At 39.2% G+C, this 576,716-nt stretch overlaps 18 protein-coding genes and 1 long non-coding RNA gene across 29 annotated transcripts; 8 read left to right on the top strand and 11 right to left on the bottom strand.

Moving 5' to 3' along the window:
• Window positions 1-1,693: 1,693 nt before the first annotated feature.
• Window positions 1,694-6,139, top strand: tmem263 (transmembrane protein 263). Its single transcript, XM_041794755.1, has 3 exons — window positions 1,694-1,841; window positions 3,249-3,319; window positions 5,144-6,139. Exons 2-3 carry the CDS (start codon window positions 3,253-3,255, stop codon window positions 5,440-5,442), a joined length of 366 nt encoding a protein of 121 aa, XP_041650689.1. The 5' UTR covers window positions 1,694-1,841; window positions 3,249-3,252; the 3' UTR covers window positions 5,443-6,139.
• Window positions 6,140-7,481: 1,342 nt separating this feature from the next.
• LOC121515675 (zona pellucida sperm-binding protein 4-like) lies at window positions 7,482-12,073 on the bottom strand. Its single transcript, XM_041796571.1, has 8 exons — window positions 11,578-12,073; window positions 10,862-11,046; window positions 10,672-10,769; window positions 10,427-10,587; window positions 10,150-10,342; window positions 9,879-10,026; window positions 8,609-8,684; window positions 7,482-8,528 (listed from the first exon to the last, which is right to left on the bottom strand). The coding sequence occupies exons 1-8, from the start codon at window positions 12,071-12,073 to the stop codon at window positions 8,437-8,439; spliced, it is 1,449 nt and encodes a 482-aa protein (XP_041652505.1). The 3' UTR covers window positions 7,482-8,436.
• Window positions 12,074-15,759: 3,686 nt separating this feature from the next.
• On the bottom strand, window positions 15,760-19,427 carry LOC121514540 (zona pellucida sperm-binding protein 4-like). The gene is made up of 9 exons (XM_041794689.1): window positions 18,954-19,427; window positions 18,110-18,275; window positions 17,083-17,267; window positions 16,893-16,990; window positions 16,648-16,790; window positions 16,371-16,563; window positions 16,100-16,247; window positions 15,949-16,024; window positions 15,760-15,845 (listed from the first exon to the last, which is right to left on the bottom strand). The coding sequence occupies exons 1-9, from the start codon at window positions 19,425-19,427 to the stop codon at window positions 15,760-15,762; spliced, it is 1,569 nt and encodes a 522-aa protein (XP_041650623.1).
• A 2,977-nt stretch (window positions 19,428-22,404) lies between these two features.
• On the top strand, window positions 22,405-37,287 carry LOC121514929 (putative cation exchanger C521.04c). The gene is made up of 20 exons (XM_041795375.1): window positions 22,405-22,551; window positions 24,771-24,932; window positions 26,317-26,423; window positions 26,512-26,620; window positions 27,210-27,326; window positions 27,406-27,467; window positions 28,550-28,702; window positions 28,823-29,014; window positions 29,107-29,206; window positions 29,285-29,426; window positions 29,549-29,732; window positions 29,959-30,058; window positions 32,791-32,924; window positions 33,017-33,048; window positions 33,964-34,076; window positions 34,176-34,321; window positions 34,409-34,503; window positions 34,586-34,664; window positions 34,756-34,864; window positions 36,728-37,287. The coding sequence occupies exons 1-20, from the start codon at window positions 22,482-22,484 to the stop codon at window positions 36,799-36,801; spliced, it is 2,280 nt and encodes a 759-aa protein (XP_041651309.1). The 5' UTR covers window positions 22,405-22,481; the 3' UTR covers window positions 36,802-37,287.
• Window positions 37,286-44,826, bottom strand: LOC121514930 (kelch domain-containing protein 10-like). Its single transcript, XM_041795376.1, has 10 exons — window positions 44,578-44,826; window positions 43,708-43,800; window positions 42,813-43,034; window positions 42,368-42,522; window positions 42,130-42,278; window positions 41,952-42,036; window positions 41,801-41,867; window positions 41,676-41,723; window positions 41,449-41,588; window positions 37,286-39,367 (listed from the first exon to the last, which is right to left on the bottom strand). Exons 1-10 carry the CDS (start codon window positions 44,660-44,662, stop codon window positions 39,158-39,160), a joined length of 1,254 nt encoding a protein of 417 aa, XP_041651310.1. The 5' UTR covers window positions 44,663-44,826; the 3' UTR covers window positions 37,286-39,157.
• A 5,959-nt stretch (window positions 44,827-50,785) lies between these two features.
• Window positions 50,786-67,275, top strand: LOC121515300 (ubiquitin-conjugating enzyme E2 H-like). The gene is made up of 7 exons (XM_041795994.1): window positions 50,786-51,078; window positions 57,301-57,377; window positions 57,462-57,536; window positions 57,623-57,662; window positions 57,904-57,956; window positions 61,679-61,807; window positions 64,495-67,275. The coding sequence occupies exons 1-7, from the start codon at window positions 51,026-51,028 to the stop codon at window positions 64,617-64,619; spliced, it is 552 nt and encodes a 183-aa protein (XP_041651928.1). The 5' UTR covers window positions 50,786-51,025; the 3' UTR covers window positions 64,620-67,275.
• An 11,377-nt stretch (window positions 67,276-78,652) lies between these two features.
• LOC121515073 (S-adenosylhomocysteine hydrolase-like protein 1) lies at window positions 78,653-92,214 on the bottom strand. 2 transcript variants are annotated; one of them, XM_041795653.1, is made up of 17 exons: window positions 87,718-87,953; window positions 87,387-87,498; window positions 82,418-82,555; window positions 82,217-82,317; window positions 82,015-82,117; window positions 81,840-81,934; window positions 81,642-81,748; window positions 81,449-81,565; window positions 81,293-81,356; window positions 81,113-81,201; window positions 80,915-80,985; window positions 80,737-80,831; window positions 80,559-80,657; window positions 79,668-79,736; window positions 79,464-79,542; window positions 79,252-79,372; window positions 78,653-79,168 (listed from the first exon to the last, which is right to left on the bottom strand). In XM_041795653.1, the coding sequence occupies exons 1-17, from the start codon at window positions 87,775-87,777 to the stop codon at window positions 79,162-79,164; spliced, it is 1,527 nt and encodes a 508-aa protein (XP_041651587.1). In that variant the 5' UTR covers window positions 87,778-87,953; the 3' UTR covers window positions 78,653-79,161. The 2 variants fall into 2 exon arrangements, with proteins under 2 accessions (XP_041651587.1, XP_041651586.1); XM_041795652.1 differs by lacking the exons at window positions 78,653-79,168; window positions 87,718-87,953 and adding an exon at window positions 92,017-92,214 and having other exon boundaries at window positions 79,248-79,372.
• A 3,898-nt stretch (window positions 92,215-96,112) lies between these two features.
• LOC121515461 (muscarinic acetylcholine receptor M2-like) lies at window positions 96,113-109,799 on the bottom strand. Its single transcript, XM_041796247.1, has 4 exons — window positions 109,765-109,799; window positions 99,981-100,214; window positions 98,937-99,794; window positions 96,113-96,424 (listed from the first exon to the last, which is right to left on the bottom strand). The coding sequence occupies exons 2-4, from the start codon at window positions 100,149-100,151 to the stop codon at window positions 96,113-96,115; spliced, it is 1,341 nt and encodes a 446-aa protein (XP_041652181.1). The 5' UTR covers window positions 100,152-100,214; window positions 109,765-109,799.
• A 12,857-nt stretch (window positions 109,800-122,656) lies between these two features.
• Window positions 122,657-136,023, top strand: LOC121514903 (guanine nucleotide-binding protein G(i) subunit alpha-1). Its single transcript, XM_041795322.1, has 9 exons — window positions 122,657-123,124; window positions 127,246-127,288; window positions 128,084-128,225; window positions 129,089-129,246; window positions 129,738-129,866; window positions 130,259-130,388; window positions 130,476-130,629; window positions 134,703-134,895; window positions 134,997-136,023. The coding sequence occupies exons 1-8, from the start codon at window positions 123,007-123,009 to the stop codon at window positions 134,891-134,893; spliced, it is 1,065 nt and encodes a 354-aa protein (XP_041651256.1). The 5' UTR covers window positions 122,657-123,006; the 3' UTR covers window positions 134,894-134,895; window positions 134,997-136,023.
• Window positions 136,024-147,938: 11,915 nt separating this feature from the next.
• On the top strand, window positions 147,939-250,337 carry LOC121514996 (membrane-associated guanylate kinase, WW and PDZ domain-containing protein 2-like). Of its 8 annotated transcripts, none has more exons than XM_041795520.1 (23): window positions 147,939-148,478; window positions 172,756-172,872; window positions 195,675-195,794; window positions 208,020-208,244; window positions 209,492-209,720; window positions 210,318-210,397; window positions 222,223-222,280; window positions 224,575-224,696; window positions 225,862-226,044; window positions 230,652-231,175; window positions 232,934-233,102; window positions 238,400-238,431; window positions 240,923-241,115; window positions 241,234-241,349; window positions 241,684-241,876; window positions 242,653-242,892; window positions 243,971-244,156; window positions 244,370-244,664; window positions 245,330-245,615; window positions 245,703-245,846; window positions 246,287-246,425; window positions 246,772-246,860; window positions 247,286-247,484. In XM_041795520.1, the coding sequence occupies exons 1-23, from the start codon at window positions 148,181-148,183 to the stop codon at window positions 247,340-247,342; spliced, it is 4,095 nt and encodes a 1,364-aa protein (XP_041651454.1). In that variant the 5' UTR covers window positions 147,939-148,180; the 3' UTR covers window positions 247,343-247,484. The 8 variants fall into 8 exon arrangements, with proteins under 8 accessions (XP_041651454.1, XP_041651455.1, XP_041651457.1 ...); XM_041795521.1 differs by having other exon boundaries at window positions 245,330-245,549; XM_041795523.1 differs by having other exon boundaries at window positions 241,234-241,325; window positions 245,330-245,549.
• A 369-nt stretch (window positions 250,338-250,706) lies between these two features.
• Window positions 250,707-258,282, bottom strand: LOC121515364 (endoplasmic reticulum-Golgi intermediate compartment protein 2-like). 2 transcript variants are annotated; one of them, XM_041796080.1, is made up of 13 exons: window positions 258,094-258,282; window positions 257,898-258,006; window positions 257,769-257,815; window positions 257,629-257,696; window positions 257,486-257,526; window positions 256,118-256,219; window positions 255,931-256,017; window positions 255,756-255,811; window positions 255,577-255,630; window positions 255,357-255,454; window positions 255,110-255,272; window positions 251,224-251,303; window positions 250,707-251,138 (listed from the first exon to the last, which is right to left on the bottom strand). In XM_041796080.1, exons 1-13 carry the CDS (start codon window positions 258,197-258,199, stop codon window positions 251,082-251,084), a joined length of 1,068 nt encoding a protein of 355 aa, XP_041652014.1. In that variant the 5' UTR covers window positions 258,200-258,282; the 3' UTR covers window positions 250,707-251,081. The 2 variants fall into 2 exon arrangements, with proteins under 2 accessions (XP_041652014.1, XP_041652012.1); XM_041796078.1 differs by having other exon boundaries at window positions 255,577-255,675.
• A 1,930-nt stretch (window positions 258,283-260,212) lies between these two features.
• kxd1 (KxDL motif containing 1) lies at window positions 260,213-261,747 on the bottom strand. The gene is made up of 5 exons (XM_041796000.1): window positions 261,593-261,747; window positions 261,196-261,329; window positions 260,919-261,071; window positions 260,791-260,837; window positions 260,213-260,711 (listed from the first exon to the last, which is right to left on the bottom strand). Exons 2-5 carry the CDS (start codon window positions 261,291-261,293, stop codon window positions 260,452-260,454), a joined length of 558 nt encoding a protein of 185 aa, XP_041651934.1. The 5' UTR covers window positions 261,294-261,329; window positions 261,593-261,747; the 3' UTR covers window positions 260,213-260,451.
• Window positions 261,748-264,132: 2,385 nt separating this feature from the next.
• LOC121514507 (SIN3-HDAC complex-associated factor-like) lies at window positions 264,133-273,777 on the bottom strand. The gene is made up of 6 exons (XM_041794644.1): window positions 273,649-273,777; window positions 271,122-271,249; window positions 270,937-271,036; window positions 270,727-270,850; window positions 270,484-270,634; window positions 264,133-266,391 (listed from the first exon to the last, which is right to left on the bottom strand). The coding sequence occupies exons 2-6, from the start codon at window positions 271,247-271,249 to the stop codon at window positions 266,064-266,066; spliced, it is 831 nt and encodes a 276-aa protein (XP_041650578.1). The 5' UTR covers window positions 273,649-273,777; the 3' UTR covers window positions 264,133-266,063.
• A 2,035-nt stretch (window positions 273,778-275,812) lies between these two features.
• LOC121515230 (DENN domain-containing protein 5B-like) lies at window positions 275,813-305,049 on the bottom strand. Its single transcript, XM_041795892.1, has 21 exons — window positions 304,713-305,049; window positions 296,700-296,809; window positions 292,923-293,637; window positions 292,137-292,324; window positions 290,505-291,005; window positions 290,126-290,357; window positions 287,762-287,912; window positions 285,503-285,593; window positions 285,305-285,424; window positions 285,054-285,206; window positions 284,783-284,861; window positions 284,615-284,690; window positions 284,298-284,426; window positions 284,085-284,206; window positions 283,727-283,872; window positions 283,517-283,635; window positions 280,850-281,034; window positions 280,582-280,664; window positions 279,957-280,083; window positions 279,587-279,761; window positions 275,813-277,117 (listed from the first exon to the last, which is right to left on the bottom strand). Exons 1-21 carry the CDS (start codon window positions 304,822-304,824, stop codon window positions 276,934-276,936), a joined length of 3,798 nt encoding a protein of 1,265 aa, XP_041651826.1. The 5' UTR covers window positions 304,825-305,049; the 3' UTR covers window positions 275,813-276,933.
• LOC121515231 lies at window positions 278,478-280,909 on the top strand. Its single transcript, XR_005992359.1, has 3 exons — window positions 278,478-278,781; window positions 280,656-280,757; window positions 280,843-280,909. It is a non-coding gene; the product is annotated as an uncharacterized LOC121515231 (long non-coding RNA).
• A 4,052-nt stretch (window positions 305,050-309,101) lies between the features above and the next one.
• Window positions 309,102-313,292, bottom strand: armc10 (armadillo repeat containing 10). Its single transcript, XM_041794546.1, has 6 exons — window positions 312,782-313,292; window positions 312,409-312,554; window positions 312,124-312,258; window positions 311,830-312,006; window positions 311,117-311,188; window positions 309,102-310,928 (listed from the first exon to the last, which is right to left on the bottom strand). The coding sequence occupies exons 1-6, from the start codon at window positions 313,038-313,040 to the stop codon at window positions 310,677-310,679; spliced, it is 1,041 nt and encodes a 346-aa protein (XP_041650480.1). The 5' UTR covers window positions 313,041-313,292; the 3' UTR covers window positions 309,102-310,676.
• A 3,931-nt stretch (window positions 313,293-317,223) lies between these two features.
• Window positions 317,224-319,577, top strand: LOC121515366 (piggyBac transposable element-derived protein 4-like). Its single transcript, XM_041796084.1, has 2 exons — window positions 317,224-317,446; window positions 317,896-319,577. Exons 1-2 carry the CDS (start codon window positions 317,292-317,294, stop codon window positions 319,052-319,054), a joined length of 1,314 nt encoding a protein of 437 aa, XP_041652018.1. The 5' UTR covers window positions 317,224-317,291; the 3' UTR covers window positions 319,055-319,577.
• A 5,152-nt stretch (window positions 319,578-324,729) lies between these two features.
• On the bottom strand, window positions 324,730-389,262 carry grm3 (glutamate receptor, metabotropic 3). The gene is made up of 14 exons (XM_041796773.1): window positions 389,153-389,262; window positions 382,503-382,566; window positions 374,987-375,046; window positions 365,039-365,597; window positions 360,413-360,556; window positions 353,070-353,339; window positions 352,010-352,637; window positions 342,101-342,343; window positions 341,822-342,011; window positions 337,109-337,418; window positions 336,811-337,004; window positions 336,543-336,675; window positions 330,572-330,749; window positions 324,730-328,034 (listed from the first exon to the last, which is right to left on the bottom strand). The coding sequence occupies exons 4-14, from the start codon at window positions 365,357-365,359 to the stop codon at window positions 327,958-327,960; spliced, it is 2,688 nt and encodes an 895-aa protein (XP_041652707.1). The 5' UTR covers window positions 365,360-365,597; window positions 374,987-375,046; window positions 382,503-382,566; window positions 389,153-389,262; the 3' UTR covers window positions 324,730-327,957.
• Window positions 389,263-479,410: 90,148 nt separating this feature from the next.
• On the top strand, window positions 479,411-544,991 carry sema3d (sema domain, immunoglobulin domain (Ig), short basic domain, secreted, (semaphorin) 3D). Of its 2 annotated transcripts, none has more exons than XM_041796249.1 (18): window positions 479,411-479,683; window positions 496,124-496,382; window positions 505,249-505,409; window positions 510,551-510,613; window positions 510,754-510,873; window positions 510,965-511,058; window positions 516,158-516,286; window positions 520,497-520,633; window positions 523,649-523,763; window positions 525,197-525,266; window positions 525,359-525,503; window positions 526,054-526,276; window positions 527,045-527,133; window positions 527,749-527,790; window positions 528,650-528,807; window positions 532,506-532,570; window positions 532,678-532,817; window positions 543,899-544,991. In XM_041796249.1, exons 2-18 carry the CDS (start codon window positions 496,163-496,165, stop codon window positions 544,355-544,357), a joined length of 2,430 nt encoding a protein of 809 aa, XP_041652183.1. In that variant the 5' UTR covers window positions 479,411-479,683; window positions 496,124-496,162; the 3' UTR covers window positions 544,358-544,991. The 2 variants fall into 2 exon arrangements, with proteins under 2 accessions (XP_041652183.1, XP_041652184.1); XM_041796250.1 differs by lacking the exon at window positions 479,411-479,683 and adding an exon at window positions 495,824-496,020.
• Window positions 544,992-576,716: the final 31,725 nt, after the last annotated feature.

Consider the following 576,716-nt stretch of genomic DNA (forward strand, 5'->3'; position numbering starts at 1 on the left):
CTATGCATTAAGAATGGGATGTCACTTAAGTTCATATGCGAGTCAAGGCAGGTGACCGAATACTTTTGGCAATATAGTGTATCTCTCGATGCACTTGGACACCACATCAGTGAAGAACCTGGGGTCATAGGGGGTTTCGGGTCTTTCAACTTCAGACCCCCTCACCCAGGCGACCCTGCTGGGGTCAGGCTCAGAGGGTCACATCACAAGCTCAGAGGGCCTCATCACAAGCTCAGAGGACCTCATCAGAAGCTCAGAGGGCCTCATCACAAGCTCAGAGGGCCTCATCACAAGCTCAGAGGGTCACATCACAGGCTCAGAGGGTCACATCACAGGCTCAGAGAGCCTCATCACAAGCTTAGAGGGTCACATCGCAGGCTCCAAGGGCCTCATCAAAAGCTCAAAGGGTCACATCACAAGCTCAGAGAACCTCATCACAAGCTCAGAGAGCCTCATCACAAGCTCAAAGGGTCACATTGCAGGCTCATAGGGTTTCATCACAGGCTCAGAGGGTCACATCACAGGCTCAGAGGGCCTCATCACAGGCTCAGGGAATTGCTTTTTGAAGTAAATAAGCACAGCAAAACAAAACAAAAGTGATGATGGACAGTTATGTGGATGTTAAACTCATTCTTATGTTGACTTTTTGGTAGGCCTATTTTCTTTCGGACTTACTGATTGCCATCAAGGCAATGTATGGCATTCTGATGTCCACTGTAGTGGACACATGATGTCTTAAAAATAAAAACTAAGAAAAAAAAAAAAAAAAAAAATCAGTATTCTAATTACCTTACAACGATCTGGGAATTTTTTAAAAATGTGACTGGACAATATGTTTTTCCTGGTAGTCAGGAGGCTATAGTGATTGTCTTGTTTGAGACTATAATTCCTGACTTGGCTAAGTCATTCTCTAGTGTTTTGCCAGTTGTTCTGGGGTTTTTAGACAAATCTCTCACTAGTTTTCTTTCCGGGGTCTTTGAAATCTCTCTCTTCCTGCCTCTGTCAGGCTTGTTCTGGGCTGTGTGGCTCTCATTGAATTTCTTCATTATACTTCTCACTCCAGTTCTTGACCCTTGGAAATGCTGTGATAACTTTGTAGATCCTTCTCCTGATCTAAAGGCTATTAAAAACTGGGGGCTATTAAAAACTCTCCACTCTGTTTAATAGCAATAATTTTGTCCTCAATTTTATATATATACAGTGCTTAACAAATGTATTAGACCACCTGCCATATTTGCCTCAAAGACCATCCAGCATCATGAAGTGCTTTAATGCGGACTCTCTCTCTCTCTTTCTATATATATATAGTGAGTGAGACAGAGGGAGACAGAGGTAATTCTGAAAAAGGTTTTTTGCTGGTTGTAGGAATATTTTCTTAAATGTAAATTTATCTGAAGCTTCGTGGAAGTGTTTCAGGCTTTTGTCATTTTGTCATTTAATTTTCGCTTATAGGCCACCGTAGCCTACATAAAACATCACTGAAATTATTTGATATATTTTCTAGATATTAACATAAAGTCGCTTACTTTAGTTTGTGCACTCAACAACGATAAGACACTATACAATGACAGGAATTACTCAATTTATTTGCCCAGGACTTCATGCCGTTTATCTAGTGCAGCCAGCAGCTGGAGCTGCACTCTGTGGACAATGTGTACCTCTGTGTGTTTTTATGGGTGGAGACTGAGATCCTCCTCCAAAATTTAGTCACACATACAACACAAGTCAGCCTAACCACCAGCAGCTACGTTATTACAGGCCGAGAAACCTGGAAAGTATCTGGGTCCCTGAGTTTTCAAGTCCCCAACAGTACATTGGACCAGTGTGTTAACATAAAGAAGGTAAGTGTTAAATTACGTTAGCTGGCTGAGGCGGTCACTTTTTTGATGAGTCAGATGTTAGAAGTTCTGCAGAACCATCAACGATAGTTATGATAAAGGGGGGAAACTATCTCAGTAACCATCTTCTTAAGAAAACTCCCTCAACCATAATGATAATCGGGCAAGACCAGAAATGCTTAAAAATACGGATCAATTTGCATCGACGCAAGGACAAACACTCAAACCGATGCTTTATGTGTCAGACGTGACGTGTCTGTTCGATGTTTGAAGTAGGCTAACTTTAACGTATGGCGTCTAAAAGCAAACTACATCTAACTCTTACTTGTTTTCTGCTTCAGAAGTTAAAAACCAGCATTTTAGATAAGTTAAATTATCCGGAATTCGACGATGTTAAAGTACGCATCTGCAGCTGTGGCGTTTCAAATGCTTGTAGATAAACGTTAACGTAACCCCAGACTTCCACGAAACCAGTGCTAGGATGCTACAGCTAGCTACCTAGCCAAAGTTTAAGTCGTTACACCAGGCCTGAACCCAACTTAATATCCTGATTTTCACGTGTTTACATTAAAAGCCAACAAAGATACACCGTTTTACAAAATTGTTCAGCCAAAGGTTGGTGTCATCAGCGTTGTTCTGTGAAGTAAAGTCTTCCTTTGCCCATATTTAAAGGACATGAATGAGCAGATGTTAAGGCATCATTTACTTTAAAAGATAAAAAAAAAGTAAAACATAACAGATAGGCACATTTTAAAGATGAAGCGGTGATCCAAGCTCATTTAAAATTGACCAGGGCTTAAATATGTGGGTTATTGGATAGTATATGTGCCAGAGATATTCAATAAACTTCTTCAAACTTGTATTTTGTGTCATAGCTTCCTAAAACTTCAACAGCCTTATCAACAATGACTTTATGCTAACGTATTTAATGAAGATAAACATTTTTAGCCCCAGTTTTTTAAATTTTGCTTTTCTTTAATTTTGCTAAGAGAGAGCCTTTTGTCATCTGTTAGTTTTACAGCTCTGTGACAGACTATGAACAGGTCTGCCTTGTTTTTTTAAAGATCAGCAGCACACCCAAAGCAAGCTGTGTGATATTTTCTCGTCAACCTGTGTGCACACTACTGCCACGTTTAACTGGTAACATTAGGTTAAGGCTTTCTTTGTAGATTTTGTGTATAATCTTTGCTTGGTTTACTTCAGTGTGCAGACTGATGGGATAATAACCCAGCGGTCAACTAATGCTGTTCTTTCAGCAGAAAAGACAGGAGCAAATGCAAATATATGCAACAGAGAGCACAGCCTGGTGTTTACAAAGGTTATGAACATTTTAAAAAGTTTCCTATGTAATGGTTCCTATGTTGGATTTTATGTGCTACAGTTTAGTAATTAGGTCATTCATTATTCTAGAGCTATGAGTCAGGCGGAGCAGGTGCCAGAGGACATGCCTGCATACCTCAAAGATGAACCAGAAGCTTCAGGTGAGTTATAAGTCCTTTGTCAAGAAGAAATGTCTGGTTTTTACCCCAATGTATGTTCAAAGATAGCTAATCACACTGATGCAGCAATGTTCAGAAAATAAATCTGTAAAAAGCTTTATGAAAAAAACATAATTGTCTGCAGCCTTCAGCCTCCACAATTGTTGTGGTAGAGTTAATATGTGAAGATCTGATTTCTTCTTGAAACTCTGATTTAGTGTTTTTTCCTTTCTTCAACAGAGACATTTTAATTTTTACAGACTAGGAGTTTGACAAAATCTAGCTATATGTTTTGCTTTATTAAGAAATGTTCCTTTTAATTGACCCCATTGAGTTGTATTAGTTAGTTGTTAAAATTGCCTTCTAAGAAACATGTTCAGGCATTTGACCAAACTGATAGTTATTTGAAAACAACAAAAAAAATATTTTGACAAAAATGTGTTGCATTATATGCAGCACCATATTACATTGTCTGTCTTTTTGAAAAACTGTTTTACAGCCATGCTTTCATCTTCAGTGATTGAGGTGCACTATCAGTTGGGCCAAACTGGGTGAAAAGAAAAGCATGTAACATGGTACTGAAACTGATGGATTAACTTTGTTGTTCAAGGACAGAGTTTGTTTTACAGAATTTAATTTCATCACCAATTAACTTTTTTTTTTCATTTCAAGAAAAATCATTAAAATTATAAGGCATTTCATACAGTTCGTCCTCTCTCTCATTTTGTTGTTGTTTTCGTTCTAACAGGGTTCAGTTTAGCAGTTGGCAACTCAATAAGACCTAATCTCTCCTGAAAACATTGTTACAATTTGTGTGTCTCTAAAATAATCCCCCAAAAAAGATTATTTTTTCATGCAATTCCCTTTTCCGGTATCCTTGCCATCATAAAAGATATGTAAAATTAGACTATTGCTGATATGAAATGAATACATGACGGTCACAAATTGATTTGATTGGATGTTTATTTATTTGGAACATGACCAAAAAAGAACGGATTCAGAATTCTAAAAGAAGTGCACAACACTCTTCATAGCCAATGAATCACACTGTTGTCATGTAGAAAATACACATTCAGCACACCTACCTACCTACCTACCTACCTACCTAGCCACCCACCCATCCACCCATCTACCTGCCTGCCTACCTACCCACCCACCCACGCATGGTCACTCAAGCTGGGCAGGTGGAAGAATAGAGGTCGTTTAATAAATGATTCACTGGTCCTCCAAGTTGGGGGTTGGATAGGTGTTGCTAACAATGCCTATCCATAATAAAACAAAATGTTACAGAAACGGCAGTGAGCAAAGCTCAGTAAGGCCTTATGTCCCATAGGGAATAAACAGAAATAAGTAAGTATGTGTTAAATGCAAAAAAAAAATCTGGTTCTAGTTTTCTCTTTATGCTGAAGATTTGCTCCTTTATGTGACATTAAAGGTAACTCGATATTACTATTTGACCGATCAGATGTGCTTTAGAAAATTTATTGGCAGCTTTACTAAAAAGAAAAGGGACAGGTTGATGCTGATTAATTAAGGTTTCTGATTAATTAGCCTTTATTAAGTCCTGTTGTGTTAGGATATCTGTCCAGGGAAAACTTTGAAAACAAACAAAATAAAAAACACAGACCCATACAGTAGGTATGAGGAAAATATGAATCAAGCAGTTTTCATCTACAAATAGCCATGAACCCAACAGATTTGACTGAAAAAAAAAAAAAAAACATAACATGTATCATGGTTTGCAATTTACAACATAAATAGCAGTTCATGTCTCTCTTTGGCAGTGATGCATTGAATCTCAAACTTCTGTTGTTGTGTTTGTATCAGACAACAAGGACCACCCACAGACACAGCCGGGCATGTTTGGCAGGTTGGCAGGGGGCCTGTACGGTGTCACCACAGGAGCTGTAGGAGCGACAGTTAGCGGTATGTCCTGGTTAGGAGGAAAGAGCCTGGATTTCACCAAGACTGCTGTGAGCTCTGTAGCTGCTGTTCCCGCGATAGGAGTGGGGATAGTCAAAGGGGGAGTGTGCGCTGTAGCTGGAGGAGTAACTGCTGTTGGCTCTGCAGTGGTCAGCAAAGTTCCCATAGGAGGAGGAGGCAAAAAGAAGGACAAATCTGACTGATGTGGAGAAGAGGTGTGTGAACGCACACAGCTGAGGTGTATGGCTCACACTGTGTTAGCCTGTTTTAACATTAATGAGCAGGAAAAGAGCAACAGAGGACTCGAAGGTTCAGTGTACACACATTTTGGTGAGGGTTTTGTGTTTTTTTCTGTTTGTTTTCATGTGACTTTTGGTAAATCTGGGTTCAGTTGATTATGTGGCAAGAACCTACACAGCAAGAACTTACAAAGACTCTTTGGCTTTGTTGGTAACACACCAAATGATCACCACCTGTGCCTGAAGATTTTTCAAATAAAACATCCATGTGTCTTTTTGGATTATAAGTTAATACACTGTTTCCAGTGCGAATGGTTGTTACATTGGTTTATATCAGTACCAGGAATGAAGTGTTGATTCCCTTGTTTTACCTGTAAGACAATCACTGATGAGTTAAAGGATGAACTTCATAAGGATTTAAAGTATTTCACACATTTGGTAAAGTATTTTTATTGTAATTAGCTTCTTTCAGACCCAAAAATATGATATGAATAGTAGATTCAGGTTAAATATCCAGACTACCTGCTGGCTCTGGATTGTGGATTATTTTTTTATATCTCATTCTGAATTCACATCATCCTCTGGTGGTTATTTTCTCACCTGAGTGAAACTGCAATCATACTTTGGACACAGAATCTCATAAATAAACATTTCTACCACATCTTCAAATTCACAGTATTGTGATTGCAACTAATTCACTTTATTTTCAGTTGTAGTGTGTTGAGACAATAGCCAATACTTCCTGAGTTTAACCCTTTACCTACTGAGTTTAAAATGGCTATTTGGACATATTTTGTTATTATTGCTGGAAGTTTAAGAGCTTTGGTCCCTTTTTTCCCAGGAGTACTTGAACTTAACTTTTCACAATCTGGTTAATGATTATTGCACATTATATAAAATTGTCAGCAGTTTAAAAGAAGAACAATAAAAAACTGGTGTTTTGCCATGAATGCCCACGTCATATGGTTGTGAGTACTGTAGCAAGCCATATATGTGCGCATGCCCACAATTCTCAGCTTTCCAACACCATTGGAATTTTTCTGATCAGACAAACTTTGACAGAGTTACAGTGATAATACTCCGGACATATAAAACACATTGCCGGTGCTGGGTCAGTAGGTAAAGGGTTAAGGTCATTAAATAACATTTTCTGTAACATACTTGTTTATTTCATTATCTAACAGTGGTAATGTGAGCTCTTGAAAGTGTGACATGCTTTAAAAAAACAGTGACGCTGGACATAAAGGACTCATTACAGAATAAATCAAAGTGTAACATCTGAGTACTCAACTCCAACATACTTTTAATACTTCTCCATAATGCTCAGGGGCCCAGTGTTAACTTGAAGTGTCAAAAACATTTTGGGTTGAAACAACCACAAGACAAGGTTTAATTGAATAAGACAAGGTTTAATTGATTTTTTGTCAATATGCCATTGACTATATAACTGTAAAATGCCAATGCAGGACAAAGGTTTCAAAGCTTTTCAGTGTGTCAGCACATTTAGAAGCATGCTAAACTATGAGAGAGTATTGAAATAAAGTAATATTTTCATAAACTGTTTGAATAAAAATATTTTAAGGTGTTTGTTACTGTTCCATATATGTCATTATAATCAGTCACCATTGTAATGTCATTTTAAAATCCTGAATACAGTATCTTTATACAAATAAGGGGGATAAGGCCAAAGCCGTTTACAAATCTTTCCAGATACAGCTTGAATAGGATATTTGTCGCTGACTTTCACATTTCTGCAACTCTGACTGTGATAAAATCATAGGTTAAATGGAAAAGCTACCCTTCACTGATTGCAGTAAACATATTAAGATACTACTGAGGAACCATACAAAACCATAAGTGTTATTTAGATCTTTGTGTGTTTAAATGATCTTGACAGTACATTTTAAAAGATGCCATAAAATAATATTTTAACATCAATTTGAAACTAAAAAGATATTGTTGATTCAAATTTGCCTTCCTAAGTCCAGGCCTGCCCACAGAGTTGGCTGGACCCTTAAAAAAACCTGAATGGGCCCTCCCCAACTGTGATTTATTGGTGATATCAATGCATTTGAGTTGGGTCAGTAGCATCAGTGCTAGCATTCTTCCTGGCTAGCAGATACTTCATTTTGGAGCTGAAAAGCTGTGTCAAGCTATTATTGGGCTCTGATGTTGAATTTATTTATTTATACCACTTTTTAACCCCCTTTTATCACAGTTGCTACCCATTTTCTCACCACTGGCTTCCCAGTTAAACACATTTGTGCCACTTTAATAAGTCTTTGCTACTTTAACCACTTTTCACAACCACCCATATTGCCTATTTTAATCTTTTTAACTTTTTGCCACTTTGTAACAGCTTCGCACAATTTCTCCGCCCATTTTTGCGCTTCTCAACCCGTATTTGAGGCTTCTATCCCATTTTGCCTCTTTCAACCATTTTTGTCTCTCTTTAACCACTTTTCACAACTAATTACCATAAGTCTTTAACACTTCAAACCCATTTCAATTTTTTTTGCAATTATTGAATTATTTTCTCTTAAAAGTAATTTCAGTCCCTTCTTCTTTACTCTCTGCTATCCATCATGGCTAAGCTATGAAGTCTGACTTTACTTTTCAAAAGGTTAAATTCAATGTGCCCATCCACATCACCCAATAAAAGGTAACTGTTTTAAGAAAATGGGTTTGCATTTTGAAAAGACTATGTTGTACTACAGTTAAAAAAAAAAAAAAAAAATTATATATATATATATATATATATATTTTGCTCTCCCATTAAGCCCACCCCCCATGTCACAAGGGATCAATATTAGAGCTCCTGCACACATTTGGTTATTTCTATTCGTGATACAAGTCTGTAACATCTTACACCACAAATTACAGAAAAAATGTTGTTTATTACTTTTATTCATTTACTTTCAGTCATCATCCTATTGATTGACTGCAGCAATGCATCATTTACTCCTCAGAAGCACCAATGATCACAGGCCCACTAGAAACCACAACCTTTGGCTCGGCTGTCTTCTGCTGCCTGGCCTGGACATCTCTCTCTACAGAAAGTGATACAAACATGGTCAGAATGAAGCACATGCTTTTCACAAATTCTGCAGATTATAAATGAATTTCTTACTGTTCCTGTGGCATGACGGTTCACAGGAGTGGCCTTGTGCTGCGGTGCAAACAGCTGTGCTGCAGTGGATGTACACCTAAATAGAGAGTGTTAGCAGCTTCATAGTCAATTTGCGGCCTTTTTCCTCTTACTTGAAGCATAAAGTTAAAAATCAAACGCTGTACTGAAAAGTATAACCTTGCAAAGCGTGTTTCTCACTGGCCAATCCATCTTGCAAAACTTCCATCTGAACCATTTGGTTTGATGTCTAAAAAAACCCTCTGAGGCCACACAACTACCAATCCAGCATCCTGTGTTTTTACCAGCCACTCAATCAGTTTTAGTGCTGAGTGACAGGACCAATCAGCGACGAAGGGAAGTGCTTTCGGGCGCGGTGGAATCGTTATCATAAGCAAGCAGCATCAAGAGGCCATTGCAATTATGGCGGAAGACATTAGCTTGTATGCTGCTAAAGCGTCAGTCATATCAGAACTTGAACATTTCTTTGTTAAAAGAAGAACAAAGAACAGCACTGAGTTTTTTTCTTTTCAAAAACAACAAAAGTCATGTACTGACATGTCTACAGTTGCCATGGTTCGCATTATGCAGTTCTGTATGGAGTTTACTCCTTGGTAGCGACTACGTCACATGTTTTTTTGTTTTTTTTTGTTGCTCTGATTGGCCCATAAAGATGTGACAGAGAGAACGTTCATCCAATCAGCCTCTGTTTTTTTCCAGAGGCTCTGCCCTTTCCCAAATGCTGTCTATGAGCAGTTTACTACATCCATCCGGCGTGTCAAGTTAGAAAACTATGATGTGCTGTGAGGAAACTTAAAAAATAAACCTGACTTTTATTTAAAAACAGTTTTACCGCTTAACAGTTATCAACTGAAAAGACAGAAAAGAAGTAGATCAGCTCACTGTTAGCTCTAGCACCCTAGCTCTAGTATTGACCTAGCTTTCATCTTTGTGAGATATCGGTACATTTCCCCTGCTAGCTGTAAACATTGCTAGAAATATTTTGCATGCGTTGTGTCAGCTGCAGTTTAAAGTTACCTATGCTAGTGGTCAATTGCCTCCAAGCTAACATTGCTGCCCATTACATAATTTAGTGAAATTATAAGTAATTCTAAGTTGCATATTATTTTGGAAGCAGTGAAATTATTAAAGCTGTTGTCTTTTCCATCAAATCCAATTTATATGCTGTAAACAGAATTATGACATTAAAGAATTTAATGAATAATGCAAAATTGATGACTGTTGCAATTTTTTGGTTTATGTATACTCTTACCTGTTCCCTCAGGGGTTCCATTGACTCTGGGTTCACAAATGTAAACATTTTGAAAATGAAACGCCTGTAATGACTCGGGAAGTCCAGGCCAGATGAGGGACCAACCGGGACCAGAGATGACAAGTAGCGATCATCCCTGTATGGACACCTGGTTGGAGTAAATATGAAGTTACGACTTTTTTAAAGCCACAAACAGATCTGAAAATAGTTTGCGTGTATCAGAACTTAACACACTTTCAAATATACAGGACAATGTAAAATGTTTTCAGACCCGTCTATCAGAATATCCCACTGGGGCACACTGTGAGGATGGGTGTTCGTGGTTGCCCAGCAGCGTCCAAGTGTTAGTACAAGGTTGGGATCTGTCTTTCCAAGGAGTTGAACCTCAACATACACGGGGTCCCTCAGAACTTTGGTCACAGGGTAGTCTGCATCTGTGTAGTAAGAGCTGTAGGCCACATCCACTGTGAGAGCAGATACTAGTTAGTACAACCACCAGCATGGTAAAATGATGAACAAATAACACTGCCAAGATGATGTGCATTTACCTTCATTACAACCCTTTGTATTGCACTGTCCATTTGCCAGCCTCAGGTGTACTCTGATGGGTCCCAGAGCTGCAACTGGTAGAGGAGGATTTTCTAATGGTAATACTTGTGTAACCACAGTTTCAACAGAAGTGCCAGTGTACCTACACTGGAAGAGCAACCTGAAAGAGAAAACTGGCATCATGTTTTCTTGGTCAGAACATTTATTTGGACACTAGAAACGTGATTATAAATTGATTATTTACTCAAAGTAGCTGTCTCTGGTTGTGGCTCCTAAAGACCCGACTCCAACTTCGTAAGAGGAGGACATCCTGTTCTCATAGATTATGACCCCAGGCTCCTCCTGCAAGAGGATACAAACAAAATGCAGGTAGAATATCAACCTCCAAAGTTGCTATTATTAGAGGAGAAAATCCGAGAAAATGAAGATCTTACCATAACAACAGATCCACAGGAGGTGACAGGAAATTGGTAGATGGCAAAGCCAGAATTAGAGTCGACATGTGTGCAGTGTTGACCTTGACCCAACAGTGAAATTGGCTCAAGATCAATGTTTGGCAGAGTGGCATCTCTGGCAACCACCAAGATGAACTGGGCATCCTTGGTACACTGGACAGTCACTGTCAACACAAAAAACAGGTAGTAAAAGGTTAAAAAATTTAACACAGTTGACAAAAGGTATGTAGTGCCACATTATGTAATAATCCTTACCATAGGACTTAGTGTGGGCTCCAAGGTATGCTCTACCCAACTACCTTGCCCTAACTCTAACCGCTTAGTGACTTATGCCTAAACCCAACCCCCCTTCAGGGCTCTAGACTAAACACTTAACCTTAACCCCAGGACTTAAGGTGAGCTCGTGGTTATACCTTGCTACCTTGCCCTAACCCTAACCGCTTAGTGGCTTGAAAAATGTGGTGTTATTACTTAATAAATTGAAAATGTATTACATTATTACATAATGCGACATTATTACGTAATGTGGCGCTACAAGGTAAAAACATAAAAATGTTGGACACGAATAAAAGATCATCATTTAAGAATCATTCCTCCTTAACTTTTGCTGCCTCCATTGCTACTATGGTCCATTCTTCAATCAAACAGTTAATACATAGAGTTAATGAATGTAACAACAGCTTTCAAAAACACACCTGCCTTTCCAAAGTAGCACTGTTGGCCAGCAAAGCAGCAGTTAATGGCTTCACATCCAGCAGCAGAGATGTCAGGATCACCACATGGGATTCTCAAGCGTCCCTCCACATCACAGCTCTGAGCGGGAGGTTGCTTTGCCCCACCTGGCCTGTACATGGAAGGAGCCTGTGGCACTGGCTGCTTTGGTTGCTGCGGTTGTTGCGGTTCCTGTGGTTGAGGGACCTGCGGTTCCTGGGGGGACTTTGGTGGTGGAGGAGGTTGGATCTGTGGCTCTTGATGATGTTGTGGAGCCTTAGGCGGTGGAGGAGGTTGGGCCTGAGGATTTTTAGGAAGCTTTGGCGCTTGAGGTCGTGGAAGGGCTTCTGGTATCTGAGGAGAGCTCTTTGCTGGTGCAGGCCTCTGCCACATTGAGTCCTGCGCTTCAACATCCGTCCAAACTAAACACCCAAGCAGTGCTAGAGCCATGAAAGACGTGGCAATCCGGCGCTTCGACATGGTGTGACAGCACGTTGATCCAGAGAGTCCCCTGTTTTACCACTTCTGCTGACAAATTTATACGTGACAAGGTTTAATGTTTAAAAAAGCCCTCTGAGGCCACACAACTACCAATCACAGAATCCCGTGTTTTTACCAGCCACTCAATCAGTTTTAGTGCTGAAACAAGGGGGTGGAGCACATGTCCTGCCAAATCACTGGCTTGGATGACATTTTGACTCTTAAGTATATATTGACAAAACAAGCATTTGGGTCACATTCACCTTTTTAAGGTCAAAGTGGCTTTATTTGTTTGCTTTGTTTTTTGCCTAGCTGTGAATCTGTGAGAGAAGATTTGTAGAAGATTTGCACCGAAGCCCAAAGTTCTACTTTAATGTTGGTGTTGTATACTTTATGACAAGCTTCTTAACAACACATACACTATTATACCCTTTTTCAGACACCACCATGTCAAAGTTTCCTAAAAGTTTCCAGAGTGAGCTTCGACTCCATGGTTCAAGTCAGCCAAAGTGCATACATAAGACAAGCCTTTTTAATATACAGTGCCTATAAAATGTATTCACCCTCTTGGATGTTTTACCCTTTAATTAAATTTTGAATCAATAATGGTCAATATAATTGCACCTTTAGACAAAAAAATAAAAAAAATAATAAAATAAAATAATAATAATAATAATAATAAAAATAAAAAGCAAACAAAAAAACCTCTTGAATGTCAAACTGAACACAGAATTCTTCAAAGTAATGTAAATTAAATAAAATATGTAATGTTGAATAAGTGACTGCATAAATATTTATCCCTTTCAAGTCAGTATTTAGTAGATACATTTCTGGCTGCAATCACAGCACTAATTCCATGTTAATAGGTCTCAATCAGTTCTGCACTTCTGGATACTGCAATTTTACTCCATTTTTCTTTGCAAAGCTGCTCAATCTCTGTCAGATTGAAAGACTTTTTTACTGGGGTGGCCAAACTGTGGCAGGGAATTTTGCAGGGGTGGCCTGAAGTATGTGCTCACTTGTAACAATGAATAAAATTTGCTTGCCCTGTCTGATTTCACTCCTTGAAAAAAAATTAAACACTATTCAATAGAAGTTAACACTAAGTATGCATTATTATCTGATGTAAACATCATTATAAACACAGCTGTAAAATCCCATGTTATAATGCATTAGTGAAACATTAGTCGAGGGGAAGGGTTAGGGTTACTAATACTTTGTTAATGTATCAATAAAGCATTTGTAGATCAGTTTATAAATTATATATAGCTTCATTAATACAGCTTGACTTAAGCTTTTACTAATACTTCGTCAATGTAACAAAAAATATTTATAACTCACCTTATAAATGACTAATATGAATGCTACAAAAATGATAAGGCAAGTATTACATATGCTAATCTAATGCTTTTATTAATGCTAAAATTGTGAAGTCATTATAAAGTGTTACCTGCTGAACATATTGAATTAGATAACTAACAATAAAGTCAGGTACAGATGCTTTATTCCTGTGGATATTTTAAACAACGTGAACCATAGGTTCTCTAAGCTTCTTTTTTAATGACTTTAAATGATGTCAGAATTCACAATTTCAAACACTAAAAAATGCAAATATCCAACACAAAGAGAGCAGCCAGCAAAACAGCCTGAAAAAACTGATTTGAGTAATGTCTCGCCTCTGATAAAACACACAGCCAATGATAATTTAGAATTTTGACGTGGCCAATCAGATTTCTTGGGTTTCATGGACCAACCCAAATATTTTCATCAGGGCTGTCAAAGGATATAAAATCTAAAGCACAGTCAATCTTACAATTTCTGTTTTTGATGGCATCCTTTTATCACATTTTAGAATTTGAGTATTTTGCATTTCAAACCCCCTTGGTGTCATTTTGTTGTTGTTTTTCAGCCTTAAACTAAGGGTAATTGACTTCCTTGCATTTTAAAGTGAAATGAGACATCAAGTTTCAGTGATGAATTTATTTTATATCATTGTGGCTGCAGGGAGATGCTGAGATGCCTTAACCAAAGCATGTTGAAAGGGATAAAAGCCTGTTATTAAACACAAGAAGTGCACTAATTGGGGACCTTCATTAACCACAATTAATGCAATCAATCTTGACAACCCTCTTTTTCATTGATGTAATTTGTTGAGTTAAAGCACTAGCCTATATTTTTCTGAAAACAGATCTCATGTTTTATCTGAGGATCCGACATTTCCCTTGAAAACCAAAGACAGGTGTGCTGGGATGATGTAATGTCAAAACAAATCTTGGAGTTTCCCAAAAGATAATGAATTTAGCGAGAAACAAATGTCATTCGTTCCCATCACATGTAATGCGCCCAAAGCAGGTCATAGCCAGATTGAAGTTATATATATTTGCTTCTGCCAATCTGATACATTTTCTTTTAAGACTACTACAGTCCTGCACATAATGTATATCTCACAATAACTTCCCAATAGATTGTAAAAAGTTACCTTGTAGATTCATATTCTACTGTGCATATGCAATGTGTGATTAACCCTTGAATATCATGCAGTCCAGCTCACAAACAAGTGTTTTTATAATAAAAACCCCAAAAGGAGTCCACATATAAACCATGGGTTTGCCTTGAGTCATCAAGAATGTTACTTTTTCTGCCAACTCTTGAAATTTTACTAAATAATTTAAAGCACAGGTCTTGATGATGGTACCAAGTCGTATTATCTTGTTGTTCTTTTATTTTTTTTAATCTTTTGCCTACACTTGTTGTTTTTGTCTCAAACCATGCTGAGTTGGTGTGAATCTTAAGTGTTTTAAAAGTGTATTAAAAGGTTAAAAGTGTATCAATATCCATTTCATATTCAGTTTTTAAAACTCAATTCTCATGACAGGTTAAACAGAAGACTTATATACAGAATATTCTTTACTTCAACAAAAACAACAACAACAAAATGATTGTCCTTTTTATTGTTTATTTTTTTACATGTTTTATTATTTTGGATACAAAATTCTGACCACATCTCAGTCAACACCTATAATGCCATTTATACAAACAAACTAATAACATTCAAATATATATAAAACAGTTTAATTGGTTGCTTTTCTTTTAGCTTTGAAAACAGTGAATATACGTGTTTCAAAAAAGGTTTATGCAAGTAAAAAACTCTGGGTTCCCGATATAAAAGTTCCCCTCTGCTGATTCTGATTCAATCCCATTCATTCCAATAATATACTATCAATAACATTGTCTTTTAAAAAATAGAACAGCATGATTATTATCACAAGATTAGACCAGAGCTGATTTAACTATAATAATTTTTGAAGGCAAAAAAAAGTTCTGCTGGTGGAGTTAATTGATTTTTTCCCCCTCATGTTTCCCCTTCTTTATGTTTTAGGGGACAAGAGCAACACAATTTTTCAGTTAAGAATAATTGTGAACACTTTCACCAATTATCCAGTCCAAAATAGCCCCAGGAACATCGACTTCTTTCAGACTGAGTGTAATGAAAAACTAAATTTATTGCACATTTGTACAGTATTTTTTCACTTATAAAGCAAACCACTGCAATACATGGGGAACCTTTGTCACAACAGATGAACCAGTCTTTTGTTGTAAATTGTATAAAATCCTTGAAAAAATTAGTAATTCCCTCATTTCATTTCCATCCATATTTTTGATCTCAACATGATGATGTTTACTGTTCAGAAGGGGGAAATGATCACAGGACCAGCAGAAACCACACTCTTTGGCTCGGCCTTCATCTGTTTAACAGCCTGGATGTCTCTTTCTGCAGATACGTAATCATTCAAACCTGGTTACATTTATGTATGAATGTTTGCATTTCTATACAATATTATCTGAATTATGCATTCTACAAAATCATGACTTACTTCTCCTGTAGCATGGTGGGTCACAGGAATGACCCAAGGTAGCAGAGCACACAGCTGTGCTGCAGTGAATGTATACCTAAACAAGCGAAATAGTGTTGGTTAATCTACTGTACTTGCATCAGCTTCATTTTAGAGGAACTACATTCCTTACCTGTTCCCTCAGGGGTTCCATTGACTCTGGGTTCACAAATGTAAACATTTTGAAAATGAAACGCCTGTAATGACTCGGGAAGTCCAGGCCAGACGAGGGACCAACCGGAACCAGAGATGACAAGTAGCGATCATCCCTGTATGGACACCTGGGTGGAGAAAATATGAAGTTACGACTTTTCTAAAGCCACAAACAGATCTGAAAATAGTTTGCGTGTATCAGAACTTAACACACTTTCAAATATACAGGACAATGTAAAATGTTTTCAGACCCGTCTATCAGAATATCCCACTGGGGCACACTGTGAGGATGGGTGTTCGTGGTTGCCCAGCAGCGTCCAAGTGTCAGTACAAGGTTGGGATCTGTCTTTCCAAGGAGCTGAGCCTCCACATACACGGGGTCCCTCAGAACTTTGGTCACAGGGTAGTCTGCATCTGTGTAGTAAGAGCTGTAGGCCACATCCACTGTGAGAGCAGATACTAGTTAGTACAACCACCAGCATGGTAAAATGATGAACAAATAACACTGCCAAGATGACGTGCATTTACCTTCATTACAACCCTTTGTATTGCACTGTCCATTTGCCAGCCTCAGGTGTACTCTGATGGGTCCCAGAGCTGCAACTGGTAGAGGAGGATTTTCTAATGGTAATACTTGTGTAACCACAGTTTCAACAGAAGTGCCAGTGTACCTACACTGGAAGAGCAACCTGAAAGAGAAAACTGGCATCATGTTTTCTTGTTTAGAACATTTATTTGGACACTAGAAACGTGATTATAAATTGATTATTTACTCAAAGTAGCTGTCTCTGGTTATGGCTCCTAGAGGCCCGACTCCAACGTCGTAAGAGGAGGACATCCTGTTCTCATAGATTATGACCCCAGGCTCCTCCTGCAAGAGGATACAAACAAAATGCAGGTAGAATAACAACCTCCAAAGTTGCTATTATTAGAGGAGAAAATCCGAGAAAATGAAGATCTTACCATAACAACAGATTCACAGGAGGTGACAGGAAATTGGTAGATGGCAAAGCCAGAATTAGAGTCGACATGCGTGCAGTGTTGACCTTGACCCAACAGTGAAATTGACTCAAGATCAATGTTTGGCAGAGTGGCATCTCTGGCAACCACCAAGATGAACTGGGCATCCTTGGTACACTGGACAGTCACTGTAGCAATAGAGTAGTAATAACTCAAAATATTAGACATATAAGGTTCCTTAAAGCAAATTGAACAAGGTTCAAGTCATTCAAGCTGGTATTCGATGGTAAACAGTTCTGAAGGGCCTAAATGCTAACATCCACATACAATAATAATAATAATAATAATAATAATAATAATACAATTAATTTATAAAGCACTGTACAATAGTTAAAAAGACATTACATACATACAATGGTGAAAACTATACTGGCAGATATTCATGACTGTAGTTTGGCAATATACCATTCCAACTTTCTTTATTTAGCACCACGGAAAACGAAGACAAAGATATTAAGTGTTACTTAAAAAAATACTTTGAACCTTCAACTGTTTTTTTTTTTTAACTAAACTGGACTTGGTATTTTTCAAAAGTTCTCCAATGTCATGGATTGAGCAGTAATGCTGTTTCTAGAGCTAGTTCATCAAAATGCCAAAAACAGACCAAAGTACAATTACAACAATCAATAATGAAATGTAATTTCACAAAAGATAAACTAATTTAAAAGCAATCGCATATTTTCTTCTATTACTAAAACAGCTGATATGATCTTGACCTCATTAGTAACGTTGCCTAAATACTGTAGACGATAGCTTTTTTAGTGGGAAACATATACGCCTATTATGATTATTTGCGGCCAATATTTAAACAAAAGAAATACAGTCCATACTTGTAATTAATCCAGTGTTAACTGGGTAAAAACACATAACACCATTTAGTTATTCTACAAGGACCAATACTTTTACCACACAATGTAGTATTAACCTAATACAACCTCAATAAAGAAACAAATGCCTTTAAAAGGCCTACCTGCTTTCCCAAAATGGCACTGTTGACCATCAAAACAACAGCTTATGGCTTCACAAGCAGCAGCAGAGATATCAGGACTTCCACATGGCACTTTCTGGCTCTCTGAAACCTCACAAATCTGGGTAGACTGCTGCTTTGGAGCACTGTGTTGGTAGGTAGAGGGTGCCTGTGGTGATGTAGGTTGAAATGGTTGAGGTGGCTGATATGTTTGACGTGACTGGGATGGTTGCTGTGGCTGAGATGGTTGCTGTGGTTGAGATGGTTGCTGTGGTTGAGATGGTTGATATCTTTGATGTAGCTGAGATGGTTGCTGTGGTTGAGATGGTTGATATCTTAGATGTGGTTGAGATGGTTGCTGTGGTTGAGATGGTTGATATCTTAGATGTGGTTGAGATGGTTGCTGTGGTTGAGATGGTTGATATCTTTGATGTGGTTGAGATGGTTGCTGTGGTTGATATGGTTGATATGTTTGATTTGGCTGAGCTGGTTTCTGTGGTTGAGATGGCTCTTGTTGATCATGTGCTTGCTGAGGCTTATATGGTTGAGCTGGTTTCTGTGGTCGAGATGGTTGATATGGCTGATATGGTTGATGTGGTCGCTGCGGTTGAGAGGGCTCTTGTTGATCATGTGGTTGTTGAGGCTGATATGGCTTATATGGTTGATATGGTTGCTGTGGTTCAGATGGCTCCTGATCATCTTGGGGAGACTGATACTCAGGAAATCCTTCAGGTCTCACAGTAAACTTTGGTGCTACAAAATATTGAGGATAAATCAGGATATAATTAGGTTTTATCGGTGGTGTTTTAGAATATTGAGGTGTCTTCTTTTGAGTAAGAGCCTGAACCTGTGGCACTTGAGAGTATTGAGGAGCCTGAGGTAGTGGAGCTTGGCCCTGTGGCATCTGAGAGTATTGAGGAGCCTGAGATTGCAAAGCTTGGGCCTGTGGCATCTGTGGAATCTGAGGGTATTTAGGAGCCTGAGGTCCTGGAGCCTGGACCTGTGGCATCTGAGAGTATTGGGGATCATGAGGTGGTGATGGAGCTTGGACCTGTGGCATCTGAGGGTATTGAGGATCCTGAGGTGGTGATGGAGCCTTGGCTTGTGGCATCTGAGGGTATTTAGGATCCTGAGGTGGTAGGGGAGCCTTGGCTTGTGGCATCTGAGGGTATTTAGGATCCTGAGGTGGTAGGGGAGCCTGGACCTGTGGCATCTGAAGTCCAAGGCTCTGCCACATTGAATCTTGAGCATCTACCTCTGTCCTCAGTAAGAATCCAAGCAGTGCTACAGCCACAAATGATGTGGTGCTCCAGCGCGCCATGGTTTGAAAGCAGTTTGATCTCGACAGTACTAAAGTTTGGGCTCTACCCCCTTATATGTGACTAAGCTTAATGTTTAAAAATGCACCTCTAAAGCCAAATCACCGCCAATCACAGTCAGCTTTCTTTCTAAGAGCCAATTGAAATCTTCAGACTGATTAGGTAATGTTTTTTTTTTTTTTACATCATTTAACTGGATATTTCAAAATGCCTTTAAGAAGGTCAAGAGGATTGTTTGTATGGGCTGGACAAGAGGATGAACCATGTGTTCAGACAGCTGAGTTAGATAACAGTTTGACATTAAAGTGTATTTACAAATCAAACTTTTCGGTCACAACAACCGTTTTAAAGGTCTTTGTGGCCTCTAGATTTATTTGTCAAATGTTTATTTAGCTTGAGCACACTGAGAAGGCCCTCTCAAATTTGCTGTAGCAGGTGGTTTATCTTCAGCCATAAAGTCAAAGATCTGTATGACACTGAAAAGTAGGGCAAATCGCTAAAAAGGTAACTCTCTAACACAGAATCTTTTATAGCTTATGTTTGCCAAATTTTATTTTTGCTTACCTGCTGCAATAGACTGGCATAGTAAGGACAATAATGAAATGATAGCTGAATTTCAAGATAGCATAAGTGATCCGGTTCACATGCTGAATATCTGCCTATTTATACATCTGGCAATATATTGAGTTTTCAAATGAGATGGGTCAAGTCAGGTATGAGAGCTGCTGGTTCGGCAGACTGAAGGTAGCACTGATGTCACCATGGGCGGCCAAGGCATCACTTCCATGGACCAACCCTACCACTGAGTCAAGCTGGTGTAGACTCTGTCTTTTGCAGAGTTCACTCACTACTGTCGGAGTAGACTTCAATGAACAGGGCAGAGCCTATTGAATTAGTCAGTCTGACTTGCAGTAAACACTTCTTGATAGGCCTTACATCAAAAAGAGATGAGTGTAAAGGCAATGAAAACTAACAATTAGGTTATTGAGCTGCCCATAAACATCAATGTCTACTCCAAACACATAAATCTACCATGGCAAACTGTATCAACGTGAGTCATATGGGAAAAAGTGCTTTGGTTGATGGACGGGGTGTGAAATTATTTTCTGTGGTTTTACCTCAACTCAAGTGAAAGTCTTGTCTCCAAATAGCATCAACAGAACAACGTGTCAGTGCTGCAAAGCGGGTGTTTTGGCTTTACTTTTTTACAGTGTAAGGAGACAGATGGCTCCTCTGTCATGCTCTGCAGCTGTGTGATATTGGTGCCTGGTGTTATGCTGCTGTGGACACACAAGAGGCAAGTCGTGTAAACATGCACTAAGGTATGCATACACACACAGCGGCGTTCAGCCCTGCCCTCCGATGCTGCACATTGCCAACACATTTTCCTGGATCAGCCTCCATTACCTCTTATGGCAGATCAGCAGAAGGACTTTTTCCTGCCATTTCTGTGTTAAGCATTGCAGGCATGGAGCAAAAGGGGCTTAGATATCCTGCCTTCAAATGCACGCATGTAAACCCAAAGAGATTTGGTGTCCATATAAATGTTAAGTCAGTATTTTTAAGAAGAAATTATATGGCAGAATGGTAGTGTTGCCACCTTGTGGATTAAATATGCCAGTGCATTAGTGGAGTACAGGTTGGCCAACAAGCATATAGATAAATAAACACAGTTACAGAGATCTTATGCCAGACACGTTTTAATCTGTTGTTGCTACCTGCCTTCTCCAAGTTATGACATGTTGCACATACTTCTCTCATCTGTTTATTGATTTTCACCATAGCTTGACTTTGAGCTCCTGTGAAGAAAGCTTTTATTTCATCAGAGGTACAGACTCATCAAAACATGCTAACAAGTTTCAGTCATACAGGCTTTCATCAGGGCCTTACCTGCCCTGGTGAAGGCCTGTATGGCAACTGATGTGACATTTGTGAACAAGAGCCAGATCTTTTATGTGAATCTGGATCTTTTTTTAATTCAGCATGATTTACAGAGCAGGGGTGATCTTCTCTCGACACTGCTCTACCAAAGGTACACCACACTTTAAGCATTTCAAACCAGGGGTATCATAAAGCCCAGCAAATAAGCAGGTGTTGTCTGGCCTGCACAGCATTTTGGAAAGCACATTTCAGAACATAATTATGCAACATTTTTGTTAAATTTAATTCAATTAATTATGTGTCAAAACACTGCTAGATTTGGCTGATCTAATGAAGCCAAACTGGTCTGAAGAGCCCGAAAAGACAGATCTTCATGGTGAGCTGAGCCAAATGAACTGTAGCGTTCAAAAAGGCTGTAATTCCCATCACAGACATGACTGAAGTACGTTTTTGTGAGTCTGTAGTGCTGATGAAATAAAGCCTTTTTTTAAACTAGCCATCTGAGTGCCTCAGACTTTTTCAGAGACTTAAAAGTTGGTTCCCCACACTAAAGGTCACTAGAGGGACACATGCTTTCTAGTATTTTCAACATTTTCCCACACCCATGCAGCACTGCATATGTCTGCTTTCTACTGTGAAGAACTTTCAGTCTGTGATGATTTTGGCGCCCCCTGAAGATGAATTACTGGCCTGGATCTCTTGTTGAGCTTGTCCTGTACACATTCAAGTCGTGTTTTCAATCAAAAAGCTCATTTCTTTCAACAGTTAAATCTCTTACAGGTTGGAAACGAAAATAGGCTACTTTCAGTTGCAAAGGTTTAAAAGTCTGTAACTGACTTAGTCTGGCACTTGTCCAATATAAAAATGAGCTATTCTGTTGCTCACAAAGTTTCAGTATAACAGTCATTTAATTCTACATCATAACTAACAAATATCATCATAAAGGCTTAAATAGCACAGTGGAGTGAAGCCAAGAGGTTTACCTTTGATTTTACGGTGTGTTTTCCCTTTAAGGACTCAAGCATGACAGCCTACACTTCCCACAATTCCAAGCGCCCTGAAGCTCCGTAAATCGGTGCGTGCTTTTGCAGGGGCAGAGCGACAGCAGCGTCTTTGGTTATAAGCAGGTCAGACCGGCTGAAATAAGACTTAACGGGGAGGTGTTCATATTGAAAATGTCAGTTTCATCTTCACACAGCTCGGAAACACCGAGCCTTAGGAGGAGGCCGACTGAACATACACAAGGTAGGCTGACAAGGAGATTAATTTAGCTTGTGTTAGCGTGGAAAACTTTATTTATAACAAGGCGACTGCGCTACAATGGTAATAGGAACACGTCATAATTAGATATATTTACAAAAAGTGTTATGTACGGGTATATCATTATATAAATGAAAAGTGGAAAGACGTGTAGCTCGTAATAGACAGTGGTGTAGCATGCGGGACAGTCAGTCACGTCGTATTGATTACAGTGAGCTCCACGCCCCCAGCCCAAAGTGCCAAGACTGCGCGCATGCAAGTAGTCAAGCATCGATATGTGCAGGGCCTTCTCTTTAAAAGTAAACACATTGTTATTGGATGTTGTTTGCTGATGGTGCAGACAAGTATCTGATCGCACTGGGGCTGCAACTCGATTGATTGTATTTCAAATGAGTCTAATGTGCTTTATATTCTAATTGTAAAAATAGATCATCACAGAATCCAAGTGATAATGGTTTACAGTTTTATGAAATAGAGTTAACGCCGTCAGATTGTCTGACTAAAGAAGCTTTAGTCTGAAGACAGTTTGGCCTGTAAATGATTATTCACTTCTGACTATTTTTATTACTTGCTGAATGGAATTATAGGCTAGTTTCCGTTTCTTGTCCCCTTCATTGCAGCAAAATCCAATTCTCAAGAAGAGTACAACATTCTCATTTTTAAGACTTTCTGCTAAGCTTTAGAAACCAATATAAAAGCTGAAAGGGGAAGCAAAATAAGACACCCAAAGTGTATGTTCACGCTGTTTAGAATTTTGTGAAAGGGGAAGTGAAGTTGAGTCACGTGATGCCGTGCTTCGTCAGATTCAGTCATTGATCGGGCCTATTTCTTGTGAGACACAATTCCTGAAAATAAATTCGTGATCCCAGGCAGTAATTGCAGTCATGCTTCTGGGTTCCCCACATAACAAATCCAGCTGTTGTCTATCTGTCTGTCTGAGACAGTCAAAAACAGACAGAGACCCCTTCAAAAGGGAAGTTTGTACTCACACACTCTGTGTCCCAACATCAGCACAAATCTCACAAATCATTTGCACTGACTTCCTTTAGGTGCTGTGAAAAGCTGATGGAGCTTATCATAGGTGTTGTACTATTTTAATGCTCTGCTGGATGAAATCATGAGTGAATCTTTAAATTAGTCTGATTAAGACCATCTGGTCTGCTCTGTATTGAAAGTCCATCAGTAAAGGCTCTCTGTGTAACTGACACAGACTGGCATCAAGCTGGTGCATGGGTACATTCTTGTTGTCAAGACAAAGACTCTTCTTATAAGGCGTTCTAAGATTTCCAAGATTTTTTATTGTATTTCCAAAAAAACAATTCAAGTCATGGGCCACTCAAAATGTGTTTACTTTAAATCAGAGTTTTAAAAGTTAACATATGAATATGACATTTAAAACAAAGTTTGCTTAATAAGTAGGTTAAGCCATTTTGGTTTACCCATTAACTTAATTTTATAACGTATTTATGCGCTGACCATTTTTCCAGTAAAAACCCTTTCAAATTTTCTGGTTTTGGCTTCTTTGATGTAGGAAATTGTGTTTTTCTTCAAGTCTCTTATACTGTTTAATGAATAATCTTTGGCTAGAAGAGTGATGCTTTGGACAGCGGAAATTATTTGCTGTTTGGAAACTAAATGTGCTTTAATCGAAAATTTGAGTGTTTTTAGTGATGCTGGATAAAGGGGTATTTAGAGAGATTCAAGACTAGCAAGACAATACATTATAATTCAGAGAAATATATTTTTAAAACATGTCAGCAACATTTCTGTAAAGGTTTAAGCTTCACTATTTGCTGCAGTATAATGCCTGAGAACCAGTGTTATGTTTGGTTTAGTTGTGCATTTAAACTTAAAATGTTCTCAACAATGTCTAACCTAAAACAAAAATCATAAAACATTGAAGTATCAAAGTGTCTCCTTGAGTTGTCTTTATTCTTGACAAAAATGGCAAAACACGAGATAAAACATATAGTTGGCTGATGTTAGCGTCTGTTGGCTAACATTACTTGCTGCCATTCTTTAACAGTGAAAATTACTAATGCAATAAAACGTCAATATACATATGTTACATTTCCTGGAAAAAATAGCTGTAATTATTTTTACCAGTATGTATGGCATTCACCTTCAATATATGGCTGGTATTTTAATAAGTGTACTTTTTATTTGCTTTTTTTTTTTTTTTTCTTTTTTTTTTTCTTTTGCAGATCCTCCATGGCAACATGATCCCCAGGCAGGCTTTAATCAAGAAACAAGTCATGACCATTTGTGTGGGAGCCATCTTAATTCAGCAGACAGTTGCCCTTCATTTTCACATCACTCTGTGTGTCCTGTCCTGTGTCAAACTAAATGCATATCTGCACACACATGTGAGTACTGGTTACCAACTTTTTTTGATTATTAAAGTCCCCTTAAAGTGATGAAATAAGAAATCTGAATTTTAGGTTTGTTGTATGACAGATGGCTGTGTTATGAACCACGATGCCAAATTTCAGTCCAAAAACATCTCTAAGTATATAGGATAAAGCTTCAGAATCATTAAAAAAAACGAGTCAACAACATCTGCTCGAGGATGCTGTGGGCATGTTGGTAGAATGTGTGGAAGCCACGCCCATTCACAAGAAATATGATCCTCTCAAATTATAAAAGAATGCTAGAACTGGAATAGTGGAATGCTGTAGTGATACAACTCTCTTCTAAGCTACCAAAGAAACAACCACATTTATGTCGAGTCATATATGTCTGGTTTCAGTTGAATTTTTTCATATTTTACACTTCAGGTGTTACTATTATCTCGTGTATGAGTTATGTCTCTGTCCCTTTTATGAGATGCCTTTGTTGTTAAGTTTTTGCTGGCAACACTCAATTTCCTGATCTCACTCTTCAAAATAAAAGTCCTAAATGATGATTAGTATTGGAAACTTTTACTGTGGCAGATTGGAAAGAATAGAACAAGTTAATCATGGATACTTTACTAACTTAAGCATTGCAAAGCTAACAAATAGAGTGCAATGAATTGTGGCTGCTTTGAGAGAGACAAAGCCACAGTCTGCTTCTTTTAATCATCGTAATCTAAAGGCAATTGAAATATTGAGCAAAGCACACCTTCAGCAGGCTTGCCTGATGTGCCTTGTTGAAGTGAAAAAAGGCAAGCACTCCCGTAATTAGCCTGCCCCCTGACCTTATGGTAAACTATGGCTAGAGCTTAGCTGCCTGGATCTGTGCCAGAGCAGAGAGGCAGAAGTCAGGGGTTAAATTTATGACCTGTCACAAATCACTCTGCTATGAATATTTTAATGAACCATAGACCACTGTAGCTGATAGATTTTGAAAATTTACCTGACAATGTACAAAAACACAGCATTTTGCTGCCTGTTAATTTTCAATAAAGGCAGTGGTATCAGCTAACAGCAGACTGAATTTAGATAAACTGCTGTGATTTTATATTGTTGTAGCGTAAGGGAGCAGGGTACTTCCCTTAGCGCCTGGTGACTTCATGGGACGGTACATTTTGAGCTGTGCAAAATAAACCCTAACTACAAAAGTGGTGAAAAAAGTTTTTATGGTCTTAATCCTAAATTATGTCACACATAGATCTAAGTGTTTTCACATGTGTGCAGTACAATTACTCCAACATATCTAGTGTGTTAACATGAATAGTTTTGATTTCACTTTACCAGGACTTTAATTTAATAAATCAGTGGTGACCTGTTGTGAAACATGAATTTGTTGTGTTGTTGTGGCTTGTTCCAGGTCCAAGCCACCATGCCTGTGATGACAGCTGGGTGGAGATCCAAAGCAAGAGAACCATCAGAGCAGAGAACGAAGTGGAAGCCAACAAGCTGGTTAACAATTACAGGGTAAGGAGTTAACCAAGCAAACCAAACAGGTATAAATGCATCATAACAGGCAGAGCTTTTTGTCAAACTGTTTGTGTCTGTGTGTCAGTTTGGGTTCAGAAAATGGAAAAGTCATGTGACAGAGCGTCCATTTGAAGACCGATCAGAGGTGGTGAAAGAGCTGTACTCTGAACTGAAGGTCATCAAACCACATACAGGTACGGATAGTAGTTCCTGTGTAGTGTGTAAAATTTGTTTGTTTTGAGTGATTTGATAAAGCTGATTCATGTGCATGATATTAGTAAGAAAGGCATAACAGAGGGAGAGGTGCAGAGACATAAGCAGAAGCTGATTGAGAGCAGAAAAAAGAATCTCTTTTTCTTTGTTGTGATAATGCTGTATAGTTACTAGTGGTTTCAGGAGCATTACAATACAGATTAAACAATATCTGCTTGGCCAAGATAAGGGCCATGATAGGATCATATATATAGATATAAAGACTGTAATCAAACCACACCATAAATGTTTTATGTTGATGTTAAATGAAAAATTTCCAATCAATCAGAAATACTGTGTTCACAAAACCAAGGCATGAATAGACCATATCTAAGATAAATCAGTCTGATGAGTACCATATTAGAGCCGCTGTTACTGCAAATAAGATGACCCATGCTATAAAGAAATAATATCAGTGCCGTAATAAGCAGTCATATCCCTGTATGAATGAATAGCATTGAATAAAAAATGTTTCTTGTTGTGGAGTGGGTTCCTTTGTCATTAAATGTTGTGTTTGTCTAATTGTATCAGGTCATCTCATCACGTGTGGAAATGTAGCGTATGTGTTTCTCTTTGGTTGGTGGATCTCTCTGGTGTATTTCCTGGTCAGCTTGCTGATGTTCATCACTATCACCGGAGTTCCTTACGGTAGGTGAGCCAGTCTGCTGATAAGTATGATAATGTCATACTGACCAGTTATTGTCTCATTTTTTCTATCACTCTTTAGGCAAGCTTTGCTTGAAGCTGTCCTCCTATTTTCTGTGGCCGTTTGGCAAATCAATCCATGAGGTAATTTTTATGTTCACTTATTGTTTGGACCACTGTCTGTTTTTTTTTTTCTTTTATTAAACTGAAATGAGAAGAATATACAATTATAAATCCTTCCATTTTCCTTATTTTCTATGTCTGTAAAAGTCATAAAGGAAGAGTGTGCTTGTAAAAACCCCAACTGTCTACAGTATAAAATTCCTTGTCTGCGTTCTTCTTTTCGAAAACTTGATAAAAGCAATGGCAATAATGGCTAAGCTGTAGGTTAGTTTTTTGGTTTTATTGTTTAGTGATAATTTTTACAACACTTATGTATTACCTCTTTTTTTAGGTTGTTCTGGTCACCTTAAGTAATCAGTAGATATCAGTTTTCTCTGTCAGCACATCTTCCTATCCTGCAAATGTCCTGACGGTGTTCCTCACAGTTTATTTTTAGGTCCTCTATTATTTGTATATCCTCAACGTCCCCAAAATGAATGCTAAAAAAAACTATTTTACATATAACCTTAACCCTTCATTGTGTTGCACAATTTCTGGCCCTCTGGCTTTCAGTGTGTCAGATCAATTCAGAAACTCACATGACAACTGTCGCACAACAGCTGGAGTTTGATCTTTGTCCTCTGATGAAAACAGTCATGATTCTCTTTGACTAGAAAAGGGGAAGACTTTCCTTTTAACCCTCCTTCATTGTTTTTATTGAATTACATGATTTTTTATATTTCTCCTGTGACAAACAGTCAAAACAATCTGGAGCAGCCAACACTGAACTTTTTACCCCATGCACCCCTAAGTGTTGACAAAAATCAGCTGACTTAATGTGAGCATTGCAGCAGACATCAAGCATCCACAGTGCATACAAATTTCTCTAAGACAAACTTGTCATTTTGCTTGTTTTTCTTTTTTTTCAGGCTGTCTTGTTCTGTTATCTCATATTAATTTTCCTTTAATGTGATATAAGCCCTCTAAAAAAAGATCGGTCATCTATGTTATTCATCAAGCAGAAATTACAATTATAGACCCCCTGTTTCTGAAATGCTGTACAAAGATTTCTGTTTTATGTTTTTTAAAAAGTCTTTCTTAGAACTATTTCCTCTTTTTTCCAGATTGGAAATACATTGAGGAGATGTTGTGAGCTGGCACCAGACTGTGAGTGTAACATGGACGGGACAGACGATAACTCACCAGTTCTGCTGCCTTCCCCCACAGAGATGCCAGTCCCACAGTTTTCAGGACAACTTCAGCGAACTCCTTACTGGGTGACACAATCAAAAACAACATGTAGACAGAAAATCAACACTTTTTTATTTGCAATTTAACAATCTCTGCTTGGGGGAAATCAATCATGTTGTTTTTAAATGAGTTCTCTTGTTGTGTAGCATCGTTTCGCCACATATGTGTGGCTGCTGCTCGGTTATCCTCCTCTGGTGCTCGTTCACTCCCTGGCCTGCTTCCTTTCATGGATCCTGGTCTTCACCATCCCTGTTTCCAAGATGAATGCTCGAACCATGGGTGTCATTCTTCTTTTGGCCCCTGAGGATGTCTCCGTTTCCTCATGCTCACAGAGAAAGGCAAGAAAGAGATTTAGTATTCATGTTCGACAGCATATGGGCCTAACTTTTTAATCATTTTTTGCTTTTTATTTTTTTTATCTGAACTTTAGCATCAAGGCTTCGAGTCCAGAGCTCTGCTTTGCTGCTACCATGCTGTTAACTGGTACTACTACAAATACACTGTTGATGGCATCAATGTATTTGCTGTCAGTATCCTTTGCCACTGACTGATGCTGTTTCTCTATTTCTGCAACATAAGGCTGTTATAATCTTTGACCTACATGTCAGATCTTCTCCCTTTAGTAATAGTTGCCATGGTAATCGGATATATTGACAGAGAAAACCTGTATGCAAGCTCTGATGTCAAGTTTGCTATAGCAGTCTGCTCCATCATTCCTCTGTCTTATTATATTGGAATGGGCATTGCCAGGTGAGCTGTTGTTGGTACTTGAAACTCATCTGTTCAGGGTTTTAATGAGAGAAATTAAACTCTGGGTTTACCAATCTGTCAATGGAGTAACCGGTTTTCTCACTCATTGTTGTCACTTGCAGTATTTCAGCACAGAGTAACTTTGCTGTGGGTGCAGTGGTGAACGCAAGCTTCGGCTCCATCACAGAGTTGACCTTTTACATCACAGCCCTGATCAGAGGTCACCGGGCAGGAAATCAGTGTCTGCAGGAGGTGGTTAAAGCAGCACTGACCGGCACTTTGCTTGGATGCATCCTCTTTATTCCTGTAAGCAGAGCTAAAATTTTAAGCTGTTTTATGATGCACTTGCTTTTTTGAACTTAAAAAAATACATTTTCATTAAAGTTTTTCTCTTAAAGTTGTTTTGTTTTCCTATCAAATGGTATAATTTAACAAGGATTTAAATTAGGTCACTGAATCAGTTACAGCACTGTGGACACCACTAATTCAGGATGCACAACAAGAACTAAGCTTTCTGTTTGTCTTTTCACAGGGAATCTGCATGATAATTGGAGGGCTGAGACACAGTGAGCAAACATTCAACAGTCGATCCACAGGAGTGAGCTCTGCTTTGCTTTTCATCTCTGTAGGAGGCAAGTTATTTTTTTTTTTTTAATTTAATGCAGTTTTTGAATATGCCATGTCACATCTTGACATGTTTTACTGTCACAAACAAGTAGAAACAACATCAAACAGAGTAACACAACTTTTAATTAAATAATAAAAAGAATTTTTTTGTTAATTAGCTAAGTTTTAAGATCATAACCCAGCAGTAATCTCCAGTGATGGAAAATGAAGAAGTGGAAAAGTCTGCGGTTCTTAAAGTGTCCATCTGAGGCTGGCTTCAAAAACTAGGGCCCATTCAAAAAGCCATTTTTTAAGTAAGAATAAAAATGTTTACAGCATGGTTATAAAAACTAGAACTACTATCTATGTGAAGTTTAACAGTGAAAGTATATATATGGGATAAGAAATTATATCGAGCCACAATATGGTATTAGGTCGCAGTCTCACAGTATGTTAGGTTGCTGTGATCTCTTACCTACAAATTGATGAAAACACCTCATGAATTTGTTTCTTAAGTGCTGACAAACTCATTTATTAACATTTAGTCCCATTAACTTTTTTAGTCAGGAAAATTAATATTTTTCAAAAATGTCCCTCTTTTTCTCCAAATGTCTTGTGACTCAGATGGCCCCTGCTGGTGGGCCGTAAGTGGCCTGTGGGCCAAAAGTTTGACCGCCGTGGGCTAGAGGGAGTCACTGCACTACCTGCAAATGCTGAAATCCACCTGCTTTTGGCTGGTTCATGGGTGTTAATGTCCTCACCGTCTTTGATAAATTGCAGAAAATACAACACAGACATTAGAATTGCAAAAGATAGGATTCCTGTAATTTACTCAGGATTAATAGTAGCCTACAGAATGTAGAGTTAGCATTAGAAGTCAAAGTCCTGCTTTCAACACTTGATAATAGTTAAACCATATTAGCACTGGAATATGCCCAATAATTAATACAAGTTTCTCTTATGCTGAATAAAGCATTTCATAATAATATCGATATTACTTGTTCCAAGTAGGATAATGCAGTAATGCAGTGATACTCAACCCGCGGCTCTCAAGCCGCATGTGGCTCTTTAGTGACAAGCTGCGGCTCTTTTAAGGCTTACTTGGCAAAAAAAAACCTCCTAAAAATCTTTATGAAGGTAAACACTGTCATCAGTAAAGATTTATTGTAAGTCACATCAATGAATCTGTTATCCACACAAAGAAGGCAGGCTTAAACTACCAAATTGAAACCTTTATTTTTTCAATCTGTGTATTATTACCGTCAGTTGCGCTTGATGGAGGAGCGTGTGTAGGAAGTCCGCTGGTAGTGCATCTCTTCAGGAAGGTCATTGAGCTGTGCTGTCTTGTGTTTATATTGAAGCTTTCTGTGCCCTTGTTTTAACGTTTTTCTCCAGTCACTTCTCCCGATGCTCTCTTTTATGGGAATAAAGTCTCAGAACAACAGTAAATGCCCCATTATGAGATATAAATACCCAAATAGCCAACCATAATTCATCAGCTCTTTGAAAAGCATCTCAGAGCTCAAACTCAGCACATTCTAATATCTTAAAAAATCTTTAGGCCAGGTGGAACTCACACACTGCTGGTGTCAGGCCAAAGACTTCAAAATCACCACACTCCAGCAAATAAATAGCACATTTTTTTATTGCTTTAGTGCTTTAAAATTGGTTTAAACCCACTGACAGCTGTATAAAGGATGACCAGTAGCTCTTATTTATAAAAATAAAATCATAAAAAATTGAGATACAAGGTTTTGGCCCGATGTCAGTGATAAATGAAATAAATTATGCTCATTGTCAGTGACATATTGTTTCTTCTGACACTATACAGACATTTTTTGTACCCTATTGCATCACACTGAAGCTCACAATTACCCACCAATTTACAGTTTCATTTCATTTCAACTACAGATTAACTGATCAGTGATCTACCTTACATCCCCGGTTTGGATTGTGGCTCTCACTTAAATATTTTCAAGACAATGTGGCTTTTTGGTAGAATAAGGCTGAGTACCACTGCAGTAATGTGTTAATCACTTAAGAGCTGGTGAAGATGAAGCTGAATTTATTTGTTCAAAACTGGTGAGTAATGGTTTCTCAGTTTCCCCACTCAGCCCAATATGTTCTTTTCTAAATTAGATATTTTTCTGTTGTTATGATGTTGTGTCTATCAGCTGAATTCTGAAAAGAGAGAAACCTAATGTAATTAGATTAATGCAGTTGAGTGAAAATATAAACAGAGCTATATTAGAAGTGGCTGAGCTGAGGTAAAAGCTGTCAGAAATAAGGGCCCAATCACTGAAATAATTTTGATTTTAAAATGGTATGGAAATATTGCAATAATATAAACGTACTTACTCATTTTCACCACAGGTAGGCTCTTTGAAATGAGTATTTCATATCTGTCAGACATGATAAAATGGTGACAGATGATGTGACTAGGCAGGTAAAGGTGCTGATATGTAGGAGGCAGCTAAACACGTGTAAAACTCCTAATGATGATGGCATCTACATGATGATGATGTCATGCACAACTTAATATGTAAAAAGGCTGTTCCATAGAAAATATACTTTTTGAGGTAAAACTGGTGTTACTTAGTTTTATCATTGTTAGTTTAGTAAATGATGTATGTAAAAAAAAATGGTGCTTGTTATGGGTGTACTGAACACCTGCAAAGATGTTAACATGTCACAGTGTCTTGAGGAGCTGAGCACCCCAAAGTTCTGATTTTAATATCTCTTTGACTGTCACCTGCAGGTGTGTTTGCTCCAACGCTGTTCTCCAAAGCGTATGGAAATCTAGTGTGTGACGCCTGCACTAACTCCACCCTTGGAAATGGCACGAGCAACAGCAGCGGACCATTTGTCTGCCACAACTGTCACTACGATCTGGTCGGCTTCTTTTGTCACATTAAAATAGAAAATACACAATTTAGAGTGCACACACTCTAATGTTTAGTTTTTGGGTTTTTTTTTCTCTACAGAACAACGGCACATTGTTTCACAACCATGTCCAGTAAGTGATTTATTCGGACTCTGATATCATCAGCAATTAATCACAGATTGGATTAAAATTGCAATATGGTCTGCTGCAATATTCAAATCACAGAGGGTGCAATATTTTTTTATCCTGAAATCTGTGCCAAAATACCAGTTTACACCTCTTTTTTGCAGCAGAGATGTTATGCATTTCATATCATGCAATCATTCAAGTGACATTTTTTTAGAATAATCTGCAAAAATTCCTACTTTCTTCATTTTTGTACATTTTTCTTATAGAATATGAGAATGACATAAAAATAACCACACCCTTCAATACAAAAATTCATATCAAACTTGCAGTATGAGTCAAGATCAGCACAATAAGTTATCTGTTGAAAGTAAATAAGATGAGGAACTTCAGAAATAATCGCATATCAAATTGCATTTGCAATATTGGGGGAAAAAAAATCGCATTTAGATTATTTCCCCCAAATCGTTCAAGCCTAGTAAAAAATAATGTGTGTCTGGACTGTTCGTGTGAGTAACTCTGAATTTGGGAGGATTTTTGTGCCCCCATGGACAAAACTAGGTCTCATCACTGCAATGTTTTTTCCCCAAGAAGTTAAATATTGTCTAAATATTGGGCTCCCACTTGTCCTAGAAAACTTGATAAACAGTTGACCAAATGGGAGAAAAACCCCAAGTCTCCTGAAAAATCTTTGGCTGGCCTTGAATTTAGTTAAGCATTTCCCTTATTCCATATCCGAGTTCCTCAAAGCATAACAATGTCATCAGAAAGGGATTGTGTTGAGGATCAAGTGAGTGACAGGAGTGTATGGAAAATAGTAATTGGAATTGGCTACACACAAGCAGCAGCTAGACCTGTAAAAAACCTGTAAGGCCACCCTGTTTTATTTTCAGTAAGTGTCTGTGTGTTTTATGTCGACAGGCCGCTGGTGTACACACTGTCTGCCCTCTTACCTGCTGCCTACATCATCGGTCTGATTTTCACGCTGAAGACGCACTCACACATTTATAACATTCAAGTTGGAGAAGGACAGGGTAGGGGTCTTACTCTTATGACTCAAACTTTAATACTCATACAACGTTTTACCTGGTTTAATGGTTTTATATCTCATCATCATTTCCTTATATGTGCAGAGAGTGACCACCATGGAGCCGTGGTCCACTGGTCACGCTGGAGGTCTTTGGTCATCCTCATTTTGGCCACCCTGCTCACGTCTGCATGTGCTGATCTTGTCACAGAGCACATCCAGCCCATTCTCAACCAGCCCAACATCTCTCAGGTCAGGGTGTACATCTGAGTTCACAGACAGTATATTATTTAAGCGTTTCTCTTATGGGAGTGTTCACTTTCTGTCATCTTCCTCCAGTATTTTATAGGAGTGACAGTTCTTGCGATGGTTCCTGAGATCCCAGAGATAGTCAATGGGATCCAGTTTGCACTTCAAAACAACATCAGTCTAAGGTATCCTGCTTTTATCAAAAAAAGCTCATTGGAGAAAACAAAAATAGATCTGTGATTTCTAAGTGACTGTTTTTTTTTTCAGCTTGGAGGTGGGGATCTGTATAGCGGTTCAGGTCTGCATGCTACAGATTCCAATCCTGGTCTTATTTAACGCTTTCTACGTGAGACCTTCTTTATCTTTTTCATTCATTGATATGAATATGAGTGGCTGCTTATTTGTAGTTTCACTGTCTCTGTCTGTGTGTGGGCTAGGATGTGGGCTTTGTGCTGTTATTCAGTGACCTTCACCTCTGGGCCAGCATCTTCAGCGTGATCCTCGTCAATTACATCTTCATGGACGGAAAATCTGATTATTTCCAGGGTAAGGTAACACTTTTTGCTTACACAAAAATGCATACACTGAATTATGATCGTATGGCATACTCAGTGTGGTGTCACATTTAGTATGTAGAATGCCTATAAAAAGTATTTCCACCTTGAAAGTCTACCCCTTCATTGATTTTATAAATCAATTACCATCAGTATAATTAGGCTTTTTGGAAAAAGAAAAAGAAAAAAAAAAACAACAAACAAAAAACCTTTACATGTCAAAGTGAAAACAGGTTTCTACAACGTAATCTAATTTAAATAAAAAAACATGGAATGTAAAATAAGTAAATATGTAAATATTCACCCCCTTCAAATCAGTTTTTAGTAGATTCATCTTTGGCTAAAATCACAGTGGTAAATCTGTGTGGATAGGTTTCTGTCAGGCTTGCACATCTGAAATTTTATTCCAGTCATCTTTGCAAAACTGCTCAAACTCTGTCAGGTTGCACAGGAACCGGGCGTGAGCAGCCCTTTTCAGTCCAGCCACAAATTCTCTATCAGATTGAGGTCTGGGCTTTTACTCCAGATCATTCACCTTGTTGTCTTTAAACCATTTCTGTATAGCTTTTGCTGTGTGCTTTAGGTCATTGTCTTGCCAGAAAAACATCTTCTCCCGGGCTGAAGTTCTCTTACAGACTGAATAAGATTGTCCTCCAGGATTTTCCTATATTTTGTTGCTTTCATTTCACTCTCTACCTTTGCAAGCCTTCCAGGGCCAGCTGCCAAGAAACATCCCCACAGCATGCTGCCACCACTGTGCTTCACAGTGGGGAGGGGATGGTGTTCGGTATCCACCAAACATAGCGTCTTGTCTGATGGCCTCAAAGCACCATTTTGGTCTTTGGAAGAACTTTTTCTCACTTGACCATGGAGTCTCCCACATGCCTTTTGCCAAACTCTAGTCTAGATTTAGGATAACTTTTATTTAACAATGAATTTCTCTTTTCTTTGTCTTGGTGGCCTCTCTTGCTAGTCTCCTTGCATGTTCACTCAGTTTGTGAGGACGGCCTGATCTAGGCTGATTTACACATGTGCCATATTCCTTCTATTTCTTGATGATGGATTTAGCTGAACAATGTGGGATGTTGTGTGCCTTGGATTTTTTTGTATCCATCTCCTGATTTATACTTATCAATTACCTTTTTCCCTGAGTTCATTGTAGTGTTCTTGTGTCTTCATGGTGTAGTGGTAGCCAGGAATACTTACTGGCCAGTGAATGGACCTTCCAGACACAGGTGTTTTTATACAATCATTTGAGACACATTCACTGCTCTCAGGTGATCCCCATTTCACTAATTGTGAGACTACTAGCACTAGTTGATTTGACCTTTGTTGAATTAGGTCAGCCACTTTAAAAGGGGTAAATATTGATGTAGTTGCTTTTTTACATTACATATTTTTATCTAATTAACATTACTTTGTAGAAGTCTGTTTTCACTTTGACATTAAAGAGGGTTTATTTGTATTTTTGTCAAAAAAGCCTAATTATATCGACCTTGATTGATTTATAAAATCAATAAAAGGGTAAAACATCCAAGGGGTTGAATACTTTTATAGTCTAACAATATGTGGCTTCAGACACTGTGGTTTTTAGGGTTTAGGCAGCAAGAAACCAGCTCGGTCTGAGGTCAAGCTAATTCTACAAAGGTACCAAGATAATGAAGTGAAACTTGCTCACATGGTCCAGCTGTAATCTTCCCTGAATGTTTCCAAACTTTCATCATGATCAGTAAATGTAAAGCCTGACTTTTGTCTGTTTGGTGTTTTATGATATTTCCATCATCACTCTCCACGTCTTTTTTTTAACCCCATGAAATGCCTCATGTATAATACCCCGTCTTGTGTTTTGTGTCAGGTACTGCTTTGGTGATCGTCTACTTCATTCTTCTGGCTCTGTATTTCTACGCTCCGTCTCCTGCAGGCTGCTGACTCTATGACTGACACTTTACAGCTCCAGTAACACTTTTTGAGTCCTGCAGGATGCTGGATGTATAAATAGGGAAGTTTTATCCTGACAGGAAGCAAATCCTTAACGTTTACTGAAATATACTTTGTCTGCACTGAAAATGTTAATCTTTAGCGGATATTTGACTGCACTATTTCACTCCTACTTCTCTAAACAGCAGTCTGTATGTTGAAATGTCTGTTCTTTATGAAATGTGATTAAACAGAGAAAAGCAGTATTTTTACACAGGAATGGATATTACACTGCTCTGTGATCTGTACTAATGGTTATTTTATTTCCTGTACTGTTTTATACATATTTTTAACTCCTAAATGTAAAGAAAATCCATAATACTACAAGTAACAAGATAAATGACAGTATTTTTAATGTAAATGCACAGCACCTTCCTTACAGGTTAAGTGGCATGCTGACTGTGCTGAGAAAGAAAAATAACACCATTTGAAAAACTGGCTGCCTGTGTTTTTATTGCTTTTACAGACAGGATTTACTAAACAAAATGTACATTACAGCCACAACTGAGGAGACATTCACCTTTTCTCCCAAGAGTTTATGTAAAGTGACATGCACACCATACCGACATGCAAAAGAGATCTTTGCACTTGGACATCAAAAATGATGCAAATATAAACGTCTATCTTCAGCAAGGCATATATTTCTGGAGTCCAAGCACATACTGAAGCAGACTGATGCTTCATAAGATATAAATAGGACTTTTACGATGCAGTACGTTTAGTTTTGTGCCAACAGCTGCAGTGAATGTGACAATTAAATGTTTCACATGATTAAAATTCAAGATAGAAGTTGGGTGGAAAAAGGCAAACGTGACTTGACATGAGCAGCTGGGAATATGACTCAAGATTTACATAGTGACCAAAGAGCTCCACGTGCCTCGATCTGGTTTCACTAAAATGGCTGATGGTATTTTGGCAAACGTAATGTTTTCACAGCCCTGCGGACTGAGTCTGATCACAGTATTCAACATCCTGAGTACGCCGCACATACTCTACCTGATTACTTTTTAACAAAGTCCTAAACCAGCTATTTTTAAGTACCACTGCAGTCTTCAGAAAATCAAGACAAATGAAAAATCACAATAAAAAAACCATACAGCCTGAAGTATGGTATAAAAGGCTGAACTAGGTTCAGGCAGAAATCAGGAAAATATAGTTCTGCTACAGTTCAAAGATTTTAACAAAGTAAACATCAGCCAAGTGATTTTAAATAAATAACAAATATCTCAGAAAAGATGTTGAAGAAAAGTAGTTTTTCGCCCTATAAACTTTAAACAAAACTGAGAACAGGCTCATGGGGAACCAGGCAGAACATATAGAAGAAAAAAACCTATATATACACAATCCAAAGAGGAAAAATAATCATATCAGAGATATAAAACCAATGAGTGTGACATTTTGTAAATTCAGAAGGCACCAAATGAAATGAAAAGGCTCAGGGGTCACTGCGAAGCTACAGGTGCATGAATTTATCTGTAACACACTAAGTTTCATTTTTTAGAGGAAGAGGCACACGAAGATTCACAGTGATACCATGTTACAGAGATTTTAAAGTGAGCTCTCATTGTGAGCACAAGGGTTAACTGAAACCAGTTATTTGGATTTAAACCATGGCCTGATGATCAAGACTCAAGACTTCAATGTAAATCCTAAAATGACTGACTAGTCCAGCGGTTAAATCATGAACTCTATTCATTAGCAGTGTGCTTCTTCATAGAATTTGGCTGTTTTTAAACTAACTAAATAGAAATTTAAGTTCATATCAGTTACTTTCTATCCAAACAATCTCACAGTGAAGGTAGCAGCAGGTGACTGATCATGCGTTATATTTAACAAGAGTAAATCAACCTGATAGCTCTTGAATGGAAGCTGATATAAAAGCAACATTCATTTTGACTTTCAAGAAGTGGTCTTTTTTAAACATTTAAACGCCCCCACTCATGCTTCATTGGTTACTCTGAAAACAGAACATTGTGAAGAAAAAAAAATGCACTGTAGTGGACCCAAAACATGAGAAATGTCTTTTGGAGTTCATGGAATTAGCAGAGTAATGGCCTCTCATGGATGCGTGCAAAGTCAACTCTGACACACCCCTAAACAGAGAAACTCATCATGCGATGCATTAAAAAATAATTTAAAAAAACAGCACACATATTTACAAAAAAGCTGAAGTAAAAAGGCATTTAAAACTTTTCTTACTATCAACTGACATCATCCGACTTTCCTTGTCCTATTAAGAACCTCTTTTTCCTTTAGCTTGGTCATTTTAGTGTCAGTGCTGCAGCCTCCTTCAGTCTCTGAGCTCCATCTATTTGAGCCGCTGAATCAGCGTGTGTGTCAGTCCCAGGCTGAGCAGCTGAAGGGTGGACAGCTGGGCTACATGAGGGAAGGTTTTCAGCAGTTTCTCCCAAGTCAGTTCCAGGAGGCTGGGAACCGTCAGCCACACTTTGTACAAAGAGCCAGTCCTCCTGTTCCCAGACATGTTGACCACGCCCCCGTGGACGTACATACAGCCGGCCTGAAGGACAACGACAGCAGAGTAGAGATAAATGGTTGATGGGATGTTGGATTTGAAGGCTTATTTTAATTAAATAAACACTTTAAAAATGGTCTGAGGCCTCCATTTGTTTATTTGAGAGACAGCCCCTTGAGATGAATCCTCTCGTTTTCAAGGGGGTCCCAATGCAGAAACAAACAAACCAGTATCCTAAAAACTACAGAGCTTTCCCAGCTTAACCAGTGCCTTACCCATATTGAAAGAAATACGGGTTTTGAATAAAATCCTTGCATTCAGTAAGTACAGAAATGCACAAACTCAATCTTAACACCTGGTGGCAAGGTGTTCAAGATGGCTGCCCAGGTGAAAAGGGCTGTGCACGCATCTGAAGACAATGAAAAGACACTGAAGACTACATGCACTGCAACTCTCTTATGGGGGAAAACTTCAGCAACACTTAGGATTTCTGTGACTGTTTCTAGTTTCTTAAAACTGCTTGGTTATTTATGCATTGTGTACTCTAGGTCAGTGGTTTTCAACTGGTGGGTCAGGACCCAAAAGTGGGTCGCGGAGCAGTTTTCAGTGGGTCGCAACTAGGTGTCAAAAAAAAAAAAAAAAAAAAAAAAAAAAAGGTGGCGAAAGTCCTGACGTCCTTAACGGACATGCATCAATACCTTTAATTCTAGCTGACTAAGCTGACTAATCTGGGAGATTGATGGTTCCTAGTCAGGTCCTTAACTTGACTGGATCAAAATGTCTGTAACATCAGGAGTGCCGCATCCATTTCCTGAGAGGGCTGTGGTCAGGGGAGGAGTCAGACGACTCATTAACATTTAAAGCCACAGACACAGAAACGGCTCATTCTGAGCAGGGCTGAAACAGAGGGGTTTTTAGACATGCAAACACTAGAGTGTTTTTTCAGCAGCAAACTGATGTTTGCAGGCATGTTTTGAGGACCTATAAGAACAATAAAAACCTGTCTTAAAAGGGAAAATATGTCCCCTTTAATATAACTTGATATTTCAAATGATTATGACAATTAGGCGATTTGAATTATCATCAAACGCTACTAAAGTTTGGTAGAGACACCAAAAAGAGCAAAGCAACTTGCATTTGACTGACTTCACTAAATACCTGTCCCGGAAACAAGTGGGCCTTGAAAAAGATTATACGTTTACTTTGAAAAATACACCAGAAAAGTCATCGTTTTTTAAATGTCAGGACTGGAATGAATTGACGGACTGTGCAAGATTCTTACCGAGTGCTTTCTTTCCATCTTCAGCTCACAGAGCTCTAATTCCCGGTAACTCATGGTGTGAGCGGTCATTCTCTGTCACCAGAGTAAACTATGCTCACGTTTCATTCATGGCTGAAAAATTAAACTATTCAGTTCACGTTTTATCTAAATATGAGTGTGTTTTGACACAAAACTACCGTCAGTACACAGACTGATCCTCTGCAGACACAGTCGCCCAATCATCACTCTCTCTGGTCAGAGCAGATCAGCTGTTCCTCCGCAACTCAGATGCAGTATTTACATGTATCTGAAGTTAATTCGTGAAATTAAAGACGCACCCACGCAGGTAGTCTACAGCAGTCAGAAAATGGGATATGGTGTATATATGGCACAGTATCCTGTTTTCTTTTAGAGTTCACCAGGCAGCAAAACCGGGTTTCTCAAAACCGGGATACTGTAATATCCTGGTTTCTGAAGACGTGTACATGCACAAAGAGAAACGGGATACTCAAGTCCATATAAACACAGTCAATGTCAGCTGAAGTTTTTTTTTTCTATTTCCTTCCTCAAGTGTAAGGACTGAAGCTCCTTTCTTTGTTTAGCCTTAAACTTAACTGAAGCTTTAGGTATGAACTACATTTCTATATCGATATCAGGTCATATTATTTAGTAAATAACAGCAGAAATCAATTATTACACATCCCTATTAAAATAAATGTTCATTTTTTTAAATATCAATGTATCTCTCTAGGCAGTCTCCAGCAAATGAGGTTATGGACATTTTTCTTTAGTGTGATGTAAACTGTATCTGCTGACCATTTTGGAGGTAGAATTGTGTCAAATATGTCAATGATATTTTACTGACCGGTGTGACAGCAGCACAGTGAAAGTAAGCAGGTTCAGGCATGACAGCAGGCAGCTTGGTCCACTGAAAATTCTGCAGGTTGATCTTCCACAGGTCGGAGAGGATCACCTCTCCATTATAACCCCCACATATAAAGACATCTGCAGGGAGAAACACAGAAAGGTGCTATCTGGAAAACTGTTTAAATAAATGGCATGTGTGTGTGTTTAATGCTGAGTAAACCTCACCATCTTTGACCTGCACACAGCTGTGACAACGACGGGCTGCAGGAAATCCTGTAATGATGATGGCAAAAGGGTTAATTTCTTAAAATCCTGCAGTCAGCACAGAAAAATTAAGCTGAATCACAAACCAATTTTTTCATGAGGTTTGGTGGCTATTTCCTCCCAGTAGTTGGTTTCCAAATTATATGCATGAATCTGAAGGAGACAGAAAGAGTTACGTTGATAAAATAAAGGTTATAAATTAGATTTTTGTTTAAGTCTTTGGCTTGTTCCTCTCACCTTGTCAAGGGGATAGGATGTCCAGGAAGTCCCACCTCCTAAAATGTAGATTCTCTGTTCATCATGAGCTAGTTCATGTCTGTACCTGTAAGATCAAGCAATCAGTTGCAGCATATTTCAGAAAACATGTACCTCAATTCCCACATACTGAAGCTGTTCAAACTCTGTGCTGTCTGACCTCTCCTCAGGCAGATCTGAGGGCGCGTTGTTGGGTTTAAGGTGGGTCCACTCTCTGGTGGTCAGGTCCAGCCTGTGGAGGTCGGTGCTGTAAAGGTAGCCTGTTGTCCCTCCAAACACATAAAGGTAGCCGTTTATGATGACCATCGCCTGGAATCAAAGAGCAGATGAAAATTGGTTAGAGGGACAGAGCAGTCAGAGAGAAATTTGACAGACTTCAGCTGCAGAGACAATTTTACCTGTCCATAGATCTTGTTAGGTTTCTTCCCCCTGCAGTTGAGCAGATTCCATCGTTTATACTGAACATTGCAGACATGGACGTCATTCCCGTTGTTTTCGCCGAATGGAATTCCAGTGCCACCAAACACAAGCAGGTTGTTCCCATGTAAAACAGCTAACAGAGAAAATGTATCAACACAATGTAATGCTGTCTGATGAGGGACCCCAGGAAGACTAGCTGCTACCTTGGTAGCAACTATTGGGGATCCTTTTAAACAAATAAACAATTAGAATCTGATACAGTTTAATTACTTCCCTATCAACTCAGAGACCATATCCCCCTAGGTAGCTTTACCTTTCCTCACCCCCCATCCTCCATTTCTAACTCTATGCACTGCCCTGTTATCTAATAAAAGGTATGAAAAAGCCCATCAAATGATATGAAAAGATTGCAAAATTCCTTACCTGACATAGAAGCTAACTCTGTGGGCATGTAACCCTCTGTTCGGACCTGTTGCCAGGTCGCAGTGGCAAAATGAAACCGCCAAAGCTCCCTGAAGAGTGGATAATCTTCATTTTCTGAGCCACCGGCCTCCTCAAAGTCTGGGTTGTAGCCTCCAAATACGTACAGGTTGGCGCTGTCCGCAACACAGCGGTGTCCACTCCGGGCGGGAGGTACACAGTGTCCTGTGGGAGGGACATAAATGACACAGATAGCAGTTTTAGTCCCTGACGTTGATGGAAAAATTGAGATTTTGGAGAATATCTTTATTGTAAAAGATTGCACACTATAATGTGAAGCATGTTGTCCAAACCAGTTTTGGTTTGTTTGCTTACATTACTGACAAAACGATATACCTTTACAGTTTCCAAAAGGATGCAGTATTTTTTGGCAGAATCAGCAAGACAGTCAGATAGTTTCATATAGTTTACAGCTTCCCACATCCCTGAACAGGATCAAGATGATTGATGGATCGATGAGCTTTCCCCTCAGTGGGCCATTACTATTGTGACAGTGGTGTTTCTCATTACAATCATGATTTTGATTACATAGTGACAATCCATTATCCTCACCAGAGGGGTTATTGTGTCAACGGGTGATTCTTTGGGGATGACGAAAGTGTCATTTTATTCCATTCCCTGAATAGTAATTCTTTTTTCAGGGGAATAATTAATTCAAGAGTTGTCCTCTGGTGCCAGGAGAGTGTTAGAAGTCACCAGGCAAGCAGATTTTTCATGTCACTAGTGAATTTTGAAGAAGAGATCAAATCAACAGCACAGATGTTGAACAGGCCACAGATAGCGAGGTTCTTTTAGATATTGGTGAGGGATGGTGGGAAGGTTTTGTACTTTTTCGTACCTTCTCTTAGAAACCTGTTGGGGATCCGAAGGTTGGGGCAGGAAGGGGAGAAGATGCGCCGAGCCTGAAGCCATCTTGCCCGCTTCTTAGAGCCTGTTAGTCAGACACCATACAAGAGAGACAAAATATGCAGAGTTAATGTGATGCATGGGTTTAAGTAGATGGATCAATGCCAGTTGTTAAACTGCAAGATTTCCCTGTCGAAACAAGCCTCTGTTAGGGAAAACACAATCAAGTTAGGGGTCTTTGGTTAAAATATTTCTCAACAAAACTGAGTTGTAAACATATTAATGGCTTATGTTAGAGGGGAAGTCAGGTGGCTTTTACTACAATAGCTTTTTTGTCAAAGTGGGGCTGCACATAGTCTTATATCTATCCTACTTCTAGATGGTCAGCTCTTTCTCCATGTATTTTAATGTTAATTAAGGTTAATGCAGGATTTCACGGTGGAAATGTACTTCTTTTGCATGCTCTGAAAAGCATCAGATGAGAAACGCTACCATTACCATTGTTTCTGTTGTCAGCCGTCTCTCCTTGTAGTTTTCTAATTTATTTTCTTTTTAATATCAGCCTTTAATATATGAATCGACCTCTAAAGATGATAAAAATGAGATATCTTTGTTTGTGCCTGCGGGGTGTTTATTTAATCATCGCTATCTGTTAGCTTCCGTAGCAGCGTTAGCTAGCCTCGGCCTGTGTGCTGCAGTTACAGCTAGCATCGCTCACTCACTCAAAACGAGCATCCCTGTATACACAAAGACAAAAATAACGTTGACTTAAGTTACCTACAATAACCTTTATGGCCCTGTTTGCTCTGCAGACTGTGCGGCTCTTCTCATTCTTACAGGCTATCTGGTTTTGTTTACAAACCTGAGTCGCGGATTGAGGGCCTCCACGACAGTTTCTCAAACTTGTTGAGCTGACTGAAGGTCCCGTCCTTTTCGGCCGATGACATCTCGACAGATAACCGCGAACACGGGGTTCACACCCACACCTGGACTAGGACCCGCTTCAGTTTGACCACACGTTGTGGCATGAGTCCGCGAGCTCATACAATTTCACTAAGATGAAGAAATAAGAGCAACGAGCGTCCACACCTGCTGCTGTTTGCAGCGTCACTGCCAGCTGGCCTGGACTGACCAATCAGCGGAGAGGAGCCCTGTGAGTCGCGTTCAAGAGTCACATGGAAATGTTTACAGTTTTATAAAAACTGCAGTGGCCCCGAGTCCTACAGACATGAACGATCTCTGCAGTGAGCTCCATAGATATTGAAATAAATTTACAGAAAATAAATTTACAAGTTATCTTGAAATTAATAAGTCTTCAGAAAAGTCTGCACTTTTAATGTTTACTTCTCTAATCACTGTATTTGCACATTATCTGTGCCTACTGTATCAGCACACTGTCATTAACCCCAAATTAATAACTTCGATCACTGTTTAACACTTTTATTCGTGGACACAAGCGATAGACATAAAGGACAGGTGTGACAAAAAATCTATAAAGAATAAATTCTGATATAAAGAATAATAATTATTGAATAATGTATTCAACTAAATTTGTACAAGGACCAGATTTTGTCTTGACAGACACTTTGGGGGCCAGAATTTCAAATTAGCGCAAATAAGATTAATATTTTGGTCCAAACAACATACAATTATATTACTTTTTGTATTTTTAAGCACTTTTAAGCATTAACAGATAGATCATCAGTCCCTTTCACCTATAGGCAATCTAAATATTTTAGCTGCATATTTTGAGGACTGCCATGTTGTCCATCACTACATTTGCTGCAAATATGTTGTGTCCTGATTGGTGAAAAAAGCAGAAAAGTCACATTTTTCAAGTGCCTGAGGTAAAAAGTTGAGACAGAAAACAACAGATTTAATCAGGCCCGTCTGATGCATCATGTTTATTTAAAATAGCCAACAGGTGGTGGATTTCTGTAAAAACTGATCAAACATGAAGTCATTTCTGCTAAAACTGTTGCAATCTTAATCGTTTTGGGTTCATTTTTGTAGCTGTAGGGATTTAAAGACAAAAGATACTCTTAAAACCACAACATTTGTTTTCTGCCTGGAATTTTCTGAATTAAATCATCTTTAGGGGATGGATTGGGAGCTTTGGAGGGCCCTCCAATGATCATTTTTATAATCTAAACCTCCAGCTTCAGGGTAGATGTCAGAGAAATGACTTTACAGCACACTGCAAAAAAGGCCTTGTCAACATTTTTGACCTCAGTGATTCAGGATGAATGATATTTTTGACAGTGAAAAGAGGGCAGGGAGAAATTTCTTGTGTTTAAAGTACTACTTAAACAGACACAGGGCAGTCAGCAAAGAAATGAGACTATAGCTTTGTCCCCAGAGGGCACCAAAAACAACTCAAACTAAAAGTTCATTCCAGGAGCTTTAACCACATATTTTTCAAAAAGGCAATCTAAAATCCAAACATAGCTGAATTACTGTCTCTTAAGAATAAGAGGTGCAAACATTTCTCACATGTGAAGCCATATTTTGCTTGTTTGATGACAATTTTTTTCTTGAAAACGTTTTGATCTTCATTGTTAGATGATCAATCCTTTAATTTGATGTTTTATGACTGTTTTCAGACAGATATGTCGACATCAATCCTGAAATGGTCAAAGAACTCAAATACTTAAGTAGGCTATAGGCAGTATCATTTAAGTAAAGTGAAACATTTGAGCACTGTGTAGTCAATTAAGGTGGCTTGGGTTCAAGTCAGACATGTGGCTCCTTTTCTAACTCAATCCAAAGTCCTATCTTAATAAATCCAAATAAGCCCAAAAGTGATCTTAATTTTTGAATTATGGACGAAAGCTCAGAGGAAATCAAGGTTGTCTAATTATTTGTTAACACTTTGTGTTTGTAAATAATGCAATCTTTGGTAGTTCAATGTAAAAAGTATCAGTTTGCCATTTCTGATAACATAAAAACAGAGAAGCTCCCAACATTTGATTTTTTTGCCACTGTGGTATCAAAATATCATCACTCTGGTATCATGAGGAGATGCATGAGCACATGAAAGGATCTAAACTCACTTTTCCACCATCACATGTGATACCAGAGGGCCTCATCTAGATGCTGATTATAGCCATGACACAAGATGTTATTTCTGATCAAAAAAGTTTGGTGACTTATAACCGAACAGAGAAATGTTAAGCACATTAAATTCTTTGAAAGAGAAGTGTTTAGTTACTTTGGAGTGACTCTTTTTGATCAGCTGAACCGAGAGTCAACCTTTACCCCAGATCTGCAGGGGCTGTTTGCTGACATGCAGTAATCTGGAGTTGAAGCTTGTTGGGATAGGCTAAAAGAGCACAACAAAGGCACACATCAGCTTTTTTTCATAGAGACTGTGAGAAAACACAAAAAACAGCTATAAACAAAGAGTTGTACGCATGCATATCAGAGAGGAGAAGGAGCAGGAAGATATTCAACAATCTTAAACCCTTCATATCTGACTTGTTTTATGAGCATTCATTTCAGTGTTAAAGCAGGTAAGGCAAACGACAATCAACATGAGATCCATGCTGTTTCATAGTGTTTACCATATTTGGTCCTTTTAACTTGTAACTTTAAGTTAAAGTGGCAAAAAGCTGCCTGAGGAGTTGACAGAGGCCTGCATGTGACATATCACTGACACTGAGGAGATGCTAAGACAATGAGCCACAGCTGAGCGAATAAGATTAAACAGCTGATGAGTCAGCAACTTTTTTTGTTCTAGTCAGTGATCTACTCACAGCGGAGAGCAGCACTTGATACCAAAGGGGCCTGAGGAGTACACTACATTCATTATATATTTTTGTTTAAGGAAGAAAAGACTCAAATAATCAAAGAATAAAGGCTTAAAACATGACATTGTAGTTTCTAGATATTAATAATTTCATGGATCTTTGCAGCTATTGAGGAAACAACAGATCAGTTCTGAGAGGATGAACACTAATCATCAAAGCACTTAAAACAGGTTTTGAACAAGTCAGTCAAAAAAACAGAAGCATTACACTGATTTCTATATTATTCTTATTTCTCACAACTATAGAGCAACTGTTACAAACAAGTTATCTTGATTCTAAATAAAATTTAAAAACCTGCAAGGTCAGTCTGAATTGCATCACCCAGCAAACAGTCGTGACAGTTAGCACATCCATGTCTCTATCTGGAACACTGTTTTGAGATAAAAAGTGCTATGTGATTTCTAACAGGATGTTAGCAAGACAAAGAGGTCCCATGACCTGAGGAGGTCATGCCAAGACCACCAGAGACTTCTCAGGTTGTATAATCCTCTCAAGACCAGAGTGACATCACGACTCAAGTTATTTTTCACATTTCTCAACTGCTATTTTCTTTAGTCTGCACATTTAAGGTCTCATAAGGGACGGACTATTCAGCTGCCAAGTCAAATGTTACACTTTTTGTTTAACTGAGGTCATAGTTTTCTATTAGAGAGACAAACAGCCTTATTTGTATTGTTTAACGACAATGAAGTAAAATCCCATTTACCTCAAAAAGGTCAGCCGTCTTTTCAAGTTATACCTCCTCTGCCCGCTCCTTGATCTTATCAGGGGGAAAAGGTTGAGAAACTCTCAAAAGAGCAGTAAAAATGATCTGTCTTTCAATACAAATGCAATATGTGTGATAAGTTGTTGTCAGATAACAGTATGAAGAAACAGAGAGGTAATATCTAATAAAACAGGACCAACAGCACAACAAGCCACATGATTTTGAGATGTTTTCTCAACACTGAAGATCTTTTTTTCTGTCTTGAGCCAAGCCCATTCGGACTTTGAGGTACTTTCTAAGTAGTTATTTTTAATGACTACAACAAATATCACAGGGTAAGCACCACACAAAATGATTAAGATCCTGTTGAATCAGACTTCTTTTTTAAAATATTTGCAACAATAATAGTGCTCATCAGGTGTGCCCAGAGAACTGACTGGGCCCCTGAAAAAGTCAGTGGATGGGTGATGTCAAAGAATGTGTGTTCAATAAAATTGTTGCTCGCATCCTTGCAAAATCATTTACTTCATTACTGAAAAGAATGTCAAACCAATTTGGTTGGGTTCTGATGTTCAAATTACTTATTTGAGCCATTATTAAACCACTTTTCATTGAATTTCCACCCATTTTTCCCCATTTGACCCATTTTTGATTTCTATAAACCAGTTTTTAGTACTTTTAAACCCCTTCCACTACTCTAGCCTGCCATTTTACCACCTTTTTGCCACTTTTAACCCCTTCTTCCCACATTTTGCCCATGTTTGCCTCCATAGCTCATTGTTGCCAGTTTTAACCAATTTTTTCAATTGCTGACCACTGATGACAATTTTAACCCAGTTTAAACCATTTCAAATCCATTTTAAATCATTTTTTAAAGACATTTTTAAAATCTTCCTAAACCCATTTTGCCACTTTCTTCCCATTTTTTGCTTCTTTGAACCCAGTTTTTCCTATTTTTTTTTTCACATTTGACCCATTTTACCTTCTGTAAACCAATTTTTGCTACTTTAAACCACATTTCACTGCTTTGGCTACCAATTTCAAACCTCTTTCACCATGTTTGCCCATTTTCAACTGCTTTTGTCCTTGTTAACCTATTTTTGACACTTTATTCCTATTTTCTCTTCTTTGAACCCATTTTTTGTTCTTTTTACCAATTATGCCACTCTATAAACACTATACAACACTTTTTTTGCAGACATATGCCACTTTTAACCCATTTTTGCCAGTTTTCACACTTTTTGCCTCTTCTTGTAATTTTTTTGTTAATTTTCTGCAGAAGCTTCTTTAATTCCTTCTATTTTTTCACTGACATCCTGATGTTTGCGCACATCACAGCTTAGCTATGAAGTCTGACATTACTTTTAAATGATTTAGTCATTGTGGCCATCTACATTGTGTCTTTACAACAGCTTAAATAAATAATATGTTTTGTTTCTTTGATAAGAGTAGATATTATTCAGTTTAAATTTTTAAATGTGGTTATCACAGATTAACTTTAAAATATACCAGGATTTTCCTCACCTCCATTTGCCCCCCTTTGGGCCTTATAAAGTCCCCCCCCCCCCCTTATCCTCCCTTCTGAGTGGCCTTGATTCTCAATTATTGATAGGAGTGTATCAGTTTCCATCATTATAATTTAACAATTTTTAACCATACTTTAGTTAACCCCTTAAAGCCTGAAAACACAAATTATAGCCAGAAAATTCTAATTTTTTGGAACTGAAATTTTTATTTCACTTTCACTTTCTAATGAAATCCAAAAAAATCTAAATATCCATAAAATGTAATATATATATATATTTGTTTGCATTTGATACATTAGGTGTTTTTGGTAACTGATAATCCACTTGAGGGTATTTTTATCATCAGATTGTATTCAGAAGGTATTTTTTTTAGTCATTTATGATCATATTGATTAGATAGAGGTATCATAAAAGTATGTATCAAAATGATACAACAGGCGTTAAGGGGTTAAACTAAGTTTTTGATATCAATTATAATACTCCTCTGCTATTTATTATTCTTATTATTATTATTATTGTTGTTATTATTATTATTATTATATGATGTTGTTTTCTATGCCAATTTCAAATTACTTGAATTGCGTGAAAGACAGCCAGATAAACACGATTTATCATGAAAATGACAAGATTCTTTTTCATTACTGAATATTTGCAAAGATAATGTGCAGGATAAAAGCTTATGTTACTTATTAGAAGTTAATTCTCTAAATCTTGGTAACGGATAACAGAGAGAATTTGAGGAAACAACTTTTGCTTCGCTTAATCCAGTCTTATTTAACTGTTAGCATAGATGTAGATGTAATAGACAATAATGCAAGTTATATCTGAGCATAATTCAACTAACCTTACAGAAAAATAATAATGATTCAAACTGGTATCTAATCATAGACTTTAGTTACTATGGGCATGATATCACGATTTAATTTACAGTGGAAAACACCAAAATAACTGTGCTGATGCGTTCTGTGACGTGTATTTCTATACCCAGGCCCCTCCTCTCCACATTGTGGTCTCTCTCTGGAGGTTGATGTCAGTGTGGCAGCAGAGTCTTCAGGACAGGACTGAGCTGGTCAGAGAAACGCTGAAGAGCCACCAAGAGGGAGAGGAAGAAAAAGTGGGCGATGTTGCAGCTAAGACCTTGTTTATGGACTGTGTGGAAAGGCTGCTGTTGATACAGTCCACAGGGCTTGTCGCTATTTCTCAAGCTGAAAGGTTGAGGTAGCCTCATCGCCGCAGTATTTTTAGATCACTTCTGAAAGGAATACAAAAATGTCGTCTCCAAGTCCGGGCAAGAGGCGAATGGATACCGACGTGGTGAAACTGTATCCTTTTCAGACCATAAACAACAAGAGTGAAGGACCAAATCAAATGGCTTCTTTTCAATGACTGCCAGCTCTGTCATGTTGGTAATATTTGTTTTCAGTAGCTGCTGTTAGGATGTGGATTATGTGGTGAATAGATTTGGTGAAAAGTGTAAACACTTTGATGTTAACGTACAGCTCCGTGTTTAACCTATCCCTACATATGTAAGCTAGCTCACAGTGAAGTTGGCAGGACTGTGAAGGAGCTACATCTCTAGCGTTGTTTTGTCTGTTAGCGTTAGCCTGCTAACACATTAGCATTGTCCGTGTAGAAATGTATGGTTTGAGAGTTAGCAGCTGAATCTGTCGCAATATGAGACTGAGTCAACTCTGTAAGCTTTGAACAGTGTTAGCATTAGCTTAGAGGTGATAAAGTTAGCCTGGTAAGAGTTAATATGTGGTCCCACTGGACTGACAACCTTGTCTGAAGGACTGGCGAGGACTGTTTTTACATTTTAGAAATGCTTCTTAGAGAAAAGGAGTTTATTTTTGTTAATTAGTGACGCTGACGTCAAGGTAGGTAATGTACCTCTCTGTCACCAAGGAGAAAAACACGGTCGCTGTTGTGTGACAGAATAATTTGTGAAATTAAAGATAGGCCTATATGTGAAGTCGAATGCTACAGAGATTTTACTAATGTAAGGTAATTATAAACTGGACCATCTGAGCTTTTTTTCATTGTTGCAAAATACAAAAAGTCTTAAAATCGATAATAAATACAACAAAGCTTTATCTCATTGTTTAAAATATAATATGTATGTCATTCACGGTATAGTGTGTTTACTAAAAATTAAATGAATCTATATGGTTCAGATTATTTTATCCCTAACGTAATATGCCTAACACAAACCAGGGGTGAGTACATTTTGGCTATCAGCATTTTTTTCTGTGTAACAAAATCGTCTTTGTGTTGTAATGTCACTTGAGGTTATTTTATATTTTAACTGCTTATTTCTTTAGTCTTGGTATAATAACTAATCGTATCATTTGCTTTTGTGTAAATATTTGCTGTTATCTGCAAAAGTTTGCATGAAAGGATTTGTGACAGCGTGAGCTGAATTGTTTTGTTTTTGTCCTGCAGCTAGATGCTGCTCTCTGATTGGTCAGCCTGTTACCATCCGGAACATGGTAGAAGGCGGGGCTTCATACACAGCTGATCGAGGAACAACAAGCGTGCAGCACGGGGCACATGAGGGGATGGGGGCTGGGGGCTGGGAACATCCCGTTCAAGGCAGGGGCTGTAAACTACTCTGAGTCGGTGTGGTTTAAGATGTAGTCTTTTTTTTCACGGTGACCTTTAACTAGCACACAGCTTCAAACAAAACGGTCAGATAATTAAAAGACATCAATAGAGTCTGAAATGTAAGGATTTCTATTTTTATCAGATTTTATTGTACAGTTTTCCTTTGTTTATATTGATATCTTTAGGTTTTAAAAAACAGTTTGCAAACACATTGTGAAATACTTAATACTTAACTTAATGACATTTTAGCCTGAAATGATAAAATCTGTCATTGCAGGAAATATAGTTAGATTGGATTTATTCAATTTTAAAATAATTGGTGATACAGTTTATTGGTGAATATAAGTAATTGAACATTTAAGTCATTATTGGTTCTGTTCCCACATTCACAGTAAAATCATTAGTGGTAATGTAATTTTGTAATGTTAAATTTAACAGAGTTTATATAATTCTCACAGGTTCAGAAGTAAATTTACACTTTGGAAATTATTAATATTTTAGCTCTCGTGTTAATTTTTAGCACTTGCATTGTTGTTTACAACAGTTTCAAGTTTGCCTTCACCACAAGATTATTTCCTTTCACTTTAGGTGTAAATTTGAAGAATTAAAACTTCTTTACTGACATAGTTCAATGCACTACCCATACTTAATAAACATTGCCCCTTCATAAGACCTCTGGCAAAGTCAGGTGTTTTACGGTGAGGATGGTGCAAGGAGATAAAAGCGGAGCTAGAATAAATGTTTTATTTTTATTCAGCAGTAGACCTAATCCTGTCACAGTAAGGAAGTGACTAACTCTGTGGATAACATCACTCACAGTGTTAAGGTGTTTAACATAAAAAACAACAATCCACCAGGAACATGAGCAAAGGAATGAGTTTTTAATATAAATATATTTGATTCATAATATTTGTAGATGTATTTGTCATAACTAGTTAATGTTCATAAGGAGTAAATGATTACCAGATAATTCAGTTAATCCTTCACATCTTTTTGAACCCCACCAAAGGCCTCTTATGATATTGCCTGTCTTTTTTGTGTCATGTATGGCTTTGTGTGCTTTATTCTTCTAGATCTTTATTCCTTTGCATCATCTCCAGCTAATATTCAAAATAAACACCATATTTAACTGTTAAGAGTTAAGTTCCACACATAAACTTTAAATAACAAACTTATCAATGATTTAAACAAAGGAAAAGGATACAAAACAAAGTTACTGTTTGTCTTCTATGACATAGATGTTTGTTTTGTTGGTATCATTTTAAAACATTGATTAGAAATCTAAGAATAGTGAGTGGGGCCATCTGAAAAAGCCCTTTAAAATCAGGCTTTAAAACTAAGTAACATGAGATCTAGTGTTAAAAATAAGGAAATAGTGTTCATTTACCCATGTGCACTGTGAGCTTTAGCTGAAGTAATGCTTTCCTATGTGTAGTTACTTTATTCCTGAGTGAGCATGTGCTTGTTTCTGTGTGACTCGGAGGGAAATGCATAAAGGAGAGAAGTCTATAACATGTTTTATTTAAAGGACCCACAGCCTGGATCTCTTTTAAAGCCACTCTGGCTTCTTGGTCAGTGGTTTGCAAACCTTTTCTCCTGAGTGACTCTTGGATGGATGTTTTCACTTCTATTACCTCCTGACAGTTATGTAATCAAGCTATGGAGCGCTGTTATTTGTGCTCCAGCAGTTTGGCTAAATAGGCATGTGCGCGTTACCTTGGTTAGATTGTGTGTGAAGAAATGACAGGAGGATTTATGACAGCGTGATAAAACGCAGCGTGACAGCTCCTCGTGTGGTTTCTGGGTGCCTTTTCTCTTCTCAGTCTGTCATTGTGCCACACTCACATAGTCATTGATGAATGCGCTCGACCTTGCCGCTGTCATCACAAGCTGTGATTATGACACATCCTTCCCACCAAAATCACAACCCATCGTCTTCAGTTGAAGAACATGTTCTAACAGTCTCCTTTACTAGTATAGCAGATTTATGCACTTTATGTGTTTTTTTTTCTTTTGATAATATTAATGACACTACTACTTTTTAACTTTATTTGACACCTCCTTACCAAGGAGAGAAGTTCAATATGCTTTTTAATGCTGATGATACACTAAAATACAATCGCACCCACTTGTGGTAAAGCTCCTGTCATGAGCTTTTTTTGTAACAATTTGGGCGCCCCTTGCAGATATTTCAGTACATCTTATCTTTGCTGATTTTTATCATATTAAGTTTTAAAGATTTTCTGTGTTTGAATTAGGGCTGGGCAATTAACCGCAAGTTAGATTCAATCACAATATGGGCTGCTGCAATTTTCAAATCGCAGAAGATGCCATATTTCTTTAACCTGAAATTTGTGTCAAAATACCAGTTTAGAACTTTTTTTTTGCTGCAGAGATGTCATGCATTACATATCATGCAGTCATTCCAGTGACATTTTTTGAATATTGTACAAAAAAATGACATTTTCTTCATTTTTGTATATTTTTCTGACTAAATATGAGAACTATATAAAAAGGATCATTCCTTTTAATACAACAGTTCATAACTTGTAAAATGAGTCTTAATCATCTCAAAAAGATGTTTTTTCAAAATTGTTGAGCCCTAGTTCAACCTAATATTGTGTTGGTCATAGTATAGAATGAATTATTTCTTGTTTGAAAATGCATGAGATGAGGAACTTAAGAAATAATCGCATATCAAATCGCAATTGCAATATTGGGTAAAAGCATTACAATTAGATTATTTTCCCAAATCATTCAGCCCTGGTTTGAATGAAGAAGAAGATCCAAACCCAGGTTTGCAAAAACCTGGTTATGTATTTTTCAGAAACTGGCAAGCTTATTCATACTGTGACGTAACATTGTTTTATCTTATCACTGGTGCACAAACATACATCAGTTCATTCAGGGGGCAACCCAAGCTCAGAGCACACCAAAATGTGTTATTTTGACTGTTGGCTTGGTAAAACAAAGATTCCAGCTGCCCTGTAAGAAGTATTCAATCATAACTCTGGCTTCAGCTGCTCCAGGACCATTTTCTTTGAATCATTGCTGAAAAGTGCTCCCAAACTTTGTAGAAAGTCTCGTTAGTTAAACCCATTAATCCAGTGTTGAAGTTGCCAAAATGAGAATTCATTAGGAGGCTTAATGAGCTGACAGGTATGATGTGTTCAAGGCAAGCTTAGTAAAATGAGTATTAGGCAGACGTATATAAAATACCATGATGTGTTTAAATGTCAAAACAAGGAAATAAACATTTATTTTTGTCCCTCTTAAGTTTTTGATGAAAACTAAGATAATTACAGTTGTGGAGACAAGGGACAGCTTTATTATTTCATCAGTATAAAATAGAGCAGAAGGAATCAGCATAACTTTTCAACTGAAGCTCTACTCAGCTTATACCAACAGCTTCTGAAAAACTGTAATGCTGTTTCATCTTTCACACCAGCAATAGAAAAAAAGATTAATAGTTGTATCAATAAGGCTTCAGATTGATGAGAGTACCAATCAAGGGTTGACCAATATATTTTTTTTCAGGGCGGATAGCGATACAGGTTATTTGTAGTGCATTTGAACGATAACCTCTATTTGAAACCAATTTGCATTTGTTATGACAAATAAAATGTGCTTAATTTGGCAAAAGTAAATCTGCATGTTAGAATATGAATGGAAATAAACAATTTAGCTCTAGCTCTGTCAACATGAGAAACAACAGAGAGCAACACAGTTGCAGCAGGAAACAGGAAGTGATGCTGTACACTCCTTGTGTCAGTGTCACCCATGCTTCGGTGCTGACTGGCTGGTAGTTGTGTGACATCAAACCAGCCAGACTGTGTTGTGGACAAGACTTTAGGTGAGACTGTAGAGAGAGAAAACAAAACCAGAGAGGAAGACACCCCTTGCAGTGGAGCCAAAGCAGCACACCATTGAATTTACTCATTTTGGCAGATCATCTGTAAAATAAAATGCTGACACTGACATTCAGCTAAATGCTAAATGTCAGCATCAATAATCGGCCTAGCTGATAACGTGTCTACGCTTAGTCAAATGATGAAAGCCAAATGAATCTCTCATTGAGAATCTTTGTGATATAAAATGTAAAGGGGGTCTGTTCCTGCAGGATGCTTAGGCATAAAAGTAATTTTGTTTCTTTAGGTCTTGCTCTCATTTGAACTAATTAAGATACATCACAATTAATTTCAGTCAGTTTCACAACTAACACAAGAGTGTTTTGGAGTTGTTAGATTGTGTATTTGATGAGTTTGATGAGGGAAAGCCAAAAATACCGTCTGTCTCCATTGAGTTGGCACAGCAGCTCAGAACTCGGCAGTGCCAATCTAAAAATAGCGTTCACGGACAACTAAAGGTAACAAACCTTTACTAAGACTATAGGGATTATGGCAATGGGAAAATTTGCCAAAATGTTTAAGTATCCCTTTAAACAAACTCTTTTTTATCTAGCTCAGAGGCTGATTTTATTGGGGGATACCACATGATACAATGCACTTTACTGAGGGACTTTGTCTTAATCTTTAAGTGCTGCACACATTTATCAGTCTCCACAGCAGTAGCAACTAATAACAAGTAATGCTGATAATAATAGTCATTATTAGGGATCAGCTGGTAAGCAAAATCAGTTTTATTCACTCTAGAAGTGTAATGTTTGTTCACGTTTCTGCTTTAAGATTGACAACCATCCTGGTCCTGTGCTGACTGAGTGTGAGGTTCAGACCTGTTGTCTGGTTTGTCAGACACCACATTATTGATCTCATGTTATTGATCCTATCTTTGCCTGGACATGTTAACAGAGGCACTTTGACCAGCAGCTCAGCCTTTTTTTGTTTCTTAAATCATACTTGTTAACATATTCTTTGAATTTTCTTCCTCTTGTGTTGCTTTTTTTTTTTTTTTGGTCGCTCTTTACCTTAACTGTGCTTCAGCATTGAGAGCAAACATGAGGTCACCATCCTCAGCGGTCTCAATGAGTTTGTGGTCAAGTTTCATGGTCCACCAGGAAGTAAGAGCTATTCGTGTCATTTATTCTTCTGTTTGTTCTGAATTTTTGTTTCAAAGTGTAAACTAATTTGTATTTTTCTCACAGCGCCGTATGAAGGAGGAGTGTGGAAGGTCAGAGTAGACCTACCAGATAAATACCCCTTTAAATCACCATCAATAGGTATGTGATATTTCTGTCTAAGACACTTAAAAAACTCTATATTAAATCAGAAAAATGCATTCATTTAAACTGCTTTTTTTAAACAGGATTCATGAATAAAATCTTTCATCCCAACATTGATGAAGCGTAAGTACTGTAGATATTGATTTATATCATTATTTAATGATCTGTATGATGACAAAATCTTTATACCGGCTTGTAAGATTCTTGCATGACTGAAACACTAGTTTCCTGTAGCAGTTTCTAATATTTAGCATGTTGGATGGTATTAAGTAAAAGCTGATGTTTCTTTTGTGTTCAGGTTGCTGAAAACAAATGCTGCTTCCCACGCTGCTCTGTTCAACACTCACAGTGTTTTGTGTTTCAGGTCAGGAACTGTGTGTTTAGATGTCATTAACCAGACGTGGACGGCTCTCTACGGTAGGCTACAGGCACCACTGTCATTGTCACAACTTTATGTAGTTTCACTGATCATCAGAGGTGAACATCAAACATTAAAAACCATTAACAAAGACGTGAACTTTGTTCCCAGTTAATCCATTTATTTTATTAAGAATTAACAGAACTTTATATTAATGTTGAATCCTGTTGCAAGTCCGATGGTGTGCTGTCCTATTAGTGTTTTCTTCCTATTGTTAGTATTATTTACACAACTGCTGCACATTATTATCATCACTAGATCGTTATGATTCTTGTGATTCCAACCATTCCCATATTTTATAGTCATTTAACCTACCATTTAAAGCTCCACGGTACTCTCTTGTGCTCTCCTGATCATGATTTTCCAACAAAAACAGTCCTACTACGTCAAAACATGCCTCACAATCCAATTCCAGTTAAAGATTTAATTTAAGCACATTACATTCATACAATGTTAATTTTGGCAGCTATTTTTAATTTCAGTCTTTAGATGAAATGTCTTTTAGTTTTAGTTACATTTTAGTCATTTCTACCGTTTTTAGTTTTAGTCTAGTTTTAGTCGACAAAAACTCAAAAACATTTTAGTCTAGTTACAGTCTATAGAAAGTCCTCAAATGTTAGTCTTTGCTTTTAGTCCAAGCATTTATTTTCTTGGCTTAATCTGGTAACAAATGATGGTAGTCTGTTCTATGCACCCTGACAAACCTGAGGTCCCTGCTTTCTACAGCTGAGCGGCAGAATAGATACAGATGCATTGTTTTTGACAGATTTACCCAGTGGAGAAAAATCACAGATTTTAAATGTCCGACGAAAACTACATGACATTTTAGTCTAGTTTCAGTCATCTTGACGAAAACTAAACTTACTTTTTGTCAGTTTTAGTCTTCACAGATCTATTTTTGTTAGTCTTAGTCTAGTTTTTGTCATGGAAAAAAAGGCTGTCTATGAACATTTTTAGTCATAGTTTTAGTTGAGGAAATTAACACTGCATTCATAAAAATCCACAGATTGCTTAAAACCTACTAATATAGAAACTTTTTCAATATACAACATCTGGACAAAAGTATGTGACGGCCTAACCGTTTCTCCAACGGGGACTGTAACAACATTGTATTTAAATACATGTGCTTTAATATGGAGTTGGCCTCCCTTGTGCAGCTATAGCAGCTCCACTCTTCTTAGAAGGCTTTCCACAAGATTGTGTAGTGGTGTTTTTTGGGAATTTTTGCCCATTCATTCTGTAGAGCATTTATGAGGTCAGGCTCTGATGTTGGACGCGAAAGCCTGGTTCGCAATCTCTGTTTCAGTTCATCCCATAGGTGCTTGATGAGGTGGAGGTCAGGGCTTTATCCAGCCTAGTCAAGTTCTTCCACACCAAACTTATCAAACCATATCTTTATAGTCCTTGCTTTGTGCACTGGGGTACAGTCATGTTGGAACAGAAAAAGGCCTTCCCCAAACTGTTACCACAAAATTGGAAGCATAGACTGAATGGCTAGTTGCTTGACTTTATACACCTGTGGCAACGGGTCTGATTGAAACACCTGAATTCATTAATTAGCAGGTTTGGCCAAATACATTTTTCCATATAGTGTATAACTAGTCTTCACTCTAATGGAGCCTTAGAAGTATGTAACTCCATGTAGGTCTAGCAGCACTTCATAATAAAAGAGCCCTGGACGGAGATGGCTCGTTATTCAATGAGCGCTCCAAAGTACTGAAGGTCTTATGTTCTTACTCTGATTGTCTGTGAGCCATCTGTCCATGTAAGAACTGGGTTTGGATCTTCTTCTCTCTCAGATTGTGGGGAAAGCCGGTATGTAGTCATTTTAAAAGGACATCAATGGAAACATAATTTAACTGAGTTAAAGTTTTCCATAATGTTTTTTTTTTTTCAAGATAACGCCCACATAAAAAATTAATAAAAAATTTACCAAAGATAATTAATGATTAACAGATGTGTGTGAGGCTTTGTTCACTAGCTTAATTTTGCTGACAGAAACAGAGACTGAAAACACACGGCTTATAACTCCATGGTGCAGCTTCAGCCAGAACATCTCACTTGTAATCGGCTTAGACTTCAGCAATCACTGCTCTCTCTACTGAGGTCATCCATTGAGCATTGATCAGTAAGAAGGTCATTAGGCTGAGAGGTGCTCTCTGATTGAAGGGCAGAGTACTTGTAGGGCCTGGAGATCTTAAAAAAGCCCTAAATTCTCAAAATAAGGCCTTTAAAGTCCTCGATTTGGTGTGAAAGTCTTAGATTCTTTTTAAAGGGCTTAATTGTTCTGGTTTTACTTTGGCTAAATAAAATATGACTCCATCAATAATTGTCAGACAAAGTTTTTGGTGTGTTATTACTTAGAAAACAACTCTGGATTTGACATCTTCTGATAATATGACAGTACAGGTGACAGTTTCAATACTTCTTCATTGAGGTGGCAGAACTTTTAAGCACATTTGTTTTAAGTGCCAGTCGTTTGTTTTTCCCAGGTGGGTGGGGATCTGAGATGGATTACTAAGAGATAGCTTAAATAATGTGTTTATCTTACTTTTAATCCACATCTCTGTTAGTATGTCTGTCATGTGTTGTCTCTGTAAGAACACCCTGATAAGCGTGTTTTGTGGGGGTGGTTTGACACCGGTGTGATGAGCCATTAGCGCGCTTTAGTTTGGATGACTAACACACTGAACAGAATACAGTCACTTGCATTGTTTCAATCTCCATTGATTCAGCACTCAGATTTGTTGAAGTGTAGCTCAAACTTTGGCATTGTAATGATGGATATTCATTTTCAGCATCTGGTTTGTTAATGTCTTTTTACCTTTAAAAGAAAAAAGACTTGTTTGCTTGAGTCTTCAGCTGCAGTTAGCTGTCTTAAAGATGCAAGAAATCAGCACACTGGTTTTATTTTATTTAAAAAAAAATAAAACAATTCAAAATGCATTCATTGTATTTGTCAAATTTCATAGATTGTTACATTGTTAAAATGGCATTTTATTTGGTAAACAGTGCTTATGACTTGTAAGGACTTGAAAATTTCAAGCCTATGACTTTGGACTTGACTTGACTTGTCTTTACTTGAGACTTGACTTGGACTTGCACGTCTTTACTTGAGACTTGACTCGAGTCTTGGGATTAAAGACTTGAGACTTACTTGAGACTTGCAAAACAATGACTTTCTTCCACCCCTGGTACTTTGTGTTAAAATGTTGCCAAATATTATGCCAAGTTTGATCAATTTGCACTACTTGGATTTACTGTTGATGTATTTTTTTCAGATCTGACATGACCTTCGATTTATACTGTGTAACAGAAACATGGTTGATATAATTGATGTCTTGCCCACTTGCAGATAACACAGAAAGAAACTTATTTGGTCTGTACCTCACATGTCTGAAAGACCAGATACTCCTTTAAGTCTAGCTTACATTTTTCCTTCACACTGTGAACTTACTTCATATTTAACTTACAGCAGTTGTTAATAAAATGAAAGAACTGCATTGTCTTGCAGAGTTTCTTTACATCAAACAGATAACAGAGAACGACACAGCCCTTCAGCTGTGAGGATTAAACAGAAGGGAGCCCTCTAGTGACTGTTTTTGTAGCTGTTTTTAGAGTTTATCCAGCTTGTTGACATATTTCTGTAGCTTTCCTGTCACTGTTCTCCGCGCACTGACTAATCTCTCTCTCTCTCTCTCTCTCTCTCCACATCCACCAGACCTCACCAACATCTTTGAGTCGTTTCTTCCTCAGCTGCTCGCCTACCCCAACCCCATCGACCCTCTGAACGGAGACGCAGCGGCCATGTACCTGCACCGACCGGAGGATTACAAACACAAGATCAAAGGTAGCGAAGCTGACATGCACCTGTATTTGGATGATACAAACTTTAAATGTCATACAGTCTCTAAATAAAAATGTTACAGGAACTACTTCAACTATCCAAGCTAGAATGATTTTTAACGTAATTTAGATTAGATATCTGTAACCTGATGAGTCAGAAATTTAACAGAAAACCTTTGTTTCTACATATTATCAGAAGGAAATTATAGATTTAGAAAAATAAATGCTATAACCCTAACCCTGCTATACAACTTCAAAATTGAAAGAGATTCATAAATGAAGCTTAGACTTTTTAGTAAAGCAGTAATCATCCCAATGGTTCAATTTCTCACTTTGCAGGCGCTTTGATACTGTGGTCATAGTGCTTTTGCCCTGGCAGCATCCACAGACTGAGTTTTAAACCCAGTTCAGACCAAAGATTTGCAACAAGATGAGCTAAAACTCACAACTTCTTGCAACAGGCTCTTCAGTGACTTTCTAAACACCTGCCAGTTCACACTGCTGTGAGTGAAGGAGACAATGCATTGCTGTCAAAGCAGTAACTCTCATTGTTACTCAGTTTAAGGTGATTTATTTCTGAAATTACTTCATAATAAATCTGTCTCTGCAAGAGGGACAGTATTTTACACATTAGCTGTTTTTTTCCCTGCATCCTTATCTCCATGATGATGCATAACATCAGGCTCTTTGATTCCTGTCATCACTAATTCATCTGTGATCAACATTATAAAATATAATATATGAAAAAGCATACAAAATATATGCTTGCATGGACAAATTTAGCTCCTACAGCCTCGAATTTTTCATGGCTTATCTCATACAGCGCCTCATGTCCTGCTTATGAGCACAGCTAGAAAAATGAGAGACTCTTCTAAGCGACAGTATTTCCCTTTTTCACATTTTATCTGCCTCTTGGAAATGATTACATGTTGTTATTTCCAAAATTTATAGCAAACAATTTGGCTAGCAAAATTGGCTTTTATAGCCTTTCAGAACAAGATTTATATACCTGTTTTTAAAACATATATCAGCTTGCAGTGTCCTGCAACCAGCTGTCTGCGACTTGACAAGCTGAATTGCAGGCAACAGCATCAGACAGCTTGATTCGAGTTGCAACTGCTCAGTTCAGACCACTGCGAACATTCAGATGTGTCCATAAACCCTCTCACTGCACTGTGAATCTTTGGTCTGAATTGGGCTTTAGAGTGCTTTTAACTAGTGATTATTGTTGCTTTGAAAGTTGACTCAAGCTTTCCTTTGTTGTGTCCATAAAGGCTGGTTTAATCAGAACCATTAATCATTTATTGTAAAGAAGATTTTCACATACAAGGAATCTGACTTAGTGTTTGGTGCAGAAATAAATAACATCGATGAACTATAAAAATACTAAGAAGCCAGGAACTTCGACAAAATATTATAGAAAATATAGTATCAAAATAATTACCTAAAACAGAATGTAAACTTCACAAAAAATATGTACAAAGGCACAAAAGATGCATTATACAGATGTGCAGGTATATTTGTGAATAGGTAATGGTGCATTTAAACTAAAGGAATATTGCACATGCACTGTGCAGTTGTAAACAGAAGAGATAAGTCTGGTGTATGTTGATGTAAAACACAAAGTCTCATGTAACAAGCACCATTCTGTCTGCTGGCTCTGGGGTTCAATGAAAGTCTCTTATGTGAGGGGGGGGGGGGTCAGTGTCCAGCTCAGTGTGCTCAATATTTAAAAAGGAATTTAAAATGAATCGGTGGAATAATATATGAAGTCCTGTCCCTTCTTGATTTTGATTGGTCAGTGGAGGAGAAAAGAGAGACTGACAAGTGCAGCACTGTCTGGACGTTTAACTTTTTTTTAGTACTTAGAGCCTTGAGAGTGCTGCCACAAAAAATTGCTGATGCCAAAGGCATTTTTTCATCAGGCACTGAAAAAACGGAACCCCACTGGTTCTGTATTAAAAGTGAGCAATGCCAGAGTAAAACACACCAGCCATGGACACAGACTCTTATACTGTTACATGTTAAACATATTTTGCGCATATCAATAAAGAATTTCACTAACTTTCCTTTGTCATAACCGAAAGAGGAAATAATGAAAAACTATTTGAAATGATTTCAGAAATTTGCAGATCCCTTATCACTCTATGCCCTGTGAGGAGTTTTTAATATATGGTTAAACAAAATTAAATTCATACTGATGACTAGATGAGCTTCCAAAGCAAATAAGACACCTGATCTATGATTTTGATTATTTTGACATTGAATTTTAATGCCTCAGATTGCATCCACAGTGTAGGTGTCAGAGAAGCACATGAAAACAAGAGCCTTTGATTGCTTTCTTCACAACAAAGAAATTATTTGCAGATTTGACTCTTAAAACACAAAAGGTTTACATTTTTATTTGCCAGGAAAAAAAATGTTTTACCTTGTACAAAACAAAATCACCACTTTGTCCACACAAAAAATACCTTATTCTATTAAATAACTTAAAATTACTGATAATAAATTAATGGATGTATTCCTGAAACATCTGAAAACTGATACATCTGACTGTAATTTTTTAAAAGATGTTGGTAAACCATGACTTCAATAACCCTCTTGTTTAACACAGTTGCACCTGAAATTATCTGTTGTTAGAAGAAGTGAAGAAGCTCCTGATGTCACATGTGCCCCCCTTTTTTATTCTAGAGTACATCCAAAGGTACGCCACAGAGGAGGCTCTAAAGGAACAGGAGGAGGGAGGAGGCGACTCTTCTTCAGAGAGCTCCATGTCAGACTTTTCGGAGGATGAGGCTCAGGACATGGAGTTGTAGTGAAGGGGGACACCCTGACCCCTTTACTTCCCAACAGACTGTCATGTCCCAAAGAGCAGGAGCTCAGCACTATATTCATATTTAAGACAAGTTTTTTACAGTGACATGAGAATTTTTATCGCTATACAAGGATTTGCAGTATGATATTGCAGAATATAAACCTTTACATAGGAGTTTATGACCACCTGCCCCTCGCCCTCCTCCTCACTCCTAAAGGAGCCTGTTTGGATCAGAAAGGAGTGCATCATTCATCCTCATGGACTGCAGAGGTTAAATCATGGCTTTCACAGAAACAATACTGTTTACACTGAGTTTCCTCAACCAGCGACAACACCCACATCTCCCTCTCTTTTGTTGTGTTGAACAAACCCCTCATCACAAGGCTGAAGGAGAACAGCATGATTACAAACACTGATTCAAAAGAGCTAGGGTTTTCTTCAGTTTTTTTTTCTAACTCTCATGTTTTTGACACTGAGGAGTTGCTGTTACAATCATCACTTCTGCTGAGGACCAGAAGGCCACAGTGTGATCATGTGATCATTGTGTACTGACTGGACTGGACTGCCCTCTGTGCAAACCTGATGACTCATCTACACACACGGTCGAACAACAAGTGCATCCGCCATGACATCAGCCAAGTGTGTGTGTGGCTGTGTGAATCATAGACTGTTTATAAATATGGACTATGCATCTCAGTTTCCTTCCATGGTACAAAAATGAAGCCAAAATATCTAGAGATGCACAGACTGGGAAAATTTGGGCAGATACTAATACAATTTTTTAAAATTTTGATTTAGCCAATGCAGTTTTTTCATTACTTCTTTTCATCTAAGACTCCCACAGTGCCAACATTTTGTTCTGTTACCATATTAACAGATGAGAGTTTGTCCAACAGGGGAATTCTTACGCCTTATAAAGAATAGCACCTTTGTACCAGCAGCTAGGCTAACTAGATGCTAGTGTTAAACTGATTGATTACAAAAAATAAACAGAGATAATTGGTATCTCTTCATGCCACATGGCAAATGTTTGTCAGCTGATACCAATGTAAAAAACTTAAAAAACTTTAAAAGGCAGTGGCATATTGTGCTGCTGATACAGGTTAGAGCCAAGTCTTGCAGAAGTGATCAAGCGTATTTCGATTTAGAGTTTGAATTATGTCACATCTGTTAATATAAAGGAGATGGGGTTGGCTTCAGTCTATAGCAGCTGCCGCTCTGTCCATCTTAATATACAGTCTATGGTGTGCATGAATGTAATCCTGAGAGAATCATGCTGTTTTGATGACCTGTGTTGTGCTTAAAAAAGACGGATCAATATTCTCATCGTTCCTCCCCACCTCTCTCCTCTCCGTTTTAGGAAAGTCTCTGTCATTCTCTGAGTATTTTGTATATTGTGGCATGGCACTGAAGTAAAGTTGTGCAGGACTGTGTAGACACGCTGAGGAGGCCAGGTGTCGTCCTTCAGCGATTATTCAGATTCTTGTTGAATTATTGAACTTTTGCTTGTGTTCAACTATAATAGGTGTCTGACTTGCCTAGGGATAGTTAGATTTATTTTATTTTGCAGGTGGTGATTCTTGTCATGACATGGTTTAATTTTTATACAACATATAGTTAAAAGACTGTCCTGTAAAAATGAGAATGAAAACATCTTTGTTGAATCAAATCCTCCAAAGACATGTTGCGCCTCTTCACCCCCCTTCTTATGCAAATATGTCCATAAAAATGATTTATGTAGTCAGACAGAAGTGCTCTTTGTTTCAGCCATTCGATGCTGGTATATTTACTGTTTCCTGCTGTCAATGGCGTGTTGTTTTCCAAAATGGTGGGACCAATATCTAACCGATCTGCGAGCTCAGAAATCCTCCTCAGTGTGAATGTAAGGATAAAGATTTTACACTGAGGTAAAAATAATAATAATAATAATAAGATGGACGGTTTCCTGTCAAGAGTCCATCTGATTGTTTCAAATTAAAGTGTTTCATCTTTTTGTCCTGTTTACTCCTTACAGGTGTGTGCCTGTTGGTTAGTAGTAACAGTTCACTGTTACATTTCATGATAGTGTACTTCTCTGTATGGAAACCTGACAACTGTTTTTAACATGCAGTCATTGCATCAAAGGTCAGCTTGTGTTATTTAAGGAAAAAAGTTTCACTTTACTTTATCTCCATCTGATCGGGCTCTTTCTTCTTGTTAAAATAAAAAAATGCAAATAATAATCCCTTTATATTTCTTCCATTGTGTATTAAAAGAGGGTTTACCTTTGTGTAAAAGAGTTGGTAAAAGTAGTGTCACAGTTTTGACATGGCATGAAAATGTTTCATTATATAGCCTAGTTATAATGGCTTAAATTAGCCTCGGTAACCAAATCTTTGTTGGTGTAGGTCTTAGGACTACATGATGTCACAGTTAACATAGTCGTTAAAATAACAAACCACTGTCCAGCCTTGTTATTTGTCCTGCTCTGAAATCATCATTGTATAATGTATTTTTTATTGATGAGACATATATTTGATGCCTATTGACTGTTTTTAATTTGTCTTTTAAGCCCTGTGACCAGGATACGAGTCAAGATAACCCTGATTTTTAAAATGCAAAAAATGAATAAATGTGCTTCCCTTGTAACTTGAAGAAAGAAATAAAGAAGAAAAATGTCCAAACTTTGTCAGTATTCTGCTTGTTTGATCGTCTCAATGTGACATTTCTTTTTTTCTTCAGGACTTATTAGTCTCCTACAGAACAGCCAATGCTGACAACCCAGACCAAAAAGGTGGTATGCTAAATCAACCCGTTACACATACACCTCTATTCTACCCACTAGAGGGCGCCATACCTTTGCTTTATTGTCTGTGGCAGTCTGTGATGTGTCCTATTGATGAGCTCATGCAACAAAATTACAGATTAATCCTTGATGTTCATCACTGTTGTATATTCTTAAAACATTAACCTTTGAACCACCCTGCTCGTATGTGCACCATTCTCCTGTGAGTAAACTTCCTGAGAGAATCTAATGTTCCCTAACGCATTATCTATTACAGCCACAAATTAATGAAGTGGAATAAATGATCAATCCCACCCCTCTTTGGATGTGCATGCTGTGCCCTTGTTATACTATCTCTTCTTCTTAATGTTTTTATTTCCCTCTATAAGAGGTTACAAATCTGAGTACAGGGTGAAAAAAGGCACAAGAGTGATAAAAGATAATTTAAAAAAAGAAAGAAAATTAATCACATTTTACCACATCATCTTCCCTCATCATTTCATTATTTTGACTTGTTATTGTTAAATATATATTTTAATCATATTGGATTATTTTTTCAGCAGTTTTTTCTCAAAATTGGCTGCTATACTTCGCAATATTCTCAGTATGTATTATTTAAAAAAGAAACAAAAAAGCCTAAGCACCATTATAATATAAAATAGTTTTCTATGGAAGCCCAGGATGGATGCTTAAAGTCATGTCTGGTTGTCTTCTCAAGATCCTGACTCATATTTTTTTCTATTAAAGATGAAAATTCTTGTTCAAAATTAACTTATCATATAAAACAGATCTTGTGCTTCAGCCCCTTCACATACGGAAGTCAGTGCTTTCAGACAAGGACCAAACATGTTAAAAAGATGATTCAGTGGACTGCTTATCACAAACGGACAAAAAAAAAACTGAAGCACGACAGCAAGGTTATAATAGTTTGGGATTTTTCATTAGTTTTTCCTTTTTATTTCATTTTCACTTTAGTTTAATTAGTTTTTACTGTTGGTTTTTTAGTTTTGTTTAGTTTTTATTTTGTAAAAATGGTTCATTTTAGTTTTAACTTTTCATTAGTTGCAGTGTTATTTTTCGGATAAACGTCAGGGTTGAGTGAAAATCATACATTTTTAAAATACATCATGGCCTATTTTAGCTGTGTAAGCTAAAACATGCCAGTGTCGAAAATGACTTTTCCACAAAAAAGTTTAAACTCATATTCTATTTTTTTTTAATTTCAAAGTCACGACAAATTTCTAATCATAAGTTTTATACTTTATTGTAAACGTACTAAAATCTCTTCACCTCCCTTATATGTAATGAGTCAGTTTTGGTCTGCACATTCTGCCTTACCTTCACATAACCTGCCCTCACCACCTCAGCAACCTCAGGCTAATGGTCATTAATTGTCAGAAAAGGATTGGAGCAACTTGCAGATAAGGTTTAAGAAGCCAGGATGCTCCAACTTTATCTGGTCCGTTTTACCTGATGGCTCATTTTATCTGAATTCACTCGAGGTGTTCTTGAGATCTCATCCTCTGTATTATCAGGCGACAATGCTGGGTTTCCTATGACCAGTCAGTTTCTTGAGTTCTCAAAAAAAGACCCAAGTCACTCTTTATAAAGGAAAAACTAGCATCGTTTTCCCGAGATAACGAGATTAATCCAGAGACTTGCAGAGAAAACCACATCTACTTCCTGTCCTGGGAAAACTGATTAGCATATAATGTATGGATGCATGTCCGCTTTGGGCCTCCGTATCTTCGGGTTTTAGTAAATTTCACATTTTAATAAAAGCTTACTAATTTCAGTGGTATATAAATGTAAATGCATATAATGAATGCTGAGATGCTGTATGCGCATGTGCAGCAGGCACACACAGGCTCATAATGATCTTATGAAATATCGATTGTTCTGGCCCTGCAGCGTCTTTACGTGCACGTGCAGGTTTCTTCTTTCTCCGATTATTAGCACTTTATGGCGATACTCTTAAGAATGAAATATAATATCAAAACTGTTGGAAGATGTAGCTTCTGTATGAGAGAATGGACGTTGTGTGTTTTAGTGGCCTCGCTCTGTCAAAAGACTTAAGAAAAAGTCAACAAACGACTTAAAAGAAGCATATGGAGTGAATAATGGATAGATTATTTCTATGATGTAGGAGGACACTTCGGCAAACTTTTCTGGTTCTTGGGAAGCTTTGTTATATCAAATGCATGAACTGTGAGTGATATTAAGTGGTATGAGTAATAAAAAAAAAAAGAGTTGCCTTTTTTTGAATTGTTAAAGTTATCAGAGTAACGCGAGCAGCCCTGGCAGCGCCGTGCGGAGGCTGCTGGCCGGCGGCGCCTCCTTCATAATGTATGGAGAGGACAAAGGCTGCACGGCTGGATTTCAGCGTCAACTTTGAAAGAGCCGTAACCCAAACCTGCCCTCTCCCACTCTGACGCTCTCACATCAGCTGAAAGGATGATGATGCCTCTTTTTCCACCTGCAATCTGTCTAATAATCACCGACAGCAGGTCAATGAGCTCTCCCGGAACTATGGATGCTCGTATATAAAGAGAAGCAGAGGAGGCCTTAGGAAGGAGAAACTTTTTGCCCCTTCAGCCGGAAGGAAGGGGAGCGTGCGGATCGTCAGGACGGGCTGCAGCAGGGTGCCACACCCGGGGGTGCTGGTAGGTCTGCTGTAAACATCAGGGTGTTATTGTGTTGCAAAATGAGCTCTTCTTTAATGCCTGTGATAGTGTACTAAATCAACTATGTTTGGCTTTATGATGTAGTTTTTTTTTTTCGAACTAATTTGGGCAGCTTGTTATGACCAATCAGCCGATCTTCCAGTGCCCCCATCATCTCCTCTCCAGCGCGCATCCTGTGCGTAAAAGGCGCAGAGATGTGCTGCAGGCCTGCGTAAAGCGGCAGCAGAAGGAGATGGATGAGGGCGGCGTGGATTACTATACTACTAGTGGGTTAAGATGCTTACCAACTAATTACCTGTCCACTAAAATCCCCTGCCATGCAGTCCAAACAAGCAGGGAGTCGCGAGGAGCGGAGACATGGAGACATGGGGAGTTCATTGATGAGAGTGGGGAAGAGGACTGATGAGGTACCAAAAGTAGTCAAATTTCCTCCAACAGGACAGTTTTTTTCTTGTCTCGGGAATGTGATTTTGAAGAAATTCTATCAATGGACTCGTTTGGAAGCTCAGAGAAGTTGTTTCTACTTGTTTTTTGTAGCTGGAGCGCTGTTGTGTTCACTGAGAATGTCTAATCATCTTTATGTAAGGTAAGAATTTGCAGGCCTGGGTCTTCTTAACAACTGGAATAAATAAGAAATAGTAAAGCTGCCACTTTTTTTATTATTTTATTATGATGTGTCTGCATTTATTAATGAACTATAGCCAGGGTGATGATCATCCAATGGAAAGGCAATTACAGAAATTCTTGCTTTTTGATGTTTTTCTTCTGTTTCATATGACTAATTTCATAAATATCTGAAGATGTATATGCAGAAGCAGTTGCGGATTTGTCCTTAGCTTTCAGCATTGATTATAACTGGAAGGACTCTGCTGAAGGAGGAGAGTAATGTAGATCTACTGTTGAATTATCAATGAGGTGTCACATGTACTCTGAGGTGCATTATTACAGTAAGTCACAAGTGACCTTATCATCATCACTGAGACTGTCACTCATCAGAAGAACAACTAAAAACATACAACTAAACGCAGCCCCTTCATGACATTCCTGCTTGTGGTCTTTCTCACTCACTCGTTCTCTCTCCCTGATGCTTTTTACACTATTGATCTCTCCCGGAAACAGGGAAGATGAGCCCTGCTTTGGGACCCATTTGGAGCATCTCAAAAATCACTTAGCGCATCATTCCCTACAGCCAGGATCAATGTGAGCATCAGACCTGCTCCTCCAACAGCACCAGGAGGAGATCATGGAGCCCAAACGTGTCCTAAAATACAGAAACAAACAGAAATGCTCTGGTAGATTTGAAAATGTATATATGGCTGCTTTTTCATCAAGATTTTGTAATGGAAAATTTGAGCTGATGAGTGTCCAGGTAGCAGACTAAATCCCCTTACACTTTTTCTGATGACAGGAAGTCACCTTTCTGGACTTTTTCTGTATCATGATGGACTACTTGTGTATCTCCTCCTGTTCTGTGTATGGCACTGGTAGAATTCACTGTCGCAGCACACTATCAGTGAATTACCATAGGGCCATAAACAGAGCAGAGATAGAACCACACTGCCTGTGTCCACCCATACCCTCCCTTTCTAACATGACCCTCTTCTTTGCCCATTTTGGCACTAGCACATTTTTGCTTTGTGTCTCCTCCTTTGAGCAATCATGTGTAGTGCCAATATAGGATGAGAAAACAATCAACTGCTTGGAAAATATACCTGCATCTTCTGAGTTTTTCTGTATGGATCTGATGGACTGTGCCCCCACTCTCAGATATCACCGGTTACCATGGAGGCTGGCGCTTCATCTCAACCAGTGTAACCTGAACCTCAATCGTCCCACAGATCTGGTGGCAGTGACCGCTGCTCTGCATCTCTCTCCCACAGTTTTTGGCAATGGTAGAACTCACTCTGGTGGGCTGAGAGGATCCGGTGGTTCTAGACTTGCCAACAACTGAAAGAGAGCTTTGACCTGCCCTCCACCATCACATGACGTCACAAGAACAAGTTTCTAGGTTTAATTCACCAGAACCATCAGGGGTGTTAGGAAAGGTCGCAGGCCATGGTTGGTGGATGTGTGAGTGGCTGCAGACGGAGCAGTGAGAGGTTAAAATCTGTCTCTCTCTCCTGAGCGTTCATGCAGCCACAGAACAGCAAAGAAACTCTGCAAGCAAACAAAACATCCATAAAAAGTGTAGTGAATCTGCAGGTTAAGGAGATTGAAATCTCCCTTTGAGATTAAATTGGCCTGATCACAGTTGAGAAGATCCAAATGAAGGTATGAACCACAGTTGACCCTTGAGCCACAGGCCATTAAGCATTGAGGAGGCTATCATGCCCTGATCAAAATAATCAATTTTGCTCATGTGTTTGGCTGTGAAACCTGCTGTAAATGTGGTCACATGGCTGCTATCCTCTTTGGCATGAAGCTCAAGGTGGTGAGCACAAAAGCTATCGAGTGCTGTGGTAAAGGTAGTTAGCCATAGGCCACTTTTGACACCCTATAATCATGATAAAATATCAATAAATGAGAAACTTTTGATAAAAAATAAAACTAAAATTTCAGAGTCAAAGTTACACAATCGATAACCCATTATCTTCCTTTCAACAAAAGCTAATATTAGCATTCAAGCTTTTAGATATCATTACATTAGCTAAAATAATGTTTGATAGCAGGTTATTTGCTAGTTAGATGTTCCAAGTTTAAATTATGCAAGTCATGCATCGAAGCTTTTCCTGTTTTTTTTTCCTGTAAAATACCAAACATTAGGCAAGCAATAGCATTCAGGGGCATTATAGCTCACTATGTGTAAGCAGCCTGATGCTAATATGAGCTATTTGTTCCCTTTGTGTAGCTAGGTTATGTGGTGTTTTATGTTAAATATGACAAGATTTTACTCCAAAATGGCATCAAAATTGTATTTTTCAGTAATCAACCTGGACCTGGATGAAAATGGTCAAAAACCTTAACTCCAAAAAGCTAACAACATAACCTTAATATATGGCAACAGCGATTCTGAGCTTCTAAACTACTGACAGTGTATGAAGGTCTTAAACATTGATTATAAAGATCTGTATTTCAATTTTTTAATCTAAATTTTAGAGTCAAAGTTACACAATCAATAACTTAGTCTCTTCCCTTCAAGAAAAGTTAATATTCAAGCTTTTAGATACCATTATGTTAGCTTAAATAATGTTAGCTAACTGGTTATCTGGTAGTGAGATATAGGTTTAAATTATGAAAGATATCATTGAAGCCTTTCCGTTTCTTCCCCAAGAATGCCAAACAGTAGGTTTGTACTAGGGTTTAGGAACATTTTAGCTTTCCATATTTGTTTGTGAGCTGCTTGATGCTAACACTAGCTGTTCACTGTGTGTAGCTAGGTTATGTGGTGCTGAAATACGACCAGATTTCAGGATTGTTATCAACCTTTAAATTCAAACAGCTAACAACCTGGATTTAGCAAATGGCAACAGCTGTTGTTTATAAAGGTTTGTATACTACTTACTAGTATCATTTTATATCTAGGTGGACTTCCATGTTTCAGACATAAATGATCCATGGGTCCCTAAACACTTAACAGCTTTTAAAAAAATCATAACTAGCATATTTGCATTTTACAGGAGCTTTTGTTTAACCTTTACATAGTGGTTTTCAGCTGGTGGGTCGGGGCTCAAAGGTGGGTCACAAAGCTGTTTTCAGTGAGTCATGAATGTTTGTCGGAAATAAATTAGAAATTAAAATGTGGCAAAAAGTCTAGGATATATCAGAAGAAGCAGACGCACATCCATATATCTATATTATTCAATTATCCTCTTATAAGGAGTATATTTATGTTGTTTCCCCAAGGTTTTGACTGACTTACTTTTCTTCAGTGAAAGCTGTTTTTCCCCAGATAATGAGGTAATTCTTTAAAAAATTATTTAAAAAATCCAAACTTTAACAAGAAAATCCAGTAAAAAAAGTTTGCACATTTGTCCTCCCATGGCTTCTGTAATAATGTGCTTTTAAAAATACTTGCTTTGTCCTGTCTTTTGTTCAGTCATATGTTTTCTTCTATAAAAGGTCAAAAATGCTATTTTTTTTCAGTAAATTTGGGTCTCATTTTTTTTAGGAAGAGGGTAGTGTTGGATCCTTAGGATCAACCAATTGAGAAATACTGCCTTACAGGACGATGGCCTTTTTTGAGTTTTACTGAGTTTTTAGTCATCATAAAAGTAGTTTACACTCTCCAGCTACACTCACAATACATATGCTGAGTTTTTAAGCTGTTTTCAGATCTTATAGACTAAAAGTTATTCTTTTTGACTGCTCTGGCCTTAAATATATAATCAAGGGAGATTTTGTTATGTATTGTTGTGAATGTTATTCTCAAAAACCTTTAATTCTGTGATAGCGGGTAGTTTTTGTAGCAATTTGGGGAAATGGTTAGAGAAAATATGTGGAAGATCTACTTTAACAGCAACATTTGTATGCATAATAAAGTTCAGAGACAGACCTGGCTTCAGTCACAACATTTTTTGTATTTTAAAGAAGCTCTACATTACTCTCGCAAATACTGATTTTCTTAATGTGTTCTAGGTGTGACTGAAAAAAGTGAAGATTTACTAATTTTTGGGAACTTTGAGGAGTTTTTAAAGAACCTAATGCTTTGAGAATAGACAGAAAGGAGGAAAAATAGCACAAGAGGACAATCTTTGTTAATTATTATGATAATTGCATAATCAAACAGAAACTCTTGCAAAAGTACAGTCAGTTTAAGCAGCATAAAACATACCATGAGTGCTTTGTTTTTGTTCAGTGAGAATCAGCGTTTACAGTCTGATATATGTGTGCTCATGATGTTTCACTATAACACAGGGAGTCCATTACGGCCGCCTGCAGAGGATGTGAGGTTAAGTGGTGCTGCAGACGCAGAGAGGAAGGAGGGAGGCCCACACGCCGACAGCTGGTACCAGTGATTAGACCAGGGAGTGATGCAAGGAAGGCATCAAAGCTCTTTAGGAGAATCCCCGTCAGGGAGGAGGCGAGGACACATGCTCATACACACAACAGACACACACACCTAGACACACTGAATCCTGATACACAACTCCACCGTTGCTGAAACTGTCTTTAAACTGACGACCAAGTCCAACAGTGCACCGGCTGCATGGACCATCTGTCATTCTTTACTGCATCACCAACCAGTGGATTAGCAGCAGCTCTGCCCCTGGACACCAAACACAAACCCCCTCTGATCATGCCATTCTGGTAATGAAGGAGAATGAGTGGTGTCATTATATTAGATTGGGTGTGGAACTCAGCGGATCTCTTTATTCACCTCCTGAGCCAAATGGATGTTAAATTGCCTTTGTAGAAATTGCTGCTGATGTCCCTTAGAGCCCTGATGCTGCTACAACTTAGCTTTGAATGATTAAATATGTTTTATTGCTGGGGGAATGTCAGTTTCTTAAAGGCGTGGGGATTCATTCAACATTAAGAGAATCAGAAGAGGGAAAGACTTTTCTATAAAGGATATCCTCCGCCTAGCCATGCTACGACTTACAAACACACAGAGGGAGACTCTGGATTACAGTAATCCAGGGACAGGAGGTATTTTGAGGACTTCATGTTCAGACAGACAGGATGCAACAATCGACCAACCAAATTAACCAAATTAAATACACAGTGTCTGCAGAAAGGGTTCATTTAGTCATTGAACCTGATGGAAATGTCTGAAAGATTTTTTTTACACTCAGAGAATACTCTAACAAGTCTGTACTAGAATGAAAGCAGGAGGCCGTGGCTTCAGCAGAACCGTCACTGTTCAGAACCTTAAGCTGGAAAAGGATATTTGTCAAACAAACAGAACTAAACATTAAGATAACTAATCATTTACACAGAGAAAGAGGGCACCACATAAGACAACAACAGACCAAGGGGACTGGCAAACTCTCTGAGATAAACCTTTAAAACAACATCACAGCGTGATTGATCATGCAACTCTGAGATTATAATCAATGTCTGGTAATTACAATGACACAAAATGTCTCATCAACTTCAGCTGCTTTTACACACTTTGTTTACAGATCTCATCATCATGTTTTTGTTTTTTTGTTGTTTTGATTGATGAGGCTTGATTTCTAGAGAATAAATTCTGATGCTTCATTTAAAGACTTGTCTGTCATTCTGATTAAAGACGGTAAACAAAGACTGTCTGCTTCTTAAATCTCACTGCTGCGTGCTCAGTAATAAAGGAGACAGATCTCACATCTGGACTCTGGTGACAGGAGAGTCAAAGAAAAATGGTTGCAGAGAAATAAACAACAAACAATCAGGACTTTTTAAAAGTACTGAAAAAAGTTTTTTAAAAAATCCACAATTTTGATTTGACTTCATCGACATGTAAAACTATCAACGCCTGTGACATAAGGCTAATTTACAGGCTTCAACTTCTGATAAATATTAGAATAACAGGGTGAACAAAGAGGGCTTTAAATGCACAGGAAAAACAGTCTGTTGCCTCTGGGTTTCATTTTAACAGGAGGGTGTTCAGACGCCCCCTAGTGGACAAACACTTATGGGAGTTTTTGTCCACTAGAGGGTATCTCATCACTGACTTAACTCAAACCAAGACTACCAATTGTGTTACCAAGGGGATGTATATTACATAAATACAAATTAACAGAATTACACTATATAAACAATGAAAACTTAACAGCTAAGTCACATAATGACAACAGGAAGTGACTGAAAGCAGGTAATTTGGATCGAATTGTTGCAATTATTTTAAATCCCTTTCACACTGGACATGGGTTTTCATTATAATTGTCTGTTATATTTTGATCAGTCTTAAAAATTATTCTAATCTCCATAATTTCACGTGATTTTTCCCCTCAAAAAAATCATTTAGATGATGGACGCTGGCCCTGCACGTTATAAAAATGGTCTTCAATGCTTATTTGAGAAGTTTTAGGTGGTAAAGAAACACACTGAAATGTGTTTGGATGCCTTTCTAAGAACTAAAAAACAAACAAACATCATCAACATTTTAACTGAATATTTCTGTGTAGTTACTTTTTATGTCTAATATGCAGGGGAGGAGCTACTGATTACATTTATTCAGATTACTATAATTGTATAGCTTTTTTATGTATTTATAGTTTTTTGAGTACTTTAAAAAAAACTTTTACTGGAGTATATTTTGGAGTAAGTGTTGTACTTTGTTATATTTCAAAAAGCATCAAGTGTTGTACTTGTTATGTACTGGTTACTTAGTCATGTAGTTTTTATAGTTTAATGATTTCATAATGCTGCTACTGAATCTTTTTCATTTTCTAATGTCACTTCTAAATCATTTTTGGTTTCTTTTTATCTTATTTTTGCATTTTAGGCACTATATAATGTTGTTATTGTGTGTTGGTCATGTCATAACTATTGCCGTCCTCTATTTCTATATTACTGCAACTGCATCCTGGTTATTTTATGATAATACTTTGCACACTATATATCTTATAGACTAGGTTTTATCTGTGGTTTTATTAATCTAGTGTGAGCCTCAGCATTTGAACCAATCTGTTTGAAATATTTCTGTAAAAATGTTAGACAACTTTTTTACTTTTATACAGTTTGTCCTGAGTAGGACTTATTTATTGTTCTCTATAATGACCAACAATGTATATTAATGTATATATTATCTGTTGTCTTGTCAGGTGTTTGCCCTTGCTACATGGGATTTTTATGTGTATTTTGCATCAGATTTATGTGGGACCACAGATGGAAATTAGTGACTCGCTAAATCTGGTGCAACCATGTATTCATTTACTATTTACTGTGTATGAATGATCAATGTCATTGCACACAGTCCCCTGATAAATAAACAAAACTAAGTACTGAGTAAAAAAAATGTATGCTCTAAACCAGAATGAGGAGGTCCAAGCTTTCTGCCAACAAGAAAATGTAAAGTAGTCTGACCTTCACAGGACATGACGGTCAGTAGCACACAGCGAGCAAATGAACACACATTTCATCCCAAAACAGCTGTTGGATTTTACTTTAGGTTAAGTCACACCTTATAATAATCAACCTGGCTGTAGATCCATAATTTCTTGTGCTTCCTGCACATTGAGGAAATATTTTATTTTACCATGACATCCCTTTGGATATCAAAAAGCTACTCAGTAGTCTGTGCTTTGAGTAAACTTTAACTGACTTTCTTTTTCTTTTACTTGAGTAGATTTATAGATCAGTCATTTTACTTGAAGACACAGACTTTCCCAGCAAAGATTTTTGATGAATGTTTTTTCTTACTGTTTAAGCAGTTTTTATGTATATTAAAAAAAATTCACATGCACAGGACGAGAAAAAAAAAAAAAAGCAGCACGGCACCCACATACAGAATCTACAGTTCTCAATGCACTAATTGCAGGTTTAAAATCTGATCCTGCCGCCTTTTAGTACATCTTCCCCAAGTTTCTCTCCCCATATTTCTCATCCGTCCTCAGCTGTCCTATCCATTAAAAGCCCTCCTAAAACCTAAAAAAAGGTATACCAATTTGGGGTCCAAAATTAGACACTACCAGACACTACTAGGCTGTTAGAGGTGCAGAAGTTTCAGTCTTTATTATGATATTAGATCAGTCAATATGAATATATCACCTTCTGATAAAATGGATTAGACATGGACACGAGTACGCTCTCAGCACTATGTGGAAAAACAAACAATAAATAAATCTGTAGTGTTATTTGTGGACTGTTAAAGCATGTTTAAATGTGCCTTACTAAATAATATTGCATTTTAAAAAATACCAATAACAGGTTTAAATTATGATTGTTAAGGCATTATACTACACATGGTAAAGTGATAATTAAAGATAACTGATAATTTTGTTATTATGATTACATTCTGTTAACATTTATAACAGGAAGAGTGTAACACATGAATACAAATAATAGAAAAATCAGTTCTTGTCCACTGTCCCTCAGTCACACTGAGTTTGACAGATTCAGACTGTAGAGGGCACCAGAGCTCCATCTGCATGACTGGTAGGGTTTTTTTTTAAATAAAATTTACAGCAGCATGTTTGAGGAGCCTCTATCTCAGGTTGATTTTTGCAGATTTAATACCTGTAAGAAATATTATTTCTGGTAAACAAGAGACATTTCTGTGTTTGAGTGTATGAGTAAAGAAACAGCCTTCTTGTTCTCACCTGTAGTAGTTTGGTTTAAAGGGCCCGTGTTTGCTGATGCCCAGGTATTTGGCCTGTTCATCCGTCAGCTCTGTGAGGTGGGCTTCAAAGGTGGGAAGGTGCAGACTGGCAACAAATTCATCTGAAAATGATAAATATAAAGGTTTGAATCACATTCAGCATAAGGATATAGACTATGAGATCATTGTTTTAGGATCTTTAATCAGACTTGCCCATCTTCTTTGGCAGCAGGTAGACGTCCTGCTTATATCGTCCCTCTGGAGCGCTGTAGAGCTCTATGAGAGCCAGAGCCTGTCATACAGCAGAGAGAGTTAACACAGCTGTAGAATACTGTGGACAGCATCAATCTGACCCAAAATCTCTGGATCTATAATACTTTCAGGAGATAAAACAAATAGCATAAAGCATGATCATACCTGAGTTGTAGCAGTGATGGAGAGGACAAGTGAAGGCACCGTGGAGCAGCTCAGGTTCAGCAACCGGCCCTGAGAGATCATAAAAAATAATCCTAGAAACTGATGAATGATGTAACGTAACTGCAGCCTAAGACTCAGCAAAGACCTGGATCATTATGAAGCTGTCCTTTAGTACTCCTACTTTTGCACATCTGGTCCAATCAAAGGGCTTCATACTGACAAATTGATCAGGTTACTCTGCTTCTGCCTTGCAAAGCAGATGGATTTGCCAGACTCCATGTTGGATATATGAAACAGTCTAGTCAGGTCATGTTTCTAGCGGGGGGCTGAGCTCATTTTGGATCAGAGGTGCATGATTAAAGTTACAACTAAACTGGAAATCACTGTGAGTGTTTGTAAGTAGTGCAGTATTTGATACCAGTTTCAGCTGAAACTGTCAGTTTGGGTTGAAAACAGATGAGAAGGAATCAATAACGGCTTAATTTCATGTTTTGAAATGTTTTTATAGAGGAAGAAAATACTTTTCTCCCAAATCAGAGTTGGTTAGGTTTGCCAATTTTTTATGTATTGAACAAAGAAAACACATTTTATGTAAAAACAAAATCAGCAGATGGCATTAAATCCTTTGCAAAATATGCTTAATGTTCTATATAGCACTATAGTATAATGCCCTATGTATTATATTGTATGATATAGTAAATAGTACAAAGATAAAAACTGTTTAGAGCAACTAACAACTGCAGGCTTTTGTCCAGCAAAAAGGAGACACAACTGACTATGTGATGTAATATCTTCATTTTTTATTTTTAATAAATTTGTAGAAAAAAAAATCTGTTTTCACTTTGTCATCATTGGGAACTGAGAGTAAATTAATGAGAAAAACTAAATCACCTCTGCTAGCAGGACAATCCTCTTGCCATCAGGCCAGATCACATGGTCCACCTGAGGCCTCACACGTTCCCACCTCAGCTCTGCAGTCCGTAGACACGCCTTAGGAAGGAGAGTTGATATTTTCACACAAGCAGACACATAAACAATAGGGAATTAGACACACAAACTATGTTCATACCAAATCTATCTCAGTGCTGGAGTGTCCCATGTTGCAGACGATGCAGCCATTCTTCATTCTGTCCAGGTGTTCCCTAACCACCACGTTTTTATTACCTGCAGAAAAAAAAAAGCTATAAATCAACAGTATTGATGTTTTTGATAATGGCTAGTAAGAGTTAGCAGAGAGCAGCAGTTACCTGTGCAGGTGATTACCATGTCCACTTGTCTGACCACTTCACTCAGTTTAACCACTCTGAAGCCGTCCATGCTGGGGGGGGAGAGGGAGAAGGAGGGTTAAACTTTTATAATATGTCATGTGGTTTCGCTTCAGTGTGCCACTAAAAGACGTGGATGCTCTCTGTATCTGTGCTCATAAAAGCTTCTTCCATTCATACCAGGCCTGAAGGGCACAAATGGGATCAACTTCCGTGACGTGGACGACTGTACCCAATGCTTTCAGGGCGGCACAGCAACCTTTGCCAACCTCAAGGAAGAGAGAAAGGAAGCTGGTAGGGAAGAGCTGCTTTCAAGCAATCATTCTCTTTTATGTAAAAGAGACATTTATTTTTACTGACCTCTCCATATCCACACACCACCACCTGTTTTCCCCCGAACATGACGTCTGTGGTTCGCTTCAGCCTGAAAAAAAGAGTTCATTATGTTCAGGCTGCAGCTCTTTCCTGTGCCAGTAATCCTACAGACCTGTTTGTGTTCACATCATGGTTCACTACCCGTCCAGAATGGACTCCTTGCAGCAGTAAAGGTTGTCAAACTTCTGCTTGGTCACCGAGTCATTCACATTCATGGCAGGGACACACAGCCTGCCTGCCTTTGACAGCTGGTACAACCTGAAACACAGACAGGCACACATGCTGGAGCTTGAGAAAAGTCTGTGCAGGAGCATGGTTTTAGTGTAAAACAAACCGATAGATGCCTGTGACGCTCTCCTCTACGATGCCTTTAACCTTCCTGAACAGACTCGAGTACTTCTTGTAGATCCAGTGAGTCAGGTCGCCTCCATCATCAAGAATCTAAAAAGAGTGAAAAACAAACAACCTCTTTATTATTGCCTATAGGAGTGGTTCCCCACCTGGAAGCATAACCCAAGTCTGTTCACATTACCATGTTGGGCTGCCAGGTCTCTGCAGCAACACATTGGTCAATACACCACCAGAAGTCATCCTCTGATTCTCCTCTCCATGCAAACACAGAGGTGCCTGCAATGTAAGCGAACATTTAATAAAAAGTAAAAACAACATCCCAAAAACAGCTGAGTCAGGTTAGCAGGTGATTTTACCCCCTTCTGCCAGAGCAGCAGCCACAGCGTTCTGTGTGGAGAAGATGTTACAGGCTGCCCAACGACACTGAGCCCCCAACAGAGTCAGGGTCTCAATCAGCACCTGCAGGACACACAGCAAACACAAACGTACAATCAGCTAGCTGAGGGGTTTGTGTGATTGTGGATCTACTGCGTGTTCTTGCACGTGTGTTGAACTGACCGCTGTCTGAGCAGTGATGTGGGTGCAGCCCACCACTTTAGCTCCTGTCAGAGGTTTCTCCCCACCTGCTTTTTTTCTCAGGACCATCAGCGCTGGCATTTCTAAACATCACAATAAAGAGCCACATTCAGTTGAACAACAGACTGGTTCATCATCATCTTTGCCTTTCCTTTTTTGTCTTAAAGACTTTTTTGTCCTCACCTTGCTGAGCGATTTCGATCTCTCTGCGTCCAAACTCAGCTTGTTTGATGTTTTTGATGCAGAAGTCAGAGAAGCCGCTGGAGGACTTCTGAGGCTTTTCTCTGGGTGAAGACTCATCCTCAGAACTATCGCTGCACACTGTAACGTACAAACTGTGTTTGTTTTCAAAGATCAGGAAATATAACAGTCAATAAAAGGGTCAAAACAGATAATGCCTCTGTTCCACCTTAAATTGCATTTTCCAAAGATTCCTGCCAATTTCCACCTCTCCTCATACTGTCTTTCCCTTTATCCAATCATCCTCATCCTTCTCTACTAATCAGTCTCAGTCCATTCTCACTGATCAGCAGTAATATTATGACAGCCTGACCAATACTGTGTAGTAGCTCTGTCCTGAAGAGATGTGGATTTCACTGGAACTCTGAAGGAGTGTTGTGGTATCTGGCACCCTGACGTGAGCGGCACATCCTGGGGCTTTCACAGATCAGACTTGGTTTTCAAGCACATCACTCATCATTCAATTGCTCACTGTTGACACTTTTGGTGGTAAACAGGGTCAGCTTGGGCGTGCTGACCAGTCTGCAGCTCTGCAGTCCCATACACAACAAACTGTGAGGCACAGTGTATTCTGGCAACTTTGTATCAGAACCAACATTATCCTCATAGCTCCTCAGTTGGATCACACCACATAGGTCAGACTTTGTTCTCCATGTACATCAATGGGCCTTGCTTGCTTATGGCCGGTTCATTTGTTTTCCTCTCTTGGACCACTCTTATTGGGTGCTGGCCTCTGCAGACCAGGAATGCCCCAAAAGAGCTGCAGTTTTGAAGATGCACTGACAGTTGACTAGCCACAACAACTTGACCCTTTTCAAAGTCATATCAAAGTCACTGTATCAGCTGTAGATATCAGCCATGTGTACAAATAAGTTGGAGGAGTTTTTCAGCAGGACCTACAGCCCTACATCAGATGAAGTTTCTTTGTTTTCTTTATTTATCCTCATACCTTAAACTTAAGTGTTTTAAATGTGCACCCTTTATATGACATCAGTAATATTAAACATTTATTTTAAAAAAGTTTTTTTAAAAGTAAGTGTAATATGCCAAAGTTAAAAATAGTAAAAACAAATCATTTTGCATAAGTTTACGTTTCTCTGCTGCCATCTAGTGGTCATTGTCAGTTAGGTTTCAGTTTTAGTCAGCCATGCTGAAGTAAAGCAGAGTCCTGATGCTGAATGTTTTTCTGCTCCGTTTTCGCCTTGGAAACCATGTTTCTGTAAGTTTTGTGCTTAAATTATTATAAAATCGTTACAATGTAAGGAGAAATTTCATATAAGGACGTTTTGGGTGTTTCTGTTTTACATGAGCTCTGCTAGCTTATGCTAACGTTTTGCTGCTGCTATTTGGGCTAGCTTGTAGATTTGTGTTGAATTGGCTGTATTTTCATGCAGTATTGTGCTTGTTTATTACTCTAAAAGGGTATCTCGTTTGTGCACACATGTTCTGAGCCTTGTGGTGACTCGTTCTTTGTTTTCTGTGTACTCTTGCAGTTTTACAAAAAATATCAAATGAGGAAAAAAACAAACCTAAAGCCAAGAAAAGTCAAGCCTTGGGTTTCTGGCTGTCTGATTACGTACCTGGATTTGTCCAGACAGGGCAGTACAGTACTGGCTGAAGTTTTAGGTCTGAACTACATTGATATACAGTGTTTAACAAATTTAGTGGACCACCTGTCATAAAAACAAGAAAACATAAATATTTTAGAAATCTTTCAAAAACCTGTTTAAAACTAAAAATGTTATTGTTATTTATTTGGCAAATAACAAACTGAAACAACTAAATAGTCCTTTTTCACACATAATAACCAAAAACTTCATATTTTGTATGGCCTCCTTTGGCCTTGATAACAGCTTGCATTCTTGCTGGTATTGTTTTTCTGTACTTTTCCACAGTCTCTTCTGTTAATAATTTCCAAATAGTTTCTAGCTGTTCCCACAGACTTGCTTTAGATAAAACTTTTGTGCCATCAATCTTTGAATCTACAAAATACCAAATTTGTTCAATAGGATTCAAATCCGGACTTTGACTTGGCCAGTCCATCAGTTCCAGTACTCCAGGCTCCTTTTTTGTCTCTGCACAGCTTTGAAGTATGCTTGGGGTCATTGTCTTGTTGGTATATGAACCTGCGACCAATCAGATTCAGTCCAGAAGGGATTCCATGATGCAGTAAGATGTTGTGGTAGATGTTCTTGTTCATGATACTGTCGATTATCACTAATTTGCCCATGCTGTATCCACAAATGGAACCCCATACCATAATGGAATCTCCACCGTGTTTCACTGTGGGTGCGATGCATCTGGCATCAAAATGTTCTCCAGCTTTTCTGCGGACATAAACACGACGATGCTGATCTAAGAGTTCAAACTTGGACTCATCCATCCAGAGTACCTTCTTCCAGTCATCAACAGTCCAGTGTTCGTGCTCCCTGGCAAATCTGAGGCATTTCTGGAATGTGTACAGGCCTCAATAATGGCTCCTTAGCAGCTATTCTTCCCTTTAAGCCTTGTTCCGTCAGTCGTCTGCTTATGGTCATTCTGGAGACTTTCTCAGACTCTGATCTAGAAGCATTCATCTCTGCCTGAAGATCAGCAGTGGTCTTCCTTCTGTCTCTAGTACTTCAAATCTTGAGGTGTCTGACATCTGCTGCAGTTAACTTTGGTTTCCTGCCACTTCCTTGGTGCATTTTTTTTAAGTACCAGTCTTGGCAATTGACTCCAAAGCATACTTGACCACACTGTGAGAGCACTTTATGTCTTTCCCAATTCATCTCAGAGACCATCCAGCATCATGAAGTGCTTTAATGTGGACTCTTTCATTTTCAGTGAGCTCTCCACGTTTTACCATTTTGAACAGGAATGAGGAATTTCAAACTGAATTCACCTTTTTATACCCAAATTTGAGCCGGCTCACTGGGCTTCTCTGAGAAGTCAGAAATGAATCAAGCATAACATTCAACCACTAAAACTAAATTTTCTGATCAGGAATGCAAGTAAATAACTATAATTTGACATATTAATCAAGAAATAATAATGTGCTTTACTATTTTTTCAGTTTTTTTGTAAATTAGTACATTTGAAAATTCATGGATAACAATAATAATAATATTTTAGCATTAAAAATAACACTTTGGTTAAAGAGCTTCTACATATTGGTGTATTAACCATTGCAGACACATAAAAATGATTTTAGTAATTACCAATGCTGTTAATTTAGGGCAGCTGTGGCATAAACCTTATTTTGGGTGGTGGTCTAATAACTTTGTTAAGCACTGTATATAGCTTATCAACATCAGTATCAGCTAAAATTAATTAGTAAATATCTGCATGTAGGATAGCAGCAAAAAAAAAAAGAAAAAAATATCGTGCATCTCTTTTTGCTACCTAATCTTTGGAGTTTCTACATAATAGTTTAGAATCCGTCCACAGAGGTCTGGATTTTCAGCGTGGGAAGTGTGTAGCTCAGACTACAAGTATTCTTCAAACGGGAAGGCTTCCCACAAGATTTTGTAGTGTTTCTGTGGGAATTTGTGCCCATTTATTCTGTAGAGCATTTATGAGGTCAGGTCCTGATGTTGGACAAGAAGGCCTGGCTCTCTCTGTTTCAGTTCATCCCAAAGATTCTCTCTGGAGCTTAGGTCAGGGCTCTCTGCAGGCCAGTCTAGTTCTTCCACACTGATTTCATCAAACCATGTCTTTATAATCCTTGCTTTGTGCACTTGGGCACAGTTATGTTGGAACAGAAAGGGCCTTCCTAAAACTGTTGCAACAAAGTTGAAAACATTAAGGTTGGCCTTTGCTAGGGATAAGGGGCCTAGCCCAAACCCAGAAAAACAGCCCCATACCACAACCCCTTCTCCACCAAACTTCACAGTTGGCACAATGCAGTTAGGTAGGTAACTGTCTCCTGACATCTGCCAAACCCAGACACATCCATCTGACTGCCAGACAGAGAAGCATGATTGATCAATCCACATAACACATTTCCACTGCTTCTCCACTTTGTGTCTATTGTTCCTAAAGGCTTTCGAATAACATCACTAACAGCTGTCTGTGGAATATAAAGCAGTGATGAAATTTCACAAAGTGTTTTCTTGCAAAGGTGGCATCCATCACAGTACCATACTTGAAGTCACTGAGCTCTTCAGAATGACCCATTTAGTATCACAAATGTTTGTAAATGGAGACTGCATGGCTAGGTGCTCAGTTGTACAAACCTGTGGCAATAGGTCTGATTGAAACACCTTAATTCAACCATTAACCTCCAGCTACTTAGAGGTGTAACTTTAAAGTCACTGTTATTTACTGTATCTGCCAGGGATTATAGCGTTATCATAGCGTTATCGTATATCAGACCTGTTCCATTGGTAAATCACCTGTTCATCCTTTAAACTCTGTCTTATCTTTCCCTTTTTCCTCTTTGTTTTTTGAATTCTTGACCTACCTACCAACCTGCTGACACTGGTTTGCCTTTCTGCATACCTACAGCTACCTGCCTGACATATTAAACTGTCCAAAACTCCTTCTGGGTCCTGTTCTACTGTCTGACTCACCTTGGCAGTCAAAGTTTAATTGAGAATCACAAGACAGTAGAACTGAGCATGATGTATTGGCTCTGATAGCTGTTGTTTCAAATGAATTGTTTGGGATCAGTCTCAGCCAGGTGAGTCCTTTTCTAAACCTTTGAAGTCAGCAATGATTGACATATTTGAGAAAGGCTTAAAGAGCAGATTAGACCCAAAATTAAAGAGTCTTAATTCTTCAGAGGACTTTTTCTTCTAATGAAGGTTCAGCACCCAGGCTAATCCTCTGGGCCTGTAGTTCTCGTGCTGCTGGAATCAGAACCAGCTCCGTTTATATATCAGTCATGTGATCAGACCAATGAATGTGTGTGTTTCCATGCTTTTGATACCTGAGCTGAAGCTGTCTGTGGACGACTGAGAGATGGAGCGGGACAGCGAGCGACGGCCAGTCTTGGTGGGACGCTGATTGAATTCTTGCTTCTGGTCAGTGAACTGGATTTGCTTTGCAGTCAAAAGACAAACAAAATTCAGAAAGAAAAGTAAAAAGGATTTGAGGCGTTACATGGCAGCAGGTCACAAGCATAGACTCTCAGACAGACCTGATAGGATCAGGAGAGCCAAAAAGCAACAAAAATCAAAGTCTTTTTGTAAACTAAGCTCTCTGTGACTACCATAAATCTCGTTCTCCTCTAGTTCTCCCAGTCTTTACTGATGTCTCACCTTCCAGTGTGGCTGTTTGAAAGTCAGGCTGCTGTTGCTGCAGGGATCCCATTTGGCCATGTCTGCTCCCCGTCTGTGCTCTGACTCAGCTTGTTGACTCTGCTGCCTTAACTTCAAGTCCAGCTTCACTAAAACCCAATAACTGAAGGCTTAGCTGGTAGTTTATCCCTCCTACTGAGAGCTCTTGCCTTTATAATGGAGACTATTTCTGATTTTGTTCTTACGCTCTAACACACGTGAACACATAAACAAGCAGCAAACACAGACTTGTTCAGAGGGCATGCCCCCCTTGAAATTTGATTGGCTGTCCAGAATTCCTAGTCTATAATTAGCTGGTTTCCTGGTCAGAAGCAGGACTTACGTTTATGATTATTATAGGTGTGCTAAATATACTGCTGTAAGCTGCTTTCTTTGTATTTTGATGTGGTGTGTTTCCCTGCTAATGCTTAAAATTTTTTAAGTTGTGCTTTCACACCACAAGTCCCACCTACCAATACACATGGAGAATCAGACATTGGTAGTTATTCCCATTCATACACATTGATATTCCCCCAGTTAAGAGTTTTGTCAAAGGACACACTGACATGACCGTGGCAGCGGCTTGGGGCACAGAACCCTCCGTGTTTAAGGCGACCAGCTTTACCTACTCAGCCACAGACAACATGGCTCAGTTGTGGTGGGACACAAAGTGGTATCAGCACCGTCACTGGCGAAATTCCTGCCAAGGAATGAAATTCTGCAGCACCGCTATCACCAGCTAAGATGCATGCGCTGCGTTGCAGTGCACATAGGAGGCATACGCTCTGTTTGCTCTTTCCTCTTTAATGTCTGTAATAACAGCAACATATAGCAAGTGCGCTCGCTGAGCCTGGTGTTGCAGTCATTCATCTTATGGCTTAAACAACTGTTTAAGGTTTTTTTTTTTTAACTCATGACTGGTTTGTTTTAAGTCCATGAAACTTACAATTGCAGTGAACCAAAGATTGCAGCATCCTTTTCTTGTAAGATATCTGAAATTACAAACCTAAAAATGTCCTTTTTCACAGATGAACAAGGACACGTGTTGCGTGCCAGAGTTCCACCTTTGTGTTCCTTCTATTCCACAGTACTAAATATTGAAATTATTATAGATTATTGCTTATTGGAAATGTATAAATTGATTAAGAATCTTCCACCTCCACATCAGGATACATCTAAGAATCAATTTTTTCTCCCACCTCTACTATCAGTTCCAAATTGTGCAGCTTGGGGTATAAATGTTGTTTTTAAGCTAAACAAAACTCCATGTGTTCTTGTCGTCACATAATCTCAATTTTGTATAATATCTCCATAATATCTCAATGACCCCAAAATCACATGCTAAGTTTGCATTTTTAAACAGACATTTTAACTGTAAAAGTTCAGAGTTTTTGTATACAAACACATCATCATCCACATCATCCAACTGTGAAACGTGTGGTTGTGTGTTAAAGCTCTGTTTTAATTTTTTTTTTATCTACATGACAATTCTTCTACTCATAGCTGCTGACAAAGTAAATCAGGTAAAAGACTCAATGTCAATAAGGGTTAATCTAGATTTATGTCATATGATGCTGTTTGTCAAAGAGTCCTCAAATCTTCATTGGGCACAGTGGAACCTAAGATAACTAAAACTCTAAGTGTTTTCAGCTGAATTAATTTTCCCTTTTTAGGCATTTTTTATTGTTTTTAGCCATTTTAAAGGGGATTCAGGGCTGTTTTTCTCCTTCAGTCATTAATGCAAGATCCTGTACACTAGCAGAGCAACAAATACACTAAAAATACATCATCTTCAATCATGATGATCAACAGATAATTGGCTCATCAAGGTTTCAAGATCATTTTAACTAAACATATAAAAGATCCTCATGTTGACTCGCTTTTTTTCAATCTAAAAATACAAACTACATCTAAGTCATCTGTAGAAAAATAAGAACCTGCGTGTAAGGATAAAACAACATTTCAAGGTTCCTCTGCAGTCGTCACTTAAACAGCTGCTTAATCTTTAACACAAAAAGACATTAAGCTGTGTGTGTGAGCGGTGTAAAAGTTAACTCAATAAACAGTCATTGCTTAGAAAACTTAGAAAACAGATCTGAATTGAGGTCAACTACAAAAAGCACAGCAAAAAAAATATGATTAAAAAGTGAGTGCTATAGCCTTAATGATAGAATAGAACAGGTTTTGTTTTGATCAGTTGCATGTCTAAGTTTTAATTATATTCATTCTTATATCTTGTCATTCTTATACTCAATGTCAAAGAAATTTGTAGTAAATGAAACAGTAGTGAATATCATTATTTATACCCGTACAAAGTCATCTTTATATGAACCTTGGTCTAAACCAGCATGCAGGTTTTTATTGTGTCCTTCCAAAATAAAAGTCCAAACTTTCCTGCTAGTATAATGACAATGACAGCACCTTCAAAATAAAAAGCAGTGCTACCTTGATGCAGATGGACTGTACGGCCTCCTGGTCCTTGGCTTTAGTAATGTTAACTAGACTGTACACTTTCTTCATACTGACAGAGAGATCACGCTTCCTCTGCAGGGCTGCTGCTGTCTCACTGATCAGAAAGCTCTCAGAGCAACACTTTAAGCCACACCCTCAGCCAGGAAGCACAGGTGACAGGTGGACAGACAAGAGTGTGAATAAGGGAAGTCTTTGTGAGACTGATAGAATGAAGTCTGGGAAAATAGAGAAGAGCAGGTCAAGGTTGAAGAGAAGAAAGAGAACTGGAAGAAAAGAAACGCTGAGACACATAAAATTAGTGTGTACAGTTCACTCAGCTCCTTGAGTTTTAAGAGATGAACTGCATAGAGATTGATATATTTGACATACACATGACAGAATGCTGATCCCCCAGATTCAGATAAGTTATAAAGGGGAGATCCATGCCACCTCTGGACGGGAAGTGATTTCTGAATAGAGAAATGCTACTAAAAGGTCATGTTTTGAGCTGTTTATGACTATGCCAAGCGTTCAAAGTAAAAAGAGAAGTAAAAATAAAATCTTGCTGAGAAAAAGCAGGCTTAAAAGCCTCCATCTAAAGCCTGGACTAGCGGTGTCACACAGCGCTCTTTAATGTATGGTCCATTTCCACAAAGCGATCCAGTTTGGTTTAGTACAGTTTTGTGGTTAAGCTCATTAAACTCTGATCTTACCTTTGCTGCCTGATGTCTATCCAGTCTTGTCTGTTGTGACAGGAAATCTGCCTCTTTTAAGAGATAATTTGTAGATAATTTGGCTCAGCTCAGTAGAGCTGGTTGTTTGGCCACATTTTGGCTCTTTAAATGTAGATTATATAACAACAAAGGAAAGGAAACTGGCATTTAAACAGGAGCTTGCTGTATGGACTGGGAGAAGCCAGTAATACCTCTAACACCAGCATCCAGTCCTGTTCGAATTTTGCACGATAAATATCAGTCATGCCCGGGTCACACCTACGTAGCTTCCTTTATCATATTGCCATCTAGTGTTGACAGCCTTTACTCTCTTAAATACAAAGTGCAAAATGCTCGTTTTTTTTTTTTTTTTTATTAATGACAGTCCTGGGGGGCTCTATGTGGTCTCTGCTGTACTGCAGCACACTGCATGGTTTACGAACACCCAGGGCTGGCTGCATATCTGTGTTTGCCACACACTCCTAAATGCACCAGGGTGCAAGGGCCCTTATGTGCTGCTTTTTTTTAGTTTTTAATTTTATATCATATTCCCCAACCTTCCCTCTAAGTTTCTCTTTGAAAAACACTGGTCTAATACAAAAACCCAAAATACAAATCTCTTAACATTTTAATCGCACACATTATTCCTCATACCCACAATGCAGTAGTTGGAAGTTTATACAAGCCACCATTCAGCTGTTAGTGTTATGCTATGATGAAGAGCCTGCTACAGGGGTCAAGAAGGCTTTTTTTCTTTAAAAGGTTAAAGACCCTGAAATTTAAAAATAATCTTTTAACTTTTAGTGTTTAATTGATTTTTCCTCAGGTGACATCACATGAGTCAATCTATCAAACATGCCACTTTCTCTGAGCCTATACTCTGACGTAACTTGATGTACTTCAGCCTTTTTAAAGAGACTTAATGAGGGTTATATGTATGCAGAGATGCTGGTTAAACATTCATAAAGGCACATTACTGCTCAAATCATTGACAGCTTGATTATATGCAGATTCACGTTTCCTCCTTACAGACACACATATTATATAAAAAGTCTTCATCTAGTCAGGAATAACAAACTCAGTCAAAGTCAGGGAGTTCAGCAGTGTCCTCACTCACCATGTCTGTCTTCAGAGCCTCAGTCACTGGCTCTTCTTTCCCAAAATCAGGCGCCTCGGTCTCATCTCTGTTCCGACTCTGGGCTGCCCTCCTGCTCTCTGCTGCCTTCAGCATCTGCAGCAGGTTGGGGCTGCTTTTTACTCCGCTAGTGACGACTCCTTCCTCATCCTCTCCTTTTAACACTGCTCTGCCCTCCATGTGGGGCTCTGGAAACTCATCAGGTAGTGACAGGTCGTCCCTAAAGGCCTCTGAAGGCTTCTTTTCCTCAGCCATGACTCTACAAATGAAGAGACTTAGATTCCTGCTTAGCAAGCCCACATCTACCTGATATTTTCTGCTCTGAGGGTCTGTTTTTACTCCAAACAGCAGCAGTTCATGTGTTACTTTGACTCAATATAAAATAATTAGTCCTGAATGCTCTGTGTGCAGGATAAACACTGAAGTGCTGCAAGAAGAGTAACCTGATAATACATGAATCTAACTCATCTTTAGCCCCATTACAATAGTTAATGTCAACACATGTAATCATGCTTTGTTTTCTTGCTTTTTTAACCTTGAGGTCTCCTGTTTACGCAAAAGAAAGCTCTTATAATGAAGACTTCAGGCATTAGAGCTGCTTCATGTTTCCGTGTTGTCTGATAATAACACTGGCTTCATTCACAAAGAGCACAACGACATGACGCTTACATAATAAACAAGCAGACGTGGTTACATGTTTACATTAAACCCTGGCCAGCATCAGTGGTGGCACCATGGTGACTGACCTCCTCCACTTATGTGTTCACTGAAGGCTGGTGAAAGTAAGAGCCAAGCTGTTTTCTTTTCTCCCATTCTCAGGTGGAGCCATATTAGGAGGTTTATTTTAAATTAAAGTGTAAACAGAGGGAGTCATACGAGTGTTTGAGTATTGACTTTAGACAGAAAAATTGACATTATCCTCTCAGGTATTTGAATATCTGGTTTAAGTTTGTCTGCCTTTTCCTATAAAGGACAAGTGTTTTCAACATCTTGAGTTTTGTCTATAGTGCAGACAAAGGTTCCTCCACAAGGTGTATGAAGATGTCTATCCACTGTAATTGCTGTTAAAGAAAGCAGCCTGGGTACTTAGCTCTCTTGGACTTTTTGTGTTTTTGAAGTACACTCCCACATGATTCCATCTGAATAAACACAAGATACTTGTGCCCTACAGAGAGGATCAGTGCTCAGTGAAGAAATCCATTACTTTTTGTCTTCACAAGTCAACCGTGCAGACTGGGTAAGAAACCAGCACTTCGCCAGGGTTGTCAAGTGGTAACCCTACTTCCTCTGTGTTTCATCCAGTTAGTCCTACAACACCTCCAGAGGGCTGAACAGTGATCTTCAGCATCCCAGAGCCACCCTCCTCCATGCCACATAAAAAACAAAACATGAGCAGACAGGAACCGACATTCAGGTCTACAGAGCGAATTACTGGGACCGACCTCTCCTCCATCAATGACTTGGACTGGTCCAGGGTCAGGAAACAGGCAGGTAACATTGCTGCAGACTCCACACACCCCCTGTTTAGAAACGACTGTGACTCTGATGATCCCTCAACAGTCCCAGAGTGTCTGTTAATAGAACTTCCTTTTCACAAGCACTTTAGCCCTGCTTGATATGAAATATCCTGTGCTGTCCCTCGTGCACAGCACTCCTGTCCGTCTCTGACGGGTGCCAGAAGCGCCACTCCAGATAAGCCCAAGGTCTACTTTTGTTAGAGGCAGTAGAGTAGGTCGATCCAAACAGGAGGAAGAATATGAAAAGGATACTGTCATTTTGAAAATACAATACAGTGCACAGACTCCTGACTATATCACATCACTATATCATCATTACGTCTCATCTTGTGGCATAAGCCTAATATAAGTTTATTATTTGGTCAGGGAGTCACAGAGTCTGCACAACACTGTAGACAAGAGAAGTTGACATCTGAGTTGGAAATCCACAGGATTTTATATGATACCACAAATTCTGTCTAGAAAAAATACTTTTTGACTTCTTTAAGTACTCACCAATGGTAGAAGCAAAAATTGAACTGCAAATTAACTTTATAAAGGCAAAGTAATCAGTTGTTTACATACTATCCCTTCATGAGCTTGTAGTTGTCCTGTGATCTCTTGTCTTCAGCTGCTCAGGGCTGTGCTTTGCCATGCATCACTCCAGAAACCCATCCAGTGGGTGAGGGTGCACGCTGTTGGAGCAAACGAACGCATGCAGTGAAGGCATCTTATGTGGAAGAGGATTACGCCACAGGTCACACTGACCTATTCAATTCATGCTCACTTGCTTATGGGGAAGGCTGCTATTTAGAGTGACCATCGGTATTAATCAGTCCCATTCATAGAGGAGCTGGGGATCAGAGCTTCCAGTTGCAACATGGCCAACTCTTTCTATCGAGCCACTGTTGCCCCAATAGTTGTTGGGTTGTTTTGTGTTGTCTGCTGCTGATAAAAATAATAAGAAGTGATCAGGCTCTTCCCACAAAAACATCATCACACACAAACATGGAAATGTGTCTTGTATCACAGTGCTCGTGTGACACCTACCCTTTGGCAAAAGTTACAAGCATTAGAAATTAAAGAACAGAAACAGTCAATCTTGAATCAGATAGTCCCTTTGCCTTTTAAAAGTTAAAGAGACAAGTTAATGGTTCATTACCGGTTCAGTGAGACTGTGACTTGCTGCTGAAATATACATGGATTACATGTAGTGAAGTTCAGTTTACAGAATTGTACAGCCAGCCTGAACTGTACACATCTCAGAATTCAGGCCTCCAATGCAGCGTGATCGATGGAGGCATGCTTTTGTTCCACAAGAGGGCAGTCACAGACAAAGACACTGAAACAATCTGTCCTTTGTTTTTCTCAGTGTGAGGACAGGGGGGAGAATTTTTGACTTCGTCCTCGCCATCTGTTTTTCTTACAGCAAAAAAAAAAAAAAAAAAAAAAAAGATTTGTGTACTCAGTCTCCAATGTCTATCTCAAATTATTTTGATGTTGATTTATTTTCAGAATTTCAGCATTAAACTAGGAGGAACTGGTCAGAGTTTTAACGATCGGTTTAGTTGGGATGTTATGGTGGAGATGAGAAATCAGCCACTGGGATTTACAATTTGCACTTCAGTTTTAGGCCGTACGAAACAGGCTGAAAGGGACTATGTTGGTTATTATGACTTTTATTCACAGGAAAAAAGTTTAGATGCAGGAACAAAGAGAAGATTTTGGTGAATACCACATTTGGGTTCATTTCACAAAACTGTGGGTTACAGACATCTTTATCTTCATATGACAGAATAAACATGCATAACTCTCACTCACACATACACTCAGTGTTGCCAGCTATTAAAATCAGTTATTCTCTATTTTCTCAGTTGAAAGTGAACATTTTCTTCAGCAGATACCAGTAATTCTCTTTTTTACAGCTCAGTGTCTTTTTTAACACTCATCTATTTATTTATACAGTGTCTTTTTAAAAGAATGGTATTATTTCCTGGTACTAGTCATTATTCTATTTGAAAATAACAGTTTTGGTCACAAAACCATCACATTAAACACTATTACATTGTCAGGGTAAAAATAGGTTGCATATCAAACGACGTATTGCACAAGTTCATGTATGAGGAATGAAAGAGGAAGCATCCTTTCAAAGAGAAATCCCCATCTGAAACCCAGTCCAGTGTATTTTTTTCACAATAAACTTCCCATCTGAACGCTTAGTCTGAAGAATTAAACTACAATGTCATATATTTCTAATCTCTTTAAGGTCTGTTCTGTAAAACATGGTATTATATGAAAGGATGTGGGGGTATTTTTGCTTTCAAAACAAAACAGAGCACCCTTAGTCTATATAGGATAATTCACTCCAGTATGCTTGTCGTTGTAGTTTTAAGTAGGGCTGTAACAGGGCGCAAATGTCCTAGCAGTTAGGTAGCACCCCATCCACGTTGGTGGCCCAGGGATGGAAATGTTTTTTTTTTTTTGTCTGAATTGTTGGCTAATTGAGGATATTCTTGGTCAGTCCTGATTTAAAGATTCTTATTATTTTACTCCATCACAACCATAAGTCCTTGTTTCCGCCCTCATCGTGTCGTACGTATGTTCTTGTACTGGCACAGCAGCAGGTGCTTGAAGGTGTTCTTAAAGGTGGCGTTGCAGAGGGCATAGCATGCAGGGTTGATGGTGCTGTTGATGTAGCAGAGCCAGTAGCCAATGGTCCAGAGGGAGTTTGGGATGCAGATCGAACAGAAGGTGTTGATCAGAACCATCACGTTGTACGGTGTCCATGTGACAACAAAAGCAACCAGGATGGCCATGATGGTGCGTGTCACCTTTTTCTCCCTGGAGGATATACCTTTCTTTTTCCACCGTGCCACAGCATTCTGCTTTGTGACCTGTAAAAAGAAAAGTTGAATCAGCCACATCTCCTTTTTTTGACAACTTGAAAGCCAAACTTAAAGTGATAACTGACTCGCTAGTTGCTCTTGTTAGTTTAATCCAGTAAGACTGAGTGATTACAGCTCGTTGGGCTAGTGATAGCATGAAAAATTGTTCCCACTAAAGGCTAAATTATGCTCTAAATTTAAAACTCTGCAGTCATTTCATTTGTTTTTCATCAGTTCTCTCGAAGCTTACGGGTACCGACCTGACATTGCAATGCCACCACCAACCACCAATCAATGCCACCAGTGTTGAGCAATGCAGCAAACAGTTCAACCCAGCGTAGCAAAACACAATAAAGAAGAAGAATTTGGAAAAAAGATGGGCACAAAGACAGACAACTACAACAGCACAGCTGAGCAGAGGATGGACCGCTCTTTCTTCAGTCTATAGGGCAGAAAGAGCAGCTTCAAAGTAGCTCCGTGAGAGACGGCGACCTCTAGTGGAGTAGTTTTTTCAATGGCTACTCAGACATAACAGACGCAGGTAATATGAGGGCAGTGGCAGTTGTAACATTTAAAATGCACAGATCTATTTTCATACGTAAAGCATAAATGAGCCTTTAAAATGCTAGCATGTTCAAGTTTAGCAGTCTTTATGTTTAGCATTCAAAGATGATAGTTAAGTGTAAGCATGCTCATGCTAATATCTTAATCTAAAGAATTTAGTAGGCAATATGTTTTCATTGTAAAGACTCACCTTGGGAAAAACATAAAGATCTGGAGAAACTTCATGGAAACCCTCATAAAGTTGTCAGCCAGCATGCTAAGTTGTCAGCCTGCATGTCTCTGAGGGTCTGCACTTCAGGCTGATGTCAAGACTGACTGACTTCTAGCTTTTTGTTGGATCAAAAAGTAGCTAAAGGTTACTAAAAGGTTTTGTGTTTCCATCAAGATTTAGAGTTTAGTGTCATGTTCTTGGCTATCTTTAGCTCGCACAGTGCTAACATTAGCAAGATGAAATGTTCAAAATGAAGCGTTTTGCATATTTATGTTTGACCGGTTTTAAGACTCAGATGTCTTGTGTCTTCAGTCTTGACTATAGCATGTGAGCATGCTATTGTCTGACTGGATAGTAAGTGCGTGTTGTTTAAAGAATTAAACCCAAGAGGAAAACTGAATAACTGGACAAAATTTTGGCAGCCATCGGGAAATTACAAGGACTAACTCAACCTCAGCAGCAAAAATGGTCAAGTATTTTTGATCTACATCACTCTAATATAACTTCTTGCTAGCTCTGTGTCAGTAAAAGAGGTTGGCAATCACTAGTTTGCTATCACGCCAGATGGATGTGTTTCACACATGTGTGATGTGTTTCACACATCCATCTGGGAAACCTTCAATACTAAACGTTTGGGAAAGGGCAGAGGCTTTGAAAAAAACTCGGAGTGTGATTGGATGAACATTCTGTCACATCTTTACGGGCCAATCAGAGCAACAAAACACGTGATGTAACCGCTATCAAGGTGCGCGTGCGCAGCTACCAAGGAATAACACGAACCATGACGACTATAGACATGTCAGTACACGACATTTGTCGTTTTTGAAAAGAAAACAACTCACTGCTGTTCTTTGTTCTTTTAATGAAGAAATGTCAAGTTCTGATAAAACTGGTGCTTTAGCAGCATCCACGCTAATGTCTTCCACCATAATTGCACTGGGCCCTTGTTGCTGCTTGCTTCTGTCACGACTCTGTCGCGCCTGGAAGTACTGCCTCTTGTTGCTGATTGGTCCTGTCACTTTCTAATTGGGCCCAAACGGTTCAGACGGGAGCTTTGCAAGATGGATTCGCCAATGAGGAACATGGAAATGCCTGCTTTGCAAGGTTAGTGGTTTGTATGGTTAAATTAATTTGGAGGGGCCCAGATGACATAGAAGTTAGTTACGCCCATGTATGCAGGCAGACCGGGTTCAAGTCCAGCCTGTGGCTCTTTTCCCGCATGCCTCTCACCCAATTTCTAATCTCTTACTTCTGCTTCTATCCACTGTCCTCCATAAATAAAAGGTATAAAATGCACAGTTCATGGATTAGATTCCATGTCCATCATCAGACAGATTAATCTTGTAATGCTTCAGTCTGAAATGTTTGTGCCCACTCTGAGAATTGACTGACCAATCAGCAGGTTAGCAAGTAGCTCAGATGAAGCTACAGTGGTAATTTCATCAGAACAGGACATTTTTTTAATGAAAGAAGAGAAAATAATTACACTGAAATCTTTTCTTGGCAAAAAAAAAAAAAGTTCTCTCTGACCAGCTTCACTTTCCGGAGCTGTGCATGCCCTCTATGTCATTCCCTTTTTCAAAGGTTCTGCCCAGATTGATGTGAGACATATCCAGTGGATATGTAAAACAGTCCATCAGGCATGTCCGGTTGGGTTAAAGATACTGATACCTATAAATCTGGTCAGTGTTTGTTTTGGTTTCAGATACATCTCAAAATGTCCAAGTCTATATTGAATACAATTACCTTCAATAGTGTCCTTGCAACCATGCGTTGTCTGTCAATGGCCAAGCTCTCCGGGGAAGGCGGCTGTGCTTGATTCAGGATTTTCTTGACAATTGCCAAGGCAGGCTCAGCAGTGTCCTTTGAAGTTGATGCGTTGGTACTGTCTGTGGTTGAGTCCACCTCTTCAGCTCTGTCTTCCTGGCAGGGTCCACTTCCATTCTGCTGCTGCAACATCTCCTCCTCCTTAACATCCTCCGTCTCCTCCTTAGCCTCTTTGGTTTGTATGCAGTTGTTCTGGCTCTCACATCCGTCCTCCTGGCTGGGCTCGGGACATTCTCCCAGACTGGTGCCTGAAGTCTTCCTGCTGTCCTTCCTCATGCGGCTACGGCTGGCTCTGGAGATGCGCCAGTACAGGTAGATCATGATGGCTACTGGGAGGTAAAAAGCTGCTATGGCTGTTCCGAACGTCACCGCTGGATTGGAGAAGAACTGGATGTAGCACTCATCTGGCGGCACAGTTCTCCCACCTACGATGAACTGCCAGAATAGAATAGCTGGAGCCCACAGGATAAAGGACAAGACCCAGGCTGCAGCGATCATCAGACCCGCCATCTTGGTGCTGCGGCGTGCAGGGTAGCTGAGTGGTTTGGTGACGCAGAAGTAACGGTCAAAGCTGATGATGAGGAGGTTCATGACAGAGGCATTGCTGACAACATAATCGACGGCCAACCACAGATCACACACCACCGCTCCTAGAGGCCAGAAGCCAATCACGATGTAGACGGTGTAGAGGTTCATGGAGCAGATGCCGATAATGAGGTCTGCACATGCCAGGCTGAACAGAAAGTAGTTGTTGACAGTCTGCAGGTTCCTGTTTACCTTTAGAGAAAGAACATGAAGCAGGCAGTCAGATGCTAATCGTTTTTGTGCAGTGTGATGTGTGTTTTCTCCTTTTAATCAGATCACACTTGGCACAGGGTTGCATATACTTTATCCTTACATCTACATCTGGTTGTCCTTTTCTAAGGTGTGCACTCATTATTTAGGAAAAACTTAGATCCAAACCTTTATAGAGAGCATGACCAAGATGTTTCCAATGACGGTGATCAGACTCAGAGATCCTGCCACCAGAATGATGAGCATGATCTCCACAGTCGTGTACGGGCTTCTAAAGAAGAGGCTGGTGTTGCCACCGTTGCTGGTGTTGGGATTGTGGGATGAGTTCAGAGTCTCCATATTTAGTGGTTTTGGAAATCCCTCTCACAGATGCTTCACAGTCCAATCAAATCTGCATGAAACCTGGTAGACACAGCAGGAATGAAAGAATAGCTAACTCTTTCTTTGTTGTGTGAATTTATCTCTCTGCACAGTTACTAATGAAAAAAAACTGTTTAACTGTCAGCTTGTCAACATTTGGCAGCTGTTGAAGCTGACGGCTTGGCCCAGGTGCAGCGATGGACAGGTGTGCAAATAAAGAATGCTGCAGCTGTGTTTAAAAACACACAGTGATGTCCCATGCTCTCATATCAGGGAAAACACATTGAAATCAGTTCAACAGAAATCAAAAGGCTTAAAATCTATCTGTTAGTGTGAAATTGAAATAACCATTTGAAACCCTTTTGTTTTGCTCTTGCTTGGCTAAAATGAGTTATTTTTTCTCTTCTTTTACAGCTTAAGTCACCTCGAAGTCTCAACCATGATTATGAATCTGACCTGACAGGTTGAATCTATGTGCCTCTCTTAAGAGTTAATTCACTTTGCCCATTAGGACTTGAAACTTAGAATATGCTCAAGAAGATGATATGACCTGAATCTGAGAGCTTGTTCAAGAATAGTAATTTGCTACCATGATCTTAAAGGCATACAAGGGATTTGGATCCATGATATCTCTGCTACTTGAAGTGTAATAGGTACTGCCTGGTTTGAAAATTGGATTTTTGTGTAAGAAGGCCTTGAATGTTGGTGCATTATGTTTGTTGTAAAAAAGGAAAACGATTAGGTTAACCAAGTATGCATTGATTAAGCCTCCACTAAACAGGGTATACATATATATAGCGAGCATATAGAGATTCTATTTGTTTGCATTGGTTATATTTTTAAAATAGCCCCTGAGGCAATGCATCATTCCAGCTACTATTATGTTAAATAAAAGAAACATCAGGAATAGAGCTATAGCACACACAACCTAACAATGTGATTAAGTGATGTATTATGATCAGGAAATCAATGTAAAGACACTTAGTTGAGACCACGAGTCTTGTTGCATACTGCTTCAATCCTGTAAGTGACTCCATTAAGGCCACATGATAACATCAAACTGTACCTGAAAGATGTTTCCTTCCTGCTCTTACAGCCAGATCAAACTTCATTATAGCATCACTAACTCCATCACTCATTCATCAAAGACCCATTCTGGGCGTTTTCTGTCATAGATGAGTGGGAGCTGGCGTCGCTCTCTTTCTCTCTCTGTCGCTCTTGCTCTTTCCCTGTGCAATAGTTTAGTAAAGCTCTAGCTCTCAGTCCTTGTCTTAATGGACTGTGGTTTCCAGGTTTTACATCTGTTATGTCCACAAACTATACCAGAGTGAAAATGACTGCTGATAAGTTAAAAAGAAAACGTTTTAGACAATGGGTGGCTCACGTTCTGATCAAATCTGATGGTCAACAGAGGAATCAACAGGTCCAGCACAGTCTTATCACAGACCGTCATGTGCAGCAAGATAAGGAATCTCAAAGGGATTGACTACTTCAGCCCAATCCTTTTTACCCCAGTTAAGTTCCTCTGGTAACTCTACACAGCAAGGATGACTAAAAAAAGGACAGCTCTGAGACTAAAAGAGGCATGCCATTTCTTTTACCTCCACAATGGCTCTCCTCTCTCTTACTGGGCACAGACTTCAGTCAGAAGTAGTTTTATCTTTCTAGTTCTGATATTTTTTTCCTGTCAATTCCTGATAGGAGCTGCTTAAACTGTGCGAGCATTCACCTCAGGACCACTACCTAACCACCCCAGGGTTTAAAACATTGGGTAGACGGAGACCCACTGTATTTTGAGATTGCTATGTTAAGTATTATCTGTCATGTTGTAAGATTAGTCCATTGCAAAGTTGTTCAATGCAGTCTCATAACCAGGCTTAAAAGACAGAACTTTGGAGGTGTTTAGAGAAAGAATACTGCAAACCAAACTACAAATGAGGGAGAGAAATATAAAGAAGGTACATTATTATGTAGGCAAGCATCATGGGCAGTTGTTCTAAGAGTAGGTCCTATGGCCCTTAGGGGGCCTGATTGAAAGAGGGCTAAATAAAGGCAATGCACAACATTTTGCGAGGTGTTGTCAAGTAAACGTAGGGCTAACACTGATATGACAATTACTAAATCAATGTCATGAAATTTTGAAGTTCTCCTGTACAATGCTAGATTATGGAGACAGATCCTTCCTTCTGCCACAGTAGGTTTGCTGTTACCTCATCAGCAAATTACAGATCAAAAGCGTACATTAAAAATAGGTTAAAAGTGACAGTCTCAACTTGGATGCCCCACGTTTTAATGGAAGTTCTGTTCTTTTGCAGACAATGTTTGAGGTTGAAAAAATTTTCATCTAGTGAAGGGGGCCAACAGAAAAAGTTTGTGAACTGCTGGCTTAGTAGATTTAGGATGACACCTCTACAGTACATAGTTTGCACTAAGACGAGGCTTGTGAAAGGCACTTAGCGCAGTGTCTTCTCTGGTATTTCTTCCTTCATGAAGTTAGGGAGTAGGGGGATGTAGACAATGTAGATTGTAGATGTAGACTGTGCAACAGCACAATCTGGTAACCATGAGCTAGGCCACCTCCCCCTGGTCCTAGTTCATCTGCCTCTCTATTTCTCTTGTATTCTCTTTGCATGTCTTTCCTGTGTGGAATTTTGGCACCAGGAAAAGTGGTTTTGTTTGAGGGGGAAAATTAGGGGCCATGGGCTAGGACATTTTGAATAATTCCTCAAACATAAACCAGCCACCAGATTTTCAACTTCTCTGTTCCTCCTCCTCTGCTCCTTCAGCCTAACTTTACTGCTCTCTTTGTCTCTCTTTCCCATGTGTGCTTATAGCGCACACTCAGCAAGAGCATGAAGACAGAAAAGATCCCAGAGCATACAGAACCCTTAAAAAAGTCGACCAAGTATCTTATGATTGATCTAAAAAAGAAGAGGAAGAAATAAGTGCTGAAAGTACATATCAGAATATTGATTAATGGCATTAATATGTATTTCTTCATCATGATTACAGGGGCAAATATTTATGTGTGCCATTAAGTGATTACACAGAGTACTTTATATAGACAGACCTCTGTGGATGATGGCGAGAGGAAGATCAGCAGGCTTTATTTGTAAAACAAGTCCCTTTAGTAAAGCAGATGCCATTAGATGAACTTCTTCAGTTGATCTAGATTCCTAAACATCTTCACAAAACCTTAATCTATTATAATTTCGCATTTATACATGTAAGGACTTAAGACCTGTCTGGTCTTGGATTATTATGAACTGACCCAGCACAAGACAAAGCCTCATTTGCATTGCCTGATTTGATTAGCCTCGTAAACCTGAAGGAAAGTGTGCAATGCCTCCCTTTATATTGATACTGCAAAAGATAACTAACAACTACTCATAAAAGCCTCTGCAAGAGTACCTTTTGGGGTACCCTTGCAGCTCACCTGGTAACAACAAAAGCAAAGAAGCACCCAAAAGCTTAAAAAGGATAACAACATTTTCTTACTTTCTATTTTAGGCCCTCAAACTCAATCTAGAATGGAAATTTTACATCTAGTGCAAAGAGCGGATGAATTTAAAAGGCTGTTTTACACCAGTGGTTTATACCCTCTCTGCTGTTTTGCTGTTTCCCAGTCTGAATTTTGACCACTGCTCAGAGACTGCTTTTTCGAGTCTTCACTGACATCCACTTAAACACAGACAGTGGAAAAGTTCCAGTCTTGCTTTATTAGATCTCAGTGCTGCATTCAGTAAAACACAACATATTACTGGACAGACTGGAAAATGGGGTGGGACTTTCTGGCACAGTGGTAAACAGATTTAAAATCCTATTTGAAGGACAGAGACTACTTTGTGTCGACAGTAATTACACAGCTGAGTGTTCGGAATTGACATTTGGAGTTCCCCAAGGCTCCATACTCGGGCCTTTTATGTTTAACATCTATATGATACCAAAGGCTCAGATTACTGACAACAACAAAATTTCCTTCCATCATTTCACAGATTCATGTAACAGGAAGTGACTTTTAGCAGTCGGATCAGACAGATCAGAGATTGTAAATGTCATCATTTTCTCCAGTTGGAGGGATTGTTGCCCGTTATGTGGATGTTGAATCAATGTTGGGTACTGTTGTTGGGTCAGGTTTCCTCAGCGCTCAGGGAAGTATACATACAATATGTTCCACCTTAAAAATACAAAAAGGTTTAGAGTGTAAATTCTCCCAAAGCCATAGACTGTCCTAGAGCTGAGATGACTGATTTTAAATCAAATCAGTTTAAAAAGACATGTTTTTCAGTCACTCGAGACTGAAGTTCAATCAACCAACTACTTGGTGTGCATGAGTTATTTTGTCCATTGTGCAAACTAATTTTAATGTTTGAATGATATGCTAATAGCATTAGAGCCTGACTCCATTAAAGTGTAAGTTAACCCCCAGCTCAAAGCTAACTCCGCCCACTTCAAGATTTCAAAAAATGCACAGAAAGTGGGCAGTTTGGTACTGAGAGGAGGAAACAGACGTTTCTTTTGTTTGTTTGTTTTGTTTATTTTTTTTAAAGGACAGGGTTTCCCGTTTCACTGCAGCTCTATCGTATTGTAAAAAATGTAAGACTTTTGAAAGTGTAGTTTAACTCTGTGTAGTGTGGGACAATATAATCTCTTATGTAGTATTACATTTAGCCCTATATGAATTTAATTAACACTGTCAATTTTTCCGTGTATTTTACTTTATTATAGAGGTGTGACTTTACATGAACAACCTGGTTGGGGATTTATTCTTTTCTTATTCTTGCCAGTAAAGAAAGCTCATATTTTACTGTACAATCCCTTTAGTAGCTACTGAGTACTCTGTACTTAAGTAAACTTTTAAATGAAGTACTTTTACTTTTACTTAAATAGATGTATGGACCAGAGGGCTATTTTTACTTACATTTTAACCAGAACAACTTACTTGAGTACACTGTGATCCAATTTTTCCACCTGTGGCTGTCAGTGAACCATGAAGAATCCCTCAATAATTAACCATTAGCTGATAAAAATTATTCATTCAATAATAACAATAAATCATTTAATGTGACAGATTATTATTGTTATTATATCAAAATTTAACTAATGACATGCACATTGACATGCAAGATCAAGGCACATTTAATCAGTTTCAATTAATTAAACATCAACACATACAGCCATATCGCTAATATGCAAACCTGAACATAAGCTTCATGAAAACTGACTGTCTAATGCTACAAGTCTCGAGGGTGTACTCTGAATTTGGAAAATCTGCTTATAGCTTTTATGCTTCTAAAATATGGAACAGTTGACAACAAAGTCTCAAGATTGACCTTTTAGCTTCTCTTGGACAATTGAAGGCAATGATTCCAAATCATGTCACATCATTAATTGCTTTAAGTGAGTACCATACTTAGTAGTGAGTTTTTTTTTTTTAATTTTCTTTTGTATCTCAACATCATTGTAAATGATGGAAACCTCACTGATATCAAAACTTGAATAAAGTTTGGAATAGAAATACACAAATAAATAAATTGGTCAACAATTATGGCCAGTTCACTATTTTATGACAGTATAGTGACATTTCAGAGTAGCAACATGGTTTAACCCTTTATGGGGTTATCTTTTATCAGAAATAAGCCTTAGAATATTGTTGATGGACATCGAAATAGTTTTTTGCATTTGTCAATTTTTTAAAATTTTCTTCATTATTATGGTGAAAATCAAGGTCAACAAAGTGACCATATGTCTTTTCAGTATTTACTTGCACATTAAAAGTTATTTGAATTCAAAATACTCGTTTTATAAGACATGGTGAAGTTGCCTTTAGAGTCTGGCCTCTTTCACATATATTACACATATATCACACATTTATACCACATTTTTTTTAAAATTATATTTCCACCATAAAATGGAAAAAGCATCACTAATATGAAATGTCTTAAATCATTTGAGCAGAAATAAGGCTCACAGTAAAACTAAAAACTGATAAAAGCACATGAATATAATAAACTGTTTTAAGGAGATAAACTGACCAAAAACCACACTTATTTTACAATTTCTACCTTGAAAATTTCTATAAATTAGTCAGATTTACCACTGGATCACTCTTTTTTTTTTTTTTTTTTTTTTTTTTACAAACCTGTGGCAACATCTGACTACATTAAAGATACCCGTTATCCTACATCAGAGGTGTCAAACTCAATCACAGCAGGGGTTGGATTTTGGATTCAGAACTAACCTGATGGCCTAACAGGGTCACCTTTTTAACCATAAACTCTCAACCTTGTGTATATGAAATAAAAAAAAACTTTGTTTGGCTTGCTAGATGAGTTGGCCATCAACCTGGCAAGCCAGATGGATTTTTTTCACACATCCATCTTGAAAACCTTTGATAGATGGCGTTTGGGAATGGGCAGAGCCTTTGAAAAAAAAAAGTCGGAGGTGGATTGGATATACGTTCTGTCTTTCACATCTCTACAGGCCAATCAGAGCAACAAAACACATGACGTAGGCTTCACAGAGGTTTTCCACTGCTGAGAACTAAACTCCCTCGAGAGTTTAGACATGTTGACTTGTTCTTCTTTCAATGAAGAAATGTCAAGTTCTGATAAAGCTGGCGCTTTAGCAGCATCCACGCTAATGTCTTCCGCCATAATTGCACCGGCCCCTTCTCACTGCTTACATACATCACGACTGTGCCGCACCCAAAAGTACTGCCCCTTGATGCTGATTGGTCCTGTCACTTTCTAACCGGGCCCAAATGGTTCAGATTGGAGCTTTGCAAGATGGATTCGCCAGTAAGAAATGCCAGTAAGAAATCCATCTGCTTTGCAAGGATAGTTGACCATATGTTTTAATATACACAACATTTTACATCCGTGTATGGTTCCTCTATTTTTCATGCTAAAATTTTAGTAATTGATAAAAATCCCACACAAACAAATCCTATCATGGCAGTTAGCACTACTATTCACATTTGAAATGTGGAAGTTTCATCAACCTGTGATTGAATGGCGACTAGTCCAGGGTGTTCACTGCCTCTCACCCAGTGACAGCTGTAATAGGCTCCAGCCCCCCCGTGACCCCCAACGGGATAAGCAGTATTGAAAATGGATGAATAGATGGAAGTTTCATCAACTTATTGTTAGTTATGAATTTCGTGCCGTTTGTTTTTGGACCTACAGAGATGAACAACTGCATTTTCCGAGTTCTGTAGGAAACAGGAAGTTTGAGACACTCTGGGCCATTGCTGATTAGTGGGATTGTGTGATGTCTCTTCCCATGATCTCTATTGATTGGCTGAGAAAAATCATTCTGGTTCCACTGTATCACAGCGAGTTTGGGGCAGGCCACAAAGGAAGTTGACAGAAGTGACCATATATGGTTCCTTGCCCTATAAAGGGTTAAGGTCCATTGTGGACCGGGATGAAGATTGATACTATGTTTTCAGACACCACAGGGAATGAGCACTCTGAACTATATGATGTTACAGCGAGTCGTAATACAATACAATACAATAATAACTTTATTAATCCCCGAAGGGAAATTCATTCGTCTGGAGTCTCATCTGTCTATAGTAGAATTATATAGTCTTATTGCTGACGCTAATGGAGACAATTACGTTAGCTCATGTGTTTGAAGCAGTCACAATGCTAGATATTTTCTGTTTTTAACCCCAAATTTGTCCATTCTTTTGGTCCAAGACTCTGTAAAGTTAACTTTTTTTTCAACATTTTTTTAAAGGTGAGGGGAAATGAAGAGTGCTCCATATCCATTCCATCTTTTTATGCTGCCTTGTTTCCTACATGTTCTTCTTCTTGATAAATATCAATAAAGCATATTGTTCTTTTGCACTTTAAATTTCTTGTCATTTAGACCTGCAACATTGATACATTTTCATTGCCTAATTAGTTTGCAGAGTACAGTTGCAGCATGTGTGGATGAACAAGTTGTCTAATAACCTCGCAGAGGATGCTCCCATGTGTTGTGGGATTATTGGTTGCAGAGCGGGAGATCACTTCCTGCTCACGAGCTCGTCCTCACGTCTTTGCTGTATTCACACTAATAAGACCAACATTACTGGACCTCCCTAATTGTTATTCAGGGCTACTGGAGAGAGTCACAGAGGCAAACAGTATTTCTTTGACAGGCACAGAGAAACAGAGTAATTAGATCCAGCAGACGATGCCTGCAACAGCTGTACCGGTAATCTGCTCCAAGGATATAGTAGTGTAGTACTCATCAGGCAGGAGGGCTGAGCTTTAAAAAGTCTGTCTTTGATATCGTGAGGAGACGACAATCGGCTGCTTGGTAATGAGTGTGAAATGAGGGGTTTGTTTGCAGAGATGGAGGCAGGTGTGTGAACAGAGTGCACAATTTTAATCAAAAGGAGGATTTAACAACTACAGGGATCATAGTGGTGCAGTTTTTACCTTTAAAAACAGATTTAGAGCTCTTATCATTACACATACTAAGTTTAAACAGAATATGTGATAAAAATGATGCATAATTTTGAACATCTTGAGGTCAAATCAGTGTCCTCTGCACATTTTTCTGTTCTTTTTCAATGTATTATTTTGAATTAGATGCCCCTGCTGTTTTTGTACTGGTGTTGTTTTGGCACACAAGTTAGTTGTGATTTCAGAGAAGTGTGTCCTGAATCTGAGTGGCAAATTTCACATCAGCCTGAGCTTTGGCCTCACACAGCAGTGCAACAAAGAGAAAACCACTGAATATCCACAGCAGCTCTGCAATGGGGCCAGCAAACAAAAAATACAGAGAGAAGAGGCAACAATAATAGATAAGTGGATTGAACTTTGAAATATGGATGAATTATGTAAAATAGATGGCACCAAATGATAATTCTTTAAAACTGGTGAAAGGCGACCGCGGCCAGAGGACAGTGGAGTAGGAGGGTTAATGAGTAAAGATTACAAAACCTAACTTGATTTCATCTTTGTAGGCCCCCAGTTTCAAGGGAGGAGCCGTCTCTTTGAAATCAAATTTCTGCCTCAAACACAAACCAAGAGTAACCAGGGGGATTCCTTGGGAGCAGGGAGACTGGGGAATCCACAACCAGAGTCTGGTGTCTGATTAAAACCTCTGAGCTCAGGATGGAAATGAAGATACGCATTTCCAGAACAGCCTTAGGGGAACAATAAAAGCCCAGATCTTTGTACTATAATAGAAACTTCCTCAGGAAGCATGTCAAGCATTGAATTTCAATCAATATATTGTCTAAGGTGTCGCATCGTATTCCTGGAATTTTCCTTATGGTGTGTCAGTCATTTGTTTATTGACATTTGATCAATATTTTAGTCTCTATCATATTGTTTTGTATCATAAAATTGAAGAAGTTTATTTTTTGACTCAAGAGGATAGTAAAATATTATCTGCTCTACAGTATAATAAAGCCTATCAATGTTAAGAAATCAAACCTGATTAAAAAGGATTTTCCACTTTACAGGTGAATAACCAGCTGACTCAACAGTAACTTTAGCAGACATATCTTTATTTATGCTTTAAGTTACAGAAAAAGTGTCCTTACCTGCAGAAGTTTGGTAGAAATCAACAAAGAAATGATCCTTACCTTGTATGCAGGGATTGACATGTTTTCCATCCATGTTACTCTCACCTCTGTCGACACACTGGAGCACAGAGAGGAGCAGAGAGTAACCCTACGTGGATGTCGCTCCTCCTCTGACAAGAACCAGTATGTGTGAGTGTGTAGATGTGTGTATGTGTGTTAGAGAGACAGTCAGAGAGACTGGCAAACACAGCAGGGAGGGGTTATGGGGGCTATTAGTGGCTGTTGTGTTGCATCCCTTAAGCTAGGGTCACTAATTTTGAATAAACAAGAGACAGAGATACAGAGATGCTTGTATCAGGACCATGGAAAGCTCTGGCCTCGCCAACACAAACCAATAATTTAAGCCTGTGCTGTTGGCATTCATGTGGAGGGAGAGAAGTTTGAGCGGCTCTGGGATGAAATAAACGGAAAAACACGATTAAAAAGAGGGCAGCACTCTAGTACTTTTGCTGCAGGACTTTAACCTTTAAAACTGTCATTTTGACCTTTTAACCAAACGGGTGATGCAGTGTGCCCTGGCTGGTGGGTGACCTTACTTTGATGGAATTACCACAGAGAATATAATGGACCCTCTTCGTGAAACAATATTACAGAAGAAACAAGAAGCATGCCATCAAACAGGCATGAGCCGGACATGTAAACATGATTTGATATGGGAAATATGACATGATTTATAGAGCTGGTTCAGCTCCAGACTTATGGCAAACTGATCACATCAAACATGAGTCTGTCTGCTGTTTTACTTCAAAGTAATGTAAAGTTGGTAAAGCTTCTGCACATCTTGCATTCTGTGTATTCACTGTGATTTATTATCACAGAAAACTGTATGAGTGTGTCCATGGTAATAAGCTTCACTTCTGCTGTTTGGTCATTTGTCATAAAACAAGAATCAATAGCAGTCTTTGACTCTGTGTCTCCGTTTCACATGTGTGTGTTTGGCTTTGTGTGTCTCTGGTTTCCTGTCTCTTAGAAGCTCCTTTTTCCAATTTCCAAGACACTCTGAAATGGTTTATTGATTCTTACAAATATTTAAAACAACAAAAGTACAAATCCTGATGATTTATAATTTCAAAAACCTTGCATCAGAGGTTCTTCTAATAAAGACTGAAATAATGCATGATAGTCAATGGCATATCATTGCATCATGGGAAAAAGACTAAATTACTTCTTTTGTTTTTTTGCCAGTAGTCGGAAAGGAAGATTTACAACACTTTTGTCTGTTCATGATTATGAAGCACTCTGGAGCCAGTGATCCTATGCTCCTTTAACACATCTCAAAACTCACAACAAACTTCACAACATTTTCAGGATGAGCAACATTTGTGAACACAGACAAGTGATTCTGTGACCTGACTTTAACTGCTCTCTCTCTCTTGTTTTACATAAGGTCAGCATGAGAACGTGTTAAAACAGCTGGTAAGGTAGTTATAATGTTATTTGTCTACATGAACTTCTGAAAGATTTCAGACACAGCTAGTCCAGAAATTTTCAGGAGAGTATGTGTGAAAAAGGCTTTAGCGTTGTGAAGTTAACTTAGCATAAAGTCTGGAGGTCGCCCAGGCTGTGTTCAAAGTGCGTCCTTGTGTTCGGTCTTGTACCTTTCAGACTGCTGTGAGTTTTAAAAGGATTCATTAGGAGACACACAGTGACCTCATCAAACCATGTCTTTACAGTCCCTGCTTTGTGCACTGGGGCACAGTCATGTTAGAATAGAAAAAAGCCTTCCAAAAACTGTTGCCACAAAGTTGGGAGCAAAGCATTGTCCAAAATGTATTGGTGTACTGAAGCATTAAGATTGGCCTTCACTGGAGGTAATGGGCCAAGCCCAAACCCTGAAAAACAGCCCCATTCCATTATCCCTTTAGCAAACTTCACAGTTGGTTCAATGCAGTCAGGCAGATAATGTTCTCCTGGCATCTGCCAAACCCAGACTCACCCATCTGACTGCCAAACAGAAAACTTGATTTCTTACTCCACAGAACAAATTTCTTTTGCTCCACAGTCCAGTGTTGGCATGCTTTACACCACTCCATCCTATGCTTGGCATTGCTGCTCGGCAATGGAAACCCATTCCATAAAGCTACACAGTTTTTCACTTAGGGCGCACCCACACTAGGTCATCAGTATCAAGCTGTATTCTGACCATGCTAAAGCCCATTTGACCCCCTCCCGTGTCCCCCCTTTGGCCCGCACTCACACTGCTCAACACATTCAGGCCTGGGCACGGATACGTCACGCGCCGACGTCATCACACGAAGCCTCCACCATTGATGAACTTATACGTGTTGATGACTTAGTTTACACAAGTGTTGTTTTTTGGCTGTGAAATAGCACCAGCTGTATACGATATCTGATCTGACACTGAAGTTATTTCAGCTGAGCTGGGATCAGTAGGTTACGTTAACTATACAGATCCCAGTGAGGAGAGAGAGAGAAAGCAGTTCATAGTGGAGAGTTATTGCTCACAGCATATAATCTTCAGCCTGATCAGAGTTCCAAACACTTCTGCTGAATGAAACCCTGACTTTTTAACTCATATGAGCCCCTACAGTCATTCTTCTGCGTGTCCATGTACTATCTGAATCCCCCAGCGTTCCTTTATGCGCCATGAACTGTGCCATCTCTCAGCGTAATTTTTAATGCCTTTCAGTGCTGCACCAAACAAGCTGTCATGCCACAGGACAGCCTGTGTCCAGAGCAGGATTAAATGTTCAGATAATTTTTTTTTTACTGCAAGGAGAGCAATTTTAACAATCTGATGACAGCTGGAGATGAATACGCCACAGGATTAATCAACGATGTTCCATTGAAACATCAGCGACCAAGGCCACAATTTCACTTCTTGATAACATGAAATAGAATTAAAGGTAAACTAGAAACTCGGAGAGCACAGACCTCTGCCATTAGCCCTATCTCCGAATAGTAAAGAATCCTTTTAAAAATTCCTGAATCCGGATCACTCCCAAAATCTAATCAGTTCTTCCTTATGCCATTTCTGACATTTCCTGAAAATTTTATCAAAATCTGTCCATAGGCTTTTGAGTTATGTTGCTAACAAACAAACTAACAAACCCTGCCGATCACATAACCTCCTTTGCGGAGGTAATTAATTCAGTGAATGATAGTTTGGCAATATAATTTTATAATGAGAGGTTACATCAGCGAGAGATTAACCCTGGCACACACTTGTCTGCGTATTTTACACTCACTTTAATATGTCATCTGCCCACTGTGCTGGTGTACTTCTGGGTAGTAGAGAGTTATGACAGTATGGCAGCCATTAGCTGAAGCTACACACTTAGACACAACATTTGACTGTCATTGTGGGCCTGACATTGTAAATTGTATTCATAATCAGTGTAACTTAGTTACTCTAATGGCAATTAGCAAGGGTTATTACTTTAAATCATATCGTAGTGGGCTAATCATCAAATTTAGGCTGTGAAGTTAGTTTGCCAGGTTTCCTTTTGAGTTAAATGTAATGTAATATGTTGTTTTTTTTGGCAGTCACGTCAAAACTTTTATATCTACAACAGCAGAACAACATACTCTTCTCAGTTTATTCTTATGTAAAAGAAGGGAACACAAGTGTGTGGCATTGTGCTATATATTGCACTAATTCCTACTCTGAGCAAAATATGGAAATATCACTAAATAGCAGTTTTTATGCTCCTTTAAGTGAAAGTCTGGGTGGTTTTCAGGGTTGACGCCAAATATATTATTCATAGGGGCTCATTTGTTTTTATTGCCAACAGCTTTTGATCGCTTTACATGCTAAAGTAATAACAAGGCTTCACTGCTCTTCTCTCTGACTGTGTCTAAAATGTGAATGAGTTGGTTGAATGTCCTCAGCCTTTGTCTGATGACAGCTCTAACATGTTCTTCTTTGGACCTCCATGGAAGCCCTCCTTCGTTTACATTCAAGAGCTGAAATAAAAGTGTCGGGGGTTGAAAGAAGGACACTCATGAACCATAAAGCGTAAACACCTGCAGGGCATATTATGTGTATTATATCACAGCACTAAGAGTGATAAAAGCCTTCACCCCTCACACATACAAACCCTGCCCTTTCACAGTAAATCACCTCTCTCATCAGTCCTTTTTGTCTTATTATTGAACTCCTTCAGTTTCTTGTCTGTGTTAGCTAAAAGTAACCTAAAAACATGATAAATATCTCTTAATGTCATAACAGGAAAAAAACTCACCCCTCAGTCAAAAGATGCCATCCAGCACTCTATGTGTGCAAGGAATAAAAAAAATCTGCACAATGAAGCTCTCTTCACTATGAAGTAAAGGCCCAAGGCTGCAGGGAAATGAGGCCATCAAGTCGGAGCCCGAGAAAATGCTTGAATGGAAGAGGAGCCGCATACAATAGCAGCCCTCTATGTAACATTTCTGACAAGTCAGCCTTGCATTTCCTGGACTTTTCTGATGCGTTCAGCCTTCAACAAAGAGCTTGAATCTAAAAAAAATATAAAAGTAATGGAGATTACAGAAGAGCTCATAATGCAAATTTTTCTTTTCCCATATAATTATGTACTTCATCATGTGCTAATAGGCTGATGGCATTTACAGTAAGTCTTCTGTGGGCCTGGAGCAGATCGTGACTTTTTAATCTCTGCTGATGATTCATTAAAGACTGGCTATAATTCACCTTTCTGGTCAGGATCTAAATTCTGTCAAAAACTGCTGGCACTGATAATTCTAGGAGTTAAATAACTAGGGATGCATGATATTGGATTTTTTCCGATATCCGATATTTACTTACATATTTTTCACTGTAGACAACACCAATTCCATTCTATACTACAAATATTTTTGTAAAATATTGGTAGTCTATTTTTTTAGAAAGACAAAACATTTGATTTTCATCAGAAATGAAGGATGCATTTTTTCTCTGAAATACAGCCATACACTAATGAAAAACTTACAGTAATTTCTTTGGGTTACATGTGCATTACATGCTACATGTATTTTTAACAGTACAGCCAAAGTCATCTTCATCTTGTTGTTGTTGTTGCACATCTGGCGTCATCGCATGTGCATAGCTTGGATTATGTTAAAGCTTAACATATTAGCTTCACCACAGATATAGGGACATCAAGTGTCCGTCCTGTTAACATGTTAAGCCTCACTGCCTCAGTGGATAGATGAGGATTTAACTCTTAAACAGCCTGTCCTACACCTACCGGAGTGCTCACTCAGCAGCTGCAATTGCAGATGCTTTTGATAACATGTTTCAGATATGGAAAACAGAGAAAAAGAACATGCATGTCGTCCTATGTGACAGTGCGCGAAACATGGCAAAAGCAATGTCTGACCTATTAAACTTAGTTGCCCAGTTAGTTTTTAATGTTTAAAGCAGAATCAGGAGAACTACCTTAGTTAAAATGTTATTTCTTTTTTTCATCTTGAGTCTCAAAAATTTAAAAGCATATTTAAGCTCTGAGTTATACCTAGATTTTTTTTGCATTGAAGAATCTGTCTTTTTGTTGTTGTTGTTGTTTAAAGCATTTGGCAGGAGTATCTCAGGGAGCCATCCTGTAAACCGGCTGGAGAATCAATCTAAATTTTTAAGCTATTTCTTTTTTGCACTGTGGATCTCAGTGTCAGCAGTTTATTTTGCTGCTTTTTATTGCCCTCAAAGATGCAGGTGTAGCATGTAATGCACATGTAACCCAAAGAAATTACTGTAAGTTTTTCATTAGTGTATGGCTGTATTTGAAAAAAAAAAAAAGATACATCCTTCATTTCTGATGAAAATCAAATGTTTTGTCTGTTTCTAAAAAATATTTTACAAAAATATTTGTAGTACAGGATGGAATTGGTGTTTTTACGGTGGAAAAAATGTAATTAAATATTGGTATCGGCCAAAATGAGTTGTGAAATATTGGCATATCGGATATCGGCAAAAATCCAATATCATGCATCCCTAGTATTGCATAGTATGGTAGTATCATATCATAAAGTATCATATCATACTTTACCCTACTGAACCAGTCTCTTATCATTTTGTGCCATATTGTGTCATTGTACCATACTGTACTATACCATTTCATACCCTATTGTACTGTATTGTGTAATATCATTAGGTATAATCTTATACCTCACCCTATACCACACCCCACTCTACCGTACCAGACCCTACCATATCATATCATATATCATATTGTATGATATTATACTGTACCCTGCCGTACCCTACTGTATTGTATTAAACCCTCCTGTGTCTAATCTTACTGTACTACACCCTACAGTACCATATCAAACCCATCGTTTTGTACTGTATCATATCTTACTTTATTTTACCCAACATATTGCATCGCGTTGTATTGTTTTGTTTTGTATTGTATCATTACATAGTGTAACTTAATGTTATGTAATGAAACGTAACATATCACATCCTAACATATCGTATCATATTGTTATATTGTATCACATTGTATTGTACTGGGCAGTATGCAGTAGTAGTATCACAGTAGCTTGATGGTTAGCACAGCTGCCTCTCTACAAGAAGGTTCCTGATATGAATCCCTGTCAGACAGAGCCTTTCTGTGCAGAGTCTGCTTGTTCTCTCTGTTCATGCCTTATTTGAGGACTCCAGCCTCCTCAAACCAAATACAAGCTCGTATAACTAAATGGTGATGCTAAATTACTTTTATGTGTGAGTGTGAATAGCTGTTTATATGTGCCACTTCTGTGACTGACTGGCAAACAGTCCAGGCTGTGCTAACCCAATGACTGCTGGGATTGACTCCAGCCCCCTGCAGCCTCTAATGAAATAAGCAGAATAAAAACAGATGGATGTGTTATGCTATACTGTACTGTTTTGTATTATACCATATCATATCCTGATGCATGTCATATCATACTACCTTCTTTATAACCTGCTGTTCTTATTTCCAGTTGAAAGACAAAACACTTCATTTCAATTATTTTTATTTACATTTATTACAAGGCAATACTAAGTGAAATTTAGTGACTTGTTATGAAAGAAGGACATTATGATGGATCCTGATGCACATTTTTGAATCTAAGCTATGATCAATAAGTTTGCTCTTTTGGGATGACAAAACCCAAACTTTGTATTCTTTTAGTGTGTGATACAAAAACAAAGACAACAAGGAATCTCCCTTATTTTCAGTGGGTGATGGCCAAGATATTTTAACTCTCCATAGTCCTTTATTATGAGAGTCCCCCTCCTTGCATGCTACTCTAATGTTGATGTATTCCTCCATGGCTTTGCTGCCATCTAGAGGACAAATGTCTGCCTTTCACTCTAATAACTCTATGCAGTCTCTTCCGCCTCACTGACCCATGAACCAATGTCCAGTGCTTGTTCTGTATTGAGTTGACATCAAGTGAGAATATATATTTAGGTTTATTGACAAAGTTTTGCTGTCTTATTGGCTGAATTTTCCACTGAAAACAGAAATCTGAAGTAGATTCAAATGCTTATTTGGAGACAGAGTAATTTAACACATCCATGAGGAAAACTTAAATCCCAGAAATGCGTGTGACAGAATCAGTTTTCATCATAAAGTTACAATCTTTACTGATTTTGTGACATTTAGATCTCTTAAAGCTAACTCATGGTGTAGAAATTGTTTAAAATAGCACAAAGTCTGACATAAAATCATCAGTCAAGGTTCAGCTCTTTTGTCTGCACCTCTCCTCTGAAGCTCAGTTGTCCTGGAGATGGCTGTGGTGTCATTATGTGACTGGAGTAACTTCATTAATATGTGTGCAGGGGGTGGGGTTGGGGGGTATATGTTGTTAATGAACATTCTCCTTAACTGTGGACTCTCCAATATCGCGTCTTTGACATCAGGACAAAAAATGGTCCTGGCCTACAAAAGTGTATGTGAAGTTCTTCATGACGTTTGTCAGTGTTTAATGACAGTGAGAAATTATGTTTGTGACTCTTAACAATGAGCAAACTTGTATACAGATACTATAGAAAAAGTGCTTTAGAGGCTGTATAAAAGAATAGGGCCATGTATGACACAACCGCACCCCCCCACACACACACACACACACGCACCCACACACACACACCCAAGCAAGCATGGACGCTCACTCAAACTCACCCACTCAAAAATGGTAATTGGTCCCTCTTGGAGGCTCTGATCTCTGTGGAACATAAGGAGCATTAGCAAGCTGCTCTTTCATGTCACACTCATGAGGCTCCATCACTTGAAGGAGTCAAAAGATTTCCTCTTGCTTGGGTGGGGTGGGGGTATTCTGTCATGACAACAGTGATAAACATCCCTCTCTTTTCAGAAAAAATCATAACATCCTTCTTTGAAAGCATTGGTGATGACAATAAGATTGAGGATTTGTTTACCTGTGGGCCTTTCCGCTCAGCTCATGATGTACATAATCATGGAAATCTTTCCATGTTCACTTAGAGGGGATTGGAAAAAATATGACTCTAGTTTGCATGATGCAGTGACCATCTGCAATGGAAATCATATGTAAAGTGAGGAGATGAATTCCAACCACAATTCAACCCTTTCCCATCCCTTTTGTACATAAAACCAAGCATTATGGTTCAGTTGAGATCTTGACAATCCTGATGACTAGGTGAGGAAATGAAAACAAAATTATTTCATATTTCTTCATTTTTGCACAAAAATGTGCATGAATGAGAAGAACCGTAGTCTTCTCAGGTGGAAGCATCATCCTCAATATTAAAACCAAATTTACACATTGTAGATCCTTATAGAGAAGTGCAATCTAATTATTTGGAACTGTGTGTTGTGATATTTCCGTTTCACAGATATCAGGTGCTTTACTTTAAGAGCTCTGAATGCTGAATCACACAGCCATCCGCCGGACATTTGAATTCATGGATGTGGTCATGGAGAAGGTTAACCACAGGGTGTAGTCCTGGTGTGTGAGCATCAACCTGTCCTCTCATTACCTAATGTGGATGTTTAACATGGAAGGACAGCAAGACGTACTCATCAGAAACACTCTTTGAAACTATTGCTTTAATCTCTTCCAAAGACTTAATTCAGTATCATTTGTTCTGATCTTTGCCTTTGTCATAAGAAATGTTACATTTTGTCTTCTGTAATTTTAATCCTCTTTTTGATGGGTGCTACAGTTTTATTAGTTTCTTCTGCACCTATAGTGAATACATTGTGATGTTTCAGAAATATTTTATTCAAGCTGTATATTCCTGTTAAAGGAGTAACAGATTTTTAAATTAGGAATCTCAAAATGTGAGCTATGAAAGCAAGGGAGAACAGCGATCAAACTATTTCAACTCTTTTAATCACATATTTTCATTATACAGAAGAAATGTATTTCTTTAAATGTTAACATATTAGCAGTAAGTACTGTGTTTTAAAATATACTGGAGAAAATCCAGATATATACACAATGATTAGACTCTCAAATAGCTGAACCTTTCAACTTTTGAGGTGTCCCTGTTTGAACAGTGTGTGTCCATGCAACATTATGCAAATGCTACTGAGCTTTGGTAGCTCACAACAAAGAATTGCAATGCAAATCAGCACTGACGGTGAGATGAAGTATGTCTCACACTGAGCTCTGTCTCAGAACCATACACAATGAACGTGTGTAAAAGAATTGTTTGACGATATGCCGGGAACGCCCTGGAAGTCCAGTGTATGAAAATATGACAGGATATGAAGAACTGATTTATAGATAGCATACATCTAAAAAAAACTTTAGATGGCAGAAAAAAAATATATTAGATGGCAAAAAACCATTTTAAAAGTTCAATCAGTCGAAAAAGCAAGAATCAAACTAAAATTATAACATTTTTGGGCTTTAAATCAAGTATGATATGCTTTGGTTTCTATTCTATAAAGGCCCTACGTGGACTTGTATCTTTGTCTTGTATTTTACTCAGTTTCCCAGTAATAAACAAAACTTTTATGATTTTTCTTGAAAACTTGACTCTGTTATCTCAAGAGCACAATGCTGGAAAACAAAAGGAAAACAAAAATCTAGGTTGTGGGTCTTTTTAGGGCCTCCATGGTATTCTTAGGTGCAGCTATCAACATGGCTGCCCATGAGGGGGGATAAAGGGAAGAGCTTTCTGGGGCCCAGGCCAGCCAACTGGGGGACCCATGGAGGTCAAGAAAATCTCGGTCCATTGTAAAGTTAAGCTGTGATAACCATATTCTATATTTAACCTGATTAATGAACTCTCTTGTCAAAGCAACAAAAATGAAATTTATTTACTTATGCGGTAGTAAAGTAAAGCATTTTCAAAATTTAAACCCTTTTTCCTAAAACAAAATTACCTTTTTTGGTAATGTAAAAAATGTGGATGGGCACACTGAACTAAACCATTATGAATGTACTTCATAGCTAGGACATGATGTGCAAAAATGTCAGGATACCATAGAATAAAGTAAACAGAACTGAAAAAAAAACTTTAAGGGATTCAATTAAGAAATTGCAACAGAAAGGCAAAAACTGGCAAAAATAGTTTAAAGTTGTAAAGTAGGTTAAATGAGGCAAAAAATGTGATAAAGCAGAAAACAGGGGTTAAGAGGAAACAACACATACATGAGTATTCACACAAGAAGTTACCTTTTCCCCCTCAACTATCACATAGTCATGCCAAAGCAGGTCAGAAGAGGGTTGAAAAAATCTTTCCCAACATGAAAAGCTTATAGGGTTGTTTTATTCTTGTCATACAGAAATGTGGCCCAGTTCTGGTGAAACACAGGCTAAAGCTATATCTGAGGTATTTAGAGCAGTGGAGGCAGCCATTAGAGGGCTTTCAGTCCCCCTTAACCCCACCCATAGCACAACTCTGTATGTATGGCTCTAGTTAACACAGTGGAGGCAGCCATTAGCAACAGCATTCAGTCCAAGCAAATGCAACTCTGTTATGTTAGGGCTTTAGAAGTAGGCTCACTCAGTCACTCAGTATACGGACTCATATGACCCCCCCCCCCCGAAAAATGGTGAAAAGCAGTTAAAAAGTGGCAAATATTGGCTGAAGTAGCAAAAATGGGCGTAATGTGGAAACGATTGTGGCAAAATGGGTGGAAACAGTGATGAAAAGGGGTTAAATATGGGCATGAACAAATAATTTGAATGTCAGAATGAAAATATGGCTTGACACTTTTCAGTTCCGAAATGAAGTAGCCAGGACCAATGCAACAGATCCATCATACCAGCACTGATATTATTAATCAATGACAACCCGGTTCAAGCCAATTCTGTTCGCACGTCTGGCTATCAACATCATTATCAAGGAGGTATTGATTCTCTCATCCATTTTAAACTTTAGAACCACCATGCACAATCTTACATGTTAACAAAATCCTTTTAAAAAGGGTTAAAATAACAATGTTTGAAATATGTCCAAAAAATGACTGTGAGTCAGACTCACTCAATTTGAATAGATAAACATAATAAAGTAAGTTATGATATATGGTCAACACACACACCCCTACCTATACGCAAACTATGCACAGCGCGTAGGGCCTCATCACCGTGGGGCATTTTTTTCCTTCTCTCTCTCTCTCTCTGGGCGTCAGCCTGGTGTTTGCAAGATAAATACTATCCAGGTAATGCATATACGACGTTGACCAAACAGAAACTTTACCTGGCCATCACACATTAGTAAATTAACCCTTAAGATATCTTTTTTGTAGATCGTTGCCATTCGTAATGAATTAAGTGCGTGCAGTGTCCTCTCGCTCTCCCTCCCTCTCGCGCCTACTTGCAGCACAGAAACTCTCACCATGTCTGTCACCCGTTATTCTGCAACCTCTCTTGTCAGCCATTAACTTCTACCATCATTAAGTTTAGTAACTGATAATGATAAAACTTCATAACGTTCCCGTGCTGGTTCTGAACAGGAATTTATTGACGCTGTCAAACTTCCTGGCGAAGATCAGCTGTTTTAAAATCAGATTGTGGGTATAAATGAGTAAAGACAACGTATAGTTTACTGTGATTTAATAAAAGACAGGCTACTGATGATAACACTGAAGAAGAAAACCAGTGGGGAACCACTGAGGAAGAGAAAGAAGCCAAACGGATGAGCTGCTGTGTGTGAGTGAAGAAGAGGGGTGCAGGGGTGTGCTTGAGGGGGCAAGATCCGCTGGTTTATGCTAGTTTAATTTTGAGGAGAAGACCCCAAGAAAACAGATAGGTAATAAAATAGGAGTAATGTTATGATGAAAATAGCAAACCCACAGTGATTACCTTAAGAAAGCACAGATGGAAATCAACAACATTATTTTATTGTTGCAACAAGGAATTTGATCATTAAAAGCAATGATAATTTTTGTGACTTTTTTAAGAATTAGTTTTGCTAAAAGACAGGTCTGTGGTAATTTTTGGTATGTTATCCTTGATAATGACTCAATTACAACTAAGAACAGAACAGTGTCTTTTATATGCATCTAACCCAGGTTAAATTGCAAAGACTTTGTATTAAGTATTAATGTTATAATATTTCTTATAGTTTTATTGAGTTAATTTTGCATAAATATCACTAAATGAGTATGTTGGGCGATGGTGGTGTGTGTGTGTGTGTGTGTGGGGGGGGGGGGTCGCAGTGTTGGGGGCCTTATATCAGAAGTCTGCTTTAGGGCCTCACTTTGGCCAGGGGCTACCCTGGGTCAACAAATGAGAAGGATTAGTTGCAATAAGGATTTTTACCGATTTAAAACTTCCACAAAAAGTGTGCCAATACGTTTAATTTTTACTTGTTTCTGTATACATTCTAGTTTAGTGTTGTGTCTACCTTTTCCAAAGGGATGTGTATTATCTTCTCACTGCTACTGTAACATCAGACGGGTTGTAAAAGAAGAAACTTCATTTTTTGAAGTAGCTTGTTGCTGTGGCACGCATGCGCAGTTCGCAGGTATGTGTGAAAAAGAACAGGAAGCGAACAATTTCAGACTCCTGACCGACGCAGATGCTGCCGTCTACTCCCTTCTTTCTGTGAATGATACAGGCTGTGCTCCACTCCGTCAGGCAGTTGAGACGCTAGCAGAAGAGCCAGCCATCTTGAAAACTGTTCTTTCTGATAATCTTGAATTATAGGCGTCTGGGCAGTAAAAAAATAAGGGTTTTAGGTGCGAGGCAAGGGCGTGTTTGAATTTCAAGTATCGGAGAGACGCACTGCCTCCTCCTCCTCACTGGATGCTAGCTCGGTAGCCTTTGAGCACTCCTAGTTTTGAAGTTGTGTTTTACTCTTCATTCTAACTTATTTGGAGGTGACTTTAGGAGAAGATGGGATGTACTCTGAGCACGGACGACAAGGCGGCACAGGAGCGAAGCAAGATGATCGACAGGAATTTGCGGGATGACGGAGAAAAGGCTGCCCGGGAGGTCAAGCTGCTGCTGCTCGGTGAGAGAAAGATGGATGGACACGGGGACGGAGGTCTCGGTCTATTTGCTGGAGAGGGACTCTACTAATTCATACTATCCCCTGCACACTTGTAGCTAGTCTTTCCATATCAAAACATTTGAGTTATGTAATTCTAACTTGTATGGCCGAGTTAGCGATGAGCTACATTGGGGTGTAAACTTTGAAGAAACTATGAAGCGGTAGTTTGAAACATTCTGGGGCTTTACAGAAATGGTACGGTGCTGCTTCAGTTGGCTATAAAGTTAAACATTTTGAGCCACATTCTTTTCCAATAAGTTAGTAAAGCTTAACTCTAATTAAAGTAGCCACCAGTTTGCAGTGTGATTACATTAGTCCTCACCCTCTACTCCCGAGCATGAAGTCAGTAAGCTAATTTAGCTAAACAGTTAGCTACTTAGCTAGGTTAGCGTACTGACGCTAGCCTGGATTAACGTTAGTTAGCTAGCTCACAGAAAGCTTAAACGGCGTCTGAGCGATAATCTTTCAACAGGTCTGTCTGTCTGAAGTGACTGTGTAGCATTAGGTAATACATTTATTATTCTAATTTAAAACATAGTTAGCTAACAGATTATCTTCCTGTTTCACAGCCATTCATCACTTAAAAAGTAACGTTAACGGACTGAAGGCCGGTGGACTCGGCAGCTAACTTTGCAAGCACCGCTAGCTTGTGCTTTTGAAAGATTATAAACAAATATCCTATCATACGACGTAAATCTGATGTCGGCTTGATGGCGATTAATGTTGTGGTGATTCAGAATTAAATGTGATCCATCCTTTAAATTTGTCTAAGACTGGGGATGATGTCGTAAGAAAGGGGAATGTTTTCATAATTTTAGAAGTAATCATCGTATTATAAATGCACATACTCTCTGTGTGCCTTTAATACGTATTTCACCTCCATTTTTTCTAACTGAGGCTAGTTTTATTCCCTCAGACACCCTGTTTGAGGGGAATATATTTAATGGTCATTTGAATGTGGTGACCCAGCAGGCAGAGGCTTGCACTCAAAATTTCAATCAGCTCAAAAAGGCAAATCCTTATGGAAAATCCCATCATTCAACTGTAATGCAGCCTTCTAGCCTGTTCATAGCATACAGGAAAACTCCACTGCTCAGGACTCCTATCTCTGGTTGCTGAATGATGACCACTGCTGGCTCCCTCAGTCAGAGAAAGACAGGCAGGAGGTTGCATAGCAACTTAGGCAGCCTTGCTGACCGCAGTAATCATCTGTGGCAACTGTACACACACAACAGAGTCAGTTAGAGCATGCTAACTTGGAAGTTTGCCATGCACTCTGCAAGCTGAAAATGCAATAGTATTAGGCATGTGTATAGTAATCTCTGCACAGTCAGGTCTGTATGTCATCACAGGTCTCAAACATGTGACTACACCACAATCTCAGATTCTAAACAATGCTCAGCTGCACCAGTCGCCTCCTTTGTGTTTATGTGTCATATGAGAAGGACCTGATTTGAATTTTCATGTGTTTGTTTTTGTTCTCCTGTCACGGTTCCCACAAGCACCTGCATTCGATGCCGATAGATCGGTTTGTCTTATAGAGAAATTATCATATGCCTTTGAACACAGGGATACATTTGCTGTTTATGGTGTAGACTGTATTTTATACTGTGTGTATTTCTGAGACAGACAAGACAAAGATCTGAAGCTCTACCAAGCATGCATATTGCAGTTTATGCTCTGTCAGGCATCCCACTGGGGGTGTTTGCATTAATGCAGTAATCTGCAAATGACATGCTCTTGAGATGAGTGGGAGGACTGCCTTGGATGTTGATTGTTTGTGCACTCAACAAAAACAAATGCAAATCACAAAGATTGATTTTTTTGTGCTTGTGTAACTGCATTTTCATATATAATAGCATGAAATGCAGCATAGTAGCGCTACAGGCACAGTGTTAAATGTTCTCCAAAGAGATATCTGCATCTCATCTAGTCTGCAGAAAATACCATTTCAGCCAGCGCAGCTCAGTACAACATCTGAGCTCAATAACCAGCCTGAACCATTTCAGGTCTTCACATTTTTGCCGTCATAGCAAATCCCTCCATCTTTTCAATTTGTGTGTTATGATGTTTGCAGTAATATTTGCTCTGTGTTAGGTGTGTGTGGCTGTTTATCATATGGGACAATGAATTGGTGAACAGTTCTACTCACTGGGGAGCTGAAAGTCCCTGCGCAGGTAGGGTAATTAAAAAGTTGTGTGCTCAGCTGAAAACACACCTCTATCTCAGAGGGAGCTGAAGACCCAAAAGCTTATGCACCAAACACTTCATTGGCTTCAGATAACACCATGACTTCATTTATTTCTAATATTTTTCTAAACCTTTAACTTGTGGAGGCTGTGTAGATATGCCTATCCCCTGATATACTACACTCTCAAATCAAACCATTCACATGAGGTCGAGCTGACAGCTCAGAGCACAGTAGGCAAGGGTGATGCAGCATGAGTGTCTAACCCTTAAGATGTGTATAATCTCATTGCTGCAAGGATCATGTTGATTAATCCAATTGCACTGTGACCTGGCTCAATTAAACCTTACACACTTCCTTAGTGTGTTGTGTGATAAGAGCTTCTGATGTGCTGCAGGTTAATGCTAACTGTTTAGTTAAATGGCAGAGATTTGTCTTTAGCGGCTCTAAGATTTAAGGTGGCTTTCACAAAATTTTTAACTGTTCATGTATACTTGTCGCGTTTTGACCAGGCATGCATGATATAATTGGCAGATAATGGTTTAAAAAGAGAATTATTGTATTGTCAGATGTGGACATTTCTGCCTATATGTACAGCTGCTTTTAGGTTATAAAAACCTGCCTATATAAGCAGTAGCTAAATATAGGCTGTATGGACAAATGTGTTAGTGAAGTTTTAGGCTGGACCAACAGATTGACTTTAGCTGAATTGATTTTCTTTTTTCATCATAATATCTTATTTAAACTATATTTAAATATTGTATCAGCCAAAATAAATGTATACATATAGGATATAGACAAAAATCAGATCTCTTGCATCCCTAGTTTTGACTCCAAAGCAGAGAAGTGACTATTGGTTTGATGCAGTTCCTTGTTTTGGGTGTGTTGGAATTACTTTTGGCATTAATTTTGCAGAGGAAGATCAGTTCAGAATCTGTGAAACTTTGCTGAGGAGACAACGGTGTAGACTAAATAAACTACAGACCAAAAGTGAAAAAGTGCTATTAAAAGTCATCCGTTCTTGGTTAAAAAACCTACACTTTTATCAGCTATCATAACTGAATGACATAAAACCATCATATAATGCAAACTTTTGTAATTGTCAAACTTTTTAAAAATTGAAACATAACCTAAATCTAAGATTTTCAGAAAGATTCTTCTGAAATTAATTATTTATTTGTTTTGTTTTGTTTTTTTCCAACTTTCATGTCATCATACGGTAATCTCTAGGTTGGTTAAACAAAAAAATGTAACATTTCTAATTTGGCCATTTTTTTTCCTGTACATGTCCTTTTGCACTTAAATGAATAAGAACAGAGACCTTTAAGTCTAAGAATATGAGGGATGCATAATGTTATCTGTATGAGCAGATATTGGCTTGAAAAAGTTAAATACCAGCATCAGCAGATGTAAACATTTCTGTTGGTATTTAAGATCAATATACCAGCTGTATACTAGCTTTTTTTGGCTGTAAATACTGGCCATATGTACACATAAGTTAGTGGAGTTTTAGGCAGGACCTAAAACTTACTTTCTTTGTTTATCTTGTTTCTTAAACTTTTAAAAGTGTTTTAAGGATTAAAGTTTTGATCTGAGCAACATTTACATATCTGGATCTATCAGTATAGGCCAAAATGAATTTAAAAATATCGATTTTTGGCAAAAATCCAATATTGTGTATCCATAATTAGTATAGTTAGCGAAATTATCAGATGATTATCAATGACCTACAGCCCTGAATGGGAGAAACAGTGTAGCTAACATAGATAAAGGATGGGTGTAGTTATCAGGTAGCTATTAATACATTCTTGTGGGTTGTTGCAAACACCTTCTTGTTTGTCTTTTATACTCGGTTAACTGTATTGACTATAAGAACATCCTCTGTCTGTTTCAGGTGCTGGAGAATCTGGAAAAAGTACAATTGTCAAACAGATGAAGTAAGTGTAGATGTTCAATGTCACGTTTAAGAGCACACCTACAGTGGCCGTTAAACTGAAGTGTTGTTTGTTCAGAGAACCATCTATCACACACACACAGCAGTGTTTTCTCCCTTTGTCTGACGTCAGACTCCAAAGAGAGCAAATGACACTCTTTACTATGTAAGCAACAGATGGGCTATCAGACACTGAATTATCGTCACCATTCATTATTACAGGCACGTTTACATGTGAAAAAGCTATCTGTTTTTTTTGTTTGAAAACTGAGGTCCTGTCAGATTTACGGTGACATTTACAGTAATACTCTTCGGGTGTGGCGTATGACTGCAGTTTACAGAAACAATTGTGTAGTTGATTGTGGGGTGACAGTGAAGTCACCCCAAAGCTATATATATATATAACATATTAAAATATAATATTTTGCATTTATTTTTGTCTCATTATTTGGAAACTAATTTCTAAATATGACTCAAACAAATCAAATAACTTACATTATTACTTTGAATGCTGTTTCATGTTGTCAATATTAAGTTATCCCATTCATGAAACTAACTTGGCTACACGTCTTTTATTATTTTATTTTATTTATTAAAATGGTATTAAAATTGATTTTTGGATGCCAACCAATTTTCTCGTTCTAAAGAAATGAAAAGTGAAATGATTCATTATATAAAAACCTGAACATGGTGAGAGTACTAACATTATATCACAGTCACTTCCTGTCCACCATCATATCCTGAGTTGTATAAAAATGATTTTGAAGAGACAAGTGCTAATGTCTTCTTTGTGCGTCAGGATCATCCACGAAGCAGGCTACTCAGAGGAGGAGTGTAAGCAGTACAAGGCCGTGGTCTACAGCAACACCATCCAGTCCATCATCGCCATCATCAGAGCCATGGGACGCCTTAAAATCGATTTTGCTGATGCAGCTCGAGCGGTGAGTGGTGGAAAACCTTGTCAACCTACGTCATCCTTTGCTACTGAGCTTTTCTCGTCTTACTTCCTCTTTTTCTGCAGGTCATACGGAGCTGGTTGAGGTTTAGTATCATTTTCAAAATGCCTCATTACAGCGGAGGCTTATTGACACGAGAACTGTCCCTAGGTCCCTCAGCTTATAGGATCACTCTGATCTGGATCAGTTTGACGTTGTTTTTCTTGCATGAAAGAGCTAAACATTTCACAGTGACAGTGAACACCAGTAGAATTATTTAAAATCTGCAGCCTTTTTAGTGTAATGATTATTATGGTTCATCATTACAGAGTGGTACAAATAAAGTCAGTGCCGTCTTCTCAGCAGGTTATTTTCATTCTCTTCCTTGCTTTTTGACATTTATTAAATCTGTCATTGCTCTGGCATATAACAAGAGGTGCACCCTTTCATTATCTCAGGGTGACTGCTCTGCTCTGTCATGGTGACCAGTTTCACACCCATAGCTTTTCATTCTTGACTGTCAGCACTTATAGATGTCAAGGTCCTCATTACTGAACGGGTTTGAAATGTAGTTTAATGCCAAATATACCAGGACAGACAACTTTACTGCTTTCCTCTCTTTCTAGTTAATCTCTTGCATTGTTTGTGATTTGGCCTTATTTATTAAGCCATTTACCATCAATACATCATCATTCTGAACAGGATGTGGTTATTTCATACATTGTACAAAGCAGTACTTCTAAATCCCTTTTTCACCTGCAGACTTTTAACTTTTGCATGCCATTGGTTCATACTTCATTAGCTCAATCAACATAATAATGAAATACTTGTTGGTTGTGACTTTATTTGGTGGGGTTTTGTCTCTGCAGGATGATGCACGTCAGCTGTTTGTTCTGGCTGGTTCAGCAGAAGAGGGCTTCATGACAGGAGAGCTAGCTGGGGTCATCCAGCGGCTGTGGAAGGATGGAGGAGTCCAGGCTTGCTTCAGTCGCTCCCGGGAGTACCAGCTCAACGACTCTGCAGCATAGTGAGTCCGTTGCACAAACACAGGAATAATGTTGCTGAAATTTTCCACTTTCAATACCAAATGTTTGAAAGGATACAGTCTCTACTATTCACTGATCAAAAAGAACCCAAAGATGCAAAAAACCTGAAGATATTCAGCCTGGTTTTTAACCCAAATCTGCTTCAAGAGAAAGAATGGCATAAATACATATGAACTTCTCAGTTTCAAACACTTTTTTTTTTTCAATTTAGGAAGTGTGCAGGTATCAGCCTGTGGTTTTGTTAACCCAGAACTAGAAATTGCTTAACATTGAGTATGTGGCACTTCTGTCATGACATTAAATCAGGTTTGAACATGGTTTGATTTTCGCTTGTATAATATCTACGTTGAATTTCTGGTGTTGTGACAACCTTATACAGGAACAATAATCGATTGTTTCGCAGTCATATTGTACCCAGAGTGTTTTTATACTCCCATCTTCTCTTTTCTGAATGACTTTCCTGTTCTTAAAGCTACCTGAATGACTTGGACAGGATATCCAGCGGTGCTTATGTGCCAACCCAACAGGACGTGCTAAGGACCAGAGTCAAAACCACCGGTATCGTGGAGACACACTTCACTTTCAAGGACCTGCACTTCAAGTGAGTACAAGCAGCGAGTCTGCTCTCCATTTATTTATCTGTATTTTCATAATAAATGCATCCAAACACCTCAATGTCTCCCCACAGCTCAGATTTATTAAACCATTCAAATTTGTGTGGTGTTGGTTTCATTGTCTGATTCTGTGGGCTGGAGTGTCATCTTTAGCTAGTCTACCAATCAGAGTTTAGCAGCTAAAATTAAGAAAGAGAAAATAATTTTCCTCTAAAAGTAATTAGTTAAATTCATGAAAAACAGGTTCAGAAAAATGTAGGTGAAATGAGCCAGTAGATATTTTTAAAATCAAAACTAACTTGAAAATGTTCTAATGGTCACAAGTGAACATGTGCCTGTGTGATTTGTTATATAACACTGTGGTCTGATGTTTCTGCAGGATGTTTGATGTTGGTGGTCAGAGGTCAGAGAGGAAGAAGTGGATTCATTGTTTTGAGGGAGTCACCGCCATTATCTTCTGTGTGGCTCTGAGTGACTACGACCTGGTCCTGGCTGAAGATGAGGAAATGGTAAAAACTTACCTGACATCACAGATTCACATCCATGGCTGTTTTGTAAAATTTTAAATCGTTGCATGTTTCCGTCTTCTTCTTTAGAATCGGATGCACGAGAGCATGAAGCTGTTTGACTCCATCTGCAATAACAAATGGTTCACAGACACCTCCATCATCCTCTTCCTCAACAAGAAAGATCTGTTTGAGGAAAAGATCAAAAAGAGCCCTCTCACAATCTGCTACCCAGAATATGCAGGTGAGAGAGACAGACACATGCAGAAACACTTGTATGCAGAGTAGATGTGTTTTACATGCAAATACTGAACTCCATGTAAGTGCTGCATGTAAACCAATGAAGTTTAAAATCATTTTAATATCAAATTATGTCACCAAGAAGACTTTCATTATGTTTAAACACGTGAAAATCTGACAGACAAATTTAAAGATAGTTTTTGCTGTCAGTTTATGTTATTAGGCTATGAACAAACATATATCCAGCCTTCCTTTTTTCTGTCTGTCCACCTTCTGCTTGCACTTTAGAGGCGCGGCAGCCTCTGCAGACCACACAGAGATATTTCTTTCTTCTCCTCCCTGCTCTGCTCCTGCACTGTGTGGGCTTCTTCATGCTCTTAACAATGGGTCCTTGTCAGGTTCGCCAGTACTCACAGTGCATTTTATATATGGATCAGTAAAACCAAAATCTAATTTGTTTAGTTAGAAAGTCTGTGTGAGTTAAAGATGGATCTCGGGGATCTAACTTGTCAGCTTTGGTAAAGAATGTCATTAAGAGAGTTTCCTCACAAACATCAGACCTTTCATGTGATTCAGACTTATGTAAGAGTCCAACCTTTCCCTTCAGTTTTTCCACACTAACAAATCTCTCTTTTGTCAGACGTAATAGAATAACAGCAGTTCTCTAAAGCTGCTTTGTAGCATGCAGGTCGAACCACCAGCCAGACAATTTAGCAACAAAGTCAGTTTTTAAATTCATAATCTGCATTCATGTCAAATCAAACTCTTAAAAACTGCAATTGCTGTAAAGAACAGCCTTTTATTATGTGCCTGCACTATCTAATGTATTGCAGTACAACAGCTCTACTATGACTTTACATTTACAGGGTATATACATGCTCACTTTGTTTGACACATTTGTACACTGGTTAAGTTGTCTCTTTTTTTAATGTTTATAATTTTATCTAGTTTACCATGCATTGCCTGCTGGTTGTTTGCTGTGTCCAAGCATTGAGTAAGTGTTTTTAAATGTGTGCACAGAGGTGATCGTTGTAGCTGGTCTACTGACAGTCACATGCTCTGCAGACAGGGATAGAGAAGGAGACCAATGTTGTTTGGTTTATGCCTCCTGTAAATTGTCAAACAGTCTCTTCTGTTTAATGTAGACCTGCTTGTATCATTTGTTGGTGCTGTATTCTTTCGAATACATTCTTAAGGTATATCATCGTATGGATCATGATATTATTTTGATCATATATGAAAATTCCTGTCCTGTTCGGCCCATCTCATGCTGTTGGAAACAAAGATGAATGTAAATAACACTGGGTTGGCTGAGGCATACAGCTGCAAGGGAGATGTTGTGGTTAAGTAGCAGTATTGTAAAGTTAGGCATCCTGGTTTGAAGTTGTGGTGTGATAGCTGAGAGGTAAAATAGTGACATCTGTTGGTTAAAACAAAAAACCCCCACAAAATACTGCAACAATTTAAGTTTGTCCCCTCTCTCTTCCAATTGTCACTGTTTCTAACCTGTAGCCTTGACCTGCCTGTAAAACCCTAAACTCTTTTTGAAGTAGATTACTGGAGAGGACGGTTATAGAGAAGGGCCTATTGGAGTTTTAGTGAATCAATATTATAATACCTTCAGGTTGATGGGACAAAAAGCAAGAAGCAGCTTGTCTTCAGCTGAGTAAAATATGGTTTCAGATCTTCAACTCTGAGCATTAACCTTAAGATTTGGATTATTTGTCAGTTTTTGAAATCTCCAAAGGGAAAATATGTCTGAGCCATCCTTAGCTGAAGTCCCGTCTCAGTATTTTTACTGGTATACAAGTCCTCCTGGTGTTAAGGCTGCAGCCCATTTTAGAGATGAAAAACAGCCAATAAAAGTGCAGCTTATACACCAAGTTTTACAGATACCTTATTTATGGGGCTATAAAATATATACTTGAAAACTCTCAAATATAGATCAGATACAAATTAAGTGTTGTGCCTTTGAATTTAGGGGTGCGCGTAAGACAATCTCAGATCGTGAAGAAATAGAATGTATTGGCGATCTGCTTAATCTGTTTTATCGTAGGATCGGCTCTACTACTTCTCGCTCTTTGCTCCCCCCTCCCTCCCCTTCTGGCCCAGCCGAGATGCAGTGGAAACTCACGCTGCAAAAGTGAAAGTGAAACTTAAGATTTAGTTGTCATGATGATTTCTAACTCTTATACGAAGCTTCGTCTTGGTTTTTTGAACCATCAGTGTGCAAGAAATATTTATTTGCACGATCTTCACAAGCCTATTAATGTTTTTTTGATGAGCTCTAAAGACAGCGTCCTCCGGTCTGCCGAGGTGCAAACAGGGAAGAGAGATGAAGCATACCGCGGTTCAGCGGGGTAAAGTGTGTCTGAGGCAGAAAGCCTACTGTTGTAACTGTTACAGCCGACATTGTTTTGCTCTCAATTATTTTTTTCAGAGTTATTTACAAGCCATTCCACCTGGCAAGTAAACGTCAGGATAACACAGTCACGGGTGAAACGTTATAACATCAGCGTCTTTTTACGGAGGGAGGCTGTGATGTCAGCAAGGTCCAGACATGGATCACTGTTAGAAAATGTTTTAAACAATACAATCATTGATTTACATGCATTTCTTTGGCCTGCATTCTTACTGCTGCAGCACGTAATCCTGCCTTTCCTCCTCTTCTCTCCTTTATTGTAAGCAGCGGGCAGATTCCAGTGTGACACGTTTATGTCACTGCTCATCACAGCCTTATTCAGAGCAGTAAATCAACGTATACATGACCTTTTTTAAATAAAAATCAAAATTGCGTTAAAACAACATACAGTCACTACTTAACTGCATAACCATGTGTCTCAAAGATTCATCAAATTTGTGTCATATTTTCTTCATTTGACAGTCTGTAAACAAGGCTGAAGTAAATGTGATTATAAATTGCATACTGTATGAACAGGCTACTCGTTTAAAGCTTCAGCTGCAGGAATTCTTTTTAAAGACCATATACTTTAAAATGCAAATCAAAGTGTCAAAATGTGCTCAGTAAACAGTAAAGTAGATTTTAAAACACAGATGAATATACAGATAATAATTCTAAAGTGGTGCAGAAAATTTAGAAATTGGTTCCAGAAGACAGAATAGATCAGAATGCAGGAAAATAAATATTTGGAACTTTAATATATTGTGGGATAAGACCTCTACATATATACGTATATATACAGCACTTAACAAATTTATTAGACCACCTGTCATATTTGTCTCAGAGACCATCCAGCATCATGAAGTGCTTTAATGCGGACTCTTTCATTTTCAGTGAGCTCTCCACATTTACCATTTTGAACAGGAATGAGGGATTTCAAGCTGAATTCACCCAAATTTGAGCTGGCTCACTGGGCTTCTCTGAGAAGTCAGAAATTAATCAAGCATAACATTCAACCACTAAAACTCATTTTTTCTGTTCAGGAATGCAAGTAACTATAATTTGACATATTAATCAAGAAGAATTCATGTGCTTTACTATTTTTTCAGGGTTTTTTGTAAATCAGTAAATTTGAAAATTCATGGATAACAATAATAATAATATTTTAGCATTAAAAATATCATTTGGGTTAAAGAGCTTCTACATATTAGTGTATTAACCATTGCAGAAATGTAAAAAATGATTTTGGTAATTACCAGTACTGTTAATTTGGGGCAGCTGTGGCATCAACCTTACTTTGAGTGGTGGTCTAATAAATTTGTTGAGCACTATATATATATATATATATATATATATATATATATATATATATATATATATATATGCATTGGCCAACACGATGGTGCAGAAGAAATAGAGAAAAATCAGAGAAAAGTTTTTTTCTGGTCACTAACTTGCAAATTTGTCTTAGAAATTTAACGAAAAAATAGTGATAAAATCGAGATCATCATCTGGCCATAAAAAAATCGTGTTATGATTTTTTTCCATATTGTCCACCCCTATTTGAAATACATTTGTTGGTTTTAAAGTGTTATATTTGATTTGCTTCAGACTCTTTTCTTCCTGCTCAATCTGTCCTCTCTGCCCTCCTCCTCCTCCACCACCCTCTCTTCCAGGCTCCAACACCTACGAGGAGGCAGCAGCGTACATTCAGTGCCAGTTTGAAGACCTGAACAAGAGAAAGGATACGAAGGAGATCTACACCCACTTCACCTGTGCCACCGACACCAAGAACGTGCAGTTTGTGTTCGATGCCGTCACCGACGTCATCATCAAGAACAACCTGAAAGACTGCGGCCTTTTCTAAAGGTAACAGTTGAGGCTTTAAGGACAAACTACACCTAAATGTTAGTGTTTGCTAACGCTTTCCTCTGTAATTGTGGTTTCTCGCGTTCCTTATTTCTGTGCAGGCAGATCGGAGGCCGGCTTTCTAAGTGACTTTATTCAAGGGGAAACTGACTGGAGGAAACTTCCAGCACCCTGCTGAGAATGTCACGTTTAACCTCTTATTAACTTATGTTCATCTCTAAAAGTTTTAAAGACGGCGTGTAGAAAAACATTTTGTGTAAAGTATTTGTACAACTGTCTTTGGCCGGGGATTTTTCACAGTTTTTAAATGTTCTTGTTTTACCTTCATATCATGATTTTAAATTTTTATATCAAAGGGGGGCCTTCTTTTTGTCCATGAATGAACACTTTTGTCTTTTTTGTTTGTAGGTGCTTGTGCCTTGCATGCCTTAGTTGCAGTGTCTTCTTTTTGTTGAAGTAGAAGTTAGCTTCATGTAGACGTTACCATTGAAATCCAAAGCCCCCCCAGGTCCATGTTTATATCTTTTGTTCTAATTATTTCATTGTGTCATCATTTTTGCCTCTTTGGATAAACCAAGAAAAGACCAAGTCACTCTATAGACCAATTCACTCTGACTCTGACATACTGTGAGAGATGTGCGTGTGTGCGTGGGAACCTTGGTGAGTGTGAGCTTTGTTTTGATTGAGGGTGAGTGATTTTCTGTATGTGTCTGTGAGACAATATTAAACAAAGGGACTTTATTCCTCTACTTGTCATCCTCCTTCAAAGTTTGTATTTTTCTAAATGACCAAAAAAGCTACTCCTTAATTACTGAGTGCACGTTGTTGGTGCACAGCAACAAACTGTAACATTTCTGATTGAACTGAGACCTAAAGAGAAGCTTTGAACAGAGGATGATGATGTTGGCCTTGTAGCAGACAGTAGGACCACATGTAGATCTGGGACAGGTGTCTGGGTACCAGCACACTGTTACTCATCATGATCTGTGATGGTTTCAAGTTACATATCCCCCCTAAAACCCCGACCCTCTGTTTCCATTGGATGGGCACATTAGTGGACTAATCTCCATGATTTTGCTAATAAAAGAGCTGCTGTGGTGTAACCATGGCAACTTATGCAATACACAACTATTTCTCCTGTCTTTTTTTTTTTAATTTGTATGATTGAATTTCTTCCAACAGGAAAATATTTGACTGATAGAGAAATTTCTGAGCTTCAAATAGATCTGAAGTGAGCAGAATAATTCCACTAAATCTACTAACTGATTGGAGAAAAAAAGTCAATTTTTTTCTATTTGGCTTGTTATATGTATTGTTAAAAGTTTTGAAAATATATCTATTTTTCAGTGCTGGTTGAAAAAATGCATTTAACTGCATTTAATAAATTAAGTTTTTCTTATCTTATTGCTTAAAAAAATGAAACAGTATGGACAGTTGTCTACCATGTCCTATGCAAATACCCTTCATAATCAATACTCACATAATGATAGTCATGTCATCATGTGAAGAGTCTTTAATCAATGATTAGATGCACCTCAGGAGTAAACTACATTTACAGAAATTTACAATGCAGGCTTATGTTTACAGTGAAGACCATAATGGGCTGATATGTCCGCATCTGTCTCTTTTCAGTCTCTTCAGTCCACTATGACCAATGAGAAAATTCTTTATTCAGTGTTTGGAGAACATTTCTTCTCTGCTTGAGAAAGTTTTGCAAAAATCCTCATTTCTAACGGCTTGCAACAGCAGGAACTCTCTTACCCCCAAGTTAGAGGGTTACATTACTTTATAAATGTTTAAAAAAACAAAATCAGGATCTTGTATTAACATTAAGGGAAACTCTTTGAAACTCTTTTAATTTTTGCCAGTAGTAGGAATGATATGATTCATCATATGATGCACTGAAATGTTACAAAGGGAAATAAGTGAGGATGATTTGAGATAACTACAAAGTGCAAATATGTAAGGAAGTAATGGAGCCTGCTAAGGAATAGCCCAGACCTCAGTGGGTCTGGGGGTTTCTCCCCCAGGTTTTTTTGGTACAACGCTCTATTTTGATGATATTTTATGCACTCTGTGTACTTCATTTGTGGTTAAATTAATCACTGAAACTTAAAATGGGTTGTAAATTTGCTTTACAGTCAATATCATTGAACTTTTATGGTTGAATTTTGGAGTTTCTGTGCATGTTTTTTACCATTAGTTTAATGGAATGCATCATTATAATAATTGAGCAAAGTTTCAAATCTGCAACCTCTGATTTATAATAGCCAGTTACTGTATGGAATCGTCTGTATCCATTATGACACCAATTCTCACAAATAGTGCACCAGTGCTTGTATTCTGTGGTAGGACAGCATCTGATTTCAAAACTGCATCTTATTTTGAAATGGCAGCTTATTTTGAAACGCCGTTTATTTCAAGATAGCCAGTCATTTTGAAAAGTTGTTGCTTATGTCGATGTATTTTGAAACGCTGGGCAGTAGTGCGTGTGGAGAGAGAGTGTGTGAACAGAGGGGCGTGGTGGTTTGAGTGTGAAGCTCAGGAATTCATCATTTATTGCTTATACTTCAGATGTTCAGGGTTTCCCCCCATGCGCCCAGAACCGACCATGATCTGACCCACAAGGACAACGAAAGCTTGTCCAAATGAAGACTTTTCAACTTGACTCATCAAATCTTTGTTCTGAACTGGTCTTAAGTTGCTTTCAATCAATCAAACTTTATTTATTTAGCACCTTTTAAACAAATTCACTTGCAGTTCAAAGTGCTTTAAAGGATTGTACAAAAGTGATTGACAAAAAGGAAGAATGGTAAAAAAGTTTAGAGACTAAAGCACACAAAATTAATTCACTAAAATAAAAAAGATGGATGATTTAAAAGAGACAGATAAAAGACAAAGCAGTAAGGGGAGAATTTATAAAAGAATTAACAATTGGCATAAAAACAATGATAAAAGATTTACCCCTCCAAATAATTCAAAGCCTATAAAACTGGACATAAAAACATAGATAATCATAACTAGAATTAAATAAAAGCCTAAAAAGAAATAGAGCCCCAAAGATAAATTCTAGTATTTGATTCATAAACGTCATTAATGACCTTTATACATGAGATGGAAAACCCAAAAAAACAATTTGCAAAGATAAAATGTCTGCTGCAGCAATGGTCAGAACACTCTGATGTGTGTATTTGATGTTTGGACTTTGGACTTTTGGAAAAAAAAAACAAAAACAAAAAAACTTTTAAATAAGAAACGATCATAAAGCACCTTGTTTAAAATAGAAAACTATTTTTCTTGGCAAAACCCAGACATTACCTTCAAATATATGTGATAACTAATATCTTACATCAAGAGTTTGACTGCAGGTCATCATAACTCTGCTTCTTGAATAAGTCAACAGAATAATGATTGTGTACTACAAATGTAGAACGTCTGCAATACATGTGCATGTTCTGTTTTGACTGACTGGTGAGCTAAAGGGTTGAGATCTTAATCACACTGGTATGTGTTTGTACTTGAGCACTTAGAAACTTTCCCCCTTCAGCTGATGAATCTTCATACAACCCTCTAGTCTCAAACTCTGCACACAAAATGGTTTTTCACTGAGAAACTCAAACATACTTCAAGTAAGAAAGGCATGCATGTGGAGTCATTAACCCCTGAGTCTGTCCTGTTCCACAGTAAATAGCTCTCTCTAGTGGCCACTTTTAGTACCTTCATTCGTTAATCCAGATTGATGGTTGCTTGATAGAGAAACATCTATCCATCCATTAATTCATTCATTATCTACTGTGTACTGCTGCTTGTAGAAAGAAGAAAACAATAAAGAGAAACCTACATGGGATTCATGACACTGTCTTAAACTTCTGAATTGTTTGCACCTGTGTTCTTAAGTTGATGAATGCCAGGTACTCGTTAAGCTGCTCATTAGCATAGAGAAACAACCTGTTTATGCCCATATAAGGACATATAGGGGCTGTGTAAAGACAAAAGGCACACAGGACAGAGAGGAAAAACAAGCTATCAGTAACAACCAGGTTAAATAAATCATTAAACAGTTGTAGTGTATAGTATTAACTATTTACATAATATAGGCTACTTTTTTTTGTTAAATCTAAGTTTTCAATCCGCAATTATTTACTGTTATTTGTTTTGATAAACAGAGACACACAACACACATACATCCAGAATGCTTTCAAGCATGCATGAGCCAATCAACTCTTCAGGAACTGTTTGAGAGATATTGATGAGATGATTTGAAACATTTTAGTCATTTATTCTTTCCATACACACAGCAGCTGACACGGGTCACAGTAGTGCCACTTCTGTCTTACAGACTGAGCTAAGCCATCACGGCTCAGGCACAATGATGAGGCATTAACACTATTTTTGGGAGGCATTGTGTGACTTAAAAGCTAACTGCAGAGTCATTTAGCTAATCCCAAAGTCCTCCCAGAGAGATCAAACGGTGTGGATATGAAGCTTCTTGAAGATAAAGGTGCAGCCGAGGAAAGAGAAGAGGATGATGATGTTAATGATCAACCAGCACAGCTGACCACAGAGTCAAAGCGAAGCATACATCTCATCTTAAAGAGTCTCTCTGAAAACTACATGTAATAGTAATCAGCTCTTAGATGTGAAGATGAATGGAGCTCATATTTACCACTTAAAAGAGTTAACATCTGAGGAGAGAAGAAACAGAATTTAGTAGTTAGAGTTTTCTATGATATTAATGTGTCTGTTCAGGCTTATTCCATGCCAGAACTGAAGTTTTGCCATTTAAAAAAAGGAAAAATATTGACCCATTATATTATTTGGAATACAACAGTCAGCTAACTGTTAAACCAGGCTGATTGACAGAGAAATAATATATTCCCCACACACTTTTTGTTAAAGGCTTCAATCTTCTCATCTCACTCCCTGCAGCAAAGCAGACATTTATCCCAAAATGACTGAACAAGACCTGGATTTACTCAGTCTTTCGTTGGTCACTTGCAAATAAAAACATCTTAATGTGGTGAAAAATTTGCATGAAGTTCATCAAACAAAAACATTAAAGCTCCTGTGGGGGGGTGTTTACTGGTGATGAAACAAACTGAAATCAATACTGAGACATCTGTAGGAACCAGAGAGGCAAACAAGATCAACAGCATGAAAACTGATGATTTCTTTATACTAATTTTCAATGTCAGAAATCCCTGCCTGTAACATCAACTTAAATTGCATTTCTATTCCTGTTTTATTTTGAAATCTAACATCTCCTGTCATTTCAGTGCCTGTCCTCAGGTGTGTCTCAGCTCCTTGATTACCAGCAGCTGCTTTCAGTCCTCACCTGCCTCTAATCAGCTCATTAGCCAGCCACTATGTATTCTCATTTGTTCCCCTCTTCAGGTTGTCTCTATTATCCTTGTGTACACATTGCTTTCAAGCCTGTTGCATGTTTAGGATTTAAATTTTGCCTGTTCCACCTTGGACTTAATTGTTTGTTCAGACTACCTTTTGAAAAAGACCCATTTTGATTGAAAAGACCAAGAGGACTTTAGATCCTAACTGTTTCAGCTCAATTCTGCATTTGAGTCTTTTGGTAACTGAAACCTCTCACTGCTGGGGGTAGGTGTCAGATGAGGCAGTGAATAGCATGCTGTGTTTGCACTTTCCACAGCAGAGATTCTTGGGAAGTTATTTTTGAATGTTTAATTACTGCAGGGTCGGATTTTTTATAGCCACACATAAACAGAACAAGATCTGCTATAAAAAGACATAACCACTTGTAGACCCCCTTGAAGCCCCTGGGGCTCTACACCTGGGCTTAAGCAACTGATGCGCTGATAAAAAATGAGTCTGATACAACCTGTGTGCCTTATCAGTGTCCATTTATTGTTTCCAAGCTTCAGCATGTCCATAGATAAGAATTGTAATCCAAGTATTTCACTAGCACACTTTACCCACACTAGCCTTTTCAGTGGTCAAATACTGCAGTGTTCCTGGTGGAACACCTGCTAAGATAAAAATTGGTTCCTATTTATAGAAACTAGCACTCACTGGGGCAACTGATCAGTGGGTAGAGTTGGTTGTCTTACAATCAGAGGGTCGTGGGTTTGATTCCCAACTCCTGCATTCAAAAAGGAAAGACTCTTAACCCCCATTTTCTCCCATTAACATCCCAATACAGTGCATGAATAAATTAGTTGAAAAAAATGATGACCACAAATCTCATGAAGGTCCTGTTTCTGTAGAAAATAAAACACTGGAAAGGTTTTTTGCTGTGTGTTGGAAAATCCACAGAAATGTCCTACATTTCAAAGAAACTACCAAAGATTTCTGTGAAAATTTTTAGAAATGTTATTAAAAACACCCCAAAATTGCTGCAGACAGCCAACGAATGCTTCAGTGTAATTTTCTCATAAAGCCTAAACATTCTAATAAAAATGTTCCCACAAATTCCATGTAAATTCTTAAAAGATTTAAAGTAAATTACCCATAATTTGAAAAAAATTCTCCTTAATTTTTTTTTTAAGTAGACCAAATTCCACAAAAATGGAGAATTCCCCCAAACAGCCAAGCAAATTCCATGAAATTTCCATGAAAATTTCAAGAGTCACCTTCCCTAAAGTTCCCAATCAAATTCCCAGAAATTTGCAAATAAATTTCCTAAATTTCCATGATCTTACATTTAATTTCAAAGCAATTTCCACCAAAATTCAAATCAAAATTCTAAATATCGAAAATACATTTCCCAAATTGCCATGAAAATGCCAAAATAAAATAAATAAATAAATAAATAAATAAATAAATAAATAAATAAATATCAGGGCAAACTTCCTCCAAACCTTTCAATGAAGATCTCCAAAATATGTAAACACGTCCCCAGAATTTCCATGAAAATACCTTTTATTTAGAAGAAACTCCCCTAAACTTTCTTCAAATTTTCAAAACTTACACAAATGAAGGAAAATCCCCCAGATTTTACAAATTCCATGAAATTTCCATGAAAATGAACATTTCAAAGGTCACTATCCACCAAATTTCAATGACAATACATAAAATTTCAAAGAAAACTCCCTTCAGAAATTTAAATCATCATCTTAAATTTCACAAATACATTCCCCAAATTCATATGAAAATGCCAAAAAAATTTCAAGGCAAATTTTCCACTGAACTCCCAACATAGCTCTCCAATATATGCAAACATTTCCCCAAATGTTCTTTAAAATACTTGAAAATTTCCATACAAAGCCACTAAATTTCCAAGAAATTACCCAAAATTTCAAAACGAAAATGTAAAGTAAATTCTCCCAGCATTTCAAGCAATCTTTTTAAGTTTAATGGACATTCTGGACAAGTAAATAAAAAATACTGATAGCAGAAATGACCAACAGGTTGTAGAAAAACAAAGTTTAATGTCCTCATATTTACATGCAGGGACGTAGGAGGTAATAGCAGAGATGAACATGAGGACTAATCACCTCAACTCTGGCCTACTCTAATCTACTCAGTTCATCCATGAGGTGGAGAGAATTTAAAAAAAACATTAAAAAATCAAAAGTAGCATCTTTGGTGTGTTTCTAGACCCCAGCACCACTGATAGAGAGCTGTTAACTCTAATAGCGTTATGTAGGAGCTGGATGATGCTGGTTTGAAATCTGACCGTCTCCGAACAACCCCAAGCTTATCCTCACAGAGTCACTGTGAGTGGCTAGTTATTTGAAGCTAAACCTGATTGGTTGTTTGATTCAGACCTAATAAGTTAAAAAAAAAAACCCACTAAAATCTAAGGAAAGCAGTCACAGACAGATTTCAATTTGATATTTCATAAATTAATTATTATTATATATATATTTTTTTTTACCAAGATATGAATGAATAAATGTGCAGCTGTACATAATGCTTGTTACCAACATCTTATCACTGTGTGGCTGTGAGGTCTACTAATGTTGAATGTTTCTAATTTTACTCCAACATTTCTGCATTTATTTATTACTTAGTGACTGCCATAGAACTGATCCTATAAAAGTGAGATGATATCTGATGAGGATCTGATTTATGTTTTGAGGCAATTTCACATTGAACAGGTGAGCATCACAAGTTAAATGGTGTAATCAAATTTCATTGTTAGTGTAGAAAAAGCCTACATGATTTTTGGAGCCAGTTCCCTGAAGCCATTCAGTCTAATTAACTCATTCTCTCTCTCTCTCTCTGTCTATGTGTGGGTGTGGGTGCATGTTTGAAACTGATTTAAACTGCTGCTTCAGTCCAGCTCATTCCTGGCTCTCTCTCTCTCTCTTCCTGATTCCTCTGTGCTGTCTGTTTAATTTTAAGATTCAAAATGTCTTCCAAACATTAGCACAGTCTCTGTGGACCTCAGATGATAGTTGACATGTTTACGTGCTGCTTTTCTGTTTAAAGCTCCTGGTCTTTAGTGAATAAAATAAAGGTGATAAGTATGGGAGGAGTGTGCTCACCCTGCCGTGCATATGAAGGTGACTCTGCTCCTCTACATCTCTGCCGAGCAATAAAAACAACTTAGTGTGCATTTCTTTGCTTACAGCAAACGCACAAAGCAGAGTGTCAATGAGGGAGGCAGTGAGCTAAATCCATATAAGCTCTATTGAAATTCCCCCTCTGAGCGCGCAGACTGCCTTGTGTTATTGTATTTTTGCCTTCTGTTGTTGGCAGTCTGCTTTAGGAGGTTCATTACTTTCTGTCTATAACGATGATATAAAGTAATATCCTTTCTTTCATCTTCCCACCCCACCCAGTGTGCACAAACACAGCCACTGGGATATTTACACACAGTCTGAGAAGGATGTGTGGATGCTGCTGGTGATGATGAAGTTGTTCCAGATAGGTGAAAAAGTACACTATTTTTAAACAACTCGCACACAAAATCTCCTTGTAAAACCATAAAAACATCCTAACTGAATGTCTTTTTGTGCATCCAGGCACACCTCTCGTCCGTGTGAGTCCACACAGACATGGAGAGCGACTGCTGTACTCTACACTGTCAGGAGAACATTTTAGAGAGGGGGATGAGATGCTTGAAGTGACTCCAAATTTAGTCTCTCCAGCTCAAAGCCACGACAGCTGATAGCTTTTCTGTTTGTTCTTCTATCGCACTTCTATTCACAAAGAGTGTCCAAAATAGAAAAACACTCTGATCCAGATATAGATAGATAAGCACGGGACACGAAATTTCATGTCATGTACACAACAAAAATACAATTTACGCTCCAAGAACAAGCTACAAAGAGCAAGATTTGTGAGGGCTGCATCAGCTGATTTCACTCTTCAGTACACAGGTAGCCTCAAATGAGCCTGTGTTGGAGTGAAAACCTGCAGAGTCTTAGCTCCACAAAGTACATAATACTTCAACTCTGAACCACATGAAGAGTCCAGACTGCAGGCCACTCAGTGCTGCAGCTCTGACATCCACCAGCAGAGGCAGGCCTCTAATCTCTTAATCCAGCTAGTTTTCTGGATTTTACCAGTTCTGTTTCTGCACTGTGTTGGTTAGGCTTAAATAAACATACAGCATGCTTCACCATAATCTGCTCTGAATTAGTGTCAGAAGCAGCTGCTGTTACCAGAATGTGCCGTGTGACCTCAATGCTGAAGCAAATAAAGTGACAGTCAAAGTGAATCCACTGCACTTCATGGATTATTTACTGCTCGCAAATGCACAGGGGGCTGTGTACAGTGGAGTTGTTTTGTAGGGAGGATACTCACATTACAAAAGCACATGAATGTCCTTAAAATACTCACACACTTTCTCTCACACACAGGGGCTGAAAGTGGCAGTAAGAGGGACTGTCGTTCTCAGTAGAATTGGAGGAGCAGCTCTTTACTTACATGCTAAATATTACATGAAACTTTACTTCACCCTACTTCAGAAAGTTGTACACTCATGAAAAAGTGATGGCAACAAAAGGATTTGTCATTCTCCTACAGACTTGGATTTATGTCATTAAAGTAATTATGTAACAGTGACCTGCTCAAACACTGAGAAAAAAACACAACATGTTGCTACTTTAAAGTCTAAGTCAGTCCACTTTTTTCTGGCTTTCTATCTGCTCACAGACAACATAAAAATGTTTAGGTGAATCTATAACTCAACAGCGATCTCTTTCCCGCAGAGATAACCATTCGAGTCTCAGGGGCATCTGCATGTAAGCACGCAGTCATTTTGGCCACAAACATACTGAGGCTGCATGTGTTATTGTACATGACATAGCCTAGTAAAAGACCCAGAGAGTGGAGGCATGCATACACGGCTGGATTAATCCACAACAGGGGCCCCAGGGCAAAGATGTGCCTTGGGCACCCATTACCTCACCTTTCCTTTACTCCTTATATGGCTGAGTATTTCTCTGTGTGGAAACTACAAAATATTGACAATGAGGCCATTTTTCTCTAAATGTTAAAATGTTGTCCTGTTTTTCATGTTTGTCTGTTTGTTTTTTTTACTAGGTTGCATCTGAAAGAATGATGAATGGAGAAAATCTGGAAGCTGAATAAATCGAGTACAAATGAAATGAAACTTTTTTCTTCTTGATTGGTGACAAAGTGAACACAAAATATATTCACAGAACAGTAACAATACTGGACAAGAATACACACACACACACAAAAACCCAGAAATTATAATGGTCTTGTGTTGGATGTGATGTACTAAGGAGTCCTGGCTTATCCTATATATATTATTCAAATCTTGTATGTTAGAGGGGAAAAGGTGGCTTAAGAGAAAGTATAGTTGTCCCCATAATAACAATGATAGTTAAAATAATAATAAATAAATAAATTCAATAATAAATTGAATAGTAATAATTGTAATTAAATAAAACTAATAATGATAATTAGATATATGAAATGAAACATATTTGGTAGCTAACTGGTTATATTTATACAGCAACAAATGTTAACATTTGAACACCAATGTTTGTTGCCCTACATGACACAGCTGTAAAGGCTCATGGTGCTTAAACGCCTGGATCGTTTGGAGAGGTTGTTCCAAAACAATGGTGGCATTTCTTCTTTGGCCCTGTTCATTTAGGTGATGTATGTGAACACAACAATCAAACTCTGATTCAGAACAAAACAAGTGAGCCAAGATTGCTGGTGATCTCGGCTTGCTTTTAGCCGAAAATCAGAGCAGTTAATGTGCACTAAGAGTGCAACTGACCCTGCAACCTGAACGAACAACTAGCTGACTCATCACATCCCAGTAGCAGTAGTAATATGTCTTTTAGACATTTTGATTACATCTGATGATCAAATAGTATAACTATTTGTTATCCAATAGGGTCTTCTCTCAACTTCTGGTGCCCAGACACTAGTTAGCATGAAAATAGCAACAGGCTAAAGTTACTCATCGTTACATCAGCAGAACAGCTTATGACTCGACAACACTGACTTTTTCAAAAAGCTTAAGCTTCCAGATTTCATTCAGCTTGTTGAACCAGAGAAATCTGTCCTTTTTAGTTTAGAGCGTATCCACCAAAAATGCTAGCAGGTGTTACAGTTTAAAGAGTGACTGTGTTAATTGGTGGCTTGTTTTCAACACCATAGTTATGCCAAGAGTGCTTGCGAATACATTTCTGTTCACTCATTTATATCATAATACCAAAAATATCTCATGTGTCTTTAATCCAAAGTGAAAAAGTAAAGTTCAAGAAGAAAGGCATTTACATCAGCTAGCATGGTCACAAGTTAGATTGTAACACTGGCAAGGCTGTGAAAGCCCCTTTTGTTCATCCACATTTGTTACTTTTTATATTTTTTGTCAGTGGTTTCAAACTTGTGATAAAAACATAATCTTCTGACCAACTGTCAACTGGCATTTGACCTCCTCACTGCTCCAAGTCAACCCATGACTCGTTTTGTCTTCTAGTATCTCAAGTGCAACCAGAGCCCTGTTATTATTTTCTTTAGATAAGGGCAGGCTTTCACTTTACATTACCTTGTCAATAAAAAAATCTGCAAAATGTTTTAAAATAGTTAGGTTATCTGTATGTGTATATGTAAAAACAACATATGTGAGCTTCTCATTCAGAATAATTTTGGAGGCAAATTGCCAACCTGTTACTCTGGATGCCAACTTCAGTCTGCATGCAGAAAGAGGTGTAGCCTACACTTGAAGCTGTTTTAAGACAGAACAGCTAGTGAAGTTAAATGAATCATACATTTACCCTGAGTTTACCTGTGACCAGCAATCCCTCTATTTACTTACCATACATATGTTTTTCCTTCAGAGTGTAAAGTGTTTAAGTCTGACATTTAATCAGAGTAATCAGCCACAGTGAACCTTTAAAAAGCTGCAATGGACAGATATTAGCATAATGTTTTAAATTCTGCACTGACAATAGCCTTTAATCAGTGATAACAAGTAAGATGCACTGTGAAGAGAACAATGATAACTGACATAACCTTCTAGAGGTTTTAATATAAACCACATTTCTTCAGTAAGGCTGTAACATTGCTAATGCCTCATGGCATATAGGTTATACTTTATGTCCACTAATGTGTCTCTTATTGGTCCTGTAAACATTCAAAACTTTTTCTTAATCAATTTACAATAACTTATCACAAATTAATGCTTTATGACGACATTGCTTTAAGGCCCCTGCTTCCCCTGAGGGTATATAATTTACATTTTGGTTGCAGCATATCTGCATGACACTGTACTATCATGAAAGCTACTTTATGTCTTTAGTAAAACTACATGCTATTTTCGTGTTTCCCATAATGCTTCTTTTCTAGACTTTGAGCATCAGAAGTAAAAATAAAAAGTCAGCCCTATGTACTTACTCATCACTCATGGTTACAGGTAAATAGTACAGTTTGAGGCGTGTGTAAAATGTTAGTGTGTCTCGTACATGTCATGTGTGGGATCACAGTGAGCCTGAGGAAGCGCCCCTGGCAGTGTAGCGGGAGTGAAGCGCCTCCTGTGTTATTTATTTCCCCTCCTCTCCATCCTTTTACGCCGAACCAGAACCATTCATCTCTCCCCTCCTTCAGGCTTCACATCCGGGTCATCCACCAGTATCTGTCTCTTGCGTCTGTGAGTCTGACAGAGTAATAATTATTTCATCCGCCGCCGCCGCCGTGCTGTACTGCAGCTCTCTGCCCGACTGCGCGGCTCGCCGAGCGGACACTACGCGTGGCGTGCACCGCCGATGTTGGAGCCACGGGCGCTGTGAAGCCGCAGCCGGTCGCACAAAGGCAGGGATGAGACGGTAGGAGGCTTTTCTATGGGCCAGCCCGCGGTGATTAACTCGCCCTAACGATGTCTAAGAGCCTCAAGAAGAAAAACCACTGGACCAACAAAGTCCACGAAGCGGTGATAACCCGCGGGAAGGACGGGGAGCTGGGGTTCGAGCTGAAGGGGGGCGCGGAGATCGGCCAGTTCCCCTACTTCGGCGAGGTAAAGCAAGGGAAGGGACTGATCCAGAGCGGCAAACTGGCCCAGGATGAGCTGCTGCTGGAGGTCAACAACATGCCGGTGGCCGGGCTCACCATCCGGGACGTGCTGGCCGTGATTAAACACTGCAAAGACCCGGTCCGCCTCAAATGTGTCAAACAAGGTGAGATACGACGAGCACGAGAGCGACCAGGGGCGCACCGTTAAGAGGCGGGGAGGAGTGTGTGTCCATGTGTGGTGTGTGTGTTGCTGGTTTGATTACGATGTCAATTATACAGTCATATGTCAGTCCTCACTACAGGCAGAATCCGTGTGGTGTGAGAGTGGACAGAGCTCAAAACCCACGCTCAGGCCTGTGTGCTGAATTGTATTTACGAGCCGTAATGATGGGTTCAGTCCACCAGGATCACTAACAGTAATGGTTATTTCGCTGCCGGGATCAGACGCCGTTTGTTTATCTCAGTGTCGCTGGTTCGATGCCACAGCCTGGAGGGGGTGTGTCCGTTTAGGCGTCATGCCACAGCCTGCGGTTTTCTCCTGAATGTGGTCGAGGACAGGGCTCGATTCTCCAGCAGGCCTGCGTCGTGGATCAAATGTTTTTTCTCTTAGCTGCTGTAGAGATTGAGCAGGCAGACACTCACAGTCTGCTGGCTGCCATTGCAGACTGTTATTACACTGTAATTACACACTGGTGAAAAATTACACCTCTGTAGCCCAATTACTGCTCAGCTGTTGTTCACATTGATTAGCTATGAAGACTACATGCTTTAAATCCCGCCTCCTTAATTTCCCACACATGTTCACACACACATATTTTGTTTATAAAATGTTCCCAGAGTTCAGAAGTGGAAAATAATCCTGCATGATCTGCTCTGAGGAGCCTGTGAGTGTTTTGTTATTGTGAGCCAGTGCAGTGTTTTGTGTAATTTGTGTGTCCTCCGAAGCTTCCAGGCTTGTTTGAATGTTTCTGAGCACAGTGGTGGATTTACTGCAACAGTGTTGACTGAGTGACCTGCTTCTGTCAGCCAGTGTAAAAGCACACAAGGGTCTGTATATGAGCAGAACATTGGATTGAAGGGAGAGAGCGGAGGAGATGGTTATCATCACACCCTCTGAGGCTTTGCTTTAAGTCCTAATAAGTGGCTGCGTCCTCAGCCATGAAATGAGCATTACAGCAGCTTGTTTTCTGGGACATGACTTGAGCAGGAATCAATTTTTTTTTTTATTTTTGGACTTTGCCGAGTTTGCTCACAGAGGATTTGTCTTCACACTCTTGGCCCTGGCTGCTCGCTCTCAGAGTTTCCATGGGTTGCGTCAATGTGATTGATTATTGAGTTATAGCTGCTGACAGAGTGCGAGCACGGTCTTGTGATGTGTGAAGGGTTAAATGCTAATGTGCATGTATCTCAGACAGGTCCATTCTCTCCCCTCCCTCCCTCTCTTATCCATTTAAACATGAGTCTGTCTGTTTACTGAAGTAACCAACCTCACAATGTGGTCTGTGCTAACAACATACTTGAGCACTGTGCTGTTTGTGCACAGCTTGTTGTTTCCCTCTCTCTATAGTTTTTGTTCTCTCGCTCTCTCTGCTGTCATACTACTGTTTGACTTCCATGCAGTGCCGGCTGGAGTGTATATTTATGGCTGTGTGGATGCAGACAGTTGCAGCTGACACACTCGTGGCCCGCTGAGGAATCAACTAGAAGCAGTCCAGTCGCTCTGCACAGACAGAGGCCGCACATACACTAACACACAGCCAAATCAGAGATAGATGTCCTGTCTGGGTATGCAGTCATGTCTGACTGCCCATGCACTCATGTACAGACACACATTTTAACAGAGTATTTTTGTTCCAGTAGAAACCAGCATTCTGTCTGTGAGGGAGCACAGGGGTGAGAGCGAGGCCTGCCCTGACCTCTTCTCACACATATGCACTCATCACAGATTTTTTCAGCATCTCCATCTTTCACAGGAGAAAACCTGCTCTATTGGTACTCCAGCTTTCATTTTTCCCTTCATAGCACGGGCAGTTTTATTTTCACAAGTGCTTGTACATTTTCTCTCCCATGCCAACATGCAACCCGTTTGTTGTTGTTGTGAAGCTGCATTTCTAGCAGTGTTCATGAGCATGTAGAGCCACTGAACATGCTATTAAATGAATAAATCACTCAGTCAATTGTGGCTTCCCATCTTGTATTACAGATAAAAGGCTTAAAAGTGAAGGTAGCCAGGAAAGAAATGTCTCAAGAGAGCTGTTATGTATTCTTCTGCTGTGTGTGCGTCTCTCTCTGTCTCTGTGTTTCTAAATCTTTAAGGGTCTCAGTTTTCTCCCATCTAAATGGGTGCTGCTTTAAATAAATCACAGCTAATTTCTCCATAACAACATCAAAGTTCCCCAGGAAACAAAACAACACATTTTCAACATTATGTAAGTAATATTCCACTTAGCTGTCTCATAGTAGTGAAACACATGAGAAAGTATGACTGCATTATTCCAGTCAGTGTCTTCAGTTTCAGGATGGTGCAGGCTGGCACTGTTATGGATTACAGAGTCACAATGAGAGCCATCAGTAATTCTTTATAGGGCGGTCATGATACAATACCTCAAAATGATCTGGGTAAAAATCAAATGATATGGATGTTCAAGCCTGCCTATAAGGGGGAAAAAAGTTAAGTCATGCAGGGGCTCCAGACGGTTAGCAAAGGCATGCGCCATTGTAAATTTAAGCAATGACTACCTTTAATTGCAAACATAAATACTCACCATTACAAAAAAAATACATATTTTATTTATTGTTGCCTGTTTCAAAATGTTACTCCTCCACTTAGTATGATTTTAACCTTTATTTTTGTAATATCAATGTAATGGATGGACCCACTGAATGTCATATTGTAGTGTCTGTGTGTTTGCTAAGACCTGCAACAAACTTTTTTACAGTATACTTCAGAGCTGATTGGAGCAAGGGTCAGGGTCAGCAAATGTTAGCCAGGAGGCTAGCGCTAGTGCTACAAATACAATGCAAATGCATTGATATTACTAAATGACAACCAAGCCTCTCAGGGGGGCAGGCCATTTCTGCCTGCATCAGTACCACAGCAACAAACACAGGGGTCCATGTCACCCAATATTGGGAACTTTTTTGTATTTAATTAACAAAACATAACCTTTATTTTAGGGTAGCATGATATTGGATTTTTGCCTGTATCTGATATGCTAATATTCACAAATTTATTTGATATTGTATACATATACCAATATCAGTATCTATACTGCAAATGTTGTTCAAACCTTAAACTTTAGTTCTTAATATGCACTTTAGAGTTTAAAGATGAACAAAGAAACAGAATTCAGTTTTTTTTAACACACTTGACAGTTTAAGGAATGAGAGAAGAAAAAGACTTAAGCTGATTCAGGTCTGTTGATTCTGCCTAAAACTCCTTGAACTTATACCTACCTATGGCTGTGGTGCTGGAGCCTATCCCAGCTGTCATTGGGCGAGAGGTGATGTACACCCTAGACTGGTTGCCAGTCAGTTGCAGAGCTGACATGTGGAGACAAACAACCTAGCCTGCTCACAATCACATCTACGGCCAATTTAGAGTCAAAAAGTAACTTAACAACCAACAAGCTGGAGCACCTGGAGAGAACCCATGTATGGGGAGAACATGCAAACTCCGCACAGAAAGACCCTGATCGGCATTCAAACCAGGAACCTTCTTGCTGTGTGGCAACAGCACTACAGCTGATAAATTCTTTTAAATATCTGCAGAAATTGTCACATCTGTTGATACCATTGTAAGCTAATATCTGTCTATACTGATATCATGCTGATAATATCATCCATACATATTTGTGTGATTAAGGTGGCTTTCACACCTGGATTGTTTGGAAAAGATGCTCAAAAACCAACAGGTGTCCCTCTTTGGCCCGGTTTGTTCTGGCATATGTGATGCAATGATTTAACTCGGTTTAAAAAAAAAAAAAAAAACAAGCAACAGATTTGTTGGAAAAGGTTGTCCTTGGAGCAAGAATGCAATAAAATCAGCAACTAAATAAAATGAAATAGCAACAGGTTAATGATACGTTTTTGTAAGCGGAGCTAGGACTGGACAACAGCCTGGAGAATTTTCCTTCTCATCACTAAAACCTCCTGAGAGGGGTGTGGCTGCAGACAGTACATTTCTGACAGCCTTTCTCACAGAACATTTAGAACAGAACGCAAACACATGATAAAACTTTCAAAATTAAATTGTATTAAACTTCCATTTAGGGTAAGGGTAAGGGTTAAGGGTTTTACAAAAAGATGAAGTAAATAACCTGACCTGCTAAACTTAATGACAAAATGTCAAATAAGCAGAGTAGGAAAGCTCACATTTTAACACAGCAAGTGTAGCTTACGTAGCTTCGTTAGCTGTGTAAACTATGTAGATTTTTATTTAACCTTTATGTAACCAGGAAAAACCCTCATTGAGATTAAACATTTTTTTTTCAAGATTGTCCTGGCTAACAGCAGCAGCAAGCAGAGTTTCAGACAAACAAAAAGCAATCTTACACAGAAAACATGTTATAGGATATGTAGTCTAAATGCATCAAAGGCACACAATAACAATCTAAGCAGCAAATACTTACCAGAATATTTTCCAGATAATGTAGATTAAGTGGCTACATAGCTGCGTGGCTAACATGGCTAAAGCTAAGCTCATAAAGTGCTCATGTAAGCTATGTAGATATGTTATCTATATAGCTACATTAGCTTTAGCCACATTTGGTTAACATGTTGCTAAAGCTAGCTTAGCTACAGTGGCCTTAATTACGTAGGTAGCGTAGCTATGTTAGGTGCAGCTAAAGCTAATGAAGCTAAAGCAAGCCACTGTTTGTGTAACTACTTTCTGGAATGGGTCTATAAATAATAGAATCCCAGTTTAGACCTCTGAGCTTCTTATGTTTTATTTGTAAAATGTTGCTGTGTCTGTAATGTTAGCAGTGGGGTTATTTTATTAAAGTAACTGCCACTTGTTTATGAATAAAGTTGAATTTAAAAAGTAATAATCTAAAACTGGAAATAATGACACTTTTGTCTGAACAGCTGAATGGTCTGTAAGTGTGACTGTCAGAGATGTACAACCTGCAGACTCTCTTGCCACTACATACAGTAGAAGCTGCTGTCAGAGCTTCTCTGCTAACACTGCTAACAGTGTTACAGTTTAAAGAGTGACCGTGTTAGTTTGTGACCTTTAGCCACCTGTAATGCTGTAGTTACAGCTAATTCATCATAAACAAAACAAGCCCATCAGACTTACTGAAAACTAAACACAAATAAAACCAAAAAACCAACAGATCTCTTCCAAGCTCCTGTTTTATAAACAGATGCAGTTTTTCTGAAGCTTTGGAACTTTTCAATAATATTGTTGCATAAAACAAGATGTGGTATCAAAAGGATCAGTGTAAGCCAATCAGTCCATTTCCCATGTGCAGAATCTATTAACTGGGATTTCTGGAATGTTTTGCGGTCAAGAAAATTAAAATATACCAATGCATTTGTTGAAAAAGAAAAGCATTAAACAAAACATCAACATATAATTTTCAGCTGAGATCATGGCGGTGTCCATCTGCATGATATTCTCTGAAAAAACGTCCCTCTATTCTGCTGTGTGCGTCGCCCCATCAGCACCAGGCATGAGTGAAGTGCAACCGGCTGCTCTGCTCAGTGAGGCAGATTTATAAAAGTGCCATGAAGATCATAACCACTGAAAGGTGTTAGAGCAGTATGGAGAGGGGAGAAGTGTGAATGACTGTGTGTTTGTGCGCTGATATGTAAGTGAGAAAGAGAGGTGGAGTCTTAAGAGAAGAGTACGGTGAAGGTGTGAGAATACTCACTTAGGAAAACAGAGAAGATGCCATCTTGTGTTTTTTTCAGCATGTTTGTGTCAGATTCTTCATTTTTAAAAGCCCACATGAATAAATATCTTAAGGCGCTTCTTTCTTCATTTATAAATTGTGTTTGTAGCTGACTCTTCACACCAAATAAATGACACAGGATAAATTTTACATGGAAGCCTTATTTAGTCTCTCCTTTCTGCTTCATTAACAGAAATAACTTCATAATAACTCTGTGCTTGAATAGTCTCATATTTTTTATTTTGATTACACTTCTATGCTGTCATCCCGCTAATTTATTTAAAACACTAGAAGAGAAAGCATAATTATTAACAGTGAATATGTGTCCTGCTCTAAATAAGCAAGCTGCCTTTTAAGTTTCTTTTATTTGGCATTCATCTTCTGTCATAAATAGATTCAACCCAAATACCGGGATATAAATAATTTTAATGTCAGCTATTTTTAGCCTTAAATTTTGCTATTCAGAATACATTAGAGCATTCAATCCTGACTTCATCAAGCACAAATGATGCTCTGATTTTATCAGTATAAACAGAAAGTGAAATATGCTACTTTCTCTACTTGAAAGTTCTTTAAACCCTGGATACAACGGGCAGACTTAAAAGTGGAGTTATGTCACTGCATGCTGATGCTACCTGTTTGAAATGTTATTCCAAATATAGTTTTTGCCCCTCTGAGAGTGGGGATGAGAAAGGCCTCAGGGCATCTCACTCCTCAGGGTTTTTAAGAACAATGTGTGGTGCTGCTTTCTGAGGAAAAACAACATGAGTTCAAAATGTTACCATGCCCTCGAAGTGAAACACAGCCAGCTTGTGTCACAGTGTGCAGTGGCTCACGGACACGGCAGATATGTAGGGCAGACCTCGACGCTCTCTATTGCCTATGAAACAGTGTACACAGATCAGACATGAATGCTGCTGTGTTATCTGTGTTATCTAATGTTTTCTGAACCAGCCTCCCCAGTGTAACATAGATAAACTGCTTTGGGAAATGTTTTTTTTTACATTAATTTTATTATTATCATGATGATGATAGCAAATTTGACATGGGATACTACTTTCAGACAAAAGTAAAAAAAAAAAAAAAAAAAAAAAAAAAAAAACAGTCTTCCTTATTCAACTTGTTTACAGGCTGGTGTGTATTTCAGGATAAAGCAATGGATGAAACTAGCACAAATGATCAGCAATCTCTGTAAAGTAAGCTAAAACTCGTGCTAAAATGCTAATACTATACAGTAGTGAAAACCTGCTAGTTGTCTGATGACTTTGTCTCACACTGATGTTTTCATGTTTAAAAATAATCTCAAAATAGGTCTTAAAAGCAGGAGGCACCTGCCTGCATGATTTAAGACAGAAACTTTGAAATATCTGCTTCAACCAAAAACATGAACAAGCAGGACAGTGCATGGTCACATTTATGCTTATAATGTTCGCCCTACTTTCTAAAGGACTTGAGGAGGAGGAATTATTGATGAGTTTGGCAAATGTAGCGTTATCTAACACAAGGTTTGGCGGGAGATGCTGGAGTGGAAGCCTCCTCAAGCCAAATAAAGTGCAGAACAGTGATGCTATCTTTACTCTTAACTCCTACATGCTGGCTCTTGTTTTGTAGCTTAGCATGTAAACCCCATAAATAATTTGTTTATGCTGATAAAGGGCTCCTTGCCTCCAGAAGTCAGGCTCTAGCTTGTTATCCAGTTAGAGGCACATGCTAACATTTGCAGCTTATGCTAGAGCAGATAAACATGTTTACATTTTCTTACTTTTTTGATTTTTGGTTTAGAAAAGGCTGAAAATGAAACTATCTGCCAAAAGAAAAAGTAGGAAGTATTGACTGATCAATTACATATAACTTGGGTTACATGTTAAGAGAGGGAGAGCATAACTTTCCTGGCTTATGTTAGCGCTAGCAGGGTTTAGGCCTATCCTTTAACAATACTTCAAACTTTTCTGTTATCTAGCTCTCTGGTAATCCAAATCATAGAAAATGCCAATCTAGTAGTTGACAGGCTAATTTGTTAACACCGCAGTGACCAACAGTAGCCTATAGCTAGCAAGAAATACAGGCCTCTCCTTGTGAGGTGGCTTCACAGACAAGCTTATACTTGATTGAATACTAACAGCCCATAAAATATAGTAACTGTAAAGTCATCAAATAAGTTAAATGATGATTACTTTATGATCAGACTTCCCACATTTTTTATGATTTTTAACCTGGAGTTCATACAGATTTTATAGTATCCCACCTTGTGGAAAATAGTCACCACTTTAATGCTGTACATGTGGAAAAATTAAAACCTTGGTAGACCTCCAATGCCTTTTATGTTGTGATTAAACACTCCCTAAAGAAGGAGGACTTTAATGTTATCATATGTAAACACAAATCTCAGCTCTACTATTAGTATAGAAAAGTTTAAATGAATTGCTGACACACAGTGCCCAATTAAAGTATTCATCCTCTTGGATGTTTAACCCTTTGCTGATTTTATTAATCAGTCATGGGCAATAAAATTGGACTTTTTGACCAAAAAAAATCAAAGTAAACAGAGATTTCTACAAAGTAATTTCAACCAAATAGAAAGGGCCAAATGCCAAGAAGCATCCCCACAGCATGATGCTACCACCACCATGCTTTAAAGTAGGGATGGTGTTTTTGTGGTGATGTGCAGTGTTTGGTGTCCGCCAAAAATACCATCTTGTCTCATGGCCAAAAAGCAACATTTTGGTCTCATCAAACCAAGGAACTATGTTCCATTTGGCCATGGAGTCTCCCACATGCCTGTTGTTGAAGTCTAGTCAACATTACTCTAATTTTTCTTCAGCAGTGGTTTCTCTTTGCCGCTCTTCCATACAGCTATGACTGATGAAGAACCTGGGCAACAATTATTGTATGCAGAGTCTCTTTCGTCTCAGCTGCTCAAGCTTGTAACTCCTTCAGAGTAGTCATAGGTGTCTTGGTGGCCTCTCTTACAAGTTTCCTTCTTGCACGATCACTCAGTTTGTGGGGATGGCCTAATCTAGGCGGATTTACAGATGTGCCATATTCCTTCCATTTCTTGATGATGGATTAACTGAACTCGAGGGGATGTTTAGTGCCTTGACTTTTCAGTAACATTTTTTCTGAGTTGCTTGAAATGTTCTTGTGTCTTAATGGTGTAATGGTAGCCAGGAATACTGGTTAACCAGTGACTGGACCTTCCAGTCACTCCCATGCAGTAACTTAATTTACCTTAGATATTTTACCTTGATTGACAGCATTATGAAAAAATCTGTTTGACTTTGATATTAGAGAGTTTTTTTGTAAATGTTGTTTTGTCACAAAAGCCAAATTTTATTGACCTTGATTGATTTTTAAAATCAATAAAGGGTAAAACATCCAAGGTGGTTAATACTTTTTATAGGCACTGTGTATCCATACATTAAATTTTGCCTGTTTTCCCCTTATAATGAGTAATATCTAGTTCTTTTCTCAAGATCTTGACTCTTCTGCGCTGTCATCTCCAAATATTTCACTGGTTTCTTCATGACAATGAGCTAATTTCTCAGGAAAACTCTTGGTATTACGGGAAAACAAGCATTGTTATCCCAAACAAACAAGATAAAGGAAGCCCAGATTTCCAGAAATTACCAGAATTATTTGATATTACAGTAAAACAGAGTGAAATAAAGTTCATGGATGTGCGCCATCACATGACTCCGATATAAAAAGTCTGTGTTGTTGAAAATGACAGCAGAGCAATGTCCCTGCATGAAGAAATGTTGTACAGCTTGCAACTGCGTGTGCAATTGGCTTTTTTTTTCTCAGAAACTATGCCTTCAAGTGCTGACAAATGTCAAGTTTTCTGATTGCTGTCCAAACCCTGACGGTCCTCTTAATGTAAGTACAGTAATGAAGGACAGATGGAGCAGAGGGAGAAAAGGGCAGCCTTCTTCCTCTCATGTTGCCTCATCAGTGCATAACATCCTGTCCACTCAGTTGATATTAATAACTCACCCAGAGATGAGTTCTGTCAGAGACAGAGGATGATTTTATTGATGCTGGAAGCTGCTGGAGCTCGGCTCAGAGGATCAAACCTCGAGCTCGGCCAGCCAATGACCAGATATCTAACTGGTCTAGTTAAGTGAATTAGGTCAATGTAATTCTCCTTAGCATGGCCACACAGTACAGGACGATCTGTACTGCTGCATGTGTTTGTCAAACAAAGGTAGAAGTGTTTGTGATCGCTTACATGCTGTCCTTCTCTCATAACGGGGTCAGGGTTGTTGCCATCTGATACATTAACTGAAGTACGATTGATCGGCTCAGTCTGTGGTTCTCTTGGATGGCAGATGACTGAACTGGAGAATTAGGATTTAAAAGGGCTGACAAATAAATACGAGAGGTTAAAGTGTGTATTCTTTTTTAGTAATTGATCACCATGGCAATATGACTTTGAATCATACACACAGGAAGAAGCCTTTAAAAGCACTTCATGTAACTGAAATGAAATACCATATTCTAATGATTATTCATGATGTTTGTGAGTGGCACTGTGTGAGCGTGTGTGCTTAAGTATGGCTACATGAGTTTGTGTGGTTGTTTCAGCGTTCTAGCATCTTTTCTGTCACAGTTACATGATTTGATACTAAAAAAATCAAATCTATCAAAAATATTTGACAGTTAAATAAAAGCAGAAGGAACTTATTGGATTTTTATGTTGTTTTTTGGTTTTTAAGTTGCTTTGTTGTTGTTTTGTTTTAGGTTTTTTAACTTTATTGGCCTGAGACAAGAAGAATGAGCATCATTTCCTCACCTTATGCTCACCATCTGAAATCTTTTAATATTATGTCTCTGTATTGGAAACATATTACTCAAATATCACTCAGATATCTGTGTGTAACTATATTTACACTGCCGACCACTTGGTGGAGCATTTTGCTTTTGAGTTATTCATGGACACTCTGCAAAGAAAGGTTGCTTAATCAGTCGTTCATCTGCTTGTGGATTCATACTGTCATTACATTTTATTTGCCATGTCATCACTGGACATGGACGCCATGATGATAACGATCTAGTTAGAGAACCTGGTGAAGTTTGACAAAACTCATGGTGTTTATGACACCCTGGATGATGAGATTGTTCTAAGGAGGAGACGGCACGCGTCCTTATTTTGGAGGGCTTTTTGGTGGGGGTTCTAGGAACTACACGGTGCCAGACCCACCCGGTCTGTTCAATGGCCACGTCTGGCCCATGTATTTGAAACACAAGAACACCGGGAGTCAACACAAGTCTTGGCTCCCTCTGGCCTCTGTCACTCAGGGTGGAAAATTCAGTGACACTGCTGTAGCTTCAAGACACAACCATCTCTGACTTTTAGAGACACGTTTTTCAGCCTGGTAGTTGGCTTGTGTGTGTTCCCCCCTGCTCTCACACACAGACAAATCAAACAATAAGGCATAAAGTCTGCCTTCAAAATGCTATTTTGCTAATTTTTGTTTTTGTCTGTAACAGAGAGCCCACCCCCATTACAGTTCCACAGAGTCATATCTTTTTCAGTCAGGCATGGCGGCACTGAAGGCAGCGGATGGTTTTCATTCATTGACATAGTGTAGATTAGCCTGCAGCGCTAATCTGATAGCTTTGCTGTGGGCTTCAGATCTGAATGAGAAGGATTATAAAAGCTGGAGCCAGCTGCAGCGCTGGTACTGGTGGACGGCTACCAACAATGTTCTGACTTTGTAAAGAGGCTCACCATCATTCCTGAGCTGAATATCTTGAATTGGAGCCAACACAGTATTATTCACTCTGAATTCACAAACATGAGGGAAATATTGGGTTAAAGCCCTTTTTTATTCATTATTACCTCTGATGTTACAAAATCCTCCAATTCTCTGATTCTTTTTATGTTTATGCCAACTTTTATTTAGAAAGAAATTAACCTGACTTTACCTCGTCACTTTACCTCATGTGATATGTTCTTTGGAAATGCATCAGCCCATGAAAGCGAGGATCTCTAGACGGTTTAGATGTGAACCTAAACTGCACTGCTGACATCATCAGTTTCACTGCAGCAGCAGGCAGCTCCCTGTCTTACTGGAATAAATCTCAGCTGATGCATTTGAGTGCCTCATTTGCATTCAGGATCATTTTGGCTGTGGGGTTGATACTTCCCACCAGTAGAGGGCACTAGCTGCCTGATCAGCTGCCTGCTGAAGCTCTGAAGTGTCTTTTCCTCGCTTCACACTTCACTACAAGGCAGATAAACTGATATTTAGTTTCAGTTCCAGGAGTGATGTGGAGTATTTAACTCAATGGTATCTCATATCTATATGGAAATGATTTAAACCTCCAGTAGTTTTTAGTGATCTGATTGATAAGAGGTCGTTTATATATTATAATTTCTAGAAAAATTCCTGCAGACTGTTGACCAGAGAATCTCTTCTGACTTCAGCTTGTGTATTTGAACAAAAGAAAGTCTACCATCTTAGATAGAGGTGTGTTTAGTGGCTGTGTTTCTTCATGGCATTAATGCTCAGCAGGAGTTACCTGCTGTATAGTTTGCAGATGTCTTTATATTAAATTATTCATGTTTAAGTTAGAATTAGTCAAAAACAGCTATCCAGGAATACCCAAATTAAATTGAATGCTGTGTTTGAAGCATTTAGAGTACAAGCTCAAACAAGGTGTCTTTAGAACAGTAACACTCTGAAGTTTTTGTATTTTAAAAAAGATTACCTCAGCTAGGAGGTTTTTGCTGAAAAACTCAACTAGACCAAAGCATAAAGTCTTAGTTATTTCAGATCCAAAGCTGGTTAAAATAGAACGGAGAGTAAGTATTTTATACCAGTTTTTATGAGGAAAAGTTCAGGCGTTTTCAAACTGGAGATTTCAAAAAGGACCAACGTTGGCAGACATTTTTCTATATAGCATTGCTAATACTTCCCTGGAAAGAAATCAAATATTACATTAAATACAGTGGACTATTGAGAACAATGGCATTTTGGAATGATAAAAAACAGTTAATGGATCTTTATAGATATATTATTATGTTTTTGATAAATTATCTGACTATGTAGATTGTATGGACTCTGCTTTTGATAGAATGTTACGATCAGGAGATGTCATGGTGTACTGTGACTTTTTTATCATTGTTTGTTTGTTTGTTTGTAGTCTGACATTAATTGTGGCTGCTGTGGCGTTTTTATCCTGAAATAGTTCACATGGCAAGAACTAGAGCTGTACACTGTAGAATAAAATGAGTTGAGATTACTGTGGAACCAAAAATGTGGAAACTCATTGCCTCAGAAATAACATGTATCTAACATTGACTTTTATTAGATCAAATAACTTGTTTATTTTAAATGCCATGCAATTCCACTCACTTAATACTTCTGAGTAATAAATACTGATGTTAACTATGTTATTCTGAGGGGTCTATACGAGTTTTGATAAATTATTTTAAGTAATTCAAAACAATAATTTTATTAGTTCAAAACTGAGATTCGATGCCGAGTGACACATATGTGTCAACATGTGTTGATATTGAGCGACATTGACTGCAGCCCTCTCACTCTCCAGCCCGAGTTGTGGCACGCAGGGCACACTGATGAATCCTTGACTTATGCACATGTCTGTGTATCTCTTAGTTTTAAGATTTCTATGGATCACATCATAGAAACCACCTTAGCTCTTCTTTTTTTACCCACCATTGTACCTTAACTGTCCCACGCTTTTATATCTTACAGAGGCTTTTTACCTCTAGGTCTAGTTTGTTTGCAGTATGTACATCAGTACTTTGCAAGCTTTGTCAGATTTGTAAATACATTTTTATGCTTTTTAAAGTGTGTTTTCACACATTTGAGCTCTGTAAATGAAGGCAACAATGAACTGACTGAAACTAAAGTTTAGTGAGGACAGACTATTTAATGAACAAACATTTATTCTACATAGATATGATATTGGATTATTGCTGCAGAGTCTTTGGTGCTTGAACTTTGTGGTCGACTCAGTGGTGATGGAAAGGTGATGTGTCACACACAATGATGCCATGAATGAATGTGTGGAAGAGAAAGCCATATTTGAAAAAGACAGCAGTGATTTGATAGTCTGAAATAGTGCTGTTGGATAGATGTAAATATGATAGAGCATGGAGAAAATACCCTAGTCTTCATGACTGAACTTTTGCAAGAGCTTTATGAAACTTTATAAACTTTGAAAAGAACTTTTGTACTACTTTTGTATAAATTCCTGTTTAGATATGTGATCCTGACACGTGATGATGAAAATATAAGAGCAGTTTATCAGATAAAAGTTTATTATTTTGTTTTAAATCTGGGAGCATGAGGAGCAAATGTTATTTGACTATCAGACCATAGCAGCCAAATGGAGCATTAGTGGAAGATTCATTACAAAGCTCAGGAGGCGGCCTTCTCTCAGCTACATAATTAGTAATTTTTGTATTGACTGGGAATACACTCCTGCTGGTTTTAACCCCTCAGGTTAACCAATGAATTTCTCATCACTACCTCCACGGCTTCCTCTAACTCCTTCTGTCTGTATTTTGTACACATTAACAGGAGATAAATTGTTTGAGCTTGCGCACATCTTCCTCCTTCCTCTACAGATTTCATCCTTTCTCTGTCCTCCCTTGACCTATTCTCAGTCTGCTTTCATTAAGATGCAACCTTCTTGTTGCTCCTGATAGTCTGGGTGCGACACTTGAATCAGAGAGTGCAATCAGAAGTGGCAAACATGTCCTATAACAGCATTTAAAACAGGAGCCACTGCACGCACAAAAACATACACCCCCTCATGTCCATCAGTGTTTATCTCATCAGCAGGCGTGGGGTGACACTGAGAGTGAGGAAGAAGATATTTAGTGTTGTGTGTGTGTGGTGGTGGTGGTGGTGGTGGTGGTGGTGGTGGTGGGGGGGGGGGGGGGCATATGTCCCCCTTTTTTAGTCCTGAAGTCTCATCTTCAGTGTGAGGTTGTTTCTCTATAGTCACCCAGAGGTTGTAAATGTGTGTCTAGCCTTGATCACGGCACAGTAGAGAAAGACGAAGAGGAACATCATCATTAAGACTCTTCTGAGGATGTGGGGGGATCAATACAAAGACCTTTAGGAGAGAGGCTTTGTCATTTACTATTAATAATGGACCCTGCTGCCTGCTGTAATAATGCCATTAGAAGCACTGGAAACAGAGACTTCATTCATAGCTAAACGGCCTTTACAATACACCCACATGGAGAAAATCTGTACATAAAGTATTAATCACACATCCTTACCTACCTGTATCTAATTGGGATGTGTAAAGCAAGAAAAAAACAGACAAGGTCCCATCAGAACAGACTTAACAGGACCAATGGAGAGTTGGATGAAGAGACAGAGATTATGGGGGGTTTGACATGTCAAATGTGAAAATGAGAAAAGAGTGAAATGGAGTCAGAACTTCATGTAACAGAATGCAGTGTGTGCAGACTGAGGGATTTACCTCTAAATATCATACATTTAAAAATGGTGGGCCTCAGGGCTCAATGTTGGGACCACTGTTATTTACGCTCGATAGAAACAGCATCTGTCATTATGTTCCCAAGGCAAATTTTCATTTATGTACTGATGACACTGTCTGCTCTGCTCCTACACAGCATCAGGCTCTCTGTCCCTTTCAAGAAGCCTTTGATATTGTACAGGACACTGCGTGAGCTATAATTCGTTCTCATGATGTTTTCAAACTCACTACATGAGTCACCAAGTCTCAGGGTAATGTGATTGAGCCTTTGTCATCTTATAAATATTTTAGATACTTGATTGACAGTTTGACTTTGACTTTCAAGTTAAAAAAACATCTTACAGGGTAAAACGTAGAAAAAAGGATGTCAGGGTGTGCAGAGAACAAAGCATTTAGAAAAGAGTGTGGCCAATAAAATAAACTACATCGGGCCCCAAAAGGAGTTAAAAAAATGCAGTATCTAATACAGCCAATATTTAGATAGTAGGCAGTCATATTTTTTGTCTTTCTGCTGTTCTTTGTGCTTTAAACATAATACTTATTTCAGCTCTGGAAATAATATCCATATTTTATTCAGTTCTTATCAACACTCATGCTACACTGTCATAAAATTGACCTACTGGTCTTATTAAAATAATCTTTATTAAAATGAATGTTCAGTATTCAGTGTCTATCTTGTCAGTGGCTGACCATGTTACTTTTCTTTCTTTCTTTTGGAGGATGCTCCTGTCTTGTATATGCTAAGCAAAATATGGACGAGGCTGCAGGCACAAATACATTCCTCATTGCACTCGTGTGTGTGTTTTAGAGGTGCAGTCATGTAAAATATATGCTGACTTTTGCCCTGTAGTTTTGCACTTCTCTGTAGTCTGTGACCTCTTGTGGGAGTAGGGGTCAGCTATCAATAACCAAGTCTCTGTGAATTTTGCTCTCTATGATGAACACTTCAGGAAGGACTTGCTTCACCTCAGTGCAAAATCCCTCGACCAGCAGCTCAGAACCCAGACAGGCAGCCCCTCAGTTTACTCATTGTGGGTTTGCGTGTTTTTTAGTCTCTGGTTTATTTTTTTGCTCTCGGCAGGTGAGAAAGATAGGGATTTTGATCAGGGAGAAATTCAATGTCAAGCCAACTTCAACATGATGTTGCACCATGTTGCGTCTCATGGCCTGTCTTGTGCTTTTCTGATCATTTGCATGTGAAGTGTCAACATGTTGCCCTTCTTGTGTGTTTTCGTATGCATGATGAATATTATAAGTCAGAGTTTGCATGCCAGCATGCATTCCTGAAGCGTGACTGCAGGATTGTATGCACTTAAGAGTTAAGCAGTTAAACTTTGTGTGGAAGGAAATTCAGAGAATTGATGTGGCACGGCTGTGCTCCCCTTCTCTCTTGGCCTCATGGGAGAGTTGGCTTGTCATAACTAATTATGCCTTTCTAAATCCAACAAAAACCCCTTGCTAGCTCACATGATCAGCTCATCCACATATCCTGATGTTGGTGTACATAAAAAATCCAGCATGGCATGTAGAATGGTTTTTGAGAATAATCCAATCATTTTCTTTATAATGGCTTTTAAAATTTTAATCCATCTTAAAATGTGGGTTTAATAATAATCCTTTTATGCTGTAAAGAAACAAAGCTTTTATATAAAAGTAGAAATAAACCTTTTGCGATAGGACAGGCTAGTTATATGTGTTTCATTCTGGTCAAATTTACGGCTGTTGATCTAATGTAATGCACTGAGCTGATTTTTCTTTACACCTTTTTTCTAAATGCAAGAGGTTTCTTGTATTAACAGTGAAAGGATTTTCCTTTACATCACATGACTAGTGTGTATCATTTTGTACAGGGCAGATCATGTGATGTTCTATTGATCAACATGGGCCTCCAAAACAGGTAAATGAGATAACTAGTGTGCATACACATAATGTATGACAAGAAAATCATCCCTGCAGAGATAGGTACAGGTACTATCTTTCAGATAAGAAAAACTCAAACTACAAACAGATACACCCAGGATTTTCTCAGGCAACATATGAGGGTAGAAAAGGTTGAAAAGTATACACATGAATGACAGTTAAAACAATGATACTTTAGTTTATTATCCAGAGTTGGAAATTGCACCTGTGTAGATAGATAAAATCAATCGAAATAAATGCTAATAATGTTGAATCAACAAAATTTAGAAATTAAAAACCAAATCAGTATATAATAAATAATTTATACAGGACTGTTCATTAGTTTTAAGAATGTTTAGTCCAAAATTTGAGGCCACTGTATGGCACCCACCATTGGGCAGGGAGGAGGATTCGCACAACTCTGGTTGGCTCTGGATGTCCATGCACATTACCAGGAGCATGGGAAAATAATCTGGTGAACAAAAAATTAACAAACCCCACCCTTTTAAGTCGGAGTAATGGGTGGATGTATCAAGTAAGCACTGTCCAGGCGGGTATTACTGTTGCCAAGCCCCTGGTTGCCCTATGGATGTCCCAAGGTCCTGAAAACCAGTCTCCAGACATGTTACTAGGTGTAAAAAGGCCTAGACAAAAGAGATACTGTCGAGCTTGCAAGCAATGTTGACCTGTGCCAACGTATGTCCAGCTCGACTTTCCATAATCAAACCCTCAAAATATATTATCATCCCATCCCTACTGTAGTTCTTGCATAAGAAGAGACAACAAAAAATCACAACTTTTTAAAAACTTTTGTTTTAGATAAAAAAGTAAACACTGATCATTCATGTTTTACTTAGGTGGGTACTTCTCCTGACCTTGCAAAGCAGATGAATTTGCCCGTTTCTGTGTTTCTCACTGGCGAATCAATTAAAGCAGAAGGGATTAGCGTGGATGCTGCTATGGTGCCAGTTTTATCAGATTTTGATGACATTTCTTCATTAAATAAGAACAAAGAACAGTATTGAGTTTTTTTTTTTTTTTGCAGAAAAGATTTTTTTTGCCCCTCTCCCAACCGGATTCAACAAGAGTTTAATTGTCACATGTTTTGTTGCTCTGATTTGCCTGTAGAGATGTTACAGACAGAACGTTAATTCAATCACCTTCCTAGTTTTTTTTCAAAGGCTCTGCCCTTTCCCAAACACCATCTACGAGAGGTTTTCCAGATGGAAACAAATCAACCTGGCGGGTCAGGTTATACTTCGTCTGTTTGGCAATAAATTGATAGGCATACAGATTAATAAAGATGCAAAAGAAGTACACTTTAAAGAACCAAATGGACGAGCAGCTGCATGTTTCACAGTGCATTGTGAAATGATGTGATAGTTTCTGACCCTTGTTTGCTTTTAGGACACAGTGACGGTCAGGTGTCCACCGACTTTTGCTTATCAATAAATGTAAAAAATAATACAATATGGTAAGGAACCGGCCAGGAAGAGAGAAAGTAAAGTCTGCGTGTCTGTTGAGATGGAAAGAAGAGCAGAGAGACATGTATGCAGGTGAGACAGGTGAGCCATGTATTTGTTATGCGTAAAAAATATGTGCTTCTCATCTGAGAGTGTTTTGCCTGCTGGTTAGCTCAACCTCAGGCTACAACCTGATTTGAGGAAGACAACTTATCAAGTTAAATGACAGGTGCTGGAGTGTGTCCTTGACCTGCTGAGGGTGTTAAGGGCAGGATTAACCATTTATTTATCAACCTCCGGCAAAAAAGTAGCATTTTAATCAGGCCTGCTATATTTCAGGTTTAATATTCTTGCACTGGCAGGAATTTCATATTCAGAAATGCATTCACAAAGATGGAAAGGTGAAGGTGCAATCCTTTTACATGGAATGAAAATGAAGTGAGATCATTTTATCTGATGGGGGGGTGCATATTTGGTTTAATGGAGGAATTTCTGAGCCCACATGTCTGATTTTTCACAAATTTGTTGGTGAAAACATTTGGGAATGATCAACACTGATTACTTACTGATGTGTGTTGTACTGGTGTGAGCATGTTTGATAAACTGATTTTTTTTTTTTTGCACCGTGTTACTTTCTAAATTTATGAGACTAAATCTGAAACTTTTAAAATGACAATAAATGGCTAACAGGCAGCGATATCTGGCTATGGATGTTCTTTATTTATTTATTTAAGGGACAATGCACAGTAGTGAACACGAACCTTTAAAAGTGCCAGATTGTAGCCACTGGCTAATTTCCATCTGTAGTCCCTGGCAGATTGATGGTATAAATAACAAAGATTAGATTACATCTCTACAAAAAACAAATATCTACATAAAATCAGACAACATCGAGTGACCAGAAAACATAAACAGTACAATAATATACAAAGACCCAAATGTAACAATACAGCTGCATGACTTTGCTTAAACCTTACCAGGAATAAAGGGACCATTGTAGTTAAAGTGCGTAAGGAAGATGATAAAGTGCTGTAGTGCTTAAGTGAAACTGTGCTGATGTATTGCACATGAGCATATGTGTGCTTAATTAAATTGCACATTTGACCTGGTTATTTAAAGAGCTAATATTATTGCACATTGCCCTATTGTACATAATTTGCATTTACAGATGTATATATGCCTGTATTATTGCACCAGAATAGCATGCGTAAGTGTATCTATGTATGTAATGTTGCACAAAAGATGCATACATAACTCTATGTTAGTATGTATTCATAGAGATATTGGATTGATTGGCTAAACATGGTCACAATTGTGGTTTGTCTTGAGCAGTGCTGTCAGATGACCCTTGAAACTTGCAAAGCTGGAGCATTCCCTGACTGAGAGTGGTAAAGTGTTCCTTTGAAAGATACAACATTTTGCCCAAAGGTGGAACGTCTAAGAGGTATCTCACAGTAACCTCTAACAGTGGCTCTGGTAGCTAGGGAAGAGTCCATAGTAACCCCCAGATATTTAAACTCATGTACAAGCTGTAATCAGTGATCAGACTTTTGCTCACGCTCCTTAGTTTTGCAGTTGCACTGCCTGCTCCTTTCTTTGTGTTCCTTGAGGTTTTGCTTGTGCTCTGACACAGATGTCACATGTGAGCTGGCATTTCTGCAGCGTATCCCCATTGGCAAACAAGATTTTGAGCGACAGCAAATTTATTTATTTAATTTCACTGTTCCTCATTTTCAGGAATAATGCATACTGTTACTGCTAAATTTCGAAAAAGTCATAAGACAGAGTTAGGCTGTATAGGTCCATGTACAGCTATTAAGTCTTTTTTTGTCAACTGAACAAATGACCCTATTTTGTGACCAGGGAGGTCACATCACATATTTGTGTATTTTGCCTATTTTACCTGAATTAGACCTTTACTTGCAAATTGAGTATCTTTGAAATAATTTCTAATAATTTTACTTGAATGGTACAATTTTCATATTTCATGATGATAAAACCCGAGATCTCTGAGTTGAGAATAGGAAGGTTTTTTGTCAAGCTACATAACTTTTATTTATATCTTCTTTTTCTCATATCTATGAGATGTTACAAATGAAAATGTCATTGTATATATTAGTTAATTGGTGTAGAATCTCTGTTATCAGGCAGCAGACTACACGTCCTGCTGTCACAGTACAACTACTGGTTTAAAGGCAGTGGGAACACAACACCAATCCTACATTTTACCACTTAAATCCTCTCTAGATTAAATATAAAGTGACAGAGCCCTTTTTTTCAAACTCCTGTGTCCTTTGAGGATGAAAAACACATCATAGTTGTGGTTCTGCAGCTGTTTGAAGTACATTTTGCATGCAGTAGCATTTGAGCACATTACTACCAGTGTGTTTTCTAATCTACGGCCAATACATTCTCTGGGCTTGTGTTCCCCCAGTTGCTCTGGCGAGTGGAAAAATGACATTTGCCTGCTCTCATCAATAGCGACACAGCAGCCGTAGTGTGATTTATGTGGAGGTGGCTGTGATGGTGTGGTGGAGGGAGTAAGAGTAGATTTTTTTAGCAGCTGCTGCAGGGATGAGGAGTATGCTTGAGTTTTTTTTTTTGGGTGGGGGTGGGATACAGCTGATGGTCACTGGACAGGAAGGAGACCATGTGACCTGCTTGGACTAATGTGATGCTTAACTGCACATAAACCTCACTAAACACTATCTGCCCTCATGAGTGATTAATCATCACCTTCATCTTTTCTCCTCTTGTCATGGAATTGATATTGGAACTTTTTAAAAACATCTCCACAAGCTGACGACAATGTTTAAAGAATTAAGTTTGGCTGTGAGCTTGCTATATTTGTTGGAGATCCTCCTCTACACTCAGCTGAGTAATCATATCATGATCATGTATTTCTGTGTTGGTGTGTATTTATTCCTTGTGTTCAGACCGAACATTGCCCAAGACATTGCTCAAGGCCTCTTCACTGGTGTCTGCAGCTGTGAACTCATCAGCCCTCCGTGTGCTTATGAGTGTGTATAACCTCAGTGTGACATATGCTGCTGTCTTTCACAGTATTTTTCTCCAGTCAGTGACGTCTACACAAGGTCAAACAGGGAGAGCATCTGTTTAGTAAGGCTCCGAATATTTGAGGTTGTCTGAGAGCATCTGGGTGCACTCACACATATACACACCGAGAAATACAGACACACAGCTTTAAATGCTTTTAAATAGATAAACATTTATTTTATGCTCTTGTAGAATGCCCCCTGCCCCCCCCCTCCCAGGCTTTTGCACACACACACAGAAACACTAACCATTAAAATGCATCAACACTCCAGTGCAGTAACAGCAGCAGCAGATAGAGGCTGCTGCAGGACTGTTGAAGCTCTCCAGCCAATCCGATGGCTGGTTGTTAGGAGCCCGGCTTCCCACTGGCACATCTCCTTCTCCTCTCTTTTCTCCTGATGGCCGTCGTCTCTCTCAGCGTTTCTCTGCATCTCCCTTCCCCCTTGTCCTCATCCTTCTCTCTGGGATTAAAATTGGCTACAGCCAGGTGCTCTTTGTGCGTGTGTGCTGGGCCAGCGGTGGACAAGCAGAGGCAGGAGGGAGGACACTGAGGTTTTACCCAGGCGGCAGAAGATGTGCAGCGGTTGGTTACAAGGCTAGAGGACGCCTGGGAGGACAGGCTGTCTGTGGATGTATAACTGTGAAGAAAGGACGGCTTTTGTCAACATCTGGGCTAGCTGCTGATGAGGTGTCTGGTCTGCACTTCCTTTCACGTCACTGTCTGTCTCTCCATCCCTCTCTGAGCATTCAGCTGTGTGTGGTGATGTGCATGTATAAATATGTGTGCATTGGTGTCTGTACACTTCAAAGATATGGCTTATGCCGGTATACATTGCTGCATGATGTGATGTGTGGCCATTTAAAAACAGCGACAGTCCAGACAAGGAAGACCAGGTTTCATCCTGTCTTCCTTTGTTTTCTAGCTCTCTCCTCTTTCCTAGCTTTGCTGTATGTGAAGCAATTCACTGTGCTTCTCAGCCTCGCTAAAATGGTGCCAGTTTACATAAGGTGTTATTCCAAAAAAATTCCTTATTGCAAAAACACAAACAAAATCATTTATGGGTAATTTACTCTGTCCATGTGAGCCCGTGTGAAGGATTTCCAGTCTGACAGGATGCTGTATTTTGTCTTTGATGGGTGTGAGCTGCATTAATCTCAACTGGTAGGCCAAAACCTGTCAAGGCAATTCACAGGAGGTCGCTAGAGCATGCATGAGTGAGAAGACATGTTTTTCATTTGTAAATGCATGGCTTGTAACCTCATACCTCCTGCTGTCGGATGTGATAGTCTAGCATACTGAATGTTGTGTGGAGAATAAGTTCTCCTCCTCTCATCCTCTCGGGCCTCTTTGCTTTGGGATGAAGGGAGGAGAAACCATTCATGGACATTATCTTACTGTGTATGTGCAGCACAGATATGTTCGCCTGCTCTAAGTCTCCTTCCTTCACTTATGTTTGCCATTTATTTCAGTTTTTCAGCCAAGGGACTTAATGGGGGAAAAGGCAGTTTGTATAGCAAATGATTAGCAGAGACGAAGAGGCAGAGAGATGAGGTTGTGTGAGCTGCTGTCCTCTGTGAGCCTTTTTCACCCAACCCGCTGACACTGCACATTTAGCCCCAAGGGGATCACTGGTTTACACAATTACCATGATCTCTGTGTGTCTGTTTGTGTATGTGACTGTGTGTGGTAGGCAGTGCTGCTTTGCTTTGCTGTGAAAATGAATGCCTGCTACTTGATTAAGCTATTTTGTTTCAGATTGAAACACAAAAATGTCTCCTTTGAAAGATTCAGAGGGTTTCTTCACTTCACCTCGAGGTGATTCAAGGCTTTAAAAGTTGTCTTTAGTCTTACTTTTTACGTTGAGTTAGGGATGCACGATATTATCTGCATATCGGTATCAACAGATACAAGCTTAAAAAGTGAATCACTGGTATCGGCAGATTTGAAAATTTCAGCAGATATTTACAACCAAAATTTTGCCATAAAATCTGCTTTAAATATTGGCTGTAAGAGTAAACAAGTTTGTGGAGTTTTAGGCTGGACCAACAGTCCTACATCAACTGAAGTCTTTTTTCTTTATTGACTATCATTCCTTACACTCTAAAGTTAGTTTTAAGGACTGAAATATGTTAATTTATTCATCTTAAGACTTTAAATTTTATGTTTTAAGGGGTGAAGTCTTAGGTCTGAACTACATTCAAAAATCAGCATTGATATCCGTATCTGTATCAGTATAATGGATATTGGCAGAAATCTGATATTACACATCCCTACTTTGTGTTACAGGCTCTTTATCAGCTTCTTGCAACTTCCTGTTAAAGCTGCAGAATGTACGCTGGGACTACCACTGAAACTCAACCTGAAAGATTTTTTATTGTCTGCACATCCTGTCAAATTAGAAATGAACACCATTATTAACATCCTCCCAAACACTGAGCCACACATGGAAACTTAGAGAAATTTTGATTGTGGACTAGAACTGAAAAGTTTTTTGGGTTTGAGTACTCCTTGCCTTTTGGAAATGCTTTCAGTCATTTCATTACTGGGTTTACAGCCAATCTTTCAACATCTTACCCGGTTTGTGTGCAATGAAAGCAGACACTCATCTTCTTCTTCCTGTGTTTGTGTTTAGGGGGGGTCGTTGACAAGGATTTGCGACACTACCTCAACCTGCGTTTCTCCAAGGGCTCAGTGGACCACGACCACCAGCAGATCATCAGAGACAACCTCTACCTCCGCACTGTTCCCTGTGAGTTCACATTGCCCCACCTCTGTAACTCTATTCACATGGCCTCTATCACTCCTCTAGTCTTTTCTTCTCTCCTCTTTGATCTCCTCATCTCCTCTGTCTTGATCAGTGTCTGTCATTGTCTTTTTCATTGTCTTCCTCTCTTTCTTTGGTATCTTTCTCCTTCCTCTGCATGTTGTTCTCTTCGTCTGTTTTAGATTTCCCTCCTTGCCCCCGGGACTTTACCCCTAATTTTTTTTCATCACACATGCTCTTTCCCTCGGTGTCTCATGTCTATCGCTCCTTCTCTTGCCTCAATCGTCCGGCTGCTGAGCTCTCAGCCTGAGGTTTCCACGGCAACCAGTCTCTTGTCTCGAGGCTTGTGTTGCCTTGACGCCCTACCCCCTTCAGCACACACTAGACATACACAACACACACAGATGAAGATAATAACCCATCATTCTGCTGGATACGTTACCAAGATGCTTCTTTAACGGCTTGTGAGGAATTTACCCAGAAACCTTTAAACAGGAGTGTCATCCTGTTAGTTTCAATAGACATGTGTGTCCGTGCTTACACTGTGTTGTCAATTTGAGGGACTATGTCATTGCGGGATTGACATTGAGGGGACGCTGTCCCTGGCAGCATTTGCCTGCTGTCAATACAGCCAGCAGCTCATGAATCAGCTTCTCTGGAGACGAAAGCTGCACTCTACATGGACTCCTTTCATGCATGTATTAAAGGAGTCCATGTATGTGGATCAGCACTCTGTGATTTGATATCTGTTGAAGGGCTTTGTACATGTCATTTTCAGCATCCTCCTCTTCTCAGTAACCTCAATCATACTGTCTAGTCAAGCGAAGACTGTTGATTTTAATGAACTGGTTTTGTTGGTGTTTTGTGGACACGGATCCTGACGTAAAACCCTTAGAAAAGTAGAGCTTGGATTTGACATCTCACATGGTTGTTTTTCTGCTGGTTGATAACTTCAACTATACTAGATGTCCTCTGTCGGTGTGTTGAGCTGCTGACACAGAAGTGATTGTTTAATACTCTCCCACAGCTGCACAGTTCCTGAGCCTCTCTCCCTCTTTTTTCCTCTCCTCCCTCCCTTACTTACTCCTGTCGTCTCCATCTCTTAGCTTTCACTCTTCGCTCTCTTATGTCCCTTATGACTCTGTTTTTTCAATTCCACCATCTCATTCAGATTTTCTCTCCTTTATAATTTTTAGTCAATTCTCCCCTTCTTCCCCACTCTCCCTCTCTTTTAACCTTTGACAGCCTGTTTGCTGTGTTAAAGTGCAGTGAAGGCAGACTGACAGGGTTAGGACTGAGGTGACAGGAAATAGCTCAAGTTCAACACTGCTGCTCCTCAACACTTCAACACTGTCAAGGCTGTAGAGAGGCACAGGTCTTTTTGATAGCATGAACCAAAGCTTACTAACTGTCAAGCCTTTATGAGAATGGAAAGACAGTCACTCTGTGTGATGTGTGAGCAGTAATGACATCCCCATAATTAACTGTCTATCACTTAACAAAGCTGATACAGTGTAGTGAAGATTATAGAAATTCAGACGCATAGACCTCCAGCATGACAGCTTTGAATGATACACTTAATATTTCAGTTCATTAAAAACATGTTCCAGTGATTCCCAAAATTCATCTCTATCTCACATCCCAGATTTAATTTGCCTTTGGTCAGCAGGCCAACTATGTCGCACAGAATGCTGTACAGTTGGCTGAGGATGCTACAGAAACATTCTCTGCATGACTTCCTGGCATTCAGAGACACACAAAGGCAAGCGTTGCTCAACCATCAGAGTGACACAGCATCAGACGGCTAAAAAACAGAGATGAGGGTGCTCAGTGCTGCTCTGCTCGTGCCCAGCAGGCTGTTTGTTGTTGTGGTTTGGAGCGTTGTAAAATCAGTGTTTTTTTCCGTTGTCTGCAGTGCTCTGACCATGCTGTCAGTGCAAGTCTGTCAGCTTGACAAGCAGACGCCACTCTGCATCACAACATGCTGTCACACTGAAGGACGTGGGAGGAAGTGTGTATCTGTGCGTGTGTGTGCAAGTGTCTGCGTGTTTGTTCATGCAGCCAGAAGGCTCACATGTTGACATCAACTCCTGCATCCTGTTACATCACTTGGCTTGAGGACCCCCCCCCCCCCCACCAAAAAGAAGAAAAAGACAATCAAAAATTATATCTGTTAATTTGATCATTAGTAACAATCTGCAACCCAGTTCCAAAAGGTCAGAGGTGCAGTGTGAAATGTGGATAAATACAATGATTTGCAAATCTCATAAACTCATTTTACCATTTCATGAAAAATATTTGCTCATGTTGAATTTTATGGCACGACACATCTGAAAAGAAATAGGGATGGGGAAACAGAAGGCTGGAGTTATGGAACCAATGAAAAACAGCTGGAAGAAGATTTGGCAGCTAATTAGGTTCATTTGCAACAGGTCAGTAACATGTCTGAGAATAAACAGAGCATTTTAGAGAGGCAGAGTCTCTCAAAAGAGACTTTGAATATCACCTGTACATTATAACATCAAGATTCAGAGAATCTGGGGAAATCTTGTGCCCAAGATCCAGAAGCATTGCTGTCTTCTCTTGGCCAAAGCTCATTTGAAATGGCCAGAGGCAAAATGGAAAACTGTTCGGTGGTAAGATGAATCAAAATTTGAAATTATATTTGGAAACCACAGATGCAGTGTCCTGGGGACTAAAAAGCATTGTATCACTGCACAGTTCAAAAGCTTGCATCTTTGATGGTATGGGGTTGCATTAGTGCCTATGGTGTTGGCATCTTCCACATCTGGATAGGAACTATCAATGCTGAGAAGTATGTAGAGGGTTTACAGCAACATATGCTCCCATCAAGACAACATCTCTCACAGGGAAGGCCTTGCATATTTCAGCAAGAAAATGCTAAACCACATGCCACGTCCGTCACAACATCATGGCTTCACAGTAGAAGAGCCCAGGTGCTGAACTGGCCTGTCTGCCTACCATCCAGACCCTTCACCAATAGAAAACATTTTCAGCATCATATTACAAAAAATATGGTATGGATCAAGGACTGCTGAGCAGCTAGAATCCTACATTAGACAAGAATGGGACAACATTCCTCAATCGAAATACAGAAACTGGACACTTCACTTACAGACTATTGTTGAAATAAAAGGGGATACTACACAATGGTTAACATGGCCTTGTCCCTACTTTTTACCCACGCTGATGAAATCGGCAGGGTTATGTAAAGGGTTCTGTATCTTTGTGTGTTTGTTTGTTTGCTTCTTTGTTTGTTTCTTTCTTTCTTTGTATGTGTACAAGATAACTCTAGAACAGAAAGTCAGATTTTCACCAAACTTTCAGGGAATATTGGGAAAGTGACAGGGAAGAATCAATTAGATTTTGGTGATGATCTGCACACCCGTTTGGTTTTTCTCGGACTTCGAAATTTTGAACACTATACACCATTTTGAGCACATCCTCTGTGGCACTGCTTAGGCGTGGGTCTGCCGCCTCAGACGGCCATTCTAGTTTGAGATATGTTGCTGCCATCACATTCAAAATGAACTAATATTTTTCATGAAATGATAAAATGTCTCAGTTTTAATATGTGATATGCTGTTGATGTTCTGTTGTAAATAAAATATGCGTTTGTAAGATTTGCAAATCAATGCATTGTTTTTATCTATACTTTACAAAGTGCTCCAACTTTTTTTGGAATTCGGCGTAGTACTGACATCTTGAATTGTTGCCTGCAGGATGTCCACAGTGTGTGTGAAGATCTTTACACTATGCACAATCTTCTCCTACACATGCATTCAGTCTATACCTGGCATCACAAGGGACATGTATAACATTTTCCAAAGTTTAGGGATTAACGCTAATTTAATGTTGTAATAACAAGAGATTAACACAATTTTGCAAGATTGAACAGATCGTTTCAGTGTGAATCAGTTGGAGAAATTGGGATTGATGTGAGGAGAATACCCATGAGCTTTACACTTAATTGTTGTTTGAAAGCTTTCCTTATTTCTTAATCCTTTGAGGCAATTTTTTGGCACCATTCGACGTCATGCACAGGCATCATTTGACCACTTCAGAAGATAGGTCTGAGCTTCTGCTGGAGCACCTGCTGTTGAGGAATTAAGAGAAGAGCCTTAGATGGTTTTGCCTACTGCATACGAACAGTGTGAGTGCTCCTTTGATGTGAGTGGAGCTGAGAGAGTAGGGCGATGAAATGGGGCTAAGTAGTGAGAAGGTCTAGAAAACATATAGGGAGAAGCAGAGAGGAGGGGTGGCAGTAAACGGAGAGAGCGAAAGGGGAGGGAAGGTGATGAATTTGGACATGAGTAAAGAGACTCTACAAGAAGATGGAAAAAGGGAGAAGATGTTAGAAGAGGTGGTAAAGAGGCAGAAAACTGCAGGGGGGAATGCAAAGAGAAGACACTAGCGGACAGAAGATGAAAACTGAGAAGGCAAGAGTCGATGGGAGAGTGAAGAGGATAGAGGGATGAGCAGAGCAGAGTCATGGGGAGTAGAAGGGCAGACGTGCCTTGAATGGGGGTAGAGGAGATATGAGGGAGCCTCGTAACTTATTCCCAGGAGAACCATCTCCTCCCCACTACTCTACTCAGAGGCATCAGTAAAAGGCTCTATAAATAGCTTCAACAGTGAGCAGCACGTTCCTTTACTCAGATAGCCTATAAATACATGCAGCTTCTGTCACTTCACATCCACTGCTCTGGACGCATTCTGCCCTGCAGCTTCTTAGTCTCTGACAGGGAATCCTCCTCTGGAGACTGCAGAGGAGGAACAGATTAAGATGTTCATGAAGAACATGACCAAGATGTTAAGGATGGTGAAAGGGATGACCGACACCTCTGATAATGATATCTGTATTGAAGATGGCTTTAGGTATTTTGAGAGGAAATCTGAGGAAATACTTGTTTAACCTTAATGCATGCAGTAGATTTTAATGCACTGTCCTGTAAATGCAATATTCATGCATTTTTTTTTTTTTTACATTTGTGCTATCAATGTTTCATCACGTTTTTAGATTTGCTTTGCAAAATGCTACATACTGTAAAGCTTTCTGCACACTATACATCTGGACCAAACAGCTTATTTAATGTACCAGTTAAAAAGAAACTGTCAGTATTTGAAGATTTACTGTATTGGTATCAACATGTTTACTTTCTGTATGCACATCAATAAAAGAAATGGATCAGGATTTCTGATAACTGACAGTTTTTTTTAATTTTAAATCAGTTCATGGATCAGTTCAGTTAGGCTAAAGCCACTTACACACCACTGCGCCATAACTACCCTGAAAACCTCCTCCCTGCCGGGGGAGTCCCCAAAATGTTTTTTAAAGCGGATAATGCCGGTACGAGGTGGCAATGACGTACAGGTGCTTTCAGTTAACGTCACAGCAGAGCCCGCCCACAAGTCCCCCCCCCCCCCACAAGTAACATTTGCTGCATACTGTAGCAAATAAAAAAAAAAAACAATACCAACAATTTCTACATATTTGTGCCATTTACCTGTCACCCGTAGTTTGTAAAAATCTTGTCCCATGCCGAGTTTTTGTTCTGGTTGTCTTTGTACGACGGTAGAGCAGTGCTGTAGAGCTCAGGATATTCCGACACCAACATTATGAGCTCCTCCATTGTTTGCTTTGACCCGCGAAGCCTGCTATTTCTGGGTTCTCTCCCTCCTTCGGTTTGATTGGCTGTTGCCAGGCGGCTGCCGCCAGAAAGTTCAACACGCTGAACTCTGAGCAGCAGGGCAAAATCTGTGCACGTTCACGTGGGCAGCAACCGCTTCTGGGTCCTACTGCCACGGTTAAAACCGCTTCACATCTGCCGCCCTTTCCTCATTAAAATGACTGGAGGCGGTGAGTTGCCACGAGACTTAAGTCTTTGTCTATCGACATAACTGATTGAGCAAAGGTATGTGGCCGTCCACTGATATGTTTTATCACACTTATAACTTTCCACGTAGTAGTTATTTTATTCTTTTTTTGCATTTTAATCATAATTTTCATTTCAATGCATTTATGGATTTAGAACTACAATAGAAACAACTGTGTACATATTTTTGTTTTTATCTAAAAGTACTGTTATTTTAGTTTTTCACGCTGTTATTAAGGTTATTAACGTTCACGTTCTCCGCTGACAATACTTTAGTCCTCTTAGGGTCTGACGGATGCACCAGTTTAGTATGAAATTTATCAAAGTTGATAGTTGTTTTCACATTGCTACTTTCCCTCTTGCTGTGCTAAACAAGATTTCAGAAACTCAAAACTTGCGTGATGAGCAAAACTCCTGCTTCAGGTGTCATTTGTGACAAGACTGTGTAGAGACCTTTGTTCCCAAGATAGGAAATCGCCAGTATGTGCTGCGCCATAGAGGCACGATATGACAAATTTTTAAGTTGATAAACTAGGCCGATTTGTAAACATAAAGTTAGAAGTGAATGAAAGAGCTACATTTTTTGGATAAAATATACAAAACTATTTATATATAGCATTACAAAAAATATTTGTCTAATGTAAAAAACTTTTCCTTTATTTCAAATTTGGCACAGCTGCAAAGAGCCACTTGGGAGGGGCAAAAGAGCAGCATGCATCTCCAGAGCCACGGGTTTCCAACCCCCGCTCTATAGGGTTCAAGTCTGGAGATTGACTTGGCCAGTTTGGGTTATTATCTCGCTGCATGATAAAAGAACTCCCAATCAGTTAGGTTCCATGTTTCTTTGAAATGGCAAACAAAATGTTTCTGTAGACTTCTGAGTTCATTTCTGCTGCCATCATGTGTTACATCATCAATGAAGATTAATGAGCCCGTCCCAGAAGAAGACATGCAAGCTCAAGCCATGACATTACCGCCACCATGTTTCACAGATGAGCTTGTATGTTTGGGATCATGAACAGATCCTTTCTTTCTCCGAACTTTAGTCTTTCCATCACTTTGGTAAAGGTTCATCATTATCTCATCAGTCCATAAAACTTTGTCCCAGAATGTTTGAGGCTCATCTCTGTACTTTTTTGGCAAATTCCTGCCTGGTCTTCCTATTCTTGTTGCTTATGAGTGGTTTGCATTTTCAGGTGTAGCCTCTGTACTTTTGCTCATGAAGTCTTCTGTGAACAGTAAATGGTGATACCTTCACTCCTGCCCTCTGGAGGTTGTTGCTGATATCACTAACAGTTGTTTTTAGGGTCTTTCTTTACAGCTCTCACAATGTTTCTGTCATCAACTGATGCTGTTTTCCTTGGTCTAACCATTCTCAACTGTAACTGAGTACACCAGTGGTTTCTTTCTTCTTCAGGACATTCCTAATGGTTGTACTGGCTATGGCTAGAATTTGTGCAGTAGCTCTGATTGATTTTCCATCTAATCTCAGCTTCACAATTGCTTGTTTTTCACCCATACACAGCTCTCTGGTTTTTATATTGTTTACACCTCTAACTAGAAATACAGTCTGCACAGGTAAAACCCAAATCTGAAACTGAGCGTAGACATTCAGCACTATTTATTGTGTGAATTATCAATGTCATTGGACGCACCTGAGCAACAAAACACACCTGTCAGCCACATGTTCCAATACTTTTGTTCACATGAAAATGGGTGGGTTCAAATAAATAAAGATATCTTCAAAGTGTTGTATTAGATCCAGATGTAAAGAGACAGCAGCAAAAACGAAGCATTTCAGACGGAGGTTAAAATAAGGGTTTTTCAGGACGCCAGTGTGAGAAACATGAGGAGTTTTTTGAGCTGTAAACCATGTTAGTGGATACATGAGTATCAGAGAGATGGTGTAAAGCTTTGAAAAAAGGCATAATACCCCCAATTGAAAGAGCTAAGTGGCTAAGTAATCATGCGGAAGAACAGGGATGATCTGTCATTGTTTGTTTACCAGTTTAAGTTTTTTTCTGCCCTCCATTCAGTCAACAGAGAGGCTACCAGTGTGCTATGGTTTCAAATTATGCTGTGTGGATTGTATACATGTTAATATGATTAATACTGTATTCTACACCTCCAGGAACATTCACTTTATTCACCATTGATGATTTCTTTACTACAAAGCCATCTCCATAGGTAACTACCAAGTTCTTCCATGTGTGCTTGATAAGTTTTTTTTGACTGGATGTAGAAAAAAGTGAATAAAAATTGTAGGTTCAGCTTTTAGATGTATTTGTAGTTGCAGCACATTCATAAAATCTTTCAGGTTTTGCTTATAAGTGGCCCTTAACTATTATCAAGTGACTGATGATGATGGAGGAATAAGACAGAATTTGGTTCTGGTATTTGATGGTGTTTGTTTTTACTATTTAGAATTTGATTGAAAAAATGTATGTGTTTTTTCCAGGTGAACACAGTGTAACAGTGTATGAATGCACATATTCATGTGTGAGTTCTTTGAAACTGATGCTCTGATTTATTCTATTTCTATGTTGAGACTTGATAGGCTTAACTAATATGTACATGTCACAATTTGTTTTAAGTTTGTGCTATCTTGCCTTGTGTTGTATATATGTATGTGTGTGTGTGTGTGTGTATGTGTGTGTGAGTGAAGGAAGGGAGGAGAGAGAGAGAAAGAGAGAGCTACAACGTCCCCTAGGGATTCTCTCCTTAAAGGGGTGATTTGCCTGCTGGCTTGCTTGTGTTAAAGGGCTTGCTGACATGCTTTGATGTGGCTCTGTGCTCCCTGCAGTTTGATTGGCACACTGGATTAATGTTGTTCAGCAGATGAAAGAAACTGCAAGTAAATTATATGAATTTCATGAACTGAAAATAGCAAATATTGAACGTGATTAATGAATTGGTTATGTTTCCAAAGTGCTTTGCCTGTTAATCTTTGGACAGGTGTCATCTCACATCTTTTCTCTCTCCTCAGTGTGATGCTCTCACTCAGTAGTTAATCATAAAGTGGCGATGATCCTCTGAAGTGTTTCATATTTGTTTTCATGACCCTTTTTTTTAATACAGTGCTTAACAAATTTATTAGACCACCCTTACCCTAACCAAAGTAAGGTTTATGCCACAGCTGCCCTAAATTAACAGCATTGGTAATTACCAAAATCATTTTTTTATGTTTCTGCAATGGTTAAGCTAGGTGTTGTACTGTGATGGTCTGTGAGTGCTGCCACCTCAGACTGCTTACTCTGGTCAATCTATACCGCTTCACACCAACACTCACACAACTGCACACGTTGCATACCAAACTTTACAGGCCAGCACTGTGTGGGTGCATCATCATGACCCCCGCTGTCCTTCTGCATCAGTCAGCTTTGCAAACTAATAAAAGCCCTTTTCAGCCTATCAGTGCTGATTTCCATCACCACAGGACACACCTCAGAACAGGGGTGATTTCTCAATGTCACCCAGGCATCACCTCCTCCAGACAATGGTCCACTGAGCTACACAGTTGTCTTTACAGCTTACATGTAAGAGCGAATGCAGCTGTTTTTATCACGTTTTAAGTCTTTGCTTGTGCCCTGTCATGCTTTGTCTGGACCTTTTGTGCAATAAGAGTGTTCTTTTTCCATTTAGCGATCTTTGGTGTAACAGACACAGTTTATTCTGTTAAAGAGCTGAAGTTTAACACGAAGCTCAACATCACTCTACTATTTTATAATGTCAGTTTATTTAAACAAAATCTCCCCATCAGCACTTCTAAACGTCAGAAATTGATTATTTATATTGGTTTGTTTAATTATTACAAAAAGCAACATTTTAGAATATTTTACTGTTTTATGGTCTACTTCTTGGACCAGACTTTCCTCTCGTTGCCTGGTAACTGCTACTAGCAGACCCATAATCCTGCAGATAACCCTGTAACAAAACACGTCCTTTTTCCCTTAGGTTGATGTATTCATTAAATCAACAAGATATGTGGTAATTTAAAGAAATAAGGGCATTAGAGGTTCTGGTAGGCATATTTTATTTCCCTTAGACAGAGGTAGACTTCTTGTTTATACAGTACTCATGCTAAGCTTAAAAAGAACTTTGACCTACTTACACACATGTATGAACTAAAAATAAAGACAATAAGTCAGAGTTCTTCATTAAAACTCTATTTAATAACACTTAACTGCTTATTTTCATTTCAATATTTTTGTCATCTTATAATTAGTGTTGAAGTAAGGTTGAATTAATTTCTTTTACAAATGTAATGCCTAGCTAATTATTGTATGTTGGTTAGAATTCGCTCCACTGTTAAGTGTTGACAAGTAGTGAAAGAGATGACATGCAACTCTCCCTATGTAATGTGTTAACATCAGAGGTAGAAATGGGATGAGGAGAAAAAATACCACCGTAACGTTATACTATTGAGTTAGAAGCAAAACGGGAAAGGTGTTGGGTTCTGTCTGCAGCACTGTAGTGTTACATTAATGTTAAAAGCCAGGACGACATTGCCAGTGGATGACCATCGTAAGAAAGTAAAAACATTACCTGGCTGAGCTCGCTGCATCTCTTACGAGTCCCATGTGCTCTCTTCGAGTGCTCGTGCACTGCTGATGTGCTCCCGCATCAGGCGCCACCATGTTCCCCCTAGGTTTACGGGGGGGGGCAGCAGTGGGACACCAACACAAACATTTGAAGGACTCATGGTGTTTATTAGAGCCTGACCGATTGATCGGCGGGCCAATTAATCGGATTGATTATAGCGTATCACAGATTAATCAACATCGGCCAACATGTAGTAGATATATTAACCCTTAGAGCTCACGCAGCATGGATCCGTTGTGCCTTTCTAATCATGTCTTCCAAGCATTCGTAGCGCTTACAGAACATTTTCTAGTGAGCCCTGAACTTGGCTGACTTTCCAGAGTCTCTGAGGACAGTGTTGTCCTATAGAGTGGTGCAGTCGTGACGTAATTTTGCAAACCCAAAAGTCAACGTTGCATCGGTTCCCTTGTCTTCGAGCCTATGGGATTTTTCAATGGCTTTTTGGATTATTGTTGAAAATAAGCTCTGTGTCCAATAAAAGTTTCTGAAACTTACACATTTTGTTCATAAAGATAATCTTCATAAATTGATGATATAAGAATCGTATCTGGTTTGTTAATCTAACTGTTGAAAGTAAAAAGCTAACGTCATGCTATATTGAACTACAACACGGTCGACTGAATTTACGTCATCACACGCAGATACAACTGAATGGCTCAGTTGCCGAGTTTCGGATGATGACGTATGTAGTCCTTGTTAGCTATCTTTTAGCAACCGCCTTTATTAAGACGTGAAAAGATACACAATTCAAAGGTGGGGCACATTTCAGATGTATTTTATGTTGTAAGATAAAACGTTAAACTCTTTTGAACTTGTGTTCACCACAGACCTTATTTCAGGCATTTAACCAAAAACGCATTCAAAATTCCCATAGACTTTCAGACGAGGGAACCGGAAGTGCTAAAATGCTAACTTACTTCCGAATTTTAGGACTCATTCCTGCACCACTCTATACAACAATACATGACACAGTTTATAAAAACGTTGATAACTTTTGAACCGTAAGTCATAGAAGCTTACTCTTCTTCCTCTGGAAGCTGACCATTTTGCCATTCGTTTGCTACCATCGACGTCTCCGTAGCTCTAAAGGATGCCATTGTAGCGAGCCTGGAACTTTGGTGACTTTTCAGGGTCTTTGGAGATTATATCCACAGCGTTACATCCGATAATAAGCGTATTTTTAATCCATTTTTAACCAATTTTTGATCATGTACTTTGACTTTGTTCAGTGGGCAGCCATATTTGTTTGACATGCAAAGCATTGTGGGAGTTGTAGTTGACCTGTTGCATCTCTACTGCTTAAAGGAGTTAAGACGAAGGAGTCGAGAATAAACAAAGACGAGTGCAACTGTTAATTCACATGTCCACCATTATCTAAGATAAGACTATTATACAGTGTTTTAACATTGTCTAAGTTGCATCTTTGTGAAATAAACAAAGATAATATAAATATCAGAATTTCGGTTCATGTACAGTATATATCTTGTGTATCAATGTTCTTATTTCATATATCGGCGAATATATCGGATATCGCCCTTTTTTAGCCCCCAATGTCGGTATCGGATCCAAAAATCCCATATTGATCGGGCTCTAGTGTTTATGTGATTCTTTAAATTCAAGCTGTCAATATAACATCCATCCATCCATCCATCCATCATTATTATTTATGCATGTTTGATTGAGAGGGTTGGAAATGAACTTTCTGCCTTCCTGCCACATCAGGAGTAACTTTAGGACTGTATCATACCAATGTTAAGTGTAAATTTAACCTATGCTGTCAAAAAAGCCTTCCCACATGCAAATGAGTCTGGCATCTGAAAGATTTAACAAATAAATAAGCAAAAAACTATTTAGGAAACCGTTTATTGTAACATATAACATGTATTTTGGTCAATGTTCTTTATGATGATTGATTGTCCTCCACTGACTTTACTCATTTTCTCTCTCTTTACTATTATTATCCACACATTACATGTCTTCATCTTCTCCTGTTGTCTCTATGTGTGATCTTTTGTCAACACTCCTACATTTACAAAGGTTGAAGAGGTTCTGTCGTAATCTGCCTAAGCGAGGTTTATTTACGAGCGTAAATGACGATCAGAGATATCGTCAATAGCGTCTGGTGCTTTGAGAAACATGCTCGCAAGGAATAAAATGAATGAGTTTTAAAATGATAAAATGATCGTCAGGTGACCCACGGAGGGACCGCTCAGTCATGGTCTGTATAGTAACTGATCCCCTCTGATATTCACGGCACACCTGCCCACACACACCTGTGAGGGACCATGTGATTTCTGCCTGCTGTGGTGAGAAGATCAAGAGGGAGCCGGTGCGGACATGAGCGCAACTGTCGCTGATTTTATCCACGTTTCCCACTGGTTTGTCAGTTTGCAGCATGATATACAGGGGACTGCAGGACTTTCTTGTGTTACAAGTGTCAGATTTGATGCGAGAATTTAATAAATTTTGCACAATTGCTACAATCTCGTGCTGAAATCCACGAGCATTTGAATATCTCGGACATAAAACAAGTGGGGCTTAACCTTGCAAAGCAAATGGATACGCCCGTTTCCTTGTTTTTCACCGATGAATCCATCTTGCAAAGTTCCAGTCGGAACCGTTTGGGCCCGGTTTGAAAGTGACAGGACCAATCAGCGACAAGGGGCAGTAATTTCAGGCGCAGCAGAGTTGTGACGTAAACAAGCAGCAGCAAGAGCTGGTGCAGTTATGGAGGAAGAGATTAGCTTGGATGCTGCTAAAGCACCAGTTTTATCAGAACTTGACGACATTTCTTCATTAAAAGAACAAAGAACAGCAAGGAGTTGTTTTCTTTTCAAAAACAACAAAAGTTGAGTAATTATATGTCTGTAGTCACAATGTTTTGCGTTATTCGTCAGTAGCCACGCACGCGCAGCTTGATAGCGGCTACGTCATATGTTTTGTTGCTCTGATTGGCCCGTAGAGATGTGACAGAACGTTTACCCAATCATAATCCAAATTTTTTTCAAATCCTCTGCCTTTTCTCAAACGAAGTTTCCCAGATGGATGTGTGAAACAAATCCATCTGGCGTGTCAGGTTAAGCAGGGCATCGGTTCATACCCAACTTTAGAGGATAAATCAGTTGCATTAAAGAACCCTCTCTCATGATACTGAGTAAAAGCATCCTAGCAAACATTAGACCCCAGCTCTGACACGGGGAGGAGAGAGCAGGGCTTTCTGGTCAGTGAGCGTGTGGGTTTGCTCAGCTTTGGTCATGGATGATTTTGTGTTTTTAACCCTTTAAATGCCAGTGTATACAATTTTCAATTCAGCAAAGTGACATATTTTCCATATAAAAAATGCTAACTGGATTTAAAAAAAAAATATATTATCAAAGATAGTCATTGGTCATCAGTTGCCACCATCTTCAAGTTTGGTGCATTTTTATTTAGTGTCCAGAAATGGTTGGAAATTTTGCAAGGATACATTTTCACCCCTACTTTATACAGTTATATTCATAATTTGTTTTGTTTTTTTGAATGATTTTTTTGTAATCACCTCCAGTTCTGATTACAAATTTTTGGTAATATACAAGATTAAAATTAATAATTTGTAATTTCATAAATTTAATTAAGTAATCAAATACATTTTGAGTGCTGTATTGACAGTGAGTCATCATATAATTTTCACAAGTAAGTGTGAAGTTACAGTCCTCCTCCCAAAGCAGATAATATTTATAACTTTTGTTTGTATAGCACAAACAAATGCTTTGGGATCCTTGACAAAATAATGCTAAACTTTTTATTTTCCCTACAAGTGCATCTTTGAAGAATGGGCTCTATGCATGGACTGCTTCCGCATTTGGCATTAGACCGTTCCCACACTTCCAGTGGGGAGAAGAGAAAGGCGTATGATGGCAAATTAGTTGCGGATTACTCGCTGTTTGCATGAGTTACCTGAGCTGACTGTCAATGAAGAGCTAAATTTAGCTGAAGATGTACATTGCAGCACGCAGCAACGATGTCCAGAAGTGCTTTTAACCCGTTTTTGAAACATCATTTTAGCATGTTTGGATGCCAAGCGATGATGATAGAGTAAACACAAACAACGGTTGAAACAAAAAACCCAACGAAACAGACAAATTAAGGCAGTAAAGGAGGGTTTAGATTCTGTTTTGGTTTAGCATGTATCGTTGGGCGGAAGTTGTGAAACGGTCTTATTTTCCACTGGAAATATGCCACCCCCTGCTGTGCATAGAGCCCATTGTTAGATCATCCCATATTTATGAAATATAATTGAATTTCTTTGAACAAATATAAGATCCTTAGATGTCAAGTGAGGTTACGATATGGTTTGATATGATATGATTGATAAGATACGTAGATGTTATTGGGGCTTTCATAGTGTGATCTGGCCATAAACAACGTCTGTGCCGTGCTCCACAGCGCCACGGTTTTGCGCCAATCGAAGGGGCGTAACCTCATTCACTGGAAGCGTGTCTAGAGTGCTGTGCTGTGGCGTGCAGCCCTGATCACAGGGCAGGAGAGCTGCGCAATAACATGGACACAGTATGTCAACAGCGGATTATTTGACCTTTTTGGTGTGAAACAAAAAAAAGTTTATTTTTTTCCTCATCAATGGCGCCGTTGTAGCTCTGTGACCCACTGACCTCTTAGTGACCCTTTGCTCTAGCTGCAGGTTGAGACATAATATTGATATAGTGATGATTTATGTTTGAGAATCTGTGCATTGTGTTGTATTTTGAACTAGATACGCTACACTCTTGACTTTCTGTTTGGTGCTTTCTGATCAAAGGTTATTGATGTGGTTTGGCAGCACCAGTGCTGAAAACACACCTGCAGTGTATCCCCAACGAAGCACGTTGAAGTGGCGCTTCAGAGATGCAATTTCTCATTACAAAATGCACAACCCAAGTTTATATTCATATCAACACCCACAAACATTTTTTATTTCATTTCTTTATGCCTTTATTTCACAGAGCTATTTAAACTCTCACTGTGATAGTGTCTTTTCAGTGCCCTACGGATACAGATGGCCCAAAAAGGATAGTGGTGCCGTCTAGTGGCCAGTAGTAAAAATTGCAAGTCTAACGTTTCCATTCAGAAGTGCATCACAGATAATAGCGGTAACAGTAATACATAGTATTGCAAGTTTGCATTCAAAATAAGCAATTATAATGGGTTTAAATGGGCGAGTTTTGTCCCCAAGGGACACCAACGTGAGTATTTTTCCTGTGCGCAATACCAAACAGGTCAATGTAATGATTTGGCTTGAAAAATAAAAAATGAGCAAAAATATGCATCTTTGTGCAGTTTCAAGCCATTCGCATTAACAGAACACAAATTAGGTCAAGAATTTCAAAACAGGATGCAAGAAATGTGCTCAGGTATACCTAAAGGTTAAAGTGCTGATATGATTGCACACAGTCCTGTTGCACAGAATTTGCCTATACAGACATGTTTATGCATGTGTTCTTGCACAGTGACTAGCATACATCAATGTATATATGTATGTAATATTGCACAGAAGATGCATATATAAGTTTGTGGTACATAGAGATAATGAAATAGTTAACCTAAACATGTTCAAAGCTGGAGCATTCCCCCACTGAGAGTAGTAAAATGTTCAATAATGGGCTTCCTTTTAATGATACATTTTGCCCAATGGTGGATTGTCTAAGATGTATCTTTCACCTCTAACAAATATGACAAATTTGAAAGTTTGAACTCAACACTCAGTGGCATTATGTCCTGGCTTGCATAATTGTTTCTCTCTATTGGAAAACAATGGCCTAGTCAGCATTGAGCAGTTTTACCATTTATCATGTGTGAGCAGCCCTTAGGTTGCTTAAACTGTAATTGAGAGAGGCACCCTAATTCACATGCGTCCCACACGCTTTGTCACTGCTGACTGTACTAGACTGATCCTGTGGGGGCAGAGCATCCTCCTGCCCCAGAGTGATTTACTGTACACTGGAGAGGTGACATCCAAGTCCTTCAGTCCTTTGAGCCCAAAGCCCCCATCACAGTGAAACTGTTGGCTTAAACACCAGCTGAATTACTCAGAGAAAACCAGGTGTGACTTTCAGTGGCCAGGCTGTGACAGTAATTGATTGATGAAGTGCAAAGAAGCAAGAAGTGCAAACCTTGCTGCTCTGTAGAGCAAAAAGAATCATGCCAAGGTCCTCCTAGGCTGTAAATAGTAAAATGGCTGTGGATACAAAACATCTAAGTGTCATGTCTGACATAAATATTGTTTCTACTCAGGTAATGAAGACATTGCCTCTTGTTACTGTGGCAAGGCTGTGTGGCCAGGCACTGACGTGTTGTTTGGGAAGCAGATGCTCCTGTCACACTGTGCTGTGTTGCGTCACCGTATCCGTGGACAGGCTTTGTAGTGTAAATAAGGTCGCTCAAGTGTGTTTGTGTGCTGGATCATACCCTTCCTATAGACTTTCTGTCACACTTCACATCTGCCAACCAGAACAAAGGTATAGGAGTCAGGGTGAACTGTGTGTAAGACGTGAGACCAAAGAGCGAGATGGAGCATGAAGGAGCAACACAAGAATAGAGGGGAATAATAAGTGAGGAGCAGTGAATAAAAAAATAACAGAGAGGGAGTAACTGCAACAGCACATCATAACAAAAGGCAAGAAGGCATATTGGACACAAGAGGAAACAAGGGATAATGGAGGGATGGATGGATAGATAGATAGATAGATAGATAGATAGATAGATAGATAGATAGATAGATAGATAGATAAATAGATAGATAGGGTAGTAGTATGAGACTGTGTGCTTAGGAAAACAAACACAGACAGTCCTCAAATTCCTCTCTGCTCTCGCTGTCGTGGTCCTCTGCATGCTCTGTTCTGAAAAGGATTCTGGGTAAACAAGCCCAGGTTTTTGAGTATAGTGTATTCCCTCTTTTTGTGTGCACAGTTGCAGTAATGTATCTTGAAATCCTGTTTTCTCTTTATATTCCCTCTAAGATCATATCAGAATTACATAATGTTTTTGTAAGACATAATCTAATTCTTAAAGTTATTAGATAATGTTTAGAATCTCTGGCACATCATTATGTACCTTTTTATATGTTATAGTTTGGAATATGGGAGGTGTTGTTACCCTTGGGATTGTGCTCAGCTGCACTGCATGCACATTTACTGGCCTTCAATGACCCTTCGAAAGCATCTAGCATTGCAATGGCACTATACAAGGAAACAAGACCCATGCATTTTTAAAAGAAGCATCTGTTTTGACCATATGCAGCTTTTTAAGGTGCATTTTGAAGATCTGTACCATTACAGTTTAGATTGACCTGTTCACCTGTGGATATTGTGAAAGAGTATCCACTTTTTAGAAGATAATTATAGTAACTGTGTTACCTTTATGTCTGTCCCAAATTGTAACATTCAGAGCAGCTCTGATGGAGGAAACAGTGAAACCAGGAGAGGTTTGAGACAAAAATGCATGTTTTGTATGCGAAGCAGTACACAGAGCTACTTTGCAGTGGGAATATGATGTTTTTCATAGGGGTTTTCTAATCAAAGTGCAACTTTCTATACAATTTAAACAGTGTTGGTGCTTTAGATAACAGATGAATCTCAAAAAATGTAGAGGATAGAATTATACCTAGCTTCCACTGCAGCTTAAAGTTATTGATGATACATACCTAAGCTCCCATACATACTGAGAATGTATTGTTTCACCCCCTTCCCCCATCGTTTTTTTTTTTCTTTTTTATGATTATCAGTCCATCGATAGTCTATTTTTAGCTCTAAATCTCCCCCGCTCTGCTTTTCCCACTCGGTGACTTCCTGTCTAATTATACAAACATGCATATGAATACACGTGCACATTATTCTACTCACTCGCAGGCTGCTGTGGATGCACTGAGGTTAACAGATCATGCTTTTCTTTCTCTCTCTTTCCTCTTTTCTATTGCTGTCTTTCTCAGTGTTTCTCTCTGCTTGCCACTCTTCTGCCACTCCATTATTTAGCAAAGGTCTTTGTCCTCTTATCTTCTTACACCCAGCAGAGTTATTTTGGTGTTTCAGCTTTTTTAGCTTTGCCTCCAAATGGAATTTCCTTGTTATGTTTCTACGTAATCTCTCTTTTACTTTTTCTCTCTCCTCACACTCCCACCAATGTGAAAATATTCTGCCCAGTTGTCATGGTTTGCAGCAGAGGATGTCTTCACCTCCTAAAGTGGAAGCTCCACAGCTTCTCTGTGCCATTATACATTTAAGTAATTTAAGCCATAAATCTGTGGTGCTCACACTCCTACTTGCAGCTTCACCTCTGAGAGGTTTGACTACACTAGCTGATTGCAATGCAAAGACCTTTTTGGCTTGCAGTCGCCTTTATCCTCTATTAGCAGGATCATGACATTCAATCGATAGTCAACGGCAGCAGTGCTTTTGGCTTAGAGGAGGCGTCGCTGCCATGTCATACTACAGTCTGCTGCCATTTTTTTTTTTACGTAAGCACCAGTACAGCTAGCTCTGTTCATTTATTAACCTTCTGCTTTTGAGTTTTTAAGGCAATGGATAAAATAGATCAAAAGTACTGAACTGAACAGAGGACATTTCAGCCCTCATCCACTATAAATTATGAATTGTATTTTTTTTTTTTTTTTTTTTTATCATTTTTGGCCTCTACCTGGGAGTTTTCAGGATAAGAATGAAGAAGATGGTAGGGTTAAAGATAGATGAAGAGAAAGATAGCTGCAGGAACAGAGAATGGATTTCTTCTGGATCCAGTGTTCATTGGAATAAAGGGTCCTCTTTACACTTATTTAATTCTTTGTTGCTAAGGATTAGGAATGAACACAGGCAGAGTGTGGAGGAGAAAAACAGGTATTTTTTACGTGGGAATACGTGAGAATTAAGGAAAGAGGGGGAAAAGGAACAATCAGACTATCTGCCTACCTTGGCAGATAGTTGATCGATATTGCCAGCTCACATCCAACAAGATGCACTCTCTCCCCCTCTCCCTTCTCTGTTGCTGTGTCCAGTGAAGGAAGCTGTGGGAGAAGGCCATTGGCAGGTCATCAGTATTCCAGCAGGCTCTGCCTACTCCGGTGTGGGCAGCAGAATAATTTCATTCTGATCTTACAGATCAATAGCTGTACTCTGTGGAAGGCGACCAGCCCCGCCTGGCTGGCTGAGCTGCTCCAGTATTCAGAGTAGCACTACACATAGAATAGATGGGCCTCTTGAAAGTAAATTTTTAGTTTAATATTTAGTATAGCTCATAGAGTGGGCTCAATTGTGCAGGTCTGTGAGCTTCTTCACATTGGTTTGTCTTTAAGTGGATATAAGAGATACAAAAAACCTCAATATACGCTCTCTTTGTGAAGCTTATAATGTACATTTTTTAAAGGCTGAGTCACAGAAGTGATGAGTCAACTCAGGGGGTGAGGAAGATATTTATTACTCCTTATGATATAATGCTATCCAATATATCAACACACAAACCAAAGCCTAAAAAAACACAGGGTTAAAGTTATGCCTCTGAATCTGGTTAAAAATCATGCTTCCTACTAGAAATATTCTATTTCAAATAGTGAACATGAATGCTTGAAAATCGTAAATACAATGATTTACAGTTTCTCTTAAACCAGGGGTATCCAAACTTTTTTTCTGCTGAGGGCTGCATACTGAAATATATGAGAATGGTGGGGCCGCTTCCGTATACCAAACCTTGAGGATATTAAAGTTAGTAAAACCAATCTAATATAGGTTAAGGCATTCTTAGCAATTCTGAGTCCTCACATGTCTAGTTAGTGATCGACAAGACAAATAGCCAATCAATTCAAGGACTTTGGGGAGGCCAATCAGATTTCTGGTTGGCCTTGGCTACCACTGGCTATGCACCTGGAAGGCTGTTGGTGCTGCCATTATCTGCAGCGATCAATTAGCGCGTTATAAATTGAGATGTCGTTTTTTACTTTGGTTGCCAATATGTTTTCACCAATTACAGTGTCATCTCAGTTTAGTCACAAATTTAAAAAACACATCGAAAAAAACCTTCATTCATAATGTCTGTTTACAAAATTAGCATGGTAGCAACGTTTCGAATTGAAAGAAGGAAGTAAAATAGAGTGAAGCAAATGCTTCATGTTTTAATGTGGATCATATTTCACTACATTTTTTTATTTGCTGTGGGCAAATCAAAATTGGATTGTGGGCTGCATAACTAAGGAATATAGTACCAAATTTATAATGCTTTATTTAGATCCATTTACTTTGTTAAATGAGAAATACAGATGTTTAATATATTAGATTTATGCATGAGGGTTAAGAAAACTATACTGCCTAATGACTAACATGTTATCAATTTATGAGGGATAAACCTTTGTAATTTGTGTCTACCTTTAGCTTTTTGTCTTGTTTTTGTTTGTGGTGTGACAGTTTTAAAACTCCAAGTTTGTGATATATATATACACACACAGTATTTGTTATTTGACATTCTTGCAATATTTTACAGATTTTTAGGATAAACACTCATTCTTTGCTGTAAAAAACTAGCACCAGCTTTGACAGACTAGACCACAAAAAATAGAAAAATAATAAAACATCCTGCTTTCACAAGGGACATCACACATAGGAACATCTCCTGGTAACACTTTTCTGCCAGCGGTGCGAACTGTGAGGAAATCAAATCAACACATGATCATATTTTGTAGTTTATAAACAGACTTCATGAGTGTTGCACCAGTCCCAAATAGAATGAACTGCCTCTGCGTGTTGATCAGAGTTTTATTACATCAAACATTATGGGCGGTGGCACTCACTCACTCTCACACACTCTCTGTCACACCTGTGGTGTTGTGGATTCACGGTGTCCAACTGAGCTCTGATCTGAGCTGGAGATGGGATTACTGTTGGCACAGTGGGTACTTTGCCACCGTTTAGAGTCACAAAGCCAAATACACAGTTGAGTACACACTCAACACGAACACACTGAAAGAGATAAGTATGAGCAGACACCTTTGTACACAGTGTAGCTTTGTTGGTCAGTCTGATAGGCAGACTATAGGTGTTTGATGGGTTGGTATCACCTGACTAATTAGGTGATGCTGAGCTGCCATCTTTGGTCCCAGTGGCGGAGTTAATTCGGTGGAAAATGGTCAGTGGATGCACTTCAGGTGCAAAGTGGTGACAGACAATCAATGGAAATCCACTGATTAAGATATCGCACTCTGAAATGTTGAGGCTCCTGCACTTATCGGGAGGACTAACCCTTTGTTCACACTGCGTTTGAGAATGTGCATCTGAGTGTGTTTTTGAGAGCAGAACTGTATCTACAATACATTCACCACTTACTGTTTTAATATCCAGCAGCTCATGCTTGAAATGTGACACAAGTCTGTGGCTTTTATCAGCAAAAGGTGCTTTTACATACTTGACCCAACATGCCTAAACCTTCATTTTAGGTACATCTAAATTCAGGCAAGACCACACCCAGTAATGTCTGATCTGTATGAATCCACTGACAGATCTATAAGGCATTTATCATACGTGTGACAAAGCTCTTGAGTATGGACTCTCTCCATGCCAGTGACTGTTTTCAGGCATGATCAATTCAGAGCAGGAATCAACACCAACTTCAGGACTTCGTTGAGCCTAAGCTTAGAGTCCACTTGGCAGTGAAACAAACACGGCACCTCATTAAACTTGAAACTCCCATGGCTGCCATCACAGAGCCGAGCCTGGATGCTGCAGCACTGATGGAGATCTCCAGAGCGTTGATGTAGGAAGGCTCTAATTGCTGTATGGTAATGTGGTGCTTCTGCATTCCTGCTGTTTCAACAATAATCCAATCAGCACAGTTGTGTGTGCTGTGTGAGGAGGTTTGAATTATGCTTGGTAAAAGTGCCATATTGATTCACTCATTATTAAAACAGCTCTGGACTGGCTTGTAGGGACTGAATGATGGCAGTTTGTTGTTTGCACATGCTTTTCCTGCTCCTCTATAGCTGTCTCTTGCTGTCTCTCACTGTCACTCACACACAATTGTGTGAATGGATTTGGCTATCACAACTGATGACTCCTCACTCAGCCTCTTCTGTTCCATTTCCTCTCTCCTCCCACTTCCTCTGATACATGTTGTAAAACCCTAATCTGCCTTCTTTTTCTGTCCAGCCCTTTTTCTGGGCTCTTTCTCTGTCTTCCTGCCTTTTCTTCTCAAGTACCCCATTGGCTTCATTGACCTCTCCCACTCCCTCTTTCTTGTTCTTCCTCTCTCACCATCTCTCTCTCTCTCTCTCTTTGCCCGCAGGTACCACCAGGCAGCCTAAGGAGGGGGAGGTGCCGGGGGTGGACTACAACTTTGTGAGTGTGGAGCGTTTTATGGAATTGGAGCAAAGTGGAGCCCTGCTAGAGAGTGGAACCTATGAAGGTGAGTACTGGGAGCACTATGCAGAAAAACATCCTCCATCTGTGAGACGAGTTCAGGTGCTTGGGGAGCAAAAATGTTAACATATGTTTCAGGCGAGCTGTTTTGCTATTTTTTTTTAAAGAAGTCTGCCATCTCGTGCTTCTGTGTACATATCTTTGCCTTGACTGATAAGGTGTGACAGGTGATGCTCTTACACAAATCTTAAGTAAACAAAATGAGTCTTATGCATTGAGTCATGCATGAAAGATTTCTTTGGTAATTGTTGAATGACTGCCTAACTACCTTAGTGTGTGTGCATGTATTTTTGCCCATGTGTGCATGTGCGCTTGTGTGAGCTGGATTAATGCCATTTCCAAGTCATGTCAAGTCTGTGCATCTGCTTTGGTACACTGTCAGGAATACATCTACAGATGGGAGATTTGCTGGTTCATTTACCCAGTAGCAATTTTAGTGAGCATGTACGGCTGAACACTCTCACACAAATTAAATGTGTGAGAGCAAATGGGTGTGAGTATATGTGCATGTGTTGGGTGTATGATTAAATTTATCCTGTGTATGATGGTTTTTGTTTGTTCAGACATTTCTCTTGAAAATTTGTCTATTTGCGTGTTTACGGTTTGTGTGTCCTTTAACTAGATCTAACCTATGCTAGGCCCTATGAAATCTGTTTTTTTTTTTTTCAAATTTCGTTTTTTCCATTCTAATTTTTTCAGGGTTCTGTCTTTTAACCTTTCCACTAATTTTACCATAAAAAGAGTGTCCTGTTTATGTAAATGAATAAAATGTTCACTATATAAATAGAAATAACCTTAGATTTATTGAAAAAGGGCCACAGTTGGCCCAGGAGCAGTTGTTTGGATAACCCTGATATAAAATAATTAGAACCAGCGTAACAGTCAGATGTTTCCAACATTTTAAGACAGATCCACACATATAATCACATCCTAACTGATGTTTATAATGGAAATGAAGAATTCCTTCTGTTCTAACAGAGAGTGATAGTAACTTAGCAAATAGCAACCAAAGGGAACTACAGTATCTACAGGAGGAATTATTAAGCTAATTGATACTGGAACGTAACATCATTTAGACTACAGGACTTCGTAAAATCTCGAGTCTGTCCGACTCAAGTTTGAAGCCTCCGAGGGGTGAGCAGGTCTTCAAGTTGTGACTTCAGCTGTGTGCCTCATGCAGACACACCTCTCTCTCTCCGTGACTCTCTGGTGTGGTGAGGTAAAATAACTCAAAGCACGGATAACTTTTCTTGAAGGTGCAACATTATGTCGCCCTGTACTGCCCCGTGTTGAGCTACGTGATGTTTTCCGGTGTTTCATGCAACTGCTTTGACATGCTTTCTATTTTTTGGGAGGGGGCGGGGTGAGTGTTTGTGAAGTGATTCCATAGAGTGAGGCACAAGTTGTGCCATGCTTCAGTGATCCCCTGGAAAATGTTCCCAAGATATACGTTCCTCTCTCTAAAAAAAACACAGCATTTCAGTCAAATTCATTCAATTTTTGTGATTTCCACATTAAATAGTAGATTCCGTTCTTCATTTCCGCAATTCTGTCCGTGATTCCGTTAACGTGGAAATCATGAGGCCCTACTATGCCACCTGGGACAAGCTGTTTGTCTCTGGGTGGCTTCACTTGAGGTGTTGCCACTCATTTTGGGCTAAACATTAAAGTAGACAAGAGGAAACGAATGAATGAGAAAGTCAAAAGGTGAGGCGACAGAAAGGGGGAGTTAGATTGAGAAGGCTGTGAAGGAGGGAAAATCGGACATGAGGTATCATCAGAAAACTCTTCAAGGTAATTGTAGTGCATGTGCACAAGGCTTGGTGCACATAAGAGCCTATATATAAGATGATATGAGATGAGTCACAGGTGAAGATAGATGTTTAACTGTCCATAAAGCTGAAATGCCTCTAGGCCAGATCAGGAGCATTCAGGACAAGAAAAAAAAATGCATTTTTAAAAATCAGCTTGTTGCTGGAGGAGGATTTCTGTCTATAATATGTTTCTTTCTGCTTTCCATCCTGAGGTTTTCACAGGTGGCCACTTCTTTCTAGGATTCTGCAGTTGTTTCATTACTCAAGTACTTGCATAACCTTTTGAACAATAACCAAATACTCACTAATTGTATAAAAATGCAAAGGCATTGCAAACAGACCTTTTGGAGCTGTAGGCCCACTATTTTGTGGTGTGTGTGGCCCCTACCTAACCCCCTTCCCCTTTCAACCCAGCTTTGGCAGATGGCTGTTTAACATGAGTCTGGTTCTGCTTGAGGTTCCTGCGAGTCAAAGGAAAAATTTTCCTTGCCACTGTCGCACGTGGCCATTAATATTGGTCTTTATAATATATCAAAGAGTTCAGTCAAGACCTGCCCTCTTTGTAAAGTGTCTTGAGATTACTTTGGTTATGAATTGGCGCTGTACGTATAAAGTTTGATTGGTGGAGCTTATCAGTACTTAAAATCTCAGCTCTGTGGCCTTGTACACACGTAGATGGGTTGTTATGAAAACAGAGGTTTTCCTCTCTGTTTTCAAGAATAATCCATGGCACTATGTTCTTTAAATGATCTTAGTCCACATAAAAATGCAAAAACACACTTATCCTTACTGTAAGGAGCATGCAGTGTCAGCGTCATCGGTATTCGGTTTTTATTGTTTCTATAAACAAGTCCAGCTCACTCAGTGACAATAACAGTGTCATTGATGAGATAATTTCCCTGTCATTCTTCTACAATGACCAATTCCAATGATCTAACCTCCTGTGTTGTCTCATTATGAACTCAAGATAGCATTTCCTCAGTTCTTAAGTTCCTGTGCTTACATAGTCCTTTAATTATGACATACACTCACTGGCCTCTTTATTAGGCACACATTGCTTGTCCAAGGTTTGACCTCCTTTTGTCTTCAGAACTTCCTTAATTCTTGGTGGCATAGTTTAAATAAGGTGCTCTTTTGGATTGAGATCAGGTAAATGTGAAGGCCACTGGAGTACATTGAACTCACTGTCATGTCCAAGAAACCAGTCTGAGATTATTTGAGCTTTGTGATTTTGTGTATTTTACTGCTGGAAGTGGCCATGAGAAGATGGGTAGACTGGTCTTAAAGAGATAGACATGGTCAGCAACAACACTCAGGTAGGCCATGGCATTTAAACAATGCTCAAGTGGTACTAAGGGGCCCAAAGTATCCCAAGAAAATATCCCCCACACCATTATACCGCCAGCAGCCTGAACCATTGATACAAGGCATGATGGATCCATGCTTTCATGTGGTTCATGCCAAATTGTGATCTGAGTGTTGCAGCTGAAATCAAAACTTACCAGACCAGGCAACATTTCTCCATTCTTCTGTTGTCCAATTTTGGTGAGCCCTGTGTGGATCATAGCCTCAGTTTCCTGTTCTTAGCTGACAGGAGTTGTACCCGGTGTGGTCTTCTGCTGCTGTAGCCCATCTGCTTCAAGGATTGAAGTATTGTGTGTTCAGAGATGATATTCTGCACACCTTGGTTGTAACAAGTGATTATTTGAGTTACTTTTACCTTTCTATCATCCAAACCAGTCTGCCCATTGTCCCCTGAACTCTGACATCAAGGCATTTTCTTCCACACAACAGCAGCTCACTGGATATTTTCCCTTTTTCGGACCAACCCTAGAGATGGTTGTGTGCGAAAATCCCAGTAGTTCAGCAGTTTCTGAAACACTCAGACCAGCCTGTCTGGCACAAACAACCATGACATGTTCAAAGTCACTTAAATCCCTTTTCTTCCTCACTCTGATGCTCAGTTTGAACTTCAGCAAGTCATCTTGACCACATCTACATGCCTAAATGCATTAAGTAGCTGCCATGTGATTAGCTGGTTAGCTGTTTGTGTTAACAAGCAACTGAACAGGTGTACCTAATAAAATGGTTGGTGAGTGTATTTCCCAATGTTGTGTATGGATTGCAGGGTAGGGAAAGGGGGTGGGTGGGGTGGGCTTAAGTCATGTTTCTTTTATCTATTGGCTCATATATAAAGAACTTTGTGCTACATTGTTTTGTATAAAAAAAGTGATAAATACTCATGCCAAAAGTCTAGTTAAAGACTTAAACACCAGCACAAGTTAAGTGTCCATCATTGTCATTGAAACAAAGTGATAACATCATACCCTAGAGCTATTAATCAGAGGAGAACCAGGCACACAACAGTGACATTGTGAGCCCAAATTTTTCCTGTCCACACATTAACTCTGTAAACACAGTTTCTAAAAATCCTCACCTTGGATGTAGTTTTCATGAAGGTGCATTTTCAGTAACCTAAATTGCCATTTATGTGTTTAGGGAAGGTCAAAACACACAGAAAACCTCTGTTTTAAAAAATACCTATCTACGTGTGGACAAAACTTGAATAAAACAATAAGAGATGATGATATAACTGGGTGATTAGTTGTGTTTAACTGGGGCTGCCAAGATTAACTGCAATAATTGTGATCGATTAGTTTCTACAATTTGTCCACTTAGTTTTTAAAATGAAGATTAATGGCATGCTTTATTGTCCCTCTCAGCAGACTTTGGTTAAGCTACTGTAGCATTTCCCTGCAACAACAATAGTGTTAAATAAGTATGTCAAAAACTCAGAGACAGCTCAGTGGATGAGTCAAAAGTCATCCACACCTTTTGATATTAAAGATTTACCCTTTTACTGTCATTGTATTCCCTTTTCAATCAATAACAAAGTCCTTTTTTCCATAGTTAAGTTCATGTTAAAGTCTTTAAACTACCTATAAAAGCAGCCTTCTATCCAAACAGGAAGTCGACTGTCCTTTGTTTTTGACATTAGTCAAATCCAAAATAGCACAAAAGCAGTTTTGAAAGCAAAAGAGGAATGTAAAAATGTGTTTAAAAGGATGAAATTAATTGTGATTAGCTACAGAAAATCTGAGATTAATCACAGTTTAAAAATAGCCCTAGTTTAAACTCTGTAAATATAAAGAAAGTACCAACGTAAAGTTCTGTAGTATATTCAGGACAGTTCAAACTTGATTCAGCCATTGCTGTAACATGTAACTCCTCCACAGACCAAAACCTTGTGTACTTGTCCAACACTTGTTCCACTCTTGTAGCTGTTGTTTGTCTTAACGGTGGCTTTTACTCAGATTTTACAAATGCCATCAGGACACTAAAGCCTTCTCCTTTCACTTAACTTAATTTGAGCATATTTTAAGTATCCAGTTTGGTTATTAACTGAATAATCTTCTCTCTAGTACCATCTCAGCGTCTTGTGCTAACCAATGCTAACAGTCTAATTCTTTGTTTACCTCTGAAGTGATGCGTCCCTTGAGTGTTATCATTGCTGTCATTATACAGCTGTGCTATGACAGCCACAGCTGTGAATGGAGAATACCTCTTTGTACCATTTATTATGTTCTTGAATCTTTTTGTTTCTTAACAACTACATTCAGTTAGACCAACCCAGAAGGTGTGGTGACAAATGTAACACCAATTGAGTTGATGTATTGTAGCCTAAAACAGCATCTGCAATGGAACATTACTTGGGTAACCACAGCCACTTCAAGTACTTGAGTACTCCATCCTGATTTTCCTAGCGTTCTTATGCTTATGTGTGTTTTAACATTTATCTGTGTATGCATGTTTGTTTTACTGCAGTGATGTTACAGTTGTGTTTGGTTGGCTGTAACTGAGAAAGTGGTGGCTGTATTTGAAGCTTTTCTAATATCTATCAGCAACCTGCTGGGATGAAAGTAAACTGATGTCTGCAGACTCTATGCTCCTGATCCTCCTTTTGTCCTTTAGTACTGCCGCTTTCCCTGTTCTTTGCTCAGCTGTTGTTCTCCTCCCATTGCCCATGTCCTCTCATCTCCTCCTTTTTATGAAAGCCCCACTCCTCTCCACTTTGAGGGATTATAAAATGAGACATCTCTGCCTCTCACTCACATTCAATATTTAATCACAAAATATATTTTCTGACAGCGAGGGCTTTAAGTTTTAAAGAAAAACAGAGCTTTATTGAGCTTCAAGAGAAAATATCTTCTAGAAGAACTTAGCTGAGCCAACCAGATATAGCAGAACACGTAAAAATCTGAAATTATAGACCAATCCTACGGTTAATTTAAGGGCGCTGCCATCTTGAGCGGCCGCCATTACTGCGGTGGAACTGCGATGTCCACTACCACCTGCTGCCTGTGACAGCAGCAGATATGTTTGGAATAAAAACGTTACAGAACCACAAGGGAACCGTAATCCGAGGGCTATGACTTCAGTTATATTTTACAAATGAAATATATTTTACCCATGTCAAATATCTATTTCAGAAACACAGTAAAAAGGTGAGCTTAGGTCCAGCATTCACGCTAGACTCTCATAGCTGACCGACCTCCAGAAATCCACTCATATTCAACTAACGGACATAACCAGCATTAAAAGTAATAACACAAACACAAACACTGTGATCCAGTATCATGTCAAGGCTGGAGCCACATATTTCTGTACAAAACCAAACCTGAGTCCAAAACAGTAAAAACCAAACCAAACCTTAATCTGAGCTGTCCATCCTGTCATCACAGCCTGTCTAACACAGATTACACATGACCGGAACTTGAAAATGACTGAGAAAAGTCATTATTTCATTCATTTGCATGTAAGTCAAATAGAAAACACCATAAAGTGTGACCAGCTGATCCTTGCATATGCCGTTTGTTGTGTTTGACACATTAAACAACACGTAGCTTCATGTTAGCTCCCATTTAGCCCTTAGCTTGTTAGCCACCATTAGCAGCATACAACAGCCAAATATCCTCCACAGAAAAAAACAACAAATGGTTATACCAGCAGCAGGTTAATGTCAGACACTGTGCTAAAACTCTGCATTTTAAACAAAATTTGCTGCTTACCTGATTGACGATTTTGATCCTCATAAGCTGATGTATTCAGCTGAAACCGCTGTCAGCTTACAACTTAAAAAAGTCTGGCTATCCTTGTTCTTGGAATAGTTGAAGAAAAAAACGTCCCCTGTTTATAATTAAGGGCTGTCCTCTTCTTGTTTATCCCTCCAGCAGCTGAAGTTACGTCTTCACTGCTGTTAGCCTGGATAGCCCTGACCATGCTAACCAGCTTCATGTGAACAAGACTATGCTGTCCTCCTCAGCCAAAAAGATCTCTTCTTTCCTGCGTGACTTGTATCTGTTTTAAATACAGTCTCATACTTTTGAGAATTGGCCACAGGTGGATTTACCTACTCTTCAAAGTCCAGTACAGCTTTATCCCTGAGTCTAACCCAGTCTCCTCACTCAGCAGCTATTTCTTCATGTAGCTATCTTCAATCCTCCGTGTTTCTGCTTCATTATTCGCTGCATCCTTGGCTGATTCAAAAGCCCTCTATACTGCCGATTATCCTACATAGAGTTTTGTCTGTCAACTCCCCACTAGTTGGTGTTGATGTCATTAATATTTAATTAGCCATGTGCTGCTTACATAGATCAATAAACCTGAGCACTGAGCAGGAAGGAGTATGCTCTCAAAAAACATGTAGGTAAAAAAAAAGACTTCTAGTTTATATTAGAACTATTCAACCCTTAACTAATGCTTCTTTAGAAAAAAAATATGGAATATGGAATTATTTGCCATTTATTTAGCAATTGGCATATTTTCCAGCTGGACATAATGGATGATCACATCTTTATCTGCTTGGCAGTTACGTAGCATAATGTCCAAAAAAACAATGTCGGCTGACATAAACTCAGCGTCCGTAAAAAAAGATTAAAGACTTTTTGATGACATTCTATTCAAATTACTTAAGAGTAATAATATAAAACTGTATGTAAGTGTGTACAAGCAAAAACATATTTTTTAAATAGTTGCTCATTATGTACATATCTTAAGTTTGTGATGATTTTTAAATCAGCTGTGAAATCCATATGTTGTATACCACGTCCTCTAACTTGTTGAATAAAATAAAGTTAAATTGAAATGGCAAAAGAAGAAACGTTCACTTTACAAATCAACTTTCATTAGAATGTATGGATTAACTGGTGAGAGTCCACTGTAGTAATGGCGACTAGTCAACTTACGGTGTTTGTCTGGATTCGTCAATATGAATAGCATGACATCACAGGAACTTAAGTGTCAGAAGTAGAAGTGTATTTTGATATTGTGAAATGTTTCTATCACCTGTAAGATCCCCACTGGTCTTTATGTAATGCCATGTTTTCTTAACCTCAGTTCCTCTCTTTTTTTTACCAGAACCTTTATGGTGGGTGGAAATGACGGATCTATTTTTGTTTTTTCATCCACAAACCCAGCCTCTATCACCATGACTAGAAGGACACAGCTATGGTTATGTTTGGGTGGATGTTAATAACTTGTGATGTCTTTTTATGATGAGAAGTGTGCCTGTTTTTACTTGCTAAGCTAAACCATCCAGGTTATGTAGCCTTGACTGCAAAGTTTTTGTGCTTCCTGAGTTGTAATTGAGAATCTGTGTCGTTTCTCCAGTGAAGATAAAATAACGTCAGTTGGATATTCAGGGAGACAAACTGCTTCACTATTTCTGCATTTTTGGATGACTGTATGAAACACATATCATTATCCTCAAATAAAGGGAATGCAATATTGGACATATCTTGCCCTTATACATTGTGGTCACCTGACTACACTGCTGTCACTGGGTTCTTTTGTAGGTTTCTGTGCATCATTTAGCAGAGAAAGCTCAGTGACAAAGTTTTCTTCAGTCCCAAAGCACTTATTTATTTATTTATTTATTTAAAAAGGACACGGCCTACTCTTGTGGGGGAAATGCTAAAACCCAGATCTAAGCTTATTCAGTTTAAAAATACTTACTAGACTCTATTGAGTTGCACAGGGCTGGGATAAGTTCTTCCAACCTTTATTTTTTATGTAAAGTAGATCAAGGTGATTTCATTCATATGTTCCTAACGTGCCCTATTAACCACCTACTGGCAGAGAGTTATGAAAAGGATTAGTGATAGCCTAGGAAAGTAAGTGATACTAACACCTGTCTTATTTCTCTTAATAAGCCTGGAAGGTAATGAGAGCATAGGTAGAGTATAAGCTCAGTGGGTGAAGGTAGCCATCACTACAGCCAAAAGGGTCATTTTGAGACACTGGATGGGTCAGAATATCCAACATGTGGTTCATGGCTTTATCAGAACCAGCCTCCTATTAGTGGCTAATCTACAAAAGAAATGGTAACCGAGATGGAACTATGGAACCCTTTTTTGACACAGATATGGGAAACGTAGACCCAGGAGAACTCATCAAACTCTAAATCAATACAGTGCCCTTGGTCTGACAGGCTGAAGGGATGGGGCAGGGGGGAAGAAATAAAAAGTTTCCTTTATGATTTTTCACTCTGCTTGCTGTTCTGCACACATGTATGTCTTTAGTCTGATTGATTTTATTTTTGTGGTTTATATTAAGTGTTTATTTATTTATGTTGTATTAAGAATTTTCATGTTTTGATTTAATTTTTAATGTCATTATCATTATTATTAGTAGTAGTAATATTTAGGGCTGGGCAATTTATCAAAAATTAGATGAAATTGCAATATGGCCTGGTGCAATTTTCAAATCCCAGATGGTGCAATATTTCTTTAACCTGAAACTTGTGTCAAAATGCCAATTTTAAAACTTTTTTTTGCTGCAGAGATGTTATAAATTACTTATCAGACAATCATCCAAGTCTCAGCTTTTTTAATAGTCAACAAAAATCCTACTTTTTTGTACATTTTCTCACTAAATATGAAAATGACATAAAGATGATGACTCCCTTCAATACAACAATTCCTATCCAATTTGCAATATGAGTCAAAATCAATACAATTAGATATTTTTCTAAATTGTCCAACCCTAGTTTTATCTAATATTGAATTTGTTGTATTATAAAATTATTTATTGCTTGTGTTTGTTGCAAAATACATAACATCAGGAACTTAAGAAAAATCGCATATCATATCTCAATTGCAATATTGAAAGAAAAAATTGCAATTAGACTATTTTCCCAAATCGTTGAGCCCTAGTAATATTGCTGTCTGTTGTTATCCTTTCTTAATTTATGTTCCCATTATCATATCATTACTATTATACACAGCTTCCTGGATACTTTCCTCTCTTTTTTGTCTTTACATTGTTTTTATAATCTTTTATTATCTTATTTTGTAAATGTGCAGGTTGTTCAGTGCAATGGGTATGACATGCCTGTGTGTTTAATTATAGTGAATGAGTGGCTCCTCCAGAAGTGTGAAATAATATTCCTGTTATTGAAGGAAACAATAACATCTAAATTGAACAAAAGAAACAGCCTGACCTTGGGGATATATTTAAGAGCTGTATTATATAGCTGGGCACAGTTGTATTTTCTGCTGTTGAAGAGCTAATTAGGTAGATGTAAGCATGTGTAATTTTACCAGTATAACAATTGATTTAACTACATGCTGGGGTTTGGGTGTTTTTCTCCTAATCACTTCTAAACCATTTGTTTTTTGTATTTCTTCATTTGGAGTGTGGAAATAGACAAGCTTTTCTTTGATTAATAAGACAATGTAAAAACATGGATTTCTATTATTGGTCCCTGCTAACACTAATTTTTCCATTAAGCAAATCAGATGCATAAAAGTTGACCTGATTTATTTATGATTATTTTCCAGGCTAAAACACAAATACAATATATGAACAAAAGTATCTATGTGTTTAAAATCTATCACCTGTCCATGCATTCTCCATTTTCAAATAATTTTGTTACCAATTGGGTCGATCTGAAGAGCTCAGTGACTTCATACGTGGTACTGTGACAGATGCCATCCTTGCAGTGAGACGGTTTGTGAAATTTCATCCCTGCTGGATATTTTCCAGACAACTTTAAGGAATATTATTGGACAGGTGAAGTGTTTAGGAGCAACAGCAACTCAGCCACAAAGCAAACAATTCCAGCGCAGGGTCAACAACTGCTGATTCCATCGCTGAAGAGTTCAAACCATTGGCAGTAATGTAAACACAAAAACTGGTTTGCGGGAGCTTCATGGAATGTGTTTCCATGTCCAAGCAGCTGCATGCAAGCCTCATATCACCAAGTCCATTGCCAAGTGCTGGATGGAGTGGTGTAAAGCACACTGGCACTGATCTGTGGGGCAGTGGAAACGTGTTCAAATCAAACTCCTCTGTTGAGTTGTCAGATGAGCTTGTCTGGGTTTGGAGGATGCCAGGAGAATGTTACTTTCCAGCAGCATTGACAGCTATGAAGTTTAGTGGAAGAGGGATAATGGTTAAGGGTTGTTTGCAGGGTCTAGGCCATGCCTCTTATCTCCAGTGAAGGTAAATGACGTCAATTCACCATACCAAGACATTTTGGACAATGCTATGCTTACAACTTCAAAGCAACAGTTTGGGGAAGGTCCTTTCCTATTTCAACATGACTGTGCCTCAGTGCACAAAGCAAGCATAAAGACATGGTTTGATGAGTTTGGTGTGGGAGAACTTGAGTGCCTTCACAGAGCTCTGACCTCAACCCCATCAAGCACCTTTGGGATGAACTGGGATGGAGATTGTGAGCCAGGCCTTCTTGTGTAACATCAGTGCCTGAACTCATAACTGCTCTACAGAATGAATGGGGACAAATTCCAAACAAAAAACACAAAATCTTGAAAAGTCATCTAAGAAGAGTGTAGGCTACTATATCTGCCAAAGGGGGATCAACTCCACCTTACAGTTCATGTATTTAAATGCAATATCATCACAGTCCCTGTTAGTGTGATGGTAAGGGGGCAGATTTTCCATATAGTGTATATTTGCTGCCCTGTATTCAGATTTGGGCTTCAACCGGGAATTCGGTCATTTCAATAATCAGTGATTTCTATTTTATTTTATTATTTTTGTAGTTTACTGATATTAGTTTTGGGTCCATAAAATGCTACAAAGCATTAAATGTAGGTGATATTCACAAGCTTCTTCTTCTTCTTTTTTTTTTTTTGTCAAACCAATTGATTAATTATCAGTACACCTCCAAAGTTGTGAAGTTGTAAAGTTGTATTGCTGACAGCTATCAGGTTAATTAGTTTGTCTTTTCAGAAAGATAAGTCTTATATTTTTGACGTGATTCCTCCGAAGCTGAAATCTTGACTCTTCCCTCTACTTGATCTCCTTTATCACCTGAGAAGATCTCCCTTTTTGTCAAAGGCTCTAATCAAAATGTCTCTGTTCCTCATCAGACAACTTCTACGGCACACCAAAACCTCCAGCGGAGCCGTCCCCGGCAGCACCTCCTCTGAATGTAAGTGAGGCCCTGCTGCCTGGAGCCCGGCCCAGCGCCCAGGGCAAGAGGAAGAGAAATCAGTCAGTCAGCAACATGGAGCAGCGTGCCAGCCTGGAGCCTCCAGAGGAGGAGGAAGAAGAGAGCCCTGTTGTCAACGGCAACGGAGTGGCCATCACACCAGGTACAGTAAAATGAGAGGAAAACATTACTTTGCTGTCATATTACTTTTCGACAAGATATTAAAGTACTTATGTTTGAAATGAGATTCACACAATGTTATTATATTTTATTTAGATTGTAGTAAATCTGGCTGAAGTCATCAAAGTTTTTGTTTTCAACAAACTGTACTTTAAACTTTCATCACAGATATTAACAACATGAGTCTTTCTTGCATGAGTGTAAACTGCATACATTCTCCATATCCTTATGAAACCTGACGAAGAAGGGCACCTGAACGTCTGCTGTATTATTACTGTCCAGTCTCATTTTGGCTTTGGCTCCTTTCTCTCTGTCCTCTCATTCCTCCATCTCTTCTGCTGTCGTTGCTCTCCTGCCACTGGCCTTTGTCCTTGTTTCTATTTATACCCTTACTCCCTCCTCTCTCTTCCTCCTTTCTACTATCCTCTTTCTTCTGACCCCTCTTACTTTTCCTTCATCTCAGCTGTTATTCCCCTTCCCCTTCTCCCTCTTTCTCTTTGAAGTCTGTAAAAACACACCATTTTTCTGCTTCTTTTACCTACAGACTTCTTACTAAGATTGTAACAGAAAAACTACAGTACAGTAGAGAAATCCCAAGATTGTATAATCACAATGCTGTAGCCATCTCATTAAAACTATAAATATCTGTCAGTTTATGCTGAGACCATGCAAAGAATAACAAAGCAGCAGCAAGCACTGTGTACAAACAATGATTTGATTAGTTCTTCGATCTTAATATTTCCGTATGAGAAAGGCGAATATCTTAATCAAGCATTTTTGTGCTTTTTATGTTATTAATTCCTTGTTTGGGCAGTTCTCTGTTTCTTCTCCTCACATTAAAAGGAATTAATGTGATACTTCTAGCCCCCATTACTTGCTCTGTACCCTGAATAGATGTCACCAGCTTTTCTCTTCAGTCTTCAAAAATTTTCTTGTGTTTCTGACTCAGCCTCTGACCCCTAAAGTCTCTGTCTTTCCCTGTTTCTCCTTTTCTGACATCTGCATGTTGTTTCCTCCTCATCTTTAATGTCCTCGAAGCCCATTTCTCTATCTCTCTCTCTCTGTCCCTCTCTCTTTCCCTCTCACTGTCCCTCTCTCTCTCCTGGGGGTTCATGGCTCTGCAGCGGCTTGCCTCTGACTCATCATGCATGGCGTGTGTGGTGTGCATCCAGGTCTGCATGTGTGCACAGAGTGTATGTGAGAATGACTGTTTGTGTGTTTTCTCCACAGAGTCCAGTGAACATGAGGACAAGAGCACAGATGCCTCTGGGGAGGTTACTGTTGATGCCTCCATTCAACCCCCACCCTCCACTGAGCCCCCAACAGAAGGAGAAGAGGCCCCAAAATCCCCCTCTGAATCCCCTGTCAAAGTCCCAGACGCAAATGAAGAGGAGCTGGGTCCTCTCCCTGATAACTGGGAGATGGCCTACACAGAGAAAGGGGAGGTCTACTTCATAGAGTAAGACAAAGATCCTGTTTGAATGCATTCTTAGATTTTTTTTTTTAAATACAAAGATATGATTTTAATTTAAGTATCATGTGCTCTTTAATGTATGTAGCTGAAACTTCAAGCTAAAATGTTTAGAGATAATTTAAATTAATAAGAAATAAACTTCCTGAGCCACCTCTCAAGATACTTCTTAAAAAACATGTTTTATGTATGGCTGAGTGTGTAAACTTTAGTACACCCGCCTCTGTTTGAATAATTGATGTAACTTACTGCTTCAGTTTAGACACACACACAGAAAACACACTCAGTCAGACCCATGAATACTTTTGCCCCATCGTCTCACCCTCACTAATTAATGTCTGAAGACTCATTAGAGGATAAACGGCCATTTAGTTTACCTTAGAAATCCCCTCGTCTCTCTTTACTCCTGCACATCCGCAGACTAACAAACCCACAGAAGTACACAGGCTCTCTGCAGTACATGTCAGTGGTGTTGCTTTTCACTCTTCTCTTTCTATTATCCACTCTGTCAGTCTTTCTCCGACCTCTGTTTGCCCTCTCCTCTCCTTCTTGCCCTCATCTACACATCTCTCTCTCCTTCTCCAGCCACAACACCAAAACTACATCATGGCTGGATCCTCGGCTCGCAAAAAAAGCAAAACCGCCGGAAGAATGCAGCGAAGATGGTGAGTTAAAACCGTCCAGTAACCTGCGTGCTCCGTAGTTTTGCAAATGTTAGTTAGTGTTCATCTTTCATCGTGTGTGTGTCACCTCTGCACCTCCTGCTGTTTGTGGACCTGTGATGTTTTTTTTTCTGGTTCGATATTCCGGTGTGTTTTCTCTCCTTGAGGAAACAACATAAACATTATTGTTTTGGATGTTTGTCAGTTGTCTTCTGGTCTCATTGTTCGCAGCAGGTTTCTGGAGAGGATCTCACATGCAAGAAATTCACCGTGTTTGAAGGATGTTTTATCGCAAAGTCATCACTATCAGGATATTATCTTGGGAAAAAAAAACAGGAATGATTTCAGTAATTTCAATTATTTTTCTTGTAGTCAGTCATTAAAAGATTTTTTAAAACTTTATTCCCAACCTTATTAAGCAAAAGTTGACAACCTACATTTTGGATTTTTTTCTTTTTTGCTCTGTCCTCATAACATTTTGAATTTTTTGTTGATTAATTTGTGTTCCCATATTCTCAAACTGAATATTTGTCTCCAGTGTGTCACCAAATATACAAAAACAGTCAGATTAGGTCTGACTATGGAAATATCTCTGTTTTAACACTTAACATCCCTACTAATATCTCTCTACTGTTTTTAATTCTTTCTTCATCTTAAGATTAAATTGCCTTTTGTTTTAGTCACATTTTAGTCTTTTTCACTTGAAAGATTAAGTCTTGTTTTAGTTGACAAAACTACCCCCAAAAAACAATTTAGTCCATTTTTAGTAAATAAAATCCTTACATTTTAGTCATTAATTTTAGTCAAAACATTTATTTTCTTTGAAGCACTTAAATAAGCCAAGTAGTAAAATTAAACTAGATGTAAAACATTTATATTAATTCACTGTCAGTACTTTAATTACATTAGAATATGATATTAGATTTTGACCAATATCTGATAGCTGATATTTTATTTATCATAAAGAACACAATGATTCCTTTGCAACAAGAGGCTAAGCTGTGCTGGGCGGGGAGAGAAATGTAAGTAGACTTGTAGTTTTTTTGTATGGGGATTTATTAAAAATATTCTGTCTGTTGCGCCCCAACCATTTTGTGTCCCTCATGTTGGGTTATTCTTGTTCCAGTGGTTTAAAAGTGTTGGAGGGACAAAGTGAACCATTTTTAAATTAATTTTTTTAGAGTTTATGGACAATATTGAAATATCAAGCCACTGGCATGCAAAAAAGTTCTTCCTTTAGTTTCAATTACCTTACTTTTCTGGGTCTGCTTTGACATTAGAAAAAAATTCTACCATGCTTCTTGTGCAAGGTTTTATTGAAAAATAGACAAGATGAAACTTTAAAAACCAATAGAGTAAACCAGATCAGTGTTGGTGTCAGTCATGCAAATGAAAGTGAGTTTTAGTGGTGACTCTCTGTGATCACATATAGAAACAATCAGTAGATCTCACTTCAGCTGTCACAGGCTGTGGTCAGTGAATCAGTTTGTGATGAGATTCAACTTAGCAGGGTCTGAATCAGTACGTTTTATACCTCTCCTCAGTCCTCCTGCACTTCAATTTTCTCCTTTCTCCGTTCCCACCCTGCATTCCTTCACATCACGTCTCCCACTCGATCCCCTTTCAATCTCCCGCTCTTCAATTTCTCTCCGCTCCCCTTTCTCTCCCACCTTCATCCCACATCTCTCCCCCTCTTCCTTCGCCCAGTAAAGGGCCAAACTGTGACAGGAATTCTAATAACATTGCTCAGCTCTGCACAAACTGATTCTCACTCTCCACACATACACACCAATGTTGTCAGTTCACAAACCCTTCTCACAGCCATGGCCGACGCACTTCAGCTTCGTCTTGGCAAAAATCAAATTCCCTTATGCCAGTGATGTTCCGACGCCAAGTTTCTGTCAAGTGTGCACTCTGTGATGACTTATTTTGTGTTTTAATGCAGTGACTTCACTTCTTTTTCAGTCTCTTTTATTTCTGAGTTTCTTTGTTTTTAACTTTTAAAACCATACCAGACATAAGAGCTGGCATAACGACTTACCCTCATGACCAACAGGGTTCTTGGTTGTACATGTAAACAATTTGAATTGTGTAAGTTTGGTTACGACACAGAAGATCCGTGCACAAACTGATATAAAATTAACTGTAAAATGCTGTGATTCACAAAGTCAAAGATTAGCTTAAGTCAGGGCCCTCCTGCTAGTTTGTTTCTCCCGCATTCAAACTTGATTGTTTTGGCAGGTGAGCAGAGGAAAAGGGAAAGAAATGACCTGAAAGAAGACCATTGCATGCACATTTAGTGCAAATTAAACCTTGATGTTGTTCTCTGCAAATAAACTATGTTCAATTATAACCAAGTTCATTCAGAAAACAGCAAGGCAAACTATAAATGTCTTCTTTTAATTTGATCCAGAGTAAACACAGCTATCTGCCAAACAGCTTCACAGTGACTGTACCGAGATAAACCTTATGCTAGAGTGGCTAATGCTAAACCACTTAAGATATTAAGCCAATGCTGATGCATGCGAACACCAATGCGCTTGCTGTAGCATGAGTTTAAACTGAAACTGAGTAGTTTTGATCAACATTACTAGCTTATTTACCAGGGAATGCTACAGTTTGCTGGCATGCATAGTATTTTGTAAGATTATGTTAATTTGTCCAACTGAGATAGGGAGCACTTTGAAAGATCAGGCCTTCGTCTAGCCTAGTCTTACTTTCCTATGGAAGTGATAAAAGTGAGAAAACTGAAAATTTCTTTATTGTGGTTTAGGTCTGTGCCACCAGAGAAACAGAAAGTACCTAGATTAGGCAAAGAGGCAAATTATCCATCTCCTGCCCGTTTTCTTTCCTCTGTCTTTATTTTATCCAGTCCTCTGCTGTTTATTTACTCTGTAAAGATGATCTGTGTTGCTTTCTGCTCTGCTCTGTCTGTTTCTGTCATTTGTGAAGCAGGGGTAAAAAAAGAACTTAATGCTGAAGTGATCACCGCTGGCAAAGGATTTTAAATCAAAGACTGTTAGCAGTACGTTTGTGAAAGTCCTGGATGACACATCACATCCTTTCACTGCACCTTTGAATTAATACCTTCCTGAAAAGCTGTGGTTGCCAGGATTTTTTTTTAGTATAATCAGCTCAGCAGCCACATGGATGACAGGAGGATATAACCCAGCAGTCTGCTTCTCATATTTATCACCTTCTTATTGTTTTCTTTATTGATCACCCTCATCTCCCATAGCTCTTTTATATGTTCTGAGCTGCTCTGTTTTCTGATTTGTTTCAACTTCCTTGTGTTTCCATTTTCTCTTTACCTAAAAGCTGTATGTGCAATTCAAATCCTGTACATACAATAATCCTTTTTTGTCAAATACTGCAAATGCATTACCACAGTCTGCTGGCTGCCGTTTCTGTTTGTGTGCCAAAACAGTCAGGTGTTTGTACACATCCCTGCCTCTGTCAGTGAGAGACAAACAAAGTGGCTCTGAACAAGCCACACAACATGACTCCTTTCAATATTCAACAGGTAGCTTTCATGCACTGTACTCAGCCTGTGACTCTGCCAACAACTCTCCACTGACGAATCAGTGAAGGGAGCAGCCCCCTTATAGCTACACAAATAGCTTTCTCCACTGAGACTAACTTCCAGCTGGAATCAGAGATGCTTCACACTCAGTCATATTGCTTGTGATTAGTTGTTTCCATGGTTAGAGAGTTTGCATTGCAACAACAGGACCAATCTTGTTGCGATGAGTTTATTCGTTGGATTGTTGAGTCCAAACATCAACAAACTTTTTAAAAAACTTGAAACATGGCCTTTACGTGCAGTTTTTAAAAATAGTTATTGATTGAAGCAGTGATGCCAGATTGTGCATGGAGAATAAATAGATAGTCATTGTTGGGAGGGAGGAGCAGAGATAGTGCTGTTTTTTAAAGCCCATTCTTCCAAAGGATGTCCCACAGCCCCACAGCCTCAGACACGAAAGAGAAACATTCAGACATTTTTCATAAGTGCTTTTTTTTCCATCGTCCTTAACCTTATTCCTTTTCTTTGCTTCCATCTCATCATCACTCTGCTACTCTCTCTTCTGCATTTTACATCCTCATTTACTATTCCTTTCCTCTTCGCTCCCATGCTGTGTTTTAGGTGAATTTGAGGGGAGGCGTTCTCTGTTGTGAACGTTGTATCTATATGCTGAGCCTCACTCTCAGAGTTCAAAGACTCATCACCACAGATCTGGTTTGCTTGCAGTCTTTTTGTCAGGCGATTGTTTTGTTGTATTACACAAGCAGAAATCTCATCTTTTACTCTGAAGTGGCAAAAAAAGTGGGGCAAGCTTCAAATCATATCAAGTACTGGTTTGATACACGCTCTGTCCCAATAACAGATTGAAATGATACCATGTGCTGTTGGAATATTAGAGGCAGGACTTCTCACTGAGGTTGATATTTGTGGTAAAAGCCATCTGTAACCACCAGAGACAATAACAGAGAAAGATGAGAAAGATGAGGAAAAGAAAAAAGACAAATCATGGAGTTAGAGGATGTGATGATGATGGTGTGATGATGATAGAGAGATGTGAATATGACAAGAGTTAATCATGTTCCCTCTCTGTCAGATGTGATGGACTTGTGCTAAAATGTTGCCTCTGAGTTACATCACTGTTATTACACCCGTTCATGTCTGAACTGCGACCGTTTCTCTGCCTCCGTTTTTCACACCCTTTACCCCCATGACCCTTTTGTCTTTTTTCTGTTCCATTTTCTTTTTATTGTAAGTTCTCAGTACAGATATACACAAAATATTAAACTTAAAACACTAATACTAAATAAACCTGATATGTATTAGTAGTACTATTACACACTTAGCCAAGAAGGCAACAATGGTCAAGATCATACAATGGAAAAGAAGTGTTATCATTGTGAGCATATGAATTGTGAAGACTATGTATTTGAGGATTTAGTAGTCAGTTGGGGTCAAAATCTTGACGTATATTTAGATTTAACTTTTCTGTTAAAAATGTTCATAGTAATTGCCCTGTACGGGTTGAAACTGTCTGCTGCAGCTGATTTTCTTTTTGAAATTTTTACTGGCTGATCTGATGCTGAGTGACTTATGTCACCATCACAGAGCTCAACAGTAATTAGTAATTGCCCACAACTATTACCTTCTTATGAAGCAGCTGACAACTGAAATTCTTGGCTCCACCAATCAGACCTTGTTGTTCTTAAAACAACGTTGGCATATGAACTTGTGTCTTACACATCAGTGGTTTACAAAGCAGGAGTCAGGACCCCCCAAGGGGCTGAGAGACAAAGAGAGGGCATTTAGGATGCCTTCCTAAATATAAGAACAGTTTTAATTATTTAAAATTGTATATTTTAATTCTTGGCAATTCTTAAATGTGCATGGCTGTGTGCAACTAATAATAATAGTAATACATTTTATTTAAAAAGTGCTTTTCAAAAACTAAGGGGGTCCCTAGTCTCTGGCGTTGTTATTTTGGAGGTTTGCAGGCTGAAAATTTTTTATGTAATATTATTTTTTCACACTGAGGTAGCTCAATGGTTCTGAAATAATGGCTAATAATCAAATCTGAGAACCAGCATGGACTGAAAGATTTTGTGGCTGATTAGGGACAGCAGGAATGGGGGAACAGTGTGTCATTCCAGAAAGTTCTAAAGGCATTTTTATTACAAGGTAGATGCACCTTAGCTGAAAGTCTTTTAATGTCTTCTTGATTGTTTTCTTTGTTACAAACTATATTTATAATATGATGAGGTTTAATTGTAAGCCCTTCAGGTTTCCTGACTAGCATATTCTTCATTTTTCTCTTTCCCTGTGAAAGATGCATCAATGTCACAACAAATTGTATATCTCAGATGAAAATAAATAAATAGATAAGCTGAAACTCTGGGGTTTAATTACTCGTTAAAATGTCCCACCAAAAGTATTGGAACATGACATCTAAGACTGGCTGTTTCATTTTTTGCTTGTTTATTCATCAAATGGTTGCTCAGTTTATTGAAGGACAGAATAATAATCAGTTGATACCCTACAAAAAATACATGTCTGTTTTTTTGTACCAGGGTTGCAGGATTGTTGTCTTTCTTTATATGAGCACAGTCTCAAGTCCAAGGTAAACAGTCTTTTTCCCCTTGTGGGTCAGATGAGGTAACCGTCTCTGTTGTTTGCTGCCTGTTGGTCAGAAAGACTTTGTGTTAGAGGAAAAATGAGTCATCTAATGCAGAGGAATCACAATTAGACTCATGTCAAGCAAGACACAATAAATAATCACATAAAGAAGCACCCTAACAAAAGCAAGCTCGTGTGTGCTCATCCTACACACAGACACATAAGGAGGTGTTTGCTTTGTTGTCTGATATATTACACATGCACAAATATAGACTCGTGAGAGTCTATACACACACAAGTCATGTGAGTCAACACACACAAATAAACTCTTTCTGTATTTCAGCAGCAAAAAATACAGACAAGAAAGAGCCCTCAGCTCAGGCGAGAAAAAAAGACTTCCACTGGTGGTTTCCATGGAAACTGTCTCCCTTTCACTTTAGGGGGAGGGCAAGCGTCTAGTGGATGAGTTAGGCCGACATTTAAGGTGGCTCATGGACGGGGTGGGAGGGAATTTAAGGTGGTTTCAAGTGTGAATCCATCTGACTTTCTGCCGCGAGGCGCAGCAGGGTCGCGTGAGGTAATGGCGCTGCAGTGCTGGCGGTGAAAGCAGACGGTAAAGCAGAGCTGAGATAATTGCAGTGTGCACCCTTCTCACCTTGTGCTGCAAAGTCAGCATGCTCAACAGACAGGACACACACAGACTCACGCATTCACACTCGGATTATCTATATCAAGAGCACAAATCTGGTCACAATTGTATTACAGTGAAAGGTGACGATGCTGTACTATCAGTGTCATGCAGACATAATCATTGTAACAGTAAACAAGCTGAGGAGTCGTGTTTGTATGATGATGCATCAGTGACTGATTCTCAAATATCTTTTCTAATTTTTTGTTCTTTACATTTTGAAGAAAGTAAGGAACCATGTTTTTCATGTGTATCATTTTATTAGAAGTCCTTTTGTATAAATCTGGAAACATTTGGCTTTTTTCAGTTTTTTAAAAATATGGTTTTATAAAACCAGATACCTATCCACACATAATAATTGGAGTAGTATTAGAAGAATTAGTGTTCTGCTATTTAAAGTAGTCTTAAAATGATCCTGTTTATGTTGGCTTAGATGCTGCTTGAGTTCAGTTCAGTGTTAATTTCATCTACTAAAATTTGATGGGAAAATTTTTATCAAATATTTTTTTTTCCATGAGGAAGAGTAGACTAAGACTTGCTTAAATGAATCTTTGATAATACAAATTCTGACAAAAAAGCTTCTATTTCATCAAGGAGATAAAAAAAGAGACTAAAATGTTAGTGCTGGCCTGTTGGATATTCAAAATCCATGATATTTCTGCATTGTGTTTGAACTCTGTCAAAACACAAGCAGGGATGAGACAGTAAGAGGAGTGTGTGTGTCGGTTGTGTGCGCATTCCTTATTAATGCAGTGTGACACAGAAAGCATGAGCTGTTAGGTAGGTTAGATCTGTTACTCTTCTATGTATGCAAGGAGTAGGCTTTGCATGAAATTTGACCAAAATGCTGTACTAACTTTAAAAGATACTCAGCTCTGCCTGCTACCGGTATTAGAATTCAGACTCATGATATCCACTGTAGCTGCAGGACAGTCTTCATCATTCTCACTCAAAGCAGCTGTGGTAAAGACACCCAAAGTGTGTTTAAAGTCCGGTATTTAACTTTGGACTTTGATGGACTCGTTAGGGACTGTATGATTGTTATTTCAACTGAAGCATACCCCACTGATTGTTTTCTTTATCTCTGTTCATGTGCATTGGTGTATTACTGCTGTCTTAATAATTGCGAAACCTGACAAAAACAGTCCTGTATGTAAAGATATTAATCCAGTGTTGAAATCCATGTTGAAACCAGCAAAATTAAAGGAGGCAATATGTTACATTAGTACTAGGTGAAGATAAATAAAATACCATTATAATGTGTTCAAATGTTATTTCAGGAAAAGAAAAATTTCGGTTTTGGCAACAAAGCATTGATAAATTCAGTTTTTTGAAGAAAATACTTGTTTAATTTCCAGCAATATGAAACAGATAAAAAAGTTCTGTTAAAAAAGAATGTTGATATTATCAACAAGATTCTTAAGAAGTATTAATGAGGGGATCAAAATTGATAACTAATAATTCTTTCGCTGCTGTAAAAGTACTACTGAACACATGAAAGTATTTTATTTAACATGCCAGTATTTTCATTATTATACTTTAAATTAATTAAAGTATTGGTAGAGAAATCTATGTGTGTTTTACATTTCTCTTAATTTACAGTTTTGCCAATTAAATTAGATAAAAGAAAATCAAAGTTTTGACTACAGGTTAAAAAAGACTAGAGTAAAACTGATGAAAATATAAATCTAAAGACTGCATTTACACATTAACAGTTTCAGTACAGATTCTTAAACAATACTGGTTCTTTGCAGATGATGTCACACAGCAGCAGAGAATACCCATTGAGGGGCAGATAGTCATTTCTACATAGAGAAACACAACCAGAAAGGCCATGTTTTGAGCTTTTTAGGAATATTACAAGTGTTCAAATTATGCAAATATAAACATTATTTATTCTTCTGCTACTATATGCTTCTATACTTTGTGTCCTGAAAGAAGTGAAATACTATTCAGACAAAAAAGGAGAAGAAAGTTTGAAAAAAGTCACAGAGAAATGGCAGCAGACAGAAATTTTAAAAGCCTGGACAAGCAGTGTTACACAACACTCATTTCCACAAAGTGGTTTTGGTTTGGTTCAGTACAGTTTTGTCAGGAGTTCTTACTAGGGCTGGGCAATTAATCGCAAATTAGATTAAATCGCAATATGGCCTACTGCAATTGTCAAATAGCAGAAGTTGCAATATTTCTCTAACTTGAAATGTGTCAAAATACTAGTGTAATAATCAATTTTTTGCAGCGGCAGGGATTTTATACACATTATGTTAAACATTCAAGGGTCATTTTTTTATATGTTTCAGAAAATCCTCTTTTTTGTGTTTTATGTATGTTTTTCTTCATCAAAATGAGTGACATAAAAAATGATAATCCCTCAAACAAAGCAAATGACATCACATTTGCACTACAAGCAAATATAGTTAGTTCATTCTATCCAAAGCTAATGAAGCCTAGCATTACTTCATGAAAGTCATACCTCTGCTGTGATGAGCTGGTAGCCAGCCTCTCCTCCTCCATCCCAGCTGCCTCCTTTATAGCTTAAAGCTTGTTGCACCCCCATCTTCAGATTCATGCTACTATGGAAATAATTGTTTTGAACATGGTCTTACATATGGTCTTATTTCTAGAATTATTTATTGCTGAATTTGTGGAAAAATACATATGATTAACCCAAGAATAACAGCATATTAAATCACAATTGCAATATTTGGGGGAAAAAAATCACAATTCAATTATTTTTGCAAATCCTTCAGCCCTAGTTCTTACATTAAACTCAAATTTTATGTGTCTTTCCTCACCTGATGCCCATCTCACAAACATTCAGCCTTGCTTGTTGCAACTGGAAATCTGTCTCTTTTCAGAGATCCTGATCATTTGGTTCTGCTCCGAGGAGCTGGTTGTTTGATTCCCAAAATTTCTTCATTTGGTCATAGTCTGACTTTTCAATGTGGATTAAATAACAACAGCCGTTTAGTAGCACAGGCTCATTTGTGACAGCACATCATCACTCATGTGCTTGCCCCAAAGGTCTATTTGGTAGATAGCACATCACTGTTTTATTTAAAAGCATGTTTATGACAAAAAGAGGATTCTTTATATGTTAAAGGAGCTCAGCTAGCCTCAGCTCAACACTCTTGTTTCCCTTTATCTGTCTAGATGACGCTAGACGCTAGGAGGTCTGCAGGACTGAGTAATTTGTGTTACTGATCACCACCACACCAGGTCAAACTGTGGTAGAAACCACTGTTTTGTAAAGTTTAGGAATCATATCCAGTGTATGTAAAAACTTTCTGAGGATGACTGTAGTGTAGAGGTCTATTAGAGCTGTTCAGTACAAACACCCCTCTGTGTTCATTCCTAATGGCTGTCCCCCACATCCTGAACCCTGACGGACATTTGAGATCACATGACTGCAAACAATCCATTATTTTTTAAATCCTGGCATGGAGACGTAATAACATTAGCACTTTATTGATAATAACTCTAATCTGTTCAGGTAACTGGCTAAAAAGAAATGTAATGCAAGCTATTAATACATTTAATTTACAACAGTGAACTTTTGCTCAGAGTATTTCAGTTGAAATCCTGGGGTTATCCAGAGAGTCTGTTAGTTAAAATGCATAAATGTGAAATTGCATTAAGGCTGTTTGGGGAAAAAGATTACCATGACATAAAACTGACCAAGGTTTTTTTTTATATTACATAAACTACCTTGCATTTTTTCCTTTTGATTATTATTTCTTTTGATCTGTTGGAGCTAGAGGTTTCACTTCAGTGTTTCACCTTAACTTCTTCAACACATCTGCTGTTACTACACACCTTTACATACGACCCTGCCATCAACACACCCTTATTCTAACTTTACATCTTCTTTGTCTGGCTAAATTCCCCAGACATAGATCTCTATTTGTGCCACCAGAGTTATTGCTTTTGTATTATCTTTGTGTTTACATTTACATGCATGTGTGTGTTGTTGCTGTAAATCTCAGGGTGCCACAGTGTAAGTGCATCATCTTTTTTATCTGTATGACACTAGTACTCCTTTACCTTTGTCAGGTCTGCCTTATTTCCCCATGGACGGTTCCCACCTACAGATCTAGTCATGAAATTCATGAATTAAAGTCTTTAATAGACGACATGAGGATAAATTATTACTATGGAGGACGATCAACCTTTCAAGAACACCGGCTGATGAATGCTAATCAGAATCGCTGTATTTCTAGAATATGTCTGAGTGGGAGGGGAACAGCTTGTGCAGATGGCTGTTGCTGTGGGTGTGTGTATATTTTTGAATGTTAGCTGAGCCTTATAGTGCAAGGTCAGTTCCCTTGTTGTTGTCTTTATGCCTTAGTGAAAGCATTATGTCAAAGCTGAAAACATCCTGAATTTTACATAAACAGGATCTCATTAAAGCACACCATATATTATAGAAGCAAGTATATGTGTGCAGTTTCAGTAGACAGGAGATGTAAAGCAGAGGAACTGGACATAAAGTACAGGAAATTTAGCAGCACCCTGACCCAGTTCTTTTAGGATGGAGAAGAGGAGCTAAATCAGCAATGAGATGGATGAAGGGACCAGAGGACAGTAGAGGGGAGAAAATACCACAACAACTATGGAGGCCTGGGCTAAAACTAGTGTGGGTGATGGTTTTAAAGACAAGCACAAAGACGTGTTGTCAGGCAGAGGTAGGCCATGAAGAATTTCTGCACATTTAGAAAAAGAAAGAATTAGAAGGCCAGATGAGATGTCTTGGATGATCTAAATGTTCTTTTCTTTCACACTGATTTGTATTGATGTCTTTGTTGTGATTTGTGTCTTCATGAAGAAGCCGTAGCTGCAGATCGAAGCGTTGTCTGTCTATTAAAAGAGCACTTTGGGAGCACATCCCTGTGAGCTCTGAGATTCATGTTGTTTCCCTTCAGTGGTTCAATTTAGAGCGTACTTTTCCTCTTCTGCTCTCAGAATAAACTGACTTCATTTCCCTCGTCTGTTTTCTCTTCCTCTCAGAGCTGCCCTATGGCTGGGAGAAGATAGATGACCCCGTCTACGGCAGCTACTATGTAGAGTAAGTCTCCCTGCTGACTTGGTTAACTCAACTGCTCTGTTGTAAACCAAAGAAATGCATTTCTGTTGTTTTCGAGTACCCATTTTCAATAATTTGTGGCTCAATTTTCATTTCCTTCCTGTGCGTTACTGCTCATTCAACAATAAAAGTTAAATTGCTAATCTGTGTTGAGCTTTCAGAGATTACTACCAATTAAAACTGTTCACCTGCTCAAAATAATTCCAACTATTACTTTAAACTACTAAATAAAGTCATGCTGTCTGTATTGAGGTTCTGTTCAGTTTGAAACAACATTAAGCTGAGGTGAAAAATAAACTGCTCATTACAATTTAGGTGAATCTAAGACAGACTGAACTAATGAAATATTAAAACATAATAAAGCTGCATTTAACTGGCAGTCTAAACTGTGAACCAGGACAGAGCAACATTATTTTACTCAGCTTACTGAGATGTTATGCTTATAAAACATTTTATTATCCTGCAATAACACACACTGCTTTTATTTATTTTTATTTTTCTCTACTTTATTTTGCAATTTCTTGAAAAATATTTGGGTCTTTGCTCAGACATTGGTCTTAATTCTTTACTTAAATGTTTTTTCAGGTCACTATAAGTTTGTGTTGACTTGTCTCCTTAAACATGGCATAGCGGCTTCTTATAGTTATAAATACAGGTGCATCTCAAAGAATTTGAATATCATGAAAAAGTTCTTTTTTCCCTGTATTCAAGACGTGAAATGTCCATATATTCACATCAAATACAAAGTAAAATATTTCACAGTATTAGAATACCACAAAACACCAGTCCCCCCAAAAAAACAATAATACAGAAATGTTATTGAAAATTATGCTCATTTATGCACTCAGTAATTGGTTGGAGCTCCTTTTGCACAGATACTGCATCTATGGGATTTGGCATTGAAGCAATCAGTCCGTGGCACTGCTGTGGTGTTATGAAGCCCAGGTTGCTCTGATAGCAGACTTAAGCTCATCTGTGTTGTTGAGTCTGGTGTCTCTCATCTTCCTCTTGACAACCCCTCAGAGATTCTCTATGGGGTTCAAGTCAGGCCATTTGGCTGGCCAATCAAACACAGTTATACCACGGTCAGAAAAACAGTTTCTGGTAGTTTTTGCTTCACTGTGAGCAGATGCCAAGTTCTGCTGGAAAAGGAAACCAGTATCTCCAAAAAGCTTCTCAGCAGATAGGAGCATGAAGTGCTCTGAAACCTCCTGGTAGATGGCTGACAGCGTTGATGCTGGGCTTGATAAAGCACAGTAGACCATCAGCGCAGGTGACATGACACCCCAAACCATCGCTGATTGTAGAAACTGAAAACACTGGACTTCAAGCACCTCGGATTCTGACCCAGACTCTGGGACCTTGATTTTAAATGAAATTCAAAATTCACTTAAATCTGAAAAAAAAAAGACTTAGGCCACTTTTTCTTCTCAGCCCAAGTGAGAAGCTTATTATGTTGTCTGTGGTTCAGAAGTGGCTTGACACTAGGATTATGACACATGTAGCCCATTTCCTAGACTGGTCTGTGTGTAGTAGTTCTTGATACACTGACTCCAGCCTAAGTCCAGTCCTTGTAAAGCTCCCTTAAGTCCTTGAATCTGCTCTGTTTGACAATCCTCTGAAGGATTCGCTCCTCCCTGGTGCTTGTGCCCCTTTCCTTACCACACCATTTCCTTCCAGTCAACTTTCCATGAATATGCTTTGATACAGCACTATGAGAACAGCCTGCCCTTTCTCGTCCTTGTGGAGGGTGTCAGTGATTGTCCTTTCAACATCTGCTAAGTCAGAAGTCTTCTCCATGATTGTGGTTGTGTGTACTGAACCAGAGTGAGTCCTCAGAAAACCTTGGACTTTCCACAATATTTTTAATATTTTGAGATTTTGAGCAGTAATCATCAATATTAAAACAAGAGTCTTGAAATGTTTCACTTTGCATGAGATAAATCTAGAATATATGGAAATTTTACTTTCTGAAGTAAATCACAGGAAAAATGAACATCTACTGGATATTCTTATTTTGAGATGCACCTGTATGTAGAAGGAGAGCTAAAAAAAGAATAATTATGACACAACAGTATGCTCAATTAAATGAAAACTACAAGATTAAAGCAGCTTATATTTGGATAGTCAAATACAGCACATTGACTCAGTCTGAAGACAGACCAGAGGAAGATGATATGCGTTTCTAGTTCTATCTATAGCTGTAACCCATTCTTTGTGAATCCACCTTTCTTCGTTACGCCTTTTCCATAACTTGTAATGAATGTTTTTTTCAGTCACATCAATCGAAGAACTCAGTTTGAAAACCCGGTCCTTGAAGCCAAGAGACGCCTGGAGCAGCAGAGGCAGATGCAGAGCCAGGGACTCTCTGCTCTACCACTGCCTACAATATACAGAGGTACACAAATGGACAGCATGTGCAGTACTTAAATAAAGACATATGAGACTCAAAGGCTTTAACAAACAGAGAAATGCAAGGAGTGCAAGGCAGCATGTGGCCTTGATCTGCTGCGTATCAAGGACTCTTAAAGCCCAGTGGTTTAGTGGTGCCTGGAGAAGTGGGTCTTAATGTATGCCCCACATTTATTTAGCGGCCCATCCAGCAAAGGATAAATGGTCTTTGTGATAGATTGCTCTGACATATTTAGTTCACCTAAGAAATGATCTTTTGCAATTGCACACTGACACTCATTCTACTGCTTGTCTTCATGTAGAAACGGTCAATATGAAAATATGAAGATGAGGGAAGCAAGTTGATAGAGAGTACTGCCAGCTCCATTCACATTGCTAGATATTTCATAGACCATGACCTCCCCTATTCTGCTTCTGAATAGCTTGACCCTGGTATTGTTACCCATCCAGAAAACTAAGGTGATTAGCAAGTACTAGCGGGTTAGAGGCAGAGTAAGGCAGGTCATGCCTTCCCAATCTTGAGAAAAAGCAATGAAATTTACAACTGAATGCCGAGTGTCAGAGGGGATTAGAAGTGGGTATAGTCTGTGACACTAAATTAAATGTTGGTATACTCTGCATACCTGCATGTACCCTGCACTACACCCATATGCTGACAGATCTGTAGATAAACTTCAATTTATTACTGATGTACAGACTTTTACATTAAACAATGCATACTTCATCATTATTTTCTCCTTTTATCTAATATATGGGTTGTTTCATGAGTGTCTGACAGGACAGATGCACAGTGTCATAATGCACAGGGTTGTATTAAGATAACTGTCAGTGCTGAGGACAGAGAACATTCTCGCCCTGAGGCAGCTATTGGGCTAATCTCGGAACACGTATGAGGACGAACTAGACCAGTGCATAATGCACTGCTTCATCCGAGTGAAAACTGTGCATTTCCAATGAGTCATCTCATCACATATTAAGGTTAATCTATCTTTTATTGATGCATTTCCATTTAGAAAGAGGGTAAAATGATTCATTCATTGTAGAAAGTTCATAATAAACTGCAATATTACACAAAATGTGTTAAACTGAAATGACTAGTTTTTAAGTGTTAATATTTTTAAATCATCAACTTCCACTTCTTCTCCCTGCAGAAAAACCGTTGTTTACGAGGGACCCAACCCAGTTGAAGGGCACCTTCCTGTCAACAGCCCTGCAGAAGAGCAACATGGGATTTGGCTTCACGATCATAGGGGGGGATGAGCCGGATGAGTTCCTGCAAGTAAAGAGTGTAATACCAGAAGGACCAGCAGCTCAGGATGGAAAGATGGACACAGGTGAGCATGTATGCCATCATAACTTTCATCATCAGGCTAAGAAATTAATTAACTCCAAATATGCAGTGAAGTAATGCTATATTTATTAAAAGCTGATCCTGACTGTTCAGGCACTTACTGTTGTGTGCCATGATTTCAAACCAAAGCAGTGAACGGGCAAAGACCTTTTAATGGCAGAGTTTCAATCTTACTCAAGCAGATTTTTTTATCTGCCTGTTTAGTTTTTCTGGATATTTTTAAAAATGAAAAACTCAGTTAAGCAGTAGGATTTGTAAATTGTTTTGCATTGTAATTTTTTAATTAGAAGTTTGACTTCGTGCCTCTGCCCAGCAAGCTTGCAGAGATCACCTACAGTATATAGTAGAAATGTATTGACTTTGCAATGTAAAAAGGGATCTTCTTATTTGTTAGAATTTGGAGTATTTACACACTGTCTGCCTCATGACAGGGCCCAAAGGGCCCACGCTTTTTTGATAAATACAGTCCATTTGTGTTGCCTTTATTCTGTTTTTGCCCTTTGGATGCTGAAAGTTTCAAGTCTTTCATAAATACAAGTCAAGCTCAGTTGATGTTAGTAGATAAATAGTTCAAGTTTGTGTTTATTGCACAGAAACAGGATATTCTATTATGGTGAGTCATAGTCCTGATGTAATTTTTCCTAGTTTTTGAGGTCAGTGGATTTTTTAAGGGTACATTATTTAACAAAGTAATTTCTTGTAAAACACAGTTTTAAGTCTCTAAATATTGTTTGCTAAAACTTGAGCTATCACAACATTAAAAAGACATAACCAGTGTGGTTGGATTACTTTATGGTAGTGGTTTCTGTATCCCCACAAAAAACAATTAATCTTAAAGGGGAATGTCAGTGGCCCTTGGTGACACATTGGGGGTGTCCTATATTTGTGCCCGCAGCGCTGTGTGTCCCTGACAAAGTATTCAGATTCCTCTGAGCACTATTTCCGTCCTCTTCCAGTACACCATAATGTTCTGCTTTTAATGGCATAGAGAGGGACTGTTGTGATTGGACATAACTGACACCAGCCCACACAACTCCTACTCCATTAGGAGATTCATTCTCCAGTTAAGGCAGCACTGCAGTGGTGCAGTGGTCATGTTTATCAAAAATAAGTCACACAAAGGATCCCCAGTGCCACAACTTTGTCCCATATTTGTTTGTGTTTTGAATCATAACTCTGATCTTACATTTTAAAAGAAACATTCACACTGGTAGTAACACTTGTTTGCTGGGTAGCAGGAGATTCCTTTGCACAATCAAAATCCCTAATACTTAATGTTTATGTTGTTGGGATGAAAACATAAGTTAAAGTGTTTGCCAACCAGTAGAGGTGGAATGAGACACTTGGCACACAAGATGAAATGAGATTTTTCATTATTGTTAGTATTATTATTTCTACTTTGATAACAGAATTTGTGACTATACAACTGATCTTCAATTCAAGTGAAAGGCATAAAATGCAAAGATTGCAAGTCCATTTAAAAAATAAGTTTTAACTATTAATCCTCATGGACTTTATATCACTGCTTATGTTAGGTTTGTCTTGTCTAGTCATGACTCAAACATGCATTTAACAGCACCTGCACACTGTCCAACTTGCAAAGAAAATGAAGGTCTAGTACCAAAGCGTTGCAAATGAATACTCCTTTTCTTTGCAAGTTGGACAGTGTGCGGGTGTTTGTCTTAAAAATGTGAGTAAAACAGACTGAAATTTAACAAGCGCTATCAGTTTAATTAAACTCTTTCTCATCCTCTATCAGGAATGTATCCTACCACCTAAAGAAATCTGCTTGTTATACGGGATTTTTTTTGTCTGAAATCGTTTTGGGGTGATTTTATGTGTGTCTTTGTGATGTGACACACACACCTTTTCGTTTAGAGGTGAGTGTGTCAGACATCAAATGGCATGTTTATTAGCTACGATACCTCAGTTGTTTGAAGCAAACAAAGCACTTTTTGGCAGAGTTTGTTCTATTAAGTTTACCCCTACAGTGTATAGCAGGCCATTATGTTATTTCGGATAAGTTTCTGGTTGTTTAGACATGCAGCCAACAGCTGAAAGATAAGTGATGGTTGCAGTGAGAGGATCAGGGAAAGGTTAAAGCAGCAAAAGGAGAGGAGAAAAGAGAGGCAAACTGAGGAAGTAATGCACTTTGTCCCTTTGCGTGCTGTCTCTGTGGGCATATATGCACTAATTAAACGCTATATTATGCTCACTGTAACTACGCACAGGTATTTAGGAGCAGGAGATTCACTTCACAGATGATTAATATTCCTTAGTCCACAAGTAACATGCGGCTGAACAAGCATGCGCACAGAGGAGAATGTCAGAGGTGATTCAGACAGGTGAGAGAGGATCAGCTGTGCTCTGTTTCTAACTGCCACACAAACAATTTTAAGGTGTCAGAGCAAGGACAAAGTGCTTTCCACTTCAGCTGGACTACCTCATAGACCAGCTGCAAATGAAATAGTCCAGCCTGTCAATCTCACCAGACATTTATAGCACCATGAGAAATCTTGTGACGTTTTAGTCTCACGAGATCTTGTGGCACGAGATCATGTCACACCCCTACCAACCAGAAATACATTTACTTCTACAGGTTTAAAATTTTTCTTTGAATGATCACAGAAAAGCTCTGCTAATATGTCTTTGTTATATTACTAGATTCACTATATTACACTCTCCTAACTGACCGGTGTAAAAACTGTAGTATAGGCTGAGAGTGCTTAGGTGTCTAAAAGAGTCAAGTCATTAAAACGTAAACATCAAGCTTCTGCCCTTCAAAGACATGACTGTCCTAAAGCAAATTTAGCCAAGGAAAGGAAAGGAAAAACTCAAACAGAATATGTTGAACCATTTAAAAATCACTGGGTAACTAACCTCTTGTATGAAAAACATATTTTAAAACAAAAAGTGTGAGGTATCATAAAGTCAAAGACAGGTAGTATGAGTGGACACACTGAACATGAAGAACAAATTACTTGAGCAATCTACATGCTATTTTATTGGTTATGTGGTTTCAGTGCAATATCATAACCTTTTTTCTTAGAGACAAATGTAAATTTAGGCCTAACCTTAAAGAGCTAATCTGAGTAAAATTCATTAAGGGTTATATTCACATACCCCGAGGAGGAACCACTGTATGATGCTTTCTGTCCGCTCTGCTTTGAACCTGCAAGCTGGCCCCATGCCCGGCACGGTCGGTGTCTAAACAGTTCATTTAGAGCTCATGTCAGAGCTGGGAATCCTCCTTCCTACTCTCAGCTCTCTGCTTTAACGTCTCTTCTTCTGCCTATCAGTTTCTGTTTTATCTGGAATCTATCTCTTTCTGTTTTATCTTCATCTCTCTCTTTGTCTCCCTGGTTTACCCTTTATTATGCTGCCTTATCTAACCATGTCATCTGACACTTCTTCTCTGCTTTCTGCCTTAATATATTTTCATCCCTTTTCTTTCTCTACCTCTCTAGGTTCTTCCCTCTTCATCCCTCCATCCTGGTCTGTCATCCTTGTTCTCTCCTTCTGTTCTGATTTCCGACTTGCTCCTCTCCGCTCTGTGACATTGCCGGAGCTGCTCACACACATGCATACACACACACACACACACCCACACATCGATACTCACACATGCGCACGGTCACAGAGTGACACACAGACACTCCCTGCCTGAGATTAGCTGGCCTATTTGAGCTGTGCGGCATTGCTCTTAGGGATTGTGTATAAATGTGCATATGACATGTGTGGCATGTGTTTATGTGTGTGCACATGCTCATAGAAGTGTGTGTGTCTGCATGTGTGACAGAAAGTGCCTCTAGAAGTGTGAAATAGAGGATTTGAGGCAGCTGCATTTGTCATGGGGCTGTGACTTTAAAGCTTAAATCCATAACTTTCTGCACGTTCCAACTACAGCAGAGATCACAGGGTATAAAGTGTCGCCTTTTTAAGTAGTTTCACCTCGTTGTAATAACTGGTTTTCAGGAAAAAGGTCATGGACAGACACGTAACGGTTCACATCAGTAAAAGTACAAATAATGATGAAATTAGATGGCACAGGTGCATTTCAGCCAGAACAGTTATGACCTGATGAAGACAATTCTTCTGGCACTCAGAGTAATAAACAGTGACTACTTGTAGGCATTTTATTAAGCTAATGTGACATCATAAAGCATGAAGCATGAGTCAAGACTCAAACCTTTAAATAGCTGTGACTTTGATTATCCTTGTTTTATTTGAGATTTTAGCAGTAAGAGTTTCCATAGAGGCTGTATTTCTCCACATGGTTGTCATATTCAAAGAGACATGCTAGACTCTGACCCTGCCTCTCTCTCACCTCTCTGTCTCACATGTGGATTGCCCACAATGGCAGTAACTGATATCATATCCCTATGTGACACACGAATGGGGCAGTGTGCTCTTTCTGTGCTGTTGCAGCTTGTTCTAATACCTCTGAGATTCATGGAAATATAGTTACAAGTACTTTTGCTGAACAGTATGTTTACTCACAAACCACTGAGACCAGATCAATGTGGTCTGCGTACCGTGAAAAATACTGTATATAATTGTGACTGAAGCTTTTGACTCCTTTCTCCTCAGGTGATGTCATCGTCTACATAAATGACATCTGCGTGCTCGGGACCACACATGCAGACGTCGTCAAGCTTTTCCAGTCTGTGCCCATCGGACAAAGTGTCACCCTCGTGCTCTGTCGAGGCTATCCTCTGCCATTTGACCCTGAAGACCCAAGTGCCACAGCAAGCAGCTCCATGACGCCCATTGGCCTGGAGCACCGCCCCTTGGTGGTAAATGGCCGCAGCAGTTACGACCCCTACCTGGAGTATTTGTCGCTAAGCTCCCAGCTGCCCGCTCAGGCTCTTGCCCAAGCCTCACACCCCGGAGACACACATCTAGACGGCTCTTCTCTACCACCAACCACACCTGGTTCTGCATCAGCACTCACACCTCACGAGGACAACGTGTCTATGGCCTCCTCGGGGAATGCAGGGGTTGCCGGGGCAACAGCACAAGCTGCAGAGCTTCTGACAGTTACTATGGTGAAAGGATCGGAGGGCTTTGGGTTCACCATTGCAGATAGTCCTACTGGTCAGCGAGTAAAACAGGTAAGGCATCACAATCATGTTTGTCTCAGTGCTTTCTCATCAGACCAGTTATGGTTCAGTTATGAAAGAGTTCAGACATGTTTGCATGTTTGAAATCTCTGCCAGTTGAAAGGAAGCAGTGAAGTTAAATATTAGTTGTCAGTCAGACAGAACAAAGTGAGTTTAGCCAATGATGCATGTATCATCTACTTACTGTCTAAAACTGATTATGTGACTATCCTTAAAAACACTACTGAATTTAAAATGACGGCCCCCTACATAGAAGTCTGACTTTAGGGAATGAGAGTAGAAACATGAGATGAAATGTGACAGATGTTATCTTTAGTCCCTGTTGTATTTGTACAGTAAAACATCTGTACAACAGAAAAATAAGCATCTGTCTTTCTTATGCGATCCGCTTTGAAGAATTATCTCTCTTTAAAAATGATTAAAACCACCTGGGGAGTAAGAATATTGCAGATGGTTCTAGTGGATTTAAAAAAATATCTTTGTAATTGAAATTTTTGCATCAATCAGTGTAATGTCAAAAAGTGAAATGATTTGAGCTTGGTTAACTGGTCTTACTGACATTGGGCCTCATTCAGCAACTATTCTTAGGAAGAAATTTGCTCTTAAAATCCACGTATGGAAGAAGAGTTTGATTTTCACTGCAGTTTTCTTATCTGAGATTTTTATTAGCTGAGAGCATAATCTAAGAAAACTAGAGAGCAATCTCAAGCATATTTAGGTGCTGATATGACAGGATGAAATGATTGATTTTGCTCTTATAAGCTCTCAAATGTGGAACATTTAAAAAGACACATATATTTTTATTTTTCATATAATTATACATAAATGTTTATTAATTTAGAACTTTTATATTATTAGATGATATATACAGAAACATGATTCAAGTAGGTCTGACTTTGATTTCAGTCATTAACAGCTGATGTTAACTACAAAATGTTTAGTTATGAATATATACTTGGCTCATGGATGAGGTTCTACTTTCATTAAACCATTTATTTAAACCAAAAAGCATACCTTTACACATCTGTGTTTAAATGATGATTGATCATTTAATAAAGTCAGCTTTTAGAATAAATGCCGGTTCTATTAATTCAAAATAAGTGGAAAAATGCGAGATATTGCGAGTGTCTTTTTGTTTTGTTTTTCTTGTGTGCCTTTTTTGATGATGACAACATAATGTACATCATTTCTGACAGCAGTGCTATCTAAAGAAGTTTTACAGTCAGATGTATTGGATTGTAGTGTACATTTTATATCCTACACTAAAGCTACTATCATGTCCTTAAATCAGCCTGTTTGTTCTACTTTAGAACTACTTCAGTATGTTTAACTTGATGTCCAGTGCATCATTATTAGACATCTCTCTGCTTCTCTTGTCAACTTTTGTGACTTGTGTGCACACAGCCCTGCAAACCCAAAGCTTTACAGTATATGGGCAGAAAAGTGCTGCTTAGCTCTGCTAGCTGGGAAATAGGGGATAGCATTCATTAGTTTAAGAGCACAAGTGAGAACAATCCACCTGTTTAAGATCATGCCATGAATTCAGCAGATGCTCTTAGGAACTTTCTTATGAGCCATTTAAAAAAATCTTCAAAAGGTATTGGTAAATGAGGCCAACTGATACATTCGAATCTGTTTTACTCAGGTGTATTGGTTTTAAGAAGTCATAAAAGTTTGTGCAAATTAAAATGTAATAAAAATCAAATCAAAGCAATTCAGAATATCTGATGTTTTGTTGCCACGCTACAGGTGCTAGAACCTGGCTCGCAGGGCATGTCTGGGCTGATAGAAGGAGACCTGATCCTGGAGGTGAATCAGCAGCCTGTCGCTGCAGCCGGACATGGGAGAGTGGTAGAGATGCTCAAAGAGTGTCCTGTGGGAGCCGAGGCCACACTTCTTATACAGAGAGCAGGAGCAGGTCAGAAGGAAACCTTTTTATCTTGTATTTGTGCTTGATTAGAAGATTTATAAGGAATAAATATGATATAGTTAAGATTGTTGGTAAACTGTTTACTGTTAATGCTTGTAGTTGATAATGACACAGGCCTTTGCTTGGAAGGGTTTAAGCGGGATTTTCAACGCTTAAATGATGGGTGGTTGTCGTTGACCCATTTATGCCAACAGAAGTGACAGTAACATGAAAGCATCATAGGGAGGAAAAGTAAATTTTGTTCTACCTACATCTGCAAAATATTTCTGTCCAAAATACTAGAAGGTCCATAGTACCAGCAGCTAATTATGAGTTGGCTTCATTTCTCATGTTGCCATACATCTTCAGGCCCAGCTGCAGCTCTGCAAGAGAGGAGTCAAGTGGAGTTGACAGTGAGTGCTGGGAGTCAAAAAGAATTTTGATTATGATAATTTGAGACCTGTTCTATTTTTGAACACTTTGAAATCACAGTGGGATTTTTTATTTATTTATTTGAGTCTTGGGAGGACACTTTATTTTCGAGGTATTAAATACTTTTGAGGCTTTATGAAGAATTTTGTCTAGTGCAACACAGGGCAAAATCTTATATAACTATTTCAAATGTTGTTCCAAAAAAAAAAAACTCAACTACAAGCAAATATTTGCAAATGAAGATTTTCTTTGGATTTGTTTAAAAAGGAAAACTTAAGTGTGTCTTTTCTTTGGTAAATAAAAACATCAAGAAGGAAACAGTCAAAGAAAGAGCTTACCAGTAGAAAAACACACTTCAAAATAGAGAATTAAAACAAGTAACATCATTTTCTTTCTGTATCTCATTTGCTGTGACTCATGCTGAGAGAGTACTCAAAAATATTTAAGATCAAAAACAGTGTGAGCAGATGTCGTAGTAAGTGTTGAGTGTGTCACACCATGTGTTGTCAGTGTTTTACAAATGAGGCTTCATCACCAACATGTCAGCTATGTTTCCTCTGTAACAGAATGGAGGACCACCAGGGGGGAATTTAACACAACAAAGTGTTTAAGGATGAAACAAATCAAAAGATTTCAAAATTAAGCAGTGAGTTAGAATGAGTGATGGAGTTCATCCTGCTGTTAGATGTAGTGTTGCTCTGTGGATGAAACTGGGAACACCACTGCTGTGAGGAAGATATTTGGTTCCTCAACACTCTCTGTAATGATGATGCTTTGATTATACAAACAGCAGGATCTGGATTCACAAGTTTAGATGTGTTTATGGGATAAAGACAATCATACATCACTGTGAGTTTGACTTTCACCAGTCCTGTCCAGTTTCAATCTAAAGGATGCATTTGACCAGGTGCATTCAAAGAGGAATGACAGGGAAAGTCAAAAGTTGTATAGAGTAATATGAGCTGGGGCATTCTCACTTTTTGGCAATGTCAGCCAGTTTTGAAGATATTCAATCACACAGTAAAAACTGATTTGTTTGGCATTGATTATCTGAACAGTGCCCTGATCTCAGTCAGAATTTGACTTGATAATGAGGTGTACCTTACCATAGGTCTGCGTGATTATGGCAAAACAAACTGGTGATGTCAGTCGATTAAGAAAATGATTTAATTAGTTATAGGCCTTTTAATTAATTGCAATTAACCACATGTATTGATAAGTTAGGAAAGATTGCATTACTGGTAGATCTAAACATAATATTGACAAAACAGTCAGAAAGGACAGGCTTCTTAATGGCATAAAAAACTTTTTACTAGCTTTTGAAACAGTAGAAGTGGAGACAAAGACAAGCTTTCCACTTATTAGTCAATCTAGGATGGTGTTTATTTGTGAAATATGGATTTTAACCATAAAATTGTAAAAAATATAAGAGCACAGAGAATTTTCACGTTCCAATTGAAATTACAAGGCTACTTTGGCCAGTTGAAGGATGGTATCATATATCATATATGTTTAATAGCATTTTCACCCCTTTGATTAATTAATAAAAATGCATCAAAAATCCTGACAACACTACAAAAAACATAATCACAATTATTTCAGTTCGTATTGAGATTATGAAAATCAAAAACGAATATAGATTGTGCAAAATCTGCATCACCTTCATTTATTGAACTTAAAATTGCTTAACCCTTTGGAAAAAACAAGCATAAATGAATATAAATGAGTAACCTTTACATATTTACCACATGACAAAACCTAATAATAGAGCATGTGGCACAGTTATCATTTAATCATGATTATCTTGTTATTGTGATCATAGCTACATTTCTGATTGTAATTGAAACTCAATTAAATGCCCAGCACTACCTTTCCATGAAGGTCTTTGTCATTAGACAAAAAAAAAACGCACTAAAACCAACAATTACTAGTCCTGCTGCAGTGTTGTTTAGTAGTCTGGTCAAGGTAAAGTCAGAGAACTAGTCTTGTCTTTTGGCCATTGACAAAGTTTATTGATTTTATCTGAAGTGTTGCATTGCAGACCAGTAGTTCACATTGTTTAGTTGATTAATCAATCAATTAGTCACTCAATCTTTGTTTGTATAGCACCAATTCATAACTGAAGCTATCTTAAGACACTAAATCTGTAGTGTTTCTATGATATTACTGATAGCAAGTTACCATGCAATGTTTCTGAGGCACTAACAGAGCAATAAAGAGGAACCAAAATTACACTTTTTTTGCACTTCTCCTTTAGATTAATTAAGAATTAAAGAAAACAACATTCTTTAATGTATCTAGTTTAATTCGTTGAAGTGTAACAGGAAGTATTACATATTGCAGACCTTGAAAGAATTCAAAGAAATGAAAGAATTATATATTATACATTAGACAATTTGATGTGAGCGCTGCTGGGAGGTTTGCTGGTTTTTAGCCAGTCTCGTCTTCACTCCTGCAGCCCGTTATTGACAACAAAGCGAAAGTATTGAGGGACTGTTGCCAGGTCCTTGTGAATTGATTGTGTTCAGCATGTTGTTGAGTGTATTAAACTCAATTTAATTGATTACATGAAAGCTATCAACTAGTGTTTAATCTATCTTGGCATAAATGTCTCAGGTGTTCAACAGCATTCTAGATAGTGTCTATTGGGCTGGACGTCAGCATACACGGATGCGTACGTGAGCAGCTGGGGCAAAATGTAGTGGTGCTGAGCAGACAAGCATCTTTTGACTACCCAGGTCCAGCAGCTGCCACCTGGTGGCTAACCTCTGCAAAGGCACATCCCTGTAATTTATTGTGTGGTGCCCCTTTTTAAAAGGATGCTGAAAATCAATATGCAAATGAGAACACAGAGAAATGCCTCATCACTCATACACTGATATGTATTAAAATTTACACTTACAAATAATATCCAGTAGTGATTCCAAACTGCCAAACGATGTCCTTTTCACCAAAGATGCATCTCCTCTTCTTCATTTTGAGACAACAACCCTGAAGGGACTATCTGCCTGATACACATAACCAGTGTGTGTGCAGGGTGAAAGAGAGGACAAGGTCCTTTACAGTGACTCAGTTGTGCAAAATGTCAGAAAAATTAAGGCATTTTAGTCTGAAATAGAGTAGGATCTGTGTGCAAAACATCAGTGGAATTCAGCTTCAGAACATGACTTGAGATGTGTGACTGTGAGTATCGGTGCTTTGTGCAACACAGACGTGGTGTCAGACTTCTGCTGCATGTGTGATTGTGCATGTTTGTGTCTGTCTGCTGTAGTGTGGAAACTCAGCCAGAGTTCCACTGAGTTCTGGTCGTGTTCACAGCTCCATCCCCTGACATCCCCGTTTGAAGCAGAGCCAACCACAGAGCACAGGCATTTAGCTCCACCAATGAGGATGCAGATCATGGCTATGCAGAAAGAGAGTCAGCAACACAAGCCAATCAGGCTCATCTGAAGGCCATCCAAAACTCAGCAGGCCAGTCTGAGAGGCTGGCCTGCCAGACTGGCTGACCACTGACTGGTGAGAGAGCCTCTCTACCAGACCCTCATTTGTAATTCATTAGCATTCATCCGCTATACATTTGGCGCATATGCTGATAAATTGTATTTGCATTGAAATGTAGCTTAAATTAATCTGTGAGGATGCTGCTTTGCTTTAACATGAGAGGATAATTGCCTTGCAGCTTGTATTGGTTTCCTTCAGTGGTCATTGCAAAAAGTTTCCTGAGAATGAGTTATTAGAACTCCTTAAAAGCTTCCCTTAAGGCCTGTATTCCCTGCAGAACATGGTTATTAGTCCCAGACTCCCACAGAGCCCTCCCTCTGCTGCTGCTGCTGTGCTGAATCATTTCAGCACCACAGACAGCTCTCCTCAAACCTCCCTTCATGTTTATGGCAACCATGGATAGAGTGGGTTTTATTTTTCTTTCTTTTTCTTCTTCTAGTGTCGTCCTCGAAGCTCACAGACATATAGCAGGGACATTTTTAAAATGGAGAGCCTCATGCAGAAATGGATCCTTAATTGAACAATGATGGGGGTCTGAACATAAATATAAGGGAAATGAACATAAACAAATGTTCTTTATATCAGACCCAATGAAATATGATTTTGTTTTTTTTTTGCATGTTTAGATATTTTTTAAGAACGCTTTTCTGTTCTGCTTTGCTCTTATGAAAGATAACCTTGTAAACATAATTCAGCCAGTGCTCTTTGGCATTTCTCAGGAAATCTTATAAACTAGATAAAGATTTTATACATCAGGATAGTCAAAAGAAAATTTGACTTGCACTCCTTCTGTTCAAGGATTCATCATAGATGCTGCAGGAGTATGCTTTTTTTTTATAAGTGTGTTTATATGTTTCTATCCACATGTGTACAGTTGAGGAAGTTGCTGCACGTTATCCTTCCATGTTAAATGTATGTATTTGGGTCTCAGCAGCATAAATGTACTGCGTGTCTTTGATTCAGTGGAGTCACAGGGGAGCTCCGATGATGAGACTGTTGTTATGATGTGGAGTGCTCCCTGCTTCCTACATGCAGATAAAACATGACTTACTGAGAATTGTGTGTGTGCGTGCCTGCCTATGTGTTTGTTTGTATGAGTGGTGGGGGGAGGGGGTCTCTGCTTTTGCCTGCAGTTAATGATGTAATTATGTTGAAAACAAATGCAACAACCAAACTCGTTTAGGATGAGTTACACAAACAAAGTCAAAACAGAGGAACATAAAATCCGCAAACTAAGATTTATCATGTTTTAAGAGATGATTGTAAGCTAGTACCCAGTATCTCATTTAATGAAATATTTTCTCCTATGTGGTTTTAAATGTCTGTGTTTTGAGTCGGATGATCTTTTAACTGTGTTTCTTCTGCCTCCTCAGGTCACATTTCTCCATGGAAGGCCTCCAAACAGGTACAGTGCATGAATCCAGTCGTGTCTCTGCCTGGGTGTTTGTGTTTAACCTGGGGAAGTAAGAGGGGGGGCCGAGAGTGAAATGTGTGTTTCTGGAGCAGATTTGTTTGTTCAAGCAGAGAGGTAAGACAAAAGTGTGCAGGATGGCTGTTTGTCACTGGAACTTGGCTTTTGCTTCATTGTGAAATGAGCCAGCATGTCCTGACCTGCTCATTGGTTTGTTCACATCAGATGTGTCAGCTCACCAGCTGGGGAAAAGCTCTTTAGATTCACACTCAAACTGCACCTGCTGCTACTTGTACAATCAGCAGTCACCCATGATATTTATTCAGAGAGGATGAATCTCATTTTACTTTAACTTTTGAATATTGATTTTTTTTTGTTCATCATCATTATATACTCCTCTGGCCAAATAGCTGCATTATTTACTGTATTACTAAGCTAATAAAACAGATGGGTTTATAATAATTCTATCGTATAAATAAGCAACTCTTTGGTGTTATTCTCTCAGTTCCCTGCACACAGCACGTGTAAGATTTGTTGAATTAATGTCACTGTCATTCATTTGCGTGGAGCTTGAAAACAGAGTACATAGAGATTCTTCCTGGATATCAGCAGAGTTTTCTGTGAGCCAGTAATCTGTTTCACGCCTTTAGCAGGCTTTTGTGCCAGTTTTTAGTTTTCTCTCAAATTCTTAGTAGTCTCTAGGGTTCAACAGCTGCTGCTGCTGTGCTGTTTCTTCCCACCTGCTTGGTGTAGTAACACATGAGCTGCTGCCAGTGTTGGCTGCCATGTGTGGAATATCTACGCTTTCAGTTTAAATCTTCCTGCTGTTATTTTTCTGTTTTACACAACATTTTTTTTTTTCAAAATTTAAATTCTAGATACAATGCCTACAGAAAATCTTCTAGAAGTATTTGTCAGGTTATACCGTGTTCAAACATTAGCAGTCAAATAGGTCTGATGTTTTTATACTAATTTGAAAACTCCCCATGCAAATCTCTTGTTTTTCGTTATTATCAGTGAGCTGAATGATTCCATGCACTGACTACATCAGGACTCTTTTCACAGTCATGCATACATTCATTAAACCCTTTAAGTAACATGGGAGTCCAGTAATAGCAATCATTGCAAACCTGATGCTGAAATGAAGCCTACTATGAAAATGCCATAAGAGTAATTTTTTGTGAAACAGGAGAAACATGTGTCCAGCAGTTAGACCGTTCAAACAAAAAAAAAATCATTTCCATCAGTTCTGTATTTTTAAAGAAGGTAAAATAAGTAAGTTGAGGTTACTGCATTTTTGTGCAAAAACTTAGCCCATACATTTTTTAATCTCTTTGAATATTAATGTGGGTGCTTTTCTGGAGTCAATCCAATATTAAAATATAGGAAAAGCAAGACAGCAGTGTGCAGTATCATAATGAGGGGAAATGCAGTTGACACACAAGTAACATAAAACTTAAGCATCACGGTGTGCTCTACTTTAGAGGACGAGTGTAACAAAAGTTCCAAACCGTTAGGATTTTGACTTCTTTCAAGCACTGTTGTTTTTGTTGTGTACCATGTAGGTGGATCACAAAGTGCAAAAGGGCTTGATGAATCAGAGCTTTATGAAATACATCATCAGCCGGTCACTTCACTTATCTTAGAGGTTAGAAACAGATCAGCCATGCTGCCCAGGTTAACACAAAGGTTTTCAGTTGGATGGGCTTAACTACAAACTTTGGCTACAGTGATGTCTTGCTGTCAAAGAACAAAAATACTAAGTTGAAAAAAATGACATGATGGGCTTACATTACAAGGATGAAGTAGGCAAGTAATAAGCAGTGATAAACTGACTTACCGTATTGTGATGTAACAAAGTTTGCAGCAAGATGGCATTATGTATGATGTAACCTACATAATGTATGAGGTTATACATGATATAGTTGTCACTTCATAGCAAACTTCAGTTATTAAGTTCATTTTTCACAGCCTGAGAATTAAAACAAAATTTCTTTTTCCTGCATGTGTTTTTCACCAATGAGGATGCAGCATATTCACAAAAACTTCACAGCAGCCCCAGAAATATGTGGCTTAAATATCTCAATTACCCCCTTGTGGCTTGCTGTAGGCATTTAACTGTGTGCCTAGGGACTGGGTTCACTGTTAAAGGCTTAAAATAAGGTACATTTCAATGAAAATACAATTGTTTAGAGAGAAATGTTTCTTTTATTTAGTTAATTTAACGTGTCAGTCCTCACAGTGTCTGCACAGACATAAGCTGGCCCTTTTACAAATATAGTTGATGTCCCCTGGTGTAGGTTGAAGTATTTTCTCCACTGAAAGCTTTATATACCCTCTTCTCTTTGGCTGCCACCTATGTAGGACAACAAATAGCCACACATAAACAGGCAAAGGGAATCTTAAGACAGGGAAAATACCTAAAGGTAACAGAAATAATGGCTTATCTCTAAAGTAAAACATGTTGTTGGTGTTATCCCTGTAGTTGCCTGACCAGTGGGACCCACATGGCAGCCCCCAAGCAAACCTGTCAGGCCCAGTTTTGCCACCAGGCACACCCTTCCCGAACCAACCACAGCACCGCACGTCTGTACCAGACTCCACTGAAGGCTTTGATCTCAATAAACCAGACCCATATGACCTGTATGAGAAGTCAAGGGCGATCTACGAGAGCCGACGTGAGTACTAAACTTAGATTACTGGAGATGAAAGATTATGTTATTATAACAGCAAACAAAGGGATCTGAAATGAATTAGTTAAGGAGTCAACCTTAAAGGTCTGCACTGTTGTCTCAGGTCCTGAGTACGAAGAGGTGGAGGTGCATCTGCTTAGGGAGAAGACCGGGTTTGGCTTCCGCATCCTGGGGGGAGACGAGGCCGTACAGGCTGTGAGTCCGGACGCCCGTGACAAGGCTCGTATGGGACGGGCTGGACCTCACACATACTAAACCCCATACACACCAAGCTTGTCTGACCTGCACTTAACATCATCTAAGACCTTACGTTCAGCCACACAGATTCAGCCCACATAATCTCCACGCTCACACAAACACACACTCTGAGATACAAGCACACCCTAGCTTTCTCACACTGTCCTGAAGCTCTAACTGCTCAGTACCTCCCATACTGAAGTAACGCCTTGCTAACTTGTTCGTGTGTAAACAGCATGCAAACCCAAAACTAGCTCAGGCACTTTGGTGTTCTCCATCTTCATCTATGCTGCTAATATTGATTGTGTTTGAACAGATTGTTATTGGCGCCATAATAGAGAATACTCCTGCTGAACGCGATGGGCGGCTACGACCCGGGGACGAGCTTATTTCTGTGGATAAAAATGTGGTTGCTGGGAAACCACATAAATACGTAATAGACTTGATGCACGCAGCTGCTCGCAACGGTCAAGTCAGCTTGACTGTGAGACGGAGAGTGCAAATGCCTGGTGAGGATATGTTTTATTTTGTGGTTGCTTATTGTTTGTTTGTTTGTTTTTCACACTTTACTAAAGACAGGAGGACATGGCTGCACATTTCACTGGCATCAATTAAAAAGAGACTGCTTGGAAGGAACACACATGCTAAAAATCTGTGTGCAGGATCAGCTTGTACTTCTCACCCACGCATCATTACTGTGTTAGTAGATCATGTTTGCACCAATCCAAAGCAAGAGATACTTCAGTCCGACTTTGAGAAAAGCCAACAGGTTTAGGCAGTGGGAGAAATATTGACCAATATACACAGAAGACACAAAATGACTAAAAACATAGGCTGCACACGCTGTTGTTGTCTCCCTGGTAGACATGTTCAACTGTGTGGTGTAGGACTCAAGTGAGCACCCAGAGTGCTTGGAGTCACTTTAACACTTCAAAAGTTTGCCTTTAAAGATTTGTAATTACAAATACTGGGTTTAAGTTATTTTGTTGATTTCTGTTTTGTTCATTAAAGCACTGTGGCTGGTTTTGTTGTTTGTGATGAAATGCAGTGCAACTGAAAGGGCATATACGTACACAAGAGAACAAACAGACAGGCAAAATCAGTCTTTGACAGAGAATCCTTGTGGGAGCTAGAGAGGCACTGTTGCATGTAATACAAACTGCAAAACTTAAGCTGGTTCATATTAAAACAAGCTCTAATAAGACGAAAAAACTGAAAAATCTGTCATATTTTATTGTGACAGAGCTGCAGCTTTGACTCGTCCCCTCTCTTGTCTTTTCTTCAGGTGAGCTGTGTCCTGTAAACGGTCGCAGTCCTGGCTCTGTATCAACACAACACAGTTCTCCACGTAGCGACGCAGCCTCTGCTTCAGGACCCACGGCACTCGCCATCCCCTCTGCCACCTCTCCTCCAGAGGGCTCCGCCCTCCAAACCAGTGATGTGGTTATTCATCGCAAGGAGAACGAAGGCTTTGGTTTCGTCATCATCAGCTCCCTAAACAGACCGGAAAACGCCACCGTCATCAGTGAGTTGTTCTGTCTCCAGCCCTGAAGCTTGTCTGTGATATTGTTAATCCTGATGACCAAGGATCCTCAAGGTGGTGACTGTCATGTGGTGTTTGAGTTTTTGTTCCTATTTTAAGTTAAATTATAATTTATCATATATTGAAGAACATTTTTGAGTTTTTTGCCTTTATGAAATAGGACAGCTCAAGAGAGACAGGAAACATGGGGAGAGAAGGAGGGAAAAGACATTCACCAAACGGTTCTGGTACCAATGTTTGGGGCTGTGACTAGTATGTGGAGGACTGTAGTCTTTGTGTATCGATGCCAGCTCTACCAAATAAGTGCCTAAGTTTAGTTACAATTTAAAGAAGAATCTAAAATGTTTTAGCAGATTTCCCACATTATGCCAGTGGTGTTTGAACTGCATGACCACTAAGGAAACTATCCAAAGTCCAACATTTATTAAATCTGCTCCTCTTATAACCAGAAGCCTTCAGTTGCCCTATCAGCTAACACTGATTGTTTTCTCATCCTATCGTTTCAGAACTAAGTTTTAGAACTTCAATCAGCTGGGGTCAAACTGAGCAAGACTTTTGTTTTAGTTTGCTTTTTTGGCTTAAATTTCACGCCAGTGGTGTACTAAAAGAGTCTTTTTAAGCTAAAGAGTGTTGGATTCTAGAGTCTGCATACCAAACTAACATTTTTTATTTAAATTAATCCTCCACAAAAACCAAAGCCATTTCAGTGGCTTCTCATGCAATCTGAAAAGGTGCCGTAGTTCAATACAATATTCAAATTCATTTATAAGATTACTTCTTAAATCCTTACATGAAACAAACATTTAATTTCTTTAGGTGCTACTATCATAAGAAAGTAAAAATCATAAAAAGTACATTTGTTTGCAGGTTTGATGTTGAAATCAAGGCAATGAAATTCTATGCTTTATTTTTTTAAGGGTGGCTGTTTCCTGCCATGAGAGACTCATGTTGTGAAAGAATTTAAAATGTTATTCCCTCTTTATTTGCCTTTATCGGTTCTGTTTTGACATCTTTCGTTAAAATTGCTTCTGACAGCCACCTTGTTATTGCCTGTTTCCAGCTGTGCCTCATAAAATAGGACGAATCATTGAGGGCAGCCCTGCAGACCGCTGTGGGAAGCTGAAGGTGGGCGACAGGATCCTGGCTGTGAACGGACAGTCCATCATCAGCATGCCGCACGCAGACATCGTCAAACTCATTAAAGATGCTGGGCTGACAGTCACACTGCACATCATACCAGAGGAGGGTAAGTGCTGCAGAATGTTCACATTACTATATTTTACAGGATTGTCATTGTTTGTGAATCATCTAATTTAGTTTGTTGTTGATAAGGAAATTACCAGAAATTTGACTCTGTTATTTTTACACTGTACTTTGGAAAGGAAAGCCTCACACACAAACATAATTTTAAGTTATTTCCAAAGGTTAAATCCTTTGTCTCGCTTTCTGTCTTTCACAGGTTCTCAATCTGGTCCCAGCTCGGAGAAGCAAAGCCCCATGACTCAAAAACACAGCCCCCAGACCCAGCCCAGCCCTGTAGCCCAACCTGGCCAAGGAGTCACCCAGCCTGGCCAGACAGTTGCTCAGACAGGTCAAGCATCCATCCAGCCTGGCCAAATACCAGCTCAGACATGCCAGACTCCAGCTGGCCCTCCTGCACCAGCAGCCTCCCAGTCTGCACCTACTGGAACCCAACAGAGCCCAGTCACCCAGCCCACCGGACCCCTTCCTCAGCTCTACCTCCATGATGGCAGGTGAGATGACACTGGGAGGGGTTTCTTGTTGGGACTCTGAAGCAGCGTTTTGTTAGATTTCTTAGGTGTGGTGGTTTTCAGTGGCTAAACAGAGGATGACTGAAGGAAGATGCAGTCCAGATATTACACTTAGTGTATACACGAGTTTCCCTCTATTCCCTCTGCATGCTAGTATTTTCAGGTCAGAACCTGAGGACACTTTAAGCCCCCCAGTCCAGTGAACTAGCTTTTACTTTGTTGCATAAGTGAGTAATTTACTGTAAGTTGTTTTCTTTTATAATGCAGGATCCCAGTGAACAGCCTTGTTCCATGTCAAACTTATGAGTGTGTTCGTGGATCTCTGTGTGTGCATGAGCCTCAAACAAGGACACTGACAGTTGAACAACCAGAGCTGTGGATTTATCCCTATTTTACAGGTCAGATGGTGATAAAAGCCTCAACACAGAGGATGCTATTTCCTTTTGGTGAAGAGCCTCCTAAATCACACAGGCTCACTCATCTTTACACATTCTCCCCCCACAAGGCCGACTAAGCTCAACTTTTTGTTTAGGGGCACGGTGCACTCTCCCTAGAGAAGTGGCCACAGGATGCTTTGTGCAGATGAACACACCCTCACAGCCTTCCCACTCCCTCACCACATAAACCTATCCCATGATTCCTCACAGGTCTGAGGTGAAAGCCAGACAGGACGTCAAACCTGACTTCCGCCATCCTCCATTCACTGATTACAGGCAACCTCCAGTGGACTATCGCCACCCACCGGTCACTGACTACAGACAGCCCCCGACGCTGGACTACAGGCACCCACCTGGGCTGCTGGACTTCAGGCAGCACCCTGCAGCTGCACAGTTTCCACTAGGGATCCCTGCTGACTTCAGACCACAGGTACAGCTTCACCAAGAACTGTCACCTCAACTCCACGTGTTCAGCATTGAATCAGCAAACTCGCCTGTATGCAGTCATTCCAACTCACTGTTTTAATGGTTTATCCAGGTTTACTGGTTGATACGCTTGATTAATAGCTGTTTACATTTTCAGGACTATGATTACTTCACGGTGGAGCTGGAGAAAAGTGCAAAGGGTTTTGGCTTCAGTATTCGCGGTGGCAGAGAGTACAAGATGGACCTGTTTGTGTTGCGGCTTGCTGAAGACGGTCCTGCCATCCGTAATGGAAGAATGAGGGTGAGATGACACATGACAGAACTGATGAGGAAACATTTTTTTTTAGGAGAGAATGGGGAGAGAATGTAGAAAACTGTTTTTTCCACTGGATTTTTTTTTCATTCTACCTATTATCTGCCTCTCCCCCTCTCATTTATTCAGATCTCTGCGTTACTCTCTACCATCTCTCCTCCATGGGGCAAATATCATTTGTAGGTTAGGAAAGCGGTATTTTGTAGGTTAGGAAAGCAGTAGAGTGAGTACGTTTAAGTGCGTGTAAAACAGTGACTTAGTAACCCCCTGCCCCGTCTCAGCTACTGTTGACGTGCACTTGAACAAGGCTCTTAATGGCACTTATTCCCTCGTTGTTCCACAGAGTCTATGGTTGTGTAGAAAAGTCAGCTTTGTGTGTATAAACAGGCTGACAGAAATCGACCCTGTCCTGTGCATGTCCCCTGCAGGTAGGGGATCAGATCATAGAGATTAACGGAGACAGCACCCGGGACATGACTCATGCCCGGGCCATTGAACTCATCAAGGCAGGAGGCCGGCGGGTCAGGCTGCTGCTGAAGCGAGGCACAGGACAGGTGCCAGAATATGGTGGGTATTCAAGAAACAAAGTAGCCTCTACATGCCACTTTCTTTTCACTATTTGTATGTCTTTAACCTCTAATATGACATCTTTCTATTAGAGATGAACTGCTTTAAGAACATCATGTTTTTTTAACTAGAAGTGCTCGCTTAAACAATTAACTCAACAACATATTAACATGCTTTAATATTTTTCTGCAGTCTTCTGTGTCATATGTAACTAAATATTTCTAGATGTGAAGAACAGCTTTGGTCTAACAATACAATAACCAGCTTCTCTTTATTCTCCATGTATTTCGACAACTCTGCTTTAATTCTAATGATTTGTATAGGCTTTTTACTTGCCTTCCCTCAGGAATGGTACCTTCCAACCTCTCCATGTGCATGAAAGGTGACACACTAAGCTCCCCCTATTTCTTCTTAATGGGCCACTCTAAAGAAACGGTTTGTGAAAAACTGCATGTCTCTCTTCTCATCCTGATGATTAATATCTGTGAGGTGTAGCAGCATGCGTGTATGCACGATCATGAGTATGTGCATGAGAAAAAAAATCACAGCTATGTGGGTATCAACGTGTTGCTAGCTGAAATTAAACTAACAACATGAGGAGGGCTGTGGCGTAGACTGAACTCAGTCTGCTCAGGATCAGTCTGTCACACAATCACTGACATGCCCATTGTTTTTGAAGGCACAGAAAGATAATTTATGAGTACTAAAGGCCAACATGGTCACATGCAGGTTTGCCTGATCAAGTATAATGATGTGGTGTTTAATTCGACAGTGTATTTCTTTATCTCTGCGTACATGGACATGCTGTTTGTACTGCTCTGTCATTTCAGTCAACCTGAGTGTGTTTTCTTCTTCCATAGACTGTACCAGCTCCCGGGATACCCTTTCTACAGCCCACCCTGCCCTGCAGGAAGTGACCCCAGAACCCCACCCAAATCCATCACTCTCATCCCATCCAGCCTCAGCCCCAGACTCCCCTCATCAGCTCCCTCTAGAGGCCACAGTGTGCATGGCAGACAAAGCTTCCCAGCTGGCAGACCACAGCTCCATCAGAGGGGCTACAGGTGGCAGGTCCACCCAGCAGAAATGCATCATCAGGGGGCAGGGAGCCCCTCAGGGGTCTGGAGAGGTAGACTTTGGACCAGGAGACAGGCAGGCTCGGGCTCTGCCCCCCAAAGGTATCCTGGGGAGGTCTGTTGAAAGGAGAGAGAGGCAGAGGGACACTTGCTCCCCCTGCTGTGAAAGAAAGGGCCTACACACTCAGGCCATGACCACAGTCTGGCCCTGGGACCAGTACGTTAGTGTCAATGGAGCCGCTCTGGGTGGTGGAGATGGACATGTCGGCCTCCAGGAGAGGCTGGTGTCCAGAGGTCTTTTCCCCAGAGAAGAGGAGAGATCCATTGGCCACAGTGGGATCTGCTGCCCCTCTAAAACCATTGAAGATCCTCATGCAAGGAGTGCAGCAGTCTCCCCTGGACCCTGGAACATCCCTGGGTCTGACAAACTGCCTGGCACCCTGAGGTCCTGGACCTCCACAGTGAGCAGGTAGAGTGAGCAGGTAGAGTGGATCCTGCTGGTCTGGACTGGACCAAACTGTCAGGCTCCTAAAATCTCCTCCACCCTTTCATTCCTCACAGTCTCGTCCCCTGCCAACTTCAAAGATCATATTTTATGTTTCATTTGTGCTGACAACAACTACACCCACCACCTTAAAAACAGAGGAACTTTCACAGCTATTGTAACATAAACTCAGTATGTCAGCATGTTGGACCCTCATGTGGCGGTGTTGTACTCACAGATGGAGCAGCGTCGTCTGTGTCTGAGTGAAGCTGTGCTTTCGTTGTGTACCTTTAACTGCTCGACCGTGTCTGGCTCACATTGGTTAGTGCAGCTTAACCTCACATGGAACAAAGTTCCTCGCAAGAGAGGGACATATGTTCATCCAAGAGATTTACTTTTGCTCCATTTTCTCTGTGCAGTAGGAAGAGTGGGACTACAAATCTGTCCAAGGGAGGCAGAGACACTGAAACTGCTGGAGGACATGGCACCAACCCAAGTGACAGCCTGGTAAATCAGACATATGTTAGCGCTCACATGCCTACCAATATATAATATACTGTAAATGTAAAGATGTGACAAATATGTACATTTGGTTATCTAAAAAACAGACCTATTGGTGTTTTTGGGACTGTGTTGTAGTTAGAAACATTGTAAAGAAAAGATAAAAAAAAAACAGGACGGAATTTTAGGATGATATTTCCATGGCCTCGTCAACAACTACATATCAGAGACTGTGCAAGTCACCAAACCAGACCACTACAGGAGGCAGTGGTCATGTGCATGGATATAAACCACCATGTCGTTAAACAGGGACCCACGCCTTTCAGAGGTAGAACGTAGAGAGGACTTCCTCTGTGGAGCTGACAGCGTGGTACTTCTGAAACAAAAGAAAATCTTGTTTTTTTCCATCAAATTGAACTTTGAGTGACTGAAAACAGTCAGCTTAGTAAGAACTCATCATACTTCTCTGAGTTATAAACACCACCTGATCACAACCATGCAGACATCGTGCAGAATTATAAGATGTGTTGTATTCATTTAATGCTCAACTAAAGACTTTTGTCTGGTCTATATTTCCCATTTCTATGCCTTTTACTGTGCTACGTGTACCACATCACTGTGGGAGAGGGGCATCGGTGTGACGGAGAGGAGGCCGATGGTTATGAGGTGGGGCGGAGTGCCTTACTCAAACTAATGCAGAGCTGTTTGATTTGATTTGGGAACTGAATGCAACATAGATGTTAGTGACCATGCACACATATCAGCAAACTGTTCTCCTCTGACTTCACACCAAGCAGTATTTACAGTTATCTCGATGCACTCTTAGCTTATCAGTGTTGGGGATCGCCCTCGTCCCCTCTTGTTGAAGGGGATCAGATGTAACTTGTAGCATCACATCATCTCCTTGGAGAGTGAACCCTTGTTTCAGACGAGTCTCATTTCTGCTTTATTTGTCTGTTGTGTAAAGAAAACATGTAAAGTTTGAGGTGTTGCAGACAGTACCAATGCTTGCTCAATCTGGACCCCAGATTTGAGAAGTTCTGTGAAACATAAATGCAGTAAAACGTGTGTTTAATCACAAAGTTTTGATAATCGGCAGATCCTAGGCGTGCTGCTATTATACAAGGAACCCAAACATTAAGTATTCCCTTCCCTCCTGTGTTCCCCCATGTTGACATCATCCATTTCCCTCAATAAGATGATCTTTCAATAAATGTGAATCACCAGTGCTTTAGAGCACTACAGTTTTTAAGATAATCAGAACACAGTGTCAGTAAATGCAGCACAAGCTGAAGCGATAAAGGCCTGCTGGGAAATCGGTACTGAACTTGGACATTAGTCAGAACTCTAAGACAATTCTTTAAAGTTTCTCAGTAAAACACAGTCTGTGTGTTTCTCATGACAAATCATGTAAGCGAGGAGCATGAGAACATGTCAGTAGACTGTAGAAACGTATAAACTGTTTGTACAAATGTCAAAGGTCAGAAAAGGTGAGTTTGTCATCCAGCCCTCTGTCTCCATCCAGGCCGTCCCCCTGCCTGCTGTGAGTGATTTTGTATACGAAAACAAAAAAACTGCTTTATTGAACCTGTGAAGGATGGCACGTTCATGAATCCCCATTGAGATCAAGTATAACTGTGTAGTGTTAATTGTGTACTATTCACCTTGTACAGCTGTATTCCTACAAATATGGTTTACTGTATCATTGATACTGTAGTTTCAAAGACGTGAACAACTATTTTTATGAAATGCGACAGTACTGATATATAACATTTTGCTAAAAAACAAAAAACTTGTTTACTGAAAGATATTCTGAAATACTGTCAAATAAACTCTTGACATGGTGTAAAATATTGTTTTTAAGAGATTGTTTCACTTTTAACCACAAATGTAGCAGGAACAGTTGATGAAAGTTTTCAGCAGTTCATCTGCATCAGTATGTTATAATTAACCTGGACTCAAATGGTTAATACTCCTCTACTCTAAAATGAACATTTTGGGGGAGTTGAAGCAACACCAGACAGATCGAGTCATCTGAGGACATGCCTTACTGAAAAAGCTGACAGATTTCTGCTTTTAAACACTAAATTATTCATAAATTAAGGGAATATAGCCCACATACTAATTGATAGAATTGCTAGTGGAGCTATACTAAACACAATGGTAATGAATGACTGAATAACATGTTTAAATGTGTATCATTGAACCTTATTTGAGTCACTTTGACATAAAAACACTTAAGGAAATCTTTAAAACCTGTTTTATTAGGGATATTCATTGCTTGTGGAGGACCACTGAAAAGATGAATGTCTTCTTAAGTCTCTAAACATCATGGCAGAATTGCCAAAATAAAATAAAAAAGCCAGATGGATGTCAATCAACTGTATGACCCCAACAGTTCTGCTGCTGCTTGGTGAATGTACTGATTAAATTCATTCAGTCATTTCTGAATCATACATGCATCCTGTAAAAGTTTAGAAATAAATACTTACACCTTTTATGACTAAGTGTTATTCTGTAATAAAAACATCTCATAAACATTTCCTCAGCATCTCATGCTGTCTGGTGGGTCAGGCCAAGATGACATCAATAAGCCTAGTTCTCTAAAGAAGTCAGTGTTTCATAAAGTGGCTGCTGAATCTCTGGAGGCTCCTGAAAAAAATCAACACAATAATGAAAAACATTAATTCAAACTAAGCACGCACTTATGACTGTAACATGAATGTTAGTGACTTACCTTTAAACGTCTGTTGGGTCCTATCTGGAAACGACAGCAAACAATGTCAGCCAGGAACCCCAACACACCATGAAGTATGCCTACAAGAGACAGAAACATAACTGAGTGGAGATGTTGAGGAACAGCAGAGTTTGAGTTAAGTGAAAAACTCTGACAGTAAAATGAATCACTGAAGCACTTCCAGCTTAAAATACCACAGTAACGCGAAGCTTACACTCGGCAGAGATTGAGTCTGTTTGCTTATGCAAAATGAAACGCAATTAATATAGATTAAAAATGATTATTTAACCATGATTAATCGAAATTAATCCACAGCAACCCTGTGATTAATCTGATTAAAAATTTTAATCGTTTGACAGCAGTAAAATAAAGTTTTTTTTTTCTAAGATATATTTTTGGGCCTTAAGGCCTTTATTCACAGAGGAGGACAGTGGATAGAATCAGAAACAGGGATGAGAGCGTGGGGCATGAGGAACCACAGGCCGGACTTGAACAACTGTCGCCCCTATTACATGGGATGTTAGGTCATATCCCATGTAATGAAAAACTTTATTTATGGTGCGCAAATTGCCTAGGGGTAGGGTCATTTTTTATAGGTACCCCTATAAAAAATATGGTACCTACTCCAGGTACCTACCCCTAGGTACCCCCAGGTAATTTGTGCACCGTAAATAAAGTTTTTCATTTTTAAGTTGTTAAAGACTAAACAAACATAAAACCTTTTTTCAGCTGAAAACCTTGCATATCAGTGAGTAAATACAAGTACAAAGTATTGAAATTCTACATCCTGTCTCAGAAATATGCAGAGTGACAACCCTATACAGGTTCAAACGCGGCTACTGCAGCTGAATTTTGCCAGGTGACTGATGTGGTGCTAGCTTCCATCATCACAGAGCCCAGCAACTGAGTTCACACTTTTTCCATGACTGTTAGTTTGAGTAGTAGCAGCTGATAGCCAATATTTATTGATAACAGTGGGCTCCAACAATCAGATATATCATTGATACTCTAGAATTTTTAGTGGTCTAGTCCCCCTATGAGATCACAATTATGTTTTTTCTTAAAACAAGCTTAATAAAATGCATGCTTGTGTCTTCAAGAGGTCCATGTAAGTGCCATTGTTTTCCCATTTAAATAATCTGTAACCTTTAAATTCAGCAGCAGCGGCCGACTGCATTTTTTCCCCCCTCAAGATAGCAAATAAACAAGGTTTTTCTTAGAACAGGGGTTGATGAAAAACAAATTTCAAGTCTCTCTGATACTACTTTGCACCTGATTAGGTTCATCCAAACAGACGTGACTCCAGACAATTTGGTGCTATGCCGGGGGGATCTTAAACACTAACCACGACAACAAACATCTGTGCTCACAGGCTGACCCTCTGCCTCACATCACTTTAGGCATCCAGAAAATATTTTCAGTCACTAACAGCTTTGCACAACTGTGACTCAGTGTGACTCTCCCCCCTGTACCTGCAGCATCTTTCAACAGGTGTTCATAGTCATGTTCAGAAGCTTGTTCTCAGATGCTTCAAAACAGCAGCTGTAAAGTCAGAGAAAGCTAACCTAGATGGTCACACTCTAATGACCAGTATAGGGGTATGATTTCTATTGGAAATTTTAAATGTATTTTCAGTGTGTTTACAGTCCTGTCTTGAAGAAATGCATGTCCTTCAGGAATTTTAATCATTCTGCAGTGCTGAAACTGTGACTGCACTCATCAGTGATTATGAAGAAAACAAGCCTTTGATATGATTTGCAGATTTTTTAATCCTGTGTCTTGAGGAGTTCATCTTTCTGACTAATAAACTTTAAAGAATTTAAAGTTTAACATCAGAAAGTGCTGAAAAAATAATGCAACTGTAAGGTGAATTGCTACTTATCTAATTATAATAAATAAACAAATGCATGAACAACAATTTCTGTAAGTGATAGGAGGATTTAACTAAATCCTACAGTTTAGCTGGGGAGAAATTGTGTTTCTTGAAAAACATAAGTCCCTGAAGTTAAACCTGGCGGTGACTGGTGTTATTACAGATTTAAATCTAACTTTCAAGTCCAACATTAACACAGCAGTGAAAACCTTATTTTTCACCATAGAGTACCAAAAGTTAAACCATTTATTTATCATGACTGTGCTGAAAAAGTGCTGCCTTTAATTTGAGCTAACATGATTCCTGGAATACAATTTTAACACGGCCTCCAAGAACAAATGAACACTTCTATGCAAAAATCTTTTTAATATTAATCCAGTGCCTCTCCTGCATTGATGTGCAAGAAAAACATTGTGTTTCAGGATAAGTAAAGGTTAATAAATGACTTTGTGATAAATAATTTCTTGACTACACTCTACAATTGCAACTAGATTAAAGCAACATGTTGGCTGCCCAGAAGTTAGGAAAGTGAGCTAGGACATTTTTACAACAGACATAACTGCTTCATAACCCAAGCAAGAATGAACCGCTTCCAAATTCCACCTCTGCGGTGCAGCTCAGGTGCATCCAAGCTGTGCAGAACAAAAGGTCTTTGAAGGACAGGAGACATTTAGGGGTACCTGAACAATTCTACTCACTGACACGTACACTGTATCGGGGCACTAGCAGCTAGCGAGAGAGGCCACCAAGACACCTATGACTACTCTGAAGGAGTTACAAGCTTCAGCAGCTGAGATGGTAGAGACACTCATACAACAACTGTTGCCTGTGATCTTCACCAGTTAAAGCTTTATGGGAGAGTGGCAAAGAGAAAGCCACTGCTGAAGAAAAAATCTCATTCTGATCTTCTGATCTGATTTTCCCAAAGGCATGTGGGAGATTCCATGGTTATGTGGGTGATGGTTCTTTTGTCTGATGAGACCAAAATGGTGCTTTTTGGCCATTAGACAAGACTCTACATTTGGTGGACACCAAAAAAGGGAAAAGGGTTGTTTATGCCTGATCTCTGTGCAACCTGACAGAGCTTGAGCAGCTTTGCAAAGAAGAATGGAGTAGAATCCTAGAATCCAGATGAGCAAGCCTGACTGAGACCCATCCACACAGACTCAGCGCTATGATCGCAGCCAAAGGTGTATCTACTAAATACTGGCTTAACAGGGGTGAATATGTATGCAGTCACTTATTTTAAATTTACATTTTTTATTTAATTAACCTTTTTGTAGAAATGTTTTCACTCTGGCATTAAAGAGGTTTATTTTAAATTAAAAAACACATATCACATTGACCATGAATGATTTATAAAATCAATAGAAGAGTGAATACTTTTTTATAGACACTGTATATGAATCTTTCCCAAGACCACCTCTTTAAGTGGACTTTGACACAATCTGTGTCAATGTCTGTGGCTCAGTAGGAAGAGTTGATCGTCTCTTAAATGGAAAGTCAGGAGTTTGATCCCTGGCTCCTGGATCACATATCAAAGTGTGTCCTTGGGCAAGACACTCAACCCCAAATTGCTCCCACTGCTTTGTGAGTGGCATGTGAGAATGTGGGGGTTAAGGGAGTTAAATAGTTACAATTTTTAATCATGATTAATTTCAAAATTTCTAAAGTTAATCAGGATTAATCTCCTTTTTGTCTCTTTTTTCTGTTTCATTATGGTACCGTCTTAAACTGAAGGTAATTGACTTCCTGTTTGGCTACAGATCTGATTTTATTGTAAAGGAAAATACAGAACTTTGAGTGGATTATTACTATTACTATTATTTACTATACCCAAGTGTACCAGATTCCTAATGTAAAACCACACTAAATGTGCTGCTCTGCTATGAAAGCAGTCACCTCTAAGGGTCTGAGCTATTACATGATAAAGCTTCAGTCTGTACCTTTTAAGATGCTGACACTCTGTGAAGCCTATTAGAAGGGAAAACACTGAGACAGTGTTTTTTTTACCAGTGGTAGAGAAAATTCCTCCAATGATGCCGCACAGCCTGACAAGAAACTTCCAGAAGGGCATGTGCGTCTCCGTGACTTTGACCATCAGTGAGCTGATGTCATATCTCATAAAGATCCCTGGGATCCCATGGCTGCCAATGATGTGGTTTATCACTCGATCCTGCAGAGAGAAAAGAGAAGTACAAACACCCTCACCACGCTGATGCATGCCTCAACGACACACTTCTGCAAAAATTAAACTTACCTGCTCAGTGATGGAGAACTGATGCATGTTTGCAGAGATCCTGTGGGTGTTCAGTCTGGTGGGCACGATGGTGACAAAGTACTGAAACATGTGGCTAGCTAAAGGTAATAACCACAAAGTTTTGTCATGAGTCTATGTTTTTGACACTATTTAAAATGTTGGATAAAGAGAAGAAAGCAGAAGCATGTATTAAGTCTCATATTAGAAAACAGAAACATACAAACAGCAGTAACTTTCTCTGTGCCATCCAGAGGGCTGACCATCCCAGGTATCACTTCTCCAAAGGACAGGTGATCAATCCGGTGTGAGAAGTTAAACACTGTAACATAAGGCTTTTTACTAGTGATATGCAAATATCATTACCATGGTGGCTAAAGAATTAGAAGACAGAGCACTCACACTCTTCATTAATGAAGTGAGATACATGTGCATGACCTCTGGGATGTTTGACTGACCTGTGCGGGGCAAAAAAGTTCTCTGTCTGTGTGTATAGCATTAAATGATGCTCTTTATTTCTCACTTCTCAGGTGATTCCTGTGTTGTGAATATTTTTTTTATCAATGTAGATACCTACTTGCCAGCAAGAATGTGGACATTTCCAGCCACCTTTCTGACGTACACATGTCCATGTATCCTGCAGGCACCAAGTAAGTCATCCTCACTGTGGGGAAAAGGAGCAAAAAAGGGGAGGGTAAATATTCTATTTGAATACTTATGCACTGGAACACTTCTTTGTTTATCTTTGTGATCACTTTGGGTACTTTTTAGGTGGAGCAGGAGGACGTTCTTCAATTGCAGCCTTGAAGAGAACATCCTGGAGAGCATGCTCCAACCTCAGACGGTGCCGAAAGTGCAGCAGTTTGCTGAAATGAAAGGCAGAAAAAATAAGGAGTTAAAACTCACTTGTAATGAGGTAAAAACACTTAACTAGCTCTAACATTCCCTTAAACTCAGCTCTACCATCTATACTGTCGACACAAGTATGATAACTTGCTTCACAAATCAGGTTAAACCAGTACTCCCATATTTATTGACTTTTCTGGCTTACTTAGCAAACAGCTTTAGTGTCCTGAACAGAAGCTAACATTCTGCCAACTGTATTCACTATATCAAACCAAGAGACTGCACCATTTGTCACTAAATAACACTCATTTCTATTAAGTCTAGCATTCCTTTAGGTCATTGATACTCAATGCGTGGCTCTCATGCCACTTGTGGCTCTTTTAAGTCTTACTTGGAAAAATAATTCCCCCAGAAAACCTTAAAAAGGGAATTTCATTCAACAGAAATGGTCCATGGCAAGTCACATCAATTAGTCTGTTTTCTACACTTAAATAGTCGGCTTTAAATGTCAAATTTAATTGTCAACCTTTATTTCATGTCTGTATATTTCCATTGGATATGCACAAAAAGAATGTGCAAGATAAATATCACTGATCCTTGAGAAAAGTAACAAAATATATTGAGAACTAAGATAATAGTTGAGGGAAGAAATACATTTAAATTGAACATTTTTTTTCAAAATATGACTTTTATGCCCATCATATTTCTATTTTTTCAACTATATCAGAGACACTTGAATGTATTTAGTTTTTATTTTAATGAATCAAGATGAATGTCAAGTATTTTGTTATATAATACTGGTATTCCGTATATGTTGTAATAAAAGTCTTTTTTTATACCTTTTTACAACCGTCTGAAGTATCTCATGTCAGAATTGTATGGTTTTCTAACATTATCTTTAATATTAAACATATCAAACCAATGTTTTTAAATAAATCAGTCATTATTGTATATAGACTGAACTTTTTTATTAAATAGATTTATATTTTTAATATTTAAACCGCATAAAATGAACTGAGAATATTGCATTTTCTATAAAACAAAACTATCATCTGACAGATTCAACAATGGTGATAAAAAGTGATTAAACTAGCTTTTAAACCCAAATCCTTGAGTACAGGTGCATCTAAAAAAAAAACAGAATATCTTGTAAAAGTTCATTTTTCTCCATGATTTACTCCAGAGAGTTTAATTTCAACATATTCTAGATTCATTTCATACAAAGTGAAAAATTTCAAGACTTCTTTAAAATCTGGATTCAAATGTAATTGGAGTTAAAATCTTACATTCGCCATTCTTCTTGCTGTGGTGTGAGGTCAAAATTGACCTAAAAATAAGACAAAACATGACAAAGTTAAGCATTAATGAACAAACAAAACATTATCAAAGCCTTTTTCTTTTATGAGAAGCTCGAGGTGGTCATACTCACTGGTTCATATGTCAGACTGTCATGATCTACCAGAGTGTCTCTCAGCTCCAAGGCATCTGCACTGATGTCTGAATTCAACCATATTCAAGAGTGAAAAACTACAGTAACTTAAAAAAATGTCATTGTCATGTTGAACTTACCCTGGCATTTCATGGCCACTGTGATGTCCATATTTATTCTCAGGTTCCTGTGAGTCAAGAGCAGACACAGCTGTGAAGCTCATATATAATTCTGATGTCTAGATTTGTATTTCTCTAATAAACTCTTACCTGTTGAAGTCTTTGTCCACCTCATACTCATAATTCATCCATGTGTCTCTGTAAACAAAGAACTCCAAGAGGGCGAGCACAGCTATGAGAGTGAATGCAAGCAGGGACACTGGCAGAGAGAGTATCAACGTGACATTAAAGATACAGAAGGAAGATGTTATAATAGCAGCATTTTGAGGCTTTCAGGTGTGTATACCTGTCCCTCCGCTGGCTGAAGACTCCACATAGCTCTCAGGCACTTTAGGAAAAGCATCCAGCTCCTTCACCAGAGTCAGAGCCTTCCTCTTTGACAGCCTCCTCATTGTAAACGCACCTCTTCATACACTGATCCTGGTGCGTCACTGTAGGTTGTGTCTCGAGACAACGGCAGGTAGTGAAACGTCCACTCTCGTGCAGCTCTGGTTTTGTTCTGTGATGACGTCGAACATGACAGTTGCTAGCGCCTGAGCTAACTGTTTAATGATAGCTAGAAGGCTAGCTCAGTCGTCTTTAACACAATAAAGGGCTTATGAATTAAATATAATACAAACTTTCTGTGCCGTCTGCTCAAACTAAGAAAAAAGAGAAGATGCCGGGTTTTATAGTTACTATTTATGAAACTATTTATGGGAACACCAGCTACCCTGTCATGAGGACTTGGCGTCCCCTGGTGGTCGTTACTGCTTACTGCCGTAGCCTGCCAACATTTAGGTTTCAAAATAAAGGAGGAAAGGGGGTCTAGGCTTATCATTCTCTTAGCATTTTCATCAGAGCAACCGAAATCAATTAGATTTATGTATTCTGTAGTACAATATAACCTTTTTCAAAATGTAAACCTGTTTTCTTAAAACATAATTATCTCTTTTAGGTAATGATAAAAATGTGGATGGGCACCTACTGGAAGCATGTCTTTCGATCAGATGAGACCAGACTAGAACTCTTTGGGCAAAGAGATGTTTCTGTTTGGAGAAGGAAAAGAGAAGGCGTATATACCCAAAGAACACCATCCCCACTGTGAAACACAGCAGTGGGAGTATTACGCTGTGGGGATGCCAGTGTGCCTGGACCTGGGAATCTCTTACAGGTGGAAAGAATCATGAAGAGAGGAGGATATGTGATGATTTTCAAAGAAACCTCAAGCAGTCAGTAGCAAAACTGGGTCTGGGTTGTCACAACAAGGGCTCAAATCATACAAAGCTTCTGGTGAAGAATTCCCTCCAGAAGACTAAAGTGAACCTTACTGTCAGGCCTGCGTAAGGCCCTGACTGTTAAAAATCAGTGGGATGAACTGTAGACTAAGGTCCATCAAATCTGGAGGAGCTCAATAGATTTACCAGAAAAGAATGGGCTGGGATTCTTCAGGAGATGTGTCTTAGACTTGTTGAAAACTACAACAGATGACTGCAGACTGTTATCAGCAAAATGGATACAAAACTATTAGCATCAGGGGGCTAATAATTTAGACCATATTTTTTTCTGTGAAATAATTTTGTGCCTGTGTGAAAAGTAAAACAATTGGGAAAAATAACAAAAACAAAAAACAGGATATTTGGTAAAGTCATGTTAAAAAATCTTGTTGCAGAACTTGGGAAATACTGAACTTTTTAGTAGGAAGGCTCATAATTTTGTCCTCTTCTGTACCTCTTTTTAAGAAGAGCTAAGTCATCCCTCAGCAGGTCATTAAATCTGAGTCTTATGCAAGCCTTTTTTTTTTTTTTTTTTTTTTTTACCAAATTCAGTTTAGCAAATGCTGTATTTACATAGCAGTAGCTCAGTTTTCAATTCTCACATTAACTCCACCTGAAGAGGCCAATGATTTACATTTATAATAAAATGTATTTAAAATATTCTGGACATTAGCCTCAATACAACTAAATGTCTCATTCTTTGGGTCAGCTTCAACAATTGATCACTGTACTCTGGCTCTCTGCTTTTAGGGAGATCATGTGTTTCCAAAATTGACCTTGTTACCAACCCTAAGAAAAATCTCAGACTTTCTGGAGTTTCCTTAAATAGTGCAGATAAAATAATAAAGAAGTGTCGATTACACCAATGTCACTAACCATCAGTTAACTTAAATTCTAATTTCCTCTGGCGGAAAACAAAAGAATGTCACTGGAAGTGATGAAGTTAAGTTAAATGATGAAGCTAAATACAACTGATATCCTCCATCCCTGCATTTCTGATGGTATTCAAGTCTGAGAGTACAGTAATTCAGGTGGAGAACACTGACTTCAGGCTCTGTTATATAAACCATAAGACCAGGTCTGTCAAAATCATTCAAACAAACAGGAATAATGAGAGTAAAGTAACAAAAAGAGAGCAGGCTTTCACAATCAGTATCATACATATTTTATAGAACATGACTGTACAACTTCAAGTATTATCTGTGTTAATTTTAGTGCAGTGCATGACAAATAAACAAAGACAACAATCCATCGGCCCTTATTGACAGTTTATAGCCGACATCAAGCTTGTGGTAGTCTGACAGATTAGTTGAAGGCCAGCAAATAAAGCAGACACCAATGTAAACTGAAATACACAACATGACCATCTGCAGAACATTCTGCTCTCTTTATTCTGCAGGGACAGAGTCTGGACCCTCATCTCGTAGGACTGCTGTCTCTAGGACATCAGATGTAGGTGTGTCAGGCGGCTCTTGAGACAGATCTTCCGAGCATCTGCTCACAGTGGGTGAGATCACATCTGGACTCGTGTCACAAGACTCTGTGCTCTGCTCTGAGTTGGCTGTTGTGATGGTCGTGGCAACACTGGGTGGAGCTGGGTCGAACTCTTCGTCGTCATCCTCCAGGCTGGGGGACTCGTGAATAACAGCTGGAAAACAGATAATACAGAATAGTTCGTTTAAGGAAATTGGCTGATGTTTTACGGCAAGGGGGGAAATAAAACTTACTGCTGAAGGCTTCAGGGTACTGCTTCGCTATCTTCCCTTTGAGTGTCCTGGAGATGCAGAGGAGACAATATATCAGATGCTGTTGGTGTCAGTCTGTGCTTATCTGCACTTTAGGAGTAAAAGCTCACCTTATCCTTCTGAAGACACTGTCCAGGTCTTTCTTCATCTCCACTAGGGTGCGTGTGTGCAGCAGGAAGCGCTCATTCATCTGCTGGAGTCTCACGTTAGACAGCCCATTGAAGTTGATGAGCATTTCATTGGTTTTCTCAAAGCGGTCAAGCCTGTTTTCACAAAAATACAGCAGAGTATTATCTTCTTGTTTCAGTTTACAAAGAGTTAATAAAACTACAGTAGCAGACACAGTAATGAAAAATGCTGAAAAGACCAACGACACCAAACACTCACATGTGTCTCTGAGCCTGAATAATAGCATTAACATCTTCAGAGTTGACCATGCTCAGCATTCTGTTGCAGAACACACCTGATGCTGTGGGCTCCACCATGATGAAAACCAAGACGTAAAAGCCGTAAAATTAAACCTTTAATTTAAAACAAAACTGGGTAAGACAATATATTCGACTCTCAACAAAATCAGTATTGAAACGAAGAGCTTCACCTTTACACTAAAACAGTCATTTCATCAGTATTTTAACAGCTGTCTGACTGATTCTTATCGTGAATGTAGCTGTAATACTCAGTAGAGAGGGAAACAAACGCATCATCCTTGTTAGCAGACAAATGGTCGCTACGCTAGCTTGCAAGCTAAACTGATCAACGAAGCCACAAAATGTACATTATTTACCTCAGTTCCACTCTAAATGTTTCCGTCGAAACCTGAATATTTGGCTGACACACTAACACATCTTCAGACTTCAGTTTTAGCTGACAGCACGGCTTCAGGTTCGACAAAAACAAAGCACCTACGTGTTTTGTTAACTTCCTGTCTTATGACCTTCTTCTTCTGTTGGGTTACTCTGCGGTTGGCAACCATAATTGTCGAATTTCCGCCACCTACTGGATTGCAAGACCATTACAGAAATTTAATTTACAGTGGCAAGAAAATGTATGTGAACCCTTTATCCAGTGTTCTGCATTAACTGCCCCCCAAATGTGATCTGACCTTCATCTAAGTCCGAAATATAGACAAATGCAATATGCCTCACCTAATGCAGGGGTGTCAGACTAGGGCCCGGGGGCCAAATGTGGCCCTATTTTGATTGGCCCCCAACAATTCTTTAGATGAAGTGAAACATATGGCCCTCAACAGGGCATGAAGCGTCTGCTAGACTGTGTTATTCTTCTTACAACACAAGGCAGTGCTACCATACTAACACTGCAAACAAACATTTTGACAAAAAGTTTTTATACTGATTTTTTTTAAGGACTAAATTGCGAAAATTTAAATAGTAAACATATTGGCAGCCAAAATAATTAAGATATCTTGATTTATAATGCCCTAATAGATTACAGCTGCAAATAGCGGCACCAGTAATGTTACAGGGCCAAAGCCCGTGGTAGCCAGAGCTGACCAGGGCCCCTGATTGGACTCCCCCAAAATACTTAAAAATGAGTAGGGATGTAAACAGCATCCAGCACTGTTTCATCTTTTCTAATTTCCCTTTTCTAATTTAATTCAAGTTTTTTGAATTAAAACTGGGATGACTGTAACAATGAAACTATATCCAAAGAAACACATAACTTTAAAACTGAAAATAATATTGCAATAAAATTTCAAAGTGTAGCAGTATTTGGATTTGTATTTATTCACATTAAATATGAATAGATTTAACTCCGAAACACCAACACAAGCTTTTTCAAAGAAAACATTTTTTTCTTTGAATTTTCAATGGGAACTCTCCTTTTAGAAGTACATTTACAAAGAAATCATTTTTGACTAGAAAGCAGTTATAAGATCATACTCTCAATGGTGTTTCACATGGTGTGCCCCCACTAATTTGACTCTACTACATAGTAAGCAGAGGTGGAAAGTAACCAATTATATTTACTTCAATCACTGTAGTTGACTTTTTTGAGTACTGGTACTTTTTGAGTACATTTTGAAATCAGTACTATTATTTAAAGTAAGTGTTAACCAGAGTAATTCTACTTTTACATGAGTACATTATATTGTACTTTTTTCACCTCTACTGTGAATACAGTAGCACATAGCAAGAGTTTCTACTTCACATCCTTAAATATCTGTATTTCGCTTTATTATAGAGATGTGATTTTACCTGAAAAATTTTGTTGAAGATAAATATTCTTATCTTGGTACTACCAAGAAGGGAAGTTCATATTTTACTGTACAACTTCTCAGTAGCTACTAAGGCTGGAAAAATATTGTTAGATTAGATAGCAAAACGCCCTGTAATTTTCGAATTGCAGAAGTTGCATTATTTTTTTGGGCAGAAATGTACGTCAAAAAAAATTTTTTTCAATCATTTTTTTCATCAGATATATTATAGTCTACACAGCAAAAACTGAAGCATTAATTTTTTTCTAGAATAGTGTGCAAAACACTTATCTTTCTTATTTTTGTAAATGTTTTTCTTATTTAAAATGAATAATAAAAAATGATTATTCCCTTCAATACAATTCACATTGCATCTGCAGTATGAGTCAAATTAATTGTAGTATTTTCACATTAGTTCAGCTCTAGCTTTCATGATGGTTGCCTCAAGGCTTTAAGTTAAACAATTCATTTAATGTACTACTGTGATGGAAGTAGATAAATAAATAAAGATATGTAAATCATACTGAGTCATGTTATGTCATCCTAACATATAGACCTTACCTACAGGGAAGAACAGTTTATATCTAATTGTGTTGGTTATAATGTAGTATGATTTATTTCTTTTGTTTGATGACAAATAAATAAGATGAGGAACTTATAAAAGTAATTACTATAATAGTTATTATAGTAGTTCCATGTCAAATTGCAAATGCAATATTGAAAGAAAGATAGCAATTAAAATATTTTCCCAAAACATTCAGCCCTAGCATCAACTCAGCACTCAGACTAAAATTTAAAATGAATACTTTTTACTTTTACTTGAGTAGATCTGTAGACCAGTATTTTGACTTGAGTAAATTCTAACCTGAGTAACTGTACTTTTACTTGACTACAATAGTCTAGTACTTCTCCAGCTCTGGTAAAATGAAGACTATCTGATGCAATGGTCAGAGCATGGCATGTTCAGATATTGTTATGTATTAGTAGGTTTAATGTTGCAATGGTTTTTCCTGTTGAGACAATCTAATTTTTTAAGTTGTGTTTACCTATCAATATTTATACCAATCAACTTTTTAAAACAATACACCCAGTAACTCCATACATCCAGAAAACTCACAAAATTACTTTTATTAGGGGACAAGTAAAAAAAGTACATGATGTATAAAAAATACAAAACCGCTTTGTCTACCTTGTAAGCTAAGTAAATGCATAGCAACAGTACATGCAAGTCTAGAATTAGGTAATGTATTAAGCTACTGGCTAGAAGGGAAAAGTACAGTTTGGTTGCATCTATCATTCGTTTCAGTCTACATGATACAGATCCAAAGTAATGGTACAGAATAAGTTAGGTTGCACGCAACTCAACTGATGAGTAAATAAATACTTAACAACATTTCACAAATACTGACAACCAGTAATTCAACGCAATGTTAAACGAAGCCTGCGTGAGAATTACATTCGATTTCTGATGTACAAAACCATACTACAGATAAGCCAAAGATGAAAATAATTCATAGCATTACACTTCTAAGTGGAGATGCAGTGATACAAATAAATATGAAATAAATAATGAAACCAATATAAGAGCCTTAAGGCTTGCCCTCCCCGTATGTACAGAACACACCCTCTGCTCCCAGCTACAACATCACATGTATGAAATTTCATATTAGTGTTCATTTAGAATACCATAAACATACATACAAATGACCTCGGACTAGCACAAGCGTCCATAGAAAACCTGCATTGATTTGACATTGGGTGAATTTCAATGTGCTTTGGCTTTAATTTGATAAATAAAGTAATATTAGGCTATATATCACAACACATTTGTGGTATATTAGAGGCAATGGCATAGAATTTTAGCTTGTAAAAAGTTCATTTTAACCGTAAACTGACCCAAGAATGGTGGGAATCACTGATGCTTGTATTGCTGAATGACAATAGACCGATTTTGTGTTTTGCTGCTGTATTGTGTAGTATTATTATGCAAAGACACTTTTATATTTTTGCTTTTTCTTTTTTTTACATACAAAAATAAGTTAAAACTTCAGAGAAATGGATTAAAAAAAGAAGTAAATTTTACAGCTTATACAGTATAAGGCCATGCAATTTTAGTAGACTCATGCTCCAGATCATTAGGTCTTTTGGATGAGTGGACTTGCCATTCATGCAAAATGCACTATGTGTTGCTGAGGCCACGATAAATATAGCTACTGTCCCTTTTTGTTCCTTAATATACCAATCCAGAATTAACACTAGCACTGTCTGTAACACATAATTAAGGCTGGTGTATTTGCTGTTGAAGCTGTGAATAGGCCTTATTTAACCGGGACCGACATTTGAACACAGAGACACTAATCCAGTCTACAAACACAGAGTCTTTGATAGGAGTGGATGTTAATGTGAAAAGACACAAACACAGGGGCTACTGTACAGGTCTGTGCACTCTCAAAATAAAAATAAAGTTATTCATTCCAAAACGAGATTTCCACCATTTCAAAAAGAGATACCTACTCTTTACAAAGAAAGAAAAATTAATCTCATTTATGTACTGTATATTAGTCATCTTATCATAAACTGTATGCTTATAAAATCTCCACATTGATAATGATTTAGCTGTATGTTTGAAGTGATGAATTTCAAGTAGCACCTTTTTCTGTAACTGAGTGGATCTATTGCGTTTTGGAATAAAGCCTTTTCAAAGTACCAGCAAACTATAGAGCTCCAGCATTTAATCTAAAGCAGATCAATAAAATCACAGATGATGGTCCATCGACAGGATGGTGAGAATATTAAATTAAAAAAATGAGACAAAGTGGAAACACAACAGTCCATAAGTTATCATTAAAAATAATAAACAAACCTTTGACATTTTTAAGGAGAAGACCAAAGGATTTTTCAGCTGCTTTGTGACTGAAGGCAATCTGAGGCCACTTCTTTCTGTAAGTGCTTCAAAAGAAAAAAAAAAAAAAAAAACAAAGAAAAAAATAGCACCTCAAGATTGCTTCAGAGATGTGTGCAACACGGGAGGTTTTCTCCTTCACCACCCTTCATCCACCAACGCCCCGCTCCTGGCTGAAGGTGTTGTCACGGAAACGCATAGCTGAACAGGCTGCTGCTCACGCACCGGAGTCTCCTTCACTTCCTCTTCTTCTATGTGGGATTTCTGCCGGCCTACATCCACGCCCCCCGGGCCCTCCTCTACCTCCACCTCTTCCTCCTCGTCCTCCTCATCGTCTTCTTCTTCCTCCTCCTCTTGTTGCTGCTGCTGTCGCTGTTTTTTGCGGCAGCATGGTTTGAACAAATGGGGGTCGATGAGCACCTCTCCAAAGCGGCCCTTGTAGATAATTCCACAGCACACTTTTTGCCTGTGCAGAGTATGGCAAAGTTACATTTATGAAAGTGACAGAGACACAGCCAATCAATGAATTCATTACTATTCACCACATCTGATGCACAGGTGAGCATGACAATAAAGTCATGTGTACGAGATAAGAACAAGCACTGAATACTGTGTGATTCTGTGAGAACACGCTGATGTCATCAAAATGCGCCCTGAACTCTTTATTCTGACTTGGAAAGTCATCTTTACTACCCCAAGTTACAAGCTTGTCTCTTGAATGAGCAATCCCAACTAAAATTTCAGAAATTTCCTAACATCTTAATCTTATTCAAAGAAGTCTGAACCTTAAGCGGAACAAAACATACAAGTGAGCAAAGACGAGGGTGTTGTTATGGAAGCCCTTTTTTTGACATGGACATCGTTAGCCTCATAGAATAACTGTCTAAGCCATTTTTTGGCCAAATTGTGAAATCTGCCTTACTCTACCCTCCTAACACTGCTGATTCATTATGCCTTCATGCCTATATCCTCAGCCAATCAGAGTGCTTGTTACAGTCCATAATCACTATGCCTAAGTCATCTATTAATTATTATCTATTAAGTCACTTTTATTTGTTATGTAGTCCTCATTGTGGCTTTTCTTTTTTAAGAAACGTTTTCACACATCTGGTAGAACTTACTGTTACAGAAAAATAAAAAAAGTTCTGCGATTGCCAAAATATGTTTTTTGTTTTCTGAAAACCTTAAAATATGACTTAGGTGATTATGCTATGAGGCTAATGATATGTTGCATTTTATCCACTTTCTGGAGATTTTTTAAATTAACATGTTTAAATTAAATTAAAAAGTTGAGACATTCAGGGAAAAGTAACTAAATTAACTTGCTATTGATGAAAAAGAGTAAAATAAAAAACAGCCCCATCACCCACATTTGGGTTCCAACTCACCAGTTGAAAACCACTGCTGTAAATATCAAACTATGATTTAGTCAGATGCATATACAGTGCATTCAGAAAGTATTCACACCCCCTTCTCTTGTTCAATTTTGTTATGTTGCAGCTGCATGCTTCTGTAAAAAAAAAATAAAAATAAAAAATAAAAAAATTGCAAATGCATTAAAAACAAAAACACATGAAAGCACACTTGGGCTTCACATGGAGTTTTTTTTTTTTTTTTTGCAAATTCTGAATGAGCTTTCATGTGTTTGGCACTGAGGAGAGACTTTTGTCTAGCTGCTCTTTTATAAGCCTAGACTGGTGGAGGTCTGCAGTGTCCTTCTTGAACACAAGATCTCTGGAGCCAAGTCAGAGTGGCCATAAGGTTCTTGATCACCTCTCCTACTAAGGCCCATCTCCCCAATTGTCCAGTTTGGCCAGACGACCAGCTCTTGTGAAAGTCCTGGTTGTGCCAAACTTCTTCCATTTGAGAAATATGGAGGCCACTGTGCTCTTGGGAATCGTCAGAGTAACAGAACTTTTTCTGGTCTTCCCAAGATCTGTGCCTTGCAACAATCCTGTCTCTGAGTTCTGCAGGCAGTTTCTTTGACCTAATGGCTTGGTTATTATTTGCTCTGATAAGCATTATCAGCTCTGATAAGCATTGTCAGCTCTAAGGCCTTCTATAGAGAGGTGTGTGCCTTTCCAAGTCATGTCCAACCAATTTAATTTACCACAAGTCACCTCCAATCAAGGTACAGAAACATCTCAGCAAAGATTGAGAGAAATGGACAGAACTGGGGCTACTTTTCACATGTTTTCGCAAAGTGACTGAATACTTATGTAAATATATATATTTTTGTTGCTAATAAAAAGGCAAAATTAGCAAAATTGCAAAAAAAAAAAAAATCTAAAATTCACATTTCACTTGTCATGATAGGGTACTGAGCATAGATTAATACAAACATTTTATTTTATGTTTTTACTGTACAACATAACAAAATTGAAAAACAAATGAAGCAGGTCTGAATGCTTTCTGAATTCATTGTATGTCTGCAGATTAGTGTGAGATAGCAGCTGTGCTGATATTCAGTACACCACCACCTTCAATGTAAAATTGATTCAGTGGTTAAAAAGGCTGCAAATATTTCTAAAATTTAATAAGAACATGATTATTGTTAATTAAATAATCATTTCGCACAGTGAACAGAGCTAGCTCTTAAACATTTACATCAGCGGTATGCCTTGGGCAGCCCCCCTCCTTTGCTTAATGCTGCCCGAAAGTCAATCTTAAATGTGAAGAAAAAATGATAAATATCTGCCATGTAAACATGAAAAATAGAAACATTTCTATAATTATCTTTGATTACTTTAATATGTTATGTTCTTAATGCAAAAATACAGATGAAACTGGCTGTAATTGTTGCTAAAAAATTTAGATGCATATTCAAATGCAATTGTGTAAAAATAGGTAGGTCTAAAAGTAAAATGTATTATCAAACCTAGTAAGTATTATGTTCAGTGCATTCAAAACAGTGTAAACTGACTGTCCTGTGTTTAGATGATCACATTAAGCTCAACTACTTTCATTTGAGTTAAAAAATATAAATTTTATGATAAATGATAACAAAAGCTTTTTTAAAATTATTCTAAATCATGATAACTATAATAATTAAATCAAGAGTATCCTGCAAAATGTGAAAAAAGGCCCTCTGGCAGTGAGAATAAATCCAGTGTTGTTACTTGCTACCACAGCCTACCCAGTCTGCTGAGTGGTACCTGGAGAAGTGAGCATAGTCCCAAATGATTACCTACATTTCAAACAGCCAATCCAGCAAATGATAATGGCTTTGCATTATAAAGACATATCAGGCCAGCATATAAAGTTAACCTTAAATGGTCTGTGGTAGAGGGGTGTGGTGCAGCTCAGCTGCTGGGGAGAGATGTGTGGAAGTGGCTCAGGGGAGCATTGCCAGAGCTGAATTGACACAGGTGTTTTCTGTGAGTTGATTGTGCTCTTTGTCTCTGCAGTAGCAGGCTGAACCTGGAGACTCAGACACATGCAGCAGAGCAGCGAGGCTGTGCTGCTCACTACTAAAAGATTTGAGTTGAACGTGGGATTGCCAAAATGGACTGAAGAGGTTGAGCACCAGGCAAGTCAGATGAAGAAGAAAAACTTAGATGATTTATGTGTTATGTGTGTGAGTAGTATTAAAGAAGTATTTACTTAAATTTGAAGCCACACCTGTGTATTTATTGTGCTGAAGAGGACCCTGTAACACAGACATCTGCTACATGGTCATCTAGTGTTTGCATATTACCACTTAACTAAGCTCACTATGAAATTAACAAGCTAAGACGAGCAGATTTTATGATCACCACTGGCCCACAGATGACGACGTGATTATGCATGAGTGAACTATTCCAAATTGGGCAGCAGTGTGGGGGAAATGCAAAGCAGCACACTAGTGTACTCCAATGACTTTTTGTTGAGGGGACTGTGAAGTGGGTGTAGTATACTGAGGCTGAAAGATAGTCTGTAAACTTGCACATACCCTACACTACACCTCTGACTATGCTCGGCATTTATCTGTGTTGATCTATTTATTCATTTGTATATCAATTTATTTTGCACCAAGTGAAATGAGAGTGCAGTAATGAGCTGCTCTAGTGGCCTGAGATTGAACCATCTCAACTGAGACTTGCGCTGTAGTGTAAATTAACAGCATAAAGAACACCTGCAGCTAACTGGTATGAAGTGCCAGTGCTGCTGTAATGTTATCAGCTCTCCTAGAGACCTTCTCGTCCAATTAGATAACTTAACTGTAATGATATGTTGTATAATGAACAACATTTAAGTCCCAGCCATGCAGCTGTTTTAAATTGAGCTGTATGTTTGATATCTATGGATAGAACAGTATCACCAAACAATGAAGGTTTTTAGCTTTCTAACCAAAAAGTACAACAGTATATTGAGCTCCTGTGTGGCTGGAATCCATGTGTGTGTGGAGTTACAGTCAAAAACAGTCTTTTGCCTTTACACTATAAACATGTTGACAATTCTACTGAACTTAAAAAATGCTCTTTGATTTTTCATGCAGTGCTGTAATAAATGTGCCAAAAACTGGTGTTGGTGTTTCACTGTTAACCTGAAATAATGAGCAAGTAGGGCATGGAATTACCTTTTCCAGTATGTTAGGTCGAGAAATGAGAAAACAGGGGAGCGGCTGGATCCTGGGCTGAGCTCAGTGTCAGAGCCGTCATCTGACAGGTTGCTGTAACTGGGAGACTGAGCTGGCGAGGCACTGGAGGTGGTGCTGTGAGCGTCTGAGTCTGAGGAGTAGGACATGGCAAAAATTGTGGAGGTCTTTAAGGAACAAGTGCATAATGTAAATTTTTTTACTGATTAAATAAAAGGGACCCACTGTTTCTTTTCAGCTCTTTTTGCAGCCTGCTGATCTGGCTCGGCCTTGCTTTCTTGGAGATGGACTTGATTTTCTTGGGCCTGGAAGTGATCTTTAGGCTGGGACCTCCTCGGGCATCAACAACCTGAAGAATGACAACAGAATGATTTAGAATAAAAATAGTGTACACATTACTTAACATATCTGGTATATCATCAAATCCAAACTTACATGGTTCCAGTTCTTCTTGGTTCCCACAGGAAGTTTTTTCCACCGTTTCACCAGGAGCACGCAGGCATTACAGATTTCTCCTGAGCGTGTTTCACTTAGTCTGTAAGACAATTACAGATTGTAAAGGACTGACACTGGGGAAAATGTCTGCTTTCAAACCCCACGTGTTCAGCTGTGCCTCTTACCCGAAGCAGCTCCTGAAGTCTTTCTCGTAGCGCTTGCTGTCCGTGAAACGGGAGCTTGACGACTTTGCGCGGCAGATGCAGCAGCCATCCAAGCTTCTGTACATTTTTGGCTTGTGAAAGCCAAACATCTGCGTGCAAAACATGAGTACAATATTAACACTTCAGCCTCTCATCAGTGTGCGTGATGCGCTTACTGCAGCGCCTCTCTGCAGCCATGCATTTGTGGCTCAGGACGCATGTTTTATCTCATTATCCCACTTTATTCCAGCCAAATGTGTGTTCGAAAAATAAAACTGGTGTTTTGTCACGCTAAAAGCATGCAGGGGAAGCGATTTTGCTGGAGCATCCCTCCGCTTTGACCCACATGAGGGAAGTAGGTCAACAGTCAGACAGCGTGTCAGACAGATCATGTCACCATGCTGCGCTCACAGGATGCACGCTTCATTTTGGAAATCCAAAATATAAGCACGCACAGCCCGATCCCCCAGGCTGCAAGGGATGGATTATAAAGAACAAACTACGAAATATGAGGGTTCATTTCAGGAGAAATGTGAAGGTGTGAACGTATATATGAAGAATCCCTCGAAATATGATAGGCGCTCAAAATGCGCACGGGAATTATGATTTATGTTGCTAGGCAAAATTTAATCTCCACAGCACATGTGGATCTGAACTGCGGCAAAACTGTGAGCCGCGCCCCCCAGACTGGATTTTTTTCTTGCCATCAGTCCTAGGGGTCTTCTGACAGTGCGGTGCCACAGAGAGAGCTCAGAGAGAGAGCAGGAAAAATCAAAGAGCTCTCACTCTGCCAGTTAATCAGGTACCACTTATGGCTGGGAGTAAGCCTGTTTACCATCTCTTGGCTTTTACTCCAGTAGAAATATGTGTATGATTAGAGATTCCAGCAGATGGAAAACTCTCCAGGAAAAATGCATAAAATGGGAGCCATGTTATTCCCCATTAATTGTAACTGACATCAGTATAATTGCCAAAGAAATAAAGTAATTAATACAGATTTACGGTCAAAATACTGCACGAAAAAATATGTAAATATACATCATACTGTGTGTATTTCTTGTATTAAACTACAGCAGTGACAACAGAAAAATACAGGAAAAGTGCTGTTACAACACATATTTGCATACATACGCGTAAAAGTATTAATAGAAGGAAAAATACCACAAGGTAATAAGACAGATGTAATTAACCATACCAGCACCACAAATCTCTAACACTACAGGTGTTACATAAAATAACCTTGCACTGTCTCTGGAAGGCCGACCCCATGTTCAGCATGGAGTGTCTCATCTGTAAACACACACGATCTCTGCAGCAGAATACAGTACGTGACGCAACTCAACATGGCAACACACTTCAAAGGCGGAGGCAGAGTGGAGAAGGGGGTGTGATGCGATTTTCCGCAAAAATTGTAATAATAAATTAAAACTGCAAATAATATCCAAAAAGAAGTAAGGTCATGCGTAAACAGCACCCGGCATTTAAAAATTAAAGTCGACAATGAAAAATACGGTTGTTTTTATCGAGAGAAAAGTGCAAGTCGCCAATTTCACCGCCCACTCCAGCGAGGAAGCATGGCATGCCACACGACCTGCTTCATGCGCACCCATTTTATGATGTCCGTCCTCTGCTCGACGATGCCAGACTTTCTTTCCACACATTAACTTTAGTGTTGTTTAAATAACTAAAACAAACACATCTCGACAGAAAATGTCCCCTTTGTCGATGTTGAAGGCAATCCTTTCTCATTTAATCGTGTAATTTGATCTTTACTCTTTGTTATTCCACAGCCGCGTCACTGCAACAGTCCTCCTTCAACTACATGTGCACGAAGTTCAAAACGACAGGGCTTTTAAAAGTCGGTTCTGGCACTATTTAATGACCCCGAGGGCATTTATATACATAGTGTAACTATCAGAAGACGGCCATAAATACTTTGTGTTTGCAGCAGCTGTTTTGTTGACATCAGCGGCCGCGTGCTTAGACGCATCTCTGGTCCGGGTGGGCGTGAGAGCTTCAACTTGGCTTATTTAGCAGGCGTAAACGTGTAGTAGACTGCAGCCGCACCACAAACACTATTTGTTACCACGAGGCTTGTTAAAGACGAGAATGTTTCCGACCGTAACATTTACTATAACCGGCTTTAGTTGCATTTAGAGACAGATACGCGTAGTGATTTCCTTCGACAGTCTGAAACAAACAATAATATCAACACCCTTCTCGCGACTATCGTGTCTGCACATGAAACATACAGACATTTTAAAACGCGTTTTCTTGCTTTTCTTCCTGTCTGAATACTTCTTCCGCTTACTTTATATGTTCGTAAGTTCGGCAATTAATCAACCTGACCACCCAGTCGGTCTAGCAGCAGGCCAAAAAAGAGCAATTGTTCTGAGACAACTCGGAGCTTGTTTTGAATTGCACATCAAAAAAGCACAGCTCAGACTTTACTCTCTCTAAAAGCTTCATGGACTGAACAAAACAGAGAAAAACCCGCTGCATACGTTACCTTGGAGCAAGCTGAGTGTAGCTGATACAAAGTAATAGTCCTGTTTGCGCGTCGTAGCGATGTGACTATTATGACAATCAACCCGCATCAGTAACCCGCTCCCTTGTTGATGTCTGCGCTTGTGGACGGGACTGGATAGTTGTGGACACAGTGCGCATGCGTTGTATCCACACCTCCATTTCAGAGTAGGGCAGAAGGCTTTTTTTCTTTTTCTTCAATCAAAGCATTTACATAAACGACGTATGACGTAGCCGTGCGTCTGCATTCTACTGGCCTTATAAGGATGGGAACATTGCGCGGGAATAGGGGGCTCGGCCCCGGTTGCTATGGCACATTGGAGAGTGTAAGCGAGGGGGCGGGTCCTGTCGTTTTACTACAGAGCGCCAGATGGCCCGTCTGGAGGCCTACGGTTTTTAGGAGGCTCGGCGTCTCGCAGGGATATACGCTTTGTTGATTTGAATTGCGTGACAACTGCCCAGATTAGGGGTAAATAAAAGGTGGGTGAAGCATGGCCTCCATCCAGTGGCCAGTTTAGGGCGAGCACCCACCAGTATCGGCTTTAGTAGCCAGCAGCAAACCGATCATCCTACTGTCACGTTATACAACACCGCAGTTGACAACAGTGCAAAGACCGCCTGGGCTTTAATACCAACTGCTACAGCTCTTCACGAGAGCTGTAGTAGTTGGCTCGTTTACGACACGGAAACATTACTTTCCATTTTCTGAACCAAATGGTAGGCTGCCTGAACCAATTTATCGACTCGACCTCCTGCTGGCAAAAGCTCAAACAATTTTACCTTTAGACACAATTTGCAAAACTACCCCCAAAAAAAAAAAAACTCTCAATCATACTCTGAAACACATTCTGCATTGTGATGTATAGGGGAGAGTGGGGTAAGATGAGCCAGTTTTTACATGAGGTGTTTTTACAGTGACAGGATGACAGTAATGCCTATATATAAGACCTGTACATATACTTCAGGATGTGGACATCCCTGGGAATATTGGTTTGGGTCTAAAAAAACATTTAAAAAATGATAAAGTGGTTTCTTGGCTCAACTTTACCCTGACCAGAGGTAAATTGAGCCTTTGGAGAAAATATGTTTGGGTAATTCATGCCATTGGTTATGTTGATATAAAGTTGAAAAATTTCACCTCATAATTTGCTTAATCAAAGCAAGAAATTCAGTACCAAATAAAACTTAGAAGTTTTCTTTAAATGGCAACTTTACAACTTCAAAGGGCAATTTTGGAACAGGATTGTGTTCAAAATAAAAAATAGGCTAATATAATGGGTACAAATTGAAAGGCCATTTGTCTTCAGTAAGGACTAAGGAGTTAGCATTTTAAAAATGGACAAAAAACACACTGCCATTTTCACAAAACCATGCACCTGCTCAGCTTCAGTGAAAAGAACAGTTAACTCCAGCATCAAATTAGAAAAGAATAAAACTGACTGCACTCCTTTAGAACTGGATTAAAACAGAATGTCCTACTTAGTGCAGCACACGGGCATATTTGCAAAAAATCAAGGACAACTCAAGATGAAACAAACAAACAAACAAACAAACAAACAAAAAAAAGCCATTTAAATCCACTGCATTTCTCCACACCCACTTGAAAACACTTTTTCTTATGACTGGAGAACCAGATGACTTTGTAAATCTTTTTCAAGTTTGTACATGTTTCAGACTTTGTAATTTTGTACTGGACTTTGTACCTGTTTTTCAAGTTAGGTGAAAGTGTTTCAGACTTTGTGATTTTGTGTCAAACTTCGTAAATCTGTTTCTTCTGTAAAAGAGTTTCAAGCTTTGTAATTTTTCATTTGGCTTTGTAAATTTGTTTCAAGTTTGATTAAGTGTTTCAGACTTTGTGATTTTATACTAGACTTTTTGTAAAATGTAAAATGTAATTTTTTTTTGTCATTTTTGTAAGTGTTTTGCCAACATAGATTTGTTTTCTGAAATATAAAAATGATCCTGCTAATGTAGCTTTGTTTCAAGCCTTGCAATTTTGTACTGCACTTCCAGGCCACTGTATAAAGGGGTTGCAATACGATTGTTGTTGGGAGTTAAATGGAAAGAAATAACTCAACAATCTCATTAAATGTGCAGTGTAGACAACACAACAAAAATACAACTCAAATAAAGTTATTTATGCCAATATTAATTTTATTCTTTAACCACACATTTCATAAATAACACTTCATTATTGCTTCCCCTAATCTGTATTTAAATGATAATAGAGGCTTGGTCTTTGTTGGTTACATAGTGCTTGCAGGGCAGTGCAGGAGACAGCAGTTTTATACTTTAACAGTTTTAAAATTAAATGCAACATCAACATAATACCTAGGATTTTGAACAACCTGTGCTCTATTGTATCAGAAGACAACTGAACAGTCAAGAAACAAATTGCATGACTATTATACACATTTTCAGTAGAGTGTGTCGAATATTTTCTTTTACACAGACACAAACAAAATGCCTTTAGACAGAAAAATATGCCACAGATTCATTACACCATAATAACAAATGGGCACGATTATATCAAAGATCTAATGAAGCAACTTATTTACAATGACAGAGAGGGGGAGAAGCTTTCTATCAAAGTGACAAAGACTATTTCAGCTGACACAATGAGGACACCAGTTTGGTTTCAGTGTGATGATTTCATGAATGTGATCCCAAACTGAAATTAAAAAAAAGGAAAGGGAAAGTGCACAATAGTTTGTAACATACTTGGGAGATGAGTTATCCCTCTGGTGTATACGTACTTGGGTATTGAATGATTTAAGTCCAGAAAAAATGCTTGTATATAATAAGGCCTGAGTCCTGATATATCACAACACAGTAAGACGTAAAACAAACATATTTTGGCCATGCATGTGCTAAGTTTATAATTCAAGTGCAAGCAATACAGCAGTCGAAGGAGAGTTAGAGTGGTTCTGGGGTTGGGTACAGTAAATGGTGTGATCTGTGAAATACTACTGTAGATGTGAGGTTATGAATGACTCTCTATTTCTCCTCTGGGAAACAGAATTTCACAGTGTAAACAAGCATAGGAAAACTTGGACTACTTCCTGAAGCAAATACAGTATATCAGACATTTACATCAAGGAACAAGGCAAAGTGTTTGAAGCTCAAGTTGCCAGCGCCTTCTTTTAGTCCACTGTCCTTTAAGTCGTGGTTTTCAAGAGTTTAAATGTAGTTTTTTCTCCCTAAATGAAAAGATGAATGTGAACCCATCAGGTGCAGCAGGAGGTGAACTTGGTTAATATTTTCAGGGTCAGAGGTCAACTCCTTTGATCAGTGCGGTCTCCAGGGTGATGGTGAACTCATTGAGCGTGTGCAGGATGCGGGAGAGCGAATGAACAGCAGCACGGTCCCTCAGCAGAGCAATTTCCTCGTATGTCCGTGCTGTTAGGGGTAATGCTGCCAGCAGGGGGAGCCACTGGGAAAGAAGTCGGTCCCTGAGGAGAGGAACAGGTTGGTAGAAGTTGATGTGCTGTTGATGGCTGATGTTTGATAGTAAATTCATTCTTCAACTTAAATATAGAAATAGTAACAAGTATTCTACTTTTGAAACAGGTTTAGATTGCATGAAACTAAGATAAAAATAAGCACTGTTCACTTCTGACAAATTAATTCCTTTACTGTTCTAAAATTGTTTGCTTTAAAAGTGCAGTGTGTAAAACTGAATATCAACATCTAGAAGTGGGTTCTAGATTGCATTTCTCTACTGGAAACTGTGGCAACCAGTTGAATTTAATGTGTATCTGTAATGTGAATACAATACAATACAATACAATAACTTTATTTATCCTTTTTTCCTTTTTTCTTCTATGTTACCATGGAAACATGTAAAAATCCAAGATGGCGGCATCCATGGAGAGGACCCTCCCTATGTATGAATTAAAGGTTTATTCTGAGTTGTTTTTTTTCAAAATAGCTATTTTTGAATTTAGATGACTAAACATGTATTTAGATAGACCGTCTTAGAAATGCTTTGCTTTATTTTACCAAGTTTGTTCAGCTAAATGCTACTAGGCTAAACATTACACACTGCACCTTTAACTGATGAAGTTAATTTTGAATCTGAAAAGACAGAAAAAAACACATTACCCTATAAGACAGTACATCTAAACATATTTGTCCATTCACAAAGACCCAAAACTGTTTACTTACTAACAGGGGTAGAAAATATTTAACTACATTTTCTCAAATAACTGTTATTCAGCAGTGTTTTTGGGCACATTTTGAAATCAGTACTTTAACTCCTACTTAAGCAAGTTTTAACCAGAGTAACTGTACTTTTACTTGAGTAAAATACTTATGTACTTTTTCCTCCTATGTTGACAACACGATAGCATATAACAAAAAACTGATTCCACATCGAACCCCACAATGGCTGTTGTGCACAGCAACAGTTTATCCACCAACGGTGGTTGCTTCTGGTGAACTGTTGTTGTTTTTGATGTACCACACATTTGCGCCACAAGTGAAGTTATCCAGAGTTCCTGCCTGTGACATTAGGTGTCCTAAAGGACATCTTCATCCTTGTGTGCATTACCTTACAATGAGATATATGAGGTTACTATGGATGAATGAGGTTAGCTCTCAGCAGTGTGCCGGCTCGTTCATGACAGACACATGACTACTGCAGCTCTGTCAAACTGTGAAATATTTAACACTTTCAAAAGTGAAGTCTAACCACATGTAGCGTGGACTAATAAACACCTGTTTAAAGTGCTAAAACTAACTCTATATGAGTTAACACTGTCAATTTTCCTGCATATTTTACTTTATTAAAGAGGTGTGACTTTACCCAAAGAATCTCGTTGAAGATCTACTCTCTTGCTGTTTTTTCTAACGTGGAAAGATCATATTTTACTGTAAAACTACTCAGTACGTAGGAATTAAAAGTTTACTTGAAGTATATTATTATGGCCAGCCTATGGCACACCTGTGCAATAATCATGTTGTCTAATCAGCATCTTGATATGCCACACCTGTGAGGTGGATGGATTATCTTGGCAAAGGAGACCGCTATGTAATTTAATCCAAACTATCAGCCAGATACATGTTGTTGATGGAGAGCTTGGACCTTTGTTCTGATTTTATTTTATTTTAATTGGTAAGTGACAGGTTTTTTTAATGTAGTGAACTAAATTATTTATGAATGTATTTGTATCTTTTTTAACCATGTTATGCATGTTTTTCTAATCCTGTATTGTATTGTATTGTTGCAGGGAACCCCTGGAAAAGGGACCTTGGTCTCAGTGGGTTCTCCCTGCTAAAATAAAGGATTAAAAAAAAAGATACTCAACTTCACTACAAGTCAATATAATCAGTCACTTTCAAGCCCTGAATTTTAAAGAAAGTCCTGATCAGGGGGGGCTTTTATGGAAGAAAGAGACCATGGTTTTCATTGAAGGAAAGTAGCAAGAACTTAATGAATCATTTTTCCTCCGTGAACGGTGTTTTATATGAGTGTTAAAGCGTGGGAAATATTTATAGTTTGTCATGCTCTGAGGATACTTCCTCAGAGCCCCAGGAAGGAAATGATATCACACTTGCCTAAGACAATGTGATGAATGACCTGCATGTTTTAAACTCTTACATACCAGCATGGAAAATAATACAAACCATTCATGTTCTCTGTCTTAAAACTTTGACCACTTTAAGAATCTGTTTTAGACTTATAACATTGATCTATGCCTCTTCAATTCCAATGCTGTAATTGGATTACAATTCCTTATGAAATATGCCACAAATGCTACATCTTCATGTTCTTCTAAAATCTCTTTTATCTCCTATCTCTCTTATTCTCCTCTTATACAGGGTAGAGGTTTTGAGGGATTTTAAGCTTCCCTTTATTTCTTTGGATCTCCTTTGATTGAGTTTGAAGCTGAAAAGTGACAAAAATGATAACCACCCACCTAATGCCAAGGCAGACAAACAGCTGGAACTTTCCCTCTTTGCCGATGTTTCTTGGTGAGGCGTTGATTGCGTTGACGTAGTGGCACAGTGAATCAACAGGTGGACCCTTTGTTAGTGTTGATCCATGCAGGTCACCCATTTGATCAGCTGTCTCTATGGAGACCACGGCCTTTTCTATTGAATAGAACAGATCACATAATCAGGCTTTAACTTAAAGCTGATGTTTTTATATACAGACAAAAAGGAAATAGGGCATAGTACACGATCATGCTTAGAAGTATGTGTTATGTGGAGCTACTAGATGGAGCAAACACTCGTTTGAGGAGTAAAGAAAAACACTTTTAATGCACTCAAAGTGAAAATACTTACCAATAAAGTCCCAAACAAACATGTTCCTCTGGAAAAGACGGTTAGATCTGAGCCCGTGCAGAAGAAACTTCTCCAGAGAGAGCAGCAGACCTCCTTCACCACACAACAGGACTGTCAGGTTTCCTCTCTGAGAGGACAGAAATATGGCACAGTCTCAGCGGGAGGAAGGCTCATCTTTCAGCTTCAGTAAATCCTCTCAAATGAGTAATAGAGGCCAGTGTAATAATCCAAAATCCCCAAGAGGAGAAATGCATTTGTTTAAAGGGCTCTTCTTTCATTTATTAAGAAAAAAGAAAAGAAATGCATTAACATTGAAGCCTATATAACCAAGACGTTATTACAAAGAAGAACTGAAGGGTCATTACAGAAAAAAGTGATCCATCAAGTCTTTTCAGTGCTTTTAACTTGCTGCTGGGAGAGGGGCTAGTCTGATACACAAATGAGACAAAGCGGGGGTAATGAGTCGTGTTAGAGATATAAATAACACAGGCAGGAGGTTGAATGTCTAACACGTTGCTGCAGAGAAGCTCCTCTCTGCTAAAACTGCTTCAGTTTAGTGATTTGACTGATGCATTGAATGCAACAGCTAAATAAGTAGGACACACTCACTATAGCAGAGACATACCTCTTGCTCAGGTTTGTGGAAGTGTTTAACAAGGTTATTTGCCGCCTCCCTCATGTCCTCTTGCACCTCAACAGCTAACATTCCTGAAAGCATGAATGAAGAGCGTTACAAGGAGAAACAGACGGATGAAATGACACCAACCATGAAGGGAAGTGGACTAGAGCTGAAAAGAAAAGGTGATACAGGAGCACAGTCTGTTATTGTAGTGAGAACACCGACAAGTGGGTCAGCCATTGTAGTAAAGAATGTGTTCTTTGTCAGGACGTACTGCTTCTGCTGCCAAGCGATCCCAGCACTGTCCGCACACTCTGTGAAGGAGAGGCCAGCTCTGGAGGCGTCCCTGTCCACCTTCCAGCATCTTCTTCTGCACCAGGTGACACCAGCTGACCAATCAGAACTCTCTCCAAGCTGCCGTCTCCAACCCCTTTCCCTAGCCAACGGCCACAGGGGAACCTGAGAGGAAACAAGGCGATATTTCATTAGGATGGATGTGATTTTCCATGCAAGAACAAGGTTTCAATTAAGGAAATTGTTGAGTTTTTGTTATTATTTTAGTCAAAAAAGTCAAACATAGTTATCCAGTAGAACAATTACAAGGCAACATGTACTAGTGCATCTCAAAAAATTAGAATATCATGAAAAAAGGTTCAATATTTTTTGTCACTCTTTTCTGAAAGTGAAATCCATATATTATATAGACTCATTACACATAGAGTGAAATATTCCGAGCCTTTATTTCTTGAAATTTCGATGGTTATGGCTAACAGATAAGAAAACCCAAAATTCAGTGTCTCAGAAAATTAGAATATTACATAAGATCAATAAAAAAAGGATATTTTAGACAGAAATGTCAGGCTTCTGAAAAGTATGTTCATTTCTATGCCTTCAATACTTGGTTGGGCCTCCTTTTGCATGAATTACTGCATCAATGAAGCATGGCATAGAGGCGATCAGCCTGTGGCACTGCTCAGGTGTAATGGAAGCCCAGGTTGCTTTGATAGTGGCCTTCAAGTCATCTGCATTGTTGGGTCTGGTGTCTCTTGCCTTCCTCTTGACAATACCCCATAGATTCTCTATGAGGTTCAGGTCAAGCCAGTTTGCTGGCCAATGAAGCACAGTAACATCATGGTCATTGAACCAGCTTTTGGTACCTTTGGCAGTGTGGGCAGGTGCCGAGTCCTGCTGGAAAATGAAATCAGCATCTCCATAAAGCTTGTCAGCAGAAGGAAGCATGAAGTGCTCTAAAATTTCCTGGTAGATGGCTGCGTTGACTGTGGACTTCAGAAAACACAGTGGACCAACACCAGCAGATGCCATGGCAACCCAAATCATCACTGACTGTTGAAACTTCACACTGGACTTCATGCAACATGGATTCTGTGCCTCTCCACTCTTCCTCCAGACTCTGGGACCTTGATTTCCAAATGACATGCAAAATTTACTTCCATCAGAAAAGAGGACTTTGGACCACTGAGCAAAAGTCCAGTTCTTTTTCTCCACAGCCCAGGTAAGAGGCTTCTGACGTTATCTCTGGTTCAGGAGTTGCTTGACACAAGGAATGCCACATTTGTAGTCCATGTCTATTGGTCTGTGCCTTAGTCCAACTCCAGTCCACTCCTTGTGAAGCTCCCCCAAATTCTTGGATGGATTTTGCTTGACAATCCTCTCAAGGCTGCGGTCATCCCTTATGCTGGTGCACCTTTTCCTACCACACTTTTCCTTCCACTCAACTTTCTATGGATATGCTTGGATACAGCACTCTGTGAACAACCAGCTTCTTTAGCAATGACCTTTTGTGGCCTACCCTCCTTGTGGAAGGTGTCACTGACTGTCTTCTGGACTTCTGGCAAGTCTACAGTCTTCCCCATGATTGTGTAGCCTACTGACCCAGACTGAGAGGCCATCTAAAGGCTCAGGAAACCTTTGCAGGTGTTTGGAGTTCATTAGCTGATTAGGGTGTGGCACCATGACTTTCTAATATTGAAATTTTTAACAATATTCTAATTTTCTGAGACACTGAATTTTGTCTTTTCTTATCAGTTAGCCATAATCATCAAAATTTCAAGAAATAAAGGCTTGAAATATTTCATTCTATGTGTAATGAGTCTATATAATATATGCGTTTCACTTTCAGAAAAGAGTGACAAAAAATACTGAACCTTTTCATGATATTCTAATTTTTGTTTCATTTTGATTTGCACTGTATCGTATTGCATCACATCTTATTGTATTGCATCGTATTGTATCTTTATGAAATGTGGCCCATTTAAATTATCTCCCATATACTTAAACACTGTTCTGTGTGGATACAATCTATGTTTAGAGATAGGGCTCTTGTACGAGTAAAGGCATTCTCCCACTAAGTCTTTTTTTTTCATCCGAAATTGCTACACATTTAAAAAGAGATATGATCTTTTGTTGTGTTAACCATGCTTGCAAACTTCTGCCTCTCATTATTCTTTTCAGAAAAGATTTAATTTTGTTGCATTTTTTCTCATCTGTCCAAGTCATTTAAATGGTTGATTGACTTTTCAAAACAATGGCTGGCATGCCTTTCTCTCTCTCTCTCTCTCCCTTGCTCTAAAACGTTACCTGAAACACCTTGCTTTACCCATGTATTATATCAACCATAGAACATAAAAGGCCAAAATCTGTACTTGATGCGACATAACAAAGAGGCTGAATAGAAAAATTGCGCTCCACCTCTCCAACTTGGTTAGCACTGTGACATATGAGCCTGTGAAGGCCCCTGAGAAGGTTGGATTGGCCCACTGCAGTATGAGGCCGTTTTTGCCTCATACTGCAGTAAAACACAAACAAAAACTGCATCAGACTTTATGTGTAAAGTTTGAGTGTGCAATAGTTTTCATCAGATTACTGATCTGAAAAACATTAAACAATACCAGACTCAGTTCAAATAGCTGAAGAATCTTACTTGTAGGTGTGTCCAGTGATCTCATTGTACACTATCACACAGTCTATCAGACACTTAGCCAGTAGGCCGGAGTTCTCTTGTCCCAGCTGCAGAGTGCTCAGCCTGCCCAGATTCTTACACTGAAATAAGAAGCACAAGGAATCAGTGAATCTGTGCATGCATCCCTGTCATGTATGATGCTGACCTTACGGCTCAGGATTACACACTCACCTGGAAATAAATCTCTTGTGTATTCTTTGGGATCTGTCTAACTCCTGAATCTCCCATTTCTCCTGACACGCACACCCAAGGGTTGACTGTTGCCATTGCGATGCTCAGCTTCTTCATGGGAATAATGACAACACGATATGGAATACCTAAAGTGAGAGACAAAGAGCAGAGTTGTGTTTCCTTCATCCCTAACATTGTCTTCTCCCACAAAACTGTTCTCTTTTGTTTGCAGTTTCCTGTAGATTCAGGGGATACTGGGAGCAATTCAGGTAAAACATGACCCAAAACAAAGTCCCATTGTTCTCTAAAGTTATAAACCCAACAGTAAATTCCACCATTTAAAGTTAACAGGACTCACTGATGGAGGTGAAGACACGTGTGAAGCAGAGGTAGTCCACAGTGTTGAGAGAGAGCAGGTGGAAGAGGAACTGCTCTCTTTCTTCCTCACAGAGCAAGAACGCATGAGGTTTATACAGCTGCCTGTGTGGGGACACCAACAAACATGCTCTAAATGCAAATTTAGAGGAAATATTAGATGTTTTTAAATAATGGTTTATGAGTGAATTCTGACCTGAGCAGCTCCTGGTTAGTGACCAGCTCTTTGAGGTGTTGGGAAAGCATTTTCTTCTCCAGAGCCAGATGGATCCAGGCCCGAGCTTGACCCACCTCAGAGAGACCCTCACTCATGGTCTGGATAAACCTGGAAGAACAAATATTCTATGACAAATGAAGCTATTTCCCCCTGAAACTTCAGTTTATTCACTATTTAAGTGTTTCACCTTAGAACTTTAGAAAACGTAAAGCTTAGAGAAATTACCTTAAGAAAACAGCTCAAACCGTCTAAACAATTGTTTGGCATTTACTTTTAAAAAAAATTTGATTTATTACCTCATATCCTGTATCAATGTGCCTCTCAGGAGAGGAGCGCCATCATCAAACGTTCTTATGTCCGTACCATTACACCCTGAACAGACAGGAGATTTAACAAAGAGATCATTTCACTATAATCTTAAAGATTTACACACGAAAAGCAAAGCAGGAAGGTAGTGCTCTGACCTGGAGACTCAGCTGGTGTCTCTGTTTTCCCTTGGGCTGCCTGGAAATGGAGTAGATGGGACCAGAGAGCAGACTTCCCCTGTTCAAAAGAAAGACATTTGTTAATATTCAGGCTTTCTTTTTCAGCTCTTTTGCTGTCGCCATGTGCATGATGTGATTTTTTTTTGCATGAGGAAACACAGATTCAGATGTTTTTTTAGGTCATCTGAGCTGGTTAGGCATGTTGCGTTGTGTGTCTGCGTGTTGTGTGTCTGCGTGTTGTGTGTCTGACCTGTTTTAGCTGCAGCCCGTGGCCCCAGGTTCTCTCCAGTAGGTCACACAGACCGTGGATGAGTGTGTTCTCCTGCAGGCCTGTGATGTTGGCTTCTCCCTGACACAGTTCAATGCTCTCCTTCCCCATCCTCTCCATCAGCATCCGTTTGGTCTGAAGAGATAAATCAAAATAACATGCGGTTGTGTTAAAGATAATTAAGGTAATCAGTGATGGCAGTTATCCCGTCATCTTTCGGGTGGGGCGCTCACCTTTAAGCGACACTCGTTCAGCAGCCCGTCCACAAACTCTCTGTGAGTCTGAGTGACGGCCTGTGGTGACGTGTCGAGTAGCTTAGACTGGCGAAGGTTTTTCCTCACAAATGTGTGCTTCTGAAATAAACAAGAAGAATAAATCAGACACAAGCCCTCTAAATGCAGCCTCTGTGTGTGAGAGCGCGTGTTTAATACCTGTCTCTGCTCACTGTCCACTCCTGAGTGTTCAGACACGGCTGATCTCTTGGGGTCAGTCCTGCGTGAAGCCGTAACTCGACTAGACCACCTGATCACACACAAAACATGGCAGATAAAATAGTGTGTTTTCAGAATTAAAAGCATGTGTACTTGTATACTTTGGAGGCAGATGCCCTAAAAACAAATGATGAAAGGATCCAGTTACAAATTTTCCATGTTGATAAGTGTTTTTCTAATTTATAATTTTAAACTCTGACAAAAATAAATTTAGTTCTCATTAGGGACTAAAATGAGACTAAAATCTCAGTGCTGGACAGTTGGATTTTCAAAATCCATACTATTTCTCTACTGTACGTATAATCTGTAAAACCCAAGGAAAGATTGGGCAGAGAGCATTCAAGATATGTCATTATTTTCTTCCGTTTATTTTAAAAAATTGACGTATTGACAGTGCATCAATATGAGTTATTTACATTCATGTTTATTTTATAATATGACTAATAAAATCAGTTAAAAAATTGTCTTAACTAAGAGTAAAGACTACAATACAAGGATTTTCTATTGACTTAAACTGGATTAAATTTTTTCGGACTAAAAAAAGACTAAAATAATACTAAAACTAAAAGGCATTTTTAATCTTAAGCAGCCTTTCCCAAACTTCAGTCTGCTGCAGCCCATTTTAAGACCTGAAAATCCCCTGGGGCCCACCTAAAACCCTTGAACAACCGTAACATAAGAGTCAAAAGTATTTTCCTCTATATATTTATTCTATAAACAGAATTAAAAGCATTAACATTACTTAGAAAGTGTTTGAGGGCTGACAAAGTACATTTAATAAGCCACTACCATTTTTTTTTTTTTTTGGTAAAGGCATTTGGGAAGTCACTTTAATATTCTCTTTTCAAACACTCTCTAACATACTTTGTGGCACAGCAAACTCTCTCATTGTAGCATTATTGTCTCTGAATGCACTAATGGATTCTTTAAATCAAGAAGTGAGTGACTTCTTAGCAGTGTCACCAGTTAATCCAATACCATTTAAACCATGAAATTGGTTCAGAAAAAATAAATGATAAAAGGTAACATGACTAAACATTTCTGGCAGTGTTTTCTTACTTCTTGGACTTGTATTTTATGAACATTTAAAATACAATTTCATTTCTTTAAAATATTTATATCATTTGTAGTTATTCTAACTGACTTCTTACAGTCCACCTACAGTTCCTGCCCAGCCTACACTTTGAGCATTGATCCAAAGACTAAAAGACTACATTCACTTTTCCCCTATATCCACAAAAATAAACTTTAATGCTGCCTAGAAATGCTTTTTATCTTTAAAAGATTTGCAAAAAAAATACAAAAATCTGTTTTCACATTGTCATAATTAGGTACTGAGTATGGATTAATAAGGGGGAAAATATATTTATCTGTTTCATCAAATATTTCTCTAGCACTAGCATTTAATACTGGGAATTAAAAGACAAGATTTTTATTTAGCAAGCACTATTATTTATTTTAGTAAGCACTAAGTCTAATTTCAAATAAATGTTCAACTAATGTGCAATAGTTTATTTAGTGTTTTAATCATTTTAATATTTTGCATTACTTTGAGCCAACAACTTTCACCACTTATCAATCGCTACAAGCTAATTATATACATTTTGACACATATCTAGTACTTGAGGGAACTCTTTTCATAATTTATGTATTAGCTTACATTTTAACTGTATATTTTGGGGGGAGTTTAGTTTATTTTAATGGGACAACTGAAGAGAAACTAAGGAAACTAGAGGAAATATGGAAATAGACAGACCAGGATGTTATGGACTGAGCATAGTGTAAGGACGCTCTTCAAAGTGAGCTAACATTTCCTTTAATTTTTATTTATTTATTTATTTATTTTTCTAGATTTGTTTTTGGGCCTTTTCATGCCTTCATTCCAATAGAGGAAGGACATTGGATAGACTCAGAAACAGGGAAGAAAGTGGGGAGAAACATGCGGTAAAGGCCACAGGCTGAATTCGAACCGGGGCCACCCGTGCACATGGGCAGCACGCCAAACCACCCGACCACCTGTGTGCCCCATTTCTTTTAGTTTTTAACTACAAGTTTTGTTGCTTTTACAGAAGATTTCAGCCATTCGTCCTTTAATTTTCCTTGTAAACTATTCCTTGTTCCCCTGTTGTAAGTACCCATTGCTGAGCATCACCATTGTAATGTATTCTCACAGATTACCAGCAGGAAACAAAGGCTCACTTGTTGGAGTTTTGTCCCTGTGCGAGCACATCCGCCTGCAGCTTGGGGAAGTAGCCTGGCTGATGACGACCCTGGCCGATCCTCATGTCCAGCAGATGGGGGTGTATGGCTGTGTGGTCTGCCTTCAGCAACCGCCGCTCAATGGCCTGAGCTGCAGAGACAAACGAAGCAATGGTTTGGATCAAGCAGGGATTTTATATTGCAGATAAGATTATCCATATATGAAGACATCTGCAGGCAGGATATGTGTGGCACATTCAGTGTTATCTCTTACATGGTCTTGTTGCTGTCTAAGTTAAGTGATAATTATATTTCCTTCATTGCCAGGAAAGCAAAAGCATGATGGGTATTCATATGGTGTTACATATGGGAGCTTTTGAAACAGTTTTAGAGGACAAAAAAGTCACAATATCCACTCATTCCCTACCATACTGTTTAAGGCACTCCTCTCTAAGTCCCTTGCTGCACCCCTCCTCCCTCTTTATCAGATTGTATTTCCTTCTTTCTCTTTCAACTATTCATCAGATTATATGATTTCAATTCCAATTTGTGAAATGTCTCCACAGACTGCTTTTTGGATAGTTCACTGCTGGTACATGGTATTCTCTTGAGCAGATCTTAAGTGACATCTTTAGTGCTTTCAGAAAAGAGAAAGAAACAAATATGATGTTTGCAGGAAAGCTGAGCTGCATGAGCAACATGCTGAATAAACCCAAACAGAAGAACAGATGGCAACAGATTTTTAGATTCCCTGTTGGCACCCACTTTAATCATACCATGCAGTTCACTCTGCCAAGAGTGGGTTGAATCTATTTTCTGGCTGAACCTAAATCCTGAAAAGAAACTATTGGTGTATCATTGGTTTTCACTGAAATAAACACATTTATTTATTATTCCAGGAGATTTTTACCAAACACATATTACTTACATTATGTGAAAATCAGTGGAAATTTAGCAAAGCTGTATTCATACTCATCTAGTGTGGTAAGACAACTTAGATCAAGGGTGTCAAACTCAATCACAGCAGGGGCCGGATTCTGGATTTAGGTCTAACCTGAGAGCCTAACAGGGTCAGTATTTAACCATAACTGTCAACCTCATTTTCACCGGTAATAAAATTTAAATAAAATATGAAAAAAAAAAACCCAGCCCTGATGATAAATCATTTGGAAATTCAAAAAGGTAAAAATGATAAGTGTAAATGCTCAAATCTGAGATAAAAATTCCAACTTATTAGTTCAAAAGATCAGAAAAAAATATTAAAAAGAGAAAAATAATGTTTTTTTAAGAGCAAATATATGAGGAGAAAGTTGAAATCATAAGTTTGAAAGGTCAGAATATTAGATGAAATTTAAAATCATGAGTTTAAAAGTCAAAATATGACTTAAAATTATAAATTGTGAGTATGATAGGTCAAAATATGGGATTAAAAAGCCAAAATTAAGAGTTAAAAATGTCAAAATATGAGCTAGAATTCAAAACGATAACTTGAAAAGTTAAAAATGTGACTTAAATTTAAAACTGGAAGTCTTAAAGGTCTAAATATGATATAAAAAGTAAAATCCATTAATTTAAGATGTCAAAGTATGAGAAAAAATTTGAAATCATGTGCTTAAAAGTGAAAATATGGGATAAAAAAGCCAAAGTAAGGAGTTGACAAGGTCAAAATATGACTTAAAATTTTAAACTGGGAATCTAAAACATAAATATGTGACATATAAAGTCCAAATTATGAGTTGAAAAGGTCAACGTATTAAATGAAAAGTTAAAATCATAAGTTTGAGTCGTAATCTTGAGATGCATAATTGAAAATATGAGATAAAAACACAAATTCATTTCATTTCCCACATTCTTGACTATTTATGGATTCTTTCTACTTTACTTTTTTAGATTTTTATGGCTTTACAAGGATATTTCAAACAATCAAGTTTAAGTTTTCATTATTATACTGGAGGGACTCTGCAGACCTCAGACTGGTGGGCCAGTTATAACACAAATATGAAATGATCTTGTGGGACGGATATAATCGTTTCACGGGCCAGATTTGGCCCCTGGGCCTTGAGTTTGACACCCCTGACTTAGATCAACACTGATCAGTGATATATTTACGCTAACATTTACAGTGCCTATAAAAAGTAATCACCCCATTGGATGTTTTACCCTTTTACTGAGTTTGTAAATCAATTATGGTAAATATAATTTGGATTTTCTGAAAAAAAGAAAAACCTCCTTTTTCACTTTCTAGTTTTCCTAGCATTTTAAGATGTATCTTTCAGTTTACTCTGTGCTTCATCTTTCAGCAACATGTACTATGAATTACAAAACATCTGCTTTTGTTCATGAGCACCTCAGGGTGTATCGTACCTGATTCAAACAGTGAGGTGCATTTCCTGTAGCGACAGTTACGGGGGTCTTCTTCATCTGTGTCATACAGTCGTTCTCTCTCCAGACGGCTGTCAAACAGCTGCTGCAGTGGCTCTCTGTCTGCCCAGCGAGATATCACCTTCCCATCCACAAAAGAGGAAAACATGGATGTCTCCAGGAAACGAGACAGGAAGTGTAAGTGGGCTGCAGGCTGGACTGAGAGGAAGGAACCCTGAAAGAGGAGGAACGACAAACACACTTAGCACAACGATGGATCGGAAGTTTCTTTTATGACAACATTTTTTAAAAACAGAAAGGAAATCCTAATAAATGTGGACATAATTGGCAGTACTTTAATAGCTTGTCAGTGCTGAATTACCTTGTCAAAACTGAAAGTTCCCTCTCTGTTGCTCAACCAGGAGTCCAAATCCAGAGCACTGTGGATGACAAACTCATCGTACCTGCCTAACATGGCAGCAAAACGTCCAGAAAACACCTCCCTCAGCTGAATGTTCAGCTTTGCGTTCCTAAGCTCCTCTTCTTCCTCAAACACGTGTCCAAGAGTCTTCCCTCCATCTGACATCTTATCTCCTCCACACCTCTGCGCCAGAGCCTGAAGCCTCTCCAGCACAGCCAGCTCCTCACCTCCGAGATTCCCGTTCCTCCTGTCCTCCATCAGATCCTCCAGCACCAGGCTGCTCAGGCGAGGGGAGGTCGTAGTGGTGGTGGGTTTGGTGATCGCACCTCCCTGAGGAGGGAGTCCAAATCGCAGCAGCACCTCACTCAGCTCCTGGATGAGCTCGGTCTGATCTGGGAATGTGGGAAGATCCTCGGGGGCCTCGACGCAGTGGTTATCAATGTCCACAAAGCACAAGTTGGCCTGTTTGAAAACATAAAACAGCACCTTTCAGCAGGTTTGAGATATCTCTCTGCACTGACTTATATTCATCATTTGAAGACAAAGTGCCTGAGCTTTAATATCCAATTAAGATTGGAGATGAAGATTTAAACTCCATTAATAGATTCTTGGTGTTTCACCATGATAAGCCCTCAATGGATATTAGCATGTGAAGGATTATACGATTACTGTTATCACAGGAACAAGGGACACTGTGGAAACCTGCATATCTGGCTTTCACACATCAGAAACCTGTGCTGAAACTGTGCCTGTAAAGCCGCTGAGCAACTGGTTACAGAACTGTGAGAAGGATTTATAAATAGTGCTTCAGTAAGCAGCGATGCAGCACAGCGCTGTCAGCAGCAGCGTGACCTTCAACAGCGACCTCAAGCAGTCAGTTTGCAGCCTCAGGGGAAGCTCTGAGAGGAGTTGGAAAGCAGAGTTGCAGACCTCGTCTCACACTGTGCAGCTACATCTACCCAGTTGGCCTTCTTAGCCAATGAACATCTCTTTCAATCAGAGAGGGTATATTTTAAAGTTTTTCCTCTGCATATGGGACCATTTAAGTGTTTGTTTATTTATTTTAATTAAAAAAAAAACGAAAAAAAAACCCAAAACAAAACAGTTCCAACCAAATCTTAAAAGTGTATGCAAACTACTAAAGAGACTCACAATCACAAAGCTTTAGAAATAAATGAAGATTCCTAATTGGTGTTGATTATTTATTAAGTACCGTTTTTTTCTGCGTCCTTCACACTCTGCATTTAGGCTTTCATCTTTCCCAGTTCTCTTTCAACTGCCTTTTCTGGGCCAGAGCGACTTCAAAGAGGCTTCAGTGAGACATTCATGCAGCATAAAGTGATCTTCGGTTCAGGACAGGATTCATAAGAGAGGGGGGTGCTTAGAGGAAATATCGTCTCGACAGGCTGGAGGGAGAGGCCAAAACTGTCACGCATGCAGCTCAGCACAGAGCGGATCAGCAAATGGCTATGAGAGCTTTAGGGAGAGCTCAATTTGGAAACACGTTTTAATCCTTTTTTGTGATTTTTTTTTCCTATCTCTTGACTGGCACAAGAAATAATATTTACACATTTTATATCTTTATGTCTCTACCTCGTGTGGTAGGTGGAGGGAGGATCGCTGAGCCCCCATTCTGCGATGGATACCCATGAGGAATGGCACAGGAGCATCCAGGAGGTGATGTAGCGGTGTGGAAACGATAGGCAGGTAGATGTGTTGCCACTGGAACGGGAAAAGCAGCGTGGTGATGCCCTCTGCCACCGTCATCAAACGCTGGTAGTCTGAGGAGAGAGAAAGCGAGGACATCAGCATGGATGAAACACCTGTGATCAACCAGGAGGGGAATTATTATCCTGTTAACAGTATGTTAATGAAGCTGTTACACCAGGCTCTTACGGATCTATTTTATTTATACTCTTGTTTACAGGCTTCAGGGAACAGCACAAATTAATGATGGTGGATGTTAAATACTCATTAAGTTAGTGCCAGTTTCACTGCTGCTTTTAAAATCAGTCCCATCAGTCCTGATCATGCTGTGAGTTACATTTAGGAGTTCCTGTCATCTAAGTTGTGAGAGTTTATAGCTTTTCAAATATATATAGCCCTTTTTTATTGACTTTCTACTGAACTGTGTTTCTATGGAAGCTTCTTAATTCTGCAAAAGGAAAATTTTGTTTCAGTTTCTCTTCAAATAGAATGAGGAGTATGGGATTGACATGTTATAACGTAAAGATTTTCATAAATTGATCCTCTTTAAGACATCCATTTCTCCATATTGTTTTGCTAACCGTGGCTATGACTTTATTTGCATTCATCCAATAAGCAAATGTTTGCAGCATACTATGGTTTCTAGTCTAAATATACAAATCAAACACATACCTTCAGAGTAAAGCAGGACTTGTGTCTCGAGAAGCGCACATGTGAGTAGTTGCACCATGTTGTCCACACCCAGCAGGGAGAACGCCTCCCCAAGAGGATACTCCCCCAGAGGAAGCTCACCCGGCCCGGGCCGCTGGCACAGAATAGGTCCCTGCACCCCGTGGAACCTCAACGACCTGCCGGGTGGAGGCAGTGGCACCTCGTACAGGATGTTATGGATGTAGCTCTCTAGAGGAAGAGGCGGGGCAGTTTGTGATGTCACAGCCTGGTGCAGCTGAGACAGAAATTGCCGGGAGGCTTGGAGGAAGGGGAGCGGTGTGAGGAGGCAGAGGGCTTTGGACACGTACAGGGTATCCCGGGCTGGATTGAAGGAGCCCGCGCAACCGAGACAAGAGGACAACCCAGCCAGAGACTCGGCGTCTGACTCATCTAAGCTGCTCGCGAGTGAGTCCATGCTGGAGGTGGAGGGGGAGGAGGCAGACGAAGATGAAGACGAAGGAGAGGAGGCTGATGAAGCAGAGTGGTGCTCCACGTGGTGCATCTGGTAGAGAGTCTGCATGGCTGTGATGATCTGAGCACTGGTCACCTCCTCATAGAAGGTGTGGACGAAGCCGTAGGTTCGCGTGCCATCATCCAAGGACATGGTGAAGGAGTGAAACTGAGGATCAAGGCGGTCAGCTTGTGTACGGAAGGAGAGACCCCTTGGCATACAGAGCTGAGGAAAATGTGAGAAAGAAGAAAGAGAGGAAGGAAAAACATAAGTACAAGCCATGTTAGATGCTTTCACAAATGATGACCCAAATAATGACTATAAAACATATTAAAGTGAGTTCTGAAACTCTCCCGTTTTATCTTATACCAAACTATAGCCTGAATGCAAAAATGTAAATCCAACCACAAAAGCCACCACACATTATAAGTTTAAAACAACAATTCTTGCAGCATAACGTTTATTTCACAGCAATGATATTCAAAACTGACCTGTCCTTGAGTATGCATTTTGGCCTGGAGAGCTGCCCCTCACTGGATGTTATCCCTTTTAGACCATTCTCTGTAAACCCTATAGATGGCTGTACATTAAAAAACCAGTAGATCACCAGTTTGTGAGATACCTTAACTAGTCTGTGTGACAGCAACAACCACGGCAAGAGCTGTCCCTTAGTCTCCCCTATGCTGATGCTTGGTTTAAAGACCCTGTAAAGTGAAAACACTGAGATCTAACCTGGCACGCCAGATGGATTTGTTTCACACATCCATCTGGAAAACCATAGACCGCATGCCAAACATAATTTCGTTGTGTTTCTACAATGCAATGACAGTAAACTATCTATCTATCTATCTATCTATCTATCTATCTATCTATCTATCTATCTATCTATCTATCTATCTATCTATCTATCTATCTATCTATCTATCTATCTATCTATCTATCTATCTATCTATCCATCCATCCATCCATCCATCCATCCATAATGCTCGTTTATGGTCCATTTCCACAAAGTGGTCCGGTTTGGCTCAGTACAGTTTTGATATGATTTAGCTCATTAAACTCTGATCTTAGCCGTGTTTTTTTCAGCTGATGCCTGTCTCACCAAACTCCAGTCTTGCTGGTTAAAACGGTAAATCCATCACTTTTAAGAGATCAAGATCATTTGGCTCAGCTCAGCAGAGCTGGTTGTTTGGTTCCCACATGGCTCTTCATTTGGTAGCAGTTTGTCTTTTCAAATGTGGATTTAATAAAAACAGACGATATAGAAAAGGAAACTGGCACTCAAATGAAAGCTAGATACAGTGGCTCACATTAAAGAGCCATTTCGTAGCACAGGCTCATTTGTGAACAGCACATTTATTTGATCACTTAACCCACAAAGTTTATTCAGTTGATAGTTTATCACCATTTCAATCAAAAGCATCTTTGTGACAAAATTAGGATTTTCTTATGTCTGGCTATGTCTGGCTGTCTCATCTGGCTAGACAAGGCTAGGAGATCTAAAGCAGTGGTTCTCAAACGGTGTGGCAAGGCACACTGGTGTGCCTTGAGGCAAGTCTAGGTGTGTCTTTGGAATTTGTATAACAATGCATCATCAATTTAATTGTACAATGACTGAAGATAAAATAAGTTAAGCCTAGTGTTAGTTTATGCAGGGAACAGTAGTCATACAGCCACACTAAGGGATCAGCTGGTGGCTAGCTGATCCCAATTATCAGCTCCCACAGCCATTCACAGCTCTTTCTCTTGACATAGCAGTGCATTCAAATATGGCGTAATTCTCACTAACCCCTGCTTCCATTAATGCAGATGCACCACGCTGCTGCTGCTGCTGGCATAGCCTAACCTCCTCCACCCCAGCCTCCTCCTCTATAGCATAAAGCTTGTTGCACCCTCATATTCAGATTAATGCTACAATGGTTTGAATGCTTTTGAATTAATTTTTATTGTATTCAGTATGCATTGTCATAAATGTATCCATCCGTTTGGGTGTTTCTAGCCATGCGCTCCCTGGAAATTCAAAGCATGCTATGCAACTAACCCAGGGAGCATCTTTTGTGCAAACTCTTCTCTGCCAAGTAAAACTGTAGATCCATTACGTAACAACATGGTGAAATGTGTGACAAGAGGGTTCCTGACTCAACAAGAATTAAAGAGGCTATTTTGCATGGAAATAGTTATGGTATGCCGTAAGCTTTTGACTTGATCTCAGGTGTGCCATGGTTGAAAAAAGTTTGGAAACATCTGGTCTAAAGGACTGAGAAATGTGTGATACTGATCTCCTACACACCAGATAAATCAATTAAATAGTGGTAAAAATCAGTTTTAAAAAGTGTAAGGATTGTATTTAATGTATGTAGAAATTTTCTGATGATAATTGCAGCATACAGGTCCATTTAGAGCTGTTAAGTACTAGCTTTCCTCTGTTCCCATTCAGTTCTAACAGCTATCCCCAACTTCCTACCCTCTAACAGACATTTGGGATTATGTGATTTCTCAGTCACATCTTTTTTATTTCCTTTCTTGTATTCCTTTATTAGTATGGAGGACTGATAAAAAAACAATGTTTTGAGTAAATGACAGTGAAGTGGTATAAACTAAATGAATTCTTAAAAGAAGTTTCTGCAGGTAAAGGAAGAAAATTGGTTGTAGCCAAAAGAAGGGAGTAGTTTTTGAGTGGTTATTCTGAGCTATCATTTAGAAATTTTTTCAACTGGAAGACATCTGAAATTATAAGTCTGTGCTTGAGTGATATTCTATGTGTTGTTGTTTGTGTTGATGCTGTGCTGTTGATTTTTGAAGTGTTTTTTTTGCCTGTCTGGAGAGATGAAATAAATTCTATGGCTACAATAATGTAGTAAGTTCCAATCTAAAGGTGTATAAATCTAAATCCTAGCAACTACTGGGAGGCTTTTCACAACACATTTTAAAAGCGAGCATGATATTGAGATTTATTCATTTCCATCTGACTGCTGATACTTCTCTTGAGGCCGATGCTTTCATCATCCTGACCTACATTTCGAGCAGAGAATAATAAACATGTTCTATGTGTTTATACCAAAAAAGAAGAAAGCACCATATTCAGTGAGCCGCAGCACACAAGCAAAAACACATGATTCAAACTACTGTTTTTCTCAAGCTGCTTCTATTATTGTGTTCTTCCTTTGTTTTTGTAACAATAACTATGGCACATACAGGGAGCATATAGTTCTCACACCACTGTAATGAGAAAAAATAGACACACGTAGAACAAGAGCAGTTTAATTGTAATGTTTTCAGGGTCTCACCATGTTGACGGCATCTTTATTGAAGGGGTTTCTGTCAGTGTTTTCTGGGTAGTGTACCAGAACCTTTGACTTGAAGAACCGTCGAATGGGGCTCTGCTCAAAGCCTTCGCCTGAAAGACAGACACAGAGGAGAGATGCTTAGGACGCTATTGCATCAGCAAAGGCTGATCTCTGACCTTCATTTCTGCTGAGTCAGAATTTCTGAGAAAGCAAAAAAAGGGAATTAATGACACCAGCTTTGATGTATAAAACAGATCAGATAGGACAGGATGAACTTGTTCATCTGTTGTCGACGGTGCAACCAATTCTGCAGAGAAAGGGCGAAAAACCCTTCCAAAAGTTATGTAACTCACCTCATTAGCATAGAGATAGACTGGAAACGCAGCAAAGCACCCCTCATCCCTGACACACTGCAGCACGAAACGTTGTACGCATGCAAGAATGAAAACATGCTGCTTCTTCATCCATCAAGAGGATAAAATACGAGAGATTTCTTTATAACAGCTGCCTGCATATATGAAAGGGCTGAATTTGCACCGGATACAAAGAAATCTTAACTCCATATTCCTGTTCTTATAATGCAGGGATTTGATGCATGGCTCTGTCAGGCTCGAGTTTCTCCTATGTTCAGTTTCTGCAGCATGTGTCAGCTTCCAGCTTCTGTTACATTCAGAATGCTGCCTGTGTGCTGAAGAAGCTTGGACACAAGACATAGTAATAAACTGTGATTGTCATTGTGTTTGCAGTCGACTGTCAGCAGTGAATGAAGAACTTTCATTGTTCACCATCTTTGTTAGGGGTGTCCTTGAGCAGTACAGTTGGACTGAATGTTCAGATTGTGCTGATTGCACTGCATGACATGAACAAAACAGACAAAAACTGTCGGTCTACACTGCAAACCTTGACCTTTGGCCACCACTGCGGTTACAGAGTCCTGTATTTTATGTCCTATGATGTTATTAAAGCTTGGTAAGGGCTATCTTCACAGTATAGATGTGAAAATGAAGGGATATGGATGTTTGGCATGCAAGTTTGAGCAAGGTCTGCATAATAGAAGAACAATATATAATAGCAACAATATTGTTTAATATTGTGATAACGATATGAAGTTGGTGCGTCCTATCTTAAGATGACATAGTCCAATCTTACATGTTAGATTTTACAAATAGGTGACTGACATTCCAACACCATTTTACTTTTATGTACTCATTGATTCATATCTTCATCTGCAAAATAGGAAATAAGACCCATCATTATTAATAAGCTTCATTATGGTGAGCTAATAACCATATTGAACATGTCCATTTACAATACAGAAGACTCATAGCTGACATATAGGGGTCCACTATGATGGGAAATTGGTACCTGCCACCAGCCTGCATGTACTTTTGAGCTGTGTTGGGTGAATTTCCCCAGCCTATTGGTAAATAAGCAGCCTAAGCTAACAGAGTGATTGTGTCACAGTACACGGCATAAATTAAACCCCTTTTTTCTGCTTATCCCTTATTCCTACCGTTGTTAAAAAAAGCCAGAATTCTGGCGTGAGACTGCAGAAATTGAGTTAAACACATTAAATTCTAGCAAGTCTGACAATCTTAATGTAATAAAATGCATGTAAATTGTATAGGCAGTGTCCCCTTAGGAAGCCCAGCAAATGTTTGCTTGGTTACATAGAGCACAAATTGGTCAAAAAACCAGGTTTAAAATGAGTGACAGATTAGGTGATTTATGCACCAACTATCTCTTATTAAAAAGCCTACACTTCAAATGCAATAAGCCTTATTGTATATATATATCATCTGATAATGGTGCTTGTTGTAATAGAGTGGCTGGAAAAAAATGTTTGTGGCTGGCATCAATCCTGGTCCACTCTCAACCAGTCATAAAAAAAAGGCTGTATATTACCACTGCATCATTGCAAAATAAAGGTCTACATAAAAAACAGGCTTACATATGCCTGGGATTTCAATCTCTTTAATTCTGAGACTATGTGTGGAATAAACATCCCAAGTTAAGGGTTTCCTTCACATTAACACAGAACAAATATTTTTTAAACCCTGACATGCACATAACCTGACATGCCAAATGCATTTGTTTCACACATCCATCTGGGAAAGCTTCCATAGGAAATGTGTGGGAAAAGGCAGAGGATTTGAAAAAACTCGGAGTGTGATTGGATGAACATTCTGTCTGTCACATCTTTATGGGCCAATCAGAGCAACAAAACATGTGACGTAGCCGCTATCAAGCTGTGTGTGCACAGCTACAGAGGAATAACACGAAACATGGTGACTACAGACATGTAAGTACTTGACTTTTGTCGTTCTTTAATGGAGTTCACTGCTGTTCTTTGTTATTCTTTTAACACAGAAATGTCATCATGTTCTGATAAAACTGGTGCTTTAGCAGCATTCACGCTAATCTCTTCCGCCATAATTGCACCGGCCTCTTGCTGCTGCTTGTTAACGTCACAACTCTGCCGCGCCTGAAAGAACTGCCCCTGGTCGCTGATTGGCCCTGTCACTTTCTAACCGGGCCCAAACGGTTCAGATGGGAGCTTTGCAAGATGGATTCGCCAGTGAAAAACAAGAAAACGGGCGTATCCATCTGCTTTGCAAGGTTAACATGCAGATCAATTACAGAATAAATAAAGTAACTGCATGAAGACATAATAGCTATTATAATTTAGTTTAATTGCCTGATATTTCATGTAGCAAAGAAGACTGACTGAAGCACATAAGTTAGTATTTAAGTTTCAAAATTGCATACACAAGTAATAATGAGCTGATATTTGAACCGAGATAGGCCGTAAGTTTTGATTTATTTAAAGAAAACAGACAAATCTATATAACATTAGAATATGAGCATCCCTATACAGCTGGAATGGACAAATGCTTGTATCAGGGGCAGGTGTTTGATTATGAGATTGGCAGTCAAATAAGGCTCTTCTGACCATATCATTGAATATTTGGGGTCAAACTTGATATAAATTGGGATAAATCAAGAGATGTTCAAGACTTCCAATTAACTTTAATTTACTCTTAAAGCTTCTAAGCAAAATTCTTCATGTACAGCAGTTTAAGCACTAGAGTGCTGCAGATATTTTAACAAGGTATCTATATAAAAGTTAAAAGTAAGCATGCTGCAAAAAAGACCACTGCTTGTATGCATAAAATCTGTTCCTTTTAGGGACGCGCTGATGCACTGGTTTAACATTGTTATTTTGGCCCTGTTAATAAACAATTGCAATTGGCATAGAATGTGGCATGAACAGATACAGCAGCAAATGCTTATCTGCTGTGTCTAATCAGTGTCATGCTGGTATAAAGTATACCTCAATGCTGAATCAAATTAGAGATTTTTCCAGAGAAGAAGTTGGCGGTTGGACAAACTCTGGTCTGTTTCCATGCTCAAACATAAGACTCTTTAAAAAGGTTTCTGTAAAGTGTCATATCATGGCAAACTCAAGCTGGAGAGCACAGCTACGCTCTGTTGATGAGCTCATTCACCTCACCTAGGAGATGACGCACAGAAGAAGCTGTGCCACAGGCATAGTGAGAAAGGAAGAACGCCACTTCAAGTTGAAATGACTCACCCTGGTAGGTGGGAGACAGCTAATGGAGGAGAGAGGGGGAGTCAATGTTCTCTGCTACTGGTACAAATTGGTGTCAGTGCTGAGAGGCAGAATGCAGCCTTGTTAACGGACACCTAGTTGCCATGGTAGCAATTTCTGCTTTGGTCTTCAAGATAGCCATCTTGGCAGGGCTAATCAAAGCTACGTCACTTTGTGTTTCTCCAGCTGACCCATTTAAAAGCCACACTCCTTTAACATTAATTCCCATCAAAGAGTCTGCACAGTGTGGTTGTTAACAGTGCGGATTAGGAGGGAGGTTTGTTTCAGTGCTTAAACGCCTGCTTCAGAGAGGCTTGAATGCCTGTTTCAGAGAGGCTGTAATTATCACGCTTCCTCTTTACACTCCTCACTAACACACAGTGGAAACCATGAGTGAAATACAAATGCTGAATAAAATGTGATGTCTTCAAACTAGCTGCAAACAAGAAGTTTTTTTTTTTTATAGAAACAGAGAGGGGCTGAGCGCTGAAATTACAGATCTTTGTTTTCACACCAAACCTTGTCTCTTATTTATATTAATAACGATATACAAAAGTAAATGAGTATGGATATTAAGTACAAAATTTATCTTTGTTATTTGAAAACACCCTTTTCCCCACACAGGCGACAGAGTCATTCATCAAACATAATAGCATGGGCCTAATCATGTTTGATTGACCCAAGGGGTTAAGCTGAGGATGCTCAAGAGAAAATGTAGATTTTAATTTTACAAGATCTCAATTTTCCATTAATATATATTATCAATAAAAATGATTCAGCGCAAGGTCCAAAAACTGAATACAATTCTTATGGAAATCGACATGAATTATTTGGCCCAAATCATGAAGAAACTGTGAAAATGTCCAACACACTTAACAGAAACCAAAGATGATCCTTTCAAACTGCTTGTTTAACCTGATCAGCTGTAAAACAGCCAAAAGATACTCAGTTTGATTTAACAAGTACCATTATCAGTAAAGGAGGACAGGGTAAAAGTAAACATCTGGCACACAGGACAAGAGAGAGAGGCAGAGAGAGAAGCAGAGGTGCTAAGCTGAAGCTAAGCTAGGCAAGGCTAACTTGTAGTTAAAGAGGAAAGGGAGGCAAAGAACGTAGCTGCTTCACAGTGAAAGTGATAATTTAACTTTACCTTGATTGACGCAATGAAAAACACAGCAACAAAGCAACTGTACAAACAGGAAGTGATGCAATATGATCACCATACGCCAGCACGTCAGAGATCAGGGCACGCATTGGGTAAGAGGAAATTGAAAGGCACGACAATTTTAAATCTGTTTGAAAATCTGTACGTATTTATGATTTTTTATGGCACCATTTTCGAACCAGTCCACCAAAGTAGTCTCCTGAAAAGTATCAAGGACAATTGGTGCATCAGTGTTGTATGCAAATCGAGACAGACAGGCCTCCAATAATAGAAGGAGGATATAAAGTTACATGACATCACGTTTTGCACTGAAGGACAAGCATCCTTATATTCTATTTCCTCATGATGACATGGAAACCTGTTGTTTTGTCTTGGCTTGTTTATCTCATATCCCTGGTGTTACAAAAGCACAAAACAAATAGAAATAAGCCTAATGCGCCTCATCAGTGTGAATATTGGCATGGAATGACATGGGTGAGCCTGCTACTATGACTGGAGTATTGTTCAATTTTCTAAATAAACAGTTAATTTAAAATGAGAAAACAGAGATAATCTGACAAATTAATCTTGTATAAAGGGAACTAAAACAACGTAAATTCAATTGTTATCAGTGGAACACTGAGTAAACAAAGCATCTAGATGCATCTTTATTCAGGGCCTCTGTGGTTTTACATTTCTTGCTTATTTTACATTTGGATGAATTTGGACAAATATTTATACATATGTATGATAATGCTATTTGTGCATATATATGTTAATCAGTGGGAATATAATTTCTTATTCTATTTATTTGTGTAAATGTGCGCTTATGATCAGATGTACAGATTTATTTTTCTTTTCAAAATTATAAAATAAAAAGTATTAAAAAATAATGCTATCTACTATTGATTCAGCTCTAATCCTCAGTACAGCCACTTGACTGCCAATATTGTCAGTCTTTTAGAGGACATTTTGACTTTGACAGTCATCCCCACGTTTTAACATTAATCACGGACATTTAGCACCCTGAACTGCTCCCCATGTCTGAAGCAGGCTCATTTAATGAGAAGTGATTGAGCACTCTTAAAGATGGGCATCCGTCATCTTCACCAACAGAATAACTCCCTCCCTCCCATACATCATATCATTACTGGAGTCAATGAGGGCAAATACAAACACTGGGGAGAGATTAAAATGGCAGCAAATGGCTGCTGGCACTGACTGATGAGGAGTTTTTCCTTTTTAGCTCAAACAGTTTAAATCAATTCTTCTTTACATCACAGATTTGTCCTTCCACTTGAGATAAATCAAGAAAAATGACACATTTTCCTTTGTGTCTCAGCCTGAGACTCAGACATAGTTCTGAGCTTAAAATAAAAAGGATAAAAGTAAATGTGGCGGGGCCTAAAAATAAAATAAGACAGACTGGAATTTCTTTTGTTAACAAGACACGTGCAAAACATCTCGGTGCTGTCTGTTCAGCGCTACAAAGCAGCTCTCAAATGTTCGGTCAGGGAGTTCTTGCCCTCTGCTGATGTCACCCCCCTCCCCAGTCACCAGGCCTGAACTGGCGTCCAGTGTGCCAACAGACAACGTCATGTGAAATTTGATTAGGCTGCAGAAAACACACAGGGGCATCTATTGAGAAGCCAACAAGAGCAGATTGTTTCTCTGTAGGCATTCACTAATTACACACACAGACACAGGCAGAGATACTGCATCAGTTCTCACATCCAAACTCCTGCTACTGCATGTGTATTAAAGAGTAAACATCCCTGGCTATGCTGCAGTGTAAGGAATATGTATGACGAGAATGGAATCCCTTGAAAGGAGCAGAGCCCCCTGCTGCAGAGACGACCTGCTGTTACATAAGCAGATTGCTGGAGCTCAGATATACTCGCCAGTAGCAGCGCTGTCATCGCTGCAGGGAGCCAGCTATCAGAGTCCCCAATGGTTAGAGAGTGAGCACTAAATAATCTGCAGCCTGGCTACCCTTTCCATCATGATACAGTCAGATTTGCTATTAACTAAAACATCCTTCAGCTGAGGGAGGAAAAAACACAAGGCAGGGTTTTGCTTCAGCCTCTCCGAGGATCTGCTCCACATGTGCTACGTTTCTTCAACAAAATACAGAAGAATGCAGGGTGGGACGACTACAATTCACAGCCAGAAGTGATGCTGAAGCTGCCTTTACAGTTCTTTTTCCCCACAGCGAGTGATGCTTATGCAAAGCAAAAACACGTGCACACGTAATGGAGAGCCCAAGGGTGAAATCTGTCCTCACTTCACCCAGAAACATGTCAACACCTCAAAGAGGAAGCTTACACCACCTGATACCTCATTTTTAACTTCCACTAATAAACCATCATGCGCAGCATCACTGCAGCTGATGTCACCGTGGCACCAACATCTCATTTCTCTATCTCTCCTGTACTTATGGTGGGAAAATATGTTTAGCTCCAGCAAAACAAAGGATCCATCTGTGTTTTTTTCACAGTGTGGGCATGATATAGCAGCAGCAGCAGATTATCACTGCTTTCAGATTTACAGAAGAGTGTAATCTGGGAGCTCCTGTGTTATCCATGAACCACTACCGCCTGCCTGGATGCTCCATCTGTACTCCAGTTTTTTTTGGGCAGGACTGGAGGCTGTTGTCATCTTTCTATTAAATCCTTTCTTCGCTATATTTCTTCATCCTGGTGCATGGGTGGATGACTTGCAGGAAAAACTCAACAGAGCTGTAGTGTCAGTGCTGTCAGACTAAAAATATGATGAAAACACAAAGAGAGGAGGTGCAATGTTTTCCCAGAGTGGAGATCACACAAAGGGACAAGAGGATGGGGTCATGTGGTTTAATTATTAATTTAGATTCAATTAAATCTTATGGAAAGGGTCATTCTCTTCACTGTTTTTCATTTTGCACGATTATGTCCCGTCTTTAACAGTGTTGCCGATATTTACGGATGCATTGAAATAACACAAATCACACACACACAAAAACTAATCTGACATAACTGACCCATATGAACATTGTTAGCCAAATTAAGAGCTAGTCCTCTGACAGATATGTTGTCAACAAAGGAGAGGAAGAGAAATGTGACGTCCAACCAAATTATTCAAATGGATGTCACACAAACAAACATGGCCTACATGAAGTGTTAAATGTTTGGAATCGAAACATGACATTAACACATCAAAATCTGAGTCTGTATTTTTTGCTCTTGGTGGGTTTTTCTGAGCTTTATAGACCGTGTACCTGCTCCGTCGTCCGGCTCCAGGCCCGTCTCCGTGTCCACCCCACACACAACAAAATAGTGGGCGAAACGGCAAGAAGCCGATCCCGAGCTCGATCCTGCAGTCCCGTTCATCCTCGACGCGTCGGTTGTGTCTGAGAGCTCCGTTTACTTCTACTGCTGGACGTGGTGGATGTTCATAGCTGAGCGAGGAGGCTAATCCGAAACGGTGATCCTGATCGGTGCGCTGGCTTGCTGCTCGCCTGGCCGACCGCACGCTCCGATCCGCGGTGTGACTCTGCTGGAGCTCCGGAGGATCCAGAGATGGTCATCCTGGGGGAAGGAGGGGGAGGAGGCAGTGTGTAGGCCTGCGAGAGTAGGAGAGGGAGGGAGGAAACAATAGAGCTGAACGCAATATCATCATCAGTGCGAAATCTGCCTCATTTTGAAAGGTGCTACCCATCACATTCGTCATCAGTTTAATAAGGGAGAAGCAGGGATTTAATTTAAAAATCCGTCTAAGCGGAAATAAACTAATAGTCGTGGGATATTTGTCTTGCTATCCTTAATCTAGTCTGTTAGCCATTTTTTCTGTATCCATAATACAATAATCCATCCAATGATTATAAAAAGGCTAGCAATGTATCAAGGTATTGCCAATGACTTGCTTGTCATACTGGATAGAAATATGAGAGCAAATTGGATTGTAAGTGCTTAAAGGAGCACTCCCCATTTTTATATATGGGCTATGCTGGTATTTTACTCCGACTATGCTCATTTTTTAAATTGATGAAACTATTTATAGTCTCCCCAAAACACCTAGCAGGTCAGATGAAATCTCACTGTCTGGGCTGTATGACACACCTGATATAAAGCATGTAACACCATCAAGCATGAGTCCTTAATATGTGGTGTGCCTGTGGTACAGTAGTGTAGAGTAACAATTATCTGTACTAACAAATCACATAACACACACTACATATGTAAAAATAACAATAGTTATAGTAAAACTTATATAAAATGGCTCTCAAGCAGTATCCAGATCTTATCCTCACATAAAAGAGCCAACTCCTTGAACCGGCTCCTTAATGAATGACCCATCACAGATACATTCAGGTCTGACCAAGCAGTAAGACTAAAAACATGTTCTGTGAGTGATGGTACTGGATAGGAATGTCCAAACATTTTTCTCTGAGTCATCAACTGCAAAATATTTGGATAAAAGGGGCATGTTGATAAACATCCCCTTTAATGTGTCAAAGATGGAAACCAATCCAGTGTAGGTTAAGATATGCTAAATCAGTGGCTTTCAACTTCTTTTTTTTTTTTTTTTGCCCAAGGCACACGTGAGATCAAGCAAAAGTCTCAAGGCACACCATAAATATATTCATGTAAAATAACCTTTGTTGTATTTGTTATAGTATCTTTAGTCACTGTATAATTTTAGTAATAATGTATGTTGCACAAATTCCCACAGTGCACCTGGATATGCCTCTAGGACCAGTGTGCCTTGCCACACCATTTGGGGACCACTGTGCTAAATCACTGAATATGTTGACTGAAAAAACACCTTCCACACAGCTTTCCATTAAAGGTAGGCAAGAGAAATTGCCTATTAAATGTTATGGATTTAGGGGGTTGATTAGACCCTGGTTCACCACCAGTGGGAGACACTGATGACTCATCTCTACATTCATACAAAATCAAGAACTAACTGCAAAAAGCTGCTAAACTTAATAGGAGTGTTGGTGCGGGAAGCTGATAGGCTATGTGTGTTTTCTGTAAATCAGACCTTGAGATGAAATCATTATATTAGGTTTTTTTCAAAATATATTAAACATTCAAAACTCAAATTCCAAAAAAGTTGGTGTACTGTGTAAAATGTAAATGAAAACAGAATGCAATGATTTACAAATCACATTAATCCATGTTTTATTCACAACAGGAAAAAACATCACAAGAAATTTTACCATTTCATGAAAAATACTGGCTCATTTTCAATTTTGATGGCAGCAATAGGCAGTTGCCTGGGGTGCCATACTACAGGGGGTCTGGATGTGAGCCCTGAACATTTTGAATGAACCAGCATTACAGATTGCCAACTCCTGAGCTTCATACTCTAAGCTCTGTGCCACTTGGTTCAGCCTCTCCATCTCTCCTCTGTCCCCCACAGGCACATTTCAAAATCTAATGGACCAAACAGCCACAAGTATCAACAGTAGAATATAAACACCTGTACCCAACCATTCGTGAGAACTGGTGTTATAATGGATACCATGTAACCATATGGCAATATTTGACATTGGAGGTCACTGGTTTGGGACCTGGTTTGTCAATGTTTGGGAATAATAAGGAAAAAATAAAAGTCTTATCCTTTTTAATTAAATAATGAATTTTATTATTATTATTATTATAATATTAAATTGAACTAATGGTGCAAGAAATGCACAGAAACTCCAAATTTTAACCATAAAAGTTCAATGATATTGACTGTAAAGCAAATTCAAGACCCACATTTCAGATTTTGGTGATTATTTATTTTTTTTGTTTTGCCGTAAATAAAGTGCCCGGAGTGCATAAAATACAAAAAGTAAAAAAATAAAAATAAAAATAAAACAATTGAGCTTTATTCAATATAAAAATCTGACTGGGGGCTGGGAGTAGACTGGGGTATAAAAGTCCTCAATGTAAAATTGAGGTCATAAAAGGTCATAAAAGATGGATAAATCTTTGTGCGCAAAGGCAGGGGCCAAAGGTCAAAACAGGATATTTGTGATATCTGGGCCCTCAAGCATCACTGCATTAAAAACAGGCATGATTCTGTACTGGAAATCACCGCATGGGCTCAGGTACACTTCCAGAAATCATTGTCTGTCAACACTGTTTGCTGTGCCATTCACAAATGCAAGTTAAAGCTGTATTATGCAAAAGCCATCCAGAAATGCCACCATTTTCTCTGGGCAAAAACACATTTAAAAATGGACCAAGGGAAAATGGAAAACTGTTCTGTGGTCAGGTGAATAACAATGAAATTATTTTTGAAATCCACAGACACCATGTGGACTAAAGAGGAGAGGGACCATCCAGCTTGTTATCAGCGCAGTTTAAAAGCCTTCATCTCTGATGGTAAGGGGTTACATTTGTGCCTATAGCGTGGGCAGCTTACACATCTGGAAAAACACTATCAGTGCTAAAAAGTGTATAGTGTTTGGAGCAACATATGCTCCCATCCAGACAATGCCTCTTTTAGGGAAGGCCTTGCATATTTCTGCAAGAGAATGCTTCACACTATAAAGCATCTATCACAACATCATGGCTTCACAGCAGAAGAGTCCTGCCTGCAGTCAAGACCTTTGACTAATAGAAAACATCATAAAAGAAAAATCCAGCAAAGAAGACCAAAAACTGCTGAGCAGCTGGAAATGTGCATTGGGCAAAAATGGGATGACAACCCTCTCCCACAGCTCCAGAAACTGGTCTACTCACATCCCAGATGTTTACAGGCAGTGATTTAAAGAAGAGGGGGTGCAATAAAATGGTAAACTCATGTCCCTGCTGTTACTTTTTTGAGATGTGTTGCTGCCGTCAAATTCAAAATGAGGAGTAACAATTTTCATAAAACAGTAAAATGTCTCAGTTTCAACATGTTATATTCTACTGAGAATACAATTTGGGTTTATGAGATTTGCAATTCATTGCATTCTATTTGTATTTATTTTATACAATGCCCAAACTTCTTTGAAATCAGAATCATCAAAATGGGCAGTGGTTTGCATCTGTCATGAAATGCTTGTTATTCTACGTCGCAACGTGTGAAATGTAGAAACCAGTGTTTTGAGGATTTCAGGATATTGCAGGTCATTTTTTTTCTTTACTTACTTTTTGATGGCTCTCTGTTTTAAATCTTTTTGAATATTAAAATTTTACAGAAATCTGTATGCTTTCAAATGCTTTCAAAAGGTAGATCACGGTAATCATACAAAAGCTTCTGAAATGTAGACAAGGATGGAAAAAAGGAGGGAAAAAGCAGCAAAGAAATCACATAATTACTCTAAATTACCTCTTACGTAGTCACTGGTGGAGCAGAATTTAAGCTGTTATCCTGCAAAAACCATGGAAGTTCCAACATCATATAGTATACTGTATGTATACGTTTAAACATGATTTTTTTAAAGTTTAGACTATAGAAAAACATACAGAACCTGATTAAACTCAACCCATGGATTAGATGTTTTTTTTATTCACGGACAGGAGTCCTCTCTTTCCTTCTTTTTAGATGTTATCAGTAAACAATGAGGTAGAAAAACCCAACAGCTGTCCCAGACTACCATCTAACACCAGCAGAGGGAGTCCAAAACTCAAAGTTTTGATACTTGAATATATTGAAGAAATAACAACGTGAATATCCAAAATGTCATTCTATGTTTTTAATTGAACCAAACATAAACATAATTCTCATTTTGTAGGCAAAATGCTATCTAATTTCATTAAATAAATACAATAATATAGGTCACAAGTAAATCAGCCTTTTGCTGCATCAGTTCTGGTAAACCGTGTCTCCTGAGAGATATTTAGGATTTGGGCTTCATAAAGTTTCTGTCCAAACATAAAAAATGTGCAGCATTTTAACACCTGGACTGGCTCATGCTATAAAATCCTTGCATTAAAATCCATATTCTGAGATAATCACCACATGTCCATGCAAATAAGAATGCATCTACATGCATCCTCCTCTCTGTAGATAGAACAAGTCAGCAGATGAGTTCACAGCTCCAGTCCACATCTGTCACTCACAGCCTGTCTTGTTACAGTAAGGGCAGAACATAACATAAGGCTTCTCTTTAACATTCAATCACTGGTGTAAGTCAAACGCCACTTTATGCATAATAATATTACAAATACAGTCATGGTGTTTCTTTTCAAGGGAAAATTCTGCATTGTCCACACTGGGGCTCACAGTGCTCACAACAGTCCAGATATCCGTCTTCCATGCTGCCTTGCACAGCTCCTCTCTCAGGGGTTTCCAGCTGAAAGATGCTACACGACTGTACATGAACTTTAGAGTTTTACATCTGTGGTTAGTGCAGCTTAAAAGTGAACCCATGCTGTATCCTTGCCAGCTCTCTAACTGACCTATGTGTTATTTATGTGGAAGTAGTGTTTCACTACAGGGTTCTCCAGCTACTTCCCACATCCTTTCAGGTCTGTAAAGCTGACCATTCTCTATTTATAACAATGCTTTGGCTCTTACATTAAATCCATCAATCATAATAAATAGTTTCATAGATAAAAGATCTTGTTTTCATTGATGTGGACCATGATCTCAAAATCCAGCATGTCAAAAGGTCATTAAGTGAGGACTGGAGCTGCAGTACATCCATCCATTCCTGTCTCCAAGGCATGCAAAGGTGTGCAACACAAAACCTCCTCAGCTCGTCAACTTAGGGTCTCTTAAAACCACAGAGTGGTTTGGCTCATGCCACACAGGTCATTCAGACAAAATTCTCTTAAAAATGTTTGGCAGTGGGTTTAGATAAAGAAATTTCACCTGAAATACTTCTTCAGAAAAGCACGTCAAGTTGTCAGAGGAAGGGCACTCTTGAGTTTTAGGGGGAAACAGTCTCAGGAAATGAGAAGAAAACTTTAGCTGGCAAGAAGAAAACCCAGAGAGGCATCATTTTTATACACTTGATTGTTTCTCTCTACACCCCACAAACTCATTTCTCCTTGATTGTAGTGGAATTCTAACAAACTGCAAATCTGTGAAGAGCAGATGGTGAGGCAGAATAAATAAGTTATGTGCAGTAATATTTTGGATTTCATAGAGACAGTAAACTTCTATCAACAAGCTGCAAAGCAGCCTGCTTTCTCACAACATCAATGTCAGAAGATAAAGAATGACAGCGGAAGGTGACAGATTGGTGGCTTTGGTAAGGTGAGTGTGAAAGCTAAAGCTGTGCAGGGTTCAAGAGTGCAGACTGTGAGCTCTACATCAAGATGCGAGCCACCTGGGCCTGAATCTCCCCATCAGGGTGTGAGAGGAGCTGGACCAGTCTGCCGTGGAGCTGAGAGGACTCGTCCAACATGACCCGGAAGAGGCAATCCTGTTTGCGCCTAAGTTCATCAGCCACCTGTGCAGAGGGCCTCCAAGCCTTTAAGTTCCCAGCAAACATCAGTAGCCGTAGCAGCACTGAAGAGGCTGTCCGAGCATCAAACAGCAACACGACAGAAGCTGGTGCCTTAAAGGGAAAAACACTACAGCATCAACATGATGACTCATTATTAAACTATCAAGACCACAAGAGTTAACTACCAAGCAGACACTAGACAAAAAGCTTAAACTGGCTTGCTGCTCATTAAAACATGTAAATTGCAACAGTTATGGAAATGACAAGAAGAGGAAAAATAAAGGATCCCTTTTTCTTACCTGAGATTGAACAATGTCATCCATCATATCTGGATTAGATGATAAATTCACTAGAACTCTTAAAGCCTGAACCTGGAAAACAAACATTAGAAAAGCTTAATTCATCCAGACTGAGTTCACATCAGCACTGTTTAAGCTGACATACACTTCATTTTTTTGAGACTTTAAATAATTCTTCTCAGCATTACAGGTGTCATGATTTTGATTAAAAATAAGACACTGGTTAAAAACAGCTTTATCAAAATCATAAACAGGTTGAGCAATTCTGCAGGCACCCCCCCCCCCACAAAACCTATCAATTGTTGTTCATGTCCAAAAAACAGAGACTTGAGGTCCAAAAAGAAATTGAAGATGGCAACCTACTTTTAATTATCTTTTCCACATCGATTTATCCATTGTTTTCAAAATCCCTGTTTATAGATCGTTATCCTAACTTCACTTAATTTGTCTCATTTTCAGATGTACTGTACATTCAATTTTTCTGTCTCTTTATTGAACTTTTTAACTAATAAGGCAGAAAATAAATCCCCTTTTTAAACATCACTCAAGTTTCTTGGCTGGATTCATCTGCCCTGACCTAATGCCTGTATTGATGGTCAATCAATAAAAAAGAACCTCTTATTCAACAGTTATCATGTTTAAAATAAAAGAGAAATAAAACCGTTTTAATAGTTAACAGTGATCAAATCAAACAGTCCTGAGAAGACACCTACCTGTAATGCTTCATTACTCACAACAAGTAAAGAAAGTAATAGTGTGACTGAATCCTTCAGCAAATGTTGATGTTTATCTGAGACTGAAAGATTTGTCAGCAGCCTGAGAGCTCCGAGCTGAAGGTCCGAATTCACTGGCGACACTTCAATCAGCTCCAGCACTTGAGGCACATAAATCTATAAAACAAGGTTAATTTGTATGAGATATTAACTTTCTGTCTCAGACTTCAAAACAACAAAGATAACTGACTCAACAACTGAGAAATCACTGTGGAGCAGTGTGCAAAAACATACCTTTATTTGTTCCTGGTTCTGGATGTTCATACAAAGATTATTTAGAGTATTTAGAGCCTGAACTCTAACCTCTGCTGCAGAGTCGGAGAGGAAACCAGCTATTGTGTGAATCCCTTCATATTCTCTGATTAAATTCTAGAGTATCGGAGAAAAAAGAATAGATCTTACACCGCTGAATGCATCTCAGTGATACTACAGTCAGACTTTCATTCACATTTACATAACTTGTGATTTTACACAAAACCAACATGTTTAACCTCATTTTTATTGAGCTGTTAAATGTACCTGATTCACAGTGAAGGCAGCAGCATTTCCTAAGGTGACTAGGATCCGGCATCTGTCAGATGAATTAGCACTGGTCTGCAGCAATGACAGCAGCATTTTCAAGTGTTGTGGGTCAAGGTTGTCAGGGGACTGGTGGATGATGTCACCTGATTGACAGGATAAGAAATTAAACCGAGATTAAACTATATTAAGTGTGCTTACACTGACGGGGACCATAACCCAGCCATGATGTTTGCCATAAGCTCTCCGTGCTCTTTTGTAGGTTTTACTAAATGAACAGTGAATAGATTTAGGGTATGGTTATGGGAAAAGCCTTGACATATTCGCCTAGCATGCACATAGGTTAGGGCGTACCGAACTAGGTTGTTCTTACCTGATACAACGTCCGCAGTTCGGGGGCAGACAACGTCCAGTCCAGACACTTTGGCCAACAGGCTGCCCGGCTGGAGGGTCACTTCACTGGGCGAACTGCTTCTGACTCCGGGACATTCACTGGCTGCACTTTTCTTGTTCCTCTTGATGCTTACCCCACTGATCAGTTTATAAATACCGTACGAAGCCCCAGCTCCAGCAACTATCCCAAGTAACGCTTTCATGTTGCCGATCCTGGGAGTAATACTGCCATCACCCATGCTGCTGCAGTCTCTTTTAGCTAAGCCTGCTAGCTAGCTAGCGCTTAACAACAGATGCTCTGAAATGTTGGAAACCAAATCTGTCTCAACACAAACGCTAGTTCGTCTAGTGGCTTAATAAACTAGCAACAAACTACGACAGTCTTTCGATATCTCAACAAAGCCTGAACAAAGAAATTTTAGCGAACTCATTGTTTCAGAAACTGAAGAAGTTTGACGACAAGCTACAGTTGTCAACAATGATGAGCTCTGTTGTTCCGGGCTGCTTGTGTTGCCAGGTTGGACAGGAAAAAGTAACCCAAACTCCGCCAGTCACAGGTTTAAACCTAAATTCAGCCTTTGCCGTTCACTTGGAAAGAAAACAAATAATGAACTTCTGTGAATATGGTCTTTGATAACATTATTACAAGCATGGTTTAAATTGTGATTGAAATAAAAAAATCTTCTACATCAACTGTACTAACAAACGTTAAAACTGTTTTTTTTTTTTTTTTTTAATAAAAAATAATAGTGCGATCTGACGTTTTCTTATCGCATAGCTTTGACAGAGGAACAGCGAAATAGCTTTCTTGATAAAACTGGAAACCGTATTATTTGGCAACACGGCAGGCACAGAGGTTGATCATCTTTCGTTTCGAGGTTGCATTTCTACGGAGCCCCAGAGGTGTCACGGACTATTTCGTATAAAACTTAGGCCCGTTATATAAATAATATGCACACACGCTTTTTTGAAGTGTGCAGGAGTAACACATTATACGTGCGTTTAATTCGAATTTCGCAGGAGTAAGCCCGGACCGTTTTATAAATCGAACGCGCCTGATCAATAACGTTATCTCTACCTGTTGTCGATGCGTTTACTTTAGCTCAGAGCGTCCTGTTCGACTAGTTATACTGTAAACCCAGGCATTATATTTATTGTAAGGTTTATACTGGCCTACATAAACAAGGAGAGACCTTTGCATACCTGCCCACATCAGGATGTAAGAAAGATGGACTTCTTGGAGAAATCAGCCTATCCCCACACTGTAAGCCTTTGCTGTAATCTTACAGTAAAATCTCAACAGTATTTTACTGTATTCATGTCATACAATAGTTTACTCTAAATTGCAATGCAATCTGGGTGAATTTTTTTTTTTTACAGCATTTTTTAAAAATACCATTATTTACAGGGAATTCCTGTAACTTTACTGTAAACGGCTGAGGATGTTGGGGGACAAAAATTGCGGGATCTAAACTTCAAGAAATAACGGACGTGGTCAGATTTTACTTCCCTCCTTATTTAATGCACTGTCATTTAATTTTTTAAAGTGTCAGTTTTCTGACAGATAAAAATGAAGAGGCAGTTAGTTGTTGATGAATGCTGTTTTGTTTGGTTCACAACTGTTTAATTCCAATAAATAGGCTTTGTGAAAAGGAATTTCACAATGAATATTGTCTCTCTATTATTTCATTATTTTGAGTAGTAGTAGTATTGGTAGTACAAAAGCATTTAAAAATCATTTATAATAATTTAAATGTATTAAATTTCAATTTAACCTGTGACCAGTTAAACTGCAAATTTACTACATAATACTATGTCTTTAATTACAGTAAAATACATTAAGATACTGCAAGAAATACAGCACGGGCTGCACGGCGATGCAGTGGTTAGCGCTGTTGCCTTGCAGCAAGAAGGTTGCTGGTTCGCTTCCTGGTCAGGGCCTTTCTGTGCTGAGTTTGCATGTTCTCCACGTGCACATGTGGGTTCTCACCGGGTACTCTGGATTCGTCCCACCACCAAAAACATGCTCATTATGTTAATCTCTAAAATCTCTAAATTGGCCATAGGTGCGGATATGAGTGTGCCTGGTTCTGTGCAGTCCAGGGTGTACCCCGCCTCTCACCCAATGACAGCTGGCATAGGCTCCACTCCCCCCCATAAGGATGCAATCATGGGTCATAAGTTGCCAAAAAGGGCTGAACAATTCATAAATAAGTCAGTAAGAGTAGCTACTTATTGCTTCTTCATTTCATCCATGGCAATCTGTGTCCAGAATGTTTTGGACACAAGCTGCTGGGTTTTTCTAAATGCATTTGTTCCACCAGCTCAAGCTAAGAAGGGTACGGTCTTGTGAGTACTTGAATGGGAGACTGCCTGCACTTTTTTTATTGATATCATAAGTTGCTTCTTCATTACTAGACATCAGTACAAGTGTTTTATTGCTGTCTAACAGCTCGTATAAACCCTTTTCAGTTTTATATACCTGATGCAGTTTTTACTTGATTTAGGAAAGTGGTAAATAGGTAGAAAGTAGTCTTTATTTCAATGTAATGTTTCGCTGCTTATTCGTTATCAATGACCTGACAATTTCGAAGATCTGGATTTATTTTCAACATATCAAAGTGGTTTCAGAAAAGGGTGTTAAACTATGGACTCTATTGTAAAAGTAAGTAGTTAGAGAACATCTTTAAAATGTAAGAAATAATGTATGCATTATATGTAGATGATAGGGTCATACAGGCAAGACAGCGAGATCCTACAGCTGTAAAAAGAAAAAACAAAGAAGCAATGTGTAACGTAGAAAAATGGTCAAACAGATGGAGCTTCAAGCTCTCTCCAAGCCAATCCTGTTATGTGGTATTTACAAGGAAGAAAGAAATAGATTTTGAGAATTTGAAGTTGTATGTTTAAGTCATGGAAGAAGTTGATGACTTTAAACATCGAGATTTTTGGGTAGATAAAACGTATGCAGTCATGGATGAAGGTATTGGCACCCCTGGAATTTTTCCAGAAAATACACCATTTCTCCCAGAAATTGTTGCAATTACAAATGTTTTTGGTCTTCACATGTATTTCATTAATGTGCATTGGAACAACACAAAAAAGCCGAAGAAAAAAGCCAAAATTGACATAATTTTACAAAAAAACTCAGAAAATGGGCTGCACAAAATTATTGGCACCCTTTTAAACTGTGGCCAAATAATATTATTTCAAGCATGTGATGCTCATTTAAACTCACCTGAGGCAAGTAACAGGTGCTGGCAATGTAGGAATCATACCTGAAGCCAGTTAGAATATATAAAAGTTGACTCAACCTTTGTGTTGTGTGCCTGTGTGTGTCACACTAAGCATGGAGGAGAGAAAGAAGAGCTGAGAATTGTCTGAGGACTTAAGAAACAAAATTGTGGAAAAATATGAACAATCTCAAGGTTACAAGACCATCTCCAGAGATCTTAAAATTCCTTTGTCCACTGCGCATAATATAAAAAATGTGCCAAATGGTCTTTGAGACTCTTGTTTTGTTACACCTTTTACACTGTTGAAGGCCCAAGCTCTGCTATTTGTTATTGAATACGTCTGATTTACTAAAAAGATCTCCAAAATTTGGGTCCCATTATCCTTGAGGAGGTGATGGAGGGTCCTGTGACTCAACCAGTTGAGAACTGTTGATTTAAGGCAATACATGTTGAAAAAGGTAAAGCTAGAAAGAGAAAACTTAAGCTTAAGTTGACTGAGTGGATGTAGTAATGACAGTCCTGCTATCAAAGAATGCTGAGAATAATACATTTAAATTTTAGGGGTTGGGTGGATGATAAAGAACAAAGCAAAAGAATAAAGGCTAGAAAGCACCCTTTATACTTTGCCTTGTCCTGTTAGCAATGTTCGTATTTGGTTGTTTTCTGAAACAGAAATTGATTCAAACATAGTGGAATTAAAAAGAGAATTGGGAGAGAGTGAGAAAGGAATCCGATCAAGTCAATGTATAAGAAACAGATATAATAGTTATTTAAATGTATATAATGATAGCTCTGAAGATGAAAACTAGGTGGTGTAAGAGCAGAAAAAATAGCTAAAACATCCACCAAAAAACTAACATGCCAAAAATATACCCCTCGGTAAAGGAGAGACGAAGGCGATGACTACACAAATAACTGACTTGTAGGACTAATGCTACATACTACGTTACAGTAGATGACTGTATTGGTTGCAACCTGCCATTAACACGCATAAAAGATGATTGGTTTAGGGGTTGGGTCAAATCTCGAAAGCGATTTCTCAGCCTGAGAATCCCAGGTCATCTGGATTTTATAGCAATAAATAAACTGCATGGATTTATTTAACCTGTGGGGGGCAGCATTACACTATCCAGTGTACAGCCTACCGGAGTTCCATTCGAAGAAGAAGGGATCACTGAAGCAAAAGGCCATCGCGGGAGTTTAGTTGGCGGCGCGAGCAGGAGTGGACACAAAGACGTTTGTTACGAGGAGAAAATGAGGCGTTCACTAAATTTCCAACAACTATTTCAGTTGTTTTATGGAGAGGCAGACGCAGATGGTGAGCCTCTCTCATCTTCATCGTCCGAGGAAGAGAGTGGCGCTGAGGATGATGAGGTGACTGACCCGTCTTTTCTCACCAGCGACGAGAGGTAGGGCAAACGTATCATGAATATTTACAACTTTTGTTTCGTTTATTACTCTATTGTAAACCTATATCTGTTATGCACTCATAAAATGTTATATAATCAGGTAGGTTTATGTGTAGGCTACATTAGATCAGGGCAGAAATGATAAATACAGAGATGGGTAAATGTCTAATCTTTTGTTTCCCCCTTTATCTGAACATAGATGAGTAAACTCTCATACTCCTTTCAAAGAGATGGATATGCTGATTTTCCTAATGTTTGTTTCGGGTTATATTTTTTGTTACCTTTTGTTTCTTGTAATATCACTTGTCAGGTTTTCTTTTGTAAAGGGAATATTCACATTATTGTACGGAGCCAGAGAATGAGAATTTTAGTGCTAACATTTTCTCCATTATCATCATCTACATATAAACAATACCCTGAACAATCTCTGTACATATGCACATCTACAGGTATGAGGAAAATGGACCATCTCCACACAGGACTACCCAGAGAGGGCGTGGGAGGAGGAGTCAGACGAGGTCCAGATCTCCACAAGCTCAGTCACACCATTGCTTGGAACCCTGGAGAACCAGAAACAACTCTGACACTACCCCACAAATCAGCCGGTTCATGCCACGGAGAACACCAGGAGCCCAGGTGGACACCCATGCAGCCAGTTCACCCCTGGACCTGTTCCAGCTGTACTTCTCCCCAACCACAGTGCTAACCCTCTGCACAAACACCAACAAGTATGCAGCAAAAAACAAAGAAAGGGGGAAGAAGTACAAATGGGCAGATGTTGAAGTGGAGGAGCTCTACAAGTTCCTTGGGCTCCTTACATACACATTGCTGGTGTCACTGCCGAGTATCACCGACTACTGGAAGCAGAACACAATCACATCTGTGCCGTTTCCAGCTACTGTGATGGCGAGGGACAGATTCAGGGCTCTGCTTTGGAACATCCACCCCAGTGATCCAGAGGAAGCCAAAAAGAATGATGAGAAGAAAGGAACACAGGCATATGACCAGATGTTCAAGATCAAGCCCCTCATCAACGACATCCTCGGTGCCTGCAAGGCTCATAATCACCCTAGGAAGGAAATGGATGTTGATGATAGAATGATGTCCACCAAGGAAAAAACCGGCACGACCCAGTTCATGAAGGACAAACCCAGTCATCCCCACAACAAGAAAATGGGTGGGGTTGACGTGTCCTACCAGCTGCTCCAGTACTATTCTACCAACCGCAGAACCACACGCTGGTACCGCACCCTCTTTTTGCACCTTGTGGACATTGCCACCACAAATGCCTACATTCTGCACTGTGACATCAGCGCCTCAAATCAGGTGGAACCCATGTCCCACAAGGACTTCTTAATTGAACTGGTGTCCCAGCTGTGTGGGCTGGACAGCACAGGCATGCCCACCAGGAGGAGTGCTGACCACATTTCTGTTGCCATTGCCATGGTAACAGATGCCAGCATGAAAGCCACACAAGGCCGCAGGATTTGCCAACACTGCCACCAGGTGGACAAAAAGAGACATCTCACTCCCTGGAAGTGCCAGTCCTGTGATGTGGCTCTGTGTCTCATTGTGGACAGAAACTGCTTTGCGGAGTGGCATAGATAAATCTGTGCTCCACTGTGTAAAGTTATGATTGTAAATAGTTTATCACATTTAAATTTTACCTGTTTTTGCAAATAGTCTGACAAGGATAAAAATTCCAATAAATATACATATATTTTATGGGAAATATGTGTACATAGTTTTACTATATTTCAGTTTTACCATTATATGTTCATATTTGCAACCTATGTTTACCTTTTTAAGCTCCAAAACAGTTCTTTGAGCATGTTTGTGGCATTTATTGTAATAGTAATTCTTTCAGTTCAAATTTGATGATTTTTGTGTATTTTTGGGCCCAATGTTTTAGTAAAGTAGGTGAAGGTGAAAAAATAATAATCAGATCACATGCAGTTGAGGACAAAATTATTAGCCTCCCTGTGAAATTTTGTTTTTTTTCAAGATTCTCCCAAGTGTTTATAACACAGCAAGGAATTTCATAGCATTTTTTTAAAAAACATATTAGTTATCTTTTCATTTCTGTGTGCAAAGTGAAATACTTTCAGCATCCAAAATAAAATAGTAATAAAATAAAATAATAACTCTGTCCTCATGTGTAGATGGAAGTTTTGCTGAAAAAACCCACTACCAAATGTGGGTATGGTTAAAAAAAAAAAACAAAAAAAAAAAAAACAAAACTTATGTTGTATTCAAAGGCAAAATAAAAAGTATTCAAAAATGGCCAAAATGGGCTCAGACCGCTAAGGGTTGAATGTTGAAAAATGTAGGCCCTAGAGAAGTTTATATGCATTGGAAATGATGAGCATATGCCATCTACAAACCTCCAAGGATTGTATTATTGTCATTTTACCGCAGCTGGAGGTCAGTCAGTTCAATCTAATTAAAGAGCCTCTCCTGTGGCTTTGATAAGATCCTCTAAACTTCACTCAGACAAGACCCTGATGTTTAGTAGTTGTAGAAATTCTTAATTCTCCAAAATGTTTTTGCTCCTTTTTTTAGAATCTTTTTTTTAAGTACCACCCTTCAGTAAGATCTGAAATCAGATCTGACATACAAATTCCTCTTGCTTAAATTTCACTTTTTGGAAATGTCCTACCCGTAATTGATGCAGTCAGATTGAAAGCACCATTAAAAAGAGTTTAATATGAATAATTTAATTGGCTCCAATTTCTGAGTTTTATATTACACCATGATGTGAAGACCTGTTCAGCATAGCTTTCAGCTTTAATTTTCATGTGTCCTTTTTTCTGCCCTACAAAAAGAAATAGTATATAATAGAGGTGGGAATCACCAGTGGCCCCACGATATGATATTACCACAATACTTGGGTCACAATTTGATATTATTGTGATTTTAAACATTTTGCAATGTAGTGAGTATTGCGATACCATATATTGCGATCTATACCATTTTTTCAACCGTTAAGTTAATTTAGCATTAGTCTTGCCCTTGTTTCTGTTGTATTTTCACAGTATTTTATTTTCATGTAGCACTTCTTGCAAACCTCATGTGTCATGTCCGTCTCATTCGTGTCCTGCTTGCATTCCTAATGTTCTTCCCCTGGTGCTGCCATGTTTGTTGTACTAAGTTTCCCCTGCTTTATGACCGTCACCTCTGCCAATCTCACTGGACAAACAATTGTCCAAACAATTGATTTTTTTTCCTGTTATCATAGACTTTAGTTCATATTTGCAACTATTTTGAAAAAAAAAAAAGATACTGGGTGGATGAGACGATACATCACCAGACAAAATATCACAATACTATGCTGTATAAATTTTTTCTCCCACCCCTAATATTTAAACACAGGCTAGCCAACCAAACTGGACAGAAGAACGGTAATTTTCTCAGGTAATGCACTGACGTACAATTTTGAAGTGCTGTACTGAACATAATTTTACCCCTACTTATTGTCTATCCATAATACTACCTTGTTTTTCATTTTCACTATCAAAACTGTGCCTAATTGTGGCTCTCTTGTCTTCTTTTAGAGCAGGGGTGTACAAACTATGGCCCCGGGGCATAGCAGCAAATTCTAGAAATGAAATCAAATATGGCACACATTAGATGATGAAGCTTGTACTCAACTGTATTGTACTTTTAATTTCAGCACCAGGCAGCGCTGCCATGTTGATTCTGTTAAGAAACGTTTTGACAAGAGTATATCTGGATTAACAATGTCCTGATGGATTACTGCAGCAAATAGCATCAACAGCATTTCAGGGGCAGAGCCAGTGGTAGCCAGGGCCAAACAGGGCCCCCTGAAATCTGATTGGATCCACCAAATCTTGACAATTAGCAATTATTTGAATCACTCCTAAAGAAACAGCAGGTTTGCAGGGAATTGTCTTGAGACGATCATTACAAAGGGCTTGTATTAAAACAAAACACACATTCTTCCCAAGTGTAAAGATTTAAACTAGCTGAACTTCACAGCTAAAAGTTGAGTCCTTTGAACACTTAAAAATTGAAGGAATGAGGGTTACATGAAGAAAGCTTAGTGAGGTAGGCCCATTGATTCTGCTTTGAACTGTACAGTTATCTGTAGTCGGGGAGAAGAAATGTTTATATTTGTGAACACCATGTTTAAATTTTGAGTGATTATTTATTCATTTTTTAAAGTTTGTTAGGGACAGATACATTATAGTGTACATAGACAACTGAGAACAGCCATCCCATGCAAGTATAATTTCATAGTGAATGCTAATATGCAGTAAGAAGGACATTTATGAGTATAAAAAGCTAAAACAGTTGATTAAAAAGGGAAAGGGTTACAGGTACAACAGAGAACGTAAAACCACAAACAGTGACAATGTTACAGAAAATCAAACATGAATACATCTCTGTGCTGAATTATTATCTGTCCATACTGGTATCATGTCATATTTAGCATCTTTAAAGTTATTTGTGTTTATTTATTGCCTATTATTATTCCTATCATCTTGTATTATTATTTTTTATTTAAATGAGCTTACATTAGTGTGCATCAGTCTCTAAATCCTGTTTTAACAATAATCCATTTGTCAGTCCCTTCTCTGCTCCCCTGTGAAGCATTTTAATTTGTAAATGAATCTGTGTGAAAGGATATAGTTCAGCAATCAGACTGACTGATTGTTTGGGTATTTGACAGATTAATCAGATAACAGTTATTGAAAGAGACTAAATTCTACAAAATTTCATACAAAATCACAATAAAAACTTGCAGTCACAGTTTGTTCATTGTGCAGTGTCTGCATGTTAGTCTCAACTCTGCAGCAGTAAAATGCTAAACTTCATAACAGTATTACTTACCTTATGTGATATATTTTTATGTACTTCATTGTGTCTGTTAGTATCTTCAGTCAAAACATTTTCTGTTGTTTTCAGATATGTTACCACATTTTGAAATTCCTTCAGATAGATAATGCATTCATTAGTCAGGTGGTGTGTACCCAAACAAGCATTATAAATACTTGTTAATACAAATAGTTATGAAGACACACGACACAATCTGCATAAGTATTACAGGAAAAAGTATAAACACTTATTTCTAGTTTTTTGATGTTTTGTTAAACCTTTGTTTTTAAAAGCTGAACTCTTACTTGCACTAAAGTATTACTATGATATAAGTTAAGGACCATTTCTAACCCTTGCCAGGCATAAATGTGCATGCTGTTAGGATGGGAATAACAGTTCTTCACAGGGAATACTGAGCAAGTAAATATGCAGTACCTAAGTCTACCACTAGAGGGCAGTCCTTGCCTGCATATAAGAGGATAACAAAAATGAAGGTCTGTAAAAGCAGAGACTGGTCACAGTTAGATGTTGTGAAAAATGAGATTCCAAAACAATCAGTTACTGCAATATTTAATTAGTTCAAACATATACTGCTCTTTTGTCACTGATAAAACACTTTCCATTCTTTGTCAGTCAGTGATTCCGCAGGAAAACCATACTCAACTGACCGTGGCTATCTTTTTTCCCCCATTTCTTTTTTGGTTTATACATTTTCTCTTACTGGTTTATAAGTCTGCACACTGGAGTTCATGGTCCTAAGTCCGACAGGACTTCAGTAGATGGTTTAACTGGAGTGCCCTCTGTTAGGGAACAGATTAGAGTGTAAGAAGCATCTTTCAGCGTTACTAACACACACACAATGAATTGAGGAGGTAGTGAGGGGCTGCTCATGTTCACTATATGGAATTAAGTATTTGGCCACCTATTAATTATTGAATTCAGGTGTTTCAACCAGACTCATTGCCAAAAGTGTATGAGATCAAACATCTAGCCATGCAGTCTTCTTTTGTAATACAAGATGGGTTTTTGAAAAGCTGTGATTGCAAGTGCAACTATCATGGCTGCCACCTTTGCAGTAACACAGTTTGTGAACTTTCATCCCTGCATGATATTCCACAGTCAACTGTAAATGAAATTATTTTAAAGTGGAAGTGTTTAGGAGCAACAGCAACTCGGCCATGACGCACAGAACAAGGAGCATGGTGCGTGAAAGTCGGCAACGCTCTGCTGATTCCATAGCTGAAGACCTTGAAACTTCCACTGATACCAGTGTAGCACAAAAACTGAGCAGCTGGAGCTTCATGGAGTGAAGCTGCATGCAAGCCTTACATCACCAAGTCATATGCCAAGTGTCAGGTGGAGTGGTGTAAAGCACATCAACACTGTGTTCTGTAGAATGACAAATCACACTTCTCGTTTTTGCAGTCAAATGAGTGAGCTGGGGTTTGGTGGACGCCGGGAGATTGTCACCTGTCGGACTGCATTGTTACAATGTTACAATGTTACAATGTCATTTAGCAGACGCTTTTCTCCAAAGCGACGTACATTTGAGAGCAAGAACAACACAAGCAATGATCTAGACAAGAAGAAACAACATCAGTAAGTGCCATCAAGTGCTTCAGGTCCAATTGGACGCAAGTGCTGCCGTGTAGAGTTTAAGGCAGAGTACCTAAAATATACGTTGTTTATGTAGTTTTTTTTTTTTTTTTTAATGTTTTTTTTTTTTTTTGTTATTAGACAGCAACAATGAATCAAGGAAAATGTGGGATCACTAATCGCCATTCATTAGACTTCACAACAACTATTTACCAAGTACCAAGTGCTGGATCATTCCCAAAGAGCTGGGCAAAGAAATCCCAGAAGTGTTCCAACTGTGAAGTTTGGTGGAGGAGGGAAAATGATGTGGGGCTGTTTATCAGGGTTTGGGTCCAGCTTCTTATCTCCAGTGAAAGGCAGTCTTAGTGCTTCAGCATATAAAGACATTTTGGACAATGCTATACTTCCAACTTTGTGGCAACAGTTTGGGGAAGGCCCTTTTCTGTTCCAACATGACTCTGCCAGTCACAAAGCACCGACTATAAAGATAGGGTTTGATGAGATCAGTGCAGAAGACCTTGACTGGCCTGGAATGGAGATTACGAATCAAGCCTTCTCGTCCAACATTAGTGCTTGACTTCATAAATGCACTATAGAATGAATGGGCACAAATTCCCACATAAACACCCCAAAGTTTGTGGGAAGCCTTCCAAAAAGAGTGGAGGCTGTTATAAGTGCAGAAGGAGGCCAACTTCAAATTAAAGTACATGCATTTGAATACAATGTCATTACAGTCCCTCTTGGTGTAATCTATGTCCACTAACTTTAAGATCTTACAGACTCAGAGCCTCTCAAATATAAAAGAGAAGACACAGAAGAACAAACAGACAACAGGTGCTTGCTCGTTATTTATTATGATGTCATCACAGCCTCGTTATTGCATGTATCAGAAACACCGAGCTATTGCTTTGCACTTGACACGTTCCAGAGTTCAGCTTGACCTCGGCTTCATTTCTCTGCAGTCTTGTTTTAAACCTCCAAAGGACTGAGGATCCTTTCTTCTATGTGGGGGGGACTACATAACCCAGACCTTTGCAGAGCACAAGGCAGTTGGCAGAGACCGAAAAGAGGAACAGTGTGTGTGGTAGATGGTTTTTTACTTTTTGAAAGAGATATTTGAGTGAAGTCAATAAAGAAGCCACAGAGAAAGCTGTAAGGTACATGAGATGTTTTCATCATCTGTAGTGCTGTGAGAAAGGAGATTTTTCCTTTGATTTTCCCATACTTTCTTGCCTTTATTCACCAGTCCCTTATCCATCCTCCTCAAGGTCCCCCCTGTTGGCATGTTCTGCAGCGAGCACCCTTTAAGTGTGGTCGACTAATCTGTTTGTCTGGCTTAGGTGGTCTTGGGTGAGAAAGACTCAGCAGCCAGTTTCACACAGACATACGAAACAAGTTGGGGTCGAGGTTGCAGGGATGAGGTGGACACAGAGAAGGTCAGAGGAAGGGGTGTGAGACTCTTGTCTAAGACTAGTCCCTGGACTAAATGAGAGCAGAATCAGGGTTAAGTATTCTAATTGTGTGGCCATTTAAAAAGCTTTGAGTCGATCCAGGGCCTCCGTTGAGCCAAATCTCATCAATAAGTGCCAATTTGAATCCCAACCAACAACCCGTCTTTCCTCGTTCTACTTCTCCACCTCCTTACCCTTCCTCCCTCTCTCCCTCCCTCCTCACCATGCAGACAAACAGACATTCCAGTAGCGGATGTAGCGGTGGTTGTCCATAGCAACCTGCCATGCGGGGTGTATCTTGTGAGAGCAGGACCAGAGAGTGAATGGCTAAGCCTCCTGCTAACAAAGGCTGCGAATCTCAGAGATGCTTTTGAGCTTTCATAGAATCCCTTTGACTTCTGGGCTGTGGGAGTGCTTTACATAAGCCAGCAGCAGCAGCAGCAGCAGCTCCCCTCTGCCCCGCTACATCGCTCTCTCCTCCTGCTCCCTGCACCTAATACACACACACACCCCAATGTAGGTCGGCCCGTCTTCGCTCATCCTCTAAAAATTCCTTCAATCTGTCATTCAGTGTGACTGTCATGGGTCTCTATTGGAGAGGTGTTAAGAGATGAATGCACTCACTGTACGATGAAATAGATTTAAAATGCTTGTCTGCACCAGTAAAGAAGTGATTCTGCTCACATTATTTGTCCAGAACACCAACATATCAGTGACAATTTATTTTAGACAGCATAATAACTATTTAAACTCAGTTCAATACCTTTCTAAATCCTCTTGCATGGCAGGCCTCTCCTAAATACGCTGTAGTGCTAAATTAGTTGACTAATTTACTCTATTTAGATTTTTCCATTAAAACTTTTTTTTACATATATATTTATCATTTATCCCCCCATCTCAGCAGAAAGTCTGCCTTATTTCCAGCCACAAAAATAATGTTAAATGCTATGTTTGTTATGCATATTTCTACTGCTAACAGTCTTTTGTTAGATGGGATCTGCTAGCAGCTGACACTGTGTGCTCTGCCTCCTCTTGTGAGCCTCTCTGGGACTGACTGGCAAAGCCAGCTGCTCCACTGTGCCTCTCTGAGTCAACACATTTAACACAGACACGTAAACTACACACTTCAATAAGTCGACGAGTCAATGACTTCATCTTAATAGTATATGAGCTTCTATTCCCCTTCCTTCTTTTACTGAAGCCGCTGAGCTGTAATAAAGTTAAATAAGAGCGATAGGTAGAGATACAACCATTTCATGTTTTTAACACAACCTGGAGAAAGAAGGGGTGTAGACATTTCCAGACAGGGTTGTTTGGATTCACTGGTTGAAGACTTGAGATACACAATCAATGGCAGAAGGCTTGGAAGGGGTTAAAACTAGCTGGCATAGTGTCTTCCTGAAACATATTCTCTTAAATGGGCTCACTTTCACACTTACCTGGCTGGTAATGTCAAAGTACCCCGAGCACTACCAAACATACATTAAGGCACATAGCCATATTCAAAACATCACCACATGCTGTATCAACGGGGAACAAAAACAGAAGCTACCACTCCCCTGTTGTTGGAAAAATTCAACATGTGTTCAGAAAAGCAGGCAAAACTCCCTCCATCAGTGTTAAAATTAGTCTTCTTACCATTTATACAGAAACTGGTAGGTTTGAGGTGAAGGAAATTTGATGTGTTTCATCTTTGTGTATCATCAGCCATTTGGACGACAGTCCTCTACAAGAGCAGCAGTTTGAGAGTGGGAGTGAACATACTGGTGCTTCTCTGAACACATGTCTAGAACTATGGCCACTTAGATAAAGGGATTCAATAATCAGAAATAGAAAAATTAACATTTGTATCAAAAGCAAAACATTTTCCTGCAAAAACAGCCACAAAAGTTCCTTATATGGATCTAAAATGCAAAGCAAATATTCTGAAGAGATGAGTTCTCAAAGTAGAAACTGCTTTCTGGGACAGTTTCACTATGAGTCGATGGATTTCTGTATATGTCTGCCATCTCATACTGTCCATATGATCCTTGTCCACATTCATTCTAGAGATACAATACTGTCAACATTGTGCTGTTTAAACCATCAGTAGTAGAATATACAAATGTACAATACACAATACAAATGCATACATAGTTGGGTATTACAATGAGACCTACAAAAAAGCATGAGAGTAAAAAGCCTGTGCGATATTGCAGGTGAGGCAAGCAGAGCCACAAATGTGCATCCAGATCGAGGGACACACACACCCTCCTACCATGATTAAGCACATGTCTATTTACACCGCGTCATAACAAAGCTATCAAAAACAAAGGCTCCAAAAATTCTTCCTAAAAACTTTTTTTTGTTCTTTTGTTTCTCTACTTACAACAATGTCGATTCCATATATGTACATCCCTAGAAAATAATTTAATTATAGTTATACACTTTCTACATTTGTGAAACAATACAGTCCTAGTCCACAAGGAGGGAATTTTTTGTTTATGTGCGTATTTGTCTGTAAATGTTGTGTGTATGGGTGTATACAGTGTTTGTATGAAGTGAGGAGTCATGGTCGGCACAGGGGGATTAATGTCCATGGATTTGCTAACAGTCGCAGGGGCAAATTCAGAGACGTGGACGTGGTCACAGAGAGGACGTAGTGGAGTCGACGATTTCTCTCCCATTGCACACAGTTGGGACATGTTGGGCACTGGCAGAAGCTAAATAAAGAAAGAAAGAGGTGATAGTTACACAGAAAGACATTCAATTTGTGCAATTACTTTCCTGCCGAAGGGAAGAAAACAATTTCTTACAGCAAGAAATAAAGCAATATTTGTCTGTAACCATAAGTTTGCAATCTAAGTCAGTTAACGTCAGAACACAAAATAATTTTACAAAACAAATTAAAAAATAACTAAAGAGCATCAGTGACCAGGCAAATTCAAAGAATTCAAACTACATAAATGCCACCCAGACATCATCAATGGATTGTCACAGGAACTGCCAGGACTCTCTTTATACTTAAAACAGCCAGCAGGTAATATTTACCTGTTATTAGAGTGCATTGATTTTCATAAAAAGCACTGGTAAAAGGCAATTATTTAAAAACACAGAAAGAGACCTGGATCACTGTTGGATGATGATCTGTAACATTGCTCAGTCCAGAAACTTCCCCACCACTCAAAGCATTGAGCAAATCTATTGACATTTCACAACAATGAATCTTTTTTTGCCTGTGGTAAATATGTTGAAGGTTGATCTATGACTTCTGATTCATACCAACATCTATTATTAATATGCTGGTATGAAAAAACAGAGGGGAAATAAATGCTTTCTTGTGGGGTAAATTTTACCTGCATGGTGGCTCTAGGTATATGGCTGCTTAAAAAATTTTGAGTTATGTAAACAATTTTTTTTATGCTGTCTTTGCAACTGTGTGTGAGTTCATAGACCATTAAGGAGGAGGGCCAAGGAGTTGCACTCATGGCTATAACTAGAACTGTGGGTGATGATGGCAGTCTGGCTCAGAAAAAGGACATTATGGACTGAAGAATCAAGAAATACAAAAGAGTATAAGGGCCAGAGGTGAAGGGAAAAAATAATGCTGAGCACTTCAGGATTAAAGATGTAGGGAACACTTCAACATTTTTCTTTAGCTGTGTTGATGAAACACATCAATGCTGGCGTTATTTCAGACATTTGCACCAAACTGCTTAAAATCTGCATTTCATGGCTTGAAATTAGCATCTGCTTTGTAAAATCTTTTCTGATAAGGAGCGGCCTATGTGATGAAGAAACCTACTGATAGTAGCTTTCTATGTCACAAGCTTTATGCAAAAGGTAGAATGTTATCACCTCTAACCAACATTACGCTACCATTTAGAAACTGCTCCCATCCTCTCCAGCACTGCCAACATGTAGTGCTCGAGACCACCACAGTCAACCACAACACTACTGCCCGCTTCAGGGGACTCTGGAGGAGAAGAATCCTCTTTCCTCAAAAGATTGTTTCGAGACAGTAGTGCTGTGGGACTTTGTGTCATTTTCCATTTTCCTCTGGCTAGGGGATGCAATCACTCCCGCCTCATCTGGAAAACCCCATCCTGTTCCCCTCCCTCCTCTCAGTACTAGACTGCCAACTTATTTTTTTGTATTTTTCAGATTCCTGAAGTAGGCAGAGTTAGCTCTGGGCTGGGAGTGTACTTACACTTTAAAGTCAAAATGTTGAGAAGGAAGTCATAATTTTGAGAATAAAGTTAGGATACAAGTTTGAAAAAAAAGCTTTAATTTTAACAATAAAGTGAAACTTTATTCGACTATAACAAACAGCAACTCTTAGACAACCACGCTGTGTTTATGAGCTGAAAGAGAACTAATCTTTTTTTATTGTTTAAACCATTTTTGAAGTAGTTTCACAAGTTCATTGATACAAAGCTGTTTTGTTACATCCAAAAAATTTTGACTTCATTCTCAACATTCTTTTTCCTCTACATATTGGCTTTAATCTTGAAACATTATTTCAATATTGTTCTTGATATTTCAACTCTATCATCGACATTTCTACTTTTTTCTCATCACTTTGACTTTAATCTCAAAGTGCACAGCATCATTTATTCCTTCTCTGCTGGCTCCTATTCTCTTCTGTAAGAAAAAGACAGTATGGACTGGCTATCCATCGACTAGAACCTAAGATACAAACGTGATAGCATGAGGCAAAACTAGCTTAGCTAAATAACGTTGTATGTTTGCTACCATTGTATGGCTCTGGGGAATTGTGTAATGCCACACTGGTAAATACAGATACAAAAATATGTTTCCTATTGTTGTTTAGGGAGCAGATGCTCCCCTATTGGTCAGCGTCAGGACACTTGTGTTGGCAACCATTTTAGCCATTTGCCATCTTCCACAGAGCAGGAACACTTGATTGATACTGTCAGTCATGCATTTGGCTAACGATAACACTTCTAAAGTTATTGTGGTGCCCATCAGGAGATTTAGCTGGCTTTTGACTCGGCATGAATTTGTAAACCTTTCTGTGGCTTTTTTTAATTGAACAAAGTAGAGATAGAATGAAGAAGGTAGAAACACCTGGGTATTTCAAAAGGCTTTATCCCTCTCTTTTAAAAGTGGAACACAGTCCATGTGTTGAATACTGAATCCTGAAAACACTCGTTTGACAGAGGTGTTAAAAAAGACCAAGAGATTTCTGCTTTAAAACCCTGTCTCTTTAAAAATGAGGTAACAGCGTGTAACCTACCCTGGGATGCGTATGTGGTGGCAGCCCCACTGACACTGAAACGATTGAGGTTAAGCCTGTGGCTTGTCACATTCTTCTGAGGCTGAAACATGATGATATGGACCTTAGGAGCAAACATACAACCCAGAACCACAAAACCACTGAGGCTGACTGAGATACACATGGTTGTGGTCTGAACCTGAAGAGAAAGGAGGAGGAGAAAGTAATTAGTAATTCCACTTGTTAATTCAGTGGACATATCTTATGGTAATGTGGTGCAAAGTAATTACTATAAAAAGCTTATTTGATGATGATAATCTGTAATAATTAATGTATATCAAAGGTTCTCTTTAAAGCAGTTGAACAAAAGTACTTAACAGGGAATAAAACAATGATGTAAAGCCAAATTATATAAACAGAAGATAAATAAAGTGCATAAAAATGCCTAAAGCATTTAACCAATGTGCAAAAGTATGCAGAGCCAATGAGGCCTATAAAGTCAAACTGTTAATCGGAAGACTTTGTTGCCTTGCAACAGTCCAAAGGATAACAATTACAGGACAGATCAATAAAAGACTTAATCAACAGGGAGCACAGGCCAAGCTTAAACGCATTTCAGTGGTAGCTTTAACTTCATTCTGTGTGATTTACTGTTCAAAATCAATAGTACGAATGCTTTCTATCCTCCTCAGGATGCTGCTGTATCACTCCTGTTTTGCTTTGAGTGGCTGAGAGAAGGCAACAGAATTGATCAACAGCGAGTGAAATCAAAAGACTGCACGGAGAATCACATTAGTTTTCAACATCTCCTCTGTGTGTATGTAATTTTGTGTGTGTGAGTGGGTGGTGCATGCTGGGGATCTAATGCCTCCACCTGTCTAATCTTAAAGTCAGATTACAAGGCCAGAGAAATGCTTATTTCTAGAGAGGGAGAAAGAGACAGAGAGATGGTGGTGGGAAGGTGAGCGTTTTTTTCTTTTTTTTTTTTTTTTTTTTCCAAGGATCAAATGTAGCAGCCCTGGCATCAGCACATCAGCACTCCTCTCATATGCCCTTTGATACAGTGCACTGTGTGTGTTTGTGGAAGTGTGTGTACTGCATGCTTAAGATTTGTATGGATCAGGTGAACACTCACTCCCCTTTGCTATTAAATCTGGACATGTGTCAGCAGTTTGACTGAACCTGTCTGCTTGTCATCCCCATACTGCAGTGCTAGAACATTTCTGACAGCAGGATTAGAAAGTTTTTAAGTGGTGACTATACCTGTTATGTTATGGTGACATTATTAGAGCTCTGTTAGGCTGGCCACACACTACAGGATTTCAACCCTGATTTGGGGCAAGATTTGCCTCCCCGGACGATCGTGGGGGCATATCCTGAGAGGAGCCTCGTCTAAACGACTGTTTGCCTGAATAATCCTCATGTGTGGTGTCAACACGATTGTTTTACTGCTCCAAATCGTGTCGTAGCCTTCAAAATCCCAAATCGTAAAATCAGACATTTTTGATATTTACGATTTGTAAATATCTAGGTCATAGTGCCTCTGACGAAGCACATAGCACATCATACGTAATTTCACCCTTCACAACCATAAACATGGCTTTAACTTAATTCCAGCCTGGATTTCATCCTGAGTCTTTCCCATGTTTTACGATTTTGCTTCACCTGTAACACATGCCAGGGCAGCCTGTTGTGGAGGGACAGCAAGAGGATATCGACAGACATTCGTGTTTGTTTGTTTATTTTTTTCTGAAGTCACGTGATCACCGAGGTCGCTGGCAGGTCGGCAGGTGTGTGGTCTCCAATGATCTGACAGTCTGGCTCAGTCGTCTATAGTGTGTGTTCAGAGGATTAAAGATGAAAAATCTTTTGAAATTGTCCTCATATCTGGGGTCTCCAACAGTTTTAAAATCGTTTCAGATTTAAAAATCATGTAGTGTGTGGCCAGCCTTAGTGTTCAGGAACAAACAGATCCGGGAAAATCGGAACATTTTGGACGCATATTTTTCTCTGGATGCTAACAAAGATTGATACAACTTACAAGACATGAACTGCAGTGTCATAAGCTGTCTGTTTTAAAACCGATAAGATTTTCTACATGTAGCTTTCCATGCTTCCATACATGCTCCTATGTAGCTAGTTACTTTCCCAGTGGCCATTGTTTATGGCTAAGCTATGCCTGAAGCTACCGCCTTGTTCCCAACAGATGACACTGATTGGTCCATGACTTCTAAGACCAGGCACAAACGTTACAGATTGGACCTTTGCAAGACAGACCAGCCTGATGACAGACATTGAATCTGGCCAATCTTTGCATTTATGCTCTACGTTAGATACACATATAGATATGGACAGACCTTTCTGTTTGTGTTTTCGGCCATTCTCTCTAAACTTACGGATACGGACCAAACATTGCAATGCCACCGCCGAACATGGGGACAGTGCAGCCAACAGTTCAGCCCAGGGTTGCAAACACAATGAATAAGAATAATTCGTAAAAAGACGGGACTTAATCAAGTTTTTCGGAGGAAATAGAGCCAAATGTTGAGTGAGCTGTTTGAGAATGTAAACATATCAATGATTTTAGCTCAGCTTGGCACGAGACAGACAACTACAAGAGCACAGCTGAGCAGAGGACAGACTGTTCTCTCTTTAGTCTATGGGATGGGCAGAGCAGCTCCGTTAGAGATGGTGACCTGAAGCGGTTAGGCTTTTCAGTGCCCACTCCAACATAACGGATGGGAGTCACCTGCAATTTCCACATACAGTGGCTGCACCACAAATTGTACTACGGAGCAAATCACTCCCTCTCTAGTCAATCAGAGCAGTTCCGCTGCCTGCGCTCCAGTCCGGCACCAGCGCATCCCTGAATCCCCACTCCACTGTGCTTCGCTGGCAACATGCTGAAGGTCTATTTTCAGCACTGGCTGCTGCCATTCCCGTCAATCAGAAAGCTCGAAACAGGAAGTCCCAAATGTAGAATATCCAGTGATTTCTAAATACAACACAATGCACAAACTCCTGATCGTAACTCATCGCCATATCAACATACGTAAACAACAACTCATCCTGCAGCGACAGCAAAGGGTCACCATTAGGTCAGTGGGTCAAAGAGCTACAACAGCACCACTGATAAGGAAAAGTTTGGCCAAAGAATTTTTACATAAAACCACACATTGTTTAAGCAAAAATGAACCTTTTTACTTTCTAATGTTCTCACCCAATGGCGGAATCAATTATATCATGGGTGTGTCAGTGTGGGGGCAAATGCAGTTGTAAAATTTAAAATGCATGGGAACTTTTTTTTATACAGTTGCAAGAAAAAGTATGTGAACCCTTTGGGATTTCTTGGATTTCTGCACAAATTGGTCATAAAATGTGTTCTGATCTTCATCTAAGTCACAACAATAGACAAACACAGTCTGCTTAAACTAATACTGCACAACAAATGATATTTTTTCATGTTTTTATTGAACAAAACATGTAAACACTCACAGTGGAGGGTGGAAAAAGTATGTGAACCTTTGGATTTAATAACTGGTTGACCCTCCTTTGGCAGCAATAACCTCAACTAAATGTTTCCTGTAGTTGTAGATCAGACCTGCACAATGGTCAGGAAGAATTTTGGACCATTCCTCTTTACAAAACTGTTTCAGTTCAGCAATATTCTTGGGATGTCTGGTGTTCATCGCTCTCTTGAGGTCATGCCACAGCATCTCAACCAGGTTGAGGTCAGGACTCTGACTGGGCCACTCCAGAAGGCGTATTTTCTTCTGTTGAAGCCATTCTGTAGGTGATTTACTTCTATGCTTTGGGTCGTTGTCCTGTTGCATCACCCATCCTCTGTTTAGCGTCAGTTGGTGGACAGATGGTCTTAAGTTTTCCTGCAAAATGTCTTGAAAAACTTGGGAATTCATTTTTCCGTCAATGACAGCAATCCGTCCAGGCCCTGAGGCAGCAAAGCAGCCCCAAACCATGATGGCCCCTCCACCATATTTTACAGTTGGGATGAGGTTTTGATTCCAAACAGCTCAATTTTGGTTTCATCTGTCCACAGAATATTTTTCCAGTAGTGCTGTGGAACATCCAGGTGCTCTTTTGCAAACTTCAAACGTGCAGCAATGTTTTTTTGGACAGCAGTGGCTTCCTCCGTGGTGTCCTCACATGAACTCCATTCTCAATTAATGTTTTACTTATTGTAGATTTGTCAACACAAATGTTAGCATGTGCCAGAGACTTCTGTAAGTCTTTAGCTGACACTCTAGGATTCTTCTTCACCTCATTGAGCATTCTGTGCTGTGTTCTTGCAGTCATCTTTACAGGACAACCACGCCTAGGGAGAGTAGCAACAGTACTGAACTTTCTCCATTTGTAGACTGTCTTACTGTGGACACATGAACATCAAGGCTTTTAGAGATATTTTTGTAACCCTTTCCAGCTTCATGCAAGTCAACAATTCTTGATTGTAGGTCTTCTGAGAGCTCTTTTGTGCCAGTCATGGTTCACATCAGGGAATGCTTCTTGAGAACAGCAACCTCAAACTGGTGTGTGATTTTTATAGGGCAGGGCAGCTTTAACCAACGCATCCAATCTCATCACATTGATTGGACTCTAGGTTGGCTGACTCCTGGCTCCAATTAGCTCTTGGAGAAGTCATTAGCCTAGGGGTTCACATATGTTTTCCACCCTGCACTGTGAATGTTTACATGTTTTGTTCAATAAAAACATGAAAAAATATCATTTTTTGTGCGGTATTAGTTTAAACAGACTGTGTTTGTCTATTGTTGTGACTTAGATGAAGATCAGAACACATTTTATGACCAATTTATACAGAAATCCAAGAAATCCCAAAGGGTTCACATACTTTTTCTTGCAACTATTTGTGTGTAAAGCATAAATGAACCTTTAAAAAAGCTTAAAGCCTTAAAATAAAGTCAAAGAAGAAAAAAAGAAATCCTATTGTGTGGGGCAAACATTGGACAGCTGAAAACACAGTTTCAAGCTTTCTATTAAATCAAGGGAACCACTATCAATCATTATACCCCATGATCTCAATACCATTGTGATGCAATCTCAATGAAGAGGGAAGCACAACAAACACAGCCAGAGCAATGATAGGAAATGTGAAGCCTAAAGTTAGATGGATGGTTTAGATGTCCTGTAAAACAGTGCTTTCCAAAGTGGTGGCCCCAGGGGTTCCACAAAAAGGTCATTTACAATCACTAAAAATCAAAGACATAAAAAAACCCCCAAAATCTAATAAAACGCTTGATTACCCGTTACTATTTCAAGTCTTGGGAGTAACAAAACACAGCCAGAAGTTTTAACTCCTGTCATCTTTTTATCATTTATTTTGCCTTATGTATACATCTGATGTCATAGTTTAACTGGTGTTGGATTTACCTCTGATTTTGAGAATTAATCAGATTTTCAGGTCTGAATTTGAGCTGCAGTATACTGAAGTTTGGGAAAGGCTGCTGTAAAACATACCATAATCAATATTACATGGAGAGGAGCTGGACTGAAACTGCAACCACAGTGGATGTACCAGGTAGGTAACAGCTAGCCACACTAGCCTATTAACTCTAAAGTCATGTTTGACTGCGAGGGCTCAGGTTTTGAGAGTCGAGACTCCGGGTGCTGGGAAGTGAATCTGTTAGTGTGTGGTGCGATGGTCATCTCATTGCAAACCACACACTATGAGAACAAAACTGTTAAATCTGTCGTCATTTGTCATCCAGTGCGGAGTCTCTCACATTCAGCCTTCGCAGAAGATAGAACACTAGTCATTTCTATTCTAAAATCTTGGAAAGAAAGCAAAAAAGCATTTTGTGTCTTTAAGAAAAAATTGTACTTATTGTCTTGGATTTAAATCAGGCATTCAGCTGTTTTTGTTAAAGATTTAAACGTGAAAATATTTTTGGCTAATGAGATGCACTCAAAGGTAGATTTAAGTTATGTTTGAGTGTGTGACTATTTAGTGAGAAGATACCCTGTAGTCACTGGATGTGACATAGAAGATGGGGAGGAATGCCAACCAAATGATGCAGGTCGTGTACATGGTGAATCCAATAAATTTGGCCTCATTAAAGTTCTCCGGGCACTTCCTGGTCTTGAAAGCATACCTAAAGAGCAGAATATTTTCTTGTTACATAGTCACATGTCATGAGGTATGAAACAAAGTAAATCCGACAAAGTTCAACTTTAAAAGAAACCTTCTGACACATACAGGGACATTGGAGGACTTCCGAAACACTTACACAGTACACAGGATGACCAGGAGTACGTCATATCCCAGTGATAGCAGCATGCTGGAGTCTCGTACGTTACACTTGAGGATGACAGTCTGCCGACGCTCTGGCAACGTGAAGCGCCGTGTCCCTGGAACTTCCAGCAACAGCCAAACTGACACCATTACCAACTGGACGGAAATTAGACTTAGACAGATAAACACCTGGGGAAAAAAAGGTTGGTAAGTTCACCAAGATCTTCTCTGCGTCAATCCGTCCATCCATCTGACTGATGCAGATGGATGAATGTAATACTGCAATCACTCACCTGAGAGGACGGGCTAATGAAGCGTGGCCTCACTGCTCCTGCTCCATCTTTTACGCCATTAAAAATCCTGGCAATTCTGTTAGTTTTGGTAAGGAGGGCGGAATAGCAGACAGCAAATGATGTGCCCAGACCCAGGCGCCGAAGGGCACAGATGGCAGGAGAGGGTTTGGCCAAGAAAAGGAAAGTCATGGCGTAGGACATGAAGACTCCCGAGAGGAGGATGTAACAAAGCTCTCTGCCTGAGGCTTTGACCAGTGGTGTGTGGTTGTGTCTTATAAAGACCCAGAACACCAGGCCGGTGCAGACAAACCTGTTGACAGAAGGACGTTAGCAGCGACAATAACATAGAGTTTCATAAAGTAAAAGGTTATGACACACACTTGTCAGACTCTCCTTTCTCACAAGACATGTTTGCTGTAGTGCTGAGGGTGATGAAGTAATCTGTTAGAGTACTTGGACTACTTTTTTTATGTAATGCTAAACCAACTACAGTTATCCACATATTTATGATGTGTTATCACCACTGCAGAGAGACATAAATGTCTGTCAAACTAGCTGGGATCAATCCATTTAGTTTTAGTAGGTAAATGTTTTACCTGAAAAATAATAAAAGTAAAGCCAAAAAAAGTCATTCTCAAGGACATTTTCTGTGTTTAATGGCTGATTTAATGACAACACTTTCAAACCAATTTGGCTGAAAGTTAACATAGTCACTAATTAATAGAAACACCTGGGCTGTTCTGTCCGTCCAAAATTAGAGAAATGTTAGAGAAATGTAGTGACTGTGTTTATGATGTGATCTTACACTAGAGTAGCCTTAAGACCAGGTCAGGGTACAGTATTTTTTTTATGTCTGTTACAATGTTCATTGTGTCAAATGTGATGGTGATCACAGAACCAGAGATTTGTGCCTTGACTTGGAATACAAGTCATCAGACAGACATGACAGAATACATTGGGTGTGATGATGCCTGAAGGAAGAGGGGCTGGGCTAGACTACATCCACTGTAAACAACCATACTGTTTGTCTATCCAAACATTGTGATGAATGATATGCTAGCTTGATGTTAATGCTAGAAGCAGTAACTTACCAGGCCCCTGGACTGTGTTGGTTATTTGTTTTCAACATTTCTTTTGTAAACCAAGCATTCCCTTAACAAAGCAACATAAAGGCAGGGATATTGTCATCAGCACTAAATATCATGGTTCCATCTTACAGTACCAACATCATCACTCCTTTTTTAACATTGCCTCTTGTTTTGTTGACACCTTCTGCTGTATCTGAAGAGCACTCTTTGCTCTTACTGGTCAGTGTCACTGACATCACTGAGCAAATACAAGGAAAGAGGAAAATAAAACATGCTACACATTCTGTTTGGAAATTTAGCCTGTGGCACTGAAAGCAGTTACACTAGAGCTTATAACTTCTTGGCATTGACTGTTGAGTTTCCAAAAGAAAAAATCTCTCTGGCAAAGCTTATCAGCAGTGGTAACCTAGGGAAACAGGGATATGTTGGTGCCATGACAGTGGAAGAAAAATGAGTGTTTAATATTTCCAGCTGATTAATTTTATCATGTAGAAGGGGAATTAATATGCACCTGATGTCTGGCCCAGATAATGTTGGAATCCTCACCATGCAGAAGATATCTAACTATACAAGCAGCATTGTTCTACGCTTATAGAGTGTAGTCTTTATGTAGTGCATTATGAAACGACAGAAATAGCAGGACAACCTTTTGGGATTAGGTCTAACTGGTTAAAAAGGCAAGGCTATATGGGGTGATATTATATGTAGGCCGGAGTGTCTTATAGTGAATTTTACTCTTACAGTTCCCAGAAGTGATGTGTATGCTGTGAGAATAGTTATCAAAAAATAAAATCAAAATGCTTCTGTTAAACATCAAATTCAAAAACCTTCTTCTTGCTTACGAAACAGACCAAAAACAGCTCCTGCTGACCTGGAATCCCTCATCCATATCTATACTCCCTCTCACCGGCTATGCTCCATCAGTGAAAAGTGGCTGGTACTCTCATCACAACAGGACCTTAAATCACAAGCTAGACTCTTCTCCTCTGTTGTCTCCCACTGGTGAAATGACTTACCCAACTCCATTTGATCCACAGAATCTCTCTCTACCTTGAAGAAAAAGCTAAAGACCCAGCTTTCAGGAACACCTACACACTAAGCTACTCTTCTCGTCTGTAGTCTCCTGTGGCAGAATAAGTTACCCAACTACATTTGATCTGAGAACAACTCCTGAGAAAGCTTTCCTTGTGTACACCTCTGCATTTGGTAGTTTGGAGCTGAAGATGATGGTGAGGACAACGATGATGATGAAGGTTTGTTGTTTCATGACTTTGATGTGGATGATGTAGTCATGTGCATATTATTTAGGCATGTAGGAGGCTAAAGATTCATCACTGGGTGCCACTACCCAGGTTGGAGGGGTGGGGGAGGGTGGCTAGAGTCAAGCTTGATGCATGTTGACACGTGTGTGTTGCTCAGCAGCCAAGGTCAAGCTCAATGGCATCTCTTTTGTCCGGGCCTCTTCAACCCTGGTAACATGCCTGGAGACTGCCAGTGGTTTTCAGGCCCTCAGAGCATCCACAGCATGATCAGTGGTCATGGAAACCTGAACGGTATCTTGGGGCTTGGCGATTCTTACCGACCACATCCACCCCTTACTCTGCACTAAAGGTGAGGACTTTATTTTTTCAAATGATTTTTTCCCATGCCCCTAATAAAACACAAGGATATCGAGAGCATGACCAGGGTTGTGTGAGTCCTCTTTCCTGCCCACTGGTGCCCTCAGACAGCTTACTCACCACATCTTAGCCTTACATCAACCTCAATTTTGGACCCAAACATGCCCAAATGTTCAAAACAGTACTGTTTACACTGCAGAATCTGGTGTACAACCCTCACTTTCAGTTTTAATTTTTCATCTTAATAGTTGGCTTATATATCAGGGTGGCAACACTATTTTACTGCTTTCCCTGCTTGTGAGGTCATAACTGTGCGTTTAAAGAAAATGAGAATTAAACACCAATAAGGAAATAAACTGTGCTGAGCGCTAGTTTGACTTTGAATCCTTCTCAGTAAGGACAACAAATGACAGGTGGAGGGAGGCAGACTCAAGAGCTGTGAGTCTGTCTCATTACTGCAGGTGGAGAGCTTAACTACCGTATTGTAGGTAGTAGATGCGCAAACTCCAAACAGTGAAAAACAGATGGTACTAAATGAGCAGCACAGTTGCACAGGCAGGGCAGAAGTGGGACTCTTTTCAGCCCTGGAGTTTCATGGCTGGACCTGTGTGTTACTGACAGCAACAGTTACACCGAGCTCAAAACTGGGGCCTGGCACTGCTACAGACACAACAATCAAGTTCAAAAATTTAAAGAATTATTTTCTTAAGTCAATGAAAGCCAGTGTAAGAATGTAGTTTTATTTACATATTCCTGAATCCTTAGAGTTTTTTTCTGGATACCTGTTATTTAAAACAGTTCTATTCTGTACTCTTTTTTACATTAACATTGACTGATTTCTACCTGTCCACTCCCATGGTTGTACCTGCTAGTGGTGATGCCTCTTCCTCACTCAGCAGCAAACTAGTTGAGGGGCTGATGTTGCTGAAGAGGTGAAGTTTCACTTGTAGTTCTTAAAACTGTTAGCCTTCTACTTGCAAAGAGCTTATTTGTACTTATATACAGTATATCTTGTTGTATAGCTCACCATGTAGTTCACTGATATGACCTTGGAAGGTGGCTTGCACAGTTTATTTTATATGTTGTACATCTGGCTCTGCTAGCTTACCTGTCATCTCCAGCTGGCGCATCTACATTGAGCTTTTAGCTTGCGATAGCAAATTTAATTTGCATAGTTAGCTGTGTAAGCCTCTAAAACCCTCAATTTTTGGGTCCAACTTTTTAACTAACATCACTCTAGGTATTATCCGTCTTTCTTGAAATCCCCTTGACTGTCTTGGGTCGGAGGGATTAACTGTTCACAAGGCACACACAGAACCAGCGTAAAGGTAGTGTTTCCAGTCAGATGAACACAGATGGCCCTTCCTGTCTGACCAAGCACAGAAAGAGAGAGAGAGAGAAACCTACTTCCATACCCCTGTGCACTACTACATGGCAGCACCCGTGTCTATTCAGTCCTGAAGCAGTTTTGGGCACTTACTGATGTTCCTTCCTATTGAGATCATTGCTTGTGTTGTATTCATTTTCAGATAGTTGTCACTTTGGAAAAAAAAGCATCTGCTAAATGAAGTTAAATTTTAACACTATCAGAAAATATTTTCAGGTAATAATCTGCTTCTGGACCTTGGAGGTACAGGTAATCTGCAGCTGGAGGGACCATACCAGTTAGATGGGAATGCTAAAATTGCAGCCTGTAGTAGATGCTTTTGCTGTGTTTTTAATTTTGGAGAGGCTATAAAAATCTTCCAGCTCTTCAGCTGCTGAGTATTGCTCTTGTGAGAGACTCGTGCATACTACTTCAGCATGTTGAAAAATCCAAACTTGACAGGCATGCGGTTACGGTTGCTAAGCCCTGATCCGACAATCATTGCAAGTCTAGAGAGGTTTAGCTACAGTCAGTTGCCTCCTTCCAGTCCAGTAATCATGCAAACACACAGTCACACACGTTTACACCTCTGACAGTCAGTCAGAAACTGACATCATGTTAACAGCCCTTTATCACTCACCCTACACATGCAATAGTAATTGGACCAATGGCCCAAGCATCTTCCCACATGATGTAGTCCTCAGGAAGGTCGTAACAGGATGTTAGGTCGTCGGTGGGCCACTGCCCAGGCGCGCAGGGTGAGCAGGTGAACTCATCAGCCAGGTATTCATGAGGCTCACAGGCTGTGCAGATCCAGCAGCAGTACTCACCTATGAGCAGCGGAGTGTGACAGTCTGAAATCTTTCAAAAGGTCTGCCATGGTGAGTTGCTGTAATAAAAAAAGAACATTGCCTCCTACCTGCCTGCATTTTCTTCATCTCATTGCGCTCACAGGGGTCGCTGCACTGTGAGGTGGGCACCACTTCTCTGGGCCAATGAATCAGATCACTGCTTAGGCTTAGACTCTCTGCCCATTCTCCCACTGGCACATAGCCGTAACGATCAGCGGAGCGCTGGTAGCTGAAAATGTTGTATCGGCCCATGCCGTCCCCCTGGGAATCAAACTTCACCACCGTCTCAATGCCAGGAGGAGCGAAAGGTGCTGGAAGAGACAAAGAGTGGGAAAGAATAAGAGAAAATGGAGATAAAACCTACACAATAATAAACAATTATCCCATTGATGTCTCATTGATGCCTCTTTGAAGCAGCAGTGAGGACAGAGACAATAAGCTTTGGTCGTCTAAGCCTTATCAGTATAAAAGAAGATAGTGGAAGACATTAAAATAGGGGTTTCATTACTCAAGACCAGCCAGTCACAAGAGTAGTTGCTAAGAGGCAATAAATGCCTGGTATTCCTGGTAATATCTGTTTGTATCAATGGCCTTCCGATCTTCCCTGGGGTCACATAGGGATAAAACACTGCTCTAAATTCTGCTGTGGCAAACTTTATTACCAAAAGCATCATTACAAAACTGTCCATAAAGCCGTATGGGCATAAAGGCAGAGGACTGATTCCCTGGGCAGTGCTATAGCTACCCACACACAGATAGAATTAGCCTCTGGGTCTCTTATGTGAGAGAGCTACACTACTGACACTGCCAAATTGGTTTGTATACAAGATATTACGGAAGGATTACCATCTACCCTGAGGATGTGGGAACACAAGACATTGTAAAATTGGCAGGAAGCTGAAACCATTAAAAACAGAGAAGAAAAGCGGCTACAGGCTGGGAAAAAGTAAGTTCCTGACGTGAAGCAGGCAGTGTTGGACCTGACAGTGCTGACACTTGGTCCTTTTGACACAGACAAACTGCATGCCACTCATACAGTGTCACCTCTGTCTTTACAGTGGAGCAATCAGCGCTATGCTGCTGACACACAGTACAGAGCCAAGTGTGATAGGTTGCTGTCTTACTTGTCAAATGATGATGGAGCTGGGGGAATGTGCAGCGTACACTGGGCTTATAAGGCATCACTCTTTAATGTTAACAAGACTCCCTGCTGCATTGGCACTGCCTTCCTCAAAACTTTCTGTCAAGTGCAGAAATCATGTGCAAAATTCTTCTGAACTCTGCATCAGTGGAAAATGCCAAAATATGGATTGGGAATATGCTGTTAAACAGAAAAGTGAGTAAGGATGAGCACAAGTATGCCTGTGGAAGCTCCAATAGGTCTTAATAGGTGAAGGTATTGCTCTATGGGAGGCTATGCTGACAGAACCAAAGCTCTGACCCTGCTGGTTGTGCACGTGTGTGATGCTGAATGTGTGTGAGTATATGCATGCACTGACAAGGGCTAAAGCTGTGCTATTGTTGTTAAAGCTCAGAGTGTTCAGAGAAGAATGGTGTGTCAGATGGCAGCAGGGGCGTGAGGGTTTATGAAATCCATAAATCACAGAGACAGCACAACCTCCTCTCTCCCGCTCTTTTTCTCTGTCACAGGAAATTCTTACTGTCAAGTCTTCTTTGGAATTTAGGGCTAAATGTTTGGGTGACAGCTAAATGAAAATGTCTTTAATAAAAAGGAGCTGATAATATCTTCAGATGAAGACAAGTTATGAAGCCATTAGACCGCAAGCTGGCAGATAATAAAGGCTGCTAATAACACTGAGTTATAAGAAAAGCTGGGCCTCCTCTTTGACGTCCATGCACTTTCACAGAAACACTTTGCCATTTGCTAATTATCACAACTGCACCGTATTAAGACCTTAGATGTGTGCTGAAGTCTAATGAGCTGTATATGGTAATTACATGTAATACAGACTAAAGAGATAATGGTGCTTGCCTATAGATCCATTTGAAGGTATATTGTCCTTGACTTCCTTCCTACAAATCACATCCAGGGAGCAATAGACTCAGAGGACGGGTGATTCCTCCTTATAACCAACACCAGCGACCTTGCTGACGTGACAGAGCGGATTATCAGGGAGTGTATGAGGGTGCAAGTTCGAGCTGGTGAAGGCCACCAAGACTCCTATGGTGACAGCAGAAAGCTGAGACAGGCAGTTCAGGTCCTTGAATGATGGATGTCCATTTTCTCCCCTCAAATGCTTCTTAGCTGGTTAAAGGAAGTATTCAGTACTGGGTGCTTTGCCCTTTTTTATTTTATAAATCAGTTATGGTCAATATAATCTGGCTTTTTTGACAAAAAATAAACCAAATAAATAACTCTTTCATGTCAAAGTGAAACACATTTCTACAAAGTAATGTCAAATACTAAAAATTTTTAATGCTATTTAAGTGACTGCACAAAAATTTACCCCCTTCAAATCAGTATTCAGTAGATGCACCTTTGGCTGCAATCTCACCACTGAGTCTATGTGGATAGGTTTCAATTTTCCTATATTTTACTGCATTCATTTTACCCTCTACCTTTACAAGCCTTCCAGGGCTGGCTGTTGAGAAGCATCCCCACAGCATGATGCTGCCACCACTGTGCTTCACAGTGGGGGTGGTGTGTTTTTGGTGATATGTAGTGTTTGGTCGGTGTCTTCTCTGTTGGCCAAAAAGCATCATTTGGGTCTCATCAGACCAAAAAACTCAGGGGCATATTTGGTGCCTTGGAAATGTTTTTGTGTCCATCCCTGACTGATACTTTTCAGCAGTTGTTTGGAGTGTTCTTTTGCCTTCATGGTGTAATGGTTGCCAGGAATACTGATTAACCAGTCACTAGCCCTTCCAGACACAGGTGTTTTCATACTGCAATCACTTGCAGACATTCATTGCACTCAGTTGATCTCCATTTCACTAATCGTGAGACTACTAGCACCAGTAGGCTGGACCTCTGTTGCATTAGGTCAGTCACTTTGAAGGAGGCGAATATTCATGCACCTATTTTACCTTACATATTTTTGTTTAATTGACATTACCTTGTAGAAATGTGACCATGATTGAGTTTTAAAATGTTTAAAGTGTAAATCATCCAAAGGGGAGAAGCACTGTACATCTTTCAGCTTAGTTTACTTCTTCTTCAATGCATTTTCAACAGAAGCCATTGTAAGCACCTCAAACCTCACTGTTATTTCTGTCTCCAAACTTCTGCATCACACAGTTGCTGCAGGAGATGTGAGGCTTCTTAGCTGTGTTGTTAACATTGGCAGTGCTAGCTCTCAGTGTTAGTAATGATAACATGAAATACTGACATAATACTCATTTCTATGAAGCTGAGAGACATTCAGCCTGTCCCGTTTTCACAAAAGAAAAGTGTAAAGATGAGCTGTGAATACTACAATCTCCTAGTAAGAGGAAGAATGACCCGACTTATTCAATATGTTAAGTCTGCCAAATGAAAGGGCGGTACAAGGTGCCAGACAATGAAATAACAAGATAACAAGAATTTTTTTCCACCTGCAAGCTTCTGATAAATACTAACCTATCTGGCTCAACTTCATAAATTTTATTCAGATAGATTTTGCAATTTAAGCTCAAAATATATCTGCTTTGGGTTTTTTAATATTAATTCAATCAGCAAATAAAAAATTAGTTGTGTTTACTGTATGATTGAGAACTTTAAAGTACACAACCTCTCATTGGTAATGCTACCCAAGCTGCTTGATCTCATTGACAAATGTGGATATCCTGTCAGACATGTTTGATATTTGCAATTCTGGGCTGGGGAGGCTCTGACTCTAACAGGAGCAGTAAAATAATCCCATAGACACCACTCACTGCGCAGAAAAATATTTTTATGCTCACAAATTATAAAAATGATATAAAAAGTTATCCCAGTGTTTCCAAGAGTCAAGAACTGGAGTGTATCATCAAGAAATTCAATTGGGGCTTTCCACTATGGCTTTTGGCCGCGCCGAGCCAAACCAAGCCATGCTGATTTGCATTTCCATCACCAGTTTAGCCGCGCCGCACTGCGCCACACTCAAGCAGGCCAGCCCCACCTTCGAACGCGCCGCGCCGACATCAAAACGCTTCGTGGGGTCCGATTTGCTGGGGGGATTTACCCCCTCTGCTACTGAGAACCCCTCCATGATATATTTTCACACTACGGGGAGACAGGGGACAAAAGTTTTACCCCTGCATCTGCTCCAGCTGTCCATAACTCTGTTACAGCGGTGACAGCATTCACTATGACCTAAATTTTTATGACACAAGACCAAAATTTTGACGCACATCCAGGAATACACCTTTTTCTGCACCTACTAATAACCAAAGTTTGACCCTGTCCCCTTCTCATAGACAGTTCTAGACTTGTAAAAAATAAAATGCTGGAGATGTTCGAGACATTTCGCCCATGACGAAATCCGTCTTTAATTCATTAAGGCGCTAGTAAAACATGCCGTTCTCACTGCCCAATCCAAAAATATGATTGCGATGTTGACCGGTAATTATTGTTTGTTTACTAAACGCGGAGAGAAGAAGAGAGAGAGAGAAAGTAAAAAGAGCAGTGTGCCGTGCTGTTGGTGTACAGTTTGATTTTTGCTTTAAAACGATGTAAAGTCATTCAGATCAGAAAGTGTAGAGAGATAAAGGAGGGCTCAAAACACTACGTCATCAGCTCTAGACGCGCCCTCAAATGGGTAGCTCTGTTGTGGTGGGAAAGCAAGCCCCCTGCTGCGCTGGGCTGCTGTGCCGAGTCAAGCTGATCCACGCCATGTAATGGAAAAGCCCCAAAAGAGAGCTTTACAGTACAGAAAAGGGCTGGCAGAGGTAGGAGGAGAAAGATTTCAAAGACTCTGCAAAGAAAACCAATGAGAGAAGTGTCTAAAGACCCCAGAAGAACTGCTAAGACACTAGTGAAGGACTTAGCCAAGTCAGGAATTGTAGTCTCAAAGATGACGATCCCTGGAGCCCTGTACAGGAATGTACTGAGTGGTTGCAGACCAAGAGAAACTCCACTTATGCAGAAGAGACACCTTCAAGCCAGACTGAAGTATGTTAAGAACAACCTGAAGAAAGATTATCCATACTGGAAACATGTCCTTTGGTCCAGTGAGACCAAACTAGAGCTCCATAGAGACACCGTTTATGTTTGGAGAAAGAAGGGAGATGCGTATCACTCAAAGAACACTGTCCCCACTGTGAAACATGATGGTATAAGGATTATGCTGTGGGGATACTTGAGTGCATCTTGAACTGGGAAGGTCATTAAGGTGGAAGGAATCATGAAGAAAGAAGGAATCATGAAGAAAGAAAGATATGTAATGACTATGAAAGAAACTCAAGTAGTCTGCAGCAAACTACTGTAGGTCTAGGTCGTTGCTTTGTCTTCCAACACCACAACAGTCCAATACATAATTCGCTCCTGGTGAAGAACTACCTCAAGAAGTAGAAAGTGAAGGTATTGACTGGTCTGTACAAATGCGGTGCTCATTTGCCTTGAAAGTTGCATGTCGGAGCTGGGATTGACATCACACCCAAGTTGAATGCGTTCCATTTGCTACAAGCTTGTAACAGGGGGTACTGAGGTTTCTCTGACATTCTGAGTTGGAATTAGGAGTTCAGGGCGCATTTTTGATGATATCCACTCAGAATATCTGGTGTCCGAGATTGAATGGAAGGCACCAAAAGCCTAACCTGGCATGTCAGATGGATTCGTTTCACACATCCATCTGCAAAACCTCTCATACACAGAATTTGGGAAAGGGCAGAGGCTTTGAAAAAAAACTCGGAGGGTGATTGGATGAAGGTTCTGTCCGTCACATCTTTACGGGCCAACCAGAGCAACAAAAAAGCAGTCGCTACCGAGGAGTAAACTCCTTACAGAACTGCATAACGAACCTTGGCGACTGTAGACATTTCAGTACACGACTTTTGTCGTTGTTGAAAAAAAAAAAACAACTCAATGCTGTTCTTTGTTTTTCTTTTAACAAAGAAATGCCATCAAGTTCTGATAAAACTTAAGCTTTAGCAGCATCCACGCTAATGTCTTCTGCCATACTTGCACCGGCCTCTTGTCGCTGCTTGCTTACTTCATGACTCCGCTGTGCCCAAAAGCACTGCCCCTTAACACTGATTGGTCCTATCACTTTCTAATTGGGCCCAAACGGTTCAGATGGGAGCTTTGCAAGATGGATTTGCCAGAAAGAAACACGGAAACGGGTGTATCCATCTGCTTTGAAAGGTTTCTGTTTGGACTGACCTTCATGCCTTATGAGTTGTTGCCTGCAGAGGACCATGTCTTGTCAGCCAAACTTAACTCATTCTTTTCAACTGTGTTAACAGTAGTTTAACTACAAATACACTTCTGCTTACGTGCCATAATTCATTGGCTTGCCAACTTAATTTCCTCTTGCTGCAGTGTCACTTATCAAAACAGCTTGGCTAAGAATATATACAAATTACTGGACAAAGTTAGATGGGACAAACTGCTGATTTAAAGCAACCAGAATTTTTTTGCAAGACGCTAGCATTCCTGCTAACTTCAGAAACACCTTATTATTCTTGACTAATTAGAAGCATGGTGAAAACAGGCTTTTCATTCAGGAGCTGTGAAATTAATTATGTTCACAGCCATGTTGGGCTAAAGCGAAGCCCAAGGGGGATTGTGGGTATTAAAGGCAGAGAGAGAAGATGCAAAGGGGCTTGTGAGGAATAAGTAGGAATAAGTAATCTGAAAGAGGAGATAGAAAAAGAGAGGTGTATAGAATCTTTTCTAAATGTTAGTGAATGACTAAACCTTGGAAAGCCGGATGTTGAAAAGTTATTGGCTGGGAAGAGGAGAATTGTGTGTCTAAGATGCAATTCACCTGAATCCCTGACTTAAGCTTAACAAAGTAAACACTGCAGAGAGTTCTATGCACAAATGCACATCTGTTCCTGGTAAAATATAAAGATTTGATAAGCTCTGGGCTTATAATGCAATCAACCTTTTTGACCCATTTATTCTTCTGACCTCACACATCTGTGCCCCACAGAGATGAAGGCACACATCATACCTGAGCGTATACTGAAACTGACACAGGATGCAATCATATGTCACAAACACAGATCACATGAGCGATATCTTTTCTCCCTGTAGATTTGTCCTCTGGGGATGGAGGTGCAGCCTTTCGCTGCAGACCATCAGGCCACAGGGGAAAAGACGACAGCGAGGCTGGAGAAGAGGAAGTTGAGAATAAGGGGGGAGAATGTATAGGAGCAGAAAAGCCTTGATGGAAAGAAAGGAGGTGAGATAGAGGAGACAAAAGACAGAAATGGCAGGCAAAACGCAAGGAGGTGCTAGGAGGAGGGATGAGCAAGGAGACAAGATAAGGGGCAAAGAAATGAGGAAAGTGACAGGGGGAGAGAGGGAGAAGATTACAGGAAAAAAAGGGGCGAGGAGATAGCACAAGAGAAAGGCGGGAGACTAATGTGACGCTAGAATAGATACAGTTGGATGGAGGAAAGCCTTTAGAAGGAGGAATCAATAGAGAGAAGGTGAAGGATGGATGGAGGGATGAGCACAGGGAAGGAGCGGAGGAACAGACAGGCGCAGAGAGGCAGTGGAGGCAGGAGAGCAACCTTGTGAAGTCTGTGTGGGATGTGCTGTTTTGGAAAGTAGAGAGAGTAGGACATTTTTCGGGGTGAGAGAGGGAGAGAAGAGAGACGAAGAGATGTAGAGTGATGGAGTGATGAGGAGTGAGGGGAAGAGAAACAGATAGACAGGGAGAATGAGAGAGAGAGAGTAAAGTGTGAAGGTAGGAAAAAAATGAGGAAGAGAAGGAGTGAAGGTTGTTCTCTAGCATCTAAACGTTGCAGTAAGCTCGCTGCTCAATATGGCCCTGAAGGCACACCGCCTCTGCTAACATAGACGTATCACACAGAAGGGGGAATATCACATCTATCACTATTTCAACAGTGGTGTGTGCGTGCATGTGTATATACTGATATGTTTGCTGCTGATCTGGGCGGTGGGTGGGTGGGAGTTGAATGATGGCTTTGAGAAGTGTGTGGGCCGGGGGTGTCTGCAATTTCATACTGGTGGAAAAAACAAGCATTTCAAGCTGCCTCTTTGTAAAGAAGCTGACTGTGTTTGTGTATTAGTATCTCGCCTCTATCTACGTGTGTGTTTTGTGATCATAAAAAAGCAGAAATACGCCCCTGTGTGTGCATTACAGGCTGGCAGGGAGCAGTTCCCATGATCTACCAGATCACTTCAACAATTGGCAATGGTGTCTGCTTCATGCTTCATTACCATAGCAACTAGCAAGATGGGACTAGATAAAGAGAGCTGCACATGAGAACACTCCTAACTGTGCAACACACTGCTTTGGTGCAGCTCATACCTTGTCGGAAACACAGAATCTGGGTTAAACGCTCCGTCTAGTGTCTTAATTCTGCTAAGTTGGAAAACATGAAGGTAGAGGTGACATGCTCTAATGTAAAGTATGAATCATGAGAGAGATTAGGGAGAGCGCAGAACAGTGTTGGTTTTGCGCCTGCTACAGTTCAGACTGAGAGCACTGCGGATGGTGATGCTGCAGTATTTATACCCCACGTTCAACCTCAACTCACCTCAGCTCCTTCCTAACATACTGTAGATGGAAGGAGTTATATGAACAGCAGTGTGAGTGCGTCATTCAGGGCTAACCAACAGCTCAAAACAAACTGCCACACTTTTTCTTCCTCTTCTTTCTATTCACCAATGCAGCTGTTTGCCATACTGTCAATGCTGAGCTGTAAAGAAGTCAACATTTCTGTTTTTTCCGTCCTGCTGCAGAGTAAAGCCATGCGCCTCATGGACATGCATCAATGCTGAAAAAGATGGGAGGCAGCGGGAGGGAAGAAAGGGGAAAATGCACATTTTGCACCTCCTCTTTTAAACTTTCTATGCTTAAATCCGCTCAATCCCTCCTTGGAAGCATCCTACATGGGAGTGGTTTTTTTGCCTCCTATTTCCTATCTCTTTCTATCTTACACCAATTTTCCTTCTCTCTTTTCTTCATGCTGTCTCCCTCCTCTCAGGCAGAAATGCTCCAAGGCCTTTGATTTGTAGCAGAAATGAAGATGGGGAATTTCAAAGCGAAGCCTCATCTTCTGCTGACGCATACCGTCCCACTCCGTCAGCGCCTTACTGCTCCCATCCCTCCCCATCTTTTTTTCCTCCTCACTCCCGTTTACCTTACCCTAAACTCCCTTTTTTTCATTCTTGGTCTGCCTGTCATTCTTATCTGTAAGCTTCCTTACCCTCCCTTCTTTGGTCATGCCATTCTCTCTTCCTCCATGCATTCCTCCTGCTCTCTCCCTAGCGTCCAAAGCTGCAAAGCTGCCGTGTAAGTGCTGTTTGTTTGGCTGTTTTGATGTCTGCTCATGGTCACGGTTGGTGGAGGAATAAGCACCTCTAAACCTGTGTCGGTCCCCAAGACACAGCAGTTTATTTATAACACTTCCTTTGTACACCATCTGTCAGTCAAGCCAATCCTCTGTCTCCTCTCTTGCAACTCTATAGAGGCTGACAGACAGACTGGCAGCCTGATAAAGACACTTTTATAACACACACAATCTCATTAGTGCAAGAGAGGAGAATATGGCTGACGGATTAGCTGCAGCCCTCTTTTCTCAAAGCAACTTTATAGTGCTGTATCAATTACGCATGGGTAATACATGTCAGTGGCAGCCTCGCTCTGACAATACATGGCAATTAAGCAGATTCGTCTTGGTATTTCTCATGTTCTTTTGCTTTGCTGCTTTGACTAAGGAGGACTACAACCTTTTGTTTTCCATGAGAGGACTGTTAACTATCCCAGTCTACCCCTCTTCAGCACTCAGTTCTCCTCTTTTCATCCACCTCAAACACCTTATCTAGAACTCTTCCCTCTTTTCACAACTTCTCTTACCTGTGAAGCTGACATTAAGGATGTAATCCCTGTAGAGTCTACGTCCATCCAGGGCCTTCATGCTGTCGCAGAGCTTGGTGGTGTTGAAGCACAGGCTCCGCTGCATATTATGGAGGGCGATTGCCATGGCATACACCGCATTCACCACAAACATGATCTTGGATTCTGGTTCAAAGCTGCTCTTGTCCATTGACAAGTCTTTGTTACATGGTGGGAGAAGCATCTCTCCTTCCTCTCCTCCTCCACCTCCTCCTCCACCTCCTCCTCCACCACCTCCTAATGAGCACTGGAACCTCTGCTCCCAGAATTCCCTGTACCAGGGATTACGATGGTTTTTGACTGGGTTCAAGCCAAGGAAATACTGATTGAATTCTGGCACAGGATTGGCTGCCAGTTCGAGTGTAATGGCTCCCTCAGCAGTGACCTCATTCCCCTTGACAATGCTTTCCTGTGCACCCCAGCCGTCGCTGGCCACCCAGATGAAGGAGGTGTTAAGTCTGGCTGCAGCTGCCAGCAGCTCTCTGGCATCATCGCTGCGCAGGAAAAGGACAGCCACACGAGCATTGGGCTTCTGGAGAAGCTGACGAATGACAGCTTCATAGGACTTCTTAGCATTAGAGCGTCCAACCTGAATGGATGGAGTACATTATCTATCAATAGATGTTTTGTAAGAGCTTCTATTACTTCTACATTTGTGTTTGTTCATGAAGTGAGTAAAAATAGCTTATACAGTGCATTCTTGCCCCACCATGCGCCTCCAAAGCAAATGCAATGAAAATGTGACTTTGAAATTACCCAGAAGGGACATAAGCTTTCATTTTTTGGTCCACACTGAGAACACTGATGTAATATCAAACTAACTTATATATGAGATAAGATGAGAAAAGGATAAAGCTGCAATAAGCTCACAAACTGTGAGAGCACTGCCTTGTTCGTTGTTACTAGTGTGTTTCAGGCCATACATCAATGTGACACCACCAGCTAAACTTTGGGCTTCTGGTATCTAGTTCTGCTAATATTCACAAAGAAACAATACAATGTGTTCTGTGTAATATCTTACCTTCTCTGAAGTGGCAATACAGATGTTCCTCATGCGGGCCTCTTGCTCAAAGGCTTCTATACCAGTTTCACCATAATCCCCCTCAGATGCCACAGTGGAAACATATGTCCAGTTGAAGAAGCGGAGGATTTCAGCCATGGCTTTGGCCTGGTAGAAATCGGGGGGAACCGTGCGGGCAAAGTAATCGTAGCGGGTCTTATCACTGAGCTTGGCACTGGTTGAAGCATAGCTTATCTGAGGAATTTGGAAAAGCCTGAGAAGATTGGCAACCTGATGGGAAAGATACAGTAAAATAAAGCATAGTACAGGTGAATAATTCTAATGTAGGTTAAGATATGCTCAGAGACTGGGTATGCTTAAACGACTAGTTGATGACTGATAAGGCAAATAGCCAGTCATTTTAAGGATTCTGGGAAGGTCAATCAGATCTGGGGGACCCTTCTCGGCTCTGTTTACCACTGGCTCCGTCCCTAGAACATCACTGATGCTGCGATCTATTAGGGCGTTATAAACCAAGATATCTTAATTATTTTGGTTGCCAATATTTTTAATATTCATAGTGTCTCAATTTAGTCCTAAAAAACAGCATTAAAACGTGCTGTCAAAATGTTTGTTTACTGTATTAGCATGGCAGCACTGCCTTGTGCTGTAACTAAGAAGAATAATACAGTCTAGCACAAGCAGGGCCATATTTTATTTAATTTAAAAGTTTTTGGGGGGCCAATCAAAAATGGGTGGCGGGCCAAATTTTGCTCCCAGATCATAGTTTGGACACACCTGGTCAAGAGGAAGAGCTGGGCTGTTTTCCGTGCAGATGCTATAAACAAGGTCTGACTATGAGACCTAATGATCTTTACCTTTTACTGTACCTTTACAAACAAAGGATGCACAAGAGCTCCATGACTTTGACCTTAAATCCACTCATCCCTGAGTCAGGATGAACAATTCTGCAAAGTTGGATGAAAAACCCTCAAAGAGCTCTACAGATATCATTTACATGAGAATGGCCTGGAAAGCAAGGGACAAACATAAGGCCCAGTGACCTTGACCTTTGACCTCAGTAATTTAATCCCTTCATCTTTGTGTAAGATTAAACAACTGTGCAAAGTGTGATGAAAATATGTCGATGCGTTCTTATAATATTTCGTTGACAAGAATGGACCGGACAGAACAGACATATGGATGTAACGTACATATGGACAACCTGAAAACATAAGGCCTAAGGTCTGGGCTATAGCAGGTACAGAGGCATAGAAGAGACAAACTGCCTGTTAAAGAAAATACCACTTTTTTCACTCCTTTTTTCACTCACGGTGAGGTGGGGAGGTGAGCCCCAAGTGGGCTTTTGGCTCTGGCTTCAAGCACCTGGCCCAGCGGTGGCTGGAGGGGAGTCTGACCATTGATGCATCGCTGTCTATGTGTGCTAGGGATTGCACAATTGGGGCATGTCATATGATGCAATGTCGTGGTCGACTCCAGTGTGTTTTGAGCCTAACTGATTCACCCAGAGGTAATTTCTGTTTGTGTGAACTTAATGAACTTTTATAAATAAATGATCCACAATCCAACAACTCCAAAACGTTCTCGTGGACAAGTTGTGACGTGCACATTCACCACGCTATGAAATAATAACGTATAATTATGTAAAATTATGACACATGAAGCAAATACTCGGAACTATTTCTTGAGTGAACCACTGGGCGCAATGGCACAGTGCAGCAGCCATGTCTTGAGTGTAGTTCCGGCTTTGCATTTAACTTTAAAACATCTTCGTCTCGTAATGTTCCATGATTATTTCATAGCGTGGTGAATGTACAGGTCACAACTTGTCCATGAGTGTTTTGGAGTTGTTGGATTGTGTATTTGATGAGTTTGATGAGGGAAAGCAAAAATTCCGTCTGCTAACATAGCGTTCGCGGTGTAGCTGGTTTAACGGTCCCCCAGATCTAGAACCATCTTGCACCGACAACTAAAGGAAACGGACCTATTACTAAGACTATAGGAATTATGGCAATGGGCGAATTTGCCAAAATGTTGAAGTATCCCTTAAAGACATCAGACATGCATATGTATTTGCACTTGGATATCCATGAACTCACACCTTTAAACATCTGTAGTCTTCTTTTGTGTTTTTTAAAATTGTTATTTTTCATCTGTCATCTACGGTGCCACCCACCACGCCAAAGTGACAGGAGGTGATCCCAGGCTGTATAATTTCTCTTTCAACGGTGCTGTGCTCCAGATTTAATTTCATCGACTTAAAAAAAAACTATGACTAAAAATGTTGGGTAACAGCTTGTTTTACATGACATACACTAGACTAAGACTCACAAAGATAGATCTGTGATGACTAAAAAGGACAAAAAGTAAGTTTGGTTTTCGTCACGATTTTGTTTTATTTTATTTAACCTTTATTCAACCAGGTTAGTCCCATAGAGATCAATGATCTCTTTTTCAAGGAAGACTTGACCAAGAGTGGCAGCAATACACAGTTTCATCAAACAATACACTCAGACTCATACAATACACATAAAGTAATAGAAAAGAATTATAAGTCATCAATTAAAAAATGACATTCAGGAAGTTTGGATTCAAAAGCTTTCACTGCAGATTTAAGTTTTGCAGTTTAGATTCAATCTGCAGATTGTTCCAAGCAAAACGTGCTGAAAACCTGAAAGCCTTCGTTCCCAGTTTAGTTCAGACTCTGGGAACAACAAACCGCACAAAGTTCAATAATCTCAGGTTGTGTAATCCAGCTTTCAAGATTAAAAAAGAGGAGAAAAAATCAGGAATTTTGCCGAAAATGGCTTTGTAAATGACTAAAACTCGTAAAATGTAATTTTGTTTTCATCTGACACTAAAAATCCATATTTCTACACTGTGGGTAAATCTGTCAAAAACAATGCATCTTTATCTCTTTTGCCTCTTAGCAGTAGGAAGCTGGGATCCCAGGTTTGGCAGGGTGCGTAGAACCCACGACCATGATTTTGTACCAGAGAATGAATGCTTGGACTAAAAGGAAAGACTAAAATATTAAGTACTGTTTATGGACTAACACTAGACTAAAACTAAAAAAAGATAGAAATGCCTAAAAGGTGACTAAAACTATGAAAATACATGTAATCAAAAGACTAAGACTGAGACTGAGGCCCCGTCCACACGTAGATTAATTCAGGTATATACGCAAAAGTGTTTTGTCGTGTCGGTGTTTCATCCACACAAAAATGGCATTTTTGGAGGCCGTAAACACTACTGTTTGAAACCGGGTCCCAGAGTGAACAAATCTGTAAATGCTTACCATTTCATCTCCGTGTGGACGACCAGCCGTGTCTTTCTTAAAACGATTACATCAGACATAGCGTAGCCCACTTAAGTCGCATGCGCATGTCAAACCAAAACAACAATGGTGGATTACAGGGCTGTGTTCATGCTGCAGAAGCTATGGATCTTATTATGGCTTTTACTGCAAAATCTGATTCCCCTTTATCACCAACGAGAACAGCACACACCAGATGTTCTTAAATCCACCGCGGAGAAGGACCAGAAGGACAACCAGGAAAAAGTTTGTGGCAGTTTTCTGTAATCTTCTTCTCTGTTTTGATGCATTTCCGTGGCAGCGTTACAGCACCACTTGCAGGCTTGGCATATATACTACAGCTTTTTTAGTTGTTTTCAGTGGTTTCGTGCCTATGTGGACATTTCCTGAGCTGTCCCGTATTTATGGAAAACTTTTTCAAAACGAAATAGAAATATATTGTTTTCGTCTCCGTGTGGACAAGGCCTAAGACTAAAATTTAAAAAGCTGTCAAATTTAAGACTGCTGTGCTCTGCCCATGTCAGTTGCCTACCATCTTTTTTAATTGAGGTGTCTTTTTATTAAAAACTAAAATCCATGAGGTAAAGGTATTAAACAGTAAAACAATGTCTAATTCTTGTGGATTAAATTCACATATTCAGGCTTGTGCTTCCAGAAGATGGTAGCACATGCAAAGCATTTTGGGAACCTGATGCAGCGGGAGGCCAGTATACGTCGGCACTTTAATAATGTTTTTTTTTCACAAAATATATTGACAAAAATGAAACATGGGTTCAATGTATACTACCTTATGGAGTTCATTTTTTAATGAAAAGACACCTCAATTTTAAAAAACCATACCGGGCAATGTGCATGCATTCATGAATGTCCCAGTGTGCATGTGTTTGTGGCTGTCTGATGTCTGCAGCTACGCTTTCTTGCCTAGACGGGGCATAAGAGTACTCAGTTCCCTAACAATACTTGGATATTACTGGTGCTGGGCCAAAACCTCATATCTCTAAATACCACTTTTCAGATAATTAAAAATAAAACGCTTTATTTTAGGGCTGAACAATTTGGGAAAATAATCTATTTGCGGTTTTTACCCCCGATACTGTGATTGCGATTTGATATGTGATTATTCCTTAAGTTTCTCATCGTTTGTATTTTCCGACAAACACTAGCAATAAATCACTCTTAATTATAACCAACACAATAACAGATAAAACTAGGGCTGAACAATTTTGAAAAAAAAAACTAACTGTGATGATTTTGACTCATATTGCAAATTGGATATGAATTATGGTTTTGAAAGGAATGTAAATATTTCTGTCATCCTCATATTTAATCAGAAAAATGTACAAAAATGAAGATAGTAGGATTTTTTTGTAGACTAGTCTTAAAACAGGTCTTGAATGATTGCATGATATGTTACGCACGAGATCTCTGCTGCAAAAAGAGTTTGAAACCAGTATTTTGACAAAAATTTCAGGTTAAAAAAATATTGCAACTTCGGCGATTTGAAAATTGCAGCAGATCATATTTTGATTGAATCTTATTTTCAATTAATTTCGCAGCCCTAGTATTTTTCAAATAATTTTAAACTGAATGGTCATAGCCAGCATATTTCTGACACTTTTTATTGTTTAAAAATCCACTGACAAATATAAAAGGTGACTAATAGCACTGATTTGTGAAATAATTAACACAATAAAAAATGGAGATACAAGATTTTAGACCCACGCCAGCAATATGCAAAAAGTCTTGTGTCCAAAATGTCTGTATAAATGAAAAATTACTGGAAAATCATGGTTATTTGAACTTAACAATGTTTCGCTTTGTGACTTATTTTGTCATAGGGTCATAAGGAGTTTGCTAGCAGCACAGCTGTGAAGAAGCTCCTCTTACATTGAGCCAAATGGCTCTTTCAGATCAGTGTATCTGCGTGTTTAGACAGCATTAGGGTGCTGTGCAAATAAAAAGATTTTTCTATTTAGATATGGCATAGATACTTTAATCAGAGGAGAAAATGTAACCATATTTAGAGGAGCACAGTTAAAACTGCTAATGGTCTATAGGCCTTGCTTGTCTTCTTGCTTGTCAACAGTCAAACTTACTCCTTACACTCATACAGTTGGATGTGTTTCAGCTTTAATGTGTTGCCTAAGAACATTTGGACAGGTGCGCTGTAAAAGCTGGGGATTGAGTCACTGATCTTCCAATTAGTGAATGAACATCTCCCCTCTGAGCCCTTGTTGCCCTTGTTTCTTCATGCACAGTGTGATTACTGAAGACTGAAGTAAGAGGAGGCATATAGTGTGCAGACACGGAGAAACACACAAACGTGCTCGCACTGTTCAATAAATCACTGACTCATGCATAAGTGATGGCTCTTCTGATGTCCATATAACTCCCCTTTTATTGTTGATTGGTCATGTTCTCTTCATTACAATTTCAGTCACACATGCCAACACTAACACCGAGCAAATATGAGTGATACACATTATTATTTGCATGTAAACAAACATGTGCACAAATAAACACAAACTACACAACCATTCTGTTCTAGCTTCAGTTTAATCCTTTTAGAGCGCATCACTCTAGGCTTTTTTATATTTCATTCAGAGCTCAGTTGATGAGCTGTTTTGACAACATGTCAGAATCTCATTAGACTAATAATGTAGAAGATTAGTAAGCGCACTCATATACATAAACTGCTGTGTGCAGATACAGCAGGCATGTACAAAGGCACCTGTGCTGAGATATATATACCCAACAACACGCACACACATGCACACATAAAGTAGCTGCGTGTAGTACTTCCTGCAGGTTTTATGGTTTTAGGATGGCAGTTGACTTAAATGTCAGGGAAGGTCATGCTGCAAAATGTAGCTGCATTGCTCCATTACCTGCCAGTGAACAATGACTACAGCTAGCTAAGAGGCCTGTCTGCAGGGACACTGAGAGTTTACTCTGTTAGTGAAAGCTGCTCCCTTCCTGCGAGAGACAGGGAAGGGAGATGTGTTGTCAGAATGGGTTGAATATGAGAGACAAGTAGAAAAAAAATGAAACGAGAGGAGGAAAAATTGGTGCAGTGCTCTGTGTTTTCTGCTTGGAATGCAAGTCACACAGTAGCAGGCAGACACACCGCGACACATACACACGTGTGTAGGAGTGGAGGGAAGGAACGATGCATGCTATGTTTAAAACATTAAAGTTATGTAGTCCTTGCTTAGACATTAAATAACTTGTTATGTCATTAAGAAGCAACAGACTGACTAGCTGGAGAGAGGAGTTTGGAGAGGCTTGCTTGAGATCAGAAGGCAGGTCACAGTTTAGGTCTCACAAACAGAGCTGCCCCAAGGAAAAGACAGGTAAGAGCAGCATCAACAAAGGGCAACGAGAATAAGCAGCATGAAAACAGGGAGTAATTATACATGATGAAGGACGAGAGACAAGAGATGTGTTAACAGCGGCTGCCCCAGGAAGAAGGAGGGAGAGAAGCAGGCTGAGGTCAGCATACACTGAGCTCTGCCTAAATAGCCACGAGGGGTGCCTCTGAATGCATATAAGATGGAGAAAAAAGAGAAGAAGAAAGTGATGAGAAGAATAGAGAGGGAAAGTAAGAAAGGATGGGAATAAAACAGAGAAAGAGAGAAAAGGGAGGGTGAGAAAAAGAGAATACAGGAAGACGTTGCAGAGATTAGGGATTTAAGGACTGATAGGAGGATGCTTTGTGCAGCCACAGAGGAGTAAAGGAGAAGGAGGTTTTATGCTAAACTATGCAAATTATCCAGCTCTGTGACAAGAGCTACAGGAGCTGGGAAGACACACAAGAACACACCAGTGGAAGTTGATTCTAAGAAATAAGTACAAACACACAATGACACCAGGCACTACATGTCACTGGAAGTCAACATTTGCATATTTGGTCGGTGAAGGTTTATGGAGGATGAATAGAGGAGGGGAGATGAGGACATAATGGATGTTGACAGAAGATGATGATGATGGTAGAATGTGTTTGCATAATTCTCTGTCTGTGTATTACCTGTATGGAGACGCTGCTGAAGGAGCCGCCTATGACTCCAGCGATGGCCAGCGGGCTGTCATCCTGCAGAGCGTAAGATCCGTCTGGACAGATGAACTCAGTGTCGTCAACCTTTGTGAGGGAGGCTCTTACAAACTCCAAAGCCTAGGAAACGTAAAAATACATTATGCAAATAGCCATATCCATAAAACCATCTTTTTAGATGAATTTATGGCCAGTCATAAATCTGTCTTATTCACTGTTTGTTTCCTCCTTATCTGTATTTTTGTCTTCTCTTTTTCTGCAGCTTCCTCTTTTCCTCTTGTCTGCATCTCACTCTTCTATCTTCCTGCATCCTCCTCTTTTCTGCCTCTCCCTCTTCTCTCTTTCTTAATTTCTCTTCTCTTTTCTGCATCTTCTTCTCTCTTCTTTCTGCCTTGCACTCTAATCTCCCCCTACATCTCATCTCTCTTTTTGTCTCCCTCTTCTAACTTCTTGCATCCTCCTCCCTTTTGCATCTCCCTCCTTTCTCTTTATGATAATCCATCTTCTCTCTTTTTTCTGCATTTCCTCCCCCCCTTTTCTGCATCTTCCTGTGTCTCTCTTCTCTTTTTGTTTTCATCTCCCTCTTCTATCTTTCTGAATCTCCATCATATCTTTCTTGGACATTTCAATCTCTATTTCTGCATCTCCATCTTCTCTTTTTTTCTGTATCTCCCTCTGCATTTTCTTTTTTCTGCATCTCTCGTTTCAATTTTAATTCACTTGGCCTTATAGGCATGATAAACATCATCAGTTTAATTGCCAAAGCAATTTACACATTTGTCATTATAATAATAATAGTAATAACAGAAAAGGTATTATAATTGGTATTGAAAATCTGGGTTTAACTTAAAAATTGTGGGAAAAAAAATGAAGAAATTCAACAAGACATATTTTTTCCATTCAAGCTGGTGAATTGTTTTTGTTTGCTGGTGAAAAATGGACAGAACTTCTCTGATAATTTTGTGGTTGCAAAAGTGCAGCTGTGTTTCCACCTCTTGTTGGAGCTGTTTTTTTCTCCGCCCTTGTCTCTCTCTTCTGTCTTGTTCGCCCTCTCTTGTTGATATCTTCCACTTCTCCTTTCCTGCATCTCCTTCTCTTGTCTTTCTACATGTTCCTCCTCTTTTTTCTGCATTTCCACCTTCTCTCTTTTTTCTCCCTTCTGCATCTCCCTCTATTCTTTGACAGCTCCAACATAGTATCTCAGATGACTGTTTAAAATGAGTCTGGTCCTGCTCTAGGTTTGTGAAGGAAGAAAGGAAGTTATAAATGAAAGCTTGACTGATTTGAATCTGATACAATGCAATCTAATAGATAAAGTCTTTTTTTCTTTTAATTGTAAGTTTTCAGCTTGTGTTTTAGATATGATAATGATTCATGTGAAATATGTAATATAAATCAACTGATACGGTATTTTTTAAAAACAGAAAACATTTCTTCTTGCAGCTATAAACTTTAATTGCTTTACACTAATGGCCCTTAATGTCTTCAAACCAGGCTCCTATTTACAAACGGATTCCTTTGAGTCCAAAAACATTTGACCATATTGCTGGTCTGTGTCCATCTGAACTGTAAACAGCAAATTGCCTTACAATCCTTTAAAGGGGACTGGACATCAAAATACAAAGTTTATGTGAAAACTCTCTCAGTTCATTATATATGATCACTAGATGCCACAGCATTGAACTGCTAAGCAAGACACAATATACAAAAATGTAATGTACGAGATATAATATAGTTTTTGAAGATGGGAGCCCCTGAGGTAAACTTCAGTCATATTTTAATATCCGCCTCATTTCCCCTCATTGCAAAGAGCGTCAATGTCTTTTTCTCTTCAAGGATTTGCTATTATCATTCAGGGCAAACTTCTTTATCCAGGCTGGATAAAAAAAGAAATTTCAAGGAACATTTACTTTTCCTGCATAATACCTTCTAATGAGACCTTATAGTTCATTTAAAATGGAAGCGCTGCAGTTTTTTTTGTCTGACAAAACAACTTACTCCACAGAGCAAGGCTTGAAGTTAAAAAGTGTAGCCATAGATCCAGTCTTCCCACAGTTGCAAAAGAAAGGACATCTTGTTTAATAAACAGTAGTTATATCAGCACTACTGTGGGCAGGTAAATGGGATCACATGTGCTAAGTGAGCTATTTATTCAGTGATGTACTTCTGGTCTCACTTCCAGTTTCAATTTAATTGCTTGTACCACTGTCATTGACAAAAAAACCAACAGATCAGAATAGTGAAATGCAATAAAGGCTAACAATGCTATTTAAAAGGAGCTAAACTGTCTTTGACATGCGAAACTTTGTGTACATTTCCAATAACATAATAGGATCTGTATATTGAAAAAATACAGTATTTGCTTGTCTGATCAATTTTGGCGTATCCAGAATGAACCCCACACTCGTGAGCTTTTGTTAATTTGAAGCAGCGTTATGAATCAAGAGTTGCTGGCAAATCCTTGAATTAAATCCCTTATACCCACACTTTCTCATTTCATGTAAATGAGCATGGAGCCTCATTCACCCACATTCGCCTTTAATAACACTAAACAGTGAAATCAAACTGTGATACAACACAGAAACTGTGAAACAAAAAAACAGCCTTTAAATCATATTTTCTTCTTTCATAATTCCTCTTAATGTGAATATTTAGATTATATTGTATGTGGCTCAGAAATCATCATCTATACTTGCTCAGGATCTGACTGTTCATGTTTGTTTTCAGTCTTGAATTGATATAGGCTCAGTGAAATGCTGTCTATTAAAAAACACGGACTAGCTGCAGACTGGCCACTCTCAAAGACCGTTCATCTGAGACGCTGTATATCTCAGAACCGAAATACATGTTAAGACTTTAAAAAATAAAATCAGACAAAATGCCCATTTAGGGTTAGGGTTAAGGTAAGGTTAAGGCAGAGGTGTCCAAACTTTTTCTGCTGAGGGTCACATACAGAAAATTTCAAGGATGGTGAGGCCACTTTCATATACCCCCCTTTTATGATATCAAAGTAAGTCAATCCAGTCCAATTTGGATAAAGACACACTAAGTGATTTGACATGCTTTAAAGTTAAGTCACGAAGAAAGTGCATAATGACGTGTTAAAATGTTCAGAGGATCATCACAGTAGCCTGGCCTAGTGCTGAAAGTAAAACATACACTAATCCAAATAAATTCATATTGTCTTCACAAACTATAATTTCTTCTGTGGTTTGTAATTGACAAATGAGTGTAGCTTAGTGTTATCTTCTGGATGAGCCCCCAAGGTAACATAAAACTATCAATAAGAAAACAGATGAACTATACACTACAGTAAAGCACAAGTTTCATGTTCTAATGTGGACCACTTTTTATTTATGTTTTAGAACTTGCTGATTGAAAATAGGCAAAGGGCCGCATTTGACACCGGGGCCATAGTTTGGACACCCCTGGGTTAAGGTATAGTTAGATCAATGGAGCAGAGTAAACAGTCTGCTAAGAAGAAAAAAAGCTTGTCCTCCATGAAAACATTCCAGCAAGGCAAGCCTTGCTAATGTAGCTCTTTTGGTCTGCGTGAGCTACAAAGCAAACATAGCTATAGCTAAGCTAACAAAGCAGCTACGTAAGATACGTATCTATGTTATCTATATAGCTAAGCCAGTCGATGCATTTGCTAAAGCTCACATTGCTAAAGCTTACTTTGCTACACTGGCTTATGTTGTAACATTAATTACAAACCTAGCGTTGACTTTAGTTAACGAGGCTAAAGCTAGCCTACATTTGTGTAACTACTTCTGAAATTAATCTGTAAATATGTTATTCGAGGATTAGACCCCTTTTCTTTTTCTCCATCCTATTTAATAGATTTTTTTTCTTGCAGTGTTATGTCATAAACAGAACTGGCAGACTTCTTTTATGAATAAATTTGAATCGTGAAAAAAACCTAAAACTGGAAATACGTTGTATATGTTGTTGTGTTTGCAAATTACAGCACTTTTAGTCTGAGATATACAGCCTCTCAGATAAATGGTTTGTGGGTTTGCCAGTAAAGTAATGAAAATAAATACAGTTTGAAGACTGATAAAAATTTGATTTTTTAAAAACTGATGACTTATTGAATATTATAAATTCATGCCTTATCCCTGTTCTGAATATTGGTACTTTTCTATTGTGTGGTCCTGGCTTGATTTGCACTTACTCAACTCCACTTGTTCTAATTTTTCTCCATTAGAGATTGTACCTGCATCTGGTACTTTTTTTGGTATCACGTCCAGAAGGCTTCAGACAAGCTTAGTGGATACTAAAATGTGACATCAAGACACTACTGTCTACACACTACTGTCTGACTACCCAAACTTCACTCTACTTTTCAGTAGTATTTTGTTTCACTGCTTGCAACTGTCTTTGGAAACCTGTCTTCTTATGGAGACAAAAAGCCACAGAGTGAGAACCAGGAAGAGAATGGCCTCCACATTCTCCATTGTTAGTGTGTTGGACATCACGGCAGTGTCATGAAGCCCAGCTATGCCCAGCCCTGCCTACGTATAACTTTAAAGAGAGATTGTTTGAAAATGAATTTAAATACAGTCATGAAGCATGCAGAGTTCATGTGCAGTGACCCACCTGCTCCAGTGCATAGGTATCTCTGGAGCAAGTGTCCAGTATGTGGACCCCCAGAGAGATCCCAGGCAGGAGTGTACTGTCAGTATTGATTCTGTCTATGGCAAACAGCATGGCCTCCAGTCTCTGAATCCCTCTGTCTTCATTCACACGTCCACACTCCTCCATCCCAGCACCCTTCTCGTGCACAGGGAACAAACCTCCAAGCACCAGATCCCCCTCGATTCGAATCTCTTTGCGTGACTGCTGAGGCTGGTCTCCAGCAGACAGCAGGACGCCCCGACACATCATGAACAGGAGTAGAGCTGGGATGTGGACCACCATGTTCGGCTCAGGTAGGGCTGAGTGTGTTAAAGTATGAGGAGAGGCTTGAGAGAAAGAGGGGAAGAAGGAGGTTGGGGCGAAGGGTAAGGGTTAGGGGTAAGGGGTGAAGGGTGTGGTGTTCAGTGGTTGAGTCACCAGTGGTCGTTGATGCTGGGGTCGGTTTGTGGCCCATGAAACGGTCAGGGAGAGCTGAAGTAAGTTACAGATGGAGGTGAACACCATCTGGACATCTGTCGTGCTTGAAGAAGAGAGAAGAGAGACATACCTGTCAATCTACATGACACAGGACAAATCAAAGAGCTGGCTAGATCTTCCCAATGGTATACTTTCATAAGAGTTATCACAAAGTGTAAAGGCAGCTAAGCAGACCGATGGTGGAGCTTTGGGACACTGTTAACAAGGGCTCAGAGTGGTTTCCGCTTCACAGCCAAAGCCTGACCATGACTAAAAGGGATATGGAACTGTTTGGAGATTGTATTGTACCACACTCTTCTCCAACCACATCACCCTGTAAACTTTCCTCTTGTGATATGTGTGTGTGTGTGTGTGCATTTTCAAATGTGTGTGTCTTTGCCCCTGGTTGTATCAGGATAAGCCAGCTTAGATGGCTGGTTGATACACGAGCCCACCCTTCTCTCTCTCCACAGATCAGAAAAGCTTCTCTAATCTGATCTCTGTTCCAACAATTCTCTGCTCGTCCATGAGTTTATACCCCCAAGTATAAGTGTGTGGGTTCTGTGTGTGTTATCAGATTTATTGCTCCCCCTCCATCCTGAATAATTACAGAGCAAGGTCTGAATGCATTTAACCATGAAAAAAGCTAACTGACAACAAAGAGGACAACAACTGCTGACGCAACTATCATCATCTTTTACATCTTCATTACACCTATCATTCAGTTTATTTATGTGCACTGTAAAGTTGAGCTATGGTAATTGCTCTATTAGGAAATTTAACTGGACTGCGCTGCACTATCCCAGTAAACATGCAAGGAGAATTGATTTATTGATGGAAGCATATTTGACCCCACACTGTAGAAGGTGATAGACCTCCTGGTTGGCCACGCTGGCAAGTTAGCAAGCAACTACACAGCTGTAAGTCAAACCGTGAAAACTGGAACAAACTTTTACTACTAGTAAAAATTAGATGAGTATATGGTAATACCCGAAGGAAGATGACAGCGCAACTCCTGGTATAAAAATAATTGATACCCGTCAGGTGAGCAGAAAACTTGTGAAACCTGTGGCTCAATGGGATGAGTTTGGATAATTTTTTCAGAATAACATTCGCAAGATTAAGTCCATCTCTGCTTGTGATTACTAAAGCTTTATTTTTCTAAATGTATTTATTGTTGATGACTGTGATGCACTACTCACTCACACACATTTTGGCTGATAGAGATATTTGAAATGCGACTTGTAAATTGGTAATAATTGCTGTCTAATCTTTTGAGAGAAGCTGGGATGTCAAGGAAACAGCCACTGGTGGATTACAGAAACCACTTAGTGCGATAATCTTTTGAAGTTTATTTAAAAGTGCTCAACAGTGTGTGGTAACTAGTGATAACACTGCTCAGCAGCAGCTACACCAGCCACACATCATGGCAGCTCACCCCACCAGTCAGTGTGTGGTAGACTGGTGGGGTGACGTCATGTTCCCAAGCTTTAATATTTTACAGGAGGACAGTGGATAGAACCTAAAACAAGAATGTGAGAGGGAATGACAGGTGGGAAAGAAGCCACAGGTCAGACTTGAACCCTGGTTGTCCTCGTACAACCTAACCAATAGGTCATCTGGGCCCCATTGCATGGAATTTAAAATGTCCAGTTTTGGGGCGCGCAGATGGTCGAGTGGTTAAAGCATGCACCATTTACGCAGGTGGTCTGGGTTCGAATCCGGCCTGTGGCCCTTTGCTGCATGTCTCTTCCCACTCTCTCCCCTGTTTCTGAGTCTATCCACTGTCCTCCTCCCTCTAATAAAGACATGAAAAGGCCCAAAAATAAAACTTAAAAAAAAAAAAAATTCATTTTGTCAGATACTCCCATGGCTGCCATTTTCCTGTGACGCTGCATTCATGGTTGGAAGCTCAAATGCTCTTATCAAGTCATACTGTTATATTCCACATATATTGTCATAAAGACATGGAGATTCTGACAACTGTTTTTATTTGATAATTTTCCAATTAAAAACTGACTAAATAGAAAAATACGTACTCAAAATCTAGAGAGGGATCAGATCTCTTTTCCTGGCGCTAACATTAGCGTCAGCCTCACTCTAGTTAACATTCACATTTGATAATTATGTACAAGATAGATAAGGTTTTCAATAATGAAAGATATTGACATTAATTTTTTGCCTGAGGTAAACTCTCTGGTAATAATTACACTCACAGTGTAGCATTAATTGTGCAGATTTGTATTCAAGCTGCCTGCAGTACTGTACAGTAAACATACTTTTAGCTCACTAATGCTAAGCTAAAAAAACAGTGTATATGAATAAGCACCCCTCAACTGGTCAGTTTTTAAATAATCATTTTGCTTCTGCAAACATGAGAAACAGCTATAATTCTTTCCCTAATGACTGCATCAAGGAAACAGTCATGGGAACATAACAGTGGAGTTTGAAGAAAGAACTCAATAACTTGCAAATCCATCTAGTGAGTGTTCTCTCTGGCTTAAATGAATATTTTCAAAGTGAACATTGAAAGCCTTTATTAATACACATTCTCATTTCTGTGATAATCAGATGTAAATGTTAGCTAGGAGGTGGGTGAATGCTAATGTTAGCTTCAATCTGATGATAGACTTATAGATATGTTTTACAACATGAGATAAGGAAGAATCTCTGGGAGGATTTTCACCATGCATTGTTTTTGTTGTAGTTTTCCATCAGGAAACAATAAAACAAAAACGGTTGCCATAATCTTGATGGCAAACAACCTGGAACATAAAAAAATGTGTTAGCATTTGAGCTTCATGATGTCACAGGAAAATGCACTGTGTCCCATAATTTGACCTTCTGTTGTTTAACTGCATGTGATTGTACTGACTGTATTTTGTGACCTTTTTGGCCGATACATTTAAACATTTTATTGCAAAACAAAAAAGTTTTACTTAATGGAGAAGGCTCTGCTCAAAAGATGCTCTGTGGGTTAGTCAAGCAGCATGCTTTGACTCTACAGAAAGTGCATAGCTAGAAACCCCCATATGGATAGATACATTTCTGACAATGTGGATTTAATATAATAAAATTAGTTCAAGAACAGTTAATCCATAGCAGAATAAATCTGAATATGAGGGTGCAATAGGCTTTATGCTATAAAAGAGAGGGCTGGGGTGGAGGAGGTTAAACTTTGCCAGCAGTAGTGTGGTGCATAGGCATTAAAGAGGAGATATTTTATCATTTTAAGACAGGTTTACATTGGTCTCAGAGGTCCCCAAAACACACCTGTGAAGTTTTTTGCTGAAAAAAACACTCCAGTACTGGATTTTTGCATGTCTTAAAACCCCTCTGTTTCAGCCCTTCTCAGAACGAGCTGTTTCTGTGCCTGTGGCTTTAAATCTTACTGAGCTGTCTGACTCCGCCCCTCTCAGTAAATGGATGTGGCTTAATGGATGTGGCTCTCATGATCCTCCTCTCAGCTGGCAGCTGAGAGGAGGATCAAGAGAAGAGGGTTGAACTTTCTTCCAAACGGGGAGGGCCAAACGAACCTGGGGTCGGGGCTAACTCCCCACATTACATCATGAGGGGAAAATCTGAGAACGGCGTCTTTCATCACACGTTTTTCTGAAAGGTAGAGAAAGATAGAGGGGGGAGGGAATAGAGTAGTATGTCATATTCAAAATCTGTGAGAGCTGGGAGGTGATGATTGGAATTAGCTGGCCGTCATCTGATCACGGCTGGGCATACGACTGCCATGTCCAGCATGAACTAATGCTAAGCTTCATTAAATGAAACCTACACGATTATGGAGAAGATTATGGCTGACTACAGATTGCATTTTCATGTTCCAGTACAAAGTAAACCATACCACCTTCAGTGTTGATGTTTTGATAGAAATGAGAATGCAGTGAGGTCTGCTAGACTTGTAGACTTTTCATTAACATGCACTCCTTCTAAAGATCAGATAAGATATATTTCATGTTAATATCAGGGCACCAGAGTATGAAAGTCAGCGTACAGCAGCCCCTGCTGCACTGACTGTGACCTTTCTTTTTTTGCACCTTCTCCAAATTTATGCAAACCCATTACTACATGTCCAAGAGTTCCATTATTAAGCTGACATGAAGATAATAAATAACCTGTTTCTAATCTGAATCCTCTTCCTCTAAGTCTGTGTATATTTTAATATATTTAGCTTATGCAAAGAGAGTACAAGTCCATAGCAGAAGATAACTTTCTAATTTTAAATGTTGTTCCTTATATTTCCCTTGAAGCTTCTGCTCTTCTCAGCTGACATTAGACGGAAGCTGGATGTTGACGTTTGGGCAATAAAAATCAAGCTAGACCAAAGAGCTGACTTGTGGTGAAATATCTGTTGATTGTAGAAATCTTGGGCCTAGACCTTTGTTTTCTGAATGTGTGTGCGTGAAAGACAGATTGAGTGTGTGTATGCCTCCCCTCTTTGGTGGGCAGGTAGGAGGATGAAAGCTTCTCTTAGATGCAGGCAGCTCAGATTTTCCTGCAGGCAGCTTCTATACCTTTACCTCTGTGCTCTGTAATATGACACACGTACAGACAAACACTCACATCCAGACAAACAGCCACCCACACTCACATGCATGCACAAACACACACCTCTTCTTCTCTGAGGGGTTGACCTAAAAGCAGACTATTTCTATGTCTTAGCTTTGCTCTCTTTCATCTGACAGAGATCTAAAGTGGTGTGTTCAGGTGAGAAGTAGGAGATAAACTGAATTAGGTTGTATTTTAATGATAAATTATTACCAAATGTAGGATTGGAGTGTGAGATTACCTAATTTGAACCACCGAAAAATCTTGTTATGACTGTTGGTTTCTCTGAAAAATCCCACCGGAGTGCACTCGTACAAGTGTTTGATTAATATTCTTCATTTTATATCTAGGACTTTGATAGTGTCTGCCAAGGTTTTTATCAAGCTGTCACTCATGCATGTTTGTGTGAATAGTTTTTTGTGTTAATGCTTATGCTTAAGGGAAAGAAGTGGAGCCCCTTTGAATTTTTTCTAATATCCCACTGACATAGCTGGAGTTCCTGGACATTAAGTCTTTAGACAAACTTACATCATTATCAGAGGCCACTCTGAACTACCACAAAGGGGAACTTTATAATGAGCATAGTTTGGAGGACATCACTGCAACAAGGCAGCAGACGTGGCTGTCAGTGTGTTTTCATCGTGTGTACAAGTGCGTGCACAGTCACGTTTCTGTTGTGGCGTATAAAATTGTGTACTCATGAAGCTGAGACACAAACAACAATTTTACTCAGAACCTTCCATTAACAGTATGCTTTCATGTAATTGGCAGCTCAGAGAGTCAATTTCCAAGAAATGTGCCAAATAATATCTCCCGGCATTTTACCCTGCTTTCATGGTGTCCACTGAAATTGAATGTTTGCTTCATTATAACCTCTTGGAAGGAGCCCAAACGCAGCTTCCTGCCCAAAAAAAGCAACTGTGCAAGCAGAGCACACACTGTGAAACAGAAAGTGATTCTCTTTTTGGCCTCTTTTTTCTCAACAAAGATTTTGCAGAGGAGGTCACAGAACAGGATGGTGCACTTGATTTATAATGCATTTCATGCTTTTCCAAGATCTTGGTGTTTTTTGCATGTTTGAGACACTTTGTTATAAGTGAGCAACTCTTGATTATCTGTGGTTCATCACTATGTCTGATTAATGATGTAACCTGATCATTTTCATGCAGGAGCAGATTAGATAATGTCAGCTAATAAAGTGTTACTGGGTATGTGATTTCAAACCTTATGTTCAAGGATTATTGGTGCATTAGATGCCATTGTAACCCTTTCTTATGGTGATCTTTAATGCCCAGTGCATTTCATCAATATGTATCACAGTCTTCTTGTCTGCAGCTAGTGGTGGATGTATCGATCTTAAAGTATCAATATATCGATATTTACAAAGTACTCATTTGGTATTGAGTACTTTTTAAAAGTATCGATATTAAATGAGTACTTTAAAAAAACGTCTAACCATGCACCCCATCTGTTTGTTTGCAGTCGCTCTCGTCTGTTTGTTGTGCCAAAGGTCCGCTGCTGCACCATTTTCCGTGTCACGTGACTTTGGTGACCAATCAGATAGAGCAAATGCGCACATACACACTCAAGGCACGCACGCAAGTGTACTTCTAAATGTGTTCCTCTTTATTACTGTTTACTAGTTTTTCTCCAATATTTGACTGCGTTTTCCAAAGTTTAGAATGTTTTTTGCAGCATTTTCTCAAACCACACATTGAATAGTCCACGGATTAATTAACTAATTTAAACAGTCTAAACATCAGGTACAGTGGGAAAACAAAAAAGATAAAATCAAGTCCCATATTACAAAAAATATATAAGTTAAAATCCTGCTTTGAAATATGTTTTACCCCAAATACTTAGTTGATAGTTAAAGATAACTCGGAAAAGAATTAGTTCTATTTATTGAGACTGATAAATAAATGATAGATTATCTTTTTTGAGTTTTTATTGGCCTTATTCATGTCAATTTAATAATTATGTTTACCGCTGCTTTTATAAGTAAAAAGTATCGTATTGAGTATCGGTATTGGTGATATTGGTCCTGTATTTACTTGGTATCGGATCAATATTAAATTTTTCAGTATCACCCACCACTATCTGCAGCATTTGCTTGATGTCTAGTCTTTTTTTTGGTCAATTTTAATCAAATATGAAAACCCTCTCGTTCAAACATTTAAGAAATAGTTACACGGTATTTAACAATAAAGTCATTACTTCCACTGATGACAACGGCAGACCAGCTTTGAAAAAATAATGCAGCGTGACATAACCTTCATGAAAACGGGGTATTTGGCTGTTATTTGAATCATGTAAAACCCAGCATGATCTTACAAAAAAGGTCAACAATCTCTGGATGGTAAGTGTATTTGCTTTGTTTGAGTTTAAGATGAGCAGAAAATATGACTTTATATTTAAAAGCAACTTACTGCTAGCATTTGGCTTGCTTAGTTTAGCTACAGGCTCATTTATGCTCTCATTTTAACACACACACACACACACACACACATAAGGATATGGACAGAGCTTTCTGCTTCACTTTACTTTCATTTTGTGGCTCAGTAGGTAGAGTGGGTCGTCTCTCAAATGAAATGTTGTATGTTCGATACCCAGCTCTTGTAGTCACACGGCGATGTGTTATTTTGCAAGATACTTCACGGCACTTTGCTGTGTCAGTGGTGTGTGAATGTATGTGGTGTGTGCATCAGTGGGATTAGTTATATTGATGTACCAAACATTGTATTGGAATTGGGGACAGCCTAGTGTTGTCTTTAGATGTTGAAAAGTTAAAGTTCTAAAGAGGTCATGACGACTTAAGCCAGACATAAACTGTGCCATTTCAAGCTGACTCTGTGACAAAGATGAGACTCTACAACTGTAGGTAGAGTAGTTTTAACAAGTTCATAGAGATTTATGCTGTTGTAATACACCCTATTGTGTGTTTGTGCTTATTATTTTGCTGAGATCAAGTCAATAAAAGAACAAATTAATCAAACATAAATAAAAGTGAGTTAAATCGGGTATTTTCAATTGTTTCAAACAGGAAGGAGTCCATTGACCATAGATTTTTCTAATCTAACACTCTGCAAGGAGGGCAGGGCTTTATCAAGAGTCAATTACATACAGTATCTCTAATAAAGATCTATAAATAATAGAAACCTTTCAGCATAGCAGCACTGTTGTTACCCCATGGGTGCTCTAGATGCACTTGGTGTTACTTTATGTAGGCATGAAGGGCGTGTAAGCACCCAGGGCAGAGATGTGTGATTTGTGTTATTTTTAACACCAGAACCGCTGTGGATCTCTATACACCTAAAACAGCTAACGGGTTAAAATTTACCCATCAATCAAGTGCCTTGATTTTTATCAACAGCACTGACCAAGGACTGTTAATTAACCACTGACATTGAACAGCTTATTAACCACGGATAGCAAACCAGAACACTGTTGGACGATGATCCGTCACATAGAAAATCGTCTTTGGACTGATTGCTAATTGAGTGATTCCCCATCACTAGATTCTTCTTCATTCATTCATGTCTTTTTTCCCCTGTTGTATCCTTGTTGAAGATTGATGTGGTGGTTTTCGTCTTCACTGGTTTTATTTTGGTAGTTCCTGTTCCGGTTATCTTGGTGATTGTCGCTAACGGCACTGTGCTTCTCCTGAGGCTCTCTTCCCCCTCCCTTGGTGCTGAGGCTGATTGATCACACCTGACGCTGTGCTGCAATCAAGCACTCTTTAAGACGGCTGCACAGATCTGCCTCAGCGCCTGAGTATTGCCTGCCTCTCGCCAGTGGTACTTTGGCTCCCTCATTGATTGACACACATGAGATTAATTTGAGAAATTCTACCCTCTGGAGCCCCTCACGGTCAAGAACCAAACTCAGGGCACTCTCTTCCTGGAGCCCCTCACGATCACGGACCTTTGGATTCCCCCCCTTCTCTCATCGTGTTCAATAAATCTGTTAAAACTTTGTCAGTCTGGTTTGCATTTTGGGTCCTAAAATCCACATCCACCACAGTTGATCTATTGACTTCTGATTAGGCATTGCTGCAACAGAAAGAAGGAATTTCTATCACACCATCTATTTAAGGCTGGAGTGAAATAAAACAGTGGGAAAATCAAGGCTTTCTTATGGGGTAAATTTGGCCTGCATGGTGGTTCTAGATATAAATGTCCATTAACAAAATTTGGGTTTAGACAAAGATTTTTTTTATGACACCAGCTGCTCTTGCTCAGGTTGTCTGTGATTCAACTTACCATGTAACAGTAATAGTCTGTGAGTAAATCCAGCATGTGTTCATTGTTGGATGAGCTCCTGCATTATGTGCGCTGGTGCCACACAGTGGTGAAATGTCTAACATCTTTTACAGACTTTCTTTCTCTGAATTCTCTGAATTCAAGCAGCAAAGTTAACAGAAACCAATTTACTTGAAGGGTTTGGTTCAATGTTTTCCAATAACCACATTAAAAAAAGGCAGTGATTAACAATTTGGCTTTCTGATTAAAAAATGCCCAGCTATGGTGCAAAACATTTTCTGACTGTAACCTTTCATTCAAATTATCCAAAAGCTGTGTCGATCTTATTAAGTTAAAACAAAAGAAGTGCACAACCTCACACTGACATCTTTCCATTAGTGCATGTCCATGGGATCCTGTTAATGCATGTGTCTGCATTCCTGGTCAATGTGTATGCAGCCTGTTTAATAAAAGAGTGAACAAACTTCATTTTCCTCTTGGGGAGTTATACAGTATGTTTCTCTCCTCTCTTCCCTAATACCGTGGTTACTTTAAGAAGCTTTTCAGTTTCAAACTCAACCTGTAAATGCAAAATATTTACATTTTGTCTCCAGTTACTTTTACTGAAATATAAGAGCATTTATTGCCTTACCTAAATGATGAAGGATAGACGAGGATGGCAGCTGGCGCATGGCAACATCACCATAGACACCTATTAGAGAGAAGGGAGACAAACATGGGATGAGTAAACAAGAGTGAGAAAACAACTGTCAAAAGAGGAGGAGGAGGAGAGAGGATCAGATGAAGAAGGAGGCTGACTACTGACCCTTCTCTCTGGGAGCTATGATGCACAGTAACATCTGACAGACAACCCCATTTCACCTCTGACCCTGTTCAAATCTGAAGCCAGTGAGCCGGCTACATACGCACCGGCTCACTCCTCTTTTGCTTCTTGTGTTTATCCCGTTTCCACCACGGCATACCCCCCCTACATCCTCTCCTCCTTTCCCATTTATTTCCACCTCCCTCACAGCCTCCACAGCCCTCACTCTCCCCCTAACAGGCAGGGCTGCTGTGGATGACACGTATCCAGCTGAGAGCAGCCATGCAGGGTCGATGGACCGCAGAACACTGAGAGGAGAGATAGCCCCACAATCCAGTCCTCTCTCTGTGTGCGTCTGTTATTTTTTACTGAGTGTGTGTGTGTCCATGTGGTTGTTTATCACCTCACAAAATCCACAGCTGCAACATCGACTTGAATCTCGTTGGATGTGAGAACACTGAGTGTGCATGTTTAGGAGTATTTTTTTCCCATTTCCTTATGAGAGAGAGATTAGCCATTAGAAGCTTTATTATCTCAGAAAATTACTTCTCAGACCTGAACATTGTCTGAAGTTTATCAACTGATTAATTTAAAAGTGTCTGTGTTTAACTCCTTGCAATTTGTCAGTCCTCCCTTACTTTCAAGTTGACATTGATACTCAATGTGCAGAGTACAGAAATGTGTAATGTTGGCAAAGTTTTTGTACTTTTATGACCCTCATGCAACAATTACATGTAAATATGGTGTCCAATGCATCTGGCAGTGTAAAGCCTGACACTTCTGCAGTTAGAATACTACATTCTTGTGCCCTGGTGTGCCCATGTCGCTCTACAACACTCCGCCCAAATACTGCTCAGCAATGTGACTTTTTTGCATGTGCCCAGTCCAGCCACAATAATTACTGCTTTTTTGTGTATAGGAAACCATGACAAGTGCAGCTGAGTTTATTATGTTGGAGTTGGAGCTGACAGAAATTGACTAGCTGTTGATAAAACTGCCATTATCCTTAAGAAAAAATAAGGGGAGATACTACAATACAAACAATTGCATGGACTAGTCACAGGGTTTGTTTGCGTGTGGCTACATGCGTAAACCTGTGCATAGGTTCAGGACTATGCAATCTTATGGTGTATACTATGGAGTAGACATAGCTTACACCATAGTAGTCAGGCTTAAAGGATGCAGGAGCCTGTCATAGGCAGGCCAGGTATTGGACTATGTGCAAGTTTGGCCCTTTGCAGCATCAACCTTGGTCCTGTACTGCTCAAGCCTCCTGTTGGTCATCCGCCAGGCCTGCACCAGGTCCATGCCCCATCTCACCAGGTATCCTCCAATCTCCCCCCTCCACAACACATGTGGTCGCTCTTACATTTGGACATGCCCACCAGGTCCTGGGCATCCAGTATGGGGCGAGCTGGATCAGGCACAGGAAAGCACGCCAGGTGCCAGTAAAAGCGCAGCAGAAAGCTGACCCTTCCCATCCCCACTCTCCTGAGCACGTCAGCATTAGAAACACAATGATACACAAAAATGTGCCGTAGAGGTTGTCACAAAGGAGTCCAACTGGCACCTCTGGCCATCAGTCAATGTCCAGGCCTCACAAGAGTACGGTATGACTTGGGGGACCAAGGACCAAAACACTGACTTTTGACTGCATGCTCAGATACCTGGAAGGCCATGCTGTCTTGCTCAGTAAACCCAATGCCCCCATGCGCAAGTCTAAGCGTGCGGCTGATCTCGGCTTCGCAGTCAGCAGATCGATGGATTATGCTGCCAAGGTAGATGACCTACTCTACAACTTCCACATTCTCACCATTCACAGACACAGATTTGATGGCAGCATCTGCAGCATTCTCAATGCTTCAGCCTCCTCACTCAGTTAGTCATGAGCCCCGGCAAGGACATCTACAGTCTCTGTGAGGAGCATGGTATCATTAGTAAATCCAGGTCAGTGATATGGACATCACCAATGTCATAGACTTGCCACAGAAATGGCTGTACCCCTAAACGGCCTAGTAAATGGGCTCTTCCCTGCCATTTAATAATGTCATACACATTACAACCGCAATGGATCTGTAGCAGTAGCAACGGCCCTGGTTAACATTTGCCTCCTGGGCTAGTGCTAATCAGCTCTGGAATGAGCAGAAAAAAGGTTCCTGGTCTTAGCATGGCTGTATACACCAACATCACTTTCCTTGTCCACTGGGCCTATCCATGATGTTGGTGTTTTAAAAAGTGTTTGTTGCTTTAAAAAGTAACAATGGGCTATCAGGTTTAAAATAAAAACTCATCATTGTTAAAATTCAGGAGGAACCACATCTTTACCCCCCATGACTTCAAGCCTCAGAGAGCTCTACCCTCCAACAGATGGCCTTGGGTTTCTTTCTTTTTTTTTGTTTTTTTTTTTTTTTTACTATTTTTATCCTTAAAAGTGTGAAAAGGCACAAGTAGTGCACTTGTCCAGGTTCTGCCATTCCCAAAAGGTAGTAGAATGTGCATAAAATGCACATATATATCTGACAATACCTTACTTGGGTTAAACTGCTGTTATCACCAATTACCAATCAAATCAATAACAGGGAATGTAATCTCAGATGGCTATTGATGATCTGTTCACAAAGTCAGAAACAAGCTTTTCCTGCATTGATCAGCACGTCCACTTTGTGACCTGCATTAGGTTCAAAGGTCAAAGGCTGTATCGTGTTAGAAACATAGAAATTGATTTTTCAGGCTTTACAGAGAGCTGAAATTGAAAAGATTTACAGCACAACGATCGACCTTTTGTGAAAAAATGCAATGTCTCAGTTTATAGGTGCGTAGTGTCAAACCACATGCTCAAATAGATAGAAGTGTACATTTTAGAATAAAAATTGGTTTGACCCATATGAGAAGTGGTTCACTTCAGGTACTAAACTGTGCTCTTGTGTGCAGTGGGCCCTCCAAAGGGATTCTCCACTAAAGTAGCTTTTAACCTTTGAGCACCACACAAAGTCTACAGAGCACTCAGCATGATATTTCACACAGTTCATTTTACAGTCAGACCTCCCAGGATGCTTTGGAACATGAGGACTCTTGATTAACTACAATAATTGACATGAAATGAGAAATTTCTAACAAAACTCTCAGCTCTGGGTAATAGTGTGATTATTTAATGATTGGTTGCAGCCCCAGATTTATTTCTTGTGTCTTCCAAGTCAGTTTCCTCTGTTTTTATGGTTTCCCTGAGTTTTGGTGGTCCATATCTCATCTAACTTGATGTAATTAAAAATGGCTCTTCAGCCTAAAAGAGAGCAGGGTCATGAAATGTGTGAGAGCATTCATCAGATCAGTATTTCATCACTGTAGAGGGCGCGAGGCCTGTCAGAATGAGAATTACCCCTCTGTTGATGGCATCCATCTACTTAACCATCATGTAACGACCCTGGGAGTCATCATAGAGCATCAGTCAACCTCCTTATGGTGTGGATGCTGCTGCAGACTGCTTAATTCATGTTCACACCCTGCCAGTCTGTCGTCACTGTAGTCGATACATGAGGTGTACAGAGCGTTTAAAGAGGCAGGTAAAGAGTAATGGAGGGTAGTGACCACTATTTCTACCACACAAAAACAATACATATGAATGATAAGGACAGAAACACAAGTTGACATGATGGTGGTTATTTTAATTCTGATTCAGGGTAACTGGTGATGTGTAGTGCAGTTTCTGAAGTCATCCTGGTGAGGTTCACTTTTTTGATCAGCTCTCCCACATAGTTGGAAAACAAACAGTTCCCACTGCAGCACATCACTGATTTGTTGACTGATAATCTAATAAGTTATAACAATTCATTATGATAAATCCTTTTAGTCTTGATCTATGAGGTAATACAGTCACAGGTTTACATAAAAAAAGTCATGACTATAGCTCCCATTTTGTCTTTTTTGTTGTATTTACTATTGATTATTTACAGTGACATTGACAGCTGGTGTAGAGCAGATGCCCACACAGCAGAGAGCTTACCTAAGCTGTGTGGTTGGTGTAAGAAGGTTTAACTTTCTGCATTAGAAGTGTATTTCCAGAGCAGTTATTATACCTGATGCAATAGAGGGAAACACTGAAATGGCTTTTGTGCCTAAAATGTTAGCATGTAAATTGTTGGAAGTAACAGTGTGACAGAGAGCTTTGCATTTCACTGCCAACTTCTTTGGTAAATAGTAATAAAATTATTCCTTTTTATTTTAAAATTCTACTTTTAAGAGTAAAACATGTCATTGTTTCTTTTTTTATTCTCTTTTATTTAAAACACATGTGAAGAGCACTGATGACTTCTTTTTCTTCTTAGTGTGAACCAGAAAGCTTCATTTGCTCTGGAAACAACATCATTTGAGTGTGACTGCCAAGTGACCATTTGTGGCCTCTCTGAATTGGTCCGATACTCTCGACCCAGAGACCCTTCTCATTGCTGGACTACTTCTGGTAGGTCAAACATTTTGCTCAGGTTAAGTCATTTCAGTGCATTGCAGTGGAATTATAACCCTAATTTCATTGCTTTAACATGGTGAACAGGTTTGCTTGGGATTTCTGCAACAGCGACTCAACATATCCATATTATAATCCATGAAAAAATCCTTCTTTGGATGACCACACTGGCAATACGACCGACTGATAATCACAAAGAATACATACCTATTCTTTAAAGGTAAGAGAAAACATTTTAAATATTGATAGTGTAGGATATTAGGCAGCCTGTTGCACCAGCTATGTGTGACTTGCGTCTCAAATTATGACACAGTCCACACTAAACCCTACATTGAAACTAATTAGTTGTAACTCAAATATTACCATTGTTTGCGTGCACCACAGAAACATCAAGTTGATTTTATCTCGCAGAGCTTAACTACCCTTGCAAAGCAGATGGATTTGCCCGTTTCTGTGTTTCTCACTGGCAAATCCATCTTGCAAAGCTCCCGTCTTAACAGTTTGGGCCAGGTGAGAAAGTGACAGGACCAATCAGCGCTGAAGGGCGCTACTTTCGAGCACGATGGAGTTGTGACATAAGCAAGCAGCGAGAAAAGGCCGGTGCAGGCGGAAGACAAAATAGTGGATGCTGCTGTTTGCCGTTATTCTGTGATGCGACATGTTTTTCCACCTCAGCGTATTATCATCTCCTCACCAGCTGTTATGGTCTGCAGGCTCTCAACAGAGACAACAACAAAAAACTTAACTAAAACAAAATTAGAATGAGCAATTTCAACTCAAGTGATGATTACATGCATTTACTATGGATACGAGAGGATACACTACTTTTAAGACCTACAGCATTGTTTCTAACATGGGGTCTGGGACCACCTGGGGGGATGCCAAAGATCTCAGATTGGCATATATTAACTAAGATCATGTCAAATCTTTACTTAAATAGTTTATACAAATTTCTTTTGGTATGACAACATATGAGCTCTAGGGCAAAAAAAGGTTGGGTACCACGGACTCAGAGTACACAGAAGAGAGGATAGACACTCAGGTGAAACTGGTGAGCAGGGGAGATCCTGAGTTACCTGGTGGAGTAGGACTGTGAACTGTGAGCTTATGCCCATGAACCTGGAGAGCCACTGCTGTCAGAAGTGGAACTGATCATTACTTTTTTGGGACATTTCTGATCAAGAATAGTGGCTCACCTACCCCTGCAGCCTGCATCACTCCCCATCCAGAGTTCCCTGCTGTACTGAAAACCAGTGTTTTACAGACCTTCTTAACATTTATGAAGATAAATTGGAGAAATCTACCCTGACCAGAAAAGCGAAATGGAGAATTTTTATCCAATTAGTTTTATGGCTTTATTTTTCTAATGGCTGAGAATTAGGTAAGGCAAATTCAGTTAGTTTTGTATGTTCTTGTTGTCTCTGTCAAAGCTCACAGACTAACACTCAGGAAATGACAATGAGGTGGAAGAGCATGTAGCTAAAAGTTGCCAACACAGAGGCTTTCTGGAGAAAAAAATAAAATGCTTCAGAATTTTTTGGAATAGCATGCATTTGAGATGAGATCAGGATGTTGACTTTACTTCTGAATGTTTGAGTGATACCCGTGTGGCAATAATAAGTAATCCTGAGTTCAGTTATGAAAATAATTACCCTCTCCTACATCCTCTGACCTGCCCATGAAACACTTTAACCATTTTTTTAAAAAATCAATCAGGACAGAAATCACAAGCACTCGTGTTTTTTTTGTATTTTGGATGAAGCTTTTCCATTACCAAATAACCCAAACATTTACGTACTCACATCTAATCAAGGAAAATTGTCATGCTGTCAGCTGATTGGACTATGAATTGCAAATTATCTCAGCAGATGTACAAATCAGATATAGTGGTGGTCATCCAAAAATATGTGGCATTTTCCATTTTAACAGAGCGTGCAGGGAACAGAGAGTGTTTCTGTTGAGTGGACTGCACTGTGTTACTTTTATGACAACACTTTGTTGACAGCAGCCACTTCATGACCAGTGGGCCACCTTTCACTCTCTATTTCACACTGACAGACACACAAAAACAGACACACACTCTCTCACACACTGCTTCCTCCTCAAGCTCATCATTTATTAAAGAGTCTGATCTTTCTCTGAGACACACCATCACAGCTGTACATCCCACTGCCCTTTCACTGCCTCGTCCCATGAGTCTATACATGCATGTGTGTCTTTGTGTGTCATTGCGTGCATGTGTGAGCATGTGATGGGGATGGGCTGCATTTAGGAAAGATCACTGTTAGTTAATAGTCAAAGCAACGCTCAGACTTTTTGCATGTCTGTGTAAAAGACTCATTTTGTGTTGTTCCTGCAGTTGAAGATAAGAGGTGAGGCATGTGGAGCAGCAGTGATTTCTTCAGTGTGTCTTCAGCAGTAGATTACCATAAACAAGACTCTAACACTGTAAACCTGGGCTTTCACTGGGTTACTTGCAGGGTCAACATAATGCTCCAAAGGTCTTAATCCTGACGCTTTAATACTTTGCGTAACAACATGTGCCAAATTAATCTTCGGGGGATTTTACATAGCTTTGTTTACAAATAAACACAAAAGTATCATGTTAACAACAGCAAACCTCTTACCCTCTCTTTCTTAAATTCCACAACAACAGCAGGCAAACCTCAAAAAGAAAACATCCCCCTCTGTCATTTTCTAAATTTCAAGAGATACTACTTCAAAGAGAAAAACAAAACAATCTAACAAGGAATTACTCTGTAACATTATGCTACATACTGTATCTCATGGTAGCAATAGGCCATTTGAATGTGTTGAATATTGATAAGTAAAGGCCAAATGAAATAAAAAAAAACAAGGAAAAAAAATCAAAGTGAATTGGCTTACCTGTTCTATTCACATATTAGACTTCTCTTAATTCTGCTGAAGTTTGATGCCATGTTCCCATTTCCTTAAACAAAGACAGGAAAACTGTTTTAAAAAAAGACAGTTCATTATTTAGTGAAACAATTTTAAGCATATTAATCAAATAATTTACTTAAATGTATTGTAATTATTTATTTTGACAGCCTCATGTCTGTGCTAAAAGTCTGACATGAGTTCAGCACCATGGACAGCAGCCCAGGGAGTACCTGGGTTGAGTTGTCTTAAAGGCAGTCTAAGGCAGCGTTACTCAACCCTGCTCCACCAAAGAGCCAGATTGTTGAAAAATGCAAGAGCCACAATGTAAGTGGTGAAAAGTGGAAAACACTGATTAAAGTAGCTCTAAAAATAAGTACAAGGTGGCAATTAATTGTCAAACAGCAGCAAAAAAGTGGCAACAAGGGGCGAAAAGGGCCAAAGTAGGCATAAAATGGGAATAGTGGGTAAAAAGTGGAAAAACAGGGAGAAAAGTGGCATAATAGGGCAGTGAGTGGCAAAAATGGGTGAGAAGTTACCAAAAAATGAATTACAGGTGGAAAAAATGGCCAGAAAACAGAAAAAACATGGCAAAAATGAGTGTAAAAGTGACTAAAATGGGCAAAAATGTGGGAAAATGGTCAAAAGGCAGCAAAGAGTGGCAAGAATGCTGAAAACAGTGGCATTTAATGGCAATACGTGGCATAAATGGGTGAAAAGTGCCAAAAAATGGCAAAAAAAGGGAAAAAATTGCAAACAGCAAAAAGCAGGATAAAAGAGGCAAAAAACTGGTGGCAAAAGTGGGCTTAAAGCAGTAAAAATTGGCAAAAAGAGATGGCAAAAGTGGGCTTAAAACAGTAAAAATGGATTAAAAGTAGCAAAAAATTGAAAAAAAGGCAAAAATTTGCAAATAAGGGCAATCAAAACGTACAGACAAAAAATAAAGGTTGAAAATTACAGCCAACTGCATTAATGTGGGGATTTAAACTGATTAATGTGACTTGCAATGGATAATTTCTGAGGTCATACATTCCCTTTATAAAGATTTTCTGGGGGAATCATATTTCAAATTAAGACATAAAAGAGCCACAGCTCACAGCACACGTTGAGTATCACTGCTCTAAGGAGCAACCCTAACTTTTAATAGTGATTTTAATGTTGATTATGTATGTGATAAAGAGCTCACAACTGTGTTAAGTACTTCATTATCAGTCTGCAAAGAAGACAAAAAGCTAAAGTCTTGCTTTTCCTCCATCATAATAACAGTATCTTATGTTTAATAAACATTAACACATTTCTGCAAAATATTTACAACATAGACATTCGTTATCCAAAAAAACAGGTAATTATTAAGAAATGTAATTAATTCTTATAATGAATGATAAACTTATTGTTTTGAAGGTTTTCTTCTATATTCCAGTTCACCAGCACATTTACATTGACTATTTTTATAGGTGGCATTAATGGAAACACAAATATGTCTAGCTTTAGAGAGCCCAGCTTCAAGTTAATGTCAGCATGTAAATTACTGATTTATTATATCATTTTTTGGGACAGTGTAAAGTAGTTATTATGTCTGTAAACATGCTAGAGGCTACTGTCCATATGCAGTGTCAGGCCAAATTTGGAATGGGATTCCTTACATCAAAATATAGAAGCTACTTTTGCTTTAATGAAAGTAAATGAAAAGTAAGTACAATTTTCAGCATACTATCAAATATGAATACTCTGCAAATAAACATGGTGGAAATCTATGTTACATCACCCATTTGATTACCAAAGGGGATAAAGGGGACTTTTATATCAACTGTTGGCATGTTTTCTCACCCTACCTTTAGTCAACCTAACCTGCAATTTCCACAGGGTTCATATCTGCAGTATTCGGTCTGAGTCACCATTTTTCTCCAACCGACAGTGAGTCCCTCACCCACTGGGTCTGTTTCTTTCTTTCTTTTCTTTTTTCAAAGATTATTATTTTGGGCTTCTGGCCTTTATTTGGATAGGAGGGCTGAAGATATATGGGGAGAAGAGGGTGGGGAGGAGACAAGCACCAAACAGTGCAGAGACCAGGAATCGATTCCATGACCAGTGCCTTAAAATTGGAATATAGAAAACAACATACAAACAGCATGCCTCTTCGTGTGGGTGGGGTTTATTTCATGTCCATTTTCACCCTGTTTTAAAGATATTTTGGGACTTTTTACACCTTTATTCAGAGAGGAGGACAGTGGATAGAGTTGGAAACAGGGATGAGAGAGTGGGGGAAAGGAGCCACAGGCTGGACCTGAACCCAGGACACCAGGCTGTCTAGGCTGTCTGCACCCCATTTGCTTCCTGTATGGAGGTAATGTTGTCATAGTTGTGTTGAGAAAAACAACTGACAGTCTGTACCTGATGTTTTATTTTGAAATTGACTGAACACTTTGTATGTTCCCATTAGGCCTGTTAATATAAACGCCTTAACGCTTGTGATTAATCTGGAAAGCTTAAAAAAATAGTAACACAATTTAATCATATGACTAAGTTTCCTCCCGTAGTCCTCCTGCGCAGATGTTTACGTCCCTGGGGTGAAAAGGTTAAAGGTGGGTCAAATGCAGCCAGCAGTGATGACTGAGGAGACAGACCCAGGTCTGCTTCTCGGCAAATTTCGATATAAAAAGCTGCATAGTGGAAGTCTGGATGAAACATAAGTTGCGTGTATATACTGCAGTGATGAACTGTCTTTGCACCGAAGCACAAGGAGTCTGAAATACCACCGCCGTGCAAAACGCATCTTTGCTAATGTTAGCAAAGACGCTAACAACAACATGGGTTTAAGCCATGATAGCTAATGTTGCTAATGTTAGCAAAGATGCCAACAACAACACGGGATCAAGCCCTAAAGTCAAGCTACACCGGTGCAGTCCAGCAGAACCAGATTTGTCCCCAAAATGACAACATCTAAGCCAGTGATTCCCAAACTGTTTCTGTCAGGCCCCCCTTTGGCAAGTAAAAATATTTTCAGGACCCCCTTTCCCCTAACGTTTTACAAATACATTGTTAAAGTTTTAAAAATCAGACTTGCTAAAGATGCTGCTAAACATTTCCCTAAAAATAACACTTAATGAACATCTTTAAGATTTATACACCAAGTCCTGTAATAATTTCAGTGAACACTGTGGGCTTAGTCGGTGCTACAGACCTTGAGTTTCGAGTGCAGCTGTGCTGCTTCTTTCAGTTCATTTTCAAAGTCCAGCTTTGATTTGTTTTTTGTCTTAGTTTAGGCAACAGCAGAAAGAAAAACTTATCTCACACTGGTAGGATGTTGCAAGAGGATTCAGATTGTGGCCAAGGCTCCTGTTGAATCAGATGTGACATTGCTGAACTGCTCCTCTTTTGCAGTGTGAAGTCATCAGCCGGTGTTGTTTGGCCTTGCCTTGCTGTGCCCCACCGTCATGACTCTGTGCCCTCCTGGGGGGGGGGGGGGGGGGGCCCGGCCCGCTTTGGGAACCACTGGTCTAAGCTGACTAATGCAATTGTGAATGGGTCGCCAGAGACTGCAGACCATCGACATCATTGACGACAAAGGGGTTCAAGACATCATCTGGATGTCGCATACCATAGAACACCAACGAGAAGTACTGTCACAAGAATCTGTATACTGTATGACAGCTTAAAAGGCAACTAAAGTGGAGCAGCTGGCCCGAGCGATAGACTACACCCACAGCAAATCAAAACTACTAACTGAAAATCACATTTCATAAAAGCATGTCAGAAAGAACTGAAAATAAAGACATAGTTTATGGTAAACTGGTGCGCCACATTTCTAAAACACATCAGTTTTTAGTTTGTAGAAATATATTAACATCCCAGCTGCAGTCTGGTGTGTCCAAAATGTGATTCTACAGATTTATGGTAAACTGATGTAAATAGTGTTCAGTTCTCAGTCTCCTGTTAAGCTGATCCAGATCTATGCTACTGTTGTAAGAGTTTTTAGATTAACACGGTTAAATTCAAGCACGGCATTTGAAAATCAAAATTAAAATAATGACTTTAAAGGAATTTATGAACTTTCAAATACCCCCTGAACAAAACAACCTTCCTTTTATGGAACATGACGGCTGTGGTCAGATGAATTGTGCTGATACAAGTGAACAGAAGTGAAAATTTTAAAAAGCAGGCTTCACCTGTGCTCTAGCTGTCTGTAAATCGAGACAACAATGATGTCCCCAATAAAAAGTTTTACATTCCGCTGTTTCATGTCATACTAGCATGTGAACAGGTTAGTTTATATTTGGAGAGCCTTAGACTAAAACTAAATGTAAAGAAAAGATGCTACACAGGATGCAGGTGTGGTTTTGGTTGCTAAAATAAAACAATTCCACTGTTTAAATCTATTGCTACCGCAGTAAATTCAGACAGAATGTCATGCTTTATAGGACTTTTTTTTCAAATGGACTAATGAAAACATTTTGGTCAGAGTTTTATTTCCAGAGTGTTTTGCCGTGCTCAGAAATGAGGGACATTTACATAGAAGGTTATTTTACAACTTAAACCTTCAGTGGCCTCAGTTTAAGTTTGTGATGTTTTCAAATGCCATGTCAAACTGATCGCCTGATTTCTTTTGAAGAAAAACTTGATCCAAACTTAAGTGATCTTTCCCACACAATGATAAACAGATAAAATCCATCAGAAGAAACTATAAAGAAAACATCAACCCCTGCCAGTCTAAGTAAGCACTGCCTGTGCTTTCAAATTCTCTGTGACAGCACAGCCTAACACCTACACATTATCAATCAAAGAAGAAGACCTCGCTGTTGCAGGTGCTTCCTTTTCCATGCACTGTGCTGTGATGAGCCTCTGTGCTGTATGCAGTCCAGAGAGTGTTTCTTTGTGGAGGCTACAAGGCCATTTATATACACACCATGCAGACACACAAAAAATGCACTAACGCAGGCTCATGTAAGCACATTTACTGGCACAAAAATGCACAAACTCAAGGCTAAATCAGTTTGCTGACAGACAATAGACCCCTGAGTAGCAATGGATGCACATTTATTTCATGAACACATCCATACAGATGGGTTTGAGCATGTATTAAACGCTCAGCTACAGTTTATAACCCACTCCCACACTGCGTTTAACCTAAAACACACAAAGCGCACACCTCAGCACTCAGAGGTGTACATACTGTGAATGCAAGAAATGTGAGAAATGAAAGCAGGCATGCTGCACGGTAAAATTACATTATAGAGTACAGTATGTAAAGCATAAATATCTAATGTCATGCAGCAACAAGCCTGCTATTTTTATTTTTTATTAACAAAAATGTGATGTAAATGTAAGTCAAAGCATTTTAAAACCAAAGCCTCTAACACTGATAGATAACCTGCATAAATTGTAGTCGATTTCTTACTTTCCCACAAAACATGTACAACTTTATTTAAGGCTCTGAAGGAATGCTGGCTCTCTCACTCTAATCTAAGAGTTATTTGGAAATTCTCACAACTCTAACACTAAAAAGCCTCTTATCTGATGTTGATATTGGGATAAAAACATGGTTATGGACATCATAAAGGAAAATAGCAAAAAGGTGTCTTAAAAATTTTTCAAATTGCATTTTTGGAATGCTTTTAATTCATATATTAAAATATGGCAAACAGGAACCTTATCATATATAATCTGGGAAAAAGATATTTCAAATAAAGTTATATTGTTATATTAAAAACATGAAAATAAAGCTATTTATTGGCACCTATAATTTAGTAGGATTTTCTTGTATTAGATATGATCTCATGTGCACAAACAAGCAAAAACAAATCTCTTCATAATTATTTTATAACAATCTAAAATAAATGAACATTTTGTCCAAAAATCAAATCCACACTTAGCCTACTGCTCTGCAGGAACACAGCCAAAAAACTCTTAATTTAAGACGTTATTTAGAGTTTGAGTGTAAACATGAGTACATTTTTATTCAACATCCACCACACCTCAAAGCTCGACGCTCAAAGAGTAGATCTAAAAGTGTCACAGCATCATCAACAGTCTAAGTCTGAAGTCTGTTCATGCCTCATGTCAGGTCCATGAGAACATTCTGCTTTACCTTTCCTTCAGGTCCACGCGTCTCTCCCTGGCGCAAGGTGTTGAGCGTAGGGAAAGTCACCTCACTGCTAAACACTGAGCAGAGACGGTCTCCACATCCACCTGTATGCCTGTTTCTAGAAACGCACTATCCGCCCATCTTTTTCAGAGAGCTCAAGCTCAAAGCTGCTGGGCTCGCCTGGTGCGGTCTGTTTAAACCCGAATAACTTCTTCACGCAGCGTAAAATACGCAACTGCAGATACTCTCTGTTTCACCTTCTGTATCCTTAACATAGATCTGCTGCAGAGATTAGCAACCATCTTTATCACAAGCCGCGATCAGTGGGAGGATACGGTTGAGAGAAAGGCACAGGAGCCACATGTATGCAGAACAGTTAGGTGTTGAAAATCTTGTGCAAAGTTCAAAGCAAATTGTTCCCCACTGTAGGATGCCTGACGCGCGCTCGAACGGTCCCAGACTGACAATTTCCCTACTGCACTGTGTCGCCTAAACCCGGACTCTAATACTGCAACACATTCTCCTGACAGAAACGAGAGTGTTGTGAGTGACCTACCTTGACGGCTTGGATCATTCAAATGTTGCACAGAAATCTTCAGCTGCTGGAAGTTTGACTTTGTCTACTCCTGATCCCTCGGAGGAGTCGCACTGAGAGAGAGGATGGGCGCCGCTGCTCTGCGCGCCAGCTCCGTGGAAGTGCATGTGGGTGTGTATGCCAGCGTGCGCGCTCGTGCGTGTGTTAGAGAGTGAGTGAGAGAGTGCGAGAGAGGTGGGGAGGGAAACAACAGACGTGGAGAGCTTTAGCCCCTTGCCAAAGGATGCTTCAGTCTCCTAGCAACAACAATCGATCTGGCAAGAAGACATTTTTATTGGATAAAAAGGAAAACTTAGCGATTCACCCCCTTAGCACATGTACACCACTCAGAACAACAACTCCAGCTTTAAAGAGTGAGCAGAGAAAGAGCAAGAGAGGGAGAGGGGATAAAGAGAGGTGGTCCCACATGAAGGGGTTTTACATGTTTGAGGAGCAGAATACACATGCATCCACCTGCCCTTGGTTCAGAACACTGATAGTGATATAGACAGAATTCCTGCAGCTCCATCAATGTTTTATCACAATATTACACTTCATGATGTCAGAGAGAAAAGCTGTGAGCCGCACTAAAAATGCTGCCCATGCTTCATCTTGTTCTGGCAAATTCAGAAAAAACTTGCAGCATGGTTCAGTAAAGCACATCCAAACTAAATGCACGTAAAGCTGCGGTGCTACACCCAAAGCTTTAATCATACATCACACTAACGGGACACATGACATATGCAACCACACACTCATCCTATGTATTTCCTGCAACTTAGGCGCCTCTCTCTCCCCATTTCCCCCTGTTTTTCCACAATAAAGACAGAAACAGTGGCGCGCAGTGGTGTTTATGTGTAAGAGGGAGAGTGCATGTTAACACACATTCATGCATGTGCACTTTTTTTGGTATGATTATGCACATGGAGTCATTAGAATGCAAGTATGCAAGTGTGCAGCTCCTATTGAACAGAAAATCCTCTTCACGCATGATTGAGTCAGAGTGTCCTCTCTCTCTCTCTCCGCTCAACACAAACACGCACAAAAATGCTCACACAAACACACACACACAGCCTCTCAGACTGGAAGCCTGATTTCTGCATTGTAAAGTTAGTCAAGTGGGGAGACATACACAGTCTGAGGGCTTGCTCAAAGCAGTTTTCTGATTGCAGCTACAGGCCAGTGCATGTTGTTTTGTGTGTTTTATATGCAGATGTATGATGACAGGAGGCTGGAGTTTCATGTTTTCCATGTTTCTACTCTATGACACCATATGGCATAAGATTACTGTCTCCAAGGATGAGCCTCAGACGGGCAGAGATTGATTAGTTGACTGAGGAAGTAAGAGTAAGAGCATCCACTTCACACCTCTGCGACATGCATGCATGCACGGGCATGAGGTGGGAAGTGATTCCACACTCACACTAGTCAGAACCCCAGTGTCAGTCACAGCTTTTCCCGGACCTCGTCCCTCATCCCCGCCACTCTAGCCTCAGAGATTCTGGCTACTCTAATAAAGGCCTCATTGTCTGCATGGCATGCATATATGCAGAGAGCCCAGAAAGCCAGCTTTGTCCCATAAGGGTCCCTCAGTGAGAGAGCTTTGTGCCTGGCCTTTCCCCATAGACCCGGTCACAGCAAAGCGAAGCAGAAAAAAAAACAGAAAGACCGAAAGAAAAAAGAAAGACTGAATGAAAGAAAGAAAACAAAAATTGAGGGCAAGCAACAGAAACCAGTGTGATAGATGGTAAATAAGGACAACTTCAAACGTGCCATATGAAACCAGCACTGAAAAAAAGCCCTGAGAGTTAGTGAAATTGGAAAACTAGAGTGCAGGAATTTTATATTTTTGCCTTATCACACTGAACTGCTCCAGTTTATTCTGCAGGAAGTAGGTCCACTGGGATTATGTTTCCTTCGTCTTTGATTCCCCACAGATTGTTTGTGTCTCTGCGCTAATAGAATTAGCCATGCTTCATTTCCCATGGTCCTCTATTCTGTCTTGGCCACATGATGGATGAAACATCACACAGAGGAGTGAGTGTGCTCAGAAGTGTGCCCAATGTTGGTCCGACAAACAGGGCCAGTTACAACTACTAGTTTCCATTTGCTTTGGTCAGTGTGGTCACTTGTGATGTAGCCAAGTGGACGAGAGGGCTGTTTTAATGTGGAGCTTTGACACTTTAATCCACTTTAGGATAAAAGTGTCTGAACTATGACAAGAAATATGCATTGCATCTGTCTTAGAACAAATTAAAGGAGTTAACATTTATCAATTAGTAGAGAAGATTAAGTATTTACAGTGCCTTTTCAAAAAGTATTCACCCCCTTGGAGGTTTTATCCTTTTATTAATTTTATAAATCAATAATGAAAAGTACAAGTCAGGGGATGGTTAAAAAAATTCAAGGCACTGAACATCCCCCAGAGTTCAGTTAACTCTATCATCAAGAAATGAAAGGAACATGGCACATGTGTAAATCTGCCTAGATCAGGCCGTCCTCATGAAGTGACTGAGTGAAAAAGATGAGTGAAAAAGTCCACCAAGACACTTATGACTACTCTGAAGGCGTTACAGTCTTCGTCAGCTGAGATTGTAGAGACTCCACATACAACAACTGTTGCCTGGGTTCTTCACCAGTCAAAGCTTTATGGGAGAGTGGAAAAGAGAAAGCCATTGCTGAAGAAAACTCATCCTAGATCTAGACTAGAGTTCGGCAAAAGGCATGTGGGAGACTCCATGGTCAAGTGGAAGAAAGTTCTTTGGATTGATGAGAATAAAATGGTGCTTTTTAGCCATCAGACAAGATGCTATGTTTGGCAGACAGCAAACACTACACATCACCACAAACACACCATCTCTGTGAAGCTTGATGGTGGCAGCATCATGCTGTGGGGATGTTCTTCATTAGCCGGCCCTGGAAGGCATGTAAGGGTAGAAGGTTAAAAATGAACTCAGCAAAATATAGAAAAATCCTGGAGGACAATATTATTCAGTCTGAGAGAACTACGGCTTGGGATAAGATTTATTTTCCAGTAAGAAAATGACTTGAAGAATACAGCAAAAGCTACACAGAAATGGTTTAAAGACGACAAGGTGAATGATCTGGAGTGGCTGAGTCAAAGGCCAGATTTTAATCCAATAGAGAATTTGTGGCTGGACTTGAAACATGTTCATACCTGATTCCCGTGCAACATGACAGATCTTGGGAAGTTTTAACCTGACACGCCAGATGGATTTATCTCACACATCCATCTGGGAAAGCTTCATAGGAAACGTTTGAGAAAAAGGCAGAGGCTTAGAAAAAAACTTGGAGTGTGATTGGATGAATGTTCTATCTGACACATCTCTACGGGCCAATAAGAGCAACAAAACACATGATGTAGCCGCTATTGAGCTGCGCGTGCGCAGCTACTGAGAATAATGCGAAACAAGGCGACTATACATATGTAAGTACTCAACTTTTTTTTTTTTTAGTCACAACTCTGCTGCGCCTGAAAGCGCTGCCCCTTGTCGCTGATTGGTCCTGTCACTTTCTAACCGTGTTTTTCAAGTGCTTATTTTGACCACACTTTTTCAGCAAAATAAGCTTCTGTCACAAGATTCATCAAGCATTTACGCACTGGTGTCTTAAGCATTATCTCATATAATCGCACTGGTATCGAGTGCACCGTAGTTGTCATCATAAAAAGTGCCACCTGTATGCAATCCTGCAGCATACCTCCATCAATAACCAAGCTTTCACTTATTTAGCCAACCGTTGTGTATTAATCAACCACAGCAGCACCCTGGGGTCTTCCTATAGAGACAGAAATGTGTACGTGAAGTCATCTTTTTCTTTTCCTGTGAGGAACGCCTAAAACTGCTCCCTTGATGATCCATCTTAACATCATACAGCCCATAAAATGTTGCATTTATGTTTTTTGTAAGAAAAATAAATGGGTTGCAATTATGCCTTTACAGATACTTAAAATGATAGTGGAGAAATGCTGCTAAATTAACCTCTCTGTCACCCTTTTTTTAACACCAACATGAATATACTGTGTAATCCATCTTGTAAAACAAAGTAGTATTTTGTGATAGAAAAGGCACATTTCATCTGGTTGAAAACTGGTTGAAAAGAGGTTTTGGAAGGGCTGACCCAATTTCAACCTGTTTTCAACCAGCATTCAACGTTTGAAGTCCCAGCAAGTGCTCACAGGGTGAGAAGAAGAAAACAACTTTTTCTGATTAACAGCACAAGCATTTATGAGCAAAAGCTATTTTTTATATTGCTGAAGCTTTGTTATGGGTTCAAATGTTCTTGAATCTTTCAGATGTCACACAGCTAATAGTAGACTTCAGTGTTTAATGGATAAGCTCGATCAAACTGTGAACTCAATAACCAGAATGTCAAAAAGCCTCAAATATGTTCCAGAAACCCCATGTACAAAAATCAAGGCTGCTAAACAAAGATAAGCAAAGAATGACTGATAACATTCCTAAAGATATACACGAAATTTTCAAAGCAAATCATTTACAAAACCTGGTATTTTCTTGGCTCTGTAACTTCATACCAATCTACTGTATGTCATTTTAACAGGGACCTCTCATTTCTGAGGGATGTCAATCAACAAGCCTGGAACAAAAGTGCTTCTGGATGCTACAAGGAAATGCAACCTTGAGAAAACATTAAGCTGCCAATCTGGGTGGATTAATCCAACATGCACTCAGTTTATCTCGAGTTCAACATATTACTCATACCTGTGATACAACATGGTTTAGAAACAACACTTTTCATCGAAGGGTAAAATCAGCTACTGCTCCATCTATTCGATGACCACTTATGTTAAGTTTAAAGAGACTTTCACCAATTTATTTAGTATTTTCTGGTTACCAAATAAAAGTGTTAGATACTAAAATGCACCGAGGGGTTAGACAATTAATTTAATTTTTGGTTGTGATAATAAAAATGTTGATTGTTCCGTAATCAAATAAACATGGTTGATGACAATTATTTGCATTTAAACATTGTGTTCAAAAATATGTTTTTCTAAGCTTAAATATTTGGTAACATTTCAAAAAACACATTCTTGGACACATATTTTTGCTTGACGATGGATATTAGAGATTATTTAAGGGTAACATCGGGCCAACTGTTAGAATCAGATGTGGGCAAAAAAGCCAGGTCAGATTTTTGTCCCAGTCCAGCCCTGACAACAGATGAGAGGCAGGATATTTTTAAAATAAACCTGTAACAATGCCAAAACCCATACATCAGGGGTGTCTTAACTGTGGCCCGTGGTCCATTTTTTGAATGGCCCGCAGCAAATTCGAGAAAGAAAATGCAATATGTCCCACATTTGAACATGAAGCTTGTGCTTGACTATATTGTACTTTTTGCTTACAGGACAAGGCCATGCTTCCATGCTAATTCTGTAAACAAACATTTTGACCAGAAAAATTTATTGAATTGAGTTTTTTGTGATTAATGAAGACAGCACTGTAAATTCAGAACATATTGGCAACCATAATAATAATATTTTGATTCATAATACCCTGATGGATGGTGTTTTAGAGGCAGAGCCGGTAGTAGCCAGGGCCAACCAGGCACCCCTGAAATCTGACTGGCCTCCCTAAAATCCTTAAAATAATTGGCTAATTGCCTTGTCAGCCATTGTCAATCCATTTAAGCATACCCAATCACTGAGCATATCTTAACCATTATAACATTGGTTTTACTAACTCTTCTAGGATGAGGCATATGAAAGTGGCCCCACCATCCTTATACATTTTCCATGTGAACCTTGGTGGAAAAAGTTTGGACACCCCTGCCATACATTCATGAATAATCCTGATTTATAATCTTGATCTTTATGTTGCTGAAAATAGAATTGTGTGAGGAGAATTTGGGTGAACACATAGCCAGATTGCAGAGAAACCTGTGCTCTATCACAATTAAGCAGCACAAAACATGAATGAGATACAGTCACAGAATTACAGCTTCATTTAGCTGTTCATGCTTACTTATGTGGCAGTCATATTTGTCACACGTAAATGTTTCAGAGCATCATCAAAAAAATCATCATTTTTTGTTGTTTTTAAATGCACTTTACAAATACATTTGGATTTGGATTAAGAGCCACAGCATCTCAATTGGTTTAGGTCTGGACTTTGACTTGGCCACTCCAAAACCTTCATTTTGTTTGCTTTAAGCCATTCAAAGGTGGACTTGCTGGCACGTTTTGCGCTTATCGTCCTGCTGCATAACCCAAGTGCACTTGATTTTAAGGTCACAAACTGATGGCCAAATATTCTCTTTCAGGATTTCTGGGAGAGAGCAGAATTCATGGTTCCATAAATTATGGCAAGTTGTCCAGGTCCTGAAGCAGCAAAGCAGCTCCAGACCATCACACTGCCACAACCATGTTTGACTGTTGGTTTGAAGTTCTTTTATGAAATGTTGTGTTGTTTAACACCAAATGTAATGAGATGCACACCTTTCAACAAGTTCAACTTTTGTCTGTTCAGTCCACAGAATATTTCTCCAAAAGTCTTGGGGATCATCAAGATGTTATTTGGCAAATGTGAGACGAGCCTTTGTGTTCTTTTTTGTGAACAGTGGTTTTGGCCTTGGAACTCTCCCACTGATGCCTTTTTTGCCCAGTGTCTTTCTTATGGTTAAGGCATGAGCACTGACCTTAACTGAGGCCTACCAGTCTTTAGATGTTATTCTGGGTTCTTTTGTGACCTCCTGGATTAGTCCTCGATACACTCTTGGAGTAGTCTTGGTAGGCCAGCCACTCCTGGGAAGCATCACCACTGTTCCAAGTTTTCTCCATTTGTGGAAAACGTGTCTTACCATGGTTTGCTGAAGTCTCAAAGCCTTAAGATGGCTTTGCAACCCTTTCCAGACTGATAGATGTCAATGAGATTTTCTCATCTGTTCTTGAATTTCTTTAGATTGCAGCATGATATATGACAGGTTATATTTAAGAGATTTCTAGACCCACCAGGTCTGGCAGTAAGCAAGTCTGGGTGTGGCCAGAGAAATCAAACTCAGCTTTCCAGATTATGTGGTTAATCACAGTTAATTCATGATTTAACAGTGGGGGCAAGTACTTTCACAGGTAGGTTTGGATAGCTTTTTTCCCTTACTAATGAAATCATCATTTGAAAACTGCTTTTGTATTATTGGAATGGCAATTTTTAATAATTGTAGACATTTCAGTGCAAAAAATCTACTTGTTGTACCTTCAAATTAAATACAGTTCTTGGATTTATTTCTTTAAACTCAGAGACACCATCAATTTACTTTTTTTGATGCATGTCAGATTTGCCCACATTACTCATAGACAACATGTGTTTATATCATATGGCTAGTAACGCTGTTTTGGGCTGTTTATGGCTCTTAACAGGGGGTTGCTCTCTCATTACTCTGGTTACAGAGGCATGGCCAACAGGCTGCGGGGCACACACACGTCACAGGACAAGCACTGACCTGTCCCACGTGCTTCTGCTCACCTCACATATGCCCGCATACACACAAGGAATACTGCGACTTTGTTATTGAACTGTGACTCATTTAAATGACTTCTATGTAAGGTTGCTAGTCCTCAAACTTTGGCCACAGAAACACAAAACTGTTCCTGTTTCATTCATTAGTCTATGAAGCACGTTTGCACAGTTTCTTTCTGTTATTAGGGTTTAATATTCTTTCAGGAGTTATAATTATGTTCAGTTTATCACAGTTTTACTTGATTATGAAAATGGTTAACTTTTGCAACAAATCTGATAAGCTGTCTGCACAGAAAAGAAATTGTGGCACACACATAAATCAGGAACTACTTTGCATTTCCCCAATTTTTGCCTTTTCTCAGGAGGACTGCTTTCTAAGGCATTTTTCCTCTTGAACCACAGCTACACAACAAACTTGAGATGTGACTTAAAGAATCTTGGCATTATTTGATTAAAAAATGGTTTAAAAAACAAACAATGGGTCTTAATTGTGCATTGACACAGTTATCAAATGTATATTCAAACACAGAAACACTATGTTTGCATATGAATGTGCATACACACTTTTGCACACACTCTCAGACTGTGTACAGTATCTGATCTGGCCTCTCCTCTGAGCTTTCTCACCACGACCACAATTCATTAGTAATTGACCGCAGCAGCCTCACTCATTAAACATTAACGGGATACTGGTGAATAATTGATTAATGATATGAGGCGATCTGCAGCAGCATTCTGACAATAAGAGCGCATGGATGAGAGGAAGGAGATGCCCAATCAATGCAGCACAGAGCAAGGTTCCTGACACATGACGCACATGTATATCCACACGCAGACACCATCAGTCAGTTACTAACATTGTGATCAACTCAAGAGTTAAAGCAGCATACTTAACAGGTGTACTTAAATATTGACTCTCTGGCTCATTTGAAACAAAATGTTAAAGAGTAATGTAACATCTTTTGTGCTCTGTCACGTTTCTATCAGTCTTGATTTTAGAGCCAGTGTTAGTCCTTCAATTGTTTGATGCTGTTTCTCATTTTGGACAGAACCCCAACCCAATTTCACAGAGTAAACACCCCAGTTTTTCAGTCCCAACAGGTACTCGTGAAGTGTGATTATTGCAGCTCGAATATTGCATTTCTCTTCACAGGATTTCTTATGATGTGTGTTTTTGTGCGACGGTGTGGATTGGTTGCAAGATTGAGCCAAAAAGAAGAAGATGGTTGATATTAAACCTCCAATATTCAGAACAACACTGTTCCCTGATAGCATGCCTCTAACACCAGGACAATATCATTTGTCAGTGCCCTCAGAGAACAAATCACTGCTCTTTATATAAAAAAATAGGGCTGTCAGCATTAACACAGTTGCAATTAAATTAAGATTTCAAACCAACATGCTATATTTTTTTGACTGTATTAATCACACTTTTACATCCTCTTTTTTGACCCTTTTGGTGCACCATAGTTAAGCTGTCTTATTGCTGCCTCAGTGATGGAAAAAATACAACACCATTGTGCCTCTGAATGGCACATCTCACTTAAAAAAAGGAAAAACTTCCAGACGGCTCAAGTCAAAAGTAATTCACGCTTTGTCAGGTGGAATTGAAATATTCACCATAGTACTTCAAGTTTGAGCCTCCACCTACGAGCCATGCATACAGATGCAGCTAATCAGACTGATGTCAGCAGGCAACCACTTCACCAAAGCCTCACAGCTCTGTCTTAGTGAGTGCAAATCACCACAGATCTATGGATGAAACTGAAGCCAAAATTAACTACACCCTACGCTAAATGGATGACAACTGACAGCAGGTCAGTGAACACAATGGAAAACTTGAGTTAAAATGACCTCAGGTTGGCATGGAGACTAGTTAAATATCTTACTGCTGAGAGGGACAATAGTTTCAACCTGTGTGAAACAGAGAAAGCTGAACTGTAACTCCTGAACAGTGTAAATGCTCTCACATTTACCAGGGTTAGACATTGGTGAGTCATTCACATTATCTTGGAGAACCTTCAGCAGTTAAGTAGTTTTTCTTTTATTGAAGGGATATTTTGGTGCTGCTGAAGTTGGGTTTCCTAAGGTACTTAGAAATATTAGTGCCATTAGCCCCCAGTGATATCAGAGAGCATCGTCCCTTCAAACAGGAGAAGCTAGGAAAAGCAAGGCTATACAGTGTATGTGGGTACAGTTTCTCAACATAATTTAGCGGGTTTAGGGTAAAAATGGACCCAGTAAGCCTCTGTGTTTGGCTATGTGCTCTTCTGCCTCAGCATATCTGAACAGCTGGTTGGGTCTGTGGGCTTCATGAGAGGAAACAACAAATAACTCAGTTAAAACAACACTGAAATGAACAATTCTAAGGATATATTTTTGGGGCATTTTATGCCATTATTCATAGAATGAGTCAGAGAGAGTGAGGATGAGACATGTGTTGAAGTAGCCACAGGGCTGGACCTGAACCTGGGCCACCTGTGTACATGGGGCGTGCATTAAACCACAAGGCTATCTGTGTCCCTAAGAACAATTTTGACTCAAATGAGGATAACGTGCCATTTGCTGTGGTTTAGAGGGGATACTTTCATGAGCCAGAAGACACAGAGGAAAAACTTACATATTTAAACTCAGTGTAAAGAAATTGGAGGGGTCTAGCTGCAGATCATTCTTTTCTGATGACCACTCTCACAGACCGTTCATCTGAGATGCATTCTCTTTCAGAATGGATATACATGCTAAAACACTGGGATTAAACTTTTGTTCGGGTTAAGGGTTAGGGTAAAGGCAAAAAGTCAAAAGTTGACCTGTCCTGCAAAACCTGATTACAAAATGTTTAATAAAGCCAAATAAACAGTATGTTCACAGGAAAAATGCTTGTCCTCCATTAAATTATTCTAACGCAGTAAGCATAGCTCAAATAGCTCTGTTATGATAGCCCATGTAGCCTACCTAGCTAAAGCTAAGCTAAGCTTACAAAACAGCTATGTAAGCTATGCAGGTATGTTTCTACGTAGCTACGCTAGCTTTTGCAACATTTGCTAAATCTCAAGTTTCTTGGCTAATGCAATAACATTTATTTCGTAACTAACTAGCTATGTAATAGGTGTCCTTATTGGTGTCCATTCACTCTTGTTCTGAATGTGTTTTCACCGTTGGCACTAAACAGCTTATACTTTGCAGTCCTGCCTCTTTCCAGCACGGCTTGTATCTCAAGGTCCTCCTTTAGACCTGTCCCCATGTTTATCGACTGGAGGACCAGTTTGTGCCACTGAACTCTCAGTTTAATTCTGGTAGAAAAGGATTGCTTTGGTGCATGATGTAGATTCATTTTGAGAGAGACAAAGTAAGTACAGGCATCCAAGACAGGTGAAGGTAGGAGGATTCAATCTCTATTCCAAAGCAAGGGGACAATTGGAGGAAGCAGTGTTTATCTGCAGCACAGATGGGCCCAGTGACGCTACAATGTACCCCAAAAATCGACTCTGAAAATGATAATGGAGGAATAAAAACACAGAAGAACTGATTAAAGTGGATCTCAGAAATATACTCATTGACAAAAGCACGTCTTTGACTCTTCATACTGCAAACATACCAAAGCAAGTCAACAATCCATTTAACACTAAAAAGAGGTCAGTTTCTTAACAAGTTATAGAATATTTTGTTAATTTCAATTGGAAAAAACACCTTTCTTCTTCTTCTTCTTCTTCTTCTGCTGCTGTTTCTGACAGATTGGACCAGTGGGACTGCTCTGCACATGACTAAATTATTTTATTCTGATTTAAGGACTGATGCAGGTCTGTGCGTGTCAGATTCAGATCACTTTGTTCAATGCTTATGTAAACAGTGAACAAGAGTAGCACACAGTAATTTTAATCAGACTTCAAACATTTTGCACATGAATTTGTGGTTGAAAAATAAGGTAAACTGGATAGATGGATCCAACAATCACAACACCTTTACCCAGGTCACCAGGGGATTTTCTATGTTGGTTGATAAGTCAAATAATAGTTATTGTATGTGATATACATTTTATTATATCCTCAACTTAACTTCACTCTATCTTTGCCTGTTAACATTTTTTTCCTAATCTGACCCAGCAGCCTTGCTTAAAATGCCCAACCAAACTGACCGTTTCTTAGTGTATCTCTCAAATGTTGAGTGTTGTGAAATGGTTGAAGTCGTGTTTCAAAAGAATAAGTAACAGAGAAAGAGAGCGAAGTGTAAGAGCAGAGATCCCTGAAGGATTAGACAACACCCCCATGTTATCCTGTGAAATAAAACGTTTAGTATAGTTTATATTTCGTGACTATATCTGCTGTGTTGTGGGTTGTGTACTTCTTTCTTCACTACAAGATGTCTATCAGTTCCCAAGTTCACTTCTGTATCCAGTATCAGTGTTTTCTCTTTAGATTCTTCAAATGAAAGTTGGCTTTAGGTTGATGTTCTTATTCTTTTTGGAGGGATGCAACTGCAACTGTCTACATTAAACCAAAAACAAGACAAATTTATGCTTAGAAACAAATTTTAAAAGTTTCTTTTTGTATTGCACTCTGGCAAGAGCACCAAAGGAGGTAAAATGTTGTGTAATAGAGGCTCCTGCCACTAGTTGTGGCTGTGGCTCTTGTCAGAGGCTTCTGCCAAAACATCGAATGTACTATGTAGTGTTATAGTCCTCGAGAATGGTCTTGTTCTTGAGACTGGTCTGAAGACCACATTTTGAATGTTCTGGTCCTGTCTCGGACTCGAGAGAATTTTTACTCAGTCTTGTTTCGGTCTTGGACTGACTGGACTCTGGATTTTCCATCAAGATTAGTCAAGACCAGGACTGATTTGCTATTCTTTGACTTAATTAATGCGATAATAAGGAGAGGCACTTGCTAAAACAACAAATAGCTACACCTGCAAAAACTCAGACATCAGTCCATCTTATTTCTAGTCAGATATACCTCTGAACACTTACTTTAGGCCAAATTCACCTGACAAAGCTAGATAAACATCTCATTTTCAGATATTTAAAATAATTCCAGACTGGTCTTCAGACACTGGCCTTCTTTCCATTCCCATAACCAAACTCCAAACCTATGGAGACCAAGCCTTCAGTGCTGCAGCCCCCACGCCCTGGAACAGCATCCTTGGGTTCTTGAAAGGTGCTAGATAAATTCAGTATATTATCATTATTTATTAATATTGTCAGTTTCTTTTTAACAACATACAAGGATTTATTTTTTACAAGAAGTTAGTTGAACAAATTTGTTAAGATTTGAGATATTCTGCATGTTGTGCTATGAAAGAGTTGCAGACACCTTGTTTTTATCTGTCACATTAAAAAGAAAACTAAATAAAGACAGAATGCTCTTTAACTGTTAAACTTTGTCATGGTTTTTTTAAAATGGATTTTATGGTCTCTGTCTTGACTCGGTCTCGAACCCCAAAAGTCTTGGTCTTGGCTTGGTCTCAGATTGTGTGGTCTTGAGTACACTAACAAGATGATATATTGTGTCTTTTTCTCCACCACCCAACATTTTAAAATTGTAGTTTATTTTCTTTAAGCTCATTAATTATGAAAAAAGTTATGAAAATGCACTTGATTGTAATTATTTCTATATTTCTCTGCCAGTAACACTGATGGTGATTCTGGACTATGTACAAGTTTCTTCTAAGTAACATCTTTCCATAACCTTGCAAAGCAGATGAATTCGCCCATTTCCTTTTTTCTCATTGGCAAATCTATCTTGCAAAGCTCCTGTCTGAACCGTTAGGGCCTGGTTAGAAAGTGACAGGACCAATCAGCGATGAGGGGCAGTACTTTTGGGTGCAGCAGAGTCGTGAAGTAAGCAAGCAGCGACAAGAGGCCGGTGCCGTTATGGTGGAAGAAATTAGTGTGGATGCTGCTAAAGCGCCAGTTTTATCAGAACTTGATGACATTTTTTCATTAAAAGAAGAACAAAGAACAGCAGTGAGTTGTTTTCTTTTCAAAACGACAAAAACATGTCTACAGTCGCCATGGTGTGCATTATGCAGTTCTCTATGGAGTTTACTCCCCAGTAGGGGCGCAGCTTGGTAGCGGCTACGTCTCGTGTTTTGTTGCTCTGATTGGTGCGTAAAGATGTGACGGACAGAATGTTCACCCGTTCACCCTCCGAGTTTTTTTTTTTTTCAAAGTCTCTGCCCTTTCCCTAACGCTGTCTTTGAGTAGTTTTTTGTCTGAAACACATCCATCTGGTTAACCTTTCCATGGACGTCTTTATGTTGAAGCATTCAGGAGTTGCAACCTTTTTATTGTAGGTATATGACCATGGTATCATGGTCTTATACACGTTTTGATTTTTCCTCAGAAAAACAGGTTTAAAATCTTTATTTTCTTTTCTGTTGTTGTCAGCTTTAAACCTGAACCAGCTAAAACCTGATTCTGTGACACAGGTGAGTTTTCCAGCTAATACCTCCCAGCTACAATCATCTGCAGGCCTTTGTTTCACAGTACAAATTCAGTCGAGGAAAAACATGTTTGTTGTGTTACTCAGTATCAGTAGCATCTACAGTGAGTCTGACAGTTTGGGAATAAAGTTCAGAGTAAAATCTTTCAAAAGACACATTGTATTTGATTGTATCCAAAATGGTTCAAACACAGTATTTTATTCAATCTGGGTATTCCTGGAGAGATGTTTTTTTACTGATTTTACCTGGCATTCTTTAAGGTTAACATGGAAAGTGGTTTAAAGCTGCTTATTCTAACAATGCTAAGATCAGCCACAAAACACAACCTATTTGAAATTCATTACTGACACTATGATCCTTGTTAGCCATGTTTTCCTGACACATTCAACCATTCCAAGCCACAGGTTTCTTTTTGGTTGATTTCCCTTGTTTGGCTTTTGTTTGGTTTGAGTCTCTGAGAACCGAACTCTGGTGCACTTGGAAGCAAACTGTGTATAGTTCTTTGGTTTGCACTGAAGTTTCAGCATTCACACCAACCTAAACCAATCAAACTGTCCAACAAAGTCAAGAGGATCTGTCTGCAGACCTCTATAGTGGGGCATTTTGGACTTATCTGCTGCAGACCTCTACAATGGGGCAACCTCGATCATGGGGCGGGAAGTGACATACATTATCCTAGTTTGACCCAGAATGATGTATTGGCTGTCAGACGTTACAGTATGTGGTTATTTTTTTACAGCAGAATTTTATGAAAAAAAATTAAGAATATACTGGGGTAAATTATAGTTTAACACACAATAAGCTACACCACATTCCACATTATTGTGCAAAATGGATTTTAGTTTCATAAACATTGAATTTTTTGTTTTTCAGTTAAACTCGTGGATGGTGTTGTGTCTCAGGGCTCTATGGATCACTGAAATCAATCTCAGACACCTGTGATAATTACTTTGCCAAGTGAGCCCAGTTAAAGGGAAACTGCTTAAGAAGGATGTTCCACATTATTGGGAAGGACACAGGTTTCAAGCAATATAGGAAAGAAAAAGGATCTCTCTGCTGCTGAAAGCATCAAATAGTGCAATGCTTTGGACAAAGTATGAAAACATTAGATATTTAATGAAAAATTAAGCGTGATCATTGTACTTTGAAGAAAATTGTGGCTGATTCAGAGCACAGATGGGTTCAGGTATTTGAAGCTGCTGGTGCCTCTGGATTCCCACCAAGGTGTAGGATCCTCCAGAGGCTTGCAGTCATAAACCTACTATTCAGCCTCCCCTAACCAATGCTCACAAGCAGAAATGGTTGCAGTGGGCCCAGAAATACATGAAGACTAATTTTCAAACAGTCTTCTTCACTGATGAGTGCCGTGCAACCCTGGATGGTCCAGATGGAGGAGTAGTGGATGGTTGGTGGACTGACCACTTTCTTCCATGGTAAAAAAAGAAGAACCGTGCCTTCCGTAGCAATATTTTCTTCGTGCATGACAATGCACCATCTCATGCTGCAAAAAATACCTCTGAGTCATTAGCTGCTATGGACATAAAAGGAGAGAAACTCATGGTGTGGCCCCCATCCTCCCCTGACCTCAACCCTATTGAGAATCTTCGGAGCATCCTCAAGCAAAAGATCTATTAGGGTAGGAGGCAGTTCAATGATGGTTTCAGCCCTTTGATAAAGCTTTAGGTGTCTCTAGTTCTTAGATGTCTCATTAAAAATGGGAAGACAGAGTTTCTTGAAAGTTGACCATCCCTAAGCTGATTGGACGCTCAGAAAGACAAGACTAGCGCTAATGTCATTTTAACATTACTGTTTTATTTATTATAGGTATGATGTGCAGAGCTGAATGGTCATATTTTTCTGCCTAATAGAATACATATTTGTAATTTGTAAACAACAGTGATGCTGAGGATAAAAATGTCATTTGTATGAAGAGTACTGCTCGATGGAGGTGCAGTGGTCAGCCCCTGAAAAATATCTATTTTGTTTGTTACAGCTGGATCTAAAACCAAGCAGAAACATAATCCAGTGCATAAACTGAAACACACAAACGCACTCTCTAACACACACACACTCAGTAGTTACACTGACACTCATGGAGTGAAAATTAGGATAATGACAGTCATCTAGCAGGGAAAATAAGAGCGGGATGTCTCCTTACTGGTGTCAGGCTGAGAGCGCAGAGCTCATCAGAGAGAATAGAGTGAGATATGTCCTCTGTCAGCGCTGATGAAACTCACCGGGACTCGGCAGTACCTAGTCACAGAGGTGCTCCGTGATGAATAGGAGGCAGGCTCACCCTTCTCAATCAACCAATGGTGTGTGTAGGTGTGTGCGTCTATTTATACGCCTTCGCCCATACAAGTGTCTCGGCTCCTGACTGTCAGAGCAGTTAAGGAGGTGGACCAGTTCATTATCACATGTTTTAATATTTAATTTTACGATTTGATAAAAAAATGATGTTTCATTAATGAGGTGATCCATCCCTGGATATCAAGAAGCACCGCTGCTCTGTGATACTTCCCCAACATGTCGTCCTTCGTATTCAAAGATGTTGTTTTTCTCTCTTTCATGCGTGTATTTTTAGTTTATCTGTTAATCAGTATTATCTGGTGTGAAATTGTGTTATGCTTTAAATAGCACAGAAATAATTTCATCCCTGTCCATTAATCCCCCATTTGGTTAATTATCACAGTTGTTAATTACAAACCTCTCAACTGAAGGAGACCTACACTGCCTGTTCCTTTCTGAATCGGTTTCTCTCTGTGTTTTTTGTAACATGGCTGCAAGAGAGTAACACAGAAAACTTTAAATGAGGAGGAAGTTAAGCTGTGATGAATTGATTACAAAATGTCTGGGAACATGCCCAAAACTCAGGAAATCTTCAGTCCTTCACAGACAGTGACATTGAATTTATCTTTAGCTCTGCCATTAGATTATCCTCCCACCCTCCATTTTTTTAAGTGGCTGCCTCGTTGGTGCTGGCTATGCATCCCTTGCCTGTCATGCTGCTATTTCTGCCCATGCCAGTCGCTCCAGGATGGCTGTTCTGAGAGAGCTGCTTTGAAGAGCTGTCCAGGTGAGAGCTTGGCAATGGCAAAGCTTTTTCTTCTCTTTCATAACACTGAGTGCCCTTCAGGGACTTCAGATTGCCCTGCAGTGTAATGGATAATACTCAAATCCACACTAAAATCACACACAGACACTCTCATGGACACATACACAGGAACTGGAGTCTTTCAGCATGCCCAAAAATACTTTAAACACAAAGCATATGTGTACACTCTATTTGGTACAAACACGTACACACACACTTTCTCACTTCTTTCTCATATTAAAATAGAAAGTTGGACTACACAAAAACAGCACAAGACAATTTCCCTGGCATGAAACCTTTCCCTTGGTACCATTTCAAACACAGCATGAAAAAAAATGAAAAACTTAAATGCTGTAACAGTTTATTTTTCCTCCCTGGACCTAAGCTCTTCTCTCAGTCCACCTCTTTTTGTTTCCTCATTCAATCCCACCTTAATTTTCCCTCCCCTCTTCTAATCAGTAAAAAACATAGCCAGACTACAGATGAGACCATATGTGCCTGTGTGTGTACGTGTAATTATGTGTGTCTAATTATGTGAGCTGCTCTATTCAGAGACACTGTGGAGCGGAAAACAGTGAAAAGTGAGCTCATCACTTGACACATCCTCGGAGGTGCTCCCAAAATGTACTTAATGTTGATTCCAAGAGCTGCTGCTCCTCTCTCTTTTTCCGGCTGCCTGAGGGACAGGTCCTTTGTGTACTGACAATATCTCACAGGGCAACACTGAGTTTCTCTTTGCCCAATACTCACTCTGTCTATCACTGTAAAAAGAGGAGCACAGCCATTAGGAAAGGCCTCAAAAGGCTCTTTTTTTAGGTGACTAGGTTGAGAATAGCTCAGAGTCAATCAACTCCATCCAAAGTATGGGCTTTTTTGGGCCTCTAGAACATGCCAAAACTGCTCCCTGACTAAATAAAACAACTACAACTCAGTGCTATGAGACAAAATTTTCTTCAAAAAATAGTAAATGAGGTAAAGTGAGGCCGTTTATCTAGGTGTCACTGACATGACGTAAAGAGAAAGACTGCCTGGTCTTCACATTTCAAACACATAAAAAGAAAAAAAGCCTGTGTTGTTGAGTTCAGACCAGACACATGTAAAAATCATTCACAAAATTTAATTCCATGTAAAGTCAATGTAAATATGTGAGTTGATGTGAGGTTGCCTTGGGTGGAGCGAACATTGGGAATGTGCGTCAGGAATCATGCAAATTGAGCAAGTAATATGCACGAATGAGGTGAATTTGCCCCTCATTCAACACGCCATTCACTCCATTCGCTTATTCACGAGAGTTGAAAAATCTGAACCCAACTCAACTGCACCATGATGGCCAATCAGCGTGAAGATTCCCCCAGTGATGTATTTCACACATACGTCACCACAGGATCTCTGACAATCAGCCTTGGGGGAGGAGGTTTATTTAAATGGAATTCTCTGCGATGTGTGCGCCTCTGGAGGAACAGATGAACCCAGACACCATTAACCTGACATGCCAGATGGATGTGTTTCACAAATCTGGAAAACCTCCCGTAGAGGGTGTTTGTGAAAGGGCAGAGCCTTTGAAAACAACTCAGAGGGTGATTGGATGAACATTCTGTCTGTCACATCTTTACCGTCCAATCAGAGCATCAAAACACATGATGTTGTAGGTGTGCGCTGCTACCAAAGAGTAAACTCCATTGAGAACTGCATAACGCGAACCATGGCAACTGTAGACATGTCAGCACCTGATCAGAAAAAAATCAGGATTTTTGTAGTTTTTGCAATGAAAGGAACTCAGTGCTGTTCTTTGCTCTTCTTTTAACAAAGAAATGTTGTGAAGTTCTGAAAAAACTGATGCTATAAAGTGGATTGATAAAGTCTCTTCTCTTTTTTTTCAAACTTTCTTTGTGATTTTTGGGGTTCAGCCCTGTTTCTTTTGCTTTACAGCACTTTGGTCAGCTGGTGTTCCAAAAGGAAATTATAATCCCACATACATGCGCTCAAAATATAAATATGTAAATATGAATAAAACCTTTCTCGTCACACACTTGAACGTGGTCACATCCTGTATGTGCATACAAACACAGACGGATCACTACCACCAGAGAAGCAAAGTTATGTGGGCAATAAATCATTTCCTGCTCACATAAACTCACAGATGACAAACTACAAACAGATCAGAATGTATTTTATTCATGAAGGGGGGTGTAGATTGGGTACATGCACTCTGCTCATGATTTTTTTTTCTCAGTCTTTTTTCATTTCCGGTGTTATTGTTTCTGTGTGTTTACATGTGTGTGTGGTGTGTCTAGAGCAGGGGATATGTGGGAACTCTGTCACTGAGCCCTGCAGCTACAATTTGAAACTGCAGCCCTAAGGTGGCCTCCTTACTGATCAGGTTAAAAAAGTTGCTTGCTGGGGTGCACCAGGTGAGCTGATATGAATGGATGATTTACTGCCTGCCAGGCACTGATATTGGACTTCTGTGCTGAATGGACATTGTTGTTTGGTGCCTTTAAAAAAGTCTTTTACTTGTTGGATTACATGTTTTACCTGTTTTTCAAAAGCACACAACTTCTCAGCAATGGGCTGTATTTCCTTTATATCTAATTTCTACATGTAAAAAAAAAAATTATGTAATTTATGCAGATAGATCAATTTTAGTCACATGTATAGATTCTCTCAAGACAGTATGGCTGCAGATGGTTCTTTTCTGGTGGCTTCTCTCACAGACCGTTCATCTGGGATATCTCAGAAAGGAAATGCACGCTAACACCTTGAAACAAAATCAGATTAAACTTCCATTTAAGGTTAGAGTAAGGGTAAGGATACCAAAATTTAAAAGCCAAATACCTGACCTGCAGAACCTAATTACAAAACATTTAATAAAGCTGAACAGAAATTCCAACATAGCCAGTCTAGCTACATAGATTACATAGATAAAGCTAAGCTCACAAAAACCTACCTAAGCTACGTATCCAAGCTATCTGCATAGCTATGTTAGCTTTAGCTAAGTCTTATAAAGCTCAGGAGCTATCTACTTTAGGAACTACATTGCTAACATAACTAAAGCTAAGCTCACAAAGCAGCTACGCAAGCTATGTATCTATAAAGATAATTTAGCTTTAGCTAAGTTTGCTAAAGCTTGTGTAACTAAAGCTAACTTAGCCAGAGCTGTTGTGGCTATGTAGCAAATGTAGCTACATTGCTAAGATAGCAATGTAGCATAAGCTAAGTTCACAAAGCAGCTATGAAAGCTATGTATCCACATTAACTTTAGCTATGTTTGCTTCTTGTTGTGAAAACTTACTTAGCTGCACTGGTTCATGTAGCAACGCTAATTATGTAGCTAGCATAGCCATGTTAGCTTTAGCTAAAGCTAAGGAAGTTTAGGTGAGCCTGTTCACATAACTGCTTTTAAAATGGGACCATACATGTTTTAATTCCAGACGAGACCACTGACCTTTTTTTCTGTTTTATTGTGATGTTTCTTTGACTGTAACGTCTGCAGTGTGGTCCTTTCATCAATATAACTGTGGCCATCAGAAATGTACAGTCTTCAGCTAGACCCTTCTCAGTTCTCTTGCATAAGCTCAGCTCACAAAAACTTTCAAGATAAAATGAAGAAATTTAGAACTTGTGAAACAACAGCACACATGGACCCCTTTAAAATCCAACGTTCTACAGCAGTGTTGGAGTAGTTACTCAAAACAGTAATCCATTACACATTACTAGTTATATATATTAAATTTAATGAGTTACATTACTTAGTCACTCACAGCTAAAAGTATGTAGTCACACTACTAGTTGCATTACTTTTGCATTAGAGATCCGAGATCTTCTGTAACTTAATTGCCAACAAAAATACAATGCTAAACCTTACATATTCACACATTAGTGTAATAGAATGTAATGGCCAGCTGTCATTCAGTAAAGGGTAAGACAAGTGGTGATGTTACAAGACAAGACTTAGTGCAGCAGTTGGTAACCTGCAGCCCCAGAGCCACATGCAGCTCTTTGGCCCCTCCTAAGTGGCTCTCTGCAGCTATGCCAACAAAGGAAATAAAAGAAACTCTTTTTTTAAACATAAAAATATATTTTTCATAACACTATATCAACATTGCTTTGCATATTTGATGTGTGCAGCTTTTTTTTCAACCACTTTTAACTTTTAAAAATATTTTCATCAACTTAGATGTCATGTCGTGTGTCTACGCTGAAAACAAAGGCCAGGACACAGTCATGTCATTACTGAAACCTGAAGCAATCTGCAATCTGGTTTAGCACAGCAAGAGGGACAGAGGCCATAGAAAAAGACGATTAGCTTTAATAAGTTTCATAATAAACAGGTGTGTCTGTCAGAGTAAAGTAGAATTAGCTGAGAATAGAGGACAAACTTAAAAGCATCAGTTAAGTGAAAAAAGAGAGAAAGAAGGTCATAAAGTCTTCATTATTATTCAGATTTAATATTGATGAATTTGATGATGGTTTAAATATTTTAGCTTGTAATGAATGTAAGGTACAGAGTGTGAGTGGGCATTTGTGTTGTAAAAGATGAAATTGTTGATGTTTGTGCCAAACATGACATGTGTTAATGTGGCGCTGTCCACGGTGCTGATTAACATCTGACACTTGTAGAGCGTGAAGGAGGGAGAAACAGCTCTCTCTACTCTTTCCTGGATATTTTGAGTGATTATCATGATTGCTCTGGTATGTGACAGCAAAATTGTGAAAAATCAGACCAAAACAGCAGCTCACAGAGGAAAATGTCCAGAATAAGGCCACAGTACATAACATTTCCCCCACATTATATGCTGCACTAGGCCTGTTTAGCTTGTGTTAGTGGACTGCTTTTGCAGGTGTCTGAACTCCAACGTTCTTAAAATTTTGAAATATTGATTTTTAAAGTTAAATACCAACAGATGTAGCAATAAAATGTCCAGTTAATAAACACAAATTAAAATTCATCTTGTATGAAAAAATAATGTTTTTTTTTTTGTCTTTTTTTCTGTGGTTGGATTGGTGCTCCTTCTCCTTGTTTGCCCTCTTCTTTCTTCAGTCTGAGTAGCAAGTGGACAATTTGAGGTTCAAGCTGGGCCGGGGCTTAAATCTGCTTTGCATGCTGCCGCACAGCTTGTAGGAGCAGAGCTGAAGTCAGTTGCATGTCTGAATTAGAGCACTCACTAGCAGCACAATGTAAATGAGCCTTAATGAGTTTCACAGCCTTTATTTTCTGCACTGTTAGACAGCCCCATGGCAGCACCGAGATGTCAGCCGCTCCTGCTGGGGCTAATATCCTCAAACGCCATGACGACACTGCCACCAGTCCTTCACATACATACAGGTAATTGCATGCTTAGGGCATTGATATTCATATACTGCATTTGTGTGAGAGAGCTGGCCTCCTGCTTTCTCTTGGAGGAAAATGAGGAGAGTGTATCCACTGATCACAAAGAGGGCCAAAGCAGTTCACTTTGATGCTGTTGTAAAGGACAAGGCGTTGATTACCTCTCAGTGCTGTGATTATGCATGTGTGTGCTTCAGACTTGGCAAGTCCTTGTGTCTTTACCTGATAGTTTTAAATAACTGTATTAAAGCAGCCAATAGCAAACAGGCAGCAACAGCCAAAGGGATTTTCATTGAAAGAAGCAAGATTTTAAATATTATTCATCCATCCATTTTCTATACTGCTTATCCTGCTGGGGGTCGTGGAGGGCTGGAGCCTATCCCAGCTGTCAATGGGCAAGAGGCAGGGTACACCCTGGACTGGTCGCCAGGCAATTGCAGGGCTGATTTAGATATTATGTGAATAAAAATGCCAGCAACAGTCCTAAACATTGTTGGTGTTCACACATAAAAAAGTAACACATCAACATTAATAGACTGAATTTGTCTGTTATGCAGTAATGTCACTCAAGTTGTTATTTTCACTAATCACCTCACCATTATTTTTTAAGAATTTATTTTAGGCCTTTTCATGCCTTTATCTGATAGAGGAAGGACAGTGGATAGACTCAGAAACAACGAATAGAGTGGGAGAGACATAAAAGAGCCATGGGCTGGGTTTGAACCAGGGCTGCCCACGTACATAGGTAGTGCCTTAAACCACTCAACCACCTGCACACCCTTCACCTTACCATTATTAATCAGTTAGACCTTACCTGTGTTACTTTGAATTCCTCAACTGCAGATGATTGCATAAAAGGAGGACAGATAACATCTTTTGAGGTTTGGAGATATACACAAAACTTTGAATTTGTTGCCTGAAGTCAAGAACAAGAATGTGATAATAAATGGAAACTGTGGCCAGACCAGAAACAACCTTGTGAACTAGGCATCAGGGGTTTCATTTATAAAACAGTGTGTAGAATCTACGGACTTAAACCCAAACCTAGAAATGGTGTATGCCAAAAATAGTTCAGGTTCATAAAAGTGTACGTAGATCTACCTCCTGTTCTACCCTTTACATGCCTACAATCGACCTTAAACAGTCAATGCAAAGCTCATCATGAATGGATGCTTATTAATGAGCTGGTAGATCACTGGTGGTGAACCATGACAGAAACTGGAAGAACGTGAACAAAAATAAACTTACTGACTATGAAGCTGAGGTAATTGTGAATGAAAGAATGGTTTAACAACACTCACTGTTAGTTTGCTACAACAGGAATGGTCACAAACAAAAGAAAAAAAAAAGAGTGACTGAATTTTGGACATGTCTTATATTTTGGTCATGTGACTGCACACAGTTATGAGCTGATTCCCAGACGTCAATGCATTTTTTCAGTGAAAACTTTTGTAAAACATCTGAAATCACCATGAAGGCAGGAAGGCCTGTCTGATGTTCCATCCACATAATGAAAAAACAAGCAGGAAATGTCTGCATCCATGCATCTGTGCAGCCGGCAGTAATGATGTGCTGTCCATGTATGAGTTGGTTTTATGAAGCGGCTCTTTTATGGGAGACAAATATGGTTTGGTTTTATTTTAATGAATAATTTTAGGACAGTAAATGCAAAAACATCAATCAGTGGGTCAAAGCATGGCTGGATGTAGTTGATTTAAAATGGTAGCCTACCAGATAAAAGGCTTTTGGGATCTAAAAGAAGAGTCAAATGATCCTGATAAATCATAAATCCCATAACTGTACCTGGCAGTGAATATTTATTATTTCACTGCTAGCTTTATTTGCCTGAGATGCCGTGTTTTTATGTATGTACAGTGCTTAACAAATTTATTAGACCACCTGTCATATTTGTCTCAAAGACCATCCAGCATCATGAAGTGCTTTAATACGGACTCTTTCATTTTCACTGAGCTCTCCACGTTTTACTATGTTGAACAGGAATGAGGGATTTCAAACTGAATTCACCCAAATTTGAGCTGTCTCACTGGGCTTCTCTGAGAAGTCAGAAATTAATCAAGCATAACATTCAACCACTAAAACTCATTTTTCTGTTCAGGAATGCAAGTCAATAACTATAATTTGACATATTAATCAAGAAATATTAATGTGCTTTACTATTTTTTCAGGTTTTTGTAAATCAGTAAATTTGAAAATTCATGGATAACAATAATAATAATATTTTAGCATTAGAAATATCATTTGGGTTAAAGAGCTTCTACATATTGGTGTATTAACCATTGCAGAAACATAAAACATGATTTTGGTAATTACCAATGCTGTTAATTTAGGGCAGCTGTGGCATAAACCTTACTTTGGTTAGGGTTAGGTTGGTCTAATAAATTTGTTAAGCACTGTTTGTGGGAGAAAGTGAGTGTTTTCCCCATCCTATGAGAGCAAAATTAGTTTCAGTTGCTTGAGGGAATGCTGACATTAAACCCCTATACTATCAGCTATATTCAGTCTGAGCAGAGGCAGGGATAAAACATATCCACCCCCCCTCATCAGAGGCAAGATATCAGAAGCAAAAGGGGAAAATCTCCACCGCCTCCTGTCAGTTTGCACCCTGCACTCTGCATGGCATAGAATATATTTCAAATCCATTTGGGCAACAGCCCATACATGGTAATTAGAAAGAGAAGAACCTTTAAAAAACTTTTGAAGGTGACTGGATGGATATTCTGCCAGTCATATTTATTAGAGGCATAGACATAGTAGACATAGGTGTGTGCCACCTGCTGTTATTGTTGTTCAATGTAAGTGGAGCCTGTTGTGTGATTTTTTTTTTTTTTTTTAACCAAGAAAGCTTCCAGTGCATTTTTTTGCTCTTTGTTTGATAAAGGATGTCCAGTTCTTACCGGCTCTTTTTACCCAAATGATGCAGACGGTCTTTTCCTTCTCTGACTGGGTACAAACATTTCAGCTTGACGCTCTACAAGGTGGATCTACCTAATGACAGATATGGAATCTAGCCAATCCATCAGCTTTTCAAGATTATTTATCTTCAAAGGCAGAGATTCACGGGCTTGTAGCATACACACTTTTACTGTGAAGTATGGTTTTGGCTTATTTCACAAATTTTCTTTTGCCTTTCTTGTATTAAAGAGCATAACAGAGAGATCTTGTGTATGTCATCCTTATCAGATGAGGCTTGTGCTCATGTGCTGATATGAGATAAACCATTGTATATTTGATTAGCATTTAATTGACAGTGCATCTCTGGTGTAATGTGTGTAATGCATCCTTTTTGAGTGACTACAAGACACTGGTCCTAAATGAAACAACCAGAAAGGGGAACAGTGTTGCAGAATACCACAATAAATGCCATTACAACAAACAACAGTGCAGATCATACAAAGACATAAATGCACAAACCAAGGAAACATGCAGGAGTATGTAGCACATCCAATCATCTCAGAGAACGCTATAGGTGTATGTGAACGACAATGTTGCTCTTCTGGCAGTCATAAGCTGCTGTGCAAGTAAGCGTTATCGACATCACAACAATGCTCAAAGCTCACAGAGGAGGTGGTTTTAGGCAACAATACTGCTAAGTGAGCTGAAAAGCCAATGGCTGCCACACTTAGAAGGGCTTAATTTGGCAAAGATATCTGTCCATTAGTTTCCATCCCTTCATGAAATAGGATCATTGCAAAACAATCCCTGATTCAAGCTGTGTGGGTTTCTTGTTCAGAGTTGGGTTTTTTTTTTTTGCACAGTATAGTAAGGGTAGTAAGGGAGGCCCAGCTCCAAGAACACTTTGCCACTGTGCCTGCAATTGTTTTCTTCTCTAATGTTACAAAAATGTACAAAAGTCAGGACTAATCTCTCTCCATCCATCCAAGTCATTTCACCTAGGACCTTTTTCTGTTGTAATTACTTTCTAGTTTTGTTTGTTATTTACTGACATTTTTGTCATCTATTTCAACTTTCAACAGCAGGTTTTACATTTGCAGTAAGTGGTGTTTCTTTTGGATTATTTTCTGTTTTGTCTCTTTCCATAGAAACCTTTCTAGCTGTTGAAGTAGCCTTGGCCACCCTTTGTGCTTTTGAATGCCATCCCATAAACAAACAGCTCTGTCAGTGTGTATGGCATATGTTAGCATGACTCATCTGAACACTCAGTCTCTCTTTTAGACTTTTATGCTAAACACCTCAAATCCCCATGTATGCTGCTAAACACCAAATAGAAATCTTGCTTGATTTTGCATTTTTTTCCCCTCAAACTGCTGGCAGCCTCTGCCATGAAGACTTAGAGATCTGTTGGCTCAGTATGTGGGGCAGCATACATTAATCATAATGATATTGAGTGGAGTGACAGATACTCATATCAGCATTTACATAAACAAGTGGAACAGGGTATGAATCCAAATGATGCCCCATTAAGTATGGATGATACTGGACAAAAAATGCTGCACAGACGCTGAAGAGCGTGAGCTTGTAAGGGGGAGGCAAACTGAGCGGCAGGTATGATAGAGCAGTCACCTTATCTCCCACAGGTCACTCTGGCAACTCTCAGCTCACATCTGAGGATTCTCTTCATCTCGTGCTTTTGCTTGTTAGCATTAAAAAGATGGGGTTTCTTCCCTCTGGATTAAGCATTTCTGTATTAGGTGGTGGCAGATCTATTGTGTCAAGTACACCACGTTCCACATTATTATGCAAATTGGATTTTACTGTCATAAGCATTCAATTTTTTGTTTTTCAGTTAAACTGGATGGTGTTGTGTCTCAGAGCTCTCTGGATCACTGAAATCCATCTCAGACACCTGTGATAATTAGTTTGCCAGGTGAGCCCAATTAAAGGAAAACTACTGAAGAAGGATGTTCCACATTGTTAAGCAGGCCACAGGTTTTAAGCAATATAGGAAAGAAAAAGGATCTCTCTGCTGCTGAAAAGCTTCAAATAGTGCAATGCCTTGGACAAGGAATAAAACCATTAGATATTTCATGAAAACTTAAGTGTGATCATCATACTGTGAAGAAATTTGTGGCTGATACAGAGCACAGATAAGTTTGTACAGATAAAGACATAATGAGGAAGGTTTCTGCCAAATTCATCAGATTAAGAGAGCAGCTGGTAAAATGCCATTAAAAAGCAGCAAACAGGTATTTGAAGCTGCTGGTGCCTTTGGAGTCCCACCAACCTCAAGGTGTAGGATCCTCCAGAGGCTTGCAGTCGTACATAAGTCAACCATTCGGCCATCCCTAACCAATGCTCACAAGCAGAAACAGTTGCAGTGGGCCCAGAAATACATGAAGACTCATTTTCAAACAGTCTTGTTTACTGATGAGTGCCGTGCAACCCTGGATGGTCCAGATGGAGGAGTAGTGGATGGTTGGTGCCACTATGTCCCAACAACGCTGTGATGTCAGCAAGGAGGTGGTGGAGTCATGTTTGGGCCAGAATCATGGGAAGAGAGCTGTTAGGCCACTTTAGGGTCCCTGAATGCCAGTCTGCTGGCCAATCAAGCACAGTAACATCATGGTCATTGAACCAGCTTTTGGTATCTTTGGCAGTGTGGGCAGGTGCCAAGTCCTGCTGGAAAATGAAATCAGCATCTCCATAAAGCTTGTCAGCAGAAGAAAGCATGAAGTGCTCTGAAATGTCCTGGTAGATGGCTGCGTTGACTGTGGACTTCATAAAACACAGTGGACCAACACCAGCAGATGCCATGGCAGCCCAAATCACCACTGACTGTGGAAACTTCACACTGGACTTCAAGCAGCGTGGATTCTGTGCCTCTCCACTCTTCCTCCAGACTCTGGGACCTTGATTTCCAAATGACATGCAAAATTTACTTCCATCTGAAAAGAGGACTTTGGATCACTGAGCAACAGTCCAGTTCCACAGCCCAGGTAAGACACTTCTGACGTTGTCTCTGGTTCAGGAGTGGCTTGACACGAGGAATGTCACATTTGTAGCCCATGTCCAGGATTCATCTGTGCGTAGTGGCTCTTGATGCACTGACTCCAGCCTCAGTCCACTCCTTGTGAAGCTTCACCAAATTCTTGAATGGATTTTGCTTGACAATCCTCTCAAGGCTGCGGTCATCCCTTATGCTGGTGCATCTTTTCCTACCACACTTTTCCTTCCACTCAACTTTCTATGAATATGCTTGGATACAGCACTCTGTGAACAACCAGCTTCTTTAACAGTGACCTTTTGTGGCTTACCCTCCTTGTGGAGGGTGTCAATGACTGTCTTCTGGACATCTGTCAAGTCTGCAGTCTTCCCCATCATTGTGTAGCCTACTGACCCAGACTGAGAGACCATCTAAAGGCTCAGGAAACCTTTGCAGGTGTTTTGAGTTAATCAGCTGATTAGGGTGTGACACCATGACTTTCCAATATTGAACTTTTTCACAATATTCTAATTTTCTGACACTGACATTGAATTTTGGGTTTTCATTATCTGTATGCCACAATCATCAACATTTCAAGGAATAAAGGCTTGAAATATTTCACTCTATGTGTAATGAGTCTATATAATATATGGGTTTAACTTTCTGAAATGAGTGACAAAAATAATGAACTTTTTCATGATATTTGAATTTTTTGAGATGTACCTGTATTTTGCTTTCTTTCAGGGCTGAGTTTGGAGAGACTTACAAAAAGGAAATCTTATCTCTACTGTTGTATTACTTTCCTGAGGACTGTCAAATCGGGGTGGATAACCATTCATTCCAACTGTGGATTATAAATTCGGACTGAGTTCTTTTTACTCTCCAGCCACAAAGGGCTAAAAGGATTTTGGACTATTTCTAAGGATTTTGGACAAGATCTTGAAACTATCTGAAGCCTGTGGCTCGTTGCGGACTAAAAGAGGGGCCCCCTTGGCCTTGGGGCCCCTAGGTCTCCTAAATTAAAGGACTTAACTCAGCATCAACTCTTATGCAGTTGGCATGAACAATTGGATAATTAGTAAGAGAACAGGGGTTGTCGGTCAAGTCAGGGACTGACTACCACAGAACATTTGTCTATCTAGAATGCTGGAAGAAGTTGATCAGATGACTAATTGATCTGATCAGTGGAGACTACACAGCTACACAAGTTTTTTTCTTTTTTTTTTTTTAACCACAGAAGTTGATACTATTTCAATCATTTATTCTAATCACAAGGTTTTACCTTACTCATTTATCAATTTGATTCTAAGTTGTATGCTTTGCCCTGCTTAATTTGTAATGAAATACTGAATTTGCATTTAAAGTCAAGGACTGGACATTTGACTTTATCTGTTAAGTTCTCTGAAACCATTGATCCTACAAGTTTAGTGTGATTTACACCTAAGGTTCCTATAGGTTATTCTAGCCAACAAAAGTAACAGACCCTTGAGATTTAATGTATAAATCTCTAAACCATTTCCTAACACATCTAGCAAGAGCCAAGGTTCATAGAGGAGAGCTGCTGTTAACTGACAAGTCTAATGATGGTTTTCAGTCCAACGCTACTCTACTGAGTGCAGCATTAGAGGAAATAGGGTAGACGTCAGGAGGGAGGTAGTTAGAAAGTTAGGTGAGTCTCCTCACCACCAGCTTAAACACTATCAGTTCCCTTACCGATACCGATAGGGATGATAGCTGATAGTCTAACCTGAGAGACAGAGAGCTGGTCCAGTACCTCCTGTACAGAGGTATAAACTGGGAATCTGACAATGGATACAGTACTTCTGTAAAATGTTAATAAGTCCCAGTCTAATAAAGCTGCTAAAGATATGACGAATAAAACTTAACGACAGCTATATGCACTGTAATCTGGGCTATTTCATCACCTCATAAATCTTATCGACTTAAGGAAAGAGTGTAACGAGGATTCTTCTCACCTGGGTAAGGAGAAAATAAATGCATTTACAAATCTAACTTTGTGCATTTTTGTATCTGAAGATCAGTCTTTTTCTGAGTATTCACACAGCCTGTCCATCTACCGTACAAAATATCAGAAAAAGAAACCACAGGTGTCAATACAAGATGTTTAAATCCTTTATTTATGTGCACTCGGTGATTTTATTTTAAAAAATGTCCAAAGCTCTATTTGCTATGTGCAGCTCTGCCAGTCAGGCTAATCTGGAATCATTTCAGTTGTATATAATTTCTTGAATGCTGACAGAAAAACACCACCTTGTCTTTCCCTCCCTCTGTTCCCCAGCTTTACTTCAGCTCTAACTGCCTCTGCCCCTACACTTTTTCCTCAACCCCACCTACTCCTCCTCCTCCTCCTCCTCAACACTGGGTACAGGGCAGGGCTGCACAACTGTCTCGTCTTTGAGACGTGAAGAGTTTGATCTTCAGAGTGGAATCTAGACAGCATGACTTACTGCGCGTAGGGATTCAGTATGTGTATGTGAGTGTGCATGTGAATCCACATGTGCATGCTACACTATAGAGGAGAATAAGAAATCCAACACCACATTACTTATCACTGCTTTGTCTTCAAAAATTTCACAAGCTGTAATCACAAGTAAAATTTACCATACATCATCTCCTCAGTTAACTTGAAAGGAAATGTAGTTGTATTTTAAGTCAAGAAAAGTTATATTACTAGGACTGTCAAATGATTAAAAACTCAAATCACAACTAATCACAGAATTTCTAGAGTTCATTGTGATTCATCTCCTTTAGGTAACATTTTGAAATTCCAATATTTGAATGTAAACGGTTTCATTTCAATATATTTTTGTACTGCCTTTATCGAAGGGTAAATGCCATCCTGTTTGGAAACAGATCTGCTGTTATTTTGAAGAAAAAAAGGAACTTTGGGTAGTTCGAAGAGTATGACAATCTTAATCACGGAGAAATGAACTTATAATGGATTGAAAATGAAATAGGGGAACAGTAAAAAATGGTAAATGCTTGTCAACACAAGGTGCATTTGAGTTCTTCCTTGTCCACTGAGCTGTCTATGAGTTTTTCAGGTGAAATGAGACATTAAGGAGCAGTGGTGGACTTAATTGCTGTGGTTACAGGCAGGTGTTGCAGTGGTTTAACCACAGAGTACTAAAAGAGACAATATGACAATATCTAGAGACGAACTTCTACATAGAAGTGACACAATTTACCACATGACAACTAGGGATGGGGATCAACACCCAGGTCCATAAGGTCCTGGTTCTGTATTTTTCAAAAACCCGAAATCAACAACGTTTTGGCTTATCGATACTGCTATCGAGTCTCACAGGCTCTGTGAGGTAATGTCATTTTAAGATAAACCTGGTGTAAAAACAGTCATCGGTTTTTTCAAGGAGGGCAAATAAACTAAAAGCACATCAGTATTGTGCATCACATTAAACCAGAATGTGGTACCTTCAACTGTTGGCTTGAGGACAAAAGACTCCGCCTGCGCTGCTCTAAGACAGTTTTCTTCTTCACGTGCTCAGATAGATGCTGAAAAGTGCTCCCAAACTTTGCAGCAAGTCCCGTTTGTTAAAAATATTAACCCAATGTAGAAATCTGTGCTGGAATTGCATGACTTGACTATTTTTAAAGTTGACTTTTATGTGATTAAAGTTAAGGTAAATCAGATGACTGTCTTCTATATGTTATGATATGTTCAAATGTCACATAAAAAATAGGAAAATGTAGTTTTTGATGAGAAAGTACAATAAATGCAGCTGTGAATATGAGGAAATTGTTTGTATTTGGAGATTTAAAATAGATGTACAGACTGAATCATGACATTTTAACTCAAACACAACTCAGTTTTTACCACTTCTATTGTAAGTCTTTGTCCTTATTTTGTCTTTACCCAAACTATAGAAAAGTATCGTTAGTGGTATTGATGAGGACTCGGATCAATAAAGAGTATCGATAACAGTATCAGTTTCTATAAAAATGAACAATCCCCATCCCTAATGATGACTTATACTTACATCTAAAAGTACAAATTAGACTATAACCCAAAATTACATGTACATTTAAAGGCAACACAAATACAAACATTTACAGATGCACACAAATGAGCCTGTATACAATTTCAAGCAGCAATATGTTTTGGCCTGTTCAAGAAGATAACCTGTGAAAAACTTACAGCTATATACATAGCACTGTTTACTACAGAAGACATATGATTTGAATATGGCCCAAGCAAACGTGTAGGTACTTCGTTACTGTTTTTAGTACATACAGGTCTGTGGGTATTGGTAGCATGGCTGCAAGAGTGTAAGAATGCTGACTACACATGATCCAAAGTATACAATATGTTAGGCGCAGTTTTACATGACATAACATTCATTCATTTTATTCATGCAAAATGTGCATTTGAGGTGAGGGAGCCTTCTCAAAATATCTGAGTTACAATGATGATATTCATTACTTCAACATCTGACTACAGTACATAGATTATATCACTAATTACAAGCTTTGGTTGGTATTATTTCTAGTCACTTAAATGACACTTGGTGATGCAGACAAACACGTCTTAAGGACCTGTCTAGTTTTGCTTCTGTTGATGAGAGAAACATTTAATAAATCAGATTATACAAGCAGCCCACAAACGTCTCAGTGCTTTTTATTCTTTTACATAACATGATAAGTCAAAGCCAGTGTTTGGCCTTGATTTTGTCTCTTCAGAAAAAATAATTTCTCCTGCTGTCCATTATACTTAGCTCTCAGCCCTCTCCTTGCTGTGATCACGCTGCAGGAATGCCAGGGCTACACTGAAAAATGTGTTGGAACATGTGCACATCCACGTACGTAGGTCTTATCTCTGTGCATTTCTTGTGCTTCGCTCCATCTCAGAGTCCAGCAGATTAAAAAACAGGTTGACCGCTACTTGCCATTTCATCAAGTCAAACACATGAGGATTTTTAGATCCTTCCTGCCTACTCTGTTTGGGCCAGAAGAAGACAGCCAGTGTGTTACCTGTCGCACTGACAGACATCCATATAGCTGTAGCTTTTATACGGCAGTCAGTGTATTATAAGGGGGGTTTGTGAGAGTGTGTGTGCTTGTCTTACACATCTGGCAGTATCTGTTGCATGTGCACCTGTGCACATGTTCAGGGAATAGGTGGTATGTTTGAAGTGCAAGAGCACCAAGCCAAGTGTTGCATACTGTTCAGTGGCTTTGTTGCCAGATGAAACCAAGAGAGAGACTAAGAGAGAGAGGGAGAGCCAGAGAGGATGGAGAGAGAAACACAGCGCAAGTGCTGAACTTATGTAACCCTTTTACAGTGTCTCTCACTTTGAATGTAGCAAGAATTAAGTGAAGAGTTTGCCTTTTATTCTCATCACTGCCTCAGCTTATGACAAACACTCAAGCTGTGTCAAGGTAAAAGCAGAAGAAAATTTTCTTAATGTTTTACCTCTACTATTTCAGATAAACAACGCTGTCAGTATGCCAAGCTATAACCTCATGCTAATAGAGCAATGGATATTTACAGAGTAGTGTCAGAATGATAAGAGCAGAATATAACCTGTCACTGCAGCATCTTTCCTTGTCAGTAAGCCCAACTATAAGTACAACTGTGTTAGGTACTTTTTGTAAACACATAGCCTTACAGACTGATCTCTTCCATGGCAGAGTAATAGCACAAGGCACAGGAGAGCTGTTCTATTCATGGACCCTTAAATAATAATCTATTTTGATATGTACTGTATATGAACTGACTTAAAAAGACACATATTATAACTCCAGCCTTGCAGACCTAACAATATGACATTAACATGATACATGGGGTACAACAGGATACACATTGAAATATTTCCATTGATGTTCAAAGATTGTCTCTTTTTTGTGAAGCCAATATAGTGGTGGCTCGCCTCATGAGGTGAGCGCATGATCATACCTACATCAGGGACCTATTTGATTTCCATTAAACCCACTTAAATCTCAAGTGGATTCACTGAAAGCTAATTGAAATAACTGCTATTCAATGTACTGTAAATAATTTACTGAAAAAAAAGGAGAGAATGAGGAATTCTGCGTTACTGAGTTGTCTTGTTTGCAACAGTCTTGGGGACCATCAAGATATTTTTTTTAAAATGTGAGACCAGCATTTGTGATCTTTTTGGTCAGCAGTGGTTTTGACCCTGAAAGTCCCCCATGGATGCCACGTTTGCCCAGTCTCTGTCTTACTGTTGAATCATGAACACTGACCATAACTGAGTCAGTTGAGGTCTGCAGGTACTTAGATGTTGTTCTGGGTTCTTGTGACCTCCTGGGTGAGTTGTCAGTGCACTCTAGCTGCTCCTGGGAAGATTCACCACTGTTTCAAGTTTTTCTCCATTTGTGGATAATGGCTGTCAACATGGTTGGCTGGATCTGTTAGCTTACTTAACTTTGCCAAGCAGGTTCTATTTTAGTGATGATGTGTTCAGGGTCTACCTGGGTCTCCTCCCCCATGGAAGAAGCCAATCAAAATTAATACAGTAATGTGAAAACAAATCTTATGATACTTTTCCATACTTTTTGTCAACTTAAATTCTTTTTATGATTCATGTTTATAAACATGAACCATGTACTCTTTATAGCTTAGAAAAAGGGTTTGATGAAGTGTAGATACTCTAATGTTCAACTAACTTACTTTCCTCAAGGTAGTATGCACTTTTTTAAAACTTTTTTTTACCCTTGATATATGATTGAAGACTGTCTGCACTCACTTTGCCAAAGCTGAAGGTGCTACATAAGCACTTTCTTTATCTAATTATATTCTTCTTCTTCCTATTCTTCCTCTTAAACTTGATTGTAAGCCAACATGAAGTTAGAAGGAAAGCTTTTCTAATGCAGATCTACTTTAGGAAAGGTGATTTTTACAGATTTGCAGTTATACTAATTGGTTTGCAGTGATGGGAATAATGGCGTTAAAGTAAACGGTGTTACTAACAGCATTATTTTTTTCAGTAACGGGTAATCTAACTAATTACTATTTCCATCGTTACAACGCCGTTACAGTTACCGAGAATTAAATGGGGTGTGTTATAAACTAAAGCTACTCATTGAAGCTCTTGTCATCTGACTTGGCTCTCAGCCACAGGAGCTGCAAAACTGTTTATCTTTTTCTTTGGTGAGGAAGGAGGGATGGACAAGACAACCACATAAGCAATGGTGATTGGCTAAGATAGAGTAAGCTTTCATGGTAAGCCAATCAGAGGCAGTATTGAGTTTACACACAAACCACTCATGCACACACCCAAACTATCAGAAGTAAGCTGCAGCAATGGTGAGTATGGAGGAAAGGAGAGATATGAATGAGTGATGAGTGATGAATGGGTCAGAAACAGTCCAATTCTCTCAGTGCCTGAACTTTTCTCTGGTCATGGTGTATGAGAGCACAACTTATTTTTGAAGATGTTATCAATAGATGATGGATGTTTTCTTCAAGCTGAAAGTGTGTCTTAATCTTTTGTTTTTAAATTATCCAGCATTTTTTTATCATAACAGTAATAAAAATGTTAGATACTTAACAGTGTATGAAATAATGTGTGACCTAAAAGACCCTGGTTCACCAAAACCATCTCCCACTTTGAAATGGCTGCCTGAGATCTTGTTGCTGTGGTTACAACCAAAGATAGGAGAGTGAAATTTATAAGCAATGCCAACTCAGTTAAAGTTTACACCGACATTGGAGTCTGTGATGAGGCAAAAACACAAACTGACAATGACAAACAAAGCAACTACAAAAGAGGCCTATTATTCATTTAGAAATAAATAAGCATATTTCCTCTGCTGCTGAAAGGAATTCTGCATGTAAAGGCAAGTTCACTTTATTAAATTTACATTTGTTGTCTTGTATGTTGAGCAAACATGTTGGTTGTAGGCAAAGCATCTGCTGAAAGGATGCACCTTTGCATGGTCATGACTTTGTCTCAGTAATTAGAAATGTAATGTCCAGCCTGTCTTTGACACTTAGAGTTATTTTTCCTGCTTATTATTGTGAGTTTTACTGCTAAATATTCAAACATCAACAAATCACATTTCATGCATAGACCTACGTCATCACTATCATGGGTCATTCATACATCAGAACTTCCTATTGAAATCTGTTGGAATACAAGGCACGCAACTTTAGCGTGATCTGCACATTACACAATCTACAGTGGACCTATTTAGAATTAAATGACATCATTATTTAAACAACTGTAAACAGCTGTATTGTCTGACTAGATGCCATTATGATTGAAACTTGGGCTAAAGACCTTTTTGCACAAACTCCAATCTCTTGTGTTTTTTGTGTTGGCTGTATTTATGCCATTCCTCAAAGCAGTTCCTGTCTGCAGTGACACATAATAGACTATCTTTCTCTCCATTATGTTCTATTCAGGCTATCTCCATAATAATCTACGTGTTTAGGCATAATAATCTGTGTGTTTAAGTTTGACACAGCATGACGTGATGACAGAACAGCCTGCCATTGGTTGACAATCCCTCACAAAGCACACTGGGAAAACAATATAGCCGTTAGCATTAAAGTTAGCACCAATAAATTATTGAAAATTCAATATCGGATCTGCCAGGGGGAGTTTAATCTTCCTTAAAAGTCACCTGATAACAGAATCGAACAACTCATACAGTTGATAATATGTTGAAACGCTTTGAAGCTTTATCCTGAATAATTTGACCTAAAAAAATTGTGGCAACACATAAGGCAGTAGTTTGTTTATTTATTTAATTTAATTGAACATTAGTACAAACTCACAAGGCTTTGTGGTTGTGTATTATGCAGATCACAAGAATGTGAATGAAATAGAGTCTCTATTGATAAAGCTAATAACAGAAAAAAAGAATGCAACATATAAATATTGAGTTTTTTTTTCCTGTTAAAGATATTTTTGACTAAAATTAAATACCTTGTCTATGTGAAACAATCCACAGTGTTGGCTCCTTAAACTTTTTCACATTTGGATTTGAAGTGAATCAGCTAAGAAGCTTGACATCACTATCTGACGTCACTCAGACTGATGCTGTGAAGTGAAGGTTTTCTCTTTTGGAAAATTCTCCTTCTCTGTTTGCGTGTCTCTTCCTCGCATCTCTTTATTCCTCCCTGTGAGGAGCTAAGATGCCAGGGAAATGATGTGAGTGAGGAACAGAAGCAGACAAAAGAGAAAAAACAAAAAATCAACTGAATAGACTGACTGACCCTTTTTGATAAAACATTTCTTTACAAAAAAAATTAATCTCAAAAATTTATTGGGATTTTTAGACAACATACATATGGAAGACACTGATGTTAATGTAGTAAAGTCAACACATCTTCACACATAAGATTCCTTTTAAGTTTCCACCAGTAGGGTGGGAGCTCACATGTGGAAAGCTACACTTGTATGAGATGGATGAAAAAATCCACTGGTTTATCACTCTCAGCATGGGGTCCTGTTTATAGGCAGCTTGTGAAGGAATTCAAATCGACTGCGCTCTGGCTCTGACTCTGACTCTGGGTTTCTATTGTTAGACCAGAGGAGACTGGGTACCTTACTTTTCACCCCTTCATTCTCCTACATTTTCCCTTATTCTCCTCTCCTCACAGCTCGTGACAAGCTGTTGGAATATCTGGGTTAAAAATATCAAGAGGCTCTAGTGCACAACTCTTGGTCAGAGAACAGCCTCTTGCACATTTCCCAGAATTGTATCAATTGTCAACATAATTTGTTTAACTTTGTGTTTTATCCATATCCAGAATAAATAGCTGATATAAAAATCATATTTTCATATAAAAATATTTGTTGCAGTTTCCTAATGAGAGGTGCTTGAGGCTCCACCACTTCTAAAACACTGAGAGAAGGAAGTCTGTCTAGGATGTTAAACATTAATTAAATAGCTGATGCGTACAATGAATTTGTAGTCCATCAGCGCCTGTCAGCACTCATTAAAAATAGCTTAATTTCTGTCTGAAGATAGATATTTCTTGACCAAGAAGCACCAGCCAAATACAAATGTATTTAACAGGGAGCAGACATGGTTTTTGAATATTTGAGAGTCATTAACTTGTAAAGATTTAATGCAACTTTAAATCATTGTAAAAATATATACAGTACACCTTTCCATTACTGTTACTGGTGCCTGCCTGTAATTCTGTACTACTACCAGAAGGGGGCTGCAGCAGATATGAATGCTATTTGCCAATCACTGCTCAACAGGAGAGTATTAATGCCAGGAGACACAGCTGGAGCATCACAGACTGCGGCGACACTAAGTGACTAACTTAACATGTCGTTACCTAAGAAATGATCTACTTCACTTAAAAATGTTAAGCTAATGATCAATTAATGCTGACGGTGTCCAGATCTGGACTTTGCTGATGATGCTGTGATTCTTGAGGTGACTGTAGATGTCCTTCTTGGAGCTCTTAACTTGCTGAGTGAGGAAGCTGAAGGGAATGCAACGTCTTCAGGGCCAAATCAAAGATCCAGGCATGTGGGGATGTCTTGGATGCTGCCATCGAATGTGTGTCTGTGAATGGTAGGAGCATGGAGGTTACAGAGCAGTTCACCAGCCATGCCAGCGTAATCCATTGATCTACTGACTGCGATGCTGAGATCATCTGCAGACTTGGACTTGTTCTGATGAGAGTCAAAGTCTTTCGGTCTTCGGTCCTCCTGATCTTACTAGACTGTACTCTTAAGAAAGGGTGACCATATTTTGATTACTAAAAACCAGGACACTCGGCCTGGCAATGAGAAACTCAAATGTTTACTCAGATGCCTTATAATTTCAATACATTTCAAGTATGCCTCCTCTGTATGCATAGAAAATTGATATATTACCAAATACTATCTATAACCAAAGACACACCTTCAGATTGACTTGTCAGAGGTTAGTCAACATCAGGGCCATCACTAGGATTGAAAGACGGGGGGGGGGGGGGGCGTAGCCACAAGGGTTGCAGGTAATGCTTGGCATATAGTGTGCACCAACTTCTTTTCTCCACACCTTAAAATACTTAATTAATTTTTAGTTGTAGAGCATTTACCATTTAATCTGGCTCACTCTCTTCTCCTTAGAAGACTGTCCTCTCCTGAGCCTTCAGGAGGTCTTCCTTTTTTCTAAAACAGCCTGAGTGAATTTAAGAGTTGGTATTTAAAGGTCTACATGTGATTGAGTTCATGGAAAAGTTGTTGAAAAGCATACCCATTAATGCATTTAGTAAAAAAAAAAAAAAAAAAAAATGGTATATAATATCTAAAAATATATAGTTTCATAACTCCTCTTTCTTCTTTCAGGCTGTTCATGCTCTCCAAATCAAACTAGTTTATTTCTTCTTGCCACTGATATTTCTCTGTCTGAAGACAGTCTATACCAGGGGAACTTAACCTTATCCTACCAAAGAGGCATATTGTCTTAAAATACTTTAGAGAAAGCCACATTCCAATGCCAGGGATGTAAGAAGATCCATAGATCAGCTGATCCTTAATGGAAATAAAATTAAACGGTGAATGGTCTGATTATTCTGTAATTAAGTGGGATGCAATAGACCACATAAAAATGTCTAGTGTTAGAGGAAAGGATATGTTACTAATAATGAACATATATTCTTTTTTATTTATGCAGATTCCACCTGGTCTAATGACGTGTTAAAAAATTAGTTTGAGCTCTGAGATGTTTGTCAAACAGCAGTATTATGCTTCCTGCATCTGAATAATTAGAAAAGCACTCGGAGAGCGCAGACCTCTGCCTTTAGCCCTATCTCCCAAAAGTGAAGAATCCTTAAAAGAATTCCTGGATCCATCCCCATGTGCCCCCCACCACAGCATTTGCCAATTACTCCCTCCCCGGTGGGGTGGAAACACAGTGAGGGAAAGTATTGGCTTTGCTACGGGTGAACTGTTATGGTGGAAGCATTGCCTGCTGGTGCCAACAGATGCCCTGACAGTCTCACCCATGGTCTCACTTGACGACTGGAAGTCATGGCAGAGGGTGAATATTCCTCTATTCCTCCTAGCATTGCAAGTATTCTCACTACGTTTTGCTGTCTTTCTCTCTGTTACGCTCTGACTCATCTCCTCGACAGAGCGTGCGTCTTTCAAACCCTATAAACTCCAAAACTTTGAATAGAAACACACCCAAAATGCTGCTGGGATTGACGTTACTGATGTCCGCCATCTCCTGGTAAAGTGGTAACAGCGCAGACCTCTGCCATTAACCTTATCTCCCAAAAGTAAAGAATCCTTAAAAAAATTTCTGAATCCAGATGGTGATCCGGATCACTCCTAAAATCGAATCAGTTCTTCCTTATGCCATTTCTGACATTTCCTGAAAATTTCATCAAAATCCGTCCGTGACTTTTTGAGTTATGTTGCTAACAAACAAACAGACAAACAAACAAACATAAAACTAAACCAACAAAGTAACAAACCAACCCGATCACATAACCTCCTTTGCGGATGTAATTATCAGTAAATGATCCATAATCATGTTGATTTACTTTGTATTCATAAATCTGGCTATTTCAGAACCCTTATTGGAATAGTCTCCCCAGGACTTTAGGCCCTGATGGAAACACAGACAACCATAGATCACAGGAACCTCCAGTTTCTTGAGGAAAGGGTTCCTGGAACTAAAAGTTCCAAGCACTTTTGGTTGAAAAGCATCTTTATCAACTAAAAACCTATAATCTGTTTCAAACTGAGTTCAAATTGGACTAATCAGTTAAAAGGTCCTTTCCATATGTCAGAGTAAACATGAGGGACACCAGCCTCAAGTGGATCTACCTGCTGACCTATTTCACACATGTATGCTTGCTGATCTTGCTATAAACAGAACATGAGATACACACATGAACATAACAGAACTTAATGAGAGGTTCAGTAAAGATAGAAGACCATGAACTCCATCCTAACACTGATCAAATTAAAGTAATGAGAAATCTAATCATTTATCTCAGACAGTGACAACAGACAGAGAGATGATGCTATGGTTAGAAGTCACTGAAAGACACTGCATTCTTCCCAGAAATTAGCTGTTAGAATACAGATTTAAAAAAGGCTCATCATTGTAAACATGCTATCCCTGAACAGCACAGATCCATTGTCAGATATCCATCAGAACGTTGGTGGAAGAGTACGAGACAAGCTTTTGCATGCGACATAAATGAGAAAAGTCAAAAATGATGTGATAAGGCGAAATCGTCATTGAAGAGTGACAAAGGCGACTTTGGTGCTAATGAAAACCATACGGTATGGCTTGCTTCACATTAAGAATTTAGCCCTGAATATCTATTAATCCGCACGATAGACTTCCCAAGTCAAATATTTATTAGCTCTGATTAGGAAATTCATATTTTAGATATGACTGTGTCTCATTCCTCTCAGCTCATAAATATTCACATCATTTCAGATGATAGCCCCGGAAGACTTCAGACTAGACAGAGCTTCTCTGTCAAAGACTCTGCTGTCCAGACATGTAATCTATCTAAAAAGTTTCTTTGAACTTTATTTCTTTGGCTGTTGATGGTTTGTTGGATGATTTTGCAGGAACTTGTTTTCTCTTGAGCCAAACTACAGTTCTAGTAATGATCTGCTTTTTTTTTTGTAAAATAATCAATAAGAAGAAAGCTATCATCAAAAGCAATTCAGCTAAAATAGTTGAGAAATGCATGTGTATACTTTGTGTCTTTGTGTATGTGCTTGTGTGTTGTTGTAAATGAAGGGGCTTAAACAGATGAGATCTTTAGGAGCATGAAAAAGGAGAAGAGATAGAGAGGATGCTGTTTGCCAAATTAGGCTGAGATCAGATCAAGAGACTGAAAGTGGTGTGTGTGGTTGTCACAATCCCTGTGTGTGTGGATGAACGAGTCTGCGTGTACACATTTGACAGAGTGGCGTCTTTACAAGTTAAGGACACCTCCTATTGGACCAAAACAGGTCATGGGAACCTGCTCTCTCAGGGTCTCCATTGGCCATCTCTTCACTCACTCCCACTACACACACATAGGCATCTGATCTTGTTGTGGGACGCTGTTTCTCCCCATCCCTCTGTCGTCCAGGATCGACATTCCCCTCTAGGGCAGATTAACACCACTTGTTTGTGCCAACTAGTTAGCAGCTCTGGGCCGACATGCCTTAACCTGCATTTGTAATTCTGAGATCCCCTAAGGACAAAGGCATTCATCTACAACCCATATTCCAAAAACATCGGGGCACTGTGTTAAACATACATAAAAAATAATTTGCAGATCTAATAAACCAATATTTTAGTCACAACTGAACATAAAACCCCCCCATAAAAATCACATGTGAAAACTGAGAAATTGCACCATTTCATGAAAAACATTCACTTATTTTGAATTTGATAGCAGCAATACATCTCAAAAAAGTGGGGACAGGGCTATGTTTACCTTTGTGTAGTATCCCTCCCTTCTTGTAACAACAGTCTGTAAATGTTGGGGAAGCGAGGAGACCAGCCTGGAGATTTGGGAGAGTAATGTTTTCCCATTCTCATCTGATGCAGTATCATAGACCCCCGATGGGATAAGCATTATCAGTTTTGGTGATCAGTTATGAAAAGCATTAAATATGATACCCATCATGTATTTTTGATGTTAAACAGCCAATAAAGTTTGGTTGCTGATCAACTGGGACATCTCTGGTTATGGAAGCTACAGGTTTTTTAAATTACGTAATCTCAAATATCTGTTGGGAGCAGGAAGTGGGGGACAGCCATTAGGAATAAATGGGGATGGAAGGTTAGTACTTGGACCTGTACACTGCAGTTTTTAGAAATATTCTACATACATAGGTACGATCACAACATTTTACGAAAAAGGGAATTTTTTCCCAAAGTTTAACCGATTAACCTGGTGTGGAGATTATCAATACAACAAATTACTCATTCTAGTCACATGAAGGGAGACAAGAGTCTTGAGGAGTCTTGAGCTAAGAGGCTAGCTGAGCCCCTTTGACACCATGGCAGAACTGTACTAAACCAAACCAGGCTACTTTGTGGAAATTGACCATACTCATCCAGGCTTGAGACGGAAGCCTATTCTTAATTCCTGCCTCCTGCTCTTTCTTAATTTTGCCTAAGTATTTCACTACTTTCGGGATACAAAAGTAGCTTAAGAATTATGAATGTTTTTTTTTTTTGCACTTTAAATGCTTGGCATAGTCTTAGTGGGATATTTCAGTATTTTTGAAGTTGAGTCATATGAGGTATGTAGCAGTGGAAGTCACATTAGCCTCCAGTGATTTCAGTGAGCATTGCTCCTTTAAGAAGGACTCGCTGGTTGTACCAGCCAGGAAGCTAGGTTCACAGCGTAATAGATGGGTACAGTTCTCCCCTGAATTTTGACAGTTTTTGGTAAAAATGGATCATTAAACAATGCTGGCTAAAATGTACGCACTTTCAAAAAATATGGTAGCATTTTTTATACCCAGAAAGCCTCTGTGCTTTTGTCACTATTTTGACAAAACCTGAACTGCAAAATAATGACAAAAACACAGACTGTCTAGATCAAACCAAAATGCTTCAAAAGTTTTCAGTAGCGTGTATGTTCAAGCCAACATAGTTTTGTGTGCCCATTTTAACCAAAAACTTGCTGAACTCCATGGAGAAACTAGACCCATCTGTTAAAGTGTAGCTTCCTGGCCAGTACAACCACCGAGTCGTTCTTAACACTTGAACTGCCAATGGGTAACATCTACCCAAGGTTGTTCTTTAATTGTATTTTACTTAATGTGTATAAAATTCTAAAGACAGTCAGTCTTTGACTTTTCCCAAAAGTTTGTTTTATAGCACCTGGCGTCATAAAAAATCTTTGCCTAAAACCCAAATTTGTTAATGGACTTTAATATCTAGAACCACCATGGAGGTCAAATTTACCCCATAAGAAACCTTTGATTTTCCCACTGTTTTATTTCATAAATAGATGGAGCAATGGAAATAACTTCTTTCTATTGCAGCAATGCCTAATCAAGAGCCAATAGATCAACCTTCAACATGGATACAACAGGGAAAAAAGACATTTACCACTTTTAAATGTCTAAAGGTAATCTCAGTGCTTTTAATGAAGAAGAATCAGTGATGAGGAAATTTCAGGATTAGGAATCAGTCCAAAGACAACTTTCTATGTGACAGATCATCTTCCGACAGTGATCTAGTTTGCTATCTGTAGCTAATAATAAGCTGTTCAATGTCAGTGGTTAACTAACAGCCCTTGATCAGTGCTATTTATGAAAATCATTGCACTTTAATGAGAGGTAAATTTGACCCGTTGGCTGTTTTAGTTATGCAGAGATCCATAGCAGTTCTAGTGTTAAAGGAGTAGTTCTCACTGAAATCACTGGAGGCTAACACACTTCTACTGTTAAGTTCCTCATGCAGCCCAACTTCAAAAACACTGATATATCCCCTTAAACAGCTCAAAACATAGAAATTTTGGTAGTGATTCTCTATGCAGAAATCACTGCTTGCCCCCCACCATGAGATGTCTACTTCTGAGTGACAAAATCTGCAAAGAACCTATAACAGGAACCAGTACCAATAGTAGGCTACTAGTTCTAACACTAGCTTGTGATGAGTCATTCACTTATTTGTTATTGTTCTGTTTTCTGGGATGATTGGGCTCGCTATGCCAACAAACCAATCCAGGATTTGATTGGAAGTTAACCGAGACCTTCTCTTCTAGGGGATCTTGGCTTTTTTGTCATCAGAGGGCAATCACGAACAAATCACAGAGAGAAGCACTTGCTTTCTGTAATTCAGCTTTGAAACCAATCTAAGATATCAGGAAAGTGGTTATAAAATGAAAACATCCAAACATACTATTGACTAAAGCATGAACATGAAGTTTAAATCATTATTTATGATGGTTTTAGTTGATTTAATCAGAAACTATGGTATAACATCTTCAGGACATGGTCCTCCACTCCTCCAAAGACCATTTTCTCACTGTAAACAAACCAAAGGCAGAATGTTTAAAAATGACATCAAAAATGATTATCCGTCTTAAATCTAATGACAGTATGATGCATTACCTCAATTAAGCTCATTTTGGGGGGTCGAATGATTTGCAATCCATTAAGCAATATGCAAATGGCTGTGCTTGTTCAGGGAGGTCTGGAAAACATGGAGAGAGAAATTTTAGAGAGAGATTTAAAGGAGAGGGGGAGAATTCAGTGTAATTGGCCAGGCTACTATCCTCCGCTCTGGGCCTAATGGGGTATACACACAAACATACGCACACACCTCACATGCAATTTCAGATGTCAGCAGCGACGGCTGTTTGGCCTGTGGTATGCATAGATGCTTTCATGTTCAATCAATAAAAGTTGACAGAGCAAAGCTTGGGGGAGTTTGGGAAATGTTTTTTATGTTCTCCCCAGGTCTGTATCTCTTATGTGCATGTGTCCCGCTACACAGTTGGTTAGAAAAAGGACATAAAGCAGCACACCTTGGTTGACTTGGGTGTTACATTTTTTGTAATTTGTTGTATGTTGAGCAGGAAATGACAAACAGTACTTCAGTACGGGAATGGAGAAGAGTCATACAGATTTTCAAACATAAGGTCCCATTGAAAAAATCACCTGGCTGCCCTTTAGACTCTCTCCCCTCTGCCTTTGCACAGAGACTAAGAGGGCGACCTGTAATAAGCTAATCCATGTGCAGCCGCGGTCAGGCCTGCTCAGGGAGACCGTGTTCTCTCAGGCTGAACCATCACTGTACTGTCCCCTCTCCAACAGTTAATGACTTTCTGCTCCATGGACAATTTTGGCAAGAAGATTACATATAAAGAAGACTGAGAAAAGGAAAAAAGGACAGACAAAGACAAAGAAAGTGAAGGAGAAAGAGAGAGAGCGACAGAGAAAGGGGCTGGGGCAAGCACTGAAGCATGCCTGCTTCTCTAAGGTGGTGCAAATTGGTTCAGACTGTGGTTGATTTTGATTACTGGTTGTAGTTCTGTTCTCTTCTGCTCTGTGTAGCCAACAGTAAACTCAACTTCTGGGTATTCTTCAATTTGACATCAAGTCTTAGAACAAGACAGCAAAAAGCCTCCAATGGAAAGGGCTCATTAATGGCAGTGAGACATGTTTAGTTCGATGCAACATTGTTAATCATAGCTTTTACCGCCCCGCCATAGAGAAGTTGACTGTCTTGGATAGCATTTTTATACTTTAGCAGGTTTTATTTTTATTTGTGTAAATAAAAAAGTTAATGTTTGAGAGGAGAGAGGAGCAAATAGTGGGTTAATACTTCTATTCTCTACGCTCTCTGTTACAAAAAGCAGTAGCACTGGGTGGACGTCTCCTAACCCTGATATCAAATATTGTTCTGACTTGATCAAAATGTGACCAACACCCAGGCTGACAGCAGACGGTGATCCTCATACAAACACTGGGTAACATGCACTAGCTATGGATAGCAAATTAGCACTCACGTATACTTTGGTGATCCAGAAACTCTATCCCCTCACTTCCAAAGCAGCAGGATTATTGGCTCAAACACATTGTAAATACATATGAAACAGAAATACATTTTTCATTAACAAAACGGACACTGAGACACTTTTATAAGAAAAAAGTGACACTGGGACACTGACTTATAGACTTATATCTCGGATTATCATATCTCTGACTGGTGCTGTAAAATGTAAATAAAACAGAATGAAATGTTTACAAATCTCAGAGACCCATATTTTATTCACAATAGATTCTATACAACATATCAGATGTTGAAAGTGCTACAATTTACAATTTCATAAAAAATATCTAATTTAAATGTGATGACGGCAAAACATCTAAAAAAGTAGGGACAGGGCCATGTCAACCATTGTCCCCTCTTCTTCTGTATCCATCAGAAAAGGGAGGATTACCAGTTGATCGAGTTTTGGGAGAGGAATGTTGTCCCATTCTTGTCTGATCTAGGGTTCTATCTCAACTGTCCTGGGTCTTCTTTGCTGAATTTTTCATTTTATGATGCACTAAAGATTTTCTATGGGTGAAAGGTCAAGTAGCAATGCTGGTGACAGGTGCAGTATGTAGTTTTGCATTGTCTTGCAGAAATGCCCCAGGCCTTCCCTGAAAGAGATATTGTCTAAGAGGGAGCATATGTTGCTGTATAACCTCTCTCTACTTTTCAGCATTGATAGTTCCTTTCCAGATGTGTAAACTGCCCATGCCATAGGCACTAATGTAACCCCATATCACCAGAGATGCAGGCTTACTGTACACTGATAACCAGCTGCAGGATCCCCCTCCTCTTTAGTCCACAGGACATGTCATCTGTGGTTTCCAAAAATAATTTCAAATTGTGATTCATTTGACCACAGAACAGTTTTCCACTTTGCCTCAGTCCAGTTTAAATGAGCTTTGGCCAAGAGAAGATGGCAGTGTTCTGGATTGTGTGTACATAGCCTTTCTTTTTTGCATTATACAGCTTTGACTTTTGTTTATGAATGCCATGGTAAATCATATTCACAGACAATGACTTTGGAAGTGTTCCTGAGTTCATGCAGTCATTTCCAGTTAACAATGATGCCTGTTTTTAATAAAATGCTGCCTGAGGGCCTGAAGATCACAAGGATTGACCTTTGGCCTTGTCCCTTGTGGACGGTGCTTTCTCCAGAGTCTCTGAATCTTTATATGATATTATCTACTGTAGAGGGTGAGATATCAAAGTCTTTGGAATTTTTAGTTGGGGAACACTTTTCTGGATTGTTCCACAATTTTTAGACACAGTCTTTAGCAGATTGGTGAGCCTCTGTCCATCTTTACTAGTGAGAGACTCTGCCTCTCTAAAATGCTCCTTTATAGCCAGTCATGTGACCTGCTGCCAAATAAGGTAATTAGATGCATATTCTTCCTCAAGCTTTTTTTCCATTTAAACCACATACTTTTCCAGACTTTATATTTCCCTGACCTTACTTTTCTGTGTTACTGCCATCCGATTAGAAATGAGACAATACTGTTCATGAAATGGTAAAATGTCTCAGTTTCAACATCTGATATGTAGGTTATTTTCTATTGTGAATAAAATATGGGTTTAGAAGATTTGCGATCATTGCAGTCTGTTTTATTTACATTTTACACAACGTCCCAACTTTTTGGAATCGGTGTTGTACTTTAACCTCTGTTATTTAGGTAAATGGTTGGAATGAATTACCCAACTCCATTCGATCTACAGACTCCCTGTCTACTTTCAAGAGAAGGCTAAAGACCCAGCTCTTCAGAGAACACTTTGCACTTAGCTAGGCAATACTCTACTGTTGTCCCCAGTAGTAGATTGAGTCTCAGCCAGACTATTCTCCACTGCTGCCCCCAGTGGTTGAATGAGTTTCCCAACTATAGTTAGCTCGCACTGTCCTGCTCCACTTCTGGGATTTCTTTGCCCAGCTCTTTGGGAATGATCCAGCACTTGGTACTTGGTAAATAGTTGTTGTGAAGTCTAATGAATGGCGATTAGTGATCCCACATTTTCCTTGATTCATTGTTGCTGTCTAATGACAAAAAAAAAAAAACAAAAACAAAAAAAAAAAACAAAAAAAAACCAAACAAACAAAAAAAAAACTACATAAACAACGTATATTTTAGGTACTCTGCCTTAAACTCTACACGGCAGCACTTGCGTCCAATTGGACCTGAAGCACTTGATGGCACTTACTGATGTTGTTTCTTCTTGTCTAGATCATTGCTTGTGTTGTTCTTGCTCTCAAATGTACGTCGCTTTGGAGAAAAGCGACGTACATTTCTAAATGACATTGTAACATTGTAACATTGTAACCAATCCATTCCCTATATCCACCCAAGCCTGGGGAGTGTAAAATGGCATGATTTAATTGGCAAAGACTTCACACAATGGTAATTTAAGATCTTGAGTATTATTCAAATATGAAATTTAAATGTTCACTTAATGTTAATTTTTAAGGCTCTTTTGGAGTCTTGCTCTGTAAAGTAACCATTTTCACTGAGAAAAAAACCCTAAAACTAATAAAAACCAAGCTTTAACAAGCATTTTTTGGGAAAAAAAAACTGACCTGATAAAAATAAAACAGTTGAAACTTTGATGTTTTTTTTTTTCTTTTTGAAGACTTGGGGGGACAAAAAGGCCCTTTGCCACAGCTCCATGTTGCGTTCAATGGTAGCCACCACTGTTCTTAGCTTTATTTGCCCTCCAGAAGTCTGTGCTGTAACATACTTAATGAAGGTCAGGATGTTAGCATTCTCCATGATAGCAAGAGGTTGCCTCACACAAGAATTTAAGATTTTATAATCAATAAAACTCTGCATTTACAAATAAAGGAGGCCTCAGTCAAAAACTTTGACAAACTTGTGCCTCATAATTTCAAAGTGACTATAAAGTACAGTGCCAAGAGTCTGTTGACGTGGAGCAGGTCACAGTAGGCAAGATGCTTAAATGTTGTGGATGTACTGCACGGTATGTGGGATGAAGAGGGAAGAGCAATAGATGAGAAACCAGCCAAATGAATCTCTAACAACAGCAGGATGCCACCCGCTCCTAAAGTTACTGCTGTCAGAATGTTTCCTCTAAGTTTGCAGTGCTGCCTATTTTGCAGTACCACCCTTTCTTTGTGAAAGTTGCAGCCATTGCGCAGCATTGTGTCTATTAGAAATCTCTCGCCCTCACTGATGCAAATCTATCGCCCTACCTGAATATGAAACCCTGCTCACCAATGGCACAGTGATTTCAATATCAGATGGCTCAGTCTATTAACAATACCTCCATTATGCAAACAGATGTTCCCAACAAAAATGGATCCAGATAAAGACAGCGCTATAAATGAAATGCTTTTAAAATAAATGAAATAAATCCTCTTTTTCAACACTCTCCCTTGCCTTTTTTCGCCTCTTGGGCCAATTACAGGCTGAGTGGAATTTGTACTGTCTTTGTGCACCTCTGTTCCTCTGACCCCTGGGCTCATTCTCATGCTAAACTACTTTTCATTTGCTAACGATGTGGCACGGCTTCAGTCGTCCCGTCTGAATATGTATGGAGGCTGTGAAGGGAGAACAGATTTTATGGAGATGCGGATCCATCACTGTCGCCATCGCTTCCATAGTCTGCTCCATTACTGATGACCCTGCACTCTCAACACAGGAGATGAGTGAGTGTGTTTGAGGTTGTGTCCATGACAGTGTCTAACTGCATGCGTATCTGTGAGTTTGCATGTGTGTGTTGGTTTGTGTGAATGGTAACCCCTCATTTAGTCGGCCATTACATCCACAAATGCAAAGTATGCATGGCTGTACTCATAATAGCACTTCTGTGATATGCAAAGCGAGCTCTCCACCGCACCTGGCATCCAGACACACACTTCTCATCAGCAACAGTCTCCTCACCCTAATTTGCCTCCTGTTCAAATGTAATAGGAAACTACTCATACAGGAAAATGGTTTGTTTTGTCTGCCTTGATAATAATGAGCTACAAGGTTTTGCTGAACGTGGCTGAGTGAAACAAAGGCAGTGTTAAGGTTCAGACAAGGGGGAATTGGAAAATAGGGAACAGGCTATGGCTGGAGATAATAGTGTTGCTACAGGTGTGTTCAATTTTGTTATACAAACAACGGAATAATCATTTTTCTTTTTTCCGAGCCAATAATGAACAAATCAGTGTTTCAGTTGTGTAAGCCAAGTAAGCAGGAGGATCCTGATAGCAGCCAGTTGCTTCAATAAATGTATTAACAGGGTTAAATCATTTCCATTACATGTGATAATTAATCATCCAGCAACATTTCTATAATTGACCACATCTTCCAGAGTGTGTGTGCGTTGTTCTGGGTGTTTACGTGTTTGTGTGGGCAGTAGATGTAACAGCAGGTGTGAAAAGAGGATGTTAACACAGGTTACAGATAAGAAAGTCAAGCCTGTCTATCCACACCTCTCTTTTCTCCCTTCTCCTGTCCTTGACTAAATCTAAATAAGATCAGCTTCGTGTTTCAAGTTTGGCAGTGGCCAAGTCCTCATTTCTCCTCCTAATCGATTACTAACGCCTTGTGAGAAGCGTTCTGCACTGTTAAGTCGCACCTCAGGGGGTGGGGCAAGGTGGCTTTATAAAAGAGGACACTTCAAATTAAAAGAACTTCAGGTGAGGAAGACCTGCATGACGGATAATGACTCAAAGGGAAATGTTACTTTAAGATTTAAATCCCTTCAAGGTTTGTTTAGGTTTAACGCAAAGCTTTTGGCATGCTTGCATTTAAGTTAAGCATGTCCACAGAAATATACTGCCTATAAAAGATGTTTTACCTTATTATTCATCTTATAAATCAATCATGGCAAATGTTTGGCTTTAAAAAAAAATCTTTAATGTCAAAGTGAAAAAAGATTTCTACAAGTAATGTCAATTAAATTATGATATCTAATGGAAAATAAGATATTTCATAAAAACTCACCCCCTTTAAAGTGAATGACCTAATTCAACAGAGGTCCAGCCAAGTGGTGCTAGTAGTCTCATAATTAGTGAAATGAGGATCACCTGAGTGCAGTGATCGTGTCTTAAGTGATTGTAGTGTAAAAATGCCAGTGTCTGTTAGGTCCAGCTGCTAGTTAATCAGTACCCCTTGCCACCATTACACCATGAAGACAAAAGAACATTCCAAGCAACACAGAGAGAAGGTTATTGAAAAGTATAAGTCAGGGGATGGGCACAAACATATTTCCAAGGCACTGAATATCACCCAGAGTTCTTTTTACTCATCAAGAAATGGAAGGAATACGGCACGTCTGACTTGATCAAGCCATCCTCACAAACTGAGTGGCCTACTCTGAAGGAGTTACAAGCTTCAGCAGCTGGGATGGGAGACACTGCATACAACAACTGTTGCCTGGGTTCTTCATCAGTCAAAGCTTTATGGGAGAGTGACAAAGAGAAAGACACTGTTGAACAAAACTCATGCAAAATCTCCACCAGAGGTAATAAAAAGGCATTTGGGAGAATCCAGCATCAAGTGGAATAAAATTCTTTGAAAATGATGCTTTTAGGCCTTTAGACAAAACACCATGTTTTGTGAAGAGCAAACAATGCCTATCATCATGAACGCACCATCTCCACTATGAAGCACGGTGGTGGCAGCATCATACTGTGGGGATGCTTCTCTGCAGCCTGCCCTGGGAGGCTTGTAAAGGTAGAGGTTAAAATGAATGCAAAAGAATGACCGGAAGCATACAGCAAAAGCTACACAGAAATGGTTTAAAAACAAGGTGAATGTTCAGGAGTGACCGTCTCAAAGTCCAGACCTCAGTCCAGTAGAGAATTTGTAGCTCGACTTGAAACGGGACATTCATGCCAAATCCCTGTGCAACCTGACAGAGCTTGAGCAGTTTTGCAAAGAAAAATGGCTTGAAAGGAGTGAATGTTTATGCATTCACTTACTTTAGCTTACACATTTTATTTGATTGACTTCATTTGTAGAAATGTTTTCACTTTGACGTTAAAGATTTTTTTTGGGTAAAACATCCAAGGGGGTGAATACTTTTTATAGATTATGTATGGATACACTTTTGACTTACACTTTTGGATATGTACACTTTAGCTCTGCTGTATGTGTGTCGGATTGAAAAAGAGGAACAGACCCTGCATACCTTTCTAAAAAAAGGTTGGGAAGGGACACATCACCATGACAACACAGGGAGGAGTAGGATGTACGACACAAAAAAACACAGAAGCAATGTTGTGCATCCTGGCATTTTACCTCTATTGTGAGACCAAATGTACATGTGTGAATGGATTAAATGTAGTGTGCACACAAAAAAAAGCCCGCAACACACACCTACATTTACTCTCCCTCCACTGAGCACACACACATTTCTGCTAATCCATTTATTCAGTCCTTGCCTAATTTGCCACAGCGATGACAAACTGAAGTAATTTCCTCCACATCTTTTTATTCCAGTTCAATGAACTCTTAAACAATTCAGCTTGAACTTTGATTACTTACCGCTCATTTGCATACTCTTAGTTCAAGCCAGTAGGCTTTTATGCCAGTGGAGTTGAGGTGACCTTAAAGAAATAAGATTAAAACAGGCATAAGATGCAAATTTATAACATGTAGCACTTAAAAATCCTTCTTTACAAGTTGTGTTGCAGACATATATTATAACATCAAATTACTTTGTAGCCTTTTAAAGCAAATTGACATGGGAAAAATATTTATATAAGAGGTGTTTTGAGAAGATGAATGTAATTCTGTTGATCAAATTAAATAAATGTAAGTTTGAGTCAAATATGTCATCAAGGTCAGATTGAACATATAGATAATAGTGACATCTAGTGGTCAGTGAGGAGAATTATGATTGAGCTGTGCAGCAGAGAAACAAAAGCTCACCTCTATGTTTAACAGTTTTATCCCCAAAGGGTGTGAATGACTTTCTCTCCAGAATCCCAGCATCTAATCTACTTTGTGGCAAGCCAAGAAACCTCTGCCCTGTTTCTCTCCATCTTTCAGTCTTTTTTATTCACTGCATGCAAGCACACGCATGGTGTCTGTAGCTCTGGGAAAGCTGGTTTTCCTCTGTGACATCAAATTTATTTAATCAATCCAGCACAACCCCAGCTGTCCAACATGAAGTGTTTCCCAATTATCTTAATGTGATTTGCGCCCTGCTGTTGGCAACTACACTACTGATTACGATGTAATAAGATGCTGAGAGCAGGCACACTCACACAGTTCTGTCGTCTGAACTCTTCTGTCATCGGATAGCCGGGGTGAGTAATGACAGGACAAGCTGTGACAAAGGGGGGGCTGATGAGATATAAACCCCGGGAGAGGAAGAGTGGTGGGACAGAGGGACAGGGATGAAAAGGCTGACAGATAGAGAGCTTTAGGCCTTACTGTAGCGTCACCCACAGTGAGTCCTGCAGAACGGCCGGGCAGATATCATCCTAACTATGTGATGACAGGGCAGACGAAATGTTAAATACACATCAGGAGACGCAATGCAACCCCTACAGGGACCGGACGGACAGATGGGATAAAAGAAGACAGGAAGAGATGACAGATCAGTATATCAATGCCTCGGCCTCTGAGGTCTTAGGATCCCAGCAGACAACGCTGACTCCCTGTCCCTCCCTTCAGTTAATCCTAAGTCGTAAACGAGAGAGGTAACAGTTTTGCAAGTTTGCGCTGACAGTGTGAACTCAGGTCAGATTAAAAATACAGCATTCGGGAAAGAGGCGCAGAGAAGTGGATGTACAACCTGGCACCTTGAGTGTAGAGAATCCCATGGCTGACAGTGCGAGCAGTGCAGTGGGTCTGCTGTCATCAGAGTCACTGCATGACAAATGAGGGGAAGGAGGGTTAAAAGAGGCAGAAAGTTGTGGTTCTCATGGGTATCTTGAGTCAGAAGACCAGAGCCCAGGGAGAGCCTGACCTCTGGAGCCATGAGCAAACACCGTGTTAACCCCTCATCACACGCCTGCTTTGTAACCCAAGACAGAAAAGTTATAAGGCTACTAAGAGAGACAACGACTTTAACTCTTTATATAGCACTCACTGAACTATTTCAAAATTCAAAAATTAAGCCCTTTTATATTATAATTATAGTCTTATGGTGAAAACTTATTGGTTTTAAACACACTGAAAACCCTAAAGTTAAGGGTAACTTTAAATCAAAAATGAAATCTGAAATTCATGGAGCAAACTACTTAGCTCTGGACTTGTTTTACACAGGGCAGGTTTTTCTTCCAGATCTAAAGGATGGTGAGCTAAACCAGGACTCAGTAATCATCTACAATCATCATCACCATCAAAATCATCAATCCTCACCCAGCATGCGTTTACTGGGCTGATAGGACCCAACAAAACCTTTCACTTCCCCTTATAGGATTAACATTCAAAGGACTTGAAGAATTTATTTTTTCTTTTGTTTTGATGAGCTGAAATTGAACTAAATGTTTTGAGAAACATAATTTATTTAACAGAACTAAAGAGCTTGAAAAAGGGATTTGAATTGATTTTTGTTATTGTGAAATAATTCAATTTGTGTGTTTATTTATTTTGTTGAAAATTTTAATACAAGAATTTTGAGTAACCTTATCCAAGTCTCCTGAGTTTGAATACTGATATGAGAGTTTCTTCCTCCTTTCAAGTCTAGAGTTTTCTGAGTTAAATTAGCCTTTTCATTTCTTATGTGGATATTCAGTCTATACTAAACTGAAGTTTAAAGGTAAACTTGTTCTAAACAGGGAACAGAGACAGGTCAAACTACAGGGTTATCTGGGATGGATGCAATGTCTCCTGACAGAGTCAGAGACATCAGAGCTGGTGAGATTGTCTTTAGATTCTGACCTCTTTTACAGAAAAGACATGACTGGCTTCAGAATACTTCATAAGTAATGTGGGTAGTACCTGTTTTATCTTATAATCCCAACTGGAAAATTGTTGTTCTGTTGTAAAAGTGACTAAAATCACATATATTTCACTATTTATACCATTTTTTCCTTATCAGAGAAACGAACAAACAAACAAAAAAATCACAATATTGAATGTATGAATGAAATAAGACTCAAAGTGGTATAAACAACTGATTTAAACCACACAAGTGTAATAAAACTGTTATAAGGTTATAAAACTGACCAAAATCACCTCTACTCTAATAATTATTCCTTTAAAAAATCTGTAAATTAGTCAAGTTTACCCCTGGATCACTCTTTGATTCTTTTTTTCTACAAGCCTGGGCAACATCTAGAGACCCTGTGGAGTACTGTCATCCTATATAAAATGTTATTTTTCCAGAAAATACCCTTATTATGGTTGCTAGATGAATTGGAAATACATTTTAACTTAAACAACATTTTACTCCATATGCAGGTTCTGCTGTATCACTGAGAGTTGGGTGAAGGCCAGGAAGAAGGTCTACTGAAGTGACCGTATATGGTCCCTTGCCCCATAAAGGTTAACCAACCGTGTCAGATCAACACTGAAACACTTTTAAAACTATCAGAAGAATTTTAAAAAAGCACTCAGTCCTTATCAAACATGTTAATTATATGGATAACAGCCCAATATTACAGCAAAGTATATTTTTATCACTGCTAATTAGCTTGTAAGCCTGATCTTAATTTCCATATCAAATTGAACTAAAGAAAATCAGATTGCTTTGTTTGTGTTGTGCACAGGGAGCAGAACATCGTGAGATATGACCCCCACCCCTGCGGTCCATTGAAATCCACAAGACACACTCTTTGGCTGTTTATTTCTGTTTCTCTCTGTCGTCTGTACCCAAGCCTCTAATCCTCTTCCCTGATTTTGTCAAAGAGCTCATTAGAAAAACCCTTTCAGTCTTTTTCTTGGCTTTAATTATTTTTGTCTGATTCCTTTTAGGCCTCATAACACAGCTATGGTTAATTACTACTGCAAATCTGGCACAGCAACAGCTGCTTTGCTTATTTTTATCAACCACTTGAGCTTAAGCTGTTCTGTCTTTGAGAGCATTTTAAGGGCAATTGCTTCTTCATTCATGTATCACATATTGTGCTGCCAAAAATGAGTTCTGAAGCAGTTAAGTTACAAAAGTACCCTTAATATCCACATTCTAGCAGTAAACTATACCATTGTGCTGTCTTTATTTAGATCTATCATGATCAACTTAACCCAGAAAAAACACTATACCTTTACAGAAGTCAGAGATCTGAAGGTTGAACTGAACTACCAGACTGAACTCTATTGTGAAGTGTTAGCACTGACATCATAATGGAGTTCCTGTCACTGTTTTCAATTTCACACTCAATGGCTTCCATATGGTAGAGTTTAATTGGGGCATCATCAGGGGAGCCTTTAAATCTGGATGTCTGTCTGTGTGCCATTACAGGTACTGTATGTGTGTGTGTGTGCTTGCCTATTTACAGCGATGCACTGTTTCACCGTCATAGACAGCATACACATGGAAGCTTGAAGGCTGCAGTCAGATATTTTGCTTATATCTGATATTTCTTTGTTTCATTCATAAGCTACCTTTTAAATGTGGTCTCTATCAGACTCCCTTATGAAAGAAAACAAAGATATCACATGCACCATGGTGTGAAGAAAGATTATTTCATAACAGGTAGAACTGATGATTTTCAAACCTCTGCAGAGAACACTGTTGTCCTTTACAGTAACTGAGGTATCTTTAGGGTTAACACTTTCTCTTTATTACCTTTTACTGAGATAGACAACTGTGCTTACTTGTGCTGAACACTTTCTCTGGAGCAGGTCATGTTCAGGATCAAGTTTAAAATAAGAAATCAACACGATTAAAACTCTTTTTCTGAGTAATTAGATCACCAAGATACGTAAGCTGATAGTGCTGCTGGTTAATCAGTACCCCTTGCCACCATTACACCATGAAGACAAAAGAACACTCCAAGCAATGCAGAGACAAGGTTATTGAAAAGTATAAGTCAGGGGATGGACACAAACATATTTCCAAGGCACTGAATATCCCCCAGAGTCCTTATTACTCATCATCAAGAAATGGAAGGAATACGGCACATGTGTAAATCTGCCTTGATCAGGCCGTCATCACAAACTGAGTGACCGTGCAAGAAGGAGACTAGCAAAAGAGACCAGAGTTACACTCTGGACTGCAGACAACAACTGTTGCCTGGGTTCTTCTTCAGTCAGAGCTTTACAGTTCAACAAAAAGGCATATGGGAGACTCCATGGTCAAGTGAAAGAAAGTTCTTTGGTCTCATCAGACATAAAAGGTGCTTTTTAGCTATCAGACAAGACGCTGTGTTTGGTGGACAGCAAATACAGCACACCATCACAAACACACCCTCTCCACTGTGAAGCATGGTGGTGGCAGCCCCATGCTGTGGGGATGCTTCTCAGCAGCAGGCCCTGGAAGGCTTGTAAAAGTAGAGGGTAAAACAAATACAGCAAAATATAGGAAAATCTCTGAGGACAATCTTTTTCAGTCTGCAAGAGAACTGTGACTTGAGAGAAGATTTATTTTATAGCAAAACAATGACCCGAAGCATACAGCGAAAGCTACACAGAAATGGTTTAAAGACCACAAGGTTAATGTTGTGGAGTGGCTGAGTCAAAGCCCAGACCTCAGCCCAATAGAGAATTTGTGACTGGACTTGAAAAGGGCTGTTCATGCTTGATCACCTGTGCAACCTGACAGAGCTTGAGGAGTTTTGCAAAGAAGAATGGAATAGAATCATAGTGTCCAGATGTGCAAGTCTGAATGAGGCCTGTCCACACAGACTCAGTGCTGTGATTGCAGCCAAAGATGCACCTACTAAATACTGACTTGACGGGATGAAAATGTATGCAGCCACTTACATTACCTAGTTTTTTATTTAATTTACATTACTCGGTAGAAATCTGTTCTCAAGTTGACTTTAAAGAGGTTCTTTTCTGTTATTCTGGCAAAGAAGCCAAATTATATTGACCATGATTGGTTTATAAAATCAATAAAAGAAATCCAAGGCATTAATATTCTTTATAGGCACTGCACATTCAGACACATAAGATGATCAATTTAAGGGAAGAAACAAGTGTTTTTAGCTCTATTCTACAGTGTATACTACGACTAAGAATAAAAGGAATAATTATAATAATCAAAAATATTTGTACAGGTCTGGACAGAGTAAATATATATTTTTAGCTCTATTCTACAGTGTATACTACGACTAAGAATAAAAGGAATAATAATTATAATAATCAAAAATATTTGTACAGGTCTGGACAGAGTAAATATATATTTTTAGCTCTATTCTACAGTGTATACTACGACTAAGAATAAAAGGAATAATAATTATAATAATCAAAAATATTTGTACAGGTCTGGACAGAGTAAATATATATTTTAACAGGTGGTGGTTTGACCAAACAAGGCAGAAAAAGCTGTTAAGCTTGCTCTCTGCATTGCAGGGTTAGAAAGCAACAAAACACCTGGAGCCATGGTGCAGTTTACCATCATGTAAATATTTTCTGAGACAGCTCTGCGTGACCTCAACAAGAATGTTCAGAGCCCTTATCAGAAGAGTTGATGGATGTAACAGAGAAGAGCTTCAGCACAGATACCTGGACCTACAGACAAAACCTTGGACATGAGTTACACATTGCAGTGCAGCTCCACAGGTTATAAACCTCCATGGATCACACACCAGCAACTTTATTTCCATCACGATTAAATGATTTCTTGACCAGTTGATTATAAATTTAAAGACATTTTGAGAGGCAATGCTAGCAGAAAGGTAAGAACCACTGCCCCTAGGGTAGTGCACAGCTTACGCTGTTTGTTGATAATGAAGCTCAGAGCGACGAGAGTTTACTGCTGGAAGAGTGATGCATTTGGTAGACAGATTGTAAAGCAGACTGTGATAACAATTCACTTAGTTTTAGTGTGTCTTTTTCATTTTGACTGTTGCTGCCTTACATTTAAATGAATTCCTCACAGAGAGGTAGACTGTTTATTTATCTAACAAGTGCATTTTAGATTGAGAGAGAGTCTAATTGTTAGTCTCAAAGTGGTCTGACTGAAATACTTGATCAAACTTCTCAAAGCTGGACTAATACACAGGATAATGTAGTAGAAGATAGATTTTCCCTTGCATGCATGCTACTCAAGCAGTATCAGACTGGTATAGGGGATCTGCAGATCCTCAACAGCCTTGGTAGGCTGAAAATAGTGGGTCAAGCCATTTTCTGTGGGTCACAGATGTATGCATGTAAAAAACATAAAGACATGTGGCAAAAGTCTGAAATATGCTTTATTTTGAAGGAAATTGATCCACCTCTTTGTTTTTTTTTTGTTTTTTTTTTGCTCCTTTTCAAATCCAAACTATCACATTTTTCATTGAAAACATTTGGTCAACAATGAAGTGAGTAGTGTGCTCTGACCCTAGGCCAGCAGAGAACCAGTGCTCTGCAGCAGCCTTTCCCAAACTGCAGTGTGCCACGGATGATGAGATGTTTTATTTGACTGAAATTTGACCTGGGAGTTTATAACACAGTGACCTATCATACAACAAACCAAAATACAGATCTTTTTTTCACTTTACAGGGCCTTTAAATTAACTGAAATACAACCCTTTGTTTTGTTTTGATCAGGCATCTGGAAAGTCAGCATTTTCTTTACTAAATTATACTTAGTAAAGAAAATATATATACTAATATATCAGTACTTTATATTCACGTGAATGTCTCAAAGGCCCTTCTAAATTTGTTTAATAGGAAGGTAAGCTGTGCAACAGAATTAATAACGTGGTGTGAGCGATTAAACCATCATAACACTTCTGTATCAGACAAAATAAATAACAAGTTGACACATAAGTTAAATCTTCTGGATGTTTTCTGTTATTTCTGGGTTCTAGTTTTAGATATATCATCTCGAGAATTTTATGCCAAAATGCCACTTCAATTAAAAATGCATATGCTTTTAATTTAATGCAATCAATCTCTGTCTCAGCCAAGTCAAAGGCAAGAGTAACTAGCTGAAGGGGGAATAGTACTACCTACCTTAGAGGGGATGGACACTCTACAGTCAATAAGTCAATACGCCTGCATGTATGCTGGAAGAAGTACAGCAGTCCAGGTAAACTGCTTAATTGAGCTGTAACTGCTTGCCTTTGCTATGCTGGTACTGGATCTAGATTTGTTATCAGCAGATACACAAAGTATTGGAATTGTTCCCGGGACTTTAAAAGTTGGGTCAGTGCATCCCCAATCACAGATCTTCAGGGTTATTCCTGGGAGTTTATCATCATCAATAAGAGATGCTATATTGGGGGCTAACACAACAGATTTCTAATATAAACAAACACAAGTAGTCCAACATGTTGCAACATTTTATCTGCTTAGTTTTGATAACTAAAAGGTTAACGTACTAATAAAATGTATTCATTAAAAATATTACATTTAGAGTTGAAATGTATTGGCAGGCTGAGTTTTATAGAAAACTGAGACACTGACAGGTCTTTGTCATGTATGTTGCTGCAGTATCTTGAGTACTTTACAATGTTCCAGGTGTGGGCTCTGACTTTGGTCGACCCGGCAGGCTCAGCCTGGCTCAGCAACTTCAAACACGTCAACCTGAAGCTCAATCACTAACCTCACATCAAAGGTCTCACTTCTTTCTGGCTCCATCTGTCCTTTCATTCCTAGTTTGTCCCCCTAGCCCAGAGGGACTGCATCAGCTCTTTGGGATAGCCAGTCAACGGAGCATTTCCTTTTAAAGTCATAATAAAATGCACTGGCTTAAGGAGGAAAGGGAGTCCATGAAAACAGGTTTACAAAACTGACATTCATTGATAGTGTCTACAAAAATACCGAGGCCAAAGTCAGCAGGGGTGCAGCTTAAAGATTTTGTCAACAGCTCAAAGGCTGCACTAGTACAATAGAGATGTTTAATCCTTGGCATGTCCACCTCGGGGACACAGTCTTGTTCAAGCACCATTTTGCAACTGCAGTCCTATAAGGAAAAGTTGTATTCATCCATTACAACATTTTTTTTTTGTACTGTTCATGCTCCACTTAAAGTGACTTACTTGGAAGGAAGGTTTCTGCTTATAACAGGGAAATGATGTTGGAGCAAAGTCTCATTTATTGTGCAATCATTACCTTTTTCACGGCTCAATTAAAAAACTCTTAACAGATGTGTTATAAAGACACTGACCATATGGACAGCCAGGTGGCTCAAAGTTTTTCTGAAGCTTGAGCAAAAAGCAAAAAGCTGTCTTTGATTACCTGTAAACCTTCACAAATATAGGAATGCTTAAACACAACAACAGGGTTTTTAAAGATGGATTTAAAACTGAAACAATTTCAAAAGCATGAAAATGCAACTTTTTTGCTCATTCTTTGTCATATCTCTTCTTTTTTGTCTACTTCTCTATAGCTACATGTCTAATATCAATATAAATTTATTTATAATATGATTTAATAGATGATTTGTTGGTTGTTTAATCCTAGAATGAGCAGCAACTAAACCCTGCCAAGAAACAATCTGATGTTAAACATCATGCTGCACTAAAACTCTGACCGACTCTGGCGAGCTACTTTCATCTTTTTACTCTTACATGCCTCATGTTAAATACATTCATGGGGGGATTTTTTCAGACAGCTCTTGCCAAGAAAACATAGCACGTATTTATGAATGTTGAAACAAGCTCAAACAGTGAATGTGTCAGATTTTAAAAGGGAAACTGTTGCAGTTCAGAGCATGTTATAATAACTAAGGGTGCACCTATTCAAGGCTGCCCATAAGGGGGACATAAAGAGCTTTCTGGGGCCCAGCAAAGTGGGGGGCTTATGGAGATCAGGGACAACATTGTCCAAGTTAAGCTGTGATAGTCATATTTTATATCTAAACTGAATAATAACTCATATCTTTTTTTATTTATGCTGTGGTGCAATAGGCTATAGAATTTCACAATGTAAACCCCTTTTCTTAAAAAAGAATTACCTTTTAATTTGTTAAGGTAACAAAGTGGATGGACACATTGACTAAACTTGGAAAGTAATGTCAAACTTCAAAGCTAAGCCATAATGTGCACAAATAAAAATTGAAACAACTTTGCAATAAGTGTGAAAATGTGCATAAAGGGTTAAAAGTGGCAAGAATAGAAAGAAGTGGTTAAAAGTGATTAAAGAGTGGTAAAAATTGGCAATAACAGGTTTAAAGGGTCAAATAATGGGATAAAATCAGTAAATGTAGGTTTCAAAAGGCAAAATGGGTAGAAAATGGGAAGAAAGTAGTGAAAAGCTGTTAAAAAGTGGTGAAAATAGGTTAACAGTGGCAAAAATGTGTCAAAAGTAAATATGGCTGGCTTAAGCAGTGAAAAGGGTCAAAATGTCATGATCCAGGTTTTGATTTATTATGTTTCTGAGTTTTCCTATGGTTATCCCTTGTGAATTCTGTGATTTCTAGTTTGATCTTGTATTAGGTTTTGAGTTTATTAGAGTTTTCTTTAGCCCTCGTGTTTCTTGTGTAGTATTTTCCTGTTTCTCGTATTTAGTCCTTGTGTTTTATGTTTTATCACTCCTTGTATTTCATGTCTAGTTATTCTCTGTGCTTCATGTTTAGGTTATTCCCTGTGTTTTATGTTTAGTTACTCCTTGTATTTTATGTCTAGTTATTCCTTGTTTCATGTCTAGTTTTACTCCTCGTGTTTCATGTTTAGTAATTCCCTGCTTCATGTTAGTTTTACATTCCCTGTGTTTCATGTTTGGTTAATTCCTGTGTCATGTTTTAGTTTTACTCCCTGTGTTTGAGTTCCCTCCTTGGTTCTTTGTATCCTCCTGTGTTTTCAGTGTTTCTGTAGTTTAGCTTCTTGTGTCCAGTTTTCAGTCCTTGTGTGCTTCTTGTGTTAGTTTCCATGTTTCCTGTTTTATTTTGTAGTTGCCTTCCCTTGTGTGTGATTCCAGTTTTGCTTCCTGCCTGAGTTTCCCTCCACTTTGATTATCCTTCACCAGTTTCACCTGTGTCTGATTGTCCACACCTGTCTGCCATTGTTAATCACTCCCTGTGTATATAAGCTCTGTGTCTCCCTGTGTCTGTGTCGGTTCGTTGCAAATGTCTTCCTCGTGTCAGTTACTCCTCGTGCTTCCTTCGTGCTCCTTTGGATTTTGTTTAGTTGATTTTGATTCCTGTTTTTTTGTTCAAGTAAGTTCTTTTGTTTCATTAAATCCTTTTGTTTTATCTGCTTTTGGGTCCTCTGTTTTGAGTTTTTCCTGAACCCCATGACACAAAAAGTAGCAAAAGTTGGTTAAAAGAGGCAAAAGTGGATTTCATGAACAAATAATTTGAACATCAGAACCCAATGATACTTTGAAACCCTTTTTTAGTCCCCCCCAAAAATCTACTGATCCAATGTACATGAACTGAAATCATCAATAAATCACAATAGGTCAGAGCCTAATTCATTGGGATTCATTGGGTTTTACAGGGATCCAGCCAACTTGGTGGGCAGGCCTGCCCCTAGTGGTGTGGTGCAGAGTAGATGTAGATAGTATAATTTTTTAATCTTCATGAAGTATAGAAATATTTGTCAATCCCACCTGGGGCACATTATTAAGTATGCTGCTTTTTTTGGCTTTGTTTCAGGAAAAAGGACTAGGAAGGAATGTCTGAGCTAACTCTGCCTCTAATTTGATCAAACCTTTTATTGTAATCATTGTTTAGATGTGTGTCCATGCTTGTACTCATGCATGAGCAACAGTTAAAGCCCACCTCTCCCAACTGTGCTGCAGCCAAGGTGCCTGAGAACTCAAACTAGTCAAACCAAATGGTCTTTTGGGCTTACCCCTTATTTCCATTTATACATGTGGCTGATGTCTGCATAATACTGTGTATAAATACATGAAGGACGCCTCCTAGTGCCCAATGCAAGGACATCACTTTTTTATTTATTGATATAAACCTGATAGAAACTACCTGTAGCCACGAGGACAGTATAATTTTGACAGTATTTCGCCATTCACATGCTTTGGATATACCCTATATGGACATAAGTATTTGGATGCCTGACGGTTACACCAACAGGGAATGTAATGACATGTTTTCAAATACATGCACTTTAATAACCAGTTTCCTGACCCTTTTCCAGCTATAACAGCTTCTACCTTTCTTTTGAGGGGAATGTGTGCCCATTCATTCTGTAGAGCATTTCTGAGGTCATTCTCTGATGTTAGAAGCCTGGCTTACAATCTCTATTCCAGTTCATCCCAGCGATTCTTGAGTGGATTGAGGTCAGTCAGGGCTCAGTGCGTGCTGGCCAAGTTCTTCCACACCAAACGGAGTTGAGGAGTTTTGAGTTTAGGCCTGTCAGATATCACAGATATCTGTCAGATATCCCTATAGGAATGAATGGACTTCGGTTGACTTGCCTCTATAACATTATGGAAGTGGAAACACATATGGAAGTGGACAAAGTAAGACTTCCCAACGTAAGTGTTCCCCTAAAATACTTATGTGCAATAGATTTAATAAGGATGAGAAGTTTAGACAAGAAGGCTTTTAGGACATTGACCTCAAGAGTATTTGGAAAGGTTAGATATCCAACATTTTATAAATATGTTTTTGGACAGTTTAATTGACAACATATTGCACATATTTGTAACAGTCAACACAGGCATTTGGCAGTGGACAAACTTTGAAAACATGTGCTCCATGCCTTGGATTCTATTGCACTCAAACACATAAAGTACATATTTGGCATACAGTAGAGAGATATGATGAAAGGAGGATGTGTCATATATGATGATAAGCTACATTAACCAAGGCTACCAGCTGTATAGAAAGTCCAGAGACAAAAGCAGCTTAGAGAGAGGGAGAGAAAGGCAGAGGGAGGCTGAGAGAGCAGTTATAAACAGCAGAAGAGTGTGTATTTACAGGCCAGCCTTGTTCTTTCATTGAGTCAGTGTGTCAGCCACAGGTGGAGTGTATCAGGATGTATATGACTTAACCTGAGCGTGATGATAAATTCCAGAGCAGTCCCATGAAAATGCAAGCATCTCTATGTGCATGTATGTGTTAGAGAGCATGCATCTTGTGCATGTGTGTGTTTGAAAGCAGGAAGCTAATCAAATGAAATACATTCCTTATTAATGTGATTTATAACTGCTGTGTTGCCAAAATCTGATCCTGCCGACCGTCAGCAATGGTAATGAATCTGTTTCAATTCTAACTAACGACACATGCCACAGGCTGCAGGATGTGCTGGTTTTTTTTTCCTTTGCTGACAGCTTGTGTTCCTCTGCTATGCCCTGAGGGATTGTGGGATAGAAGAGGTCTGCTCTAGTTTTAGTGTGAATAATACCCAGAGGTCTCCTTAAATAAAATATCTTAAATGTAATAAAATAGAACAAAGGTTAAATGACATGCATGTTTATAAAATCTGACTTCAGACATGAATCAAGCAGCCATGCCAGAAAACCTATTTTTCAATTGGACCGACACCTTTAAACATAAGTATCAATGAATTTCAATACATGACGTAATGAAGAAAAACCAAGACATACAGTTAAGGAATCCACTAAAATACTAAAATAAAGAGCTAATTTGATGTTGCCAAGTCGTAGCCTTGAAAAAACAGGAACTTACTTGATACCAAACCACAGAAATGAAAGTCTGTTGTTCAGTCGTCATTATAATTTCAGTAAGGAAGCATCCAAATTTAATTTGCATCATAAAAACTTTGAGATTTCTCATTTGTTTGACATGCTCTTATCTTATGAAGGGACAATCTTCAAAGTCAGACATTACATGCAATCTTAATACATGCAACAAATACACAGAGGCACATTCACTGAGGTAACCTCACACCAAACACCTCATGACTGATTACAGGCCTCAGGCTATCCCTGCCTCTGAACTTCCTGGTTTTTAAGTCTTGTTTCCTGTGAGGATCATTGCTTCTGTGATGTGATTAACTCACCAGAATGAGGTCATGATTCAAGCTGGAGTCTTCAAACAGGTAGAAGTTAAAGAGACTAGAGTTTCCCAGGTGGTCTCGCTTAGCGGGTGAGGAGGCTAAGAGGTGGACTGGATAAAAGCTACCAGTAATTTGTAGAAGTTTTATATTAAGGTCCGGTTTGGGGCTACAGGGGTGGGGGGTCAGTCTGTTATGAATATCCTTTTCCATTATGTAGTTAAGGCTTTGCAAAATGTTTCCTCTTTTATCAGTTTCCAAAGCAAGATGAAATGATGCAACTTCACCAACACTTTTAACCAGCAGAGACGGTGAACAGCTGAGTTTGACAAATTAAGACAGTATAAATGAACAGTTTGACAAAAATGATTATTTGCTATTTGCTGACATTAATTAAAAATAGAAGCATGAGTAATTTTATTGCAAACAGCAAGTAGGAAACTAGCATAGCTAAGCATGAGGGAAGGAAGCGGGGTGAAACAGCTTGTCTTGCTCCATTCACAAATTAAAAAGCAAACAACTAGCAATGCAAAATTAGCTATGTATGCTAGAGCACAAGAATGACATGGCACTAGCATAATCATGACATGACACCTGTCATTTACATGAAGGAGACTTTCTGAATGTTTTTTTTTTGTCTGTCATTCAGTCACATCAGTTACATCATCTTTAATGCAAAGTTGACATTACTCAGGAAGTGATGACAACTTGACATCAACATGTCATAGCAGACCTGATCATCAGACATAGAGAAATTATTTAGCCTTATCTATTAACATTACATTTATGTGTCATATGATGATTGGGCTTAACATTGGCCAAGACAATCTGACTTCATCTGAAACGCTAAATATCTCAGAGCGGAAATAAATGCAAAAGCTTTCAAAATAAAATCATATTAAACTTTCATTTTGGGTTAAGGTTAAGTGCAAAGCAAAGCAGATGGATTTGCCCATTTCCGTGTTTCTCACTGGAGAATCCATCTTGCAAAGCTCCCATCTGAACTGTTTGGGCCCGGTTAGAAAGTGACAGGACCAATCAGCGTCCAGGGGCAGTACTTTTGGGCACGGCAGAGTTGAGACTCAAACAAGCAGCATCAAGAGGCCGGTGCATTTATGGCAGAAGACATCGGCGTGGATGCTGCTAAAGTGCCTGTTTTATCAGAACTTGACGATATTTATTTGTGAAAAGAAGAACAAAGAACAGCACTGAGTTGTTTTCCTTTCAAAAATGACAAAAGTCGTGTACTGACATGTCGACAGTCGCCATGGTTCGTGTTATGCAGCTCTGTATGGAATTTACTCCTTTGGTAGGGGCGCAGCTCTGTAGTGACTACGCCACGTGTTTTGTTGCTCTGATTGGCCCATAAAGATGTGACAGACAGAACGTTCTTCCAATCACCCTCCAAGTTTTTTTTCAAAGGCTCTGCCCTTTCCTAGTCGCTGTCTGTGAGTGGTTTTTCCAGATGGAAGTGTTAACCAAATCCATCTGGCGTGCTAGGTTAGGTAAGTGTTAGGATATCAAAGCTGATTACAGAATGTTTAACACACAGCAATCAAAGCTTACATTACTCAATTATCTGCTTAAGCTACATAGATAACAGCATAGCTTAATGAGCTATGTGGCTAAGGAGCTCAAGCTAAGCTCACAAAGCAGGTACATAAGCTACATATCTAAGTTATCTGCTTAGCTAAGGTAGCTTAGCTATGTTTTCTAGAGTTCATGTTGCTAAGGCCAACTTAGCTATAGGTAATGGAGCTATGTGGCTAATGGAGCTACGTAGCTAAAGCTCAGCTCATAGAGCAGCTATATACATTATGAAGATGCATTATCTATGTAGCTTCATCAGCTGATGTTGGTAAAACTAACTCAGTTACATTGCCTTATGTAGTGATCATCAATTACGTAGCTAGCTTAGCAATGTAGCTTTAACTAAAGCTAACATAGCTAAAGCAAGATACCATTCATGTGGCAATGCATTTATTATTTAATCTCAGATTAGACCTCTGACCTTTTTTCCTCTGTTTATTTATGTCATGTTTGTATGTTCATGTTATTTCATGAATGTGACAGCCAGCCGTTTCTATGAATAAAGGTGAATTAAAAACAAACAAACAAACAAACAAAAAAAAAAAAACCCAAAAAACTAAAACTGGAGATACATTACCGGCACATTATGGCACTTCCTTTCTGAGATATACAGTGTCTTGGACGAATGGTCTATGAGAGTGTCCATCAGAAATGTACGATCTGCAGCCAGACCCCTCTCATATTTGGCTGTTATGGACCCTACCCTATGGAGAAACTTTGGATTCCCTGATAGGAGTCCAAAGTGACTACTGACTCCTTAATACCTAAATAGTTTCTTGAAGTTTGATGGTCAGGTCTGCCATGACATGTTAATGTCAAGTTGTCATGATAATGTCTTAATGTCAACTTTGCATTATAGATGACCTTATTGACCTAATGACACTTCATGACAACATTCTTAAATGTTTATTAAGCCCCCTTCATGTGAATAGCTGTTGTCATGTCAGTGTTATGCATACCCCTTCAAATAAAGTGTTACCCCGAGACTAATACGCTGATCTCAACAGTTAATGGCTTGCTTTACATTTTTAATCAAAAAGTTGTGAGTGTTCTGGACTTGGCAAGAAAAAAGAAACACAAAGGACCAGGTCTCTGTTTATTTTGGTCTGCTTTCATATGAAGTTTCTTCTTTCCTTCCGTTCATCTCTCTTGAAACCGAATGCCCTCATACGACCCTGTAAGCCTGCTAATTGAGTTTCTTTTCTTAACAGCCATATGGTATTGGTTTCAGTTGCACTGCTCCAATGAGCTATCCCATGTGGACAAAAATAAAATCCTTTAGATTTATAACCAGCTCTTTCTACTGATTTTAAGGCATGACCCCATGATTAAAAGGTTAGATTTTTTTTATTGCAGGCTAGCACAAAGTTGGCTAATGACCATTACCACAAATGAAAAGCAGATAAAGGGCTTCATTTTCCAAACTTTATCACTGTGTTGCTGTTTCCTCTCCACTGCTCTTTCTCTCTTCTCAATTTATGGACCATTCCTCTGGTTATTGGTGTCAAAGTCAAGGAGCTTACTACCCCAGACTCTCTAATAACACCCCAACAATTTTGAGTAGCAGCAAAGAAACTTATTCCTACATTAGAATTATAATAATATGATTAATAAACAATTAACCTCCTAGGATTTACCTTGCCATGTAAATAAACTTAGCTTTATAGGCTGGAAAATAGTTTGATTCCTTGTCACATGCTTTTTTTAACACCACATATTTTATGCTTATCCACACAGTAATCCATCTGTATTCATGTAATCAGCCATTTCAGATTACACTTGCATGACACAATTAGGTGTTACCAGCCTGTGACAATGTTGAAAAGAGAGCTGTGCTAATATAGAGCAATGGGGAGAATGCTTCCAGAGAGTGATTTTCCATATTTAAAACACAGTCTGCTGCTTTTATCGCTCCCATACGCTGCCTCACACACACAGGCTACCAGTTGCTTCCTGTTTCAGCACCAAAATCCTGCAGGTTAATAAGCACTGTAGTTGATGTAAACCCTGCCACCACTCTGAGCATATATATCCCTGGCTTGTCCCAGTGCCACTTTCACTTCACAGTGAGTCATTGTAGAAATCACTCCTCATTTCCTCTCCACTGAAGGCTTTAGCTGTGTGGCAGCAGTCAGACTGCAGCATCAACCAGCTTGACACAGCACTCATTATAGCCTAATGGAGGTGAAGGTGTTTTTATGGCTTGGTCTGGCCTATTCAGCCAGTCAAGTGCCACACAAGACTCTCTCTGAGGACCTTATTACAGATTTCCTTACACAAATACTTACAGATATACTAACATACCTGTGATTTCTAATTTCTCCCCCCTAGCTTGGACCCTGAGCTTTGCACCCTTTTGCCTTGAATGTAGGTTCCTGCTGAAACCACTTTCTAGGTGACCTCTCTTTTATTAAAACTCGTAACTGCTGCAAATAGTCTCCAATTAATTTAAATTGGTCTGTTAAATGTTAGGTTTATAGTGAAAGTCAGTGACTTACTGAGCCGCCACAGCTTGAATTATAACCACAGTAATGAAGCTGAGGTTTCTCAGTATTCTGGTTGAGATGGTAATTGGGTGCTTTACTTCTCTTAATTTCTCTAAATTGTGTGAAAAACTGTAATAGAGCCATTTATGGCTTCCAACAGGTCAGCCAGCACAAGACATCAGCATTGAGGGTTCCTCAAAGTGAAGCTGGAGATTAAAACACACTTTAGGCAGACTGGTGGGATATGCTTCACTGGCACAAGGACTGCAGTTGATATATTTCTCTGAGAACTAATGAAGAATGTGTAAAAGTATCCCATTGTTATAGTGAATAGTTGCTGTGATGAAAGCCTCATAATATGTGGCTGAGAGAGGGAGTCAATGGCACGGTTAAGAAGATTAGCAATAACCGCACGGTTGATGCTATATCAGTAATTTGATCGTGTAGTTTTGGCTCCAGTATGCTGGAATGTCTCCTGCTATTTCAAGTGAAGACATGGCAGGCTGGTACAGAGGAACTTTGGTTCACCAAAGAGGCAGAGACAGAAGTGGTAAATATACGGGGCTTAGCTTACATTAGGGGGATCGGCGTACACATATGGCAGTTATAATCACTATTTTCATGCCCTTTTGAATACAAACTAATCTTTAAAATGCCAACAAATTTGTGCATCAATTGAGCAAAAAAATCTGCTGAAAAAAAGACCCTTTGGAGCATCAACATGTTTTTAATACCTAATTGTTCTCAAAGTGTCCTCTTCTTTGTAAAATCATAATAAAACATGTTAAAAATCAATAATTTTTACATCAGCCTCCTGGAAAAGAGCAGAAACTGCTTTATTTTTGGAGTTACATAGCATAGGAAGGGTAAAAAGCCCAAAGCTACTTTTAAATTTTTTCTGGCCGGACTCAATGTCTTAAAAATCTTGTTAAACATCAACCCTGTGGTGCACAGTGACCCTCTAAATGTCTTTTTTTCAGGGCAAGCTGGGCTTTAAGAATAAGTCTGCTGCAGTGATGTCACTGAATTTGAAAAAGTTATGGGACTGTGAAGGCAAAAGAAAAAACTAAATGGAAATTAAAACTCAATTTGGATGTGTAACACATTAGCAATAATGATAATTTTTTTTTTTTTTTTTGCACAAACTTGCACAAAAAGTGAAAAAAAAAAAGAAATTTTATGACAAAAAGCCAGCAAAATATTGACATATTTACCTGCACTTTTATGTATTGGCTCTATTTGTGCCATTACTCAAAGTAGTTCCTGTCTGCAGTGACACAGAGGGACACATTACAGGCTCTCTGTCTCTCTTTCTCTCCATTATGGGCTATTCAGCTCCACCATCATCTAAGTGTTAAGGAAAGAGTTTGACACAGTGTAAAATTTGAATAGTTTGTTGTTGGTTGATAACCCCTCATAAAGCATTCTGGGAAAACAATATGGCATTCAGCTTTGCGGCTAGCAGCAAAAAGTGATAGAAAATCAATTTAAAAATAGGATAAAAGATTTACCGTGTCAGATAAACTGGTGTAGATTCAATATTGAAGGTACCTGTAAAGTCACTCAGGTTCCAGACTGATAGAAGAGCTTCCATCAGGGACCTGAGGGCACACATGGCATCATTGGAACAGTGCAACTACCGGCTTTAAGAGGAAAAGAAAGTAAAGTTATGTCACTTTTTGAACCCTTCTCTTCTAGTTGTGTACAACAATTTCAGGCTAGGAGGGGATAGCTTTAATTAAGAGGGTCCAGGCTTTTGTATTCAATATCTTCAAGCAATTTCAAATACACATTTTCATTTAAAATGCCAACAAATTTGTACATCATTAGAGCAAAAATGATGCTATTTCACCTAAGAAAAAAGAAAACAAAATAAAAAGCAAATATGTGTAATTAAATAGAAATAAAATACAATGCTTATAGTATTTTTATACTAGAGAGATTTTATAAGCTTTTATACATAAAAAAGAAATTTTTTGGCTAGAGCTCTGTAAGCCACCCCTCACTCTGCCAAATGTTCACCATAATGCTGAAAACATGACTTATCGATGAGGATCAACAAAAACAAACAGAAGAAAATAAAGGGCAAAGTTATTGTGAAATCAACAGCATGCTGTATCCAAACCTTAAAGTTGACCGTACTTCAGTGAGGGTAGGGAGGTTATCACAGAATCCATCTCCCATTCTATTTTGCTGTTTTTCTCCTCTGTCTACCCCCCCCCCTCTCGGTCTTTATGCTTGAGTGACCACAATTACAAGCTTGTAGCCAGCACAGGATGCAGCAGTGATTTAAAATGATTCATTTAGGGAATGTAGATAGCTGACATACTGAAACGCATACTCCCACTGCAGCCCTGCATCCCACCCACCCATACACACCAAAAAAGATTAAATGTAGACCTACAGTATGCTAAAGCTGCACACGTCCATGACATGTATTGACTGAATTCCCAGATCCTCATGCCAAAGACGCACATTTTAAAGCCTGTCTTTTAAGATCTGATAACCACAAATGTTCCTCTACTCTAACGTTTTCCAGGATTAACAAACACAGGCATGCTGAAATCAGACCACACACTGCTCACTGTGACATTTCGAATCCTGACTCCATCTTTACAAGGGACCTGTCTCAATGTTTACCACCCCTGGCTGAGTGAACGCTGATGTTTGATTCGTTGTAAGAACTCGGTTGGGCCACAGGCATTGCTTCGTCTCTTTATTATAGTCCTCTCTCTATCTCTTTCTCCTTCCTGATCTATCCAACCCCCCCCCCCCCGTTTAATGACCTCAACGTGTAGATATGAATCATATGTCAACAATGTAGCTGTGAAAAAGGAAAAGGTTTATGGAGATGGAGAGAGGGCAGGGTTAAAGAGAGCAAGAGTGAGGCAAAAAGAAAATCTCTACTGTTCCCACTGGCACACAACAATTATGCCTTGTTACAGGAAGTTGAGATTGCATGCCTCCTGTCTTAACTTCCTGTCAATATTGGACTCTCTGATGACTTTAAATCCCTCGATGACCAGTGAAGTACATCATGGAGGTTTGAGTTCTATCCTCTCTCCTTGTATCTGGTTAAATTTGGACTAATCAACCAAAAAACACTTCTTTTATAACTTCTTTTCCCCACATCACAGCAAGGTTAAAGAAGATTAAAAAATTATGAAGTGGATCCAGATTAAATTTGATCATCAAAACACTGTCTATAAAAGTATTCAAATGTTACACTTGATTGATTTAACAAATCAATCATGGTTATTAGAATTTTCCTCTTTAAAAAAACAGCCCTCTTAGGTGTCAACGTGAAAACAGATTTCTACAAAGTAATGTCAATTCTAAAATATATATATATATAATAAATATGTAATGTAAAATAAATGACTGCACTGACCTAATTCAACAGAGGTCCAGCCAGTTGGTGCTAGAAGTCTCACAATGAGTGAAATGGGGATCACCTGAGTGCTGTGAATGTTCTCAAGTGATTGTGGTATAAAGACACCTGTGTCTGGAGTTCCAGTCACTGGTTGATCAGTATTCCTGGCTACCATTACAGCATGAAAACAAAAGAACACTCTAAGCAACTTAAAGAAAAGGTTATGGAAAAGTATAAGTCAGGGGATGGGCACAAACATATTTTCCAGGCACTGACCATCCCTCTAAGTCCTTTTTACTCATCATCAACAATGATAGGGGGATGGGGTTGGATGCAAAGTTAGTGAACATCTCCCAAAGTTCAATTAAAACATCAAGAAATGAATGAAATCTGGCACATATGTAAAAGTGCCTGGATCAAGCGGTTGGTGGCGGACACCAAACACCGCATGTAACCCAAGCACACCATCCCCACGGTGAAGCATGCTTGTGGCAGCATCATGCTGTGGGGATGTTTCTCAGCAGCTGGCCCTGGAAGGCTTGTAGAGGTAGAGAGTATTAAAATGCCACCATATATGGAATAAAATCCTGAGGGACAATCTAATTCAGCCTCCAAGATAACTAGACTTGGGGGGAGATATATTTTTCTGGAGTTTGAGCAGTTTTGCAAAGAAAAATGGAGTGAAATTGCAGCGTCCAGATGTCTAAGTCTGATGTAGATCTATCCACACAGACTCAGTGCTGTGATTGCAGGCAAAGGTGCATCTACTAAATACAGACTTGAAGGGGATGAATATTTATGCAGTCCCTTATTTTACACTACATTTTTTTGTTAATTGACATTAGTTTGTGGAAATATATTTTCAAATAGCCAAATTATATTGACAATGATTGATTTTATTAAATCAATTAAAGGGTAAAATCCTCCAAGGGCGCTAATGCTTTTTAGAGGAACTGTATTAAATGCTCAAAGATAATGGGATAAGCAACTGAAAACCCCATGTGTTCAAACTATTATCTCAGATTTAGGACCAGTTTTACATAGTGAGAACAGCTGATTGAGGGAGGAGAGGTCCCCCTGACAAAAAGACACAAAACACAGCTGTGCCGAATCACACAGACACGCTCAAACTACACAGGGGAGGATGCTGTTAAATGTGTTCTGTTCAAAGACTTGCAGATCATCTGAGGCTGCATGCCAGCCTCCTCCCTTGAAGGTCTCATTTACACTTAATTCTTTTATCAGTCCCTCCTTTGGTCTTGTTTTCCTAAGGAGTGCTATTGGATTACCCGATGACTTCCACAGGTGTTTATTTCAAGAGAGAGAAATGTTAATATCAAGATTTCAGACAGATACTTGCTCAACTATTTAGTCTGGGTTCAATGCCAAAAATGTGGGCCTTACTACACAATATGTTTCAGTTTAATATGAAGAAATGAAGCGTTTTGACAGGTTGGATTTACAGCACAGGCAGATTCTGGGTTAAGAAATTCTCCGAGATGAACTGTCAGTTCTATTAAATGTGAAGCGCACAACCCAACATCTGTGATCTTTGATGCTGAATTTCTGTTACACCCATTTCTCCTCACGGTTTCCACTTAGAATAACATTCATTTTTACAACACATGGCAAGATAACAGCTATCCATTTCCTGGTGCAGACCCTCCCTCCTCGAGGATCATTACTTTCCTCTTTTCTGCTGCACGTAATGGATATGCTCTTCAGAGAAAGTGATGCTGATATTGGCAGCACTTTCTCTGATACATTTGGGACTACCTGAGTGAGACATTTGTGGTTTCTCTTTAGTTATTTCCTGCACAGAAGAATTTCAGCTGTATAGAAAAGCTTTAACGTCTTTAAATGTTCACAATGGAATAAGCAGTTAAGTGGCTGGTATCCAGCACAGTCAAAGACAGGAAATAATCCGAAAGAAGAGATGCAGCAAGAGAAAACAAAGGAAAACAGAAAGTAAATGTTTTTTTTTTTTATTTATTTGTCTCATAACTGCAGTCAACAGAAAATGATTTTTTCCTTTACAACACAACACAACGTAAAACGTCAATAATAGACCTGCAGGACAAGAGAAGAGCATGCCGGGTGCTCTGACACTGGTTAATATTGCAGTAATAATATAAAATATGACAAATTAACACACAAGAAAGACTGTATTAGATTTAATATATAGTTTTTGGAAACAGAACCTTTCAGAAAATGTGTGCTGAAACAACCCTTCCTCAGATTTTCCCCTCATGATGCCGTATGGGGAGTTAGCCCTCCCCGCTTGTAAGAAAGTTCTGCCCTCCTCCCCTGTTCTCCCTCTCAGCTGCAAGCTGAGATGCTGGATAGCTCCGTGGGTTACCCTGCTGACTTTGGTCTGGGACATTGATGGTTCAAATCCCAGTCAGGTCCTTAACTTTGTATAAAAGTGTCTGCAACGTTATAACATCAGGGGTGCCACATCCATTTCCTGAGGGGTGTGGTCAGGGGCGGAGTCAGACAGATCAGTAACATTTAAAGCCACAGACACAGAAACGGCTCGTTCTAGGAAGGGCTGAAACAGACGGGCTTGTGTGACATGCAAAAATCATACTAGAGTGCTTCTTCAGCAACAAACTTCAGGCATGTTTTGGTGACCCCCCCCCCCAACAGGCTAGCCAAGTAACAAATGTTATGTCATTTTTACAAATATCCTTGCATTTTAATGTATTTTGGAACCATAATTTCTCCATTTATGAGCAATATTTTTACTATGGTTGAATTAAATTTACTTGCATTATTTCGCAGTGCTGGACTACACCATTTAGACATTTTTCAATGAGGAGAGCCCATCCCCCAGTATTTTATTTTATTCTATTTTAACAAATTTCAGTGTGTTGACCAATTAATTTTGTTGCTTTTGTTTTAATAATGACAATTATTAGGAAAGGCAAGGCAAGGCCATGAATTGGCATCCTACAAACTAGATTGATTGATTTTAACCATTAAAATCAAGAATGTCTCTGCTTTTAGAAACAGCTGGAAATATCTGAGGTATTATAAGTCTGTAACTAAATACCTTTATAATATATGGAATTTGTAAAATAATTGTAGACATTTAAATGGGAAAATTCTACATCTTGTATCTTTACATTGAACTTTATCTGACTCTGTCAAAATAATGTCAAATCATGAGCATCATACCCTGGCCTCCATCTTATAAAATCTAAGCTAGCTGAGTGAGAAATCATTCCTTATTAACATAAAATTCTGTATCTACTGTGATGAGTTCAGATATTTGTGATGTGTTTGTTATGAGTGTTTGGATTCAGCCCTAAATGTTTTGAAGTCTCTGTGAAGTTTCTAACTTGTCTTTGTGTGTCACACTTTCTCCATCCTTCTCTCTTCTTCCAGACATCCCACCTGTTTCCACTTTCAGGTCACTTCACTCCCACTCTAGAGCATGTTTCTCTGAGAGCTGCATAGATAAATAACTAATCCCACGCTCAGACACTTGACAATGAGTAACAAACTCAAAACATAAATAAACAAAAAGGCAGACAGAGAGAGAAAAAGTCATTTTGGTCATTTTCTCAGCGTGCTCTCCCTTTCTCCATCTTTGCTTGTGTTCTTTTTGCTACAGTTGAAGTCTAATGGGCCGGCGTGTTTAATGTTTACCTTTAACAGTATGGCTTGGTGAACACTGAAGAGTTTTTGATGCTTTGTGTGTGTGTGTGTGTGTGTGTATTCTTGAAATGCATTTAATTGGTCTGTGGGTTTATTGTTTAGACTGCTGGAGTGTGATGTTTGAAGCTGTTTGCCTCCCATTTAGTCGGGAAAAAGCAGTCTGCGACTGTTTGTTTGGGTCATTGTGTGAGCACTGGAGTAAGAGAGAACTCTTAATGGGGTTGTGACAAAGTAAATGATTTTTATGCCTGAGATGAACCAATGTTTACTCTAAAGTTACAAAAATAATGTGATGAAAGAAAGTTTTCATGGGAAGTTACAGAGAAATGAAGTAGAGATGAGGTGATGATTTAATGAACACAGCAGCTCTCTCCCTTCTAAGCAGTGATTAAAATTTTTATCAAAATATTGACTCAATCAAACATAGCTGTATGATACATTTTCATTTTTTTTATGACTGGCTACAAGTAGTATAAACACAAAGCTCAATTTCAATGGTTGCCATAGTTTCTGCTTCTTCTTTTTTCCTCTAGGCAGAATTGCAAACCAACTACATACAGACTGCCTTCTAGTGTATCAGACTTGGTACAACATAGGCATGCTTTGGACACAATGTGGAAATAAACTTTGCGATATATATAGTGATGTTCCAGTGATGCTGTACTATAGGCAATTTTAGTCCCTTTTATAGGAGTGCTGGAACATCCCTACATTTATACTTAACACCTCTAAAATGCTAAAAAGGATAACAGGAGCTAGTGCCCAGAGAATTATTTGTTATTTAAGTGAAATGTTTTGAAATCTTCATTTTAGATTTCAGCAAGTGAAACACTAAATTTTGAATCACAGCTCCACGTCATGACACAGGCTTCCTTAATAAATGTAAGAAAATCTAGAAGTCAATAATGTAAAACATAGGTTTTAGGATGGGATGATATTTAGGTTAAGGCCCTTGACCCAGCAGTGTAAGACACACTATATGGAGAAAAGTATTCGATCACCTGGCCATTACAGCAACATGGACTTCAGAAACATTTACTGTAATATGGAGTTGACCCCCTTTTGCATCTATAGCAGACTCGACTCTTCTCAGAAGGCCATCCACAAGATTTTGTAGTGTTCTTCTTGGAATTTGTGCCCATTCATTCTGTAGAGCACTTCTGAGATCTGGCACTGATGTTGGACGTGAAGGCCGTGCTTGCATCTCTGATCCAGTTCATCCCAACAGTGCTTGAAGGTGTTCAGGTCAGGACTCTGTGTGGGCCAGTCAAGTTCTTCTATACTAAACTCATCAAACCATGTCTTTATAGTCCTAGCTTTGTGCACTACAGCACAGTCATGTTGAAATAGAAAAGGGCCTTCCCCAAACTGTTGCCACAGTTGGAAGCATAGTATTGTCCAAAATGTCTTTTTATGCTGAAGAATAAAGACTGCCCTTTACTGGAGATAAGAGACTGAGCCCAAACCCTGAAAAACAGCCCCACACCTTTATCCCTCCTTCACCAGACGTCACAGTTGGCACAATGCAGTCAGGCAGGTAGCATTTTCCAGGCATCCCTGAAACCTGGACTCGCCCACATGACAGCCAAACAGAGAAGTGTGATTCGCCTCTCACAGAACATGTTTTCACTGCTCCACAGTCCAGTGTCGGTGTGCTTCACACCAGTGTTCATTTCATCAACTTAAACTATGACTAAATATGTTACCGACAGCCTTTTTCTCCATGATAAAAACTAGACTAAAACTGACAAAAGGTAAGTTCAGTTTTCATCAAGATGACTAAAACTTGACTAAAATGTAATGTAGTTTTTTTTTTTCGGACATTCAAAATCCGTGATATTTCTCCACTGCGGGTAAATCTGTCAAAAGCCATTGCATCTGTAGTGATTCTGCCTCTCAGCTGTAGAAAGCAGGGACCCCAGGTTTGGCAGGATGCAGAGAACACATTACCATGACTTGGTACCAGATTAAGGCAAGAAAATAAATACTTGGACTAAAAGTAAAAACTAAAATGTAATGACTTTTTATAGACTAAAACTAGACTAAAATGTTTTGGAGTTTTCGTTGACTAAAACTAGACAAAAACTAGAAAGGGTAGAAATGACTAAAATGTGACTAAAACTAAAAGTTATTTCATCTAAAGACTAAAATCAAAAAATAGTTGCCAAAATTAACACTGCTTTACACCACTGCATCTGGCACTCCACACTGGACTTGGTGATGTGAGGCTTTCGTGCAGCTGCGCGGCCATGAAAACCCATTCCATGAAACTCCCGCCACACTGTTCACACAGTTCAGAACTCTTCAGCAGTGGACTCAGCAGCAGGTTGGTGACTGTTACCAACCATGCACCTTAGCAGTTGTTGACCTCTCTCTGTGATTTTACGTGGTCTTTCTTGGCTGAGTTTCTGTTGTTCCTAAACGCTTCAACTTTTTTAATATCACTTACAGTTTACCTTGGAACATGCAGTAGGTAATCATCTCATTGCAAAACATCCATCATCCATCACAGTATCAAGCTTGAAGTCACTGAGCTCTGCAGAACAATTTTGCATCACAAATGTTTGCAAATGAAGACTGCATGGCTAGGTTCTTGATTTTATACACCTGTGGCAACAGGGTCTGATTGAAACACTTGAGTTTTTTTGCATATTTATCACACTTAAATGTTTTGGATCATCAAACCAATTTTTATATTTCCCAAAGACAACCCAAGTACATAGAAAATGCAGTGTTTGAATGATTATTTACTTTTTTAAGGGGGGAAAAAATCCAAACCTATCTGGCCCTATGTGAAAAAGTAATTGCCCCCCTTGTTAAATCAGTTAACTGTGATTTACCACAGTTTTTGGAAAGCTGAATTCAATTTCACTGGTCACACCTAGGCCTGATTACCGCCAGATTTATTGAATCACGAAATCACTGAAATAGGAGCTGTCAGACAAAGTGAAGTACGCTACAAGATCTCAAAAAGAAACGCATCATGCCACAATCCAAGGAAATTCAAGAACAAATGAGAAACAAATTGATTGAAATCTATCAGTCTGGAAAAGGTCATAAAAAGCCATTACCAAGGCTTGGGACTCCACAGCAAGCCATTATCCACAAATGGAGAAAACTGGGAACAATGGTGAACCTTCCCAAGAGTGGTCAGCCAACCAAAATGACTCCAAGAGTGCAACGATGACTCATCCAGGTCACATTAGAACCCAGAATGACATCAGAAGACCTGTAGGCCTCACTGGCCTCAGTTAAGGTCAGAGTTCATGACTCAACCATAAGAAAGACACTGGGCAAAAACAGCATCCATGGGAGTGTTCCAAGTCCTAAACCATTGCTGACAAAAAAAACAATACAAAGGCTCGTCTTACATTTTCAAAAAAAAAAAAAAACAAAACATCTGGATGGTCCCCAAGACTTTTGGAGAAATTTTCTGTGGCCTGACAAGACAAAAGTTGAACTTTTTGGAAAGTGTGCGGCCCGTTACATCTGGCGTAAAAATAACAGCATTTGATAAAAAGAACATCATGCCAAAAGTCAAACATGGTGCTGGCAGTATGATGGTCTGGGCTGTTTTGCTGCTTCAGGACCTGGACCACTTACTGTGTTTGATTGAGCAATGAATACTGCTGTCTACCAGAAAATCCTGAAGGCGAATATCTGGCCATAAGTTCATGACCTCAAGCTCAAGTGCTCTTGGGTTATGAAGCAGGACAACCCGAAACATACCAGCAAGTCCGCCTCTGAATGGCTCAAGAAAAACTAAATTAAGGTTTTGGAGTGGCCCAGTCAGGGTCCGGACTTAAATCAAACTGAGATGCTGTGGTGTGACCTTAAACAGGCAGTTCATGCTGGAAAACCCTCCAATATGGCTGAGTTAAAACAATTCTGCAAAGAAGAGTGGGCCAAAATTCCTCCACAGCGGAGACCCGTATGAGTCAGTCAGCCAGGCCAGTCAGCTTCACCCCAGCGTTTGGGTCTACACTATTAAAACCCGACTGGTTTGGTTTAGGAGTTTAAATCCAACTGGTTAGATTTAGGCATTAAAACCTGACTGGTTAGATTTAGGGTCAGCCTGTCGGCAAGCAGATACATCTGAAATTTCATAGTGGGTAATATACGTCACGCCCCAGCGCAGAGGTTTCGCCCCACCATAGAGGTCTCCAACTGAACGCCCCAGCGTAGAGGTTTGCTCGAGGGCTGCAGCCAGATGCCTCTCTCACAAACACTTGATTTCAGTTATTGCTGCTAAGGGTGGCACAACCAGTTATTAGGTTCAGGGGGCAATTACTTTTTCACACAGGGCCAGATATGTTTGGATTTTTTCCCCCCTTAAAAAATGAATTAATCATTCAAACACTGCATTTTCTATTTACTAGGGATCTTTATGAAATATAAAAACTGATTTGATGATCCGAAACACTTAAGTGTGATAAATATGCAAAAACATCAGGAATCAGAAAGGGGGAAAATACTTTTTCGTGGCACGGTATAATTCATAGTAAAAACAAAAGCAAAAACAAAATAATAAAAAATTAAAAAACCCATAATGGCATGATTGTAGTAGCATAAATATATGTGTCATCATTAAGGAAAAATCTTGTTTTTCAGGAAATGAGTGGTTCAGCAAGAGGACTGAATACTTTCACTTTGAGCTCTTCCAAAGAGCACAATCTACTGGGAGCAAAGCACCCCCAAAGGTCTGATCCTTAAATCGCCCGTTGTTGTCCTCTATATGAGTGCTCATGGTAAGCGTCCTGTCATTTTGAATTATTTGATTGGGACTTGCAGTTGTAACTGCCATCCACAAAGCCATAACCTAGAAGTAAGCTGGAAATTATTAGCAATAAAGTTTTATTGTGTTGTCTGCCCTTCATCCTTTCCACACCACATTAAAATTTGATCTGTTGGCTGTTTTAAAGTAAGAGAAGCTTCAGATAATAAAAAAGGACTCCTTAAACAATGACATAGACAAAAGTCATACTACTATAGAAAGAAAAAGACATACTGGTTCAGTATGCTCACATGAAAGCTGACATAAACAGACAAGAACTGTGATACTGAGAAAACTCGTTTTCAATGTCCACGTTTTTAAGCCTGCTAAACTATTTTCAGGATTTTCACATTCCTCTTAGCTCTGCTGAAATGATGCTTATCTCTAATCATTGATAAGTTACAATTACTGATCATTAGCCATGCTCTGGTTGTTTAAGAGCACAACAAGCCTGGTGGCAGCTCATATAATCGAGATTAGCTAATCAGTGCAACTCTATTGGCACTAAAGCTAAGTGGCCTCCATCGGTGCATGTTCGTGTAAGTGTATTTCCAAGTGTAGTAGCTCCCTGGGTGACCAGGCCTGGCTGACTGCCCTCTCACTGGAGATCTCCACGATTACAGTAAGAAATTACTCACAGATTGCACTCGTTTATACCCTAATGCTCTATTTGTGTGATTGTGCACAGTCTCTCTCCCACAAGGAAACCACATGCACATAGGGAAAGCTGTTTCTTTCTTTAAACAAGTGAAGATTGTGAGTGTACTAATGGAGAATTAATGCCCAAGTTTATAAGAATTTCTGCCTTCTCGCTTCATTTCCCTATAGCTCAACGATCATTGCTTCACAATCTGCCAAGTGCTTTATTCGAACCTAAAGACGAGGAGAGAGGGAATACAGAGAGGTAACTGTGAAGTGATTTATTGGGCACTTATATATCCCAAACACATAATGCCCTAGCGAAAGTGTTTCCAATTTTTCAAGAGTTAATCCCTTTGGATGAGCGAGGACTTCACAACCTTGAAGAGAAGTTTCTGTGATTTCAGATAACAGACTCTTACCCTGCAGAAGTCTTCCACCTTCCCATGTTTACATTTAAGCATCACCACCGCAGTCCTGTGGGGAGAATAATCCACACTTTGCAGCATAGTATACACGTCTGAAAACCACTTTGTGCATATCTTACTTTCCTGCAGCTTTCCACCTCATCAATAGTGAGCAGTTGATCCTCCTTAATGGAGGATCACCTGAATAAGTGTATTGTATAAATAAGTGGGGATTAAGGAGCTATTCTTTGCTTTTCTTTATTGTCTCCTGTATTGCCTAATCCCCTCTGTTCACTCACACACCATATATCAAGGGATGGGGATAGAAGAACACAAAAGAGCAACAAATGAGCGGGAAGTTCAGATGGGGAGAAACACTATTAACATATATGTATATGCATGTGCACAGTTGTGTGTGACTGAAGTCTGTTTTTTTATAATTCCAAGCACTTCAATACAGCTAAATTATAATCACAGATTTAACCATAGTTCTCTGTATGACTGTTTAACACTGCATGGCAAACCTCAGCAGCCTCTTCAAAGAGTCCGAACAATAGAAAATTAGGCATTCTCTTACATGTCAATTAACCGCTCTTGTTCATAATTGGACAAATGGATTCCTCGCTGTGCTGTTGTTGGACTTCACTTCTGATTTTCAAGTAACTCGGTAGATGTTCTGGGAACTTTGCCAGAATCCTCTTGAACTCTACTCCAAAAACTTTCCTTAATTTGTTGCAGAAAGGAAACAATGATGATGGTAAGCCTAACATTTTTTCAGCTTTGAAACTCTGTGTTTATCTAATTATTAAGTGTTTTCTTGTAGTAGTCTTTCAAGTGACTACAACACGTACACGAGTTTGGACATTTTTGGGTTGCCACTTTGTGCCAGCCACCTGTCTTTTCCAGTGAGAGCCAAAAGTGGCCTTTTTCAACAAGGGTGCAGTGGCACCCTGGAGGGCCTTTATCAAAGGTGCCCTCACAATTTTTTCTATGTAACCAAAAATGATCATGTATATACAGATCATTTCTTAGCCCCGTATGAATAATAAGAATGGTCCCACATGCATCCTGAAATCACATTATTCTAGGGTCAGCCAAGGCATTTAAATGGTTTTACTTTAGAGATTTATCGCTACTTTATTTTAGTGGGCCCTAATTACCTACTAATCTTATAGCAATTAGAGTAACTATCTAGAAATGTTTCAAAAATAAGGTGGTAATTACCTAGTACCTAGTTGGCATTTACCAAGCAATAACTTGGAAATATGGAAATATCAGAATCAGAATGCGTTTTACTGACTATGCATGCTTACGCAACATGGAATATGACTCTGCTTTAACCTAGCAAAGCAGATGGATACGCCCCTTTCCTTGTTTTTCACTGACGAATCCATCTTGCAAAGCTCCCATCTTAACCGTTTGGGCCCGGTTAGAAAGTGACAGGACCAATCAGCGATGAGGGGCAGTGCTTTAAGGCACAGTGGAGTTGTGATGTAAACAAACAACAGCAAGAGCTGGTGCAGTTATGGAGGAAGAGATTAGCGTGGATGCTGCTAAAGCGCCAGTTTTATCAGAACTTGACAACATTTCTTTGTTAAAAGAAGAACAAAGAACAGCAGTGAGGTGTTTTCAAAAATGACAAAGGTTGAGTACTTACATGTCTATAGTCGCCATGTTTTGCATTATTCTTACTAGCTGTGCACGCGCAGCTTGATAGCAGCTACGTCACGTGTTTTGTTGCTCTGGTTGGCCTGTGGAGATGTGACAGACAGAATGTTCACCCAATCACACTCCAAGTTGTCTTCAAAGCCTCTGCTTTTTCTCAAATGTTTCCTAATGAAGCTTTCCCAGAGGGATGTGTGAAATAAATCCATCCGGCGTGTCAGGCTAACTCTGCTTAGCTTGACTCTAAATATACAGGAAATAAACATGAAATGCAAAGAATAAATAGACTTTAAAAAGTAATAAAAATCAAGATTTAAATATGTGCAAGCTCTTGTAGGTGTCACTTCTAAAATCCACATGCATTGAAATTATGGTTGCAAGATGTGCAAAGCATGCAAGATTTCTGACTAGACATGATCAGAAGTATAAAACATGCAAGGATGTGTGCAGATTTTCATGAGGTAGATAAAACAATTTAAGATAGTTGGTATGTGCAAAATGCATAAGGCATTTTACCACAAAGAGCCTTCTTACAGCATTTGAGTTACAGTGAATAGATTGACTACTTGCAGCTTTTTAGTACAGGAAATGGATTCAGATAAATTAGTTGTTAGCATGGTAAGTTGAATAATCAGTGCAAATAGGCATATGAGACGAGGCATTTAAATGCAGTGATTTAAGTTGCAGTCAATAGATTAATAGTGCAAATGTGCAAGTTTTTACCACGGCGACCTTTCTTACAGTATTTGAGAAACAGTGAAGACGTAAGAGACAATGCAGGATATTTTACATAAAGCAGGGCTAAGGTGCTTGTTAAATGAAAGTTTTATTTTCTGACACTCTGTGACTATTGAAAAAAATCACACAAAAACACGATTAGTACATCAGCCAAATACCAAAGTTGCCATCTGCAGCATGATCTTGGATCACAAATGTACAGAAAGTAGTTACTTAGTAATAATTTTTATTTATCAAGTAATTCCTTGTAATATTGTGGCAATTCACTGGTAAGTGGTAATCTACCCTAACCCTGAAAATTACTTTAAAATTGTTCAGTAAGGACTCACTTTATTTAAGTGGGCCAAAATAAAGACATTGCCTGAAAATGATGGATAACCTTATATGGAAAATAATAATCTTACTTCTAAGACATTACATGGTAAATTATCATCAAATTACCAGAGGGTTGCCACAATATTACATGTAATTACATGTTTAAAAAAATACATTATTACAAGGTTAAAAGCTTCCTTAATATTGCATAGTTATTACTTGGTCATGTGACAACTTATTGCTGTGTAATTACCAACTTATTCTTGAGAAATTACTAGATAATTCAACTTGGTACTTTAAAATTACCAGGTAATAAGGGACTACTGAGATAAAGTACTACCAATTTAATGATTGTATTACTACATAAATCCTTAGTCATAAGGATGTAAACTGTTCAGTTTTTTTTAACTCACTTTTTGGCAGATTGTGCAAAATTTTCAAAAAAAATTTCAAAAAGGTTGAGAAATACTGGCCTATATCATAGATAAACAACCAAAAAGAAAGAAAGAAAGAAAGAAAGAAAGAAAGAAAGAAAGAAAAACCACGCATGCTGTTTTTAAAAAAGTCAAAAGCTTATTCAATAGCATTTTTAAAGGCTTAGGCCCCTGGCCCCGATCCCAGAATGAAAAATGTAAAATGTTGTCTGTTGTTCCAAGGAAGTGCACACCTTGAAAACAACAAAGGGTAGTTTTTTAACCTGTTAACCTATAACCTCATCCTTTTAGGTAACTTGGATCCAGTCACATCCTGCCAATGATACACACCCAGAGCCAGAGCAGGAGTAGGATAATTACCACCTTAAGGCAAAAACAAACAAATCCCATCCCACTTTATGAGAGGGACAAGCTGCATTTCTCTGTTCCCTCTCCAACTTACATCTCAAATGCATCTGACCTCTGTATGTACTTGGCTCCGACCCTTCCACAAGGAAAAGAAATGGTGTGGATTTGGACTGACTCATGTCTATGAGTGCATGTAAGAGAGTGCCAAAGAAATCTATGTTTACTTCAAACTCAAGCTGGGGGTTTGGACTGCACGCTCCTTCTCTAGAAGACACGCGGCCCAGGCATCCCACCCATAGCAGGATCTGATAACCAAACCCAAATACAGCTGCTGGTTCATTCCTCCCAACAGAGCCTAAGGAGCAAATATCAGCTTCAGAAAGATAACCAGCATAGGCCTTGACTAGACATGCTCAAATATGCTAAAAATAATTACTAGATTTTCAAGTGGGTAGGCACATTTTCATACCCAGATCTATTTATAATGTGCTCTTGTGTAGGAGGCACGAGGAAACTGTGATTAGGGGAGCTGTTGTGGCAGGTGCTACAGGTGTTTCTTTTCTTTTTGTTTTTTTGGCAAAACAGCCAATGAAAAGAAATCTGCAGAATAAGATATTAAAAATAGAAATCCAATTTGTCAGTACAGTGACATGAATCCAGCAGTGGTTTGACTTTCTTGATCACTATTACTGCACAGTGAAACTGACGGTATTAATTTAATCCTAAAGAGTAATATAATACTTTCAAAGGATCAGTAACGGTCCACTACAGAGGATTAACATTCATTTTTCAACACTTGGTTTATATTGGTCTCAGAGATCCCCAAAACATGCCAGTGAAGTCTGTTAGTGAAAAAACACTCCAGTACTGGATTTTTGCATGTCAAACCCCTTGTGTTTCAGCCCTGCTCAGGACGAGCTGTTTCTGTATCTGTAGCTGTAAATGCTAATCAGCTGTCTGACCCTGCCCCTGACCACGCCGTCTCAGGAAATGGATGGGGCTTTCTTCCAAGCAGGGAGGGCCAACAAAACATGGGGGCAGTGCTAACTCCCCACATGACATCATGAGGGAGAAAACTGAGAACAGCTTGTTTTAGAACACATTTTCTGAAAGGTGGAGAAAGAGAGGGGTGGGGGGCGATTTCATATTCTAAGTGTCAGCTATAACACTGATATTTGAACACTTCTGAGTTTGCTGTGCTGTTGCTACCATTTATTTATGTTTAATTGATTTTATTTTCTTAAAGTTTGCCTCAGTGGAAGGAATAATGACAAATATACAATGGGGTATGTCAGGATAACTCGAAAAATCTGTACAGATTGTTTAAATATTACCAGTGATGTCAGCCAACATAGCTTTAGTCCTGCAGTACACCACTAAAGTGCATTAATGTCAAAGGCACAGTATGTGAAATTTTGCCACCAGGTGGAAAAACAAAAACAGTATGATGAGTACAGACCAGCTCTGCCCATCTCCGCTGTTTACCTGTTGTTTTGAATTCAGGATGCTGCTCATTAAAAACAGCACCTCATAAGGAGTATTCACTAAACATTCATAAATCTAAACTGCACTCAGAAAGACACTTCCTCGTTCAGGCTAGAAGCGGTCCTACTTTTTTTGCACTCCGAGCAACGCTAGGGTGTACGCAAATCCTGGGACTGCTTCAAGCACAAACGCAGAAGTACCTTTTTAAGTGCAATTCTCCCTTTTTATGGAAAATTTACAAATAAACATAAAACAAATGACGGCTTTCTGTTTTGTAAATCAACTTAAAAAGTGCTGTTTTTATTAAACAGAGCCCTCAATTCAAAACAAGTAGTATTAAGAAGAGTCGAAACCAAAGAAGGCATTTTCATAACTACAAAAACCTTGGGAAGTCAGCACTCAGACATGTCCTTTTGGCTTACTTTATTTCCAGGTGAGACAGTGTAAGACACAAGGGCGTGTTTTAACTTGTATGCTGAAGAAGACCATGAGTCAAAATGCATCTATTGTGGCTTGTACACTGTCTCCCCTAGAAATAAAATAAGCCAAAAGTACACACAAACTGAGTGTTGACTCCTCAGGTTTTGTAAGTCATTTTTGTCGGTTTTCCTAGGAAGTTTTATTGTTGTAATGAGTGAAAATTCTCCAGAATTCTGATGGGGGTAATTTGCAGCTCAAGCAGACATCTTTTGCACACCTAAAAGCCATGCTGAGATAAAACAAATAAAAAAATAAAAATCACCTCTACACCCTGAATACATGGTCAAAAGCTTGTCTAACCAATGGTAGCCTAGCAACTTCTCGGAGAGGGTCGAACTAACACTAAAATGTCATGACATAAAACTGTTATTTTGCTTAGAAGGCTTAAATACATGTATATGACACTGCCTGATATATAACCTGGCATGCCAGATGGATGTGTGTGTTTCACACATCCATCTGGTAAACCACTCACAGACAGTGTCTGGGAAAGGGCAGAGCCTTTGAAAAAAAAAAAACCTGAATTGGATGAACATTCTCTCTGTCATATCTTTATGGGCCAACCAGAGCAACAAAACACGTGACGTAGCTGCTACCTAAACTCCATAAAGAACTGCATAACATGTTTTTGAAAACAACTCAGTGCTGTTCTTTGTTCTTCTTTGAACAAAGAAATGGCGTCAAGGTCTGATAAAACTGGTACTTTAGCAGCATCCACGCTAATGTCTTCTGCCATTATTGCATGTTGCTGCTTGCTAACGTCACAGCTCCGCAGCTCCTGAAAGTACTGCCCCTCCACGCTGATTGGTCCTGTCACTTTCTAGCCGGCCCAAATGACTCAGACAGAAGCTTTGCAAGGTAGATTCGCCAGTGTGAATTTTTCAAAGTTACCTGGTAGCTTTAATGTGTATAAAATTGATAGATTAGGCGTAATTATTGAGTTAAGTACCTGTTTTTTATTTATGTAGGCTATTGTCTTTAATCAGCTTGAGTGCAGTTATGCACAGCCTATAGTGTACTAAATAACCAAACACAAATGTCAGAGCAATAATCATTAAAACCAAAGTGGGCATTAGCTTCTTCGCCCGTCCAGCCAGGCTGAGGACGTACAGCTGCTGAGGGCCCCTCCCCTCCAGCGGCAGCGTAATTAGGAGTTTACTGTCTGTCTTTCCTGAAGCGGACTGCCACAGAGGAAGCAGCCACCCAACACACACACCTACACACACACGCAGACAGACAGAGTGCAGCGAGAGTTCAAGAGCGCCAGTGTGCTACAATTAAGGAGAGGAGAGGTGGTGTTTTGGGGAACTATCCTGTTTATTCCTCCACTTTCTTTTTGGTCGGGACGCTGTTGCGCTAGTGTCATACTTTTTAGTGACTTTTCAGTTTGCGTCAGCTAATTGAGGAGTGACGCTGCGGTCCACGCGCTGCGCGAGAGGGAGCAGGACGCACACAGGTAAGATTCTGTCGATGGCAGATCATGCTAATCTTGTGTTTCATATGGTTTTTATATTAAAGTACTAGCCTGTTTTGGACAAAGCCATCTGCTGGGTGCTTTCCTGTTTTCATTCAACCACATTTTAAGTTGATAAACTTGGTAGATATGATCATAAACTAGTGATGCACAACAAGTCAATTTTTGAACCGATACCAATAACCGATAATTTCCTACTCCTGATGGCTGATAACCAATAGGAACTGATAATTTTTTTCAATTGTTGATTTAAAAAAAAAGTTCATTCAGTGTGTTTATGCACATCTGGGGGGGGGGGGAAGAAGGGGTTAACATGTAGTAAGCAAAGATAAATATAATTAAGTCTAACTGACATCACTTGTGTTTAGATCAAAAAACAAAGAACAATTCTGACTTTACAGCTTTTATTTTTTAGTTAAACATCTGTGTATCAAAACAAAGTGCAATATACAAAAAACTGACATATGTTTTTCCCATTTTCCCTCGAAATGAACTTAAGTATCTTGACAAGTGGTGAAATCTGACATTTCAATAAACTAAGCAAGAATTCAGCTGACTAATGTCAAATCAGACATAAAACCAAATGATAACAGGCTGTCATGCTTAACAAATGGAGATGTTTGGGGGTCTGTTTTTTGTTTTTCTTTTTGCTGCATAAGTCAGAAATAAAGAGAGCTGATGTTTTGCATAAAGATTAAAAATATGCACTGACATGTATCATATCAGAAATAGGGTAAAAATGTTAAGTACACTGTGGTCTGTGGCTAAACTTCTGTTCCTAACGTTGATCAGACTGTATGATCAGGAGACTGTCAGACTTACTTTCTTATTATAACGTTGCGCTTTTTGGCTCTGGCAAACTTTCTGCAGCTTCCAATGCCTGCTGAATCAGCACTCTGCCCGATATTAGCCTTTGGCTTGGACCCAATGCCCGCGGCTATTGGCTACTGCTGCTTCGTTTTTACGTCGTTAGGATGATGGCTTTTACGTGACTTATAAGATCTGTTGTGTTAAAACTCGAGGACTGTTTTCCACTCTTCGGAATCTTTGCGGGGCAAATTTTGCAAACAATGTATTGTTATCCTCCCCATAAATACTTAATAACTCCACCAGTACCGCTGTGTTGTTAGCCTCTATTTGCCTCTTAGCACTGAGGCTGCTTCCTCTTCTTCTCTGGTGTGGGTCACGTACGGCGAGGCCACCTACTGTTTTGGAATGTGCAGTCTCATGAGAAAGAAAACAAACACCTTAATTATCGGAGGATTTTATCGGTTAGTTTTTATTATCGGGATTATAAAAGATATGCAATACAATATCGGCCAATAATTTATCGGTACCGATAATTGTCATGCATCCCTATCATAAACTTATGCAGACTTTTTTGGATAGTTTTCATTTTTCTTTGTTGTTGAAATGTCTTCTTTTTACTTAACACATACCCAGCTCATATAGTTCTGTGATTTTTTTTTTTGAATACTCAGTCTGAAACAAACCAGTGTTTTAAATCGATATCCTAAATGTTGACTTGGAACAGAGAGAGCTTTGCTGGAAGCATGGTACCAACTAACTTTCTCAACACAATACACCCTAAAAGGCTTTGATTATCTTATGAAGAATTTGGTCAACTTATAAGGAGCATGTAATCCTTTTGGAATTGTAACAATAAACAGTCTTTGTGTAACAATGGTCCTCTTAGGCTGTAGTAATGTATTTCCCAACTATACAAACAGAAATGGGCTGATGGTGTTTTAATGACTATAAGTATAATGATCTTTTTATTATACATTTGGATTTGCAGTCTGTGTTTTCAATTATGAGATATCATTCAATTATTAAGGCTTTAGATTATAAGTCTCTATAAAGTGATAAAAAAAACTTTATTTTAGGCTTGTTGTTTGCCAGGCTACTGTAATATGAACACCCAGGCCAAAATTCCGTCATGAAAAACTTCTTTAAGTTTATCAAATTAAGCTTCATAATCATGAAAAATTAGGCAGCAAAATCTGCTGTAGGTTGGTGTAGGCGTGTCTGTCAAGTGAGCGGAAGCCACACCCACTAAAGAGAAATACGATCCTCTCAAATAATCTGACTGGACTGCAGCTGCTTGGCTCTGTGCCAGAGCACATTCGGAAGTTGGGGATTAAATTTACTGTTTTCTGGTACAAATCTCTCTATAATGATACTTTTAGTGACCTGTAGGCCACTGTGTCTGATAGATTTAGGACATTTACCTCACAATGGATAAAAACACAGCATGTTACTGGCTGTTAAATTTCAGTAAAGACATCAGCTAACAATAGACTGTACTGAGATGATATTTGGTGATTTTATATCATTGTAGCATCTAAATTAAAAACAGTGACTTTTAAAGGTATCTAGAGGTAGAGAGGTGCAGGTATAAGAGAAGTTAGTTAAGTGGTAAGATTTCTTTTGACATGTTGGCTCAAAACACTCCGGCTGAATAACCTTTATAAAGTATCTTACACTGATCCTCCTTGTCTTTTTACAGCACATAAGATAAGTTTCAGTGAACACCTTTTCTTTATATATGACAAGAAATATTCGCTCTCTTGTGTGTTCAATAGTCCAGTGATCAAGCTGTTCTTCCTGCAGTCTCAAGTACCCACTCTCCTCCTACTCCACTTAAGGTTTAATCCAGCTCCTTACAAGGAGGTTTGGTTGAGGGGGTGTTACAAGAGAGGTAGAGACAGGAGCACTGCTGTGTTGTTTTCTCCAGGAGTGTCTGATGGTTTTCAATGAGGAAGACAGAGGCAAATAAAGGATTTATGTACGGCAGGAGAGAGAGAGAGAGAGATACTGTTTGCCACTGAGGTAATGCCTTCTTTGTGTGCTCATTGCAGACAGCTCAAAGTGAAAACAAGCAGTTTAGAGGTTTTAATGCAGATGCAGCTGCTGGAATCAAAGCCTAGAAGGCTGCAATTGTGAGCTCAGAGGACTTTAAAGGGACCTTTGAAGAGTGACAACACGTTTTGAAGATGAAACTGTATCTTAGTCTGATTTCTGTTTGTGCTTGGGGATGATTGGAAAAGTAGATTTGATAATTGCATAGTGTGTGACTCAGTGAAGGGTTTTAGTATGTTGAATGGGTTGCTTTGTTTGATATGCCAATATCAGTAACCCTGTGCAGTGCTAACTAAAGCTATGGAAACTTTGGACACTTCAACACTTTTCTATGCCAAACATTTAATGAATAAAATCTGTCTTTTAATGATCACTTGTAAAGCAAAGCATTAAAATCACTACCATACATCTGTTTCTTTTTCAAAGATTTATATTTGGAGCTTTCTTCCTTTTATTACAGAGATGAGTTGCCCTTTTGGTGGTTTGTGTTAGCTTACTTTGCAATGAATGCGTATGCAAAGGGGAGGGGTTTCATGGTCTTGCTTTTGCACATTTGTTACAGGACCCCTAAGCATTCATGGAATCGACACCTATGCCGACAAATTGCATGGAGAGGTGTTTTTCCCCAAATGACAGCATAATAGCTTAGCATCTCTGCGTGCCGGTGTGTTTGCAGTGATAGGACAATAAGGGTAGCATTAAGGCTGTGCGTTTTGATTTCTTTACAAAGTACACACTCTATTGGGAGCTTTGACACAGAATCACACTGTTTGGCTGCACGGAGACGGATCCATATTCAAACATGTTTACACAGCATCACCAACTACAACCGACAAATAAGCAAATAAACTGTGATTTCTAACACCAAGGTGTGACAAATCTTCTGTGTTATCTTGTTAGATATAAGCATGGAGAAGTGCTTTAAAGAGAGCTTACTTCAAACAGGGATCACAGAGCAGGTGTATCATCACATCCAGGTGTGCCAAATATGTTTCTCTGTGGGCGTGTTTTAACAAAGTCTAGTTGTTTTCTAGCTCTGTCACTTTCTCTCTCAATTATAAAGAAAAACCAGACTCATATTCCTGCTGTAGTTTCTGTCTTTTGTGTTTTTTTAGGAGTGAAGGCTGTCTCCTCTTTGGCATTGTGGTGGAGTTAGCTTATGTGTTATACAGGGGATATGGACAAACATGGAAAAAGGTGTTATGGTACCATTTTCAAACAGGTACACCCAAGAGGTCTTCAGAGAGGTATCAAGGACAGTTGGAGTAATGGTATGATGCAAAAATCAATACAGACAGACAGACATGAAGCCAATTATAGCAGTACCATAGGAAAATGGATAGAGCCACAAACAGGGATGAGAGAGTGGGTAATGATATGCTGTGAAAGAGCCACAGGGACCTGGGCTGACCATGCATATGGAGTGCAACCTAATAAGGCCATCTGTGCCCCACCATTCATCTATTTCATGAGACACATCTTTGGTCAAGGTATTTAAAGAGTTGACACCATATTTGTACAATTTTGACAATGTTCAGGAGTTTGCTTTACATGTTTAATAATGAAAAGAAACTGTTCCCAATACTGTGTAACTTCTGTTTTTGTGTCCATTTTATGTCAGTATCTTTTGATTGATACTAGTATCATGTTGATGTTTAATCTTCTGGTAGTGTGACGAGCCTAGTGTTCATCCTTGGCCTCCAGTGCACTCCGATTCGCTTCTGTTCTGTTTGGCATGCTGACACACATCAATATTCAGCTGTGTTTTGAATGGCCTACAGCACCGTCCCTGCACGTCGCAGCAGCGTCACGCCCAGCCTCTTTCCTGGATGATGATGAAAACTAAAAAGTGAAAGAGCGCTTTCTCAAAATTCAACAGGATTTGGGGGTAAAGTGTTATTAAAACATAGTTGCAGCCATGCTGCACACTAACCCAGCCTTTTATGGTTATGTTTCCAGAATCCCTCAGTGCATGGAGACAAAGCAGCTCAGCCACCTTTACTGCAGTGCTGATGTTAGTGTGTTTAGAGAGTCTACAACAGCTAGGTGCCAATGACTTGCAGACAGACAGCTTGGCTGGGCCTTTCTGCCCCGCAGCTCAGTGGCCTCTGTGTTTCCTCAGTCTGTGCTGGTTTGGAGGGGACCACGCTACTGAAGCCTTCCCAGGAGTGGGAATGAACAAAAGAGCATACTTCCCACATTTCTACAAGACTTTAATGCTCTTGAGAGGAGTTTTTGCATAGCATACTTGGGTGTACCCTTGTATCCTCAGGCCATCAGCAGACGAGTGAGAGCACTTCCAACTGTCACTCACTGTTTTCATACCCTCTTTCTCCCATCTGCTTACCTCAGGATGGTATTAGCTTACACACACATATGCTCATACATGAAGGCCTGCACTCATGCACATTCAGAGGTCATGACCTGTTCAGCATGTTTAGAATTACCTGTTTTGTTGTCCCTTATCAACAAACCGATCAGCGTGTTTATGTATAAGTTGTTGTCTCAGTTACATGGATGCTTCTTGGTTTTAAATTGCTGCCTTGCATTGTTTCCACTTGCTTTTTTGTTTCCACCCCCTCTGCTGGAAAGAGTCAAACCACAGATCCAGCAGTATCCCTTCTTTCCACCAATATTCTACCTTCACATGCAGAGGAGTGTGTGTCTTCTTACTTGTATTTTTTACTTTCCATATATTTTATATCTACTCTATGGATTTTTACATCATGTATTAATCCTCCAAATATAAAGTCCTGTATAAAAGCAGCACTATTATTTTTCACTATCCCATCTTATTCATCTACTTACAAATCATAGCAGAAGTTATCCCACACTTCATAAAAAAAACAGGCCACAACCATCCCTACTGTTTTGTTAAACATCACAGCATTTATCCATCAGTGAAGTTCAGCACATTGGAAAAAATTGCAAAGAAAGGCAGAAACCTCAGGAAAACCATCCTCCCAGTCAGTCAGTATCTGCAGTGACCTGATGTTAACAAAAGGTGAAAGAGGACAAGGTAGTTTGCTTGTCTTTTGTCTGTCTTTACTGTGAGTTTATGGTTACCATACCAGCAAGCTGCCCTGAAAATTCTTTTATGAGTGTTGTTAGAAACAGTAATAGCATAGGGAGGGACAAAATGTGGACAGACAGGACCTCAGGCCAGGAATTTTATCCATCTCTTCTGGGTTTTCCCCTAAGACGTAAACTTTGCTTCCAAAACGGAAGACATTACACCGTGATGTTTTATAGTTCTGGCATTACCATTCATTGATTTCCCACATACTTTTTAGAGCAAACTATGATACCCATCATATATGCTTCCATTTTTGCTATGATATTTGGATTGTGTTTTTAAATGTATGAAGAGCCTAAGTGTGTCTGTAAATAAAGTCTCACCTCATCCAACTGTGTATGGCTGGGCCTGCCCACAAATTTGGCTGGGCCCCTGACAGTCCCAGAGAACGGGCCCTCCCAGGGCGTGATTTAGTGTCAATGTGTGTTGGATCAGTAGCATTGATGCTAGTCTTAAGGCCACTTTTGATCAATTTTGCACACTTTTCCTGCCAAGTTTGGCCAATTTCTGCCTTTTTTGCCTCTGTTAACCCCTGTCTGCCACGTCAAACACATTTTGGCACTGATAACCTATTATTGTCACTATTTAATCTGATTTCACTATGTTTTCTGCCCATTTTTGCCTCTTCAAATCCATTTTGGTTACTTAACCCCTTTTCACACTATTTTTACCTGTTTTCGCTAATTTTAACCCATTTTTTCCAATAGTAATTCCTTTTAACCACTTTTGCGCCCATTTGTGCAGTTCTAAGTGCACTTTGCTATTTTATGCCCTTTGCTGCTAACTTGACACACCAGATGCATTTGTTTCACACATCCATCTGGAAAGGCTTCAATAGGACACGTTTGAGAAAAGGCACAGACTTTGAAAAAAACTCTGGTGAACGTTCTGTCTATCACATCTCTACGGGCTAATCAGAGCAAAAAAGCATGTGATGTAGCTGTGTGTGCGCAGCTACTGAGGAATCACGCGAAACATGGCGACTATAGACGTGTAAGTACTCGACTTTTTTTGTTGTTGAAAAGAAAATAACTCACTGCTGTTCTTTGTTCTTCTTTTAACGAAGAAATGTCATCAAGTTCTGATAAAACTGGCGCTTTAGCAGCATTCACGCTAATCTCGTCCTCCATAACTGCACCAGCTCTTGCTGCTGCTTGTTACGTCACGACTCTGCTGCACCTGAAAGTGCTGCCCCTCGTAGCTGATTGGTCCTGTCACTTTCTAACCGGGCCCAAACGGTTCAGATGGGAGCTTTGCAAGATAGATTCGCCAGTGAAAAACAAAGAAACAGGCGTATCCATCTGCTTTGCAAGGTTACTTTGTTGACACTTTAAATCCATTTTTGTCACTTGTACCCACTTTTTACCACCCTTTCTGGCTGTTCTTGCCACTGTCATCTAATTTGTATCACTTTTGCTGATTTTTTACCTCTTTTGACTAGGGCTGAACAATTTCGGAAAATAATGTAATTGCGCTTTTTTCCCTAATATTGCGACTGCCATTTGATATGCAATTATTTCTTAACTTTCTTTAATTCTTAATCAAGGGCCGATCAATTCTTTAAAAAAAAAGTTATTTCGATGATTATGACACTTATTGTAAATTGGATATGAAATGTTGCATGAAGGGTTTTTGTCATTCTCATATTTAATAAGGAAAAAGAACAAAAATGAAGGTAGGGTTTTTGAGACTATTCTAAAATAATTGGCACTTTAAGGATTGCATGGTGTGTCATGCATAACATCTCTGGTGCAAAAAAAGGTTCAAAACTGCTATTTTTGACACAGGTCAAAGAAATATTGCACCTTCTTTGATTTGAAAATTGCAGCAGGCCATATTGCAATTTAATCTAATTTTTGATCAATTGCCCAGCCCTACTTTTTAATCCTTTTTCACCCCCTTTTGCCCATTTTTGCCACTTTCTGCCTATTTTTAACTCTCTTTTGACACATTTTTGCCACTTTTTAATCCAATTTCACCAACTTTTCTGCCTATTTTTTCTATTTTGAATCTATTTTTGTCTATTGTAACCCCTTTTCACCACTTAACTGCCAGTGTTTGCCAATTCTAACTCATTTTCGCCACTGTTTACGTATTGCTGCCTCTGTCAACCAATTTGTGTCAATTATTAACTCCTTTTCACCACTTTTTTTGTGCTCACTTGTGCAGTTTTAACCACAATTAGCTATTTGTCTGCCCTTTTTTGACATTTCTACCACCTTTTCACCACTTATCTTTCTGTTCAGGCCCCTTGTAACCAATTTGTGCCACTTTCAGCCTATTTTCTTCCATTTTTTTGCTGCTGTTTACCCATTTTTGCTTCTTTTGACCCATTTTTGCAAACACTTAATCATGTTTCACCACCTTTTCTGCCAATTTGTGCCATTTTAAACCCATTTTTGCTACTTTTAACCCTTTTTTGTAACTTTTAACCAATTTAAAGCTCTCCCCTTTATCCTCCCTTATGGGCGTCCTTGTGTAGGGCAGTTTACTTACTGGTCTGATGTGTTAAGCTGAGCCTTTACAGTGCTCTGTGATCAGACTGCTTCTAGATTTCTGATTTATTGGATTTATTTGAAGGTAAATTGCTACAGGAAGTACAAACTTTCCTAATGGTGAGAGGTCAGATGTTGTACTCCGAAGGCAGTATCAGGTAACGTTACCTAACATAATCATTTGTCCTTATTTTGGACTAATTTTGATGCAACCTTTTCAACTTTTGAGCCCAACTCTGTCTGTGTCACCATTTTCTGTGTAAAGTGATACTTGAAAAATTTATTTTGCATTCATTTTTTTGAAAGATGTGTAATTTCCCCAGAGATGCACATGCTGTGCCTGCTCAGATTAGGTGGGGTAATGTTTGAGGTTATAATGAATCACAGCTTGCTGTCATGGTGTTTACTTTATAACCCCAGCAAACAAATAAGAGAAAAAAGCCAGTGATTCCTAAGAAAAACACCAGAAAGCTTAAGTGTATTGAGTTGACGGTTTTTTGATCTTGGTCCAGAATAATTTTACATGACCACAGGGAGCACATGTTTTCTATTTACTAGAAGGAGTAAGCTCTCAGCATACAGTTAAACACAGTGAGATCTGTACTAAATGTGTCATGTTAACATTATTAAGCAAAATAGTTCAGGCAGGAGTGGAAGATATACTGAAGTTGGACCCTTCAGATGAATATAACCTGTTTTTATTTGTCGCCTGTGGACATGACGCTGACAGTTGTTTTCTTTTGGCTTGTTATTAGAAGTGAAATAAAATGCCCTTTCTCTAAAATATACACAGTATACATAAAAGTGCCAAAATATGAATGGAAGGAGAAGTACATGTCTGTATTTGAACAGTGCCGTGTTTCCTTCTTTAGTGCCATCTTTAACTTGAGTTACAGCTACCAGAACCACTTCAACATTTTAATACTATTTCTATATGCTTTATAGTTTGTATTCAGTGAAAACACAAACAGTATGGTTGTCCTGTATTTCCCTGTGAGACATGAACTCACAGAGCTTGTTGGAGAGTTACATGCTTGCTTTAAAGCAAAAAAAGAAAGAAAATAAAAAGATGATTGACTGTTGCCAAGAAAAACAACTAATGTCTCTAGAGCTAGAAACAATTAGCTATGTTGTTCTGCCAGGTCAGTGCCTGTGGTCAGAGAATAAAGACAAATAACCGCGCTAATGCACTCTGTCCTGTGGAGATGGAGAGTTTGATAATAGAGTGCTCAGCGGGACACCTGGGTGCTGCTAAATGCCTCATTAGGGGTGGTCTCTGTGTGTGAATGCCAATGTCCAGAGCACTTCTTCACCATCTGCTCTGGCCTCAAGCCTGCTGACAGCTTTTGCTTTCTTTTCAAAGAAGAGCTACTTATTGTTTCTTCTCTAGCCTCTATATAGTGCCTATCAAAAGTACTCACGATGATGTTTTACCCTTTTATTAAATATATAGATCAATCATGGTCAAGACAATTTGGCTGACTTTAGAAAGTCAGTATTTAGTAGATGCACCTTTGGCTGCAATCACAGCACTGAGTCTGTGTTGCTAGGTCTCAACCAGGCTTTCACACCTGCAATTTTACTTTGTTCATGTTTGCAAAACTTTTCAAGTTATGTCAGGTTGCACAGGGATCAGGTGTGATCAGCCCTTTTCCAGTCCAGCCACAAATTCTCAGTTGGATTTAGGGTTCGGCTTTGACTTGGCCACTCCAGAACATTCACCTTGTTGTCTTTAAATTATTTCTGTGTAGCTTTTGCTGCGTGCTTCAGGTCACTGTCTTGCTGGAAAATAAATCTTCTTCCAAACCGTAGTTCTCTCGTAGACTGAATAAGATTGTTTGCCAGGATTTTCCTATATTTTACTGCAGCCATTTTACCTTCTACTTTCACAAGCCTTCCAACAACACTTCTGCCGAGAAGCATCCCCTCACCATGATGCAGCCACCACTGTGCTTCATAGTGGGGATGGTGGGTTTGTGGTGATGTGCAGCATTTCGTGTCCATCAAACGTAGCGTTTTGTCCAATGTCTAAAAGACCAGTTTTGGTCTCATTAGACCAAAGAACTTTCTTCCACTTGACTGTGGAGTCTCCCACATGCCTCCTGGCAAACTCTAGTCAAGATTTAGTGTGAGTTTTCTTCAACATTGGCTTTCTCTCTGCCACTCGCCCATAAAGCGTTGACTGGTAAAGAGCCCTGGACAACAGTTGCATGCAGAGTCTCTCCCATCGCAGCTGCTGAATCTTGTAGCTCCTTCAGAGTAGTCATAGGTGTCTTGGTGGCCTTTCTCACTAGTGTCCTTCTTGGGCGGTCACTCAGTTTGTGAGGATGGCCTGATCTAGGCAGATTTACACATGTGCCATATTCCTTCCACTTCTTGATGATGAACTGAACTCTGGGGAATGTTCTGTGCCTTAGAATTTATTTTTTATCCATCCCCTGACTTATACTTTTAGATAACCTTTCCTCAAATTGCTTGGGGTGTTCTTTGTCTTCATGGTGCAATGGTAGCCAGTTATACTGATCAACCAGTGACTGGACCTTCCAGACACAGGTGTCTTTATACTACAAACACTTGAGACACAGTCACTGCAGTCAGGTGATCCCCATTTCACTAATGGTAAGACTAGTACTATTGGCTGGACCTCTGTTGAATTAGGTCCGTCACTTTAAAGGGGGTGAATATTTATGCATCACTTAATTTATGTTACATATTTTTGTTTAATTTTTTTTGTCAAAAAGCCAAATTATATTGACCATGATTGATTTTTAAAATCAATAAAAGGGTCAGACGTCCAAGGGGGTGAATACTTCTTACAGGCTCTTGATTTTTGTTGAGATTGGTGGTTTTATGGCATGCTGAAGTTGTTTGATGTTGTCCCTTAGGAATAAGGCTGTATATTTTAGGAGATGACATATATGAGTTGCTGTATGTCAGGCTGAGATCAGACCCCAGCAGCACCATATTGGCTGCTAGCTCTAAATCTGCCATCATCAACATCAGGATTTTTTCCCATCACCCCCTGCACCGTGTGCCGGCCGTGCTGCCAAAGACAACAGTGACTGTAGCCGCCAGGAAACAAGGGTGTTAGCTTAACCCACGTGGCACAAGCTGTCTGTTTCTTCTCTTTTTACACCTCCCACCCTCTCTTTCACTCTATCTTTTTTTTACATCTCTATTAACCACTCTCTCAGAGGTACTGACTTTCTGGCAGCACATAATATGTCTTTCCCTGTGTGACACAATCTGCTGTTGCCATCCTTTTCTCAATGGATGGAGGGTGTTTTATGCTCCCTTTCCTTTCTCCTTTGTTTGGGGTGCTGCACAGGCCTGCACTGCTGATAGATGTAGGTGCTAAAGCGGGAAAGAGAGATACATTACTCAAACACTATTCACATGGGTGAAATTGTGTCAATGTCCCCCTGAAGATAGCGTACTGAGGATGAGCTCCACCACCGGCACAATCACTGTCGTTTAGAGAATGTTCACAACTTTCTCGCTCTCGTAGCTGCTCATCCATCACTCACAGCTCTATATCTGTATTTGTAACCCTGAAGGTGTGAAGGTGCCTCAATTTGTCATCTTAAATACACAGCCGTGTGTTTATCAGAGTCTAATCCTCTCCAGTTTAAAGCTACAGAGCAGTTGGATGGGTGCCACTCTGCCCTGATTCTCAGTAATAAGGCAGTCATTAAAAACAGATGGCACAACTGGACAAAGATAATACAGCTTACAACTTTATGTAACTGCTGACATGCAGTTTTAAATTTGATCATGAAATGCATGTGTGAATTATAGGAGCATAGAATGTCACCTTTTAGATTTTCCTTTGCATTATGTGAGCATCCCAGTAAATATGACTCATCTTGTATGCATTTCTAACCACGCCATGCAGCGTGCTTGGGTTAGGTATTTGGAATATGTGAATGTGTGCGCCGCATGGAATAATTAATCTAGGCTGACATTGTTTATGTTGTCACATAACAGGCTGGTGTGGGTAATCTGAGATTGGGGTGACAGGAAAGTAATGAGGGAGATGTAGCAATCTGGTTTTGATGGGAAGGCGTTAGTGTAATGCTTTCAACAATTCACTGTTACTCTGGCTAGCTGGTTGACAGATGGCTTTCAAAAACATCCAAAAATGCAGGTTTTTGTAGGAATACATGAACTACTTGTTCCAATGATAACCATCCATTTTGTTGAGGTAGAAAAACAATATGTAAATGCTCAGTTTGTAAATTCTGCTTCAATCAAGAAAGACAATACGTCTTCTTGTTAGAATTGAGGACTGGGGTCATTAAAAAAAGCTCAAAACTGCACCTCATAAGGTGTGTTTACTAACCAGTAAATAACCACTTTCATCAATAGATTTCAGATAATGAAAGAGAAAGGTAAAAGAAGTCTTCCTGGTTCACGCTGCGAGCTACATGCAGAGCATTCTGGGCTTGACGGCAGCTTGAAAAAGATTTGATAATTCCTTTGTTTTTCCGAATATATTTCTGCTCCTTCTCCTTCTTTCTTTCTCTTTATCATAATATTTTTAATTGTATTATTAGTTACGAGGACCAAATCATAAAACGCTGAGGTTTCCTACCTGACCTGCACAATCTTTTTACTGTTTCCTGGTGAAACATGTACCAAAGCCTTGCAAAAATAAAATATTTATCATATGTGCAAACAAGTAAATAAATTAAATGAAATGGTACCAGGAATGCTGCTTTTAGCAGCTTCATCATGTAAAATTCATCCATGAAACAGAAATGGTGGTTTACTGTTACTAAATTCACTTCATCTAATGCTGTCTTTTTGAAAAAGACTTCAATTCAAAACAAGTAATAAGCAATTGTGGTGAGCTGCACATCTGTACTCAACTAAGAAATGCCCAGTCAGGGGTTGGGGGGTGGGCGCAGAAGGCCTAGTGAAGGGCTATTCAGTTACAAGTTCAACTGGGCCAAAATTTAAAATCAAGAATCGTAGTCGGGCCAGACATGTTTGGTGCCCAGTAAGCAGCTGGTAATGTCGAATTTCAAATCAATACAGATCAATTTTGATGGAAATTATGCACTTTTTATTCATATTCTCCTTTTTAAATTTGGCAACATGACAAAAACACAAAAATTGCATAAAAACACAACAACAGAGCTGTATTTGAACATAACTTCTCTTGAATAAAAATAAAATAAATAGAATGAAAAAATAAAATGAAATTCTGTTAATGTTAATTTTCGTCACATCTAACCTCAGTGCTACTTCTGTCAGCAATGCTAACCATGCTTCAGAACCACGCAGTGCATCGTAGGTAGACTGTTGCTAGGCTACGTGGATTGTTGCATTTACGGTCTGAAATACTGTTGGAATTTATGAAAACTTGCAAGACAGGTTGCCCTCTGCATCTCTGGCATGACCACAGACTAGGCCACTCAGGGATGGTTCTGGGCCGCATGTGGCCCCTGGGCCGCTAGTCCCACTAGGCCTGGCCTAATGGTTATATTGCACCCCATATATACAGCCGGCCCCTGTTCAAGTCAGTTAAAAAAAAAAAAAAAAATCAGATCAGGTAAAAATAAATAGATAAATAAATAAGTTAGTTAGTACTTTGCTTCTTTCTTCAAGTTTTTCTTTAGAAGATAATTTTGTTTCATCACAAGTCAGCAGCTCAAAACATGAATGAAATACAGAAAAAGAAGGAGAGCTTTCAGTAGCAGTTCATGCTTCCTTATGTAGCAGTCTTTGATGTAATATCCAACATTTCCACGGCAATGATCAACATCATGCCTGTTGCTGCAACTCTAAAATGACTGAAAAAGTCTATTTCAGCTCTATTTTTCTGTGCTGATCAAACACATTTTTAGTTTTTAAGTGAACAGGACTTCATCGTTGTAAGAATTTTGTCATCGTACTTAAAATATTTGACAGTCATCCCTTCATCTGCAGAGTTTTCCCAGAATGCTTTTGCACATTAGATACATTTGCAACTTGAGTGGAGTTACTGAGTTAGAGAAGTCTGAACATGATGAAAGAGGACTTCCTGCTCAGTGTGCACCTTTCAGTTATTTTTACTCTAGTCAACCTACTTTGATGTTTTAGGTGAAAGTATGTGATAGAAATAAGGGCAGATTGCAGTGGATGAAGAATATAGCTTTAGGAAAAGTACTTAAAACATGTTTTGACAGAACTTTTAAGTCCTGGAAAATTTCCACAGTGTAGTTGAACCCAATATAAATGTGCGAGTTATACTGAGGTGATACAGTTTAAAATGACCAAGTATCTGCTATCAAACAAATACTGTTTTTTTTTTCAGTTTCTTCTTCTTCTTCTTATTTTTTTACATGATCAGTTGTCTCTAATGTTTTGAATCATATTAACTCATTGGAGATCACTCCAAAAAAATTATTTCCACAATTTAAAAACTTTAAGGAAATCAGTTTCAACAAAAGTTTTGAGTACAGTCAGCTTTCTTGGTTATATAGTGTTGCATGCCAGACCATTTCAACTAAAAAAAAACAAGAGTTTCTCAGGCTTTGTTACACTCAAATAGAAAAATAAGTGCTGGGATTGGTCATTTATCAACAAAATGTAGAAATTTCAGTGGGAAAATACAATGTATTGTAAATTTAAATGTTCTATTTAGATCTTTTGAAATAAACAGATAAATGATGACATAAAAATGCAGCCTCCCAGACCAGCATATATCATTTGATATTTTACTTTGGTTACTACTTAAAACATAGTAATACAAATGAATGAATTAAAGTAAAATGTAATATTCTTAGTAAGCAAAGAATCTGTTTTTGAGTTATTGCAATACAAGAATATTAAATGTAGATGCGACACTAGATGAAACAAGACAAGACGCCTGCTGATACACAACAGCAGCACATGCAGAAGTCCTATGAACCCAGTATTGGGCAAATTCTTGTTCTTAATTGGCAAATATTAGAGTAGAGATCCTTCATACTGTCTATATTGTACAAATGTAGTTGCAATGTATCAAAATGTTGCCAACAGTGTCTTGCAAAAGAACAGTATTTCTCTCTCTATTTTGAAGGACGTTTGGTTGGGAATATGACTAAAGATCTGTATTTTATCTGTGTTTTCTGCTGATTATAAGAAATAATGGAGATTGTATCATTTTAAATCTGTGGTGTCAAAAAGTATCCAATAACATAAAATTTGACAACCTTTATTGGTTGAAGGTCCTAATAAATATCCTCATGCTTATCACTTGCTTGTTTGAAGGAGGAAGTTTTGCTCATATTATATGTGAGTCTGCTTAAGTCAGTATGAATGAAGAGAAACGCTGGCTTTAATCTCAGAAGTGCACAACTTTGAAGTGACGTTTTTGCAGTGTTTTAATATAAAAGTATCCCACCAAAAGTTTCCACCCCTACCCAGGTTCACTTTGAGCACATCACTTATGTTCTCCTTGCTTTTTTATAACAGACGAGTCGTGAATGTTCCCATGACTGCTGTCTCATATGCTTCACTTTTTATCAACTGTGAATTACTGTCTGTGCTACAGGCCTCTTTAATGCGCTATGAAGTCTTTAACAGGACACGGCACATTTTTTTACAGGACATAAAGGAGGAGCTGACAGGGTCATTGGCCAATGCTTAAACTATTGGCACGTATCATTAAGCTGAAGAATTAAGTGAGTTATCCAAGTCAAAGGAAGATAGAAGAGAGTGAGAGACTGAAAGAGAGCATGGCGGGACGAAACATAGGAGAATGTGACTGTTTTGTTAGCCTGACCTTTGTTTTGGGCAAACGGATTTAAAGGCGACACAAAGGAGAGGCAATGACAGGCAACAGCTGATGTATGATGGGTAAAGAAAAGGGACATGCCTGTAGGGCTCCATGGTGAAACAGCTCACAGCAGAAACCTGTATGCTCGTCCTGCGTGAAGTTAGATGAGACTGCTCACACACTCACACTCACTTATGATTGCTCCTCCCTAGCTTGACTCTTTCTCGGGTCTCCCCCTCCAGGGTTTGCAGCGACGGACAGAGTGAAAACGGAACAAGACCATGCCACACACCATGAGGAGAGAAGACTCTTTTCATCAGAGTCTGGATGATGCTGGGGCTCTGTGCTGCGGGTCTGGCAGTAATTATGGCAGAAAAGGGAAGAGGATTAAGGTGCTATCCCATCCAGGGGTCCCATTAGTGGGATTGATGTTCTTGGCCACCCTCCCTTTTGGAACTAGCATCAAACAAAGTGTCCCCCGGGTCAAACTCAGCCACAGAGGTAAGAAGTGAAATATCTGTGATTTGTCTCTAAATCATTTTTGCTATATTTACTTTGAAACTTTTAGATTCTTACTGATTGTGTTTGAGCAAAAATAGTCATTTTCAAACATTTATGTCATGCAAACAACATCAATCATTAGTGCACTTGTCCTTGCTGAAGTTATGTTTACAGTTCCTGTAAATTTATATTACTGTTTTGACACATGTGATTCCTCTAAATTTCCTTTCTTAATCTCTCCCTTTGTTGGTATTTTACTCATTCATTGTTGTAAATCATCTGTCTCTATCTGCTACATTTTGTCTCCACTTGTCTCCATTTCTCTTTCTGGATTTGTGCACACAGCCAAGAGGAAAAATAAAGAGGGATTAGTAGACTCTCTTGTACTGTTAAAGTAAATGGTCTTTAAAACATCACTGTAAAGTGAGAGCACAGAGGGGGGAATAAGACTCACTCAGTGATCTATTACTTACTGAGTTGTTCTATTTGTCATGTTTGATGGGTGTTTCTTTTTAAAACTGGAGCAATGTCTTAATCCTCTACTACATAAAGCTAGTCAGATTCAATGAACAAAGAGTTATACAGTTTTTGTCTTATTTCCATGCAGATCTGATGCTGTCATTCCATTTATTCTGTGTATTTGAAGCAGTCCAAACGCTCTGCAAAGTGTCATATGTTTGCTTTTGCGTCAGCTGTTTGCTTTGTGCCACTGGAGAAAAAGCTAAATTATTGCTCCCCTTGAAACCCATTCTGCACTCCAATGCAGACTTCAAAGTCTCCATCCCTCATGCCATGTATCAGCTGCAAGAAACCACACGAATGAACTTCAGTCCTGCTCCATAAAAGTGAATCCCCACTGTGACCTTAAAGTAAACTCACTTTGACTTCCACTTCTAAAAGCTTTCCTCTGGTCAAAGGTTTTTAAATCCCAGTACAGTTGGAAATAGACATATGACATGTATGTGCCAGGCTTTCAACATAAATATATGCAAGTAGCTGTAGGAAAAATGATTGCAAGGGACATTGTTTACTCAGGAGTGGGGCTAGTGTTTAGCTCCACAGTTGGTCTCATTTTATGATGGTTTCAAAGCAACCAGTGGATCAAACATCACCTCAAATATAACATCTCTACACTGGCTGCCTATTAATTTTAGACTTGAATTTATGATTTTACAAAGCACTTAAGGGACTGGCTCCAAGCTATATACCAGAGTTATTAACTCCCTATAAGCCAACCTGCAGTCTTAGATCCTCAGCTTGGGGCCTCAGTTGTTCCAAAGTCAAGACTTTAAAGTTAAGGTGCTAGTGCCTTTTCCATCAGGGCCTCTCAACTTTGGAACAACCTGAGGAGATAAGGCATGCAGAATCGGTGGCATATTTTAATCACTTCTTAAAACTGACTGACTTGCACTGTTAAACTGAATAAGTTGAAATTGGTTACAGTTTTGAAGTAGTGAAAATAGATTTTTGAGTAATCATCACTCATACATTTATGTTGGGTTAGCTTATAAGTTAAACATGGTCTTCATTCACTGTAATTTTCCCTTATTTCTATCACATACCTTAATCTTGAATATTAATGCCACCCAAGGGAGTCAATCTTAAGGGACAACAAGTGAAAATAACCTGCAACTGTTCAGTCTTACAGTGTGTAAATCAGAATTATTAACTTCTTAGGAGCCAGCCCGTAGCCTCAAATCCTCTGTTGGGGGCCTCCTGGTTTTTCCAAAGTCAAGAGTTAAAACTAAAGGTGGTAATGCCTTTTCCATCAGCGCCCCTCAACTTTGGAAAAGCCTGACTGAGAAAGTCTTCTTATTCCTTCTTATTCTTTTATTTATCTCCCTTCTACCACTATTTAAGGTACTGTAGGTTGTTTAAGTTATGCTGGTTTGCTGTTTTGATCTTTTGTTTGAGCTCTGCTGCTTTGTTTTTTTTGCATGCCAAAGCACTTTGTAAACCCTTGTTTTTAAAAGTGCTATCCAAATAAAGGATTATTATTATTATTATTATTATTATTATTATTATTATAAAACATATATATTGTTATTATAAAACAAAACAGTATGTATATCATGTCACATATGATTACATTTTAGTGGGGTTGCAAATCCAAGACATCTTTTTCTGATACTTCATCAGGGTGTGTCTCTTGGCTCTCGCTTTGAGCACGGCTGACTAAACTTTACCGTTCAATCAACAGAACAGCTGTATGACCATGCATTAGACCTTAAAAACAGAAGAACAATATCCATGTTTGGTCTTTTCAGTTAAAACGACTGGAGCAAAAAGAATTAATCAAAGGCTGAATCACCTCCAACCCATCGCACACATCATGCTCACATCATGTCATCATTTCATCAGTGCACACTCTTCAAAAGCATCACCATCCAGTGGTTACCACTCTTCAAACATCACACCATGTGCCCCTCCTGTTAAAGCACAGCTCCAGTGAGGGAAGAAGGAAACAATCAAAGCAGAATCATTCCTGATTGAGTGAGCACCTCCAAAACAGCTTCTCTTTGCTCTGAACTCGTAGACTTCATGCTGAAAAGCAGATCAGTAAGCACGAGTTCAAGTTTCATCCAGAGTCAAAACACAGACATATGGCCTCCTGCCAAATTTAAAAGATAATCATCTGGGTTTCAGCACAGTTTTAATGGCCTCACATTAAAATTGTTGTTATGCCCTTATTCTTAATGTGCAACTACAGAGATCAGATTACTCTAGTTGCATTCTCCCCATAGTTCTGTGGCTTGTTTTAATTAAAAGCTACAGTTCATTAATCATTTACAGTGGAGAGAGAGTGGACATAAGTCTTCTACTTGCTTGTAAACAGTTGCTTATTACCTAACCTCAACTTGACAATAAAATATGCCACCAAATGAAAACACAAACGCTGATCAGGCACTTAGACTGCAGTGTAATGCAGTGGTTAGAGCTGTTGCTTTACAGTAAAAAGATTCCTGGTTTGATTTCCTGCCAGGTGTGGAGTTTGCATGTCTTCCTCTTGCATACTTTTTCTTTCTGGACACTGCTGCTTCCTCCTATAGACAAAAGACCCTTATTAGGCTGATTAGTGACTATTCATCTCTATCATTCCATTAATACAATGCATTAACAGGATTTATTTTCATTCTGTGCATTCAGATACCATGTGGTAATCCTTGTTGCATTATGTGACTGCACCTTAGTGTGTATTGAAAAAAGTTTGACATCCAGTATTTCAGACTGAATATGGATGCTGTCTGGGATGCTTTCATCCATGTTGGGTTGGTTGAGTAAATGCTGTGTGTATAAGCATGCATGAAAGACTGCACCAACCAACTGACATAATCTACCCCCTTTGACATACCTCTATGTTGCATTCAAAACTGTTTTTGTTTCTTTTGGATTATTGCACTGACTTACAAGTTAGGGTGACTGACTTCCTGTTTGGATACAAACCTACTCTTATTTCTGAAAGAAAATAAAACAGAGTGTAGATTGAAGATCATGACATGAGTTTAACCATGGAAAAGGAACTTGTTATGGATTGAAACGGAAATAAGTTAACAGTACAACGCTAAGTGTTTGGTGAAGGTGATATTCGACTTGTCCACTGAGTTGTCTATGAGTTTTTTTTTTGTTTGTTTTGTTTTTTGTGAAACGGCACATCACAGTGGCTGCAGGCAGATTTTGCATTCTTTAATAAAAGTCTGCTGAAAGGAAGAAAAAAAGATGTGATCACTCACAGTTAAACAAAAAATAATACACCAATTATGTACCTTAATAAACCGGGAGTGATGTATGAATGCTTAGAGCCCTAGTCTATTTATGTCCATCCAGCGTCAATTGTAGTAATGGCTCTTTTTAGAGATCTGGATCATGTGAAACACTGTTCATCTGAGACATGGTTTATTTTAGTTGGAAATACACGAAAACCTAAGAAATAAAATTAGATTAAACTTCCATTTAGGCTTAGTGTAATGATAAAGGTAAGTGTGAGGATACCAAAAGTTAAAAGTTAAAAACTTGACCTGCAGAACCTTATTACACAACTTTTAGCAGAGTAAACTGTCTGCTTACAGGAAAAAAAGTTCACCCTCCATAAAAACTTTCTAATGCAGCAAGTGTAGTTTACATAGCTTATGTAGATGGTTTAGCTGCGTAAGCTACATTGCTAATATAGCTAACATGGCTAAGGGAGCTAATGTAGCCAATGAAGCTAAGCTCACAAAGTGACTACATAAAATACATTGCAATGTTCTCTACATAAATATGTTAGCTTAAGCTACATTTGCTAAAGCTTAGGTACATTAATTACATTGCTAGCATAGCTATGTTAGCTACAGTTAAAGCTAAAGCTAAAAAAGCTAAAGGTAGACACTTTTCGTGTAAGTACTTCTAAACAGGTCTATACACAATTTAATGCTGAATGAGACCTCTGATTTTTTTTTTCTCTGTTTAATGAATGAGATATTTCTTAGTCTGTTATGATTGCAATGTGGTTACTTCATGAATGCAACTGCTGGATTATGTTTTTGAATAAAGTTATAAATTTAAAAAAAAATTAAAAATGTTATACCAGCAAATAAAGCCACTGCTGTTCCGACAGAGACGGCTTCTCAGAGGAACTGTCTGCAGCCAGACTGTTTTGAGTTCATTTAGCTCATCCTAGTTATAAAATGAGGAAGAAATGCTGTCAACAGACATTGCTAGCCCCTTAGCTCTTGGCTAATTTATGCCCATTCATTCCTGTTGTATATACACAGCATGCAAGAGAGCCACAGATGGATGTACCTACTCTAGAGCAGTCACTTGGTATTCAGTGCTCAAAACAGATCATTAATCTGTGATAATGCTTTGTCTAATGCATTGGTTCCTAACCTGGGGTCTGGAACCCCTTAGGGGCCCAAGACATTTTGACCTAAAATCATCATACAATACATGAATAGGTGATACAAAGGTCCTACAAAGAACATCTAGAGCCATTTTGTTTGGATTTAAAGAATTAAAGTTATTATAATTTATGTCAAAATTATAATAATTATAAAATGTCACTTTTTCGTGTGGGTTTTGGGGGTTCTCAGCTCTCGTTGGTTACAAGAGGGGCTGCTCAAAGGCACAAAGGTTGGGAACCGCTGATCTAAAGAACCCCTATATCAGCTTTGGGATTGACTGGCAGTCTGTCCACAGTGTGCTGAGCAGGGTACACCCAGCCTGGATTGGCTTCAGACCCCATGACCACTGACCAGGACAAGCAGCAGTATACCATCTTATGTTAGATGGTGTATAAAGAAGGGCTTTTCACCTTATATTGATTTGAGGTATCTTTTACTTTGGGTTTGCAGGTCACAAGAAATAATGTCTTAATGTGTTTGAATGAGTAAATCCTATTCTTAGTCAACTTTGTGATTAAGTTTGAAGGAGACCCTTTTTTATAGCTTAAAATTGGCTAGCATACTTTTTTTTCCAATGCACAGTCGAAATTAAAGCTTCATTGAGAAAATGCCAGGTGCAGAGGGAAACCTATCACAGTCTTTCACAGCACATATTGTGTCATAGAGAACAGAATAATTACATGGGTCATGGGTTTGGAGTTTAATAGTGTTATGGAGCTTACATCTTCTTTATCAGTCCTCGTCTGAGCTCCTGCAGGATGAGCTAATAAAGGAAGTTTAGCAGGCTGAGGGCTCTCTTCTTTGCAGCAAGGTGTAGCGATTGAAGCTAAGCAGCAACAGCTAAGCAGACTGTTTCAATGGGCTCATAGAGCGGCATGTTTACAGAACAGATTAGCGCTAGCCGAGGGCTAGCAGGCCTAATCTCTCTGTAGGGTTTAGTCTGCTTTGGGCATGATGTATGTGTAGGAGTGGGAGATATGAGCATGTGTGTGGGGGGCCGTGTGTGTGTGTGAGCCTGTGTATAGGAGGAGGTATTAAGCTAGATTGCGTGGTGTGGAGGGCTCCTCAAAGTTCAAATATTGAAGGCTGGTAACCTCTCCAATCCTTCACACCAAGAGGGTAATCACAATGTCAATCCTTTCAGAGTGACTCCCACAGGACTCCCCCACATTGAGCCAGTGTTTATTCGGGGCATGTTGCTATACTGGCGGAGTGAAAAGAAGCTGGTGATGGAAGAGATTTCCTCCAGATCAGCTAGATCAAGAACACAAAACTGGACAGAGAAAGTCGCATTCAGCTCCCTGAAATGGATCTGGGGGGCTGTGTGTCAAAGAAAAACAAAGCAGACTAATTGAAAATGCAGTGCACAGTGTATCGAAACTGAGTATTACCACAGTAAATCATGCAGAAGTTAAACAGCTAATTCTACTGTCATGTAAAGGTGCACAGCAGATATTCCTTCTGCTCTTATAGTCAGTGGGTTTAAAAAAAACAAATCTTATTAATACAGCCTTTGTGATTTATAAGATTTTTTTTGGATAAATAAGATGTTTTTAACTCATCCTCGACTGAAGTCTCCTTTCCCACCCAGTACCTTGTATCAACATTCCCCTTCATATATCAGGGTTAGTGCATTAGTGATAGAGAAAAATGAAAAGAAGAACTGTGCATGAAGAAAATGCAGTTTCCTCAGTTTCCCTGAGGAAGGATGTCACTCAGGTAGTTCTTTTAAATTCAAGCACATTTTATTTAGATGTGTTTAAAAGATTCGGCTGGTAATAATGACTGTGACAATAAGAAATATAACATGAACAGCAACCCTACTATCAGAGGAGAGAATTCCTACTTTTATAAAGTTTTTCTGTTTTAAGTTTACTGGGTATGAATATATATTTTAAAGTTATTTTTTTATTTATTTCATGGTAGACCTATTCAGAGAACATGCGATTATTCCACTGAGATTCCTGTACAAACCCATTTTCAGCATGGCTTTGCCATAGTGTGTATGCTTTTAGCCATGAGGAAGCATGATGCATAGCATCAGTGCTGGCCCTTGATGAACAGTGCAGAGCTGATCATGCAGCTTTGTTTGAGCACATCTTGAAGCTGATAACAGCTTTTAGCTTTTAGCTTTCACTCCAACCATGGTGAGAGTGGGAATGACATTTGAAAACAATACTGTCTTTGTGAACCCTAGGCACAGCAGTGCAGCTGCTGGTCGGCTAAATGTGGCCCATTATGTCTCAGTAATCTGGTACTTACAGAAGATAAATGTTTCTTATGGACAAATATGGACCAATACCATTTTATTTTATTGAAGTGATTAAATTACACATTGTCTGGCCCTTGCACATATGGGGCCCTAGGTAGGATTGACCCAAAGGCTATCCAAAAATAGATCTTCGATGACTAAAACTTACTAAAGGTAAGGTGACTTAAACAAGACTAAAATGTTGTGTTTGCACCAAACACGAATGATCGCTTTATTTGTGTGAATCTGAACATGCAAATAAAGGGAGAATACTCGCTTGATATTTTTTAATTCACACAAGTAACTCACTTCATTCACGCTTCAAATTGCTGCCCAAAGGCTGCAAGAGGGGAGGGACTTCCTCCTCGCACATCCATCATCAGTCATTTGTCAACAAACATGGCTGAGCTTGACTTTATTGAGAGGATTGCTGCTTTGTATCTGTTGTGGGAAGCCCGACTGATAACCTAGGAGTCAAAGACAATTCAACTGAATAGGGATTTTTTTGTTGTTTAGTGTTTTCTACATGAGAGTAAAATAAAAATAGCTGTAAAACTCGAACTTTAGTATCTTGATCTTTGGAATAAAAGAGCAGAGAGGATGGTTAGAGTGTGTGGCCATCAACTGAGTAGTGGGTTTGAAGGATGACTAACCTACTTACAATTTTTCAATCACATCTTGTTTTTCTTTGAATAATCAATTGAGATTAATCTAGATTTTTGACAGCACTGATTCCTTTATATGACACTGAAATGCCAGAGCCTCCATATACTTTAATGAAGATGCTCAGTCATGTTTAAATGTGGTCAGAAAAACATGGGTAGTTACTGTCGCAGAGATGAAATGGCATATTTAAATAACTGTCACTGAGTAGTTTTTTCAAGAACTTGTACTTTTTGAGTACATTTTGAAGTATTCTTACATTTTCTTAAGTATATTTTTAGGCGCATACTGTACTTTATCACATAAAAAACAACTACTGAGTAAACAACAGCAACTTCAGGTGAAAATGTGGAGGTTCTAGCTTTATATTTCGCTTTGACTACACAGTGGCCCACAGTGAAAGAATAACTCCATATCACATCACAAAACAGCCGTTGCATTTCCCCCTAGTATAAAGGCCTGCCTTTACCTGAACTATTTGATTGGAGATCCATATTCTTATGTTGCCAAAAAGGAAAGGTCATATTTTACTGTACAGCTCCTCAGTGCATCATATTTAGTTTTTTCTTTTACTGAAGTAGATTTAAACTGCAGTAGTGTGACTGCTACTTTAAAGTACATTTTAACCAAAGTAACAGTGTTTTTCATGAGTACAGCCCTCTTGTACTCATTCAACCTCTTGTCTAGAGCCAGGCAGATTAGAATAAAATAAGTCCACCCTGACATCTTTATGGTATTCGAGCTAGTTATGAAAATACCCTCATATTGATATTTGATAATGCATACACAGTCTTACAACTGTGTCTCTTTCTATCAGCGCTTTAAGCTGAGGTGTTAACCACAAAGGATTAGACAGTTTCAAGTCAAGCCAAGACATGTTTTCTCTCACAGAGGATAGCCAGAGCATGTCTTTAGGTTTTGTTATGAATGAACTGCAGAGAATAAACAAAGCTTTGCAATTATCTTGCCTGAAATATCAAAACCATGTAATTTAGTCCTAGACAGAGCAAACTTGCTTCAGGAATTTTTAATCGTCTCTGCTTGTCTGTCTTTCTCTCTCTCTCTTGACTAGAACTTCTGCAGGCTGGCAGTGTCTCTGTCTTTCTGGGCCCCTCCGATGGGCTCCACTCCCACTCGCTGCTGCTGGATGAGGAAAGAGGCCGTCTCCTTTTTGGGGCTCAAGATCACATCTACCTGCTTGACCCTGACAATCTGACACGAGCTCCAAGAAAGGTATAATAGTAATAGATATGCACAAATAAAGGGAACCAAATGATCCGATCTTGGTTGGATGAAAAAGAAGGCCAAGAAGGAGAAAAGTGTGATAAACAAACAGCAGTGATTTGTTATGGAGCTGCTCAGGTCATTTACTATATTTGAAGGGTTGTTTAGGTGGACTCTTGAGTGTTTACAGCAGTTTTAGGAGTGCCCACACTCTCTGACAGAAAGCTAGTGCTGGAAGAAGTTCAAGTTTGAACAGGAGACTGAGAATCTCCCCCACTCACCAATCCCCCAGACATGCAAACTCATGCTTGGAGTCACTGGAGACACTAATAACCTCTGTTATTGGCAGCAATTATTATGAAGACTTTCAGTTAGCAGCAGCTCACAGCACTTATGTCTGTCTATCCAATAAGTGCAGTGATGTCAGGTATTTTTTCCATTACTGCTGGTATTTCTGAGCTGAGATGCACTCAGCTGTGTATTGTTTTAGCTCAGAGCTCACCTCTCAGTCAACAGCAGTCTGAAAGTGTCTGTCTGCTGAGGTCAGGGTCATCCTGTTTGAGGGCAGGGGTTTACACATAGCGGAGTGTGCACATTCAAGCTTAGACATATACACAAGCTCACAGATGCATTTGGACGGATGCCATATGTTAGAGTTTGTAGATGTGAGTGTGTGTTTATGCAGCTGAGGTTGATACTGACAAAGGGGGGTCAGTGTGTGTTTATTTGATTCTTATCTGGTTGTTTTAACTCTTAGTCTCGCTCTCAAAGTGTTGCCTCTCAGGTCATTGATACTGATGCTAAGGAGATATGCACAAAAAGTCTAGCTCTGTCTGCCTTTTGGGACCGGCCCTTGACAGTGAATATGATCTGGAAAATGCAAACTTGGTGTTTATTAGGAGGTGTACCTGAAAACGGACCCCGGAGCACTTAAACACACTCAGGCATTAAACACTCTCAGATAGGCCACTCTAAAGCATTCCAGTTTGATTTTCTAGAGATAGCGGCTTGGTATTTCTGCAGTCTTTAAATTCCTTCGTTTGCTATCATGAAACTAGGTCATTAATCATGCCAGATTTTCACATTTCAAAACACGAGACATCACTGTACTCAGTCGACTCATCCTGCTGCATGCTGCTGGTATTCTGTGTGAATTCCTCAGTGGCATGCAGTGATTTGAAATCATGAGAAGTTATAGTAATTGCTCTGGTGTGTTTGCATGCGTATCCTGGCTCTGTCGACCCATGAGTGAGTTTGGCGATAGCTCTCCATGGTAGGATTTAGGCGAGGTAACAGGCTAAGCACATAAGCCTGTTATAACACATGTGTGAACATGGGTGGTGGGGTACATTGGAGGAAGGTTGGATGATATACTCGTACCAGCAGCAGGAGGAGTCAGTGATCGCATTATTGAGATCTTTAATAATCCCCATGGTGTGCCAAAGAGAGGCATGGAGTGAAGATTGTGCTCATTCCTTATATATAAAACACTTTCACAAGCATACTGACCCTGGGAAATGGACAGACCAAGCCTACATTTTTGGCAGGTTTTTTTCAGGGCTCAGGGGCCCAAATGGTAAGGACCTGTATTCCTCATGGTTTTAACCTTTAAGAGACACTACAAAAGAGCTTCTGAAAGATCCTGAGCTGCACTTAGGCTACTATCAGTTAGTGGGGCAGGAGTTTTTTTCGGCAGCACCTTTTAAAGTGCCCCATAAAATTTTATATTCTTCCTTAAGAAGCACAAGTACTTAGAGTAAAGTAACCACAAAAAGCATATCATAAACCCCCCTTTAAGGTATTGTAGTAAGTCAGGCTAATGAAATTTGAACCTACAGTGCCTATAAAAACTATTCACCCCCATAGATGTCGATTTTATAAATCAATCATTGTCAATATAATTCAACTCTTTTTACCAAAGAAAAAAAAAGACTAGGAAACCTTTTTAAGGTCAAAATAAAAACAGATTTCTACAAAGTAATGTAACTTAAAAAAATGTAATGTTGAATAAGTGATTGCATAAATATTCAGTCTCTTTAAAATGACTGACCTGATTCGATCAATTAGTCAATCAGGTCCAGTCAATTGGTGCTAGTAGTCTCAAAATTAATGAAATAGGGTGAAAAGGTTGGCTACCATTACACTGTAAAGACAAAAGAACACTCCAAGCAAGTCAGAGAAAAGGCTATTGAAATGTATAACCAGTAAAATGGATACCAAAAATTTCCAAGACATTGACCATCTCTGGAGCTCAGTTAAATCCATCATCAAAACAATGGAAGGAATATGGCACATGTGTAAATCCACCTAGATCAGGCTGTCCTCACAAACCGAATGACTATGCAAGAAAGAGACTAGTCAGAGAGGCCACCAAGACACCGCCGACTACTCTGCAGGAGCTACAAGCCTCAGCAGCTGAGGTGGGAGAGGCTCTGCATACAAAAGTTGTTGCCCCTCACCAGTCAAAGCTCAAAGTGAAAGCCACTGCTGAAGAAATCCAACATTAAATCTCGACCAGAATTCCCCAAAAGGCATGTGGGAGACTCCATGGTGAAGTGGGAAAAAGTCTCTGGTCAGATGAGACTAAAATGGTGCTTTTTGGCTATCAGACAAGACACTATGCCTGGTTGACCACTTCAAATCACCACAAACACACCATCCCCACTGTGAAGCATGGTGGTGGCAGCATCATGCTGTGGGGATGCTCCTTGGCAGTGGCCATGGAAGGCTTGTAAAGGTAGAGGGTAGAATAAATGCAGCAAATACTGGAAAATCCTGGGGAGCAATCTTATTCAGTCTGCAGAAGAACTATAGCTTGGGAGAGGATTTGTTTTACAGCAAGACAGTGATCCAAAGCATACAGCAGAAGCTACACACGTGGACCAAATTGTTGGTACCCCTCTGTTAATGAAAGAAAAAACCACAATGGTCACAGAAATAACTTGAATCTGACAAAAGTGATAATGAATAAAAATTCAATGAAAATGAACCAATGAAAATCAGACATTGCTTTTAAATTGTGGTTCAACAGAATTATTTAAAAAAGCAAACTCATGAAACAGGCCTGGACAAAAATGATGGTACCCTTAACTTAATATTTTGTTGCACAACCTTTTGAGGCAATCACTGCAATCAAGATTTCTGTAACTTTCAGTGAGACTTCTGCACCTCTCAGCAGGTATTTTGGCCCACTCCTCATGAGCAAACTGCTCCAGTTGTCTCAGGTTTGAAGGGTGCCTTCTCCAGATGGCATGTGTCAGCTCCTTCCACAGATGTTCAATAGGATTTAGATCAGGGCTTATAGAAGGCCACTTCAGAATACTCCAATGTTTTGCTCTTAGCCATTCTTGGGTGTTTTTAGCTGTGTGTTTTGGGTCATTATCATGTTGCAAGACCCATGACCTGTGACTGAGACCAAGCTTTCTGACACTGGGCAGCACATTTCTCTCTAGAATACCTTGATAGTCTTGAGATTTCATTGTACCCTGCACAGATTCAAGACACCCTGTGCCAGATGCAGCAAAGCAGCCCCAGAACATAACAGAGCCTCCCCCATGTTTCAGAGTAGGGACTGTGTTCTTTTCTTGGCATGCTTCATTTTTGAGTCTGTGAACATAGAGCTGATGTGCCTTGCCAAAAAGTTCCAGTTTTGTCTCGTCTGTCCATAGGACATTCTCCCAGAAGCTTTGTGGCTTGTCAACGTGCAGTTTGGCAAATTCCAGTCTTGCATTTTTATGATTTCTTTTCAACAGTGGTGTCCTCCTTGGTCGTCTCCCGTGAAGTCCACTTTGGCTCAAACAATGACGGATGGTGCGATCTGACACTGATGTACCTTGACCTAGGAGTTCATCTTTAATGTCTCTGGAGGTTGTTCTGGGCTCTTTTGTTACCATTCGTGTTATCCATCTCTTTGATTTGTCATCAATTTTCCTCCTGCGGCCACGTCCAGGGAGGTTGGCCACAGTCCCGTGGATCTTAAATTTCTGAATAATATGTGCAACTGTAGTCACAGGAACATCAAGCTGCTTGGAGATGGTCTTATAGCCTTTACCTTTAACATGCTTGTCTATAATCTTCTTTCTGATCTCCTGAGACAACTCTCTCCTTTGCTTCCTCTGGTCCATGTTTAGTGTGGTACACACCATGTCACCAAACAGCACAGTGACTACTTGACACCCTTTAAATAGGCCGACTGACTGATTACAAGTTTGTAGACACCTGTGATGCTAATTAGAGGACATACCTTGGTTGAACATGTCCCTGTGGTCACATTATTTTCAATCTTTTCTAGGGGTACCATCATTTTTGTCCAGGCCTGTTTCATGAGTTTGTTTTTTAAAATAATTCTGTTAAACCACAGTTCAAAAGCAATGTCTGATTTTCATTGGTTAATTTTCATTTAATTTTTATTTATTATTATTTTTGTCAGTTTCAAGTTATTTCTGTGACCACTGTGGTTTTTTCTTTCATTAACAGAGGGGTACCAACAATTTGGTCCATGTGTGTACAACAAACAACAACAAGCCCAGACTACAGTCCAATAGAGATTTTGTGGCTTGACTTGAAAGGGCTGTTCACACCCAGTCCTCAGAGTTTGAGCCATTTTACAAAGAAGAATGGAGTAGAATTTCATTTTCCAGATGTGCAAGCCTGACTGAGACCTGTCCACACAGATTCAGTGCTGTGATTGCAGCCAAATGTGTATCTACTAAATACTGACTTAAAGGAGGTGAATACTTATGCAGTCACTTATTTGACATTACATATTTTACTATTTAGTTGACATTATTTTGTGGAAATCTGTTTTCGCTTTGACATTGAAGAGTTTTTTTGTCTAAAAAGTCAAGCTATATTGATGATGCTTGATTTCATAAAAGGTGAAAACATAAGGGGGTGAATACTTTATAAGGGCACTATATACATGAGTGTATATACACACATTATATTGTTATTTTATTGACTTAAACAGGTGTTAAGTGAATTAAAGTTGTGTAGCTCTTGTTTGTAGTTGAGGCTATCATCTAAAAATAGAAAATTATGCTGAGAAACAGACAGAAAAATAACCATATAAGGTATTATTTAGGTTGTGAAGTTCAAGAGCAACATGCTACATAATGATATTTTATATTCTTTTGTATTTACATCCTTAGATTCACTGGCCTGCTTCCCGGGACCGAGTGGAAATGTGCAGACTAGCAGGCAAGATTACAAATGTGAGTGCTGCAGAAATAATTTCTTTCTTGATCAAAGAAAAACAAAAAAGCATACTTACAATATTTGCACTCAGCATGCTTGTTCTGTCAGACTTGCTTTAATACTTCTTTGCTCTTTTTTATGCTCTCACCCATACTAGTTGGAGTGTGCCAACTTTGTCAGGGTTCTGCACAACTACAATCGAACACATGTCTATGCCTGCGGGACGGGGGCCTTCCATCCCAGCTGTGCTTTCATTGAAATCACTGGGCGCAGAGAGGTAAAGTCGACAAGAGTCAGCGAAGCCAAGTAAAGCACAAAATTTAGGAGTTTGGTTTGAATTTAGAAAGTGAAATATTTTGTCGTCTTAGGATGGCGTGTTCCAACTTCTCCCTACTACAGTTGAGTCTGGCAGATTGAAATGTCCTTTTGATCCCTTGCAGCCATTCACTTCAATCCTCACAGGTAAGAGGAGCCAATACACAAAACTCAGACTTTCCTCTGCTGGCCTTATCTCCCATGCACCAGAAATTTATTTCTGAACAGCACTATTTACCCAGAAGTAAATTGTGTTTCTTCTAAAGTCTCAACCAAGGTGTTTGAGTGTTTGTACACCCAGATATCCTGCCAACATGTTTGTCCAGTTTAGAGGCAAGCAGACATTTATTAGACAATAACAAGTCATTTGACAGAAAACTGTTAACAGCATTTTTAGCCATATCTCCTTGTATGCTTGCTTCTGCAAAGTCCTCTTATGCTGTTGCTTTGCAAAATAAATGGTAAACAATTCTAGAAATGTAATGTGAAAACAAATTAGCCATGCTTTTTGATTTTCATTAGGACTGTTTTAATCACGATTATACTCAGAATTTCTGTAGTCAATCCTAATTTGGATTTTCCATTTGAAATTCCACTGTTTAGCATTTGAAACTGTTTTTCTTTCATTTTAAATTTCTGTACTGTCTTAAATAAAGGGTGATTAGCTCCCTGACCAAAGGTGGAAAAAGTTCACAACTATACTATGATTAAAAAAGTTTTTCATTTAAAGTCTACTTTATGTACTGAGTAGCTACTGAGGAGTTGTACAGAGAAGTATGGCAAGAACAACAAGAGAATAGATCCCTGACCAGGTTGTTAAGGTAAGGTCACACTTTCATAAAAAAAGTAAAATACACAGCAAATTCACATTTTAATTAAACTCTTAAAGAGTTAAATTAACTTTAAAAGTAGGGATGCACCGAAAATTCGGCCACTGAAAATTTTCGTCCGAAAATGGCCCAAAAGTGCATTTTTGGTTTTCGGCCGAACGACTTTTATCACCGAAACAACAAGGCCGAAACACGACGTTGTGATGATGCAAGCAAAAACCGCGGCCAGCATGCGCTTGGATCAGTGGTTCTCAAATAGGGGTATGCGTATGTGAAGGCACTCCAGGGGGTACGCGAGATTTTAAAATACATGCCGGCTACTTAAGAAAAATAGCGCCTTTCTTTGCACGTTAGGAGCGACATGATGTTGCGAGTATATTACATAGATTCTAAAATCACATTCGTGCTGCAAATGTCTGCGGTGTGTTTTCTCTGTCCTCTGATGAACAGTGATATTTTTTGAAGCGGAAGATTAGAGGAGGTTTGTCCCTCTCTGTCCTTCGCTCCATGAGTAACGCGGCTTTTTACGCGCAGCCAGGCTGTCAGTGCCGTTTTGTCTCACGGTTTCATTCACTGTGCCAGCCAAGTTTGTAAGAGGAGGGACTGACTTTTCATTCATTCTATGTCAAATATGATCAATAAGAATAATAATATTGCACAGCTGAGGCTCGCGATGAGAGGAGTTAACTCTCTCCACGGCGCACAGACTGGCTCACCTGTTTGTGTTCCAGACTGGTCAGAGGAGTCATTTAGCTGGTTTATCCGCAGCATTTAGAAGTCGTTTGTCAGAGGTCAGAGGAGACTGTGTTGGTAAATATTTCACTAAAGTCCTGTTAGTTTAGAACCAGCTCCAGCTGTGTGAGTTTCGCTCCAATGAGCACACATGGTGGTGGTGCCGATTTTTTAAGGCAGAGGAACAAAAAAGTCCTCCTCTCCAACACCACCTGATGTTTGATATCTCCTCATGTCTGTATGTAGTCAGTTCTTGTGTTTTTGCCTCTTTTTTTTAGCCTGGTAGAGCGGGAGACAGGCAACAGGCAGCCCGACATGTCCATATGAGCGCAAATGCGCTACTTAAATATCCGCAGCAATGTGGCGCCGCAAAATGATGTTGCAGGTGACGAAGCTTGCTTTGACTCGCTACAGGTTCTAAATGTAAATATTTTGTGGAAATACTTTTCATGAAAAAATTGCGTATAGAGTGTAAGGACCTTAAGTTTATAAACTGGAGTTAATATTTTGTAGGCTCTTAAATGTAATCACCCTAAAACCCCCTGAATCTCCCCCATGGCAGAATGGTTTGACCCACACTGGCACATGCCTGTCAACCACTGCATTCACAATCACTCCATTCATAAAAAGGTTTATGATTTATTTTTTGTGAAGAAATGCTGGTCTATAACTAAGTTCATGATTTCAGTTTGAGAAAAGAGAAGTCTTTTTTTATAACTTGTTTATTATTTACAGGTTTTTAGTTCTTTCTAACTCTATGTTTTTATTTCCAAATTGTTCCAGAGAGAACACTCACAAATCAGACGGCTGTCACAGCACTCTTTAATGTCTTTCTTTATGGTCAAAAAGCTTTGTGCTGTTTAGGGGGTACTTGGCTGAAAAAATACTTCACAGGGGGTACATGACTGAAAAAAGGTTGAGAACCACTGATTTAATGTATACATGATTGCGGTCAAGTTAAACATTTTATTTTGTATTTTATTTTTTATTGTGTATATTTGGAATGAAGTGCTTAATAAATATTTAAATAATTTTGTAATTGATTTATTCTTTGAAGCATTAATATTAATTTTTGCAATTGCAATTGATTTTAGTGAGGTTCGTACACAGTCATAGCCATAAATGCAATGGTACTAATAATTGGCATAATAACTTCTTTCGGTGTTTCGGTTTTCAGTTTTCGGCCTTGGTTTTCTCATTTTCGGTTTTCGGTTTCGGCCAAGAATTTTCATTTCGATGCATCCCTATTTAAAAGTGATCAAGACTACATGAAGTGAAACTACAGTTTTAAAGGTGCTATTTCAGTGTGTCAGAGCTGTAGAAACTCTTGAATATCCATGACAAGGTGGGTCTCTGGCAAGAACAAAGCAAAGAGTCAACCTTAACCTAGCAAGGCAATATGTACTATCTGTCCTTTAGGACCTTGGTTCTCGACTGGTGGGTTGGGACCCAAAAGTGGGTCACAAAGCCATTTGCAGTGCTTCACAGATGTGTGCCTGGAAACAAATTATGTGACAAAAAGTTTTATTTTGAAAGAAATATTGTTGCCCTTTGTTCTGCTACATTTTTTGTTCCATTCCATGTCTGACCTAAAGAAAATTCATGAAATGTAGTGGGCAATTTGTCACTGAGGAGGTTGTGGTGGGTTCGGACCAGAAACCAGCTGAGAACCTCTGATTTAGAAGCACCTACAGTCATAGGCGGGAGCTTCACTCCATGGGGCAAATGTGTCTCAAATGTAAAACAATGTCATTCCCCCAGTAACATGAGCAAAAAAACCCAAGCTGGGATCTCTGTGCAATAGGCAACATTGAAACACAGCCAAATGCTCATAGGCAGGAACTCTAACTTAGTGGAAACTTCACTCATGGTGCAAATGTGTCTCATATAAAAAACATCAGTCTGACAGAAACATGGCCAACTAGAAAAGCACTCAGAGAGCGCAGACCTCCACCATTAGCCCTATCTCCCAATAGTGAAGAATCCTTTCAATCCTGGATCCAGATGGTGATCCAGATCACTCCCAAAATCTAATTCACCGATTACTCCCGCCCCGGTGGGGTGGAGACACAGTGAGGCAAAGCATTGGCTTCACTACGTGTGGAAGTCATGGCAGAGGGTGAATATTCCTCTATTCCTCCCAGCATTGTGAGTATTCTCACTACAATTTGCTGTCTTTCTCTCTGTTACGCTCTGACTCGTCGCCTTGACTGGGCGTGCGTCCTTCAAACTCTTTAAACTCCAAAACATTGAATAAGTTACTCATGTCCGCCATCTCCTGGTGTAAAGTGGTAACGGTGCCGACCACCTCCATTAGCCCTATCTCCCAATAGTACAGAATCCTCTAAAAAATTCCTTGATCCAGATGGTGAACCGGATCAGTCCCAAAATCTAATCAGTTCTTCCTATGCCATTTCTGACATTTCCTGAAAATTTCATGAAAATCCGTCTATGACTTTTTGAGTTATGTTGCTTTCAAACAAACAAACAAACAAACAAACAAACCCACCTGATGACATAACCTCCTTGGCAGAGGTAAAAAATAGCCCAAGCAGGGATCACTGTACAGCAGGCAACATCTAAAGACTTCTAAACACTCATAGGCAGGAACTCTAACATAGTGGATAACTTTACTCATGGTGCAAATGTGTCTCACATAAAAAACATCAATCCACCAGAAACATGACCAAAATAACCCATGCAGGGATCACTGTACATCAGGCAGCATCTAAACACATCATAACATGTCTAAACACTCATAGGCAGGGACTCTAACTCAGTGATTATCCTCACTCATGGTGCAAATTTGTCTCATGTAAAAAGCATAAATTCACCAGAGACATGACCAGTATAACCCCAGCAGGGATCACTGTACAACAGGAAACATCTAAACACTTCTTATCACTCTGTATAATGGGAGACTGTCCACAAATTCCCCAGATCTGAATGGCAGTAGGCAAAGCTATTATAAACTGACATTTTTTTACAGAGCTGAATGAACACTGTTGGATCAGTGCTGTCAATTAACTCAAATACTGATAACTATTTCACTCCGAACTGAGTTAAGATTACATGTTGGTGCTAAACTCAATGAAGAAATGTTAAACCCTGAGCTATCAGCGCTCCAGTTTTTGCTGTTTTGGGATGTGACATTTAATCATTCTCTCTTTATGTGCTATTGTGTAGTCAACAGAGGTGGAAAAAGTACATCAGTATTGTACTCAGCTAAAAGTACAGTTAAAACTTACTTAAGTAAAACTAAAAGTACTGATTTCAAAATGTACACAAAGTACAGTTACCCAATAAACACTTAATTACAGCAATCTGAGTAAATATAATTAGTTACTTTCCACCCTTGATACAGACCTGCTTTTATTTTGAAATGAAATAAGTAATTAAAGTAGATCAAAGAGTATGACATGAACTTGAGTTCAGTGGTGGCCTTTTTTTTTTTTACATTACGGTGGCTGCAGGGAGACGTCGAAGTGGTTTGACCAAAGTGTGCTATAAGGGAAAATAAAGCATCTGATTAAGTACAACGAAAAAGCATTCATTTTGGACTCTATTTGATCATGATTGATGCATTGGTGATGACAGCCCTTATTTTTATATATTATGATGACCATTATGTTTCTTAATACATTAAAGTCCTGACTGACTGTCCTCTCTGTGTATTCACTCCAGATCAGTACCTGTATGCCGGCACATCATCAGATTTCCTGGGCAAAGACACAACGTTCACACGCTCCCTCGGCCCTCCACCTGACCAGCACTATATACGCACAGATATCTCTGAAGACTACTGGATCAATGGTACACACATGCCTGCACATATCCACATTAACACGCTGAGTGCACTCAAAACTTGTTATTGCTTTTTTTTTCTCCAAACTTCCAGCCTCTCTAACGATACAAAGAGCCTCTCTGTGCCCTCAGGATGGTTATTGGCATTCCAGTGTAGAGGAAACAGCCCACTTATTCATTTCTCTGGAACTTTTATATGAATGCCAAAGCTGAACAGGGACCACACCTATGGAGAAATTTACAGTGAGCCACAAGGTTCACAGTCTTAGTCACACAGGCATCCTCCCTCTCTGTGTATGTCTCCAGTCTCCACTGTTTTACAGCTAGTGATGGGTTGTCACGCTTCAACAGTTGTCACTAACATCTAAAGCCTTACACATGGTCTCCACATTTCACAGCCACACACTCAGAGATGTTTGGAGCAATTATGACTCACTCAGTGTGTGTATACATGTGTTTGCCCAGGGCAGGCAGAGGGAAGGAGTGTATAATTTCTTGCAGCATTTTTGCTCCCTGTGAGCCCGTGGAACATCTTTCAAACAATGACCTTCTGTCCAAAGAGTTAGCAGTTGTACATTAAGTTGTTCCAGTCAGGGAATCACCCTCTGGTGGTTGGCTTGGCTTCAAGAGGTTGAGCTAATGTTGATGCAATGTCACTGCAAGACGCAAGCCTGTGAACCTCCCTCTTCCTAAGCCAGGGCAGTGATGATAACATCCTGTTCATAGTCTCCTTTCCATGTCCAACATAGTGGACAGCTTCTGTTTGACTTTTTCTAAAACACCCGTTTAATACTTCAAATTTCATCTACCTACACTGGCTCCCACTCAAGTTCAGCATGTTACAAAATCCTCCTTCTTACACACAAATCCCTACATGCCCTTACTCCTTAGTTCCTCCTTTGACCTCCGTTACTGTCCCAGAACTTCAGTCCTCTAACACCAGACTCTGTACCTATTGATACAGATCCTTCACTACTACACCCCCCATCCTCTGGAAAACCTTTCTCACAGATATCCACAATGCTCCTTCTTTGGGTATATTTAACAACACTCCTCAAACACCACCTGTTCACCAAAAGCATGAAACCCCCTCCAAACACTCATCTCTTGTCACTTAGACACAGCAACAGGCCATCTGGAATTTTGGCAAATGCAGAAGGGTCATCCAACTATGGTAGAAAAAAAACAGTTTGTCAGTAATGTTTTGGATTAAAAGGGTGCATGCGTATTTTGGTCAACGGATATATGACAAACAGCTTTTTTGGTTTTTGTGTTGAAATAAAATAATCAGCATTAAAATACAAAGGCCATTTTTCATATCGTGAAACCAAATCCTGTCATTAATAGGGCAGAAGTGCCACATGGATAGCAGGGGGTTACTTTCAAAGTTAAAGCCCTATAATTGAATCCATACAGTAAAGGACAAAGAGGCTTGAATGGTAAATTTAACAATTTACATTATGTACTCTTCTAAATCTAAATTTACTGTCCAAAAATATTTTTAGATTCAAAGGGAATCCAAGGAAAGCATTTATAATTTAATGTTTAAAATACAGAAAAACCTTTAAAACTTTAAATCTCTGGTGATGTTTTTGGTTTCAAAAACTAGGGCCTGTCTGTTGCGACTGCCATGCCATTTCTTACATTATTTTTGTGCCACTTCTTGGATTGTTTTTCTTCATTTTGTGTTGTGTTTTTCACCTATCATCCTGCAAAGCATCACTTGTTACCATGAAAAAATGTTATATAAAAAAACAAGCTATTGCAATTATTATTATCAGTCACTCATATACAGGGATTATAGTTCTCAATGCACTGGTTGCAAGGTAAAAAAGCACAAAAAAACTTTTTTTAAAACAGAGCCTGGGTAGATTTTAATATTTAAATATTGTTGCAAACTTTCATGTTACAAAAAACAGTTTTTACTTTCAAAGCTTCAATATTCTAGCATATTTTAGAGATTTTTTGCCTCTTAGCTACCTAATACCTTACTGTTTTTGTTCACTTTACATTTGTATTTAAATTAAAATTTATTTTCATTTGGAAGGGTTGTAATGAGGATTAACGTGGTCTGGTTTGGTTCAGTGGTTTTTTTCATGGTTTAGTTAATTAAATTCTGATCTTACCTGTTTTTGGCTCCCAAATGGATCTTTATTTGGTAGCAGTTTGACTTTTAAAATGTGGATTAAATAACAACAAAGGAGGGAAGAAAGGAAACTGGCACTCAAACAGGAGCGAGATACTGTGGCTAACATGAAAGAGTCATTTTGTGGCACAGGCTCATCCATAGCCGGTTCATCATTTCTCAGTCGCTCCTCCCACAAGGTTTATTTGATTGATAGTGCATCACAGTTTTAAAGTTGTTATTAAAAGAATTTTTGTGACAAAACAAGGATTTTTATGTTAAAGGGGCTCAGCTAGCGTCTTAGCACAGTACAAGACTCCTCAAGGCTCCTGTCTAGCTTCATCTGGCTAGACAATGCTAGATGCTAGGAGGTCTGCAGTGTTCAGGATATTGATCACCTCAACACAGGTAAATCTGTTAAGTTGTGGTTAAAATCACTTTTTGTACCATACACCATGTTTTTACAGTATTTAATGTAAATAGAAATTTTCTGATGATAATTGCAGCAAACAGGTTTATTCAGAGCTGTAAAGTTTTAACTGTTCCTTCCTGATGACCATCCTCTACTTCAGTGGTGTTCATGCTTTTTTCACTGCAGGCCACGTACAGAAAAATATAAGAAGGGATGGATGGCAACTTCCACAGCTGATCAGACTGATTAGATTACCTCACCTTGATGATATTAAAGCTAATAAAACTAACCTGATGTAGATTATCATGAGCTCAGTTACTGGAGATGCTTAAATGTCTAGTAATTGGCTGAAAAAGGCAAACAGCCAATCATTTTAGGGGTTTTAGTTGGACCAATTGGAGTTGACCCTGGCTACCATGGCTCCACCCCTGGAATGCCATTGGAACCAATACTTACTGCCATCAGGGCATTACAAATCAAAACACTGTTTTTATTTTGGTTGCTAACGTGTTCACCATTATATTGCTGTCACAAAACAATTACATTTACTAATTCTTTGTGTCAAAATGTTTATTTACAGAATTTGCATTGAAGCTAAATTTACTTTTAGAATTTGCTGTGGGCCAATCGAAAATGTACTGCAGGCTGCATTTGGCCCCTGGGCCATAGTTTGGACACCCCTGCTCTACTTCCTGACCCTGCCAATCACATTATTGCAAACAACCTATAAGGCAATGCCTACCCATTCCCCATGTACTGTTAATTGCGCTACATGTATTTTCAAGTAATAGATCAGCTATGGGTACTATTTATTTGCAGATAAAGATATTTTAACCCAACCACAGACTGGTTGGGTTAAAGAATTTTACATAATGTAACAGAACCTCAATGCTCAGCATTTCTTTTAACTTTTGAAGCTGCAAAACTTTTTGTGTTAGTAAAAAAGTGAGCATTGAAGCTTCTAATCAACCTTATCCATCACTGGGAACTTCCCTACTTCTCTTCACTCTAAACCACTTCAATAAACCCCATTTCCAGCTGCAGCTGCACCTGTTTTGAGCAGGAAATCCCACAGACATATTAAACATCTTGCTGGTTAAGACAATAGAGTATTTTTTAGGCCAAAGATAGCTATTTTCCTCTTTTTGTAGCTGGATACAAAGGAAGAAGAGGACTTTGTCTAACATTACTTTCATGTTTGATTTGACTATAGGGAGTAGTGTATTAATGTTGTGTTTACTGCTCATTCTACTGACCCTAGATGGCCTGAAGAATGAACTAATCCTGCTTGAAGCAAAGTAGGAATGAAATACTTGTAATGCTCCATCTACATTATGCAATTGCTAATTCTATTAAGTGGCTCCTAATAATACATGGATATTTGATCATGGTTGTGTCAAGTTTAGGATTTAAATGCTTATAGACCAAAATTAACATAATCAGCCAATCTTCAAGCTCAACAGCAACATGTACCGGTACGTGCATCCCAAGATTAAGCTCAGTACAAGGTACAACTGATAAATCTAGATTCTCCTTTGAAATGTAGCAGAAGTGTAACCACACAGGTGCTAAAAGTAGTGTTGATGTCACGTTAAGGCTACAGCAAATGGAAAAGCCATTACCTGACTCACTCTAACACTCCACCTTCTGTGCATCCTTTTTTTTTCTCTATGTGTCTTCAGAGGCCAGGTTTATATCCGCTCACCCCATCGCAGACACCTACAATCCAGACGATGATAAGATATACTTTTTCTTCCGGGAGGTGTCGTGGGAAGGCAACGACAAGAGCATCGTGTCCCGAGTGGCTCGTGTTTGCAAGGTAAGCTATTTTGTGATGGCGGTGGTGAAAGTAGGAGGTGTTGAGGAGGCCACATGAGGGATGAGTGGCAGAAATAGAAAGAAGGAAGTGGGGAGAAGCATAAAAGAGCCAACTAGGAAGCTCTATATCAAAACAGAGTTAAAACCCAGCTGGTAAATAAATGGCTCTTGTAAGTGTGGCAATTAGGGATACCACAATCGCGTTTTTTCCATAACATTGCAACATATTTTTGGGGTTTTTTTTATGCAGCAGGTATCACAGCTTTCAGCCTGATTTTTAGTGTATATGTACCTCATACAGACTGTGGATGTAAACTGACAATAGGAGCTCTAAAGTCCTCCTTAATAGCTAACAACATATTTTTACTTATTTTTTTGTGCTAGAGCTAAAAGCTCCCAAAGAGCAATCCAAAGCTTTATTAAAAAGAGGCAACTAAACTTGGCAAAGTTTGAGTTCCAGTTGCCCCTTTGTCCTAAATGAATGAGACCCTCCACTTAGCTCCTAAGAAGCAATACAACAACTATTAACGAGAAACAAGTATTATTAATTATACTGAAAAAAAATTCAAAACAAAAATTTGAGCCCATCCAATTGGATGAACAGTGCCAAAGGCCCAAGAAATACATGTCTTAGAACATTAGCTGGTGACATTATATATACATCTATTACAAATATTTTTTTATCCATAAAACAAAAGTAAGTTTCAACAGATTTCAAGTATTGCTCTCAAACTATGAAGCATGCTCTCTTGAGTTTTGCTACAATAATGACTCAGTGGACCTCAGGAGGTAATTGGAGAGATCTGTCACTGGTTTATTGATCATGGATAGCCTGCTACAGATTACTAAAATATAAAAAAAATGGTTTGGCTAATATGCCACACGTTTGCACATGTTGTCTACTGGAAACTCTGGTTAAGAGCATGTGCAGGAAAGGTCCCCTGCAAAATGTAATTTGCACTGCATTGCCTTTTCTTGTACTGGCTTTAAAAACAAGAATGCTCTGCAAGTTTTTCATTGCTGCTCTAATGCAGTGCCTCTGTGATTACCATCAGAAAAGCTGAGGTGGCAAAAGTAATCGTGTTCTGTGCTTGAGTAGAAGTGCAGATGCTTTGGTAAAAGTAGAAATACTGATTCAGCTCCTTTACTTGAGTAAAAGTAAGAAAGTACAGACTCTGATATTACCTAAAGTACAAAAGTAAAAATGATTTTTTTACCATAAATGATACATAATACTTCTTTTGATAATGAAAAAGTTCTGGGCACACAAAAATAGGATAGTTTCCCGTTAACAACCTGCACAGTGCTGGTTAGGGTTGCCAAATTTTTCAGTACCAAGTGGGGAAATGATATTTAGTGGTGTTTACACTGCATGACTGTATTTTAAAATCAAGTACTATGCATTTGATCTGTGGTTTTATGAAAACTCAAATAGTTTATGTAATTTACAATAAACCTCTCTTTCCCCCCAAAATAGCCTCTGACCATCTGCTGGTTTGACACCAGTTAATTCAGCACCAGTTAAGCTGTTACACCTTGAACAAAAGGGCGTACCAGACTAAAGTGCACACAATGCTTCTGTAAACTACAGACACCAGAATAAGAACCACAGGTGACTGGTTTCAGTGATCACTGACTCTGGGCAATAATTCCAGTCTTAATGCAAATCAGCCAGTAATGATATCTGGCTGATCAATCAGGGCATCCCTCATTTTAACAAGGCGGCTCTATTGTGAGAGACAGCAGGAGCATAAAACCTCTGCAGTGTTGTTGATTCATAACTCCCGCAGTGATCTGATCGGATAAGGATCTTTGTGTCAGCCCCGACAGTAGTGTTTTATGTCCCTCAGGAGGAGGCCTTCCTGACACATTCTTCCCTTGTAGTCATCTGAAAGAGTCTGTCAGGGGCAGTAAATCACGCTTTCAGCCCCTTTGTGTTCTGCTGACGGGGCAGTTGTGCTGATGCCTTCATCGTCACTGGAGCTGATGTAGTTGAAAAATCTCCGTCATTGTCTCTAATGAAAGGTAAATAATGAAAGAAAATTTGTTAAAGTCTCATACAAAGCAAATGTAATGGCTTTAAAGAGATGTAATTTGCATGACAGAGTAGAGTACTGTTGCATTACATGTTGTGAACAATGCAGTGCTGTTAGTCACTCAAGTAGCAGCAGTTTGCTTTTGGAAAGCTATTGCTACATTCTTTTCAAAAAGCTTTCAGCGTTTTTATGACTTGAGAGTAAGCTGTAAAGCAGACTGGATGGAGAATCTGTCCCGCTTCTCCTTTAGCTATCCCTCTCTCTGATATTTTCCTCCTTCACTTTCATTATCTCTGAGTGTGTTTTTCTCTGCATGTAAAAGGAACCAGGCCACTTCACTTCAAGCCTCTTTGAAGATTATCAGCATTGTGAAACATCCTCATTAAGTGCTTACATTTTTTGTCTCTTTAACACAAGTGAGTTATTGTGCGTGTGGAACCTTAACGATCTTTTCTTTTCTACTTAGTTAGTGCTCTGGCCAACTTTAATAAGGAGTCTCTCTGTAGTTTCTGAACATCACAAAGAAGGGCACTCGAATGCTCTTACATAGGCTCAATCAGAGGTTGCTACTTACAGCAATTCATATGCTAAGATGACAAGGTTTAGCACTCGCTCCTAACACTGAACATCCATTTGTTTTTTCTTTTTCTTTGATGTTTCACTCTACCTCATTCTGCTTCCTCCTCCTTTACCTCCTCAATTACTCCCAACTTTCATTACCCCAGCAAGAAGGGTTCCTTTGTGTTAGCTAAATAAGCAGATCCTTACCAGAGACATGTGCTTCACCTGTTTATTTTCCTAATGGGAACAGGAAATCAAAGTCAAGCTGCACTGCTTTGTGCGTAAGTCTATTAGATGGATTACAGCCAGATTGTGGTAAAGCAAGTGTATTATTTATTATAGTTGTCTTGTGGCCATGTTGGACAGCTGCACAACTGTTAGAATGAGTATTTTGATCTGTGTATGTTGTTGTGTTTCAGAATGATGTTGGCGGGCTGAGGAGTCTGACAAATAAATGGACCACTTTTCTCAAAACCAGACTTGTGTGTTCAATCCCCGGACCAGATGGAGTGGACACACACTTTGATGAGCTGCGTAAGTAACTGTGAGAATAAAAGTGAGAATCTAGGCCAAAGAAGTGAGTTTTATATTCTAGAGGCTCCTTTTTAGTGCATTTTACATAGAGACTGAGTTCTTTAATTGCACCAGCTGAAGCTCCGTGGGAGCAGAAGTCGATATTTGAATGTAGTTTCTGCTTGATATTAAAAAAAGATGGAGGTGCTAGAAGGTCTTTTCAGTGCTCAAAAACAACCTTTTTCACACTTAATTACAGGAATTCCCTCTTTTTTTAAGCATTTAGTGGTAAACCAGTCAGTATTTGCAATACTGAGACTAAAACAGACACAGGGCAATACAAAGTCCAATATCCCCATTAATACTGCACATTCTCTATTGCTTTTTAATATTTTATAAATCAGTCACGGCCAGTATAATTTGGCTTTTTTGACAAACAAGTTTTTAATGTCAAAGTACAGTCACTGGTTAATCAGTATTCCTGGCTACCTATACACCCAGAAGACAAAAGAACACTCCAACAAACTAAGAGAAAAGATGATTGAAAATTATTAGTCAAGAAATGGAAGGAATATGGCACATGTGTAAATCTTCCTAGATCAAGTCGTCTTCACAAACTGAGTGACCGTGCAAGAAGGAGACTAGTGAGAGAGGCCATCAAGACACCTATGATTACTCTGGAGGAGTTACAAGCTTCAGCAGCTGAGATGAGAGAGACTGCATACTAAAACTGAATATTATATACTGAATATATGGTGTATATTACCATGCACCACCACAAACACAACATCATGCTGTGGGGTTGCTTCTCAGCAGCTGGCCGTGGAAGGCTCGTAAAGGTAGACAGTAGAATGAATGCCCCAAAATATAGGAGGATCTTAGGACAATCTTATTCATGGTTTGAAGACAACAAGGTGAGTGTTTCTGAGTGGCCAAGTCCAAACCAAGACCTCAGTCCAAATAGAGAATTTTGGTTGAACTTGAAAAGGGCTGTTCACGCCCGATCTCTGTGCAACCTGACTGAGCTTGCGCAGTTTTGCAAATGAGAATGGAGTAAAATTGGAAGGTGCATCTACTAAAGACTGACTTGAAGGGGGTAAACAGAAGTGCAGTCACTTAATTTGCATTACATGTTTTTGTTTAATTGACATTAAGAAATCTGTTATCACTTTGATATCAAAGAGGTTTTATTGTTTATTTTTTGGTCAAAAAAGCCTTTTTAAGTACAGTAGACCATGACTGATGTATAAAAACAATATAAGAGTAAAACCTTGAAGGATATGAGTACTTTTTATAGGCACTGTATTCCTATTTCTTTTTTATATGCCAGATTTCTATTCCTGTCTTTCTAGCTTCTGTATTGTATATGCGCGACTGCCTTACAAATCCCCCTGAGGAAATAAATAAAGCATTCCTGATTCTGATTGATGTTCCTTTCCTCTTCTTTCTTAAAGAGGATGTTTTTCTGCTCCCTACCAGAGATGATAAAAACCCTAAAGTGTACGCAGTCTTCACTACCTCAAGGTATATTTCAGCATTCATTACACTGTCATCAACACAACCCTGCTGTTCCTCTTCAGCCTTAACCTGCTCTCTTGTTTCTACTCTGCTTTCAGCTCTGTTTTCCGGGGGTCAGCAGTGTGTGTATACAGCATGGCAGATATAAGGGCTGCATTTAATGGACCATATGCCCACAAGGAAGGGCCTGACCATAAATGGGTGGAATATGAAGGGAGGATACCTTACCCACGACCTGGAACGGTAAGGCCACTGAGTCAAACAGCTCAGATTGTTAACCTTTATCCAAAGGTGACCTTTTTTTTTTTATCAATTTAGATGAAAAATCCTCAACTCACTTACTGTTTCCAACAACTAAATGGGGAGATCATGTAAAAGATTCGATTTCCTGGTGAAAAGGTCATTCAGCTGATGTCAGGCATACTCATATTTGCACAGGCAACCCCTTGATACATGATGCTACCTTGAGCAGATTATTGTTTAATTTTGTTTAAAAATCCTAATCAAGAGAATAAAAGGGTTGTAAAAGGATTGATTCAGGTGCTAAAGTGATTGAGTAATAGTAAACACACTCAGAGAGGGAGAAAAAAGAAAGCAGGAGATGCACAGATGTTTCAGATGTGCTCCTAATGTTCTTGCTGAAATGGCCACCAGAGGGAGACATGCACCAGTAAACTGTTAGAAACCAATAGTCAGTTTACTCCAAATGAATAGAGCTGCTTAACACAGATAGGGAATAACATGACGATGGCTGTGATGTGTTTGAAAAAGATCCTTATATTTTATCCTTTAGTGTCCCAGTAAGACGTATGATCCCAGGATCAAGACCACTAAAGATTTCCCAGATGATGTGGTCAGTTTCATCCGGTTCCACCCTCTCATGTACCGCTCTGTCTACCCTTTGACTGGACGGCCGGTCTTCACAAGTGTCCGGGTGGACTACACCCTGACTCAGATTGTGGTGGACAAAGTTATGGCAGAGGATGGGCAATATGAGGTCATGTTCCTGGGAACAGGTGAGGCACACACCTCTCATCTAACCCATTCTTAAAGTTAACTTTTGACCAGCAGAGTGCGCTAGATCACCACGAGTTGTCCTCAGCCCTGAGAGAGACTTTGTTGACACTCTTAGGGTCTTGTTGTTGTACATTTTAGCATTTTACATTTCAGTTCCTGGCAATGAAGACCCATGAAGAAATTTCTATGGAAACCATATTTAGCTAATTTAATTACAACTGATGCTAGAGTTCAGAAATTATTTTAATTTGTTTTCATATTAAAGACTGAAATGCAGCTAAAGAGAGGGAAAGTTAAAAGTGAAGAGGAAAAATCTATACGGAGAACGTGTTGAAACCTTAGAATTTTTTTAATGAATAACAAATTGATACTTATTAAAATGGCCATATTATTATTTGTAAGTGGCTGTGATATAAATTAGATAATGCCTTAGGAAACGTGTCTTATCATCTATTTATGGGCTTTAATGAAATAACTGCTGCAGGTAGGCCTCCACTTCTTCCATCAGTTTTCTTGCAATGGGCTTCAGTTTTTTCCCTGTTATACAACAGAAACCATCAAGTTTAAGTCTGGAAACATCCCAATGTGGACCCTTTTCAGCTTGTGTCTCAATGCACCAAAACACTGATTTTTTTTCATTGTGTGTAAAATAATTTGTAGTACCTACACTTGGCCACTTTACATTCCTCTGCTCTAAATAAAAAACACATGTTTTGAGCTTTCTCTGATTCATACCCCCCCACCCCCCACCTCTCTCTTCATCATAGATGCTGGCTCCATTCTGAAAGTAGTGAGCATCACTCAGGAGAACTGGTCCACAGAAGAAGTGGTTCTAGAAGAACTTCAAGTTTTCCAGGTTTTGTGCGAACACAAAAACATAAAACACACAACATAATCAAGTCCACTCATTCATTCATCTTGGTGCTGCTTATTGACTGATGATCCCAGCTGCTCTCCTGCTATTTGATTCACCGAGAAAGGGAAACAATTCTCACTCCTCTGTTTGTCAAACTCCTGTTTTACTTTGACGGGTTTCCGACTTTGTTGTATATGACAAGAAGAGACACAGGTTACAAAAAGTAAAATAACTTATGAACCATAAATCATAGCCTCTTCATTTTTTCCCTCTGTTTTGCCATTCCAGTGACACTATCCATGCTTTCGTAGCTCTTATGTAGGCTTTTCTATTGAGCCTGGAACTTGGGTGACCATCCAGGGCATTTAAAGATTAACTCCTAGCCAGTAACTCTGATATTCAATGTGTTTTTATCCTTTTTAATTCATTTTTGATTGTTTCTGCTGCTAGCAACTAATCCTGTCCTCCATATTGTCTGTTTGTATCCCATAATGCATTGTGATTGAAAAAGAGAGACAGACTTTTGAAATTCAAGTGACATTACTGCAGCACACATATTCTTAAAAAAGTCCTGAAATGTTAAGCTCAGTAGTTTTTTTCCTTTATTTTTTGCAGGTTCCCACCCTAATCCTCAGCATGGAGATGTCTTCAAAGCAGGTTTGGCCTCACTCCATGTCTACAAGTCGTCCTCTGCTCTCTGTAACCAGCATTCATTCATGAATGTGTCTCATATTGCAGCAGACATACGCCATATTTACACTTGCACCACACTCACAGAATTTCCTGAATTTACCTGGGTGAGCTGCATGTTTGTTAACAGCAGAGATTTTTTCACCCAGACTTTGCTCTTATGTAAACCTGCCAGTCTCTTATATTCCCCCCTCCCCCACCAAACCACTGACCCATAGGCAAACTTCAGGAAAACCTCTGTTGCTGGCGAGTGTAAACATGCTTATCAGGATGTTCTGGGTACATTTCCTGACTAGATTTGTGGAAATCTTCATGTATTTATCTCTGTTTCTCTCTCAGCCTTAATTGCTCATTCCCTTGTAGCTTTCTCTCCCCCTCCTGCCTCATTATGTTCGGGGTCAGTGGTGTCAGTAGACACTTCAGCCCCAATCACTGCTTCCATTAATCTTCTGCAATATTTGACCTGTGTGTGAGTGTTGCTAGTCTTTAGTGTCGTTGTTTCCAGTTCTCAGTACAACCCTCCTTTACTTGAGATGATTTGGGGCAGAAGTCCTGAGTAATGTTTGTGAAAAAATCTTAAAAAATAACATCCAGATAAAAAGCATCGACATCTTTTGTTCCTGGACATGAGGAACCTTAAAAGAAGGTTCAAAAAGAAAGAAGGATTTGTTAAAACTCACAACAAATCTTAGTTTTTCTCTTACGATTAACCACAATATTATGGACTGTTTCTAAATGATTGTACTTTATGACAGTAAACCTGACCTTGAAATGGATCTATATGTGTACTGTCCCTAAAGCACAGTTGGTGTGTGTTTCTCTCTAGCAACAGCTCTACGTGGGTTCAAGTCAAGGTCTGGCCCAGGTTTCTCTCAGCAGGTGTCACCTGTACGGTCATGCCTGTGCTGAATGCTGCCTGGCGCGAGACCCCTACTGCGCCTGGGATGGACACACATGCTCACGATACATCCCTGCATCCAAGAGGTATGATAGACTCTTAAATCTCACTCTCTAAAGATACAGTCATTATGAAGGATCAGCCAAATCATAGTTCATACTCACATTCTCGTATTCAACAACCTCTGCCAGACTCTTACTGTATACTATGTACATCAATTATGCTGCTTTGCTCTTTTTTCAGTTTTGACATGTTGCAGCCTGATGCTACAATTGTTAAAATTCATTTTTCTCTCATTAATCTGCGCTCAGTACCCCATCATGACAAAGTGAAATCAAAGCTCAAAGCAGGCTTTCATGTGTTTGACTGAGAGGCTTCCGTCTAGCCGCTCTGTCATAAGCCTAGGTCAGTGACGGTTGTCCTTTTGGAACTTAATTCTTGTACTTTTCTGTAATTCAGATTTCTAAGTAATTTTGGAGTGTTTTCCTTGCCAGAGTGTATTAACTAAAGATGTTCATCTGTCGCTGATCAATGTTACTGTCATTACTAGAGTGTAGTCCTTCAGGTCCAAACGCCTGTGCTCATACTTTAAGTGTGTCTTTGTTTGTTCCTGTTGTTGCGTGCTAGCATTCACAAATCGAGGCTCTACAGACTCTATACCCCACTGTTAGAGGTCACACTGTCACATTATTGTCCAGTAGGGAGGCTGTTATCATTTGTGGAATAGAGGTCCTGCTTTTCTCTCCATGGCTCTTTGAAAGCTGATCTTCCCAGTGTCAGTGAGTGTAGGCTGCAGATGTCGCATCATAGGACTGACAGGAGGTGGAGGCGGTAAATCAATACAAACTAAAGGAGTAAGAGCGAGAAACACCCTGCTGGAGGTCAATGCAGCTTTTTGAAACCATTAAACAGTTTATGGAAGAGCATGGCAAGTAATTCACAATAGGATTCAGTAATTATCTGATTGATGTAAGAATTTCTGTAGAGCATCAACTGTAAGGTGTATGAGGTGTCAAACAAAAAACCCCTCTGAACTTTCCAGGTATTTAAAGGTCATCGCAAATCACTCATGGAGTTGGAGTGATTGGAAAAAATGTTGCTGGGGGTAGTAGTCAAGCAACTTTTTTTCTGGTTATGCAATTTTGGAATGTGAAAAACATTCTCTAGCTTTATTGTGGAAGTGTTTCTGTTTCATGTTTGAATACATTTTAGATGTCAGTGTGCTCTTTGTGTATTCAAAACACTACTGATCCAAAGCAAAGGATGCAGAGTTCAATGTGAAAATATTGACTTTGGTATTTATAAACGTGTTATATTTTAATTATTACTGCAAGAAATACATTTTGAGACTTGATAATTATACATTTTTTTTATACCGCTATACCAGGAATCGCCTAGATCAGGGGTGTCCAAACTATGGCCTGGGGGTCAAATGTGGCCCTTGGCCCATATTTAATTGGCCCGCAGCAAATTCTAAAACATAAATAAAAAATGTCCCTCATTAGAGCATGACACTTGTGCTTTACTGTAGTGTATACTTTATTTGTGTTCTCTTATTGACAGACAAGTATAGTTTTGTTACCTCGGGGCCTCATCCAGGATGATAACACAAAACTACACTCGTCTGCCAATTAGAAAACAGAAAAAATTATAGTTTGTGAAGACAGTATGAATTTATTTGGATTTGTGTATGTTTACTTTCAGCACTAGGCACGGCTAATGTGCTAATTCTGTAAACAAACATTTTGACACAACAATTCAATAATGTCCTCAAAGCACATCAAATCACTTAGTGTATCTGTACCTATATCGGACTGGATTTACTTACTTTGATATCATAAAGGGGAAGTTTTCTGTATTTGGCCCTCTGCTGGAAAAGTTTAGACACCGCTGGCCTAGACCCAAAGTTAATAGTGGCTATAGGGACCAGAGAGTGGGCAAGGAAGCCATTTTCAGATCCATACCTGGAAAAATATGTGGCAAAAAGTCAAATTTTAAGCGTGTCTCTCCACCTCTTTGTTCAGTCACATTTTGTTTTTTATTTCAAGTATAAATTGCCACATTTTTTGTTTAAAATGTTTTGTTATGATTGACAAATTTAAGAAATTCAGGTCGTGATTTGTGGTTGAGGTGATCATGGGGCCTGATGCTTGACTAACTGGCCTAAACTAGAGGCATCATGTTTTGTTTGGATGTCCATCCATCCGTTTTTCCATCTGGGACAGTCTTGTGAGTGTGATATCTGAAGATCTCCTTCAGTGACTATCTTTAAACTTCACAAATGTCCACTCTGATTTAAAAAAGATCGAACCAGATTCATGGCCATAAGACTGCATGTTGGCCCCTTGCTTGTGTACACGATATTTCAAGGACTCTTTGAGGAATTATCTCAACATTTTGCACAATTGTCCAATCTAATTTAAAATGGGCATATTAGATTTTGGAGTTCCCTTTCTTTTAAATATAATAGCTCAAAAATGCTTTGACTGATTTTCCTCTCACTTTGCACAAATGTCCAATCTGATTCAAGGATCAACTGATCAACTGACCAAAGGTCAAAGGTAAAGGTAACTTGGCCTCATGTTTATCCCTTGCTTTAAAATACAGTGCATATAAAAAAAAGAAAAAAAAAAAAAGAAAAAAAAAACTTCTTCAATGTCAAAGTGAAAACAGATTTCTACAAAGTAATGTCAAATCAATAAAAATATGCAACGTAAAATAACAGACTGTGGTGGCAGCTTATGCTGTGAGGATGCTTCTCAGCAGCTGGACCAGGAATGTTTGCTAATGTAGAGGATAAAATTAATTAGGCAAAATATAGAAAAATCCTGGAGGACAATCTTTTCAGTCTGCAAAAGAACTATGGCTTGAGAGAAGATTTTTTTCCAGCAAGACAATGACCTGAAGCATACAGCGAAAGACAACAAGTTGAATGTTCTGGAGTGGTCGAGTGAAATCCCAGACCTCAATCCATTAGAGAATTTGTGGCTGGATTGAAAAGGGATGTTCATGCTTAATCCTCGGGCAAACTGACAGAGCTTGAGCAGTTTTTCAAAGAAGAATGGAGGAAAATTGCAGTGTCCAGATTTGCAAGCCTGGTTGAGACCTATCCACACAGACTCAGTGCTGTGATTGCAGCCAAATGTGCATCTACTAAATTCTGATTTGAAGGGGGTGGATATTTATGTAGTCACTGTTTTTATGTTACATATTTGTATTTAATTGACATTAATTTGTAGAAATCTGTTCCATTTTGGCATCAAATAGTTTTATAATTGTCAACAAAAGCAAACTTATTTTGACCCTGATTGATTTAGAAAAATTAATAAAAGGGTAAAACATTAAAGGGGTGAATACTTTTTATAGGCACTATACATATGCATCCAAAGTGGCAACAGTTTGGGGAAGGCCTGTTTCTATTCCAACATAACTATGCCTCAGCACACAAAGCACAGACTATAAAGACATGATTCGATGAGTTGGTGTGGACTTTACCGGCCTGCTCAGAGTCCTGACCTCAGCCCCATGGAACACCTTTGGGATAAACTGGAACAAAGATTGAGAGCCAGGCGTGGTTATCCAGCATCTGTGCCTGACTTCATAAATGCTAAGAATGAATGACTGGGCACAAATTCCTACAGAAACTCTCCATATTAAATTACATGTACTTGAATACAATGCCATTACAGTCACTGTTGGTTTAATAGTCAGGCAACCAAATACTTTATGTCTATATAGTAAATCACATTGACACACACTGACTTCTTGTGTGTTTGTTCTCCAGGCGAGCGAGAAGACAGGACATCAAGCACGGAGATCCGGCCAGTCAGTGCTGGGACACAGAGGACAGTACGTAAACATCATTCTTTTAGGGAGTTCGGCTTCGTTTTGTCTTTGGTTGTCATGTCTATTTTAGAAGCGGACCCAAAGATCAAAAACAGTTGTGTTTCCTTTAGGTTTTCTCGGGGAAAAGGCAGAAGAAAGAGTCCTTTTTGGGGTGCAAAGTAACTCCACCTTCCTCGAGTGCATCCCCAAATCCCAACAGGCCCAGATCCGCTGGTACAAACAGAAACCTGGATCTGAACGCAGGGAGGAGGTCAGTGAGTGCACTCATCCACACTCCAAAACACATTCTCTCTTTCTTTTTTCTTTCCTCTCTGAAGTCTGTGGTGGACTTTGTTTTTTGTCTTTTTTGACTTATCTGTACCTGAGAGGTGAAATTTTTCATGTTATGTCAGAAAGCAGAGAAGTTACAGAGTCAAAGGTAACACTCACCTCTTACATAAGGGTTTCAAAGACTTCTAAGACATCACACTTTAACCTTCAGTGAGGTCTGAGCCCTGAACCCACCAGAATCTGTTCCTGCTACAAATCACAGCGCTGGAGATTGCTTGTTTTAAAAGTTGCTTGGACCTAAGGGACACTGTTCACAGCGTGTATACACAGCTGCATACCAAAATGTCACATCTGCCCTGGGAAGATAGATAATAACTTCCAAGTCTCATCAGTTATTATTATTGAAGAATATCCTGCTGCTTAAACATGTGAGAAATAACCTAAAACAGATCAAGAAGGGGGTGGGCTGGGATACCAATCTGAGGGGGAAAAATCTTGAATTACAGTTTCTATAAAAAAAGAGTACTGAGGGGTATACTTTTTTTTTTTTTTTTTTTGGATGTTTTACCCTTCTTTTGATTTCATAAATCAATCAGGGGGCCAATATAATTTGGCTTTTTGACAAAAAATATAAGATAAAACTCTTTAATGTCAAAGTGAAAACCGATTTCAACAAAGTAATGCCTATTGAATAATATTAAGTAAGACAGTAAAATAAGTGACAGAATAAATATTCACCCTCTTTAAAGTGACTGACCTATTCAACAGAGGTCGAGCCACTTCCTGCTAGTCGTCTCATTATTAGTGAAATAGAAATCACCTGAGTGCAGTCACTGTCTCAAGTCATTTTAGTATAAAGACACCTGTGTCCAGAAGGTCACATCACTGGTTAACCAGTATTCCTGGCAACAATTACACCATAAAGACAAAAGAACACCCCAAGCAACTCAGAGAAAAGGTTATTGAAAAGTAATAAGTCAGGTGTATATAAGGTGTTGCACCAGATGAACTTAATTCTTATGCTTACCTCCTAGTAGGTGTATAGTCCTCTGTAAATGAGAGATGGTTTGGAAAGGTAGGATAGCTCAGGAGATGATGGGGAGCAGAGGTGTTAACGGCTGTCTAGTGTCAGCAATATGTTCTCTGTGATAAATGGCTTCCCTCAGAAATGTAGGATGATTGGGACTGGTGCTTTCATTTTCAAGGGTCAAGAGATCAAGGATATCTTTATGATCCCCAAGGGGCAGTTTGCCTCACAGCTAGCAGTACCACACAAACCATTTCACAAACTGTAGGTATCAATAGAATCAAATTCACAGACACACTGGCAGTAAATAGATATCGCAACTACAGTGCCTAAAAAAGTTGTCACCCCTTGGATGTTTTACCCTTTCATTAATTTACGAAATCAGTGATGGAACTTACAATTTAGTTTTTTTGAAAAATGGAAATTACAAAAAAACCCCTCTCAATCAGGCTTTCGTATCTGGATAGTCCAATTTTATTCCATTCTTCTTTGCAACACTGCTTTATCTCTGTCAGGTTGCATGGGGATCAGGCATGAACAGCCCTTTTCAAACCCAGCCACAAATTCTCTATTGGATTGATTATCTATTGGCTTTAACCTGGCAACTCCAGAACATTCACCTTGTTGTCATTCTTTCTGTGTAGCTTTTCCTTTATGCTTCAGGCCATTGTCTTGCTTGAACTAAATCATCTCTCAAGCCGTAGTTCTCTTGCAGACTGAATAAGACTGTCCTGTAGGATTGTCCTATATTTTGCTGCATTCATTTTACCAATTACCTTTACAATCCTTCCACGGTCTGAATAACCATCCCCACAACATGATGCTGCCATCACTGAAACACCGCTTCACAGTGGGGATGGTGTGTTTGTCTAACCTTGCAAAGCAGATGGATACGGCCGTTTCTGTGTTTCTTACTGGCGAATCCATCTTGCAAAGCTCCCGTCTGAACAGTTCAGGCCCGGTTAGAAAGTGACAGGACCCATCAACATTGAGGGGCAGTACTTTCGGGTGCGGTGGAGACGTGACGTAAGCAAGCAGTAACAAGAGGGCGGTGCAATTATGGCGAAAGACATTGCCGTGTATGCTGCTAAAGCGCCAGTTTTATCAGAACTTGACAATATTTCTTCATTAAAAGAAGAACAAAGAACAGCATTGAGTTGTTTCTTTTCAAAAACGACAAAAGTCATGTACTGACATGTCTACAGTCGCCATGATTCGTGTTATGCAGCTCTAATGGAGTTTACTCTGGGCGCAGCTCGGTGGTGGCTACGTCACATGTTTTGTTGCTCTGATTGGCCCGTAAAGATGTGACAGAACATTCATCCAGTCACCCAGTTTTCTTTTAAAGGCTCTGCCTTTTCCCAAATGCTGTGTATGACAGGTTTTCCAGATGGATGTGAGAAAAAAATCCATCTGGTGTGTCAGGTTAGTGTTTGTGTCGATATGCAGTGTTTTGTGTCTGCCAAAGCAGCCCTATATACTGCATTAAAAATTCTTTTGATTGGTCAAGCGAAGTGAAACTAAACTAAACTTTCTGGAGCAACTAAACAATGACACAACTTAAGCTCCATTTAAACTAGTTTCAATGTAGGGTTTAGTTTGGACTTTACACCAGAACTCATGCATAGCTGGTGCAACAGGCCACAGGTCTTTGCAGACATGATTGTGGACAGAAAAGGACACAGGGGGACAGGGAGCTAATGTGTTTGTGTTAGAGGTGTTGAGAGGAACTCATTGATGATGACACTCGTCTCCTGAATGAGACAACAGAGACTTGCTTACTCAGCACCTCAATGCCCAACCCACTACTCCCCTATCCAAACATAAAAACTCTCCTCCACCCACTGCCAGTGGCCTACAATCTGTCAATTCCTCTTCTTTGTCCCAACTTCTCACAACACTTGTTTACGCCCACAATTGCTCTGCTGTCCTCTCTCTCAGGGGTGAGTACACACTGACAGGTGCAGAGGTCGCCTAAGACTAATGTGCTTTCTAACAGGCCCATACAGCACTTGTCCTTAGTGTATGTTTGTGTGTGTGTGTGCTTATGTGTGTGTTCCGTTATAATCCCCCACAGCAGATATCATAACAGAGGGCTCCTTGGGGACAGCCATGTGTTTTGGGGTAGTGAACACAATGGGGTGTTTTCTGTGTTTATGTGTGTAGGCGTGCAAAGATATTTGACCTATTGTACTCTGGACAAAGTGATGAAGGAGGGAACACAGGAGTTCTTCCTGTATCAGCTGGATTTGTTTGTAAAAGACAAGGTAACGGCATTGGATTTAAGGAGAAGAATAAGACTAATTAGCAGATGCATCTATAATGTATAGAGTTGAAAAAAAAACTTTAAGTTTAAGTTTGATTTACTGGCTAAGTTAGTCTGCTAAGATGTCTGTTCTGTATGTAAAACAAACTTTTGCAGACACATCACTATGATGTCTCTTACCACAGTGGAAGTATTGACATTAGGCTACTATGTATTTTCGATGACAGTTATATTCTTTCCATATTTAGGAGCAATAAATATAAGAGAAAGCAACAAAAAACAGACCGAAAGAGACAGATTGCCATACACAGGCGTTGATCTTAAAACATACAAAAGTCTTGATGCCAGTGCACATGAATAACTCTCTGTGTCATTTAAATGCCAAAATATACTCATAAGATGACCCAACAAAGAATTTGTGAGTACTCTTTATTTTTTCATTAGGTTAAAAGTCACCAGTAAACAGGGTTACATTTAAACCATTATACTAAAGTTTAGTATAATTAGTGTTAGCCCGTTCAGTGCTTCTGTGACAAATGAAATGTTGCTTGGGAAAGCTCTTTTTTTATGCCTCATAGAAGGGTTTAAATTAATCTGATACAGACACTTCAAGCTTTCTAAACTTTCTGTACACAAATGTGCATATAAACTTAAAAAGTAAGGCAATTTGTGTTTGGTACATTATTTCTTTGTTGTAACAATGATTTTTGGCAATGAATTTTGTACCATTGGAAAGCCTGTTTATTACCCTTTTAAATGATGCACATTTGTAAGGATCATGCATTTGTGGGATGAGCAGCAGAGCTGAGTATGTGGGTTGCGCCCATGAAAAATGTGCCAAATTTTCTCTGCCAATGCCAAACAGCTGATTTTGCCATTGACTCTTGTTTGGTGTTTGGTGGATTGGATTATTTAAGTTTGAAGAAACAAGACATATTGACAATTTAACAGTTTATTCATTTAACAAACAGGAGCCTCAATAGCGTGTGGAAAAACCATACACAGCCACAACAGCTTGGCTCTTCCTCCTCATGCTGGTCACCAGCCTGGTCACACACTGCTGTGGGATGGCATCCCATTCTTCAACCAGCATTTGTCGCAAGTCAGCCAATGTGGTTGTCCTGGTCACTCTGGCATGAACAGCACACCCAAGCTGATCCCACAAGTGTTCAGTGGGGTTAAGGTCAGGACTGCTGGCAGTTCATTCCATCCTCTCCACTCCCAAATTCTGGAGGTAGTCTCTGATAAACCCCGCTCTGTGGGGGGCCAGTGTTGTCATCTTGGAGGATAGAGTTCTTGCTGACAGGGTGAGAAAACAGTATTCTTGGGGTGTTGTCTTCTTGGGACGCCCATTTCGAGGCCTGTCTCTGACATTCCCCTTTATATGGAACTTGGCCTTCAGTTTGGAGATGGTAATAGGGTTCACTCCAAACAATGCTGCAACTTGGTTTTGTGGAACACCAGCATGAGGTTGCCCAACCGACGGGCCGTATCCAGATCAGTCAAACGTGGCATACCGACTCTTGAAGCAGACATCTACTGACCACTGTAGCAGGGCCCATGCTCACAGATTGGCAGCACCTGGGGGTACCAGAAACTCAAAACAAGAATCAATAGCAACAGCAAAATAAGCTGTTAGGCATTGGCAGAGAAGATTTGGCACATTTTCCATGGGCACAACCCACATACTCAGCTCTGCTGCTCATCCCACAAATGCATGATCCTGGCAGATCTGGCGTCATTTAAAAGGGTAATAAACAGGCTTTCCAACGGTATAAGATTTATCACCAAGAAGCATTGTTAGAACAAAGAAATAAGGTACCAAATACAAATTGCCTTACTTTTAGTTTTAAGTTTATATATATATATATACATATGTTTATTTATATAAATAAATAACTGTAATTTTATGTTAATATGGAATATAATAGAACAGAATTAAGCTATAAATAAAAATATGCTTATATGTCAGAATGGGAGTGGTGTAATTTGTCAGTATGTTTAAGGTCTATTTCATTTAACTTTATTCATAAAGTCTTGCAGTTAAATTCAAAAAATAATTAATAAGCACATTTCATATATAAAACAGATTAAGGTTAAAGGTCTACTCTGGGATGAAAAAATGTATAGACCCATTTTAGAAGTAGTTATGCAAACAGTGGCACGCTTTAGCTTTATATGCTTTAGCTAAAGCTAACTTATCTATACTTGCTATGTATTGTGGCTACATTAGCATAATCTAATGTAGCTGGTGTAGCTTCTTTAGCTTTGGCTATTCATTTTATGTAACCATATTACTTACGTACATAGCTTCTATAACTACTAGGGATGTAACAGTGTCAAAATCTTGCAGTTCAATAATACCTCTGTAACAAGTCCATGGTACAGTATTTACCTTTCAAAAAAGCAAGGTTGACAATTATTTAACAAAAATTGTACTTTGAATATTAAATAGTGTTTACTAACCTTCTAAATCCTTCGTTATCCACAGCTAAAAACATCTGTAGGTCTTTGCCGATATATGGTATTCACCAATACACCTTGTGATCTGTTGAGCCCTTTCGCTGTTTTAGGAAAGTGGGATGGTGAACTCTTCCTTACAAGTCTTTCTGTCCGGCCGGATTCTGCTCCTCATATTTTCGTGAACCTTTTTGGGGTTATTATTTGTCTGTCTCCTTTTCTCCTTTCTCATTTCTTGACAGTAGGAAACCAAAATGCTTCCACACATCAGATTTAAAAGTCGCTGTGGCCTCCACAATCTCAAAAACGCAATCTTTCAGTTTTCCCTCATCACTCGTAGCATCCATTTTTGTGCCTATATAGACCAAGCCAGCAAGTGGAGTGCAAAGGATGATGGGTACACAAGGGCCAATGGTAACTGTAGTTTCCCTTCGATCCACTCCACTGATCCATTGATAATCCTTATCTTAACCCTTTCCCTAACTCTAGCTGGAGGTTTCATCCGATTTTATTTTGCAAGTTTTAGTATGTATAATCATTCAGACAAAGGCTGCATTGCACAGTAATGGTCTGCATGAGGGGCGTTTGAGATCTGGGGTCTGCAGCCAGACTGCTGGTCCAGGCAGGGGTGGGCTAGATGCACAGGCTGTGGAATTTCAGATGCAAAAGATCTATACCATGTGTTCTGGGTTGAAGGGGGGGCTGGAGTCTATCATACTAGTCACTGGGTTGGAGGTGGGATGCATCCTGGACTGGCTGCCAGTCAATCACAGGGCTGACACAATGAAACAAACAACCAGACACACTGTCACACCTACAGTTTCAACAGGAACCTATCAAGCATGTCTAGATGCACAGGAGAACCTGCAAACTCCACACAGAAAGGCTCTGTCTTTCTGATTTGAAACAAATACCTTTTTACTGTGAGGCAGCACCACTCAATGCTGTAGGTAGTGTCCAAAAATTGTCTTGATAAATGACTGAAATCTGACGACTATATATTTTATTTTAATTGGGAAGAAAACAAACGGTAAACCTCAGATTTAAAGCACAAGAGCCTAAACAAGGCAGCCTTATATCATAAATGAACAAAGGAAGCTACAATTTATATGGTCATTCATGTAAAAATTGACATTTAATAAGACCCAGTTCCACAACAGAGAACTAACAATAACAAGAAGTTGAAAAGACATGATTTCATTATGTTGTGCAAGATGTGAGTCAGCCCCCCTTCAGCTTTCATAGAAGTACCAGTAAGTTTAAAATCGGTTGCTCCACATTAGGCACATGATTGCTTGTTGTATGCTGCTGACAGTCAACACAGAGTAAAGGAGGTCAAGGGAGTCTCATAAAGTTTGAGGTCAAAGTAATACAGGAGGCACTTTGTCAGGTGATAGAGAAGATTAGCTATGACCTAAATTTTTAGAGGGTCCTTGTCTGATTCTCTCGCCAGGAAGATAGAAAAAGAGACTCAGGTGATTCATTTTGTTAACATTGTCCTTGCCACTGCACAATTATTGATTTGCTGTCTATTTTTTCAAGCTCTATCTATTGTCAATTCCTTTAAATATATTATAGTTATCATTATAATATTAGCAAATAGAGGACTTGAGATGGGTTTAACTTGAAAATGTCTTTTATTTCCTCTTCTATCTTTGGTTGGCTTGTGTAGTCTTTTTTTAAAGGGGTAGGTGGTCTGCCTGCTCGTACAGCTGGACATGTGGCGAGAAATGCCTGCTTCACATCAGCCTCTCACTTCCTATACCCATCCTACTCCCCCCTGTCTGTCATCCTCCCTTTTCTCCTATCCCTTGCCCTCCTTCATCAGTCCCACCTTAATCTCTCCTCACCTAATTCCTGCCATTATTCTCCTCCATCCATCTGTTTTGTCCCCTCATACTTTTCCTGTTGTCTCTGCAGTTTCCCACAGCTTCTTCCCTCCTCCCTTTCTCTCCACACTTTCTGCCTCCTGATGGGTTTTGATCAAGAAGTCCTCCGCCAGCTGCTCGCAGCACCTGCACTTCACAACAACACTCACCATACGCGTGTTTCCCTCCTCTTATCCTCTTGTAAAAAGTCAGCTATTAAGGATGCAAACTGGAAGGGATCTCTGTCTTTCTCACAGCATGTTTTTATGTTTGTGTGTATCCACCTCCTGGAGCGTGGAATGTTTGCCCACTAGAAAAGCTGTAATCAGAAAAGAATGGATTATATTGAACTTAATCCATGCTGTTCATTACCATGAATCACAGCCTTGATGACAGCATGGGAAGCTCTCAACCCAGTACAACTTTGTTGTTAATTCATTTGACTATAAAAAAGTTGATTTTTTGTTCAGTCATATTCAGATACCCACAGGTACTCAAATTAAGACAGAACAGCTGCATGAGTTTAAAAGCCAGTTTGTTACAGATGCCTTTGTTTTGGAAAGGCAGCGGAAGGGCAGGCTTGAAGGCATACAAATAACCAAACGAATTCTGAACAATAAATTGCAAAATTGCTCAATATCTTCCCAGAGTCTTTACTTAAGTGAGATTTTATGATTTTAACATGAACCCCATGTGTTTTGTCAGGTCAGCGAGGTGTGTCAGGAAATGAGAATGTGATAGGAGACAGAGCACTAAGGCTAAAGTGGGTAAAGGTCGAGGTGCAAAGAGTCTGTGAGGCCTATGGGCCTGCCTCTGGCTGGACAACACATCATCAGTGTCAGGCTTAGTAACCATCATAGAGCCACATAGACACACAAGTATCCACAAAGAACACACATGCACACGTAGGCTAAAAGTCATGGTTTTCTGCATAAAGTTACGCTTGGGCCTCCCTCTCTCGCTATCTTTCACTGCTGGGGGTCAGAGCAGGGCTGTGGGAGGTATTCTTTTGAAGCATCCACACATGCATGGACACATGCAGGGTACAAACACACTTACACTCACGCTCTCTCTCTGTCTTCTTAACACAGCTGTGTTGTTTTAGGCCTTGACAGCAGCCGTGCCACCCGATGAATCATGCGTTATACTAAATGAAAAGAGGGAACGGTAAACATTAGCATGCTACTCAGACCTTAACGACAAGCACATGCACAGACTAAACACTAAAACCTACTTTTTTTGACTTTGCTGAAGGCTGACACTCATCACACATATAAAATCTCTCACTCACACCCCACAATGACTCTTTGCCCCCCACACTGTGGTCAGCTCTCACCACACCTTCTCTAATATTCTTCCTGTTTAGGGGTCATTACCATCTTAAATGCTCCCTGAATACAAAGACAGCAGGAAAATATATGTGCGTAAACAAGGTTTGTTTGTGATGTGCTGTCATGTGCTGTTGGTTGGATTTCTAGGCAGTAGAGTGAGGCGCAGGGTGTTTTTTCTTTCTTTCTTTCTGATTTAAGCATTCATTTTAGAAATAAATATTAAAACCTGATATTGGTGGGAGTCACAGGGTAACTCATGGTATGATACTATACAATACAACGCTTATGATATGAGACAAGACAAGAAAAGACAACACATTAGGATATGATACAACACGATATGATGCGTTACAATTAGTGCTCTCAATTGATTAAAAAATTAATCAAGTTAATCACATCACTATGCTGTGATTAATCATGATTAATCACTAGTTCTACTGTATAGTTCTACTGTATATGACTTGTACAATAGGATCTGTTACGATATGATTCGACATGATACAATTCAAGACGAGATGAGACAAGAAAAGATGATAGGATACACTACGATACCATACCATACAATGCCATACCATACCATACCATACCATACCATACCATAGGAGACAAGATGAGACAAGATAACATGCTACATTGTGGTATAATATGATCTTATTTGGTACAAGACTATATGAGACAAGGCAACATGTTATAATAAGGTACAATTTGATCTGATATTACACCATATGATATGCTATCATACTACATGTTATGACAGGATATGAAAAGACACAATATGAGAAGATACAATATGTTATGATATGTTATCATATGATGTGTTACGATTTAATATGGGACGATACGATACGAGATTATACAAAGAAAGACAAGACAACACGATAGGATACGCTATGATTTTTTTTGATACGATACTGCATGATCAAATAATACATGATAAGATACGATACGAGATGAGACTGGGCAGCATGCTACCATATGATATATGTTACAATACAATATGATGCGAGACAATACGACAAGAGACAACACAATAGGATACGCTACGATTTAATCTGATGTGATTCAATACGATATGATAATACACGATAAGATACGAGATTAGGCAATACGTTACCATACTATATGATATGTTACGATACGATATGTCATAAGATATGAGACAATGCAAGACATTACAAGACGAGACAACAAAATAGGACACAGTACAATATGGTTGGTAATATACCATACTATACTATATAGGAGACGATGAGACCAGACAACACTATAGGATACAGTATGATTTGATCGGATATGATTTAATAGTAAATTATACGATATGTTAAAGTATGTTTTGATACAAGACAACACAATAAGATAGGTACAATATGATCTGATACGATATGATACACCAAGGTAAGATTTGTTTTTGTATGATACGAGATAAGATAACACCATAGGATACAGTACTGACACAGCTATGTGAGTACAATGGTGATGATGCAATAGTTTATGGACAATATGATGCAATACAATGTAAGATACATTATGATATGATACAATTCAACATGAATGCAGATGATGAAATCTTTTAACAGTGGATTGCAAGAAACCAGTTAATGTTAAACTGAAGAAAAAAGTGCATGCATACTATAGCTTAAGTGCAATTTTAATCTTTTTATTTAGTATATTTGTGCAATTTTAGTTAGCTAGACTCACCCCCTTACTTCTTTCCATTGAATTAACATTATCCCACTGTCCTGTTCAGTTTTTTTTCCAACAGATATTCTTTTCTGGTTGAATCTCTTCACCATACCCTCATCCATGTCATAAGCCCTTCTAAGGGAAGTCTTGAGTAGTGTTGAGTGATTAAACTGCCAGGAAAAATTGCTTAAAACTGTATTTCATTTTTGTTAAATATCAGTTTTTCATAATTACAGAAGCCCTAAGTGGACAAACATCTATGCAAATTATTTTATGATTTTTTTTTTTTTTGATGATAATGGGTAAACTCATGTTGGTTTTTGTGATTCTGACTTATTTATCTGTTATCATGGGATAATAAAACTGATTTTCATTTAACCCTAACCCTAACCCTGATCATGATTGTGTAAACTTTCTGTCTCCAAGGTCCGGATGGATGATCGTGTACTACACACTGACCGAGGGCTTCTCATCCGCTTCCTTCACCCCTCTGATGCTGGCGTCTACGTCTGCGTGGCTCAAGAGCACTCGCACTTCACACACACTCTCCTCCGTCTCACGCTTCAACTGGTTACACAGGGACATCTGGATGGGAGGCCTAAGCCCAGCGAGGATCCCACAGCAGAGCAGCGTCTGGGAGCCGAGTCCCGGCAGCGTTACAAAGACTACTTGAGAGTGATGAGCGCTCCCTTCGGCTCTCTGGAGGAGTACTGTGACTCGCTGTGGCTGGAGAAGAGGCCATCCAGGGTGCGAGGAAAAGGCTTGGGAGCGGGCAAGTGGAAACATATTCAGGAAATGAAAAAGAGCAGGAACAGGAGACACCACAGGGAGAGGGAAGACAAGTGGGAGAAGCAAGGGAGGGTAGTGAGGACGACGGAGAAGTGAATGAAACTTTCAGAGTTGGCTGTCAGTGTGTGAATAATGAAGATGGTGTGGCATAGAATGCAAATTTGCAATGACAAATCAACTCATGAGACGGCAAAGTCGAAAAGGGCACAACTTTAAGTAAAAGTAGTACTCTTCTCCATAGAAAACTGAGTTCTATGTGGTTGTGTAGAGGTGTTTTAGTTAGAAATTTGTATACCTTTCTTTGACTTTCTCTGCTTTTGACCAGATGAAGGACTGAATCGTGACTGTTTTTTTCTTTGAAGTGGCAAATGTAACCAGACAGTACACACTTGTCGTTTTTATATGCGAGTATTAGATGAGATTAAAATGTGTTTTAATTTTGATACTAAATCATAGAGTCTTCTTGTGGGGATAGGAATGCGTTCATGATGAAAGACTGTATATATATTTTTTTTATAACCTGTACAGAGGATGTAGCATGCTCATTTAAGTCTTATTACTAATCTTTATGACTCAAATGATAATCATGTATTATGTTTTAACTAACAAAATGACTTATTTTTGTACAAATGTTTCCTTCCTTGTACTGTAGGTTTACTAAATGTTTGCTCTATTGCTGTTTTTGAAAAGTTATTTAAATAAATTTGTCTTGGCGCTTCTGTTCCCTGAATGTCCTTACATTCTGTGAAGAGATAAAATCTAATCTATACTGAATTTATTACGGTAAAAGTGCGGTTCCAGGCTGTCTCAAGCAAGCAGCAGACAAGCAGAGAGTGGGATAGGGTTAGATCAGCTGAGCCTCTCCTGATTTAGCAACACAAGTCCCCGCACACTGTATGCAGATGTCAGAATGATTCAGGGCCAGCTGGTCTGCTGTTTAGTGTGTGTGAGCGTGAAGATTAAGAGAAAGATGGCAGCCTTAAATGTAAATATGAAAATTATAAAAGCTTGTCCTCAAATGAAGCAAACTAGCACTTTTCCTAGAATGAACTTGTAAGGCGGTAAAGTTACCAGCATAAGTTGCATGAGCGTGAAGCATTATACAACTTTAAGTAGGTGACCCGAAAAGGCATAAGACTCTCATAATTGTGTCAGTATCACCATACACCACACATATGGTGCAAATGCACTGAATATTTATGCCTACAATTTAGGAAACATCATATTCATTAAAGGCATTGAAATCAGACACTGATCTCATATACAGAACTCTCCAGTCACATATCAAAGTCTTTGAGGTAAATTTCCTGACTTGTTAAAGCATCACAGTACCCAGAAACCAATATGCTCAGTATTTTATAACATCTATATGCCCTCTATATACATATGCACATGCAAACAACATCCAAGTCTCCCATTTTGTCTCCCTCCATTGTGATTTCTTCATGTTTCTTGTAACAAAGACGATGAATATTTCAGGCACTTACTCCTTGTCTATAGTTTATTTATCAGTCAGCTGCATAGAACAAACTACATAGCCCCAAATGGGAATGGCAAGGGGACATCAGGAGAGGACTAGAGCAGGATTTTAGACAGCTTGCATGTAGGAAATGAACGCTGCAAGTCTGCAAATGTGTCCAAGATGGTTAGACAGTTATCTTTTATGAATCAGGACAGCAGCAAATATATATATTATTTTTGTATTCAATATAGAAAATGTAATTTGTTGCCAACTTAAATTTTAAAAATTGTTGCATCTTTAATACTGTATTTGACCACTTATTCTCTTGGTCCTTCACTTTCACTAATCAGCTCTGGGACCCACTGTCAGGTCCACTACTCTAAACCAGGGGTTCTCAACCTTTTCAGCCCACGACCCCCAAAATAAAGGTGTCAAATACCAGGGACCCCCACTGTACCTGAGGGTGGCTGAACACTGTCATGCACATTCAAGAATAGTTATGGGGAGACAAGGCCACCTATTGGGGGGAAAAATGGCCCAGCTAAACTGGGGGCCAGCAAATTCATTGTCCATTGTAAAGTGTAACTGTGATATTTTATATTTAACCTGAATCATAACCATTCTTACCAAAGAAACAAATATCTTTTGTGCAGTAAGTAGCCCTCTTAAAAATGTTAATCCTATTGTTTAAAACAGATTAAATTACATCAAAAATAGCTAAAATTGGTTAATAATGGCAAAAAATGCTGGGAAAGATGGTGAAATTGGAGTTTAAAGGCATCAGAATTGGGTAAGAAGTGCCAAAAATTGGATAAAAGTGGCAAAAAAATAACCAAAAATGTCAAAATGGGTTAAAGTGGCAAACATGGGCATATTAAGTGGTAATAGGGGATTAAAAGTGGCTGAAATGGTGTTAAAGTAGCAAAAACAGGTGGAAATTTGGTGAAATGAGATGAAAAATGGATATAAACTGGTAAATATGGGTTAGCTGAGGCAGAAATAGGCAGAAATTGGTTGAACTGGCAAAAATGGGCATATCAAATTGTTAACATGTGACGTATAAAGTGGTAAGAGGGATTAATAGTGGCAATAATGGGTGAAGAGAGCCAACAATAGGCAGAGAGTGGCAAGATTTGGTTTAGAGGTGGCAAAAACAGGCCCAAAAAAAAGTTGTGGAAAGGGTTTAAAATGGACAAAAAATGGGTTTTAATTGGCAAATGTGTTAAAGTTGGAAAAATTGGTGGGGAAAAAAAGTGATGACAATGGGTTGAAATCTGGCAAAATTGGTATAAAGTGGAAACAGTGTAAATTTAAAAATAATCAAGTTTTTTTTAAGGCTTCCCCTTCTCAGTGTCTCATGACCCCAATGTTGAAAACCACTGCCATAAACAATATTAATGAATGACATGCTTCACAGTTGAAGAAACTGAATTTCAAGTGAAAAAATGGCCTTGCCAAGACTGGACAAGAACACTGCTGTGCTAAATATCCATTATAACCAAAATATGTCCTGTGTGTTATCAACATAAGTTGCCACACCCTATTAATTACTGAATGCGGTGATTTATAGCTTGTGTGAGGCTGTGGAGCTGTATGTGTGGTTTTTAACTCTTAAACTGTTCTCTATTGGGTTGCTATTGGTAATTTTTTGTTTTCGCCGTAAAAACACTATGACAAACTATTCCTCCAGCATGGTTTTCCCCCCAGAAACCTCACATTTTTCTTTGACGCAGAAGACCTTTCTTTCATAAAAGATCTATTGTAAGCCATGTCACTTCCTCACAAGCAGCTCCTCACAAGGTAGACTGCAGTTGTGCGTCAGGCAGGCACCCAGGACTAAACTGTGCACAGAGTTAACTTGACCTTTACATTTGGCTGGAGATGAACCAGAGAGTAAAGATGACTTGCTGCGATAGACAGCCACACAGACGCAGCAGGGTTCAAACGAGGAGACAAGAGTTCACGGAAACAAATCAGATTTCACGGAAGAAAGTGCTTGATTTGATGTGATTGGCGTAATGAGCAAGCAAGTCTGGTGAGGACCCCTGCAGAGTCCTTACAGGAGACTTGCACACAAACAAAGGCTAACACACAGTATACGCCTTATTCTTGGTCTCTGTTTTTTCCTGTGTCCAGTGACCCACAAAGCCACATCAAGATCAGATACAGAGCATGGGACTATGGCACAGGTTGGACACTCTAATTAAATTAAATAGTCTGTGCCTGTTTAAAGTGTTTTTAATTCCCTACTGTATCAAAAATTTCCAATTAAATCGATTAAAAGTATGCTGTTACAATGGGATCAGAGCCTCACCAAGGCCTTGATGGCTCTATTTGGATTCCTGATATGACAACGCTAATATTTCTTGTTATGTAAAGGAGTCAAATTGTAGCCCAAATATCCAATACTTCAGAAACAATTACCAAAAGTGTAAGTGTCACCACCTGCTGTTAGCTGGCACACACAAATCACCACACAGATTGCTCAAATATCTGCTGACCCAAATATGTCATTCTGTCTGCATCCATTATCTTAACACCCATGAGTGCATTTTTGTGGACCCAGGTGCAAGAGTTTGAAGCTAAAGGTGTTTTCTAATAAATACCATCCCACAGCGAACTTTCACAGCGCCACACAATGATTTAGATATCAAACACCTTGGCAGGAAGAGAAGAGGGAGTGAGAAAAAGAGATGAGAGTGGAATTGAGATGTCAGAGCATAGAGGTGTTTCTGTCTCTATATTACAGGGTATTTACAGCTGTGCAGATGTGTGTGTTTTTCAGGCGTTGACAGTGAACCCCTCGGCCCGGGATGGGAGCCGTCGGCCTGGGCGGTATTGATGGCTGCCTGGGGTTGTAAGAAGGCGAGAGGTATTTGTGTGTGAGCCTGAAACAGTTGTTCCCTCAGAGTAATGACTACCTGTGCTCCCTCTGCCTGATTTACGGACACACTCCACAATTTGTGGCAGGACAGGCAGGATGCAGTGGATGTCCCAAACACACCCTATGATGGATGTTTTCGTTTGTTGTGTAATGAGCTGCTCTAAAACCCCAATTAAGTGGGATATCTCTTACAAATATGGTGACCCTTTCCTCGCTTTACTTTAAAGATGCGACTTAATCAGGATGTAAGTTTCCTGCGTGGGCTGTGGGGTCATCAATTGGATATCAGGTTTCGGTCGGTATTGTGCCATGGTGCGTATCAGCTTTCACAGAGGTTTTCATCAGACCCATGTTCTTTTCATTAGAGGTCTGGCGTCAAAAAAGAGGCTGCTGGGCTCAGGCAGCTCTGTTATCAAAGAGTTTTGGAAAGTCTCCTTCAGTTTTGCTAAAGTACAAGAAATTTTGCAAACAAACTGGTGGGCCTTCTGTGGCTTGACTTCAGCAGGAGTAAAAACAGTTGAAAATGTGGCATTTCACTTTTGAGCTACACCTTGTGTCTACAAGGACTTAACTTAGCCTGTCTGGCCTGTGTTCGTGGATTTAATTCAGTGAATTTCTAGGAAAGTATTCAAAGTTTCAGGAAACCTTCAGGAACATTTATAAAACTCAAGAAAAGTTTCTGAGGATTGCTGATTTAGTTTTAGATAAGTTATTCTTCTACATTTTTAAAATATATACATATTTGTTGCTAACGTCTTCTCTAATCTTGGGTTAAATAAATCCTGCAAGGAACGTTTGATCTCTTGGACCTTTGTTATTTACTCTGCTTTAGTTCTAGTTCTAAAAGTATGTGCAAGTAAAATTAAACTGCCTAGAAATGAAAACACAGTCGCCAACCAATACATTAACATGAATAGTTAAGTCAAGCTACGATTATACCTTGATTAGGCCATTTTATTCTTATTCATTTACTACTATTACTTATAATGTCTGTGTCCCAGAACACAAGCACCAGGGTAAAATCAATTTAGTGATGAAAGTTTGTCAGACAATCTTTTACAAGCTGCATCTTAGCACCCAAAGCCATGTTTTCAATATACAGCATAAAAAGGACTCTGAGGTGGCCAAAGGTAACCTGGATTTGCTTCACAAATCCATCTGCAAACCACTCACAGACAGCATTTGGGAAAGGGTAGAGCCTTTGAAAAAAGGGTGATTTGATGAACGTTCTGTCTGTCACATCTTTATGAGCCAATCAGAGCAACAAAACACGTGATGTTGTAGGTGTGCAATGGTACAGAGGAGTAAACTCCAAAGAGAACTGCATAACCAGGGTTGCCAGGTCTGTGTTACAAAACCAGCCCAATGGCTGATAAAAACTAACCCAAAACTAGCCCAAAACCAAGCCCAATGCTGAAATTAAAAAAAAATACAGTAAAACCTCTGCCACACTGCATATTGTTTGATTGCCCGCAGACGTTCTGCTTCTCTGTGGGTGGCGTGTATGTCTCTGTGCCATGTTCCATGTTTTCCTGCCTCTCTGCTCATTGTTTTAGTTGTACTTGAGTGTAAATAGAGTAGTTTCTTCTGCTACAGAAATTAAATACTTATACACAAAACATAAAAAATGGGTCTGCTCAACCTGCGGACAAAAAAATCTACCCGCAGCAGTACGTTGAAAGTAACCCAATTCCATGGGAAAACCGCGGACCTGGCAACCCTGTGCATAACGCGAACGATGGCAACAGTAGTCAGAAAACAACTCAATGCTGTTCTTTGTTCTTCTTTTAACAAAGAAATGTCATCAAGTTCTGATAAAACTGGCATTTTAGCAGCATCCACGTTGCTGCTTGCTAACGTCACGACTCTGCAGTGCCCGAAAGTACTGCCCCTTGTCGCTGATTGGTCCTGTCACTTTCTAACCAGGCCCAAACGGTTCAGATGGGTACTTTGCGAGACGGATTTGCCAGTGAGAAACATGGAAGCGGGCGTATCCATCTGCTTTGCAAGCTTAACAAAGCACTTCATTTCTCCCAAAAAACCCTCTGTGTTAGGCACTAATTTACAATGTGATAAGGTGAATCTTTGAAGAAGGACAAAACATCCAAAATGTTTATTTGAAAGAAAACGGCATACCTTTCACTTTATTAAAAATAATAAAGTGCATTTGGCCTTTCTTTGAACTCATTTTACAAGGCATGCAATTCTTCACATAGACATTGTTCGAATGGGGTTAGAGGAGCAGTAGGCTTACACTGCATGGAGTGATCAGGTTTCCACTCGGACAAATTACTCATAACAGCCTTGCAATTACACTGTTAATCTCTTGTTTTTGGTTCCTGTTAGACAAAATAAATAAAAGGTGTATTTTGCTCGCTCCAAATAATCATTTCATTACAAGGCTCTTATTCCTAGAATACAGTGTAAAAGGTTCTGCAAATAGAGTTGCCTCCGTTCTAGGTAAGATCAGTGTTTCCCTGAGATTCTTACCAATCAGAAGTGCCTTATTAAATAAATCATGTGCACAATAAACTATAATCTGCCAGCACTCTTTAAAACTGGATGGACTAAGAACCTTTTTCCATTGTTACACTGTTTGTTCCATGCATCTGTTTAGGCTATTCCCTGAGGCTGCCATAAATGTGTTGTTTTTCCTGTTGGAGGGGCAAGGACCTGGGAGAGTTAAGAGAAAGTCAAACAGTAAATGAAGGAAGGGAGAGTGGACAGAGTATTGTTCATGATTAGAAACAACCTATGTGGCTGCCTTGTTTCTGCTGTACATTGTGAAAACCTAAACCCACAAGAGAGTACCCTCAGACACAAAGGTTAATGAGCCCAGTAAACATGGAAATCTTCCAGAACATTTCGGGCCAGAGAGGATTTGCAGCCATTTTCATGACTGGGTGTGAAGAAAGTGCTCGAATTTCAAGCTTGATTTTGTAGATTGGCATACAAATAGTCGCCCCTATTCAAACAGCTCCCAGTCAGCCGCAGAGCTTTACCCAACATTGACTCTCAGAGTTCAAACTAAGGTGGGAAAATAGAAAGGATTAAATATGACTGAATGGGCTGTATCATTTAAATGAATCTCAGGATTCTGTTTTGTCTATGTTGGAATTTGGAAAATCAGGGAGTATAATTTAAAAAAACATGCTTCATGCTTGTTGAACCAGTTTTCAGCATTTACAGAGGAAATGTTTATCCTAACCAAGATCTATTGCTGTAGCAGAGTCATGGAAATCCTGTTAAATTGAACAATTTTTCTGACAAACAACCACATTTGCAATTTCTGCCCCTCCCCAAACATAAAATTGATGTGTTTGCTTATGCAATGTAACATTTTCTACAGTATGAATGGTCTTTAGGTTTCACACAAAATAAGGCGTGTGCTGCTACCGGGGAGTAAACTCCATAGAGAACTGCATAACAGTGTTGCCAACTTAGCGACTTGTCGCTATATTTATTGAGTTTTCAGACCCCTCTAGCGACTCTTATAAAAAAAAAGCACCTGGCAACAAATCTGGTGACTTTTTCTGGTTCTATTGGAGACTTTTGGAGACTCTGATGTGAGAGCACACATAGTTGTTGCTCCACTCAGTGAGCAGCGGGTGTGGGTGTCCTTATAGGGAGCTTGCATTCGAATGCGCAGAAGTTTGAGACGACACCGTATGGTGGCATGTCAGCGTCCAACAGATTAACATGGTTTTAAAGGACCCAAATGTAGAGCTGAATTAAAGAACAGACACTTAACTTTTATAAAAAAAAATACTAGAGGTAAGAAAGTTAAACGAGAAAACATTAAAACAGATACAGCATTTGTAGGAGGATACGTTTAACTTAAATCAAGGCTCTTAATTCTAACAAGTTCAGGAAGAAAAATTGATTGATTTAAAAACAACAATTTAAGTTTGTGAGGTTGATTTAAAGCCCCTGATAAATGATCTTATAATGTTGTGTCTATATGAGGCTTATTGCATTAGGGATTACATTGTATAGCTTGCTGAGTGTACATGTAAGCAGCATTAGAGCAGACCACATTCTTAACTCTATGTGTTTTGGTTTGACCATGTGTATTTGCATGTCTGTGTATGTTTGCGTGTATGCGTGTCTCATATTGCTGCTGGCATCCAGTGATCCCCGGGGCAATCACAGTATGTGTCTCCATGAAATGGATATGCCTTTCAGTACAGTTTGATGCCACACCTCATTGACCTTTAGCCTTTCAGTCGGATTTTCCAATTGGTCTCATATCTCTAATTTATCCTCACTTTGCTCTGCTGACACATGGATTGGACTAATTTCATTTGGAAAATACTTGTGTAACAGATATCAGCTGTAAGGAAAGGAAGTGCTGGCTGACGCTCATACCATGTCAGACTATTTATATACCGGTCTACTGTATAGCCCTGAGCATTACAAGCACAGACTGTTTTATAGTGGAGTTGGCCAATGTGATGTCAGCCATTGTTTTCATGACTGCACATCTACTGCCTTGTGTTTGGCAACAATCACTGACATGTTGGTTGTATTGGATGGCTATTCTTAGCCATGTACCACACAGTTTTTGCATAAATAAGCTTAAGAAGGCTTTAAAAGCATGTTTCATTCTGCTGTAAAGCCAGGCATTGTACAGTATATGGTGACTTACAAGAGCCATGTTAAATTGTCATCAGTGAAATTTGATGGGAGAAAAACACAATTTTGAGACTATAAAACTGTAATTTTACTAAGAAGAAAAGCTGAATTGTTGAGATTATAAACTCTATCACTTGCAGGGTATAAACTATGAAGTTTTAATATTTTTATTCCATAAAATTATGATACAAAACTTGCATATTGCTGGCATAAGGACGGATTCTTCTATGTCCAATATCACAACTTCCAGGAAACGAAAAGAGTAACACTATTTTTCAACATTATGTAACACTGGATTTTCATAGTCAGTTTATGCTTGACATGAACCTTTCAAAAATTATTGATTTGCCAGTCTGTCATCAGGCAAATCCATCTTGACTAGCTCCAATCCACAATGTTTGTGTTGAATTAAAAACCTTTCGGACCAATCGGTGCCATTTGAGGAGACTGAGGTGGTAACTATGTGCACTATTTAAATGAATTGAAAGTTACTAGCAATGGCTGCTGCCAGTGCAGCAAAAAGCTTGAATGTAGCTATAATAGAGGCAGTTTTATATGACTTAGAACATGTTTCCATAAGATATAGAGAGCAAAAAATAACACTGAAAGCTTTCCATGACAGAAAAGATGCTTTCGCTCTTCTCCTGGCCTGCTTAGGTATGAGTTTGCAGGGTGTTTGCTGGTCTATACAATAGCTACTGCTGTCGTAGATATAAGCTCAGATGTAGCTCTACTATAGTGGCAGTTCAATCAGAACTGGACCACATTTCTTCATTAAAACAAGACCAAAGAGCCCCATTAAAAGTTTGTCTTAGCAGATAAGATGTTTTTATATGTCCCTGACCGCCTATGATGTGAATTTATTCACTCTGCCATTCATATACTACAGCAGTGCCAGCCAGTAGAACTCAGGTTTCAACTCATTTGGTTTTTTTGGTTCTGATTGGCCTGTTTTGAATCTGACAGACATAGGGTTCATCCAATCACCTTCTGAGAATTTTTTGAAAAGTCAAATGCTATTTATGGGAGGTTAACCTGATAAATGTTATACATACCCAGTGGAAATACGAAAGAATCTAACTGGGGTGTCAGGTAAGCTTGAAACTATTGGTTTAAAATTTGTTAAAACCCAGTTATAGATGTAAAGGGTGAACAATACCAAAGATTTATGCAAAAAAAGATATAAATCATAATAATTATAGAAAATAGAGATAGGAGCTTCTGGCCCAAAGCTGACAATATATTATGGGGTTATAAAGTCCCAAATAGCCTATTATGTAGAAGAAAGCATATCAATTTACACTGTTTACTTTGTGAAATACTGTACCTACAGGTTACTTATTACCTGGGTTGGAGGTTTAGGTCAGTTTGTAGAGCAGGCGCCCATAAACAGGGGATATAGTCCTCAGCAGGATGAATTTGCTACTGGCAACAAGAAACCACTTATTAAGCTTAGTGATTCTTTTCATTCTTTCTTTGAATTTTAGGGTTATGACTGGAATTGGCAAGGACCTGTCTCTCACTTGTCAAGAACATATAATGAGGTTTTTCTTTGAAATTTACAGTTCGTAATTTTTTCAATTCATTTTAACTCTTGGGGTTGCACGGCGGCGCAGGGGTTAGCACTGTTGCCTCTCAGCAAGAAGATCCCTGGTTTGCTTCTCGGTCAGGGCCCTTCTGTGCGGACTTTGCATGTTCTCCCCCGTGCACGCGTGGTTCTCTCCAGGTACTCCGGCTTCCTCCCACTGTAACATCTTTAGCAGCCAATCAGAGCAACAAAACACGTGACTGCATAACCCAAACCATGGTGGCAGTAGACATGTCAGTACACGACTTTTGTCATTTTTGAAAAGGAAACAACTCAGTGCTGTTCTTTGTTCTTCTTTCAACAAAGAAATGTTGTCGAGTTCTGATAAAACAGGCGCTTTAGCAGCATCCACGCTAATGTCTTTCACCACATCTACACTGGCCTCTTGTTGCTGCTTGCTTACGTCACGACTCTGCCGCACCTGAAAGTACTGCCCCTCGTCGCTGATTGGTCCTGTCACTTTCTAACCAAGCCCAACTGGTTCAGACAGGAGCTTTGCAAGATGGATTCGCTGGTGAGAAACACGGAAACAGACGTATCCATCTGCTTTGCAAGGTAAGACCCCCAGTGGGCTCTCAAGCAACTGCAGTTGGCACATCGATATTTGCTTCATTTCCTAGCATCCTTGGCTTCTGCAAGGCAAACAGTTTAATCATATCATCTCTAATTTATCGCATACTCATTTGAATTCTGTAGCACTTTAAAAATCTTAGAGACTGAAAGTAATTCAGCTACCATACAAAGATTGAAACATCAAGACATGCACTTCTTCTTCTTCATTTCCACAAACCAAATCTGTAATGATTTAGTGGGATAAAGACATTTCCGAAGCATTTGTCTGTCAGAAATAGCGATAAACATCAAAACTGAGGAGTGAGAGGACTCCATCATAATGATCTGAGAGACTGAGCAGCACACTTGCCAACTCTTCAGGGTTATCAGATATTAGGCAGAGGAGTGTGAGAGGAAGGACCTATGAGAGCCGGAGAGTGAGGTGAGGAAGAGAAGTGGACATGGGAATGGGAGTAAATATCATTCCGTAGCCTGCTGGCATGTGATGGCATCTTCTGCTTCTTCAGTCGTACCACATCAATTCAAACCACCGAGGATTTGGCAGCTGTCACTGTTCACTTCTGCAACACCGCCCTCAGGCTTTACTCCCTCTGAGCAACGCCAGGGTGAGTCAAATTCCTTCTGCTTTTGAAAGCCTATTTGTAATGATTTATGAGAAAAAAACAAAAGGTTTTAAAGCTGCATTTCTCCTGCAGATACAGGGAGCTGTAGAACAGTGTAAAGCAGGTCTACATGCAGGGAAGTATTAGGGACTTTATTTTAGCGTCTTCTAACTGAATATTCAGTGCATGCCTTGTAGTTAATCTAAATGGACTGGACTCTGTTTCACAGAAAGTTCCAGTATGTCACAGAAGTTTGGTTTTGTTTTGCTTTCATTTGCAATTTAATTGAAGAAAAATGTTTCAACACTGACCCTGTATCATCAATAGCTCATAAAATAAACATGTGCTCTGTTGGACAGAATGGGCATGGTTGTACAGCTTCGAATCTGTTATGATTATTCATACACAATTATAATCTGGAGTAATAAGAGTGAAGGGATAAATCCGTGCTCACATATACAGGATTGTGCCACTTTGATAGTGGCTGGCTGTGTGAACTTGTAAATGTACCATAGCCCCTTTTCACACATTAACCAACAGGTAGAGACTCAAGTGTACCTCTACTGTTTGTAACTTTGTGCATGACCAGTATTTCCCAGAGGTGTGAACGGTGATGAATCCAGCGCCGGGAGATCAAAAGTTTACATGAAATTCTTGTCACTATAACAGCTGAGGCACTAAGGATTTCCACGAGTAAAGATGGCCAGTAACTCTAATCTTGTGTCTCCTCTGAATAAATAGGAATGTTACCTTAAACTCAAAACATTAAAAGACATTTCTGCATGTTTCCCTGGTTTGTCATGTTCATTTTTACAAGATTCACACTGGCTGTTATGCAAACACAGTGTTGTTCTTTTGCAATTACACATACAATGTGCCTCTCTGTCTAACGGTGGATGACTTCCAAATAGTGCTGTTTTATTAAGACCAAGGGGCGTTTGATATGAGACCCCAGGTGCCAAGCAAAATTCACAACAGCGTTGCATAAGACAAAATCTGGACAAAGTTTGCTTTAAAAAAAAGGCAATAAAAGGAGGACTATGAGGTTTAATAAAAACTGTGAAAGTCCCCAGTTATGACCTGAAGTGCTACTTACACCTCTGTATGCAAAGTTCAACATCATCACCAGACTGAGATAAATATAGACAGGCATTTGACGTGTCACATTTCTATTTACGATTGCTAACAAGATTCCTCGCTGGCACCCTGTAGGAAGGCAGAGTATTCTGCAGCAGTGCAAAAGCAGCGAGGATTGGCATTCTTAGCATTCATCAGTCTCTGTTGAAAAGATAAATAGAAGGGCTATGCTCATATTGAGCGAATTTCCTTTTCCAGATATGGGGCCATTCAGATGTCCCAGTAATGAATGCCAGTCATCAGGAGAGAAACAGTCCAGTTAGTGAGGCCTATTGTGTACAGCTGCAAATGAAAAATGACATCCGTGGCTCCACATCCAAAACTCATCATTTAAAAACTGATGCCATGGCCTGGTGATCACAGCCAGTCTTCACATAGCTTCCTTGTGTTTTAAACTGATTTCTATGAAAGATGATTCAGTGCTTTCATAAAGGAGAATCTGCCCGTGCTGCGATAAGCCTCCGTCTGCAAGCATTCGTCTTAATGAGCTCATTCTACATTCATCTCTGCTTAATTACTTTCCTTAATCGTCAGCAGACACATGGTAGTCTATTATGATTTTTATTTATGGAAGACTGCAAATGGACTGAATATTCTTTCTTTCTTTCTTTCTTTCATTCATTCTTTCTTTCTTTCTTTCTTTCTTTCTTTTACTTCCTTCCTTCCTTCCTTCCTTCCTGTGGTTTGGGTAACCTTACCCATATGGCTCTGTCTTTGATGTCTTTTCCTAAATCCATGTGCATGTTGGTAGTCCTGTTGCTTCATGGCAGGCGTACTCCTGTCTTCCAACTTGTGGGCCTCACACCACATAGACACACACACACACAGTCAGCATATGAGTCTTATCAATGTGAAATCGTTCCTGATGTCTGTCAAAGCAGCTCCCTTATTATTTGGATCCTGGAGAAGTGACATGCAAGAATATGAAATTCAACTTAATTACTTGATTCCACCCATGATGCAGACTACATAAACCTTCAATGAAACACAGGATTGCACTGCAATGCTTGCATAGCAAGTTGGATCAAGGCACCAGTTTTGGCAAGCATGAAGGGCAGCGCTCCCATCAGGGCAGAAGATGTCCCGTAGCCTTCTGCAAATGACAGATGACTGCACTCACTGCCATTTTATAGCTCCTTTGGCCATGCTTGAAGTTGAAATATGTGGAAGAATGAGCAGAGAATATATTTCATACCAGATCTGGAGGTCACATCTAACCTGCTATGAATTTTATAGGGGATCAAATTCCTGACAATAACACGCACATGTGTGTACGTGTATTTGTACATATATGTGTGTTACCTGGATAGAAAGAGATAGATAGAAAGGGAGAGAGAGGGATGAAATAAAAGTCACTATCAATTTGATGAATGGTTTAACATTTTCTGTGGAAAGTATCATTTCAGAAGATTCATGGGTCTCAGTCGCTCCAGCTGTTCAAGTCTGCTCACTGGATTCAAGGCTCAAATATTCCAGTCAGTCCAGTCTCATGGGGGTGCTAGACCATTGAGAAGACTGTGGACTTAAACGTCATTCAACTGCACTTTCTGCCTCATTAACACAATAGCATTTACTACATTATATCTCAATTGAATCTCTTCAACACGGAACTATAAAAGGCAACACATTTCTGTCACCAAAATACAGGAAATGTTACAATAAAGACATTTCAGAAACAAGGGTACTCTCACACCTAGCCAGTTAGGTTCAGTTGAAATGAACTCAGGTTTGTTTGACAAGTTGGTGCAGTTTGTGTGCCTTGGTGAGATAGCTGTCAGTCAAACCCTAGTATGGACCAAACAACCCAACAGAGACTGCCTGAAAAGATGTCTGTTTTTATTCAGTCTGGTACAGTTTGTGCCATTCATTTCAACCTAACTGCAATGCACTTTTTTTGGCTTAAACCAGCTACCGTAGCTAGTTGGATATGTGATTTGAGTATTCTATTTATTGATTTATTTATGGAGGAATAACATGAACTGAAAATATACAGTCTCTGCTCGCTCTGCCTCACTGTGACAGACACACACCAGTGCTGTGGAGTGGATTATTGCCTTTCCCTTGTAAGAAAGAACAGAGCATTATAGTGAGTTTTACTGCTAAATATTAAAATAACAATGACACAGAAGGCCACATTACAGGCTCTCTGTCTATCTTTCTCTCCATTATGCTCTATCCAGGCTGTCTCCATAATAATCTGTGTGTTTAAGCATGCGCAGTTTCACACAGCATGACAGGATGACGGAACAGCCTGCCACTGGTTGAAAGCCCCTCACAGGGCATTCTGGGAAAGCAATATTGCCATTAGCATTCAAGCTAGCTGCAATTTATAATTGAAAAAGGATTTTAAAAAGATAAAACATTTAATATTAGATCCAAAGGTGTGGATTTAATCTTTTAAATCCCAGAAAGTCACCTGAGTTCCAGGCTTGCTGGAAAATACTTCTGTAAGGGCTACGAAGGCACGGATAGCATCAATGGAAAAGCGCAACAGCTAGCCTCAAGAGGAGAAAAGTAAGAGGCTACGATTTATGGTTAGTTATTTAACTTTCAATAACCTGTCACTTCTTGTCAGAGAGCACAATGCCAGTATCAGATGGTGCATAAATTGGTGTCCTTGCTGATACCAATGTCTGCATTTTCAGTAGTATCAGATGTATGATACTGGTATCAAAATCAGAATGCTAGTTATCACATTTATTTTGAGTGTTTTAATGTCACCTATTTTACTTATGCCAAAAATGTGCTCCTCACTAGGTTTTTCAGCATTAATCCAATGTGATTAAGGCCTATAATTAGTGAATTTATTTTTTACACTGATAAATTGCATGCTTTATTGTCCTTCAGCACACTTTTGCAGCATCTCTTTGCAGACATATTGATGTGAATTAAGTCATCTCCTCCTTAATGACTCATTTCAGTTTGAAAAAGCTGACAGATATTTTCCGTTTTTCCCTTTCAGTCCATAAAAATTCCCTTTTCTGTATCCAAACTGGAAGTAAATTACCCTTTTTCAAAACAGTGCAAAAACCCAACCTAAGCAGAACTGTTTTTAGATGCAAAACTATGGAATTTCAAAACGCACCTAAGAATGAGATTAATTGTGATTTCTCAGATTAATGAGATTAAAACATTTAATTGTTTCACTGTCCTATTCCAAAGGCAATTATTTCAATTTATTCAACATTTATTGTTACACGATTGTATGAAGTATTATCTCATGTCCTCTCAGCGTGAATGAAAATAGTTGGATACCCATATACTCTGCATATTTATTCAAAAACACACAAGAAATGCCAACCCATCAGAGAGCATTTACCTAGCACATGACATGTTTTGGTCTGCTTGTAAATGTCTCTGTGTGAACACAGACCAAACTTGACATAATTATGCAGCAATGTAACAAACTGGTCCATGATTCAGACCAGATCAACTGAACTAGGTGTGAAAATGCTATAAAACAGAAACTATTACACAGTTTAAGGAGTTGTTTTTAGAGTCAAGGTCCAGACACCCAGTGGATCATCAGAGGGAGCCAATACGGGGGCCAAGGAAACTTGGAGAGGGACAAAGGAACAAAACATCCCCTAATAACATCATAAGTAACAGTCGTTTTTTCACACATAGGCCATTTAAGTTATTGTTATTTACTGCATACTGTAATCTGTGGGTTATTTTTCCATGGCTATCTTTGATCATACAGTTCACACATACACACCAAAAGACATGAATGGAATCAATGAAAAGATAAAAAGTTTCCAAAAACAAAAAAAAAAAAAAGGGATGCGCAATATTTCTTGCATGGTATCGGTATCTAACCTTGCAAAGCAGATGGATTTGCCAGTCTGTCATCAGGCAAATCCATCTTGAAAAGCTCAAAACCACATTTGCACTCAACTGAACACAGATCAGGCCAATCAGCTCAGATGTAGTTATAGTTTAGCTGCACTTTTATCAGAACTGCACAACATTTCTTCATAAAATAAGGAACAAAAAACAACACTGAAAGCTTTTCATGACAGAAAAGGTGTTGTAGCCCTTCTGCCGAGCTGCTTCAGCAATCATTTAAGGTGAGGTTTAGTTGTACTGTACAATAACTTCAACCGCTGAAGACAGTAGGCTATTGGTATCTGTATCGTTTTTGGACTAAATGAGTTTGAAAATACTGGCATGCTAGACATCATTAAAAATTCAATAATTCACATCCTTATCTCAAAGTTTCATTTTGAAATTCCTGCTACTGTACTGGACAAGTCGGAGACAGGTGCCTGTGAGAGGCCTACGAGTAGATATACCATACCCATAGGGTTTTATTTTCCTCAGGGGATTAATAAAGCAGTTCTGATTCTAATATATGGTGGTCCTTGGCATTATAAAGTCAGAGACCCTGATATGGGGATGATTTTCAACCGTGTTTGATTTTGCCTGATCATATTTTACTGACACAAATGTCCACACTAATCTTCCTCCACTGGCTTTGTTTATGCAAAGTGTATGCTAATGTTCATTTGTCCCTTTGTGTGTGTACTTGTGGGTGTGTGTGTTTGTGAGAGATAAAGAGAGGGAGATTGATCACAGAGAGGTAATACTTCCCTCTGAGTGTTGTAAGGACAGCTCTATTATGCAGATGAGTGCGTTAAAAGTGGTTGGACACCACCCAGTGTGCCATTAAATCCATAATGGCGGTGGGACCTTAATGATAGGCAGCTTTTGTTATGCACTCCCTCTCTCCCTCTGTTTTCTATTTAACCATCCAGAGCCACCATTAAGCACCTGGCTGAGCCTTTTACAGTTATTTTTTCTGTCTTTCATTCTGTTCAGTGAGTTAGCTCAGGTTCACTTTCTCTAAAATCCTGCTTTTGTCTCTGTTTGATATCAAAACCTAAAATAACAATACAGAAAGCTAGTCCTTACCTCTGGATCATGTCATTATGCTTCTGCACGGACAGTGTCGATGGTATAAAAATAGCAGCCCCTACCTGTTTGAAATCATGACATTTAGGCACATTACCCCAATTACCCAATTATCTCAAATAACGGGTGATTATTAGATATCATCACCGATACTGCTGCAGCACCACCTCTAGAGCTGATGTTTTTCTGAGCTGAATATAGCCATTCATGTCTCTATTTTCTCAGTGTCAACACAGACACACGCTCAACAACACGCACACATGCATTAAGTCCTTGGCCTGCTGTCATACACCTTTATTTTGACAGGTCACTCAGTGCTGTGTTTCCTTTTCTGAACCATTCAGAGATCCTGGATGAAGCTGTCATATTGGATGGCAAAGGAAACAGAGCTGTTAGTGCGGGGTCATGACCTCTCACCCGACATTTGAGAAGATTGTGTGTAGCTGTGTGAGTGACATGCGAGAAGCTTAGGTCACTTTTCTGTTTCTATCCGACCGTCCTTTCTCAAACCTCCCAGAGAACTTCATAAATATCTCTTTGATTGGTTTATGAGGGAATCTAAAGTAGTCTTGAAATGACAGCAGTAGCCCAACAGTTAAATGATTGCATCCCTGTCCTTTAATCAGTGATAATAGCCTGAGGTCTTCATGAATCCAAAGCCAAGAATGTGCCTAAGCGCCCCAGCAGTCCCACTTCCTGATGATTATCCTCCTCCTACTCCTCTATCCCCTTCCCCTCCTCCTTGTCTCCGTCTTCTCCACCCACCTCCCACAATTCATGGCATCACACCCAGCAATGATGGACATTTCAAGCACAGACCACTGTTTACATAGTCTTAAAATAAGAGGTTAGGCTACAAACGCAATAACTCCTGCATGCCAGACGCGGGCTGTAAAGTGCAGCAGCCCCTCACATGTGTGTGCGTATTTGTGTGTATTTGTGCGTCTCTTTAGCGGTCAGAGAGGTCAACAGTTTAGTCATGTGTACATATTGATGCCAGGTAAAAGATGTCCAATGAGGGATGTATCCCATGAGGCATAGTGTCACTTGCCCCTCTCCTGGTGGTAACACAGTCAGGGCTATTCTTAGCTTCTGTGTCAAGCCTGTCTCCAGGGAGCAGTCCAGGGGTCTCTGTTACACACACACACAGACACACACACGCACACAGGTGTCTAGAGACATCTCTATTGGATCTCTGTTACTCTAAAGTCAATTTGAAGAGCAGCGCTCTAAGTGTGAGATCATGTTGCAGCACAACTGAAACTTAGTTAATTGAGAGCTATGCAGATCGGGTGCCTGCAGCAGTCTGTCTGCATTAGATATGCTACTCTGAACAGGGGTGTGAATCTGTCAGTGTCTCATGATTCAATTTAGTTTTGATTCTGTGGCAATAATTCGATTCATAATTAATTTTTGATGAGAACATATCTAGATTAACAACACACTCGCTCTTTATTCCAAAGAGGTGGTTATTTAATGATCTGCCACCTGTTGCACCACCTATGTGTAAGATATGCCTTAAGTTATGATGTAAAGTCTGCATTAAGCCCCCTAAACTAGTTTAAATGTTTTTTGTTCTTTTGGTTTCACAACTGAGGTGTAAAGTTGCATAACATGCTATTGGTTGAACATAATTTATGCTGACTGCCGTTAATACCCAAACAACGCTGAAAATGGATGCATAATATGACAAAGCATTTTATGTAGGTAATTACCAAAATCTACAACCGTAACCTAGAGCCAGTTTAAAATATCAACACTGACATTAAGTGGTGAAAGTATCAATAACACAAAATCATTTGATGGTGGATGGCAGGAATGATCTCTGCTCATAGAAAATGACAGCATCATTGATCACAGAGAACGCACTACTGACACCAAACAGCCAGTAAAAATCCTCACTGCCTCATCATCCCCCCTTTCAAAACTATCACCATAACAGCAATTTTATGGAGGACTCTTCACCTAGTAATAGGTTGGTTTAATATTTACCTCCGCCAAGGAGGTTATGTGATCGGGTGGGTTTGTTGGTTAGTTAGTTTGTTAGCAACATAACTCAAAAAGTTATGGACGGGTTTTGATGAAATTTTCAGGGAATGGCAGAAATGGCATAAGGAAGAACTGAATAGAGTTTGGGACTGATCTGGATCACTGTCTGATCCAGGATTCTTTACTATTAGGAGATAGGGCTAATGGTGGAGGTCTGTGCTGTTACCACTTTACACCAGGAGATGGCGGACATGAGTAACTTCAAATCCCAGCAGCATTTTGGGTTTGTTTCTTTTCAAAGTTTTGGAGTTTATAGAGTTTGAAAGACGCAGGCCCGGTTGAGGAGACAAGTCGGAGCATAACAGAGAGAAAGACAGCAAATTGTAGCAAGAATACTCACAATGCTGGGAGGAATAGAGGAATATTCACCCTCTGCCATGACTTCCAGTCGTCCGGTGAGATCATGGGTGAGACTGTCAGTGCATCTGTTGGCACCAGCAGGCAATGCTTCCACCATGACAATCCACCTGTAGTGAAGCCAATACTTTGCCTCACCATGTTTCCACCCCACGGGGGAGGGAGTAATCAGCAAACACTGTAATGGGGGGCACATGGGGATATATCCAGGAATTTTTTAAAGGATTCTTCACTATTGGGAGATAGGGCTAATGGCAGAGGTCTGTGCTCTTCGAATGCTTTTCTAGGTAAGTTATGACTTGAGGCTTTGTTGAAACTATCTCAGCTGGTGCAACACCTAAAATGTGAGTAGAGCCTAAACTTGATCAAACTAGGCTACGTTTGAACTAACACACAGCTGCTAAGTTAATGTTGTTGACTAAAACTAAGACTAAAAGTCTTAGCCCACTACCTTTTTCCATAAGAAAGATGAGACTATAACTTAGATTTAGGCACAGATAGTACATGTTTTTGTCTAAAAGTCAAGACTTCAGTGTTTTCTAACACTGATGAACATTTTAATCTGAAGACGAAGACTAAAGTTGGAAACAGCTGCCAAGATTAACACTGCTAAGAGGCTAAAAAAAAAATAGAATGGGTTCAAGATATTACAGCATTCACATTTTCAACATTCAACAATGTAACAAGTTGGAGAACTGAGAAATGCCAACTTCAGAAACAAGAACTATTCTGTAGCTCCTTATTGTCTGTAAAAACTGCTAAAATATTGTAGCAATTTACTAAGAAGGGCTGCCAGCTTTAATGCATTAACTGAGATTAATCAAAACCATAATTAGTACATTTATTTTTTAAAATGCAATAATTGCATGCTTTATTACAACACAAGCTTTGTAAATGCAAAAAATGCCACATTGAAGGACATGAATCATGATTAACTACAGAATTTCTAATGATTTGACAGCTCTACTCCTGACATGATCTTATTTAGTGCTTAACATAATATAATCAGTTATCCTTAGTTTAAGACAGTAGGAAAATGACAGAAAAACTGTTTAAAAGAAAAATAATGGAATTTTGAAATGCAACAAAAAGGTGATATTAACTGTGAATGACTGAAGAAATTCTAAAATTAACCTTGATTAAGAGCTTTAATAGTTTGACAGCCTTAGTTTTAAGTCCAATCATTTTGCTTTGAAATGTTGTGACGGTGACATCTTTGAAATCACTCCTTAAAACTCACTTTTACAGACTTGCTTTCATGTGATGTCCCTTCTAACTATTTCTATATGTTATTACCTCTCTTTTATTTACACTGCTACTCTTATTCTTTTATATCATTTTATACCTTTCTTTCTTATATCATGTTCATTTATTTTATCTTGTGTTTACCTACCTAAATTTTACTTACCTGTCCTCGTTTCTATTACATTTCTGTCTTGAATCTGATCTTTGTTTTATCCCCACTGATGTGATGTCGTCATCATCTTCACATATTTGTTTGGTTGTTTGTTTGAATATTTATATATTAACTCTCTCCTTCTCACACATCCTACAATATCTTTCGGTATATTATTATAGTAATCAGATTTTTTTCACCGACTTCTTTATGTTTTAGATTTTATAATCTTCTACTGTAACTGCCATTCAAGATCTACTTGTGTCATTTTCATTTTTGTTATTTTTCCTCTGTGTCCACATTATGGTCTTCCCTTCTTGTTTGATTTTACAGAGCTCCCTCTCTGCTCTGTTCATGTTTATTTTTCCCCGAGTTTTTGCTCTTGCTGTGTGTAAAGCACTTTGTAAACAACTGTTTTTAAAAGTCTTATATAAATAAATTATTATTATTATTATTATTATTATTATTATTATTATTATTATTATGAGTAAAAAGAAGAGCATGTCATGATGAGTACATAAATCATCTTCTACTTGAGTACAGTACTTTAGTTCAGTTTCAGTCCACCAGTGTAAACGAATGCTTTTACTCCTTTTTTAACTCTTGTAACCTGAGCCTCTCCTGGATAATCTGAACGCTGAGACTCAATTCTCCTCTCTAATCTGCTTTTTCATTTGATCACAAATGTTTCTCCCATCACATACTTTGTGAGAATACGCCTGCCTGTATTCATTAGTGACACACTACCACCTGGCCTTTGGCTGCAGCTGAGCGTGTGTGGGTTCACATGTCCGGATTGGGACTATAGCGGAGACTCCACTCATGTAAATCCTGGAGTAAGCGTCTCGAGCACGTAGCACTTCATAACAAGGGCATTGCCTTACAGACCACACGCAGGATCGGCACCGATGCAGCTAGAGCCTCATAGAGGGCTGAAAGTCCTTTGGCTTTGTCGCCGTGTGTGGCAGAGGAAGGGACAGGATGAGGACGAACGTCTGGTTTAGTCCTCAGTGCAGCTGTCCACAGTCCTGGACTTAACTAGTCAGTTTCAAACATACATGAACAGCCTGATACATATTGTTTTCTCTGTAACACAGCAGGTCCTAATTAAGAAAAGGTTCAAGTCATTTCACTTTAATTGGAAAACCCCATTAAAGAAATGAGTTGTAAGACATAAAATTTGCAGTGATCAATGCACTTGTTGAGTCCTTATTCAAAAAAGGCACATCTTTTTCACAGTCCCTAAGGTGCTGAGTAATGTGGGATGCCCTGGACCACATGCTGTCATTGTCTGACTGACAGATAACCTTGCAAGATGGAAAATTAAATCCCAAAGCTTCAGCTTGAGACTGTGTTTCTCTGCAACCCAGTGTGAAGCATTATTATAAGATTATAAAGGACACAATGACAAATCCTTCATGTCATGGCCCATTACTATGGGTACAGCATTCTTATTACTATTTTGATGAACTTGAAAAGGTAGCATGGCTAACAGCAGGATAGGATACCCCCCTCTGTAGTCTTGACACAGATGAGGGTTAGGGTTAGAACCCTGAGAACTTATGTGAGTAGACACCTATACCAGCTGATTACCAAAACAGGGAAACAGAGCAGAGAAAGGGAGACATGTGAATGAGCGATTATAAATGAATGGAAATGAAACCGTTTTTCTGCTTAAACTTATGCTAAGCTTCATTTCATGTTGTTTGCTGATTAGAGCTGAATAAAGGGGACCTCTATTGTTTTATTGCATCCTGGAAAAGAAAAGAGGGTAAAAGCAAAAAAAATGTGAATATTTTTCTTTGGTCTTTGCTTAGGTGTGTAAAAAGAGGACTATTACCATGCAAAAAAGAAAGAAACAAAAATTCAATACAACTCAAAATAAGAGGAAATCTTTAGAAATAGAAAAACATTCGAAGTTCAGATGAAGAGAAACGAGAAATGAAAAATGAGGATGCTGTTTAGAAGTCTCTGTTGGGTCCATAAAGCCACTTTAAATGACACCTTATTGCCTATTGCAAAAGTGGGAAAAATATTTTTGTGTATACATATAGGTGCAATTTGCGTTTGTGCTAGACTTAAATAGTAGCTTGAGCTCAGAAGAACTGCAACAAGTTAATAGTTGTATTATCTTCTGCTATCATAAGCATGTAGGACGATGTTTTTACATTTTATCTCTTGGTGATGAATGACAGCAATGTAAAGGTGCAGGTCCAGAAGTACTGTATGCTGTATGGTGCAGCTCTACCATACCTGCTTTAGTGGCTGTGTCAAAGAGTCACAAGTCATCTGCTCAGCAGCACAGCTCGATTGCTGCATTTCTGGTGGTTAATGGCCTCCCATGAGCCTGCTCCTGTTTTACTGCCCAGTGTGTGGGAAGGAAGAGGGGAAAGAGTGATGGCGCCTGGAGGGAAAAGACAGAAGCCCAGAAAGATAGCTAGAGAAAAAAAAACTGAAGTAAGAATAGGGAGAGATTAAACTGTGTGAAATAAAGAGGAAAAATTCATTCATACAAGATAGAGGAGAAAGAAAGAGAGAAAGCAACGGGGTAAAAAAAAAAAAAAAACCTGATTGTGGTGTGAGACGTGGTGTAAGGTGACCCCGAGCTCCACAGTCAGTCTGACTCCTGCTGATGGATGGGCCGCTCAGCGAGAGATGTATGACTGCTGGAGCTGCAAACTTGACATTTATCCACACCACATTGCTTATGTTTTCATGTGCGTTAAGCACATTGCACCAAAATCAGACCTTAAAAGAAAACCTGAACTGAATATGTGAGAAGTTATGTTTTTATTTGTAGGTCATCAAGTCCTTTCACGAAGCTGTCACAAACATAAATCCAAGAAAAGAAAATGCTGCTCTGGCTTCACACAGTCACTATCGTCACATGAGCTGTTTATTTCACATGCTTCTATGAGTGTGTGTGTGTGTGTGTGTGTGTGTGTTTTAGTGGTTTCTGTGGCCTCTGGAGTACAAAGGTCCAACATCAAGTTCAGGGTCACATTCACACCCATTAATCACAGAAGTGGCACCAGATTGGAGCACTGCTTTAGCTTCATTCTCATGTAGAAGAGCTAAGGCTGGTCTAGGATGATTTCACTCAGCATGAACAAATTGAGCAGAAATAAAGTCAATGAAAATCTTTTACACAACCTAAAGGATCCTCTACATCAAGTGATCTTTGCAAACAGACTCAAAGTTTGTGTGTCTGTTTAACTGAGTCTATCTGGAAGCTGTGGTTGTGCTTTATTACGTCTATGCTCTGTAAAGTTGGAGTCAGTTATAGGGCAGCGAGATGAGCAGCCACACCAAAGCGCCCACATTACAGTTATATATAGACCCCCCCCCCCCGCCCTGCACCGTATAGGCAAACACATTCTACAGCTAACATGACCTGTTTTCACACAAACTCCCTCACTTCTTTTTTTCGTACACATTTCCTAATTCTTCAGTGTTTAGTTTCTGTTTTGGCAAAACAGTGCAGAGATTTAAGAGAAAAGAATTACAACCATGACAGCATAGATCAGATTACTCCCTGTCATCAATGCTGCATTAGTCTGTATTTAAATATGCAACATTACACATTTTTACATGTGTGTTTGATTTAGTACCTTAGAAGAAAAGCATCTAAAATAGTTTCCCCACATGTGAACAATAAGTCAAGTTAATTCCAATTTTTTTTTTCGCTATCACAAAACAAAACAATGTGAGGACATTCAGCTTTATGCAGCGCTTACTGTGGTAATAACTCACAATAACACCCTTATAGTGAGCTGTAAATGTTTTATAGGTTTATAGGGAGCACATTTTTATCTTATAACTACAGGCAAAAAAGGCTTCACTAAACATACAAAAGCAAGAACCAGAAACAACTCAAAAACTAGGTAAGCCAAGTTTAGACTGACTGTCAGCTTGACAGATTATGGATTATTATTAAGGCCCAAGCACCCACAGCAGTGTGGGGATCCTGGAATGTGAGGAATTTTTTTCATTCTTCTTTGTTGAAATGAAATGCATACTTGGCAGCTTTAACATATCCAAAAGTCATGAAAATATGCAGATGCATCAGATGAGAACTGATGTTTGGGTCTTGCTCAGGATTGTGGTGAAATGACCCCAGAGTGCCCGCTTGAAATTCACAAACAGGACTCCATTTAGTTTCAGCTACATTTATGAAAGTTTTTTGCCTTGTAAACATGCCAAAATATCCAACAGGAACTTGGCCATTTTAAAAACTTTAAAAAGTTTTATTTTGTAATAACAGGATGCACATTTCAACATACTACTCCCAGGAGCTTTATACCATACTACTGAAAACTGGTCAGTGAGTTTACTAAAGACACTTCAAAGAAGAGAAGTTGGTAAAAGCTTGATTTTTAATAAGAGGACTTAACTGTAGTTGGGTTTTACGGATAAAAAATATAACCGGGGACGCAGATGGCCTAATGGTTATGTTGCCCCATGTACCAAGGGGGCCTGGGATCAAGTCCATCCTATGGCTCTTGCACTGCCTGTCATTCTTAACTCTCTCCCCCCTGTTTACAGTTCTTTCCCCTATCCTGCGTATCTCTCTAATAAAAAGCAAAAAAAAAAAAAAAAAAGACACAAAATAAATCCTAAGACAAAGACAAAAAAATCTTGTGACTCTCAAATGCATTAATACTTTCAAAATTCAACATGCCAAGAGTCTCAGCCTTAATACAACTAAATACAGCTGTTTCCCTTTAGTCATAGCACCCTGATAACAGGAAAGGTGTGTTTTACATAGAAAAAAAAAATTCTCAAAATATCCCAAAAGTTTAAAAAAGATTCAAACAAAATCTCCCTAGCATTTCCAACAAAAAGATCCCAGACATTTCACCAATATTCCCTTATATTCAAAACAAAAAAAATCTGTTTTGGTTGTTTTTCTCAGACAACAATATATAATATTTCTGTTGAAAATTCATAAAAATTTTGACTGAAACTCATAAGTAACTGAAAGTCTGACAAGAGTTAACAAAAGTTTTTGAGGATAATAATAATAATAATAATAATAATAATAATAATAATAATAATAATAATAATAATTTAAGAAAAATAATGACCAAATTCCTGTGATTGCTGAGGGGAAAGACAACAAATATTTCTGTGAAATCCAAAACTAATAATTCACAAGATTTCTAATAAATTTCTGATTATTCACGATCAAAATTTGTGTTAGCTTTGCTGAAAATCCCAATAGTTTTTGATAATCAAAGACAACAAGTCTCAAAGATTTTCCACAAATTCCCTTGAACATGTGAGAAATATTCCAGAAAATTTGAAGGAAAATATCCCTAACAGTTCTGAGGAAAATTCCCAAATATACCACTTACAATTTTTGGGGTAAAATTCTTTAAAAAAATTCTTACTCTTTCCTTTTTTTTAAATAACTTCAATTTTTCCCGTATATAATTTAACTATCTTGGTACTTTTTTTAATAACATTTCAATGCATAGACATTTCCTTCTTATTCAAATGATGATGCACTGAAGCCATTCATTAGTTTTAAGCAATAAGAGTACAGATAAGAGTACAACACAGTATGTTGTTGATAGTTGTCTGCAACATAAGCAGACAATAAAGAGCTAACCCTCCACAGGGATCAGAGAGCGTTATTGATTTTACAAAGGTGTTCTCCGACTGTGTTCATAGTGTTTGAAGCTAACTCTAACCCAAATGACTGATCCTTAGTATTAGTTTTTCTCAAAAATATTTTGATTGTGAGGGAATATCTGGTTATATAATTGTAAGTTCAAGGACAGAGGAAATGAGAGAGAAAGAGGAGGATAATGAAGGCGGGGAGAAAGGAGCACCAGGGAGAGAGAGAGAGAGAGAGAGAGAGGAGACGCTGACAGCAACAGGATGCATGGACAGTGTCACAGAGGCCAGAGTGGTGTGCAGTTGTTGCGGCCTCCCCTGGTGCTGTCAGCGTGCCTGCGTGCCGGCTGTGAGTGTGTGAGAGGTCAGAACTGGACGGACACTGAGGCTATTGTGCTCAGATAGCTGACCAATCATTTCTACTTACTGACCAGGTGTTAGGCCAGACAGACACCATATAAGGAGTCTCTCTCTGTCTGGATGTCTTTGTGAATGGCTGTGTTTCTTCAGGCACTTTTTTACATGCAGCTTTCAGCCATAGCCAACGTTAATCCGTCAGCACCTTTGAAAATGGCAGGATAGTGAAGGTGAACAGTAATACTGTAGCTCTCATTTAGGCTTATGTTCATATTTGTTAACATGTTGATTAGGGTCATTGTTTCCATTTATTTGCACGTGCAAAGATGTATGCAAGTTTGGACATTTCCTTTATATAACAATATAAAAGTGGTTTATGGGTCTACATGTCTTGTGCACTTCGGTTCCCACCAAGTGCCAATCTCTTCCCAAGTCCAGAGAAAATATGGGATTCAGCTTCCAGTCTTTATTGAGTTCATGCCCCTCCCTTTTCACTCAAACTCACAAGTAGTTTTATTGCTCTTTCTTGCCTGGTCTTGGACTCTATGTGGAGCTCCTTGCTGTGGGTGTAAATCAACACTTTGTCGCACACAAGCTCACAGCCACCTGTGACACAACACCCAGAGTAAAACAAGTATGCAGCGTAAATTAGATATGAGCAAGCGTAAAACAAAAACTCGCTATTATAATCTGTTTTATTGATCGTAACTTTAACTTTCTACTAATAAAGCTTGTTTAAATTGAAGGACAGGTGGTTCTTCTCTGTTTTGCTATTCAATCATCACTGACTGAGCAAGGATAGCGCCAGGAGACACTTTCCACTAAGACACTTTCGATCAATAAGATCCACTGTCAAACACACGTGCAGAAACCAGTCTGCTCTGTCACTCACAGCTGGTGCCCCCAAACCCTCCAAACAATAAAAGTATTGAAGGTTAAGAGGCACTCAAAGGTGGAGGGATGTCTTACATGTTTTTCCAGTCCATCCGAGAAGGTAAATGGTGACAATACCAGCTAATGTGAAAGTGAAGGGAAAACTGAACAGATTTTAACACATAGAGGGGGGTGAGTAGAACAGTTTGGTCGAGGCAGATGAAAAAATGTCAAACATTAATGTGGGTGCTCTTGGAAAAACAGGGGAATGCTATGCATGCTAGTAAAAGAGAGAAATCAAAAACACTTCAAGCATGAAAAATTTGGTCATCACAAAAAAAATCAGTTGTTTTGCAAGCCCTTATGAAGACTCAATGGCCAAAACATGTTTGCTTTTTAAATGATTTAGCCCTCATAACAAAGATCTTAAGTATTCTGTTTTGACATTTTTCATGTCTGGACTGCCTGGTTTGTCTCCTTTTAGTGTGCAAATTTTTAAGCCTTTGAAAACTTGGTATGAAAACCAGTGATATTAAAATGTGGCCTTTAGCATCCATTTAAATCTGAGTAAAAATAAACATTCATATGAGAAGATCTTGTTCATAAACACATGACGTTGGTAGTTAAGACCAGCGTTTCCCAATCAAAGTTTTCCAAAAAACCTAAGAGAAGTTTAAATGATTGAAAGTGGTATATTTTTTCCATTATTTTAAAAAATCCTTATAGCCATTAAGTGAGATGGGGGTGGCGGTCCCTGGTCTCTGGCACTGTTGTTTTAGGGGTTTTAAGACTGAAAAGTTTGGGAACCCCTGGTTTAGACCAATCCTCAGGATTGTGTTGAGGTAGAGGTTTCAGCTCTCTTTTGATTGACAGATGAGCATGAAATACTCAGCTGCAATGTTACCGTAATGACCTGAATATGCAACTAATATCTTTGGATTCACTTGAAACATTTCACCTATTTACTTCTCAAACAAATCCATCTTCTTTCCTCAAAATACACACAGTGGTGTTACACCCATCGGTCCTCCTTGTATGTGCCGACACATCTGCTTTAAAAAAGTTCACAACTCACTTACTGTATTTTGTTGCGCCATATCCTGTGTATTCACGGTAACACCTGGCAGACTGACACTTCAGCTGTGAGTGACTGCTCGTCTTTAGTGGTAGAGTTGATTTAGGCTTTGTTTATAGTTTTGAACTAATTCTACTGTTTTAAAAGCCTACACTCCAAACAAGTTGACCTCACTTTTTCTGGTGTGTTTTATGGAAAAGTCAGCATGTTATATTTGGGTCAATATGATACTAAAAAAGAGAGGCTGAAGCAGCTGCACGCACACCTGGACCACCAAGTCTGATGCCAAGTGTCAGATGTAGATGTGTAAAGCACACTGGCACTGGACTCTAAAGCAGTGGAAACGTGTTCTGTGGAGTGAAAAATTTCTGTTTGGCAGTCAGATGAGTGACTCTGGGTTTGGTAGATGCCAGGGGATGGTTATCTGCCTGCACTGTGCCAACTGTGAAGTTTGGTGGAGGAGGGATAATGGTATGGGGCTATTTTTCAGGGTTTGGTCCCCTTATCTTCAGTGAAGCAGTCTTAATGATTTAGCATACCAAGACACTTTGGACAGTGCTATGCTTCCAACTATGTGGCAACAGTTTAAGAAAAGCCCTTTTCTATTCAAACATGGCTCTGCCCCAGTGCACAAAGCAAAGACTATAAAGACATGGTTTGATAAGTTTGGTGTGGAGGAACTTGATGGGCCCATATAGAGTCCTGACTTCAACCCCATCAAGCACCTTTGGGCTAAAGTTTGTAGATGTTTATGTGGTTTTATTTGTAATCGTCCCCATAAGAGTTTTTTATTTGAGTGTAACATATTTTTTTGGCATGCAGATTAATAAGTGTGGATATACATTTTCGTTATTCAGTACAATGACAAATTACAGAGACAGTCTTTCTGGCCCAACTGCTCTGATAAATCACCTTGAAGGTATCCTTTAATCAGCTGTCATCTCTATTTAATTTTAAATGATACCAAATGCAGCACTAAGCAGGGGAGTAATTCTAGTGTTTCAAGACAGTCACCCTCACTTGCTCATTCACTTAAACAAAAAACAGTGGGGGTGCAGAGAAAAGGGGCTCTCTTTAGATAATGCCGATACTTGGCTAAAGACCTTGCATCTGGCTAAATCTGGGCTTTTTTATTACCAATAAAATACATCCAAGAAAAAGTTCCTGTTAGATTACTTTAATTACAAGAACAGCATAATTCTACCTCCCCCTCAATAAAATAATTTCCACTGTGATTACTTTACAGTGTTGTGAAATACTGTCTGAGAGGACTATAAATTTCTGTGGGGTGATTTGAGAACCAATAAACCTTAGACTCGTGGGCCTGTTTCTCACACTGAAATTCTTGGATCATATTCTGTGTTCCTCAGAAGCAGTGTGTTCCTTGCATTATTTAAAGAGGTTCTTCTCTGGGGCTGAATGCACGCTCAGGGTCCAGAATTTGCTGTCCAAGGGATCCATAATGTCTTGCAGAGCGTCTGGACACACCTATCTAAAGCTTCTCATCCCCTTCAGTCACTTTCATACCATGCCGTCGTCAGTCCAGAGCAGGTCCAGTTACCAAACATTTCCGTCCGAGGTAGAAATAACAAATAGAAAGGCTGGGCAGGTCAGATTATAAAGACCGGTGTGTATTTTTATACAGATGAAGACAAGGGCTGCATACTGAAGCTTTAATGCTGCACAGATGGTTCCACTCACTAGAGTCAGCTCCAGGACTAAGTCTCTCTCCATCCTGGCTATTTGATATGCTAAAGCAGACCTCAGATATGCCTCTGTAGGATGATAGACTACAGGAATTCGTCAGGGATTTACCACGTCTGATAATAATCTGCATGTCACAGTCTACAACATGATATAAACATCACTCACTGTTCAGATTGTTGAGAAAACTGAAATGATTAATATTTGCCCCTGCTAGGTCACCTCTGAGGGAACGTTAAGTGTAAAGCAAATACTGCCAACATTAAAGGATCTAGTCTTAAGATAACAGCTAACAGAAGTCCACAGGTTAAAACACTTTTACTATGTGTGCAATGAAAATGGTTTTGTTTTTTGCAAATAGAGGATGATCTGCTTTTGTAAAACCAACAGCTGCAACACATCAGGGCAACCTTTTTTCCTCTTTTTGATTGGGTATGTCAAAAAACATTTTAGAAATCATTAGTTGAACTACAAAGAAGCAAATGCAAATGCTAAGCTCCATGCAAGGGAACAACGTGTAGATTTGCTATGGATATAAACAATAACAGCTTCGAAAGCGTAAGCTGTGGATAAATACAATAACAGAATAACTTCCCAGGTGATGTAGCAGCTGATCTCAGACAGTATTGTTTGAAGTCTTGTTTTCCTATTAAAACTAAATGACCCCGGATTATTTACCCCATCTCTATTCTCTCACTATCTCTGCTATCTGATATGCTGAATCCTGACTCGGCCTCTGATAATGTCTGTGTAGACATTCTTGGAACTGATCCTTTATACAGCAATTCGTCAAGGATTTACTGTGTCAGATAATAATCTGCATGTCATAGTCTGCAATATGCAATCTGGAGATCTGACTGGCTCCGGCTGTTTGGAAAAAATCTTTAAGTTTGATTTAATTACCACCCACAGCTACTGCAATTTTAAGGACAAATCCACTAAACTGTTTAAACGCTGTTTTCAATATTTGGATATGTAAAGGTTTTTAGTGCTGCACTGACATGCAAAGTCAACAGAGGGACCAAGCGGTGAAATAAAATGAGTATGAAACCAAAGTAGTATCAATGAGATAGTGTGTGTGTGATACTTTGACCGAGCACTGTGTTTGGACTGAGTACATCCAGGAGAGGTTTGGAAGTTTATTTCACTAGCTTTATTAGTATAAAACATGGACGTAGTCTCAGTGACAACACCCATCTGTTTGTGAAGAGGAGTTTTGAAGTGCAG

Source organism: Cheilinus undulatus, linkage group 9 (genome assembly GCF_018320785.1).
Source record: "Cheilinus undulatus linkage group 9, ASM1832078v1, whole genome shotgun sequence".
NCBI classification, from domain to species: domain Eukaryota; kingdom Metazoa; phylum Chordata; class Actinopteri; order Labriformes; family Labridae; genus Cheilinus; species Cheilinus undulatus.

What these genes read in the sequence shown, in the direction of transcription:
- tmem263 (XM_041794755.1), top strand. Translation starts at nt 3,253, where the DNA reads ATGAGTCAGGCGGAGCAGGTGCCAGAGGACATGCCTGCATACCTCAAA. An exon ending in AGATGAACCAGAAGCTTCAG is followed by an intron (nt 3,320 to 5,143) that starts GTGAGTTATAAG and finishes TGTTTGTATCAG; the next exon opens with ACAACAAGGACCACCCACAG.
- LOC121515675 (XM_041796571.1), bottom strand. Translation starts at nt 12,073, where the DNA reads ATGTCGAAGCGCCGGATTGCCACGTCTTTCATGGCTCTAGCACTGCTT. An exon ending in TGGGATATTCTGATAGACGG is followed by an intron (nt 10,027 to 10,149) that starts GTCTGAAAACAT and finishes TACTCCAACCAG; the next exon opens with GTGTCCATACAGGGATGATC. An exon ending in ACCGTCATGCCACAGGAACA is followed by an intron (nt 8,529 to 8,608) that starts GTAAGAAATTCA and finishes CACTTTCTGTAG; the next exon opens with AGAGAGATGTCCAGGCCAGG.
- LOC121514540 (XM_041794689.1), bottom strand. Translation starts at nt 19,427, where the DNA reads ATGGCGCGCTGGAGCACCACATCATTTGTGGCTGTAGCACTGCTTGGA. An exon ending in TACAAAGGGTTGTAATGAAG is followed by an intron (nt 16,564 to 16,647) that starts GTAAATGCACGT and finishes CTGCTCTCACAG; the next exon opens with TGGATGTGGCCTACAGCTCT. An exon ending in TGGGATATTCTGATAGACGG is followed by an intron (nt 16,248 to 16,370) that starts GTCTGAAAACAT and finishes TTCTCCACCCAG; the next exon opens with GTGTCCATACAGGGATGATC.
- LOC121514929 (XM_041795375.1), top strand. Translation starts at nt 22,482, where the DNA reads ATGTCAGTTTCATCTTCACACAGCTCGGAAACACCGAGCCTTAGGAGG. An exon ending in GCCGACTGAACATACACAAG is followed by an intron (nt 22,552 to 24,770) that starts GTAGGCTGACAA and finishes TTTCTTTTGCAG; the next exon opens with ATCCTCCATGGCAACATGAT. An exon ending in GATGCATCCTCTTTATTCCT is followed by an intron (nt 29,733 to 29,958) that starts GTAAGCAGAGCT and finishes GTCTTTTCACAG; the next exon opens with GGAATCTGCATGATAATTGG.
- LOC121514930 (XM_041795376.1), bottom strand. Translation starts at nt 44,662, where the DNA reads ATGTCATCGGCCGAAAAGGACGGGACCTTCAGTCAGCTCAACAAGTTT. An exon ending in CAACAGGTTTCTAAGAGAAG is followed by an intron (nt 43,035 to 43,707) that starts GTACGAAAAAGT and finishes TCCCTCCCACAG; the next exon opens with GACACTGTGTACCTCCCGCC. An exon ending in ACTGTGCTGCTGTCACACCG is followed by an intron (nt 39,368 to 41,448) that starts GTCAGTAAAATA and finishes GTTGTCCTTCAG; the next exon opens with GCCGGCTGTATGTACGTCCA.
- LOC121515300 (XM_041795994.1), top strand. Translation starts at nt 51,026, where the DNA reads ATGTCGTCTCCAAGTCCGGGCAAGAGGCGAATGGATACCGACGTGGTG. An exon ending in CTTTAAATCACCATCAATAG is followed by an intron (nt 57,537 to 57,622) that starts GTATGTGATATT and finishes TTTTTTAAACAG; the next exon opens with GATTCATGAATAAAATCTTT. An exon ending in TTACAAACACAAGATCAAAG is followed by an intron (nt 61,808 to 64,494) that starts GTAGCGAAGCTG and finishes TTTTTATTCTAG; the next exon opens with AGTACATCCAAAGGTACGCC.
- LOC121515073 (XM_041795652.1), bottom strand. Translation starts at nt 92,214, where the DNA reads ATGGAGGGCAGAGCAGTGTTAAAAGGAGAGGATGAGGAAGGAGTCGTC. An exon ending in TGCTGCTCTGGCAGAAGGGG is followed by an intron (nt 81,935 to 82,014) that starts GTAAAATCACCT and finishes CTTACATTGCAG; the next exon opens with GCACCTCTGTGTTTGCATGG. An exon ending in AAGGAGTCCATTCTGGACGG is followed by an intron (nt 81,357 to 81,448) that starts GTAGTGAACCAT and finishes TCTTTTTTTCAG; the next exon opens with GCTGAAGCGAACCACAGACG.
- LOC121515461 (XM_041796247.1), bottom strand. Translation starts at nt 100,151, where the DNA reads ATGGAGACTCTGAACTCATCCCACAATCCCAACACCAGCAACGGTGGC. An exon ending in TGGTCATGCTCTCTATAAAG is followed by an intron (nt 99,795 to 99,980) that starts GTTTGGATCTAA and finishes CTTTCTCTAAAG; the next exon opens with GTAAACAGGAACCTGCAGAC. An exon ending in TTGCAAGGACACTATTGAAG is followed by an intron (nt 96,425 to 98,936) that starts GTAATTGTATTC and finishes TTCTTTTTACAG; the next exon opens with GTCACAAAGCAGAATGCTGT.
- LOC121514903 (XM_041795322.1), top strand. Translation starts at nt 123,007, where the DNA reads ATGGGATGTACTCTGAGCACGGACGACAAGGCGGCACAGGAGCGAAGC. An exon ending in TTGCTGATGCAGCTCGAGCG is followed by an intron (nt 128,226 to 129,088) that starts GTGAGTGGTGGA and finishes TTGTCTCTGCAG; the next exon opens with GATGATGCACGTCAGCTGTT. An exon ending in TTCAAGGACCTGCACTTCAA is followed by an intron (nt 129,867 to 130,258) that starts GTGAGTACAAGC and finishes ATGTTTCTGCAG; the next exon opens with GATGTTTGATGTTGGTGGTC.
- LOC121514996 (XM_041795516.1), top strand. Translation starts at nt 148,181, where the DNA reads ATGTCTAAGAGCCTCAAGAAGAAAAACCACTGGACCAACAAAGTCCAC. An exon ending in GGAAGAATGCAGCGAAGATG is followed by an intron (nt 210,398 to 222,222) that starts GTGAGTTAAAAC and finishes TCTTCCTCTCAG; the next exon opens with AGCTGCCCTATGGCTGGGAG. An exon ending in ACTGCCTACAATATACAGAG is followed by an intron (nt 224,697 to 225,861) that starts GTACACAAATGG and finishes TTCTCCCTGCAG; the next exon opens with AAAAACCGTTGTTTACGAGG.
- LOC121515364 (XM_041796078.1), bottom strand. Translation starts at nt 258,199, where the DNA reads ATGAGGAGGCTGTCAAAGAGGAAGGCTCTGACTCTGGTGAAGGAGCTG. An exon ending in CCTCCTGCTCCACCTAAAAA is followed by an intron (nt 256,018 to 256,117) that starts GTACCCAAAGTG and finishes TTTTCCCCACAG; the next exon opens with TGAGGATGACTTACTTGGTG. An exon ending in TCACTTCATTAATGAAGAGT is followed by an intron (nt 255,676 to 255,755) that starts GTGAGTGCTCTG and finishes CTTATGTTACAG; the next exon opens with TGTTTAACTTCTCACACCGG.
- kxd1 (XM_041796000.1), bottom strand. Translation starts at nt 261,293, where the DNA reads ATGGTGGAGCCCACAGCATCAGGTGTGTTCTGCAACAGAATGCTGAGC. An exon ending in AGTGTCTTCAGAAGGATAAG is followed by an intron (nt 260,838 to 260,918) that starts GTGAGCTTTTAC and finishes CTGCATCTCCAG; the next exon opens with GACACTCAAAGGGAAGATAG. An exon ending in GTACCCTGAAGCCTTCAGCA is followed by an intron (nt 260,712 to 260,790) that starts GTAAGTTTTATT and finishes TCTGTTTTCCAG; the next exon opens with CTGTTATTCACGAGTCCCCC.
- LOC121514507 (XM_041794644.1), bottom strand. Translation starts at nt 271,249, where the DNA reads ATGTTTGGCTTTCACAAGCCAAAAATGTACAGAAGCTTGGATGGCTGC. An exon ending in CCAAGAAGAACTGGAACCAT is followed by an intron (nt 270,851 to 270,936) that starts GTAAGTTTGGAT and finishes GTCATTCTTCAG; the next exon opens with GTTGTTGATGCCCGAGGAGG. An exon ending in AAAAGAGCTGAAAAGAAACA is followed by an intron (nt 270,635 to 270,726) that starts GTGGGTCCCTTT and finishes CCTACTCCTCAG; the next exon opens with ACTCAGACGCTCACAGCACC.
- LOC121515230 (XM_041795892.1), bottom strand. Translation starts at nt 304,824, where the DNA reads ATGAACGGGACTGCAGGATCGAGCTCGGGATCGGCTTCTTGCCGTTTC. An exon ending in GGAGCCGGACGACGGAGCAG is followed by an intron (nt 296,810 to 304,712) that starts GTACACGGTCTA and finishes TCTGTCTTTCAG; the next exon opens with GCGAAGGCTTTGAGCAGAGC. An exon ending in ACGTGTCTTCACCTCCATCA is followed by an intron (nt 283,873 to 284,084) that starts GTGAGTCCTGTT and finishes CTCTCACTTTAG; the next exon opens with GTATTCCATATCGTGTTGTC.
- armc10 (XM_041794546.1), bottom strand. Translation starts at nt 313,040, where the DNA reads ATGGGTGATGGCAGTATTACTCCCAGGATCGGCAACATGAAAGCGTTA. An exon ending in AGAACCAGGAACAAATAAAG is followed by an intron (nt 312,007 to 312,123) that starts GTATGTTTTTGC and finishes CTTGTTTTATAG; the next exon opens with ATTTATGTGCCTCAAGTGCT. An exon ending in ATGACATTGTTCAATCTCAG is followed by an intron (nt 310,929 to 311,116) that starts GTAAGAAAAAGG and finishes TTTCCCTTTAAG; the next exon opens with GCACCAGCTTCTGTCGTGTT.
- LOC121515366 (XM_041796084.1), top strand. Translation starts at nt 317,292, where the DNA reads ATGAGGCGTTCACTAAATTTCCAACAACTATTTCAGTTGTTTTATGGA. An exon ending in TTTCTCACCAGCGACGAGAG is followed by an intron (nt 317,447 to 317,895) that starts GTAGGGCAAACG and finishes GCACATCTACAG; the next exon opens with GTATGAGGAAAATGGACCAT.
- grm3 (XM_041796773.1), bottom strand. Translation starts at nt 365,359, where the DNA reads ATGGTGGTCCACATCCCAGCTCTACTCCTGTTCATGATGTGTCGGGGC. An exon ending in GATGAAGAAAATGCAGGCAG is followed by an intron (nt 342,012 to 342,100) that starts GTAGGAGGCAAT and finishes CGCTGCTCATAG; the next exon opens with GTGAGTACTGCTGCTGGATC. An exon ending in ATTACTATTGCATGTGTAGG is followed by an intron (nt 337,419 to 341,821) that starts GTGAGTGATAAA and finishes TTCTGTCAACAG; the next exon opens with GTTTGTCTGCACCGGCCTGG.
- sema3d (XM_041796249.1), top strand. Translation starts at nt 496,163, where the DNA reads ATGCCACACACCATGAGGAGAGAAGACTCTTTTCATCAGAGTCTGGAT. An exon ending in TAGCAGGCAAGATTACAAAT is followed by an intron (nt 510,614 to 510,753) that starts GTGAGTGCTGCA and finishes CACCCATACTAG; the next exon opens with TTGGAGTGTGCCAACTTTGT. An exon ending in GTGCTGGGACACAGAGGACA is followed by an intron (nt 532,571 to 532,677) that starts GTACGTAAACAT and finishes TGTTTCCTTTAG; the next exon opens with GTTTTCTCGGGGAAAAGGCA.